General features: G+C 50.3%; 12 protein-coding genes and 3 long non-coding RNA genes across 32 annotated transcripts; 8 read left to right on the top strand and 7 right to left on the bottom strand.

Moving 5' to 3' along the window:
• Nucleotides 1-1,265: 1,265 nt before the first annotated feature.
• CLSTN1 (calsyntenin 1) lies at nt 1,266-29,616 on the top strand. Of its 4 annotated transcripts, XM_033079819.1 has the most exons (19): nt 1,266-1,413; nt 10,541-10,663; nt 13,043-13,072; nt 14,435-14,630; nt 15,605-15,813; nt 16,035-16,184; nt 16,282-16,467; nt 17,570-17,818; nt 18,653-18,774; nt 19,504-19,666; nt 20,762-20,812; nt 22,417-22,574; nt 23,183-23,331; nt 23,815-24,041; nt 24,327-24,497; nt 25,004-25,149; nt 25,704-25,839; nt 26,486-26,670; nt 27,299-29,616. In XM_033079819.1, the coding sequence occupies exons 1-19, from the start codon at nt 1,347-1,349 to the stop codon at nt 27,491-27,493; spliced, it is 2,913 nt and encodes a 970-aa protein (XP_032935710.1). In that variant the 5' UTR covers nt 1,266-1,346; the 3' UTR covers nt 27,494-29,616. The 4 variants fall into 4 exon arrangements, with proteins under 4 accessions (XP_032935710.1, XP_032935713.1, XP_032935712.1 ...); XM_033079822.1 differs by lacking the exon at nt 20,762-20,812; XM_033079821.1 differs by lacking the exon at nt 13,043-13,072 and having other exon boundaries at nt 1,294-1,413.
• On the bottom strand, nt 29,390-54,596 carry PIK3CD (phosphatidylinositol-4,5-bisphosphate 3-kinase catalytic subunit delta). 2 transcript variants are annotated; one of them, XM_033079818.2, is made up of 24 exons: nt 54,519-54,596; nt 48,237-48,310; nt 47,755-47,918; nt 46,082-46,310; nt 45,028-45,257; nt 44,188-44,367; nt 43,466-43,615; nt 42,958-43,047; nt 42,064-42,285; nt 38,023-38,119; nt 37,650-37,780; nt 37,025-37,084; nt 36,697-36,864; nt 36,108-36,229; nt 35,801-35,944; nt 35,191-35,290; nt 34,286-34,464; nt 33,985-34,094; nt 33,661-33,739; nt 33,310-33,477; nt 32,882-33,005; nt 32,561-32,706; nt 32,240-32,372; nt 29,390-31,756 (listed from the first exon to the last, which is right to left on the bottom strand). In XM_033079818.2, the coding sequence occupies exons 3-24, from the start codon at nt 47,893-47,895 to the stop codon at nt 31,619-31,621; spliced, it is 3,141 nt and encodes a 1,046-aa protein (XP_032935709.1). In that variant the 5' UTR covers nt 47,896-47,918; nt 48,237-48,310; nt 54,519-54,596; the 3' UTR covers nt 29,390-31,618. The 2 variants fall into 2 exon arrangements, with proteins under 2 accessions (XP_032935709.1, XP_042635903.1); XM_042779969.1 differs by lacking the exons at nt 29,390-31,756; nt 32,240-32,372 and having other exon boundaries at nt 32,615-32,706; nt 33,310-33,448.
• A 15,241-nt stretch (nt 54,597-69,837) lies between these two features.
• TMEM201 (transmembrane protein 201) lies at nt 69,838-98,213 on the bottom strand. Of its 2 annotated transcripts, XM_033079423.2 has the most exons (11): nt 98,139-98,213; nt 92,733-92,853; nt 91,994-92,188; nt 88,286-88,462; nt 86,220-86,611; nt 84,678-84,881; nt 76,660-76,877; nt 76,026-76,097; nt 74,475-74,756; nt 74,255-74,386; nt 69,838-73,866 (listed from the first exon to the last, which is right to left on the bottom strand). In XM_033079423.2, exons 1-11 carry the CDS (start codon nt 98,210-98,212, stop codon nt 73,769-73,771), a joined length of 1,965 nt encoding a protein of 654 aa, XP_032935314.1. In that variant the 5' UTR covers nt 98,213; the 3' UTR covers nt 69,838-73,768. The 2 variants fall into 2 exon arrangements, with proteins under 2 accessions (XP_032935314.1, XP_042635889.1); XM_042779955.1 differs by lacking the exons at nt 69,838-73,866; nt 74,255-74,386; nt 74,475-74,756; nt 76,026-76,097; nt 76,660-76,877 and having other exon boundaries at nt 83,263-84,881.
• LOC117006804 lies at nt 76,886-81,525 on the top strand. Its single transcript, XR_004420027.2, has 2 exons — nt 76,886-79,186; nt 79,267-81,525. It is a non-coding gene; the product is annotated as an uncharacterized LOC117006804 (long non-coding RNA).
• Nucleotides 98,214-102,974: 4,761 nt separating the features above from the next.
• SLC25A33 (solute carrier family 25 member 33) lies at nt 102,975-115,686 on the bottom strand. The gene is made up of 7 exons (XM_033079720.2): nt 115,579-115,686; nt 109,730-109,909; nt 107,478-107,555; nt 106,320-106,420; nt 105,479-105,545; nt 104,152-104,432; nt 102,975-103,532 (listed from the first exon to the last, which is right to left on the bottom strand). The coding sequence occupies exons 1-7, from the start codon at nt 115,626-115,628 to the stop codon at nt 103,330-103,332; spliced, it is 960 nt and encodes a 319-aa protein (XP_032935611.1). The 5' UTR covers nt 115,629-115,686; the 3' UTR covers nt 102,975-103,329.
• Nucleotides 115,687-137,446: 21,760 nt separating this feature from the next.
• On the bottom strand, nt 137,447-140,238 carry LOC117006919. The gene is made up of 3 exons (XR_004420041.1): nt 140,151-140,238; nt 138,784-138,972; nt 137,447-137,530 (listed from the first exon to the last, which is right to left on the bottom strand). It is a non-coding gene; the product is annotated as an uncharacterized LOC117006919 (long non-coding RNA).
• Nucleotides 140,239-143,109: 2,871 nt separating this feature from the next.
• On the bottom strand, nt 143,110-166,209 carry SPSB1 (splA/ryanodine receptor domain and SOCS box containing 1). Of its 2 annotated transcripts, none has more exons than XM_033079755.1 (3): nt 166,143-166,209; nt 147,529-148,343; nt 143,110-143,689 (listed from the first exon to the last, which is right to left on the bottom strand). In XM_033079755.1, exons 2-3 carry the CDS (start codon nt 148,220-148,222, stop codon nt 143,562-143,564), a joined length of 822 nt encoding a protein of 273 aa, XP_032935646.1. In that variant the 5' UTR covers nt 148,223-148,343; nt 166,143-166,209; the 3' UTR covers nt 143,110-143,561. The 2 variants fall into 2 exon arrangements, with proteins under 2 accessions (XP_032935646.1, XP_032935647.1); XM_033079756.1 differs by lacking the exon at nt 166,143-166,209 and adding an exon at nt 155,094-155,263.
• A 403-nt stretch (nt 166,210-166,612) lies between these two features.
• Nucleotides 166,613-167,674, top strand: LOC117006963. The gene is made up of 2 exons (XR_004420049.1): nt 166,613-166,763; nt 167,093-167,674. It is a non-coding gene; the product is annotated as an uncharacterized LOC117006963 (long non-coding RNA).
• A 14,518-nt stretch (nt 167,675-182,192) lies between these two features.
• H6PD (hexose-6-phosphate dehydrogenase/glucose 1-dehydrogenase) lies at nt 182,193-193,024 on the bottom strand. Of its 4 annotated transcripts, none has more exons than XM_033079747.1 (7): nt 192,985-193,024; nt 191,631-191,741; nt 190,221-190,366; nt 188,368-189,023; nt 187,171-187,288; nt 185,468-185,737; nt 182,193-184,796 (listed from the first exon to the last, which is right to left on the bottom strand). In XM_033079747.1, the coding sequence occupies exons 4-7, from the start codon at nt 188,992-188,994 to the stop codon at nt 183,439-183,441; spliced, it is 2,373 nt and encodes a 790-aa protein (XP_032935638.1). In that variant the 5' UTR covers nt 188,995-189,023; nt 190,221-190,366; nt 191,631-191,741; nt 192,985-193,024; the 3' UTR covers nt 182,193-183,438. The 4 variants fall into 4 exon arrangements, with proteins under 4 accessions (XP_032935638.1, XP_032935637.1, XP_032935639.1 ...); XM_033079746.1 differs by lacking the exon at nt 192,985-193,024 and adding an exon at nt 192,591-192,635; XM_033079748.2 differs by lacking the exon at nt 192,985-193,024 and adding an exon at nt 191,946-192,065.
• On the top strand, nt 191,839-218,119 carry LOC117007047. The gene is made up of 6 exons (XM_033079919.1): nt 191,839-192,088; nt 200,657-200,822; nt 200,993-201,142; nt 214,391-214,857; nt 217,663-217,731; nt 218,064-218,119. The coding sequence occupies exons 1-6, from the start codon at nt 191,839-191,841 to the stop codon at nt 218,117-218,119; spliced, it is 1,158 nt and encodes a 385-aa protein (XP_032935810.1).
• A 6,689-nt stretch (nt 218,120-224,808) lies between these two features.
• GPR157 (G protein-coupled receptor 157) lies at nt 224,809-237,282 on the top strand. 3 transcript variants are annotated; one of them, XM_033079490.1, is made up of 5 exons: nt 224,809-225,208; nt 230,905-231,118; nt 232,766-232,960; nt 233,813-234,065; nt 236,503-237,282. In XM_033079490.1, exons 1-4 carry the CDS (start codon nt 224,835-224,837, stop codon nt 234,029-234,031), a joined length of 1,002 nt encoding a protein of 333 aa, XP_032935381.1. In that variant the 5' UTR covers nt 224,809-224,834; the 3' UTR covers nt 234,032-234,065; nt 236,503-237,282. The 3 variants fall into 3 exon arrangements, with proteins under 3 accessions (XP_032935381.1, XP_032935382.1, XP_032935383.1); XM_033079491.1 differs by lacking the exon at nt 236,503-237,282 and adding an exon at nt 235,469-235,494; XM_033079492.1 differs by lacking the exon at nt 232,766-232,960.
• A 101-nt stretch (nt 237,283-237,383) lies between these two features.
• Nucleotides 237,384-250,139, top strand: LOC117006829 (solute carrier family 2, facilitated glucose transporter member 5-like). 2 transcript variants are annotated; one of them, XM_033079486.2, is made up of 13 exons: nt 237,384-239,088; nt 240,143-240,269; nt 241,805-241,903; nt 242,260-242,420; nt 242,958-243,082; nt 244,827-244,979; nt 245,059-245,184; nt 245,979-246,166; nt 247,399-247,509; nt 247,807-247,908; nt 248,286-248,361; nt 248,650-248,777; nt 249,402-250,139. In XM_033079486.2, the coding sequence occupies exons 2-13, from the start codon at nt 240,213-240,215 to the stop codon at nt 249,627-249,629; spliced, it is 1,554 nt and encodes a 517-aa protein (XP_032935377.1). In that variant the 5' UTR covers nt 237,384-239,088; nt 240,143-240,212; the 3' UTR covers nt 249,630-250,139. The 2 variants fall into 2 exon arrangements, with proteins under 2 accessions (XP_032935377.1, XP_032935376.1); XM_033079485.2 differs by lacking the exon at nt 237,384-239,088 and adding an exon at nt 239,727-239,900.
• Nucleotides 250,140-250,226: 87 nt separating this feature from the next.
• CA6 (carbonic anhydrase 6) lies at nt 250,227-265,889 on the bottom strand. 2 transcript variants are annotated; one of them, XM_033079487.2, is made up of 10 exons: nt 265,852-265,889; nt 259,074-259,162; nt 257,995-258,177; nt 254,827-254,975; nt 254,383-254,478; nt 253,930-253,996; nt 253,605-253,762; nt 252,019-252,142; nt 251,693-251,791; nt 250,227-251,183 (listed from the first exon to the last, which is right to left on the bottom strand). In XM_033079487.2, exons 2-10 carry the CDS (start codon nt 259,147-259,149, stop codon nt 250,573-250,575), a joined length of 1,563 nt encoding a protein of 520 aa, XP_032935378.1. In that variant the 5' UTR covers nt 259,150-259,162; nt 265,852-265,889; the 3' UTR covers nt 250,227-250,572. The 2 variants fall into 2 exon arrangements, with proteins under 2 accessions (XP_032935378.1, XP_032935380.1); XM_033079489.2 differs by lacking the exons at nt 259,074-259,162; nt 265,852-265,889 and having other exon boundaries at nt 254,827-254,970; nt 257,995-258,086.
• A 3,479-nt stretch (nt 265,890-269,368) lies between these two features.
• Nucleotides 269,369-281,607, top strand: ENO1 (enolase 1). Its single transcript, XM_033079503.1, has 12 exons — nt 269,369-269,464; nt 272,634-272,727; nt 273,971-274,066; nt 276,194-276,252; nt 276,867-276,936; nt 277,093-277,226; nt 277,363-277,585; nt 279,050-279,247; nt 279,418-279,619; nt 279,970-280,078; nt 280,449-280,507; nt 281,147-281,607. Exons 2-12 carry the CDS (start codon nt 272,643-272,645, stop codon nt 281,214-281,216), a joined length of 1,305 nt encoding a protein of 434 aa, XP_032935394.1. The 5' UTR covers nt 269,369-269,464; nt 272,634-272,642; the 3' UTR covers nt 281,217-281,607.
• Nucleotides 281,608-292,083: 10,476 nt separating this feature from the next.
• RERE (arginine-glutamic acid dipeptide repeats) lies at nt 292,084-467,029 on the top strand. Of its 5 annotated transcripts, none has more exons than XM_033079421.2 (22): nt 292,084-292,162; nt 348,670-349,140; nt 359,215-359,285; nt 380,255-380,360; nt 383,612-383,708; nt 386,429-386,533; nt 398,605-398,653; nt 401,034-401,158; nt 401,967-402,066; nt 409,278-409,376; nt 426,286-426,366; nt 451,522-451,684; nt 453,633-453,725; nt 454,473-454,672; nt 456,009-456,170; nt 457,847-457,957; nt 458,552-459,909; nt 460,113-460,335; nt 460,762-461,485; nt 463,088-463,234; nt 463,388-463,568; nt 464,176-467,029. In XM_033079421.2, the coding sequence occupies exons 2-22, from the start codon at nt 348,816-348,818 to the stop codon at nt 464,207-464,209; spliced, it is 4,554 nt and encodes a 1,517-aa protein (XP_032935312.1). In that variant the 5' UTR covers nt 292,084-292,162; nt 348,670-348,815; the 3' UTR covers nt 464,210-467,029. The 5 variants fall into 5 exon arrangements, with proteins under 5 accessions (XP_032935312.1, XP_032935311.1, XP_032935309.1 ...); XM_033079420.2 differs by having other exon boundaries at nt 457,844-457,957; nt 460,765-461,485; XM_033079418.2 differs by having other exon boundaries at nt 457,844-457,957.
• The last annotated feature ends 27,516 nt before the right edge of the window (nt 467,030-494,545 follow it).

Raw genomic sequence — 494,545 nt, 5'->3', positions numbered from 1 at the left:
TTTGTTACTCTGCAGAGCAGACTGCCCCAAGGTGTGTGCTTGGACACAGTCCTGGAGGAGTGCAGGACGGAGTGCTGGGTTAATGGTTGGATTTGATGATATTAAAGGTCTTGTGCAACCTGAGTGATGCTGTGATTGTTTGTACCTGATGCTCTAGCACCAGGTTGGTGGAGTTTGTTCCCTCCCAGCTGCTGCTGGGTTTGTGCAGCGTGTTCTGTACCTGCCTGCCTTTGGCATCAGCTGTGGCTTGGGTAAAACCCACCAGTTTCGGTTTTATTCTGAAAAGGTGTATGAACATTAGGGCGAAAGCATTCAAATAGCTTTATAGGGGGTTAATTATTTCATAACTAGCTTCATACGGTGTTTAACGCTTTCTAACGACTTGGGGCCTTATTCAGCCTTTATTAAATCAGCTGTGTGAGGAGCACCAGGTTTCCTCAGCTGTGTCACATTCGGGGAGGCCTCTCTGCTCCCTGCCCGCAGCAAGAATCCAAACGGAGCCCAAAGCGCTCGGAGCAGCGGCGGCAGAGGCGCTCCGGGCCCGTGATGGAGCGGTGTGCCCGTGAGGGAGAACCACGGCGGTGAACCGGTGAGGGAGCGGTGTGCCCGTGAGGGAGAACCACGGCGGTGAACCGGTGAGGGAGCGGTGTGCCCGTGAGGGAGAACCACGGCGGTGAACCGGTGAGGGAGCGGTGTGCCCGTGAAGGAGAACCACGGCGGTACCCATGAAGGAGGCGCGGTGCCCCTGAGGGAGCACCATGGTGTGCCCGGGAGAGAGCGGTGTGCCCGTGAGGGAGCCGCGTTCCCCGTGATGGAGCGGTGTGCCCGTGAGGGAGCACCATGGCGGTCCCTATGAAGGAGCTGCGGTCCCTATGAACAAGCCGCGGTCCCCGTGAGGGAGCACCATGGCGGTACCCATGAAGGAGGCGCGGTGCCCCTGAGGGAGCACCATGGTGTGCCCGGGAGAGAGCGGTGTGCCTGTGAGGGAGCACCATGGCGGTGCCGCAGTGCCCTCAGCGCCGGGGGCGGAGCGCGCCGCAGCCCGCGGGGGTCCGCGATGGGCTCTCCCGGTCCCCCCCGCCCCGCGCCGTTGGTTCGCTCCCTCCCCCGCCTGGTGCTCCGCGGGCCCGGCCGCCATTTTAGGAGCCGCCGGCGGGGCGGGCGGGGGAGGGAGGGGAGGGACGGTGAGCGGAGCGGGGCCGCGCAGCGCTTCTCCTCCCTCCTCCTCCTCTTCCTCCTCCTCCTCCGCGGGGCCGAGCCGAGCCCTCCGCCCGCCGCACAGCGGAGCCCGGACCAGCGGGGGCGCCAGCCGGGGCTGCGCGCTGCCGGCCCCGCTCCGCGCTGCCATGCCGGCCCCCGCCGCCCGCCTGCTGCTCGCCGCGCTGCTCTGCGGAGCGGCGGCGGCCGCTCGAGGTAATGCGGCTGGGGCGGGCGGGGGAGGCTGCGCGGCACCTTGGCGACGGCGACAGTGCGGGTCCCCTCCCGAGCCGCGCTCCGGGCGGACGAGGGGACCGTGTCCTTGGCGCCCTGCGCAGGGGAGGGAGCGCGGAGGCGGGCGGACATCCCGGGCGGGGGAAGGGGGGAGGATGGAGCCGGGGCCGGGCTGACCCCGCCGCGGCCATTGCACCTGCAGAGAGGATGGCCGTTCATCCTCCCGGCTCACCTGAGCCAGCAGCCCCGAACCCTCCCGGCTCGGAGGGCAGAGCCCGGCCCGGCCCGGCGGGGATGCGCGGCGGCGGCGCTCGCTGTGGCCGCCCGCCGGTTACATAACGGGCCCGGGGCGGGCGGGGGGCCGCACTTGTTGCCGGGAGGGTCCCGCGGCAGCCCCGGCCGGAGCGGGGCCGGGCAGAGCTGGGGGGGAGCGGGGTAAAAACCCCCGGGCAGCCGGGCCTGGCTGGGCTGTGTGCCGGAGCTCCGTGCGGGGATGAGCCGGAGCAGCGCCCGGGCCAGAGCGGGCGGGTTGGCGATGGGAGCGCGGGCCTGGTGGCTATTGATTGATCCCGAGGAGCAGCAGCATCATACGCATTGCGGGGCTGCTCCCCGGCAGCCTTCAGTGAGAGGCTCGGAGACGCTTCCTCACCTGAAGGTTACCCCTGGCATCGGGAATGCTGTTTCTGCAAGATGCAGCTGATCGCATGATGAGCTTTAAGAGCGTCGATTAGGAGCGTGCATTACAAGTGCGGCTGTAAAATGGCTTATGAATACGGTGAAGGGAAGTTCTTGATGTAAAACCAGCTCGTTGTGGACACAGCTTGCTGCAGTCTCCCTGTGTGGGATGGAGAAGCTGGTGCTGTGCTGTGTCTGTAGGAAGTCCTCTGCCAACTGGTCTGACAGTGGCCATCATTTGCCTGTGTAACATCCCTCAAGCACAATCTGTTCACCAGCCTTCTTGGAATTTTTAAATGTAACATTTACCACACCAGTACACAAGCATAATGAATTTGAATTCCATCGTTTGAAATTAATAATAAGATTAAGATAAAAAACCATTTTCCAGTGAAGCAGCTTGGAAACAAATGGCAAATTTAGGCAGCACTGCCCAGGACAGCGCTGGTGGGCAGATTTTGTACAGCTCGTTGGAGGCAGTGCCTGTTTTCAGTCAGATCTACAGAGCTGCTGGGCTGCAGGTCCTGATCTGTTGGACTTCATCACACATAACTGAGTTATGGAATGAGGGCTGGTCGGTTTAGCGTGTGCAGTCGCTTTATCCTTGCAGTGTTCTGGCTGCTGTAGGTAGGCCTGATCATAATGTTCCATGGAGATGCACTTAGTGACAAGTGAGCTCTGGAGGACACCTGCAAAGCTGCAGAGGCTACACGATTTCATTTCCCTGCTGTTAGGAAAGGCATTTGTTTGGAAGCATTTATGGTGAGCTTTCTGTGCTGTGCTGTATTGCCAGTTCCATTTTTGGTTTGTTTTTTTTCCAAGTGCAGTTGAACTTGGTAGTTCTGCCATTCCTGTCGTTGGAACAGGGGGATGAAAAGTGTTTTCTTTTTTGATGATGGAAAGAAAGGGGAATAGTGTTTGTGGGATGTGATCTTGCACAGAAGGCAGGTGTGAGCTAGCTGACCTACCATCTTCCCTGGAGTTATTTTAAGGGGTGCAGAGAGTGATTTGGGTTCTAAAGAGGCATTTTCCTGTCCAGCTGGCACAAAACTCTTAATCTAATCGAATTTGTTTTGTCATTGATCAAGTTGACCCAAATATTTCTAAGCTAGTTGCAGTGGAAGGGCCGTAGGTAGCAGAGCATTCAGGCTGTTCGTGGGTGAAGCAGTTGGATGTGTCTGACCATGGGAGGGGAATGGAGGAGCCAGCACAGCCCAGGGTCCTGAGCAGGCAGAGCCAGACCTCTGCTGTCTTGGGGCCCTTCCAGCTCACCCTCATTTAGGAAGGGTATTGATGAAAGTAATACTGCCTTGAAGAAACTTTGCTGATCTGTGATTATTTCAGGAAGTTTTGTGGTGTTGTGAACGTCTTAAATCCAAACCACAAACCACTTTGTTACTACCACAGTCTTACTGCAGATGTTTTTTTGACACAGGAGCAGCCTTTTTGATGTAGGGCTGGGGATTAGGTGGATTTCTTTCTCCTTTCTAGAGGCAAGGAAATGTAACACTACCCTATAGCATTATGTAGACACAATTTGGCTTTTTATGGGGCCTGGTTTTGTTTTTTTTCTTTATTCTCCAAGTATTTATGAAAGTAAGAAACCACTGAGAAGAGAGAGAACTAACCAGTAGTAGACCTCTCTACAATGTATAGTGCTTGGAAAAGCATTATAGACAGCCATCTGTTCATGCAAACAATTGTAATCTCTTTTTCTGTAAGTGTTATTTAAAATAATTCACTGCTGTGGGAGCTGAAATGGAGGAGAGATGATCTGGGCAAGCACAGTTTACACTGTGTTTGGAATACTCCTGTGCTGGTTGTCTTCTCCCATTTACCAGGCTGCAGGTTGTGCTGTCTGTGCTGAGTTAGGAGGAAAATTTGTCAACAGAAACTTCTCTAGACTTAATAAAATGTATCTTTGGTTTGAGGTTGTACTGTTTCTGCAGACACAAAATCACCAGTTGCAGATAATTGCAATGATTTTTTTAAGCAGAAGGAAAGAAGCTGGGCTCATGGGCTTCAGTGTGCTGTGGAAGTTAAACCCGGGTCAGGCCACAGCTCTGCACTGTGAGACCATCCCACAACTCAGAATTTGGATTTTCTGGGTAAAGCAGTGTTTCCTGCTCTGCATTGTGAGACCATCCCACAACTCAGAATTTGGATTTTCTGGGTAAAGCAGTGTTTCCTGCTCTGCACTGTGAGACCATCCCACAACTCAGAATTTGGATTTTCTGGGTGAAGCAGTGTTTCCTGCTCTGCACTGTGAGACCATCCCACAACTCAGAATTTGGATTTTCTGGGTAAAGCAGTGTTTCCTGCTCTGCACTGTGAGACCATCCCACAACTCAGAATTTGGATTTTCTGGGTGAAGCAGTGTTTCCTGCTCTGCATTGTGAGACCATCCCACAACTCAGAATTTGGATTTTCTGGGTGAAGCAGTGTTTCCTGCTCTGCATTGTGAGACCATCCCACAACTCAGAATTTGGATTTTCTGGGTAAAGCAGTGTTTCCTGCTCTGCATTGTGAGACCGTCCCACAACTCAGAATTTGGATTTTCTGGGTAAAGCAGTGTTTCCTGCTCTGCACTCTGAAACCATCCCACAACTCAGAATTTGGATTTTCTGGGTGAAGCAGTGTTGCCTGCCATGAAGCCAAGCATGTGGTAGCTGAGTGCCTTGTGGCTCTGAAACTGTTCTGCAGAGAGGAAAAACTTCTCATTAAAATTTTCTGAACAAAAGCACTTTTAGGATTTTTCTGAGCCTTATCTCATTCTCTTTAGTTCCATTGGGAGAAGTCTCTCTGAAATGTGGTTTATGGTGTTAAGGGCCACATATCTTGTAGCGTTATCATTGTTGTCAAAGACAGAAACGATACCTCAGCATGGGAGAGTTCAGTGAGGCGGAAGCCTTGGTCTCAGATAAATCTTGTTTTGCACTCTAATTTATTTGTTTTGTGCTGATTGACTCGCCTGGGCTGCTGTAGGGACTAAACCTCCTTAGGAGCCTTTAGAAGGGATTATTGGAAACCTCAGTCCTTGGAAGGAGTGTCTGTCTGTCCTTTGTTTATAGTATTAGGTCTCATCTCGCTGGCTTTGTGTCTGATTGAAAACAAGTTGCAGCTACTGCTCCCAGTGGGTTTCCCTGTTTTTAAATAGAGTCAACAAGTAGAGCCAGGAGTGCCAGCTATACAGTTTGTTTTGTTTTTTTTTTTAATACTGTTTCCTTTCAGGGAGTGAAGTTTGTAAATGTGACAACAGTTAAAAGGGAAGGGGTTTCCGCTCTTGTGCTACAATTAGCAACATTTAAGATAACATTTATTAATTTAGTGTTTGTAGTTCAAGACTTATGTTTTCTGTTTCAGTCTTCTGTTTAGTGTAAAACATTTTAAATTCCACTTGAAATCAAAGCTTTCTTGTCTTAATCCTATTTAAACTGTTTTGTGGTAGAATCTTTGTTTTCTCTGCCAGGCTTTTATTCAAATTTGGTCAGTTTATCCTCTGTCTAAGGTCCTTGGTGCTCTGAATGTTTCTTCTGTTGCATCTGTGCATAGTAAAAATTGCAGATAGTTTCTAATGAGTCATTTGCATGTCTCTTAGTTTCATCAGGCTTATAGCAAAACTTCCATGTATCTTTGTACTAATAAAATCAGATTTAGGCAACTGGTTTGGTGGAGATCAGGGAACTTTCTATATATGGTGAAAAACAAGTGATTTTTCTCCAGGCAAAATACAATTTAATGAAACCCTGCTGAATCCCTACAGCTATAAGTTTGAATGTGGTGTTTGAAGAATTAGTGTTAATTGTACAGAGCTGATAGTTTATAAAGATTATCTTGTGCTCCAGTGTATGGCAGTTGAGCTTCCAGAGCCAGGAGTTACAAGTGCTCCTGGGCTGTGCCAAAGAATGCAGTCAGGGATCTGGAGTTGTGGATGGATTTCCTTCAGCCAGGAGCCACAGAGGGCAGTGGTGGTGTCCTGTCCTGGGGCATCTCCTGGATATTCCAGCTGAGTCTCCTGCAGTCACTCCCTCCTGCTGGGCTGCTGCCTTCAGTTCCCAGCACTGGAAATGGTTTCTTGTCTTGGAACCTCATGCTGTGGGTGAGTTCCACACTGCCCAGAAAGCCAGCATTCCAGCAGAACTGCTGTTCAGCTTTATCTCAGTGTTTGGACCTGGTTGTAGGATGATGACTTCTGATAAAACTCTAGGTTTGAGAAGGCCCAGTTAAATAAACAAATACAATACATCTTTTCATTAGCACTGGTTTATGTCAAGTTGCTATATCCCAAGTTAATCCAGGCTCTTTTCTCCTGGAGGCTGAGGCAGGAGCTGTGAGTGGCAGGCTGGGCAGGACAGAACACACATTGTAATCAGGCCTTTTCTTATTCAGTGTGCTTTCGGGGTGGAGAAGGAATATTTCATTGTGGAGCTCGGCACTCCTTGGCTGTATTGTGTTTTTCTGTGGTTAGGTACTACACAGACTTGTTCTTTTAATGATATGGCTTGACATTTCATCAGAACAGTACTAAATTATGATTGTTCAAGGTAAGACTTGTTGAAGTTTTTATTGTCTCACTAAAAGGCATCCTTGTGATCTCTTGCATCCAGAGGAACACAATTGAGCAAAAGATGTACAGTAATCAGTTTTTGTCAGACCTTCAGGACAAGTAAAGGACTCTTTACTAGTTCATCTGCTGCAGATGAAGTGCAGTTTATCTGTATTAACAGAGAGTATAATTCTCTTTTTGTGAATTTTTCTAGGACTTTTTCATGGGGTCTCAAAGGTATGTTTTCAGAGTGAGGGTTTTGTGGTTACTGTCACTAGGTGGAACAAATAGCTTTCAAACTCTAGTACTTGTTATCAAGGTTAATATGTTTAGCCAGTTAATTCCCAAGAATTTATTTTGACGTGAATAATCTTGATTCAGTTCTAACAATATGCAGCATGGCTAGACAGCACTGTATGTTAGAAGTAGTTACCAGAAGAAAAAGGTTCCAGCTGCTTTCTGGGTGAGGTGTTTTTAAATCTTTGGTCATGCAGGTGCCAGGTCCCATTTGAATCAAATAAACTTCTGACCACTTGTAAGAAGATAACAGAGGTCCTCAGAAAGGACTTTGATAAGTACATTTAATTTTAGTATTTGCTTTCAAATTATAGAACTGAATTAATCTGATTGTCTTAATGGCCTTTGATTAAGGTTTCCATACCAGCCCTAAAGCTGGCTGCCCTACCTGTTCATTTGCACTCATTAATTCCTTTAGGCAGCAGGAGAAGGTGGCCACTGGTTGGTTATCTGCTGGAGTGTGTTGTGCAGCCTCAGCCATTGCTCTTGGCATGGCAGCATCCCTGCTTTGAGAGCATTCCCTTGTGCAGATCAGGGTGTGCTGGGTCAGGAGGCCCTGGGCACACTGACCTGGGCCAGCTGTGTTCTCAGAGCTGCTTTGAGAGCATTCCCTTGTGCAGGGCAGGATGTGCTGTCAGGAGGCACTGAGCACATTTACCTGGGCCAGCTGTGTTCTCAGAGCTGCTGCTGGAGGCTCCCGTGCAGTTCCTCCCTTGGCAGCAGTTACCTGCAGAGCTGGGAGGTGCCTGCTGCTCACCTGGTGGGACAGTTCTGCCAGGCTGGGCTCTCAGGAGCTCCATTCAGGGTGGCACCCAGGAAATGCCAGTGCTCAGCTGCCCCTGGAGCTCCTTTGTGCCCATGAAAGCCAGGCAGAAGTGTGGAGCTGCCAGTGCCAGCACAGCTCCCCCCACTTGACTAGATTAAATTGGGATTTGCAGCAGATTCCAGCTGAGGCGCTCACAAATAGTGTGAATATTGTGTTTCAAGGAAACCAGCGTGGTTTATCCCAGTTAAATGGCGAGAGATTAACAGCTCAGGGCACTTCGTTAGTGTCAAACTTGGAACAGGCTGGTTTGAAATTACCAGTCTGGCTTTGAGCAACTTCTGTGCATTGCAGGAGTTTTATCACAATTAAACTACCCCTTCACATTTTTGTCCCTCTTCTCAGTGCAGCATTTAATGCTGTTTAAGCAGCTGAGGTCAGGATAATGCTTGGCTCAGTTTGGTTGAGGGGAAGCAGTGATGTATTGCTCGTAAGCTGTACTTCATATTTCAAATGCTAGCTTGAGAATTCCTTGCAGAGTGTGGTTATGCTGAAGTCAGTAGATCACAAACACGGATAACAGGCCTTTCCTGGATATTCAGCAGTAAGTTTGGTGCTTTAAAATCCAGTGATGTTTAGCCTTCATACACACAAAGGGATTTAAGCTTTATGTTTTAAAATCTGGTGATGTTTTAGCCTTCCAAAACACAAAGGGGTTTAAGCTTTATGATTTTATTGTCTGCAGCACAATAAAAGGACATGACTTTGCTTTCAACTGGGCCTGTTGTTTGAAGGTTCACTAGACTCTGCAGATGCTCAGCATGCTCAAAATTCTGTTCATATGTGGTTACAGTACTTCAAGGTTTTATAGAACTCCCTACCCAGCAGTAGTGTGATTTAGGAGGTTGCTAAATTGGGAGAAGGTTTCTCAGAACTTAAAAAAAAAAACTGAAGTATTTTTGTAATCCACATTCAGAAGCATTAGAATGGAGATGGAGTTTTTTTCTGCAACAGATCTGTTCTGGTATTTTGCACCACATCCTTGCAAGGATGAAGATGAATGGATAAAAGGACTCAGATTTTCAATTGGGGTATAACCATCCCAGATGTACTGACAGAAAAATACCCAGCTGTGACCTCCTTGTGCTCCTGAAGCCAGAGGTGTGTTGGTGAGACCAGGTTTGAGTTGTGGGTGGGGGTTCCATGGGAGCCTCACACCTGAGCAGTGCCTGGCACCTTCCCTGGCAGGGAGGGATGTGTGTGAGCAGGACCAGCTTTGTTCTGAGCTGCTCTGGGCACACAGAGCAGGGTGCTTGGCATTCCCTGCCTCTGTGCTGTGCTCCAGAGAGCTGTGCCAGCCTGCTGAGGCAGTAAAGGGAGTGTTGCCATATTAAGTAAAACCACATGGAGTAATTAAACATGGTTTGCATTAAAACAGTTCCTTGTGAGCTCTTTCTTGCTGCAGTGTATGGATGAAGATGATACATCCTGTTTGCTGTTGCTGCTAACTAGTAAAAGATTGCAGATGAAAGCATGTTGGGAGTGTTATGGTTTCCTGTATGAGTTCCCTAGGTTTAATTGTTTATTGAAGTGTTTTGTCACTGTTTTTTAATTCCCCTAGGTAAGCATATGGCACATGACAGGAATCCATTTTAGTTTGTTGAAGAGGCAGGATTCAAGAGTCTGGGTTAGCCTTCCATCTCTGCCTGTTTTGACAATCTGCTTATATAATTCTTTAGGGGTGAAATAGCAGGACTCAGCTGTGCGATAGTGTTCAAGCTGTAGTGTGTATTTTGCTGTAGTTGCACAGGCATGCATTTCATAAGCTTTGAATTCTTCATCTCCTGCAGACCAAACCCTGGGTGATGTTGCTCTTTGGTGTGTTTGTTGTAACCTCTGGCAAAGCATTTATTTTATTTCACTGTGCATTGTTTGCTGAAGATTACTTGGTTTTGTGTGGAGAGGAGCAGTTTTCAGGCCCTGTAGGATGTTTTTCAGTAGACTCTAATCAGCTGGATATATGCAATCTTCCAGAATTGCATTTGGGGACATTGTACTATTATGGGAACTCGACCCCCAGGAGCCACTCAGGTGGTCACGTTCCACCATCTGAGCTGGGGATTGTAACACAAAGCTAATGGATTGTCCCAGAGTAAACAACAGCATAGCAGGTAACATAGTTTGATCTTGAATCCTCAGTGAGGTATTAGAAAAAACTCTTTTTGAGGCTGATGAGGAAAGGTGCTGTATTTCTGTGCACAGGTGAAGGATGCTCTAGTGTGAGATTTTTTAGTGAAGTTTCCCAGTCTCTTAAAACAAGAACTAAAGAAATGAAGTTTGATCTCATTTCCACCTGTTGTGTTAAGGATGGTGGAGCCCCCTGACATGACAGCAAGTGTTCATGTTCTGGAGAGCTGTCCAGCAGCTGGATCCCAGGTTTTCCATGGTGGGGGGAGCAGAGCAAACAAACCCTGGTGTTCTGTCCTGGCCACACTGCCCTGGGGTGCTGCTGCCTGAGGCTGTGCTGGTGTCACACTTGGCCCTGATGGCAGCAGCTCCCCATCACTGCTAGCAGGTTTTTGAATTGCACTTCAGGGGCATCTTAAATCCCAGCATAGTTAGAAACTAATTTAAATTCTCTGAGTTACTTTTGGGAAGCCTACAGGGACACTCAGCTCTTCTGAACATACTTAGCCAGGATTTTGTCTCGAGTCTTTTATTCAGAATTATAAAAGAGGAAAATACTGAAATTCGTATTGCAAAGCATTTTTTCAAGTTTTCATTGTCAGTTTGAAATGTTTTGACTTTGTGCTTTGTTTTCCTTTCAGTTAACAAGCATAAGCCATGGATTGAAACCACCTACCATGGCATAGTTACAGAGAATGACAACACGGTGCTCCTGGACCCCCCTTTAATAGCCCTGGACAAAGATGCACCTCTGCGTTTTGCAGGTAAAGAATCCATCTCCATTTCTGTTTGGAGATGTGGAAATGCTTTCCTGGGGCAAATGCTCTGTGTCACTGTGTTTTCCCTAACAGTAGCATAACATTTCAAGGCTTCTAGATCCTAGGAAATGTGTGTGCATGGACCAGTGTTTATTTCAGGTTTGCAGCTCTATCCAAGTATCCAAACCAGAAAGAACTTTGCTTCTTTAATTTCATGTGTACGTGGTAATTTTTCTGGTGTTTTATTTTTGATTTATTTTCATAGTGTCTGTCCTTTTCCTCAATCCTCTAGAATCCACATTTCACAGCAGTCAGCGTGGGAGTTCTGAAATAATGATTTCTTTACCATTCTGAAAAGAGTTTTGGTTTCCTTAGCATTTTTTATTTGTGTCTTAATAGAGTGAAAATACTAATTAGTAGAATTAGGATTGCATGTCTATGATAAGTTTACTTAACAGTCTGGGGTATTTTAAAAACTGAACAGCTTCCTCTGGCAGAAGAAAAGGCTTTTTCTCCTCTAGTAAAGAATATAGAGAATGATACACAAGATATGTGCCAAGTGTGGGCTAATTCTTCACTTTGAACATGGGACTGACAATTTTTTTATTAACTTATGCAGTAGAATTTTTTTCTGAAAACTTTTGTTTAGGAATACTGTATTCATTAATTGGATACACAAAATCTTAATTGAAAAGAGGAATGGGAAGCCTGACCTGTGTTCCCAGGGATGAGGAGAACATGAAATCACCTCTTGCAGTTCTCAAGTGCTTTAAATGTAGGTGCTGGTGTCCAGCCCCTCTGGGGATTCAGAGCTGTGCTTTCACAGCAAACAGCTCTGCTCGGGATTCAGGGGCTGCTTCAGCCCCTGCTGCTGGATTCCTGCTTCAAAACCTAATTTATTCATGCTTCAAAAGGCTGGATATTTTAATTAATTGTGCCCTCTAGCTGAGCTGTGAAACTTCTGAACTGTCTGCAGGTTTAAAATACTTTAAGTAGAGCTTTTTTGCTTTATTTCAATTTTGAGCGTGTCGAAACATCTCAGAACGAGTTCATTTAGGTGCTTTGTAGTACATGAACTGTGGGGCAAGTAAAAGTAACATTTTATTGCTCTGCTGTGGTAGGATCCTAAAATTCAGGTGTGCAGAAATAACTGGGGCTATATAGATGTTTATTTCTTGGGTTATTTGTATGGTTTTTAATCTGAAATGACACACTTTGTAAATGCAGTCATGCCAGCTTGCCTTCAGCTGCCTGGCACACAGGGACAGGATGGAATCAGTCTCCTGCAGCATCACTGTCACAGATCTGCTGGAGAGGAGTGACCATTCTTGTTCCTCACTGAATCTTTTCTGCATTACAAACTGAGTCATCTTGGAATTTGATCCTAAGTGGTTTTGCTGAAAAAATGAAAATAAAATAAAGGACAGTTACATTTTTTTATTGTACATTTATTGTTTGTGCCTAAAATCAGTCTGATGGCTGAAGCTCTCCAGCAGGGATTTCCCCTTTGCTGTGCAAAAAGGAGCTGAATTTCTGCAGATTTGAAACAGGCACTGTTGTATCTGGATGTGTTCTGCTGTGAGAGTGCAGTGGAGGGTCTCCAGCCAGATGTTTGAGTGTTTCATTGGTTTTTTGATGTGCCTCTAACAGGGTTTCAGTCCCTCTTCCCCCACCCCAGGAGAAAACCACTTCCCAGCCACAGACCTTCATTTTCCTCTCCTGACCTGGGCAAGGCTGGGCTCAGCTGAGAGGGGAGATTTTAGAAAAGAAGTGTCCTGTAGAGGAGATGACGCTGGGCAAACAGATTTCACTCTAGTCCCGTCTGTGGCTCACTTGGTAGCAAACCTAGGAGGAAATTATGTTGCAATAGTGTTTTCAGCTATTTTTGTGTCAGATTTGATACTGTACTGATAGGAAAATATATAACTCTCCCTCCACATTCCTTCAATTAAAACTTGTGTTCATCAGGATTACAATTTAATGTGTATATTTTTTTAGTCACAAATTGTGGCAATACTTTATATAGAGTAATGTAAATAAATTTGGATAAATTCTGCTTTATGGACAGTTATTCATCAGCATGCAATTTTGAAAATATCTTGTTAACTGTTGGTATTATTAAAAAAAGAAAAGGAGAAAACAAAACCTTGATCATATGAAATATTTCAAAATTATGTGAATGAAAACCTGGAGTTAAAAGATTAAATCATATTTAACATAACTAAAACTCTAAAATTGTAACAGTTACAGCAGATCACCACTGGAATTTTAAAATGCAGTATTTCCAAAGCTTTTCTGTGTAATGTGTGCATCTTTGCCTTTTCCTTATTTGCTCCCATTCAACCTTTCCTGTTACTGACTTGGGTTTGTCTTTTTTCCCTTTAGAGAGTTTTGAGGTGACAGTCACCAAAGAAGGTGATAAAGGGTTCTTTCTATCCCTTTTATGAATATTAACCTACTAACTTTGGTTATGAAATGGGGAATCAGCACTGAAACAGAAGATCCTGTCATGCTCTTTTGTCCCATTTATTCTCCCAGTTGTTTTCTATTTTAAAATATATTGATAAAAAGTGTTATGTAACCAAACCCTTGGTTAGAAATATCTGTAAATCAGACATCCATTTGAACCATTTGGGGTTATTGTACATTGTGTGGACACTGAAGAAGTTGTTTGGGGAAAATCAGCATTTCTGATATTCTCACTTCTTTGGGACAGCTGAAGTTTGCCACATGCTTTGTGCAGTGATGTTGAAGTGCTGAAGCATTACAGCACCTTCCCTGCAGTGCACACCCTTCAGCACTGACTTCAGTGGTTTAAAATGTGAATCAACCCTTTTTTTAAATACCTCTGGACATGTTTTCATGAGGAGTGTGTTGTTGATACTAAGAAACCACTGCAACTGTCATAGCAAAATAGTGGGGTTTGTTGGTGTGGAAAATCCCCATCAGAATATAACGAGTTCAGAGGTAAAAACACAGTGTAGGTGGTCAGACAGTTTATGGAGTGGCTTTTGTTGTGTGCTGGGCTTGTGCCAGCCAGGAGTGCAGCCTTGGGCTTAGATGTGTTTAAAAATGATGTGCTGGGGACTTCTCTTCCAAGTTAGCAGGTGAAGAGTTGGAATAGAAGGAAAGCCTTCTAAATGGTTCCCTGAGAGCTTCCCTGACTAACATTTGGCCCATGTTATAGATAGCTGTTGAAATGGATGCCTGAGAAGTTGGTATTTCTACCTTTCTCATTCAGTAGTTTATTTTGATTCCCTGATTTTAGCCAGGTACATTGCACAGGAAGACTTTGTCCTTTGATCTGTTGACAGAATTTCTGTAATTCTGGTGCTGAACCTGTACTCGAAGCCTTTTCATCCCTTGACTTGTAACTGTGCATTTTAACCTCCTGCTCTGGTCAAAGTGAACCAGCTGCCCAGCTATTGCCAGTAGCTTGGCATAGAAGATATTACCAGTGGCCGTGGCTGTTTGCTCACATAAGATCTACTCTTGCCCTAGAGCTGTCTCAAGTACTCCTGTGAAATGCCTGTCTACATTTCTCTTTTTCTCTTTTGTACTCCTGCATGAATGGATGCAAAATAAACAAGTTGCTTGGAAGGCAGACGTTTGCTTCTTTTTACTAAAGTTCCCAGAATTCACCCATTTTAAAGCACAGTGCTCTTGCTTTGTCCACAGACCCTCACAAACCCCTGGCTGCAAAATATTTGGTCATTTATTTTAAAAATGCATCATCACGTTGACCAGTTCTAACCTGTCTTTGCTTTAACTCTGTAGGTGAGATCTGTGGGTTTAAGATCCACGGGCAGAATGTTCCCTTTGAAGCAGTGGTAGTGGATAAATCCACTGGTGAGGGAATAATCCGCTCCAAGGAGAAGCTGGACTGTGAGCTGCAGAAGGACTACACCTTCACCATCCAGGCCTACGACTGTGGCAGGGGACCAGATGGAGCAAATGCCAAAAAATCCCACAAGTAAGTCAGCCTGGGCTGGGCTGAGGGGGTCTGGCTCTGAGGGGTCTGCTCCCTGTGTGCTGTGTGGTGTGCATTGAGAGGAAATGGGAGCCAAGTGTTCTGCTGGAAAGCTTTCCATGGCACCACACTGGCAATCTGCTCCAGCCTCCCTGCTCCTGCAGGGCAGTGATAATAACTGACAGAGCAGCCAAATGGACATGAACTGCTTGGACATCCCTTCATTTGTATTTTAGGTGGCACTGCTTTATCTCTTGGTGTCTCTGAATTTATGTTAGAAAACCAGGTGGGGATGGAAGCAGGGAAACTGCTCATACACTTAAAATCCTGTCTTGAGTTGGTGGAGTTAGCATGGGATACCAGGCCTGGACGTTGTTTTGGAATTCAGTTTCTAAATCCAAGAAACTGGTTCAAGAAGTCAGCCTATATCAAGCTTAACAAAATGCCAAAGCATTAATGTTTCTATGATTTCCAGACAGCTCACCAGAGAGCCCAAGATCAATAGCATGGAGCCTACATTAAAGAATGGGAACAAAGCAGTCCTTAGCTTATCTTTGTCTAGGGAATAAACCACAATATAAAATAGTCTCTAGAAAACCCACTTGAGAATAACTGCTTGACACTTTGGTGTGAACATCTGCAGAGCATGTGGGATACGAGGAGTTGTGTGAAACAGAGAGAGGGGTGTAAATGAGGAATAGAGTAGCAGAGGTCAGCTTGGTGACAAAACCTTGCTGTTCTGTAACTCCAGCAGGGTTTGAGTTTTATTTGCAAACTCCTGGCACAGGAGCAGTGCAGGTTCAGAGCTGTCAGGTGCATGGTTTGGGGCAGAGGGAGTCACTGCAGGGTTTTGGGGCAGAGGGAGCTGCTGTAGGTCAGTGCAGTCCCTGGAGCCCTGTGTGTCACTGCAGGGTTTGGGGCAGAGGGAGCTGCTGTAGGTCAGTGCAGTCCCTGTGAACTTGTGTGTGTCCCTGCAGGGCCACAGTGCACATCCAGGTGAACGACGTGAACGAGTACGCGCCGGTGTTCAAGGACAAGTCCTACAAGGCCACGGTGATCGAGGGCAAGAGGTATGACAGCATCCTCAAGGTGGAGGCTGTGGATGCAGACTGCTCCCCCCAGTTCAGCCAGATCTGCAGCTACGAGATCGTCACTCCGGACGTGCCCTTTGCCATCGACAAGGACGGTGAGACCTGGGGCTGGGGCTGTCACTGTCACCAGAGAACAGCACTCAGCCTGCTCAGCAGGCTCTGGGCCTGGAGACTCAAACCCTGCAGGGTGATTCACTTGCAGATGAGTTTGTTCAAGTCTGTATGAAGGACATAGATGGTACCTGGATGCATTTTATGCAGCAATGACCCTGAAAAGTTGTATTGATGTCTGACAATTTCCTTTTTCCTCTGCCAGGTTATATAAAAAACACAGAAAAGTTGAGCTATGGTAAAGAACACCAGTATAAACTGACAGTCACAGCCTATGACTGTGGGAAGAAGAGAGCTGCTGAGGATGTGCTGGTTAAAATTAGCATTAAGCCTACGTGCAAGCCTGGCTGGCAAGGTTAGTTTGCTCTCTTTCCTCTTTGCTTTTAGCATTTGCTGTACCTTCAGTTAAACACGAGAGATATTTAATATTGTTTCTTTGGATAAATGTTCAGGTTGGAGCAAAAGAATAGAATATGAGCCTGGCACTGGTTCTTTGGCTCTGTTCCCTGGGATGCATTTGGAGACATGTGATGAGCCAATAACCTCAGTTGAAGCAACGGTGGAACTGGAAACCAACCATATTGGAAAAGGCTGTGATAGAGACACCTACTCTGAGAAATCTATCCACAGGCTCTGTGGTAAGAAGGCTTTTGTTAAAATAAAAGTGGTCTCACTTGCTTACTAGTTTTGCTTTGAATTTTATGTTAGAGCAGAAATCAGTGAGTAGATCTGGTCTTCATTTGCACATAGTTCCCTTCAACTCATTTCCTCACTGGCAGCAAAAAGCATGAAATTGCCTGAAGGTGACTTCCAGAGTAATTCTCAAATGTGGTGAAGAATCTCTTTCTTCTGCCTCTGCTGTCTTATGTAGACTAATAATGTCCCTTGCATGTGATTCATGTTCAAGACCTGAAAGAATTTGTGTGGAAGGGTAAAACCATTAAAGCCTCTGTTTTTCTGAGCATGATGGATATAATGGCAGCAATCTGGGAAATACATGATGAAAAATGAGAGAAAACCAAGAAAGAATAGTTTGGGAAAAAAGCAGTTAACTTGGATCAGTTAAATTTGCACTGTGCTTGCCCTAGGAATACAGGCCTGTGGCACCCACTTATCCTGCAGTTAAAGGTTTTATAAAAAAATCAGTGAGTCCTTTGTAGCCATATGGAAGAATTGAGATTACGGGATAAATTATCACTCACGATTTGTGTCTTCAACCTCAGTGGAAAGTAATTGAAAGTCTGAATAGCTTGTAACCCCAGAGACCCAGGCAATTGCTGAGCTGTTCCCTGATTGAGGTCAGTGTGACGTTGGAGTACCTGCTGCTCGCTGTGCTGCAGGGAGGGGTGAGTGTGCACTCCTTCTGCATCAGCCCTGCTCTCACAGCCGAGCACAGCCTGGAGAGAGGCTTTGTGCTCACGGGGCTGAGGGACAAATGGCATTAATGAAAGGCTTCCTGACATGGAGGCAAAATGACATTGTGCAGCTGTGGAGATTGAAACTGTTTTGCTTATTATGAGATTAGTTGTCTACCCAGAAGTCAAATTTGTGGAAGTTACCACGGTGTTAGATGCCTGTAATTAGTGCCACATTATTTAAAAGGAGAATTGCTGCATATGGGTGATGGTCATGCATAATCCTGACAGTGGGTGCTGAGAAATCAGTGCTGAGATAAACAGCTGAATTAGAAACTGGTGGTGGTTTTTAAATGTGTGTTTTCACTTGAGCTTTGTGTTGTAGGTGCTGCCTCTGGCACAGCTGAGCTGCTCCCCCCTCCAAGCAGTGCTGCCAACTGGACTGTGGGGCTGCCCACGGACAATGGCCACGACAGCGACCAGGTGTTCGAGTTCAACGGCACCCAGGCTGTGAAGGTCCCTGATGGTGTTGTCACCGTCAATCTGAGAGAGCCCTTCATGATCTCAGTGTGGATGAGGCACGGGCCTGGAACCAAGGAGAAGGAGACAATTCTGTGCAATTCAGACAAGACAGGTTTGTCAATACCTCAGTTATAAACAGTCTCTGGGTTTTATGTGCTCTGGCAGTGCATGTGACAGTGTTTTCTCTACCTTAAGGTTTTCTTGGAACTGAAATGAAGTTGACTTTAGAAATCACTGTTTGTGCATATGTTTAGGCTCGGCCTTGGATTATGCAGCTTCAGATTGGGCAGACTTGTTTTTCTAATTCTATTTCAGTTTACACTGTGCACTTCTTTTGGTGTGGTAGATCACGTTCTGGCACTGCAGCCTCGAGTTTGCATCTCCAAAGATAGCCTTGTTCTTGATGCTGCCTGAAAACATTACAACACACATATCAGGTCTAGTGGCAGCATTTGCTGCTCTATCTCTTTTTTTTCCTTAGGAGGATATAATTTCTCCAGAGATGAAGTTTTGGGTTTTTTTAATTCTGTGCATAATTTCTCTCTGCTTATGACACAGAAACAATAATTTGGAAAATGCCATCAATAAGATGGAAATGTGATATCCCTGTTTCCGTAATTGCCATTTGTAACAAAAAAAAAAGCTCTTCTGTTTGAAAATAGAGCTCTTTTTCTCCTGCTGACAGGTTTATGTCTGGCTCTTCAGTGCTGTGCCTTGGTTTAGGTTGGGTTTGGGTAGAGACAGGTCTGTCTGTTCTGAGCCTCAGGGGTTCTTCAGGAGTGTTTGCCCTCAGTGCTGTGTGGGTGTTTCACATCCTCTTACCATGCCTGATATACTTGTGCATTGGTTACTGCCTGTCAATTACTGATGTTTGAGTGTGGAATTACAGAGCAGGTGAACTTTGTAGGTGAGGTGTGCAGGAAATAACTGTGTCCATCCCCCCCAGATATGAACCGGCACCACTACAGCCTGTACGTGCACAACTGCCGCCTGGTGTTCCTGTTCCGCCAGGAGCCCTCCCAGGGCAAGACCTTCCAGCCTGCTGAGTTCCACTGGAAACTCAACCAGGTGAGCCTGGGCTGCTGGGTGCTGTGCTGGAGTGACACCACTGACAGCTCGTGTCCCTGGCAGTGTCCTTGGTGAGGGACACTTTGTGCCACTCCAGACCCTGTGGCCTGTTCTGTAGAACCCAGCAGTGCTCGTTTCACTTGTGATCGAGTGAATCAGCTTCACCTTGGCATCCTGAATGTGGAGTACAAAATACAGCATTGGTCTTGGAGCTGTGACATCAGTTGTCTTCACTAAGTGCACTCCAAGGGGGAGTGCCTGGGAAAACAGGAGGTGTTTATTCCAGTACTTCTGAGCATGTGACATTTTCTCAGCTCCCTGGGTCTGTGATAAATAGTCATTTTTTTTAACAGTTGCTCTCAGCAGATACCTGTCCTTTGTCAAGTAAGGTTATCTTATAACAGTATTTCAGGATGTGCATGCATGTAGGTAATGTATTTTTAGATTGAAGTATGCTGTTATTTAATATAAAAATTAAAGGAAAGGAAGTATATGCAGCTTCCTGAACTGGCAACAGAATAAAGAAACTTATTATTAATGTTTGGCAGTCAGTTTGCTTTTCAGATGTGTGCCATGTGTGTGAAAGATCAACTGTGTCTGTACAGGCTTGTGCTGTATGCTGTTGGTACATCTGCATGTGTGTTTATGTAAAACATAGCACCAGATCAATTACTGAACTGTAATGGAAAAAAACATGACAGTAGAATGTTTAAAACTCTCTCCACTCAGGTGTGTGACAAAGAGTGGCACCACTACGTGGTGAACGTTGAATTTCCTGCAGTGTCTCTGTACGTGGATGGTGTTTCCTATGATCCTTTCCCAGTCACTGAGGATTACCCACTGCACCCTTCCAAGATAGACACACAGCTGGTGGTAGGAGCATGTTGGCAAGGTAACTATTTACAGTTGTTAATACTTCTAATTAACTTTTTAAAATGACACCTTTGTGGTTATCTAGAAGTACCCAGCAGATAATTTCAGTACATGAAATGTAACTTGTTTTGCCTCTTGCAGATGGGTTTTGCTCCAAGCTGGTATCACATATTTCCTCTGAGTCATTTTTTCCATGAGTGCTTGTTTGTTTTCTCGTTGGCCACAGGTGTGTGAATGCAAGGCTGCTCACCAGCCTGTGTTCCATCAACGTGATTTTTGAGCTGGCCATGGGAATACTGATAGCTTGTTTTTAATAATAATTGGAGCAATAACTCATGTACTTCAGATTACCAGGCAGAACACTTCATTTCAAGTAGGTTGAAAAGCATCTTGTAGGAAAAGTGTTCTCCTCAGTGGGAGCCTGTCCAGCAGACAGCTCTGCAGAGCAGCACAGCAGTGCTGTCTCCTGGGTGCTCCACCATTTGTGCTTGTAAAAATAGACATCTGCTTTATTGTCTGCTCTGTTCAGGCTGCTCTAAGTTATACATACAGCTCCTCTCCAAGGAGAAGGAGATTTTATCCTTTTGAAGAAGTTCTTTTAACATTTCCTTTAAAAATTTAAAAGCCATTTTTCATCTTTGGTGCTTCCATTTGATAAATTGACTGCTTAAAGCATGTGATTCTATTATTGATTAAGAAATCTGTGTTGATAATGGCTTCTTTTGATCAGCTTTCAATACCTTTTGGTGTTTGCTGTATTAGTCTGGATGTCACCTTAATTTCCCCTCAAATGGAGCCGGTTAGACTTGTGTTGTCTCACTAAAGGTGGTTTGTGTGAGGGTTCCTCTCATGGTTCAGGTGTTCTGCAGCTTTGCTGCTGTCCCTGCTGCTTGTGTGTGGGGCTCTGTGGTGCCAGGACTGTTCTTAGAACAACACACTGATGTGTCTTCCCTGCACTGCAGCTCTCTGTGCAGAATCCTTGAGGAGCTGGGGCCAGTATAAGCAATTTTTGGGGGATGTGCTGCTTTGTGTTTTCTGGGATTAGAGAGTTTACCAGATTGTAACTACTTGGTCCTTTCCCTCTTGTCCTATTCTTTGTCTTGCTTTTCTACAGAATATACAGGAAATGAAAATGACAATGAAACTGTGCCTGAGACCTCTGCAGGTTGCTGGAGTTTTTTCCCTACTGTTTTATTTCATTTTTAAGCCAAGACATTGCTTCATCTCACACACAGCATGAAATGCAGGCATTGCATTCGGGCCATTGACCTTCACATAATCCTCTCCTAGGCTTGTCTTCATTGTGCTTCTATTTGCAGAGCATCATCAGCTGACTTCTGCTTGGTTTTGGCATTTTGTTTTTTGTTTGTTTTGGGTATTTTTTGGTTGCATCCAAATGTACCTCCATGTACAAATCTGCAACAGTTGTGGTTGCAGTGAAAAGAAGTTGCTGACGTAAAATATCAGCTATAATCTCTTCCATCCAGTTTTGTTAAAGCATAAATACATCATCCTGTATACATGTATTTATGCATGTAGGTATGTATCTTTATTATAGAATTGGTTCAGGGCATTGGGAAGGACCTCTGGAGCTCAGGTACCTTTGCTCCTCTCTCACAACAAGATTGAGTTCATATTTAGATCAGGCTGCTTGTAAAGACAGACCTGTAGTTTGCAGGGAATACTCACTTGGTCAGGTATTTATATAAAATTCTAATTACAGTGAATGGACAAAAGAGCTTTGGCTACCAGATATTTCACATTGTCTACAGGGTTATTTCCTCAGCAAATTTTAGTGATAGTTCAGTTGGTTTTATGTCTTGAGACACTTTAAAAATTATGTATATTTTTTTAAGTGAATTGAAGATATGTACTCTATGTAAAATTTAAGAATTGCTGGAATAGTCTGGATTTAACTGGCAAGAGGTTTCTACCTGTGCATCACACTTTAGATTGGCAAGGAGGGAGCAGCATCCAGGGTGTCCAGAAGCTGAAGCTATATGAAAATTGTATAATTTGTAACAGGACATTTCACCACTGAATATTTGAGTTGTACCAAGGATCTTTTGTCACTTAGAACTTTTAAAACAGGCTTAAACATCTTTCCAAAATAAGGTTGCTAAGTAAGTGATGGGTTTGAAATGCACATTTCCAGGTGGTGTTTTGTGGCCCCAGGATTTAGCAAGGTGGACTAGGTGATCATTGTGACATCTTTAAAAGCACTGAGGAATAAAGGGCTTGCTAGGTGGTATCTGAAAATGAGTTACCTGGGTTTAAATGCTCACTTGACTCTGCAGAGAGAAGGTGGCACATTTAGAGGGGGCAGGTGACTCTTGGACACCTGTCTGAGAGTACAGAGTTCCTTTCTGCCCTGGGAGTAGGGAGAAGCTGTAGTGATGGTTTAGTGGAGATCCCTCCCACCTGCAGGGATGCTGTCCTGTGTTACCTCAGCAGGCAGGTTCAGGTTTCATGGCTCATCCCATCCAATCTGTGTTTGGTTTCTGGCACCACCTCGCTGTATGGGGCTTCTTTTGAAATGCTTGTCATGGAGCAGTCAGTTGGAGGTGGCACAGCTGTCTGAGGGCCACGTGCATGGTGAACTGCTTCATCCTTTCTGCCTGACCATAATCACCAGGTTAACACCAGAACGGATGAGAACTAACCTGCATGTGTATGATACTGTGTGTATCAGCTGCCATACCTGTTCTGCTGAAGAAAAGGCAAAATGATCAAAACAAGTAAAGATTTTTCCTCCCTCGTTTTTTGAAGGTGGTGAACTGCACATGGCTCAGTTTTTCCGAGGCAATCTGGCAGGGCTGATGATTCGTTCTGGAAAACTGGAGAACAAGAAGGTCATTGATTGCCTCTACACCTGCAAAGAGGGGCTGGACTTGCAGATGGCTGATGGTGTTGGCAAAGGTGTGAAGGTAAATTTGCATATAAACAAAGGGGAACATGGATGTTCCTTCCCTGATGAGTTACAATATTTACTGCAGAGTTAACAGGGTATCCCAAATATAGCAAACTCATCTCTTGTGGTATTTTGAATTAATGTTATATAAAACTAAGAAATTTTTCTTGTATAAACGTGGTCTTAGGCATGAGTTACTTTGCTGTCTTTTAAGTCTTGAAGAGAAGCTCCATATTTGTAAACCTCTGTTTTACCAGCTGTGCAGATTGTCTAATAAGAGATCTTTAACAAGCAGCTTCACAAAATGAGATTGTGGCTTTTTCAGTAGCAAAGTTGTGTGAACAGAGCTAAATCTCTCCTTTATCTTAGCTGTGTCTCTTCTGTCTTACTAGAACCAGAACTGTGATATGTGCTTGGATTTTTTCTTAAAGAATGAAGCACCAAATGCATTCCACTGGGATAGGGCAGTGAGTGGGGAGTTCAGACTGTGCCACAGGGCTGGGAAATAATGAGCCTGTTGCTTTGAGTGTGGCTGTAATTATCCTGCATTTACCAGTGCTGATCTCCAGTCTGAGCTGCCCCATCATGTCACTGTGTTCTCTTATGGTTTTCTCCCTTTTTCAGATCCACGTGAACCCGAGCCAGTCGGTGCTGAGCATAGAGGGGGATGACCTTGACAGGGTGGACAAGGCCATGCAGCACATTTCCTACCTGAACTCCCGGCAGTTCCCCACGCCTGGCATTCGCAGGCTGAAGATCAGCAGCACTGTCAGGTGTGTCCTGTGCTGAGCTGCAGCATTCCTGGGCACTGGGGCTGGAGCCTGCTGCTCATGGACCTCCCTTGGGAGAAACAAAGGAGTCCTGGCCTGGGTGACCTTCACACATTTCAGTGCAGCAAATGCTTTCCACACCAGCACTCTGCTTTCTGCCTGGGAATGGAGCAGGGAGTGTGTGAGATGGGGAGGAAATCACTGCCAGAGTGCTGGGGGTGTCTCCAGTGCCACAGCTCCACTGCAGGGGTTACCTGTGGCTCTGAGTCAGAACACAGAAATGAGGCCAAATGGTAACTGTAAGTAAAATTAATTGTAAGATTGCTCCCTCAGTGGCTGTTTCATACTTTCCAGAGCAGCTGATGGATTTATCTAAGGCTCTTGGGTCTGAGACAGCTTTTCAAAAATGTGTAAAGCAATTACTGTGTGCAATTGTGCTTCCCTCTGAATAACCACCTTGACTGCAAACCTGCTCGTGTCTCTCAGGTGTTTCAACGAGGAGGCCTGTGTGTCCATTCCCTCTGTGGAGGGCTATGTCATGGTCCTGCAGCCAGAGGAACCAAAAATCAGCCTCAGTGGCATCAACCACTTTGCCCGCTCTGCCTCGGAGTTCGAGAGCTCGGAGGGCGTGTCCCTGTTCCCGGAGCTCCGCATCATCAGCACCATCACCCGGGAGGTGGAGCCGGAGGGGGACGGGGACGAGGATCCCACAGGTGACACTGGCAGCGCCCTCAGCTCGCTCGGGGCTCCTGCGGGGGCAGCTGGGGATTCCTCCTTTCATACAGAATCCAGTGAGGGGGGAAAAGGGGTAGATCCTGCTCTGGGTTAACAGAAACTTACTGGAAGTTATAGCAAGTCCAGGCCATTGTCCTCATGTAAATATCCCTTGTGTGTAGTTTGTATTTTGTTTTTTAAATAATTATTTTGTGAATACTTGTTCTCCTCAAGCCTAAATTTTAATATTTGTTCTGATCTTTGGTTTTTTCTCTGCTTTTTAGTCCAAGAGTCTTTGGTATCTGAAGAGATCATGCACAACCTGGATATGTGTGAGGTGACAGTGCTGGGAGAGGAGCTCAATCAGGAGCAGGAGAGCCTGGAGATTGACATGACTCGGTTGCAGCAGAAAGGCATTGAGATGAGCAGTTCCAACCTGGGCATGATCATCACAGGTGGGGGTTCCTCTGCTGCTGCTGGCAGGGTCTGAAGGGACTGGCAAAGGGAGCAGCTCTAGAGAGGTGGTTTGTAACACTCCAAACACTTCATTGTTTTGGAATTTCAAGCTTGGACTATCTTTAGAAATCCAATTCTGTAGAAAGCTGTGATTCTAGAAAATACAACATTCTAGAACCTTCCTTCTGTTCTTTCCTCTGTTTGAGTAGCAGGTCACCTCTGGACTGTGGAACTGCAGTTAGGCTTTGCCCCAGAAAAGGCTTGTTCCTTCCACAGATAGTGCAGTGCTTAGGGCATGCATCATTCTTTTGTTATGTTAAATATTCCATAGAAAAGCTCCCAGAATCCCTTCAGAAACCCCCAGGGTTTGGGATTTTCTCACAGAACCAATGCACAGGATTTCAGTGGAGCCACACGTGTGTCAGTGCTGTTACCATTTCTGCACTCCTTGAAAGAAGCCTTAGGGAAGGAATGGAGCAGTGTTGATGCAGTGTGTGTCCCACAGGGGTGGACACCATGGCCAACTACGAGGAGGTTCTGCACCTGATCCGCTACAGGAACTGGCACACGGCGTCCCTGTTCGACAGGAAATTCAAACTGCTCTGCTCCGAGCTCAACGGCCGCTACGTCAGCAACGAGTTCAGGGTGGAGGTGGGTGACTGCCCCTGGGGCTGGGGCTCACATCAGTTACTGGTTCAGATTTTAAATGAATACCAGGAGATGTGAGCATCCCAGGCAGTGTTTTATAGTCCTGTATTTCAGCTTCAGATAAAATTGTCTGTAGAAGAAACAGTGTGGCTGATGGAGGTGTGAAGGTTCAAAGGTGGCACTGAAAACACAGATTATTAATTTAGCAAATGGAGTGAGAGTGCTGCTGCCAGAGAGCTGAGTGGCCTTTGTGTGTCACTTCTGGGATGCCACAGATGGACGTGCTGTTCACTGTTGCTTCACAGTTTTGCTTGTGTGATGTGTAAATTTCTGGTACTAAGAGATTGTGTTAAAGCACAGAGAGGCTGAAATTGCATTTCTTCTGCAGCAGGGTACACAAGCTAATTATTATTTAGTATGCTTACAACAAATAGATGGAAATACAGCAAAAAATGGCATTAAAGGCACTAAAATTCGAATTTTTTTCTCTTTATTTTTATCTTTTCAGAATTGAACTGTTGGGTTTCTGGAGTTTAACACTCTCTGTTTGTCTCTAGGTGAATGTCATCCACACAGCCAGCCCAGTGGAACATGCCAATCACATTGCTGCCCAGCCACAGTTCATCCACCCCGTGCATCATTCCTTTGTTGATCTCTCTGGTCACAACTTGGCAAACCCTCATCCCTTTTCAGGTCAGGATTCTCAGCCATTGAAATTGAGCTGGTTTTTTGTGGTGTTGCAGAGTTCTTTTCTCCCAGAGTTTTAGCCAGTGTTGGACTAGTAAAACAGGCAGCTGCTCAGTCCTGTTCTGCTGTTGCCCAGGCAGGGAGGAGTGAGTTTTCAGACCCAGGGAAATTCTCTTTCCTGCCAGCAGAAGAACTTCTGTTGGTGTGTATGTGTTGGAAAAGGGGAGTAGTCTGCTAGACCTCCAGCAGTGAGGAACTGGGACAGAATTTCTTCTGAATGGCAGAAGGAAAGAATTGCAGTGCTATTCTTTTGATGAGTCATGGTATCTGCCCTTTCTGTTTTAATTACATTAATTTGGCATGGGTGTAGGATGTGAGAGGAAGAAAAATAGGCAATTCAGAGAGGAGTCTGTGTGTGGTGAAATGTGCTTTCCTTGTGTTTTCAGTCCTTCAGATTGATGTAATTATATTTAAGGAATGGAGGTCTCATTCTTACTTTCCTGCTGACTTTTTATGTGGCTGTAGACAAACTGTGAAATAGCTGAAATACAGTGACAGACATGAGATTTTGTGTGAAGCCATTTCCCCTGGCAGGTGCTGGGCAGCAGTTGTTAGCACAATGTAAGAGTTGCTCTGTTGCTGTGTGGTGCAGTTGTCCCCAGCACAGCCACGGTGGTGATCGTGGTGTGTGTCAGCTTCCTGGTGTTCATGATCATCCTGGGCGTGTTCCGGATCCGCGCCGCGCACCAGAGAACCATGAGGGACCAGGACACGGGCAAGGAGAACGAGATGGACTGGGATGACTCTGCCCTGACCATCACTGTGAACCCCATGGAGGTAACCCTGGGCTGCTGCTGCCCTTTTTCCTGCTGCACTGGGGGATTGGCCATGCAGAGCCAGCCCTGAGCACGGGGCAGAGGGAGACCTGAGCTGGGAATTCAGACCCAACCTGCCAAATGCCAAGAGCAGTTGTTTGGGATCTTGCAGGGGTCAGAGTTTCATGATGGAGAATGGGATTTTACAGGCAGTGTCCAGCACTAGTGTTCATCACGTGCACAGTGCCTTAAATACAACCTGCCTTTGTCTAAACTTGCAGGAATTCATTGTAAAAGCATCTGTTTATGATGGTTCCTTCTCCTGTGGCTGATGTCTGAATTTTTAGAAAATTGGGAGCAAGAAGGATGTGTGACCTTCACACTCTGTCCTGTTGTAAGGTCCTTTCCCGTAGAATTTGCAGAACTGCTCCACCTCAGAGCCACCTTGTCTAGGGTGCCAGGATTGATAGCACTGTCACAGAACTCTTACAAAGTGCTACTTTGTCTTTTCTGGTTTCTGTCTGATTCCTGCTGAACTTCCAAATCCAGCAAGGAATCTGCAATAGCTCTTCCTCAATGTGGTGCCTTGAATAAAGAGCAAAAAGAATTTTGGCCAGTATGGTAATGACAGGTAATTTTTGTCTGAACAGACTTACGAGGATCAACACAGCAGTGAAGAGGAGGAGGAGGAGGAGGAAGAAGAAAGTGAAGATGGAGAAGAAGATGACATCACTAGTGCAGAGTCTGAAAGCAGTGAGGAGGAAGAGGGAGAGCAGGAGGAGGACCAACAGAATGTTAACAGACAGCAGCAGCTGGAGTGGGATGACTCTACCCTCAGTTATTGATTCCAGCTGCTCCCTTTGTCTTTATGTTCCCGCTCTAGAAGACTCCACTGTAACACACTCCATTGGTACCAAGGATTCATGGTGTTTAAAACAAAAAAATTCATTCTGGCCAGTAGATTGACCCCCCACTCAAGTGTTTGTGTTCTGTCAGCTAGTTCCTGATGTTTAGGGTTGTAGTTAGCACCTCTTCCTTCAGCCATGCCTCAGTGACTGGATTTTTTTTACGCTCTGTGAGGAACCACCTTGCACTTTTTTCTTCATGTCATCTCAGCTAAGTGACTCTACAGCTCTGTAGCCATTGCACATGAATTTCTGAACTGTTTTTTTTGCTCAGTGAAACAAACTTGGCTTTGTTCCTTTTTCTCTTTCTAAAAGATGCAAAGATTGCTTGTTGACAAAGGGTAAAGCTGCTCATTTCAGCCTGTTGATTTCTTTTAATTTTTTTTCCCAAATTAGTGCATGTGTAAAGTGGCAGAATGAGGTTAATATTTAGAAGATTAACAAGACTTTTTAATATTTTGTAAATATATTGGAATTATGTAATTATGTCATTTGTGGTAGTGAAAACAGGGATTGGGGTTTAAAACATGCTAAAGTGAAAAATCATGCAGCATGAACTATTCCAAGTCTCATCCTACTGCAGCAGGAGCACGGGCACAGTTCTTAGTGTAGATGTTCAGTGACTCTGTCTTGGCCTTGACTGCCATGTGTGCTCATGCCCCACTCTCCTTGAACTCCTTCCTTTCCTTTCATCTCCTTTTTTTTTTTGCAGAGGGAACAGACAAGCTTGTGAAAGGCTTTGGGAGCCTCTGCAGAGGTTCAGCTCCCCTGTGCACTACAGTTTGTTTTTAATTTTTTTTTTCTCCAATTAAGGCTTGCCATAAAGGCTTTTAAGTTATTGGGGAAATAACACTACATGTAAGGTGGGCAGATCTGTGTGCTGTGGCCACAGCTCCTGCTGGTTCCAGGGAGGGTGCCAGGGCTGGGCACTCTGCAGCCAGCTCTGGGTGCAGGGCATTGCTTCAGGCTGGAAGGCTGAGACCTGGCTCCCTGAGCACCTGGGCTACCAGCCTACATGGATAGGGATTTGGGGTTTTTTGTTGTTAATTTTTCTAATTTGGAAGTGTGGGAGGGTTTGGGGTGCAGCTGATACCACTGAACACTCCTGCTCCTCCCCTGCAGCCCCTTGTACAGTAATTCAGATTGTCGGTGTTTAAGCCTTTGTTTACACTTAGTAATTGTGTTTTCCTGCTGGTGAAAAACTGTAGCATAAATTATCCAACCAGAAAACCTTGGGAATCATGTTAATTCATGTGATTTGGGTTGTTCTGATCCCAGTTCTAATTTGGGATTGCAGAGGGCAGTAGCTGGAAGGTACAAAGTGGGGGGGGGCTGGTTTTTCTGTCAGGCAGGGTTGTTTAACTTTATTTGGTCTGATGCAGAGCCGTGACTAATGAATTTCTGCTTGGTGTCTGTGGAGGAGGATTAGAGTGACTTGTCCTGCCTGTAACAGGAGCCTGGACTGCACTGACTCCTCCTGAGCACGGTAAGGCAGCGTCTGCTCGTGGGTGTGGGTGCAGAGCCCAGCCTGCCACAGCAGGGCAGGGGCACAGGGGACAAAGATCAGGGCTGAGCCACAGCTGGAGTCAGAGCAGCCCTGCTCTCAGCTCCTGGGATCAGGGGCTCTGCTCTGGGGAACCTGAGGAGTGCCTTTACCATAGAGATGGACCTGGCAGCAGGGAAGAACCCACACCAGAGCTTACTGTTTTTTGGGGTTGTTTTGGGTTTTTTTTTTTAATGTAAAATTTTAGATTTCTAAAATGGGAAAATGGTTTTGACTACTTACGTGGTAATTAACTGCTAGTTTTAAGTAAACTGGGAAACTTTTAACTTATGTCTGACAGTTGTCCTGTGTTAATGTGTAGAAGACTTATCCTTCCATATACTGTTGCTGTAGCTGCTGTATTTTAGACCAAAACTGATCATGACTTAATGGTAAAACTGAGGGGTTGTAATGTCCTGATGCAGTTTGTAGCCACTGTGGGTATAACTTTTCAGATGTGTATATTGGTAACAGGTCAGTTTGGAAAGTCTATAAGCTACAATAAATTTCTGGTTCTAAAGGTTGTTTGCATTTTTTATTTTACTGAGTGAAACAAAGCAGAATCCAGTGGTAGAAACTGTGTTAATTTGCCTCTGCTGGGGGGTAGGAGAGTTTTGTGGTCATTGCTCTCAGCACAGAAGGACTTGGCAGCATTTGTGTACAATTTGTCAATATCTTTTATTTCTTATTTACAAAACATGTACCTAAAGCAACTGAAAAGCTAAACATGTAAACATTCTCTTCTTGCAGAACCACGGTTTGGCTTAAAAAAATACTTCTTTTTCCAAGGCAACAGAATAAGCACAATCAGTTTGTACAGAGTTAAAAAAAAATAATGACAGAAACATCTCTAAATAAATAGAAATCAGTCTATCATTCTGAGCATATTTATAAAAAATGAGAAGCCACTTTTAATGAAATAGAACACTTTTGAACATTATATAAGTTTCAATCTTTAGTACAGTTCAGCTTGCTGAAACCATCAGGTGAGCTGCTGCTTTGTGCACTTGGAGTCAAAGGCAGAGCTGTCACAGATTTATCCAAGATGCTCTCCCAGGGTGTACAAGGAAGAAGGTCCAACAATGACTCACTGAACTTTTACTGCTGTAGGTAAGTCAAGTTTTCCAGACTAAGTAACCTCTGTGAAACGCTCAGTTCTTGCAGTTGCTGCTGATCCACCTTTGTGTTATTGCACTTCTCAAAGTGAGGGCAGGGCAGGAGCTCTAAACCTGGGAGGGACTGAGGAGAGCAGGGCCCAGTGCTGCAGCTCCCTCACCACCAGGCTCTGGCACTGCAGGAGAATTGCTTTTGCAGCTCTGGAGTTGTAGTGTCTTCCCTTCCTCAAGAACCTGACTGGGGCTGTGCTTTCAGTGCATCTCACCTTGCACAGGGCTCAAGATTTTTTTGGCATACTTTTGCTCTGTAAATTAGTTGAATAAGCAAGGAAATAGCAATATTTACTCTCTAAAATGGAGCAGAGGCCTCAGCCTGCACAGAGCTCTACACCCTGCAGTATTTCCCTCTAGTACCAAAGCAGCTGTTAGAGCCTGAATGCTTCAGTCACAGTTTCATCTGAGGTGGAGGAAAAGGGGCTCTCCCAGGTTAGATTAAATTAAAATGAGGTGTCTTCTGTACCAGAACTGCTGCTTCTGCCACAGCTGCTTGAGAGGCAGCAGTGTTTGTATGAATAGACCCAAACCAGAACAGACCTCACAGCTTAACATCTTTTATGAAAAGAAGCAGTGACTACTTTAATTTGAAAATGCAATCTTAGCGTTTTCAGGTTTGAAACCAAAATAAATGCAGAAATTTCTTGAGGCTCAGCTAGAGCCAAACTTTAGAAAGCAAAGTACCTGATCCAGGGGCCACCCCAAAGCTGCTCTTGTGCCATCAGTTCTAGACAGCAGTGGCTGAGTTCCAGCTCAGTTTCAGAACACTTTGGCCTCTGGAGCAGACAGAAAGCAATGTGACAGTGTGGATGTTTTTATCCCATCTCAAGGCAGAGGAAAACCTTTTGTCCAAGTCAGCTTTGGTGTGCTTTGAGCTGACCCCCCCAGTGGACACTGACACAGGGCAGGAGTGACCACATGCTGGAGGTGATGCCTCTAAGCTGTAACAGTGCTGACTTAGAAGATGGGGTACAGGCATAGGGGGATCTCTGCTCAGCTAAATTTGCAAGAAAACAAATACAGACATTAGCACTCTGGAGGAATGTTAGAACTGCCTCAACTCCTCCACTGAAACATGAATTTGAAGCTCAGGGAGTTCTCAAGGGTACAGCACCTCTGCCTACCTTTACTGGATGCAGGAGTTTATTGCCTCACGTCTCTCCCTTGTCCCCAAAGCTCTGCAGCAGCCACAGAGCTGTGGCTGAGGACAGGCCAGCAGTTTTCAGCCATGCAGCAATGTCTGATCTCTGGGAAGGAGGTGGGGATCTTCCACCCTGCACCTCTCTCCAGTCTTTAGGAAGCTGTCAGTGCTGGGCTGGGGCTGTTCCACTCTCCTGAGCAGCCAGGCTCCCCTCACTGCCTGTTGTCTTTGGACACGTTGTGTGCCAGCCAGTTCACTTTGGTTTTCCAGCTCTCCCGCAGGGCTTCATTAAACTTGAGTCTGAAGTGCTTCAGTGCCTCCTCATCCGTTTTCCCAAGGGCCAGGGAGTCCTGCAGGCAAGAGGCACAAATCAGTGCACAACTGAACAAGCCACTGCCCAAGCAGTGAGATGTTTATTCATCAGAAGTTACTCCATTGAAAGGAGGAGCCATCGATTGTTTTCAGTGGTTCCTGTAGTTGCAGGAGGTTTTTCCCTGGTAAACATTTGCACCTTCTGCTCCTGTTGGTGCAGGCCAAGAGCAGATTCTGTATTGCTCTTGTACAAAGTGTTCAGCTGCCAGGGATGGCTGGTTATGACTCAGGAGGCAAACTAGGAAATGAGAGCCAAGGGCTTTGCCTCCCTCCTGGCACCTGCTGCCTTGGTGGTGAAGAACCTGCAGAGATTTCTGAGCACCAGGACCTGGCATTTGTGATGCCCATGGGAACTGGACACCCACTCTGTTCCTGGAGCTCATTTTCTAAGAACTCCTCCTCCTCACCCAGCCACACCACACACTCAGGTGCCCAGTTTAAGCCCTGAGCTGGGCTCTTACCTTCAGGTACTGGATGTCTTTGGAGCAGCTGAGCTCGGGCAGCCCAGCCGCTTTCATCAGTGCAAAGAGGTGCAGGAAGAGGAGCCCGTGGCGCCGCAGGATCATGTAGGCTCGTTCACAGTAACCCCTGAACCTGCAGGAGAGATCAGACTGCACCTCAGCCTCTGTGAGGCAAAGCTGCAGGGCTGCACCTGCTCTCTCCAGTTAGTAATTTGTTTATTTTCATGTGTACAGGCAGCTATAGGCTGCATGTTGGTGGAAATCAGTACTAAAACTTCAGAGCTTCAAAAGCTGAAGTCAAGTTGGACTCCCAGCACTTACCTCTCAAACTTCTCATTGTTGTTGGTTTTTCCTTGCTGGATGACATGCACAAAGTCATAGGTTAAGATGAAAGGGACTCGTTCTCTGTTAATACCAAATTTAGTCTTGAAGTTCCCCAAAAAGTGACCAAAATCAATATGGAACAGCTGCAAATGAAAAGAAAAATTTCAGAATATTACCTGGTTTAGCTGATGAGCACTGAGTTCTCCTCAGTTAGTGTATTCAGCAGCTCCCTCCCACAGGGTTTTGGGACAGAGAGGCCTGTCCTTGCCCCTGGCCCTCCTTGGGAGGGGACAAAGGGAGGGGACAAAGGGAGGGTACCTGGCCTGTCTCCCGCACCATGATGTTGTCACTGTGCCTGTCCCCAATGCCCAGCACGTAGGTGGCCACGCAGTAGCCAGCACAGGACAGGGTGAACTCCTCGATGGCTTGGTCCAAGGCATCTCTAGACAGGGCAACAAGAGTGAGAGAGAATTTTACTGCAGCCTCCAGTGGTGCCCCTGGGGAGAGCTGTTTTAGCTGCAGGAGGAGGGAGGGAAGCTCCTCTGGATTGCTGCAGGGCTGTCTGGGGGCAGGACTCGCATCCCTGCCTCCCCAAACTGAGCTGCAGGAACTCTGTGAGTGAGGGGATGTCCCCAGGGGCAATGAGGTGTGCAGGCAGGGCAGCACAGCCCCTGGGGCACAGCCTGGAGCTGTGCAGAGCTGCAGGGAACACAGCAAGGCAGGGAAAGCAAAGGTGAGCCCCTCACCCCGGGTTCTTGGACTTGAGCCAGTTGAGCAGGGCGTCCTTGTTGAAGGCAGCCGTGGCCACCATGTTGCTCTTGTTGAGCTGGATGTTGGCGATGGTGTCCGAGTGCATCACCACCTCGATCAGCCCCGTCTTGTCTCCTGTGGAGAGGCAGCCATAAGGGGTCATCCTGCAGAGATGAGAGAAACCCTTCCACTGAAATCCTGCACACACAGGCTGCTTCCCTTGCCTGCCCTGTCCCACTCTGCAGTTCTGGGCCCCAGCACCCACCCAGAACTGCAGGCAGAGCTGCTGGGGCAAAAGGAGCCTGCAGAGAAAGCAGCCTCAGCAGCCCTGTGTGCACCCTGCTCACCTCAGGTCCAGGCCCTCCTGCTTCCACAGGATGTCCATCAGCTGGATCATCTGCAGGGTCAGCATGTCCTGGCGCAGATCTGGGCAGCAGCACAGAGGAAAACATCATTTTACTGCTCAGAGGCATCCCAGTTACTGCACTAAAGCTTCATGAAAGAGGGGAGCAGGTGAAATACAGAGGGGAGTTAATAGGTATTTTCAGGTTGCTACCAAAGACATTAAAGGTCCTCATTTACACATCTTAATGGTCCAGGTTTAGGCCCACTCACCCCAGTAAATGCTTGAGACTAAAAGATAAATATTCACAGGCATAATAAAGACTTACCATCTCCATTTTTAAAAATTATACCCACTCCACCTCCACCTGTCTCTTCATTATTAAACACAATCCACAAAGGTTTCATTTTGGAGTCCATGAAGGTGCACTGATCCACACTAGAGGAAATAAAAATATTACCATCATTTTCCATCTATTAAAATACCCATCCAAGCTGCCAGTCCTACAGCACCTCCACCCACTGCTGCACTTGGGACTTCATGAGGAAAGAACCTTGGGATAACCCAAAGCCTGGCTCCAGTGTGAAACAAAATCCACACCAATTGAGAGGTGCAGATCTCTCCCTTACCAAACTTCAGCGAGGATAATGTTGGGGTTCAGGGGGGACTGCAGGTGGGAAAGGGCTTCCCTGTAGGTTTCCTGCTTCATGCACATGTGCATCATCTCCTTGGTTTGAGGCTTGGTGGCCTTCTGAGAACTCACTTTCACAAAGTCATTCAGAGCTTTCATCTTGTTCAGTGCTTCTCCCTGAATAAAGGAGGGATGAAACAGGGTTAAAAATAGGAAATTCCTGGAGCAAGGTTAAAAACCACATCTGTGAAATCTAAACCTTGGTTCCATCTCTTACTTTCTCTTCAATTGTAGCAATTTCACACATTGCAGCAAAACAAATTTAATAGTATCTGCTTGAGTAAGATCCATAATTAATTGTGGAGACTCTGCTGGGCACAATGGCATTGCAAGGCAATGGCTGCAGCAGGAATAAAGCACATTACCAGGCATCAGAGGAAGAAGGGAGGTGCACTGGCTGGAGAAGTGAGAATGAGACCCAGAGCCCAGCCTGCCCTCCAGTGCTTTGGGGAGTTCTGGTTGTGCACAAGTGCTGCTCAGGGCTGAAAAGCAGCAGCACTGTGGGCACATCTTGGATACAGCTTTGGCTAGAGATGAGTCCCTCAGTTCTGAATTTGGTACAGTGACCCTGGACAGGTAAGAGAGGTTTGAGTGGGAAAATGCCAGCAGGGGAGTGCAGTGCTCTGAATCAGCCAAGGGTGCTCAGCTCCCACTGAGCAGCATCTCACCCAGTGACCTCACCGTGCTCTGAACATCTCAGAGCATTCCAGAGCAGGCTGCAGCCTCTGGGGCTGAGGAAGGCACCAGCAGAGCCACAGCAGCCCTCCCCAGGCTGTTCCTGCATTACTGAGAGCATGAACCTGGCAAAGCCCCAGGCCAGAGGGAAGGCAAAGCCACCTGTACCTGCTTCATGAGCACCTTCATGTGGTGGGTGCTGCCCCGGCAGTACGCCTCCAGGATCAGCCCAAACCTCAGCGCCACGGCTGGGACGTGCATCTCTGACCTGCAGGAGGGAGGAGAGCAGGGCTGGGTCACTGACTCACCCTCAGTCACTGCCAGGGGGACACCACCACAGGGCCTGGCTGCTGGTTAGGGAAAGGGAAAAAGAAATGCCCCCACCCCAGAAGGTGATGGAGGAAAAGCATTGCTTGAGGTGATGAAACATCTCTGACTCAATCACCAGCCCCTCCTTTGAGGGCATCACTTGGGGAGCAAGAACAGTTCAGGGCTTATGGCTCAGAGCTGGCAGGTGGCCATGGAAGCCCAAAGAAAATTCCAGCTCAGAGGCATGTATATATATAATTCTGAAAACAGAACCTAACCCAAACACCACCACTACAACAACAAAAGACAAAAATAAATAAACAATAAAAAATAATGTGTCCTCCTGGAATAATTCTTACTGAGCCACCCCAGGTAAAAAGGAGCAGTTGCCACTTCACAGAGCCATGAAGGACTCATGAATCTGGTTTCACTGATTACTGAGGACAAGCCCAAAGCATTTGCTGCTCACCTCAGATGCCAGAAGAGGAAGTGGCCGATCTTGCGGTTGGACAGCGCCCGCTCCAGCAGGAACTTGGTTAATTCACAGTCCAGGTAGGATTCGTACTTGAGCACCTGCACAAGCTGCAGCAGGTACTGGAACACATCATCATCCCTGGGGGCAGAAAGGAAACGTCAAACAGCCTTGTCTGCACTGCCAGGAGTGTTCTCACCAAAGCTGCAAAGACAAGGCTGTCCCTCCTGGGCACAGCCCCTCTGCAGCCCTGGGCAGGAGCAGAAATGAAGAGGCTCAGCTCTCCCCTGGGGCCAGCACTCACGTCAGCTTCTTCAGGGAGTTGATGGCAAAGGAACCAACGTAACGGTCAGGAAAGCTGAAATCCAGCAGCTCCAAGGCATTCAGGACAGGCAGCTCTGGCCAGGTCTGAAGCAGGGAAATCATCTGTAATCACCAAAAAGAAAATAGCAAAAAAAAAGAACAAGGCTTTTATGACAATGGATATAAATCTGAAATTCTGCTGATGAAAGAGCAGCTCCTTATGGGGGGTCATTATTTATAGATGCCTCAGAAAGTTTGCAGATACCAGGTCAAAAACTGACCCCTTGAGGTGGCTTGTGATCTCTTAATATAATTTAAGAATATTCAATCCAGATCTCTCTTTTCCCAATAATTAAACTTTGGGGTTTTTGCCTCCAGTTTTTTGAAGGGATAAACAAGACCTTGCTGGCCAGTAACAAATCTGGGACAGCCCACAGAACCAAACAGAGCCCAGAAGAGCCAGAGCTCAGCTGGTACCAGCTGGGAACTCCCTGAGGAACCTGAACCATCCCTCCCAGCTGGGCTCCCAGCACAGCACAGAATGCAGACACTGGATGGACCAAAAGGGAGCCCTGGCTCCACATCCCCACCTGGGCCACGTCCTCGTGCTTGTTCCACTTGGTGATGATGAGCAGCTTGGCCAGGGCCTGGGGGTACTGGTCCCGGATATCAAACCTCATCTTCCACACCAGGTCCTTCTCGTGCTCGTACAGCTCCGTGTGGCTCCTCCTCTCCAGGATCTCCTTCAGCTGCAGCTTCTGCTCAGGGCAAGCACAGCACAGAGCTCCAACATCAGCTCAGCTCAGCTCACACAGCCTGCACTCTGGGGCACGACTGGGGCAGGTTGGGGGAAGGTGGAGCAGCCAGTCCATGGAACCAGGCCTGCAGGCAGCTGGAAACTGATGCCACAAGTCTCACCTCCTCAGAATCTTCTGGTGCAGCTCGGGGTTGTTCTCCATTCCTCCCCAGCTCCAGCAGCTGGGACACAAATAAAGAGGGTGAGAAAGGCTCCTCAGTTCCTCTGCAATTGTCAGCACCACTCCAGGCACCGATGCTGACTGGGATCAGTCACTCTGCTCTCCCCTCTCTCCCTGGCACAGCCTCAAGGGCAGCACAGACTTGGGGCAGAGCAGCTCCCCTTCCTCCCCTGAACAGGCACATTCCTCCTTCCACCTGTCTGTCCATTGCAGTGACAGGTGGAAAACCTGCCCCTCTCAAGGGCAAGTTCTCACTCTGCTGAAGGGAGGGACTTTCACTCATCTCCCCTTTATTCCTCTTCCTTCCTACAGAGCCTAATGCAGTTTGAAGGCAGCCCAGTTAAACCCATTTTTTAAACTAATGCTCATCTATGAGAGAAGCTTTACCTCAGTAATTCATAGCTTGGAAAAGTATTCACTCAAAGGTCCATTAGTTAAGAGCAAAAAGTGACATTTTCAGTTATCTATTCATCAAGTTTGCTGGCAGCCAGTCCCTGCTGAGGCTGCCCCAGGGCTCCCCACTGGAAGGGAGCTCCTGTGGCTCCCAGAAGTGTCCCTGTGCCCACCTGCTCGAAGGATGGGTAGTACACAGGATGTGCTGCCACGCTGGGGAAGCAGATGACCAAGGCTGCTGCACTCTCTGTGTTGGGGTTGCACTGCACTGTGCCCATGGGGTTCAGAAGTTCCCCTTTCTCATCTGAAAAACAAAGGACATGAAAGCCATGAGCCCAAACCTTGTGAAGCTTTGGGGCAGAAAGCAGAGCAGAGACTGTCCCTGAGCACTGCCCAGGGCAGGTGACATCCCCAGGTGAGCAGCACCTCCCAGGTCCCACTGCAAAGCCAAGCCCAGCAAAGCCTTGCCTTGCAGGGCTGCAGCTGCCAGCACAGCCCAGAGCAGGAGGCTGAGGCCAAGCACAGCAGCTCCCTGCCCTGCCATACCTGGGAAGGAGGACCACATGTGCAGGCAGCACTCCCCTGTCTTCAGCTGGTCCTTGTAGTCAAAGAGCATCACATTGACCCAGGCGATGGGACAGTCCTGCAGGGAAGGGCTGAGGTGAGAGAGCCCCTGCACAGGGACACTGCTGAGTGTCCAAATCCAGAGCACAGGACACTGCTGAGTGTCCAAACCCAGAGCACAGGGACACTGCTCACTGCTGAGTGTCCAAATCCAGAGCACAGGGACACTGCTGAGTGTCCAAATCCAGAGCACAGGGACACTGCTGAGTGTCCAAATCCAGAGCACTGCTCACTGCTGAGTGTCCAAATCCAGAGCACTGCTCACTGCTGAGTGTCCAAATCCAGAGCACAGGGACACTGCTGAGTGTCCAAACCCAGAGCACTGCTCACTGCTGAGTGTCCAAATCCAGAGCACAGGGACACTGCAGTGTCCAAATCCAGAGCACAGGGACACTGCTCACTGCTGAGTGTCCAAATCCAGAGCACAGGGACAGTGCTGAGTGTCCAAATCCAGAGCACAGGGACACTGCTGAGTGTCCAAACCCAGAGCACAGGGACACAGCTGAGTGTCCAAATCCAGAGCACAGGACACTGCTGAGTGTCCAAATCCAGAGCACAGGGACACTGCTGAGTGTCCAAACCCAGAGCACAGGGACACTGCTCACTGCTGAGTGTCCAAATCCAGAGCACAGGGACACTGCTCACTGCTGAGTGTCCAAACCCAGAGCACAAGACACTGCTGAGTGTCCAAATCCAGAGCACAGGGACACTGCTGAGTGTCCAAACCCAGAGCACAGGGACACTGCTGAGTGTCCAAATCCAGAGCACAGGACACTGCTGAGTGTCCAAACCCAGAGCACAGGGACACTGCAGTGTCCAAACCCAGAGCACAGGACACTGCTGAGTGTCCAAACCCAGAGCACTGCTCACTGCTGAGTGTCCAAACCCAGAGCACAGGGACACTGCTGAGCCTCTAAATCCAGAGCACAGGGACACTGCTCACTGCTGAGTGTCCAAATCCAGAGCACAGGGACACTGCTGAGTGTCCAAACCCAGAGCACAGGGACACTGCTGAGTGTCCAAATCCAGAGCACAAGACACTGCTGAGTGTCCAAATCCAGAGCACAGGACACTGCTGAGTGTCCAAACCCAGAGCACAGGGACACTGCTGAGTCCAAATCCAGAGCACAGGGACACTGCAGTGTCCAAACCCAGAGCACAGGACACTGCTGAGTGTCCAAACCCAGAGCACAGGGACACAGCTGAGTGTCCAAACCCAGAGCACAGGGACACTGCTGAGCCTCTAAATCCAGAGCACAGGGACACTGCTCACTGCTGAGTGTCCAAATCCAGAGCACAGGACACAGCTGAGTGTCCAAATCCAGAGCACAGGGACACTGCTGAGTGTCCAAACCCAGAGCACAGGACACTGCCTGCTCACTGCTGAGCCTCTAAACCCAGAGCACAGGGACACTGCTGAGTGTCCAAATCCAGAGCACAGGGACACTGCAGTGTCCAAATCCAGAGCACAAGGTGGCATCAGGCACCTGCCAGAACCTGGGGCCATTTGTGTGGTGCTGGATGGCACCAAATGCTCCCCACAAACGTGTCTGGAACTTCACCACCTGAGATCTGGCACAGGTGAAGAATCTCTAATTTTCCAATAATGTCTTGCTACTTTACACTTCATATTTGAGGGAACTACCACATATTTCATATATTTCACAATTTGAGGAAGAGGGAGAAGAACTTTCATTTTGAAACACAGAACACAGAGCAGGCACAATTTTGGAAAATGAGACAAAGTGCTAGAAATAGCTCATAATAGGAAAAAAAGGCTTGGTTTCCTTGCACAATAACAAACACTATCTATAGAAATCAATCAAGCTGCCAATCCCTCACCACACCCCCAAAATAAACCCCAACAGTCCCACCCAGTCTCGTTTTGGAGGGGGAAACTCCAGCAGTGAAGTGGCTGGGACATGGCCAAGACAGGAACCCAACCCCAACCCCAGCCGACACACATTGCACATGGAACTCTGCAGCTCACACACTCAGAGCTCAGAGCACAGCACTGACTCTGGAGCAGAGGTAACGTGGCAGAATTCCTGCATGGAGGCTCCACAGCAGGGCCAGGTGTGGAGGAAGCACAGCTGCACACCTGGTTCCACTGGGGCACAACCCAACAGCCTCAGCCCCAGAACTCCCAAACTCCTGGCAGGGAACAGAGCCCCCATTTCCCTCCAGTGTGACAAAGGAGTCCCTTGCAAGTGGCCTCTCACAAACCTTGGAGCTGATTTCATTACTCCAAATATCTTCTGTAAAATCACATTTGAGACATCAGCCTCCAGATCACAGGGAGAAGCCAAATAAAACACCACCAGCAATAATCTTCCCTAGCAGAGTAAATGACATCTAACCACAGCTCAGAGCCTGCCAAAACACAAGGCAAGGTTTCTGGTGGCTAAGGTCCAGGAAAACAAGGATCCAGGGTTCTAAAGACAGCCCTCTCCTGCATGATTTAGAGAAACACTGGAAGCCAGCCCTGGGTGACATTAACCCTCTGACCCACCCAGCCTGCAAACACGCCTGATTTTTGGTAGTAAATTATTCAGTCCCACCTATCTGCTCTGGGCAGTCTGCATATAAACAACATGCATGGAATTAACCTCTGAGGAAGGAAAAAAAATAACAACCAAAACAAACAAACAAACAAACAAAGCAGGGTGCACTCTGTAACCTGCCCTTACCAATCATTTAAAAAGATTTCTGGGCACTGTAGCTCACCATGGGGAAAAACTCCTTTTTGCAGTGCTCAGCTGTAGTGAATGCTGTGATTTATTTCATCAGAGTGCACCCACCTTCCCCCAGCACCACAACACACATGAATAAGATCCTCTCAACAACTCAGCTAAACAGACTGGTTGTATTTTGTCAATCAGAACAGCAAGATTTCCTTCTGACTGCTTCAAAACTGAAAATTATTCCAGTGTGACCACAAACATCCAGCCTGAGGATGAATCAGATCTTCTGTCCAACAAAAGCCTCCAGTAGGAGCTGGGGTTCTGCTATTCTTAAATAAAAAAGAAACCCAACAATAAAACTGTTAATCCTGGTCCTGGCCTCAGAATGTTTCCAGTCTGAAGCCTCCAACCCAGAAACTGCTCCCCACAAGCAGGATTCACGAGCTGGCTGCTGCTCCCAGACATGACTGCACAGCAGCCCTGAGAATCCCACTGATGTCAGCACAACAAATCCCAGCAGTGAGGAGGAGTGAGCAGAACTGAAATCCTCTGTTCCACACTCCTCAGTGCCTCATTCCCTGCACTCCAGCACAGATGGCACGAGCAGCCCTCTCCAGAACAGCGTCTTTGTGCTCACTGAAACAATCATGTGCAGAAGCACTAATGCATGTGCTGCTCATAAAGAAAACTCTCACTTGCAAAGAGCTTCAGGGTTATGTTACAACTCTGGGAAATCAGCAATTCAATCACAGGCTGCAGCTGGATCTACTTTTAGTTACTAAATCATTAATGGGCAGAAGTATCACTACCTCTGATTAAGATGCTCAAATCAAGAGCTTCCAAAGTGATTTAACACTTTCCAAGGTCAGTTTGCAACACCTGAACTGCAGCCTTGAAGAATCTGCACTTTAACTTTACCTTGCCTAATGCTTTGCCATAACCAATGTTTGCATCCCTCAGTTTATTCCCTGTCCCTAGCTGGCACTTTGCTCCACTGGGGATTTGCAACAAAGACCTTGTTAGAAAGAAAATGCAACAGAGACGATGGTTTAACCTCAGCTGCAAAACAAGGAAGTTGTGGAGCAGCAAAAACGGACACCAGCACAAATGATTCCTCTTTAGCTCCAGTAAGAAGCTGGGTAGGTTTCTCAATGAAGAAATTGCACATAAACAGTTTTTCCTACAGGCAGCTCCTCACACTCAGCTATGGCCATTACCCTGCAGCTGCTCTAAACACTGAAAAGCCAAGGGCACTGCTGTGCTCTGAGCTCCCACTTACAGCTTTCTTGGACTTCTTCTTGGTGGAACGAGCCTTCTTGGCCTTCTCGATGACGGCGTAGAGGGCGAGGCAGAGCCGGGCCATGCGCGGCAGGTCGCTGACGCTGATGTCGAAGTCCAGGCGCTGCCTCCACACGGGCTCGGAGCACACGCTCACCTCCGAGCTCGACACCGTCTTGCACAGCATCTCGTGCCCGTGGAACAGCCCTGCCTGCACCACCAGCTGAGGGGACAACGGGGGCAGGCTGAGCCCACGGGGACAGGAGAGCAGTGGGACAGCAGGGGGACAGCAGGGGGACAGCAGGGGGACAGCAGGGGGACAGCAGGGGGACAGCAGGGGGACAGCAGGGGGACAGCAGGGGGACAGAACTGGGACAGAACTGGGACAGCAGTGGGACAGCACTGGGACAGAACTGGGGACAGCACTGGGACAGAAATGGGACAGCACTGGGGACAGCAGTGGGATAGCACTGGGACAGAACTGGGACAGAACTGGGGCAGCAGTGGGACAGCCCTGGGACAGCAGTGGGACAGCACTGGGATAGCAGTGGGACAGAAATGGGACAGCACTGGGACAGCAGTGGGACAGCACTGGGACAGCAGTGGGACAGCACTGGGATAGCAGTGGGACAGCACTGGGACAGAACTGGGGACAGCAGTGGGATAGCAGTGGGGCAGCACTGGGACAGAACTGGGGCAGCACTGGGACAGAAATAGGACAGCAGTGGGACAGAACTGGGATAGCACTGGGGCAGCAGTGGGGCAGCAGTGGGACAGAACTGGGACAGAACTGGGGACAGCACTGAATGGAGCAGTGAGGTCACACTGCCACCACACAAAGCAGGGGATGTGACTGGGAAAGCACAGGACAAACCCAGGCTGAGTCAGAACCCACCTTCATCCTCTCATCTGCATTGACCTTGCTGCCTTGCACCAGCTCGATGTAGAAGGGCTGCTCTAAGGACCAGAGAGAGCCATAGTTCGGCTGGAAAGAGAAAAGGGCTCTGATCAGAACACATGGAACAAAGGCCTCTGGAGTCAGCAGCAGAACCCATCTCCCATTCCATGCTTTTGGGTCCCTGGGACAGCCAGAGAAGCTGTGGAGGGAGTTGGAAGCTCCCACCTCAGACCCCAGCTGGGAGCCAGTCCCGAGAGGGGCAGGGAGAGCCCAGAGCTGCCCCCACCCAGGACCCCAGGGGTCACTGCCCCCACCCAGGGTGACCCAGAGGTCACTGCCCCCACCCAGAGTGACCCAGGGGTCACTGCCCCCACCCAGGTGCCCAGGGTGACCCAGGGGTCACTGCCCCCACCCAGGGTGACCCAGGGCTCACTGCCCTCACCCAGGGTGACCCAGGGGTCACTGCCCCCACCCAGGGTGACCCAGGGGTCACTGCCCCCTTTACCTTTTTCTTGGGGAGCGGGGGAGGTTTGGAGGCCGCCTTTGGGGGGCTGGTGATGCAGCTGTTCTGCTCGTCCCTCATGGCCAGGATGGCAGAGGAGTGCACCATGGTCAGGTGTGGGGTCAGGCCCCGCTGCACGCAGCTGCGGATGTGCTGAGAGGGGACAGGGTCAGCCAGGGCCACCAGCAGGGCCACCAGCCCAGGCAGGAACCCCGCAGGGACTCAGGGAAGGGCACAGCAACAATCCAATTCCAGCTCTCAATTATCTCCTCCTGCTTTATAAACCTGCAGCTCCCTGGGCTCATGCTGCCAGAACTGAGAATATGAAGTGCCTTTTATAGCTGGCATTTCATCAATGGACTCGAATGGCTGCATTAAGGGAAAACACTGAGGAGGATTCAGCACTCCCAGCAGCAGCCTGCCCTGCCAGAGCAGCACATGATTCAAAATTACTTGCCCAACTTTCAGCAGGAGAACCTCCATCCCACCATACAAGCATTTCCAGAATCACAGTCTCTAAATGTATTTACAGAGCACTTGGCACCCAGGGACAGGCTTAGACCACTGCCCCTCCAAAAATAAGGATTTCTGAGGTTGCTGAAGTCCCCTAAGCAGCCCCCAGGTGCTGTCACTGATGAGCTGCACCCCTGTGAACAGCGCTGTGTCCTCGGCACCGTGTCCCAGCCCACGCCCCCAGAGGCACTGACAGCAGGCAGCAGGCTCACCTGGAACTGGCACAGGGGGTAGTTGCCATAGAGGTATTCACATTTCCCGTTCACCTGCAGGGTGTAATCCTCTGGCCTCTGCACGGTCTCGTGGCGGAACACCGTGGCCTGTTTCCTGATGGCGTAGCTCATCAGGGTGATGGGGAACTCCCAGGGCGAGATCTGGAACGTGAAGCTCTCCTGCAATCCCAACAGGAGAGGTGTGACAGCAGCACGGGCTGGGTGGCACAGGCACAGCACAGTCACAAACACCAGCCAGGGATAAACAGGGATGTTTGCCAGACAGGGCAGGAGCGAGTTTCAGCAAGGCTGGAAATCAGGAACTTCAATTTTAAGCAGAATCACCGGCTCACATGGTTTTTGCCATCATTAAAAACCTTCCCACAGCCATTCCAGCAGGAGGGCAGAGGCTGGAAGGGTCCATGCTCACACACTGCCCTTCTGTGACAGTGACCTTGCTTCACACCCAGGCACAACGTGCAGAACAGGAACCAAGGGCAGGGGTCCATGGGCAGCACAGACCAGCTCTGCAAGCAGTGTTTGCTGAGCATGAGCTGAGCAGGCTCTTGAGCTTCCAAGGGAAACTCAGGTATTGGATTCTGTGTTCCTTTCCCACCCAAACCCAAAAAGATTTCCAGCCCATGTTTGCTAACCAGTACAGCCAGGGCATGTTCAGGAGGGAGAGCAGCTCCCTCCAACCATCTCCAAAAGAACAAAGATGAGCACTGAGCACATGGAAACACTGTCCAGACACACATTTTTCTGTCTCCACACACACAGAGGCTTCCAAAGGAGAAGCACAAACCATCAAACACCATGGCACAAAAGTTTGTGCTTTACCCCGCCAGACTGGAACTTGACGTTGACAAAAATGTTCTTGGTGGGGATCTGCTGAGAGCCAGTGCCCAGGCCCTTGGCCACGGGCTCCAGCTGCAGGGGGAAGTTGTACTCCATCCAGGCTGCCCAGCCGAGCTGCTGCCGCTTGGCCGCCTTCTCCTCGCAGAACTGGCACATCTTGGCGCGGAAATCGCTCACCTCCGGGTCCCGCACCGAGTCAAACTCATGCAAGCCTGAGAGCACAGCAGGACAGGAGGGCACAGTGAGATCTGCAGCCAGTGGGGAATGAGCCTTCCCCTCAAACGTCTGCGAGAGTCTCCCGGAACATGTTTAAAATGTGGCCAAAAGCAGAGCCCACAATCCACTGGCAATCACAGATTGATGATGGATAGGGGCACTGACCCAGCTTCCTGGGCTGGCCCTGCACAGCTCTGCTGCCCCTCTGCATCCCCTGGGCTGGCTCTGCACAGCAGTGCATCCCCTCTGCATCCCCAGGGCTGGCTCTGCACAGCACTGCTGCCCCTCTGCATCCCCTGGGCTGGCCCTGCACAGCTCTGCTGCCCCTCTGCATCCCCTGCATCCTCTGGGTTGGCTCTGCACAGCAGTGCATCCCCTCTGCATCCCCTGCATCACTCCCCTGGCTCTGCACAGCACTGCTGCCCCTCTGCATCCCCTGGGCTGGCTCTGCACAGCAGTGCATCCCCTCTGCATCCCCTGGGCTGGCCCTGCACAGCAGTGCATCCCCTCTGCATCCCCTGGGCTGGCTCTGCACAGCAGTGCATCCCCTCTGCATCCCCTGTATCCCCTGGGCTGGCTCTGCACAGCAGTGCATCCCCTCTGCATCCTCTGGGCTGGCTCTGCACAGCAGTGCATCTCCTCTGCATCCCCTGCATCCTCTCTGCATTGTTCCCCTGGCTCTGCACAGCAGTGCATCCCCTCTGCATTCCCTCTGCATCCCCTGCTGCTGTCCCAGCTGTGTCCCAGCTGTGTCCCAGGGCCCCAGCAGTGCCAGGACAGGAGCCCCCAGGCACGGTGCCCGCCTGGCCCTGGTGCTGACCCTTCCCGATGAGCAGGCTGATCTGGGAGTTGATGAGTTTCTTGGCGCGGTCTCCCTCGCGGGCCACGAGGCGCAGCACGGGCAGGAAGGGCTGGATGTCGCAGAGGCGGCGCTGCTCGTCCTCCAGCTCCTGCTGCTCGGCCGTCTGGTTGATGCAGGTGAACACGTAGGCCTCGGGGTCGCTGAGCATGTGGAACAGCGGCTCATACTGCGCGTGCTTCCAGAGCACCTGCGGGCACACACCCGCGGGGTCACCCTCAGGGTCACCATCAGGGTCACCATCACAGGGTCACCCTCAGGGTCACCATCAGGGTCACCATCACAGGGTCACCCTCAGGGTCACCATCAGGGTCACCATCATTGTCACCATCACAGGGTCACCCTCAGGGTCACCATCACAGCGTTACCGTCACAGGGTCACCATCAGGGTCACCATCAGTGTCACCCTCAGGGTCACCATCAGGGTCACCATCACAGGGTCACCGTCAGTGTCACCATCAGGGTCACCCTCAGGGTCACCATCGCAGGGTCACCATCAGGGTCACCGTCACAGGGTCATTGTCACAGGGTCACCATCAGGGTCACCCTCAGGGTCACCGTCAGGGTCACCATCATTGTCACCATCACAGGGTCACCATCAGTGTCACCATCACAGGGTCACCCTCAGGGTCACCATCACAGGGTCACCGTCACAGGGTCATTGTCACAGCGTCACCATCACAGGGTCACCATCAGTGTCACCATCAGGGTCACCCTCAGGGTCACCATCACAGCGTCACCGTCACAGGGTCACCATCACAGCATCACCCTCAATAGCACCCACACGACACCCTCACTGCCACCATCACAGTGGCACCATCACAGTGTCACCTTCAGGGTCACCATCACTGCCACCCTCAGGGTCACCATCACAGTGCCACCCTCATTGTCACCCTCACAGTGTCACCATCACCGGGTCCCCCTCAGGGTCACCGTCACAGTGACACCATCACAGCATCACCCTCACTGCCGCCCTCAGGGTCACCATCACAGTGTCACCCTCACAGGGTCACCACCACATTGTCACCCTCAGTGTCACCCTCACACTGACACCATCACTGTCACCCACGCACCATCACACTGTCACCCTGCCCTGTCACCCACCACCCGTCCCTCAGCTCACCTAAGCCCAGCCTAAGCTCTCGGAGCCCCCCTGGCCCTGCACTCCCAGGCTGCCCCTGCTCCTGCTGAACTGCAGCCAGATTTAACTGCAGCCAGGTTTAACTGCAGGGCAGGTTTAAATGCTGGGCAGTGCTGGTTTATTTGCAGGTGCCTTTCACTGATCTCCTTTCTTGCCTTTTGTTTTGGGCAAGGTTAATCCCTCAACCTGAGCATTTAAACAACCCTCTCCTGAATATCTCACAGTAAGCACCTGCTGCCTCTGGTCCTGTGAAACAGAGCAATCACACTGGAAACAAAACTGGGTTAAGTAACTTGCCCCCAGTAACATGAAATCTGTGACAGGAGCCAAGAGCTTCTCAAGTCTTGTCAACACTTCCCAGCTCCCAAAGATCCTTCTCTCCTGTGGGCAGCACTCTCACACACTGCAGATCCCTTCTTCCCGTCCCATCCTGTGCTGCTGCTGGAGCAGAGTCACCCTGGCTGTAACACAGACCTGTCCCTGGCACTGTTACCTGCTTGATGGTGCCCAGGCTGGCATTGCAGGGCACAGACAGGTTCAAGTAGATGCCTGTGGGCAGCAGAAAATCCACCTGGATGTTCTGGTTCTCCCCCTTGGACCAGAATTCCGTAGGGCAGTAAATGCCTGGGGGCATCCTGCTCACTGCTTAGCTACCACCTGCAAGAAAGGGAAAACAAGCTGTGCTGTTGACTGTAGTATTTGCTCAGTTCTGTGTGCAAAAGAAGCCAAAGAAAGGAAGGTCAGCACAGCCTTAAAGCTCAGGGAAACATGGACCTTAGTAAAAATCCCATTCAGTGCCTTTGAGCCACATGTAACTACAGCTTTTGCTTTATTTCAGTGCAACCCTCCCTTAACCCCTGCTAGGCCAGGATTAACATCTACATTTGACAAGGAAATAAGAGAATTATCTTCTCTGGAGAACAGACACTTGTCCCATCCATGACCAAGCAGCCAAGAGAAACACACAGTTCCTACCCCTGGCTGTGTAAGGCAATCCTCAGGCCACATGCTCCAAGTTCCACTTTGTTTTTCCAGAGCTCAGTTCCAGTCTGCAAGAGGGAGAAAGAGTTGTTGCTGGTTCCAAGCAGGCATGCATTTTTATACACACAAACAAACAGCACTCTGCTGTACATCCCCCTCTACAAGTACAGAAAAATGAAGTTGAAGGGTGAGGTAATCAGAACAAGTTTGTTAATGCCATCTGCAGCCTGTCCCTTGGCAGGATGCTACCATTTATTTTCATAAAGGAAAATAAATTTTGCATAAATTTGCATCCAAGGAATGCAGAGAAGAGAACAAGAATCTGAACACTATCAGGTACAAGCTGCTGCTTTCAAACACAGAATGAAACAAAAGGCATTCAGCAGCAGCCTGTCAGACATTTCCTTTCTCAAAGACACCTAACAAAGTCTCCATCCATTTGACCACAAGCAAAATGCTACAGCAATAAAACTCCAGTTTCCTGCACAGCCAAGGGGCAGAGTGTGGTGTCCCCATTGGCACTGGCTCCAGCAGAACAGGGAAGTGCCTCTAATTCCTTCTCCCCACCCACCCCAGCAGAGAAGCCAGCTCACCTCAGCTCCCTCTCAGCAGCTTTTGGGCCAGGTCAGCAGAGGAACATCCCAGAGGAGCAGCCTGGAAGGGGCTGCACAGCCTGAGCCCTGTGTCCCTGCTCCTCAGCCCACAAAACCAGCAGGAAATTCCCCACTCCCAACCCAAACCAGCTTTGCAGCTGTGGAGAGTTTGGAAGAAGCTGAGCACAGTGCTGCTGGTTCCCAAAGTCCTGCTGCAGCTCCCCAGCACGAGGAGCCCAGCACCTTATCTGGCACTTCCCTGAGGGAGGTCAGGATTCCCAGAAACACGAGGGTGTTATCTGTGCTGCTCCCCAGCCAGGCTCAGCAGCACCGGATGGACAGACCACAGAGAGGAGCAGGGCAGGGGGAGGCAGGGCTCACAGCTCTGAACAGAGCCCAACAAGCTGCCCTCGTGCTCTGCTCACCCACAATAAAAACAGCACACTCTGGTGAGTGAGCCTGCTCCCTCAGCCCAAACCAGCAGAGCCTCAGCAGTGCCTGAGCTGATCCCCTCAGCTGAGGATTCCCACCTGGCACCACATCCCAGAGAACAGGAGGAACTGTCTGAGCCATCAGCACTACAGTGCCAGCTCAAATACAGCACCTTGTCTTTCCAAACTCCCTGATCTACAGGATGCAGGATTTTTTCAACAGAACCTGGTGTAAATATACTAAAGGAAGAATAACTCTGGATTGTCATAGTCCCTAATGCATCATTTACCAAGTCTCTCCCCTTCCCAGTGCTAAATTCAGGATGTTCCACCTGCTGGAGCCCAGCTCAGATCAGTGTGACACAGGTGGGTGCTCCTGCACACCTGGCTTCCCTCTGCCCTGGCAAACTGAACAGAGCTCTCCAGGCTCTCACCTTGTCTGTACTATCTTGACCTCATGTGTACAAGTAATTACAGTTCCCTTTTCTCTAGGTTGTTTTGCCATTTGTGAACAGCCAAGTGCAGCATCACTCCTTTCTGGCAGGGTTTGCACCACTGGAGTAGTTTGAGATATGCTCTCTGTCCTTCACTGCAGCAGTCTTCAATAAAAAAAAAAGAATTCTCCAATATATAAAGAATTCTCCAATATAATTGTCAATTTTTAAAGCCTCAGCATCATCTCAGACTCTCATTCTGAGTTAGAGTATTGTTAGAAATCCCATTTTGTGGTAGGGTTCAGACCTGTAGATCTGCCAGCCTGAGGTTCAAGTTAATCAATCTACACTCAAAAATCAGTTTCCTGTACAACTCGTGCACACCTCAGAGCCAGGGCAAGCCAGGGTGAGACAGAACTCAGTGTTTGAGAGGGATGTAAACCCTCAGCACCAACCTGAGCAGTACCCAGGCCCCCAGACCCCTCTCACCCACACTCTGCCTCCCCCAGCTCTCCCCTCCCTGCTGACACTGCCCCAAAACATCTCCAGCCAGAGGGATTCCACATTCCCACCAAAACATCTCCAGCCAGAGGGATTCCACATCCCCACCAAAACATCTCCAGCCAGAGGGATTCCACATCCCCACCAAAACATCCTCCAGCACCAAAACATCTCCAGCCAGAGGCTCCCACATTCCCAGCACAGCTGCTGCACCAGCCCTTCCCCAGCTGCTCTCCCCTCCTCCAGGTTCCCTGGCAGTAATTAGTGCTCAGGTAATAAATGAGCATCTTTAGCAGAGGGGAGCTGGCCAAGGCAGCAGAGATGTGCACATGGGATGAGCCCATGCACCAGGACAGAAATAAAACCTCAGTTTCACTGGATGCCATGCAGAGAACAGAGGCACAGCACCAGCAAAAGGAGGGAACACAGCTGAGGATCCTGAGGAAAAGCAAATTCATGCAGAGTGTCAGGGTGCAAGACTGACACCTGAAACACCCAGTCAGAATTGAACAAGCCAGCAGCCAACACAAAATCTACTCACACAGGTTTCCTCTCGTGAAGTTATCAACCACAGCTCTCGTGTTTACAACATGCAACTGCTCTGGAGAGGAAAAGGCAAAAGAAAAAAAAAACCCAAGCAGCAAGATCAGCCATGGAGCGCTCCCCAAAGCTCTGCAGCATCACACACACGGAAGCTCCAACACCCACAAACAAACAAATTGCAAAATGACAAAACCCCAGCAGTACCAAAATACCTCTGAGCTGATAGGAAATGAGCAGTGCAGAGCTGACAGGGGATGTGCTGTGCTGCAGGGGACACTGCAGGAAGCCTCTGTCACTGCAGGCATGGCTTTGCTGGGGAGGACACCACGGGAATTGTGAGGCACAGCGTGTCTGACATGGCTTTAGCCACAGCCAGTGCCTGAGCCAGCCCTGAGCTCTCCCAGCACTTCAGGGCCTTCTGAAATTCAGCTTGCTCTTCATTTTTTGGTGGGGGTCACAGGGTAAAACAAGCCCACACTGCAGACAAGTCATTTGAGCACTGACTGACAGTAAAAGTAAAAACCCAAATTGCCCTCCAAGGCAGAGTGGGCAAAATCCTGCAGCAGGTGAGTGTGCAAACTGTGCCTGCAATGGGAGCTGGGCAGAGGGGCTGGCAGGGTTTGAGCAGGCTCACACAGGGCCAGACACTTCATCACCAGCAAAACCAGGCTGGAGCTGCTTCCCTTTGGAGCTGCTTCCCTTTGGAGCTGCTTCCCTTTGGAGCTGCTTCCCTTTGCACTAACAGCTCAGACTGGGTTCTTGTCCCCCAGGTGAGTTTGGGGTGCTCCCACAACAGCTTCCAGGAGTCTCTGTAAAACAGGACCTGTGTCTCAGCTGTGCCACGAGCACATCTCTGCCCTCCTTCAGCTCTGGGACAGGGCTGGCATCAGCACAGACCCAGCTGCAGCTCTGTCTGCTTCCTCCTCCAGCACGTGCACAAGGCTCAAACTCAGCAACGAGGAAAAACACTGGGGACCCCTTGGAAAAATGTGGAAAACCATTCAAGCACTGAACAACCTCTAAAATCAAAAGCCTGGCATTTTATCTTCCTCAAACCCTAGTTTAGAATATTTGAATTTCCTTTACCTCCTTTACCATCATCTACTTCTACCAAATATAAAAACCAAATGAAGTTTTTTTCATATTATCAGCTTCCACTTTGTACATTGATCTCTCCTATCCTGCCACAGTTGCCTGCACTGATTCACTCATTCTTTCAACAGGAGTTCATTGTTCATGCAGCTCTACATACCAGACACACAGTTATGCTGCTCTGACAATGCCTTTTCTTATATATTTCTAACCCCTGATTAATCTTTTACTGACACAAACCATTAGATGGGTGCAGATGTACCATGAACTGCCCCTGGACAAGCCATGAATGCCCACACCCAACTCCTCAGGCCTCTGAGACACCACAGAGCATCCTCTCTCCTACCACCACTAAATTAACAGAAATCACATATTGTGTGCATCAAGATGTCACCGGAGAACCATGGATTTCCCCATCTTCCATGGAAGTGTTTTGTTTATGTGGAAACCACAAGGATCAAGCTTTAAACAGCCACTGGGGCTAAAGAATGCCTTGGCTTGGGCCCCTCCCTCGATGAAATAAAGACTCCTCTGAGCTTTTAAACTGTTCAATGCCCACCTTACACACACACAGAACAGGCTCACAGGGAAAGGTAATGGAAGCAGAACTACACTAATATAATCTGGACTGGGGATAACCTTGTTTGTGTGCAGGGCTGATGATGAAAGGGGCTGTCAGCAGGAGCAGAGATAGGAAAGCAGAATGTCCATGTGGTGATAAAAACAGGCTGCAGTTCCTGGGGCTCCCAGCTCCAGAAGAGCATCAGAGCAATATCACTCAAGCTCAGCAGAACCTCAGATCCAACCAGAAGCAATAGCCAGAGGGAGGGAAGGAGGAGTTCAGGCAAAGCAACTTAAGAGAAGAATAAATGTAAAGGCATTCCTCATTCTGGGAGTAAAACAGGATCACCACAGAGAGGCAAAAAGCATCTGATGGGAGACTGGAGAACCTTCCTCTGGTGGAAACTTTCAATCAACTTTTAGGCAAGTTCACAGCACTGCCTGAGGAACTACCCAGTGGGAACTGTCTATTCAGTGGTTAAAGCAAAAGCCTGAAAGCCAACACTGAGCAAAGCTCTGCTCCCAAACCTGACAATTGTTTGCTGCACAACATCAAACAACAAACTCCTCCGTGTTTCAGCTTTCTCACACGCACAAGTACAGCCTGTAACTCTGAGGGATGTTGTAACTTAACTGCTGGCAAAGTGACATGAGATCCTTGCACCCTTGCTGTCACTGCTAACACAGGCAGAGCCTGGCACTTGGAGGAAGTTGTGATAAATGAAAGCTTCCAGCTGAAGAAGTTGCTGAAATTGGGGTTTTTCAACTGTTCCTAACAGCTCCACAATACCAGAAACCTGAGTCCATCTTGTTGATGAGAACAAAAAAACAAGTTATGTGTTTCTAGTGATTTCCACCACGACACTCAGCCCTCAGGTTCCCATCTCAGGCAGATCCAGCTCGCCGTGTTTGACTCCTCTGGGAGCCCAAGGGGCCCCCGGTGCCCTGCCAGAAACACCATCCAAAGCAAACCCACAGCAGAACACGCGTGGCTGTGAACAGCTGAGCACAATCCCATACCAGGGAAGGTCTGGACACCCAGGTGATGCCACTCCCCAAACCCGGCAGTGACAACTGAGGTGACAACAGCGCACGTGTGCCAAACCCACCCTAAAGGCTGGGCAGACACCGGCGGCACCGGCGCTCACCAGCACGCAGGGACGAGTGGTAATGGCCAAAACAGCCAGCATGGATCTGTGGATCCATCCATGGACTGATTGATCAATCCATCCATCCATCCATGGATCTATGGATCCATCCATGGACTGATCAATCCATCCATGGATCTATCCATGGTTCTATGGATCCATCCATGGACTGATTGATCAATCCATCCACCCATCTATCTATCCATGGTTCTATGGATCCATCCATCCCCCTTATGGATCCATCCACGGACTGATCGATCAATCCATCCATCCATCCATGGATCTATGGATCCATCCATTGCCCTGCATCTATCCATCCATGGACTGATCGATCAATCCATCCACCCATCCATGGTTCTATGGATCCATCCATGGACTGACTGATCAATCCATCCATCTATCCATGGATCTATGGATCCATCCATGGACTGACTGATCAATCCATCCATGGACTGATCGATCAATCCATCCATCTATCCATGGTTCTGTGGATCCATCCATGGATCCATCCCTCCCTCTCTCCATCCATGGATGTATGGATCAATCCATCCCTCCTTCCCTCCATCCCTCCATCATCCCTCCCTCCAGACGCCGAGCCCGGCGCTGCCACCAGCACAGGGGACACCGCGCCAAGGGCGGCCCGGGCAGCTCCGAGCGCTCATCCCGGGGGTCAGGGCCCGGCACAGCCCGGTACAGCCCCGCACGGCCCGGCACAGCCCCGGCACGGCCCCGCACGGCTCGGTACAGCCCGGCACGGCCCCGCACAGCCCGGCCCCGCACAGCCCGGCACGGCCCCGCTCCCCAGGAGCAGCAGCGCTCTCCCGGAGCAGCGCTCGCCGCTCGCTGAAGCCGCCCGAGCAGAGCCGGGATTTGCCGCAGGCGGCCCCGCAGCGCCGGCCGTGTTCCCCGGAGCCCCCGGTCCCTTCCCCAGCCCGTTCCCCGGTCCCAGCCCGTTCCCCGGCCCCGGTCTCACCTGCGCTGGCAGCCGGGGGGTCCCGGGGGCTGCGGGGCTCCCGCGCTGCGGGCCCGGCACCGCTCCGGCACCGCCCCGGCCCCGCCCGCCAGCGGCGGCGAGGGAGGGAACGGGGCCCGCCAGCCCTGCGCTCCGGGGCTGCTGCGGGTCCGCCCCCGGCCGCACCGAGCCCGGCACCGGTCTGTGTCCAACCCCGGCCGCACCGAGCCCGGTCCGGGTCCGTGTCCAAACCCGGCCACACCGAGCCCGGGACCGGGTCCGTGTCCGCTCCCCCCGGGCCCGGCGCTCTCGCCCATCCCCGTTCCCGGCCGGAGCCAGGCCCGCAGCAGCGCTCGGTGCTGGCCCCGGTGTCAGTCCCGGAGCCGGTCCCGGTGTCAGTCCCGGTCCCGGCACTCCGGGCTCGCTCGGGGCCGAACAGCAGCGCAGCCCCCAGGGCAGGTCCCGCATGCCCGTCCGGGGATGGGAAAGGGTCTGGGGTTCGCTCCTCTCCTTTGACAACCCCAAGAATACAACTGTTCTTTCCTCCTCTGAAAAGCTGTGAGATCCCTAGGAACTGGCTGACAGCGAGTCTGGGAGAAAAAGAGGGAGAAGGGCAGGTGAAGGGGAAGGACAGGGACTGCAGGAGAAAAGGAGAGATCCCGAAGAGAGGGGACAGACCCTGGCGGTGCCTGCCCAGTGCTCTGAGCGGGCAGCACTGCAGCGAGGATGGGCAACACCCAAAAGCCAAAGCAAAGTGGGTCTGGGGGATGAGAAGAAACCCCTCCAAGGCAGGGTAGGTTTGAACACGCCTGGTGCTCCACCTGCTAACCATGGGAACAGGACCAGGCACTCCTTTAAATGCTGGATACAAGGACACACAGCCACCCACTGGTTTTTCTCTCCCCAGCCTGTGGTACAGCACCCATCAGGCGTTAATCCACCAGGGTCTCACCCCAGCAGCTCCCCAAGGCTCAGGCACTCCTCACACCCTGGGGCTGCCACCACCCTTTGCTCAGCTCAGCTCTCCCCACAGATGGGGACAAGAAATATTTCCAGTGTTCACAGACAAGCATTCCTCTCTGTCTCATTAAATTTTCAGCAGCAATCAGACACTCAAAGACCATGTGCTCATCTGAAAAGTCTCCCTCTTTTCACACATCTCCTCTGAAGTGCCCACCGTACTTTGGGTCACAAAGGAGAAAATATTGGGAGTGTGGATCTGTGATTTTGATTATTTCACTGCCACACACGGACACAAACCCTGGTACAGCACATGGTTTCTGCTACTGCATCACCTCAGCTGGTCCTGCAGTTTTGTGCCTCCCAGAATCACCATTTTTTCCTAAGGTTTTTTCTACCAGAGACATGTGATTAAGGTATAAAATCTTTTTTTTCCCCCTCTATGTTATCATCCAAGAAAAGCTCATTATTCTTGCAATCTGACTCATTTTTTTCCCCTGAACATCACTAGCTGGCAACACAGATATCTTGCCAACAGTACAAGATGTGACTGTTGAAACATTCATTGTTCAACTCCATTTGAATATACTAGGTCTCCATGTGACCTTTAATACTCAGAAATTGTCTATTTTAAATCACTGGCCCTGACATGTGTTGAAGATATTTTTAACAGTCTGTTTACAGGAATTCTGGTTTCTGTTCTGTTTTTTTTTTCTTTTCAACAGTTTTTCTATTCATCACCTCTAAGTTTCACAAGTACAGCTGTACTGAAAACCACCAGGCTATTTGCCCATGAGGCCTGCGAGAAACTGGACATCAGAAACTGCAGGGAAGGGAAAAAGGAACTCAGAAAAAATAGCTGCAACCTGCTAAGGTTAATATCCGAGTCCTCCAGGAGGAACAGAAGGGAGGGTTACTCAATTGTTTCCCTTCTGTGTAATTGAGACCCAAGCAGGGCTGATGCATTTGAAGAGAACAGTGCTAAGAAGGACAAGTGGCATTGCTTGAAATGCAACCATCGCCACTCCATGCCAGCCTGGTTTCCATTTACCCAGACTGTTCATAGCACTGTGAAAGGCTGATTTTGTGTTCTCAGCTCCCCGTGGCCATGAGCTCTATCACATCCCTTGATCTGGTGAATCTGCAGAATCACAATTCCACCCTGCTGCCGAGTCAGGGCTGCCCTGTCCTGCTGGAGCAGCGCAGACCCCAGCCCAACATCCTCACCTGCCTCGGGCAGGAATGCAGATCTGCAGCCGGGACAGGGGCAGCTTTCACAGGAGGAGCAGCAGCAGGGAGGAACAAGGAGCAGCACACCACAGCAGCTTGGCATCGATGGATCACGAGAAGAACCAGAGACAGAGCAGCCAGAGCGGCTTCCCCAGACACAAACACCTGGCTCTGCTGCTCCCAGGGCACGGAGATGGGGGCAGATGGAGCGAGCAGCAACACTCCTGAAGGTGAATTCCCATTGCTCAGGGGGCAGGAGAGCCTCCTGTCCCCCACCAGCATGGGACAAACCAACCAACAAACCAACTCACAAACCAACAAACTAACTCACAAAAAAACTAACAAACTCACAGACAAACTAACAAACTCACAAACCAACAAACTAACTCACAAACCAACAAACTAACTCACAAACCAACAAACTAACTCACAAACCAACAAACTAACTCACAAACCAACAAACTCACAAACAAACTAACAAACTCACAGACAAACTAACAAACTCACAGACAAACTAACAAACTCACAGACACACTAACAAACTCACAGACAAACTAACAAACTCACAGACACACTAACAAACTCACAGACAAACTAACAAACTCAAAAACAAACTAACAAAGTCACAAACCAACAAAGTAACTCACAAACTCACAAATGAACTAACTCACAAACCAACTAACTCACAAACAAACCAACCAGCTAACTAACTCACAAACTAACAGGCCAGCCCTGGTGGCTGCCTGTGCTGCACACAGGAAGCCTGAGCAGCCTGAGCAGCTCTGTGCTGTGTGGTTTTTGCTCTGCTCAAGGCTGACTCTGCTCAATGGGCAAACCGCGGCTGCGAGCGCGCCTGGGAGCCCGCTTGCGTTTCTAACTCAAAAGAGGGGCTGTGTTGTTCGCTTTTTGTTGTTTGTTTTTTTTTTAGCAGGGTCTGAGATAGGATCACAGGCACCTGAAGTGTGCAGCCCTCACCCACTGGCTGTCAGGGCTCACCTGCCTGAGCACAGCACAGGACTCAGCCTCTGCCAGGAAATTCCTCTGGCCAAACCCAGCTTCGGGGTTTGGAAGCCACTGCTGCTTTCTGCACGTTACACAAAAGCTCCCTAAAGTGCTGTACACCAGTGCTAATACTGTACTGCTGCAGGCTAGGGGATTTATTTGAACATACATATATATACACATTTTTGGGTTTTTTTCTACACGCCCTCAGCCTTCTCAGGAAGACACTGCCCCGAGCACAAACGTGACAGACACTTCATAGCTCAGGCTTTGGGACAGCTGAGGACACTGTGGTTATAATGGGAGTTGTTTTTCTTTCAGGAACAAGGCCACAGTTTACTTGTTGATGTTGCCACAAGAGAGATTTCAGAGACTAAAACCACAACAAAGCTTCAGCACGTTTTTTTCTTTGATGACCGTGCATTCAAAAATGCCATTGAGCAAAACCTTTCCACAAGCTGTGAGGAGCTGGTGGTGAAGTATTAGAGGGTGGGATTCAAGGACCTGAGCAGTCTTTGCTGGAAAAGCTTCTGAAATGGTGTCAATCCTGTGACCCCAAAATGACAGAGAGAAGGGAGAATGATGACAAAGACACTCAGCTCTCTTGCTGAAGGCCAAAGTGGCCTCATTTGGTGTCCTTGCCCAGATACAAATTCTGTTTTATTTGTGTGACTATGTATTTAATGAAGGATACTGCCGACTTGAGAACAAGGCGTTCCTCTCTGCTTTCCCCATAACGTTTGCAGAGCAAAAATGTGACAAGGCATGACCCGAGTCAGCTGCAGAGGCAGCTGAGATTCCCACCCTGGCCACAGCAGCACTGCAGGGCTGGGGCAGGAGAGCAGCCCAGAGTCCCCAAAAGGAACCAGCAGGGCCTGCCTGGTGCTCCCTGCTGCTCCTTCATCACTTTGTGAGTCAGAAACTGCCCATGCCAAGGGTTAGTGCTCAGGGAAAAAGGAAAATTCTGTGGATTGTGGGTGCTGCAAGCAGCACATCATCCCAGAGCCAACATCCCAAAGCCAACATCCCCCAGAGCCAGCATCCCAAAGCCAGAGTCCCCCAAAGCCAGAGTCCCCCAAAGCCAGCGTCTCCCAAAGCCAGTGTCCCCCCAAAGCCAGCACCCCAGAGCCAGCATCCCCCAAAGCCAGCATCCCCCAAAGCCAGTGTCCCCCAAAGCCATCACCCCAAAGCCAGTGTCCCCAAAGGCAGCACTCCCAGAGCCAACATCCCAAAGCCAGCACCCCAAAGTCAGAGTGGCAGGGATCATCAAACTGGGACAGGAGGAGACCCCTGACCCAGCCCTGCAGGGAACGTGAGGCTGCAGCTCTGTCAGGGGTGCTGGGAGCTGCTGACTGCAAAAACCAAGACAAAATTGTTTGGTGAAGCCCCACAAATAAAGCAAAAAGCCCAGGAAAATGACACAGGCTGCTGAGAAAAGAAAGCCAGGGTTTCCAGGGCAGGGAAGGGCTCGTGTTCTGCTCCTCACCCTGTGCCCATGTCACAGCTTCCACTGCTGGTGCTTCCCTGCACACAGAGCTCTGGGAATGCTCTGCTGCTCCAGGGGCATTTTGGGGAGCTCCTCTGGGGTCTCTTCAGCTGCTGCTGCCCCCCAAGTTCAGAGCAGCACTGTCACAGCACACACTTTATCACCTCAGTGCAATGCAAACACAGCATTCCCCCCTCAGGGAATGCCACTCAAAGGCTCACTTCTGTTCAAAATGGTTTTGGTACAAAACTAAAAAATGCCAAACACAGATGGCCAGAAGCTCCATCCCCTGCCTGACTATCCATTCTTCAGGAGGGACAAACAACTTTCCTTTCCCTTCTTGTTTTCTTTTTATGCAACACAACTGACTGATCTTCAAAACCACAAATTTCCATTATGAATTGCAACTGCCTGTTTAACTAAACCACGCTATTTATTCTTGAAATTACTGTTAGGGGCTTCTGGATCCTTTTCTTTGCCAGCAGCACCCAGCCTTCCCCCACTCAGCACAGCTGAAGTTACAAAAGCAGACCTCTGCTAAAGTCACAGTGCAGAAATGAAAGCCCTTCACTGGGAATTTTGGGGTCTCTGTGAGCAGTTTCCAGTAAGAGCAGATCTTGCAGGCTCGTGTGGGTGGCTGCTGCACTCTCAGATGCAGGTGCCTGCCTGTGCTCGGTATTTTGCACAAACTCAAGAGTTTGTTGTATTTCAGTGGTTTTTGTTTGTTTGGCTTTATTTGACATCTAAAACGGGTACTCCAAACTAAGCAACGTTTGTAACCCAAACAAATACACTGTCTGCATGAAAACCAGAATGTATGTATCGTGTTACCGAGCCAGGCAGATGCCAGTGACAAAGGCTTTAAGAATTTTTCAGCAGCCACCTGAAAAATCACTTAAGAGTCAGAAATAAGTAGCAAAGGCCGTTGCATGAGTCATCAGTGACAGCAAGGAGAAAAGGAATGTGAATGGAATTTTTGTTCTTTTTTTTTTTCTAAAATGAGAGATGGCTCTGGCTGAAACAAAATTATTTTTACTGTTACCAGAGGAAAGTTTCCATTTGCAAACAGGGGAATTTCCACCTGAGACATATTGATGAAGACTCATTTACATAGCTGGAGGTAACAACTCTTACCCTGGGAACAGTGGTAAAAGAAAAACAAATTCTTTTCAGTAGCAGGAAAGTGCGAAATTTTTGTCCTCAAATTTTGGTCTAGAAATAGATAATGTTTGTTTTCATTAAGTCTTTAAAAATATTTACAAAGAAGAGAAGATGTATTTCACAGAAGGGAACAGTCCAGCCAGCCTAAACAGAGCCAGGACTGGGAAACTGTGCAGGACAAGCACTGTCTATGTTAAACATTGGATTATGTGCTGCAAGTGTGACTCAAAAAATAAAGTTTAAAGCCCAACTGTTTATTAGGGGAGTGTAATAACTTAAACCAGGGCAGCAGCCAGGTCTGAGTGAGGCTGGCTCTCCCCTCTGAGCACCCAGGTGATTTTTCCATTTTCACAGCATGGCAGTAAGCTAACACAAATTACAGAGCTCTGGAGTGAATTTGGTACATCCCATTCAGCCCCAGCATCCAGGGTCTGTGTCAGCATTTCCAGCTCTGACTATTTCCCTATTTAACAGGGAAAGTGTCACTGCTGCCTGCCTGGTGTCCCTTTTGTGAAAGGACCTGGGCTGAGCTCTCCCCCTGGCACAGAGGGACAAACCTGAGCCAGCAGCAGCCACACAGCACCTGCAGCCTGTGCTGCTGGGGGCTCAGCACCATCACTTTGCATTGAATTTCCTATTTTATTTCCTTGCTACCTGCAACAGGAAAAAACTCAACCTCTCATTTCCTCCTCCTACCCACTTTCAAACTTTCTGTTTGGTGTTTTGAGCTGCTGGTGCAAGCTAGCTGCAGTCAGGAGCCAGATTTGCAATTTGCTCTTCTTTGGAGGCCATGGCTGGAGACACAGAGCAGAGTGTGCTCCTGAAGTGACAAAATGAGGGTGAGGAGAGGGCAGCAGCAGCCACAGAGCTCACAAGGGATGTTTGGATGCTGACAGAGTGCACAGCACTGTCAGAAGGGAGAGGACTGAGCATGACTTTGGCTGAGTTAGCCTTGGAAATTTAATGGGAAATGCAATGAAATCTTGGCATCCTTTCTGCATTAGCAGCAGCTGCACAGGTGTTGCTGTTCTGGACAGCACAGCCACGTTTGGTGGCTTTGGGAATGGGCTGGCCACACACCACCCCTCTAGAGATGATCTGGGGAGCTCTGGGACTTGCCCACCCCTCCAGAGAAGAGTTTGCCTTGGAAGACATTCCTCCCCACCCTCAGCAAAAATCCAGCTATAAACACATGTGGCTCCTTCAGTGGCAGAAGCAAAAACATCTCAGAAGCCTCTGACTCTAAAAATACATTCTTCCTCCTGCTCTGACTTCCCCTTCAGCAGGTTTCTCTCTCTGTGCCAGCTCCCAGTGTCAGCCCTGGCTCCAGACAAACCCCAGAGCACAGAGCTCCCCACGAGGGCCATTCCCTGCCAGCAGCTCATGCCCTGCCTGCTCCTCCCTGCACATCATTTATTTATCCTCCCCTCTTCTCCTTCCAGGCTGTATTGATTGCTGCTGCTCACTCAGCAGTGAGGGCAGGCACCAACACTCAGCTCTGCAAGGACCCACAGAGCAAACCTGGAGACTGAACACATCCCTCAGATCACCAAATTACAGAACCCAGCCAACAAACCCCTCTAAATTTCCTTTTTTTTCACTGTTGAATCAGAACCAGCAAAGCCCACGGGGATTTGAAATGTGCATCCCTTCTCTTGGCACAACACAAACACAGGAGTGTGATCTCATTTACCAGCGTGGCTGAGCTCCTGTCCCCCATGGCTCCCATCTTTACTGAGTCTTTGTCTTCCCTTTCCTCTGCTAGTGGGCAGGGCAGAACGTTTGGTGATCACAGATTTGTCACTGGGGATTGCTCACTCCACAGCATCTGAGCATTTTCCCTGCTCCTCTTCCTCAGCCTCTTTTGTGGGGTTCCAGCCGACCACAGGAGGAAAGGCAGCCAAACATCTACTCAGCTTACAAGTGACAAAAAATAGCACATGAAATCCTGCTAAGTTGCAAAAAAGTAAAGATGCCAACACCCAATAAACTTGCAGAGGAGAGAGCTGACAGGGCAAAGTCCCTTCAGTGCCCTCAGCCACTCTGGGCAGCAGTGACCAGGCACAGCACCATCAAACCTCCATGAATTTCTGATCACCTTGGAGTTTCCAGCTCATCTCCAGATGTTTGTGCCTGTTCCTTGGCTGTGCTTTGCAGACCCTGTAGGTACAAGCTGCTGTTGATAAACACATGCCCTGGTGAATCAGCAAGGACTGAGGGAGCCCAACAGACTGGTCCAGGGAAAAGTGGCTTTCTTCCATGGCAGCTTCAGGAGACTCTGAACTGTCCAGCCCTGCTCACCCTCAGTGCCTGGGATCAGCCTGACAGCAGGAAATTAAAACCAGTCACACTGCTTCTCCTATGTCACAAAAAATAAAGGAAGAAGCCATAAAGAGCCCAGGCAGCAGCACAGCTGATTCTGAATGCAGTGTTTTTCTCTGCTCTCAATGAGAAGTCAGCAGCTCTGATTGCACAGGACCAAATTCCCCCAGAATTCCCCTGAAACCTTCCATTACAGAGAGGCAACTCAACTCTAATACCAAGTTGAGGTTGATTCTTGTTTATTTCCCTCAGTTCAGATTATCTGTTAGATCTTATCAGGGCTGAGTGAATCACACTCCATGCCCCAGTGCAGCTGGCTGTCCCAGGAGAGGAGCACAGCAGCTCTGCAGATGGCAAAGGGGCTTCTCCAGAACTGCCTTTTCCCTCCCTGTTTGGCTGGGTGCCTTCAATGAAGGGAAATTTCTGGTGGGAGGACCAAGAACAGCCAAGTTCAGGCTGTTTCCTCCAACAGACAGAACAATTGTAGTTTCTGTGCTGTCTGTGTGCATCACAGGTCTACAAAACCCAGAAAGATTTGCTTAGGCAAAGCAGAAGAATCTCTCTGCGAGAGCTTACAGAGCAAGGAGGGGATTCCTGCTGAATTCTAAACAGAGCTGCTGGGAAGATTCATCATGAGAAACAGAACCAGGGGGACAACAAGCCTTGGAATTAATCTGAATGAGTGTCACCATGAAATCACCAACAGCCAAGTGGCATTTAGCACACAGCAGAGACTCGCTGTCGAATCTTATTAACTGCATCCCTGTACCACAGCAGACAGCTCTGCCCACAGAGCACAGACCACAGCATTACAGTGCAAAAATCATTCATGAGCTGCTGCTGGCTCTGGAAGGAGCTGTAGAATCAAGGAGGAAAAGGAATCCTAATGGAAATTCATTCTCATAATTTAGAAACCTGGACTAACCAACATTCTGCCCAGCTCCCTTACAGCCCTGCCACCAATTCCTACATGGAAAAGTCAGGCAAACCCTTCTCAACAAACATTTAACAAGCTGTGCCCACCTGTCTGTGCATCACTGGCCATTCCTGGTGCCACTGGTCACTGTTGAAAAGCCACAGAAATGGTTCTCAATCTGCAGCAGCCCCAGTGGGGGATGCCCCCTCCCTCCTCGCCCTCCTCCAATGTGCATGCAAAGCTCATTCATTATTTTTCATCTCTCCCCAGCCTCTGATTAAAGGGGCATCTTACCCAGTTCCCATCCCCACTGAAGTCCTGTCTTTCTCTGCTTTGGCAGCTGCTTTTCCTTCTCCTCCCAGCCCATTTGCCTGCTGTTGTCTGGCTAATTATTTTTACAAGGCTCAGTAATTGACGCATCTCCCCCATTTCTCATCTCCCTCCCGCAGCAGCGTTTGGCTGCTGGGAGCTGCAGCAGCAGCTGTGCTGTGCCCACCCTGTCCTGCCAGTGCCAGAGCAAGGCTTCAGCCCAATCCTCTATTTACCTTTCCCTGGGCTCACCATCAATAGCCAGAGCAGCAGCTTTGGGAGTCACTTAGCAACTGCCAGCAGATCAAAACTCTGATGTCACCAGCAGAAAAAGCATCTCAGAAACACCCAAAGGTCTCATGCCCTGAGCCAAAGCATTTGGGGCCATGGAGCTCCATTCCTCAAAAATTCCTGCTTCCAGAGAATTTATCTTTGACTCGTGGCAGATGAGGCAGCAACACAGTGATCTCAGATTATTTTTAATCTCCCACTCTTCAATAATCAGTGGAGCACAGGCTCCTGCTGCCTCTCTAACGTGCAGCATTGAGCAAGAGCACAGGTCAGACACTGAAGTGACAGCAGCTCCCCCAACCCTTCCAGTTAATCATCTATGAGCATGAATTACAGATTTTAAACAGCTTGATTCACATCCTGCTGTTTACTTCATGGTCAAACAGCAGGGAGAAAATAGGGCAGTTAAAAACACAGAAATTACACTGACAAAACCGTTCCTAATGCAACTTCTTGGTTTTTTAAGAATGCTGACAGGCCCCTAAAAACAGAAGTCACAGCTCTTTAGAGTTTTCAGTTCTTTGTGAATTTTCAGATGTTGATTGACCCTGGTCTCAGTTTGGGAACCACTTCTCTGAGAGTTCACTCGTGTCCAGCTGTGCAAGCTGCCCAGGGTTACAGAAAGGGAGGCAGCTCCTCTCCAAACCAGATCCTTCCTCATTTCACACACTGGAGCAAACCCAGACTGCAGGGTGGCTTTCAAAGCACAAAACCCCAGATTCTGCAGGAATTCTGCTGGTGATTCAGCATTATTCTGACACTGGCTGCCTCTGACTGGTTATCACAAGACTCCTAAGAGCTGGACAAATCCTGGATTTGTCCATGCAAGAGGAAACAGCTCAAGGAGGAAGGTGAATGGCACACCCTGAGCAGGGCATTTCTGGGGAGCACAGACACCAGAGCAGCCCTGCCCAGAGAGCCACATCTGGGCTGGGATCACAGCTGGCAGCACAAACACTGCTGCCTTTTCCAGAGCCTGCCCCAAACCTCCTGCAGGTGTTTCCAGGGGTTTGTCCCTCAGCACAACCGCCAGCCCCGTCCTGCCCTCTTGCAGCTTGTTGTTTCTAAGAGCAGTGGTGTGAAAAAACAGGAAGCCATGCAGAGAGGAGAGAGAATACAAACTGAGGCTTGAAACTGCAGTAGCCCCAGCTCCCCCAGCACTCACCCCACCCCCTCTTCCCTTCCCACCCCCTCACCACAGGCCACATTCGATGAGAAATGCTCAGCTTGCTCTTGACGGGAAACTGGGTAGGAGCTGGAGAGCCTCAGCAGGAGGGGAAATCCAGCAGAGAGGGAAATGCAGCTCCCTGGGCTCTGCTGGCCACACAGCACCAGCAGCAGCTCACACCAGGCTCTGCTCCAGCTGCATCCCTCTTGAGCTTCGAGGAAAAGCTTGTAGCTCCCTTGTCCCCTAAAGTCCAGATTTGCTGCTTCAAAGATCCACTGAGGACCTTTCTGCAGGCTGTTTGGGCTTTGTCTGTGATTTGCTGCAGTCCAAGCAGGTGTTTGCTCCATTCTATGCCCCTGTAATTGTTTAAGGAATGAGGATTCCTTCTCTGCTGAAGGAAGCCAGCAGATCCTCAGCTACAGCTCTCCCAACTCACCCTGCACTGGCAAATTGTGACACAAATTTTTTGTTTTGCAGTTCTCTTCATTGCTCACACCCTTATCTCTTCAGTCTCCAACACAAGGCCGAGAGATTAAAAGGGTGGAGATGAAGAAACAACAAGAAGTTGGGGCAGAAGCTCTGGCAGGGGACAGAAAGGCCAAGCACACTCCAAAAACACAGCAGTACCCCGGTTTCCAAGGCAGAGAAATTCCCAGATCCCTCCTGCACATCACCATGGCTGTGCTGATGGTAACCAGCTGTCTGGGTGCAGGAGGAAGGGGGGAATGCCCGGGGAATCCTGGTGCTCCTGAAAGCCAGGGAAAAGCCAAACACCTCACACAGCTCAGCCAGTGCTGCTGGAGACTCCAAAATCAAAGTGGGGTGAGCACATCCAGAGGGGGACAGAGCACAGGGTGGAGGCACAAATGACCTGCACATCCCAGAGCCAGCCCAGGCTCAGGTAAACACTCGGATTTGGTCAGTGAAAAGTCTTTTACATCTGTACTAACCCAGCACCACACGAATAAATTGTGCTGCTTTTTTACAGAACACATAAAACCTTTGTAAATCACCAAAACCAAGGAGTAAGGACAGGCCTGAGGCCACACAAAGGAGAATTAGACACTGATATCTACTGGTGGGAAAGGGGAATGCTGAATTGCTGAATTCCCTTCGTCCTGCCCAAAGCCTCTGTACCGTTCACAAGGAGATGTGCTGGGCTGGGTTTATTTATAAAACCTGTAAGAATGTTGACCTAAGTCTGTGACTTGGAGAAAAAAAAACAAGTAGAGGTCAGGTTTTCTAAACGCAGCACAAAGATTCACCTCGGCCTTCAGAGGGAAACAGAACTCGGGAGAAGCCAAGGGAACCCTGAGCTTGGTTTGGTGCAGATCTCAGCTCCAGCCACAGCTGCAGGGTCTGGGCAGCTCAGGGTGCCTGGAGGGTCCCAGCTCCCCTCTGGGCAGCTCAGGGTGCCCAGCTCAAGCTTCCCTCAGGTTTTTTTTTTTGTGGTTTTAAATCACTGATGAAGAGAGATGCTCCTACAAGTGGTGAATCATTCTTTGTGAGACACCATCCCTGCTGACGATGGAAGGAGCTCTGGAGAGGGCAGACACAGAAATGGGGATTAACCCTTGTGTGGCTGAGACCTGCACCAGAACTGCCCTGCAAGAGGCTGAGCCCTTCACTGCTGGGGCTCATTCCAGTCCTGCTCCAGCAAAGAACCAGGGCCAGCCGAGGAGAAAGAACACACAACCCAAAGGTTTGACCACAAATAACCCAGCCGTGCCATCCCCAGTTTAATTAATAAACCCCTCCTCACTCAAGGAAAACGATCCACGCCCAGGAGGAGCCCCCGCAAAATTCCCATTACAGATTTGGGGAATCCCCCTTTGGCAAAGCTCCCACGTGCATTTGTTTATTTCTTTTCCATTTCTTGTTCCAGAGGGTGCCGGTGTTCCAGCCCCAGAGCCGTCCCTGGGCTGCGGCAACCACGGAGGGGAAAGAGCAGCTGGAAACAGCAGGGAAAAAGCGCTGTATTTGTGTGTTATAGGGCTGGAAATCGCCGCAAATAGCTGAAAAAAGCGCTGTATTTGTGTGTGTGTTCCAGCGCTGTATTTGTGTGCTACAGTGCTGGAAATCGCCGCAAATAGCTGAAAAAAGCGCTGTATTTGTGTGTTCCAGCCCTGTATTTGTGTGTTATAGCGCTGGAAATCGCCGCAAATAGCTGAAAAAAGCGCTGTATTTGTGTGCTACAGTGCTGGAAATCGCCACAAATAGCTGAAAAAAGCGCTGTATTTGTGTGTTCCAGCGCTGTATTTGTGTGTTACAGTGCTGGAAATCGCCACAAATAGCTGAAAAAAGCGCTGTATTTGTGTGTGTGTCCCAGCGCTGTATTTGTGTGTTATAGCACTGGAAATCGCCACAAATAGCTGAAAAAAGCGCTGTATTTGTGTGTTATAGCGCTGGAAACAGCCGCAGATAGCTGAAAATGCGCTGTATTTGTGTGTCCCGGCGCTGTAATTTGTATTTCTCGCCCCTCGCCCTCCCACAGCACAATCGGAGCGCACACGGACAAATTCCTGCCCTGAAGCCACAAAAGCAAAAGCTGCCCCAGCGCCTCCAAACACCCCGGGAAATTCCCTTTGCCACCCCTTATTTTGGAGAGGAACGATCCCGGCAGGAGCGATCTCCCTGAGGGCACACAGAACCAGCTTTGTCCGTGCTGGGAGGGAAGGGGAAGGGGAAAAGGAAAAGGGGAAAAGGGATAAAGGAGGCCAGGACTCACCTCGGGCCTGCGAGCGCTGCACGGACCGGCCCTGCTCGGGCACGGGAGGCGGGGGCACCCCGGGGGAGCCCGGGCACAGCGGCACCGCAGAGTGGGGGACAGAGGGGTGAGTGAGGGGTCTGAGGGGTGTGAGAAGGGTCTGAGGTGTGAGTGAGGGGTCTGAGAAGGGTCTGAGGTGTGAGTGAGGGGTCTGAGGGGTGTGAGAAGGGTCTGAGGGGTGTGAGAAGGGTCTGAGGGGTGTGAGAAGGGTCTCAGAAGGGTCAGAGGGGTCTGAAGTGTGAGTGAGGGGTCTGAGGGGTGTGAGAAGGGTCTGAGGGGTCTCTGAGGGGTCTGAGAAGGGTGTGAGAGGTCTGAGGGGGGGTCAGAGGAGGGTCTGAGGGGTCTAAGAAGGGTCTGAGAGGTGTGAGAGGTCTGAGAGGGGTGTTAGAGGGGTCTCAGGTGTGAATGAGGGGTGTGATAGGGGTCAGACGGGTCTGAGGTGTGAGTGAGGGGTCTGAGGGGTCTCGGAGGGGTCAGAAGGGGGTGTGAGAGGTCTGAGAAGGGTCTGAGGTGTGAGTGAGGGGTCTCAGAGGGGTCAAAGGAGAGTGAGGTGTGAGTGAGGGGTCTGAGGGGTCTCAGAGGTGAGGGGGGTGTGAGAGGGGTCTCAGAGGGGTCTGAGGTGTCTCAGGTGTGAGTGAGGGGTGTGAGAAGGGTCTGAGGTGTGAATGAGGGGTCTCTGAGGGGTCAGAGGGGTCTGAGGTGTGAGTGAGGGGTCTGAGAGGGGTCAGAGGGGTGTGAGGGGTGTGAGAGGTCTGAGGGGTCTCAGAGGGGTCTGAGGGGTCTCTGAGGAGTCAGAAGGAGGTGTGAGAGGTCTGAGGGGAGTCAGAGGGGTCTCAGAGGGGCTAGAGGGGTGTGAGAAGGGTCTGAGGGTCTCAGAGGTGTCTGAGGTGTGAGGGGGCACCGCTCACTGCTCCCCAATTCTGGGCAGCCTCAGCTCACCTGTGCACAATCATCACCCCCCAATTCTGGGCAGCCTCAGCTCACCTGTGCACAATCATCACCCCCAATTCTGGGCAGCCTCAGCTCACCTGTGCACAATCATCACCCCCCAGTTCTGGGCAGCCTCAGCTCACCTGTGCACAATCATCACCCCCCAATTCTGGGCAGCCTCAGCTCACCTGTGCACAATCATCACGCTGTGCTCCAGAATTGGGCACAGCTGTGACTCATCTACAGGAGAGGGGTTTTATTCTTACAAAAAAACCGAACCAAACCGAACAAAAAACCCCAAAAAAACCCCCCCAAAAACTCCACAAAAAAACAAAAAACAAAAAAACCCAACCAAAATAAAACAAACCCAAAAAACCCCACCCAAAAAATAAAAAACAAAAAACACATAAAAACCAAACAAAAAACCCCACAAAAAAATTTAAAAAAACAAACAAAAAATAAAAAACCCCCACAAAAATATTAATAAAAAAACCCAAAAAGCCCAAAACCCTAAAATAAACCAAAAAAACCCCAAACCAACCCCCAAGCCACCACCAAACCCCAGCACACCCTCCTGACAGGCCCCTCTCAGGGCTGGGTTTCAGCAGCACTCACAGGCTCCTAAATCTGAATGTGTTTCCAACACTGTTTTCATCATGTTAGTGGAATTTAAAGGTGACATTTAAATTTAAGACCATACAATAATATATAAGCACTCCCAGCCACGATTTCATAAATAAATACCCCACCAATGGACACAGAAGTAGTGTGCACACAACTGGACCACTCACACTAAGGTGAAAACTTATCTGGTTTTATTTTTTAAAGAAAAATATTCCTCTTTAAACACAGAGCATGAACTAAAAACCTCCGAGGAACAGCTTCTCCTTCCTTGGAGCACGTTTAACTAAACTGTACAGTGACAGAGCTCCCCAAAGAAGTACACACACAGAACAGACAACCTTTCTTTCACAGGAAATTAGGTTTAGGACTTGAAATTGTCCTCCTCACCCTCTCTAGATACCCATTCAGTCAAAAAATACTCTGTACCTTACTCCCACCCCACAACACAGTGATGATAATTTCTGGATGCAACATATATTTAAAAAAAAAAAATAGGCCAAATTGGCCCATGTCTGTGAGAGAGGTTAAGACCATTGTTATTTCCAGGAATGGTGCTTGGAAGAAAAAAAACATAGCAGCATCCACAGGCAAGAGAAGCCCTTCAGTCCAGCTGCCCTGTGACAAGGAACCCAGCCAGGCCAGCAGGGATTTCCTGAGCACCCAGCAGGGGAGTGGGAATCCAGCGTTCACAGCCTCATCTGTTGCTTGAACAAATAACCCAAAATTCAGTGAATCTGGCCTGCATATGCCAGCAATGAGTTTACCCCCCTCAGTGACCAATTTCATATAAGATTTAACATAAAAAGGTTTGATAAACTTCAGAAACCAGCAACTCATTCTACCCACTCCCTCTATCCCATCAAACAGATATGTGCAGAATATTTGTCACCTCTGCAAACTCCCCAGACTGCAGAACTGGAACCAGACTCCAAAATACAAATTCTTTCTAATTCAGAACAGCAAAATCATCTAAAGTATCTGCAAGGTCTCAGAACATGCCTAACCAGCCCATATCCAAAGAAAAAGTACCTGGACATTTTTGATGAAAAGTAGGAAATGGAAAAGGTCTGGAAATAAAGCTCATTTACACTGCACCTGACCATTAGCTGTTGGTATTATTAAGTCATGTTCAAATTTTATCAGGCCATTCAGTAAAGATCTTTTCCACTCCATACATTCCAATAGTTCTTAGAGTAGGAAAAATATTAGAAAAATAAAATCTCCCCCCAGAACAACACTGTATGAAGATCAAAACCATCAGTCACAGATTTTTACAGGGGCACCAGATGAATTTCTGCTTCCTCCAAACCAGCTTTGTCCAGAAAAGAGCAGCGAGATAGACACAGTATGCAGGAGCTAGATTAAGGCCAACAATATAAAGACAAACATGGGCTCAGATCTGAAATGAAGAAACCTTCCAAAGGTTTTTGCACACCTGCACACACACACACACACACACACACACGCTCTCTACTCCTCTGCAAAGGCTTCACAACCGCGAGAGCACCACAGCAGAGAGTTCTAGCACCAGAATGAAAATCTTCCCTCTGCAGTAATGAACCCCAAAGTCTCTCTATTGCTTTGGACAAGGTCACTGAACCCCCTGCCAGGAACATTTGTGAGCAGCCCCAGGAGTGCAGTGCCAGGCTGGGTGTCCCTGCTCTGGGGTGCAGGGGGAAGAGGCGAGGGGAGAAGCTGCAGCTGCAGAGCTGGGGAGGAGGACAAGGCTGGCATTGCAGTTGTGCTGCTCCAACCCTGCAGGCTGGGAGGGCAGAGTGGGAGGTTTGCATACATGGAGTCACAGTGCACATCTGCTGGGTAAGGACAAGCAAAGCCACAGCATTTTCTGGCAGCTTGTCTCTGTGGAGGAGGCCTCTAGGCAGGACAAGGATCCGTGCTTGGGATGTCACACACTGCACCAGAGCACCGTGAAACCCAGAGCAGAGGTTCAGAGATCATCCTGTACACATGCTCAGGTGCAAAGTCTATAAAAGGGACAAAAATCTCTTTACAACAAGGTTATGGGTCTGGTTTGGCTACAAGGAACAGTTCATGCAAGTTACAATAGAATTCATCATCAATCTGCAGCACATCTCTCAGCTGCAGCTCTCTCCTGGCTCTGGGCCCTTGCCCAGGGAGTGCAGCCCTTCCTTCCCAGCCCTTCCCAGCCCTCTGAGCAGCCCCAGGGAGGTGCAGAGTCACGAGTGACCTTTCCTCAGCCCCTCCACCTGCTCAGGGGTGTGCAGGGGTGAGCAGCTCCCCCTGCTCCAGGCTCAGCCTCGGGCAGGGCAGCAGCAGCAGCTGGAAGGGCACAGCTGAAACCATGCAGGGAGATTTGGGAGACACAGACACACTCAGGTTTTCAGTGCTTGGATCAGCAGCAGTAAAGCTGATCAGAGTCTGGCCAGGGCTCCCACCAGCCACCCAGTGAGGCTGGGGAAGGAACTCAGTGAAAACGTGCAAGAAAAAAACCCAGGTGAAAGGAAGGGTGATGATCACTGTGAGGTGTGAGCTCGGGCTCAGAGCAGAGCACACACACTTTGTTCTGTGCACATGCAACAACACAAGAGAGGGAACAGCAGCAAGGGAGGGGGAGACAGAGGAAGCACCAGTTCAGGATGCAAACACAGGGCAGGGGAGTGAAATTTGAGGTAAAGGAGCCCAAAGGAAGAGACAACAAAAAAACTCTTAACAGATCCAAGTCCTGCTTCAGGAATACACAGCTAGTGCCAGCCAACTCTCTTCTCACCAGGTATTTTTGACACACTGGTAAATCTTCTCTCTGCGCTTGGGTTTTGGGAACCAAAACATCAAGATCAGGATTTCTTTTTTTTTCCTAAGATGCACTAAATGATTCTGTGTGTTCAGCCCAATACTCTAAATGGGCCCTGAATTCTAAGCAATGCTGAAGGCTCACCCCAAAGCAGAAATACCCAAATTACCCAAACTGCTTTTGAAAATCTACTACTTTCCTTGGGCTAGAAAAGAAGAATCTGTGCAGAAGGCTGAATTGTCCAGAAGCAGGTTTGGCATTTCTCACTGAGAGCACCTGGGCATTTCACTAAGTAAGAAACACCTTAAACAGTTACTTAGCAAATCCCAGCATCAGGCTGAGGTGTCAGCTTCCTGGAGAGATGTACACAATCAGACAGCTCCTCAGCCACCTCCAGCAAACAGATTTGTGCGATTTACAGCAGGAACAGCCTCTGGCACCCAGTGCCTCAGTGAGAACTCCAGCAGAGCTGGGAGCTGAAGCCCTTTGACTACGGTGCAAACCACACCGGGATCCTTTCCTTCCAGCCACCTCAGAGTACACAGTTAATGCCTCCTGGGCAAGGCAAAGCCTTCAGGCTCTGCTGCAGCCAGCACAGGGTGTGTGCCAGGGGCTGTGCAGCCCTGCAGCCACAGAGCTGGCTGGACACAGGACACACAGCAGGCTGAGACCAGCACGACCAGAATGGAACTGGTGAGAGTGGCCTCGGGGCCAGGTCCAGCTGGAAGCACAAGGACATCTAAGATGCAAGAACATGACAGAGCAGCCAAGGTCACCCATGTGCTTGGGCAAGCTTAAGGCAACTAAAGAAAGTTCACTGACAATTTAGAGGAGAATGCCAAAGAGCAGAGAGAAGAGGAAGCACTGAGCAGAGGCTGGGGATGCTGTGACAGCAGCCAAAGCCCAGCACCAGCTGCTAAGCCATCCCTCCTCTCCAGCTCATTTGCTCTAATTCTCCCCACTGTACCAGCACCATCAGCACGAGGTCAATATGTCAGAAAAAAGGGCTGGGGTTCCTAAAAATGCAGCTCACACATTTTCAGGCTTGTGTCTCAGGTCAGTTCTTTTGAAAGGAAGTGTGTGGGCCGTTGGAGTGGCCTCCTGCCTTGAACTGGAGCTGGGAAGTCTGCCTGCCATCTCCAGGGACAATCCTGGGGTGAGTTCTGCCTGGAGGTGATGGCAGCAGCTGCCCAGGTTCCTTTTCATGCCAGGTGAGTGTACAGTAGTTTTTTATAAAACAGCATGCACCGGTGGCGTGGCCATGGAGCCGTGGCTGAGCTCTCCTCTCCTCAGGGCCAGGTGGAGCCAGGAGAAGGGAGGTGTTGGCACAGGTCAGCGCAGGCTCCTGTAGACATAGGCTGATGTGAACACAGCATTCAGAGTCAGGCTGATGGCGAGCAGGCCCCGGAGAACAGAGGTACCACAGCGACCTTGGCAGAGAGCACAGGGAAAAAGGGGAGAGTAGAGAGACATTAAAGAACTGTAAGCAAAAGGGAACAGATGTTCACTGCTTCTCTCTGTCCAGTGCTTCAGCACAAGCACAAATTGCTGAAGCACTGTCAGGAAAGACTGCACTGCCCTCTTTTGGCTCTATTTTCATTTCATCTCATGCCCTTCACACCTGCATCCCCACCTCTATTCTTCTGTCCCAGTTTAGCACTGGGTCAATGTTCTTCAGGCAGTCCAAAGAACAGGAACAGCTCTGTCAGAACAGCAGGCAGAAGGTCCATTTTGCAACTACTGATTTATTTGATTTGCAGGAAGGATCTCAGTTACCCTCACAGAAATGCTCACACATGCACTCACACTCACACTCACCTCTCCAGCCTGCCAGATCTTCCCCTTTGGTAGTCGTGTCTACCACACAGGTAGACGAGTGTGACGAGTGATCCTCCTTTTTGATGGAATTATCGCTGCAAATGCTCCCCCCTTCCACAGCAGATCTCATATCTACAGGGAGAACAAGGTAAGAAAATCCCCCAGGGTTTCTCCTGCAGGTTTCCCCTCTGTGCCCTGCAGGAGCAGCGCTGCAGCTCACCTGGCACTGCCCGCTCCAGGAGGCTTTTCCTGGGCCAGCCGGGCAGCTCGGGGGCCGAGGCGTGGCTGTCGGGGTGCGTGTGCTCCTCGGGGCTCAGCAGGGCCTCGCTCTGTGCCGGGAACAGCAGCAGCTTCTGGCCCTGCAGGTTGAGGCGCGCGGGGCTGATGAGCGGCCGGCGCAGGCGCAGGGACCCCGCGCTGGACGTGACCGAGCCGGCCACGGACGGGGCTGGGGACGGGATGCGGGAGGGGGCACGGCTGCCGGCCAGCAGCGAGAAGGGATCTGCAAGGGAAACAGGAGGGGTAAAACCAGCGGGGTACTGTGGATGATACAATTCCTCCAAAGCCATCTTCCCCTGGAACTTGCTATAATAGATAAGGTATCTTAGATACCAAGGCTGAGCCAAATTCCTGAAGAATTTGGTCACTCTCTAACACTTTGGAAGATAATTGGTTAGAAATTAGTCTGTGTAATTGGTCAGTTCACCTTTAGAACTTCTCACTTAGATTGGATGCTGTTCTTTGGATAAACTTTTATTGGTTGTAGTTTGAATCCTCCCTGAACCCATAAATATGGCTGGCTGCCCTTTGTTCTGAGAGAACCTGCTTGACCACCCTTGGCATGAAATAAAGACTCTTGTGGAACTCATCAAGTAAGGTCTCCGGTCTTTCTTGACTGATGAAATGTGAGCTTTTCTGAGAGATAGCTACATGTTAGCACTCTGGTCCTGGCAAATACCACCAGGGACCAAAAAAGAAAAGCCACAGGTTACCATCCCCCTGCATCAGGCACGGCTCTCTGCACCACCAGAGAAAGGAGGGCGAGTAGCCAATGCCCACAAATATCTTGTGCTACAATTTGTTATTTATTTGAGTCCCCACACTGCAAAACACAGAAATTCCACAATTTGGTACCCTCAGGAATCAGGTTAGCTCAGCTGTGTCCATCCAGGACAGCCTGCACAATCTGTTCTGCAGGGAATGAGCTGGACTGGCACATCCTTCAGAGCTGCTGAGGAGATGCACTGGGAGCAGCAGGTTTGCATCACCCGGGGTGTGACAGCCCCTGCAGCAGCAGAGGGACCAGTCTGTGACAGCCCCTGCATCACCCGGGGTGTGACAGCCCCTGCAGCAGCAGAGGGACCAGTCTGTGACAGCCCAGGGACCCATCTGGGCCACGAGGGCAGAGGATGGGAGCCAGGGCAGCCAAACTGCACTGTGCTGGGAAAGCCATGAAAGAGCTGCCCTGCAAACAGCTGAGGTCTCCTGTCAGAGCAGCTCAGCTCAGCCTCTGGCTGCTGGTTTTGTCTCACCCAAACAGCAAAAGGCTCCTGGTTTTGTCTCACTGATGTGAGCTCTCCCAGGGAGAACATCCAACACAGCACCTGATTTTAACACCATCCCACTTGTAGCTGGGACTCTCCCTGCAGCATTTCTAGCAGCAAAATGGACATTTTCACTGGAATGCAAGCAGGGAGGAAAGAATCCAACCAGACCACGTGTTTGAACCCACTCAGTGCAGCCCTTGCAAGGTCTGCTGCTCTGGGAGTACCTGATGGAAGGGATTCCTTGGACTGGGATGACTGCGAGGCCGGTCGGCTTCCACTGAACAGATATCCAGAATCTAAAAGCGAAAATAAAACAATTTGAACTCAGCTGGCTCGGCTGCTGAAGCCCCAAATCCTAATGCTGCATACTCCTCTGTGCCACAGGAGCAGCCATCCCTGATCATGACTGTAATGTGTGGATCCAGTGCCACTCATCTGGATCCCCCCAGCCCATTTCCCCTGACACAGAGCCCTGCTCTCACCTGGATCCCCCCAGCCCATTCCCTGCACTCTCACCTGGATCCCCCCAGCCCATTCCCTGCACTCTCACCTGGATCCCCCCAGCCCATTCCCTGCGCTCTCACCTGGATCCCCCCAGCCCACTCCCTGCCCTCACCTGGATCCCCCAGCCCATTCCCTGCCCTCCCCTGGATCCCCCAGCCCACTCCCTGCTCTCACCTGGATCCCCCCAGCCCATTCCCCTGACACAGAGCCCTACACTCACCTGGATCCCCCAGCCCATTCCCTGCTCTCACCTGGATCCCCCCAGCCCATTCCCTGATTCCCTGCCCTCACCTGGATCCCCCCAGCCCATTCCCTGCCCTCACCTGGATCCCCCAGCCCACTCCCTGCCCTCACCTGCCCTGGCCAGCGAGGGGATGGTGCCCAGTGACAGAGCCCGGTTGAGGCGCCCGGGAAGGGAGGATGAGGAGGTTCTGCGTGGGGACCTGAAGAGCTGCTGGTTTGTCAGGTGGAGGATGCTGGGGGGTGTTGGGACAAACAGAGACGCAGCAGGTGAAGGGAAGGCTGTGCCAGGGCTGCTGGGAAAGACGGAGATGGAGTCCCCAGAGAGGAACCTGCAAAGGACACGCACGACAGACACTTAGCAGTGAGAAATGCCAGCAGCTGCCTCTCCTGCTGGGCTTGCACGAACACTCATTTTTTCTACCAGGTTTGGACCAACTTTTCAGTGCAGCAGTGCTGAAGAGTTTACAGGAATGTTCCTGCACTTCGGGAAAAGAAGAACTGCACCAACCTGTCCCACAATACAGGGTGGAAAAGAGGGTGGAACAGTTTAGGAATGGCAGGGAAAATACCTTGGATGAAAAAGTTACCTAGATAATGCTTTACGAAGTCCAGATATTAAAATACAAGAATTTTGTATTATTTTTAACAACTGAGTGAAAATATGTGAAAGGAAGTCTAGAATATGAACCAGAATCTCTGAATGTTCTTCTGTAAGATTTTTTAGCTAGAAGCAGGTAATAGAAGTGTCAAATAAATCATGATGAAGAACTCAGTATGAAGTGCATATGTTTTTAAATGGAGATATCTGACTTTGCAGATACAATTTAGCAGATAGAGTATTTGGAGGTTTAATCTCACTTCTGATGCAAACAGAGACAGATGAGAGCAGCAGCATGGTTCCATGGCTTTTCTTCTGTCAGAGGAAAGCCAGGAGTAAATCAGAGGGTGAAGAAAATCCCAGCCTTGCACTGTGGGGTGATTTATGCACGTGCCATTCTACCCTGGAGATTAAAGAGGTGGTGCAGCAACACTAAGCCATGCTAACTCTAAGATTACAGTTTAAAGTATTTTATAAACAACTTATCTGCTAGTGGGAGGCAGCATCACCAGTCCTGCCCAGCCCAGAGAGGCTGAGCCTGTGAGCCCAGCAGGGTCCTGGGGCAGGAGGTGCCCATGCCAGCAGCCAGGGCTGTGCTGGTCTGGCAGCCCAAGCTCTCCAGGCTCCAGAGCACCTGCCAAGGGGGTCCATCCACACACATCCACCCCACCACACCCAGAGGGCTGTGCCCAGCTCAGCTTTGTAAGAGGAAATGAATGGCAAAGGGAATTACAAGTGCAGCTCAGGACTGACAGGAATCACAGGAGAAAGGTGTGGAGGGCCAAAGCAGAGCAGCACCTGCAGCAGCACAGCCCTTGTGTCCTTTGCACCTTCTGTGTCTCTGGGCTAAAGGATCCAACTTCACACAGCTCCTTGCTGCAGCAGAAAACAGCTTAACTGGTTTACTGGCTTTTGGAAGTCTTTTATTTAGTGGGCTGGAAGGTGTTACAGTCATTTATCACTCATACCCACAGACCTGGGACTGGAACTGTTTGGGATCAGGCTCCCAATGGCTCTGCTGCTCAACAGCCCCACTGCCCAACCTCAGCTAACTAACTCCAGGGACTGCAGCCAGATCCTCAGGGCAGTGAAGAATCACTTGTCTTGAACCATCCAGAAAAGGAATTTCTCTGATTAGCAAAGAGGAGCTGAAGAATTTCAAGTATAGCTTATAAATGCCTTAGGACTAAATTCTGACCAAAGCATGTCTTAAACATTGATCTGTTCTGAACAAGCTCCTGCTAAGCATGCAAAATCCTGTTCCTGTTCTCTGCACTATTTAGTGTTTGCCACTGCCCTGTCCAGAGAGTTCAGTGCTGCCAAAAGCTCTCATGGGAATTTGCTTCATGCATGGGCAGCTGAACTAAAACTTCTTCCAGAAGCAGGTGAAAAAAGGTGAGGAGATCAAGAGGATGATAAGGCAGGAAGCAACCACACCACAGCCCTGGGATGGAGCACTGCAGCTGTGTCTGCTCTGAGCCATCTCCTGCATGGTCATAGTGGCTCTGGCAAAAGTAAAAAAAGTAACATAAAAAAAAAGAAGAAAAAAAAAGGCTCTGGACTCAGATAGTTTGTGGAAATAGTCAAGGCCCGGAAGCCGTTTATTTCAGAACTTGATACTGTGAACATCAAAAATTGGGAATCTTGATTAGTGTTTACAATGATCACAATGTTACTAGACAGCTGGGCACAACTCTGCTACACAGATACTTTAAAAATAAATAAATAGAAGGTTAAAGGAGGGTATTACATGGTAGGGGACTGTACACGGTCCTGAAGGAACTCCTCCTGCCAGGAGAGCCTCCCCTCCTCTGTCCAACAGCTCCCAAGGCACCACCACACGTGTGTGCCTTCGAAATTCATGTTTTAGAGTGCTGCAGCAGCCCTGGGGCAGACAGAGACATGCAGGGCCCAGGGCAGGCTGCAGACAGAGCCCCTGCTCTCTCAGACCACTCAGCCCAGGGAGGAGCAGGGTGAGAGGGCAGGCAGCTGGGGATGTGCCCTGGCAGCTGTGACAGTGCCACTGTCCCTGGGACACAGGTGCCACTGTCCCTGGGACACAGGGGCAGAACCTGGCACCCCAGGAACAGGTTACCTGTGTGCCCTGGCAGCTGTGACAGGTGCCACTGTCCCTGGGACACAGGGGCAGAACCTGGCACCCACAACAGGTTACCTGTGTGCCCTGGCCACAGCCTGAGCCTCCTGCCAAACTCAGCACCAGGAGCAAGGAGTAGCTCAGGAACAAAGCCAGGCACAAGGACAAGGGAGAGCAAGGCTAAAACGGGCACAGCTCTCAGACACATCTGTATTTTGATATTTACAGAGCTAGAAACTTAGCTGCCAAGAGTAAGAATTCTTGTCTCTTGCCTGCTGTCCGTTTTGGATACAGGAGGAGGGCTGAATTAGAGCTGCCATGTCCTGCACTAAGACCTTGCAGAGTACAAATGTTTGGCATCAGCTGTGCCTCTCCCCCTGGCTGGTGGCACACAGTGGGGAGGTGTGTGTGAGCACACCCAACAAACACAGACACAAATATACACTTGCTGGCATGCCAAAAATGTTCAGGGAACCTCTTCCTGCCTGGACACCCAAGAGCTTTGGTCCCAAACGAGGCTTTACAGGGGATGACTTCAGGACTGAGCACTGTCCCCTCCCTGGAGAGCACTGCCATGGCTCCAGAGCCAAGTGCACCTGCAGTGACAGCAACCTGCAAGGACCTGGCAGGCTCTATGTGACAGCACACAATTTCAACAGCATCTCTGAAAACCAAAGCAAAGCCATATACCACAGCTCCCTTCAACTTCCACGAGTGCAGTCAGTCTGCAGCAATTATCTGCTATTAATTATATTAATTTTTATAAGAGCATAAATACTTTGTCCACATGACATCAATACATACTTCCTATAGTATCTAAGCATGATTATTAGCTTCACATAATTTCAGCACACTTGATAAATATCCATAAAGCCAAAATAACAAGTTTATATTCCCACATGCTCTCACCCTTTGACACACCGAAGCTCACTAGGGCATGCAAAGCATGGATGTGGAGAGGAGAGTTCAGAGGAAGGAAAGAGCTGGATGTAAATACAGAGTGTTTAGAATTGTTTAGAATGGTAAAGGGCCACAGAGGTCAGCCTGCATGCACTGATGGCACTGAGGGCCTCAGGGAGAACAGAAGCAGCAGCAGCAGAGATGCTGACTGAGTTCTGCCTCTGGGCTCTCCCTCAGCTCAGAAATGCTAGCCCAGGTGTCCCCCTGTGCCCTGCCACACCCAGAGGTGGCACAGGAAGGACAGAAGTGCTGGCCTGGCAGAGCCATGGGCACTGCTGCAGCCACGGCTCCACCAAGCAAAGCAACACAGTGCAGTCCCAAACCTTGTCCAGGGAAAGGCACTTCAGGAACCCACGCTGGGCCCTTTGTAAATCTGGCTCTGCTGGGCAGGGCACGAGATTCTGAGCTGGCAGATCAGCCATGGCCAGAGCCAGGCACTTGGGGAAGGAGCAGATTTGATTTCAAGTGACACAAAAAGCCACTAACACTCCCAAGTTACATCCTCTGCTCCAGACACGTGGTTGGTATAAAAAAGCAGCACCTCGAATTAGGGGCTTTTGGGCTAAAACCCTCTAATATTGTTAGGATGTTTGCATGCTCTGGCCTGCATGGCTGAGAGAATCCTCAGGCAACAGAACTGCACCTGGAGACCACAGGTGCTCCTGAGTTAAGGGCCCAGCTAAGGGAAAACAAGAAGCTCAAAGCACTGCCCAAGTGGCTCTGGATGATTTTGTCAGCTGTGGCTGTTAGTTACCAAGCCTTTGTTAGCTCTTATCCCAGCCAGCAGAAGGAAATGTCACAAAATAGCACCTCAGCTGCACAGGACAGGACACTGTGCACCAGAACAAACACATTTCCTCCTGCTGGGCTCACTGTGGGGCAGGCAGTGATGCAGTTTGGTGAGTACCCCACATACCTACACTAGATGAGAGATGGTAGATCTGGGTGAAAAATGCAAAGCACCTTCCATACAGAACCTGTGGCAGGGCAGTGTCCAGAACCTGCCTCTGAAATCAGGTGTGGAAGAACAGTCTCAGCAAAGGCAGTAGTGTTTGACTATTTTTTTTTTTCACAGTCACCAGTAGAACACTGCTAACTTACAACTTGTCTGCAGGGCTCCTTGTGTGAGACACAGCTGTACAGACTGAATGCTGCAGTTTATAAATCAGGACAAACCCACCCCTCTCCTTTCTTCCCTTACCCCAAGAGATCCATCAGTGAGACAAGGAGAAAGAAAGGAGGCTGTCAGCATCAGAGTCTCTCACAGCAAAAATTCAATTGCTGCAGGTTTGCTTTTGAAGCTCTGAGATTTTTGTTCTTAGAAGCAGCAGCACAGACATGCTGAGGCACAGAGAAGTGGGGGAAATAAGCTGACACCTGAGCAAAAACAAGAGCTTCTTTGGCATTAAATGAACCCCACTTCCACATGTACTTCATTATTCTGTTTCACCTTTGAAATGTTCCAAATCACAAACACAAAAGTTCTTCAATTGTAAGTTTGAACAAAGCACCACAGAGATCAGTTGTACAGCTTTCTGATGTTCTGACATATCAATTAGTGCAACTAGTAAAAATAATTTGTATTAATCTGCATAAAGTGAAGACAAACAGATGTCACTTGCAGTTAACACATCTCCCACATTTAAGGACTTTAAACTCAGTATAGATTTGCACTTGCTGTGCAAACAGAGCCAAAATATTCCTTAACAGGATTATTCAGGCTTCACAGTGAAAATCCTCTCCTTCCCACAGTTCCCAACATGTAGTGTGCATCCTCCCCATCCCAGCACTGCACAGGGAAAAAAAAGATACCACGAGAAAAGAACAGGCATGGCAAACTAAGGTAACATTTCAGAGTAAAACATCACAAGAAGTGCCTGACCCCAGGGAGCTTGAGCATGAGTCAAGTTTAAATGGAAAGGAAAAACCAAAGTGCTCCTAAAAAGGGAGGAAAGCACTACTTAGAGGAGATAGGAGATGATATGGAACAGGACACAGGGAAGCTTAAACACAGCCAGAAAATAAAACATCTGAAGGGGCTCAGCTCCAGAAAATAAAACATCTGAAGGGGCTCAGCTCCAGAAAATAAAACATCTGAAGGGGCTGCCAGGCATCTTTAGATGCTGCCACTGACAGCTTCCTCACTACTGGGCAAGAAAATTGGGACAGATTCATTTCAGTCTTATTAATAAAAGGACATTGCTGACAGAAATCAGGCATGACATTACCATGACCATTCCCACCGAGTCTGTCAGCTTCTCACTCCCCTCCTTTGAGCCCTCTCAATTTACCCTTCAAATACGAAATTCCTCCCATCCTTGGACACATCCCACAGAACAGCAAGAGGAACTTTCCATCCAAACTGTACAGGTAAGTGCAGAAGACAATCAGTCTTTTCTTACATGTACTTTATGAGGAAAATTTGGAAATCCTGAAGCAGGAAGAAGGGAGGAATTAATAAAAAAAGTCCAGATGCCTTATTGCACTGAATGCCCACAATAGCTCAAGGTTTCCCATGCCTGTGAGCTGGAACACAAATGTTTGGGTCAGGACTGGTAAATGATGGGAACTTGGAAGATGGAAGCAGAGTCTGCAGTGCTGGATTCCTCTTGTGGGTAAGTAAACAACCCCCAGCATCACTGACAAGCACCAGAGGAAGATCCCAAAGCAGAGCCCAGGAGGGCAGCAGGTCTGTGTGGCCATTCCTGGCCAGGCTCCAGCACTCAGCCAGGAGCTGCACCTCCCCATGACTCAGCCTGGCCACTGCTCATGGATTTCAGAGCTTCTGGCAGTGCTGCCTTTGTGCTTTCACAATGAACACCCTTCGAGGAACAGTAAGCAGGAACAGCTGGGAAATTGCTTTTGTTTCCTTTAAAAAAGCTCCTCGAATTTCACAGCATCTGCAGCACCCAGGAGTGTCTGCATTTTTCAGCAGATACTTCACAGTGAGAGCTCCATTCTGATTGTTTTATAGCTTATACACTGGAAGATCACTAGTCCAAATTAACTGATACCAGACTATCAGGGTGGTGAGCTCTGAACAGAAGAAAATAGCAAAATGCTATTTCCTCTTGAAAGACCAAAATCCATAGCAGAGACTCAGTGGAGTGCCTGTCAAACAACTGTGCAGGACAATCAGACTGCTCATCCTAAGAGGCCCCAACAAGTTAATCCCAAAAACCCCAAACAGCTGGAAATTCCCTCCTCCCACACAGCAATGCCCAGCCTTTCAGCAGAGGAGTGACAGGCACTCAACTCCAAGCCACAATTTCCACACCCTCTTTTCAGCAGTACTAGCACAATGCCAGACTACAAAAAGAACCCCTGCAAGTAACCCAAAAAATCCATTTCTGTTGCCATGCAGCCCCACAGCAGTTCCTACAGCACACCCTTCCAATCTGTGCTCAGCAGTGAACTCTGAGCAGGGATGTACAATTCAAGCTGACCAGATATCACAGCATGAGGCTGCCAGTCCCATTCTTCTCTTTCTAAGGCTACAGGAGTAGAGGAACACAGACATCTTTATCCAGTTGTGCTTATACACAGATGTTGCTCAGGGAGCAGGTGGGTAAAAAACCCAAAGAAATCTGGCACTGAAAGCAACAACCACTGGCAGGTCTGAAAATTTAACCTCAAACAGCTGAATACTTTCAGGTGTTAAGACACCCTGAGCTACCTGACTTTTTAAAGCACCTTTTTGAATAAATGACTGAAGATTCAGTCAAAAGCACTTAAGGACCCTTCTCCATTTAAAACAGGAGCCAGGAGAAGGGCAGAGTGAGGGAGGATACAGGTAGGTGATGCTACACAGTGGAAGGCAAGAAGAACCAGGTTTTGGGCTCTGTGGTCCCCTCCTCGTGTGCCTGGGCACCACAGCACGTGTTAACAAGGACTCCAAATCCAGAGGCAAGGTCCCATCAGGTCCAAATTAAAATGATCAGCACCATTAGGAAAGTGAAGGCACCCAGGCCCCAGGGTGGATCAGGGCAGAGGGCTCCTCAGTGAGTGGCTGAGGATGGAGAGGCAGTGAGGAGGACCAGGAGGAGCCAGGATCTCTTTGGCTGGAGGAGCAGAATGGGGAGGAGGCTGCAGTTATGGAGCAGTTTGTGAGGCTTTGGGGGAGCTGGGTATTTGTACTGCTGATGGAGGGTGCAGGAGCAAGGGAGGATGGAGGCAGCACGAGAAGCTGCCAGGGCTAGCATGGAAATGCTCCAAGCAGCTAGCACAGGTAAGCAAGGATGGGGAAAAATTTAAATATATATATATATACATATACACACACACATATATACATGTGTATATAAATATATATGTTCGGGAAAAAAAACAAAGAAGGAGATCTTCACTGCTTATCTAACTTTAAAAAAGAGAAACAGAGGAAGGAACAACAACAAGAGGAGAGAGAAGCAGCAGCCGCAAAGAGTTCACCAGGCTGTTCCTCCTGCCCCCAGCTCTGGTCACTGCTCTGGCTCTGACCTTCGGGGCCGGGGTCTCCGCGGGCCCGTTGCCTTCCGCGTGGCCACGGCGGCGGTGAAGCCCACGAGGCAGCACAGGGACGTGGTGCCAAACTTGGCTGTGTCCAGCCAGCTGGGCGTGTCTGCCTTCAGGTACCGCTCAGCCAGGTGCAGAGCCATCACCACGAACCACAGCAGCGAGGCAAAGGCGTCGATGCGCCGGAGCCTGAGACAGAACAGAGACAACAGGGGCTCAAACATCGCTGAAACCCGGTCTGGGAGGGACAGGGAGGGTACCCAGGCTGTGCTCAAACATCACTGAAACCTGGTCTGGGAGAGACAGGGAGGGTGGGGAGGGTACCCAGGCTGTGCTCAAACATCACTGAAACCTGGTCTGGGAGAGACAGGGAGGGTGGGGAGGGTACCCAGGCAGTGCTCAAACACTGCTGAAATCCCGTCTGGGAGGGACAGGGAAGGTGGGGAGGGACAGGGAGGGTGGGGAGGATACCCAGGCAGTGCTGAAACAGCACTGAAACCTGCTCTGGGAGGGACAGGGAGGGTGGGGAGGGACAGGGAGGGTGGGGAGGGTACCCAGGCAGTGCTCAAACACCACTGAACCCTGTCTGGGAGGGACAGGGAGGGTGGGGAGGGTGCCCAGGCTGTGCTCAAACACTGCTGAAACCTGGTCTGGGAGGGACAGGGAGGGACAGGGAGGGTGGGGAGGGTACCCAGGTGGAGCTCAAACATAGCTGAAACCCCGTCTGGGAGGGACAGGGAGGGTGGGGAGGGTGCCCAGGTGGTGCTCAAACATCACTGAAACCTGGTCTGGGAGGGACAGGGAGGGTGGGGAGGGTACCCAGGCTGTGCTCAAACACCGCTGAACCCCATCTGAGAGGGACAAGGAGGGTGGGGAGGGTACCCAGGTGGAGCTCAAACACTGCTGAACCCCTGTCTGGGAGGGACAGGGAGGGACAGGGAGGGTACCCAGGCAGTGCTCAAACACTGCTGAACCCTGTCTGGGAGGGACAGGGAGGGTGGGGAGGGTACCCAGGCTGTGCTCAAACACTGCTGAAACCTGCTCTGGGAGGGCCAGGGAGGGTACCCAGGCAGTGCTCAAACACCACTGAAACCCCATCTGGGAGGGACAGGGAGGGTGGGGAGGGACAGGGAGGGTGGGGAGGGTACCCAGGCAGTGCTCAAACACCACTGAAACCCCATCTGGGAGGGACAGGGAGGGTGGGGAGGGTACCCAGGCTGTGCTCAAATACTGCTGAACCCCATCTGGGAGGGACAGGGAGGGTACCCAGGGTCTGTGCTGCCTCTGACAGTCACATCATTACAGCCCTGCCTGCTGTGGGCAGGTGTCTGAGCACATCAGCTCCATTTCCTACCAGAGCTGCACAGGCAGCTCTTCACTCACAGCAATTCCAGCTTACAGGGAATGAATGGAGACATGCACTGCTACACCCTGGGAAATGTTCACCCCTGCACCACCGAGGGAACACAGCCCTGGGGAGCTGCCACTGGAGCAGTGTGGAGCGAGACAGGAGCCGAGCACACGCACCTGATGCGCCCAGCCAGCAGCATGGCCAGCAGGCAGGTGAAGAGCCCCAGCACAGCCACTCCCAGCTGGTGATTCTTGCCGTAGGCCCACGCCGCGCTCAGCTTCTGCAGCAGCTGCTCTGGGAGCAGCAGGAGGAGCAGCTCCTGCCAGCCCTGCCCCGAGCTGCCACCGTCCCTGTCCCTGTCCCCGCCTGTCCTGTTCCCCGGGCTGGGGCCAGAGGGGACAGCAGAGGGGACAGCGGCAGGGACGGCTGTGCTGAGGGAGAAGGGGTCGCCGGAGCCGTACAAGGCCATCAGAACCAGGAATGCACAGCTGAGGAAGGCCAGGAACCGCAGAAGAATCACCTGAGCCGGCGTGGTGATGGAAGTGGAAGAGGAGGATGAACACAAACTCTGCAGAGGAAGGGAGAAATGCCTTGTCAGAAGCTGAGTGAACTGCAGCAAGGTTCAGTGCTGTTCTTTTTATTTTCTTTTTTCCCCTTGTGCTCTGTAATCTCCTGCACTGCACACAGAAATTGGCTTCCCTACCTCCCTTTCTCTGCCTGTCCTATTATCTTCCTTCCACTCTATTAATTAGACTTAGCTTCTGGCAACTGTGCTGAGTGACACCAGCAAGAGGAAAACCTCAAACTAACAACAGAAGCATCTGTGGCAACTCTCCTGTGCTCTCCTAACCTGCTGAGCTGCCAGGGCTAGGGAGCCACAAGCTGCTGCCTCCCTTTGGCAGGGGCAGTGGCACAGAGCCCTGTCCCTGCTCTCCCCAGTGTCCCATACCTGGCTGTGGCTCTTGTCACTGTCCCTGCTCTCCCCAGTGTCCCATACCTGGCTGTGGCTCTGTCACTGTCCCTGCTCTCCCCACTGTCCCATACCTGGCTGTGGCTCTTGTCACTGTCCCTGCTCTCCCCAGTGTCCCCATACCTGGCTGTGGCTCTTGTCACTGTCCCTGCACTCCCCAGTGTCCCCAGTACCTGTCCCAGTCCCTTGTCCCAGTCCCTGCTCTCCCCAGTGTCCCATACCTGACTGTGGCTCTGTCCCTGCTCTCCCCAGTGTCCCCGTACCTGGCTGTGGCTCTTGTCACTGTCCCTGCACTCCCCACTGTCCCATACCTGGCTGTGGCTCTGTCCCTGCTCTCCCCAGTGTCCCCGTACCTGGCTGTGGCTCTTGTCACTGTCCCTGCTCTCCCCAGTGTCCCCGTACCTGGCTGTGGCTCTTGTCACTGTCCCTGCACTCCCCAGTGTCCCCAGTACCTGTCCCAGTCCCTTGTCCCTGTCCCTGCCCTTCCCATTGTCCCAGCCCCTTGTCCCTGTCCCTGCTCTCCCAGTACCTGTCCCAGCCCCTGTCCCTGCCCTCCCCAGTGTCCCAGTCCCTGTCCCTGCTCTCTCCGTACCTGTCCCAGCCCCTTGTCGCTGTCCCTGCTCTCCCCAGTGTCCCAGTCCCTGTCCCTGCCCTCCCCTTACCTGTCCCAGCCCCTTGTCCCTGTCCCTGCTCTCCCCAGTGTCCCCAGTACCTGTCCCAGCCCCCTGTCGCTGTCCCTGCTTTCCCCAGTGTCCCCAGTCCCTGTCCCTGTCCCCGTACCTGTCTCAGCCCCTTGTCCCTGTCCCTGCCCTCCCCAGGGTACCTGTCCCAGCCCCTTGTCCCTGTCCCTGCTCTCCCCAGTGTCCCCAGTACTTGTCCCAGTCCCCATACCTGTCCCAGTCCCCTGTCCCTGCCCTCCCCAGTGTCCCAGTCCCTGTGCCTGCCCTCCCAGTCCCTGTCCCTGCCCTCCCCATACCTGTCCCAGCCCCTTGTCGCTGTCCTTGTCCCTGTCCCAGTCCCTTGTCCCAGTCCCTGCTCTCCTCAGTGTCCCCATACCTGTCCCCTGTCCCTGTCCCTGCTCTCCCTGTTGCTGTCCCATCCCCGTACCTGTGCCAGCCCCCTGTCCCTGTCCCTGTCCCATCCCGTACCTGTGCCAGCCCCCTGTCGCTGTCCCTGTCCCATCCCGTACCTGTGCCAGCCCCCTGTCACTGTCCCTGTCCCATCCCGTACCTGTCCCAGCCCCTTGTCGCTGTCCCTGTCCCATCCCCGTACCTGTGCCAGCCCCCTGTCGCTGTCCCTGCTCCTGAAGTGCTGGCTGAGCAGCAGGGCGCGCAGCTGCCGGTTCTGGTGTTTGATGTAGAACTCCACGGCGGCCTGGCAGGGCCGGCACAGCTTGTACGTCTGCTCCAGGTGGTGCCGGTACACCTCGATCTCCTCGTCGTACCTGCCCTGGGGACAGCAGGGACAGCAGTCAGCGGGGCAGGGGGGCACAGCTGCCAACTTTGCCAAGAGCAAAAAAATCCACTGAAAATCCCCCTGAAGATCCCCAAAAAATGCCCCTGAATCACCCTTAAATCCCCCAAAAAGTCCCAATTCTTCCCTTAAATCCCCCCAAAGACATCCCCCCAAATCCCTCTTAAATCTCCTCTAAATCCCCCAAAAATACCCCAAATCCACCCAAAAATCCCTCAAGTTCTTCCTGAAATCCCACCAAAAAATCCAAAAATCCCCCATAAAATCCCGCCTGAGTCCTCTCTCAAATCACAAAAAAACCTCAAAAATCCCCTAAAATCCTCCCTGAATCCTCCAAAAATCCTCTGATTCCTCCCTTAAATCCCAAAACATTCCCCAAATCCACCCAAAAAATCCCCCATAAATCTCCTTTAAATCCCCCACAAAATCCCCAAAAATGGCTCTAAATTCCCCCTAAAATGTCCCCAAAATCACGCAAAAAATGGCTTCAAAAATTCCCAAAATTCCCCAAAAAAGGCCCCAAAATCCCCTTGACAACGTCCCTAAATGCCCCCTCCGAGCCCCCCAAATGGCCCCAAAATCTCCCCAAATCCTCCTAAAAATGGCCCCAAAGTCCCCACAAAATGGCCCCAAAACGGCCGCAAATCCACCTAAAATTCCCCCAAAAAAGCCCCAAAATTCTCCCCAAAAATCACCTGAAAATTCCCCAAATAAGCCCCCAAATGGTCCCCAAATCACCCAGAAATTCCCCAAAAAAAGCCCCAAAATCCCCCAAAATTTACCCAAAATAAATTGAAAATTAAAAAAACCCAAAAAACCATACAAAAATGTCCCAAAATGACCCCAAAATCCTCAAAAAAGGTCCCAAAATGCCCCCGGGGGGGCATGGTGACGTCACATGGTCACGTGTACTGGGAGGCGGGGCCACGTGACGTCACCCCAGGTCACGTGTACCGGGAGGCAGGGCCACGTGACCTCACCCGGGTCACGTGTACTGGGAGGCGGGGCCACGTGACGTCACCGCCCGGGTCACGTGTACGGGGAGGCGGGGCCACGTGACGTCACCCCCCGGGTCACGTGTACCGGGAGGCAGGGCCACGTGACGTCACCCCCAGGTCACGTGTACCGGGAGGCGGGGCCACGTGACGTCACCCCCAGGTCACGTGTACCGGGAGGCGGGGCCACGTGACCTCACCTGGGTCACGTGTACTGGGAGGCGGGGCCACGTGACGTCACCCCCAGGTCACGTGTGCCGGGAGGCAGGGCCACGTGACGTCACCCCAGGTCACGTGTACCGGGAGGCGGGGCCACGTGACGTCACCCCGGGGTCACGTGTACTTGGAGGCGGGGCCACGTGACGTCACCGGGCACGAGGCGGGGCTTGGGGGGATTTTTAAGGCGATTTTTAAGGCGATTTTTGGCCGAATTTGGGGGATTTTTTTTTTTTTTTTTCCGATTTTGAGAGATTTGGAGCATTTCTGGGGGGACTTTTTGGGGAATTTTTTTTGGATTTTCGGGCGATTTTTGGGGTTTTTTGGGAATTTGAGGACGGGTTTCCCCGGATTTTGGGGGAATTTTAGGGGGATATTGGGGCTATTTTGGGAGCTTGGTGGGGGCATTTAGGGATATTTTCGAGGGGATTTTCGGCCTTTTTTCGGGGAATTTTGGGGTGATTTTGGGGACATTTAAGGGGAATTTGGAACCATCTTTCAGGATTTTGGAGCCATTGGGGATTTTTTGGGGGAATTTTAGCGGGATTTGGGGAGCAATTTTAGGGCCATTTTTTGGACAATTTTGGGGCATTTTCCAGTTGAATTTGAAACCCTTTTAGTGCTGATTTTTGGGCCATTTTGGGGGAGAATTTGGGGGCTTTCTGGGGAATTTTAGGGAGATTTGGGCGGGATTTTTGGTCCATTTTTGAGGCCATTTTGGGGCCTTTTTTCAGGGAATTTCGGGGAATTTTGAGGCTGTTTTGGAAGTGACATCACAGCGACCCCAGAGCGGCTTTATTGGGGTGGGGGAGAGACCCAAAAAAATGTAAAAACTAAAATCCCATAAATCCACAAAAAATCCTCCATAAATCCCAAAAAAAATCCCTCCTTTAAATCACCCAAAAATTCCCAAAAGTCCCCCAATTCCTCCCTGAAATCCCCCCAAAGAAATCCCCCCAACATCCTTTTAAATCTGCTTTAAATCCCCAAAAAAAATCCCAAGAATCCACCCAAAAATCCCTCTCAAATCTCTAAATCCCAGCTCCAGTGTCACAGAGGCAGTGTCACAGTGTCACAGCTCCCTGAGGGCACCAAGCACAGGCCAGGCTCTCAGCCAGCTTCACCCTGAGCTCACAGGCTCCGTGTCCCAGGAGGGAAAGGCTGGAGCAGGCTGCTGTGGCCCAACATCAGCACGCTGAATTTCCGTGCCTGATTTTGCTGTTTTTGTTGAGTTCTTATGAATCCCACAGTGCTGAGACAAGTAACTCCAATTGTTCTTCCTCTCCCCTAATGAGGGGACACAAAAGCTGCTGCTCCTTCACTCCAGGCTCACCCCTGCCTGACCAGCCCTGCTGTCACTGACACCCTGACCCTGGCTAACACCACCCCAGCTTTCTCAGCTGCACTTCACTGAATGCCCAAAAAGGGGCCAAAGGCTGGCAGTACTTGAGACACTGGATAGGGCTGGCAAGAGGCAGGGACTAGAAATAAAGCTGAGAAAAGGGCACCAGCCAAAGATATTCTCTTTAAGAGTGATCAAGTTTCAATCTGCTCTCTGGGAGTGATTCTGATTAAACTCACTGTAATCACACAAAGCAGAGTGGCTCAGGCAAGCCAGAGAGAGAGTCTAACCCCAAGGCTTGACCATGGCTGAAGGCTAAGGAGTGCTGCCCCAAATTCTCTGCACAGAACTTGAGGGAGCCATAAAACTGCAAAGGAGAAAACCCAGCATCCCATCCTCCATGAACATTAGGCCAAGGAATTGCTCAGTGGGAAATCCTGTGTCTGTAACTGCAAAATCCCTTTGCTAGGCACAGACGCCTCAGCAAGGAAATCAAGTGGCTGCACAGGATTCCTCTCCCACTTCACTGGTGAATGGAGAGCAGCACAGCCAGGGCCTTGGGAACACACAATCTGCTAAGGCTTCATGTTAACTAGTGGGCTGTTCTGCCTCTCAGGTCCCAAAAACTCAGCCATGGGAAGTACTGGAGTTGTAAGATCATCTCAGAAATGTCTTGGGCTCAAGCTTCAATTTCCAGTGCTCATCTAGAACAGGGGAACATTCCAGCTTTGGAGCAGAATTAGGTAAATTTGCAGCATTAATCACTGAACTTCTCTGCACTGGAGTGCCACACTGTTTCTGTGTGGAGCACCATTCCACAGCACACTGGGAAATTGCTCCCTCTCCTGCTTACCAGGCTGCAGCATGGGATAAACAGAGCAGGAATTGCAGACATGGATGGGAATGCCTTGGACAAACACCCTCCAGTGGTGGCAGTCCCTAAGGAACACTCACCTCCTCCCTCGGTGAGAATGAAGCCAGCTGTTTGATTTTCATGGTTTGATGGTTGTTGCACTTCTTGCAGAGCAGAATTTGGCTGCTCACCCACTGCTGTGGTTTGGCAGGGTCACAGAAAGTTGGACTGCCTGACACAACGTGGTTAAGGTGCTCCATGTACTGGGCAGGGATGGGCTTGTTGTAGTCTCCATTCTGACAAAAAGCAGGGGGAAAAAAGCAAACATTCAGTCATAAAATCAAAGCTAGGTTGACTGTAATCTTAAAAGTAATCCCTAAGATCTGTCAGCAGCTCTACATTTCATTAGCATTCACCTACATAACAAAATAAATAAGTAAAAAAAGAGACAAATCTTCAAATCTTCCCCCATCTCCTCTGTCCTGCACACCTATCACAAGCAGTGCTGGATTTCAGCTTAAGACAGGCTGTGCTATTTAACAGAATACAAAACCAGACAAGAATTGTTCCATACAGTAAAAGAAGTATTCTTCTGAGACATGCCAAGGCCACTTTTGCCCTTTAAAGCAAGAGAGGGAAATCTGTCTTGATCTCTGCAGCCAGCACAGCCCAGTGCAGCGGATCCCTTCTCCATGCTGAGCTCAGGGGTGCTCAGCACAGAGCTGCCAGCTGTCCAACTGGTGGGAATTCACCTGTCCTGTGCTGCCTGAGCTGCCCAGGGCTCCCCAGACCCCCCAGCACACCCCCAGCCCCCCCAGCACACCCCCCAGCCCCCCGTACCTCCTGGAAGCCGTTGTACTGCTCGCAGTTGGGGCAGTCCCAGCAGTTGCGGTTCCCGTAGGGCACCACCGTGTCCTGGCTGCAGAACCAGCAGTTCACTGTCACATGTGTGGGCTTCCTCCTGTGGGCACAGCAAACCCAGGGGCACTCAGCTCAGCTGATGGACATGTGGGAAAACAGCCCACCTTCCCATTCTGTGTGCTGAATGACATGACTTGGAGTGGACATCTCAGCAATGAAATGATGGAATGTTAAAGCAGAAATAAATTCTGCCTGACAATCTTTTCTAGTACCATGGTCGTGCCAGAACTTTAATAACAACCTTGTGATTTACCCACTTCACTGTTTTGCAGGGGCATGTTTGGGGACACGAGTCCCTCTCCCTAATCAGTGCTACTCTATGAGAAGGTGCAGGAGAATTGATGATTAATACACAGGATTCCAGGAAAAGGAAGTCAGGATCCACAAGAGCTGCTGTGACCGTGCTCAGAATCCCAGGAAATGGGCTCATGGTTACAGTTCTGTCTGCCCTGCCTGGCAGAAGATTTTTCAAGGACAAGGGCACATCACACTATCCTGAGGTTCCAGCACTGTAAACAGCTGTTTCTTCACAACTTAGGTATAAAGGAACTGAGGAATCAACATTTCATCCCTGCTTTTATGCACTAGAACTGAAGGGATAAAGACTAATGACCTTGATCCACGAGCCCCTTGTTTTCTAAAGCAATCCTGTTAAAACAACAGCCAACACAGACAAACAGCTGAGACGTGGCCCCACCACAACAGGTTGTGACAGATGTTTGAGCACAGAACTTCAGTGCCCAGCCCCTGAGCCTGCCTGCCAGAGAAGCTCTGCATTTGTCTCCAAACTCAAGCAATCCCCAGGAGGCTCCTGGCAGGTCAAGGCAGCTGTCTGATTTATCAGAACCAGCCCCAGTCTCTCTTCCAAGGGAGGGCAGCTGCTCAGGAGTCACTGTGGCAGCTCTGCAGACAGCTGGACCCAGCTGCCACCAGCCCAGCTGCACCAGGGATGATCTGTGAGCCCCCAGTGCAGCAGGGGAGCAGCTAACAGCAGCCAGAGTGCAGCTTCTCCCAGCTCTAGGAAATGTTCTCTGCTGAAACATCTGAGTGCTGCAGAAATGCTGTCTGGCACCCTGCAACCAAACAGACAGGTGGGTCTTCCCCCTCAGCCATCACCTCTGTAGCTGCATCTCCACAATTAACATTTTTCCCATCTCCATAGACCATGCCTTGAAACTCGGTTCATAAAACATCAAACCCTCAGGCAATGTCTGAGCCTCCTGTTCAGGCACTACCAGTGAGGATATGCATGCAATGAAGCACTGAAGAGTCAGAATGTACAGAGGATTCCCTGCCAGATGCTGAAAGAAAATGGTTGGAGCTACTAGGATGACAGATTCTCATCTCAAAATAGATGCAAACACCCACACCCCTCTTAAAATGAATACTCCCTGCTCAACTTTCTTCACTTCCAAGGGGGCTCAACTGATCTGAGTTAAAAATATCACTGCTAAAACTAACAGGCAAAAAAAAAAAAACCCAAACCAACCCAGAGTTCAAAGCAGACAAATGTAGGTCGATAGTCTGAGCTATCCATGAGCTGCTGCTGTCCAAAAGCCAAGCTCTTGTCAAAACAGCAGATGAAGGATGGACAGCAGCACCTGCTGTACTACCCAGTGCCACTAGCACTGGTGTAAAAGCTGTGCAAATCCAACAACCAGCAGCACACAAACCCTGCAGCTCCCAGGGCACAGCCTGAACCCCCCTCTGCAGGAGGGCACTGCCCAGAACCTGCCACAGCCCCTTCCTCTGGCACCCAGCAAAGGACACACCACCCTGAATTCAGGACAGGACAGGGGTAACAGCACTGATTCCAAGGGGAAAGCACAGGTGAAGAAATGAATAAAGCACTCATGCTATAAAGCCAAAACCATCAGCACCAACCCCCACCTGAGAACTCACTACTATCAAAGCAAGTGCTCACTACACTCCAGACCTTTCCATCTTTTTCCAAACAGGATTTCATTTCTCGCTCTTGAGGCTCAGGAAGTACCAAGGATTAAATAGCAGCACTTCATTCTGACAATATATGCAAAAGAACTGGCTAAGTCTTGGATTATTTAGGATAAAAGGCAATAATACTTCCTTCCTTCCTACTATAATCTGTTGCCATAGAAATAGGCGAAAAAAAAATCCCAAATTCCCAATCTGGCGGATGCAAAAAGAAGAACAAGGGGAGAAAAAGGTTGTTTAGGCAAGAACATGTAGGTAGTTACATGTAGCTAATTTTCTAGCAACTGGGAAGGACTGAAAAAACAAAAAGCAAGTTCTGCATTTGGAAAGGCTCTCAAATACAGCTTTAACTGCTTTGGAGCTATATTTACCTTGGCTGAATTGAGGCAGCAGCTGAGGGCAGCGAGCTAAAGCACACACTGCTGCTAAAGTCAGATCCTGGTACGAGACTGACAACACAAAACTGAGCCTTTGCTGTGTGCTCAATCCCTTGCAAATCAAAAGGTAAATCATCCCTGAGTTTATAATCCAGCACTGCTCTAATGTGAACAGCTTCACTGGACAGAACCTCCCTGCAAACCAAAACCTGAGCAACAACTGTGACTGAGTTTGCAGCACAGAGATTCCATGCACTGCTGATTTGCTGAGCTAGCTCCCTGTGTAATCTGCACACCCAATCAAGCCCAGAAAATACTCCCAGGCTTGCACAAATTGTTCTGCAGGTAAAAAATACTTGCTTAAGACAAAACTGAGGGGAAAATACCTGCAGTAAACTCAGTTATGACATCAACACCTAAAAGTCTGACATTGCTCAGACAATGACAAAACGTTCCTTTGTGAGAAGCTGCTGGATTCCTTAATTTTGGTCACAAAAATCAGGCTGCAGCTCTGCAGTCCCACTGACAAACACTGGTTAGCAGCTACTTTGTGTCTGTCATGTAACACAAGGAGGAACTTTGGCTCCTTCCAACTCCCAGCACCCTTCACTACTCCTCATTTACACACACATTTAAGGTCCTGATTCTAATGGAACAACAGTCCACCTTGGTAAGTGCTGGTAGTTTTGTAAATATTTTTATTTATATCTATTCCCCACCCTCAGAAGATGAAGATGTTTACTTTTCTGTAGTCTTGAAGGTGATCACTGCTGGATGTGCAGTTCTTTGCTGGGTTACCAAGGATTAGAAGAAAAACCCAATTCTCCATTAAAAGTATTTAAAAGAGCAGGCTTCATTCTGACACGACTGGATTACAAAGCAATTATTCAAATGGCTATGGCAGCAAATCTCAATGAAAAGTACCCAGGGAAGAGGAGCTGTTTTGCACAGAGCAGTTCTGATCTGGTGGCAGCTGGACAGACCCAGTGCTGGCACTGCTGGCACAAGTGGGTTAAGAGCTCCTGGCAGGGAAATTCCTGGGTGGAACAGAAGCTCCAGAGTGAGCCCATGCCCATCACCTGTCAGTGAAGGGGTCTGTCAGGGCAGACCCAATGCTAAACCCCATTTTCCAATGCAAGAAGAACACATCTCAGCTGCCTGGACTCCAGCAGATGAACTACAATACAGAACTAGCAGCTACAGATGAGATTTAGCCACAAGACCACATTTCTAGTACAGGGATGTAAAGTCACAATACAGCCTGTCCTCCCCCAAGAGACAGACTTGGTGTCCTCTCAAGCAGGAAAAAGGTGCCCAGGGACTCAGGCAGGCACACACACCCAGTGACAACCACCCCAGGTTCTCTTCCTATCTGGACATCAAATATTTTATCTCCTCAATAAATAAAAAGCAAAGGCAGCACCATATCTATGCCTGACATCATCATGCCTGTGTCCCTTATTAAGCTGTCCTCCTTGATGACTGTGGAAGATTCATTTAACTAAGGCAGAATAAGAAATTCAGAAGTATCAGAATAGCACTGACAAACACAAACACGGAGCTCAAAGAATTATCAAGGTCACCTGAAAGAGTTTACCGGCAGTCTTCGAGGACTTGGGAAGAAATGCTTTCCATTCCAGAGACCTTTTGATAAACGTGAGCAAAACAAACCCAATCTCCTCCCTCAAAAGGCATGCTAACCTCAGCTGGCTCAAAGAAATCTTCACTGGGATTGCCTCAGGCCACTGGGATTTCTTGGCTACACTAAATATGTCATACAATTGCCAAGTTCTGTATATGGGCTAGTGTGCCACTGATCACTGATACGGTTAAATAAACAGTAAATGCTTTAGAGCAAACCTTAGGCATCACATTGAGGATGCAGGAAAATGCTTCTCTTGCAAAGAGAACTTGAAGTGAACCTTGGGACTGGCTTGGCTCCAATAGAAGCATTTAATAGATGAGCACACTGCAAAGTCTATTGCTGCTACAAAGACTGAAATGTCTCATATTCCACAGATCCCTACGTTCCTATCATGCTATGCCCGATTAGAATCTGTCAAATTAAGCTTTTCTCCTTCTATGAAATCTGATTTATGACATCTCTCCTGATGCCTTCCAAACCTGCTTTTCAATTGTTCTGAATTTGTTCTAATATCAGGAAGGTTCTGTGCAATTAAGAAACAAGTAACCAAAGAATCCTGGTCCCTAATCCATGATTTTGACTTGCACAGAATCTCCTCAAGTTCTGTACTAGGAGCGTTTATATTTTACAGCCCTGTTCCCCAGCAATCCTTCCTTCACCCCTAAAGGAGCAGGATTTTCTCTCTGTCCCTGCCCAAAGCCATTAGAAATGAAGCGGAGCCCCGGTGGTCTCACCGCTCCCCCCGCAGCTCACCCGGCACACAAAAGCCATTCCCGGGGATGTGCCGGAACGCCTGCAGGCATTGCACACACTCCTCCAGAGCGGCCCCATCGCTCCCACAGCCGGGCACGGACCCTGCCGGGGCTCCCCGAAGCGGCCCCATCGCTCCCACAGCCGGGCCTGGGCACGGACCCTGCCGGGGCTCCCCACCGCTCCCACAGCCGGGCCTGGGCACGGACCCTGCCGGGGCTCCCCATCGCTCCCCCAGCCGGGCCCGGACCCTGCCGGGGCTCCCCATCGCTCCCACAGCCGGGCACGGGCCCTGCCGGGGCTCCCCATCGCTCCCACAGCCGGGCCGGACCCTGCCGGGGCTCCCCATCGCTCCCCCAGCCGGGCCCGGACCCTGCCGGGGCTCCCCGGAGCGGCCCCATCGCTCCCACACCCAGCGCCGGCCGGGCGGGCCCGGGCCCCGCGTGGCGCCTTCCCGCCGCGGGCCGCATCGCGCCATGCCCGGCCCTGCCTCCCTCCTCCTCCTCCTCCTCCTCCTCCTCCTCCCTTCATCCTCCCTCCCTTCCCTCGCTGCCTCCCCCATGCCCATCCCCATCCCCATCCCCGTCCCCTCGGCCGTACCTCCGCGCGATGCGGTACAGCAGCAGCCCCGCGGCCGCGGCGCAGGCGGTGACGCCCAGCCCGGCTCCGTCCATGCCGGCGCTGCCCCGGCGGTGGCGGAGCCGCTTTGTAGGGGCGCGGCCGCCCCCCGGCCCGCCCCCCGGCCCGCGGGGGCGGTGCGTGACTCACGGCGAGGCCGGAGTCGTGCGGCGGGGCCGCCGTGAGTCAGCGCCGCAAAGGCCGCGATCGTGGCGGCGGGGGCGGCCCCGGGCCCGGCGCTGCCCCGGCGGCGGGGGCGGCCCGGGGAGGTCGTGCCTGGCCCGGCGTGCCTGGCCCGGCGCCCGGAGCACGCAGCTCGCGAGGGGGGCATCGGTTCTGCTAAAATTAGCTTTGTTATGTGACAACAGGGACAGGCCGCGGGCAAGCGCGGCCCAGCAGCCCGCGCTGCACGGAATAGCCCGGGCTGGAGGGGACACACAGAGTCCAGCCCTACACAGAATATCCTGAGCTGGAGGGGACACACACAGTCCAGCTCCTGCACAGAATATCCTGGAATGGAAGGGACACACACAGTCCAGCCCTACACAGAATATCCTGGGCTGTAAAGGACACACAGAGTCCAGCTCCTACAAAGAATATCCTGAGCTGGAGGGGACACACAGAGCCCAGGCCTACACAGAATATCCTGAGCTGGAAGGGACACACACAGTCCAGCCCTGCACGGAATATCCTGAGCTGGAAGGGACACACACAGTCCAGCCCCTGGCCCTGCACAGAATATCCCGGGCTGGAAAGGACAGAGACAAGCCCCTGGCTCCACACAGAATATCCTGAGCTGGAGGGGACACACACAGTCCAGCTTCTGGCTCCACAGAATATCCCGGGCTGGAAGGGACACACACAGAGTCCAGCACTGGCTCCACACAGAATATCCTGAGCTGTAAGGGACACACACAGTCCAGCCCTACACAGAATATCCTGAGCTGGAGGGGACACACACAGTCCAGCTCCTACAAAGAATATCCTGAGCAGGAAGGGACACACACACAATCCAGCTCCTGGCCCCACAGAATATCCTGGGCTGTAAAGGACACACACAGTGCAGCCCCTGGCTCCACAGAATATCCCGAAGGGACACACACAGTCCAGCCCTACACAGAATATCCCGGGCTGGAAGGGACACACACAGTCCAGCCCCTGGCTCCACACAGAATATCCTGAGCTGTGAGGGACACACACACAGTCCAGCCCTACACAGAATATCCTGAGCTGGAAAGGACACACAGAGTCCAGCCCCTGGCCCTGCACAGAATATCCCGGGCTGGAAAGGACAGAGACAAGCTCCTGGCTCCACACAGAATATCCTGAGCTGGAGGGGACACAGACAGTCCAGCTCCTACACAGAATATCCCGGGCTAGAAGGGACACACACAGTCCAGCACTGGCTCCACAGAATATCCCGAAGAGACACACAGAGCCCAGCCCTACACAGAATATCCTGAGCTGGAAGGGACACACACAGTCCAGCCCCTGGCTCCACACAGAATATCCTGAGCTGTGAGGGACACACACACAGTCCAGCCCTACACAGAATATCCTGAGCTGGAAAGGACACACAGAGTCCAGCCCCTGGCCCTGCACAGAATATCCTGGGCTGTAAAGGACACACAGAGTCCAGGTCCTGGCTCCACAGAATATCCCGAAGGGACACACACAGTCCAGCTCCTGGCTTCACACAGAATATCCCGGGCTGGAAGGGACACACACAGTCCAGCTCCTACACAGAATATCCTGGAATGGAAGGGACACACAGAGTCCAGCACTGGCTCCACACAGAATATCCTGAGCTGGAAGGGACACAGACAGTCCAGCACTGGCTCCACGGAATATCCTGAAGAGACACACAGAGCCCAGCCCTACACAGAATATCCTGGGTTGGAAGGGACACACAGAGTCCAGCCCCTGGCTCCACACAGAATATCCTGAGCTGTGAGGGACACACACAGTCCAGCCCTACACAGAATATCCTGGAATGGAAGGGACACACAGAGCCCAGCCCTACACAGAATATCCTGAGCTGGAAGGGACACAGACAATCCAGCCCTACACAGAATATCCCGGGCTGGAGGGGACACACACACAGTCCAGCTCCTGGCTCCACAGAATATCCCGAAGAGACACACAGAGCCCAGCCCTACACAATATCCCGAGCTGGAAGGGACACACACAGTAAGCTGTACTTTTAAACTTAACTATGGTTGGCCCCCTCACTGTTCCATTCCCATCCACACAGATTTAACCATGGGAATTAATTCTGCAGAGTAACAGTGAATATTTCATCCCAACGAATTTAAAAGGCACGTAATTTTTCCACCTCTCTTCCATTGTTTAGTGCAATTACTTAGGCATTGTATTAGAGACCAAATGATGGGGAAAAGAGGAAGAAGAACCCACCCAGTGATTTGGCACACCAAGGGCTCCTCCAGGACTGCTGATCTATTTTTCCTACACAAGTCCCTCCCTTCCTCTCAGCTCTGTCTGTGCTATCAATCCAAGCAGAGGTGCATTGTTTAAAATTCAGTTTCCTCCTTAAAGGAGCTAATGAGGAACTTGTGCAAGGGGCACAATCACAGTCCATGGAACACAATTCCCAGCAAATGCAGATATTTTTTAGGGCTATCAAGGCAACCACACACATCTAAAGGGAGTGTAAGGACTTGGGAAATCCTCCAGTGGCTCCAAAACACTTCCAAAACGAAATTAACCCACACGAGTAGCTCCTGCTATTGCAGCAACAGTATGTGTATAATTTCCATTCAATTTCCATTCAATTTCCATTTCACTGATAATTTATGAATGGAAAGAGGCACAGTCCTGGTAAAGTTAATGGAATCTTTGTGGTTGCTTCAGATAGCAGCAGTTTCATCACCTTACTGATAATAAAGCTACAAAGGATCTAGTAATGAAGCCTTTACCTACCTTCCATGAAAATTACTTTCTGTAGAAGCTGGAGATCAGGAAAGAACAGTGAAAAATTCCCTTAGATTGACTTTGACAGAGAAAGGTTGTTGGTTATTTTTAAATTCAGGTATCATTTTGGAAAAAGCTACTTCAAATTCTCCCCTCTGGTAATAGGCTTATTCCATACTCATGACATCAATGGGATTGCTCACAGAGCATCACCTAAAAATGGTAACTCTTTACAGGGTTTAAGGAATCAAGGGTTAGAGAATTTTAAAAAATCTATTAGTATAATTAAATTCCTTCCTCTCTCTAACTCAGAAACTCTATTATCTCCCAATATAGTTTATTAACTCCTTATCAAATTAAGACTAATTCTGTCAGGATTGGTAGCAAACCTTAAAGGGCAAAACTAAAAATGCTGCAGAATTAATTTCCCATCAGATTTAGGCAAAACAAAAAATTGGTAAGAGAGAAAGCAAGAGAAAATGAACAAGTCCCAGACTTCTCAAAAGGGTTGGAGTTCCCTCACCTCATTCTCAAAAGACATCAGCAGTCTACACATTTCACTAACATTTCAGAACTGAGCTGGTGCACTGCAAGTACAGAGGAATGCTAATATAGGAAAGCAGATCTCAGAAAATGTTTCAGAGTAGCAGTACAAGTGTCCTAGTTCTCAAAAATAGAAACACTGTTTGACAGTTTTGCCTCCTATAAAGAGCCTGAAGATTTTGCTGCTCATCATCTCCATAAAAAAGGCCAATCTTTACTCAACTGTTTCCTATTTTAGCTTAAGGGCAATGTGATGAATTATTTCCAGTAAGACATAATAGAAATCAGGTTTTTTTTTGCAGTTTTGCCTCATAATGAAGTACACACACACTCTACTCTCCTTGCACTGAGCTCCTGCATCACACTGATGTCAAACATGACCTCAAGCACCAGTCATCAGCTGGGGTCTACTGGGAGCAAATGGGAAGGGATCCAGTCACAGCCCATCCTACTTCTGCACCAAAATCCCAGCCTGGAAGCTGCACCTGATCCCAGCAGCCCCACTCACTGCAGGGAGTCCCCAGTGCTCCTTCTGAGCCCTCACATGTGCTGAGAGCAGTCCCTGAGGTCAGAGCTGCCCACAAACACCTGAGATGCTCCAGGACTCAGCCCTGCCCAGATCCTGGCAGGGAAGGCCAAGGCTGGGCTCAGGTGCTGCAGTGTTTGTCTCAGCTGCCAAAGCAAATGAACAGAAGGGCAGAGTATGGCCAAAGCAAAACACCAGCCCACACTATTTCAGAGCTCTGAAATGCATTCCCTGCACTGTCACTAGTAATTCATGTGCCACATTCAATCACAAGGTGCTGCTGCAATACAAGGGGGGTGAATGAAATTAAAATGAAAGCATATCCTACTGCTTTTGAAAGAACTAATCTCAAGTAGGCAGGGTGTCTGATTTGTAAGTGAAAGGCAAAAATTGTATCATGAGAACTGTTGAAAATCTTTCTCTTGAGGAGCTTGCACAGTCACTGACTGTCCTTGTGCTCCCAGGCCAGCACCAAAGCAAAGTCCAAAAGCCACAACACATCTGTTCACAGCCAGCACCATAACCATGCACCCCCAATGCACAGGGCACACAGAACTGTAATTCCATTCTTACTAAAAGCCTCCCACCACCACACTGCCAGTGCAAGTGGCTTTTCTAAGAGCTGCTGGTGTGCACAGTTCACACCATCAAAACAGAAACAAGTTTGTCCTGCTTGGACACTGCAGGGTGTGGAGGTTCACACTGCAGTGAACAAAAACCAGAACTACCCCTACCTTGTGTGGGCACTTGGGCTATTACAGTGCTCAAAAGCAACATGACCCAGTTGTAAGAACAGTTTCAAATGTCCAGGCCAGTTCTCCTGTTTTAATACAGTTTTAATGAACGTCAGTCCAAGAGATCACTTGATAGTATGAGGTACATTCCTTGACCACATATGGCTGTGCTTAAGGAAAAGGACAAACATATAATTAAATTAAATACTGTAATTTAATTTAGTAGCATTTAATTATTATCAAGTTAAAAAAAATTATAATTAACTATTAACATTAATGACTTGAGACCTTTTAGAAAGCATGAGTCCAAAAGAAATATCCACAGATGGTCACAGACTTGTAGAGTTTCCACCAGCACTGCCACCTGCAACAGTCTCTTAAAGGACTATTTGTTCAGTGAAGAAATTGGTCTTCAGTCTGTACAGGGAGCTCGGCTCTGCTACTTGGTGTGGTCCTCCAGGAGATAGACAATTAACTCGTAGGTGGACAAGACAATGGCTGTGTTTGGGATCTGCCTGATGAGCTGGGCAAAGAGTCCTCTGTAGAAGGCCAGGTACCCCTCCTCCCGTGCCACCAGCCGGGCTGTCTGCAGGAACGTTTTGTACTTGGTGCCCTCCTCTCGCAGCCGTGTCCGGATCACCTCTGCAAACAGAGCCCAGAGTCACCAGGGACAAAGCTGCCAGTGCCAGGGAAGCTGCTCTGTGCAAAGCCCAGGGACAGGCACACCTCCTGAACCAGCTGCCAGCCACTGCACCCAGCCATGGAGCCCTGCACACACTGCCCTCCAGGCAAGAGCAAGAGCTAAAGAGGAGCTCTCTCTCATGTGGAATAAATGAATGATTTGCTCATTGAGGCTAATACAGATCTAAATGCTTTACTGATGCCCACATAATCAATATTGCTCCTTCTACACACGCCACTCACAGCTATCCTAAAAGACTAACAGTGTTCAGTCTTGAAGTGCTTCCCACTCCCTGATCCCAGAATCCCAGAGGCTGTGGGTACTTACCAGCTGGGGCTACCAGTGAGAACAGAAACATCAGGCCATCACTTTTTTAGTGGTTTTTGAGTTGTTTTTAAACTAGCCAGTCCAAATCACATGTCTAACTAGGAATAGTAGTAAAAATGCCAGTGCAGAAGCTGAAGTGAAATGCATTTGGCCCTTTTAACAACTCAGTTTTACAGCCCCAGACCCATCACTTGTCTTGGGCTCCAGGCAGCAGCTGTGGGACTGCACCCAGAAGGGGAAGGGTTAACATACCATGAGGATAAGCAATGCAGGAGGCACAGCCCTTGGAAATAGCAGCAGCAACCATCAGTGCAAAGAAGCTTGTGGAGGTCCTCTCAGTCCCGTTAGAAGAAGGGGGCAGCTGGATTTCCTTCAGGTACTGCTTCAAACTTTCATAAATAGCAAAGCAGATAATGGTCTCAGAAATGCCTGCATAGGAGGCAGTCAGGCCCCTATAGAAACCACGGATACCTTCTGTCTGGTAAACATATCTAGCACACTGCAAAGCATTCATTGGTTTGGAGCCCCTCACTCTAAAACACAAACAGAACAGAGCATATCATCAGCCAAGAACAATAATTAATATTAAAAAAACCCAACAACTTAGGTTTTCAATATTTTTATAACTACAGAAATGGTTCTCTGAGTTTTACTCCAAAATTCTCCTAGGAAAGCTGCACAGAGCAGGACTATGATGTTAGGAGTGCACACTTGGCTTTGCTATTTCAGTAATATATACTGATAATTCCTTCAGCTCAAGCTCAATCTAGTCTGTCACAGTTCACACCAAGGCCTTAAAAGACAATAAGCACTGAAGAGACACTGCTTTGTGTCAAGCTGGTGATTCCATTTAAAGCCATTTCAGCAGGCCCAGGGACAGCAGTCTGCTGCATGAGAAATAATTCTTCATTTTAAGAGGCAGCACTCAGTTCAAAGGTGCCACCCTGCAAAGTGCTGGAATTAAGTCTTATAAATTATTTATAATGCTGTCGTGCCTTATAAGATCCTTTTTATCTGACCTAGCATGTCCTTGCAGGAAGGAATTTCCATTCTAAGCAGTCATGTTATTAGCTGAGTCCTTTATTGCTTTGATATCCACCAGTGACTGTGAAGCATTGGAGTAGAAGAAATTGCTGCCAGATTCCCTGTGTCTTCTGGGTGTGTGGCTAACAGGAACACAGTGGTGAAGGAGGCAAAGGAACATTAAACCACTGCAGCAGATTGTCAATACATTTATCCTCATCATCAACCCCAGAACTACACAGGACTCTATGCAGCAGAGAGAAAAATAATGCTGTGTTAAACTAAAGATTTTCAGTGAAACCAGAGCTGAACCTACCCCAGCACTCAGGGCAACTCCACATCCTTCTCAATAGTTTCTGTGCATCAAATTAAGAAAGACACACAAAACCTGAACCTTTAGTCTGACCACACAGAAACATGGCCTGAACTGAGAGTCAGGGCAAAACTGGGCAAGATCTATGCAGGTAAAAAGAGCCATGGGTGAAACCACGAGGGTTCAGTTTTCCAGAGGCTCCTGCAGCCCCCCAGGGGCTCCACTCCCCCCTCACTCACTCACTTCCGTTCCAGCTGCATTCTTGTTTTCACCATCCATATAGGGTTCATCAGGGAATTTGTGATAAAGGCTGAAAAAACAAGACCAGAAGTGCAGCTGAATCCAGGCCACTGTACTGCCAGGAGCCTTGCACCCTGTGCAGTGAGACACTTCTGCCACCAGCTCCAGCCAGAGGTGTCCAAAGCCACACAGGGGCACAGCTTCCAATGTCATGGTAAAATGCAGGAGGCACCAATCCATGGATTCTTCCTTTTTACACCTATTTCCCTGTGTCATGCCCCTGAAGGCTGTTGCAGACTGGTTTTGGAATTCCAGCTCCAAGGAACCCGTGGGGACACCAAGCTGCACTGGACTCGTGTTCCCCAGGGCTGCAGGTGGTGCCATTGAGCTGCTCATTAACAGAGCCCACCCCTAATTAAGGGCTTACTTTGGGAATGATTATTTTTAGTGACCACTCTGGTGACTGCTGGTTGAACCAGGGGAGCTCTTCTGCAGTATTTTTCCTACAAGAACAAACTATTTTTCCCAGCCTGGTAGGAAAAATACAACATCCTGAAACAATTTGGCAAAAGCAGCATCAGAAGTTTAATGGTGTTTACTAATATTTTTTCCTTGCATTAAGAGACATGACCAGAGCACTGCAGTTGGAAAAAACATCCTAAATTAGTAAACAACAATCTAGAAATATTTCTGTGCTGAACAGAAAAACAGTTCCTCAGTAGGCAAGGCCAGCTAGGAGCCAGCAAACTCCTGGTTTTTGGCTCAGATTAAGTGCACCTCAGATTAAGTGCACATTTTCAGCACTTGCCACACACTGGCCTCTGTTCCTGGATTACAAACTCACCTGCAGAACCTGCAGAACAGACGTGCACAATGTTGCTGTTGGGCACAAACATGCTGTTAAACTGCTCTTTGGCTTTGGAGTAGCATGCAAAATAGACAGCCCTGTGGGGGAAAAAAGAAGAAAAGCAATGTAATACAGACAATGCCAAACTAGACAATTACTGTTCTTTGCCCAGCCCCCTGAAAAAAAAGAATTGTCTCTGAAGAGGCCTCCACATGAGTATTCCATCTGCATGGACACAGGGGTTTTTGTTCTCTTCCTTCCCTTGCAGTGCCACAGTTTGAGTTGACACCCCCAGGGCAGGAATTTTTGGCTGTGGGAGGGTGCTGCAGACAGCAGAGTGAGCTGCAGGGAAAAGCAGAGCCCTGGGTTCAGAGCCCTGCTGCAAAGGTCACCTGCACACACAGGATTCCCTGCTGCTGGGGGGACAGCCCACCCACCAGGCAAGAGGCCAGGGAGGGAGTTCAGCTCTCTTCAGGTGCCTTTCTAACTGGAAAGCTGGTTCTAACTGGTTCAGTTTCAGGCAGAGAACATCTGCCAATATCCAGGCTGTTAATGAGTTTTATCATTTCCTAGACAGAGATCTCTGGCCCTGCCAGGAGCAGGACAGGCACAGGGAGAGACTGAGGTGCTGCAAGACTTCCAAATGCAAACCAACTTCATTGCTGCTGAAAGAGGGACTCACTCCCCTTCTGGGGACTCCTGAGACTCCTTCCCCCTCAGCTGCAGTTTTTCATTTGAGAAGAATTGAGGCAAGCAAGGCCCAGAGGTCAATTCCTCTCCCCAGGCACTCCCACCCACTGCTAGGCAGGCACTGCTGTGCTCAAGGCAAGCAGGACATCAGAATAATGCAATTATTAACCCTACAGACCTTCCTGCACTGCTTTCTCTTCCTTTTCAAGCACAGAAGTAGCTCTTGCAATGACTTGGAACTTAAAATGTCATTTAAATGTCTTTACTCTGCACCTTCCAGTATCATAGCAGTGTAAATCAGATTTTTATCAGAATTCCTTGGTGTGCACACTGAGCAGAATGCAGACACCAATCTCAGTTTATAGATGGGATAACTTCATGGCCTATTATTTTGAATCACAAATGCACTGTAACATTTGTGTTGGCACCTTAAACATGGCTTTTAGCAATAGTTTAACTATTTACCTTGATGGTGCAACTCCAACCAAGTTTGGACCCAGCCCTCGGAAAAGTGACCTTGGTCCTTCTTTTTCCAGAATTGACCTTAAAATAAAAAACAAACAGGGAGGGAAAAGATAGTATTTGATTTAAAAGTTAGTTTCTTGTTCTGTCAGGCAGAGAGCCAAAAGAACCACACAACAGCACACAGAGTATGACAGGTGAAGCTGTTAGATTTTAATCTACATGATATACTTCAAAATAAGTGGAATTATAAACTGAGTAAAAACCACTGTACCATAAAATTCAGTGCTCTACAGGCAAATGGATGTCAAATGGCACGAGGTTATAATTTCCATTCTTTGAAAGCTGTAAGGAACTGGATTAAAGTTTCATGGAGTACACAGTGATAGTTGACTCTGATGAACAAAGAATATTTTTAGTGTTCTCTGTATCTAAGCAATTCAAAAGTTTTGCTGCCCATAGAGTCCTGTACAAAGAGCTGGGAAAGAAATCCTTTTTCCTTTCACAATTACCTAGGGATGTGCTTTTACCCAAGAAAGCTGCACTGGGACTGGGGGGCTCACTGGGAATGGGGAGCTCACTGCAGCCACTGGAGCTGCCAGGCTCTGTTTGCTCTCCAGCTCACTGGCACTGCTCAGAGTGCTCCCCACAGATCCCAGCCCAGCCTCCCTGCACAGGAGGGGACACAGGAGCTTCTGAAACACTTTGTTTTCTGCAGCAGAGCTGAACTTTCAGTCTGAACTCCAGGGCTGAGTGTTTCCAAGGAGACAGATCCTCCAACCACTCGTTCTTTGTCACTTAACAGTCACGACTGCAGCTTCCAGCTGGGCTAACTCATCAGAATCTTAAATGGATTAGACAAAACCAGCCTGTCCTTCTGGAGTGCTCTCTGTCAGCAGCAGGCCTGACCTGCCCTCAGGGTACCTGTTTTCTTCCTATTTACAGGAGTTCAGGCCTTTCATATTTAACACCTTTAACTTACACAGCAATTTAACTCTAGGGCTCTTCCTTTGCCATACAATTTTCCCAAACCATGAGGTCCAAGCCAAGTCCAGTTTGGCATTGATCAGGACTGAGAAAGGGATGAAAGAGTAAAAGCAAGGGACCAAATGTCACTTCTTTCTGACATTTGTACTTTCTCAGGTCATAATCAATAGCACTGTCTGCTCTCCATGGATGCTGCCTGCAAGGGAATGGCAGCAGAAATACTCTGCTCTCACTTCTCAAGCATCTAAAGTAATCAGGTTGAAAACTTGGCAATACACACAGCTAAGCAAGATCCCAGTCACCAAAATTAATGAGCTTAATAAATATATTAAAAGGCTGACCCATTTTAAACCATTTCTTCTCTCCCTAAAAAAAAAAAAAAAAGGACAACCCCAGAAAAAGATGGGCCCAGAGGATGAATTAAGATCCTTCTGCCTTAAAAGTTTTCACTTTCTATAATTACAGCTGCCTAAAGTCCAATGCTGCAAGGTGAAAAAATAGCAAAGGAAAGGGCATGAAAATCAAAGCAACTGGCACTGCCTCATGCATTCAGTCACGAATTGCTCTAGACTCACCTCTGAGTAGACAAAGAAATGTTTGGCAGGGGAAAGCAGGCTGTTTACAATACAGAAACTCAAGTCCCAGAATGACTCCAGCCAGAGAGCTCTGCAGAGAATTTGAATTAGCACTCCAGTGTTATATAACTGTGCAGCTTCTCCCCAGGCACTCTGCCAGGCGTGCTGGCCTTACATAAAACCATTCAGCTCGCACTGCTGGTGGGTATTTTCCTTGGCACTCCTGCCACCTGATCTCAGCAGGACCTCTGCATCACCCTGGGGTGCCCAAGCAGCCAAACAAACTCAGTCCTTCTGCAGGAGGTCTGACCACAAGTCCCTGGTGCTTTGGTATTAAATACAATGGCTGAGATTGTCATAGTTGCTGGTAGAGCTACTGAGCAGCTGTTAGATAGATAATTTCACATTTCCTCTTCTTTATGAACACACATGTGACAGGGAGCAGCTAGACCATCAAACACTGCAGTCTGATCCACTCAAGGCTGTTCACAGAGACTAAGACAGCTATAGAGAGCACTGATGGATAGTGAGAACCAGCAAAGACAACAGCTAACAGCAGAGGAGAGCTCAGCAAGGCAGGACAGCTGAGGGATAAAAGCCCCCAGCCCCCCCAGCACTTTGTATTTTAGTGAATCAGTGTATTTTAGTGATCAGTGTGTCCAGGAATGGTGAATGACAGGGAGCAGCACTCACTTGAGAACACTGAGGAGCCCAGGGGACACAGACGTTGGCCTGACCACTCCTTCCCCACTGATGGTCCCCAGCTGCACCTGGGGGTAGTACACAGTCCTGAAGGCCAGCTTGGAGCTCTGGAGCCTCGTCTTTATCACCTCCAAGGGACAGGTAAAGATGGCTCCAACTGTTCCTCCACACCTGCAAAGAAAATCCAAAGACACAGTGTGACAAACTGCTGTAAGATGTGCAGAACAGCACAGAAATTCAGTCTGAAGACATCTCCAGCTATTGCAGTCTTTAGGAAACTGGCATTGGGCAAGGCAGGCTGTTCCCATGCCCTGGGGGAGGGACAGAGATGAGGTAAACAAAGGTGAGACCAACACCAACAAACATCCCTGGCAGGCCATGGGACCACTGACTGCTCCCATGGGAGTTCTGCCTGTAAAAACTTCCCTGGCATCCACGGCTCAGAGGCTGCTGTCCTAAAACAGGCACAGCCTTGGATGGAATTTTCTTATGGGAAGCAGGAAGCTGCCAGAGGAGAACGAGCCACTGGGGATTAGGACACTACAGAAGGAAAAAAATAAATAATTCTTCACCATTTCAGTAGTTATGGTTAGAGAACTGTGTTCAAAAGTAGCAAATATCAAAACCACACTAAGCTAGGCACTCTTAAAAACAATGGGTATCAACTTTTCTAGGGGGAAGGAGGGAAGGAAGCAGCAAGGATGAGGAGGGTTGGCAAACAGAATAACAGGGCAGAAAGGCTCCTAAAAAACAAACCTCCCATGCTCTGACAACAGAAGGACAAAAATGAAATATTATACACACATGACCCTATAACAAGCATTTATTCATCTTAATACAGTCAGACTGAGCCTCAAGAAAAGCACATTGGGCCCAGAATATAAAGTGTATGAGTCTAATTTTCATTTTTATCAGTGATCTGGAAAGTGACTGGTCAAATTATTTCTCTCTCTGCTGCTGCTCCTCTTAGGTAATTGAATGTTCCTTCTAGCCAAATTCATGATTAAACATAATGCTGAGGTTGGCTAAAAGGTACTATATCTACATTTTATTACTCAAACACACTGGGATTTAGGAAGACTTAACTAAATATTTCAGGTTTCTTGCAAGGGCATTTACTACAGCTGAACTGACTAGGAAATATTTTCTTTGTTTGCACAAGTGTCAAAGCATGTGATTGCTTCAGAAAGCTGTGTTTAAGATTTTCCTTAGAAAACACCAGGGGTCAACAACTTAACTCTCTTTGATGTTCATGTGAAATTGCAATTTTAGTAATTTTCCATGAAAGGGAGATGAATTAAAAAAAAATAACTGCACCCTTTTCCACAAACCCACACTGCTTGCTAAAGAACATTGGGTGCACTAATTTGGGAGCAGAGATCCACAGAAGAACATTAACAAAGGTGTTAGTGGGTATTTTCTAAAGCCCCTTCCAGACATAACTACCTTACTAGGAGAATCTTTTTTTAAACACAAGGGAAAGGGCAATAAAAGAATGGCAAAAAGATCCAAGCTGTAGCTGCACACCAGCTCATGAATGCAGCTTATTTTGCCTGCTGAACATTTTATATGACCAGAAACCATTCTGTGCCAAAGCCCCAAAGCCCCACACGTGCATCAGCAGCGTGGCCACCCAGGCAGTGCAGCCACAGAAATCCAGGCTCTTTCCAAGGCTCAAAAGACACCCCAGAGCTCGTGGCCAGGGAACACAACTTCCTCACCACAGCTTTCAGGTTCTGCAAGATTCTGTCCAAGCATGGCTCCAAACTCTGCTTTTCAAATGCAAATTTCTCCACCAGAGAAACTGCTTTCATGGAGACTGGGAGAATGATTTCACAGCATTGCTGAGTCCTTGCTCACTCCTCCTCCTTGCTGAAAGGGAGAAAAGCTTAAACTGGGGAGAATCCAACTGACAGACACTGTGAGAACTTTGCCTTCATCCCTCTGAGAGCACTGTTGAATGTTGACTAAAGTCAGAGCCGAAATTGTGTCACTTGGCTCTGAAACATCAGTGCTCACAGGCCTTATCAGCTCTGATTATTCTGTGTACCAAAGCAGGGCTTGGAGCTGAGCCCTCTGTGCTCCACAGGAGGAAAAGGCTTCAGCTCATCCTCCTCACACTGCTCACAGCTCTCTGAAATGACATTCCAAGGGGAAAGGCCCATCTGGAATGGCTTCTCCAGCAAAACCTCTCCTGTTCCCACAGCTCCTGTCCCCCCATGCTGCCTTTCCAGCTGTGTCTGTCCAGAACAAACACACAGGTGTAATTAACTCCTGACTAATCAACACACTCCAGAGCAACCCCAAGTCTGGGGGAACTCATGAAGGTGATTTTATTGCCTTAATTCCCAATTCATTTATCTACCAATGCTCCACTACTGTGTATTCAGTCTTCAGTCCCCACTTATTTCACAGTAAATCAATACTTTGACAGGAACAATTCATAAATTCAGAGCACTGAAACTTTATTTTCTACTTCTGAACTACCAGCTGCTCAGTCTAGTGACTCCTTGCCCCACAATTTTTTAGCCTCTCTGGCATATTCTCTCCCACATCAGCTGTCTTGTCTTCCTAGTCCACTCCTTGCCTTTCAGTCTGATAATCCAGTTAATTTATGCAGCCTTTAATATTTAAGTACTTCTGCTAATGCATTTGTAATCCTCTGATACCCAGCACGACCAGTTAGTATCTGCAACACCAGTTTTAACAGCTCTGAGTTCTTGTTGTCAGTAGAACATTCAGGGAAAAAAAACCCCATTATCTAACAGCAATTCTCAGAGTGTCACCAGGGTGCACACATTATGTCCCAAAGAGAAATATGCTGCAGATAAGAAAAATAATTTACTTCCATAAAGAGAACATTGTTTTAAAAACAGAGTCCAATTCCCATTTTCTCTTGCTGCCAGCTTTCTGTCTTTACAGAGTCCACCCTGAAGTATCAATGACCTGCATTTGAAATAAACTCTCAGCACCCACTAACACAATTGACAGATGCCAAGAATCTTAATTAAGACTTACTTCATCAGTCCTAGATTTAATCACTGAGCAATATTCTTAATACAAATATCAAGCCAACGTTGACTGTTACAGAAGTCCTGCAGAACAAGGATCCAGTAGAGTTCCACTGAGTTCCCCAAGATGATGGAGCAGCCTGGTCAGAGCAATCCCAGCTCATAACCAGCCTGACACATTTTGCTGTGTGTTTGAAATTCTATTGATTTTCTAAAACACGCCACACGCTCTAGCGTGGCACACAGAGCAGAATCAGCAAAGCACGTTCTGCCTTTGGTATTTCACTACTGCTGTGTCCACACCAAACAAAACAAGGTCCTGCCTTGCCAATGCCAAAGGAGGCTGAGTATCAGAACACTACAGACTGTTCCTAATGCTTTAATGCCATTAATCGTCCATTCAATTCCCACCCAACCGTGCTGCCATCAGGTGCAGGTATTCCTGTAAGCATTTCCTGTGTTCCCTGAGCTAGGGAATGCACAGGAGCCTGAACTGGAGCAGGGTGAGAGCCAATCCCAGCCCCAACTCCTGGTTCTGGAGCACACACACCCCTTCAGGAGAACACTGCTTCTCCACTTTACACATGGAAACCTTTCCCAGACCGTGTCAGCACCAGCACATTGCTTAACACCTTCTTAGGAAAGCTCTGCAGTAACCAGCATTGCTCCAGCTGGAGGGACAACATGGAGCAACCTGTGCTGAGCAGTTTCCCAAACAACACCCAGCACCAGCACCCTGAGAGCAGCAGGGAAGCAGGAACCCTGCGTGGAACACGCTGGGGTCTGTTCTGCACTGGGGCACTGCTGTCCCTGCTGCTCCCCAAACCTTCCCCGAGGGCACTCTGCTCTGCTGCTGCCACCGGAGCCTGAAAAGGAACCAGCAGAAACTCAAGGGCCAACTCATCGTCTGCCTGAACAACCTGGTTAATAGGAAACCATCTCTTTCAACAACTGCAGAGCACTTTGCAACATCCAAGCTCGTTTCATCAGCCTCTGAGGTGCTAAACCTTCTATTCTGGCCACTGAGATTAGCTAAGGCTGGCCTGCCAGCTTTGTGCAGACACAAAGACACGAATTACTTTTTAATCTGACACCTTCCCAGAAAACCATCACCATACCAATAATGCCTCTATCAAGATTCTCTCAAGTGAAGGGTTCCTTTTATTTTCTCTGCAAAAACCACTTTAGAACTGAGCAGAGCACTGGGATCCTTGCCGGAGGCAGAGGGTACAACAAACGCTGAGGGAGATGCTGACCTCCCAGCACGGGATTAAAAGAGCCATGAGTTTAAAAGTCTCGCTTATTTATAGTCTGAGGAGTTATGTGAGGACAGCCAGAGCTGCGGGTGGGCGCTGGCACTGCCCAAATTCCGTGTGAACACCCAGCCCGTGCCCCAGGTACCGCTCTGATGGCCAGGGATCCGTGCAGGGCATTCATTGTCTCTGAAAAACCTCACATTTGTTTGGTTTAATGTTGTATTAAATAAACCCATTGCTCCAGGGGCATGTCACAGGAAACACAAGTATCCTGTTAAGCAACACAAGAACCAATGGCAGATTTAAACTCACAACAGGTTTCATATCGGCTTCCTAACCACTGTCAGCTGACAAGCACCAAGGAATATTCTATTACTTAGATAATTTAAGCTGATAAAAAAAAATAAAATAAAATGTTTCTGACGAGGCCAAAAGGGCACTTAATCTGTACAAGGGATGATTAAAACTTAATTTACAACATAAAATTATCTTCCTAGACTGCTACTAAAACAACTGCAATAAGCTAATTGTGGGAGAGTTTCTGGGTTAGGGTGCAACTTTTAACACAACAAACCCCACAGTTTACATATCCCTGAAGCAAGGACCGGGCAGCAGAGCCGAGCCGTGCCGTGCCAGGCCATTCACCCACAGCCAGGACCGGGCAGCAGTGCCGAGCCGTGCCGTGCCAGGCCATTCACCCACAGCCAGGACCGGGCAGCAGTGCCGAGCCGTGCCGTGCCAGGCCATTCACCCACAGCCAGGACCGGGCAGCAGTGCCGAGCCGTGCCGTGCCAGGCCATTCACCCACAGCCAGGACCGGGCAGCAGTGCCGAGCCGTGCCGTGCCAGGCCATTCACCCACAGCCAGGACCGGGCAGCAGTGCCGAGCCGTGCCGTGCCAGGCTATTTACCCACAGCCAGGACCGGGCAGCAGTGCCGAGCCGTGCCGTGCCAGGCCATTCACCCACAGCCAGGACCGGGCAGCAGAGCCGAGCCGTGCCGTGCCAGGCCATTCACCCACAGCCAGGACCGGGCAGCAGTGCCGAGCCGTGCCGTGCCAGGCCATTCACCCACAGCCAGGACCGGGCAGCAGAGCCGAGCCGTGCCGTGCCAGGCCATTCACCCACAGCCAGGACCGGGCAGCAGAGCCGAGCCGTGCCGTGCCAGGCCATTCACCCACAGCCAGGACCGGGCAGCAGTGCCGAGCCGTGCCGTGCCAGGCCATTTACCCACAGCCCAGGACCTTCTCGGCCCCTCGTTCCCCTTCCTGTGCTCGGTGTGACCCCGGCATGGGGCACCGCCGCATGTCGCGATAGGGACAGCGACACCGCGACCCGGCAGCGCCCCGGGCCCGCAGCGACAGCGGGGTCCCGGTCCCGGTCCGTGTCCCGGTCCGTGTCGGTCCCGCAGGGCACAGCGGGGTCCCAGTCCCAGTCCCGGTCCCGGTCCGTGTCCATCCCACGGGCACAGGGAGGTCCCGATCCCTGTCCCAGTCCCGGTCCCAGTCCCGGACCGTGTCGGTGTCGGTCCCGCGGGCTCCCCGGCCCGGCCCTGCCCCGGTGCCCCGCACTCACCCCCCGGCGAAGAGGTGCAGCAGGGTGTTCTCCTGCGGGCCGCCCGCCATGGCGGTGAGGATGATGAGGATGAGGAGGATGAGGATGATGAGGATGATGAGGGTGATGAGGATGATGAGGGTGAGGATGAGGAGGATGAGGACGATGATGAGCAGGATGAGGCGGTGCCGGTGTCACCGCCGGGCCCGCGCCGAACGGGCCGCGCGCGCGTGACGCCGCCGGGGGGCGTGACCGGCGGCAGCGCGTGACGTCACGATCATATGAGAACACGCCCCCTTAATGACATCACCACATGGCCAGACACGCCCCTTGTGTGACGTCATGCCACAGATGGCTCCGCCCCCTCCCGTGACGTCACGGCAGCCGAAATTCGGTGGCGGGGTTTGTGTCGCGGTGAATGATTTATCGGTTTATTTACGCCTCCGTGGGACAGCTGCCATCGTGCGGCGGGTGACTCCACAGCCGGGACGTTGCTGAATGCCCGGCGTTTAATCTTAAATCGTGAAGGAAACATTAAAATCTACAAAAAACCTCGAGGTCTGCATGTTTTTCATGCACATGAGTTTTCTATTGCCCTTGCCAACACGCTTGAACAGCTTCCTAGCTTAAATTCAGATCCAGACCTGAACTTCCCTCCTGCCTTGATGGCACAAATCAAATTCCCAGTCCTAAACCCGCCGGGAGCTGGAGTCTGACATTTGGGTGTGCACATTCTCTCCATTTAAACTCCAGCCTGTTCAGAGATTTATGGTTAAACCCAAGGGATGAAGCAATGCCCGGGTCCCCAGTGGGGTCAGAGCTGTGCTGGACCCTCAGTGTCCAAAGAACCTTTCAGAATTTCCTGTTTCTGTTGGAGGCGGTGGTGCTGGACCCTGAGGTCCAGGCTGTGTCCAGGCTGTGTCCAGTCTGTCCCAGCTGTGTCCAGGCTGTCCTGGCTCTGTCCAGTCTGTCCGGTCTGTCCCAGTCATGTCCAGTCTGTCCTGGCTGTGTCCGAGCCATGTCCAGGCTCTGTCCAGTCAGTCCAGGCTCTGTCCTGGCTCTGTTCTGGCTGTGTCCAGTCTGTCCTGGCTGTGTCCAGTCTGTCCTGGCTCTGTCCTGGCTCTGTCCAGTCTGTTCTGGCTCTGTCCAGTCTATCCTGGCTCTGTCCTGGCTCTATCCTGGCTCTGTCCAGTCTGTCCTGGCTCTGTCCTGGCTGTGTCCAGTCTGTCCAGTCTGTCCTGGCTCTGTCCTGGCTCTGTCCAGTCTGTCCAGTCTGTCCCAGTCATATCCAGTCTGTCCTGGCTCTGTCCAGTCTATCCTGGCTCTGTCCAGTCTGTCCTGGCTCTGTCCTGGCTCTGTCCAGTCTGTCCTGGCTCTGTCCAGTCTGTCCTGGCTCAGTCCTGGCTCTGTCCTGGCTCTGTCCTGGCTCTGTCCAGTCTGTCCAGGCTCTATCCTGGCTCTGTCCAGTCTGTCCTGGCCCTGTCCTGGCCGTGCTGCTTTGGGCACAGCCCCAGGCCGGGCAGTCCTGGCCCAGTGCTGCCAGTAAAGCTGCTGGACCTCGCTCCCAGCTGTGTTTGTGTGTCAGCCAGGCTGGGGCAGGACAGGTGAAGGCCAGCAAAGCCTGACCCTGTGTAACCTCAGCCCAATTACACTCTGCAGCCTGCAGAGATGGGCAGCAGAGAAACAGCCCCAGGGACAGGCAGGAGGAGCTGGGTGCGCCAGGTGTGTGCAGGTGACACCTTTAAACACTCGGCTGCTACAGAACCGTCTGTGCTCACTTTGGTCTGTCTGTCTGCAGGGTGCTGTCTGTCTGTCTGTCTGTCTGTCTGCAGGATGCTGTGCTGTCTGTCTGTCTGTAGGATGCTGTGCAGGCTGTCTGTCTGTCTGTCTGCAGGATGCTGTGCTGTCTGTCTGTCTGTCTGCAGGGTGCTGTGCTGTCTGTCTGTCTGCAGGGTGCCATGCAGGCTGTCTGTCTGTCTGTCTGCAGGATGCTGTGCTGTCTGTCTGTCTGTCTGTCTGCAGGGCGCTGTCTGTCTGTCTGTCTGCAGGATGCTGTGCTGTCTGTCTGTCTGTCTGCAGGGCGCTGTCTGTCTGTCTGTCTGCAGGGTGCCGTGCAGGCTGTCTGTCTGTCCGTCTGCAGGGCGCTGTCTGTCTGTCTGTCTGCAAATGCTGTGCTGTCTGTCTGTCTGCAGGATGCTGTGCTGTCTGTCTGTAGGATGCTGTAGAGGCTGTCTGTCTGTCTGCAGGATGCCATGCAGGCTGTCTGTCTGTCTGTAGGATGCTGTGCTGTTTGTCTGTAGGATGCTGTGCTGTCTGTCTGTCTGTAGGATGCTGTGCTGTCTGTCTGTCTGTCTGTCTGTCTCCAGGACGCTGTGCTGTCTGTCTGTCTGTCTGCAGGATGCCATGCAGGCTGCCTGTCTGTCTGTCTGTCTGTCTGCAGGGTGCCGTGCAGGCTGTCTGTCTGTCTGTCCGTCTCCAGGGCGCTGTCTGTCTGTCTGTCTGCAGGGTGCCGTGCTGTCTGTCTGTCTGCAGGACGCTGTGCTGTCTGTCTGTCTGCAGGATGCTGTGCTGTCTGTCTGTCTGCAGGGCGCTGTGCTGTCTGTCTGTCTGTCTGTCTGCAGGACGCTGTGCTGTCTGTCTGTCTGTCCGGCAGCCCTGCCTCTCCCTCCCCAGCAGAGAGCACTGCAGGAGCAGCGCTGGCAGCTCGGTCCCTGCATTCCTGAGGATCAGCGCAGCAGCGCTGGGGTTTGATTGGGGTTTGGTCTGTGCGGTCTGACAGATCACCCACCCTGCACTCTCTGTGCTGTGCCTCCTGCCCCCCTCACCAACACACCTGCGAGGACAGATCGGCTCTAAGGGATCAGGCAATCAGTGACAATCTCTGAAACCACTGCACGATTTGGGCACCCCACAAAAGCACTCCCGTCCTCCTGGGATCATCACCTTGATCCTCCTCGTCCCTGGGCAGGTGGAACGAGCAGCTGTGCTTGTTTGTACACAGCCTCAACAGCTGTACAGATGTGCTGTGCCCCTCCTTCTGCATTTGCTGGAAATTATCTCAGGTTGGGGTAGGTGTGGACTGTGCAGTGTCCCACATGTTCCCCATGCCAGAGGGACATTGCTGGAGAATCCATCTCCTGCTGCCCTGGGTCTGAGCTCTGGGGTACAGCACTGTGAGGTGTCTGCTCCTCCATCCCGGGTGCCCCTCACCTCTGGGGTACAGGCAGGGAAACCGAGCAAGGCAAGGAAACAGAGCAAGGCAGGGAAAGCAGAGCAAGGCAGGGAAACAGAGCAAGGCAGGGAAAGCAGAGCAAGGCAGGGAAAGCAGAGCAAGGCAGGGAAAGCAGAGCAAGGCAGGGAAACAGAGCAAGGCAGGGAAACAGAGCAAGGCAGGGGAAACAGAGCAAGGCAGGGAAAGCAGAGCAAGGCAGGGAAACAAACAGAGCAAGGCAGGAAAACAAACAGAGCAAGGCAGGGAAACAGAGCAAGGCAGGGAAAGCAGAGCAAGGCAGGGAAAGCAGAGCAAGGCAGGAAAAGCACAGCAAGGCAGGGAAACAGAGCAAGGCAGGGAAAGCAGAGCAAGGCAGGGAAACAGAGCAAGGCAGGAAAACAGAGCAAGGCAGGGAAACAGAGCAAGGCAGGGAAAGCAGAGCAAGGCAGGGAAACAGAGCAAGGCAGGGAAAGCAGAGCAAGGCAGGGAAACAGAGCAAGGCAGGGAAAGCAGAGCAAGGCAGGGAAACAGAGCAAGGCAGGGAAACAAACAGAGCAAGGCAGGGAAACAAACAGAGCAAGGCAGGGAAACAGAGCAAGGCAGGGAAACAGAGCAAGGCAGGGAAACAAACAGAGCAAGGCAGGGAAACAGAGCAAGGCAGGGAAAGCAGAGCAAGGCAGGGAAACAAACAGAGCAAGGCAGGGAAACAGAGCAAGGCAGGGAAACAGAGCAAGGCAGGGAAAGCAGAGCAAGGCAGGGAAACAAACAGAGCAAGGCAGGGAAACAAACAGAGCAAGGCAGGGAAACAGAGCAAGGCAGGGAAACAGAGCAAGGCAGGGAAAGCAGAGCAAGGCAGGGAAACAGAGCAAGGCAGGGAAAGCAGAGCAAGGCAGGGAAAGCAGAGCAAGGCAGGGAAACCAGAGCAAGGCAGGAAAACAGAGCAAGGCAGGGAAAGCAGAGCAAGGCAGGGAAACAGAGCAAGGCAGGAAAACAGAGCAAGGCTGGGAAACAGAGCAAGGCAGGGAAACAGAGCAAGGCAGGGAAAGCAGAGCAAGGCAGGGAAACAGAGCAAGGCAGGGAAAGCAGAGCAAGGCAGGGAAAGCAGAGCAAGGCAGGGAAACAGAGCAAGGCAGGGAAACAGAGCAAGGCAGGAAAACAGAGCAAGGCAGGCTCTGTGTCAGGCTGAGAACTGTGCAAAGCACCAGCAGGGTCAGATCTGGGGAAACTCTGTGCTCCAGACACTGCTGGTACAGCCTGGTGAGCATTTCTAGGGAATTTCATGAGGATAAATGTGCACAGAGGCTTTGTGGCTCCCACGGATCAGACACCACAGGAGCCACATCAGGGGAAGTTCCTGAATTACTCCCATGCCAGTACAGCACGAACCCGACCAGAAAAGGGTTGAGCTGGCTATTCCTGGGACTTGTTTTGTCTGGTGGCTTCCTACAAACTGGAGCAAGGAGTCACCAGCTTGTTCCACATCATTAGCAGCTGGCAGCTTCCCAACCATTACCAGCATAGTCTGGATCTCACCCAGCATCTCTGAGATGAAAGGCATTGCAGCACCACTGCACTCACAGTTTTAGGTCCCAGTCCAGCTCCCACTCAAGGCAGTTTCTCTTTTTCCACTGGCTGCAGCTGGAGCTGGGTTTGACATTCTTGTCTCAAGTCCTGAGTTAGGTGAAATATTGGTAAAATAGTCCTAAACAACAGATAGGGGTCTGCAACCCTGCTGTTTCCTGGCATCAAATTAAAAACAGCAACCCAGTCAGGCAGGAGCATGAGGAATTCTGTTTCCTTCCTGAAAACGCTGAAGGTCTGAACTCAGAGCAGCCAAATGTAGGAGCCTGCTCTAAGTGGGTGTCTGTGGGAGGCTGACACTCTCCAAACGCATCCCTGCCAGGAGCACCATCAAAGAAATCTCTCTGGTGGTGATGAACATGCTGATAATTGCACTCATCTGCCCCCAGGATGGCTGAGCTCATTGCTCAGGTTTTGGGAGCAGCCTTGGCAGACGTGTATGTCCAGAAGAGCATCCAAATTCATGAAGAATATGCAGCAGAACACGGTGAAGAGAAAAAACTGGGCTGTTCTGTCAGCAGAGTTTTGTGGAGAGTGCTTTGGGTGATTCAATGGGCATCCTAAAGGCTGAATGCACACAGCTTGAATTCCTCATTGAGCAGCCAGTGATCCCTGGCTCCTCCTGCTTCCCCTGAGGAAGGATGAGGCAGGAGGATGAGGTGGAAGGATGAGGCAGGAGGGCACAGAAGGAGCAGCAGGGACGAGGCCAGGGCAGACTGCCCTGCCCCAGGGTCAGCGTTTGTCTGTCACACCCCCAGCTCCCCCAGCCAGCTGTGCTCACACGCTGCAGATGCAGGGATGGTTGTTACAGCACTTGGCCTCTGCTCCCAAACATCTTGTCACTGCTAAAACACTTCCAGCCCCACTCTCAGGGCCAAGGCACCAGGCAGCAGCTGTCAGTCCAAACCTGTCTCATGCAGGGCTCACCCTGGGAGCAGCAGCCCCTGGGGAACAGGGTGGGAAACTGGGTGAAATTATAGCTGCCAAAAGATGTTTTCTACATTAGCATGGACCTGGATTCATCAGCTTTTGGTAAGAAGATGCCACATGTAGGGGATATGGTCAGAAAAGGGGATATAGCAAAATAAAGGGAATATAACCAGACAGAGGGTATATAGCCAGATATAGGGGATATGTTCAGATATAGGGGATATACCAGATATAGGGATATAGCCACATGTAGGGGATATAGCCACACAGAGGGGTCGTTCCAGGAGCTCTCCTTTCCCCATCCTGGCACTCAGGCTCTGCCCTGAGCTCTGTGCAGACTCCTGGCATCACCAAGGCTCTCACTGCAGCATTAAAGCTCTGCCTGACCTTCAGACTCATCTCAGCAAATCTTCTGTCCAGCACGGCCTTAAAACAATCTGCTCTATCAGCCCAAGGTGGGAATTCAGTTTTATAGAAACAAAAGCAACAATGGCTACAGTTTGAACATATTTCCCCCTGGATTTGTTCTTTATTCAGTGGGTGAGGATTTTCATTTAAATATGTTCTGTAACATTACCAGTGGATGCAGGAGCAGTGAGCCAGCAAGGCTCTGGCAGTGCAGCAATAAACCCCTCAAGGACTGTGTGTCCCATTGTTCCAGCTCTATGGGCACTGCCTCTTCTTGTGTGAATCTGACACTGCCAGGCACCAGAAATCTCAGCCAGCTCCCCCAGGAGCTCCAGAACAAGCTGCAATGCCCTGAAACATCCCAGGATTTCCTTGGGGACCAAATCTGAGCACAGGGATCTTTCAAAGCCCAGTCCTTTCCCTTTTCCCTGATGCTGAGGAGCTTCCCCAGGCACATGCAGTGCCCTGAGTGCTTCCCCTGGGTCCTGGAGCTGGGCAAGGGCAGAGAGATGCTGCAGATGCTGCCAGATGCTGCCAGATGTGCCTTGCTCCGGGCTGGGATTGCTCACCAGAGCAGAATGCTGTGCTGCAGGCACAGGACAAGGTGTGAGCAGGAACCTCTCCCACCCAGAGTATGTGCTTTGTACCCTCCACTCCTCTGCTTCCCAGCCAGCCTCTGAAATGAAAACCATGTGGAGGGGTGGAGCAGGAGGGCAGGGATTTATGGCTTGTTTTATAGGAGATGATATAAAACACTTTTATGTTAAGTCCTCTGTTGTGCTCATTTCCTTTCTCCTGCTCTTGCTCTGCCCTTAAGCACACGAGGAGAGGCAGGGCAGGGGAGATCCAGGCTCTGTGCACTCACAGAATAAATCTGTGCATGGAAAGCTCGTGGTCAGTGCCCAGCCACCCTTTGTGTCACCTTGCTGTCACTGTGGCTGATGGGGAATAAAACCTGGAACCAGGGCACAAAGTCTTGGTTCACCAGCTCTCCCAGCAGCTGAAATGGGCCCTAAATGGCACCTTTTAATCAGAATCCTCAGGATTCCACTGCAGGTTTAATCCCTCTGTAAAACCTCACAGTCTGAGGGGATAAGGCAGGTAAATAAAGAGAATGATTTCTGTTTTATGGATTTATGGAGGTGGCTGTGGGAGCTGGGAACAGCTGCTGCAGGGGATGCCAGTGTGAGATCTCAGGGTGTGTTGGCCACTGAAACAAACAGGTTAAATGGCATTATTTGATGTCATTCACACTTTTTTTTGTCATCTCTGGCTGGAACAATGAGGAAAGGCAAAAGGCTGAGAATGGGTTAAGAGGGAAGGGGGAGCAGCACAAGCAGATTTTAAAAAATGAATGACTCTATCCAAGGCAAAGGCAGCCTGGTGATAAATCTCACCCAAAGGGGACTGGGAGTGACCTCATGCTGCTTGTCAGGCACAGCCCATCCCTCCCATCACCACCTAAAGCTGGGAGCCAGTCCCAGCCTGACAGAGCCAGAGCATCACACACCCAGCCACAGCCTGCCCTAAAGCCTGGCCTAAAATCTGCCCTAAACCTGCCCTAAACCTGCCCTAAAGCCTGCCCCAAAACCTGCCCCAAAGCCTGCCGTAAAACCTGCCCCAAAGCCTGGCCTAAAACCTGCCCTAAAACCTGCCCTGAAGCCTTCCCTAAAACCTGCCCTGAAGCCTTCCCTAAAACCTGCCCCAAATCCTGCCCTAAAGCCTGCCCCAAAGCCTGCCCTAAAGCCTGCCCTAAGCCTGCCCTAAAGCCAGCCCCAAAACCTGCTCTGAAGCCTGCCCTAAAACCTGCCCTAAAGCCTGCCCCAAAGCCTGCCCTAAAGCCTGCCCCAAAGCCTGCCCTAAGCCTGCCCTAAGCCTGCCCCACTGCTTTCTCTGTCTTCTGCCAGTAATTTCAAGGACAAACCCAGAAGCAAGCCCCCACTGACTAAACCCCAGCAGTTTCTCTGGTGCCAGTCCCAGATTGCTGCTCAGGGACTCTCAGGGGTGGTGCTGGGAGGCTGCAGTGCCTGAGGATCCTCGGGACCCTCGGCAGCTGCCCTGGCTGTGCTCAGGGAGGGGTGGCAGCACAGCAGGTGCTGGTGAGGGGCTGTGGGGACAGCAGCAGGTCACCCTGTGCCTCTGGTTTGCTGGGAGCTCCGAGCACAGGCTGGGCTGCAGCCAGCTTGGCTCGCACCCAGGATCTCACTGAGCATTTTATGGGGCTCCCTGGGACCAGGGGCAGCTCCCCTGCCCCCCTGCCCCGTCACCCTGATGTTAAACTGTTTTACAATTGCTCTCTGAAGTCAGTGTTTGGCTGTTGCCAGGTGACAGCTCAAACACACCTCACCTCTGGCCTCCCTGCAGCTCCACATTCCCTGCCTGGAGCTGGGAAGCAGGGCTGCTGCCAGCGCTGAGGAAATGAGATTTGCAGCTCTCCAGGACACCCCAGAGCAATGAGAGCTCTGGGGGAACATCCCCAGCCAGACTGCAGGGCAGGGCAGGCTCCTGGTCCAGCACAGAGTGCCTGACCAAACCCCACAGCATCCCCAACAGACCCCAGAGCATCCCTGACCAAACCCCAGAGCATCCCTGACCCAAACCCCAGAGCATCCCTGACCCAAACCCCAGAGCATCCCTGACAAACCCCAGAGCATCCCTGACCCAAACCCCAGAGCATCCCTGACAAACCCCAGAGCATCCCTGACCAAACCCCAGAGCATCCCTGACCCAAACCCCAGAGCATCCCTGACCCAAACCCCAGAGCATCCCCAACAAACCCCAGAGCATCCCTGACCCAAACCCCAGAGCATCCCTGACAAACCCCAGAGCATCCCTGGCCCACAGTGGTCCCTGTCCCTTATCCAAACACAAATCTTCACCCTCTCGTTGCATGGGGAAATGCCTCAGGTGCATTTGCCTGCAGAGGTTGCTGCTGCAGCTGCACAGAGTGCCTTTAGCAGAGAGATTTGTTTGTCCTTCCTTGCCAGCTCCTCTTGCAGCCCCCAGCAGCCCAGTGCAGTGAGCCCAGTGCAGAGTGAGCCCAGTGCAGTGTGAGCCCAGCCCAGGGCAGAGTGAGCCCAGCCCAGTGCAGAGTGAGCCCAGTGCAGAGTGAGCCCAGCCCAGTGCAGTGAGCCCAGCCCAGTGCAGAGTGAGCCCAGCCCAGTGCAGAGTGAGCCCAGCCCAGTGCAGTGAGCCCAGCCCAGTGCAGTGTGAGCCCAGCCCAGTGCAGAGTGAGCCCAGCCCAGTGCAGAGTGAGCCCAGCCCAGTGCAGAGTGAGCCCAGTGCAGAGTGAGCCCAGCCCAGTGCAGTGAGCCCAGCCCAGTGCAGTGAGCCCAGCCCAGTGCAGTGTGAGCCCAGTGCAGTGTGAGCCCAGTGCAGTGTGAGCCCAGTGCAGAGTGAGCCCAGCCCAGTGCAGAGTGAGCCCAGCCCAGTGCAGTGTGAGCCCAGCCCAGTGCAGTGTGAGCCCAGCCCAGTGCAGAGTGAGCCCAGCCCAGTGCAGAGTGAGCCCAGTGCAGAGTGAGCCCAGCCCAGTGCAGTGAGCCCAGCCCAGTGCAGTGAGCCCAGCCCAGTGCAGAGTGAGCCCAGCCCAGTGCAGAGTGAGCCCAGCCCAGTGCAGTGAGCCCAGCCCAGTGCAGTGTGAGCCCAGCCCAGTGCAGTGAGCCCAGCCCAGTGCAGTCTGAGCCCAGCCCAGTGCAGAGTGAGCCCAGTGCAGTGTGAGCCCAGCTCAGTGCAGAGTGAGCCCAGCCCAGTGCAGTGTGAGCCCAGTGCAGTGTGAGCCCAGCCCAGTGCAGTGTGAGCCCAGCCCAGTGCAGTGAGCCCAGCCCAGTGCAGAGTGAGCCCAGCCCAGTGCAGTGTGAGCCCAGTGCAGTGCAGTGTGAGCCCAGCCCAGTGCAGAGTGAGCCCAGCCCAGTGCAGTGTGAGCCCAGCCCAGTGCAGAGTGAGCCCAGTGTAGTGTGAGCCCAGCCCAGTGCAGAGTGAGCCCAGCCCAGTGCAGTGAGCCCAGCCCAGTGCAGTGTGAGCCCAGTGCAGAGTGAGCCCAGCCCAGTGCAGTGTGAGCCCAGCCCAGTGCAGAGTGAGCCCAGCCCAGTGCAGAGTGAGCCCAGCCCAGTGCAGTGAGCCCAGCCCAGTGCAGTGTGAGCCCAGCCCAGTGCAGAGTGAGCCCAGCCCAGTGCAGTGTGAGCCCAGCCCAGTGCAGTGAGCCCAGCCCAGTGCAGTGTGAGCCCAGCCCAGTGCAGTGAGCCCAGCCCAGTGCAGTGTGAGCCCAGTGCAGTGTGAGCCCAGCCCAGTGCAGTGAGCCCAGCCCAGTGCAGTGTGAGCCCAGCCCAGTGCAGTGAGCCCAGCCCAGTGCAGTGTGAGCCCAGCCCAGTGCAGTGTGAGCCCAGCCCAGCTGAGCTGGGTCTGCCAGGGCCAGGGAGGCGAGGCTGAGATGCTCTGGGGCACTGCTCTGGGGCACTGAAGCCCTTCAGGAAGGACAAGGGCAGGAATTCCCCTGGGCTGGGAGCCCAGCAGCTCCGGAGCAGGGCAGGAAGGGATTTTGCAGGGCCCCTTCAGAAAGTGGGGCCAGTGCTGCTCTGGCACGGCAGGAGCAGAGAATTCTCTTGCCAAGCCCCTCTGGAGCCCTGATCAAACACTTTGGGGCACCTCCTTTGTGCTGGGAGGTGAAACCACTCCTCTCATGAATCTGGGTGCCCAGTGCCAAGTTTAGACACAGTCTAGACGCAGCAGGGTATTTATAACCCTGGCACTTGGCGTGGCAGGCAGTGGGGTATAAACAGCATTCAAAAACCGTGAGGCACAAAGTTATTTCTGCATCAAAGTGCTGAGTGCAGGGACCACAGCCCCAGGCAGGTGAGATCCAACCCCTGAGCTCCACTGACCCCATCTCACCAGGAACTTCCACTGTTGAAGGGTAAATTTGGTTTTATCTATTGCCACAGGAAATTCAAATGAGTGAGGAGCAGATTAATGGCTCAGCCATTACCTGAGGTGTAGGCAAATCTCCATTTTATCCCACAAACATCCATTTTCAGCAGGTAAAATTCACAGTGGAGCTCTGTGACAGCAGCTCTCTCTCCCAAGTGTAAGAACTGATTAATTAATGGCAGTAACACAGGTCAGACCTCTACAGCCTCAAACACAAGAGAACACGAGTGCAGTGAGCCTGCAGCTGCCCAGGAGGGGCTGAGGCATTGCTGGACACTCAATCCCTGCATCTCCTAAAATTAAATCCATTTTATGCAGCAGGGGTGCAGCCCAGTGCTGAGCAAGGCTTGGGTGACATTGTCCTGAGCTGACAATGCAGATAAAGATGTTGTTGAGAAAACAGAAGAATTTCAGGATGATTTATTCCAGAATGTTGGCCTGTTCATGGTAAAGCTGATCTCCTTGGACTGGAATGGGATGGAAGCACATTTGTTTTATTCCCATGGAGTGGGATCACAAGATGATTTTATTTCCAGCCTGGGCTCCATCCAGGAGTCAGGTGAGGGCTCCAGGTGCTCACATGTCACCACACAGAGGCTCTGCAGTGTTCTCAGCCTGGCCTGGTGGCCTCTGGGGACAGCCCTGGCACAGGGCCAGCCCTGGGGGCAGGGGCAGAGGGATGGGAGCACTCACTGAGAGCAGGGTGAAGGAAGTTTCCATGTCAGACCTTCCTTCAGCCCTCCAGGGCGAGGAGTGGCACATCTGGAGCCTGGGCAGGATGCTCTCCCTCCCTCTGGTGTTGCCACACTGATTCGGTTTGGAGAACCGGTTCTGCAGGGGAAGAGTGAGCCCGGACTCGTGTGGCAATAAATACCCGGCCGTGTCCTTTGTGTGACTTACAGGGCATGAAACACCTCAACCTTCCACCCGGAAAGGCATTTTTACAGGCATAATTGGCTGTAATGATGGCTTGCAGAAACACTCTGCTTTCTCCTGGGAATCCCAGGCACTGAGTGTCACTGTCACCCAGAGATGGATGAGCCCAGCAGAAAGTCCCTGCCCAAATATTAGCTCATCCTGCAGGTCAGAGAGAGGTCAAGGAGTCCTGAGTGCCCTGGGGCAGGGTCCCCTCTGCCAGCACTCCTGGAGGGTGCAGGGCTCTGCTTGCAGGGTCTTTTCTGCCCATCTCAGCTGGGAGGATTTACAGCAGCCCAGGCACTTGGAGGGAGACAGAAAGCAAAGAGCAGCACAGGATGGGGCAGCACAGCGCTCCTGTCCCTGATTTTAACCTGTGTATTCTGCTGGAACACACAGACCACAGGGCTCTGGGCAATTTCTGCTCAACCCCCTGAGCTGATTTGTGTGCTGGGTGTGCAGACACTGCCCTGGCCCCGTGATAAGGGGCTCATTGTGGAGCAGTTATAAATGGTTATAAATAGCCACAGACACGGGCCACTAGGTCTGAGTTACTCACAGCAAATGTGTCAGCCAAAGTTCTCCCATCAGGAAACTGCATTTCCCACCCTTTGTCTGTCTCACACCTCCTCCCTTCCTAGAGGTATCTGAGCTCTTAACCCCTCCATCTCCACACTGGTTTCCTCTCCAGCTCCCACTCCCAGGCTGGAAGGAGAGTGGACACAGACCCTCGCTGTGCTGAGCACATCCTGCCCTGACCCCAGCTTGGGAAGGTGGATTCTGGCAGAGCAGGGACGTGCCTGGCCAGCACTGCCCTTGTGACAATAATCAGAGCCATTTAAGCGGTGAGGAAGCTGCAGTCAGGCTGCAGCAGTGAGTCAGGAGCGAATAAGGGATGGGAAGTCAGCTCTGAGGTGCTCAGGACAAACTGCCCAAGGCTGGGGATTAGATTGGCCAGGGGCAGCAGGGAATGCTCTGGGGACAGGGCAGTGCCCACAGCCTTGGGGATCTCAGCTGGGGACACAAACTGAGCTTGGGACATTTTTAGGGGCAGTGAAAAGGCTGGAAGGGTGATGATGCTGTTCCCAAAGAGACAGCTGAGACTGCAGATAAATTAATGTTGCACAATTGTGTTTTGTAGAGACCCAGGGGCAGGTGAAAGGGAGGGCAGGGCTGTTTTTCCCTGAAGCATCTATACTGACTGAGCACAAGACTCAATTGCACAAGTTCCTAATATAGAAAGTTATATGATCATGGGCTAGGGTTTTTAAAAATTTTGAGTCATCCTTTTGTCCACTACTAATGGTAAAGGTCTTCACCCTGTGGAAACTCTTCCTACCAGAGAATGAACTGACTCAAGGGAACATTTATTTTGGGAGACTGTCCTTTAAAAAGAAAACAGGGTGAAAAAGAATCAGCTCTGAGCACTGTTCACGTTTATTCAGCTTCCTGTGCAGACAGAGAAGGCAGAAACCAGGCAACACCCAAAGCCAGAGCACCCTGTGCTGGAGAGGAGAGCCCTGGGCTGCAGTTCCAGAGCCTGTGGCTCAGTTCCCAGCTCTGCCCTGGCCTTGTGCTGCCATTCAGGGAGTCAGCTCAGAGCTCTGTGCCTCAGTTTCCCTGCTCTGTGCCTCAGTTTCCCTGCTCCGTGCCTCAGTTTCCCTGCTCCGTGCCTCAGTTTCCCTGCTCTGTGCCTCAGTTTCCCTGCTCCGTGCCTCAGTTTCCCTGCTCTGTGCCAGGCACTGATGCTCTCATCCTTAGGGGCTGGTGTTAAATGTCACTTCTGAGGGCTTGCCTAATTCAGCTCATCCCTTCCTGATGTGTTTTCTGCACTTCATTCCCTCTACAGGATCCTGCACTTCAAACACTTTTCCTTAGAATAAATGGGGAAAAAAAAAAAAGTATACTAATAAGTAAACAAACCACAGCTCCATCAGCCAGGAAGAAAAACCAAAAAAATGCAGACAAAGAGACTTGTTTGGCTAGGTGACATCCTGCCCAGCAAATTCCTGATTGCCCAAGATGCATCTTGTGCTCAGAACAGCTCTGTGTGCAGTCTGGGGAGCAGGGGGAGATGGAAAGCACAGAAATGAGCTGGGGAGGAGGAGGAGGTGACCCCAAGGCAGCCCCCCTGTCCCAGCCCTGTCCCCTGAGGGCTCAGGGCTGCTCTGGTTGTGGCACCCTGGGCTGTGGTTTCAGATCCTGTCTGCCTGACAGACAGAGGGAGGGGGAGAAGAGAACAACCTAACCCCAAATCTCTCTGAAGGAAGTCAGAGGACAGATGCTCCTTGCTTCCTGCCACAGCTGTGGTTGTGGTTGCCCTGTCTGGAGCTCAGATGTGAGACTGAGACTCGGCTGGAAACTCCCCCAGCTCATCCCCAGCAGCAGAGCCTGCAGAGCCTGGGCAGCACCAGAGGTGTTCTGCTCAAAATGAGACAGGTAAGCGTGGCATCAGTGAGAGAAATGTGTGCTCTGGGCTGGTTTTAAAAGAAAAATGTCAAAAGGCATTGCTCCCTCCAGCCTGTGCTCTGAGGCACCAGGAGGATTGAAGACATTTATTAACAAAGGGAAAGGTTCCTTTTGGGCTCTGCCTTCAGAGGTGGCCAGCAGCTCTGACACACAAGTGACATTCCCCTTTCCACCCAAATGAAATATTTCTGGCAGAAGAGAAAATGAAATCATTCCCCACACCCTGCCCTAGATCTCTTTCTGCCTTGTTTTACTGCACACAACCCTTCTCACTCCCTTTGTGGTGCAGGTGAGAGGAAGGACCAGGTTCCAGCCAGAGAAAACACAAATGTGAGTGCTCTGCTGTGGTGGGGAGCAATGGGAAGGGATTTCTTTAAAAGCTGGGAGCTTCCTACTGGCACGATGTGCTGTGCTGGGGAATGCTCCAGAGCAGGAGGATGTGCAGAGCCAGGCATGGAATGTGTATGTTTAATAAATACCATGTATTAGATCACGTTTGCTCACACTGCTCCTCTGTAACCGGCTGCACACGAACAAAACAAAACAAATAAATAATTTGTGTCTGCTAGAGAGAAGAGACTGAGCAGGCAGAGCAGCTGCAGGGCAGGTTTGGCTGTGCTGGGGCAGTGGAGTGTGTCAGAGGGGCAGCATGAGCACCTGGCCAGCAAAACTGAGATCACAGCACAGCCACAGCCTGGGCAAGCTGCTCTGAATGGAGCTAGAGGACATGAACAATTATCTAAAATATTGACAGGCTCAATAAAACACATTAGTTCTTTCCCTGTAGGTAGAAAACTAATTTTGGGTTTTGTTTTGTTTTGTTTGGGGCTTTTTTGGGTTTTTTTGTTTTGTTTTTTGTTTTTTTTTCTTTTTTTCTTTTTTTTTTTCTTTTTTTTTTCTTGGAACCTAGAGAGAACACGAACAGTCCCAGTGGAAATGTGGAAATGTGGCAATGTGCAGTGCCCAGGGGTGGGAAGCACTGATGGATAACAGCAGGACAATATCAAACATCACTGGGATTATCAAACACCCACCCTGTGATTTCTGCCACTTCTTTAAATGCCACCAGTGGGTAAGAAATAACAAATTACTGTTGGACCTCAGACCAGTTTGTCTGTGTCTCGCTTGGTGGGTTTTGGGTTGGGGTTTTTTTTTGGGTTGTTTTTTTTTTTTTGATGTGTGTTTTGGTGTTTGTTTTTTTTTTTTTTCTTGAAAACACTGACGAGATGAGCAATTGAAGGAGTACCCAGCACAGCTCAGTGCTTCTGCAGAAAGGCCTGGTGGATCCCAGCCAGCAGGGAAAAGGGCTGGAGGGAGAGGAGAGCTAAAGCCAAGGGCAGAGGGAGCTCTGGCACAAAAACATCCACCCCTCTCACACCTCCCTGCAAGGAGGGGAAAGAAAACTCAACAAAATAAAGGAAAAGAGAGGAAAAAAAATTAAAGGAAAGAGAGAAGGAGAGAGGGAGGGAAGAGCAGCCCAGCGTGGCTGGAATAGCTCAGCTCCCTGCAGCCTGTCCAGCAGCAGCCCTGGCAGATCACAGAGCAGCCCTCACATCCATGTGGTTTGTGCTGCTAGGAGACAAGGCACAAAACACACAGGGCTTTAGAAAACCTTCTATTCCCCCTCAGAGCCAGAGCTCATGGCAGGAATTTGCATCACCTAATTAGAACCAAGCTTTAAAATAATAAAGCAGAAAAAACGAATAGCCCCCCTTTCCCTTCTCTGCCCCCTTTTTTGTGATTTTAGTCACCATAAAGTTTGAAAAGTACCTTTGTGACTCTTTTCCAGGCAGAGTTTCCATGCAGAGGCTTGGCTGGCAGGGCCTGGCACTGAGCACATTCCAGCTCCATCATTCCCCAGCCAGGTGTGCCCTGTTCCCCTGGCACTGAGCACATCCCAGCTCCATCATTCCCCATCCAGGTGTGCCCTGTTCCCCTGGCACTGAGCACATTCCAGCTCCATCATTCCCAGCTGTGCCCTGTTCCCCTGGCACTGAGCACATTCCAGCTCCATCATTCCCAGCTGTGCCCTGTTCCCCTGGCACTGAGCACATTCCAGCTCCATCATTCCCCAGGTGTGCCCTGTTCCCCTGGCACTGAGCACATTCCAGCTCCATCATTCCCAGGTGTGCCCTGTTCCCCCTGAGCACATTCCAGCTCCATCATTTCCCCTTCCCTGGGAGCAGAGCCCATCTGGGCACCTCAGACCAGGGGCAGCCAGTCCTGGCTATGGCAGACACTGTGATAACTCCTCTGGTTTATTCTCATTTTTTCCCTCTGCCCCAGGATGGAACATGAAGGTGCTCAGGGTCCTGCCTCTCTTGTGTGAGGTTTTGGAGGGAAGGAGCCCTGAGAACCTCGAGCCAAACCCTCCCCAGCCCTGGTTAAAGGTTTTAAACCCCCAGCCATGCCATCCTTAAAGCCCCTCAGTGAGGATATTTGTGCTGATTTACAGCTCAGCATCCCCTGGTGCCCCCTGAGGCTGCTCCCCTGTCCTTGGTCCCAGGGAGCAGAGCCCAACTCCCAGCCCAGCCTGAGCCTGGCTTTTCCCTCCAGCCACCCTGGACTGCCCTGCCTGGGGTACTGGGGGCTCTGGGGAGATGCTGTGACTCTGGTTTGGGTTTATTCTGCTGTCCTGAGGAGGGGAGACGCTGTAACTCTGGGTTTGGGTTTATTTTGCTGTCCTGAGGAGGACACACACTATAACCCTGATTTGGGGTTTATCTTGCTGTCCTGAGAAGGGGAGATGCTGTGACCATAGGGTTGGGGTTATTTTGCTGTCCTGAGGAGATGCTGTGACTCTGGGGTTGGGGTTTATTTTGCTGTCCTGAGGAGGGCACACACTATAACTCTGGATTTGGGGTTTATTTTGCTGTCCTGAGAAGGGGAGATGCTGTGACTCTGGGTTTGGGTTTATTTTGCTGTCCTGGGGAGGACACACACTGTAACCCTGGGTTTGGGTTTATTTTGCTGTCCTGAGAAGGGCACACACTATAACCCTGGGTTTGGGTTTGTTTTGCTGTCCTGAGGAGGGCACACACTATAACCCTGGGTTTGGGGTTATTTTGGTGTCCTGAGAAGGGCACACATTATAGCCCTGGGTTTGGGGTTATTTTGGTGTCCTGGGGAGGGCACACACTGTAACTCTGGATTTGGGGTTTGTTCTGGTGTCCTGAGGAGGGCACACACTATAACTCTGGATTTGGGGTTTATTTTGCTGTCCTGAGAAGGGGAGATGCTGTGACCCTGGGGTTGGGGTTATTTTGGTGTCCTGGGGAGATGCTGTGACTCTGGATTTGGGGTTATTTTGCTGTCCTGGGGAGGGCACACACTGTGACCCTGGGTTTGGGGTTATTTTTCTGCCCTGAGGAGGGCACACACTATAACCCTGGGTTTGGGGTTTATTTTTCTGTCCTGGGGAGGGCACACACTATAACCCTGGGTTTGGGGTTATTTTGGTGTCCTGGGGAGGGCACACACTATAACCCTGGGTTTGGGGTTATTTTGCTGCCCTGAGAAGGGCACACACTATAACTCTGGGTTTGGGGTTATTTTGCTGGCAGGGGCTGTGAGCTGTGCTCGTTCCCAGCAGGTTTATCCCAGCCTGGCTCCCTGGGCAGGGAAGGGGGATCACCCTGGAGGATGCAGCTCCATCCTCCCCCAGCCTGGTTCCTTCCCTGGCCTTTGCACCCTGAACTCAATCAGCAAACTGGTGCCAATGCAGAGTTCTGTGCCAGAGCAGGGTGCACATGGAGCAGGGAGCTCACACACAACAGCTGCTCAGAAATTCCTGGGGACCAAGAAGGGCCAAGCAGACAGAAAATGCAAACCCTGTGCTGCTCCCCAAGGTTCTCCCGGGGCAGGCAGAGCTCAGAGGGAAATCCTGGCCTGGCTGATGGATGGCTCAGAGCCTGCTGGAATCCCCCAGCCCTGCAGAGCTGAAATGCTGAGGAAGTTCTGCATCCTCCAGGAGAGGCAAGGGAAAACAAAACACAGCCCTAATAAACACAGCCTGTGTACCCTGCTCACAGAGGCTCTTTCTGCTGGGCTTGGCTTTGTGGCTGGTGCTGCTGGCCAGAAATGCTGCTGGGGAGCAGGAATCTGGGAGCTCTGAAAAATGACAGGGTTGGAAAAACGTCGAAATGTTGACATTTCCCACCAAATGAAAGTTTTGGTTTCTTTTTCTGGTCAGCATCCATCCAGCTCTATCCTTTTCCTTCTTTTAAAATAACATCCACCTTCAATATGACTGCATGAGCACGATTCTTCCAGAGTTTAAAAGGGAACATGGACATTTTGGAGCCTCTACCCCAGTTCGGGGGTTTTTGTTGTTGTGTTTGTTTCTTGTTTCGTTTTGGGATTTTTTTTTTTTTGTTTTAGGGTTTTTTTGGTGTTTTTGGGGTGTTTTTTTGTGTGTGTGTAGGGTTGTGGGTTTTTTTGAGGTTTTGTGTTTGTTTGTTTTCGAGTTTGGTTTTTTTAAAATTTTATTTTTAAATTTTTTGGTTTTGTTTGTTTTGTTTTAGGGTGTTGGTGGGGGTTTTTTTGGGTTTTTTTTTGTGTGTGTGTGGGGTTGTGGTTTTTTTTGAGGTTTTGTGTTTGTTTGTTTGTTTGTTTCGGAGTTTGGTTATTTTTAATTTTATTTTTGATTTTTTTGTTTTTGTTTGTTTTGTTTTAGGTTTTTTTTGGTGGTTTTTTTGGTGGTTTTTTTGTGTGTGTGTGGGGTTGTGGGTTTTTTTGAGGTTTTGTGTTTGTTTGTTTGTTTTGGAGTTTGTTTTTTTTTTAATTTTTTTTTTTTTTTTTTAATCCATTTTCTTCAGGGCCACTCTCTGCAGGGAACAGCAGAATTTTGGCTCAGACTCCATTTACTGCACCATGGTCCTGACTCAAGGTGGCCAAACTTGTCCCAGGGAGAGGGGCTCTGCTGGTGAGATCAGAGTCTGAAAAGACAAATTCCAAAGTGCAGAGAGAAAAGGAAGTTTTCTTTTCCGCTGGACAAAACACAAATTTCTGGCAGGCCCAGGCAGGACAGTCTGTCCACTTTGGCAATCCCCTGGATGCACACAGGGCTGTTTTTACATGAGCTGGTTTGATTACTCAATCTCTCTCCGGGAGAATTTGGCAAGGGAGGAATCTGAGAGGATTTAGAAAGAGCACAGGCTGCAGTGTGCTGCTCCTCTCACACAACTCCCAGCACGGTCTGGAGCCACTGACCACTGGCAAAACACCCCCGAAAAATCACCCAAAGAATCACCCAAAGAAAATCATCCCAAAAAAAATCACCCCCAAAAAATCACCCCAAGAAAATTACCCCAGGAAAATCACCCCCAAAAATCACCCCAAAAAAATAACCCCAGGAAAATCAACCAAAGAAAATCACCCCAAAAAATCACCCCCCAAAAAATCACCCCCAAAAATCACCACAAGAAAATTACCCCAGGAAAATCACCCAAAGAAAATCACCCAAAGAAATCACCCCCAAAAAATCACCCCAGGAAAATCACCCAAAGAAAATTACCCCAGAAAAGTCACCCAAAGAAAATCACCCCCCAAAAAATCACCCCCAAAAATAACCCCAAGAAAATAAGCCCAAGAAAATCACCCCAGGAAAATCACCCCAAAAATCACCTCAGGAAAATCACCCCAAGAAAATAATCCCAAAAAAATCATCCCAAGAAAATTATCCCAAGAAAATCACCCCAAAAAAATCACCCCAAGAAAATTAACCAAAGAAAATCACCCCCAAAAAATCACCCCAAGAAAATCACCCCAAGAAAATAACCCAAAGAAAATTACCCCAGGAAAATCACCCCCAAAAAATAACCCCAAGAAAATAACCCCAAGAAAACCACCCTGAAAAATAACCCCCAAAAAAATAACCCCAAGAAAATCACCCCAAGAAAATTACCCCCAAAAAATAAGCCCAGGAAAATCACTCCAAAAAATCACCCCCCAAAAATAACCCCAAGAAAATAACCCCAAGAAAATCACCTCAAAAATTACCCCCAAAAAAATCATCCCAAGAAAATCACCCCAGGAAAACCACCCTAAAAAATAAACCCAAAAAATCCCCCCAGAACCCCCCAGTCAGACCCCCTCATGCTGCTGGCCCTGGGATGCTGCAGCTCAGCTGCCCCAGAGCTCAGAACAAACCAGCCCCAGCCAAACCTCCCAGCTCTGGCTCTGAGCCTTTGCCAACAGCATCTGGTGCCAGATCCCCAAAGCTTTTCCTGCCTGTGCACCCTGAGCCAGAGCTGCACCCCCTGAAATCCCAGCTTAAACCCAGCTGGGGAGATGGGGCTTAGTGCTGGCTTTAATTCCTGCTAAACTGCAGGTTAAACTGGCTGGGAAATGAATCATGGCTTGTCCTGGGATTCTCATGCTTGTTTGGGTTGCAAACACCCCACCTGTTTGACCAAAATATTATTTTATTTGCCTTTGCTGCTTGTAGAGAAAGATACACCCCTTGTGCTGACTGAAAAGTTCTTGTGATCAGTGCCAGGCAACCTGAGGGAGCAAAACAAGTTTATTGTGCTGCAGGCCATGGCCAGGCTCCGTTCTGGAGCTCAGAGTGAGCAAACACAAACTGAGAAACCCCAGCACGTGTGGCACAGGAATCCCCCAGGATCCACATCCCAGATCCAGATCCCACATCCCAGATCCCAGATCCCAGATCCCAGATCCCAGGTCCAGACCTGCCAGCCCCTCTGGGTGCTGCAGCTGCTCAGGGGGCTCCTGTCCTGCCTCCTGTCCTCCCATCCCTCTGTTTTTCAAATGCAAACAAACCAGATTGGATGTGGAGAATCGCCTTCTTTCTAATAAAAAGGATTTTATCACACAGCTCTTCACTCTGCCAGAGGCACCTGTGGGAGCATTAATTGGAAATATTCGTGTTTATCCAAGCAGGATGCATCAAAAGCACCCTGAGTGGTGATTCTTCCAGGTTTTCCTTCACAATCAGGTGTAAATTTGGTTTCTGGCAGTCTGTAAATGTGACTTTCGCTATTGTGCAGCTCAGATCTCATGTAACACCATTTCACAAAGAGCTCCTGTGAACACCCACAGCTCCCTGCTGGGAGGGTTTATGTGTCAGGGGTGTCAGAAACACCAAAACTCCTGAAATCCTGAAATCCCTGCACTCTCTGTACCAGGCCAGAATGAAAAATGTCCCAGTGTCAGCCCCAGTGATCAATTTTCCTCCCTTGTCTGCTTGATTGCCCTGCTCCCCTGGGTTTCCAGAAAGCTCATTAAACAAAACAAACCTTGAGAGAGGACATCTGACATGATTAACTACCTTTGCTGGTGCTCTGTGCAACCCACCCAGGTGTCTAGACAGTTTGAAAAATACAGATCATATTTAGGAGTCACAGCTGGCCCTCCTCACATCCCTCTGCTGCACCTCAAACCGAGCAGGAACAGACCTTATCACTCTGGGGTGGTTCTGTTCCAGAGAAAACACCCAGCCTGTGGCAGGAAATTCAGTGACTGCTTTGCAGGATGGCACTTCACCTGCCAGAAAGTTCTGCCCTCCCAAAGCTCCTGTTTGGAGAAAAGGGAGAGAACAAAGAGTTCAGACCCGTTTCCATTGAGGGAAACCTTCAGGATTTTTTCATAAAATAAAAAAAATAAAAATCAACACCTGTGTTCTACCACATCCAGTATAAGCTGGTGGGTTTTGCCTGCCCATGTGCCTTTAAAAAATAAATTGGTGAACTGCTTGTGCAGGGTTTACACCAAAATTTTGTTAGGTGCTTCTAAATAATGATCTCAGAGATTGTGAGAGGGAGCAAGGACAGGCTCTGGTAAGAACAGGACAAACCAGGGATTCTGTACCAGGTTACCCAAAATTGGCTCCTGTGCACAGCAGAGCTTCCCCTGGCACAGAACAGTCACAGGTGGTGTCACAGCACCCAAAGTGGGGACAGGAGTCTGTGGTTGTTAAAAGATGTGAGTGAGCAAAGTGGAAAGTGCAGGTTAAACCCCAGAACGAGGGCTGGGCTCTGGGTGTGGATTTCCAGCAGTGGGCAGAGCACAGAAACCAAGGATGGCAGCACTGGGGCTGCTCCCAGCCCAGATTTGACACAAACAATGCAGGCAAACAAACACCAGGAGATCCCAAAGCATCCCCTGCTCACCAGCAATCCCTCTCCTGGTTCAGTCAATCTTATCACAGCTCAGCCAGAACCCAAAGGGCTTTGCCCCCTTCACTGTGCCTGAGGATTTATCACCCCAATAACGAGATTGATAACTCAGCTGAACTGCAGCCCAAGCCCTGAGCTGGGGCTGCTCCTCAGGGGCTCAGCTGAGGCCACGAGTGCTTTATCTGAGCTGCAAATGTGGCAGATCAGAGGTGCCAGAGCCACAGCCAGAGCTCACCTGGCAGGTGAGGGGACAGCAGCACAGCACAATGCACAGGGCAGCCCCAGCATGGGCTGGGAAGAGCAAACTGAAACTCCAGGCAGACAAAACATCTGGCAGCTGCTGCAAATAGTTGTGTGTCTGAAGGGCAGACAGGGCTGCAGTGGTTTCAAATGAAAACATGTGCACAGGCAGGATCGCTTCAGCGTGATTTGTGCAAGCCCTGAATGAGTTCTGCTCCTTTCAGCACTGCTCTGTCAGCCAAGAAAGCTGTGCTTTGGGTTAGCTTTTTAATTTTAATAAACTTTATTAAATAAATCACTGTATTTCCCTCTCCAGTCAATGGCTTAAGATCAGCAGCGTTAGCTGTGCCTAGGAAATGTGTGGGAGAGAAGAGGGGCAGTGCTGGGAGCTGCTTTTCACAACGCTCTTACCTAGTGCAGGACAGAAGGTGGGGCTGCCAAAATGAGCTCTCACCAGTGTGACACACGTTCCTTCCATTCCCACATCCCAGGGAAAGGGAAAATCGCCTCGGTGCTGGCAGAGGACTGGCCAGGTACAGCCTGAGGGCTGGGCTCCAGCAGGGGAGTTGTTTGAGCTCAGAAACAAATAAATCCTCAGCCCTGCAGACAAAGGGGAGAGCTGGCAATTGTCCTCCCCCTGCCAGGGTTCCTGTCCTGCATTGTCACACCTGGGAGATGCACAGGGCAGGGCTGCAGGCAGCACAGGACAGCCCAGGGCTGCCAGAGCAGGATGGCACAGCCCCTGATCAGCCTCTCACCCCCTGCACTCAGCCCTTCCCCTGCTCGTCTGGGCACAAATCACTGCCACAGAGCCTCAGCTGACAGAGGAAACAAAAGCTGTTCCCACTCCCTGGGCACAGCACCGGGATGCCAAAGCCCTCTGCAGGGCCAGGAGCCTCCAAAAAACCCAGGAAGAGCTGGATGTGCTGACCCTGGTGAGCCAGCAGCAGCAGGAGGAGGAGGAGGAGGAGGAGGAGGGTGAGATGCTGCCAGGACAAGGGAAGGAGGAAGGTGAGATGTGCCAGGGCAGCAGGAAGAGGAGGAGGAGGAGGAGATGTGCCAGGACAAGAGGAAGAAAAGCAGGAGGAGGAAGGTGAGATGCTGCCAGGGCAGGAGGAGGAGGAGGAGGAGGAGGAGGAGGAGGAAGGTGAGATGTGCCAGGGCAGCAGGAGGAGGAAGGTGAGATGCTGCCAGGGCAGAAGGAGGAGGAGGAGGAAGGTGAGATATGCCAGGGCAAGAGGAGGAGGAAGGTGAGATGCTGCCAGGGCAGAAGGAGGAGGAAGGTGAGATGTGCCAGGGCAAGAGGAGGAGGAGGAGGAAGGTGAGATGTGCCAGGGCAAGAGGAGGAGGAGGAGGAAGGTGAGATGTGCCAGGGCAGCAGCAGGAAGAGGAGGTGGAGGGAGGTGAGATGTGCCAGGGCAAGAGGAGGAGGAAGAGGAGGAGGAAGGTGAGATGCTGCCAGGGCAGCAGGAAGAGGAGGAGGAGGAGGAGGAGGAGGAGGAGGAGGAAGGTGAGATGCTGCCAGGACAAGGGGAGGAGGAAGGTGAGATGTGCCAGGGCAGCAGCAGGAAGAGGAGGTGGAGGAGGAAGGTGAGATGCTGCCAGGACAAGGGGAGGAGGAGGAAGAAGGTGAGATGTGCCAGGGCAAGAGGATGAGGAGGAGGAGGAAGGTGAGATGCTGCCAGGACAAGAAGAGGAGGAGGAAGGTGAGATGCTGCCAGGGCACAGAGTGCCTCTCAAGGCAGCCCTGCCAAGCAGAACCTGCAGGTTTTACTCACCAGGGCAGGGATGGAGGCAGGAGAGCAGAGCAGCACTGATTTATTAGCACTTGCTGAGCTGTGATATCATTTGTTGATTCCAGTCCCCAAGCCATGACTTCCTGCCCTGTTGCCATGGCCCTGTACATAAACACTGCAGCTCCCAGCCCCAGCAGGTCATTTGTTTCAAATATTCCATGCAGCTGGAACACGAGGCTGTTTGGGTGTCTGGAGCTGAGCATGAACTAATTCCTCAGTTTTCTGCACCTGCCCCACCTCCTGCAGCCCCAGCCCTGGGCAAGGAAGGCACAGCCAGGGCTGCAGAAGCAGAGCTGGCACTGCTGGACGGGCTGGGGGCTGCAAACCCTCACCTCAGCCAGGTGGGGCTTTTCCAACATGGAGGAGACACCCAAAACTCAAAAATAAAAAAATAAAAATAAAAATCCTGTCCTGACTGGAGACAAGAAAGCACTTGGCTTTTTTTGAGCCCTCACCAGGCTGGAGTTGAGCCTCACACATTTCAGAGTGAGCTGATTGAAATATTTGGGTTCCTCTCACAGCTTGGTGGCTGCAGGGAAGGCACAGAAGTGTGCACAGGAGGAGGAGGAGGAGCTGGAGCCTTCATCACCACAGTGCTGGCCCAGCCTGGGAGATCTCTGTGCTGTGACACAGCCAGCAGCTCTGGAAGCAGCTGCAACCCAAAATTCCAGCAGGAATCCACATCCAGCTCCCTCTGAGCACCAAGGGCACACACCCTTCAGGTGCCAGCTCCAAACTGTTCTTTTCCCAAGCAGAGATAAGGCCAGGACAGCCTGGCTCTGCCTGTCTGGGCAGAATTCTTGGGAATAATCACAGCTCCTGTAGAAACAGAGAAACCTGAGCACTCCATGCAAATAAAACACATCACCAAGTCATATTTAATAAAGTTTATTGGGTTACTGAGTATTATCTACAGTCATAAAATAGAAAGGATTTTGAACTGTACAAAGTGATGTCCTGGTGAAGTGAGGAGAGATGGAGATGAGGGAGCAGTAGGGAGAACACAGCCACTTCCCTGCAGTTCTGGAAGACACTGGTTCAAGTTGAAGGCAACCAAGGAGGGCTCCACACACTGAGTGTTGTGTCCCACCCTGCAACAGAAACTAGTACAAACCCCCACATTGAAAAACACCTCATATAATATTAGAATAAAAAAAAGGGGCACATCACACCCCACCCAGTCTTGGCACCAACTCTGTGCTTTAAAAAATATACTATGCAAGTAGTTTATTTTCAAAAAGGTACCCTACAGCAGCTGTTTAAAACATGTTCTTATACATACACCACAAATATATATATTAACATTTTCAACAACTAAACTCATTTGTACCTACACAAACTGAAGGGATAACTCAAAAGCAAAAAAAAAACAAACCAAAAAACCAACAAACAAACAAACAAAAAAAACAACAAAAAAACCAACAATCACACAAACATTTTTCAAGAAAAAAACCACAAAGAAATGTGCAAAATAACCCCAGAAAGGCAGCATAGTAACCTGTGGAGAGGTCAAGAGAGCAGCTCCTGCTAGTGAAGGAGTGTCATCCTCCTTACTGGGCTACTGAGGATCTATTTGGGATGTGCTGATTGTGCCTGAATTGCTTCTCCTGGTTATTGCAGTTCTCTCCTGCTCCCCAGCTCTGGACAGTTCAGGTTCCTCTTGCTGAGCCTGAGGATCAGCCCTGGGCTCTGTTCAACCCTGAGCTCTGCTCAAACCCTGCCCCAGGCTCTGCTCAAACCATGGGCTCTGTTCAAACCCTGTCCTGGGCTCTGCTCAAACCCTGCCCAAACCCTGCCCCAGGCTCTGTTCAGCCCTGGGCTCTGCTCAAACCCTGCCCTAAGCTCTGCTCAACTGGGCTCTGCTCAAACCCTGCCCTGGGCTCTGTTCAACCCTGGGCTCTGCTCAAACCCTGCCCAAACCCTGCCCTGGGCTCTGTTCAACCCTGGGCTCTGCCCAAACCCTGCCCTAAGCTCTGCCCAAATCCTGGGCTCTGTTCAAACCCTGTCCTGGGCTCTGATCAAACCCTGGGCTCTGTTCAAACCCTGCCCTGGGCTCTGCCCAACCCCTGCCCTGGCTCCTGCTGGGGCAGCTCTGCTCCCACCCTGTGCCCTCTCCCCTGGCCCAGCTCCCAGCCCACAGAACTTTCCTGGGTTCAGTGGAGATTGAGCTGGGCTGGGCAGAACAAAGCCTGGCCTGGATGGATTTAATCAGCTCATCCAAGGAGAATCCCCTGGCAGCGCCCTTGGAGGAACAGGAACATTTCCCTAAAGCCTCCCAGGGACAGGGGCAGAGCTTGGGGACAGCACCTGAGTGACAAAGCTGGTGCCACCCCACTGCCCAGCTCTGTCCCTCCCTGCTGCCCCAGCAGAGCCACAGCACAAGCTGCAGGCTCAGGCAGGAGTGTGAGGAGCCTGAGCAAAACCAGCCCAGCCCAAGGCAGCAGGGGAGGCAGAGCAGAGGAGGGAGCAGCACTGGGGAGAGACAAGCAGGGGCCACAACCTGTGAAACAGCAACAGAGCAAGGGGAGCAGCCCAGCACAGCCAGCAGCACCACAACCCCCTCCTCCAAACTCACAAGTGTCCTGGTGGTGGAAGGGCTCTTGGTTTTGGCATTTCAAGGGCTTGGGCTTGTACTTTTTATTTTTTAGCTTTGAAAAACTCATCAATTAATTCTTTATGGCATTCCAGACTCTTTCCAACTCTGCTGGCCATCCTGAGCCTTTCCATTCCTAGCACCCCATCTTAACATTTCAATTCCTAATGCCTCCTCTTCCCCCAAATTATGTTTTATTCTTCTACTCTCATTATTTTGTTATCACCCTCCCCTCTAGCTGGCACAGAAAATCCATTCCTCTGAGCCCCTTGAACCCAGGGGAGGCAGCAGAGCCTTTCCTAGGAGGAGCAGGGAAGCACAGAGCCTCTGTAGATGTTCCTTCTGTAAATGTGCTGGGGCAGGGACCTCCAGGGAGTGGCACAGGGCTGTGACACAGGGCTGTGACACCAGGATGGCCCCAGAGCCCTGTGACACCAGGACTGCCCTGTGACACCAGGATGGCCCCAGAGCCCTGTGACACCAGGGTGGCCCTGGCTGACACCAGGGTGGCCCTGGGCTGACACCAGGGTGGCCCCAGAGCCCTGTGACACCAGGACTGCCCTGGGCTGACACCAGGATTGCCCTGGGCTGACACCAGGACTGCCCCAGAGCCCTGTGACACCAGGGTGGCCCCAGAGCCCTGTGACACCAGGGTGGCCCCAGAGCCCTGTGACACCAGGGTGGCCCTGGGCTGAAGCAGGAGCAGGAATCCTCTGGCCAGCAGCTCCAGCAGTGGGGATTCCAGGAGGGCGAGCCCAGGGCAGCTCCATCCTTGCCTGGCCGTGTCCTGAGCAGCAGGGTCACTGGTAGAGCAGGTAACTCTTGAGGGAGGCTGGCAGGGGCAGCGTGGGGATCTGGGCCAGCCTGTCCTTGCCCAGCGCCAGCCGCACCGCGCGCCGGCACAGATCCATCAGGGGCAGGGGTTCAGCTGGGGAGAGACAGAGACAGGAACACACCTCAGCTGCTGCTCTGAGCCCCAGCACAGACACAGAGACATGAACACACCTCAGCTGCTGCCCTGAGCCCCAGCACACACACAGAGACAGGAACACACCTCAGCTGCTGCCCTGAGCCCCAGCACAGACACAGAGACATGAACACACCTCAGCTGCTGCTCTGAGCCCTCAATACAGACACAGAGACAGGAACACACCTCACCTGCTGCTCTGAGCCCCAGCACACAGAGACATGAACACACCTGAGCTGCTGCTCTGAGCCCCAGCACACAGAGACAGAGACATGAACACACCTCACCTGCTGCCCCTGAGCCCCCAGCACACACTGACACAGCCCTGAGCCAGCCACAGCTCCAGCTCAGCCAACACCAGCAGAGCTCAAGGGTTCTGCAGCTATTTATTCATTTTGTGTGAATGAAACAATCCTACAACAGCAGCTGCAAGTTCCTCCTCTGCAATTCCATTCATTCCAGCCAGAACACATCCTCTAGCTCCTGCCTCTTACTGCAGCACCCAGAAACTTCTTTAAGAGTCACTGAAGTGAAAGACTACAGCAGCCAGAGCATCCTGTGGGGTCAGGGTACCCCAAAATCCCCCTGATTTATCCCACACAGCTGCCAGCCCCTCATTTTTACAGCACAGCTCCCATGGAAAACAAAGCCATCTGTCAAAGCTGCAGGTTACTGTTTGCACTGTGACACTCCCCTCCAGAGGAGCCCCTCCTGCACAAACCCAGCAAGGATCCAAGCCTTTGGCTATCTTTTTCTGCATCCTGTACTTAAAACCCTGAACAAGATAATACAAGTTTTTCAGGAATGGCACACGGGGCCCTTGGCTGCTGAGGAGTCACTCACAGCACAGAGGGGACTGAGGTCAAACCAGAGCTGAAACATCACAGGGAGATTCACATTAGCTCCTCACAGCCTCTGCTGAGCCTGTCAAAGCTCACCTTGACACTGCTCAAGCCTGGGGGTTTGTCCTGCTCCCAGAGAGGGCTGACAAGATATCCCAGAGCAGATACCTGGGCATCCTTCATTGCCTGAGCAACATCACCCTGAACATCCTTCCATTGCCTGAGCAACATCACCCTGAACAACATCACCCTGAATATCCCTTCACTGCCTGAAAAACATCACCCTGACCATCACCCTGAACATCCCTCTATTGCCTGAGCAACATCACCCTGAACAACATCACCCTGAACAACATCACCCTGAACATCCTTTCACTGCCTGAAAAATATCACCCTGAACATCCCTTCATTGCCTGGCCAACATCACCCTGAACATCACCCTGAATATCCTTCTCTTGTCTGAGCAACATCACCCTGAGCAACATCACCCTGAACATCCTTCCATTGCCTGAACAACATCACCCTGAACAACACCACCCTGAACATCCCTTCATTGCCTGGAAAACATCACCTTGAACATCCCTCTATTGCCTGAGCAATATCATCCTGAACATCCCTTCACTGCCTTAGCAATAACACTCTGAACATCCCTCTCTTGTCTGACCAACATCACCCCGAACATCCCTCCATTGCCTGAACAACATCAACCTGAACATCCTTCTATTGCCTGAAAAATATCACCCTGAACATCCCTTCATTGCCTGAAAAACATCACCCTGAACATCCCTCTATTGCCTGAAAAATATCACCCTGAACATCACCCTGAACATCCCTCTATTGCCTGAAAAATATCACCCTGAATATCCCTTCACTGCCTTAGCAATAACGCTCTGAACATCCCTCCATTGTCTGAACAACATCACCCTGAACATCCCTTCATTGCCTGAACGACATCACCCTGAGCAACATCACCCTGAGCATCCCTCCATTGCCTGAAAAATATCACCCTGAACATCCCTCTATTGCCTGAACAACATCACCCTGAACATCCCCCCATTCCTGGGGCTCCTGCACCCCAGGAAATCTCCCTGTGCTGGGCACACTCCCAGCAGCACCCACGGGCACAGGGTGAGCTTGGCTCAGGAGCTGCACTTCTCACTCTGGTGGATGCCAACAGCTCCAGCAGCTTGCACTGCTCAATGCCAGATTTACCCAACTGTTCCACAGCTTCCCACACATGTTGTGTGTCTCAGCTGCACCCAGCCCTGCTCCTGGCCCATCTCAGCTCCCATTTGTGCTGTCCCTGCAGGGACAGGCTCCTGCAGCACACTGCACCTCAGCTCTGGCACTGCCCATCACTGCAGCACTCCTCTGGCAGTTTATTCTTACAGCCCTGGGGCACAAACTCGCTGCATTCAAAGCCTGCCCCAGCTCTGCTGTGCTCAGAGACAGCTGGGACAGAGGCACTGCCCAGCCAGCATCCCCAGGGACAAGGGCCTGACCTCCAGAGCCTTTAGGTATTCACAGAACAAACACTAAATCCCAGTTCAGTGCCCTTAAAAGGAGAGGATCTTCCACAGAGATTAGGATTTGTCCTCACCTAGCTGCACTGATAACCCAGCCTGACAGGAGAGCAAAAGAGAAAGCACACACACATCTTCCATTCACGAGCTCCACTCCCTGCTCAGTGCTGCTGCTGAGTGCTCAGAGCCAGACACCTTCCTTCCATCTGTGCCAAACCAGCATCACTGCTGGCCTGGTGCCACAGAGCCGCTCAGAGCACACCACAACCAAACCCAGCCCTGGAGGTGGCCCTTGCCTTGCTAAGTGCAGCTCTGCCAGCAATTCCACACACTTGCTGGCCTCCAGTGGAGCTCAGGTTTTGGCTTGGACCCTCCAGCAAAGCCTGGTTCCTGGAGCTGCTGACATCCTTCAGGCTGCTGGGGCAGAAGGAGCTGGGTTTGCTTTGGGTGAGAAAATGCTCTGCCAAGAGCTCTGTGTTTGCTCTCACAGAGTTGAGGGTTATTTCCCAACAGCAGATTTTGCTCCTGCCCCTGTGCAAGGCTCTCCTGGCCATTCTGACAGCTCAGATTTTCTGGTGGCAGCTTTGTTGTACTCAGGGTTTACCAGTGCTGGGCCAGCACCAGGACATCTCCAGCACAAACAGAAGAGCCCAACGTGCTACAGCCCTTGGACAGACACTTCTGGAATGCAGGGGAAACTACTCTTCATACCAATACTGCCAAATTTATTTCACTAGCAACATAAATCCAGATTTTAATCCACTTCCTTCACCTCTCTCCTCCACCCTACCCAGAGGACTGAGTCACAGTCTGGCCCCATGGGAACTTCTGACTATGAGAGATAACAGACTTTAGCACATTTGGACAGCCAAATTCATTACTAAGCTCAGCTAGAGATTGATGTGCCTGTTAGTAAAAGGCCTGGCATGCGAGTTGGGCTGACTACAGGATCCAGCCCCTGCTAAAAACGAGCACACCCTGCTCTGAGGGGCAGGGAAGGGAGCTACTCTTCTGAAAGATGAGGAGCATTCCCATTTTCTTACATGGGAAAATCTGTCCCTATTCTTGCCTGCACGGGATTTTAAGCATCCCTTCATTATCCATTTAAGGAAGGGGATTGTCTCAGTTTTCTGAAAGAGACACCAGGATTCCAGTGCCAGTGCTGCAACTGTCAGAAGAACCTTCCTGCTGCTCCTGGTAGCAATACAAGGTTCCCCATCCCTAGGGGCACAGCTGGCAGCACAGCTGGCAGCACAGCTGGCAGCCCCTTCTCCCAGCAAACCCCTGCCAAGCCCTGCCTGCTCCCTGGTGACAGCACAGGGCACTCACACAACTCTGTGTGTTTGTTCTGAGCTGCACCCAGCACCCTGGTGCTGACACAACCCTCAGCTCCCCGGGAAAAGCAGAGCTGGCACCCCATCCCAGCCATACTCACGGTCCAGTCCGTTCAAGTAGCACATCCGAATTTCACAGTGGCCCCACACCGCGCTCACCACCGGGTAGAGCTTTTTCCCTTTGAGTCCTCGAAAGGCAACCCCCATGTACTGCCCGTCCACGATGAAGCTCAGGGTGCCATCGTCCATGTCCAGCACCACCAGGAAGGAGTCCGGCACGATGAACGTCTCGTCCGGCTCCAGGAAGGCGGGGTAGGTTTTGCTGGGCTGGTTCTTGCCGTCGTGGTAGAGTCTGTTGCGCCCCAGGTCCCAGCCCCAGGACTCGTGGTTGTTGCCCACCAGGGTGGTGTAGCCCACGGAGTGCAGGGGCGCCTCGGCCGTGGCCACCCCGACCACGGCGTGGGTGCCGCGCTGGCGCATGGCCCAGGTGATCTGCCAGACGTGCAGCCCCCGCGTGTAGCCCACCTTGCCGCGGATGGCGTCGGTGCTCTGCGCCACCGGGTGCCGGTGGAAGATGAGCTTGTCGTCCTCCTTGACGAACACGTTGAGCGAGCGGTCGTCGTTGTTCCACGAGTGCAGCAGCTGCACCTCGTAGGACACGGGCGGCATGTCCAGCAGCAGGTCCAGCCGCGTGGGTTTGCTGTAGTCCAGCCCCTGCAGCTCCTGTTTCAGTGGTCTGTACACGGGGTCCCTCATGTCCACGGTCTTGATCCCACCTGTGACCTTCTGACCCATGGTGTGTCCTGCTCTCACCTCCTCACAGCCTCATGGATTTACCCGGCGGCTTCTGCTGTCATTCAGCCCCGCAGGAAAAGGTTGCCAGGAGACTGTCAGGATGTGCTCCCCTCAGTATTGCCTAATGGATGGAAAGAACAACAAGAGACAGGTTAAACATTAGCACCTTCAGCCTTGTGTGCCACATCCACAGAGCACAGCACTCATCTGTTTATCCCAGCATGGAAGGGGGGCACAAACCCACGTGCTCCCTTTTCAGCACAGAAATCCATGTGCTCCCTGTCCAGCAAGCAAGGTGTGCACAAATCCATGTGCTCCTTTTTCAGTACAGAAGGGGGGCACAAATCCACGTGCTCCCTGTCCAGCACAGGTCACTGTGCTCTATTTCCAGCACAGGAGGGGTGCACAGGTCACTCTGCTCCCTGTCCAGCAAGAAAGGGGTGCACAGGTCACTCCAGTGACCTGTCCAGTCCAGCACAGGTCACTCTGCTCCCTGTCCATTGATACAGGGCTGAGGAGAGAATTCTCTTCAACTAAAGCTGTGCTGAGTACCTTGCAGGCCTAGAACAGCAGACAAAAGCTGCTGTGTCCAGCCTTGGGGGACACTCATTCCAGCAGCTCCTGGTCCCTCTGCACCCCTGCAGCCAAGGATAAACCTGCTGCCTTTGTCTCAAGTGAGCAGCTTCTCTTTTCCAAGAGGAAAAAAAAAAAATCCCCAGTTTCAGTTGCAGAGTGCAGGGGGAGGAGCAAGATCCTTCTCACAGTTTAGCAGTTTTCCTTCCAGATTGCAGAGAAACCTCTGAAATGTTTAAGCCAGCTTGGCCAGGGATCCTTGCTCGCTCTGTGCACCTCTCCTCCAGCACTGCATCCACTGAAGGCTCTGCTCTCACTCAGCAGCACAAACAACCCTCTGTCACACAGCTGCCAAACTGGGGGCAGCTATTAGGAGAATTAGGAGTGGGAGGGGTGCAAACGAGCTTTCTAAGAAAAAAAAGTGTTATTTTAACATTTCCTGAAGTGAGGCAATCATGCAGCGCTCCTGCCAGCTGCAGTCACAACACTTACTCACTACCAAGGACCTCATCTGGCATAGAAAACAGCATGAATCAGATCTGGTTTAAAAATAAGATTACTGGACATCAGCAAGGCTTCAGCTAGAAGGTGAACAGGGAAGGCTCACGAATGTTCTGGGTCAGGGATCAGTTCAGCAGCTTCCCTACAGGTTTTACTGCTACTCCAAGGTATGCCAGGAGCTAAATCCCAATTCTGAAGTAACAAAGAGACAAGGCCACTTTTTCTTTCCTTACCCACATTTTTAAAAATCGTGGATGGAGAGGAAAATGCCTGAGACTCTTTAAAAGTCCCATCCCAATGCACAGGCTGCAGCACAGCTATTTCAGAATATCCAGATGTTGGGCACTGAGACAGGAGATGCCACTTAAATTGGCCCAACCACACTACCAGCTGCTGAGATGGCCACCACATCCTGGAAGGTAAATAAACACCATCCCCAACAGCAGAACAAATCCTGGGCTGTGCCAGGCAGCTGGAGAACAGCTGGAAACAAGGAGTGACAGCAAAGGCAGCTGAGGGAGGGCAGGGGCAGGCTCTGGGTGCCAGGGCAGGCTCTGGGTGCCAGGACATCACCCTGCCATGATTTAGCTGATGCTGTGCCCATCACCCAGGCACAGCCCTGGCTCTGCCAGCCCAAGGAACAGCAACATCTCCAACTAAGGATCCCAGCAAGGAGCCAGACACGAGCTGAGCTGCCCCAGCAGAGGCACACCAGTGCTGGCCCAACGCTGTCACTTAAAAAAGCTTCAGTGTGAGCAGTTTGGGACAGAGCCATCAGCTCCAGCTGCTGAGACAGAACCTGGGGCTCGCACAGCACCAGCACAACCCCTGGCACTCCCAGGCACCTGGACAAAAGCTGTCAACAAGGGACTGGCAAGGCACACGTGGAAGTCCACACAAATCCAGCTGTTGGAATTTTGATTAGGATGAGGGAACAAAACATTGGCAGAGATTTCCTGTGCAGTACATGTGAGAACACAGTGAAACAAGAACCAAAACAAAGCAGGCTGCAGGAGCACTGGTGCAAACCTCTTTAAAGCACAGAATACTCAGGAGAAGAGAGGGAACACAATTGTGCTCTTCATTACAAAACAATGCCGTGTTCATTGTGGTTTTACATCACCTACACTGCTCAGGACTCCTCCCCAGGCACACAGCTAACAGCAGGTGAAAGACAATGCCCAGAATAAAGAGTGAAAAAAGGGAAAAGGTTCAAACAAAGGGGGTGGTTAGAGTGAGAGCAGGTCAGGTACCAGCACCCCATGCCAAGACTGAAGTGCCACAGGGCTCCTTGTTAGGGAAAGACAAAAATTCCAGCTCACAGCTGGCTCTGCTGCTCCTGGCACCAGCCTGGGCTGGAGCTGCAGAGTGGCTCCTTGCCCTGCACTCAGGAACACAATTATGCCCCCACTTTGCAAAAGGAAAAGCACAAGACAACACAGGCACTTTCCTGCAGCAGGAGAGACAGAAAGGCTGCTCTGGTGAATTAATGGATTAATGCCCTGGGCAGTTTGATATGAGACACAGCCAGCCATGAAGGAAAAGATGTGCTGGGGAATTGGCTGCTTCAAAACCTTTGAACTGCTGCAGGTTTAAGCACAAATGTAAACATTGAAAGTGCTTTTATCTATCTTATCAACAGCTCAGGCTTGCTGCAACTCTGCTCTGCTTTACCAACAGGAGCTCATCCCATGGTGCTCACTCCTGCTATTTTCAGTTCTATTGTTAACCTTCTGGGCTCAGAATTTGGGCAATTAAATTCTAAGGGTGTCTCAGAGAAAAGTGTTCACTGCTGTTTTCAGAGAGAATTAGACCTCCCTTCCATTCAGGTGTTCAGAGCAGTCAGTTTGCCATGCTAGAAGGGAATGCCAGGCTCCAAAACAAATGCTTGCTGCAAACAGATCAAGGCAGGAGACAGCAGGGACATTTCAATGGAAGGCAAATCCTGCTGTTAAACAGGGAGAACACAGCTCTGCCAGTGAGACACTGCACGTGGTAGAGCAGAGCTGGTGCCCAGAAACTCAGAGAGCATCAACAAGAGCACATGAAAGATCCTCAACTCCTTCCTTACTGATCCAGCTTCACTTTATTTTTTGAGTCAGTTTACTGAGGCTTTATCTCCTTGCCATAACATTCATTAGGTGTACTCGTGCAGATAAGAGGCCAAACCTTTAAACAGCACACAGGCTCTGGGTGCTCTGCAGACAATGAATCAGAGCCCTGCCCTAGAGATTTCCAGCCTGGAACACACCTCAGGAGAAAAGGAAATCTGTACACTGCACATGGGCACTGACTTGCTTACAGCTTTAGAAGCTGAAACAAGGGATCCCAGACAGTGAATGGGACTTAAAAAACTCACTGTAGATTCACTCATGTTTCCATGATTTCATAGAAAAGCACAAAGAAAACTTGGTTAATTTTCTTGGGCTGCTCATCCTGCAAGCCAACAGCCAAAGGAGCCACACAGCTCCCACTCTGCTGGCTGACCCAGCAGGTATGAATTGCACAGCCAACACATCAGAAACCCCCAAATCCCCTGGACAATGCCTTCCCTTCTCCAGAACTGCTCCCACAGCAGGGATTCCCCCTCCTCCCCTGCTGGGGCTGAGAACAGACCCCTGACACAGAAAATCTGTGCAACAAGCTGAGGCCAAGGAGGATCAGCAATGCTGCAGCACATCCTAAGTGGGGGCAAGAGGGAAGGACTCACCTGGCTCTGACAGCACCCAAAGAGCCAGGACACTCCACTGACCCTGGTGACAATTCTGAGCATCAGAAACACAGTGAGTGACCTGCACTGGGTGTTTGTGCCTGCTGCAGAACCTGGGACAGGGCTGGCACACCTGGGCTGGCACACCTGGGACAGCACACCTGGGCCAAGCTGGTGCAATCACTCCAGCAGCATTCTGGCCCCATCTCCATCCCCACCCACTGAGCAGGGACCAAACCCAGGCAAAGACAAGCTCACCTGTGCTGCTGGAGCTCACCTGTGCTGCTGGAGCTCACCTGTGCTGCTGGAGCAGAGGGGACAGGAACAACTGCACCAGCAGCATGGCCAGAGCCAGTCTGGGAGTGCTGCAGCTCGCAGGGATCAGGGCTGGGCAGGCAGCCCTGGCTGCACAGCAGAGGTTTTGGCTGCCTTGCCCCATGTGGAGGAGGTTGCCACAGGGGCAGCTGGCCCAGCCCCACCTCCTGAGCTTGGCTCAGCAGGTTTGGCTGCTGGCAGGGCCCCGTGGCCTCTGCAGAAAGTGAAACTGCACTCACAGATCACGAGAGGTTGGGCAAGAGAGAGCTGAGAGGTGGCACAAGTCCCAGCAGGGAGAAAATGCTCAGCAGGGCAGGAGCCCTGAGAAGTCCCAGTGCTCCAGATGGGCAGGGAGAACAAGTGCTGGGTGCTGGGCAGGGCTGACCTGCTGGGCTGGAGGGTGAGTCCAGCCCTGAGCAAACAGCCCCATCCATGCCCTGAGCAGCACCAGGGGCACAGCTGGCACAGCTGGCAGGGCACAGGGCACTGCCAACACCCATATCCATGGGAATCAGCTCAAATGTGAGCACAGCTCCCTCCCAGTGCTCACCTTGGCAGGCTCAGGCTGCTCCTGCTGAGGGTCCCTGGCTGCTGCTGCAATGCTGGAGGCAGTGTGTCCCCATCCCTCCCAGAACAGCCCTGAGGTTTCTCAGAGCAGCACATCTGAGTCAATGAAAGCCTCAAGTAACAACCACCAAGCCACTTACCAGACACCAGCTTAAGCAAATTTCCACTGTCCACCTACCCAGCCAGTTCCTGTTAACTACAGCACTGCATAATCTAGCAGAAAAGAATCCCAAGCAACAGGAGAGAGCTTTGCAAAATATTTCCAAGGATGGAAGCGACTCAGAAGGAGTTCCAGAAGTTTGCACCAGAGATGATCTCTCCCATTGAAGGCAGGTCACAAACAGCAATTCTGGTTGCAGAGAAAAGGCAATTCTTTGCATGCAAGAAGTGAACTCGGGCTGGTTTTCCTCGCAGGGGAAGTTTGGTGGATGTTTCAAAGGTCATCAGGCTCGTTCCAGCTCTGCACAAGGCAGCTCATGAATGTCAAGTGCATGTTATAGCCCAGCACAAACCAAGACTCTTTAAAATAGCTGCTCACAGGCAGATTGCAGTCATTTGCCTGCTACAATTATATTTTTGGCATGAGGCACTGCTGGTCCAGCTTCCTATAGCCACCCCACTGAGGCCAGGATCCCCAGCAGCTCTCTGTCCCTTTTCCAAACCCACCCTGCATTAGTTCTGTCCTGCTGCTCTGGGCACAGCAGCATCACCAGGTTTAACAGCTGAGTTTCCCTCTGCATGTGAACAAGCCCTGCTTCCAGAAGAAGCCTCACAACCCTGGAATCCACACCTGGCACACTGCAAACACAACCCCCCAGTTTTCAATCCAAGCAGCACTGGCCAAACTGCCCTGCTTGCCTCTGGTTCTCCCTCCAGCACTGCAGCCTGGATAGCTGCATTTAGAGAGGCATTTCCTCCACAATTAAGCCACCATGAATTTTAAACAGTAAATGTTTACATCCAGAACTATCTGCATTAAAGAAGCCCACATAATTCAGAATCAGCCACCCTCTTGCATCCTCTTTTTTCTTATTTCCCCACTTAATTTGCAGCCTACACTGCCCACTGTCCATCCCCCATCTCTGTTTAAGTATCTGGACTCATTAGTTTTGCCTGATAATGAGGGGAGCAGTGGGTGGAAAGAATGAAGTTTGATGTTTCTATCTCTGCCCAGAGTTTCCACTCCTGTATCAAAAGCACTTTTTTGGCTATGACTGCAAGATTGGGCAGCACCACCACCAACCCATCAGGACAAAGTTCTTGATAACAAAGCACTGTTTTCCCCCAAAAACAGCTCATCAATCACTGTGGTTTCTCGCTAGCAGCAGCTGCATTAAAAGAAATCCATGTTCTCAGCAGTCACCCCCAGAACTCCCCAGGTGACAGCAAAGGGACTTTCTCAAACAGATGCCTTGAAAATGCCCACAGTGAGGACACAAAATCCTGTGCCAGGAGACAGCCCCAGCAGGATTCCTCCTCCCAGGGAGCTGGAGCTATTTAAATATTAAGGTTGTTCAGTTACTGTCTCTTCCTTTTTTTCATGTAAGGATGTCACTGCTAACAGTAAAGCAAAAAATCCCCAGAGCAGAGCAGCTGCCAAGCCCCAGATTACTCAGCCTGTTACCCTCAAACACGTTTATTGTGTCTGCAGCTCCAGCACATTTATTTACACCAAGCACTGCTCTGCCAGAAGGGAAGTTGTGCAAGTGTCTGGTACTGCTCATCACTGCAGGAAAGGCACCACTGAAATCTGGGACTACAACAAATCACTCCTGGCCCATTGCAACAGAGCCTCCAAGCAGATTCCTGCAGCCCAGGACTGGGTGCTGGGTGATTCAGAGCCCAGAGCAGCACACTCAGCAAAATCAGAACTGGAGTTCTGCTGCATCCCTGCTTCCCTGGCACTCAAGTTTTATTTTCTCTCTCACCAGTTTACTCCAAAACCAGGCTGCACAACCTCTGGGCAGCCTGCTCCACAGCTGGGCAAGCTTTGGACAAATCTTCTCATACTTGGGGTTATGCACCTTCCTCCCTGTTCAAGTCATTCCAGTTCCTTAACCAGCCAGGCTGAATTTTGTGTTAATCCTCAGGCCAAATAAATTCTAAACAAGTGAATCCAAGCCCTTGTCCCAGCTGTCAGTGCCTTCATACCACACAGAAAATTACTCCAAACATGGATTCAGCTCACATGCCTTATTGTCTTACCTTGACACATGCAAAACTCACCATTCCTCTGTAATATTTACCCAGATCTCCTCATCCTGGGCTTCCTAAATGCTGAAAAAAAAGGACTGAAGTGGCATCCTCGTGTATGAAGAGCCAGTGGATCTTTCACACCTTGAACTACAGATTCAGGTCCTTCCTGTCCTGAGGTCTGTGGAGTCTGAGGCTGTCACCACTGAAGACAAAAGCCTCACAAGAGGAGACAGCTGAGTCACTGAGGAAGTGACTTTTTTCACACTGTTTAGGAAACCATTCTGCTCACTTGGCAGAGGGATGTTTCCAGCAGTGAACACCCTGCAGTGCATCCAGGGGCTCAGCACAGTGGTGGCAGGTCCAGAGCAGGAACCCCAGAGCCTGGCAGGTTCTGTGGTGCCTCCACAGGTAAAACCACTTTCCATGTGTCCCTCAGGGGGTCTGCAAGTCCCAGCAGGAATTTCCCTGCCCCTGCTCTGAAATGAGACCTTGGAGCATGACCTGCACGCTGATGCTGCATCACACAGTTCTTGTAACACTCTGATGGTGACAGCATCTCTTCTTGCACGCCCTGGCCACTGGCCAAGCCAGCCACAGCCTGAGTTCAGGAATTCTCCACCTCCTGAAGCCACCTGGCACACAGCAGGGCTGTGCTCAGCCTCATCCATCAGCTGTCCTCCCTGGGAGCCCCACATCTCCCTCCAGGGAGCTCTGCAGGAACAGGGCTGCTCTTTTCATGCTCTTTTCAAGTGGGAAAGATGAAAGCCACAGGCTGGATGCTCACATGAGCCTCATGCTCAGCACAAGGCTTTGAAGGCAGGAAGGAACAATTCAGTCTGGCTCAGGGACACAGAGAGCATCACTGCCCACAGTGTCTGCAGGGCTGGGCTGTGCTCAGCCTTTGCTCCTGCTCTGCTCAGCCTTTGCTCCTGCTCTGCTCAGCCTTTGCTCCTGCCCTGGGCTCAGCTCTGCTCAGCCCTTTCCTCCTGCTCTGCTCAGCCCTTTCCTCCTGCTCTGCTCAGCCTTTCCTCCTGCTCTGCTCAGCCCTTTCCTCCTGCTCTGCTCAGCCCTTTCCTCCTGCTCTGGGCTCAGCTCTGCTCAGCCCCTTTTTCCTCCTCCTGCTCTGCTCAGCCCTTTTTTTCCCTCCTACCCTCTCTGCTCAGCCCCATTTTTTTCCTTCTCCTGCCATTTGCTCAGCCTTTTTTTTTCCTCTTGCCCTCTGCTCAGCCCCATTTTTCCTCCTGCCCTGGGCTCAGCCCTTTTTTCCCCCTGCCCTCTGCTCAGCCCTTTTTTTCCTCCTCCTGCCCTTTACTCAGCCCTTTTTTTCCTCCTGCTCTCTGCTCAGCCCTTTTTTTTCCTCCTGCCCTCTCTGCTCAGCCTTTCCTCCTGCTCTGCTCAGCCCTTTTCTTCCTCCTGCTCTCTGCTCAGCCCTTTTTCTCCTCCTGCCCTGCTGCACCTCTGACAGCTCCAGCTGGAGGGAGAACAGCCTGCACAAAAAAACAAACAAACAAACACTGTGCACTGATACCTGACTGGCACCTCCCTCCCCAGGTGAGGAGGGATCTCATCCTCACTCACACCAAGCAGGGTCCAGGAGCTCCCAGCTCTCAGATTTGTTTCCAAGGAACATGGAATTACCTCCAAGATAAAACCAGCAGTTTTATTATCAAAGTTAACTAGGCACTTTGCTTTGAAATACAGTTTCTTCCCCTGCATCAAAGGGTTGTTAATTTTAGTCTTGTAGCAAAAAAAAAAAAAGAAAAAACAAAAGGAGAAGAAATGAAAGCAGCATCTGCTTGGAAGAGATGAATGCAAGATAAAAGGTGTCTGTGACAGAAAGCTGGCAGCAGCCTTATGTTTTCTATTCAAGTTTAATCTGGGAACAACAACCACCCTTAAACATAACAAAAGCTGTGGAAAAACCCTTTCCAAGTCCAACAACACAGCCAGAAGATGCAGTTTCTCTTCTCCAATCACTGCAGCAGGCAGCTGAGGTGAAGAGCCCAGACAAATCCAAGGGTGATGGCACAGAGCAGTGCCCAGAGGTGTGCCAGCACTCAGCAAAGCACCCAGCCCAGCCAGGTGAGCCCTCCACCACCAGGAGCACACACAGGGCAGGGAGGGATCACCCAGCAGCTCCCCAGGGCTGGGCTCAGGGTATTCCTGGCAGACAGATTGCTCAAGAGACAGCTCACAGTGCCAGCTTTACTGGAACCCACTCAGCAGCTCCCCAAAGCACAGCCTGGGATCACACTGCACTGCTGACTTGTCATTAGCCAAAAAAAGGGTAATGACATGGTTGGACTCTGTGTTTAGCTGTAATTGAGCTGGGACATCCCATAATTAGGGAGAGACACTGCACATCTCACTGGTGCAGCCCCAGTGATGCAATGCTCTGCCCTCACCATCACCTGAAAGGCTCCTGGAAATTGCTGGGCTGGTTTTGGGGTGACCCAAAAGCTTTGGCTCCTTAATCACCCACCAAAAGGCTTCACACAGCAGCAGTTTTAAGAATTCTTTCCAGCTTGCCTGCCTGAAGTTCTACCCCTGCAAAAGCTCAACGAGACAAATCATATCTGAAAGTGCAGAGCACACCAAAATGAGGAGATAAAAGCACATTACACAAACTGTGGCTGCAGGAATGCACATGCTGCTTTCACAGCACATCTGCACTGTAAGGTGGCCAGATATCCCAGAGCAACTTTTTCCTGGAAATAGCATTTGTGGTAACACAGAACAAATGTTTTTGACAAAAAAAAAGTGCCCAAGACATGCAGTGCAGCATTGCCCCTTAGTCTTACTGGGACACACTCAGAAATTCACTCCTAAGCAGCAGCTCCACAAGCTTGAGCTCTGTAAATCCAGGGATATTTAAGTGGTTCCTCAGCAGCTCCAGTGTGCCAAGACTCAGCTGCAGCTCCAGCAGATTCTCCTGCAGGGGAGGAAGGAACAGCCCTGCTCAGGTCTGAGCTGTCTGGTGGTGCAGGGAATGCTGAAGTGCTTTTTATCCCTTCCCTTCCCACCCTCCAAACGCTCTGACACCACCACAGAACCCTGAGTAAGCAGGGTCTGAAGAACATGCCTGTCCCTCCTCCTCCTCAGCAGACTAAACTGTGGCTTCCCCTCCGAAACAACAAAATTCCACACCTGTAATTACACCAACAGCTCTGCTGGGACCATCCAGCCCTTGCCATCTGGGTCCTTTCCAGCAGGAAAAGCTCTCAGTGCAAGGCACAAGCAGCAGGGCAGTCAGGGATGGAACACTCCTGAGCCCTTATCTCAGCACCAAACAGCTGCCAGCACTGCCACAGCTCAAAGCCAAGACAAAAGTGCACAGCCAACCTATCCCCCCTGCATACCACAGCACCACAGGTCCTCAAAAGTCAACATGCCTTCCAAATAAGTGTTTAACATAAACATTTGTAGAGTCACTTAATTCCTGGTGAACCCAGCTATTTGATGTGGGCCACAGAAAGCTCCCATGACATCAATGGAAAGTTTCCAGTTAGAAAACCAGGCTTGGAGCAGATTAATAGAAGTTAAGAAAGAGATGAAGAAACCTTGTAGGAGCACTCAGAAGATCTGTTCTTGAGCAAGATGCACTCACTACAAGCAGAAGAGAGGAGCTGCCTTGCTTTTCCAAAGTTTAGAGATCAAGAACAGCAGAGATAAGGCAGTTTTGCTGGCTGCTGTCCCCAGTGTGCAGGCTTCTGTCTTGTCTGAGGCTGCTCAAAGTATGCTCAGCTGTTCCTTGGCTGCTGCTGAAGTTCTTGTTCCTCCTCTGGAGGAGGCTGGATGGCTTGGCCAAGATTTGCTGTGTGCAAACACCACTTTGAAAGCAATGACAAAGCCACTGCCACCCCCCTTCCATGCACCACAGCAAGATGTAAACTGTCTGGGACACCCAACAGAGCCACCACATCCAGCAGCCTTCTCCTCCTTTAAAACCTCACACCAGACCAAACCCACCTTGGGGTTTGATTCCTGCTCTCAGCTCATGGCACTGCTGCTGATGTTCAATAAAGCACAAACTGAACCCCCTGCAGGTAACACCAACCCCTTGAGATCCTAACCCAGACTGGACCAAGCTGGCTGTGGAGCTGTTCACCCTGCAGAATCCATCTGAGCACAGAGAACTGGACTCCTCTGTCAGACCTGCAGGCAGAACAGGGCTCCACTGAGGGACCTGCAAAGCCACCTTGTCCCTGCTGCCAACCTGCCACCTGCTGGGCCACCTGGGCCCCAGGACTTCCACTGGGCACCTCAAACCTGGCCCAGACACCATTCCTGTGACAGACTCACTGTGGTGCTCCTAGGTGTGCCAGAACAAGAGCACACTGAACATTCTCCTGCTGAGAGGGTTTTTATGCCAACACAATCACTGCCTTCTGCTGGGCTGCTCTGCACCTTGACATGGAGGCTGCCATGGGGCCAAGGATTCTTCCAGAACCAGTCTAGACTGAGGGTCAGTTGGTGTTTTTGCCAAGTTTGAAGACAGCCTAATCCAAATAACATAAGAGCACATGCCTCTGAGAGTGCAGGCTGGAATACCTTCCTCTCCACCTGAGTGACCAAAGCTCAAACCCCATTCTCTATCTCAAACACACAGGGGGATTTGTCCTCAGTCCTAAAACACAGCACATTGCTCTCAGTGCCCACCTGCTTCAAGAAATCCCTTCTACCTAAAGCTCCAAGAGTCATTCAGTTCTGATTTCTCACCAAAACTCACAATTATTCTCCATTTGAACAGAAGAGTGCTGCTGTATTTACCCAGCAAACACAACGCAGCAGAGGATAAGCCATGCACCTCACTTTGCTCCTGCTGCTCCTAGGGGCATCCCAACAGCCTTGCCACACCTCTGGCCTAAAGCCCACCCTGCTCAGGGGCTGCTGCCACGTCCCAGTGTGCAGCCAGTGGAAATTCTGCTGAAGGCATGGACTCTGTGCCACAGCAGCAGGCTGAGCTGCTCTGCCTGGAAGGGAACACCAGCATGGCCCAGGAACCACATCCCTACACCCAGGGGCAAAGATGGAAAGCACCTCCTGAGCCACAGCCAAAGTCCTTTCTGCAGAACACACAGCACAAAGTCCTCACAGAAGAAATACCTGCACCAGGTGTGCATTCAGGTGCACCCAGATTTCCTTCCAGCAGCAGACCCACAGAGCTCCTTGCAGCCAAACATCTGGAGGTCTCTGCCCTCCTGGAGTGACACAGCACAGCTCTGGAGCCTGGATCCCAGCTGCACAAGCCCAGCCTCCCTGCAGATGTGGGCACTGCTCCTTGCAGGCAATCTCCCCAGGTGTCCCTCCCAGGGCAGTGTTGACACACAAAGCTGTGCCTCCTGCCCAGCCAGTTCTGTGTCACACCAGGCTCCAGCAGATCACCAGATAAAGGATTTGCCATTGCTGCTCCTCACACCTGGACCTGCCCCTCAGTCCCAGCAGAACATCTGCAGCCAGCTGCCATCCTGCTGGGATCAGGGACACCAGGACAGGCAGGGACACCAGGACAGGCAAGGCAGTGGGACAGGGAAGATGCAGCTGAGTGAACATCCAGGAAAGATCTCCATTCCTTCCAAAGCTGCTCCTTGACACACTTAAAAAAATTCAACTATTTAGCAGCTTGTTGGTCCTTGAGTGGATCATCTGAATGCCAATTAACTAAGGCAGCTACCAAGAAATGGCAGTATCCAATTCCCAGGATTACACCAAAACATAATGTAAAACATACATTAAAAACACACAAGATACACAGCTTGCCCTTTCTTCTTCTCCCCACCTCAACCTTCAGCAAGTCAAACCCAAAAGCACATTACAGTGCTTTTCCCCATCACCCAGGCTCACAGGCACTTCACAGCAGATCTCTGCCCCTTTTCTAAACTTCTGCACAGCAGCTGTACCTTGGCAGGCCAAGTGGCACATTCCTAACCTCGCAGCAATATCCTGCTGGAATTGGGGCCATGTGTGCAGCCCTGCTGCCCTTCTGCTCCCAGGCTGCAGCCTGAGCTGGGCTGGGGGATGCAAGAACCTGTACCAGGGGCAGCTCTGGGGCTGAAACCACCCAGTTCTGATCCTCAGGAACAGGGCTGAAACCACCCAGTTGTGGTCCTCAGGAGCAGGGCTGAAACCACCCAGTTGTGGTCCTCAGGAACAGGGCTGAAACCACTCAGTTCTGATCCTCAGGAACAGGGCTGAAACCACCCAGTTCTGGTCCTCAGGAGCAGGGCTGAAATCACTCAGCTGTCCATCTGGTCCTTGCTGCAAGAGGGAAGCACAGCACTCCAGGAAGGCTGAGAGGGACAGAGAGCAAAGTGCAGTGACACTGGGGGGACACCAGGAAAGGGAGCAGTGACACCATGGGGACACCAGGACATGGGGCAGTGACACCAGGACATGGGGCAGTGACACCCCAGGGATGCCAGGACATTGGGCTGTGACACCAGGACATGGGGCAGTGACACCCTGGGGACACCAGGAAAGGGAGCAGTGACACCCTGGGGATGCCAGGACACGGGGCTGTGACACCAAGAAAGGGAGCAGTGACACCAGGAAAGGGAGCAGTGACACCCTGGGGATGCCAGGACAGGGAGCAGTGACACCAGGACATGGGGCAGTGACACCCCAGGGATGCCAGGACATGGGGCTGTGACATCAGGACATGGGGCAGTGACACCCTGGGGATGCCAGGACAGGGGGCTGTGACACCAGGACATGGGGCAGTGACACCCTGGGGACACCAGGAAAGGGAGCAGTGACACCAGGACACGGGGCAGTGACACCCTGGGGATGTCAGGACATGGGGCTGTGACACCAGGACATGGGGCAGTGACACCCTGGGGACACCAGGACAGGGAGCCCAGTGCTCAGGGTGACAGCAGCTCGTGCCCATCCCACCAGCCCAGCACAGAAAGCCCCAGCAGCTCCAGTTCCTGCCCACAGGCACCCAGCCAGGTACTTTCTGGATCACCCAGGCCCACAAGCTCTTCTCAGCACAAGGGTCAGCAGGTTTATTCTGCAGCTGGTGGAGTTTACAGGAACTGGGACACAGACACGAATCCTCCCAGTTCAGCTCACCTCTCCCCAGCTGGCCACAAAGTTCTGAGCATTTCTTACAGGGGCACCTCCTGAATCTTCCAGTCCCAGATGCAGGACTGCCCTGGGTTAGTGTGCAATCTCTGCAATAAGTAGATTTTGATTTACAAGAGGCCATTCAAACCAGAATTTATCCACAGTGAAGTTTGCAGGAGTTTAAACCAAGAATTTCTAAACATCTGAGACCAATGCAGCCTTCTCATGTAGGGAACAGCTTGGCCTTACCCCTTGCTTGCTTTTCTTGGCTGTTTACCATCTGTGGCTCACGTTCTTCAGAACGAAGTTGTTTCTGCAGTTTTTGTGCAACTGAGTGCCTTTGTACATTTATGGTGTCAAGGCCCCATCTGGGATCTCCTCAGGACAGATTCCTGCCTTGATAACATACCAGCTCTCCAAAGAAAGCAGTTTGCAGCTAACATCCACACAGCTGCTCTGACTTAGAAGCTTCATCAAATTCCCCTTCCAGGCTAAAAGAAAAAGCCCATGTTTGGTAACTCCATGGAGACATTACCACCTTCTGCCCCAAAGCTCTCAGTTCCTCTCACTGGTATAGGGCACATGGTGGTGGTTGAAGTCTTTCTGTTTGTTTAAGTAAAAAGATCTCTCCTTAAAGAGAAAGCTTTGTAAGAGGACAAATAAATGTGTCACTCTCTCCTGCCAGGGGAAGTTTTAGTGTTATACAGCAGCACTGCTTCAGCTTGAAGTCTGTCTTCCCATGTTGTAGAACAAAAAAAAAAAATCCTCACAAAGCCACAAGACAAGGAAATATCTGTGGACAAGACTCTCCAGCACCAAGGAAAAAAGCCAAGGCAAAGACATGTGCCTGTTTATTAAATGAGAAAAAGATGCTGATCCAAAAAAACTCTGAAACTGCCCTTCAATGCTGCAGAATACAACAAAAAAACAGAAGGGAGGATGATGAGGATCTTCCTCATGAATGGAACACACCAATGCCTTGCCAAACCCCAGCTCCTCACCGTGGCACTGTGCACAGGTCAGAAAACATTTCCCACCTTTCCCATCCCACTGCCAGAATAAAATAAAGCCTGGTATCAGCATCCATGGCAGCTGCAGCTACCAGACATTAATTTTAAAGCATTACCTTTATTCCCTGGCCACAAGGACCAGCTGGCCTGAAGGGCAGGCCAGTCCCAGGCAGGACAGAGTGTGACAAAGCTGTCCCCAGCACTCAGCTCTGACACCTGCTCATCATCCTTCCCTCTCCTCCTTCCAAAGGAAGGGCTGTGCAAGGGCAGCCTCAGCACCCAACCCCAGGGAGAGCAGGACTTTATTCCTGGCCAGCTGAGCTCTGCCAGTGCCTCTCTCTCTGCCCCCAGTGCTGGGGCTGCACAGCATCCAGCCCACACCAAACCAACCTCACCACGGAAATTCTTCTTGTATCTCCTTCCCTCAAACCCGCCAGAGTTCAGGCAGCCCATGCCACCCCAGAGCTACAGATAAAAGCAGTTCCTGTGCCCAATTAACACCCAGAATGAGGATTTTTCCTTTTGCTGTAAAAACCACTTAGTCTGCAAGAGCATTTTCTGACCAATGCCACAGACCAATTTACTTCATCCCAGGAGTTTCCAAAGCATTACCATTAAGGGCAGAGCAGCACAGAGTTAAAAGGGAATGGATGTTTTAGTAGTCCCTGGGAAAACACAGTGAACAGTGGCACATTTTCCCCACCATGTGCTTGGAAACTATTATTTTTTAGCTATATTTTCTCACACTCAGCAGAGAGTATTTGACCACTACCTGTAGCACATATTCCATCTTTGTTAAGAACAACTGCACTCCTCCCCCAGCAATTATTCATGGAAACAGAGGCAGCTGAAGCAGTTACTCACAGAGTAACTCAAGGGAAGATTTCTTTGTTTTCCAGAGCAGTGCAGTAACTGGAAGTGAGTCAACACCTTGACATGAGCTCATTCTGCAAAGGCCACCAGCAAAGGAACCCAGTGACTGCAGTCTGGTACCAGACACTTACTCACTTTTATTCTGCAGGCATCACACAGCTTTGTCTGAAGGCAGCTGGTGTCTGGCTCCTGACTTGGCAGGGTGAGAGCTCCATCACACACCTGGGAGCACAGAGGAGCAGGGCAGCAGCTCCACAGCACAGAGCAGCTTTGGGGAGCTCACAGCTGCACCCAGCTGCTGCTGCACTGCTCTGCCAGGCACTGCATGCACGAGGCTCCTGCCACAGGACACAAAGATAAAGCTCAGCCCAGCTGAAATCCTCTCACTGGTCCAGTGAATCCTCACCCCTTGTCAGCACAAGCCCTGGGTGGCTCCAGGCTCAGTAAGTACAGGAATACTAAAACCCAAAATTATACCCACCACTTGCATTGGCCTCTCAGAGCCCAGCAGATGCCAATTCCAGTGAATGCAGAGGCATCAGCCACAAAACCTGACCAAGACACAAACCTCAGAGAGCCACAGAACACACTCCATTCCACATTTATATTCTTCAAAAAGTACATTGTGACTTGGAATATCATCTGTCAGCACTGTCTGCGCTCAGTCACAAACCCTGGCACAGAGTCCTCACTGGCTCATTAGCTACAGATTTTAAATTCTAGGAACTTAATGAATTCTTAATTAGCCTTCACAAGACAAGCAGACTGCTTTCACTTTTTCTGAGGAAAGGAAATAGGGTCCAGGGAAAAAGCCAACCCAGACACAGGAGAGCAACAGGCAGAAGGCAATCCCCACATCCAGCAGCAGGCAGTGACTGCACACAAACACAGCAGCATCAGCTGGCCAGCTCCTGGAACACGAGCACAAGTATCCAGCAGGAGTTTACAAACAGCTCCAAAGCACATTATAGTGCACTTCGGTAACCCCAGAGCAGAGGGAGGCTGCAAAGGCTGCTGCACTGCAACAGCACAGCATCCCCCGAGGATCACGCTGCTCACTTCATCCCTGCCTTTGCAGGGAGAGGAGTGAATTGCTGCTTTATGCATCCATCACCAGCAGCACCTCGAGCCTGGCAGGGCCAGCAGGGCAGGGATAGGGCAGGGAAGATGCTGCTCCACTTCAGCACTGCCATCCACTCTGCAAACAGCAGCATTCCCTGCTGCTCCCTTATTCACTCACCACTGAAAAATCCTTCCCTGCAGGCTGGGAGAGCCCCTGTGCCCATCCTAGAGCCAGACACTCCTGCTGCAGGGCACCGGGGGTTCTGGTGATGCTGCAGCCAGATTACAACAACACCAGCAAGTCTGAGCTGTCTGTGCTACTGAGCTTTGCAACGCTGCATCTGGTGTGGAAATCAGATGTTACAGGGCTGGGAAAGACACAGATTACTCCTGGGACAAAAGGTTCATTGAGCCATCCCGCATCGCTATCATGGAAAAAAAAAAAAAAGTGAAAAAAAAAAAAGTGATCTTTCTCCAAGAGCAACTCCCATATTTACAATCATTTTGTAAACTTCCTTATCTAGATACACGGCTCAGACAGTTCACAGCTTTTGAGAACCGGGCACGGCCACCAGGCTGCCCACCTGAGCCAGGGGACAAGGACAAAACACGGCACGGTCCAGCAGGAGGCTGCAGCAAGGCTGACCTTACCACAACAGCCCAGCTTCTCCAGACAGAGCATTATGTAAGTCCCGTTGTGTTCGCAGAGGTTTGTGCGAGAACAGACACAGGGCAGGAGAGGCGGCTCCGGGGCGGTAACGCAGCCCCGCACACAGAGCTCCGGGGAGCCGGAACGATCGGTACCGGGTACCGGCCCTGCATCCTCATCATCCTCTCCATCCTCATCATCATCCTCATCGCCCCCATCCCCCGGGCCGCGCTCCGGGAGCCGCCGCCAGGGCTCGGCTCGGCCCGGCCCCGCAGCTGGCACCGCCCCGGGAGCCGCTCCCTGCGGGCACCCAGAGCCCGCCGAGCCGCCCCGCTCCCCGCCCGGCCCCGCTCCCCGCCCGGCCCCGCTCCCCGCCCGGCCCCGCTCCGCTCCTACCGTGCCCGGGCTGCCCTGCGGACCATGGCCGTGCCGGGCCGTGCCGTGCCGTGCCGTGCCCGGGCAGGCCGAGCCCCGCGCCCGCTGCTCCCGGCGCGCCCAGCGGGGCCGGGCCGGCATCACATGGGCCAAATAGCGCCCGGCACGGCCCCGCTCCGCCCCCGGCACGGCCCGGCACGGCCCCGCTCCGCCCCCGGCACGGCCCGGGGCGCGGCCGCTCCGCCCGGGCAGCCCCGGCGGCAGGCGGGGCCGGGAACGGAACGCGGCTGGGAACGGAACGGGGCTGGGAACGGAGCAGGGCTGGGAACCGGGCTGGGCTGGGAACGGAACGGGGCTGGGAACGGAGCAGGGCTGGGAACCGGGCTGGGCTGGGAACGGAACGGGGCTGGGAATGGAACGGAACGGAGCGGGGCCGGGCCGGGCCAGGAATGGGACCAGGAACGGAGCAGGGCTGGGCCGGGAACGGAGCGGGGCGCTGCTGCCGGCGGGGATCTCCCATCGCGGGGCTCAGCAGCAGCCGCGGTGCCCGTGCCCATCCCGGCCCGTTTCTGGGTGAAATCCCCACCCGTTTCTGGATGAAATTCCCGGCCCGTTTCTGAGTGACATCCCCGCTGTTCCTGGGTGAAATCCTGGCCCGTTCCTGGGTGAAATCCCCACCCGTTTCTGGATTAAATCCCCACCCGTTCCTGAGTGAAATCCCCGCCCGTTTCTGGGTGAAATCCCCACCCGTTTCTGGATTAAATCCTCTCTGTTTCTGGGTGACATCCCCGCTGTTTCTGCATGACATCCCCGCTATTCCTGGGTGACATCCCCGCTGTTTGGGTGCTGCCCTGGGGATCTCCGCGCTCTCGGTCCCTTGTCGCACCCTCGGTGTCCGCACACCCCGAGGTTCCTCATCCCTCACACCCCGGGCCCAGCACACCCCGAGGTTCCTCGTCCCTCGCACCCAGGGCCCGGCACACCCCGAGGTTCCTCATCCCTCGCACCCAGGGCCCGGCACACCCCGAGGTTCCTCATCCCTCACACCCAGGGCCCGGCACACCCCGAGGTTCCTCATCCCTCACACCCAGGGCCCGGCACACCCCGAGGTTCCTCGTCCCTCACACCCAGGGCCCAGCACACCCCGAGGTTCCTCGTCCCTCACACCCAGGGCCCAGCACACCCCGGGGTTCCTCGTTCCTCACACCCAGGGCCCGGCACACCCCGGGGTTCCTCGTTCCTCACACCCAGGGCCCGGCACACCCCGAGGTTCCTCGTTCCTCACACCCAGGGCCCGGCACACCCCGAGGTTCCTCGTTCCTCACACCCAGGGCCCGGACCCTGCCCGGGCTGTGGCCGGCTCTCCGTGCCCGGAGCTGTCTCGGGGATGCCCGGCCGTGGCATTGGTGTTCTTGTGTCACTCGGTGACCTCAGAGGTCTTTTCCCATCTAACTGATTCTGTGATTTGTTTCAACCACTCCTGGTAATGTATCTTTGCGTTTCAAGCACTCATCTGTTTACCGAAATAAACCAGGGAAGTACAGTTCTGTTCATTTCAGCCCTCATTCAAAAAACGCTTTGGACAAATCTGCCCCGGTGGTGTCCCTTTGAGATTTTTCAGTGTTTCCAGACAAAGAGATTTGTTTGTAGCAATACTGCTCAGGCTGTAAATCCATGCATTGCCGTGAATCCAGCGAGCCGTATTGCAGGGATGCCTCCAAGGAGCACCTGGGAGCTCAGGAAGGGCTGTGAGTGATTCAGGAAGGGCTGTGAGTGATTCAGGAGGTGGCACCCTGCCACCTGAGTCAGGGCAGAACGAGCGCCCTGCGAGCTGCTGCAATCATTGTTGTTTGGGATTGGACATCAGCATGGCCTTGACATTTCTCATCGCTGGTGGTGCTGGGGCACATTGAAAAAAGAGCTCAGTTAATTCATGTGTCCTTGTATCTTTGCAGGACTGAGGCACTAAATTGTTGAGCATATTTTGATATCTGTGGGGAATGATTGCTCTATGCCAGCCACTGTGGTCCTTCTAAAAACCACATTCACATCAGAATAAATGTATTACTCTAGCTGACCAGAGACACCAGGGAGGTTGTAGGTACAGCATAAATATGTTCTTTCACACCCTCCAAAATAAAAATAGGAGGGTTTACGTCAAATAGATACATTTTTGGGGAGCCTTTTCAAAACTAGTTTGCTTTGACCTGTCCTGCTCATATTTAAGTTCCTTTTCCCCGCTAATTTCAGGGAGAAGAGGGGTGGAGGAGCTGCAGAGCAGCAGGGAAGCTGGAGGGAAGCAGACTGACAAGTGCTGAAGCAGAACTCCCAGCTTTGTGGTGGCTTCTCGCCAGATGAGCTCACAGCTCCTATGGAAATATTGTCTGCTTTTATTTCCTTAATATTTGACTTTCTTGCTTCCTCAAGAAGCGGGAATTGCTGATCTTCAGTCACTCTGAGCATTGTCTGCATCTCAAACAACAGCACCAGCAGGGGCAGAGGGGGTGGCTGCCAGGGCCAGGGTTTATGGCCTGCACTGGGATCCCTCCGAGCCTGGCTGGGGATCAGCAGAGACTTTCCCAGCTCCCATCCTTGTGAATTTATGATAAAATTACTAAAGGAAGGTGGAGGAGGAATGGCATCCCTGCTTTGCTGTGCTCAGCGTTCAGCACTGCAGGTCAGCTCTGAGCATCCCTTCTGAAATCTGCATCCCTTTTGGATGGCTGAAGTTAAATATCCCAATCCTGTGGGCTCCCAGCATGGCTCTGAGGCTGGAACAGACTCGGTGGGTCGTTCTGCCTGCCTGACACTGCCCGTGCAGCAGGAGGCTGCAGCAGCAAAGGGGATCCCATTGCCTTGTGTTTGGAGAGGGGCAGGCAGAAACCCTGGAGCTCTGTGTGCCCTGGGGAGAGCAGGGGAAGGGAGAGAGAGCAGCCCCTGAGTGAAACAGGGATGTGCTGCAGGCAGGCTGTGCCTTGGGGACTGAGGGACACACCACAGGTAATGAACAATGAACAGTGCAGCCACAGAGCCAAAGGCACCCAGCGTGCTGTGAGAACTGCAGCCCCAGCAGGGAAACCCTGCCAGGCCACCCAGAGAACAACAAACCCTCCTCAGCTGGGAGATGGGTGGGAAAGGGAGGAAAGGAGAGTGGGACGGAGGAGAAAATCCTCCCCAGGGGCATTTGCAGGGAAAAGAAGAAGAAGTCATCTCATTTTAGTCCCCTCTTGAGAACTGAGATACCAGCACAACACTTCACACTCTGCAGCACAAGTCAATGAGGCTGCTGAATGAAATGAAACCCTTTATTAAAAAATTAAAATTAAAAGTAGAACGCAGGTATTTTGCTTTACATTCACCTGGAGAGTCTTGCTGTGACGGCCTCTGGAAACTCCTCTGGGCTGGGAACAGCAGCACGGGCGAGCAGCACCCTCTGCTGCTGGCAGGGCTGTGTCCAGAGCTGAGCAAAGGCACCCGCAGCGATGCAGGCACAGCCCTGCACTGCTGCTGCACCCCTGTCAGTTCTGCACTGCTGCAGCATCCCTGCCACCCTGCACTGCTGCACCCTGCCACCCTGCACTGCTGCAGCATCCCTGCCACCCTGCACTGCTGCACCCTGCCAGCCTGCACTGCTGCTGCATCCCTGCCACCCTGCACTGCTGCACCCTGCCACCCTGCACTGCTGCAGCATCCCTGCCACCCTGCACTGCTGCACCCTGCCAGCCTGCACTGCTGCTGCATCCCTGCCAGTTCTGCACTGCTGCACCCCTGTCAGCCCTGCACTGCTGCTGCACCCCTGCCTGTTCTGCACTGCTGCATCCCTGCCACCATGCACTGCTGCACCCCTGCCAGCCTGCACTGCTGCACCCCTGTCACCCTGCACTGCTGCTGCACCCCTGTCACCCTGCACTACAGCAGCACCCCTGCTGCCCTGCACTGCTGCACTCCTGCCACCCTGCACTGCTGCAGCATCCCTGCACTGCTGCACCCCTGCCAGTTCTGCACTGCTGCACCCCTGGCACCCTGCACTGCTGCAGCACCTGTGCCAGCCCTGCACTGCTGCAATGCCCCAGGGCCCTCCTGCAGCCCAGACAGCTCCGGGGCGGCTCAGCTGGGTGGCCCCAGCTCCTGAAACGGGCTCTTCTCTGCTCCCCCCACTCCCTCTCCTCTCTCGCCCCTCCTTAGGCAATGGACACACTTTCAGTCATCATTTTTGGGGGGGAGGAAGGCACTAAACCACATCCCTGCTAAGGCAGGTGATGAATCTGGGGGTGCAAATCCTCCTGAGGATTGCCCTGAGCTGTGGACAAAGCAGAACAGCACAGCACCAAAAATTTTGTTTAAAAAAAGCATTAAGACACTGGAAGTTTTGGTACTGTTGAAGCATCCAGAGAGGGTTTGGCCCCTGGAAAACCCCACATCCCTGGTCCTACAGCAATGCCCCCGAGTCCCCTGCAAACCAGGACTGAGAGTGGCAGAGCCCTTCAGCTGCACCCAGGGACACCAGCACCAAAACTCTGATTTCAATCCTGCCAGGAGAATGAAACCCTCCCCTGGGCACTGGGATGGAGCTGCTGTGCTCCTCCTGCCTCCTCCACAACCTGCCCTTCCTCTGGGACAAGGTGTCAGCCGGGATTTCCCTTTGGGAATCAGCTCAGGTGGAGGCCAGCACTTCCCCAGCCACTTCAGCTGCCCCCTGTGAGCTCAGAGGTTCCCAGCTCAGAGTTACAAACGCAGTTCTGCAGACTCAGTGCTGTGAAGCAGCTCCGTGCCGTGGTGACAGCACCCATGGAAATGCAGCTCAGGGAGTGAATGTGGATCAGGGAGAATTTCCTGAGAGCTGCCCATGCCAGGACCCTGCACAGCCCTGGGGGATTCCATCCTCTCACCCTAAAAGGGCTTTGGCTGCTCCTTGTTTTGAGGAGTCCTGGCCTCCGAGCCCCCCAGACCCCCTGAACCCCCCTGAACCCCCTCAGGACCCCCCAGACCCCCCCAGATCCCCCCTGAACCCCCTCAGGACCCCCCTTAACTCCCTCAGGACCCCCTGAACCCCCTCAGGACCCCCCAGACCCCCCTGAACCCCCCAGACCCCCCTGAACCCTCTCAGGACCCCCCAGACCCCCCCCAAACCCCCTCAGGACCCCCCAGACCCCCTCAGGACCCCCCAGACCCCCTCAGGACCCCCCAGACCCCCCTGAACCCCCTCAGGACCCCCCAGACCCCCTCAGGACCCCCCAGACCCCCTCAGGACCCCCCAGACCCACCCTGAACCCCCTCAGGACCCCCCAGACCCACCCTGAACCCCCTCAGGACCCTCTGAACCCCCTCTGAACCCCCTGAACCCCCTCAGGACCCTCTGAACCCCCTCAGGACCCCCCAGAACCTTTAGCAATCTCGGTCGTGCATGTGAAGAGACATCAAACAGGAATACAATTCCGGATTAGAAGAAACAATTCAGCAGATAAAGAAACAAAAAATGCAGCACTATTAACGGTAAGTACCCCAGAACTCGGAGAAGGGGGGACTCAGGGATGTCCCCCTTGTCCCTCCCAAAAAGAGATTGAAGGGAAAAAAAAAAAAAAAAAAAAAAAGATAGGAGGTACATTAGAAGAAGGTAAGTAGAAATTACCGGATGAGAAGGAATTAATATCTAAGGATTGCACCAGAAAAGTTCTAGAGATTACATTTGCAAACACATTGGGGATCACAGGCTCTGGCAGAACAATTTCTGAGATTTTTTGGGTGTAAGGGGATTTATGAATTAGCTAAACAGGAAGTGCAGGGGTGCCTGATATGCTAAAAGGTTCACAAAGCCAGGACACGACAGGTAATTTGGGGTAGTCGCCCTATAGCCTATCGTCCATTTGAAAGAATCCAAGTGGATTTCACTGAATTACCAAAGGTTGGGAGGTGTAAATTCTTGCTGGTACTAGTAGACAAATTAACTCATTGGGTAGAAGCTCACCCAAGCTCGAGGGCTACAGCCCAGACAGTATTTAAATTTCTTCTGGAGGAAATCATCCCCCGGTGTGGCATAATCAACTTTATAGACTCAGACCAAGGAACACATTTCACCTCAAAGGTTATTAAACAATTGGCTGAAGCCCCAGGAATTCGCTGGGAATATCATACATCATGGCATCCCCAGAGTTCTGGACAAGTTGAGAAAATGAACCAGACCTTAAAAGCTCAGCTATCAAAATTAATGATATAAACAAAAATGTCCTGGCCAAAATACCTCCGCTTAGCATTATCAAATATTGGGACGATGCCTCACTCTGAGACAGGGCTATCTCCTTTTAAAATGTTATATGGGATGCCTTATGACCATGGGATGCCGGTGGGACATCCAAAAATAGAAGATGGACAAATACAACCCTACTTGATAGCAATAAATAAAAATTTACAAAAATTGTCACACAAAATGCTTCTTTGGGGTTCGCCATGCACAAAATACAGCCGGGAGATCGGGTCCCCATTAAAACCTGGAAAGGTTTCTCTCTCTCCTCACTGGGAAGGTCTTTTCTTGTCCTTTTAACCACAGACACAGCAGTGCGGACAGCAGAGAAAGGCTGGACACTGCCTCCAGAGTGAAAACCAGAAACACCCAAGTGCAAAGTGCCTTCCTCCCCGGAGACATCAAGATAAAATTGTGCTGAACAAGCCGATGATCAACCCAGATCAGATAAGGTGAATAGCTTCTGGGTGCAGATGTTTTCCTTTTGTTCGTCTCAAGTGCCAAATCTGTTGTGAAGTTTGGGTTACACATTATGTGGGGAGATCTGACCTAAAGGGCTCTGTACTAAGTGTTTTGAAAAGAGCTGTCTTTGACTGACCGAATTCTAGTATTGCTGCTGAATTGAATATTGCTGAATTAGATTCTGTAGAGTGGGTTCTCTTATATCAACACGGGGTTAGTGGGAAACTCAATTGCAGGGCTGAAATTTTAAGAGTAGAGTGCCAGAAAACAAATAAAGTACCTTGTTGGACCGACAGGATAAAATTATCGAGGTGGGATGTCTTTAAGAGGCGATATCCAGCTCGGACTTTGCTTTGGTCCCCTAAAGAACACCTCTGCTGTCAAGATGGTTTGAGCCTGAGCTCAGCCATGTCCCACCGATTAACACACACCCAAGGAATTCTGCACAAAGCCGTGACAATGAGTGTGGGGGATGCCCACAATTATCACCCCGACTCGCTCTGTCCTGGCCAGCTGCACCCGTAAAGAAAAGGAGGAGTGCTGAGCATTTAACAGCACTCAGAATGTGAGGTGTAAATGGGGAAAGAAAATGATGTGCTAGGATCTCATGGGAAAGGGCAGTCAGAGATATTTGCTCACAATATCCAGAGGAGAAATGCCAATCGAACACCTCTTCCCACTTGTGGACAATGCAATCGCTCGGGGTGGGTAGGGGGAAAACAAAAGTCGGTGTTTGTGGCTTATTTTCAGGTGAATCAGTTATGACAATACCCGATTTAATATGTGTTTCATAGAAGGAAAAATGTATTGGGTGGGCAAAAATCTTAGGTTTGAGAACGGATTAATTTCGGACGGTGAACCAAGAAAATGATGAACGGGTTTGTGCCCAATTCAACAACACTTTTTGTTTCTCCAGAAACAAGGAAGGCAAAATAGAACAAATAGCCTTAGAACAGAATGTTGCGTTGAAATTGATTATATAAAAACTATAAGGGATCTTGCTACAGAAATAAAAAGGGTGGCACATGTCCCAGTCCAAAAGCGGAATTCCATTCTCCAGGCATCTTGGTGGGAACAGTTATTCTCGGGAGTATAGTGGAAAAAAAATTGTATTCTTTATCCTGTGCTCAGTAGCTGGAGTTATCTTCCTACCATGCTTGATACCTTGTTTAATCAAATTAATACACTCAGGGCATGCAAATAGCCGCTATGCCCACATCTGGAAGAGTGAACAGTAAAGCATCCAAATTACTGAAATCGGGAGAAGGAAAGGAAAATACCAGCGCAGTAAAGGCACTTACAAAATCTGAATAACAAATAGGAAAAAATAATCTCCCTTGCATAAATTATCGAGAAGAGTCAATGAAGGGATGGAATAGCAGTGATAGATCTGAGGAAAATTAAAAAGGGAACACAAATTAATTTGGTTATATAGAAGGGGAGGGATTGTGATTTGTTTTGTTATAATTCGTGTTTATATATAAGAAAGTTGTATAAAATAAATAAAGTATGAGAACTTTTCAGCCACTGCCACCCACACCCGAAGCCAAGGACAAAGCATTGATTAATTAGCATCTCAACAAACCTGGCTCAAGGATCCTGAGACAGCCAGACGGGACAGATCATCGATAAAGATCTTATCAAGTACCGATATCAGAGCCCATCACCGCTTCCCGTAAGTGAGAAACCAGCGCTCCCAAGGAATTACACATCAACAGGGAGCACACACAGCGCTCACCACCCGCAGGAGGGACTTTTGTCAGGGCAGCACCAAGAAATGTGAGAATCCTCAGCAGAAACAAAGAGAACTCTCGCCTGAGGCCAGAAAAATCCGTATAAAAACCCGGGTGGCAGTGTGAACACAGCGTCATCTGCTGCGAGTGCTGTCCTGGTTAGTTTGTGGCTTCCCAAGACCCATTTTTGGTTGCTGTTTTACTATTTAATTCGACTTGAATCGGTTATTATCTATAACAGTAGCTTGGGATTTTTTTTTTTTTGAAGAAATAAGACAGAAAAAGAACAAGCCCCAGGAAAACCCCAGAGAAACCGAAAAAGATTTTTAAAAAAAGGTAAGTTGCCCGAAGTAACAAGGGACAGCCCGCTGGGTTAAATGATAGAACACGGGGAGGGGAGTCCCGATTAGAGAAATAAGTAAAGAAAAATTAATCCATTATTGCACAGAGATTTGGAGAAGAGGGGGGAACAACTGCGGGTCCCGTGTCCTCCACTTCCAGAGCGGGGGGGGCGGGCAGTAAAGGAAATTTATTTAATTTATTTAATATATTTAATTTGTTTAATATATTTAATTTATTTAATTTATCTAATTTATTTAATTTATTTAATTCGGCTTGATTTGGTTATTATCTATAACAGCTAATGAATGAGAAGTAAAAACTAGATTTTTTTTAATGGTTTTTTTTTTGTGTGTGTGTGTGTGTGTTAGCCTATATAGTTGAGAGAGTTTATTGGAGGATGATAGAGGATATTGTATTAATATCCTTCTAGTACACTTTATTGTTTTATATAATCAGGTATATGTCGAAAGTAATGCATTTTAATTGTATATATACATTTAGTTTTAGTTCCAGTAAAGTATAGATGGCGACTGTGCTCTTTAATAAATAGTGGTATTTATATTTGGTTTCAATTCAGTATTTTATTTGTTGGTGGTATATAGTGTGTTGTTTTATTTTTTGGTGTTATAGACTGTGTGCAATTTTGGGTTTGAATGGAAGTCAATTTATGGATGGTTTTGTGTTTGAGGTAGGATGAATTGAAGTAGGTTTTTAAAATAGACTTTTTATATGTGTGATGGGGATTTTGGGTAGGACCGGCTCTGCTGGTGGAGTTTTGGCTGTGAATTTATTAGACGGCTTTTGTTAGATGCAGTTTTTAATATTTGAAAGTTTTTTTTTTTTATGTAGCGCTTTTAAGATGGTTTTCCATAATATCTATAGTTTTGTTTTGTTTATACATGGTGTATGATAAGGTCTTGGTTTTGGTATTGAGGTTTTCTTTGAATTGTGTTTTACTGTTGGGTTTTTTTGGTGGGGTGTTGTTTTTAAAGGATATGTTTGTAAGGTTTACGATGGTGTTATGGGCTGTAGCATAAGGCAGAGGATGGGTTTTTAATTATTTTGTGACAGCTTTTATTATTGTGAGTATGTAGCGGTTTTTTGGTGGGTTTGAGATCATGTCACAGCTAATTTATTAGGCTTTTTTCAATATAATTGGAACATTTTATATGGGATGTTATTGTATGTTTATGTTGGTTTATTATTATATCATAGGGGTTTTATTTATTTGGTTTGTTTGTAATACATGTTTTATAGTTATGGATAATTTGGGAGATACTCTTTATGGTTAAATTTATCTTTTGATTTTGTGTTTATTTATCAGTGGTATTTTTGTTTTGATGGTTTGAGGCATAACGAGTTCATTGAGTTAGGAGTACTTTTAGTTTTGTGTTGTTAAGTTAGGTTTTTTTGTGCTATTTTTATTTTTGTAGTTTGATTAATCGGTTGGCTGTTTTGGTGTCTTTTATTAGTTTTATTTTAGGGAACATGGATACTTATAGGGTGGATTTTTAAAGTAGGGTTTTGGTTTGTTTTTTGGTCTTGTTTTTTTTCCCGTGGTAGTGTTTTTTTTTTTTTTTTCCTAGTACTTTAGATTCTTTTAATGATGTTAATTATTTCATTTATTATATGAGGGGCATGTGAATTATGACTTTTTCCATGGGGGACATGTGATATTTCACTTTATACAGAGCGGGGCACGTTTTATATCACCTATTATATATAGGGTATATATTATATATATATGATGTTCCTAAATTTCTCCAGAAGTTCTGATTAATATTATTACTCATTTTCTGGCAGAAAACACGCTCATTTTGCCTTTCCCACGTTGTTTTCTGGTGCTGCCCTGCTTTTGGGGGCTTTGTTCCCCCCTACTCTTTATCGCTGTCGCATTTCTTCCCATTATCATGGTAAAGGAAGATCCTCGGGCCGCACCCAGCTCGTGATGGGCCATGGGCGAAGGTAATGGGCCATGGGCAAGGGGAATGTTCAGGGGACAAGGGGAATGGTCCATGGACAAAGGGAATGGTCCATGGGCATGGGGAATGGTCCATGGGCATGGGGAATGGCCCAGGGACAAAGGGAATGGTCCATGGACAAAGGGAATGGGCCATGGACAAAAAGAATGGTCCATGGACAAAGGGAATGGGCCATGGACAAGGGGAATGGTCCATGGGCAAGGGGAATGGCCCAGGGACACAGGGAATGGTCCAGGGACAAAGGTGATGGTCCAGGGACAAAGGGAATGGTCCATGGGCAAGGGGAATGGTCCAGGGACAAGGGGAATGGCCCAGGGACAAGGGGAATGGCCCAGGAACAAGGTAATGGCCCAGGGACAAAGGTGATGGCGCAGGGACACAGGGAATGGTCCATGGACAAAGGGAATGGTCCAGGGAAAAGGGGAATGGTCCATGGGCAAGGGGAATGGTCCAGGGACAAAGGGAATGGTCCAGGGACAAAGGGAATGGCCCAGGGACAAAGGGAATGGGCCATGGGCAAGGCGAATGGTCCAGGGACAAGGGGAATGGTCCAGGGACAAGGGGAATGGGCCATGGACAAAGGGAATGGGCCATGGGCAAGGGGAATGGCCCAGGGACAAGGGGAATGGTCCAGGGACAAAGGGAATGGGCCATGGGACAAAGGGAATGGCCCAGGGACAAAGGAGGTGGCCGGGTGGGACTCCCTCTGTGTCCCCTGTCCTCGGTGGGGGGGGGTAAGGCGATGATCCGGGAGTTTGGGAGAACAAGTGTAGATCCAGCCAAGTTTCAGCCGTGCCACATCACCTCGTCTCTCCTTAAGCCAGGCCTACCCTGCTAGGACAGAGTGCAGCTGATGTGACCTGAGGCTCCGGGCATTCTTGGGAGATGGTGAGCAGTGAAATTATCAGGGTTTGGCTTGTGTGCTACTGAGAGAATGCACTGATGCCTGGTTTTCTTTATTGTAGCTGACTGAGAGACAACAGCCCATCGATGGCAGGAGTTTCCCAGAGAGTGGAACAGCTCTTCTCACCTGATCTGGATTCTAATCCCTTGATCTCTGACAGATAAGTGCAGGGGTTCAACCCACAGCGGGGATGGGAATGAGTCCCTGGGTCTGGAATTGTCGGGGGGGATTTTGGGAGCCCCTCTGAGACCCCTCCTCAAATTCCCCATTGTCTCTCCCCAGCACCTGCGGGACCTGCACTCGGTGGATCAGGTGAGTGGGGGGTCCCAGGGGGGGTCCCAGGGGGTTTTCAGACCCCTCTGACCCCCCCCTTGCTCTCTCCCCAGTACCTGAACATCAAACTGATGGACAACAGCGTCATGGACCCCGAGAATACCCGCACATGGAGCGGGGTGGGGGGCTCAGGGGGGTTTTGGGGGGTCTCAGAGGGTTTCAGTGAGTTTTTGGGGGCTGTTCAGGAGTCTCAGGGGGTGTTGGGGGGTCTCAGTGGGATTTTGGGGGGAATTCGGGGGTGTCTCAGTGTGTTTTTGGGGGTCCCACCTGGTTTTTTAGGGGTCTCACTGGGTTTTTTGGGGGCTGTTCAGGGGTCCCACCGGGATTTTGGGGATCCCAGCGGGTTTTGTGGGTCTCATTGAGTTTTTGGGGGCTGCTCGGGGGTCTCAGTGTGTTTTTGGGTATCCCAGCAGAGTTTTAGGGGTCTCAGCAGATTTTTGGGGGGGGGTCTCACCCGGATTTTTGGGCTCTCACTGGGTTTTTTGGGGCCTCACTGAATTTTGGGGCCCCTTCAGGGGTCTCATTGAGTTTTTGGGGTCTCATTGAGTTTTTTGGGGTCCCCTTGGGGGGGGTCTTTCCCTGCCCAGCTGTCGGTCAAGAATCGCTTCATCCGCGGCTCCGTGATTCACTACGTGCAGCTCCCGGCTGACCCCTCCCCAAATTCCGGGAGCCCCCTCCCCAAATTAGGATTTCTCCCCCAGAAACCCCCCTGGAACTGCTGCAGACGCCGAGGAAACCCCCTCCCCCCAAAAAAAAAACCCAAAAAACCCAAAAAAGACTCCCTTACAAAGCCCCCCCAAATTTCCCCACAAAGTGCCCCAAATTTTTCCCCCAAAGCCCCCCCCCCCAAATTACCCCAAACCCCCAGGGCTCTGAACCCCAAAATTTCTTGGGGGTCTGAACCACCCAGAGTTCCCTCAAAGCCCCCTAAAACCCTCCAAATTCCCCAAGATTTCCCCACAAAGCCCCCCAAATTCCCCCAAGATCCCCCCAAATTTCCCCCAAACCCCCCAGAGCTTTGAACCCCAAAATTAGGGGTCTGAACCACCCAGAGCCTCCCCAAACCGCCCCCAAAGCCTCCCCAAATTGCCCCCAAAATTCTCCAAAGCCCCCTGAATTTTCCCCAAGATCCCCCCAAACCCTCTGCAGGTCTGAACCCCCAAATTCCCTCCGAAATTCCCTCCAAACCCCACCCAGAGCCCCCCAACCCCCCCAGGGGATCTGAGCCCCCCCAAACCCCCCAGGGGTCTCACCCTGAAGGCGTCAGCCCCTCGCAGGTCGGTCCAGGGCGAGATTCCCACAAAAAATTCCCGGCCTGGGGAGGGCAGGGGGCGGTTGGGACCCCCTGGAGGGTCAGGGGGGGTCCCTGGGGGTCCCAGAATCGCCGGTGAACAGAACGTCCCCCTGGTCCAGCGCCGCCTTCTCGTCCGACACCGACAGCGCCCGGAGCTGGAGCTGCTCCAGCACCTCCCGGAGCCCCCCGAGCTCAGGGGGGGCAGGGGGTGACGGGGGGGGGACATGGGGGGGGTCACGTCAGGGGACAGCGGGCACGACCCCCCAGAACACACAGAGATCCTCCAGAGTCCCCCAGAGCACCCCAACCACCCCCAAAATGTGGGATCCAAAAAGGGGGGGGGGGGCTCAGGGATGTCAGAACGCCCCCCCCGCAGCACAAAGGACCCCCAAAATAACGCCCCCCAAATTCCAACCCCCCTCTGCATCCTCGGGGTCCCAAAGCAGCTCCAGGATCTTTCCCCCCCACCACCAATATTCCAACCCCACTCGGTGTTACCCCGGTGGTCGCATCCCCCCAAACCCCCTCCCCTCAATAATCCCACCGCCCAAACGCCCCCCAAGCCCCCTACCCTTTTCACCCGGTGCCTCCTCGCCGCGGGGGGGTCCCGGCAATGTCAGCAGTGCCGCCCCCACGCTGATCCCACCCCCCCAAGCCCCCTCCCAATTCCCCCCCGGGGGGCGCAGTGCCCGCACCAGGGTGTGCATGAAGTGCCCGAGGGGCTCGGACACGGCCAGGACCCCTCCCCAAAAACGGGGACTTCTCCCAAAAAACGGGACCTTCCAAAAACGGGACCCCCTCCCCACTCGGGGCCCCCTCGGCCGGGCGGGCAGTTTTGGGGTAAAACGCGGCGGTTTTGGGGAGGGTTTCACTGGGACAGGAGGAGAAGGAGCGGGAGGGGGGGGGGGATCAAGAAGAAGAATAAGAAATGGCGGAGCCTTCGGCCTCGGCGCCGTGGGGGGAGGACTGGGGGTCGGGGCAGCGCCGGTGATTAACGTGGGCTCATTAGCGATAATTACTGGCGTGCGGTGGCCCCTTGGAAACGTCCCTCGTGCACAAAACTGCACAAAATTTTGAGTGGGGAGGCCCCCAGAGCCCCGAAAATTCACCCCCCGATCCGAAATCCACGGCCCCGCCTACCCATAATGCATTGCGGCAGCCCCCTACCCATAATGCATTGCGGCCCCGCCTACCCATAATGCATTGCGGCCCCGCCTACCCATAATGCATTGCGGCGGCCCCTACCCATAATGCATTGCGGCCCCGCCTACCCACAATGCATTGCGGCGGGCCCCTACCCATAATGCATTGCGGCCCCGCCTACCCATAATGCATTGCGGCGGGCCCCTACCCATAATGCATTGCGGCACCGCCTACCCATAATGCATTGCGACAGCCCCCTACCCATAATGCATTGCGGCCCCGCCTACCCATAATGCATTGCGGCGGGCCCCTACCCATAATGCATTGCGGCCCCGCCTACCCACAATGCATTGCGGCGGGCCCCTACCCATAATGCATTGCGGCCCCGCCTACCCATAATGCATTGCGGCGGGCCCCTACCCATGATGCATTGCGGCCCCGCCTACCCATAATGCATTGCGGCGCCCCCTACCCATAATGCATTGCGGCCCCGCCTACCCACAATGCATTGCGGCGGGCCCCTACCCATAATGCATTGCGGCCCCGCCTACCCATAATGCATTGCGGCGGCCCCTACCCATAATGCATTGCGGCCCCGCCTACCCACAATGCATTGCGGCGGGCCCCTACCCATAATGCATTGCGGCCCCGCCTACCCATAATGCATTGCGACGGGCCCCTACCCATAATGCATTGCGGCACCGCCTACCCATAATGCATTGCGGCGGGCCCCTACCCATAATGCATTGCGGCCCCGCCTACCCATAATGCATTGCGGCGGCCCCTACCCATAATGCATTGCGGCGGGCCCCTACCCATAATGCATTGCGGCCCTGCCCAATCTCATAATGCATATTATACGATATTTAATTAATTTAATAATTAATTGATATTAATCTTATTTAATAATATTTAATATTATTAATCTATTAATAATTATTAATATTAATTAAAATAATTTTGAAATAAAGGGGTTTTCAGGCAAAAAGATTGGAATTAGGAATAACAGTTCTTTACTAGGGAAATTAAAATAGAAATACAGCACTACAAAGAACAAACCCCAAACCCTGACACAGTCAGAGTACAGCCTGACACCCGTCAGGCAGGGTGTTGGCAGCAGTCCCATTCCATGGTGGCTGCATCCTCCTGCAGTGACAGATGTGGCTCAGCTGGAGCAGTGCTCCTGTACAAGGTGCAGTTTCCCTCCGCAGCTCCAGTGGGGATGTGGAGAAATCCGGTTTTCCTCTGGAGTCCAGTGGAGAAAGGGCTCCCTTAGTGTCCCAAAACCTCTGTTTTTATCTTGGTAAGAAATGTTGGGCTCTTTCCCCTGGCTGGAGCAACTCCCAATGGGATGCAGTAATTTTATCAGTCCCACAGTGGGACTCAATGGCCATGAGCAGAAAATGACTGGCTGGAGGAAGGATGGGCTGTGAAAAGATAAAGAACACTGCCCCAGCTGGTTTCAATGGATGGCCCATTAGCAGAATATCTGCTGTTGAGATAAGGATCACTGCCCTCACCCTCAACAGATGGTGACAGAACAGACACCTTTGATCACACTCTGTATTGTAATGTGCGCCTTATAATCAGGTGCGGCTTGTGTATGGACAAAGGATGAAAAAGCTGCTGGCACCCAGAAGTGCGGCTTATACTCAGTGCAGCTTTTAATCGTGAAATTACTGTAGTTTTCATTTAGTAGATGTAAGTATTAAAGAGTTTAACAGGAATTGTCTGTGTGAAAAAAGAAAATACACTTCTGAAAAATCCCCCAAACAACCCAGATAGCTCCATTCACCAAGGAAAACATGTGGAAACTTTTAATGGATTTTAATAAAATCTAGGATAAATTTTGGGGTGACCCACTAGATAGAGACTTCACAAATAAACCCTATTTTCAATAGCTCCCTGGGAAAAAACCCCTATGTGCTTATTTAAAAGTGCAATTAAACCTCTCACTTTATTTCAAGAGGTGCCAGCCACATGTTACCAAGCAAGTGTACAAAAATAAGAAAACTCCAATGCCACAGTCACCTGTAAGACAGGAATAAGCTCTGTTCATAACAACAGTTACCCTCTCATAGCTCAGTTTTTCATTAAAACTTGTTCCCTCACACCAAATACAAAAGAACTGGAATGAAGTTAATGTGGACATTTTTGTTTAGAAAGAAAAGATTTCTCTGCCAGCTAAACCCAAGCATTCCAAGCTTTTTCCTCAGTAATCATTGCACTGCTGGCCAGCAGCATCTCTGAGCTGCCATTCTCCTCACCCTGTCTCCATGATTTTAACAGCCCCAAAAGCAGTTTGTCCTCCTTCTCCATTCCATCCTGATTCTAACAGCCCCAAAAGCAGTTTGTCCTCCTTCCCCACCCTGATTCTAACAGCCCCAAAAGCAGTTTGTCCTCCTTCCCCACCCTGATTTTAACAGCCCCAAAAGCAGTTTGTCCTGCCCAGCCACACTGTGCAGGGCAGAGGATGAAGGTGCTATTACTGTCTTTTAGCCTGAGAATTACAGAAAATTTAAAAGCATTTGGCAGGCAGCTGATTGGACAAGTTTCCTGCAGTGCCTGTGAGGTAGTTATGTGCCAGTGAGCACAAAGGCCTGACAGGAAAACTGAGGCACTTCAAGGTGAGGTCATTTGTCCAAAGTCTCAGTCAGAACCCAGAGCAGAGCCAGAAATGCTGCACTGGGCTCCTGGCTCTTCCTGAGCTCTGGACACTGAGCCCAGCTCCCTCCAGCTCCAGGCTCAAACGTCAGAGGTGCTGCAGGCCACGGATTTTCCAGAAGGCTGGAGGTGAAGAGATGAAGCTGCTGCTGGAGGAACACTGTAGGAAAATCCAGGCTGTAAAGGCCACATGGACAAGGCAGGAGGGACACTGTGGAGCCATCACCCCAGCAGAGCTTCATAGTCCACGTACCAGACCAGCTGGCCAGAGCTGGGGCTGACCCCTGAGATTGGCCACTTGCTGGGCTCGTGGCCCACTCTGCTGAGCAGGGTGGTGATGTCGTGCTTGCCCTTGCCCAACACCAGCACAAACACCTGCCTGGCCCTGTTGATGAGGGGCAGGCTGAGGCTCATCCTCTGGTGAGGTTTGACAGGGCTCTCGGTCAGCACCACGCCGGGAGCCCCTTCCAGGCCCGTCTCAGAGCGGGGGAAGAGCGAGGCCGTGTGCCCGTCCGTGCCCACCCCCAGCAGCACCAGGTCAAAGCTGGCATTGGCCACCAGGGCCACGATGTCCTGGGCATAGAGCTGTGCCCCGCCGTCCTCCTCCACGCACAGGCGCTGGTTGAGGTGCACGGGCATGGGGTGGATGTTGAGGTAGGGCACCCTGACGTGCTGCAGCAGGTGCCGGTGCAGCCCCTGGAAGTTGGACTCGCCGTCGGTCAGGGGCACGCAGCGCTCGTCCACCAGCCACACGTGGGTGTGCTGCCAGGGGAAGCTGTAGTGGTGCCTGGCCAGCCTCTGGAACAGCCCCACGGGGCTGGAGCCCCCCGACAGGGCCAGGTGGAAGTGGCCAGAGCGAGCCACGCTGCTCAGTGCTGCCTGCTCCATGTCTGAGGCCAGCTGGGAAATCAGGTCCTCAGCCCAGGCTGAGACCAGGGGGCTCTGCCGGAATTTGGACTGGATGGCCCTGAAATCACTTGGCATGTGCCTGCTGGGGCTCAGCAGCTCTGCTGGCTCTGCCAGGGTGAAGGCCAGTCCCCCACTCACCATCTCAAAGTCCAGCAGCTGCTGGTTCTCCACGCCCCCAGGGTACAGGCGGGGGGGTTGGCGGGAGGTGCTGTCCAGCAGGGGTGTCCAGAAGGCCCAGGAGGCCAACAGGTTCTCTGTGGTGATGAAGAAATCCTTCCTGCCATGGTAGATGTTGGAGATGAGGACAGAATATGCATCTCTCTCTTTCACAGGGCTGTACATGTAGAAATCAGACAGGGGCTGTTCCAAGATGTGCAGGTCTGACCGAGCCTCTGCTTCCTTCCAGCTGTCCTTGGGCATGGCAGGCTGGAACAGGTTCCTGCTCACCAGCACCGCAGGGGTGCCCAGGGCACCGTGCCCGAAGTAGAAGATGATCTGCTTGGGTTTGCACTGGCTGTGCCCTGCATCCCTCAGAGAGCCACTCTGAGGGCAGTAGGCCCTGTTCCTGAACAGGACACGGGCGTAGCCCACCCGCTCATCCAGAGCCTTCCCGGAGGTGAGCAGGAAAGGGATCCCTTCCCAGCGTGGGCTGTCGCTGTGGATCAGCACCCCTGAAACAACAGAGAGCCACCCCACACCTGAGCAGGCACTCCTGGGCACCTGCCCATCCCTCTCCCTCCTCAGCTCTTTGGTAGCCACTGTCTCCAGCTCCACATTCAGCCCTTGCATGTCTTAACTGCCTACCCAGAGCTCGGTGATCTTTATAGGCCCTTCCCACCCAGGCCATTCTGTGATTCTCACTCTCTCCAGCTCCCCTGCTGTGCTTTCTCCCAGCCATCCCACCTGTTCAGATTCCTTTCATCTTACAGGAAACCAGTTTCTGAGCAGGAACATCATTGAGACAATCCTCTTCATGTTCACAGCATGGCTAGAGATGCCTCATGGTTCACTCATCACAAAGTTTTACCCCTCAGTTGCAGAGAGCAACTCGACTTTATGAAAAGGCAAAATTTACAGGCCCCTTCTAAAATCAATGCAGAGATTTTATAATAATGGTCCTTAGCTCTCACACTTCCCATTCCCTGGTTCATGGGTTAACTGACACAGCAGCAGCATTTCCTTGTCCAGCTCCCAGTTACCATGCCAGTGGATGCCTGGACACATCCCTGAGTCAGCACTGAGCTCCAGAGCCATGGAGCTGGTACTGCATGCAAGGGCTCACATCTCCTGCTCTCCTCAGCTCTGACTGCTCCCCTGGCCAGGGCCCAGCCCAAACTCTCACCTGCAAAGGTTGGTGTGGTGCTGACACGGCCCCGTGCCTCCTGCAGCTCCTCCTGCACCTGGCTGTCGTAGGCCTGGTACTGCCCCAGCACAGCACTGCTCCTGTCCAGGCCCCACAGCGACTGCAACGCCTGCAGCTTGTGCTGCAGCACCTCCTGGGCACTGCTGACGTTGGCAGGGAGCTCCATGATGAGGAACATGAGGGCCTCGGTGAGGTGGTTCTGCAGCACGTCCCGGATCACCCCGTACTGCTCGTAGAAGCTGGTGCGGCCTGGGCACAGTGAGGAGGCAAAATGCTGCTCAGGTGAGCTGCAAAGCTCCAAGCTGCTCTCCCCACCACCCAGCAATTAACCCAAAGCACTCAAGCTCAGGGAAGCTGTGGATGTGCTCAAGGTGTGCCTGGACAGAGCCTGGAATAGTGGAACTTGTCACTGCTGTAGCAGCACCAGATGGTTCTCCTGTCCTCAGAAGGCTCTGGCTGAGCCATGCCCTTGGGAGACAAAATTTCATGCACAGAGCCACGCTTCCCTTTCCCTGCCTGGCTTCTCATGCAGGTGGGATCAGTGGGAGAAGGACAGAGCACTTCTGCAGTGACTCAAGGCTGTGTCACCAGCAGCAGGCTGCATCACGACCACAGCCTTTCCCTCCTGACTGATAATTTATCTCCCCCGCTCTAATCCAAAGGCACATTCAGTAATGGAATCAATGCTGCAGACTTGCTGGGAGCCAGGCTGCCAGCTGAAGCTGCACAGGGGAAAAAAAGGCATCAAATGACAAATTACAAAGTTGTTTAGAGAGGGGAGGGCACAGGCAGTAGCTGGGTGTTCTTCCTAAATCTCTCTGCAGTGCATCCCTCTCCCACAGACAGGCTCAGGTGAGCTCTGAGCTGCCAAACCAAAGATTGCCACTCCAAGTTTGATAAAATTGCATGAACTGAGTCTGTGGTGGCTGAGGGAGGGAGGCAGGCAGAGGTGAAGCGGTGGGGAAGCAGTCCTGGTGGTGCAGAGGCCAGGTGCAGTGCCCAGGAGTGCTGTGGGTGGCAGCCCAGCCCTGAGCTTTGTGCTGAGCACTGCAGAGGGGATGCTGCAGCATTGCAGGCAGGCAGTGCAGCCGTGTCCTTCAGCAGGAGCCACGCTGGGCTGGGACTGTCCCTCTGCTGGCACTGTCCCTCTGCAGGGACTGTCCCTCTGCAGTGCTCTTCCCACTACAGAGAGGCTGGGAAAGAAAGGCAGAGAAACCCAGAGTGACCCAGGGACATCCAGGCAGGAGAGGCATGAGCACATCCCAGAGAACAGCACAAAGGCACACCTGGAGTGAGCCTGTGCCTGGCAGGACAGCCACACAAAAGGGTTGGTAAACAACCACATACTGCTGGCCTCAGACTGCACCAATTCCAAATGCAGTGTTGTTCATCCAGAATTGGGATAGAAAGGTCAGCAGTGCCCCCAGGAAAAGGTGGGGGGTTCTGCCCCTGCTCCCAGATGAACTGCAAATGGATTTTTTTTCTTAGAGGCAGCAACACTCCCTGGAAGTGAGCGAGTCTCCAGCACGGCAGTGTAGGACAGTCCCTGTTTCCAGGGAGCAACACACCATTCACCTGCTCCTTTCTGATTTCTGTACCAGCAGCACCTCAGGGGCCACCCCCCTGTTATTAATGAACCTGCCAGCTCTCACTCACTCACCCTGCACACCCAAATCACCAACCTTTAGCATCCACAGTCTCCTTCAAGACAACCTCCACTCTCTCCACATGATGTCGGTTCCAAATTGGGTCCAGAAACCGTCGGTTCTGATCCCGAAAAGGCAGGATATGGGCCACAGCCTGGGAGGGGAAAAAAATCAAAGACTCAATAAAACCTCAGCAGACTCCCACAGCACCTCTGCCTCACTGCCCCATGCAGCAGAGCAGAGTGGGTCACAGAGAAAAGCAGGAGAGGCTGCAGTGATGCACAGTAGGGTCACCAGTGACTGTCCAGAGCAGACATTAAAGGTCTTCCTGAGGCATTTTAAGGTTTCATGTGAAAAGGCTGAACTCCAATCTGCAGAGCACTCAGTTTGTATCTGTCAGAGGACAAAGGGCTGAGTCAGACCATCCTGCGACTAATGTAAGGTTCCAAAGTGCTGAAAAAAATCAGCTCAGATGCTCACACCACTAAAGCCATCTGCTCTTCTGGGCAGACAAAATAAACCCCCAAAAAGAAAAGAAATCCCCTCTCTTAGTGGAGATGCTCCCCTTGCAGCTGGACATGCAACTTCTGAACAAAACCTGGCCACATAAAGTGTGGCACCACATTCCTGAGGAACAAGGGTGGCATGTCCTTGAAGACATTCCCTCTGGGACAGTGCAGCTGCACATCCTGAGCTGTACCTGCAGCAGCCAACCCTCCCAGCCTGGAGTGCAGCACAGGGCAGGAGGAAACCTCCCCCTAAGCACCCACAGAACTAACAGCCCAGCTGCTCCTTATCATATCAAATGAAGGAGGGCTCCCAGAAGCCATGGCTAAGCAGGCAGGGCTGTGTGTAATGGGATGTGGAGCTGTGAGAGCACAGGTGCTGCTGGCTCAGCGAAACCAAAGCCCTGACCTTGGGGAGGAGGCCAGGGCAGTTCTGCATCTCTGCTCCAGGCACACAGAGCCCAGCCCTGCTCTGCAGAAGGGACTCCCCACCCCAACAGGAGGAAGCCCTGCTGTGGTCTGCACATTTCCTGTGCTCCCCCAGAGGATGGACAGCAGCACAGGACAGAGGAACAGGATTCCAGGAGCAAGTGGAGGCTCTGGATCACACTGAGAGGCTCTGCATGGATTTGGGAGGGGAACAATGCCCCCATCAGATGCAGAACTGAGCACCAAGAGTCTCCTGGGCATTGAGCCCCTCAGCCTGGCAGGGGCTGTCACTGCTCACCTGCTTGCCCAGGTAATGATCCACCCGGTACATCTCCTCCTCCCTGAAGAATCCTGCCAGCTGTGCAGCCAGCTGTTGGGCTGACTCCAGGTCGTGGCCAAAGGGCTTCTCCAGCACCACACGCAGCCAGGCTCCAGCAGGGGGCCGGCAGCTGCTGCTGATGTGCTGGGCGATCTCCGTGTAGGCAAAGGGAGGCACTGAGAAGTAAAAGATCCTCCCGGCCTCCTTCAGCCCCTCCTGGCCCAGCAGGGTCTCGATCTCTCTGTTCAGAGCTGTGTAGTTTTCAGCAGTCTTTAGCTGGTGGTACTGGCTCAGCTTCAGGAACTGGTCCTTGAGCACTGCACACCTGTTGGGAGGCTCGTCAGGGGGACAGGACAGCTTCTTCAGCACGTCAAACATCAGCCTCTGCCCCTCCTCCTGAGCTGCCAGGGCAGCCCCGTGGAACGTGAAGCTGTGGCCACTGCTCACTTGGTCCATGTAGAGCTGGAACAGACCCTGCCACAAATACTTCTTGGCCAAATCACCCGTGGCTCCCAGCAAGATCACGGAGATGTGGCCCTGGGATGCTGCAGCTGGGGATGGGAGGGCTCCCACCAACAGCACCGTGCACAGGACCCTTCCCAGCATCCTGGGGAGAACAGGCAGAGCCAGGAGCACTAGAGGTCAGGAATAAAAACCAAAATCAATTCATGTTGTAGCAGCAAAACACAAGACTAGGTACCTGCTTTCCCCAGAGAAGCCAGGGGCTTCTGTGTGGATCCTCCACCCCAGAGCCTCTCCTGCCCTGCATGACCTGAATCAAGGCAGAAATTTGGGCTCCTGACAAACCTGCAGCCTCCTTCTGCACCCCAGCAGTGGAAGGCAGTGTGTGCTGAAGGCACAGCACATGCACTGCTCCACAGCTGAGTTAACAAGGGGGTGTCAGTGCCTTTGCACAGGGAAACTGAAACCAATTTTCATCCAATTCTCAGAGCTGGCCACAGGAAGACACAAAAGGAAGCCACGTGCCTGCAGACTGAGCACACGTGCCTGCACCCTGCACCCTGCATCCTGCCTCCAACGTCCTGTTTGGGACTTTGCTCAAACACTGCTGGGCTGCCCTGGCACGGCTTCATGTCAATATTGTCAGAGCAGCTCAGGGACAAACACGACCACTGGCAGTGCCAGGCTCTTCTTCCTTCACTCAATGGCTGCTGTGCACCACCACTGACCTGGGCTCTAGTGGCCACTGGGACACTGGTGTCATTAAACCTCTCTGGGGAAGAAGCTCAGTCCTCAGATTGATGAGAGGCAGTCTAGATGCTGTCCCCTGGCCAGGTGACAACCTGGGGGTTGTGTTCTGCCTCCTGCAACCTCCTCCACCAAAGAGCAGGTGCTGTTCTGGCCTTCTGCACTCAGTGCCCATCCAAACCCCTGCAGCCAGCCCAGAAACTCCCTTTGCTCATGCTTATTTACTCAAAATAAAGTTGTTTTTAAGAGAAAAGACACATTTAGCAGTTGCACTGAGAAACACAGCAATGACTTTGCATCTCAAGAGATGTAATGTCACCGAAGAGAGGTTTAGTCACTCCAGCATGGGTGACTAAACCTCTGTGCTGCTCTCATTACATCAGGTGTTATTTTAGCACTCTCACACTGGCTATCCCCTACCCCTGATGTCATTTTCTGAAGCTGTGTTTAGTTGGACCAGAGCCTTCACAGAACACAAGGTTATTTACTTCTTTAAAAACTTTGAGCTCTGGTCAATAAATGATGATAACTAAATAATTGCAAGGAACATCTGGGTATCTCTCCCTGTCTGCACCTTGAACTGGTCTGTAGAAATCTGGTTTTTCTCTCTCCAGCAGACTCACCTGTAACACAGGAGCTCTAGAGACCAAAGCAGCTGGAATTTTTCTCCTGCACAGCCTCTCCCAGCGCAGATCTCTCTCCTCCTGTGCCTGGGTGTCTCTGACCAGTGGCTGGATGTGCAGGACAGATAAGGCAGGTTGTTCCCTTCCTGGAAAACAGGAGGAAAAACCCGATTACAACAGAGAAAAAACCAAAAGTGCCTGAGCCAACAATGTCCCAGCACATCCCTGCTCACAGTCCTGCCCCACTGGCTGTGCTGGAGCCTTTGGCTGCTCTTTGTGAGCAGGTAGAACCCAGGAACATGTGGTAATTCCTGCTCCCAGCCAGCTACAACAAGCTGTGATGCAGTCTGTAGGTTTAACTCCTCTCTCTCCACCCTCTGTAGTGGCTGTCTCCCCTCCCTCCCTTTTTCCCTCATTGTTTGAGCTCCAGGGACCCACTGAAGGAATCCAGCCAGCAGCACTGGCAGTTGCAAAGAGGCACTCCCGAGGTTCTGCCTGCAGAATAAATGATTACCTGCTTTCCCTTCCCCTGCTGTGGGGCTGTAACGCAGATGACAAAGTTTCTCAGTGCAATAAATGGGTATTTACACTTCCTGAGCAACCTTTGCTCCACGAACCAGAGGCACTGACACACTGCCCACTGCACCCTGGCAGCCCCTGCTGTGCTGCAGCCCCAGAGCAGGGACCCAGTGAGGAATGGGAAAGGTCTGGGTGGGCCATGCTGCTCCAGAAAACGAAAAATCAGCCAGGGAACTTCCTGGCAGATCCTGGCAGATTCAGCCACAGTCACGTGCATTCCCAAACCAACACAAAGCCAGTTTCACAACCCTCCCAATTGCAAAATATTGAGCTGCACTGCACAGAGTAAGCTCAGTAAACCCAGCAGTGTTTGTTTACTGCTTTCATACCAGCTGATCACCACTGCTCACATTAAAAAATAATACTCCAAAAATCCCCCAGCCAGCCAGAACAAAGTTACTCGGTCAGGCTTCAGGAAAAGGCTCCTGATCCACATCAAACACCGAAGAGCTTGGCCCAGCAGCCAGGCTGTACACTCCTTTGCACAGCCCCTGGAGCTCCCAGGAGCTCATTCCAGATCTTCACGGAAAAAAATGCAAAAGGTATTTTTTGTTACTTCTGTATGAAAAATGATTAGCAGATGCACAGCCAAAAGAGCTGGACTTTGATGATCCTTGTGGGTCCCTTCCAGCTGAGGGTGCTCTGTGGTTCTGTGATAATGCAGCATGGCATTTATCCTTCCACAGGGCTCTGCACAGCAACACACGAAGGAAAGGACTCTGAGATTCCCTGAGAACTGGACAAGCCCTTCTGGTCTTGTGTACCTGCACACAGCAGGGCAGGAATGACCTCACCATCAGCTGCTGGAAAACCCTGAATGAGCAGACTCACATCCAAAGCAAGCTGAGAGGTGCACGGATTCGTGTTTGGCCCTCCTGCCTCTGACTCAGCTCACTCCGTGTGCTCTGGCCCCAGCATCGTGACAGCAGCGCTTCCAAAACCCTGAAAGGGAGGACAGGGGGACTGTGAGGAAACTGCTCCAGCGCGTGGGCAGGGCATGGAATCTGGGGAGTGAGCTCACGGTGACAGGGATGAACTCATGGGCGACAGGGATGAGCTCATGGGTGATAGTGACGAGCTCATGGGTGATAGTGACGAGCTCATGGGTGACAGGGATGATCCCACCTGTGACAGGAATGAGCCCACCTGTGACAGGGACAATCCCGCCTGTGACAGGGATGAATTAATGGGTGACAGGGACGAGCCCACCTGTGAAAGGAATGAGCCCACCTGTGACAGGGACGAGCCCCCTGTGACAGGGACGATCCCGTGTGACAGGGATGATCCCCGTGTGACAGGAATGAGCCCACCTGTGACAGGGACGGTCCCATGTGACAGGGACGATCCCGTGTGACAGGGATGATCCCCGTGTGACAGGAATGAGCCCACCTGTGACAGGGACGGTCCCATGTGACAGGGACGAACCCCGTGTGACAGGGACAATCCCACCTGTGACAGGAACGATCCCACCTGTGACAGGAACGAGCCCACCTGTGACAGGGATGAACTCATGGGTGACAGGAATGATCCCGTGTGACACGGACGATCCCGTGTGACAGGGACGAGCCCCCTGTGACAGGGATGATCCCACCTGTGACAGGAATGATCCCACCTGTGACAGGGACGATCCCGTGTGACAGGGACCAGCCCACCTGTGACAGGGATGAACTCATGGGTGACAGGAATGATCCCGTGTGACACGGACGATCCCGTGTGACAGGAATGATCCCGTGTAACAGCGGCTGTCACAGCTCCCGAGCACCGAGAGGGACCCGCCCGCCGCCCCCGCACCTGGCGCTGGAGCTCCCCGGGCAGGCCGGGCCGCACTCCGAACCGGGCCGAGCCGGGCCGGGCCGGGCCGGGCCGCGCACCCCGCGGGCTGAGGGGCAGCGGGGCCGGGCCGGGGCTGCTCCCGCTGCCCCAAACGCCGCTGTCCGTGCTTCCTTCCGCCTTGCCGGAGACCATGAGCATCGCTCCTCCATCCCGCATCCCTCCATCCCGCATCCCTCCGTGCCCACGCGGTGCCGGACGGCCAGGCCGGTGCGCGGTGCCGCAGGACAGCGCTGAGCGGGTCCCCTTGGCCCGGGCTGACCCCTCCCCGGTCCGAGCTGACCCCACAGCCCGAACTGACCCTCCCTAGCCCGGCCCGGCCCGGCCCGGCCCGGCCCCGCCGCCCCCCGCTCACCTCCCGCCCACCGCACCGCGCCGGCGGCGGCGGGCCCGACACAGCGCCGGGCGACACACAGCGCCCCGCCCCGCCACGACTCTGTGGTTGGCGTCCGCTCGCGCCTGGCGCCGGCGCTCGGGAGGGAGGGAAAAAATTCACAGGGTGAGCGGCTGTGGGGACACGGGGACAAATAATCACCGGGGGGGTCAGAGAATCATCCCAGGGGGACAGAGAATCATCCCAGGGGGACAGAGAATCATCCTGTGGGGACAGAGAATCACCCCGGGGGACAGAGAATCACCCCAGGGGGACAGAGAATCATCTCAGGGGGACAGAGAATCATCCCAGGGGACACAGAATCATCCTAGGGGACACAGAATCCATCAGTCCACGGCCCAGACGGAGCAGCTGAGCCAACCAAACAGGGCCAGGGGAAAGAATGGGTCTGGGAGGGACAGCTGGACAGGTGTGGGGACATCACCAATCCAGATGTGGAGACATCCCTTCACCAATCCAGATGTGGGGACATCACCAATCCAGATGTGGGGACATCCCTTCACCAATCCAGATGTGGGGACACCACTAATCCAGATGTGAGGACATCACCAATCCAGATGTGGGGACATCCCTTCACCAATCCAGGACATCCCCTGAGCACTCTGTGACACCTCTGTGACACCTCTGTGACACCTCTGGCCAGCTCGGGGCTGTGTCCCACGGCTCTGTTTAACCCCTGCATGCCCAGTGCCACAGCTCAGCTCTCAGCAGCTGCCCCAGCTCTGTTTGGGGACAGCTGGGGGAGGAGAACCTGGGATCCCCTGCTGTAATTTGGGTCCTGCCCTGGAACAAAAAGGGGGTTTGCCACCTACTTCATGAAGAGCTGATCTCCCTGCTGCACATTTCTGGCACTTGGAATGAGATGAGCAGCTGAGGCCCTGGTCACTTAAGCTTGTTATCATTACAGGCAGAGCTGGAAGTTGGGACTAGAGGCAGTTGTTTAACATCTTCTGCTGAGAAACCACGTTTTCAGCCAGTTAGATGATGCCAAACTTTAAATATTGAGGCTGAAATTGTAGGGGTGGTTTGCTTTATGCAGTCATTTTTTTTTTGAAAACGAAAAAAAAAAAATAGCGCAGCTATTTCTGAGCTGAAGGTCAGAAGATAAAATAGGTTTTTTGACCATGTTAAAAATATCTCAGCTGTTTCATTAAGGAGCTTTAACATCTCATAATTTGGGGCAAGTAAGATTTTGTGAGGGTGGTGGTTTGGATCAGAATGTGCTTTTGCCAAAGCCTTTCCAGACTTGTGCCTTTAAGGGAACAAGGTCCAGTGTGACAGATGAGACATGTGATGGCAACAGGGGGATAAAAGGCAGGAAAGGGACACTGAGGAGACAGATGTTCTGCAATAAAATAAAAGGCAAATAGGAAGGAGAGCTGCTCTGGGTGTGTTTGAAGGGGATGTTTCAGAGCAGGAAGCATTGAGCTGGAGCTGCAGCTTCTCAGTTCAGAGCCTCTATGAACCAGGGCAGAGCTGTGGCATTGCACTGGAAATCTGTCCCACAGCAAAGGGTTCTTTGTGCAGGAGTGGGGAGAACAGAGTACAAAAGTGAGTTTGCTGCAGGGGGGCTTTGTTGCCCCTGGGTGTTGCAGACTCGGGGTGTGCAGAGGTGAACTGGGCTGGGCTGGGGTTTGCACTGCTCTGAAGAGGCAAAGTGAGCTTCAGAAGGGCAAGATTTTGGTGAGGTAACCTTAGAGGAAACCTGCCTGGTACCTGCCAAGTTTATCAGCATCTACAAAGGGGTTTACTGCCAAGGAGCTGTGGATGAGGCTGTAAATGACAGAGTCATTTCTGGGGGTGCTTCAGCTCCTGGGTGTGCTGTCCCATGGGCTGGGAGCCCCGTGTGCTGGGGCTGTGCTGGGGCTGTGCTGGGGCTCCCAGGAACGCTCCCCAGTTCTGGGCTCTCAGCTTCACGTGGCTCTGAGTGAGGCTGTAAATTCTGCTGTGGAGCAATAATGAACAGCTGGACAGCAGCTGGGGTTCTTAGAAAATAAAATTACTGTCCTGTGGCTTCTGGAAAACCAGACTGCAGAAATGATAAGGGCAGGTCCTAAACTGCTGTGGGGGAGAATGACAGAGAGGAGCTTTGTTATTGCTGCTGGGGCAGGGAAGGACAGCTGCTGGATGAGCTCTGGAGCATGGAGCTGGTTTGGGGTTAGCTGTGCTCAGCCTGGCACAGAGAAATCTCCAGCCCAGTTTAAGGAGTTGAGATTTAAATACTTTGGTCTGTTTGGTATTAACCAATGCCACTTCTGTGCATCCAAACTGCATTGGAGCTGGAGGCTGATCCAGCCAGGAGCAGCATTCACAGACCCCTGTGCTCTGTGTTCTGCCTGGCCAGCTCAGCTCCTAAAGAGCTTAGCACCAAACACAGCTCAGACACTCCAAGGTGAGAGAGCATTAGGGTAATGCTGCCTCTCAGCAGCTGCTGTTTCTATTGTTTGTTGGCTTTCCTCTCCACTCTGTGGTTTTCAAATGACAAAAACCTTGTCCAGGGAGCTCCAGCTGGAGTGGGGAGTGCTCCCAGTGCCTTGCTGTGGGAATGGCATTGCTGGCTCCTTCCAGCCCCTCCTGCTGCTCCCCAGCCACTGTGGGACTAAAGCAGGACTGGGAGCCCAGGGCAAAGCCTGCAGGGGAGCCCTGCAGCACTGGGGCTGTGCTCTGGCACCCTGCAGCACCAGGGAAACTCCACAGAGCAGGGGAAAGGAGCTGGGGAGGAGGAGGAGGAGAGCTCATCTTCACCAAGTGCTCTGCCTGAATCGAACAGAAGCTGCTCTGCCTTTTGCCCTGAGGAGGGGATGCTCTCATCAGCTCGATCAGCAGATTAAAGATTGAGTGCTGGCACCTTCCCCAGGTACTCCTGCACTGGGACAAGCTGCCTTCTGCCTCTTCTCAGGCTTGGACTAAATGAGGATGAAAAAGGAGGCTGAAGGTTAAACATGCTGTTTGTTCATTGCAGAACGGGGAAACATGAGGTTCCTCTTGTGCATGGGGACAGCTCTGCTGAGCCAAAGACATTCCTGTGCCTCCTGAGGGCCCCTGCTGCTTTAACAAGAAGAGTGACTTGTACCTGGCCTAGCTGAGGAAAAACAATCACAAAGCAATGACTGACTCCCTTTTGCAGACAGAAATGTTTAGATGGGCTGAAATCTGTCTGCTCGAGGAGCAAAGGTGGCTCCTGGCTGAAGGGGCTCTGCCTGTGGTGTTAAGAAAAACCATCCTTGTTGGTTGTCTGGCACGAACTGCCCTCAGCGTGGTCCAGACTGATCCAGAGCTTCAGCAGCTTTGGGTCTGTACCATGAGCTGTTCATTTGCTGCAGGAAGGAGCCCAAGGTGGGCACCTGCTGCTGCTGCCTGGCTGGCACTGGCAGCTTTTGACAGAAATTACTTTTCTTGGCCTGTGATGTAAGAGGTAGACACAGGACAGGCATGAAGGAAGTGCTGTCATCATTAACTGAGGCTTCCCCAAATGGACTTGATTGGAGTTTAACAGTTACTGTGTCTTAGATAAATATTGATTGGTGAAGGATGACACACTGAGCCTTTGGACTTCACTGTGGGCATTGTTTATTGGTTATCAGTGATCAGTGATCAGTTATCAGTGATCAGTGATAGGTGATCAGTGATCAGTTATCAGTGATCAGTGATCAGTTATCACGATCAGTTATCAATGATCAGTTATCAGTGATCAGTTATCAGTTATCAGTGATCAGTGATCAGTGATCAGTTATCAGTTATCAGTGATCAGTTATCAATTATCAGTTATCAGTGATCAGTTATCAGCGATCAGTTATCAGTGATCAGTTATCAGCGATCAGTTATCAGTGATCAGTGATCAGTTATCAGTTATCAGCGATCAGTGATCAGTTATCAGTTATCAGTGATCAGTTATCAGTTATCAGTTATCAGTGATCAGTTATCAGCGATCAGTGATCAGTTATCAGTTATCAGTGATCAGTTATCAGTTATCAATGATCAGTGATCAGTTATCAATGATCAGCGATCAGTTATCAGTGATCAGTGATCAGTTATCAGCTATCAGTGATCAGTTATCAGTGATCAGTTATCAGTTATCAGTGATCAGTTATCAGTGATCAGTTATCAGTGATCAGTTATCAGTTATCAGTGATCAGTTATCAGTGATCAGTTATCAGTGATCAGTTATCAATGATCAGCGATCAGTTATCAGTGATCAGTTATCAGTTATCAGTTATCAGTTATCAGTGATCAGTGATCAGTGATCGGTTATCAGTGATCAGTGACCAGTTATCAGTTATCAGTGATCAGTTATCAGTGATCAGTTATCAGTGATCAGTGATCAGTTATCAGTGATCAGTTATCAGTGATCAGTTATCAGTTATCGGTTATCAGTTCTCAGTTATCAGTGATCAGTTATCAGTGATCAGTTATCAGTGATCAGTGATCAGTTATCAGTTATCAATAATCAGTTATCAGCGATCAGTTATCAGTTATCAGTTATCAGTGATCAGTTATCACGATCAGTTATCAGTTATCAGTGATCGGTTACCAGTGATCAGTGATCAGTTATCAGTGATCAGTGATCAGTTATCAGTTATCAGCTATCAATGATCAGTGATCAGCTATCAGTTATCAGTGATCAGTGATCAGTTATCACGATCAGTTATCAGTGATCAGTGATCAGTTATCAGTGATCAGTGATCAGTTATCACGATCAGTTATCAATGATCAGTGATCAGTTATCAGTTATCAGTGATCAGTTATCAGTGATCAGTGATCAGTTATCAATGATCAGTTATCAGTGATCAGGTTTCAGTGATCAGTTATCAGTTATCAGTGATCAGTTATCAGTTATCAGTGATCAGTGATCAGTTATCAGTTATCGGTTATCAGTTATCAGTTATCAATGATCAGTTATCAGTGATCAGTGATCAGTTATCACGATCAGTTATTAGTGATCAGTTATCAGTTATCAGCGATCAGTTATCACTTATCACTTATCACTTATCAGTGTCCTGACTGCACTGCAGCAGGGCAGGGCTGCACTGCACGGCAGGGCTGCACTCAGAGCACAAATGCAGCTGAGCAGAGGCAGAGGATTCCTCTGAGCGTCTGACAGCTGAGTGGGAGGGCAAAGCTGAGATGTCCCTCTGCTCTTATCTCTATGTCCTGTTGAGATTAGAGTCACTGATAAAGGCAAACCCAAAATCCTTCATGGGAACACCCTGGTTCTCCTGTAGCAAAGTGAAATGCACCAAAATGCATGAGCAGGTTTCTATAAATGGACTGTGGTGCAGCAGGGAGCTGCTGCAGAGTTTGGGATGGTTCGTGGTGTGCTCTGCATTCCTGGCACCCTGCACAGCCTGGGACGGGGGTGCCAGGTTCTGTACTGGGGTGCCAGGTTCTGTACGGGGGTGCCAGGCTCTGTCCTGGGGTGCCAGGCTCTGTCCTGAGGTGCCAGGTTCTGTACTGGGGTGCCAGGTTCTGTCCTGGGGTGCCAGGCTCTGTCCTGGTGCTGCCAGGCTCTGCTCTGGGCTGCCAGGTTCTGTCCTGGGGTGCCAGGTTCTGTACTGGGGTGCCAGGCTCTGTCCTGGGGTGCCAGGTTCTGTACTGGGGTGCCAGGCTCTGCTCTGGGGTGCCAGGTTCTGTACTGGGGTGCCAGGCTCTGCTCTGGAGTGCCAGGTTCTGTACTGGTGCTCCAGGCTCTACTCTGGGCTGCCAGGTTCTGCTCTGGGGTGCCAGGTTCTGTACTGGAGTGCCAGGCTCTGCTCTGGTGCTGCCAGCTCTGCTCTGGTGCTGCCAGGCTCTGTACTGGAGTGCCAGGCTCTGCCCTGGGGTGCCAGGCTCTGTCCTGGTGCTGCCAGGTTCTGCTCTGATGCTGCCAGGCTCTGTCCTGGGGTGCCAGGCTCTGTCCTGGTGCTAGGCTCTGTCCTGGACTGCCAGGCTCTGCTCTGATGCTGCCAGGCTCTGCCCTGGACTGCCAGGCTCTGTCCTGGTGCTGCCAGGCTCTGCCCTGGGGTGCCAGGCTCTGCTCTGGGGTGCCAGGTTCTGTACTGGGGTGCCAGGCTCTGTTCTGATGCTGCCAGGCTCTGTCCTGGTGCTGCCAGGCTCTGCCCTGGTGCTGCCAGGCTCTGTCCTGGTGCTGCCAGGCTCTGCTCTGGTGCTGCCAGGCTCTGTCCTGGACTGCCAGGCTCTGCTCTGGGGTACCAGGCTCTGCTCTGGGGTACCAGGCTCTGCTCGGGGGTGCCAGGCTCTGCTCTGGTGCCTCTCCTCATCCTGCCTGCTGCAGATTAACTCCGTGTTTCTGCTTTGTGACTCCATGGCCTTGAAATGCTTCATTAAATCAGTGTTTCCTAGGCAAGGATAGGTAAAATTTCAGTGAGGTGTTTTTGCCGTTCAGGGGAGTCTCTCCTTGCTGCAGGTTTCCAGGTGCCAGGGTGGGGAGGGCTGCAATGTCCTGCTGTGAATGCTCCTTGCAGCAGCTGCAGCAGTGCAGCAGGGCACAAGGAGCTACAAACACAAGGTTTATAACAGCTCTGCCTCTTCTGGGGTGTAAAACCAGGATCATTGAGCTTCTTACCTGAAGCAACAGGTATAGAGAAATAAAAACTGAGCCAGACCTCTGCAGAGGGGTGAGTGCAGGGCTGGCTGCAGACCTGAATTCATCTCTCCAGAAACACAACGGGCACCTGTGCATTGGGTTGTGCAGCTGCTGGGTGTGAATGCTCCAGACAAAAAACTAATCTCCAAATGGAAAAGCAAGGACAGTGAAAGGGGAGAAAAAGGCTTCAGGGCAGCGCCAGGACTCTCTGAGATGGAGATGATCAGCAGATCTGAGAAGCTGATCTGAAAGCTTTCAAGGGGGTAGCAAGAGGCAGTAATGAATTGAGACTGACCCTGAGGTACACTTGGTGTGATGCACTGGAGAGTGTAGATGAGAAATTAAAGTGTTTCAGAATTATCCCTTTGCAACTGCTGGTTCCAGAGCCAGCACACTGCAGAGCTCTTGCCCAAATATTGTAAATGCTCTGTGCCCCTGGAAATGTCCTTCAATAACCTTGAGCCTGAAGTGGTTTCCCCTGCCTCAGTCTCACTGAGGACCTGGAATCCCCATGCCAGGATGTGAAGTCAAATCTCTTCTCTGGACACTTGTTCCTCTGGACACTTCTCTTTCATGGAGCAGAAAATGGGCTGGTGCCTGTTGTCCCTGTGCCCTGCCATGGAAATGGGCTGAATCCCCAGGGAATGCAGGGCCTGCACAGCATCACTGCCTGCAGCCTCAATCAGGGACTAGCTGGGGGTGAACTGTGCATTTTGTCAAACCAATTCGGGGCAGGAATTAAATTACACAGGGCAGAAAGCATTTCTAGGCCTGAGCTGGTTTAAAACAATGCAGTTTAGCTGAAGTTAGTGACAGGTCTTTGGATGAGGTGTTGCACTGTTCTGTGTATCAGGAAAAAAGTCAAGTTCTTGGGGGATGTGCGAGCTTTTTGCTTGGGGTGTTTGTTTTATTTTTTTTTCCAATTTATTATTTATACTTGCAGCTTCTGTCTGAATTCTTGATGTGCCTGAGACCTCTTGGCAGTGCCGTGGGGATGAGGTGTTGCCCTGCTCCCTGTGTCACCCCCTGTCCTCGCTGGCACCGCTGCAGAGCGCATTCCCTGCACTCACACCGGGGGAGGCACTGCTGGCTCTGAAGGAGTCCCAGCCTGCTCCCGGATCCAGACCAGCTCAGGTGGGAGCACAGTGCCTTTCCAGGCTTCTGCAGACGCCTGCTTTGCTTCTCCTTTCTGCTCCTGGAATGGCAACACGGCCAGGTGAGAAACCCCGGCAGCAATCGCAGGTCTGAGCGCCCAGCTCGGGAAATCCTGCCCAGGAGCCGCTGACTTTAGACCCGATCCTATAGGATCAGGCTTCTTGCAGTGTCAGGGATTTAAGACTTTTTAACTCCCCCTCCCCCGTTTTTTTTCCTGGGCTGTCTGAGCAGCTCCGGGCTCTCCCGGCATCACTTCAGTGCGAGCACCGAGTGCCAGCGCTCCTGGCAGCTCCCGCTCCCTCCCGGAGAAGCGCTGCAACTTTTGCTGCTGCACACAACGCTGCAGCCTGCGGGAGCCGAGCTGCTCGCGGCGGATCTGGGGTAAGGAGAGACAACTCGGGAGGGAGAGAACCTTTCCTAGCCCACTCTGATGGAAGCTCTTTGCTTTGCATGCTGTTTTTGGAAGGGAGGTATTTTAAAGAGGCTGCGGTCCTTCCTCCTGCAGGGCTGTCTTTTATGATTGATAAAACCCTTAAAAGTGCAACTTCTGCTGCGTGCTTGCTAATTAAACTTCATTGAGCTCCTTTCCTTTTAAATTCTCCTTGGGACCGCTATGAGGGAAGCTGAATCAGTGGAGGCTTTTTTAATTTTTTTAATTCTGCTTTTTTAAAACAAGCCGACAAAACCAAATTTTAAGAAAATAATCATGATTAAAAAAAAAAAAAAAGGAAACCTTGAGAAGCAAACCCGGCAGAAGGACTAGCGAGGAGCTGCGGTTTTGCATGCTGGCTGGCGGCTCGCAGGCAGGCGGGGGGTTCTGCTGGTGCAGTTGTGCTGCAGTCCGAGCCTGTGCTGGCTGCGGAGCATTGCAGGAGTGCAGCAGGACTGCAGCGCCCAGGGACGGCAACTCCGCATCTGCCCGCCTGTGCCGCCACTGCCCCGCCCGTGTCCCCGCTGTGACCGTGTCCCCAGTCCCCGTGTCCCCAGCCCCCAGTTCCCGGTCCCTGCTGTCCCCAGTCCCCGTGTCCCCACTGTGACTGTGTCCCCAGCCCCCAGTTCCCGGTCCCCGTGTCCCCGCTGTCCCCGATCCCTGCTGTCCCCAGTCCCCAGTCCCCGATCTCCGGTCCCCGCTGCCCCCAGTCCCCAATCCCCGCTGTCTCCGCTGTCCCCACTGTCCCCGTGTCCCCGTGTCCCCAGTCTCCAGTCCCCGCTGTCCTCGCTGTCCCCGATCCCCGTGTCCCCGTGTCCCCGGTCCCCGCTGTCCCCGCTGTCTCCGTGTCCCCGGTCCCCATGTTCCCAGTCCCTGGTCCCCATTGTCCCCGTGTCCCCAGTCCCTGGTCCCCATTGTCCCCGTGTCCCCAGTCTCCAGTCCCCGCTATCCTCAGTCCCCGGTCCCCGTGTCCCCGCTGTCCCCAGTTCCCAGTCCCTGCCGTCCCCGTGTCCCCAGTCCCTGTTGTCCCCGTGTCCCCAGTCCCCTGTCCCCGGTCCCCGTGTCCCCAGTCCCCTGTCCCCAGTCCCCGTGTCCCCGGTCCCCGCCCGGGTTTTGCGGCGCTGCCGCTTTAAGGGTGCGGAGCTGCCCGAGCTCTTCTCCTCCTGCATCCGCAGCATCCCCGGCCAGGGATCCCCTCCCGGCCCCCCTGCGCTCCCAGCCACCACCGAGCCGCTTCCACCCCGCATCTCCCAGGGTGGCACAGCTGTCCGGGCTGGCAGCTCAGCTGTCCCCAAAGGAGGAGCTCCTGTCCTTGTCCCCGGGCCGGGCTGTGCTGCTGGAGCTACAACAGCGCTCCGTGACCTCCGGGCGCTGCTGCTCTCCCAAAGTTCAATTTGCATGGCAATGTGATGGCAGCACAGCCTCCTGCTGCAGAAGTTTAACTTGTGTTTTCTGGAGGCATGTGCGGTCTGATTTATTAATGGCACAAGGGCTGGTTGGTTTATTTTAACTAGAAAGTAAAAAAAAAAAATTCACTTTGACGTAAATATCTGCTAGCAGCTTGCATTTTCCTGGTGTAAAAATATCTATTAATTGAAAGTAGCTTCTTAGCAACTCCAGAGTCTTGGGAACTGTATGGGGCAAGGGGAAAAAATGCACTTTGAGCAATTATCAATTCTGTTGCAATAGCAGTGAAGTCAGCTGTGCTGAAATCCCTGCAGATCTGGGTTTGATATTCCGTGTCTGGGGGAGGCTGCTCAGCAGTCAGTGCTCACAGCACATCCCCACTCTGAGCCTGCAGCTGATGCTGGATGGCTTTAGCAGCATCTGAAATGATCAAATATTTGACTTTCCTGTTCTAGTGATGTCTCCTGACAGCAGGAAGGGTGTTCTGGTCCCTGCTGAGGCTGAGGCAATTACTGCTGTCTGCCACTCTGAGAGCAGCAGTGCCTGTTTACACTGATCAGATCTGTAATTGGGGTGGGCTTTTATCACAAGGACCACGAAAAGTCCCAGATCTGCAGGAAAGGTGAGTGTTACCCCTGCACAGAGCAGCTGGAGTGATCTCTCAAGGTCACACCGTGCCAGCTGATGGCAGAGACAACCCCTGGCACCCTCAGCTCCAGCTGCTCCTTTAAACCCAATGGAACTTTCACATCTTCCTTCAGAGACCTGGCCCCAGCTCGTGGAGGCACAAGGGGAGTCAGATGTAAAACCTTGAATTTTGTGTGATTTGATGCAGACTTTATGCAGCACACTCACACCCTGTTACTCCTGTTCCTTACCTCACCACCTTAATGAGCAAGGAGACTGAAACTCATTTTAGAGCACTTTGTGCAGGGGTTTGTGGCATTCATGGAGAACTCTGATTGGTAGGATGGGAACAAAGTCAAAGTAACTGAGTTAGGAGCAGGCTTGGTGTAAATCACTGAGGGGCAACCAATGCACCAGGGTGTTCCTAAATCTGGGTGTTGTGGAAGGTTCTCAGCATAAATAAATATCAGCCTCTGCCTGAAGGAAAAAGCACTCAGTGCTGTAAAAGTGAACAAACAGGCTCCCAAAGCTGTACAGGGGGGAAAGCTGTGGCATTCCCTGGAGTTCTGCTCTCCAGAAGTGGCAGAGAGCTCTCCCCACAAAGCTGGGGTGATGTCTGACCAGCAGAGGGAAAGCAAGGATGATTGTAGAGAATGAGGCAAACCAAGAACTGTGGGTTCCAGGGAGGAGCCCCTGGACTGGAGAGTCTCTGGGCTGGTATCAGGTGATGAGTGATGCTGCTGTAGCGAGTTCATGGCCCCTTCAGGGCTGGGCAGTGGCAGGAGGAGTCCCAAAAGACAAAACAACCCCGGAGCTACCCCAGCAGAGGGGAGGGAGGATGCACTTTGTGCTGTTTCTCCTCTTACATCCCCCTGCTGCTCCGGCAGTTCTTGCTCAGCACACCTGGGAAGGCTCCCTCAGCACACATTAAATATTAACAGGAATTCACAGCACCTCCAGTGCCACCTCAGACCCCTGGGCTGTGCCCACAGGGTGGATCCCCAGGCAGGGGGGAACAACCTCAGCCAGGAACTGAAGAGCCTGAGTGCAGAGAGTGCAGAGATTCAGTGCCTCTGACACCTGGGCCACAATTCAGCTGATTCCTGCCTTCAGTGCCAGCCTCTGATCTGGAGAGCAGAATCTTCTCCTGGCTGCCAGAGTGAATTCCAGAGTGAGTTTTAGCATTTTGGGCTGCCAGGGGTATTTGCTCCTGCTGGAGTCTTTTATTTTAGTAAGAGTAAAGTGTCTTGAGAAAGTAGTGGCTTTATAAAATGTGAGGAGGGTTATTCCTGGTGCTGATGAGCTGGCACAGAGATGCCATCTGAAATCCTCTGGCCACAGCCAGCACTGCTACCAGGGCCTCAGAGGACTCTTTAAGGAGTGGGACTAAAATTGTGCTTTGCTTGTTGCTACTTGACTTTTCAGTTCTGTTTCCAGGGGCTGGTGCAGAAATGTTTTTGAAGCACTGGGTGGAGTGACAGCATGTATTTTTGGAGAAGGTCAGGGATCCTGTGCCCCTCTGCAAAGGGCAGAGAGCCATTAAATCTCTGGGTGCATTTGTTTGAGCTCCTTGGTGCTGCTCAGGCTGAGCAGTGCAGTGCAGGCTCTGTGCTCTGTGCAGGGATGGAGCTTCCCAGGCTCGTTTGTGCTCCTGATTCCCTCCTTTAATTTACAGCAGACTCTGTGGGTACTGAGCAGCACTGCAGCAAACCCACGTGCTCCAAGTTTCTTCCTTCCAAGAGCTCTGGTGTTACCATGAGTGGAGAAGCTCAGAGCTGTGAGGAAGGGTCTCTGTGCAAAGTGGGGCTCAGAGGCTGCTCCTGGACCCTGGTGAGGGTCCCTGGCAATGCCTGCTCCTGTCAGGGTTGGGAAGAGGCGTTTTCCCTTCCTGATTAATGGGAAGCAGCTCTGCCCACTCTCCTGCAGACCTGGAGCTGCCAGCTTGGGGCAGGGAGAGAGGCAAGGAGAGAGGCTGCTCCTTGCAGAGCCCCTGCAGTTTCTTGCAGCTTTTCCCTGCAGTTCTTGCAGCTTTTCCCTGCAGTTTCTTGCAGCTTTTCCCTGCAGTTCTTGCAGCTTTTCCCTGCAGAGCTGGGGTGCTCAGGAGTGCAGGGGTGCAGGGTTTGCTGCCTCACTCCTGTGCTCTGCTGCACCAAAGCATTACAAACCCTCAGCAAAGCTGTAAATTGCTTTCTGCCCATCCCTGACACGTGAACACAAGAATTCCCATGTGCTGGGAATCTTAATGTTTCCTTCTCCTACCTCTGTGCCTGGCTATAAATGTCCTTAAGATGTAATTTTTCCAGCTCAGCCTTCAGAATTTCTAATTATGCCAGGAGAGCTGAGCTGCAGCGGGGCTGCCATCCGGCTGCCCTTGTGCCTTCCCCTGCTGCCCAGACAACTGAGCTTTTGAGAAGGGACAGTCCCTGCTGCCCAGGGAGGGACAGCCACACTTTGGCAAATCTAAATGAGTTTTCTCTTGCGTCAATATTCTGCAGCAAATAACTTTGCACATTGGTAAGCACGGGGCAAACTTAGCACATTTCAGGAGCTTTCTTGGGATGGATTGGGAGAACTCTGCTGCTGTCTGAAAGAACAAAATTCAGGGAGGGATGTGCTTATCAGAGATGCCTCTCACTCGGTTTAGCAGCAGAAACAAAATAAATTCCCTGCCCCAGAAAGCTCACAGACAAGGGCTCATCCAAGAAAAGAGTGGAAATGGCCTTGAGCTGTCTCTTGACCTTGAGTTGTTGGTGAAATTTTTGGTTTTAAAATATTGGTGGATTGTCAGTGAGCATCACTCCTAAGTGCTGTAATTCAGAAAGGCTCTGCTGGCTGTGGCTGAACAAAGGGAAGGGACGTGGGGAGCCACTGCCCACTCTGGGGTCACTGCCACACTGGGCAGAGCTGGCCTGGGGCCACCCCCAGGTGTGCTGGGGAGCTCCCAGGCTCTGGAATGTTCTCCCAGGGGACACCAGAGTGAGAAATGAGCACTCTTGGCAGCAGTCAGTGTGCCAATGCAGGGGCACTGCCATGGCAGAGCTGTCACCTGTGTCCCTTGCAGGGTTTGTACGGGGGTTTGAGGCTGCTGAGCTCAGAGAGAGCCCCTGGCCTGGCCCAGGGGAGCAGGGGACAGGGAGGGTCCTGGAGGTGAAGGGCAGGAGAGGACACTGAGGGCTTGGAATGGCCAGGGCTGGGCAGGTGTGGGAGAGGGAGAGGTCCTGAGGAGCCAGAGTGGGGATGGACACCAGGAAATGTTCACCAGAGTGGGGCTGGACACCAGGAAATGTTCATCAGGCTGGGATTGAACACCTGGAAATGTTCACCAGACTGGGATTGAATACCTAGAAATGTTCACCAGAGTGGGGCTGGACACCTGGAACATTCCTGGAGCCTGGAGGGCTCAGGGCAGAGGGGCTGTGCCAGACTGGTGGTGGCACAGGGAGGGATGGCACAGAGAGGGTGACACGGAGAGGATGGCACAGGGAGAATGGCACAGGGACGGTGACATGGAGAGTGGCACAGGGAAAGTGGCACAGGGATGGTGACACAGGGACGGTGATGCAGGGACAGTGACACAGGCACAGTGACACAGGGACAGTGACACTCGGGTGGTGGCACAGGGACAGTGACACAGGGAGGATGACACACGGACAGTGGCACATGACAGTGGCACAGGCACAGTGGCACAGGGAGGATGGCACAGGGACAGTGACACGGAGAGTGGCACAGGGAGGATGGCACAGGGACAGTGACACAGGCACAGTGACACACGGACAGTGACACTCGGATGGTGGCACAGGCACAGTGACACTCGGATGGTGGCACAGGGACAGTGACACAGGGACAGTGGCACACGGACAGTGACACACGGACAGTGGCACTCGGTTGGTGGCACAGAGACAGTGGCACACGGACAGTGGCACAGGGACGGTGATGGTGACACATGGACGGTGACACAGGGACAGTGACACACGGACAGTGACACACGGACAGTGACAGGGACAGTGGCACAGAGCAGCAGTCCCCGCAGCTCCCGCACCCAGGGCAGGGCTGTCCCCAGCGCAGCTCGGCGCTGCCCGCATTGGGCACTCGGTGTCCGGTTACCGGGCACAGCTCGGGGGACAGGGGACACCAGGGGACACTCCGAGGTTTGCTGGCAAGGCACCCGCGCTCTGATGCACTGCAGCACTGTGTGAGAACTCCTCAGCAAAAAGGACATTGCAGGGAAGGGGAGGGGGGACAGGGACAGCCCAGAGCTGCTGCAAGGGCTGTGACAGCCAAGCCTGGCCCGGGCTGCCTCCCCTGCAACCATTTGGTGATTGAGTTGGCCAAGCCCCGTGCCTTGTGTCCGGGGGTGGAATGCAGTGTCCTTTCCCTGCGTGTCCTTCAGGTGCAGCAGGGACACACCATGCTGGTGTCCCCAGGGGCTCGGGGCAGCGATTCAGGGACCGGCCAGGGCCAGGAGCAGCTCCAGGAGCTGAAGTGAACTCGGGGGAGAAGCCACCGCTGCAGCAGCCGCTCTGCAGTGGGCTCAGCCTGGCTGCTCCAGCCTGGTGGGGACACAAGTGACAGATGCTGTCAGCGTGGAGCAGCAGAGCTGGCTGCAGGGAGTGAGGAGCATCCTGCTGATGCAGTGCAGGTGATGCTTGGCTCGGTGCTGCAGCGTGGGCAGGGTACCCTGCCTGTCCTGCGGGGCACGAGGGACAGGAGGGCTGGTTCAGGAATTTTATCTGCTGGGGGACAGAGCTCTTCCCTTGGCCATGGCCCTTTCTGGCCCCCAATTCACTCCCTGCAAGCTGCAGCCACCCTGAGCTGCTCTGCCCTTCTGGGGAATTCCCCCAAAGTGACACCCCAGGCATGGCAGACCCCCCTGGTCTCTGGTGCCACATCTGGGCTGCTGCCACATCTGCCCAGGCTCCCAGGAGTGCCCAGAAGGGTGGGAATCCCAGCTGGGATTGGCAGCACAACAGAGCAGAGTTTGGCCACCCTGCTCTGGAAGGGAGTGTGGCAGGGCTTTCTCACTTGTGTTTCAAAGGGAACCTGTTATCTTTAAAATATAGTGAGGAGGAGAAGGGGGATGCTTGCTGGTGTTGCCTGTGGTGCCACTGACTGTTACTTTGGCGTTGGAGAAGCAAAGTTTGCAGGAGCCTGGGTGCAGAAAAACCTCCCAGTTCTGCTCCTGATGCTGGCTGTGTGCAGTGCCACCTCCGTGGCCTCCAAGCTGCTTTTCCCAGGCAGGAACAGCCAGGGAGGTTGGAGAAGAGTGGATTAGGAAAAGCGTTTCTTTCCATGGCTGATTCAAGGAGAAGCCAGGGGTTGCAGTGGCAGGTGAGCAGGTTTCTGCTGCCCTTGCACCATCCCTGGGTGCAGTTCTGCTGCTCACAAGCCCCTCTGCCTGTCAGCCACTGAACCTGACCCCTTTTCTTGATGGAAGCTCTGTTGGCTCTGCAGATGTGAGTGTGGAACAAAATAAAAATACCTGCAGTCTGCTGGGCATGGGGGAGGGAAAAATCTGACAGCAAAAAGCCCAGTTCCCTTAAACTGATCCAGCAAGGATCTCCTGGTTTCCACCTCTCAGAGCTTCCCCAGATGTCCCTGAAGGAGATTGTCCCCTCTGTACCCCCTGCCACCCTGGGTGCCTGCCTGGCCAGGGGATGTCTGCAGCAGCCTGGAGGAGCCAGGAGATGCCACTCCCAGGACAAGGTGTCCCCTCAGCCTGGCTCCCAGCACAGGGGAGCAGCAGCAGCTCACCAAGCTGCACCCTGAGCCTTGGAGTCATTAAAACCACCAAACAAACCTCCTGCCCAAGTACAGATTCATTTCTCTTGCTGCTGAACAGTGAAACGTTTGGGTAGCAGGGAATTGGTAGCTGTGATTGCAGCAGCTCATCCTGCCTGAAAGCCCTGTCCTTCAGCCCAGCTGCTGCTCTGGGGTCAGTCCCTGCTGGGGTCAGTGCTGGGGCTGGGCTGTGCCTTTGGATAGGTTGGTGGGATGGGTGAATTGGGAAGGATATTCCCTTTTATTCTGCAGGACAATAACTGAGACCCTGCTTTTCTGAGGGAGATGAGTCCAGTGCTGCTGGAATTGCAGAGGATGAACTGGGTGAACTTGGCTGGCCCAGCTCAGCCTGAGGGAGCAAACAGAATGACTTCAGCTTCTTGTGACTCTTTGCTCTTGTGACCTTAGTCCAAAAGTCTCTTTTGTCTTTTTTTTTTTTTTTTTTTTTTTAAACTGAAACTGGGTCTCCAGCTTGCTGCTCTCCATCTTTCCATCAGCTGAGTGTCAGAATCCCTGTGCCCCCAGGCCCTGCTCCTGTGGGTGTGACAGTGTGACAGTGACACAGTCCAGGAGGAGATCCTGCTTGGGACAGCAGTAAAGTGGCTCCCACGTCCTCAGCAGCATTTCCTCCTCTGAGACTACAGGAACAGGTTTTTCAATTGCAGAAAAAAAGCAGAAAATATGTTTAAGTCCCTGTACTTTGGGCTTTTGCAGCCCAGAGGAATTCAGTGTCCCAGCTCCTCAGAGGTGCAAGTCCTTTCTAACACGTCAGAGTTGAGCTGTACCTGCAGCTGAACCCTCCCAAGGAACAAAAATCCTCCTCCTGGTACATGTCTGAGCAAGACCAGACTGCCAGGGGAGGAAGGCACTCGAGTCTCAGCAGTCTGATGTTTCTCTGGGACACACTCAACTGTCTGGGACGTCACCCCTCACTCTGTGCTCGATCTGCTTCAGTTCCTGCTGCTGATCCTTCTGGTTCCTCTTTCTGCAAAAGGGGAAATGGTCACAGGTTCTCCCCTCAGGGTTTTGGGAAAGCTTGAGCCAGAGATCCTGGGGCTGCCTGACGCTGCTCCCTCTGCTCTGTGCTCAGTGCCCACCTCACAGTCCGAGATTTGCCTCTGCCCAGTGTGTGCAGTGGTGCATGGCTGCAGCAGAGGTGCCAGAGGGAGCTGCAGAGGAGCTGAGCAGAGCTGGACCCGCACCTGAGTGCCCCAGACAGCAGCAGCAGGTTCCTGCCAGCAGCCTGAGGGTTCCCCCCGTGCTGCTGCTCCCCTTCCAGCTGGAAATGCCCCTAAAGGCTGCACAGGAGCAGGGCTGGGGCAGCGACAGCCTCAGACACAGTGGGGCTGTTTGGGGGTGAGCTGGGGGCTCAGAGCTGCCCTTGTGCCCCTGGCACAGGCTGGGAGCTCTGCTGGCAGGGAATGCTCTCAGCTCAGGATTTTCACACTCAGGGCACAGCTGCTGGATGGTTCCACACTCACTCACTGCTGCAGGTCCCCAGCTCTGCTGCTGCCCAAAGTGTTTCTGCAGGGGAAGGTGCCAAACAGGTTCTTGAGGTCAGGTTTGTGTGGAGACCTTGGGCTGTGTTTCAGCCAGGTTTTGTCGAGGAGGAACAAGGTATTTATGTGATAAATACAAGCAGAACACAGGAACTGGCGTTGTACCTGCAATATCCCTGCCATTGTTAAGAGGGCACTTGGCTGCAATTAAGGGAATTGGATCCCTGCTCATTACAGGTGCACGGCTACAAAGTCCTCAGCTTATCTGCCCTTGCAAAAGAGATCTGGAAATGTACTTTGGGGAAAGCCTGGATTTATTTTTCCTCCTCTTTATCAAGAATTTTGTCATGTCTATGTTAAAGTGATGGGTTTGGAGGGGAAATAAATCATATATTGGTGATTTGTGAGTGGCAGTTTGCACCAGCACACAGGGATCTGCCCCCACAGGGGCAAAGGGCTGGAATGGATGAGGATGGATGGACACTTCAGAAGCAGGAGAGCCCTGAGGAACTGAGTGCAGAACTGGCTCTTTTTGCTGTGAACACTTCATCCATCCCCTCACACTCCTCTCCAGGGGACTCTGCATCCTTCCTGAGTGGATGTGCATAGAGCCCAGTTTATTTTTTAAAATATATTTGTAGAAATGCATGAACAAAGAAAAGGAATGCTTTGGAACTGTCAGATATCCCAGTCACCCTGTCACTCTGTGTATCCTGACACCCTTTTTCCCTCAGCTGCATCTTCAGGTGAGGGCAGGGAAGGGAAGCCAGGGCCCCTGGAGGAAGGCAGGGACTCGTGGTGTGATCCAGCGAGGCACCAGGGTCACCCTGAGCTCCTGCTGGGCTGGCATCTGCACCTGGCCCTGCAGTTTTATTGAGAAAAGTGAAGTGGACCCTCGCTGGTACAGAGGAGAGATAAAACCATCCCAGCTCCCACCTCCCTTTGCCATCTCCTGGAGCCTCTGAGGGGATTGTGAAGTTGTGGGTGACCCCCTTTGCCAGGAATCCTGGGCCCGGGGCTGTGGCAGGAATCAGGAGCTGTGGCAGGAATTAAACCGGGGCTGTGGCAGGAATTAAACCGGGGCTGTGGCTGGAATTAAACCGGAGCTGTGGCAGGAATTAAACCGGAGCTGTGGCAGGAATTAAACCGGGGCTGTGGCTGGAATTAAACCGGGGCTGTGGCTGGAATTAAACCGGGGCTGTGGCAGGAATTAAACCGGGGCTGTGGCAGGAATCAAACTGGAGCTGTGGCTGGAATTAAACCGGAGCTGTGGCAGGAATTAAACCGGGGCTGTGGCAGGAATTAAACCGGGGCTGTGGCGGGAATTAAACCGGAGCTGTGGCAGGAATTAAACCGGGGCTGTGGCTGGAATTAAGCCGGAGCTGTGGCTGGAATTAAGCCGGAGCTGTGGTTGGAATTAAACCAGAGCTGTGGCTGGAGCCCGTTCCGTGTCCGGTGTGTGTGGGGCTGTCCCCTGACCCCTCTATCCCCCCTGTCCCCCTCTATCCCCTCTCTCCCCTCCATCCCCTCTGTCCCTCCATCCCCTCCATCCCCTCCATCCCCTCTGTCCCCTCCATCCCCTCTCTCCCCTCCATCCCCTCTCTCCCTCCATCCCCTCTCTCCCCTCCATCCCCTCTCTCCCCTCCATCCCCTCTCTCCCTCCATCCCCTCTCTCCCCTCCATCCCCTCCATCCCTCCATCCCCTCCATCCCCTCTGTCCCTCCATCCCCTCCGTCCCCTCTCTCCCCTCCTTCCCCTCCATCCCCTCTGTCCCCTCTCTCCCCTCTGTCCCTCCATCCCCTCTGTCCCTCCATCCCCTCTGTCCCCTCCATCCCCTCCATCCCCTCCATCCCCTCCATCCCCTCCATCCCCTCCATCCCCTCCATCCCTCCATCCCCTCCATCCCCTCCATCCCCTCCATCCCCTCCATCCCTCCATCCCCTCCCTCCATCCCCTCCATCCCCTCTGTCCCCTCTCTCCCCTCCATCCCCTCCATCCCCCCTGTCCCCTCTCCCCCCTCCGTCCCCTCCATCCCCTCCATCCCCTCCATCCCCTCTCTTCCCTCCATCCCTCCATCCCCTCCATCCCCGGCGGCTCCGCACGGTGACCCCTCGGGGCTGGCGCTGCCTGGGGCCGGGCAGGCTCAGGCACAGCTTCCCTTCCCCGGGGCTTGTCCGGGCTTGTTCATCCCGAGCCTCTGAGCCCGCCCCTGGCCGAGCGCTGCGGGCCCGGGGGGATCGCGGGGCTCGGGCTGCGAGCGCCGGGAACGGCTGGGGGAGAACCGGGAATGGTTCGGGGAGAGCTGGAACGGGAGCGCCGGGAACGGCTCGGGGAGAGCCGGGAACGGCCGGGGGAGAGCTGGAACGAGAGCGCTGGGAGCCGCGGGGCTGCTCCAGGTGAGATCGGGGAGCCCCGGTCCCTGCTCCAGGTGAGATCTGAGAGTCCCTGTCCCTGCTCCAGGTGAACGCTGTGAGTCCCTGCCCCGTGCCCAGGTGAGAGCTGTGAGCCCCTGCCCCGTGCCCAGGTAAGAGCTGTGAGCCCCACTCCGTCCCCCAGGTGAGCACTGTGAGTCCCTGCCCTGTGCCCAGGTAAGAGCTGTGAGCCTCACTCCGTCCCCCAGGTAAGAGCTGTGAGCCCCTGTCCCGTGCCCAGGTAAGAGCTGTGACCCCCTGCCCTGTGCCCAGGTAAGAGCTGTGAGCCCCTGCCCCATGCCCAGGTAAGAGCTGTGAGCCCCAGCCCATGCCCAGGTAAGAGCTGTGAGCCCCTGTCCATATCCTGTTCCCAGGTAAGAGCTGTGAGCCCCACTCTGTCCCCCAGGTGAGCGCTGGGGGCTGTTGAAATCCCGTGGAACATGGGGGTAACTGCCCCATAGACTCTCGTGTCCAGGTAAAGAATGTTTCCTTTTCCTTTCTCTCCCCTTCCCCCTCTGTAGCCCTTCCCCTCATACAGAAATGCACACTGGATTTGGGATGCTGCTCTGGTTTTGGGGGATTCCAGGCAGTGACAGCAGATAAAAGCAGCTGTGCTGATGGCAGCAGGATGCTGCTGAGCTCTGAGAGGGATCCTGAGGAGCTGTGTGGGACAGGAACCTGAACTGATGTGGAATTAATTTCTCTGTGATGTCGTGTCAAGCCTTTACCTAGGGAACATAAAGCTGGGTGCTTAATTCTTTGTGAGGAGCTGGCAGCTGCTCCCCTCTCCTGCCACCCTTGGCCTCTCCATCCTGTTTCCAGCGCTGTTCCCTGTCCCGGTATGTTCTGTCTGTGATGGAAAGCACAAATAACACACCTGGAGTGCTCACACGGGGGAGGAAAGCTCTGCCTTGTCTTTATTCTGGAGACAGACCCACTTTATATCTCTGATATAAAATGCATTGTTGTGTGAGCAGCCCAGCTCTCACCTCACAGTCAGATTGATATTCTCCACCTGGTGATCAGCCAGACTCAGTGGGATCCCAAATGAAGATTCCCTTGGGTGGGATGGGATGGATTTTCAATGTGATGCCTTTTAAGGGGTGGGAGGATGCTGGTGCTTTGTGTTTTCTTCAAAGCATCCTTAACTGCACGGTGTTTTATGGAACTCCTTTGTGTTTCCTGGAGTAGGGGATTGAGTGACAAAACAGAGCTGTCCTGCAGATCTCGGTATTGCAACAACCTGAAATCCTTCCTGAATGTTCCCTGTCACACAGAGAGCAGCAAAGTTCGTGGAGAGGAGCTCCTGGGAGGTTCCACCAGCAGTGTGACCCCAAATGCTGCTGTGAAAATAAAGGGAGCCCTGGTGGCCGTGTCCCTCTGAGTGACCAGCTGACCACCAGAACTGCTGGCCTCACACAGGACTCTTCCCCTGGGCTTGTGGTGTGATTTTTGCCTCTTTTGTTGTGTTTTACAGGAAGCAGCTGCTGGTTCTGCCCGTGCTCAGTCCTGCTTTGTTCTGTCACCTGTGGCTCAGGGCAAAGGTGGTGTCCCATTTCCCCAGGTGTTGTCCCATTTCCCCGGCCTGGGAGGAGTCACAGCCCCATCAGAGGGGTGGAACTGAGAGTTCTGAGCAGGTGCCTGCACCTCCCAGAGCCTCTGCTGCTCTTCCCTGCCCCAGATCAGCCCTGGAGCAGGAGCTGGGGATCACCAGGAACAGGAACATTGGATCACCTGGAGCAGGAACATTGGATCACCTGGAGCAGGAGCTTGGGATCACCTGGAACAGGAACATTGGATCACCAAGAGCAGGAGCTTGGGATCACCTGGAGCAGGAACATTGGATCACCAGGAGCAGGAGCTTGGGATCACCTGCACCTCCAGATGGACCTCAGGACCTGCTGCCAGCTGGATCAGCTCCTGCCACAGCCCTGGAGGGAACTGGTAAATCTCTCTCCTCTCTGGGGACTGTCCATTCATCTCTTAAGGGACATTTGTGCTGTGTGATTAATTAAAGAAAGGCAATCAGGGGTTGTTGAACTGGTGTCTTGTATTTGGGGAATTAGGATGCTGTGGGGAGCTTGCAGGAGAAGGAAGCAATGGAAGAATACAATAATAACAGGGCTCAATTAGCATTTTCTGGGTGATTTGGTGGGACACTGCAGTGGGATAATGCAGCACTAACCTGGAAACCTCTGGGGACAAAAACCTCAGACTCAGGATCCTCATACTGTAGGATTTGTGAGAAACCAAAGGCAAAATTTATCAAATGTGTTCTTAGCTTAGAAAGGGAAGGCTGTCTGTAAGTCAGGGACACTGAGTGTGTTTGGAGAAGCAAGGCTCTTCCTCTCCTACCTGAAGGTTCACAAGAGGAAAAATTGATATCTTTGGGGAAAAAAGGAAAGAATTTTCTCTCATTCTGACACCTCCAAAGTTGTTTTATCTGGAATCGTGGAGTTGTTTAGGTTGATTTTTCTCTGGGATGGCAATTCATCCTGGTGACAATGGGGGGCTCAGCTTAGACATCACTTCTAATTCCAGGCTTGGAACTAGGAAGGGCTGATTAGAACAGCCTGAGCAAAAGGCACTGAGCAGCCTGGGGTAGTTTTGGAGTCAGCCTGGTTTCAAACAGGCACTGGGAGTAGCTGATTTCAGCCTAAATATTTCTGAGGTGTGAAAACTGTCTTGCACTCAAACTTCCTCCTCCTGCTGGGTGCCACCCAAACATTTCACAGATGAAAATTCAGCTTTGTTTTGCCGTACAACAGGAATTATTTGAAGCTTCCAGAGGCAGAGGATCTGTTCCCATCAGGTTTTCAGTGGGGATTGCTCAGATCTTTAGTGAGACTGAGCAATTCTGCAGTTCCCAGCTCAGGGGCAGTGGCTGGGCTGGTCAGGGTGTAAAACTCCACAGGGTGTAAAACTCCACAGGGTGTAAAACTCCACTTGTTGACAGCAGGAGGAAGACACAATGCTGGGAATGAGCTGAAATAATGTGCACGATGAAATGAAGCTTGTGGTGTCACATATTTCTGTGCTGACAAAGTGATTGCTGCAGATCTCACCTGGCAGCACCTTTTACCTTTCTTGGAATGCAGAACTTCTGTAACAGGAGAGTTTTTCCACCTTCCACACCCCTCAGCTTGTTGTTTTATGGTGATGATTTCTTCACAGGCCAATTCACTGTTACATGATCCACCAAACAGCTTTTTCCTGCTGCTTTGTCACCCTGCAGTGAGATTTAGCAGGAGCTGGCACCCAGCCACCTCCCCCAGCAGACAGGGCTGGGTTGCTGTGTGGAACAGGTCATGGGTTGTGTTTTCTCTAAAGGGAAAATTGCCATTTTGGGGCAAATGGAGCCCTTAAATGGAAAATTCAGCTAAATGTGGCCATGCAAGCTTTGAGTGGCACCTCTTTAAATTGTAAATTTGTTTTCTCCTTTCCTAAAGCACTAGAGGGATTCTTATAGGTAGCAAGCAGCAGAGGGGAGCTAAAATGATTTTGAAAATTAGAAGCAGGGTCATTATTTTGCTGCAAAGATGCTCCCCAAACATCTTTCCTTGTCCTGCTGGGTTTTTAGAGGCTCAAAGGAAAGTTTTAGAGCTCCCAAAACAGAGCTCTGCAGCCTGCTCTGTCCCCTGAGGAGGAGGAAAGATGAAGCAGGATCTTCCTCTCCTGCAGCAGATTGTTCTGCTCTCCTATGGCTGTGCTTGTCCCTGACCTGTTAATTGCCTTTGAGAGAGTCTGGTTTGTCCTGATCCTGGTGGGAAATGTTGGGTGAGGTCACTGTTTGAACAAGACAGCACCTGGGTGCTCTTGTCAGCTCATGGTTCTGATGTTTTAGAATTGTTTGTTTTCCTCAGGGTGGAAAGGTCCCAGTCAAGATGTGATTTTTTTTATTTTATTAATTGGTGCAGGCTCCTGGGGATGGAGTTCTGCCCTCCCAGTGCCTGGGGGTGCTCTCTGCTGTCCTGGGCAGTCCCAGCACTTTGTGTCACCTCTGTGTGCCCCCTGGGATGGCAGAGCTGTCCCCACACCTGCACTGCCATCGCCTGAACTCGGTGATTCCGGCAAGGAACCCAACAGTTCTGAATTTAATCACTGCATATCTTTTGTGAAAACCTCTGCCCCCAGGTACTGAGTGTGCTGGGGGCTTGGTGGGAGCCAGGGGGGAGTTTGGGGCTTTGGATCTGCTCACCCTCTGCAGGATGGCAGCTCTGGTGCAAGAGGAAATAAAATTTCACTGAGAGCAGAAAAGAACCGAGAGTCCCAGCTCACTCTGCCCTGCTGTCCAAACACAAAACAGATCCTGGAGCTTTTGGAATCTGAATCTTGGTGCATGGGGAGGGGGGCTGGAGGCTCAGAGGGTCCCCAGTGTGGGGCTGCCAGAGGGTCCTGGCAGAGGCTGATGGAGCCAGGGCTCCTCCTGGGCTGCACCTTTGCCCTCAGGTGTTGCACAAGAGCCCCTTGTGCAATCAATCCCCAGCTCCTGGGGCTCACAGCTCCTCTGTCCTGTGCTTGCAGGGGTGCTGGATTCCCCCACACCTTGTGCAATCAATCCCCTGCTCCTGGGGCTCACAGCTCCTCTGTCCTGTGCTTGCAGGAGTGCTGGGTCACCCCACACCTTGTGCAATCAATCCCCAGCTCCTGGGGCTCACAGCTCCTCTGTCCTGTGCTGGGTGATCCCGCACCTTGTGCAATCAATCCCCTGCTCCTGGGGCTCACAGCTCCTCTGTCCTGTGCTTGCAGGAGTGCTGGGTCACCCCACACCTTGTGCACCGCAGAGTGGAGCAGCAGAGCCCACTGCCCTCAGTGCAGGTGAGTGCTGCTGCCTTTCTCCTCTGGGAATTCTCTTTCTGTGCCCCTGTGCAGTGCACACTTTAACCAGGTTTGTGTCTGAAACTGTTCAGCATTTGGAAACACTGGATTGTCCCACTCAGTGCTGGTGTGGGAGACTTGGGAGCTCGTTGAGGTAAATACAGGTCACAGATCAGCTGTGTTTATCTTGCTGATATTTAATTTTTAGAGGCCCTAAGCAGGATTTGGGGTAAGGGACAGGATAACTGTTGATTCATAAGTTTGAGCCTCCTCTCCCCTGAAAGTTTTTCCTTCTGCTGCAGTTCCTGCCCTGACTCTTTGTTTGTCCCCAGGCTCTGGAGGAGAGGAGAGGAGGATTTCAGCTTCCCCTGCGTGCTGCCAGCTGTGAGTGTTTCTTTGGCAGTGTCTTAGCTGGTTGTTGTGAGCAATAGTCGAGGAAGCAATCAGCAAGTATACTGCCCTAGAAGTGCTGCACATTGTTGGGCTCTGCTGCCCAGGGCATCCCTTGGAGCTGAGCCAGGAGTGCCACAGGACCTCACTGCACCTGGAGAGGAAGAAAAAGCGAAGATGAACACTGCTGCAAGTCCTGTTCTTTCCTTGTCCTTCCCAAACCCCTCTGGAGGGCTCCCTTGCACCCTGTCCCTGCAGCAGAGCTGTCCCTTTGCACTTTTGCTGTTCAGATCCCTGGTGTGAGAGCTCTCAGGGAGGCTGATGTGCATCGTGGCTCTTTTCCAGCCTGGGGCTCTGTTTTCAGCTTTTTGTGCTGAGGTGTGGACAGCCCTGTCCAAAAATCCTCCTGCCTTTTGGCCTAAATATAAATACTAAATGTAAGAGGTGCAGTCCATCCCTTGCTGTTATAGGCAATGAGAATATTAGAAAATTATCACTGAAAAATTCCAGAGAGGCACCTCCTGCTCTCTGTGTCAGTCCCTCTGCAGTGCCCTGTCCCCAAGTGCCACCCCTCCCTCCCTGCTGGGTCTGATCATCAGGTCTTAAATGGAATTTTTGGTGTTTGTTGGTGGCAGGCTCTGTTTCATTGTGGAATGTACAATATTAATATCTGTATTTTTCTCCACGCAGCCGCAGCATGAAGGAATATCCCATATTAATCCCCTAATTTGAATTTGAAATTAATAACTATCACAACCCTTGGAGCATCCTTTAATCCATTGATTGCTGCTGGCTTGGTTCCAGCAGTGTCACTAATTGCATTCTGCCTGCAAAAAAATTTCTCATTGCTCAGAGGCTTTTTTTTTAATTATTATTTTTTTGAGAGCTGCTGGCTGGAATTCTTGTGCTATCTCTGCAGCCTGACACTTTTTAATGCTAATGGAACTGTTTAAAATGACTGAGCATCTCTGATGCTGGGAGAAAAGCCCCTGGGCTGGCTCAGGGGTTTGCCCTGGCTGGGTTTTGTGTGGGGGGCACAAACTCTGTGCTCAGTCCCAGCCCCATCCAGCAGCTTTTTCCAGGGTCATGTTTGCCTGGGGGCTGCTCCTCCATCCCCACCCTGAGCCAGCAGCTGAAGTTTGTTACTCCAGGAGCTGCCTCTTGTGTTGGTCTGGTTAAAAGGGATTTCCAGAGGACTGGGAATAAATTAAAACTATCTTTAATTCAATTTATTTTCAGTTAGCCTATCCAGAGGAGTGGGAATAAATTAAAAATGGCTTTAATTCCCTCAGTGTCAGTTCTGTGATGCCATGAGGGCACCTGGGCTGGTGCTGGCTTTGGTGACACATCTGGCTCCTGGAGGAGCTGCTGGAATTCAGGGTGGGTGGGTTCTGTTCTCTTTCACTGCCTGCCTGCCCTGTTGCTGGTTTTTCTTGGTAGCCACATTGGGAATGTATTTCCTTGTGGGTTTTTTACCTGGGTCTTCTGAATCTCCTTGGAGAAAGGTGTCTGGAGGGGGGCAGCTGCTGAGAGATGGTTCTGAAGCTCTGAGAGATCCTTCTGGAAGTTTCTGAGCAGCCCTGGATGTCTCAGCAGTGCTGTATCAAACACTGTCAGCATTGGTGTCTATGCAGAATGGAAGGGAAGGGGTTAATGAAGTCAAGGATTAGGTCCTTAATCTGTGCCAGGAGTGCAAGAAATGTAGATTTTTTTTTTTTTTTGGTGTCACATGCTAGAGAAAGCCCCAAAGGACCAGCATGAGGATTTCCAGCTCTCTCAGCACCTCTCTGCCCTGGGCTCCCTTTCAGCCACAGTGACCCCGAGGAGCAGGGGGTGACTCAGGAAAATCTCCCATTCTCCTGGAAATGAAGAGCTCAGGTGCTGGTAAAACTCTTGGCCTGATTTTTCATTTTCTAAATCGTGTGACAGCTCTGGAGTCAGGTCTGTGTTCCAGGCTGGGGTCTCACACAAACCCAGCCAGGCTGAGGGTCTGTGCCAGGGCAGGTTGTGCAGGGTGTGTTGAATTCTGGATTTCTCTGAGCAGGGTGGGAGTTGTGTGTTTTCACTGTTCTCAGCTGAGCCCTGAGCAGCTAAGGAGTGTGAGAAGCAATTGTTCTGGATTCCTTGGGTGGAATTATTGCATGGTTTGAGAGCTCAGACATTAAAGGGTTCTGGTTATTGCAGTGCTCATCTGCTTTTTAACTTTTTTAATGGGTTCAATGAAACTGGACTCAACTTCTTTTCCAGGCTCCTGCCTGAAAGTGCTGAGCTGTGGGGGTGATGCAGGACAGGAAAAGGTGACCAAGGTCCCTTTGCTGCTGGTGGAGGCACCTGCCTCTGTCAGGGGGGGATGGAGCTGGTGAGAGCAGGGCAGCAGGGATGGGAGAGCAGGGATGGGGCAGCAGGGATGGGAGAGCGATCCCTGGGATGGGAGAGCGATCCCTGGGATGGGAGAGCAGGGATGGGATGGGAGACCAATGATGGGAGAGAGATCCCTGGGATGGGAGAGCAATGATGGGAGAGAGATCCCTGGGATGGGAGAGCAGGGATGGGAGAGAGATCCCTGGGATGGGAGAGCAGTCCCTGGGATGGGAGAGCAGTCCCTGGGATGGAACAGTCCCTGGGATGGGAGAGCGATCCCTGGGATGGGAGAGCGATCCCTGGGATGGGAGAGCGATCCCTGGGATGGGAGAGAGATAGCAGGGATGGGAGAGCAGTGATGGGAGAGCAATCCCTGTGATGGGAGAGCAGTGATGGGAGAGCGATCCCTGGGATGGGAGAGCAGTGATGGGAGAGAGATCCCTGGGATGGGAGAGTGATCCCTGGGATAGAGCAGCAGTGATGGGAGAGCAATGATGGGAGAGTGATCTCTGGGATGGGAGAGTGATCTCTGGGATGGGAGAGTGATCTCTGGGATGGGAGAGCGATCCCTGTGATGGGACAATCCCTGTGATGGGACAATCCCTGTGATGGGACAATCCCTGTGATGGGACAATCCCTGTGATGGAGCAGCAGTGATGGGAGAGCAATCCCTGGGATGGGAGAGCAATGATGGGAGAGTGATCCCTGGGATGGGAGAGCAGGGATGGGAGAGCAATTCCTGTGATGGGACAATCCCAGTGATGGAACAGTCCCTGTGATGGGACAATCCCTGGGATGGAGCAGCAGTGACCCCTTGTGGGTGCTGAGGCTGCCTGGGGATGCTGCACTGGGAGTTTTGGGTGTTGGTTGTTCCATCCGTGCCCTTGGAGTTTTGGGTGTTGGTTGTTCCATCTGTGCCCTTGGAGTTTTGGGTGTTTGTTACCCCATCCTAGAGTGGGGAAGGCAGCTCGGGTTCTCTTGGCTCGGCTCTCAGATCAAAGAGCTGTAAATGGTGCAGAGGATTTCCCTCCTCCTGTGCCCCTGGGACGTGGGACAGGGTGCTGATGTGGGACAGGTGCTGATGTGGGACAGGTGCTGATGTGGGACAGGTGCTGATGTGGGACAGGGTGCTGATGTGGGACAGGGTGCTGATGTGGGACAGGGTGCTGATGGCTCAGGAGGAGCCCAGAGCTGGGCTGTGAGCATTTCAGGGGAGTCAGACACAGCCAGAGCAGAACTTGTGCCCGTGTGCTTCTCCTGGAGTGTCTGATCTCTGATGAGAGTGTCCCACTGGTGTGGCCCTGAATCCAGGAGAGCAGCAGGCGCAGTGAAGGCTCTGCTGTGATGTGCAGAGGTGCTCTGGGCTCTCAGCTCCTCATCACCACTTAAAAGCCCCACGGATCTGACCAGGCTCCCAGTTAATGGAGAACTGTGCCTCAGCCCAGCTTCCTACCCAGCTGCAAAGGCAAAGCAAAAACTTCTTGTGGAACCCATTTAAAAAATTGAAAGGTTACATCAGTACATTCTGTCTCACAGTGGAGGTAAATTTATGTGGTTACAGCTCAGCCAGTGCTTTATGAGATGCAGAGTGCAGCCTGTGTTTCAGAAACTCTTTTAGTAGTTGGTGGGGTGAATTCCAGTCATTAAAAAAGATTTTCTGTGTCTTTTCACCAAATACCATGTTGCTTTAACTCCCTGTGCTGTGAAAAGCATCTGAAGGTGCAATTCTGAAAGGAGAATTTTCATTGTGTGCGTTGCTGTATGACAAATTACTTCCTTAGATTTTTATTCCTGGGCTACAGACAAGGCTGAACTGAGCTGTGTCTTTGGGCAGCTCCCAAATATTCCTGTTCTTGGGGCAGTGCAGATTGCTGGGGGCTGGAGGAGGAGTGCTCAGGCAGGGACAGCACAGGAATGCCACAGAGCTGCTGAGTGTCCTGCACGTGGAGCTGCAGGGAATGGAAGGTGGTGGGAATCTTCAGTAAGAATTATTTGCCTTTTGTTGCTCAGTTTTGAAGCACAAACTCTGAGTGGTGACTTCTGTGTGCAGACTTCCTGTACTCTTATTTTAGAAAACAGGGGAGACCCAGCAGAAAATCCTCTGCCTGTCCTATTTCAGGTTGTTAGGGGAAATATCCATTTCTCCATTTTTTATTTCAACAATTATCATGACCTGACAAGTCTTTTTAGAACTGAGGAGAAAGGGATATCTGAATCACAAGTGAGTGGAAATGCAAGTTCTGGATTTATCTTGATTCTCTATCTGGCAAGACTTCATTAAGCTGTGGTGTGGAGCCACATCCATCACCCAAAATCAAAGCAGCTCACCAAGGCAGGGTGTTTGCTGCGTGGCTGGGGTAGGTGGGGCTTGTGCTATAAAATTGGGGAAAAGGGAAACCAGGGAACAAGGAGGAAGCCAAGAATGTGTGGGAGAAACAACTGGGAATGCAGCCCTGACAAAGCTTTGTCTCGTGGGGCGTTTTTGAGGGGTCAGGCGGTAGCTAAAGAAAGCCTGCAAAAATGCTAAAGTTTAAAAAGCTGTCGGTGTCAGGTTGTGTGGGGGGAAAATGCAAGTTGCTGCAGCTTCCTTTTTCTATAAAAAACATGCAGAAGGCATCACGCTCCAAAAATAAATTGCTAGGAAAGTAAAGCCGGCTTGGCTGAAGTTTGAGCAGTAGCTGAGGTACGCTGAAAGAAGATCTTGTTTCCGAAGGAAGCAGCTCGTGTGTAAATCAGTGTAGGAATCCTGGCAGCTGTGGGCCAGCAGGGGAGCTGAGATGTGCCCTGTCCTTGGGGAAGGAGCCGGGGACAGGAGGTGTCCGGAGCCGGGGACAGGAGGTGTCCAGAGCCGGGGACAGGAGACCACAGCCACTCAGGCGTTTATTCTGTCCCGCTCCCCGCTGCTCTCGGCGGCCAGGGCGGGTTTATTCATTGAAAGGGAAAAAAACTAAAAAAACCCAAAACTCGATCCTTGTCCTGATCCCGATCCCTGTCCGGATTGCGGTCCCGATCCCGGTCGCTGTCCCGATCCCTGCTGTTCGGATTGTGGTCCCTGTCCCGGTGCCGGTCCCGGTCTCGGTCCAGGTCTCTGTCCCGGTCCCGATCCCTCTTCCCGGTCCCTGTCTCTGTCCCGGTCCCGATCCCTGTCCGGATTGCGATCTCTGTCCCGGTCTCTGTCCCTCTCCCTATTCCCGGTCCCTGTCTCTGTCCCGGTGCCGGTCCCTGTCCCGATCCCGGTCCCTGTCCCGGTCCCGATCCCTGTCCGGATTGCGATCTCGGTCCCTGTCCCGGTCCCGGTCCCGGTCCGGATCCCTGTCCCGGTCCCTGTTCCCGATCCCTGTCCCGGTCCCTATTCCCGGTTTCTGTCCCGGTCCCTCTCCCGGTCTCTATCCCTGTCTCTGTCCCTGTCCCAGTCCCTGTCCCGGTCCGGATCCCTGTTCGGATTGCGATCTCGGTCCCGGTCCCTGTCCCTGTCCCGGTCCCGGCTCGGGTTAGGGGCCAGCCCGCTCTCACATGACGCCGGGGGCGGGCCGGGCCGGGCCGGGCCGGGCTCTGCCGCTCCCGGGGCTGCTCCGGCGGCTGCAGCGGCGGCTCCGGGCGGGCCGGGCTCGGGACAGAGCGGGGCGGGCACTGCGGGCACTGCGGGCACTGCGGGCAGAGAGCGCCCGGACCGCGGGGCTGCATCGCGCTGTCCCCTCTCTGTCCCCTCCCCTCCTCTTCTCTCTGTCCCCTCCCCTCCTGTCTGTCCCCTCCTCTCTGTCCCCTCACTATCCCGCTGCTGTCCTTTCATTATCCCCCTCTGTCGCTCCACTATCCCCTCTCTATCCCTGTCTGTCCCTTCACTATCCCGTGTCTGTCCCCTGTCTGTCCCCTCTTTATCCCCCTCTCTGTCCCCTGTCTGTCCCTCTCTGTCCCTCTCTGTCCCCTGTCTGTCCCTTCACTATCCTCTGGTGTGCCCTCTCGCTTCTCTCCGCTGTCCCCTGTCCGTCCCCTGTCCCCCCGTCTGTCCCTGTCTGTCCCTCTCTATCCCGTGTCTGTCCCCTGTCTGTCCCCTCATTATCCCCCTCTCTATCCCCTGTCTGTCCCTTCACTATCCCTCTGGTGTCCCCTCTCGCTCCTCTCCGCTGTCCCCTGTCCGTCCCCTGTCCGTCCGTCCCCTGTCCCCCGCGTCTGTCCCCCCACTATCCCCTGTCTGTCCCCTTTCTATCCCTTGTCCGTCCCCTGTCTGTCCGTCCCTGTCCCCCTGTCTGTCCCCCCATTATCCCCCGTCTGTCCCCTCTCTGTCCGTCCCCCGTGTCCCCCCGTGTCCCCCCGTGTCCCCCCTTGTCCCCCCGTGTCCCCCCTGTCCCGGGATGTCCCCGCTGCCCCCCACGCCGCTGTTCTGGGCGGAGCGCGGGGCAGTGCTGGTGTCCTGCGCTCTGTCCTGCGTGGGCTCGGTGCTGCTGCTCTGCTCCCAGGCGCTGTGGCCGGAGCTGCGGACGCGCCCGCGGCAGCTGCTGCTCTACCTGTCCGTGTCCGACCTGCTCTCGGCCCTCTCCTACTCCTACGGGGTGCTGCGGGACTTCCAGCGCTCCTCGTGGGACTGCGTGCTGCAGGGAGCCCTGTCCACCTTCGCCAACACCAGCTCCTTCTTCTGGACCATGGCCATCGCGCTCTACCTGTACCTGAGCATCGTCAGGGGCTCGCCCACGGGCTCGGGATTGCTCTGGGGTTTCCACGTTGTGAGGTGGGTGCAGAGCGAGCCCCGGCACCCCCACCCTGCCGTGCTGGGCTGGGGATGGAGCCTGGCTGTGCCCTGGGTCCCTGTGCTTCTCTTGTCCCTCTCAGATTCCTTCCAAGCAGGGACTGTGCTGTCTTTTCACTAACCCAGCCTGCTCGTCCCCCCTTTCCCTTCCCAGCTGAAGAGTTGGAGATGAGTTGGTTTTTTTTGTTCAAGGTCACTTAGAGGAATCTGTGGCAAGTTCTAACGACTGAAAATCCTGGCTTCTGCTTTCCCTGCAGCCTGCTCTGATGTTCTAGAAATAACACAGCAAACCTTGTGTCTGTGGTGCCTGCCTGCTCCTGTTTGGGATCTGTTCCCAAGGGTTCCCAACTTCCACCTGAGCCTGGGCTGTGGATCCTTCCCCTCTGCTGTAATTCCATACTCACAGAGAATGTTGTCCACAAGTGATGAAACTGCTGCAGGAGCGCTCTGAAGGTTGTTTTGGTGTGTTTGATTGAAAGCAGGACAAACCAGACCCACAGCTTAGCTTTATGTCTCAGCTTCTGCTATTTAGGGCACTGATTTTCCACATCATGTTCAGTAAAAGCTTTCATTATGCAGTTGGAGCTTGTGGAATCATGTGCTGAGCAAAAGAGTGATCCTTTAGTCCTCCGTGTTGCCAAGCTTTTGCAATAAATTATGAGAGGAGTGATCTGGTTTAAAAGGGGAAAAAAAGCCCTCAGGACAAGTAGAGAATTTTCTTTGGTTTCTTAATGCAATATTTATCCCCTTTTAGTTTCCTACAGCACTGTTTGGCTCAGTAGAGCTGAGTCCAGGTGAGGATGGGCCAGGGAGAGGCTCTGAGCCAGGGAGGCAGCTCAGCCCTGCCCTGGCTGCTGTGGGGGCTGCACATGGCCCTGGCACAGCTGGAGCTCAGAGAGGCACTGGAGCATTTGTGTCATTCTATGGAGTGGCTGTGGTGAGGACAGGGTGCTGCTGAAGAGCCTCGTGTTGTTTAGGGGATATAAAAACCAAGTCTGGCTCCATCAGAGACATCAAAGAGCTCAGGCAAATCTGGCCCGTTTGTGATTTCCCCGTCTGCTAATTGCTTGTGTGGCTTTTTTCTGTGCTTCAGTTTCTCCATCTGCTTTAATGCTCCTCAGCCTTGTCAGCTACCGAGTGTGGAGAGGAACAGAGCCACTGAAACAGCTCTGGCTGCAATCTGTGCACTCTGAAAACTGTAAAAATGCTGGGAGACACAGAGGGAGAGATGCTCAAACTGAGCTGCCTCTGGGTGAATTTGTTCAGTTTGTTTTTGGTTCTTTACAATAGAAGTGGAATGGCACCTTGGTACTGGTCAGCACCATTTGCTCTTTTAAAGGCTGTTGAGCACCTGTGCTCAGGTTCTGCCTCCTCTGAAGCTGCTTGTGCTTTATGATCTGTCTGAAAAGCCAGAGAAAACAAGTGAGGACGTGTTCTCTGCCCATCCCCTCGTGACACATCACCCTGCTTTCCTTCCCTGCCCTCTGGGAGTTACCTGAGCAATAAAATCCTGGACATCTCGCCTGGAGATGGAGCTGACTAAATACACGTTGGGAGTCAGAGCCCAGAATTTTCCTGAGGGAAATCAGGATGTCACAGGGGATCCAACCTGCCAGACAGGTTTGTGCCACAGGGATTCCTGTGGTAACACATCCACCAATTCAGGCTGAGAGCTGCAGCCTCTGCTTGGCTTTTAAACCTGTTGAGCTCGGAGGAGCTTTGAAAACAAGGCTCCAGTCAGCTTGGGGAGCACTTAGGCAGCTGTAAAATGTGAGTTCTGGCATCCAGCGTGCAAATGAGCAGGGCTGCCTCAGTGCTGCTGAATTTCCAAGTGTCAGGTGATGGAAAACTTCACCTTTGGTGGGACAGAGCTTGGTCCAAACTCGGTGAGGAATGGGCCAGACAGACAGAACCCACCTTGGGATTGTGTCCTGCTTGGCTTTTGGTACCAATTGCTGACAACATTTGAAGGGTTTTCATTTCATGGTCAGGCTGGGCAGGTCATTATAATCACAAATAAATACACCTATTTTTAAAAAATCTATAGCATATGCATGCTTATATATTAATATATATATTTATATATAAAATATGAATATATACTTATACATATATTTATGCATGTAGTTTATATTTTATATAATATAAATATATAATTTATACATTTATAACCATCCATATTCATATCCATGGAATATATATGGATTAATCCATTGTTGATGTCACTCCTGCATGGTGGATGGGGGCAGATTTGGAGTTCTGGTTGCAATGTGTGCTCAGAGCCCCTGCCTGGGCTATCCTGGTTTTTCCCTCTGCTGGCAGGATGCTCCTTGTCCAACCTGTGCAGGCAGGTGACAGCAAATCTGCTTGTGAGAGCCTCAGGGGGAAAAGCAGCTGTGCAGCATAAATCAAAATGTGGTTATTGAGCAATCTGACCCCAGCAAAGCAGGGCAGGCTGAGCAGTGCTGGGGCTCAGGTCCTCACCTCCCCCTGTTTTGGTGTGGCTGTGCAAAGATCTGCTGGGCTGGGTGAGTTTTTATTCACAGATTACCTGAGCAGCATTGCAGGAGTGGGTCCTGCTGTGTCTGTCTCACAGGTTGGATTTCCTGCCTTTTACAGAAGGAGGAATCACCTCCCCTTGTCTCCCACACTTTGCATCCAGGTGTGCTCTGGGGAGCACATAATTGCTTTTTGGAGGAATATTTCTGCTTCTCTGTTCCCCTGGGTCCTTTTTATTCCAACCTTACACACCCCCTGGGTGATGAGTCCTGCTTCTCCAGTTCCTCCCTTCCAGCTCAGTGAAAGTTTTGGCATTTGCAGCTCTCCTGAAGCTGTCACTCCCCAGAACAACCAAGCCCCCAGTCTCAGTTCTGCTTTCCAGCCTGCTGAAATGGAGCTGAAGTTCACAGAAATGTCTGATTCCTTCCTAGGTCCTTTCTGATTTCACTTTGTTGGTAATCCTTGTCTTGGTGTTAGTGTCAATATCTGATCCCTCAGTGCTCTTCCATTAAATAGAATTAATTAAATATAATTCCTGTTAACACAGCAGTTTTCTTCTTCCTTCCACCAGTGATCTCCTGAAGGGTTTTAGGTCCCTTTCTTGGTGAGTTATTTCCTCCTGTGGCCTCTCTGTGTCTGTGCTTGCACTGTCCTGTCTCACATCACACACTGCACTTTTACCTGGCTTTAGCTCCATTCTCCTTCAGCTGCCTGATGAGATCATTATTCAGGCAAATTAATTTTTAAATTCACTTCCTTTTTGTTGTGCCCTGGTGCCTTTGCACGGTTTCTCTGAGGAAGTGCCATTTCTCTTGAATTCTTTACCTCAGAGCTCGGTTCTGCCAGCAGTGCTGGGATGGCAGCTCCTGAATTTGCAGCTTTTTCTGAGGAATTTCCAGTCTGACCAAAGTGATCCCGAGCTGAGTGCAGACCTTCGTGGTGGTGGTGACGTTTGGGATGTTTTTAGAAGTGTGCCCTGATAACAGAGTGGGGAGGGCTTCCTGCAGCACAACTGTCCTGAAATAACAGCACTGGCTTGGATTAGCACTGCCTGTTCCAAGCTGAGCCCTGAGACAAAATGTTCTAAACGGGCTGAGGAGTTCTCTTGGAATTTTTTACAGATGTCTATTTATATTTATATTTATATTTATATTTATATTTATATTTATATTTATATTTATATTTACATCTATATCTATATTTTATTTTATTTTTCATTTCTATATTTTTATTTCTATATTTTATGTATTTTTCTATTTTATTTCTATATTTTATGTATTTTTCTATTTTATTTCTATATTTTATATATTTTTCTATTTTATTTCTATATTTTATATCTTTTTCTATTTTATTTCTATATTTTATATCTTTTTCTATTTTATTTCTATATTTTATATCTTTTTCTATTTTATTTCTATATTTTATATCTTTTTCTATTTTATTTCTATATTTTATATCTTTTTCTATTTTATTTCTATATTATATATTTTTTATATTTTATTTCTGTTTTATATATATTTTCTATATTTTATATATTTTTATTTCTATAATTTATATATATTTTATATATTTATATTTTTATTTCTATATTTTATATATATTTTAATATATTTATATTTTTACATATATTTATATTTATCCTTACAGTTTTATTTATATTTATTCCTTTTGTGAGCAGCTGAATCCATACATTATTTAAGAGTAGGAAATGGGGTATTTCTGAAATCTAATATGGGATTATCTGCAGTTGGGGTGTGGAGTTTCAGATAATCTGGTTGAGGCAGCTGCTGTTTGCCTGCCCAGGCTGGTGTCTGATTTTGGGGGGCAGGATCCCGTCCGTGCTGCTGCAGCTGCTGCAGCTGTCAGTGAGAGAAACCAGTGCTGGGTTTGTGTCTCTGCACCTGGGGCTGTCCTGAGCCCTGTCCTGGGGGTGTCCTGAGCCCTGTCCCCTCCCTGGCAGGGCAGGTGACACTGGAGCAGGGCACTGCTGCCTGGCATTCCTGTCTGGGCCGAGGGATTTTTCTCTTCTTCCTCGTGGTTTCTTGTGGGCAGCCCAAGCTGCTGAGTGACTTAATTCGAGTGTGTCACCACAGTTGTTTTTCTTCTAAATGCTTCCCTGTGTTTGCCTGTGCTGGCAAGAGAAGCCAAAGTCACTGGTCCAAGTTATGTAGATGTGGCTTCCCTTTGCTTTCTTAGCTTTTTGCTGTTACTACCAGTACTTTTCCCTGGCTCTTTGTCCTTCAGAAATTATATTTTTGATCCCAAAGTACTGCTACACCTCCACTTAAACCACTGACGGAATGAAGTAGAGGATTTCTTTGTGTGCTGAGCTTCACTTTGGAATCAGAAGTGGGACTTGGCTGCTTGTGCTCTGCAAGCTCAGGATGCTGGGTGCTGCAGGAAAATCCCATTTTACAGCACCTGGACCTGTCAGAGCATCAATCTCAGTGTCCAGGGGTGGGAGCTGGGGTGGGTGCTGCAGGAAAATCCCATTTTACAATGCCTGGACCTGTCAGAGCATCAGTCTCTGTGTCCAGGGGTGGGAGCTGGGCTGGGTGCTGCAGGAAAATCCCATTTTACAGCACCTGGACCTGTCAGATCTTTAATCTCAGTGTCCAGGGGTGGGAGCTGGAGTGGGTGCTGCAGGAAAATCCCATTTTACAGTGACTGGCCCTGTCAGATCCTCAATCTCTGTGTCCAGGGGTGGGACCTGAGGTGGATGCTGCAGGAAAATCCCATTTTACAGTGCCTGGACCTGTCAGATCCTCAATCTCTGTGTCCAGGGGTGGGACCTGAGGTGGATGCTGCAGGAAAATCCCATTTTACAGTGCCTGGACCTGTCAGATCTTTCATCTCCCTGTGTCCAGGGGTGGGAACTGGGCTGGGTGCTGCTGCCCTGGGTGTGCTGTGCAGGGCAGCTCTGCCTGCAGCACATCCCTGCAGCTCTGCCTGCAGCACATCCCTGCAGCTCTGCCCTCACTGCTGGGCTCCCCAGGATGGGGATTTGCACTCCTGGCTCATCCCTGCCCAGCTCCTGGTGGCCACTTGCCCTGGGCTGCTGCAGGTTGGGATGAGCACTGGGGATCCCCCCATTTCCCCCCATTCCCCCCATTTCCCGAGGGGAGGGGGGCTCAGCTGGGGCTGTCCCTGCCCTGACCTGGCTCTCTGTGTCCCCCCAGCTGGGGGGTGCCCCTGGCCATCACGGTGGCCGCCGTGGCTCTCAGGAAGATCGGCTACGACGCCTCCAACGTGTCCGTGGGCTGGTGCTGGGTGAACCTGGACGCTGAGGATCGGCTCCTGTGGATGCTGCTGACAGGGAAGGTCTGGGAGATGCTGGCCTATGTGACCCTGCCCGTGCTCTACATCCTCATCAGGAAGCACATTAACAGAGCAGTGAGTATTGAGTGTTCTGTGCGTGCTTCCACCCCCATTTCCATCCACTTTCCACCCCCATTTCCATCGACTTTCCATCCACTGCAGTGTCCCCAGCCCAGATCCAACACCATCACACAGTGACTTAGCACACAGGGTGTAAAAACCCTTTGAAAAGGAGCAGGGGCTGTGGGATGTTCAGAGGGAAATGCTACAGTAAGAATTGAAACAGAATGTGAAGGACAAATCCAGCTTTAATCAGTTTTCTGCAAGTTCTGCTTGTAGCAAGATTGGAATTCTCAGTCCTTTATTGGAATTCTCAGTCCTTTATTGGAATTCTCAGTCCTTTTAGTGTCTCCAGAGATAGTTTGTTTGTGAATGTTCCTTTGTACTGGCAGCTCCGTTTGCAGTCCAGCCTGGGTGGCTTTGGGCAGCTGAGTCCTGGCAGGGCTGTGGAGCTCAGAGCTGCAGCTGTGGCTGTTCCTGTGAGCTCACAGGACCCAGGCATCGAGGACAGCATGTGCAGAACAGACAAACCCACCCCAGAGTGCAGGAAGGAGCTGCAGAGATTCCTGTGTTAGGGGGAAAAAAGCCCCACGTGTGGGTAGAGTCCTTCTGGAAATCAGTCCCTGTCTCAGGGTTTTGCTCAGTCCCTGTCCCAGGTTTTGCTCAGTCCCTGTCCCAGGTTTTGCTCAGTCCCTGTCCCAGGTTTTGCTCAGTCCCTGTCTCTCAGGTTTTGCTCAGTCCCTGTCTCTCAGGTTTTGCTCAGTCCCTGTCTCTCAGGTTTTGCTCAGTCCCTGTCTCTCAGGTTTTGCTCAGTCCCTGTCTCTCAGGTTTTGCTCAGTCCCTGTCTCTCAGGTTTTGCTCAGTCCCTGTCTCAGGGTTTTGCTCAGTCCCTGTCTCTCAGGTTTTGCTCAGTCCCTGTCCCAGGTTTTGCTCAGTCCCTGTCCCAGGTTTTGCTCAGTCCCTGTCCCAGGTTTTGCTCAGTCCCTGTCTCTCAGGTTTTGCTCAGTCCCTGTCTCTCAGGTTTTGCTCAGTCCCTGTCTCTCAGGTTTTGCTCAGTCCCTGTCTCTCAGGTTTTGCTCAGTCCCTGTCTCAGGTTTTGCTCAGTCCCTGTCCCAGGTTTTGCTCAGTCCCTGTCTCTCAGGTTTTACTCAGTCCCTGTCCCAGGTTTTGCTCAGTCCCTGTCTCTCAGGTTTTGCTCAGTCCCTGTCTCTCAGGTTTTGCTCAGTCCCTGTCTCTCAGGTTTTGCTCAGTGCTGTCCTTGCTCCCTCCCTGCAGCTCTCAGGGATTGTTTGAAGCCCTGGAGCTGTCCCATGTCCCAGGTTTTGCTCAGTCCCTGTCCCAGGATTTTGCTCAGTGCTGTCCCTGCTCCCTCCCTGCAGCTCTCAGGGATTGTTTGAAGCCCTGGAGCTGTCCCATATCCCAGGTTTTGCTCACTCCTGTCCCTGCTCCCTCCCTGCAGCTCTCAGGGATTGTTTGAAGCCCTGGAGCTGTCCCATGTCCCAGGTTTTGCTCACTCCTGTCCTCCCTGCAGCTCTCGGGGGATGTTTAAAGCCCTGGAGCTGTCCCATGTCCCAGGTGTCCTCCCTGCAGCTCTCAGGGATTGTTTGAAGCCCTGGAGCTGTCCCATGTCCCAGGTTTTGCTCTCTCCTCTCCTCCCTGCAGCACGCTGCTCTCTCTGAGTACCGCCCCATCCTGCCTGGAGCCCCTGCCCTGCAGCCCCGCTCCAGCATTGCAGACAAGAAACTCATCCTCATCCCCATCATCTTCATCTTCCTCCGCATCTGGAGCACGGTGCGCTTCATCCTGACCCTGTGCAACTCCCCCGCCGTGCAGAACCCCGTCCTGGTCGTGCTGCACGTGAGTGTTTGCTGGGAAATGCATCCAGGGGCACCTGGGGGGCAGAGAACCCTTTGGTGCTCCCAGTATTGCATTTTTGGGGGGGTGGAGTTGTGAGAGCACCTGCTCCCCTGAGGTGAGCCCTGCCTGGGGAGCAGCAGTGACAGAAATGCAGAAATGCAGAAATGCTCCTGCTGCAATTCTGTCCCCGCTGCTGCAGCAGCATCTAGTGGCTGCAGAGGAAAGCTGCAGGGGAAAATTGCACTGGGTGCAGAGGAAAAGGATGGACAGGAGCAGCTGCTGCAGGCAAAGCAGCTCCCACAGCAATTTTGGGTGTCTGTCCTCCAGCAGGGCTCAGCCTGCTCCTGCACCAGCACACCACAGCCCCCTGGTCTGCTCATGGGTGCTTTTATTGGGGAAAAAAAAGTTAATTTTTCTGAATTCCTTGCTCTCAGTGCCAGCTCACCACAGCCCCCTAGTCTGCTCATGGGTGCTTTTTTGGGGGGGAAAAAAAAGCTGATTTTTCTGAATTCCTTGTTCTCAGTGCCAGCTCACCACAGCCCCCTGTTCTGCTCATGGGTGCTTTTATTGGGGGAAAAAAAAAAGTTCATTTTCTTGAGTTCCTTGTTCTCAGTGCCAGCTCACCACAGCCCCCTGGTCTGCTCATGGGTGCTTTTTTTGGGGGAAAAAAAAGCTGATTTTTCTGAATTCCTTGTTCTCAGTGCCAGCTCACCACAGCCCCCTGGTCTGCTCCTGGGTGCTTTTTTTGGGGAAAAAAAAAGTTAATTTTTCTGAATTCCTTGCTCTCAGTGTCAGTACTGGCACGCTGGGCTGTGGGAGCAGCCCTGGCTGATTCCTGTCCTGCCCTTGCAGGGAATTGGGAACACGTTCCAAGGAGGAGCCAACTGCATCCTGTTCGTGCTGTGCACACGGGTGGTGAGGGCCAGGCTGCTCTCCCTGCTCTGCTGTGGCCACTGTGCCACCCTGGGCTCCCCAGGCTCCTGGCAGCAGCCACAGCCCCACAAGGACAAGGACAAGGACAAGGATGTGCCCAGCCCTGAGCAGAACAAGCCGCTGCTCTCCAGCACCTGAGCTGCCCTGGATGATGCTGATTGCTTCTCTCATGGTAAAATCACAGAGATTTTTTTTTTTTTTTTCCTGCTGCACAGATGGGAGGGGTGGGAGCAGTGGCAGGGGGTTCTGCTGCTGCTCTGGGGGTTCTGCTGCTGCTCTGGGGGTTCTGCTGCTGCTCTGGGGGTTCTGCTGCTGCTCTGGGGGTCCCTGGCTGACTCTGCAGCCCCATCACACTCCCAAACTCTTTCCAGAACTGCTCTGCTCCCCTGAGCTGCTCCTGGAGCCTGTAGAGGAGGAACTGGACTGCAGGGCTGTCTCAGAACAGGACAGCACTCAGAACTGGAGAGGAATTGGTGGCTGTTTTTAATGTGAGATGCCACGTGCACACACATTTCATCAGCACAGAGCAGATGTTTGGTGCCCCAAGTTCCAAGCACAGAGTCCTGGGAGACTGAGGTGCCTCCTGTTCTTTCCTGAAGCCTTGGCATTCCCTTTATAATCACAGGAGTAAATTTAAACCCTAATGTGTAAACACAGGGAGTCCCCAGGGGCTCCTGAGCCCATTTCATGGGGCTGCTGAATGGCTCTGCTCCTCAGCCTCCCTGCAGTCTGGGAAAGGTGGATGGGAGCATCTTATCTGGGCCAGAGACGACTTCAAGAGGTTTTTCCCCTCCTTTCAAAAGGCTTTTAAAAACTTCTGAGAGCTAAATAGCAACCTTGATAGCTCAACCTCTTGTGAATCCCAAAAGGCTTGGAAAGAGGAGCTGTGTTAGAGTTCTTGCAGAAAGGTAGGATAGGAATTTTCAAATTCTGTGAGATGTAGTATTATGCTGTGTACAGTTTTTTTAAAGCCAGTCCTGAACAGAGAAAGTAAAATTGTCACCACCTTGGCTTAAGGAAAAACAAAACCAAAAATAATCAAAACAGACTCCATGTTCTCAGATTGCCTTTTTCCATTACAGAGCTCTGAGAAATGCTTTTGGAGGAATGTGCCAGGGTTACATTTCCAGCTCTGGAGTGTCACTGTGCCCTGTTCTGTGCAGTCCCAGGGTGGTGGCACAGCCCTGGAGTGTCACTGTGCCCTGTTCTGTGCAGTCCCAGGATGGTGGCACAGCTCTGGAGTGTCACTGTGCCCTGTTCTGTGCAGTCCCAGGATGGTGGCACAGCCCTGGAGTGTCACTGTGCCCTGTTCTGTGCAGTCCCAGGGTGGTGGCACAGCCCTGGAGTGTCACTGTGCCCTGTTCTGTGCAGTGCCAGGATGGTGGCACAGCTCTGGATTGTCTCTGTGCCCTGTTCTGTGCAGTCCCAGGATGGTGGCACAGCTCTGGAGTGTCACTGTGCCCTGTTCTGTGCAGTCCCAGGGTGGTGACACAGCTCTGGAGTGTCACTGTGCCCTGTCCTGCAGGTGTGGGGTGGTGGCACAGCTCTGGATTGTCTCTGTGCCCTGTCCTGCAGGTGAGGGATGGTGGCACAGCTCTGGAGTGTCACTGTGCCCTGTTCTGTGCAGTCCCAGGGTGGTGGCACAGCTCTGGAGTGTCACTGTGCCCTGTTCTGTGCAGTCCCAGGGTGGTGGCACAGCCCTGGAGTGTCACTGTGCCCTGTTCTGTGCAGGTGAGGGATGGTGGCACAGCTCTGGATTGTCACTGTGCCCTGTTCTGTGCAGTCCCAGGGTGGTGGCACAGCCCTGGAGTGTCTCTGTGCCCTGTTCTGTGCAGTCCCAGGGTGGTGGCACAGCTCTGGAGTGTCACTGTGCCCTGTTCTGTGCAGTGCCAGGGTGGTGGCACAGCCCTGGAGTGTCACTGTGCCCTGTTCTGTGCAGTGCCAGGGTGGTGGCACAGCTCTGGATTGTCTCTGTGCCCTGTTCTGTGCTGGTGTGGGGTGGTGGCACAGCCCTGGAGTGTCACTGTGCCCTGTTCTGTGCAGTGCCAGGGTGGTGGCACAGCTCTGGAGTGTCACTGTGCCCTGTTCTGTGCAGTCCCAGGGTGGTGGCACAGCCCTGGAGTGTCACTGTGCTCTGTTCTGTGCAGGTGTGGGGTGGTGGCACAGCCCTGGAGTGTCTCTGTGCCCTGTTCTGTGCAGTGCCAGGGTGGTGACACAGCTCTGGATTGTCTCTGTGCCCTGTTCTGTGCAGTGCCAGGGTGGTGGCACAGCTCTGGAGTGTCACTGTGCCCTGTTCTGTGCAGTGCCAGGGTGGTGGCACAGCCCTGGAGTGTCACTGTGCCCTGTTCTGTGCAGTGCCAGGGTGGTGGCACAGCTCAGGATTGTCTCTGTGCCCTGTTCTGTGCAGGTGTGGGGTGGTGGCACAGCCCTGGAGTGTCACTGTGCCCTGTTCTGTGCAGTCCCAGGGTGGTGGCACAGCCCTGGATTGTCTCTGTGCCCTGTCCTGCAGGTGAGGGATGGTGGCACAGCCCTGGATTGTCTCTGTGCCCTGTTCTGCAGGTGAGGGATGGTGGCACAGCTCTGGATTGTCTCTGTGCCCTGTCCTGCAGGTGAGGATGGTGCCACAGTCCCACAGAGGGAGCTGCAGCCCGGGGAAAGCGGCGCTGGAGAGGCTGAGCCTGCACAGGTCCCGTTCCTCGCTCCTCATCTGAGTCAGGATCCTCTGGAACAGCCTGTGCTCACTTTGTGTTCAGCTGTGCTCCAGTTTATCTCCTCTCCTTCCCCTCACCCTGCCCTGTCAACCTTAAAACTTGTTTGGGGTCTTGTTTTTGTGACGAGCCCAACACCTGGAGGGCTGTGAGCTGCACAAAGCTGTGGGGACAGGAGAGCTGCTGGAGGAATGGGCTGTGTGAGCCTTCCCCAGGCTGTGGGGACACAAAAGCTGCTGGAGGGGCTGGGCTGTGCTGGCCATGGCTGTGTGAGCCTTCCCCAGAGCTCCAGCCTGCTCTTCCCTCGAGCAGGACAAGAGTTTATTTTGTGCTGGGGATGCATGGTGCTCTGGAGGGTTCATCCCTCCTCCTCGGTGCTTAGGGTCAGGTTTAGGTTTGTGGTGGCAGCTTGGGGGTTCTCCTGGGGGGGATCAGAGCCCTGCAGGCTCCCTCAGTGCTCAGGGATTTTGGGATGTGCCCCCAGCTCCAGCAGGGACAGCCCCTGCCAGCAGCAGGTCAGCTCTGAGCTCCTGTGTTTGTGCCTTGGGACTGATGGATCACGCTGGGGAGGGGATGGGCCTTTGTGTCATCATGTTTTACCTTATTACAGCTCCTCACTTGCTTGTTTTTAAAGTATTTTCTCCAACTTTTACAAAATAAAGTTCTGTTTCTTTACTAGGAGACTCTGCCCAGCATTGCATTTGTGCAGCAAAAACAGGATCTTGTCTGGTTCTTGTTTCCAGAGCCCCAGCTCTGCTGCTGTTGCTGTTGTGGATCCAGCCCTTTCCTGTTGCTGGGGACCAGACTGCCAAATCTGCCTCTCCTTGTTTGATTTGTGCAGCTGATAAAGCAGCCGCTGTGTACCACTTATTTTCAGGCAGATCATCTATTCCTTAAATAAGGAATATTTCACCTGAAGTCCCATGGTAACCCAGGGCCCAGAGTATTGAGTTAGCCCTGCCTGAACATGCAATTCCTCCCCAAAATGCAGGTGAGAGGGTGTCACTGGTGGGTGTGTCCTGTGGGATGTCTCTGCAGCAGGGCTGGCTGCCAGCTCCTGCTCCAACATCACATTTCAGAGCTCAGCACTCACCTTCTCCAGTAAACTTGGGTTTGCCCTTTTAATCATCTTTTCCCACCCAAGGATATCAGGGTTTCACAGGATCCAGCCTTGAGCACAGATCATCAGGCTGAGGGTAAATAAATGCCTGCACACGTGCAGGGGAGCTCCTGGGTGAGGGCACACAAGGAGTGGAGTTCAAGTCTCCAGGCACTCACGGCTCTGGGGTGAAGAGCAGATGGAAAACCTTGGTGTGTGCAGCAGGTGAAATGGAAATTGTGCTGTAAAACGCCTGTAAAATCAGCTCTTTGCTCGTTCCTGCCTCTGCCCTTTGCCAAGCCCAACAGATCCCAGCTGCTGAGGATGTCTCACCCCCTGCAATGGCTCTGAAAATCCAAGAAGTTGATTTACTGTCCTGTCTCCCCTCACCAGCCCCTTCCAAGATCATCCCAGTGCCAATTACAACCTCAGAGATGTTGTTACCACATTCTTGCTGTGTTTGGAAAATATTCCAACTGTTCTGCTGCCATAAGCAAATATTTACTCTGATGAAGGGCTTTTGATGACAAACATGTGTTCTCTTTGATTCCTGTGTGTTTCAAGATGATTTTTTTCAAGTTCAGGACCAGAGTTTACAGACCATGCTGGAGAATTCTCGTTCCCTGTGTTTGCTGAGTGTCAGAGCTGCTGTCACCCTGCCAACAGCTCCCAGAGGGAGCCTTTAAAGGGCTGGAATTCCACGATGGAAATTTGTCCTCTTTGCAGTTTCCCCAGCTCTGGGGCAGGGTTTTCCCTCTTGGTTTAGGACCTGTCAAGGTGAGGCCAGGCAGAGTTGCTGAGTGAGCTGTGGGCTCGGCAGCTGCGACGCAGGAACGTGATCCCCACGGCGGTACCCGGGAGCAGCGTCCTTCAGGCTGGGAGAAGAAACGCAATAAAAGATAAATGCCGAGGAATCTGGGGACTAAATTCCACCACAGTGAGAGCAGCAGGGCTCTGCTCTTCTTCCTACTTTGAGGCACGTTGCTTCCACGTGGAGGAGGCGATGCTGCAGCCAGCCAGGAAACGCGTGCATGACGCGTGAAAAAGAGGTGTTGCTCAAGAGATGCCTTTTTTTTGAGCTGCCTGATAAAAATAGACAGACCAATAAGCAGGAGGTTTGCTTCTAGTTCCTCTGGCTGCTGGGGACGCTTATGAACTTTGCATTTCTCTGATAAGCTGGAGAGTTGTAGTGGATAATTAACCAGGTCCTGGGCTCTTAAAGCAATCCCGTAAGGGAGGAGGGTAATAGAGAGCAGCACGTGGGGCACCCCTTGCGTGAAGAGGGACAGCAACTCGAGTGCTTTGGAAGAGACTCTGTCACAGCCACAGCTCTGCCAGGATGAGCTCTGAGGACTGCAGCAGTGCCTGAGCCAGCTGGTCCCTGCAAGGTAGGAAAGAGCAGCATGGCCCAGGGCAGGGCTGTGCAGATTTTGGGGAGCAGCATGGCCCAGGGCAGAGCTGTGCAGATTTTGGGGATTAGAAGGGAGCAGCTTCACCCAGGGCAGGGCTGTGCAGAGGGGAGCAGCATGGCCCAGGGCAGAGCTGTGCAGATTTTGGGGGTTAGAAGGGATTACCATGGCCCAGGACAGGGCTGTGCAGATTTTGGGGGTAGAAGGGATCATCATGATCCAGGACAGGGCTGTGCAGAAGGGAGCAGCATCACCCAGGGCAGGGCTGTGCAGTTTTTGGGGGTAGAAGGGATCAGCATGGTCCAGGACAGAGCTGTGCAGATTTTGGGTGAAGAATGGAGCAGCATCACCCAAGGCAGGGCTGTGCAGATTTTGGGTGAATAAAGGAGCAGCATGGCCCAGGGCAGAGCTGTGCAGATTTTGGGTGAAGAATGGAGCAGCATGGCCCAGGGCAGAGAAGAAGGGAGCATCACCCAGGGCAGGGCTGTGCAGAAGGGAGCAGCATGGCCCAGGGCAGGGTTGTGCAGTTTTTGGGTGAATAAAGGAGCAGCATGGCCCAGGGCAGAGATGTGCAGATTTTGGGTGAATAAAGGAGCATCATCACCCAGGGCAGGGCTGTGCAGGGGTTCCTGGGGTCCAGCTGCACTGCTGTTGGTCAGGACAAGCCCTCTGTGCTGCCAGGGCTGCTCCCCCTGTTCCATGATGCTGCAGTTGCTGGGCAACATCTCCAGCTGTACCAGCCCCAGCTGCCCAGGAGCTGCAGCTCCATGGCCTCTCCTCGGCCGTGTCAGGTACCAGGGGGAAATTGGCTCATTTTACCAAGCTCTGCCCCTTCTCTTTGGGGAGTGAGGCTGTGCCCCATGGGCAGCTCCTCTGCTCGGGACAGGATCTGGTGAAACATCGAACACAGCAGTGGGAAGAGAATGGAATTGGAGCATGGGGGAGCCGGGCAGAGGAAGGGGATGAGCAGCCTCAGAGCCTGCTGCCCACTGGCTGCGTTTGGAAGGGTCACAGGAGGGGTTTTTCTGTGCAGAGCATTTCCATGCCCCGTGGCTGCCCTGACTGGAAGGACCTGTGCTCAGACCCGAGGTTCCCAGCCCAGCATGAAGCTGAAGAGAGGGAAGCAGGAGAGCTCCGAGGGCAGCGAGGGTCCCAAGGGGGTGAGTGCTGCCTGCTGAGCTCCCACGGGAGACACAACAGTCCCTGGGTCTGTGCTAAAGAGAGGGAAAGAGCTTGATCTTTGGGCTGGGGTGTTTCTGTTCCTGAGCCCAGTTTGTGTCTGTCTACACTGAGCCTCGTGACTGTCTGCAGCTCTGCCACCCCTAATTGTGTGTGACTTTCCCCTTGTGTGTGACTTTCCCCTCCTGTGTGACTTTCCCCTCCTGTGTGACTTTCCCCTTCTGTGTGAGAGTTTTCTTTCCCACTTTCTAATTTAGGCTGCAGATGTTTCTGGCTGGGGCTGCCTTTCCCAGCAATGTTTGGGGAGTCTTGCACAACGCACTGCTGGGGAATGCCAGAGTTTCCCTCAAAGTGCTGGATGTCAATAATTAACACCAGTGGCTGTTCTGAGCTCCTGGGATTTGGTTAATGAGAGCGAGGTGGCTGCTTTTCATCACCAATGAGAGGATGGCAGCAGTCTCCTCCTAGAGAACAGATCTGGAAGCCTCAGCTTCCTCCTGATCCTTAGGCTGGGATCAACTTGAATTTCAATCTCCTGTAGCTCCTTAAACTCTGCAGATCCCTGGAGCTGAGCTGCCAGGGATTCTGAGGAATAGGAAGAAGCACCAGCAGCTATTTGGACAAATGTTCAATTAGGGAAATGACAGAGCCCTCATGTGGGAGCTGAGCCGAAGGAAAAGCTTGCAGACATTAAGGCCATTAAGGCTGGTGATGGTGGCAGCAAACGAGATGAAAATGAAAAATGGCTTTATTGATGTGGCAGCAGTGAGATGCATTAGTGAGCTATAAAACCCAGCCAAACAAAACCCCAACAACCCAGCTCTGTCAACACAGCCCAGGGGCTGCACAGCAGCTGAACTGTGGGGAAAAGTTGTTTTGGATGTTTGTGACACTGGGGAATGTGTGCCCACAACAGGGGCTGCTCCTGCTCCAGATGGCAACTCCCTGCTCTGTTCTAGTGCAAAGTGCAGTCCTGCACCCCTCTGGGGGCTGCCTGAGTTCTAATTGGCTCCACTGGCAATCAGTTGGATCCATAAATAGCTCTATCCCAAAATGCAGAGCAAGAAAAAACCAACAGGAAAGGGATTTTGCCACTTGATGCAAAAACCACTTCTTTTTAAAGCTTTCCTGTGCCAATATCCTGTGCTATTCCACTGCCCAATTTGCACATTGGAAAAGAATAATTGCATCCAACCTTTTGCCCTGCAGGGTGGTGCTTTAAGATTGGTAACTTGAAAAAAAATTAATCATCCAAATGATTCATCAATAGCAGCAAAGCAAAGTGAATTACTCTAATGGCTGTGGGCACAGCAAGCAGAACAAAAGGAGTTGTAATGGAAACAACCCACTGGGCTTTTATATGCAGCAAAATGAAGGGAAACACACAGAAAGCAAGACTTGGGGTATTTCTTTGTTTTTACTCAATATTTCTTTGTTTTTACTGAATGATATTAAAGCCTAAAAGGCAGACCCATGCAGGGTGGCGTTCATGGCTTTTGTTCCTCTCCCTCTGCAGAAGATGACCCTTCCCCTGGCCCTGGTGGCTCTGATTTCTGCCTTTGGATCTTCCTTCCAGTACGGCTACAACGTGTCTGTGATCAACTCTCCTGCCCCGGTGAGTGGCCCTGGTTGGGAGGGGCTGAGGGCAGAGCAAGGCAGATGTGCCATGAATAAATTCAATGTACTTTGTGCCCCGAGGAGCTCTGGGGTGCCTCTCCCTGCCAGAACCAGGCACATCCCTAAGGGCAGGACCTGCAGCACCAGTTCTCCACCCCAGGCTTCTCCATCCTTCTCTTGCATCCATTTCCCAGCTCCCCCACTCTGGTTTTTTTATCAGGACAGTTGTTTTATGGCAGAGCTTTATGGCAGGGCTTTATGGCATCTGCTGTTATCTAAACTTTACATTGTACTTTTACAATAAAATGGAAAGTTGTCCTCACTGTGCTGAATCTGCTTTGTCCTTCATTCCAGTACATGCAGGAGTTTTACAACAGAACCTACCTGGACAGGACTGGGGTGCCCATGGATGGCAGCTTCCAGACCCTGCTCTGGTCCCTCACTGTGTCCATGTTCCCTCTGGGTGGCCTCTTTGGGTCACTCATGGTGTGGCCAATGGTCAACAACTGTGGCAGGTAGGTGAGAGCTGAGCTCCTGCCTCCCTCTGGGAGCAGGTAATGATAACTGCTGCTGTCTCAGGAGCTTTATCTCGTGGTGGCTCCTGGATCTGAGCTCCCTCTGGGAGCAGATAACTCTGCTTATCTCACCAGGGTGAGCTCATGGTGGCTCCACCTTGCCCAGCCCTGCAGCAGCTGAGGTTCCCCCACACCTGAGGCTGAGCCCAGCAGCTCTCCCCCATCCCACCTGCTCAGCCCCAGGTGTTGTCCCCACAGTGTGCAGGAATTCCTGTGGTTCTGGTGTGGCCCAGAGCCAGGAAAGACAGAGCTGGGACCTCAGGTCAGCCCCAGCTGCTGCTGCTCAGCTTTCCTGAGAAACTTCTCTTCTCTCTGGAAGTTTCATTGCCTGCAGGAGAAAGTGGCAATTGCCTTTTCCTCCTTGGTCAGCGTTTGGTACAAAAATTCATTTCAGTTTGGAGAGCATGACACAGAGGGGATCTGTCTGCAGCTCAGAAATGCCCAACTGAATCTGCCTCTTTCCCTGTTCCTTGGCAGAAAGGGCACTTTGCTGATCAATAACCTCTTCTCCATCGCTGCTGCAATCCTCATGGGAACCTCAGAGCTGGCAAAAACCTTCGAAGTGATCATCCTTTCCCGTGTTGTCATGGGAATATTTGCTGGTAAGTGGATGGCAAAGGGAGAGCAGGAAATATTTCCTTGGCTGTGTAAAGGGTTTTGTTTTCCCAGCAGGTGCTTTCACAGGCAGCACACGTTGGAATCTGCATGACAAGGCTGTGCTTTACCTGCTGCAGAAGTACTAAAGATCTTTGGGAGATAATGGCCTGGGACTGGAATTTAAGCTGTAGGGAGGAGATGTGAGTCTGTAAATGCAGCAATAAACATCTGCTGGGCACTGCAGCTCCCAGCCCAGCACACCTGCTGGGGATAATCTGTTTTCCCAGACAACTCAAAGCAGATAGTGTACTTCTTCCCTTTTTAACATAACCAGAATAATCCATCAAAAGCATTGCCAGATCCAATAATCCAGTCCTGGAACTGACTGTTCTTCCTGCAGGAGAAAAGAAATGTTAAAAGGGACAGCAAAGGGCTCAGAGCCACTGGATTTCCTGCAGAGACAGAGGAAGCCAAGGATATCTGTGTGTTCCTGCTGTCAGAGGCTCTATTGGAGCTGCAGGAACAGAACAGAGCCATGCTGGGTACCCCGGGCACAGCCAGGTCTATCAGGGTCCTAAGAGCATTTAGGCTCAATTAATTGGCTTTGGGCTGGTGAGACTGGCACACTCCATGGTTTGTTAATGAGCTGGGAGAGCTTGTAAGAACAAATTTCCTGCCTTAGCTCACCAACTATAATTGCTGCATGTACAGATCAAGTTGCTTTTCCAAGCCAGTTTCTTGCCTTTTTTTTATCTCTCTCTTTCCCCACCCACCCCCCCCGCCAAATCTAATGGGATTTTTTTGGCTTTTGACTCCCTTTAACCTGGCAGCTGCTCTCAGCACTGGAGCTTGGAATAAATGCTAAGGGTCTTGTTGAATGTGATCCCTCTTTCCAGTTATTTATAACCAGCAGACAAATCCAGCCTGGCTGCCCTGGCTTGTCCTTCTCAGGCTGACCTGGCCTGAACTTGGGTGTTGTGCCTGGGGAGGATTTGGGAGGATCCCATTGTCACCCTCTGGCACTGGTGGCACTTCTTTCTGTACCTTTCAGGAGTTTTAGCTTTCTAAGATCAGCCTCATCACCTTTGGAACACCCAGTTCCTGAAGCCTAGGGACTCCAGAAATGTCAGATTAGAGTCCCCTGTGGTCACTTGATTCCAGGAGTCTGGGAGCTGCCAGGATTTACAACATAAGCACAGGAGCTGGCAGCTCACCGTGGAGCAGCTCTAGAATGTTCCTAAAAATAACCCATGTCCCTGGTGTCCTTATTAGAGCACAAATCCCCATTCCAGCAAGCCACCTGCAAGACATCTCAGACCAGCAAAGCTCCCAGCACAGCATTACTGGGCAGGGAATTTTTAGAAGCCAACACAAAATCATTTCCTTCCACTTTCACATCAGTGTTGTTTGGATACTGATTTCTCTTCTTGTTTTTGAGGAAGCAAAAGTTCCTCTCTCATACTTGGAGTTTGTTTGCAAACCTGAAGCAGAGCGATTTTTCTTTGTGTGTCTTGTGCTGCTCCTGGCAGAGCCTGCTGGGAGAAAACTGCTTTTTTAGGCAAGGCAGGCTCCTGCTAATCCTGTCAGACTGCAAACATGCTTTGTGCCCAGCAGCTGATAACCCAGACACCCAAAGCAGAAGGGTCTGAGTGTGAAGTTCCTGCACATCCCAGGGTTCAGCAGGAATCTCTTTTGTTCCCCTTGCTGAAGGTTGAGCTGCACATCTGACACTGTCCTCTCAACTTCTAGGTCTGGCTTCCAATGTGGTTCCCATGTTCCTTGGGGAAATGTCCCCCAAAAACCTGAGAGGAGCTATTGGGGTGGTCCCACAGCTCTTCATCACCATTGGCATCCTCGCAGCTCAGATCCTGGGTCTCAACAGCATCCTTGGGAATGCTGAAGGTAAAGCTGTGCCTCTGACCTCTGCTGGGCTCCCCAGGGGAGGATTTCTCCCAGCTGATGTCTTGTGGCCTTGCTGCAGGGTGGCCTGTGCTGCTGGGGCTCACTGGCATCCCCTCCCTGATCCAGCTGCTGACACTGCCCTTCTTCCCTGAGAGCCCCAGGTACCTGCTCATCCAAAAGGGCAACGAGGAGCAGGCACGGAGAGGTACAGCCCATCCATCCTGGGGGGGACACTGGGGTCAGTGGGATGGGATGGGATAATGGGATTTTGGGATGGGATGGGATAATGGGGTCAATGGGATGGGATAATGGGGTCAATGGGATGGGATGATGGAATGGGATAATGGGGTCAGTGGGATGGGATGATGGGATGGAATAATGGGATCAATGGGATGGGATGATGGGATGATGGAATGGGATAATGGGGTCAGTGGGATGGGATGATGGGATCAATGGGATGGGATGGGGTGGGATGGGATCTATGGGATGGGATGATGGGATGGGATAATGGGATCAATGGGATGGGATGATGGGATCTATGGGATGGGATGATGGAATGGGATAATGGGGTCAGAGGGATGGGATGATGGGATGGGACAATGGGATTTCGGGATGGGATAGGATGGGATGGGATGATGGGATGGGATGGGATTTTGGGATGGGATGGGATGATGGGATGGGATGATGGGATTTTGGGATGGGATGATGGAATGGGATAATGGGATGATGGGATTTTAGGATGGGATGATGGGATTTTAGGATGGGATGATGGGATGGGATTTTGGGATGGGATTTTGGGATGGCTCTGCCTGTTGACAGCACCAGAGTGTGGAACTCTGCACTGCTGTGCTGCTGTGGGTGGAATTCCCAGAACTCTGCTCCTGTCCCTGCGTGTGAGGGTGCCCAGCACTGCCCAGGGTCACACACTGCTGTGTGTTGCTCTGAAGCAGCACAGCTCTGTGCAGCCCTGGGCTCACAGCTGCCCTGCTCTCCCCCCAGCTCTGCAGAGGCTGAGGGGCTGGGAGGACGTGGATGATGAGATCCAGGAGATGTACCAGGAGGACCGCTCAGAGAAGGAGGAGGGGCAGTTCTCTGTGCTCAGCCTGTTCACCTTCAGGGGCCTGAGGTGGCAGCTCATCTCCATCATCGTCATGATGGCAGGCCAGCAGCTCTCAGGGGTCAATGGGGTGAGTGGGGAGGCTGGGGGTGCACACAGAGGGGGATGGGGACAGGGCTGGCTCACACAGCTGGGAGTGCCCCTTCACCCAGCACACGCCCAGTGGGGTGAGCCAAGCCTGGCCAGTCCCAAATGCATGGACAAGGTACAGGGTCAGCTGCCCTGTTAATGATAATTGGAATGGTTTTAGAGTGCTTGTGCCTGGGTCCAAACAAAACACCAGTGTCTCCAGAGATGGGCAAATTCCATCCCTGCTTCTGTGCAGCAGGGCCAGGATTTAAAGCAGCCAAAGGGGGATGGCCATGGGATGGCCTTAGGCCAGGTTCTAACCCGGCTGTGCTTGTGCTGCAGATGTTCTGATCCAGCTGTGCTTGTGCTGCAGGTGTTCTAACCCAGCTGTGTTCATGCTGCAGATGTTCTAACCCAGCTGTGCTCATGCTGCAGGTGTTCTAACCCAGCTGTGCTGGTGCTGCAGATGTTCTAACCCAGCTGTGCTTGTGTGCAGGTGTTCTAACCCAGCTGTGCTTGTGTGCAGGTGTTCTAACCCAGCTGTGTTTGTGCTGCAGGTGTTCTAACCCAGCTGTGGCTGTGCTGCAGGTGTTCTAACCCAGCTGTGCTTGTGCTGCAGGTGTTCTAATGCAGCTTTGCTTGTGTGCAGGTGTTCTAACCCAGCTGTGTTTGTGTGCAGGTGTTCTAACCCAGCTGTGCTCATGCTGCAGGTGTTCTAACCCAGCTGTGGTTGTGCTGCAGGTGTTCTAACCCAGCTGTGGCTGTGCTGCAGCTGTTCTAACCCAGCTGTGCTTGTGCTGCAGCTGTTCTAACCCAGCTGTGTTTGTGCTGCAGGTGTTCTAACCCAGCTGTGTTTGTGCTGCAGGTGTTCTAACCCAGCTGTGCTCGTGCTGCAGGTGTTCTAACCCAGCTGTGCTTGTGCTGCAGGTGTTCTAATGCAGCTGTGGCTGTGCTGCAGGTGTTCTAACCCAGCTGTGCTTGTGCTGCAGGTGTTCTAACCCAGCTGTGCTTGTACTGCAGGTGTTCTAACCCAGCTGTGGCTGTGTGCAGGTGTTCTAACCCAGCTGTGTTTGTGCTGCAGGTGTTCTAATCCAGCTGTGTTTGTGTGCAGGTGTTCTAACCCAGCTGTGCTTGTGCTGCAGGTGTTCTAACCCAGCTGTGTTTGTGTGCAGGTGTTCTAACCCAGCTGTGCTTGTGTGCAGGTGTTCTAACCCAGCTGTGCTTGTGCTGCAGGTGTTCTACTACGCAGACAGAATCTTTGAGTCTGCAGGAGTGCAGAGCAGCAGCATCCAGTACGTCACCGTGTCCATCGGTGCCATCAACGTGGTCATGACCTTGCTGGCTGTAAGTTTGTGCTCTCTGAGTTAAGTTTGGGCTCTCTGAGTTAAGTTTGTGCTCTCTGAGTTCTGACTTGCCCAGTCTCCCCTCCCCCTGTTTAACTCCAGCTGTGCTCATGGAATCCTACAGTCTCTGAATGGATTGGGTTGGAAGGGACATTAAAGATCATCTCAGCCCAAAACCCTTCCCCTAGAGCCTTACTGGCACACACTGGGAGGTGCCTTCCATGACAGATGGACAAAAATATCAGAAACAATTGCTGAGCCCCTGGTGTCTCCCCCTCTCCCCTCCTGTCTCTTCCAGGTTTTCATAGTGGAGTCCCTGGGGAGGAGGATCCTTCTCCTGGCTGGCTTTTTGCTGTGCTCTGCCTCCTGTGCAATCTTAACTCTGGCCCTCAATCTCCAGGTGTGTATGAATGGCTCAGCTGCTCCTGCCACGATTTCTGGGCTTTACAGGGAGCAGGCATTGGAATATTTGAGGATGCTTCTACACCCTGGGGAGGAGGGGACAGCATGAAAGGTCTCTGTTGCATATCTACCTTAAAGAGAGGCAGGAAAATCTGTGGTCCTGCTTGCCTGAGTGCTCCTCCCAGGATGTCCCCAGTTCCTGCTGCATCCCTTTGGCAGCAGGGATCACAGCCTGTGCTTTGTGTTTGATTATGGATGTGTCTGAAGGGAGCCACTGCCTCCAAATACCTTCCAGTCTCGTTGTGAGCAGTGCCTTGAGTGTGCTGGTGATGTCCAGACAGGAACCACGACTAACCTGTGCTTCAACCCTCACAGAACACTGTCTCCTGGATGTCCTACCTCAGCATAGTCTGTGTCATTGCCTACATCATCGGCCACGCCATCGGACCCAGTGAGTGCCCCCAGCCCGCCCAGGCTCCCCCACAGCTGGGAAAAGCCAGCTCTTGTGCTCAGTTTCCATCCAAAACCTTGGTGGGGCTCATCCAGGGAGGCTCTGTGTAGCCATGCCCTGTGCAAATCATTTAACTGCCCCGTTTTTTTCTTTTAATTTAATCCTCATTTGATTTACTGGGTGCTCCTAAACGCTGATAGTCAGAAACCACAGAAATGAGCAGTCTAATTAGGAATTGAGAGTGAGGGGCTTGCCTTTGGGATTCCCTCAGCTGTGGCTGCCTTGCAGGTCCCATTCCTGCTGTGATGATCACAGAGATGTTCCTGCAGTCGTCCCGACCCGCAGCGTTCATGGTGGGGGGCTCTGTGCACTGGCTGAGCAACTTCACCGTGGGGCTGGTGTTCCTCTACATGGAGGTAAGGACCCCACAGGGCAAAAGTGGGGCTGGAAATCAGCCTGTCCACCCCTGTGCCCTCACAGAGCTGTAATGCACTCGTTGGTGCTCAAAACCTGTGTGTGGGGTTGAGTGAAGGGCAAGGGACTGATGTTATAAATGATGCTCCTCAGCATTTTCCCATCACACCTGGCTGTTGCTCAGGCTTTAAAAGAAAGCAGTTTGATTGCCAGGTCTCATCCTGAGCCCAGGAGCTTGGAAAAGATGGCAAATTCCCCATCCTCCACTGCAGGCTGTGCCTCAGGGGGACAATTTCAGCTTGTGAAATCAGGGTGCCCCAGCAGCAGTGACCCACGACCTGCTGCAGTCCCTGACTGCCACCTGTGCCAGGACAGCTGCTGAGTTTTGTTTGAGTTATGGAGCAGACCCTCAGCCTCCTTTCCCAGCAAGTTTCCAATAAACCCAAGGTGTTGGTTTGAGAAGGCAGCATCTAAAACCACCCCAGCTTTGAGTGGTTCAGTTTAAACACGAGCACCTGAGTGTGGCTGCATTTTCCATCACCAGCACAGGGTGCAGCACACCCAGGGCAGGTAAATCCCAGCTGGAATCTTGTCCTGACCCCTGCTCTCTCCTGTCACTGCTCTAGGCTGGGCTGGGGCCCTACAGCTTCCTCATCTTCTGTGCCATCTGCGTGGCCACCATGCTTTACATCTTCTTTGTTGTTCCCGAGACCAAGAATAAAACCTTCATGGAAATCAACAGGATCATGGCCAAGAGGAACAAAGTGGAGATTCAGGAAACCAAAGAGCTGAAAGATTCCTACCCCCTGGGCAAGCAGGAGGAGAAGAAAGCACTGTCCAGCAGTGAGATGTGACCCAGCTGTGCTTGGCCTGACAGGATCTGTTCAGCAGGAAAACAAACACAAGGATTCCTCCTTTGATGCTGGCCTGACCATCACAGAGCTGTTAAGGCTGGAAAAGACATTTAAGATCAAATCCAACTGCAACCCTGATGCTGCCAAGCCCTCCTGTTGTTCCAAGGAAAGGGAAATGCCCAAGAAGCTGATGGCACGAGGTGAAGTGTCCCTGGTGTCCTGGTGACACATCCTGGGGACATGAGCAGCCCCTGGGCTGCCTGTGGGGCAGGCGTGTGCAGGGAGAGCACTGAACTCCTCTGAGGAACTCTCACATGTGTGTTTGAGGATCCAGCAAGGGGGGATTAAATTTAATTTGGTATATCAGTGTGCTGCCCTCTCTTTTGAAAAAAAGGCAGAACTGTCGAACAGCTTGGCATGGATTTATTTTAACCCTAGATTTATTTTAACCCTAGAAAATGAGTTTGTACACAATATACCTGCGCTCAATATACCAGTGTTGAAAAAGGAGCTGTTTCCATGCTCTGTCTCTACATCCATACAGAAGAGAAGGCAAAGCTGTGCCCCAGGCCAGGCACAGGGATTGCACAGGACCTGAGCTCCACATGCTCCTGGGGTGGTGACAAACAGGAGGGGGGACAAGCAGGAAGGAGGGTGAGACACTGAGACTGGGTGAGGGATGGGAAAGAAATTTTATTTGAGAAAGCAGCTCCTTTGACCAGAGAGCAGCTCTTTGGCATGAAAAAAAATCTGTGTATGTGAGCCTAAATCAACCCTGGGAGGGATGTAACAACCCAGGGTGCAGATTCTGCCTTTATCTCACTGATGGAGGTTTTGGAAAAACACCCTGCAGCACCAGGAGGAGAAGCAAGCAGACAGTCTGAGCTTTTCCCAACCACCAGCTGGGATTCTCTTGGTGCCCCCAGAGCAGCAAAGGCTGTGCTCACTGGCAGCTGGTGTCAGGCTGCAGGAGCACCCCTCCAAGCAGTGCCATGGGTGTTTGTCCCCAGGCTATGACATCCCCCTTGAGCCCCGCTCTGCACAGCGCCAGCGCCCGAATCTCCGCGGCGCCCAGCACCCGGCTCCACACGTTCACCTGGCTCATCCACCCTGCAAACCCGTCAGAGAACGTGCCCAGCAGGGCATCCCTGGCCTTGCCAAGCACCAGAATCCCCCCAGGCTGGCTCACATAGCCCTTCTGCATGCTCCTGGCTTTGCCAGCCGCCCCGTTGAGCCAGAGCGTGGCCGTGCCCTGCTGCGAGCCCCAGGTGACGCAGTGGTGCAGCCAGCCCCGAGCCTCGTGCTGCAGGGGGAAGCTCAGGAACTGTCCCCCAACCCACAGCCCCAGCTCGGTGCCCACGGTCACCCTCAGCTCGTGGTCACTCTCCCCAGTGGAGTAGGAGAGGATGGTCTGGCTGCCAACGGGCTGGGCTCTGCTCCAGAAGCACAGGGTGAAGGCGTGGAGAGACACAGGATGGAGGGGATGCACCTCCACAACGCTCTCAATGTTCTCCACAGGGAAGTAGAAAGCTGGAAAGGTGCTGGGCTTTGTACCTGAAATAAACACACAAGCCAGCATTAGCCTTTGCTGTAAATAAGGCCAAATCCTGGAGAGCAGCACCCCCAGAGCTGGCAGGGCTGTGTATTCTGAGTTTGCAGTTACTGCTGGGTGTTGTGCCAGCAGGGATGGGGTTTGAAATGATGAAAAGCTGAGCTGAGCTCCCCCACCCAAATATTTGGGAAAATCATGTTTTTCCCTCCTCCCTCCTCTTTTCTCACGCTGTACAAAATAGAGGTGATGATTGTTTATCCTGGGGGAACTGAGCTGCAATTTTTCACTGTAAAAACGTGGCAGGAGAGAGCTGCAGCTGCTGTGGGAGTCGCTGGCTTAGGGCTGGCTGGCCTTGATGGGGAAGGATTTCCATCAGCAGGCCCAGATACGGGACAAAATTCTACCTGTGTGTGCCAGGACCAAACCTGCCAATGGCTTGGGCCACCAAGGTCAGCAGGGCCTGGGCTCTTCATCCTCACACAGTGAGCTGGACTCAACCTGTGCTTCTCACCTGTGTGGCTCAGTCCATGCAGCAACTCTGCCTTCAAGTCCTGCAGCTGCATCTGGATTTGATCCAGCCTGAGGGTGAACTCCTCGGGATGGCACTGTGCTGGAGCAATAGACAGCTCAGTTTACAGAAGGCTGGCACCCACACCTGGCAGAATCTTCCAGTTGGAGCCAAAGCTGTGTTTGAAAATGCAGCTCCTCTGCTCTGAGTGGTGCCAGAGATGCTCCCACACAGAAATCCCAACCATGCACCCCAAGGATTCCCAGTTTCACACCCTCCCCGAGGCTGTCTGTCCCCAACAGGTCCCCTGGGGGTCCCCTGGCCCTTACCCTGGGCACGCTGGGCTGGGAAGGACGCCTCCACCACGCGGCCCTGCAGCGGCTGCGCGTGCCGGTAATCGTTGCGCAGGGTGCGGTTGTGCCAGTCCAGCAGGGTGTTCTCCAGGAGCTGGATCTGGGACAGGGACATGGGGACATCACACAGGGACAGGGACAGCAGCTGTGCCAGAACTGCAGTGCAGAAGGGCACAGGGACATCACACAGGACAGGGACAGCAGCTGTGCCCAGAACTGCAGGGCAGAAGGGCACAGGGACATGGGGACATCACAGGGACAGCAGCTGTGCCCAGCACTGCAGTGCAGAAGGGCACAGGGACATCCCAGAGGACACAGGGACAGCAGCTGTGCCCAGCACTGCAGTGCAGAAGGGCACAGGGACATCCCAGAGGACACAGGGACAGCAGCTGTGCCCAGCACTGCAGTGCAGAAGGGCACAGGGACATCACAGGGACAGCAGCTGTGCCCAGAACTGCAGTGCACACCCTGCAGCTCCTCAGACAGGAATCCTCAGGGCCTCTTGCTGAGTAGCAGGAGGGGAGGGAACAGAACTGAGGGCTCTTATCAGCAAATTCGTGATAAAGGCGTTTTGCCTGGGGAGCTCTGAGCACCTGCACGGATGGAGATTTTGCTGCTGTTCTGTACCTTTCTCACAAGTGCCTTCCAGCCTTCCCCTGCCAAAAAGAGTTTTTCTTTTTCAAAGAGAGCACACTGTGATCCCCCACCACTGTGCTCTCAGTTTTATCTTGCTCTTCTCCTGAAAGAAAAGGTTTCTGACGCTTCTTTATTATTTATCAACTTGAAAGCATTACTTTCAGCCTAAGTCTAGACACGGAAAATCCCTGAAACACCTTCTAAAATCCGCCAATTATTCTGCAATTATTTTAATGTTATTAATTGCTCTTTTTTGGTTTTTTTTTTGTTTTTTGGGGGGGACTCTCTAGCAGTAGCTTTTGCCTTGTTAATTCTCTCTGGTCTCTTCCTTTCTACAGAGCTGCAGGGTGGCTGAGCTTAACTGAGCAGAGTTTTGTGTCAGCAGCCACCAGAGCCGGGGTCAGCGGCAGCACAGCCCGGCATCACGTGACCGGCATCACGTGACCTGTCCTTTTTTCCAAACATATGACCCCAGTGTCACATGACCTCGACTTTCATGGCCATGTGACCCCCATCATGTGGCCCAGTCTTTCCCAATCACGTGGCACAGCTGGGATCACATGGGTGGACTCTCCCAAGCACGTGACACACACCCTGGCATCACGTGCCCCTGATTTCCCAGCCACGTGCACCCTGGCATCACGTGGCCTCGATTTCCTGGCCATGTGACTCCTAGCACCACGTGATCTCAATTTCCCAGTCACATGACCCACGGGCAGAACATGGCCTCCATTTCCCACTCACATGACCTATGACTTCCGGGTCACATGACACCATGACATCATGTGATCCATGTTCCAGGCCATGTGATCCTGATGTCATCTGGCCCCGCCTCCCGTCCCTCCCAGAGCATAAAGGGAGCTCTGAGAGCTCTGCTGGACACAGAGGGAAATGTTGGGAGGGAGGAGGAGCTGCTGAGAGCTGACCTGGGTGTGTGACAGCACAATTGGGGAGTGGAAGACAGTCCAGATGACGCTCTCGGAGCACGGGGGCGTGGTGAGGGAGCCCTGGTACCTGTAGAAGTGTGAGAGGTTTTCTGGCAGCATGGCTTGGACGTCCAGGGAGCTGAGTGTTGTAGATTGACCTCCAAAGGAAGCAGAGATGACAGCAGAGGTTAAAGGGGAGGGCAGAGAGACGGGAAAGGTGAAATCCCTGTGCCCAGAGCGCTGGCTCCGCAGACCTTTGGTGCAGCTGGAGATGGAGAGGCAGGAGAGCCCCTGGGGGACAGAGCAGGGCACTCCCAGGGCTTACCTGCAAACCTGATCCTTGCCAGTTTGGAAATGAACTCGCTGTAGTAGGTGTTCTCAAAGTGCCCGTCCTAAACACAGCACAGACACTGGATCAAAAGGTGTGACCTGCCTGTCCCTCTCCCTGCTAATCGGCTGGGGAGGCTAATTCATCAGCTGGGAGATAAAGAAAAACACAGATCTGATGGGCTGGACAATGCCAGGCATGGTCACGTTTGTACAGCTTGGGTGGAATAGTGAACAGGATTCTTTTTTACTGCTTCTAAATCCACAGTGAATCAAATGTATCCCAGGGGCAAAGCAAGGCTTGGAGGCACAGCAGGGAAACCCCAGCTGCCACATCTGATATTTTTATATATGGGATATATATATATATATAATATTACATATGGACAAACCTGGCTCGTGTCTGGGGGAGGTTTTAGCTCAGCCCTGCCCCAGCCTGGCTCACACCTACCGTGTACAGGAAGGCCAGCACAGCCAGCCCCTGGGGCTTGTCCTTGGCTTCTTCAAAGCTGGAGTAGTTAGCAGAGTTGTAGTGGACAATGTGCAGCTGTGGGACAGAGATGGGGTCACTCAGCAAGAAGGGATGAATGGCTTTGGGTGTTCAGAGGGACAGCCTGAAGGGACAGCCACCACCCCAATTCCTGCTCTTTGAGCCTCATACCAGGCCAGAGGGACCTTTGCTTTAGCAGGTTTGTGGGGGCTGTGGGGGAACAGCTGAAGGACACAGCGCTCTTACCATGGCTTTTCCTGGAGCCTTCTCCAGCTTCATCAGGCTCAGCCCTCCCCCTGCACGAGCCCCTGGGGGATCCCTGCTTCCCCTCTCCTGCAGACCCTGTGGGATGCAGCCCCCATTTCCCAGTGCAGAGCCCCCATCCCTGCAGCACACAGAGCTCACCTCGGCGAAGTAGCGCATGCCGTCAATGGTGTGCTCGGAGCCGCTGCTCTCCAGGTCCAGCCCCCCCCAGTGCAGGTGCATCTGCACGGCTCTGTACCGGCCTGGCAGCCCTCTGGAAATGCTCATGGTGGCTGGCAAGTCGATCTGCACTGGAAGAGGACAGCAGTGGTGCAGCCCTGCCCATCCCTGTCCTGGTTCCTCATCCCCTCCTGGGATGAGCAGCTCAGCCACCACCCCAGTGTGGGGGCAAACAGTGAAGTTTAAAGCTGGGTGTGTTTAAAACCTTTCCTGGGCTCAGGCTGGGGCAGCACACCAGGACTGGGCTCTCCCAGCTGTGCCTGCAGCCCCTTCTCTCCCTGGCATCAGGCACCAGTGAAAGCTGCAGCGCTCAGCTCTCACTGAGCACAGCACATCTGGCACAGGGCTGTTAACCACTCCCTTCCCAAGGCAGAAAAGGAATAGGAATCATCACAGTGAGTGGTCTCATCTGTTACCTCAATTCCCAGTGAGGCCCAGCCATCCTGGGAACACCCTGTGGGCTTGGAAAGGCTCTGCCATTGCTGAAGGATTTGTGGAGACAAAGCTCTTTTCTTCTCCTTGCCAAGGAGAAATCACAAACCCTTTGTCTTCCTGCTAATTCACTGCCAGAAATCATAGATTATGTTAATAAATCTAGGAGTGAAAGTGGAGAATTGCCTCATCTTAATGAAAGACCCCAGCATGTTATAAAATCTAAAAACTATCCTTGCAAAATGCAGCACAACATATTATTAATTAGTCATAGTTTGGGTTTCTGAGGAGTTTCTTTTGTTTGTGAACTGTTTATAGACAGACAAGATGAAGACATGTTTCCTTTTAATATCCCAAAGGCTCTAGAGTGGGAGGGATAAAACAATCTACCTTTTTCATAAGTTCCCTGCTGACTGCCTTCCATAATGAGGGTTATTTACTTCAAGTACCTCACCAGGGTTTCTACTTCCTACAAAACACAGCCAGGGAACTGTGTAGAGACTTTGTAACAAGCTTAAGGCCCCTCTAAGATATTCCAGGCAAATATTTGCTGGAAGCACAAGGCAGGGAGTAGCCTGGTTTGCTTCTCTCCACGTGGAGTGTGAGTGCCCTGAGTTGGCAGTGGAGAATCAGCTGGGGCTGAGCAGGGTGAGTCAGCCTGCCCCAGAACCCCTGCCCTGGCTCTGTCCATCCCTGCCCTGCAGGCTGGGCTCTGTCCATCCCTGGCTCTGTCCATCCCTGTCCTCCAGGCTGGGCTCTGTCCATCCCTGCTCTGGCTCTGTCCATCCTTGCTCTGTCCATCCCTGCCCTGGCTCTGTCCATCCCTGCCCTGTCCATCCCTGCCCTGGCTCTGTCCATCCCTGCCCTGTCCATCCCTGCCCTGGCTCTGTCCATCCCTGCCCTCCAGCTGGGCTCTGTCCATCCCTGGCTCTATCCATCCCTGTCCTCCAGGCTGGGCTCTGTCCATCCCTGTCCTGGCTCTGTCCATCCCTGCCCTGCAGGCTGGGCTCTGTCCACCCCTGCTCTGTTCATCCCTGTCCTCCAGGCTAGGCTCTGTCCATCCCTGCCCTGTCCATCCCTGCAGGCTGGGCTCTGTCCATCCCTGCCCTGTCCATCCCTGCCCTGTCCACCCCTGCCCTCAGGGACAGCCCAGCCAGCCTGGCTGCCCAGCTCTGGCCCCCGAGGTACCCAGGGGCACAGTTGAAGTCCCTCGAGTTAAATCTGCCCCTGGAGGAAGATGCACACAAGGATGACATTTGAATTTTTCAGAGCTGTGCTTGTCCTCGCTCCCAACCCTCTTTAAAACAAAAAGAAGGGTGCAAATACAAAAGGCTTTGCTAACCCAAGGCTCTGTGTGAGCTCTCACACCACAGCAAGCAGGCATTTCCAGCTGGGATTTAGCCTGGTGCTAACACTTACAGAATAAATGAACCTGGTTTCCTGAGTGAGACATTTGGGGTTTGCTCTGAGAGGCTGTAAGGAGAGTGCTGCTGATAAATGCCTCTCCTGTCCCTTTCAGATCTGCTGAGTGTTTTCCTGAGAGATTCTGCTGCCCTGTCCCATCTCACTGAAGCCAGTAGAAAAGCCCAGCCTGACTCACAGGAGCTGTGAATAGGGACAGTCGTTTGTCTTTGTGCTTTAGGAAACTGCCCCGCACCAGAAAATCATTGTTGGGAAGTTAACAAAAGAATGGACAAATACACACATGCAGCCAAAAAAGCTAAACCTGCAAGAATTAGTGTCTAGGCAGGCAGGGCAGTAGTGCTGACAGAGAGCTCCGGGCTGAACGCTGAGTCTGTGTGGGCCACACAAAGGAGTTTCAATTTTCAGGAACACAATCACAACAATCTTCCTCTGCTGGCACTGTCATCACTCCCCTGCCCTGCCCTCACACATTTCTCTCTCTTGTTTCAGGCAGGAAGAAAGAGCTGACAGCTCTGTGTGCCCAACACCTTCCCAAAACCACTGATCCTCTCTCTCCTGCAGCCATCAGGAAATTCTCTCATTGCTCATCTGTAGTCCAAAGGCATCCTGACAGAACCAGCTGATGAATTATTTAGGCAACGAATTACAGATTCAGCAGGGGAGTCTGGGATCTCCTCAGTTGTAAGCATTGCCCTGAAATGGTGTAGCCCAAGGCTGGGTTTTACCTTGTGCTGTGTTTTAATTCCTTTCCTCACCCCCACAGTACCAATCCTCTGGCTGTGAGGGGGGATCTCCTGTGTTGTACTGGGTGACCTACATCCAGCCAAACCTGGGATGCAGAGGTTTCCATTCCTGTCACTTCAGATTAATGCACAGGCCACAAGATGCATTTTTCTGAATGGAGAGGAGTCAGCATGCCCCAAATACCTCTCACTGCTGCACTCCTGCTGCCTTGCAGCACATTAAAGGAAAGGGTCAATCTGGGATCCTCCAGCTGCATTTTATCCCCTTTTCATGTCCAGCAGAGAAAACACCTTGCAGAAACCTGACTGCCTTTTATTTGTCTGGTTCAGTTATGTATTTCTGAAGAGCTTTCCTGGGTGATGGAGGAAAACAGCAAACCTCAGAGAGCAGAATGAAGTGAGATGGCAAAGCCAGGTGAGTTCAAAAGAACTGTGAATGCATGTCCAGAGCTGGAGCAAAAGCCCTGCTCTGCAGTGCCCTGAGCCTTACCAGAGTGCCCATTGTTGGTCATCCTGAAGTGGCCCTGCAAGGGCCCTTCGTAGCCAGCCAGCTCCAGCTGCAGCTGGGGGTTGTACCTCACCTTCCTCCTCTGGATGTCAATGGGGGACTGCTGCTTGCCAGCACAGGCTGGGAAATGCTGTCCCCAGTGCTCTTCATCCAGCTCTCCTTCTCCTGCAGGGGAGCAAGGCAGGGATGTGCTGTTAGCAGGAGTCAGAGCTCTCCTGTTTGCCAGCAGGAAATGCCAACCTCATTATTGTGACAGCCAGGAGCTGCAGCTATAAAAGGTTGCTTTGCCTTCCCCAGAGTGAAAATTCACATTATTGTGTCTGCAGGACAAAGTGAGAAAGCTGCATTGCAGCAGTGGCTGGAGGCTGAGCCTCCACCAAAAGAGGAGCAGTGTTTACATGGAAATGGGGATTTAAATGGGTCCCAGCTGCCAGAGGTGTGGAATTGGCTTCTTAACCAGTGTGAGTGAATAGGATCAGGGCAATAGGCAGGAAGGCTCAGCTTGGGATCAGGAACTGACAGCAATTAGCTATTTTTAACGAGGGAGAGAGCAATTGCAGTGTTGCTACTCTGTTTTACTCTTGCCCTTTGTTTTAACTTAGCCCACTGAAAATCATAAAAGGTTTAACATTTACTTCAGTGAGCTCTGCAAACAACCCCCTGACACAAATGAAATTTAGATAAAATTTCACCAAAAAAAATTATAAAAACCTGAATAAGTACTTCTTAGTGCTCTGTACTGCCTGGGATATGACAATAAAATAAGAAGCAGGCAGTATTTAAAGCTTTTCCTTGCAGGATCATCCAAAGGGCAGCTTTTCTTCCAACACATTCTAAAGATTTCCCCCATTGTTTGAACCTCGTTGTGCTGCCAACCCTGACAATGTGTCCCAACCACACAAAGGAGTAAAAAGAGGTGACATTGAGGAGAATCACTTTCAAGACAGGGAGGCATCAATAAAGTGGAATAAATGAGCTGCTCTGTGATCTCTCACTAAGGGACAGGAGGGAAGGGAGCCTCTCCTGCAGCAGCAGCAGCCCCACACCAGCCCAGATTTTACCTTGGTACGTCCAGGACACCTCGTGGGAGAGGGTGAGGGGTGGCAGGAGCAGGAACAGGAGCGCTGCCAGCAGCATGTCTGGGATGTACCTGCAGCCAGAGCCAGGGGAGTGATCATTACCAACCCTCAGGGACCCAAATGGTTTTTTACCAACCCTCACCTGGCCCAAATGCTGCTTTACCAACCCTCACCCAGCCCAAATGCTGCTTTACCAACCCTCAGGGACCCAAATGCTGCTTTACCAACCCTCACCTGACCCAAATGCTGCTTTACCAACCCTCACCTGACCCAAATGCTGCTTTACCAACCCTCACCTGACCCAAATGTTGCTTTACCAACCCTCAGGGTCCCAAATTCTGCTTTTCCCAGCTCTGTCCTTTGCACCCTTCCTGCCCTGCTCATCACCCCCAGCTTTGGCTCTGTTGGCAGCTGTGGCTCAGGTGTCCCCATGGCCAGAGCTGATGGCCTGGGTGTGACCTGGCTGTCTGACCCCTGCACAGCCCTGCCCACTCTTCCTGTCCATTCATTCCTGATGAATGGCTTGAAAAGCTCCTGGCTGCAAGAGTGGGTACAACAGAGCTTTGTAAGCAAAACCAGCCAGCCCAGACCCAGACCTGCTTCCCTTCACACAGCAAGGAGCCAAGGCATTTAGAGAAGTGGATTTCAAAAGTGCAGAGCATTCACAATCTTACAAGAAATCAAAACTGCAGACAGTTATCTCCTCTGAAAATCCAACTCAGACTGGGTTTGAAAGCACTCCACAGCCCTGAGCCTTAGCATTCAAAGCATTTTGCTTTCAACACCTTCCCTCATCACTGAAAATCTGGTTTTGAATGGAAGAGATTTGCAACCTTTGAAAAATTCAGAGCTCTCAAAAACTATTTAGGCTTGAAAGGTACAGGTACCATACAAGAGACTCAAACCCCGATGGCTTTTCAAAAAAAACATAGAGGAATTCCAATAAAAACTGGCAGGTGAAGGTGTCTAAATGCTCTTGTGGATTTCTCTCAGCCACTTGATTTCCTTAAAAATGTGTCCCAAGCAAACACTTGTCTGTGGTCCAGTAAAAGTCATTTGGCAGATCAGGGAACAGAGCATGGATCCTCTCCCTGCCTTTTTGTATCCTGTCACCAGGCAGATGCCATTCCCTTTGCCAAACCTCCTCCTCCCTCAGGAATGACACTGCTGGCAGCCCTTCCTTCCCAGCTGTGGCCCCCAGCTCCTAAACCCATGGCTTCAAAACAAAAGGGGAGCAGAAATCTCCCCAGGAATGGAATTTTTACCTTCTATGGAAAAGAACTAGAGATTCCAACAAAAGCAGCATAGCTGGGCTGTGGGTTTTAGGTGACAGGCAGCAATATTAAACACGAGGCTCAGTGAAATCTCAGCACTCCTGTCCCCAGCATCCCTGCCACTTGTGATTAAATTGGCAATTCTTTTCAGGAACAAGGTGATTTTCAACCTCTCAGTGAGGTGGCAGCGACTGAGGTGAGTCTGGGGGTGAGGGTCAGAGCTCTGTTCTGAGCTGCACAGAAGGCAGGACCCAGTGGGGCAGTTTGGGGCAGTTTGGGTGGCAGTTTGGGACAGTTTGGGTGGCAGTTTGGACAGGACAGGCCCCAGGATGGTGCAGCACAGGCAGTGTGCTCAGTCAGTGATCCTGTGAATAATAGCAGCAGTTGAACAGTGAGAGGCACAGGTGAGCTGCAGGTGCCGTGGGAACTCAGGTTCTGTGCTGAGGAACAGCAGCAGGTATTTGACTCAAAGTCTTATTCTTTGCAGTGAATTGTTGACATCAAAAGGCCTTTCCTGGGCTGCTGCTTTGTGCAGTGCATGTTTAATCTCTGGGAACTGCTGTAACATTCAGCTGATTAACCAGAGGTGTTTTTCCCCTCTCTCCTCTGAAGAAGTCATTAATTCTGACGGTTGCACTGAACTGTGCAAGGACCAAACTAAGCAAACCTGTCCTGCCATGCACTCCTTAATCCTTGTGTATCCAGTTGTGTCAACAGGCTTTGGAATTAGCTGAGGGTGAGAATTTGGGGTTTATACCTCTTTGCACTTGAGGATTCCACAGAGCAGCCCAGGAGTCAGCTCTGCACCTCTCCTGTCACCAGGGAGGGGACAGGGATGTCACACAGGGACAAGCTGCTTCCCTTGCCTGGGCTTTATTGATCAGCCAGCCCAGTCTTGAAATAAAGCCCAAGTACCAGTGCCAGGAAACTGGAGATGACAGTGAATTAATTTTTAATGGAGGTTTTGCAACTTTGGTGACATTTCACTTGACATCAGCAGGAGCTGTGAGTGCTCAGCACATCCAGACCCCACATCTCTCCAAATTCTTGTATTTGAGGTTCCTTTTAACCCAAACCATCCTGTGATTCTATGAGTCACAACAATCCATGGAAAGGATTTACTAAGGGCACAAAGCATTAATTTGTTTTGGGGTTAGGACAAACCAGTAATTTTAATTAAGTTCTTTAATATATTTGAGTATTGAGCTTCTAACTGCAAGAATGTTGTGGAAATCCTCCTGTATGAAGTATTGCCCACACCAACCAGTGGTTACTGGTTCTTGGAGCTTTTTTAGTGTATGTGGTATTAAACCTGTTGGCCTGAGGTGCCTGGACATTAGTGCTGGAGAGAGGAATGGACACAGCAGCACTGAGGTGAGCTGGGGGTGAGGTCAGGACTGGAACAGGACCCATCTCAGCACCGAGACTGAGCCAGGGAGAAAATGTGATGTTTGTGTGTCAGCCATGAATATTCCAGCATGATTTCCTCCCCAAGGCAGGGAACTTGCACAGACCTCAGCCTTGCCCCTCCTGCCTGGGCTGCAGTAGGAAATAAGCCTTTTATCCCACATTGTTGGCTTCCATGCACTTCACTTTTATCTCTCCAGTTTCCCCTGACTCTTTGCCATCTTTTAAATCCTGCTTCTCCCAGGCTATTCTCTCTGTCCTCGCTGGCCTAAAGCTCACACAAGTCTGACATTCTGACTATTGGTGGCCACATTAAAACCTTGATGTGGCATTGAAGTAGCTGGCTCAAACCTCAGTGCTCCTTTGACCCAGAACTTGAAAGGGTTAACTCCTCTGCCTCTGCATCAGCAGGAATTCCATCGGGGCTTGCAGTAAGAGCTGCATCACTCCCCAGCCCTGCAAACATTTGACCAGGAGCAGGCTGTTTGAAGTGAGATGGACAGAGTGCCTTCAATCAGGCCATCCAGGCTTTTCTGAGTGAGTCTGAAACCTCTTCAAACAGAGCTCTCTCTGCTGAGGTTGTGCTGGATGAGTGAAGGGAACCAGAGCCTACACAAGTTTTATGAAAGGCAAAGATCAGCCAGTGCTGGCAGGCCCAGACCCACGAGGAAAGCTGACAATAGCTGTGCCGATTGAAACACGAGATTCTTTTATTCAGCAATTCCTGTAATGTTTCTACATCTTATTTCCAAAACTGGCCCTCTTTTCTTTGATATTTTGCCCATGCTCTTTTTTTTTTTCCTTCCCTTTTTGCCCCTGGTTTTCAAGTACATACAGAGATCACAGAGGTGGAAAAGCGCTGGAATTCATTTCTCCAGTTCACACAATCCCTTTAGACCTCCTTCATCTTATAGAATATTTTGATGTATTTGACTAAATTTAATCACAGAATGGTTTGGTTTGGAAGGGACCTTAAAGAATATCCAGTCCAACCCTGTGCCATGGGCAGGGACACCTTACCTTCTTCTGATATAAATTCAGACACCTTTATTGATCCTGCTGAAGCTTTGTGGAAGAATTGGGCTTTGAGGCAGTCAGAGGCAGACACCAGAGATCCACACCAGTGCTCCTAAAGGCAGGATTTGCCCATTTGAAAGCAGAGAGGTTTCCTCTGCGAATTCCATTTCACGCTCTAACAGATCTCAGCATTAGCTACCTGCAGTTCATTGTCAACCTAAATTTTCTTTTGCTCAGTTTCAGCCAATTACTCTTAGTTATAGCTGTAACCCTCGGATTATCTTAAAATAGTTTTCCCTTTTTAATGTTCACATCACTTCTGGGGTGGTTATCACCTCGCTGCACCGTGGGCAGGAGCAGCCTTTCACTGCCATTTCCCCAAGGTGGAGAAAAGGACAATGTGATGCTATAAAAAGGAGAGAACATGGTCAAATAATCCCTCTTCATTTTGATTTCCAGGAAATGTCATTACAGCCCTTGTAATGTCTCTTTAGGGCTGCTCTACAGACTTTGCTGAAAGGGGATTTCACGTTCTGGATCTCTGCTTGAGGCTTTGGAAGAAAGCAAAGCGTGAGGGCAGCATTAGGAAAGGGGAGGCCAAATTTGGCACTGCACTGAGTGTGAGGAGCACTGGGATGGGGTCTGGGTGTGGGGATTGAAGGAGCTGTGTTGAGAGAGAGCCTTGGAGGAATGTTTCCATCACCCCAGGGCTCTGTGCTGAGCACTGGCTGGGACAGAGAAGGAATAACTCAGCGTGTGCAGCATGTGCCAGTACCTGCTCACAGTGTAATTAGTGCTCTGTACCAACCTCCACTGCTCCCCTTCAAAATGTGCAGTTTGCTGCTCATCTCCCAGTGTTCTGGCAGGCAGGGGAAGCACAACTGCTGCTCCATCTCTGAAAATCCACACTAGCAGAGCACAAGCAGAGGAGAAGACCCCAAGCCCCTTAACAAACAAACTGCAGAGAACAAGTAAGGGCTCTGGAAACTGCTGCTGCCCAGTGCTGGGTAAGCACTTTTCCTTTCTGCTTTCAGCTGCATTGTGTGTTGAGCAGCTGTGACATCCAGTGGCCAAACACAATACAGTTGGGTCTGGTACAGACCTCTTCATACGTGCTAACAATAACAGAGCCCTTCCATGGCACTTTTCATCTTCAAAAAGCTGTCTAAGCAGGAATGCATTAACCCCTGCACAGCTCAGCAGGGCAGGGCAGTGATCCCAAAAGGACACACAGAGGGGGACACCACTCTCCAAAGCTTGGCCATCAGCTCCCCAGGCACGTGGAGAGTGCTGCAGGACCTTCAGCCCCAAGGCAAGGAGCAGCCTCAGAGATAAGGGATCAGAGAGGTGCAGCTCCTCCAGCACCTGAAGAAGAGCTGCACCTGAGGGATGGGTTGTGCTTGCTTTCCCAAGTGGAAAAAGGTCCGTGGAAAAAGGGGGGGGAAGATGGGGAAAGCTGGGAGATCCCAGCAGGACCAGAGCTGCTTTGGAAGAGATCCTTTGTCAGAGGCCAGGCCTGAGGGAAAAGCTTCTGCAGAGATTTTCTGACAACATCAGAGGACTTTGCTGATAGATGTGGAAAGCAGGGAAGGCAGCACAGACGTGGATTTGGATTAAGAAATGCAGTGGTGGAACTGAAGGAGATGCCACCTTAAACTTCCTTTGCATCCCACACAGCAAAGCAGCCTTGAGAGAGATGCTGTGTTTTACAGGGGTACCTCTGGTGCCAATCCAGACATGCCTGCTCCTTTTGCTGCTAAAAGCAAACTTCAATGAGATTCAGAGATCCAAACTGGGGCAGGTGCACCCAACTGCAGTGACCAAGGAGCCAGTCCCTGCTCTCCCAAGCTCATCAGTGCTTGCTTGCTCAGCTCTGCTGTGGTTTTTTCTGCAGGCAAGGTCATTGCAGGGACCTTCAGAAGGAGCAAAGTGCCCACAGTCCCTCCTCTCCCAGCAGCTCATCACCTCTCAGCTCTGAGGATCTAAAAGTGATGATGGAGCTGAAAGTGTTTCCCATGAGAATGAGGTTGATTTTTCAGGCAGGAAGACAACATAAAGGAAATTTAAATCCTGCTGTCTGTGCTGTACCTGTTCTGTGGCAAGAGAATCCTGCTTGATAACTCTTTCATTTTACATAAGTATTTTGCACTCATTAAGGAAACAAATTAGTTGTTATTGGACTACTCCTTTTTTATTTTTTCAGGTTATCATTCAAAAAAACCCAATCTTAAACACTAAATACAATTTTTTAATGGCTAATCAATTCCTAGCTTGCTTTCCCCTTTCTAGAGGAATATATTTCAAGGAGAGGGCAAGGCCCTGCTCAGACACCCTGTGAGAGGCACTGCAGGACTTGCACTCTGGCCCCTATACAGAGGATTACTTCATGGTTTCAGCGTGGTTGCAACAAGCAGCTGTGGCCTTTGGATCCACAAGTCCTGGCAATTAATATCCAGCTGGTTCAGAAGCTTTCAGTCTCCCTACAAATCACCACATCAGATCACCAGCTCCTGGGAGATGTACCCTTTGGTATCAGCAGCCTGATTCATGCACTGGTTCCCTTCCAAATGACCATTCCCCCTGCCCTGGAAATGGATGTGGGAGCTGTAAATGTAGCTCAGCCTTGACAGTAAAGAACATCCTGCCTGTGAGTGTCTCACAGCCCTCTCAGGAGGCTGGTGATGGAGCCACACTGCACACCCAGAGCTGTCCCCACTCCCACCAGTCTCACCAGTATGGACTGACCAGCCCTTCCCTGAAGCCCGGGAGAAGACAGGATAATGAAGACTGGAAGTTAAGAGCATTAAGAAAGCTGGAAGTGCTGGAAGTTAAGAGCATTAAGAAAGCCATGAGGTCTGTCACCTCCAGCCATTTCACTATTCATGTGCCCAAAGGTGCCTCACTGCAGGGTGAAGCTGTGAGACAGAGGCATGGCAGAAAATGGGATGAAAAGTGAGGGAGAAGGATGTAAGGTCAGAGAAATGCCTGGAAGAAAACATCTTAAACAGTCATTCCACAATTGAATAGATGCCCAGAGACAGCATTAGTCAGACTGCTGTTACCTTTCCAGTGAAACACCAGGATGTGCAGGGTGAGTGAAGAGCAGGAATCTGAGTGGCAGAGCGCTCACATCTGCATCCAGTGGCTTCCCCTGGAGATCCCAGCTGGGCTGGAGTGAGGTGCAGAGCTCCCTGAGGTGCAGAGCTGCCCAACTGGGCTGGAGTGAGGTGCAGAGCTCCCTGAGGTGCAGAGCCTGGCTCCCAGAGGTGCAGAGCTGCCCAGCTGGGCTGGAGTGAGGTGCAATGCCTGGCTCCCTGAGGTGCAGAGCTGCCCTCCCAAAGGAGCCTGCTCAGAGCACAAACAGGCTGGCACTTGCTGCAGTGTCGGTGAGGGAGGTGCTCACGCAGCCACCCAGACACATCTTCAGGTGTGGGGGGAAAGAGGAGTCCCTGAGCATGCAGGAAATGCTTTCAAGGTGCTCTGGAAGCTCACGCCCTGCACTGCTGGTGGTTATTAGGATTTGAGTGCATTGCAAACAAGTCCTGATCTGTGGTGGTTCTGCTCCTGCCTTGGCACCCTCAGCTGCCTGAAGCAGAGATTTCACACTGCAAAGCTCAGAGGGCTCCTGCCCCCTGCTCTAAGGCTGGCCTGGCTGGCTCCTCTGCTCATCAGTACATTTATCAGACTCCCAATTTTACCTGTAAAGCACAAGGATGCGAGGCCTTGCAGTGCAGGGGTTTTGCTCCTGAGAGTCGCTCTCCAGGGCTGGCTGCTGGATGCCTGTGAGCCAGGGCTGTGCTGGGGGTTTTTCCCCATCTGCTCCATCAGCAGTTCCTCTGCTGTGTTGGTTCCTGTGTGGGAACACTGGCTTTGTGTGTCCCCAAACTCTCTGTCCCCAGTGCCCACCCCATTAGCCATGACGTGAAATATTTTAAGAGTGTACTGAGGATTTGATAAATTGGTAGCAAGCTTGGGTTCCCAAAGAAACTCATTCTTCTTAGAAATCCCATAGCCTTGGGGGTGCTCTTTAAAGCAAGACAGAAAGAAAAATCAGGCAGGAAACACGACTGAGCAGCAGCACTTTTAATATCAGCTCTGAGTTTAATTTTAACATGAATGGCACGGTGCAAGTTTAAATCTGCTGATCCAGAAAAAAATTATACCAACACCTGCACAGTGCCAGGCTTGTGCTCATGGATGGCTGACCACTGCTGCCTGCAGCCCCAGTGTCCCCAGCTGTGCCTCCTTGGGGACACGGGGCCAGGTGGCTCCTGGCACAGGGGTCCTGCCTGGGCTGGGATGGGGAATGCAGGCTCAGTGCTCACTCTGCAGCCCAGGAAATCTGCTTTGTGCTGCCTCTGTGCCCACAAGGGAAGGAGAGCGAGGCAGGGGACAAGTCCTGAACCCCTTCTCACCAGTTCTGAGTTCTTCCTCACCAGGAGGGGTCCGGGCTGGTCTCCCACAGCTTTGGTTGAATGGGAATAGGACAAGAGCTCAGTGCTCCAGGCAGGGGATTTACTTTAAACCCCACTCCTGCCCCCCACCAGGCTAATTATGACCTTTCAGAATACGTTTTGTCCCCAAAGAGCACCCTGCTGTACTTCAGCATCAGCCTTTGCTCGGCTACTACCACGTTTAATTTCCCTCAGCCTCAGGCTTTCTTGTGCTCCATTTTCTTTAGCTCATTATAAGACTTGACACCTCTGTGTGATTTTCCTGCACGGCAATAAAGGCACTTTTACAAAGCACAAAGACAGTGAAGCATCTCTAATCCAGCAGCTAACCAGCATAAAAATGCAGCTTTATGATTTCCAGCATCTGGAATGTGTTTTTACAGGGGGGAATGTTCCCTTCTCGTGCCCTGACACCAGAAGGGATAAGGCTGCAGGATAAACCAGCCAAGGACACAGCTGTAAGGGGCACAATGTGCAGTTTTGGGGGATGGCACTTCAAAGAATTATCTACCTGTGAGAGTGGAATTCCAAGGGCTTTTGCTGCCCGATGGTGCCGTATCTCAGCTGGGTACAACCCAGCAGCATTCTGCCCTGATTCAGGGCTGAGCAGCCACAGGGATGTGCACAAAACCCAAACACAAACCCCAACAAAATCCAAAACACAAACCCCACACACAAACCCCACACAGGGGGACACAGGGCACTGTCACAGACCAGCCTGGCTCTCCCTGCTGGGGTCACACAGGGTCTCAGGGTGCTGTGGAATGCTCGGCAGGGTCAGTCCAGCAGACTTCCTCTGCTCTTTATTAGACTTTAAGCTTGCCCCGAGGGGATGTTCTCAGGAAGGAAAGAAAAATGTGCCCAGAAGGTTCATCAGGCACAGGCTGGCAGGGTGAGGCAGGGCTGGAGGAGCACAAATTGTCTGATCTGTGAGCAATAAAAGGGATTTGTTGGTGCAGTCAGGGTGAACTGGGCACTGCCACATCCTCATAGACAGAGCATGGAATGGTTTGGGTTGGTGGGATCTTAAAGCTCAACCCATCCCATGGGCACGAACACCTTCCACTGTCCCAGGTGCACATCCCGGCAGAACACTTGGAAAAATTTGTGTTTGTGCCAGAAGAAAACTTGGAAAAGTTTGTGTTTGTGTTTGTGTGAGGTGTCACAGCCCATCACGTCAGCGCTCCTTCTCCCCCACAGGAAGTGCGATGGTTTATTCACTTTGAAATCAGCGTGATTATTTATTGTGTTTGTAATTAACCTTTCCCTGGAACTATTACAAACACACCCATCCCAGCCTTGCTCTTGCCAGGTTTTTACTTGTTATTCGCACACCCTCAGTCTCCTCGGGACTCCCCAGGCCCAGCTCTCCTCAGCACCAAGATGCTCCAGACCCCGATTTTGGATCTCTCCTTGTCTTTCCTGTACTGAAGAGCCCAGAACCGGGCACAGCATCCAGATGGACACAGCTGTGAGGAAAGGCTGAGGGAATTGGGATTGTTTTCCCTGGAAGAAGCTTTGGGGCGGCCTCACTGCGGCCTGCCAGTGCCTGAAGGGAACTCGGAGGAGAGATGGCGAGGGGCTGCTTCTAAAGGCAAATAGTGACAGGACAAGGGGGAATGGGCTCAAACTGACAGGGTTAGATTGGCGATTAGGAAGAAATTCCCTGTGAGGGCGGCGAGGCTGTGGCACAGGGTGTCCAGTCAACTTGGCATGGAGGATAACTGCATGTGTCCAGGATGGAGAGGCTTGGACAAGCTGGGGTGGTGGCAGCTGTGGCTGCCCAAGTCCAGGATGGAGAGGCTTGGACAAGCTGGGGTGGTGGCAGCCACGGCAGGATTTGGCACCGGCTGATGCCCAGCGTCCCCCCCCAACCAGGCCAGGCCATTCGCCATGCCGGTCCCTCACGGCTCCCCCCGCGCCCCGCCCCGAATGGTCCCGCCCGCATGCGCCGCGCAGGCCCCGCCCCCTGGCGCGGGGATTTTCCACGAGGCCGCGGCCCGGCCGCACGTAGCGCACGCACGCGAGCCCGGCGCTGGCGCGAGGCGGCCGCAGCCAATCGGGGCGCGGCGGGGGACGGCGCCGGCCAATGGGCGCGCTCGGGGGGCGGGCCCTGCGCGCGAGGGCCGCTATAGGCGGGCGCGCGCCGAGCCGTTGGGTCTCAGTGAGAGCCGGGGCGGCGACAGCGGTGCGGTTGCGGAGCGGGGCTGCCGGCACAGCGGTGAGTGAGCGCGGCCGGCACGGCGGCTCTCGCTCAGCACCCCCCTGCGGGTTCCTTCTCCGGGTAGCAGCCGCGGAGCCCCTGCCTGTCCCCGTGGTAAAGGCCGGGCTGAGGCTCGGTGGTCCCCGGGGGTGCAGGCCGCTGTGTGTCCCGCAGCACCGGCGGGGCAGGGAGGGCCTGAGGCGGCCTCAACCCCGGCAGTGTGCGGGGGTGGCGATTAAAAACCGGGGGGTGTGGTGGGTCAAGGCGGGGGCAGAATCGGGTGTATGATGGGTCAGGGCATCCTCAAAAGCAGAGCTTAACCTTTTTCTTTTAATCATTAACAGTCGCTCTCGGATTGCGTGTGGTGATTTGGACCTTCCCCTCTTTAGTGGATGTCCTTCAGCTTCCCATCTCAAATATTTGACGTTTGCTGGCACTCTGTGCCTGAGGTCTCTCGGAGGGTAATTTAGTGCTGGTTATCCATCGGGGCAGCGCTGCAGGGTGGATAAAGAGCTGCATTTAGCCATCCTGCCTCGTGCGGGGCTCCCAGAGAGGATCCGGGCTCTCCCGCTCCGTTACTCGCTGCTGAGTCACAGGGTAGGGCCGTGGCGCTCTGAGCCTGGCAGGAAGTAGTGAAATTTGTCATCCAAACCCACAGGCTTGGGCCAACGCAGTTCCAGGCCTCCATCTTCTTAAACACGGCGAGAGAAAGGGGTTGGACCTGTCTGTGCTTTGCTCCCTGCCAGGCATCCTTTAGCACCCATTGGATCGTGTTGTAGAGGTGAATTAATACCCTGTGCAGTGCAGGGAGCAGGGTCGGAATGTGCACGTTTGTCCAGTTTCTAGGAGTGCTTTGGCAGGGGAATTAATATGCTGGTATCTGATAGAGTGCACTCAAAGGTCTCAGCTTTTTTCAGAACACTGGTGGTACAAGAGTTAAGGTCATAAGGACCTTTTAAGTGTCAGGAGAGGCTTCCACTGATAAATGTGGCAGGCCTGTAATAAGACACTCACTAGGGTGGTTATTTCTATGGCTAGACTTTACTGCTGCTTTTTAAATCATTCTGATGCTGGCAGTACTCAGCCTTAACCCTGTGTTGATTTTAGAGGAGAGTGGCTGCAAAATAGCTCACAAGGACAGGTTTTGGTGGTAGGGTTGACTATTTAAAAAAAAATTAGAAATAATTTTCAATTTGAGTATTCTCCAGTTGAGAGTACTGCATTCCCTGCATAGGGCATGGGATCAGATGAGGAGTAAGTGGTGATTTCTTGGACTTGACCTGGTAGTGAAGAAGGTCCCCCAAGCTGGCAGGGGGTTGTAACTTACTCTTGGAGTAGGTACTCAAAGGCCAGGCAAGCTGGAGTGTGAGGCTTCCCCCTGAAGGGAGACAGTGACCTTGTCAGCAGATTATGCTGCAAAAAAAGGTTTAAGGCAGTGTGCTCGTTAAATACCACGGTGGCCTTTGCGTGTTTGGCAGAGGCCAAAGGTCTGAGCAGGCAGTGCTGCCTCTCCTGCCTCCAGTCAGCATTTCCATCCTGAGCCTGGGCATGGCTGACCCTTGTGTTCTGCGTGAGTTGACCCAATTGATTGGGGCAGAATACATGGTGGTGAACGAAACAGCAGATTCAGCTCAAAGGGAAGATTGGTTCTTGAGCACAGGAGTGGGCAGTTTGCAGAAGGAGCACTGAGGATTTGTGGGGTGATGCAGTGCTGTGAAATGCCTCTTCCTGCAGAAAAGGGAAGGACTGGTGGTCCTTTGTCAGGGATGCTCAAGTGATGTCTGACCTGGCATTGCCAGTGGAGCTCAGGCACTGTGTGTGTGTTCCTGAAGTGCCTCCTTGGTAAAGGTCACTAAACAGAGCTCCTCAGCTGGCTATGCTTTCAAAGAATGAGACACCTCAAGGTTTTTGGCAAAGCCAAGATTCTGAAAATGGAAGTAAGGTTTAGCAGCCTAATAAACTCTGAAACCCTTTTTGGATAAGTGTGCATTCCTCCTATTAGCCCTGGCAGTGCATCTGCAGAGAGCCAGTGTGAGTGTGGGTGGGCCTGATAAGCAGAGAGTTGCAGGGATTTATTTCTAGCCTGTGTGTTCTCTGATTGAAGCTAAGTAGTGGCAGCATGAAGGTCAGCTTGAAGAAGTTGTTTCATATTTTAGTCCTATCATGTGTCAGTATGGGGGTCTGACTGAAATCTTATACAACAAGCAGGGGCAGGACAGCTGGAAGGGACATTTGAAATCCAAGGGGGGACAGCAGAGGCTGCCTGTGCTTTTGGCCTGGGGAGGGCAGAGTTTGCTGTGGGGGAGGAAGGAGAGTGTGCAGCTCCCCCCTCACACACTGAACCAGCAGCATTTATTTCTAAGGTCGTGTTTTTTTAACTTTGCAGTAACTGTGGAAGGATTCATGACCATTTCTGTAAACAGGGTTGCCACCCACATTGGCTTGCCAAAAAAACAGCTTCCAGATAGTTCTGCTTCTGAGGCTGAGCTTTCTTCTGTGCAGATGGGCTGGGTTTGGTGCCAGTCAGTGGCTTACAGGCATGTGTATGACTTGATTTTTAAAATGTAGCTGGGCTTACGTAAGAATTCCCTCCCTGAGGTTTTCTGAAGTGGATAAATGTGAGAAGGGAAAAAATAAAGCATTCAAAAGATTAGGGGGACTTTTATTTCTTTTAAGATGATCAGTTAAGAGGAAAAACTTCCTTTAAATGCTCAACATGGTGTAACTATTAGTGCAAGCTTTTAATGAGAGCTGGGAGTGCTTCTCTTTCGTCACTGGTTCCGTTTGGCTCTGAGCAGCTGCTGTGCATGCTGAGAGCGCTCTGGTCTCTTATCAAGGACTCCTAACTGATGGCAGAGAGTTGCTGTTCTGGGATCTCTGCTGCTCTGACATGGTGAGGTGATGTCCCTTCAGATTTGTCATCTGCTCCTGCTGTTCTGTCTAGGGTCTGATGATACAAGTCGTATGGAAACATCAAAAGAAGTCCCTTGCACATAAGGAAGTGATTTTTTTTTTAATAAGTCATAGGGCACTGGAGGAGCTTGCCCAGTGAAGCTGTGGCTGCCCCATCCCTGAGAATGTTCCAGGCCAGGCTGGATGAGGCTCCTGGTCTGGGGAAGGTGTGGGATGGGTTCAGCCCTGTGGTCCCCTCAACATTCAGTGAGTAATTCCAGGCTCCTCTTTGCAGGTACTAAAGATGTCCATTACCAAGATCCACGCCCGTGAAATCTTTGACTCCCGTGGCAACCCCACTGTTGAGGTAGACCTCTACACCAACAAAGGTGAGTCCTCAGCTGCAGCTGCTCTGATAGAACTCAGAAGTTTACAGCCTGTCCTGTTCTAGCTGACTTCTTCCTCCACACATAAAACTTGTTGGAACTTGCTGTGAGACTTGCAGGAGAAGGCTCTGCCTCATTCTGTTGGATGAGTTTGCTGGGCTCGAGTTCCTGGCATGGGCAGTGCAGGGTTTTTCAAGGGTGCTGCTTCTTACAGCCTGAACTGTGGGATCTGTTCCAAACCTGCCCTCCATCCCTGCTCCAGCATAAACTGGGATAGCACCTGGAAATTCAGAGTCAAGGCCTTTGTTCCTGTCCAGCAGCTGTGAATGGCCCTGGCTGTCAGTGCTCCCCACACTCTGTAGGGGTACACATGAAGTTTAATTCTTAATTTGTCTGCCGTGGCTTTCTGCAATGACAATCTTCTGCTGCACAGTTGAATTTTGGGTAATGATTTCTTCTCTGCCTGAGTACTCGGGCATGACTAAAGAACTTGTCTAATTGGGCTTTCACATGTAACATCTTATATTTTTAATTATTGCAGGACTTTCCCTTGGTTTGTTAGGTTGTTCATCCCACATCTGATGGGATCTGACAAAAGCATTGTGCAAACTCATACAATGTGATTTGGTGGAATGAGCAAACACAATGTCTGTAATACACTGACTAAAGAGCTGATCTTTGTGCCTAAAAGATTAATGCAGTCATTTAATGAGACTGCCCCCACTAAGCTCTTTGATTTAGTGGGATAAGGGAAAGGCTGGAGGCTGAAGTTGGCATCCTGAACCCCAGGCAGAGCAGGCTCCAATGTGCAGATTTGCTCCAAGTCCTTGGCTGAAGGATTGGGCTGTCTGGGTGGCTCTGCTGCTGTCAGAAGAGCTCAGAACTCCTGTTAACAAAAGAGGTCTCCTAATTGTCCTTTTTATGCCATATCCTCGGAGAGTTTAAGAGCTTGCCTTGCCTGAGCTCAGAAGCAGATCCAGTGAATGAAATTAATTTTTGGAAGGGGAATGGATGCCCTCCTTAACTCCTGAAAGGCACAGTGGAAGAGGAGGCAGCAGTTTGCTGTTGATCAGTGTGGGGGTGATGCTGTAAATGAGCAGAAAGCCCTTTGGGATCACTGTGTGTCAGCCAGGTGTGATTTAGAGATTGCCTCTCCCAGCTGCAGGGCTGGATGTGTGTGGCAGGCTGGGGTGCTGTCTGTTTTGTGGGTTTGATGTGCCAAGGTGTTTTTTCCTGTTGTGAACAGGTCTGTTCAGAGCTGCTGTTCCCAGCGGTGCCTCCACTGGGATCTACGAGGCTCTGGAGCTCCGTGACAATGACAAGACACGCTACATGGGCAAAGGTAAAGCTGGGCCTGGGCCCCACAGCCCTGGGGCTGGGCTCCTGACCCACTGTGTGTGCTCTGCACAAGCCTGGAGCTGAGCAGGGGCACAGGGGGCAGACAGGGAGTGCCTGTCAGGAGTGGGCTGGGAACTGGGGCAGCCAAAGCTGAGGTGGCTGGCTGGGTTTGCTGGGCATGACCTGGAGGGTGAGTGCCTCCAGCAGTGCTGCTGCAGGGCAGGGCACTGCACAAGTGGGTGTGTGGAGCTGGGCACACCCAGCCAGGTGACAATCTCTGGTACAGTGTGTCCAGGTGTACTTTGGTACCCTGCTCCTCCTGCCCTGAGTGTTGGTGTGTGGCAGAGTGCTTTACCAGAGGTGGAAGGGCATCTCCACTGCCAGCTCCCAAAGCCTTGGCCCTCCTGCACTTAGTCACAAGGTCCCAGTTTTTCCAGAACCCTTAAATCTGTCAGCTGTGACACTGTAGACTTAGATCCCAGCCTGTTCAATCCTGAACCTGAGGGTTTATGGCAGCTGCTGTCCACTGTCAATGTGCAGTTCTGCACTGCTAGTCCTGGAAGGTTCTCTTATTTCAGACCCTACAACAGCTACAGCCACTCTGGCTTTCTGTCTGCCATTACAGGTAGCCAGGACACTGAAGTTTGTGTTAGTGATGTAATATTTTACTTGTCTTCATTTTACTGGTTGTGTGTTCTGAAAAGAAACTGAACCCAGCAGTCACCAGGCTGGCTTGTGAACAAGTATGGGTGAGAGTGAATAGCTACAAACAGGATTTCATTTCCTAATAAACATCCCAGTACTTCTTGTGATTATTCTGAGAGCTTGGACAGTCAGGGCTCCTTCTGAACTTGCTGCTCTAAAAGCATTGGTGATGCCTTTGAAGTGTGAGCAATCATCTTGATTTTTGCCTGGAAGAGAGAATTATTTTCAAACTTTCCTGCCAGTCAGGCGAAAAGATGCTGAACTCTTTTTGCCTATTAAGAAAGAGCAATTAAAGTGGATAGCTACTGAGTTGAACTTGTAGAGCCTTGTCTTAGAAGATTCATGGTTGATAGTACCTTAACAGAGAATAAATGCCTGGATGGATGTCCCAAACCTGAGGCTCTTGTGCTGTTTACCCAGGGCACTTCTTGCAAAGAATAAATGTGTATTTACCTCACTGTGCTAAATGTGTGTGTGCTTAGACCTGTTAAGTCTGATCCTATGGGCAGTTCTTAATGGCATTTAATTAGACTGTAGTTAACAGGCTGTAGCTGAAGGGCTTTGTCAGCTGGGAAATAACACAAGTTATGAAAAATAATCATCAAATGGGATGAGTTGCAGATAGCTGGTAGGCCTCTTGTAATAGAGGTCTGCAGACTTGGGCAATTTGAACAAGCAATTAATATGGTTTAGGATGCAGTCAGGATTCATCATTCTGAAGCTCAGGTTTTTGGAAGTCTTTAATCACTGCACAGTGAATAGGTGATGCTGTAGCAGTGTTACAGAACACCAGGTAGTGAAGTGCCTGAGCAGCTCTGTGTAACTTCTGGGGAAGCCTTTTTGCCTCCCCTTACTCCTGGATTGTGAGAGTTGATGGTGAGCCCATCCTAAAACCTTCTCTGAATGAATGGTCTGGGCCTGCAGTCACAGACACCTCCTGGAAAGCCCAAAGAGAGCCTTGCACAGCTTCCTGTGCTCCTTGAGCCTTTTGTGTCCAGTCCCTGCTCAGTGCCAGCCTCCTGCTGCCTCTGCCCTCCCCTCTGTGGGCTTGCCTGGGAGTCTTCAGCTGTGCCTTGACTCTGGTGTCCGTTTCTGCCAGGTGTCTCCAGAGCTGTTAAATATGTTAACGAGTTCCTGGCCACAGCACTGTGCACACAGGTAATGGATGTGCTCCCAGTGCAGCCCTGGACTCGGCTGAGTCTGCAGTGCATGGCCTGGCACACTAACCTGGCATTCCTGGGCACTTCCTAGCCAATGCACCCTTCATGCACCTCCCAGTCCAGCCAGGGCCCTCTCAGAGTTCAGAGCTGGCCATGACCCAGCTGGGGCTGGGGTAGCATGAGGAGGTTTTCCTGGATGTTCCTGAGATCCCCTACTAATCCCTGCATAACCTGTGTGTTGACCAGTGTCTGCTTGTTCCTTCCAGGTGTCTCAAAAGCTGTTGAGCACGTCAATAAAACGATTGCCCCTGCACTGATTAGCAAGGTAGGAGCAATCTGTCTTCTCTTAACATCTCCCACAGCCAGGCAGTGTCCAGAGCATCCTCTGGGGGAGTGTGACCTGGGGGTGTGTGCTGGAGTGCATGTGAACAAACTCACTACAGCAATGGTTTTACTTAATTTACTTAATGAGTGCATCTCTAACACACAATGAGACATTCTCCAGCAGCCAGGTGTGGTGTGCAGGAGCACCTGAGCCCCTGGGAGCTGCAGTGTGCAGCTGGGACACAAACTGATTTATTTATGCTTCAAAGAGTGCCTGAGTGATGAGGGGCTGGGTTTTATCCAAGCAGGGTAGTTTGGAAGGGAATCTGAGGGGATCTAGAAAAGTCTGCTTGGATGAGATTCCTTTGTGCTTTGTGGGCACTAAGGCTGGTGCAGAACTGAGTGATGATGGGTAAGGTGGTGCACACCCAGCTCAGCTGTCAGCCCTGGGCTGCTGCAGGGGCCCAGCAGCTGCTGCTGTGTGACAATGACAGGAGTGCTCTGGTCAGCCCCTGGTGGCTGCCCTTGAGCAGGTGTTGCTGTCAGGGTGGGTGGGTGAGGGTTTGTGCACCTGTGCTTGGTGTCAGACAATGTTTTGGTTGCTTCTCCCTGCAGAATATAAATGTTGTGGAGCAGGAAAAGATTGACAAGCTGATGCTGGAAATGGATGGGACAGAGAACAAATGTAAGTGAGGGGTGAAAAGATGAAGATGGATCAGTAGAATTCTGTTTACCAGAACCAGCCTTGTATGGCCTTGTGCACTGCCATAATTCAAACCATGGGCTGGTATTGCTGAGTCTTTATAAGGACACTTCTGTAATCAATGTCTTCCTATTTCAGCCAAATTTGGTGCCAATGCCATCCTGGGGGTGTCTCTGGCTGTGTGCAAAGCTGGTGCTGCAGAGAAGGGAGTTCCCCTGTACCGTCACATCGCTGACCTGGCTGGGAATCCCGAGGTCATTCTGCCAGTTCCTGTAAGTGCTGGGTGGGGCAGCTGAGCCCTGGCTTTGGCTTTAGCCTGGTGCTCTTGGCTCAGGCTGCAGAGAATGAGGGGGGTGAGTGTAAGGGCTGTGGCCATGTCCCAACCTGGCTTTTCCTGGTTCCTGCAAGGCTTTCAACGTGATCAACGGGGGCTCCCACGCTGGGAACAAGCTGGCCATGCAGGAGTTCATGATCCTGCCTGTGGGTGCTGACAGCTTCAAGGACGCCATGAGGGTCGGGGCAGAGGTCTACCACAACCTCAAGAATGTCATCAAGGAGAAGTATGGCAAGGATGCAACCAACGTGGGGGATGAGGGTGGCTTTGCCCCCAACATCCTGGAAAACAAAGAGGGTAAGGATGAGGCAGGTGTGGGAGGAGGTGGAACTGATAGCTGGGATGAACTGACAGCCTGCCCAATATCAGTGACAAGCAGGATCAATAGGATCAAAGGTTTAGAACTTCTGCTGTGGCTTTGTTCTTTGTTTTACCCTGACAGACATCCAAATGTGCTCTGCTGATGTGGTCAGGTGTTCCCTTGGGTATCAGCTTGTGCAGTTTGGCAGGATGGTTTTTACTTCAGTGCCTCATTCCTGTAGCAGCCTAAGGGAACCTTGTGCCCTTCCAGTTGAAAAGTGATGTGGGAACATGTGTGCACTGCAGGCGTTCCAGAAGTCAGCATCAGATCACTGGAGTTGTTTTTCTGCAGACAAAGAGGGAAAACAGTTTGTGCTGTCTGGTTGTGTGTGGGAGGGCACCAGGGCTTGCCTGGGAAGCTGAGGCAGTTGCTGCTTCCATGGCCAAACAGTTCTGTTCAGGAACCTGTGGGAGAGGCAGTTTGGCTGTGGGAAGCAAAATACCTGTTCCTACACAGGTGGTGCCAGAGGAGCTTTCTCTGCCTCTCAGAAATGGAGCTGCTAACAAGGCAGTGGGACCCAATTGCTTTTTACTTTAGAGCTGTTGGTTGTGTTGTTGTGGAGGGGACTGGTGAACTGCACTGCCCCTTCTGAAGATAGTGAGACAGCACCAGCTGTGTCACTTGTGAGTCCCAGTGTCACATGCAGCTCTGCTGGCTCTGTACCCTTGCAGACATCAGTGAAGATGACCTTGAATGACAATCACATTCCAAGCAATCTTTTGTTGCTGGAGGCAGCTGCTTTGGCAGTTTGTGCTACATTAGCATCTTACAAAACACAACCAAACCCACACTAAAAGAACCCAAACAAAAAACCAACCCAACAACAAGAAACACTTGATCTCAGCTTGCTGCTGCAAACAGCCTGGCTGATCCCAGCTGCTCCCCTGCAGCTCAGGGTGGTTGGGACTCTGCCAAAACAGTCTGGCACTATCCAGAGACTTCTCAATGGTTCTGTCCCCTCTTGGACAGGTAAATGTGCACAGGTAATGCCAAGATGGTCTCCTGCAGAGGCAGGCTCCAGCTCCTTGCTGCCAGGGTTTGGATGCTCAGCCCTTCCATGGCCAGCACCTGCTCTGGAGCTAAAAGGGATTAGAGTGCAGGCACTGCTTCCTCCCACATGCACAAAGTGGAAAGAGGATGTGGTATCATCTAGTATTAAGCTTTCCAGGCTGACATGTAGTCCTGCTTGAAGAGATTAGGAATCCCATAATGGTGTCTCAAGGGTATTACAAGCTAAAAGCAGCATTAAAGTAATATCTTGTTCCAGTCACTTCAGAAGGGGGAGAATTTGGGAACCTTTTCCTTTGGGCTTTCAGAAGGGGTGAGGGAGGGTGGTGCTGGGGAATGAAGAGCTTTGGGGCTGGCTGCCTGCAGGCCCTCAGGGCTGCTGTGTGTTGCAGCTCTGGAGCTGCTCAAGACAGCCATTGCCAAGGCTGGCTACACTGACAAGGTGGTGATTGGCATGGACGTGGCGGCCTCCGAGTTCTACCGCGACGGCAAGTACGACCTGGACTTCAAATCCCCCGATGACCCCAGCAGATACATCTCTCCTGACCAGCTGGCTGACCTGTACAAGGGCTTTGTCAAGAACTACCCTGGTGAGTTCTCTCAGTGGTGAACTGGGGTTGTGTGCAGCCCCTCTTACAGGAGACAGTGAGAGCTCCTTGCTCAGCCTCTGGGGTCTCAGGGATGTTCTGGGTGTGGGTGCCACTCATCCACACAAGCTCCTTGTGCTGGCTCTGTCCTGAGGCTCTGTGTCCCCCTGCAGTGGTGTCCATTGAAGACCCCTTCGACCAGGATGACTGGGGTGCCTGGAAGAAGTTCACTGGCAGTGTCAACATCCAGGTGGTTGGTGATGATCTGACTGTGACCAACCCAAAGAGAATTGCCAAGGCTGTGGAGGAGAAGGCCTGCAACTGCCTCCTGCTCAAGGTCAACCAGATTGGCTCCGTGACAGAGTCCCTGCAGGCGTAAGTTCTGCTGTGGGCCAGGATGGGGCTGGTTTTAACTGGGGGAGATGGACATCCAGCACTTCTAGGGGAGCAGAAACCTGATGGGGTGTCTGTGAAGGGAGAGCAATTATTAACTAATGTTATTAACTGGTAGAGGACATTGACAAATAAACCTGTACCTTCATGTCACATGGGTGCCCTGAACAACTTCCCAAGGCTGAGTGTCTGTGACAGCAGCTCCTGATCACCCTGTGCTGTGATCCTGGCCTGTACCAAGGCCAGTCCTGTGCTCCCCTTGGCAGTGTCACTGGAGCTAAGGCTGCTGGGCACAGGGCATGGTGTGAGCTGCTTCTCTTGGTCTCTTGCAGCTGCAAGCTGGCCCAGTCCAACGGCTGGGGTGTGATGGTGAGCCACCGCTCTGGAGAGACAGAAGACACCTTCATTGCTGACCTGGTGGTGGGGCTCTGCACTGGCCAGGTTGGTGTCTGCAGCTCTCTTTGCCTCTTGGCTTGATGGCAAAGCTGTGGTGCCCTGCACTGCCTCCAGGGGTGCAGATGTGCTGTGTGTGTTTGCAGGGAACTGATTTGTTAATGGACTGTGACAAGGGAACACTGATCTTGTGCACACTCACCTTTAAGCAGCAGTGTCCAAGGTCCCAGCTCCAGTGCCTGTACTGGGGTTTCCTGGTCCTGCAGTGATGAATGGACAACCTCTGTTCCTCCCTAGACCTGTTTGTGTGTGCAGATACTGGGCCTGGTGCCCAAGCAGAGCTTGTGATGATCCTTGTTACTCTGAACAAGTTCTGTGTTGGCACAGAACTTCACTGACTTTGTGATTTCCCTCTCAGATCAAAACCGGTGCCCCGTGCCGATCCGAGCGTCTGGCCAAGTACAACCAGCTGCTGAGGTGAGCCTGGGACTGGGGCAGGGCATTCACCATCCATTCTGCTGCTGCTTTGGGCACAGCTTGGGCTTTGCCCTCAGAAACACCTGCAGGCCATGCCCTGGCAGAGGTGCTGGTGGCTGCAGGCTGAGGAGGAGCTGGGTGGGTGAGGTCCAGAACAGATCCCACCAAACATCCTGTGGTGCTGGGCTGGGATTTATCCTCTGTGCACCAGGCAGTTCCCTTGGCAAGCAGCTCAGATGTTTGGTGTCAGGTGTGTGGCACTGCCCCTGTGCAGGGGCTTGGTGGGAGCTGCCTGGGTAGGACCTCCAGGGCCAGGTGGGCCAGGTGTCTCAGAGCCACATGGATCAGGAGTTTTGGGGCCAGGTGTCTCAGAGCCACATGGCTCAGGAGTTTCAGGGCCAGGTGTCTCAGAGCCACATGGCTCAGGGGTTTCAGGGACAGGTGTCTCAGAGCCACATGGCTCAGGTGTTTCAGGGCCAGGTGTCTCAGAGCCACATGGATCAGGAGTTTTGGGGCCAGGTGTCTCAGAGCCACATGGCTCAGGTGTTTCAGGGCCAGGTGTTCAGTGTGGGGCCCGTGGCTGTGCTAGTGCAGGGCTTCTCTGCTGCCTGCTGACACCCAGTGCTCTCTGTCCTTCAGAATTGAGGAGGAGCTCGGCAGCAAGGCTCGCTTTGCTGGGAGGAACTTCAGGAACCCTCGTGTCAACTAAGTGTGGAAGAGTCCCCCCTGTTCTGGTTCAGCACTAGTCATTGACTTAGATCACAATTACCTGTACTAGAAAGATAAGGGCAGCTGAAGGAGACCAGTCTGCAGGTCCTCTTACCCCCTAGATGATCCCTTCACCCCGTGTTCTCACCAGCTCTGGTCTGTTCATTGTAACGCTCTGCTGCTTCTGTAGAACAGCCCCTGGGGGTGTTGGGTGTATGTAACACCCTCAGGGGTCGTGACATTGTGATTCTGGGCATAAACACTTTAGTTCCCTTCTCTGCCTGTCTGATCTCAACGTTTGGAGCTGTGTGATTTGCAGTGCAGCGAGAGGTACCTGCAGATAGAGACAGTAGTGTTTTTACATGTGATAAATAAAGCATCAAACAACTCGATGTGTGTGGTTTGGAGTTACTTGGAGGAGTTGGGCAGCAGAGATGTCACCTTTGCATTGTGGAGTCATGAAGGGCTTGGGTTGGAAGGGATCTCAAGGCTCATCTTGCCCTTTTTCCCAGGGTTTGGGGAGTTTTTGGTGTTTGTCCCCAGGATGGTTCTGGCACTGTGTGGGAACTGTCACAAGGAGCAGAGTTGTGACCTCAGTCCAGTTCCAGACAGGAAAAAACAAATCATTACTCAGCTGAGAGGATGTCTGAGGCAGTTCTCGCTGCTCGTGGCTTTTTTCCCGTGGCAGATTTGCAGGAGCAGCGTTAATTGGCAGCGTTCATTTCCTCATTTCCGAGCCCTTTAATGAGGGCTGGGGTTCGGGCTGTGCCCAGTGCTGCCCCCCCGTGGCCGTGCCGGGCCTTGCACCGCACAACCACAAACCCATTTTTTATTTTTAACGTTTTAAATCTCCTCGGTGGGGATGTTACAGCCGGGGCTGCTGCAGGGCACGGGTCACCAGCTACCTTAAAGAATATTCTCAGTTCTAGTCACAAGGAAATTACCTTCCCTGGGCACCTGGCACTGGTGTTTCTTTAGGAGATTTATCTCCTTTGTCAGGCTGCTCCTAGGCAGAGCTTTGCTATAAATACCAAATTTACCAGACCAGGGCCTCCTCTCCCATATTTGTCCTTTCCCCAGGCCTTGCTCTGAGCTGTGTGCACTCTGTGGCAGATTTGAAGCCCACTGCACTTTTCACACTTAGCTGATCTCTGAATTAGACCTGTTAAATGAATAAACCAGCTAATTACACACAAATCCTATCAAGGGATTTTTCTCCTCTCAAGGAGGCAGCTTCTAATATTGCAGCCTGCTTTAGGAAGCTTTTTAGCAGAGCTGTGTTCAGGAGCAGGAGTGGGGCTGTTCCTCACCTGGCACTTCCAAATGCTCAACCCCCTTACCTGGGCCTCTCCTTCCACCTGGTGCTTTTATTTTAATCAGCCTCAGAAAGCAAAATGAGCTGGAAAATCAGGTCACTGGTTACCATAAATTAACCAAAGCCTGAAGGGCAGCAGGGCTGTGATGAAATGAGTACCATGAGCAGGGCCTGGCCCCTGGGCTGCTGTGCTTGTGTGCAGCAGCCACATCAATGTGGGGGAAAGCCAGGCTGGAATCCTGCTCTGATCCCAGGAAAAGCTCAGTCCCAGCTCTCACAAAAGCCTTTTCCACTTGTGCTGGTTAACACTGCAAATGGAGCCGGGCATGAATTCATTACAGCTCACACCTTGTCAGAGCAAGGTGCAGAGAACAGTTACAGGTCAATTACCAGGTGTGTGTGCCTTAAAATGAGCAGGAAAAGCAGGGCTGGAGCAGTGCTGGTGCTGTACAGCCCCGAGCTGCACTCAGCTGCCATTGAACCCTGCTCAGGAACCAACCCTGCCTGGCAGCTGCTGCGCTCACCTGTCCCATCAAACCCGCTCCAAAGCTTTCAAGTTAAATCTCAGAGAGTATTTGGGCCAGAGCAGCAAGGGGCTTCCAGCTGCAGCGGATTCAGGCTCTCCCTAATGAGGCTGCAGCGTTGAAAGGAGTCACTTGCAAAGGAAGAAAAGAGCCCCGAGTGGGGAAGTGCTGGAACGTGGGGCTGGGGTTTGTAGATAAGAATTTTAAGCGCGTTAGAGAAAAGTGAATGATTGGTAACGCTGTGTGTGTTTGGAGTGAGGGGAATAAGTGAATAGGGAACAAGATTTGATTGCTGAAAATCAAGACCTAAACCTGCAGTGCTGGAGAGGGGGGAGCTGTGTCTGCTCCTTAATCAGGGCTCAGCTCCCGCTGCACAGCTCCTCACCTTTCTGTGCTGTCCCCACGGAGTTGGACTCGAAAGGCTGTGCTTTATAACAGACAGCAAATGTGGCACAGCCAGTGGCTTTATTACTGCAATAATTTGCAGGGATGGCACTCCTTGGAGCAGAGGAGGCATCAGCTTAGCAAACACGAGCTGGGAGGCTGCTCTGAGAATAGCAGCCAGGCTTAAAAGCAGAGCTGTGGTGAGTGATGGGCAGAGGGCAGAGGCAGGTGGTGCTTCTGGGAGCTGTTCAGGAATAGGATTTATAATGGATGCAAAGGAGTGCAGTGGGAAAGCTCTCCCATTAGCCCTGCCTCTGTTTCTAGGTGTGTGGGGCTGGTTTTGTGCCTTTAGCCCAGGCTGCTCCCAGCACTGATTTCCTCACGTTGGTTTCTGGGTGCTGTGCTGTCCCACTGGGTTTGCTCTGCACAGGAAGGGATGTTGCCATCCCCCAGTGCTCTTGAGAAACCAGATGATTCAACATTTGGCTTTCCTGCCAGACATGAGCCCCTGCTGGGAGTGAGGACATCACTCCTGACCTTCCCTCTCAGCAGCTGAGGCTGGGGCTGAGCTCTGTGGGGACACTGAGGGTGGCAGTGCCACCAGGCCAGGGCTCAGAGCCAGCCCTGCCTGTCCCCAGCAGCTCTGGGGCTGTGGCCTCACGCTCCCTTTCACAGCAGCACTGCAGAGCTGTGCCAGGCACCAGCACTCCCTCGGAAAGCTTTTATTGCCCTTCATTTGTGGTGCAGGGTGAAATGATTTCCCTGCAGATAGGAGCTGTGGGTGGGTGTGAGAACGCAGGAGCCTCTCCCTGCAGCTGCCTCTGGGTCACCAGGGTGGGGCTGGGGCTGGGGCTGGGGCTGGAATTGAGGTTGGAGCTGGGGCTGTCCCATCCTGGTCCTTCCTGCAGGGACAGAGACCCCGAGGGAACCAGGAGCACTTTGCATGCACTCTGTGCTCCGTGGAGAGACTCTCTCAGACTGGAAGTGCAGGGTGTGGAGAAGGGGAACAAGGAGAAGAAGTAAAAGCAAACCAGCTGCAGACTTAGTTCTGCTAGGAAAACCTGGAGGTAAAAGAAGGAGGGAAAAAACCCACAAAAAAACAGGGAAGAGAACTGAGGAATGGAGGAAGAATAAAGAACTCAGTTGATAAAAATAACAGATAATAAAAAATAAACTATGAGGAAGAAAATAATCTCCAGGCCCAGATGACTTCCTTGTGCCACACTTGAAGTGAGTGTGTGCTGGAATCTCAGGCCTGAAGCTCGAGGCACAGGTGCAGCTCTGTCTGGAAACACAATTTAATCATCCAGGTGCCAGTTACAGGCTTAAGTTACAGGAGAGAGGAGGAATCCGGGCTAATTCTGCAAAATAACCCCCTGGACAAAGGCCAGGCAAGCTGACACCTTGGTGACAGCAATGTCTGCAGGAGCAGCCCCAGGTCAGTGTCCCTGTCCCCAGGGTGTCACAGCCAGGGGGGCTGGGGGTGCCTGTGGGGGCACAGGGTGTTGGGTTCCCCTGGAAAAGGAGCCAGGGAAGCACCTGGGCTGGAGCAGTCCCAGAGCAGGACAGTGCTCCAAGGAAATGCAAGGGGCAGCTGCTGCCAGCCCTGCCAGCACAGACAGGAGAGGTGGGTGGCTCTGGCAGGGCAGGCAGGTCCCTGCTGCTGAACAAGCCCTGGAATGCTCTGCCCAGCTGCTCGGGGTGAAGGATGTTGAGAACAAAGCTCTGGTGGAGAGAGGTTTGAGCCCTGCTCAGCCCAGCAGCACCAGACCTGGGCTGTGTTGTGTCATGTCCCTGCTGCTCACTTGTCTCACCTGTCCCCAGGGATGGGTGACACTTCCCAGGGCGGCAGGGAGGGCTCCTCGGCCGGTTTTGTACAGAGCTTTGAAGATAACAAGTGCTGAGGGGGAAAGGAGACGGTGCTTGAAATGGAAATGTTCCCATTGCTGTGGCTCTGCTGTCTCTCCCTTCAGAGGAGTCCATTCAGAGGTGCCATCAAAGGCAGCACCAGCGGGGAAGGAGCAGCTCCAAGGGGAGGTGGCAGCCGGGCACCTCCTCCCTGAGGAGCAATTTGCAGTGGGAAGGACAAAAATGCAAATCCGAAATCAATCCATCTCTCCCCTGAATGCTTTGGTCATTTGTAACAGCTCAAAGCGAAGTCACTTAGGACCAGAAGGGAAGCTTGTAAATCCATTTAGTGCTTCCTGCACTCGGGGAGGAGTGGGGGATTGCCAGGGGGATGCACAAAGGGCCTGGCTGAGCTGTCCCACGTCAGCAGGAGAGGCTCAGCAGTGTCAGAGCAAACCTCTGAACAGCCACAAAGCACCAGGCCAGACCTGGCCCCTGCTTGGGGCTGCTCCTCCCTCCCCTGCACGGCAGATCCTGCTGGATTTAATCAGCTTCTCTTGTGAGCACTCAGTCGATAATTGATTATGAGCAATCAATTGATATTAACTGTAAGGAATGTAGAAATGAGCCAGCTCTTGTGGCTGACAGTAATTCCCTTTACCAAAGCCCAGCAGTTTAAAGACATTGAAAATACCCCTCTGAGCTGTGAGATCCCCACTGATCTGCACAAGGCACTTTGTCCATGTGGGAAAGGAGATGGAAAAGCCTCGAGATTTTGTGTGTGGCCACAGAGCTGGATGTGAGTGAATGTGCATGGCCTCAGTGGCTGCTCAGACACGAGGCTGGGAGGCTTGAAAGTGAGAAGGGACCAAAAAACACAACAAAAAAAATCACCCCAAATCCTCTGGTGCTCGGATCCCTTTTCCATCTCCCACTTCAAAGGGCTGCTGTCAGTTTGTGATGTTGGTACAATCCAGCAGCTGTTTGGGGTTGAAAGCAGGTTAGTTCTATTTAATTTGTTTAGCAGGTTTTATCTGGTATGTAAATGGCAGAATGGGTTCTGTGCCTGGCCCTGGGTGTGAGCAGGACACAGAGCTGAGCATCACGGGGTGATGCAATTAATGCCACTCCTGAGGAAAGACTCATTAGTCATTTGGAGCCTCAGCACTGGTGCCTTTCAAGGTGCACAAATCTCTCGTTAGACACGTTTCATGTTCTGCAGATGCCATTTTGTCCCCTCTCCCCATGCACTGGAACATGCCCAAGTTTACAAAAATGAGAGGAGCGATTGTTAGGGCTGAAATTTTTTTGTTCCCTTTCAATGGGATTTTTTTCCCTTTGCCCGGCGCACATCCTGGGCTTTGATAAATGAGTCTCACCAGACACTGTGGTAAGCCAACCTCTGCTAATATTCATTATGCAGAAGCCACTAGGAAATGGTCTGAGTCAGGGAAATTGAAAACCTTTAAAAGATAAAAAGGTTTTAAATTTTTTTAATTTAACGAGGAAACTAATTTATAACATTTTTCATTTCTAGGATGTTTTACAATATTCAAAATATTAAACCCAGAAATGCTGTGGTTTTATGTGCTGTGTGCTAGGATGGTCACACAGGAAACAGAGCTTTTCCCCCCAAATTCCTGAGGAGTTTGGGAGGGGTGTGGGACACGGTTTGGTGGTGCACTGGGCAGGGTTAATGGTTGGACTGGGTGGTGCTTTTCCACCTCAGCGATTCTGTGACCAAAAGTCCCCAGCAGAAGAGAAGGGCTGAGCCAATACAGAGCCAAGACACTTCTAGATGGCAGCAAAGGGGTTTGAAGGGGACTGAGGATGTTTCATTGCAACCCATCCAGCCACTTCCAGGCAGAACTCTCTGTGTCCAGGAGGAGTCCACACGTGTCCAGAGCTTTGGCCTCCAAGTGGGATGAGCCTTCCAAAAAATTCCCTGCTAATATCTGTGGAAATGAGATTTTAAATTCCTGAGATTTCTGCAGTAAACAAAACAAAGCAGAAAGCCCCCAAAGCAAACAGTTTTCAGCTAAAGGGCTGGTATTCAGAGATGACAAAGGGAAAGAAAGAATATAATCCTTTTTTGTGAGTGGAGTTAGGTCATCTGTAAAAGCCTCTCAGAATATTATCTCCCCAGCTAATCGCTGTATTGACATTTGCCTGTTTCATTAGAGCTGAGTTTTTACTGCATTGCTGAGGTTACAACCTGACTCATCTGTCATGGTCAAGGACTGGTTTGTAATTTCATGACTGGGGAATTTAAAAAAACCAACTCCCCCCTCCATTATTTAAACTACTTGGGCTGAAATGGTGTTCACAAAATTCTCAGTATTGGTGTGTTTTGACTTCATAGCTCCTGGTTAGATTTTTTTTCTTGTAGATTTTTGTTTCAATCAGTTGGCACAGCTGGTAAAAAAAAAAGAGCCAGGTTAAAACAGATTTGTAAAGAGATAATTTTAAAAAGTTAAATACACCACATACAGTGCCACATGGATATCAGATAAAACAGGTGCAAGGGCTGGCAAAGGGAGAAGGAACCACCCAGTGGAGTTTTGCCACTTTGGTTTTGTTCCCCTGAAATGAAGGAGGTGGAATGGTAACAGGTGAGACATGGTGTGCTTTTCTGTGATGACAACACCACCACAATAACAGGAATAATTTGAGTTCCTGATGTTTCCTTGCCTCAGTGGATCTGGGAGTGCCCAGCAGAGCTGAACTCTGAGAGCCCTGAGAGGACAAAACAGGACAAACCCTGGGAGGGGGTGGGAGATGGGGCAGCAGCAGGGTGGGGAGCCAGGAGCGTTCCAGAGCCAGAACACTCAGCAGAAACTCTGCTCAGATCTTCACAAATATCCGGGGTAAGGAGCAGGAATGTGAGGATTAACCCCGTGTGGCACGCTGGAATTTAGGTGCGTTTGGCCAATTAAACTTTCCCTGTGTCAGCAGCTCCCCCCTCCCGGGAGTGCTGGCACACAGAGGCACAAAACATCCCGAGATTGAGACTGTGCCAGGATCTCCCAGGGGCAGTCTGCAGGAACATCAGGTATTTTACACACAGAACACAGCACCTGCCCCTCGTCCCACCAGCGACCTCTCTCCACCTGGATGGGAACCACGAAAACCTGCAGTGACCACACAGAGGAACAAAGGTCTCATTTGGGTGTTCCTTGATCTTCCTGCTGTTAACTAAACCCCGTGGCTTTAGCAGGGAGAAGATAAGGGGACAAGCTCTTGTGGCTTTGTTTATTATTGTCCACAGGGAGAGCTGCATCTTTATTAAAAAAAAAATAAAGAAAATAAAAAGACTACCCAAAAAAGGCAGCAGCTTCAAGTGCTGTTCCTGCAGCCATTCCCTGGCTATGAACCAAACTCATACTTGGATCTCTTGTTCGTGGTGTGAGGATTGTGAGGATTGGCTGGGAATAATTTTGGGGGGGTACACAGGTGTTTATTACACAACAGAATCCCAGAATCCCAGACTGCCTTGGGTTGGAAGGGACCTCAAAGCCCCTCCAGTGCCACCCCTGCCATGGCAGGGACTGTCCCATTGCTCCACCCCAGTGTCCAGCCTGGCCTTGGGCACTGCCAGGGATCCAGGGGCAGCCACAGGAACAATTCCTGCCCAAATCCCACCCAGCCCTGCCCTCTGGCACTGGGAGCCATTCCCTGGGTCCTGTCCCTCTGTCCCTTGTGAAACCTCTGTTTTTCCTGCAGTTCCTTCAGGTTCTGGGAGGCCACAGTGAGCTCACCCCAGAGCTTCTCCTCTCCAGGGTGAACAACCCCAATTGTCTCAGCCTTTCTAATCAAGGAGGTGAACTCCTCTAGGATACACACATTATTCATACAGAATTTCCCCATCACAGAGAAAGACTGGAAAAGCTGAAGACAAACCTGCCATCGTGGTAATTCACAGAGATTTTAGTGCAGACATCCAGAGGCCAAGGAACATGAAATTGTAATTAGTGCAGAAAATAGGAGAGATGGAATCTGGCTCTATCAAGGACAGCCTAAGTGCAGCTCTGAGATGGCTGCATCAGACACTGAACTGATGTGCATTTCCAGACCCTTATCTAAATTAGTTATTAGAACACAATCAGCTCCGTGTCTCACCCTCTGGTGGTAATGTCCCCCAAGTTATGCTGGGGATAAATTTGTCCTGTATGTTCAGGGCAGAGAACTGAATTCCTCTGATGTGCAGAGCTCAGATCTCCTTGTGTGTTCCCTTCTCTTCAGTGAGAACAGTTCCCACTTCCCCCTGCTGAAGGCAATAACAGCCTCAAACTTATCTCTGCAGCACCACTGGAATCGACCACGGAGACAGTTTACAGAGACAGCAAACACTCGGGGTTACACCAGTGTAATTGAGGGCAAAATCTGCCCTGACATATCCGAGCTCCTTTTCACAAGGAAGATATAATTCCACATGAAAATGCTCAGATCCCCGGGAAGAATGTGTGACTTTCTTTACAGCCATGTGATTTATTTTGCTGGCCTGTGGAGGAGAGGTGAGGTTAATGTTAAATAACAAGTTTCCTCTATTTTCAGCTCCGGTACCTTCACGTTATCTTGTCTAAATATGTGATGGCTCCCAGATGAAGAAGCTTAAAAAAAATCTCCTAAGTGACCAAGTGTTTTATTAATTGCTACTCAGTAATTTGGAATTCTGCTGTTGTGTCAACTTCCTCGCTGCACAGAGCAGCAAGAAGCAGCATCAGCTGTTTATCCAGAAAAGCACTTATGCATAATCTGAACATTCAGTGCAGGGCCAGTAAGAGCAGCTTAATGTGACTGATACAGAGTGTGAACCTGAGAGGGCTGGAGCTTCTGACAGAGCCATAAAATTCTGAACCTCACCTCCCGTTGAAGACACTTCAAACACATTTACTCGTAGGGCTGATAACTGTTCACTAATTCATGAGAACCAGACAACTCAGGGCAAACAATACATCCAGGACAGAGGGATCAGGAGAGCAGGGCTGCTCTGCCCTGGCACCAGCCTTGGGCACTGGGGTCACCTCATGGCACTGCCCCATCCTTGAGAATGTCCTGGGTCACCTCAGACCAGCCTTGCACACTGGAATCACCCTCATGGCACTGCCCCATCCCTGAGAACATTCCAGACCAGCCCTGGGCACTGGGGTCACCTCACGGCACTGCCCCATCCCTGAGAACATTCCAGACCAGCCTTGGGCACTGGGGTCACTCTCATGGCACTGCCCCATCCCTGAGAATGTCCTGGGTCACCTCAGACCAGCCCTGGGCACTGGGGTCACCCTCATGGGGCTGCCCCATCCCTGAGAATGTCCTGGGTCACCTCAGACCAGCCTTGGACACCAGGCTCGCCCTCATGGGGCTGCCCCATCCCTCAGAATGTCCCACACCAGCCCTGGGCACCGGGATCACCCTCATGGCACTGCCCCATCCCTGAGAATGTCCTGGGTCACCTCAGACCAGCCCTGGGCACTGGGATCACCTCATGGCACTGCCCCATCCCTCAGAATGTCCTAGACCAGCCCTGGGCACTGGGGTCACCTCATGGGGCTGCCCCATCCCTCAGAATGTCCCAGACCAGCCCTGGGCACTGGGGTCACCTCATGGGGCTGCTCCATCCCTCAGAACGTCCCACACCAGCCCTGGGCACTGGGGTCACCTCATGGGGCTGCCCCATCCCTGAGAATGTCCTGGGTCACCTCAGACCAGCCCTGGGCACTGGGATCACCCTCATGGCACTGCCCCATCCCTGAGAATGTCCCAGACCAGCCCTGGGCACTGGGATCACCTCATGGGGCTGCCCCATCCCTGAGAACATCCCAGACCAGCCTTGGGCACTGGGGTCACTCTCATGGCACTGCCCCATCCCTCAGAATGTCCCACACCAGCTCGGAGCAGCCTGGGAGGGTGGAAGGTGTAGGACAGGATGGGTTTAAGGTCTCTCCAAGCCCAACCATTCAGTGTTTCTGTCGGTTCCTGCCTTAAGCTGCAGCAGGGAAGGCTCGGGCCGGACCTCTGGAAGGTCTGCCTTGGCAGGCTGGACCTTTGGAAATTCGGGAAGGATTTGTTCACAGCAAGGATGGACAGACACTGGCAGGGACTGCCCAGGGAGGTTTGGAGTCCCTATTCCCGGAGGTGTTCAAGGACGTGGCATTCAGTGCTCTGGGCATGGCTCGTAAATTGGACTCGATGATCCCGACAGGTCTTTCCTGACCTCAGCGATTCCACGATACCGGCGCACACTCGGGCTGGGAGGAGCGAGGGACAAAGACACCTTAAAACAACCCTCGTGGCGCGCAGGACAGCGATCGTGAAAGCGGCCCGCAGAGCCAGGGGAAGAAATGGAGGAAGGCAGAGAAGGAAGGGAAGAAAGGGATGGGGCAGAGGGAAGCGCGGCGGCGCCAAGCCGCCCCTCCCTCACGGCCGCCTTTGTGCCCGGCGCCGCCCCCGCCTCCCCTCGGTTTAAATCCCCTCCATCCCGCGCTGCCATTGGCCAGCGCCGCCCGCCGGGTCACGCGGCTCGGCGCGGCAGCCAATGGCGGGCGGCGATACTGGCGGGGCGCGCGGCCGGCGGCGTTGCTGGGTGCCCGCGGTGCGTGCGTGCGCGAGGGCAGGGGCGGGCGGGGGCAGCGCGGGACCGGCCGCTCCTCCTCCTCCTCCTCCTCCTCCTCCTCCTCCTCCTCCTCCTCCTCCTCCTCCTCCTCCTCCTCCTCCGTCCCCTCCTTGTTCCCGGGGAAGATGCCCCTGGGCTGCCGCTGCTGAGGCACCGCGCGGGGTCCCCGCCGCTCGCTTCCCCCCCGCGCCGTCGCCGCCGCCGCCGCCGCTTTGTCCCGGCAGCGCCCCGGAGCCGCCGCGGATGGTGTAGAGCCCGCCGAGGTGGGTGGGCCGCGGTGGCGGGGAGAGGCCGCGGCCGCCCCCGGGGAGCGCGGGGAGGGAGCGAGCTCCGCGGGGATCTCCCGCGGGGGCACCGGGCGCCTCGGCGGAGTTGTGCCTGCCGGGGCTGGGCTCTGTGTGCGTGTGTGTTTGGGGGGGATTTGTTTGTTTTAGCCGCGTCTCTTTATTTATTGCTTTATTTCACTGCTCGTCTGTCGTGTCTGCCTGATGCTCCATAGGAATAATGTGCTCGGGAAAAGGCTTAACTTGTTAACCATCCAAATAAAGGGGGTGTACGACTTATATATGATTTAAATGCACGCACACGGGAGAACGACTTAGCCGTTTAAAAGGCACACTTGCTTTCATGTGTGTAGGTATGGAATCCTGAAATGAACATTTTATGCAAATTGATTTAATCATAACATTTTCAGTAGCATAGAAAGGGGTGGGGTTTTCTCTTTCTTTCCTTTTTTTTTTTCCCCGTTTGTTTTGTTTTGTTCCCATTTCTCTTTCTAAAGCGTGAAAAGAAGATGCCCAGAATCAGGAAAGTAGTAGGAGGTAGACAACATTAGAGGCTTCATTGCTGAAACTGACTGCTCAAGAAATTGCTGGGAAGAAAACAATATGATTCATTGTTGAGGTGTCTCTGCCCTTAGATTTATTTTTACAGGCTGCTTGCAGTTATTTTGGTTTGCTGAGTTCTTATGTTGAGTTTTTCCTCGAAGCAGCAGCGTTCTTGGAGATGAGGAGCTCAGGAGGTTTTTATGCAGTCAGCAGGCTGCTGTCTGATGGCTGTTTACTCCTGCCTTACATTGGCCAATTATTGAAATCAAAGGTGTTATTTTGTTTGTGCACCAGTGCAGCTAAATTGAGGAGCCTCATGCACTAGTTCATCCTGTTAGAAATCAGTAAAAATGCTTCCTCAGAACAGATCTGAAGTGACAATTCAGGTAGTGTGCCTGTTCTGAAATGTGGGGTTTGACCAGATCAAAATGAACACTGTGTCAAAAGAAGTAGTTCTTGGTTGTGAAAGGCACATGCCAAATTTTTGAATAACGTGCGCTGTACAACATTGTTTTGTTGTTCTGCTATTGCTGGGCAAACATTTTGGGGTTTTCTTTTTTTTTTTTTTTTTTTTTTTTAAATACCCATCTCCCTTAGAATTGAGAAATCCATGGTGGTTAAGAGGCGTGGAAACGTTTCTATGATAATAAAAGCACTTCTGGTCAAGCCGTCTCCTCCTGGTTTTCCTGCCAGCTTGCCCCCGGGGTGCCGGAGGGGGTCGGTGTCCGTGCCTGCCGTGGCCCAGGAGCGATTTTGGGGGTTTGTGGCCGCGGTCTGGAGGCAGGAGCAGGAGGTGGCTGCACACAATGCCCGGCCTGGGAGCTCATTGTTCTTGTGCGCTCGCCGCCTCCGGGACTCCGCTCCCTCGCACGGCGCCTTTCTCGGCCGGGCAGGGCCAGAAAAACCCGGCAGGGCTCGCTGCCCCTTCGCTGCTCGGCCGGGATGGCCCTGGGGTGCCTGGCAGGGGGAGAGCGGTGAAGGAGCAGCTGAAGGGCGCCCGAACACCGCGAGTGCGCTCTGCCGAATGCACTGAATGGAGCGGGAGCACGCGAGGTGAGCGAGCCTGGGAAGTGCACTCCATTGAACCCGAGCAACTTCGCTGCCCTGCAGCTCCTGCAGGGACACCCCACCCGGCTGGGAGCGAACCGAGCTGCTCCCCCGAACCCTGCTCTGCTCCTGGGGCACACCGAGCTGCTCCTGGGAGCCCTGCTCTGCTCCTGGGGTGCCCTGAGCTGCTCCTGGGGCACACAGAGCTGCTCCTGGGAGCCCTGCTCTGCTCCTGGGGAGCCCCAAACTGCTCCTGGGGAGCCCTGCTCTGCTCCTGGGGCACACAGAGCTGCTCCCCTGAGCCCTGCTCTGCTCTCCCCGGAGCCATGCACTGCTCCCTCTGAGCCCTGCACTGTTCCCCGAGCCATGCACTGCTCCCCTGAGCCCTGCACTGCTCCCTTTGAGCCCTGCTCTGCTCCCCCGAGCCCTGCACTGCTCCCTGAGCCATGCACTGCTCCTCCAAGCCCTACACTGTTCCCCTGAGCCCTGCACTGCTCCCCCGAGCCCTGCACTGTTCCCCGAGCCCTGCACTGTTCCCCGAGCCCTGCACTGCTCCCCCGAGCCCTGCACTGCTCCCCCAAGCCCTGCACTGCTCCCCCGAGCCCTGCACTGCTCCCCCGAGCCCTGCACTGCTCCCCTGACCCCTGCACTGCTCTCCCAAGCCCCTGTGCTGCGCCCTGGGCTCTGCTCCGGAGCCCTGTGTGCAGGGGAAGCTGCTGTCAGGGGGAGGACACGTCACATGAAAGCCTCGGGATGACAAAAGCAAGAGGAAGTGCAGAGGTTGACTTGAGTGTATACACGGTTTACCTTCCTGGTGATTGTTTCAGGCTTTTGTTTTATCCCAGCAGCATCTGTGAAAAGGCCCAGAGCAGCTGTAGAATTGTAGGATGTAGAATTGTAGGGTGTAGAATTGTAGGGTGTCTGGGGCTGGGGGGAACCCACAGCATCACTGAGTGCAGGGCTGTGGTGCTGCTGAGGGGGTAAAACAGCAACTGCTGCTCAAAGGTTTGAGATTTTTGGGTTGTTAGGCTGGTGAGGTGTGGTAAAATCTCAGCTGGCCGGCTGGTGATGCTGAGGTGTGCAGAAGGGAGTGAAAAATCTTGTGGCTGTTGAGCTGAAGTTGCCAGTGTGCTGGATCCTTTGGAAAACAGGAAGCAGTGACTGTCATCCTTTCATCATGAGGTCTCTGAGCTTTGGTCTGGACTCTTTAGCTGACTTCAGTGTGTAATTGGGGTAGATGACTTCATTCGCCTTACCTGAATAAAATGTGCTGGTTGCCTCTGGGCTGAGGACACTTTTTGGGTATTTTTCTCCCTCTCCCTGCTCTGGTGAGCCAGAGACTGTGGCTGTTGCCTGCCTGGATGCTGTGCTGTGAGTTCAGTGAAACTGGTGCTGCCTCTCTGTGGCTCTGGGATCCTGTGCTGTGTGAATTTGGGCTGTGCAGGGACTGGGATGGGTAACTCTGCCCCTGGACAAAGCTCCTGGTGCTCCTGTGCCAGCTAGGGAGCATTTCCTGGGCAGAAGAGGTGAGTGGGACCAGGAGGGACAGACCTGCCCTCAGCAGTCATTCCTGCTTGGCAAGCAGTGATTTCTCTGCATCCAGGGATTTGTTTTACCTTGCTGGGGGTTGTGGGTGCAGGTTCAGGGCTGCCACAGCAAAGGGTGAATAAGTGACAACATTCCTGGCTTTGAAGAGATGTGGTGTGTGTGATTTTTGATGCTGTGAACTTAGGAAGCTGTGCCAGAGGAGGATTAGGTTGGATTTTAGGGAAAGGTTCTTCCCCCAGAGGGTGCTGCCAGAGCTCCAGGAGCTTTTGGACACATCCCAGGGGTGCCCAGGCTGGGATTTTGGGGTGTCTGGGCAGGGCTGAGAGCTGGACTCTGATCCTCGTGGGTCCCTTCCAGCTCAGGAGATGCTGTGATCCTGTAATTGTTAACACTGGTTGCAGCTTAGGTGAGAAAGAGGGCATTTTGATGTTGTGGTTTAAGAACTGACTTTTTAAAATAACAATCTGTAAATTTATTCTCACAGCTCCAAAATGCATCTCTCTGTTGAAGCCACTCCGGGTGGTTTCACCCATAAAGAATTTATTTTATTTTTGGGAGAGGGAGGGGGCCCAGGTGTGCAGGAGCAGACAGAATTTAGCCAGGGGGTGTTGGTGGAGGGGGAATGGCCCTGCAGAAGGTGCTGTGTCCTCCTGGCAGGGCTGTTCACACCCTGGGATTGCCCCTGGAGCCTCCGTGCCAGGTTACACTCTGCTCCTGCTGTGTCAACAGGGACCCAATTGTGCTTCCTTTCTAGCTGGAAAAATAATGACAATTGGGAAACAATTAGTTATTATGTGATCCTGAAACAAGGGAGCAAGGACATAAATTAAAAATGGGTGGCTGGGGTTGGAGTTAACCATTAAAAAACCCAAACAAACTCAAAACAGCCAACTCTAAGTTTCTAATGAACTGGTATTTGGGGTTCTTTTAAGTGGTGTCCTGGCTAGACTAGCTATTTTTAATGTTCAGCTATTTTTCACTCTGGTTTTGCTATATATTGCAGTTGTCTCAGTTGCATGAAGTCTAAACAAATCGTCCTGCTTGACTTAAAGGGATGCATACTCTCTGATTTTAGCTCAGAGCTTAAATTTAAATCAATAGGCTTAAAATACAGCATATTTTTCAGTGAAACCTGTCTTTGAACCATAACAGAACAAACCCCCTATTGATTGGAAACCTGTTTATTTAATGTGCATTTTTTTCGAGCTGCCTGAGATGAAGTTTGCAGGTTGGAGTTGGTTTGCTGGAGCAGGGAGGTGTGTGAGGCTCAGGAAGGTGGCACAGGGAACCCAGTGCCATCAGCTGGGAAGGGAATCCGTGCCCTCCTTGCAGTGATAGAGGTGCTGGGGAGCAGGGCCCACAAGGCAGCTTTGTGCTCTGCTGTGGGTTTGCCAGCAGCGTTTTACACAGCCTTTGCTAATGTTGGTGGCTGTGCCCAACTGCTCCTTTCAGAGAGGCTGATGGGGGAACAAAGGAGCAAACAAGATCTGAATGCTGCACTGGCTCCTTGTGCCTTCGCAGCCCACAGGGGCAAGGGCTGCCTGGAAGGGACTGAAAAGCACAAACAGATCGAAATATCAGCCTGGCTGTGCCTGCCTCAATAGGTGTTGTGTGCTTCGGCTTCGGGTTTGTTTTTTAATGCAAATGTTTGTTAGTTCACTGAGCACCCAGAATTGTACACTGACCTAGAGAAAAGTGAAACTAGGAGGATGCAAACATCACTTTTCCCTCTGTGCCCAGCGGGGGTAATGATCACCCTTTTTTTATTTTTTTCCCCCCTCTGGAATTCTTAGAAACGTGTGGTGTTTGGAATGCACTGTGTCAGAGCTGCTGGTGTTTGTCTGGATTCCAGACAGAAAGGGTTCTATTTGCATTTGGCATCTTAATTATGTTAGAAGTGCAATTCTGAAAATGTGGATCACTTTAGGTATTGCATAAATTTGATAGATTAAAAAGTAAGTTTTGATGATTGAGTTTCTGAAAAATGGGCTATTCTCTGACTATGTAGGTTGTCTTTTGTTCTTCCTACAGAACACAAATGAGAGGCCAGTTCACATTTCAAGGTTCAGGATAAGTGGAAGAAAATGAGTGCTCGTTAATTCTGAGGTCTCAGTTAATCTCTGTATTTCATCTACTTGTCTGTAATAAAAAAAGTTACCGTGGTATTATTAATCCCTGGTACTGAGAGTCAGTTTTGGCCTGTTTCAAAATGTAACAGGATTTCTCTTTTATGATGATGGGTGTTCTGTGATCTTTTCCAGTACAGGCAGCAAGGGCTGCAGTGTAAATTTATTTTCCTGATCAGCAGAACTGATGAAGGTTCTGTTTTAGCGTTTCTGCTGAGGAGACAGGAGCTTGTAAGTCCTGAAGTTTGCTTTCTCCATCCCTGCTGCCAGTGAAATCCTTTTTTTTTCCACTGTCCTTCCTAACAGTTGAGTGGGCAATAGCATGGCTGTGCCTACAGGCTCCTGGCTGCCAAGCAAAACCCCAAATGCTGCTTTCTGTCTGGCCATGCCTTACTGGGGATGTAATTAATTAGAGAGTTTTTTCCTATCCATCTGCTGGCTTGCACAAAACTTTCAGGAATGTTGGTTATTGCTGAGATGACTGTCGTGGCAGGCTGGTTGGAAATTCATTATGCACTTCAAGTTACTGGCAGGAAATAAGAGAAGGAGGGAATTGGGGAGGGGGAAGGGGGAACTGAGGTGAATTAGGGAAGTTTGTTTTCTCTGAGGAAAGGGGATAAAGAAAGAGAAAGGAAATTGTGTCATCCAGTGCTAATAAATATTTCTGTCTGGGTGATGAGCAGTGTCTCCTTTATGTTGGTCCTTTTCATGTGGCCAACTGGTTTGGGGTGGAAGCAGACAAGTTATTGGGCACTGGGCCCATCTTCCTGCAGATTCTTCTTTATTTTGGAGCTCTTTGGAAGCACTGTCCATGTCAGCTGCTCTGGGAGCAGGCATCTCCTACCACTGTTGGTAAAATACACAGGGAAATCATTCTTGTCATGTACTAAAAATGAATAAAACCAGGAAGGAGCAGAATTTCTTACCAGTGAGAAGTCACTGTTAAAACTTTTAGAAACCCAGCTTTTATTTGGTTTGATATGAACCTGTGTGTGTGTTTGTAGCATTCTCCCCACAAGTGTCAGGGTTGGACACCCAGCAGGTGTTCCCTGCCCTGGCAGCATGTGGAAGGTGCCAGTTTTTTCCTTCCCTGAAGGACAGGTGACTTCAGCATCCCTTCTGTGTCTGTGCTTCAGCAAATGGCTCTGGACACTTCACTCCCAGTGCCTCTGACTCCTGGGCTCAGCAGATTCCAGCACTGCCTGTTCCACAGCCACCCATGGATTGCACAGACTGACACATGGTTTTAGCTAATATCTTTAAAATTTTAACAACAGCTAAGCCAGAGAGGCCTTTTCTCTTTGCTACTGAGATCACAGTGGTCTGGAGGGAGCTGGTGGGGCTGCACCATGATTTACAGCTGAGCACCTAGTAATTATGTGGTTGCATTGCAATGTAAAGCAGGATGATCTAGACTGGAGTGTTTTGGTGTGGTGAAATAGAGAATTAATCCAGAATATGATGGTTTCTGTCAAAGCTTGCTGTTTTGGCAACCAGTTTATTCCCTGGTTTAAAGAAAATGGCAAATTCAGTTAGTAATTAACTATGCATTATAGGGTGTTAGGGGATCAGCAGCTTTGTGCTAAATATCAAAGCTATTAAATATATGTGTTTAAGGATTATGAATCTTCTTAAACAAGTGCATATATGGCAGTAGTCTGCTGATGCCAGCATCCACAAGGGACTGGAATATGTTTACATGGAAAGTGTCATGAATGTGGAAGAAGAAAGTGCTGTAGATCATGGAATTCTAGTGCTTTAAGGGTTGTATTCCCTGAGAAATACCCAGTAAAAAACAGTGGTGTCACAGCTGGGACCTTCAGATGGGCTTTGAATGAAGAAAGAGCACAGGTCCATCAGAGCAGCTCCTGCTTTAGGTGAACCACAATTTCCCAGTGGCTGTGAGTCCCTTGGTACCTGGGGGTACAGCCTGGCTAAGGAGGAATGCAGAGTCTCCCTTAAACATCTTCTAATGAGGTCGGTGCAGGAGACTTAAACACTTAATCCTCATTTCTACAAACTGGGAGTGAGATGCAGGAAATCTAATTTATGTCTCTAAGGTCATTCATTTTCATGAAACTTAATAGACCTGGCTCTGACTGCTCCTTAAACCACTGAATTATGTTACTTGCCTTCCAACATGAACCCTTCAGATGAGAGCCTTGACTCAATGATTCAACAAACCTATTTACCTGTGCACTTAGAGATCCCTGGGAGCCAAATGCCCAGCTGGTAACTCCCCAGGAAATAGCTGGCTTGCCCCTTGGTTTGCCCCTCCTGTCTGTGGTTGAGCAGGGAAACCTTGCTCTTGGAAAAGAACTGAGGCAGAATCCAGATCTCTTCTGCTGTGCTGGAGCAGTCCTGCTGCTGTTTGAGTGCAGTTCTGAGCTCTTGGGGGGCAGTGGGTGAAAAGGCAGTGGTGCACACAGTCTGTTAATCTGAGGGTTGTTTTTAATTGTACTCATTCTTAGGGAGTTTCTGGATTTATCAGTGACACGTTTCTGTATCTCACACATCCTTTAGCAGGTCACTAACAATGTATGTGACTTGTAACATGTTTATTTTGTACCTCTGCTCGGGGTTTTTTCATAATTCTGCCCATGCAGACTTTGAGATTCTCCCTGTTCTGCTTTTTGGTGATTCATGAGAGTGTTTGAGGATGTTTCTTTTCCCCCGAGTCTCAGTGCCTGTCACAGCTCACCTTGCAGGGCTGCCTTTGTTAAACAGCCTGTAAACAGCAGATCTGCTCATTCTTCTGCCTGCAAAAAGTCATTTGATTCTTATTTCCTGCTTGTCTTCATGCTGAATAGCCTCAGTCCTTCATTGTTGGGATTTATTGTGTAACTGCTTCTCTTTGGAGTGTGAGCAGTGCAAGTGCTGCTGTGTTCTCTGGGTCTGCCACTGCTCTCTGCAGCCCTGCCTCAATTAGCGCGCTCTTCCCTGCGCTAATTACTCATCAAATAACTCCTTGCACAGCTTTTGTCCCAAAGTACGAGTTAGCAAGATGTGGAATGTAATTACTGCTGTGTGTGTGTTTAGTCAAGTCTTGAGAGTCCCCAGAAGTTTTGTTCACACTTGTATGTGTTCTGTTCTGAGGAACATCTCGGATGTTCTCGGAGAGGCGAAGGCTGGAGGGATCCTCAGGAATATCTTGTTTGTGAAATTCTGTTTGAAGCTGAACATTTCCTGTATTCCATCCCAAGGATATCATCCTTAGGTAATATGTTTAATTCCTGGTGATGATGAAGGGTCAGGGAACAAGCAGACAACAAGAGAGCCTGGGAAGATTCCAATTTATTAATTCCCGACAAGAATTTCGATGTTGGTATCACAATACTTGGATTTGTGCTCCAGACACTTAAAAAGTGGCAAAACTCATTGCATGACCTTGAGCCAAGTAAGTCACTGCAGTTGTTTTCTTCTGCTTACAAAAGAGGTGTGAGGGTGCTTTGTTATCAGGGACTTTTATAGCTGCTGGGCAATAAGAAAGTGCTGATTTGCTGTGTCTGTTTACTCTGCTAATCTAAAAATGTGTTTAACTTAGTTAAACACGGTGTTTCCTTTTCTCACTGATTGTGAAACGAGCAGTTAATGTGTTAAAAACATAAATATATATATAAATATATATATAATGGTATATTTGCATCAAAACATCACTGAGCTCTGCTCCGTGTCACAGATCCCCACTGTATCTCACTGCACCTCTGAGTTGAAGACATTTACTTTTCTTTTACTTAAAAATGTAATTCTGATGGCAACTGTAAGTTGTATCTTTGCCTTTGTTATTTTGTATCCTGACATATCTGTTTGCTATTACTTATCCATAGCAAAGTAGTTTAAGATCTTGCCATAGCAGCAGCTGTACAGAATATCTAATTCCTTGGTATTGTAAGGAAATCATTCTTATTGTTTTTAAAATGCCTCTTCTGTTAGATGCCAAAGTTGAGCTATATTATTTTTTTCCTTAAAAGTTTTAAAATAAATTTCTGGGTTTTTTTTGTTTTCCATGGTTTTCAGAACTCTTTTATGCTGTAATTCTTGTCCTGGATCAAGTTTTACCTTTAAAATAAGCTTTGTAGGAATGATCTTGCCCTTGGTTCATATATTTGTGCTTTAGTGGAGCAGAAAGATGAGGCAGGACAGCTCAGAGCATTCCTGGTGCTGAGTCCTGCCCTTGGGGTCCCTCCTGTTCCTGGGGCTCTGGGCTCCTGCAGAGAGCACTTCCCAATCAATACTGGAAATACCCTGGGGAACCTTCTCTGTACCTCCTGAAACTGCAGAGAGCTGGGATTTCACTCTCAGGTGCACAAAGGTGAAGTTCTGAATGTTGAATTCCAGGGTGGAAAGAGGTGGAGTCACCTGACTGGAAGCTGAGGAAAGCCAGGGGGATATTTCCTATGTACATGTTTGGTTTTAATAAAAATATGTTCTGTAGCATCCAGTTCAGTAGGAACATAATTTGCACCTCATTTAAATAAGGTTCTTTAAATCAGTCTGTGGTCCAGTGGGTGTATGAAGAATCAAATCTGTGTTCTCTCCTCCCTGGGGAGAGGAAGGGCGGGCTCCGGGGAGGAAAATTAGGCAGAAGAGATTAATACTTGCAGTGCAGGAAACACTGATCCCTCTGTGATCTGAAGTTTCTGTTTGAAGTCCAACCAGGTCTATTCTCTGTGTGCCTGGATGTGTTTTTGAGCCTCTGTGGCCTTTCTGTCTGGGCTCTGATTAGAGAAGAGGTGGTGGCTGTAGTGAGTAAAACCAAAAACATTCCTTAAACTGTAAAACAAAACTCAAACAATTATCAGTGAGCATGGCTGGGGCAGGAGGGTTTCCTTCTCTGGTGAGTGTATTTAGGCATGGGCATGAGTTTGCCTCATTTCCTGAATGTGGCTTATTTGAGTTTTTGTTTTTGAGGTCTATTTTCCACATGGTGTGGATACAGAAAGACACCAGACTTAAAAAGGCAGCAGCAAGCCCCTGTGCTCAGGCAAATACCTCAAAAACTACTTTATATTTTGAATACTTATATTTTGAGCAGGTTTTTGTGTGGGCACAACCTGTGTGGGGAGCATCCCTTCAGCATCCCTGGGAGATTGCTGCCTGCTTAGTTCCTTGATGTTCACAGTTCTCAGGTCATCAGTTCCTGCTTGCAGAAATAGGACTTCGGGGGCCAGCCATCCATAGCACAGTTTGACTTGTGCAGCTGTGGAGAAATGTCTGGTGTTTCAGAAGGCTGCAGATGTTAAGTGTTTGTCAGGAGGAGCTCCCGAGCGTGGCACGTGCCTGATGTGCTTGCTCTGGTGACTTGATTAGCTCTGAATTTGGACTGCAGATAAATTGGCTGTCAGGGAGGGCTGCTGTCTCTATAGCACAGTGCAATTTTTAGGTTGGTTGTTTTTTTTTTTTATTCTTTAAGCCACTGGTATCAAAACAAACCTTGAGTGCTCTGGGGACTGAGCAGTGCCTGAATTGGAAGCTTTCACATTAGTGAGAAACTGCTTGGAGATGAAGGGTGCTCTGGGAGCCTGACATTTGGGGTAGCCCTGGGTAGTGAAATGCATCAAATCATTTAAGAGGAGAGAGCTGCTAAATGCTCTCAGAGTGCAGCATCTAAAGGGGTTGCCTTGCACTTGTGAGAGTCCTTGCTCTGAGCCACAGCACCCTCCCAGATCCCTGCAGGAGCTGGAAATCCATGGGAGCTGCATTTGTCTGCTGCCATTAGTGGAGTGTGTTCCTGAAAGGACAAAGCCTTTCTATAGCCTGGCTTTTTTGATGATCCAGAGCTTGAGGAAACCCACATTTCTCTGTAGTGGTAACTCATTCAGCTGTGTCTAAAATTTGATTCTCTCTTGTAGGAGGCAAAAATGTTTGCTGTGCCTTTAGTTCTCAGTGAAGTGTCAGAACTGAGCACGTTTAAAGGAATCTGTGTTAGATCACAAGGTTTAATTTTGCTTGCTTGTGCACTTTTTTCCTCCATCATGGGATTTCTTGCTATTTTCTTGGTGTGAAAAAGAGCCCTTACAGTGCCTTTCACCATAGCACTTACAGTCTCATCCAAAAGGAAAATGGAAAAAAAAAAAAACCACTGAAAACTTACAGGTTTGGGGAATGTACTCCTGAAAAAGAATGTCACAGCTCACCTACACATCACTTCATTCTGAGTGTACCAGGAGACGTATTTGCTCATCTATGCTAAAGAGAATTCCTTCTGTGACTGAGGAACTGTAAAGCTCACATTCTCAGCTGGTGGCTGAGGTGACAAAGTGATTCAGGTTCAGCCACAGGTTGGTGCCACTTGTGTGTTTGTGCCAGTTTGGCTGTTGGCACCACAGGGCAGAGGGAAAATTTGGATTTCATTATTCCCAGAGCAGTGAGGAGCTGGACACACCCGTGACCACTGAGTCCTGCAGTGGCCAGTGCTGGCCTGCCTGGACTGGCTCTTGCTTGCCACAGCACGAGGCAGTGACTGTGTCAGAGCAAGCACAAAAAGCTTTCTGGATGCTCTCAGGCACTTGGAAATTTCTGCCTGGGTTTAAGAGAAGGGGAAAGAGCTGTGCAGATGATTATTAGGGGAGTTGGGAGTGCAAACTGTATTTATTGGAAAGAAGCCAGCTCTTAAACAGAACTGTAAAGACCCGTGCTCTGATCAGCTTTTGAACGTGGAAAGAGCTCCCCGGCCTGAATTACAGGGCTCTGGTTAAATGATTACATGAGGTATGTTTAAAAATAGCAAATGTCTTTTATGTCCAGTCAAATAAGGTTCTTGGCAGTCAAATGAAATCTATGTTGACTTCCATCTGACAGCCAAGTGGCTCAAATTCTATGTTTCCTAAAGGAAAATGGCTTTTTTATTTTTAGTTTCTGATTAATTCCATTGTCGCCTGTAACAATGAATAATCTTGTACTGGATTTTCTTTATAAAAGTAGGATCCATAACTCTGCAAGCAAGCTTCAGTTCAGCTGTTTAAAGCTGGGGGAGTTTAAATGCTGTGCTAAGGCAAGTTAGAATTTGTGAGGGCTCTTTTTTTCAGTGGGAAATGGTCTGTTGAATGCTTCTCTAGCATGTTCCTGTGCACTTCAGTTTGCCAGATTAACGGAGCTATTAATAATAGCCACTCCTGCTCCTTCAGCCTGAAAGAGTTGGTAAGCATGGAGCTATATGTAGTTTGTATTTTTAATTAAACTTGTACTGGGATTATCTTGTATTACCAGCTACCTTCTAGAAGATTATGTTCATAAAAGGTTCATGAGTTGTTAAGTGGAAGAGATTAAAGTGATTGTTGGCGTGTTAGTAGAATTATTTGTTGCCTACGCAGCATTTGTTCATAGCTTTAATTTGCCAGTAATGGCAGACAAGTAAAATGCAAGCATCTGACTTTTAAAATCTACACTAGCTGACAAAACCAGGCCATATTTCAGAGTGATTGTCTTTTTTATTATTATTCTTTTAACGTGGTGTTTGGTTGTTTAGAAATATTGAGTGGAAGAATATTGTTTTCTGTGTTTTCGGTGCTCTTACATTCTGGTGATACCCTTAATGGTGTGACCAGAAATGTATTTTATTAAAAAATGGAAAACCACTTAGAGCGTGGAGGGGATAAAGGAGCACAAAGAACTGATGAGCAGATGCTGGAGGAGATGGTTTCTATTATAGTGGACTTGTAAATCCTTGCTGTGTTGGTCATTTAATCAATATAGGAGAGGTGTTGGAGGGATCCTGTGCTTAGGGAGATAATGTCTTTAAATGCAGCGCTTAGGATGATTTTATGCATCCAAATCTGTTTAGAATGAACTGTGAAATAGGTCGGGCAGTGCTGGAGAATACAGTGGGTGTCTCTGCTGTTATCAAAAGCCATTAGCGAGTTGTGGAGCCTGAATTGCTCATTGTGGAGCCGGGCTGGATCCCGAGCAGGCAGAGCCTGGCCTCATTCCGGGCCGGATGAACGGGGCTGTGTGTGCAGCCACAATGATGCTACAGAGGGAATAAACATCTGCTCCCCTTTAATAATGGATGCCAGGCAGCTTGGGCAGCTCCAGGCTGCACTTGTGTGTGCTTCAGACCCAGCGAGTTAAAACCAACAGGGCAAACTTGCATTGTGTGATTGTGCACAGGCACACTCTGGAAACATGAGTTATTGCTCTGAGAGATGGGCTGGGGGATGAATTTTTGTGTGCAATGTGTTCATGGGTAGAGTAAACCCAGTTTCCAGTGCCTTCAGTGGTGCTGCAGGAGTGTGTTGCACTGTTCTGCTCTGGATGTGGTGTAAAAAATAATATTTTCCCCTTTTTTTTCCCCAAGAAGTTGCCTGTAGTTGTGTGTGTGTGTGTGGTTCCTGGCAGGGCTGTGCCAGAGCTGCAGTCCCAGCTCACAGCACCCCTGGCTCTGCCTCAGCCTGGTACCCAGCTCTCCAGTGTGCAGATGCTCCACATGATTAAGGATTCTGATGTTAATTGCTCTTCGGTTGCCAGAAATGGATTCTGTTAACAATATGTCCAATTTCTGTTCCTGCAGCTCTGCCTGTGCCCAGGGTGAGGCTGGCACTGCCAACTTGTGCCTGCCTGGTGTTAGAGACTGGTCAGGGTGTGGGATTGACTGGGGAGCTCACACAGCACTGACCCTGCCCAGGCTGCTCTGTGGAGCTGGGAAAACACAAATCCTGTCTGCAGCAACCTGCAAACCCAGATTTCCATGGACAGGCTTGTGAGAAGTGCATCACTGTGTTTTGAAACATAACCCTGGGTTTCCTAGAGCTCCTCCAGCCAGGCAGTACATCCAGGTAGCATCCAGCACACAGGCCAGTCACCACATGGTGGCAATTTTCTCAGGAATGGAATCTGTGTGCATAGAAAGCCTGAACTTCCCTTGCTCAAACATGAAGAATGCAAGTGTGCTTTAAGTTAGGATGTGAACTACATTGGTGGCTCTGTTTTGCAGATGTGGTGAGTTTGAGAAGGTCTGCAGATCACAGGAGACTACAGAGAAATTAACATTAACTCTGTCCTTGAATTTAGTATTTCATGCATGTCTGGCTGGTAAAATGCTAAATGCAATTTTTTTCAATTATAAAGGCTTAGCAAGGCTTAGAGATGATTTTCTGAGATTCTAAAATATGTACTATTTAATACATAATGCAAAAGGAAAAGCTGGTTTCTTAATGTAAGAACACGAAAATGGAAGCAGCTGCAACGTTATGCCACCCTGCTGCAGCTTTGATGCTGCACTTTTAGCAGTGGATTAAATATTGATGCCTCTTTCTGCCCCCTCACCTCCCAGTACACTGAAAGCTCTTGCAGTTGTTTTTAAGTCTTTACAGAAGAGCTGGTCAAGTTTCTGTAGTTTTTCCCCCACTAGATTTTTGTGAAGTATTAAGAGTTTGTTTGTACTTTATGGGGAAGAATGTATGAGCAGTTCTCTTCTATAAATTCATGGGTCTGTTGGTGAGCAGAGCTGCAGGACTTTGTAAGCCCCACGTTTGTGTGGGTGAGGAGGAGCATGATGTCCCTTGGCTGCAGCAAGATCAGACCCCAGATCAAGTAAACAGTACATGAAATTAAACTCTAAAAATGGAAAATCAATGTGTGATTATATCACAAATGAAAGACAGATGTGAGGAGCCCAGGGATTACACGGGCTGGTATGAAAACCATGCAACAATCTGATGCTTGTTTGAACTGTGTACTAAATCACAAGTGTGAGTTATATCCCCCTGAAACTGTTCAGGATGCTGGAGAAAACTTCCTGTACTGCCAGGGATTAGCAAAGTGGGGAGGTTAAGAGGAGATTTGTAAGGCTGGTGGAATACTGTGCTAGCAGTGGAAACTCTGAGTTCAGCTGCACAAGGAGCTGCCTGGCAGGGTTACAGGTCAGGACAGTTCTCACTCTGTCACTGGTGGCTTCTGGGGCTGAGCAGCTCCCTGGAGCCCTTGGGCTTAGCTCAGTCCATCCCCAAACATCTCAGCATCCATAGTTAATCCATGGTTAATGGAATCATTTTAGTGAGCTAGAGGTGGCTGCAGCATTATAACTGGAGTTGGATCAGGATCAATGGAAATGTTTCTAGGTGCTGCTGTAAGCTCTGTAAAATACTTGGTGTGCTAAATTCTGATGTCTTTATTCCTTACTGTGGTGGAGATGAAGTCAGTGGCAGATGTTGCAGGACTGGTCCATACTGACCCAAATACCAGCAAGCTAAATTTATTCTTTTTTCAATTTCTGTACATTGCATTGCCTTGCTTTTTTCTACCCTGGAAATGGAAATTGTGCCTGACTTCCCTTTCAGGATCATTGACATTCCAGGGACAGAACACAGTCGATATTCCCTGGTCCTAATAAAATGTGGCAGCTTTGCAGTGACAGCCCAGGATCAGCCTGGAGACTCTCACATTTACAGCACTGCCAGAAATAATCCTTCTGACCTTGTTTTCCTGGAGAACCACGAGCACTCTGAGGTGATTCCTGTAAGACAGGTGGTTCCTCTCCAGTGCTGGATGTTCCTGCTGGAATAGTGGGAAGCAGTCAGTGCAGACTTTGGGTGTTCCCCACAGCCTGGCTGCTCCTCTGCATTCACTGTGCTGCGTGTCGGGGTGTGTGAAGTGGATTTATCTGTGCCTTGCCTGCTGAAAGCTCTGCTGGGATGGAGAGGGGTGGTGCTGTGAGAAAGCACTGCTCCAGAGCTGCTGTGGGAGACAGGCAAGGCAATAAAAGTGCAGCTCCACGGCAGAATGCTCTGTTCTGAAAAGCAGCGTGAGGAGAGAATAGTCATATTCTGTGACAGCAGAATCAATAGGGCTCTGTGGAAACAAATGAGAGTTTTATCTCTCCAGGCTATTGTTGAGGGCAGACTGAGGCAAATGTCTAATGGGTTCATGCTTTTGAAATCATTCTGTAACTGTAAGGGAGAGGAACATGCTTTTAAAAATGGAGTGAGCAATTATGAAAAGGAGGTTACTCTGCACTCCTGGAAATGCTGTTGTGTCAGTGCTGGGTGTTGGAGGCAGCAGGCAGAGCTGCCCCACCATGGCTCTGTGTGCCTGGAAAAGCTGGGTGTCTGTCCTGAGGAGACAGGCAGAAGCCCTGGTTTCCCTGGGAATACCTCTGCAATTACAAGCTCAGAGGAACAGGATGATTTGCCAGCATCCCTGTCATCCCTGAGTGCTGGCACTCAGCTTCTCCCCCAGGATGGCTCCGAGCAGTCGGCGATTCTCAGGGTGCTCATCAGCTCTGAACGTGCTGTTCTGCAGCTCTGCAATCAAGAGCCCATTACTGACTGCAGAGGTGTCCATAAATATTTGGGAACAGGAATGGTAACATGGATTACTCACAGGAGCCCTGGAACATGGGGGCAGTGAGGAATGGGAGCGTTTCCTGCTGCAAGGCAGATGAGAGGAACAAATGATTTGAGAATACAACATTCACATGTTACCAAAGCTGCTCTTGGATACTGGAGAGCTGGGATGCTTCTGCCAGCTCCTGAAGTTCTTGGGCTGTGGGGTTTTTGGTAAAAACCTGGGCACGTGGGGATGCTCTGTGTTTGTTTTGGCTAAAACTGGATGATGTGGTTTTTTTGGCCGGGCACACAGCTCACTTTAACTTGGGAAGGAAAGGGAGAAATTCCAGCTGGAATTTGTTGTTTATACAGCACATGTGCTGAAGCTCTTTCCTGTTCCTTACATGTGTATATATGTGTGTATATACATATATATCCATATATCTGTGGTGCTGATTATGCAAACAAGGAGAGATGAGCACTCGCTGCATTGCCATGGTTGTTTGAGCTTCAGCAATTTATTCAAACTCAGTAATTTCATGTAAGGTGGAGATGTTTACTTTGTCCACTTGCCAAGTTTGAAACTTGTTTTGTTTTTAAAACACTTGGAGGGTCAAAAGCCTTTGTTACAGCCTCACTTCTGTTACTGGAGAGGAAACCAGGGAAGAAAAATGCCTATTTTTTTTCTTTTAAATGAAAGAATAGCCTGACTTTCAGAAATACTAAGCTGAAGTGATTTTTTTTTTTCTCCCCCTTTTACCTTGTCAAATTAACATGATTGCATGTTTCACTTTTTATGCTAAGGAGTTTCTGATCTTCAAAGACAATTTTCAAAAAGACATGCTGGTTCAGCCAAGGAGACTAATATTTTAGAAGGAATATTACCAGTAATAAAAAGACAGAGTTATGATAGTTTGCATTAATTTTAATAACTTTTTGTGCAGCTCTCGAGTCAAGATGTGAGAAATTAAAGGGAGACAGTTCTTGCTTGGCCTGCAGTGCATTTGTTCCTGCATTATCTCACAGACATGGAAAAGGCTGCAGGGAGCCTGCTGGGGTCACTTCAGGATCCTGTGACACCATCCTGTCCCCCCCTTGTGAGCTCTGCCCTTCAGATGGGACAACACAAAAATTCTCTTGGGTTTCAGGAGCATTTGGGTTAGCAGAGGGTAAAACAATAATGTGGTCTGTACTGCTTAAATTCTCAGTAATTAGCTGTGCAGGTCGATTCCTTTGAAACAGTGGGGTCAAAAATACCAGTTCAATATCCACACAACATGTGTTTTCTAGAGAGATGTAAAATCAGAAACACTTGAAATGTGGGGTGTAAGTAGAATATCTAAAGACTTCCTGTGAAATGTCAAATCTCATTTATCACAGTAACCATCAATAATGCACCAGATGTTTTGACTGCATTTGGTTTTGTATTAAATTAAACATAGGCAGGGGTGCATGAAGTTCATCATGAATGCTGTGACAGCCTCTCTGTGTTCTGGGGGCTGGATGTTGCTGGTGACTCTGTGTGTGCCCTGTGTGTTTGGAGTAAAGAATTGCTCTGAAATTGGTTGTCTTCATTCAGCTGAGCTTATACTCAAGTTAAAACTGCCTTGAGCTGATTTTTTTCTTCCATCCTGTCAATCAGGTCTTACATTATTAGTTTAGTGAGTAATTACATCCACTGTTTGCATTTTACTGGAGATGGAGGCAAGGTTCTAAATGGTAATAATTGGATCTAATACCTGTGTTGTGAGGTAAGCAGGAAACTTCAAATGCCTGGGATCTTGTAGTTAATAATGCCACCTGTGTCTGGGATGCAGCCCCTGGGATTTGTCAGGGTGGAGTTTCAGCCTCTGGAGCTGGGAGTGATGCTCTGACTCTGCTGGGCTCAGCCCTGCCCTGCTGCTGGGGACAAGGACATCAGTCCTGGGTGAGCAGAGAGGAACTGAGATGGCAAACCTTGGAGAGCCAGCATCCCTCCCTCTCTCCTTAGGAAATCAGCTACATCACTGAAACAAGACTTGAAAAGCGTGCTCTGAAGCCAGAATAAACACCCTGAAATTTTTATCATAATGTTGCTTTTAAAAGTCCTAAATGTCCTCTATTTAAAATGAAATTCTTTTGTATTAACCTGCTTTCATATGCTAGCTTTCACCAGACTGCAGAATTGCCTGATTTGACTTTCTAATGTAACTGTAATGAATCTTCTGGGAAATGGAGCGATTGAGTGCATACACTGTGCAACTCCATTGTGAAATATTCTGTTAGATCTGCTAGATCCCTGATTTTATTTTTTTCTAAGGGGTGGGGTGTCCCTGTCAGGTATTAAAATCGAAACCAAATGCATTCTCTAGGGCACTAGGGAAGCTCAGGCACTCCAGTGGGTAATATTGCCTTGATTAAATATGTTTGCAGCACCACACACATAAATACTCTGGGTGATGGTGGCACAGTTAGATTAAATTCAAAGGCGTGCATTTGGAGAGAAAAGAATAAAGATGAAATTTATTGGCAGATACCTGTGTAGCTCCTTTGAATACCTACAGGACAGATTATTTTAAAAAATGTATCAAAGTGCACACAAAACTCTACACAGGGAGTGTATTTTAGTGCTAAAATGCTGCCTTCTTCTGCAGCTGTACTTGCACAGTGTCTGCCTTGTGAACAAAACGAGCCTTTGAAGAATATTGCATATCTGATATGGGAAAGGGGGGCAGAATCTGAGTATCCAGTGCTCAGCTTGGCACCCAGCAGCCATTCCTTTCATTCTTTGATTTCAGGGCCAAAATTCCCATTATTGGCACTCTTACTGCCAGGGAAGGCCATACCCAGTGCTCTTGTGTCTTTTAAAGTGGGATATATTTATACATAGTAAGTATATGTATCTATATGCAGTCTTGAGATTTTTATTTCCTGTATCTTTGGGCTTTCAGTTTCTTTTTGCTGTTTCTCCATAAGATTTTTCAAGTTTACAAAATACTGGGAGTACCTTTCAGCTTAGATCTGGTACTTGAAAAGGCCATCCTTGAGAAAAGAATTGTCCAGCCCACCTGGGCTTGTTGGCTGTCTCAGAGGTGACGTGGAAATCACATTTCCAGAGCAGTGCTGGGTGGAATCTCCTGCTCATCTCTCTGTGGTGGCTTTGGGAATGGGGTCATGATACATCCTCCAGCAGGGAGCACAGGAAATGCTGGCAGTTGGAATTTAAGGCAGCAAAATAATTGAAGAAAATGATCTGTAAGTGCCAACTTCCAGCTCTGTGGCTGATAGAGCTTCTCCTGGGAGGTCAGAGCTGCTTTAAAGGGGGATTTCCCCACTGCATATTCACCTGAAAAAGGCTGATCTGTTAATTCAGAGCAGTTCTGGACAATGCCCTTTTCCTGAATGTAATGGAAATTGCTGTGGATAAAACCAGACACAGTTTATATATCTGTGGGGGGAAAAAAAATCAATATTTTCTTTGGGATCTGATGTTGAGTCCACTTAAATCTGTTTAACTTCAAAATACAGGTAGTATATTGTAAGATGAAGACAGATAAGTACAAAGCAGGTTCTCAAGCCTTGGAGAATGTTAAAAATTCTATATTTTCCCTGCAGATAACCTTTTTCTTCTGTCAGTTGAGTTGGGCAATTGAAATAAAGGCCGGAGTTGCACAGAAAAGATGTTCTGTGGGCTTATCTCCAAATTGTGTCAGCCTTTTCTGCTCCCCCTCTCCCTCCCCTGCTGCTTTCCTTCCACATCAAATTTAATTCCTTAAATCCATTGGCGTAGGTGGGCTCGCACGTCCCTGGGTGTGAAAGGAGTTATGGGGATGCCAGGCTGGGATCAGGGCTGGGGACAGGGTTGGGGACAGGGCTAGGGTCAGTGTTGGGGACAGGGGACACAGCTGGACCAGGGATGTTACCCCCATGTCCCCCTGCCCACCCTGTCCTGTGTCCCCAAAGTCCCTCGCGCGCCGCCGAGATTTCCCCCCAACCAGTTGTGTTGCCATTTTGCATTCTGTTTTTGTAATCAAGCCTTGATAAAATGGCTTTATTGTTCGCTGATCAGGTGTATCCTGACATAAATAAAACATTGGCAGTAATTGGCTGTGACAGCTCCAGCTCTGCCGCCCCTCCCGGCTCCGGCAGCTGCGGGAGCCCCGGCCCCTCTCCCCGGGGTAATTGGCTTTGACGGGCTCTGGTTGCTGCAATAACACTGATCCATGAGCCTGTGTGAGCTGCATAATGCCTCGAGGATTTTGTACCCATCAATATGTCCTCAGCTTGAATCATTTTTTTCATACTTTTTCCGTGGCAGTTTATTAAAAGGAACGCTTGCTGCATTTACTGGGTGTTTGGTATCTACACAGGCTCAGCTGTCATGGCAGATGAAAACACCATCCTGCAATTGCAAACACTCTGTGTGCCTGCTGCTGATACAAAGAAAACCCCCCTGCAATTGCCCAGAGACACTCGCAGTTCAAGCCTCTCCTTTCTGGAGGTACATTGATGTTTTAGAACGATCCGCGATAATAAAACGCGATAATCTGTTGGCGAGAGCGCAACTGCTTTTGTTTGCAAAACTTAATAAGCTGTGAGACAAACACAGAAATATGCACAGGCAGAGCTCTACGTGCTAAGTGAGGCCTGACAGTTTCGGTTCTAACCACAGCTGAAGGCTGTACTGACTTGTTTGCTACCTTGGGTAATAACTCAGATTTCTTTTGTGGTGTCTGGTGGAAAAAAAAAATCTTGTATTTGCTGGTATTGGATCACATTGGATCTTATTAGGACATTGTGAGAAATGGAAATGGCAGCAAATCCAACTTGGTGGGATCCTAATCAGCTGCAGCACCAAAGTTATTGGGTTCTTAACCAGAATTGGCACATAGAGCTGAAATTCATTAAAAGTAGTTCTTAAAGTGGGATTAGTTTTTCTCGGTTACAATTACTGCTGGCTCATCAGGGAAAGCAGAATTTCTGTGGGTGAAGTGTGCCCGGAGTAATTCACTGTCTCACCAGGAATCGTGACTGTCTTGGGAAGGAACTTTGTACAAATCTCCCTGCAAACTTTGTTCCCTGACAAGTTTAGGGCTCTCTGCCTGGGGAATAATTGCTGAAAAGGATTCAGGAGTGCTTCAGGAGCCGCTGCTGAGCAGCCCAGGTGTGCAATGGCTGAGAAGAAGAAATCACAGCTCCTGAAGAAGATCTAATCCTTGTTTGAAATGAGATCTCTTGGCAGCACCAGGCCAGCCTGCTGTGTGCTGCAGGAGTGATGCATCCTTGGGAAAGGCAGTGACTCAGGCACAGGGCAGGGATTTCATCTGCTCACTCACTAAAATTGCCTTTTTTTGGTTTTTTTAAACCTAAGTGTGCTGATTCTGACATGGGTTATGGTTTTGTAATCGTGCAATGCCACACTGCTGATGACTCTTGTGGGGAAATAGCAAATAACTTGTAGTTGGGATAATCTGCATCTTTAATTTTAGAAACAAAACCCTTCCCAGAGAAGCAAACCCTCTGCTTTCCTTGTGTCATTGTGGGGATGTCTGGCAAAGTTTTAGCTCCTTGTCTCATGTTTCAGCTGGGTCTTGATACTGGAAATAAAAGTTGTGTGTTTAATTGTGAGCTACAGAGAGGAGGCTGATGATCAATGCCTGCCTGCTTTTGGGTTCCAGCTTTCCATCACAACAAAAAATGTTTCCTACTCAGCTCATACTTGGTTTCTGTAATTGTTTGTATCTTGAACCTTCAGGCAAAACCCTGAAGCAAAGTATTCCTCACTCTGTGTTCCTTCCACTGGTTTTTGGAGGAAAAGGTACTGAAATGTCATTCTTTCCACTAGATGAGCTCACAGTGCAAATAAAATTTCAGAATGGGATTTAACTTATTTTTGGTAGATTATCTCCCCTGCAGATTCCAGTAATCACTTGGGTACAAGCTTTTCAGAGGCAGAAAAAAGCAGATTCAGGACTCACTTCTGCATTCAGAAGTGCTTAGAAACCAGAATGTGGCAGGGTGGTGTTTGAATCCCTGTTCAGCCTGTGTGCTCTGCCAGCTCTCGTTCTGTCCCACTGGATCATCCTGAGTGTCCCAGTAAACTGAGTTTGAGAGCACAGGCACATTTCAAACCATTCAGCCTCTTTTGTGCTCTGGCATTTTTATTCACCCCATCCCAGGAACCAAAACCAGGGAGTATCAGTTTGTCAAATATACCCAGCAAAGTCTTAGGAATTAAAAATAGCAAAATGCAATTACAGGCTAATTGATGAATGTAATTAGATGTAGATTTGACCAAAACTAGGTTCTGCAGCATTAGCAATTTAATTACAAAATGCCTTGTGATTGTAAAAGTAGCAAGAAATACTTTGCTGGTAGCTGTAGCTGCTCTTTCACATCCTGTTTTTCACAAAATCAGCTTTAGGAGCCATGGTATGAACAAGTGAAATATTTGAATTTGCATCAGAGCGAATCTTGCTCTGGAAACTTGAGCACAATTCGAAATTGCTTACACAATTGAAACTTCAGGAGAGTGAGGTCAGTTCTCAGAGCTTTGGGCTGTTGCTGCAGGTTGGATTTATCCATCCTGGCACGTGCCAGCCCTTGGGAATGTGGAATCCGAGCACCTTTCCCAGGATGAGTCTCTGCCCTTCCCCTCTGGCTTCCTCCTCCTCCCACCAGGGCAGCACTGTGAGTCTCAGCACTCAGTTCAGGAGCTGACCCTGCCCAGGTAATTTTTTAACAGCTGGTTTTAGGCCCATCTTTATTGGCTTGGAGCTTGGATTTCAGCACTGGTGTGGCTGCAGATCTTTGTAGGTGAGGAGGAGGATGGGGTGAGGTGGGTGCAGAGCAGTGACTGCCCTGTGCTGCTTTGGGATTTTATTGATTTTAATCATTGCCAGTATTTTGGGAAGGTCTCCTGAAGCCCCTGTGGGCTCTCTCAGTGGGGTTTGGCACCCCAGAGAGTGGCAGAGGTGGCTTTGGTGTGCTGGGCTTTGGGGACAGCAGGACACAGGAGGGGACAGCAGGGACAGCTGGTCTGGGTGCCCCAGCTGGGACAGGACACACATGGGACATGCTGCTCTGGCCAGGCCTGGCACTGTTACTGGAACAGTGACACTGGAATAGTGTCAGGAAAGGGCACAGCACTGCTGAGCCACTGGGAAAGCCACACAATCTCCTTAGCAGCCACTGTGCCACCCCAGAGAGGATTACACAGCAATAATGGTTCATGGGGGAGCTACTCATTGCTCTCCCAAGGAGATTGATTTGTTTGTCAGGTGTGTGAATGACAAAACACAAAATTTAACTTATTTTCTTAATAAAATGTGCATTTCATGTAACACTCGAGATGTGCTCTTCTAAATAACCTCATAATGATCTACAAGCTTGCCTTGCTTTAAGAAGATTAAGGAATTAATGTCAAATTACAGACACAACTGCAAATAGTATTTGCTGTGTTCAGTGTGCAGGAGGGGTAGACAGTTGATAAACATGAAATAAATTCTTTAATTTATTTTTTTCTTAGAGGAAGAGTCACAAGTGTTACAGTAATTTAATGCAGTGAGTGTGTGAGTGGAAATGATGCCCTGGCTAGTGAGATTGTTGTGGTGTGAGAGGGTCTGGCTGAGGATACAGGCAGAGCTGCTGAGCAGCTGCAGGTGGCAGTTCCTGTGTGTGAGATCACAATTCCACAGCCAGCCTGTGCAGGGGGTGAGTTTTGGGTGAGACAACGATAAAATGCCTAAGAAGATTGTCTGTGTTACATAATGCTAATGGAATTATGCTTGGATAAACACATTAATATAAGGGAGGGAGAAAATGCCCAGACTTTAGCTGTGGGAGGCATGAAGGTTGCTGCTGAAAGCCATGGCATAATTTCTGGAAATGGTTTTAAGTTCAGTGTAGCTGGTTAAAAATAACACGTAATAAGTTTTCGTTTCCCGAGCTGTAAATGGCTTACCTTAATCTTTTCTATTTTGGTCAAGTGAAAGGGAAATGAGGTCTGAAGAAATGCTCTTTAGCAAAAGATGTGAGAGCCACCAAGATTACTGATCTGTCAGTGGAATTGCAGGTGATTTTTTTATGTGCACAGCAGTTTGCTCATGTTCAGAATCAGAGCAGGGCTGGGTTTATAGGAAGAATGGGTTCTGCTAAAACAGAATGGGTTCTGCTAAAACAGAATGGGTTCTGCTCTTGATCCTTTCTGAGAAGAGTCTGTACTCAGGTTTGTCTCTCAATAGATGCTGTTTTTAGCTACTCTTCTTAATTATTTGTTCATGTTCTAAGGTAAATAAAATTGTGAGAAGGCTTGAGCTTAAAACTTCACATTGCTTTTTCAGTGAGTGTTCCAGAACTGCAGATTGTGTGAGCAGAAGTCTGGGAGATACCCTGGCTGGCTCTGGCACTTAATTTTGGCCTTAAAAGCTGTGATTCTCCTGCAGCAGATATCTCTGAGGAAGGCAGTTTGTGATGGAAGTGTGTTGTGTCCTTTTTGTACATCAGCACTTCCGCCTCTTTGTGTTGCCAAGATTTTTTTTCTGACCTTTTCCAAATCTTTATTTTCCTGGCAGTGACTTTGTGTTGAAGAGACAAATTATTTTCTGCTGCCTCTTTGGCTTTATGTTGAACTTGTTTAAATATTAAAAAAAAAAAAAAAAAAAATCACTTTTATTTGAAGTCCTGATTTTGCCTGTGATTTACTTTAAGGGAGTGGCTGTTTGGAGGTAGCCCTGGGTTCTTTGAGAGCTCTGTGTCCAAAGGAAGGGCCTCAGGAGATGTCCCTGAATCCCCTCAGGTGAAGGATGAATGTCCTGTCAAGGCAGATTACAGGATAATCACAGATTTTCTGAAACACAGGATAGGTTTGAGGTGTGGGGGTGAAGCCCCAGAGTGTGACCTTGGGTGTTCCTTTCTGGGCTGGCACCTGGGGCCCTTCACAGGTGGAGGAAAAACATTCCCCCTAATTTTGGGATAAAAACCCAAGATAAGCACAGCTCCCTGGGCATTGCTGGCAGTTGTGTAACTTGTTCTGTGTCCTCATCAGCCCTTGGGAGGCTGCCTGATTTGGGGGATAAAACCAAAATGACATCATTAAATTCTGCATTCTGGTTTTTCTGTGTTCCTGCTCCTCCTGAGCCCCCAAATTCCTTAATTTGGGGAATAAAACCAAAATGCCATCATTAAATTCTGCACTCTGGTTTTTCTGTGGTCCTGCTCCTCCTGAACCCCCAAATTCCTTAATTTGGGGGATAAAACCAAAATGACATCATTAAATTCTGCACTCTGGTTTTTCTGTGGTCCTGCTCCTCCTAAGGACTCGGATTTGGAAGAAATGAATCCCTAATAATTGAATTGATTTACATTTCCTGATTAGAGGCTCTCTGCACTCTGTCCTTGTGTCACTGTTCTCTTTGGCATGTACCTGCTTTAAACAAAAAGTTTACAATCAGTGAGTGAGAACTTCATGGTACATTTGCAGTTACCCTCATTTGAGGTAGAAATGTCTTTTAGTCATAGTTTGATAACTAAGTGGATTTTAATTAACTGAAATCCTATACCTTAAAATCTTTCACTTACAAATAATAACTAAAAACTCCAGTTAAAGGATGGCTCCTGCAATCCATACTCTGCCTGATATAAAAAATCTGGGAACAGCAGCTTCTTTATTCAGTGAAAGGTGCATGTGAAGTCTTGGAAAACAAAGCTTTGTCTTTATTCAGGATGAGGTGGTTAATTCTCCTCCAGCTGAGAAACAGAGCCTTGTTTTTAATAGCTTTGTACTTTCATCAGAGGTAGTGTCTAATTTTGTTACCAGCACACAGATAGGACGTGAGGGAGAGCAGAGATGAATGTGTGCTGGGTGTAAATTTAGAAAACACATTTATTCCCTGATGTGTGCAAAGCGCTGCTGAGTTTCCCGATATATAAAGGTAAAATATTGCTGATTTCAGAGCTGTGCTGGGAGCAGGGGGACACCAGGGTGGTGTCAGGGATGAGGAGTTGGCTCTAGAGGGTGCTCTGAGCCAAGGCAGCGCCTCCTTCCCCCTTCAACAGCCTCTGCTGACGTTTGGCTGAAGAAAAACAATAAAAATCCCTCCTGCCTCCTCCCCAACACCGGCTCACTCTTTATTGCAAACCTGAATATTACTTTGGCCTGGAGAGTTTTTCTGGAAGGTGCTGCTTAATTATTTAGCTCTGGGGGGATTTCTGCACTGTGAGCTCTTAACATCCTTTTGTGTGTTCTCATGCTGATTTAAATAATTTGGATGTTTAAGTACCTTTGGAGGTCTTTACAAGCATAAATAAAAGGATGAATGGCTCAAACTTGATGGCATTTTCTCCCTTTCTTGGACAGGAGGTGAATCACTGCATTTTTGCCTCAATGTATTAATAGAGAAAGAAGCAGTGTCTTGACCTGCTGTGATTTTTAATATCCCTTTCTAGCAGCCAGTAATAACTGGTAGTAAAACATGTAATAATAGACAAATTCCACAGTGAGATTTCACACAGGAGTTTTTTTTTCCTGCTGGCTGTAACTGTCTGTGTGACACTTTCATCTTTTTATTTCATTTTCCAGTCCTGTGACCCTGCCCCAAACATCCTTGGGAGGGAATTCCCTGGGCACTGCAAAGCCTCAAGGTGCTGAAGGTTCCCAGAGCTCAGGGAAACTCCCAGGTCTCTAATTCAGGTGGATGTTTAATAGTTTTTTCCTCTAAGCATAGCAAAAAAAAGAAAAAAAAAAAAGAAAAAAAAAGTTTAAAGCTGTAATTTTTGTCCAGGGAATATATGCATCTGCAAGTGTCACATCTGTTCAGATCTCTGCTCTCTGTGCTGGTTTCTGGCAGGGCTGTTGCATTTCTTTTCTAGCTTAAAAGAAAGCCTGAGTGCTTGGAGTGCTTGGCCATTCTGGCACATTAAAAACTGGGCACTGTGGTTGTTTGGGCCCCCCTTTTTTGTTCCACTGATGGAACTTTGCCTTTTTCCTCTGGAAAAATGTGACTGTTTCCCCTGAATATGCAGTTGGGTAATAGAAATCTCGTAATTTTTACCTCTGACTTGAGTGGTTATGAGGACAGTAATTGTTTCAGCCTGATGGAGATTAAAACTTGTCTCCCATGTCAGTTATTAAATGTGGAAATAGCTGCAGGGTGTGGAATAAAATATTTGATTTACAGTGCAACTCTGTGAAAGGCTGTAACACAAGAACTGTATGGATTTGTTTGGTACAAAAGCTTCATTTGAGAGGAGAAGCAGCAGCCTCTGGACCATTTCTGCTCGTGATTTCTATTTCAGTAGGTGAGCCCAGTGTGGTGATTTGTGTGGGGTAGTGATGGTAATTCTGGCTGGAAGATGAGTTCTCTGTAATTCTGAGCCTCTGAATGCTCCAATTTCTTATCAGCAGAGTTAACCAGAGCTGAACTGTCTGTAATTCATGGAGTTTTCCTGAGGTAAAGGTTGAAGTTTCTACAAGCATGTGTGTGAGCTGCTGGCATTGCAGAGTGCTCTGGGTGCTTGCACATTATTGCTATGGACATATTTTTCTACTTAACGTGGTGAGCAGTTGTTTAATTGGAAAAGCTGTTACTTCTCTTGATCCTGAGCCTGGTAAAAATCAATGTCTTCTCTGCAGTCTGAACTAATAGGAATCAAACTCATTGAAGGATGAAAATGGTTTAATCAACAGAGGGATGTCTTAAAGGTTATTTAAAAACCAAAAGCAACCACCAAGCCCACAAACAAACCAAAGAGCCCAGCCCAGGTCTGGCAATAATGAGGAAACCACCTTCAGCTAAGGGAGGGCAGAAAGTTTCCATCTGCCCTGGATGGAGGGATATTCTGGGGAGATTTCAAAGGCTTTTCTTTTAAACACCACTTGTCTGGATCTTCAGCCTTTGTATGAACTGACAAAAATGAGGTCTAATGATGGGTTTCTTTGTAGTGGGAGCCATGAAAGGGACTTTGTCTTTTCATTCCAAGAACTGAATCTGAGGCGATTGTCAGCCTTGTTCTTGACCTCGTTTGTCCAGTGAGCTCTGCTTATTTCAGAACATTCCAAATGTTCCTGGCTGCTCACTGGTGCCCCAAAGGGGAGATTTCCTTGAGAAAGGAGCAAGAGGGACAGCTGCATGTTTACCTGCAGCTGAAGTTACACACAAGTGATTTCAGAGTTTTCCTCCTGCAACTTGATGGCTGAAGGTAATAAAGAACGGAATGGATAACCTGATGTGTGTTCTGTGACTGTTTAATGATGGTTCTATGAACCTGGAATGAAGTGTAACCTTTAAATTATGGTTTTACCTCTTGATGTGCCACCCCAGCGCGTTCAGATCCTAAAAAGCAAAGCAGCAGATCTCATTTCATGAGGAAGTTGCCTGCCAAGCTTTACTACAAGTCTTAGGAATGGATTGCTAATGAGCTCATGATGTGACATGTATACTTCTTTCTGATAAAACATTAGCATGAAAATTGAGCAGTTCCTGTCATTCACCTCTCAAAACCCAGACAGAGTGCTGGGAAAGGGAGGAGCAGCACTCACAGCCAGGAAGGTGCTGCTGGTTTGCTCTGGGAATTGCAGGTCAGGATCTGCCTGAGCCCCTCTGGGTGTCTGTGCTCCTCTGGGTTTTTATTGGGTTTTTTTGTGGAATTCCAGGTTTGTTGTTCCCTAGCCCATGGCTCAGTTAATGAGGGGATTGGGCACATTCAGGAGTGTCCTGGGATGCTGCTGAGCTTTGTGCTCCGTGGATTTCCCCGCAGTGCTCATGGGGCAGGACTGAAATCCCAATTTCCATTGCAAACTCTCGTCCTGGCTGGCAGTGCTGGCCGGGTTCCCCACTCTGCTCTGGAGCTGGCACTAGATGGCAATGCTGCAGCTGAGCCCTGCACCTGGGCACAGCTCTGAGCCCTCCCTGTGCCCTTTCCCTGTGTCTGTGCTGCCCTGCAGGCTGTTTGTTGTTCTGCCCGTTCCTTTGTCCAGGAGTGTTTGTTTGGATTTCGTGCAGGAGGTGTGACACTTCCCTAAATGAATGTTTGTGCTGGGGATTGGCCCCCTGTGCGTGTTTCAGGGCTCTCTCTGCAATTTGCAGGAGGTTATTCCATCCCAGATGTGATGCCTTCCAGTGGCAGGGAGTGGGATTTGGGTGTTTTACAGCTCTCTGCAAGGACTTCCCAGGAAATTCCATGGAATCCTCTCCCACATCCTTACTGCCAGGATGCCTTGGAATTTTTTGGCTGCCTAATCCTGGTGGGGGTTTTGTATTTGAAGTTTTTGCTGTTTTATCTCCGTATCACAAGAAGCTAAATAGAACACCTGGGCTGCCTTTTATGTTGAATTCTTTAACAGGCCACTGAAGGAACTGTGAAAGGGAAAAACTGATGTGTTCCTAAAAATACTGAATTGAAACGCTCCTGTAGTAGCTGCAGTACACATGAAACCAACATGAATGGAGTTCAGACTATTGTGTGTTTTACTGGAGAATGGGAAGGAAGTTCAGAGTCAGAACACAGCCATGAGAAAGGGATTTTTAAGCCTTCAGTGTGATTCTGTTGTTTTGTGTTGAGTACTGACAGGAAAACGTGCATTGTGTTGACAAGCAGCATGAAGTTGATTTATGTTAAAATATACAGCAGGATCCTTTGCTTTTGAGAGTGTTTGCTAAGTTGGTGTAAGCCCTGCTTAACTATTGCCACCTCCTCATCTCCACTGCGAGCAACATGGTGAAACTAATTTTGAGAAGCTTTTTTTGGCTGTTAATTGGTTGATAGCAGCTATCACAAATCTGCTGCTTCCTTTCAGTTGACTCAAAGTTCCTGTGTAGGTGGCTGCAGACTGAGTGCTGTGTGAAACACAGCCCTGCACCAGTAAATCCCTGTCTGCAGGAGAAAAAACAAATCAAAACGAGTCCAGCAAACTGCTAAAATAATAATGCTTCCTGTGGGAGTGGAGCTGTCTTGTTTGCTTACTCTTGGAGCTGTGGAGGGGAGAGGAGAGGGATGAGCTGAGAATCCTCCACAATTCCGTGTTCTGGGGGATCCTGGAGAGCTGTGGTGAGTCTGAGCTCCATCCCCTGGGTGTCTTGTCTGTGATTTTGGGAAGTGAGGAGCTCCTTCCTCCTGTAGCTGAACTGGACTTGTGTGCTTTCAGACTCTTGATATTTTTTCAAGATTACAGTAGAAACTTCCTGTTTTCAGAGCTTATCTCCCTGTCTGGAGGGAGAGGTTATTATAGGTACAGTCACATCCTGTGGTTGTTGTCACTTGAAAAAAAAAAAAAACCCTATTGAATTTTCAGAGGCCTTTGAATGTGTGAGTGATTACTGCTCCAAAAACTGAGCTGCAGCCACCGTTCCCATCTCCTCTGTGATCTCAATAAAAGGCTGTAAATCCATTGCAAATTTTACATCTCTGTTAGTTCAATTTCTGTGTTGAGAAAATCCCCTGGTAAAGGATCTGTCTGGCTCTGGAAGGAAGATTGCAGAGGAAGCATTTGGGAGTCATTTCCTCCAGCGTGAGTACGAGCATGCTTTATGCTATAATAGTTTAAACATTCCACAGGCTCTTGATGGAGGTATCAAGTTTTCCATTCCCAGAGTCACTTTTAGTTTAAAGTGGAGGGAAGAACAGGCAAACTCCCATTGTTTTACAGCTGCTTTGATAGAGCTGAAAAAGATGCATTTGCTTAGCTCTTCCTTCCCTCCTTTGGCTTCACCCCTCCCACACACATTTAACTATTGGGAATTTTGTTTTGTTTGCTTTTTTAATATTCATCTGAGAACAAAGAGCTTCTTGTTTGTTTTAATCCGTTTGTTACATTTTCAAGTATGCAAATTTTTCCTTTTAAATTTCTTTCTTGACAAATATTTGGATTTTTTTTTGTTCTGTGTAAGATAATACCTTCTGAAATGAGTTGTGTGCATTCCTTTGTGTTAAATTCAAGAAGCTGCTGAACAGGTTGCTGTAAGTACCACAAAATCTGGCAGACACACTGGATTTTGTTTTAATATTCTTGGCTTACAGTTTACCATTCTGTAATCTGGAGTTTCCCAGGGCAGGGATTTTTTACAAAAACACTTTTGAATTTAAGTGTTGGTCCCTACAGAGAAGAGGAAAGAAACCAGAGGAGAAATACCAGGAAAAAAAAAAATTTATTTCTTTCCCCCTCTCTTCTGTCTTCCTAGAAAAAGCATCCTGTACTTCTGGCTGAATTTTGTCCCCTTTGAGGTGCAGCTGTCTGAGATCATAGCCCAGAACTGGGGTTTAACCCTGCTGTGTCCCCTGCTCTGCCTCAGCTCTGCTTCTCCTTGGCCATGGGGGCTTGGGGTCAGTGGGGTTTGGGGTTTCTGTCCTGGCAGGGTGGGGTGTTCAGTGGGGTTTGGGGTCAGTGGGGTTTGGGGTTTCTGTCCTGGCAGAGTGGAGTGTTCAGTGGAGTTTGGGGTCAGTGGGGTTTGGGGTTTCTGTCCTGGCAGGGTGGGGTGTTCAGTGGGGTTTGGGGTCAGGGTTTCTGTCCTGGCAGAGTGGGGTGTTCAGTGGGGTTTGGGTCAGAGTTCAGGAGGGTTTGGGGTCAGGGTTCAGGAGGGTTTGGGGTCAGGGTTCAGGAGGGTTTGGGGTCAGGGTTCCTGGCAGAGCTGGGTGTTTTAGGAGGGTTTGGGGTCAGAGTTCAGGAGGGTTTGGGGTTTCTATCCTGGCAGAGTTAGGTGTTCAGTGGGGTTTAGGGTCAGTGGTTTGGGGTTTCTGTCCTTCCAGAGTGGGGTGTTCAGGAGGGTTTGGGGTCAGGATTTCAGGAGGGTTTGGGATCAGGGTTCAGGAGAGTTTGGGGGTCAGTGCTCAGGAGGGTTTGGGGTCAGGGTTCAGGAGGGTTTGGGGTCAGGGTTCAGGAGGGTTTGGGGTCAGGGTTTCTGTCCTGGCAGAGCTGGGTGCTCAGGAGGGTTTGGGGTCAGGGTTCAGGAGGGTTTGGGGTCAGGGTTCCTGGCAGAGTTGGGTGTTTTAGGAGGGTTTGGGGTCAGGGTTCCTGGCAGAACTGGGTGTTTCAGGAGGGTTTGGGGTCAGGGTTTCTGTCCTGGCAGAGCTGGGTGCTCAGGAGGGTTTGGGGTCAGGGTTCAGGAGAGTTTGGGGTCAGGGTTCCTGGCAGAGTTGGGTGTTTTAGGAGGGTTTGGGGTCAGGGTTTCTGTCCTGGCAGAGCTGGGTGCTCAGGAGGGTTTGGGGTCAGGGTTTCAGGAGGGTTTGGGGTCAGGGTTTCAGGAGGGTTTGGGGTCAGGGTTTCTGTCCTGGCAGAGCTGGGTGCTCAGGAGGGCAGAGCAGGGGCTCTGCTGGGAACACTCATTTCATTGTAGGGGCACTGGGAGTGAGCTCTGACAGGGCTGGGCTCGTTCTTGTTGGGCTGTGGTTGGTTGGGGTTTTTCTGGTATTTTTGGTTTGTTTGTTTTCCCCAACACTTCCTAAGCCAGGCCTTCCTGTAAAGCCCTGCTTTTCTCACGTGCTAGCATGTGAATTGCCTTGGTCTTCACAGCTCCCTGGGGGAGCCTCTGGTGCTTTTTCATTCCTGCTGTGACAGGAGCAGCGTTCATGCAGGATGCAGTGCAGAAACACCCAGGGGATTTCTCCAGCACACACAGAGGAGCTCAGCATCCTTGGGGTGCCTGCCCTGTCCTGAGGGACGCTCTGCCTGTGCCAGTGCCCTTCTGGGCTGTGCTTTACCCCCAACAAACAATTGTACAAGGAGCAGTGAGGAGCACAAGAGTTGGGAATGATCAGGGGTTTATTTCTTTGGAAGGTTTGGTTTGTGTTTGTGCCTTGTTGGAGATCTGTGCCTGTGTGTCCAGCTGGGTTTGCTCAGAGGTGTGACCCGGGGCTGGCACTGGGGTGGCACGGGGACAGTTGGTGGCAGTTGCTGGTGGCAGTTACAGAAGGGCATTGCCTGCAATTCTTGGGCCAGGGGTCGTTAAGAAGAGGCTGAAGTTGCTCAGACTGTTCTGTGCCTGGGAGGGCTCTCTGTCCCCAGCCTTGTTGTGGTGCCAGAGGTTAACAGTGACCTGTGAGGACTTAGAGCTTGGTCAGAGGTCACCTGGAATATCCTGAGCACCATGTAAGTACTGGGAAGGAGGCACAGCTCTTGAGCCATAAAATGTGTGATAGTGTTGGTAATTTATCAGGGGAAACCTCACCCCAACAAAACAAACTCTAACCCAGCAGGAAAAGCCAGGCCTTTTAAGGTCCATGGTCTGAAAAGGGTACAGGTTCCTTTTGGGGATTTGAGAGAGGCAAGGAAATGGCTCATCCCAATCCCAGTTACACCATAAATGAAAATAACCCTCAGCAGGCTGGTTTGTAAGAAGTGCTGGCTGTGTAAATGTGCAGCAGAAGGGGCTGTGGCTGTTCTGTGTGCAGAGCACCAGATGGCCTTTGGGTTGTGCAGAACTGCCCTGAGCTGCCTCTCCCAGGAGAAGCTCCCTGGTGTACCTGGAGCAGAGTTTGTGCTGTGGCTGCTGCAGCTCCCAGCAGGTTTCCTGTGGGTGCTCACAGATCTGCAAGTGCAGGCACGACTTCTGCTGCCAGAGGATTTGAAGAAATTGGTGTGCAGGCAGCAGCAGTGTCTTGTCAAGAGCTGGGTATCAGTTCCTCTGGCCGTGTCTGTGCCAAGAAAACAGCGTTATTTACACAGGAACAGAGCCTCACCTCTCACCTGACCAAAGGTTTTGTGTTTAGATGGAGCTGGGCTGCTTTGATGTCCAAGTGCAAACAATCAGCAGTGGGTTATGGACACTCAGTGCTGCTGCTGAGGGAGGTGACCTTTCCTGCTGGCAGCCCAGCAATCCCTCTCCTGTGCTGAGAGATCTCCAGGTGGCCCCTGGAATTGTCCAGCTCACTTTCAGCTTTAGCTGCCTCTGTGTTTGTTTTACTGGAGGTACCGTGGGGGTTTTGGCTGGGGTTACACCTCTGACAGAGACTGGAAACTTGTGATGAGCCCTGCAGCTGATGACACTCCAGGAAAACACTGCTGGGACAAGGTGAAGCTGTTAGTTTGCTCCCCATGAACCTGCTCCCTTCCTGTTCCCCCTGCCCAAGGCCAGATCCGAGGGGAGAGCTGGATTTAATGGAGCTCTGAAGATAGTGCTAAGTCCCCTTTTAAAAATAGGTCCAGCTTAGCAGGGGGTTAGTGTTAGACTCCCTGCTTGCCTAAGCTGGGAAATTGTGTTGGATTGGCTTTAAGGAAACACTTGTCATGTTCACATCTCCATGTGTTCTTAAAAAGTTTCAGTTTTCTTTGTGTTCAGTCCGTGCCAGCCACCAACCTGCTTCAAAAACTGCTTGGGTGAGCTCAGTCAGAGGGAGCTGCTTCCAAGTGTTGGTGGCACCTCTTTGTTGTGAGTGTCTCTTGAAAAAAAAAAACAACTTAATGTACCCATTTAATCTGGATAATCTCATTAAGGCTGTTTACGGTTAGTTTGTGTTCCAAGTGCTCGGTACCTGGGAGAGCCGGAATTGCTCCTTTGGTTTTTCTGGAATGTTTGTGTGCTCCATGGCTTCTGTCAGGAGTGGGGAATGCTGCTGATTGATAGGTCTTGTGTCTTGGAGGGATTACATCTTTATTTAATATTCCTCCAATTTGTGTGTCTGTCTTTAATATTCTTCCAATAGGGTCGGACTCGTGCGAAGTTATGAATTATTCGCGTTTGTTATGAGTCGCGCCTCTCGAAAGCAGCACATTTTCCAGCCCTTTGAAGATACACTGTCTGTCACTTCTCAGCGCTCAATCTTTCATGAGCTGAAGTGCGTGGGTACAGCATACAAAGTGTTACAGGATTGGGGAAGCGCTGAAAGCCCAAAGCTCTGAGTTAACAGGTGCTTCCCAGATTTTAGCTGCCAGGAGAGAAGGTGCGCAGGGCTGGATGTGCACACGCTCTGAGCGGTGTCAGGAATTACTGACAGCAAGTCAAAGCCTTATTCCTTCAGATTTCCAGCTTCTGTTGTTTATTGCCACGACCTTAATGTTTCTTCAGCTAGGTGTTCTATTTAATTATGATGTTTATAGTAAATATCAGCTCCCTTGGCTGTGTGCTCAGGCCTGTAGCATGCGGAGTGCTTTGCTTGTAACTGCATCCCTTGTCTCAGTTCATTATCTGTTAATGGTACTCGACATGACAGGCTTGTTTTGATAAATGGAGCCTGCCAAGAAAGCTGGGATGGATTTTACAGGCGCTGGAGTCGAGCTTTGTTTCATTGTGCAGCACCAGAGGAATTGAAGCACGCTGGACCAAGCACAGAGTGCAGTGAGAGTCTCTGGGCTGTGATTCCAACCCTGCCCATTCAGGGAATCTCCCCTCAAGGTCTTCTCTTTCCAGGGTATTTTCCTGAGCCATGTGGAAGTAGATTTTGCCTGGTCTTGATGAGCTTTGTGTGTTTTTCAGCTAGCCAGCTGTCAGAAGGGATACAAAAAGAAATGCTGTTGTAAGTTTATAATGCTGTGGCTACCAAAGGTGTATTTCATGACCAAGAAAAGATCTTTTCAAAAAGACAAGATAAAAAGTCCCTATTGCAAAACGGAGCTTGAGGCTGTACTCTGTGCATGTTTTTTATTTTAGTCTCTGAAATGGGGGCAGATCTCCATATCTCTGAGGAAAGGCAATTAGTGAAAGTTGAGTTGTCTCTGATGTCGGTGATTGAGTGCTGTGGCTGTTCTGCTCATTCAAGGATCTCCAGAATGCTGTATACAAACAGATGGGACTTGGGATGATTTCTCTGCCATCTCCCACACTGCTGAATTCAGAAGTTGGTTTGTGTTGGATTTGCAAGACAGTGTCTGAGACTCAAGAATAGTCTCCAGTTCTGTTTGTGTGCTCAGACTGCCAGATGCTCTGCACTGTTTGAACAACTTCCATCCTAATGGGATACAAAGAAATCCACGCATTTTTAAATTATTGTTATTATCTGAGTGCGTTTTTCCAATATATACTGACTTCAGGGATTTATGATCCAAGCTGGCTGGGCCACCTGCCCTAGAGGGTCAAGGTGTTTTTGAACAAGAACCATCAAACAGGATATTTTTCAAATGATGAAACCTGGCCTGAATTAACTTCTTGCTGGAAAGCTCTTTTGGAAGTCATTAGGAGTAAATGCTGATTTAAATACACTCTGGAGCAGTCAGTTCCCTTCTAGGATCTGCCAGGTGTTGGGCCACATTTGATTAGGAAATCGAGGAGTGAGGATAAAGGCGATGCGGTGGCTTTGTGCTGACTCGAATTTCAGCTCCGGCAGGTTTGGAGCTCTCACACGGCTCCTTGGTTCCAAAGCTTGTTTTGCACCAGGTCTGGCAAAGCCAGGCTGGGGTTCTGGAGCTGCTGTACCATGAATATTGCAGGAGTGCAGCTCCACCTGCACCACCCTCAATTTGTATTGATCACAGCAGCCCTGCGACGCGGCGAGGGCGCCGCGGAATTAATCAGCTGCTCCGGCTGGCTGGGTGGTTTTAGGGAGCTATTTCTAGAAAGTACAGAATACATTTCAAACTTAGATCTTTGTCTGCTGAAGGACTCCTGCGCTCCAGTATGAAAATGATAGAAATGGGCATGGATAAACAGCGGGAAGATACACAACTACAAATAATTAGCAGCCTCTGGAAAGATGAAGTTGGCAGGCAGTACTTGAGGGTGTTGCTCTAATTAACCGGGTCTGTGAACCTTAATGATTATCATTTTTTCCTTTTTTTTTTTTTTAAACTTAGCTTTGTAAAACTAGCTCAGAGGTGGTGTACTCCCATATTTGTTTTATAGGTAAAATATTAGTGTACAGCTAGGAAATGGATTTGCTCGGCAGGGATAAAGTGTATGTTGCCCCAAGGTAATGGATTACATAGATGACTTGTTTTGCATGTCATTCTGCAAGGGAAATAGCAGGGCTTTGCTCTAAAATTAAGTCGGAACTAACAACTGAAAGGTCATGGTTGTGGTGTTGAGGAACAAGACAAGACACCGGGAGATGAGTTACAGCTTTGCGTGGAGATGCACGGTAAGACAAATACCCATCCTTTATAAAAAACCCAATTAAACGCTATTAAAAAAACGCGTTTGGCTGAGCAGATGAATTTCTGCTAACGGGGGGAAGGAAGGAAGGCAGGCAAGATTTGGAACAAAATGGCTCAGTGATGGAAGGCAGCAGGGTCGGGCTGTGTCCCTGGGCAAGCGGGCACCGCTCAGGGCAGGGCTCCGGGCAGGGTGGGCAGGCAGGGCTCCCCAGCCCTGTGCTGGGCTCCGGGGGATGCTCGGGCTCGGCGCTGCCGATGCCGTTTCTCGCTGAGCACGCTGCTGGCAGCGCTGCCATCAATCACGGCGCTCGCGGTTCCGGCCGGGAGGCGGAGCGGGGCCGGGGCCGGTGCCGGGGCCGGTGCGTGGGGCCGGGCGGGGGCGGCGGGGCCCGGGACGCTCCGCTCCGCTCCGCTCCGGCCGCAGCTGCTCGGGCGGCGGAGGGGCCTCCTTTTGTTCAGCAGCTGCGCCTGCCGGCCCCGCTTCCTCCGTGCCTGCCCTTCCCGGAGCCCTCCTCCTCCTCCTCCTCTCCTCCTCCTCCTGCCGCTGCTCCTCCCGCCGGGCTCCGCCGCCGGCAGCGGGGCCGGAGCGGGGCGGGCTCGGGGCTCGGGGCTCGGCCGGAGCCGCAGCCGCAGCCGGAGCCGCGGTGAGTGCCCGCCGTGCCCCCCGTGCCCCCCGTGCCCCCCGCTCTTCCCGCAGCCCATGGATTGCCCGACTCGCCGCTTTACAACTTGCGTTCCCACCAGGAGAATTAAGGCTGCTCTGCAAGTTGGCTGATTGTTACCTGGCCAAGGATAACTGCCTGGATGGAGGAAAGGCTTGGCTTGATTCTCTTTTCCGCTTTGGGTTGCTGCAGGTTTTTTTTGGTTTTTTTTTTCTGTGTTTTTTTTTTCTTTTTTAATTTTTTTCTTTTTTTTTTCCAGAAAAAGTTGGATCGACTTGGTAGGTGAGGCGTGGGTAGGTTTTTATTGGCCTGGGAAGTTCAGAACGCTCTAAGGGTTGTGTTTGGGTTTTTTGTTTTTTTTTTTTTTTTTCCATAACAAATGCTTTACCTCCCTGTTCTAAATATAAACAGTTCGGGCAACCGGACTGCTGTGTTTAATTCTGTTTTTTAAAAGCAGAGGAGATAAGGATTGCATTTTCCTTATCCTGGAAGAAAGCACTTTTTCATTACGCTCCGTAGAGTGGAATGCCTTTGAAGCACTAATTGGGACAGTGTGTGGTGTAACTTTTTTTAACAACGTTTAATGGTGTTTGGAGATAATGACAGGAGACTTTGTTTGCTGGGGCAGGAGCAGCTCTGCTTTGTTTTGCAGGGTGTTTCCAGTCCTGTCCGTGTGGCTTTGCCCTGCGTGGGGCATTGTGAGCCTGCCTGGCTCCTCAGTGTGGGGCTGCTTTAATTGTGGGGGAGTGGGAATGGTGCTTGGCAAGGCCACTTCATTCCTGGCTTTGCTGTTTTAAACTTTTGAATGCTGGGCATGGATAGAAGGAAGCGGGAGCAGAGATAGGAGGTGTAGTTAGGGATGCTCCCCAGCTCTGGTTCCTGGGGCAGGCTGGTTAAATTCTGCATTTCAGAGCCCACAGACAGCGCTATTCCCATGCAAAGCCGCTAATCTGCAGGCAATTAGTTCCAGACATGCAACCCACTGCACTTTCCTCAGTTCTTGTTCTTGTTTTTGGATCCTTGTGCCCAGTGACTATCAGCAGACACACGTTCGAGATTTGCCTGACAGCAAGCCGAGAATGCTGCAGGAGCAGCATTTAAAAGCTTTTATTTGTTTTTCCAACCCTGTGATTTGGTGGTGTTGAAACTATTTTATAAAGATCTCTGGGAGCAGTGAAAGGTGGTTTTGAGTCCCGAGCACTCGAGTGCTCATTGTGCTCTGGCAGGCTGGGTGCTTGGCAGGCACTTCTCGAAATGTTATTTGATCTGGCAGCACGATAGAATTGACTTGGATTACACAATCTTTTTTTCACCCCCCGGTTGCTGTTCGAAAGTGATGCATCAGCGAGTGTTGTTCGAGAGCGTATTTTAAGAGCTAAACTGCGTGTATTGGCTTTAAACAGGATTCCAGAGAGAGGCAGCTCAGAATTTGTCTTGTTTTGTGGTTAGGATTTATGAATTGAGGCGAGGGCTGACGTAATCTATCCGACCACTTCCTTTGTGTGTGTTTTAGAGTTGATAGTGCTTTGTTTTGCTTAAAATAGCCAGGACTGTTTCTTGAATAGTTTTTCTATCTCCTTTCTGCTGTGGCCTTCAGTGCAAGCAGACAAGTTGTTCCAGTTGTGTGTGATTATGTCCCTTTGAGGAAATGGTTCCTTCCTTTTGTCACTAAGGTTCAGTGAATTGCTTGTATGCTAAGTAGATGAGACTTTAATTTTAATTAACATAATGATGTGTACAGCTGTTCTGTCAGAACGCATCGCCTGCCTTTGCAATTTTACTACAAGTTGTAGAGAATCCCTTGATGTGCCTCTCAAACCCTCTTTGCTCACTTTTGTTTGTGTAAAGGTGACAAAGATGGGGCTTTGTCTCCTGGTGTGTGGTTAACAGCTCCCTGCTGGAGAGCCTGGGTTTGATTTTTGTGTGTGGGGAAGGAAATAAGCTGTTTAGCCCTGAACTAATCCTAAACCGCCTTGTCTTTTGGGTGGAGGGGCTTTATGCTGCCCATTGTTCTGCCTCAGAGCAGTCAGAAGTAATCTTCTGCATTTCTTATTATTTAATTCTTTAATGGCTATACAGCTTCACAGCTCTGAGGTTCAGGTGAGTGTGCATGTTAATTGTTCCTTGTTCTGGGACTTCAGGAGATGTTGAGAGGTTCTGCTGATACGGTGTGTGTTGGATTAGAAGGCACACACTGTTCGGTGTTACAGCAGCGCAGAGCAGCATTTCTGTAACTTGTTGATTTATGTGGCCAGCAGGATATTTCACCAGTGACTGCTAAGAAAAGCAGCTGTGAAGGTGCACAAGTAGCTGCAGGTGTTGAGGTTGAGACGTGCTGTTTTGGCTGGGTGGTTTTTAGATTAAAGCTGTGTCTGTGCAGCTTTAGGCTGGGCTCAGACAGACCAGTGGGTCAGAAGGTGCTGCTGGAGTCCCCTGGGCTGGTGGCTGTGTCCCCCCCTGGGCTGGTGGCTGTGTCACCCCTGGCTGTGTCCCCTCTGGGCTGGTGGCTGTGTCCCCTTGGCTGGTGGCTGTGTCCCCCCCTGGCTGGTGGCTGTGTCCCCCTGGCTGTGTCCCCCTGGGCTGGTGGCTGTGTCCCCCTGGCTGGTGGCTCTGTCCCCCCTGGGCTGGTGGCTCTGTCCCCCCTGGGCTGGTGGCTGTGTCCCCCTGGCTGGTGGCTGTGTCCCCCTGGCTGTGTCCCCCCCTGGCTGGTGGCTGTGTCCCCCTGGCTGTGTCCCCTCTGGGCTGGTGGCTGTGTCCCCCTGGCTGGTGGCTGTGTCCCCCACCTGGCTGGTGGCTGTGTCCCCCTGGCTGGTGGCTGTGTCCCCCTGGCTGGTGGCTATCCCGGAGCTGAGCTGGGCTTTGGCTGCTGCTGGCCCCAGGCAAGCACATCCAGTTTAACAAATCCCAGCTCTGCTGGGCAGGGATGTGCTGAGCTGAGCTGAGCTGAGCTGGCTCTCAGTGAGAGTGGCTGGGACTTGGCTGCAGGGCTGAGCAGGGGATGGGACAGGAGCAGCTGCATTTTGTGGGCACTGGCAGCAGGAATTGGTGTGCTGTGCTGCTGGGGGCTGTGCTCAGGTGCAGAGCAGCTCTGGCTCCTGTCCTGGGGTGGCTCACACCTGGGACAGGGTCAGCAAGTCCATTTGTGAGCTGGAATGTTTTGGCCAAGATGCCTATTCCTGCTTTAAAGTAACTTTTATTTTCCCTTCAACCATGTGTATTTCAAGTGCCAGACTCAGTAAATGGCACATGAGAGCGCTGAGTAGTTCTGTTTTGTGTTTTAAAGGTAAATAAAATGAGAAATGGTTTCCAAACCACTGTAGTCCTGAGCAGCAGGCACCCTGGTGCTCTGCTGGGAGTGGATATAAACGTTCAGTGCAGTGGGGAAGCCTTTTCCTGCAGTAATCACCAGCCCCTAACAGGCAGATTAACGTGCAAATCTTTATTAATATGTATAAAACCATGTCAGAAGGGGCGCTGGGGAAGGAGGGCTGTGTCAGGGGAGCTGGAATTGCAGCTGGCATAATTCAAACTCGTGTCAACTGGACCTTGCTTAGCCTTGCTCCTTGTTTGGCTCATTCTCCAGTATTTCAGAGCACAGGACAAATTTCTCTATTACTAAAGACTGGAAAGGCCTTTAATGATGTAACACTCCCAGATAAATAAAGAGGACCCATAAAATACTTGCTGTCAGATAACTTTGTGAAAAATAATGTCAGGCATCTTGAAATGAATCAGAGGGAAATGTGGTTTTTATACTTCAGCTTTCTTAGCAGAAGTGAAACTCTTTCCAGAAGAGTGGACAAAAATAGTATTTATTCCAGAGTTTGCCTGGGGTGGTGGTTTGAGTTCTGACCTTTGGATACGAAGTGAGAACAAATAGTGTTGAAAAATGTAAATGATTAAAACAAGCTGGCCTTCCCTGGGAAACATTTGTGTCAAGTTTATCCAAGAAAAGGGCTTGGTAATTGGATAAATGTTTTACTAGTGGAATAGATAGTGTTTGATTGTGATGTGTAGATTTTCTCGTAATGTTTTTTTTGTGTAATTGGTGTGTTTGGAATTCAGGCATTTTCTAATGTTAGCAGAAGTACAGAAGAAGTGGAGGCTGTAAATTCTGCAGTAATGATGTAGCTGTGCTCTTCTCTTGAGAAGCAATGGCAAATTTTGAAAGGAAACTTGGTTTAATTAGTCTTCTGTGAATGGATATCACTTTCATTTTCCTAAGATGACAATGCAGTGTGAAATAACAAATCTGGAATGTTTTAGTGTTGGGGCCTTAAAGTTTGATACTTGCAGGTTTTTCATTCTTTATTTTTCCCTTTTTTTTAAACAAGCTGCTGTAAGAAGCTGTGATTAGGTAAACCTTTTACTGAAAGCATCCAATTTTGGTGTAGATAATTGCTGCTTCTGTACCACCAATTTTGTACATGAAATATATTTTGTCTTAAGTGCTGATTTGAATTTTCTTGAGACTAGCAAGGAAAAAAAAATGCCTTGGTTTTGACAATGTTTCCTTGGTGAAATTGCTTATTTGTAGAGATCAAAATTACTTGTTTTTTTTGAGATAAAATTTAAATGTTGCTAATAGGCAGCAAGTGTTCCAGCAGCATCTGCAGTCTCAGGTGCTCTGTGGGAAGTTCACTGCCTTTCTGTTCTTGCCCACAGCAGGTTTTGTAACCAGGCACAAGCTGAACCTGGAGCTCAGTTGTGGTTTTTGCTGGTGAGGAGTTTGCTGGGTTTGCTGAGTGCCTGATGAGCACGAGCAGCCCCAGTGAGCTGGGAGATCACGAGACAGTGTGGAAATGACTGAGCCATAATATGAGTCAATACAATTCAAGCACTTAAGGTTGGGGACTTTTTTTCCCGAGTTTGACATAGTAACAGATCCCTACAGAATTTATTCTTCCAAGCAGTCAAAACACACTGTATTTGCTCCATTTCCTATTGAAATCTAACAAAGAAGCCAAAAATCAGATTTCCATTTCCTGGTAATAAAGCTATTCCTTCGAGATTAGAGCTGGGAATGGATTTTATATATATATGGCAGTTCCTGCTTAATAATTGAATGTTCTTTGGTGTCTTGTGTGCTGATGTGTGAGAGTATGTGAGACAGAGCTCATTTTCCCTGTGTGTTTAATATCAGACTGCTGGAACTGGCTTCCAATTGGAGCCCCAGCCTTGGCTTGTAGTTAAAACTGGTATTTAAGAGTTAAGAGCAGCCCAGGGTTATCAGATTGTTGGGAAAGCAATTGCCCTTTCCCGGTGCCATAAAGTAATTATGAGCAGTGTATGAAAATGGGGTGCAGGCTGTTTGAACATTGTGGCTGCCTGTCTTTAGCAGGAATTGCATTGTCCCTTTGTGTTGATCTCATCATTTGCACATTCAGAGCATGTTCGGTATTTGCCACTTGCAGCTGGAAATGCTAAGCAGCATTTAAAACCCAAATGATGCCATCTGTTTGTGTGGGGTTTCGGGGAGGTTTTTCAGATCAGTGTTTTCACCTTGGGTCTGTTCTCTTTGTACGGGAAGGAATCAGTGAGGGTGTGAAGTGTTCTGGGTTAAATTGAGGGGATTCTTTCCTGCTTTTCCTGCAGCTGAGCAGTTTTACAGCTTCACCTCCTGGTGTTTCTGTGCTGCCCTAAGCAAAGGTGGTGTCTGCAAAAATCCACTCATGATGCTCAATTTGGAATTCAATGACCAAATTCCTGTGAAGCTTTTAACATTAAAAACAAATTTAGTCTTTGTGTAAAAATGAGATCTGTGGTTTGAATTGTTGTAGTTTGTGACTATAATGTGAAAAATAAATATAGCTGTGATTTTAAATCAAACTGATTTACCCTGGGGGTGGTGGTTTCACTGGAAGTGATGGGGGCTGTGCCCTGTCAGGTTTGTCCCCTGTGTTTGAGGCTGTGTTTGCCCTGGAAGATGCTGAACCTGCCTGGAGTTGGTAAAAGCAGCTCCTGGGGTTTCAGAGCACATTGCTCTATATAAGTCAGCAATATAAATGGGAATGCAGCTAAACATGCACAGGCTGAACTTTAGACTTCAGCTTTTTTTCCCAAACGCTGCTGTATAAAGTTCTGTTTGGCACAAACCCTGATTGGATCCACGTTTTTGGCTGGGTCCTGCTCTTCTGAGGGCTTGCTGTGGCATCTGAGATGCCAAAGGTAAATATAACTTGTTCTGTTCACTCGTGGGGGTGTTCACAGTGGTTTAGGATTTCAGGAGCGTGACAGAGCTCCTGATGGAGAAATCTTTGCTCAGTGCACATCTCAGTCTGAGGGCAGAGAGATGCTGGGGATGAATTAGAATCTCTGTGTCAGGGTAATGAAATTCTGGGTTTTTTTTCACCCTCACTGGATGTGCAGTGAGGAGTTGCTGTGGCTCTCACGGGACAGCCCTTCCATGGAAGTTCAAAGTGTTCTACCTGTTCTTCTTGGGCAGATAAACAAGTGCTTCAGCCCTGGGGAGATGAGGAATAAAAGAAATAATAAAAACTTCCTCGTGGTTATCTTTAGGAGAGGCTTGAAACTTTTCCTGCCTCTTCCAGCCTAAATGGTGCTTGTGACAACTTAGATTTATTTTTGTTTTGAGGCATAATGTGTGAGGAAGACAGTGGTTATGTTAGGGATTTTTTTTAGTCTAGATTTATATAGGGATTTTTTTCTTAGACTGTTGCTGTGGTTTTTGCTTTGTTTGGGGTTTTTGCTTTGATGTGTTATTTTCTGGAGGTTTTGGTTTGGTGGGGGTTTTTTTGTCCTCTCTCCAAAAAGACTTTTATGGGAGGGTTGTTTTTTTTTTTAAACTCTGAGCAGCATGTGTGGAGTTATCCCTGTCTGGAAATAATACACACAGCACTAGTGGGAAATAATGAAAAGTTTCTCACTTGGCTATTGGGCTGAGATCTTGTGAAATACCCTTCTAAGAGTTTCTTTTTTCTTGGTCTTATCAATACCATTAGATACTAAAACACTCTACATTACTTTTTATTTCAAGTTTTGAATGAAAAATAGCGCATAACTTTGAAAACAGTTTGGAAATGTCACTTCTAGCAAAGTTCATTGTGATTCAAAGGCCAGATCAGCATATGTGAGAAGCAGTCAGCAAGTAATAAATCTCAGCATAGCTGTGTGTGTTATCTCAGGGGAGAGGCTGGAGGACGGCAGGAGAAAACAGCCTAATCCCTCAAGTGCTGCCTGGATTTAATTAGGTCCCAGTTGCTTGGGCAACTGGCACCTAGTGAATTTTCCTGTGTAGTATTTTGAAAGTAGCTCTTAAGTCAGCTCCTGATTAGGTTAGTGTTTCAGAAAACACTGCCTGACAGGACATCCTTCTCTCTGCTGCTTGTTCAGCTGCTCTGTGCTCACGTGCACTAAATGATGGAAACTTCACAGCCAAGAGTCTTCAAAGCTGAGCTTTTACAAGGAAAACTTCATCACATCCCTAATAAATCATGTAATTTGTTTTGCTGTCTTTGGTTGCTGAGGGATCACAGGTTTTCATTTGGAAGAACAAGGAGATGTGGTAACCCCAGTTTGTTATTGTGGGAATAGAGAAGGGAATAAAGACTTTCCTTGGTCAGGGATGGATCAAACACTGCTCTGAACAGTTTGTGGTGCTCTGCTCAGTCTGCTTTGTCCACTATAGACTGCAGGTTGTTTTATTAAACATTTAATGTTGTTTCAGAGCTGCTACTGGTGTCTAACCTTAAAGCTTCACCTTGAAAATAGAGTCAGGAGTTTTATATTGCTTCATTTCAGGAAGGCAACCTCCATTTGGAAGGTGTTTTCAGTATGAGACATGGCTTGTGTGATCTTCACTTGCATGTTGTGGAGGATTATGAAGGCTGGGAAGGTTTTCCTTTTTTTTTTTTCAATTTTACTTTGTGTGTACAAGTCCACAAACCCAAACTGCTGCCACAGCAGCTCTGCCATGTCCTGGATTGTGCTGGTGGCGAGTGATGAGGTGTGCTGGTACCACAGCATGAACGAGGCCACCACATTTCATGTGTAGCTTAGTGATGATTTGCATTGGTTATTCTCTGCTTAATGGCTTAAGGTCTTACTCTGCAGCCTTGTTCTCAGCAGCTTACAAGCTGAGCCCCAGATGCAGGATCCAGCTCGTGCTGCCACAGCAGATCCTGCCCGAGTCACACTCCAGCTGAGAGCCCTGCCAGTAAAAATGATATTAATGTCTGAAGCGTGACCACAGCCACAAGTTATTTCATGCAGTGTTATGTATTTCCTCTTGGTGTAGATTAGGACTAGATTAATCACTTGGAGCATTTCTTAATATTTTTTTTTCCTCTTCTCGTGGAAGGTGGGGCTGGTGGTGAAGCCCCTTTCAGGTGGGCTCATCAGCTGTGGATGGGGTCACTCCTGTAGCACAGACATTGCTCTTTGAACATAATTTTATAGAGTTGAAGCACCCAATGTGTGAGAGCTGATCCTTTTTTAAAAAATAAAACTTAAAATCTACTCAGGAGCTCAGCTGGTTGCTGCCCAGGAGCTGTGACCTGGCTCCAAGGAAGGTGAATTTGCCAGTTGTCTTTGAAACTGTTCTTTTGGGTTTTTTTTTAGAAGGAACCTCTCTGACTTTCAGAAAAGTGAACCAGACTTCAGGGAAAAGCCTGTGAAAGTGTGTGCAGTGAGGATGGCCTTGGGGCACTGGGAAATTGGAGTTTGTGGAGTGTGGGAGCTGGGCAGCGTGGGGGTGATTTGGGAAGGGATGGGTGAGAGACTGAGAATCAGTTCAGGGTGACAAAGGCTGACATTGACAGCTTTGGTTTCTCTCATTGAGGTCATGGAGGAGCTCATATGATGCCTTGAAACACAGACCCTTTTTGCAAATACCTTTAAAAAAAACCCTCCGTGTTTGGAGCCCTTGGTAGGACTGCTGCAGACAAACTCATTTTTAAGCCGCACTCCTTTGTCTCAGAACTTTGTGCTTTTCCCTCCTTGCCCAGGATGGTGTCTGTTTGCTTTTCAGATCATTTTCCTGCTGCCTCGTGGCAGAACCTGCTCGTGCAGCCGGAGATGAAAGATCAAAGGTCAGCCTTGCAGCAGCGAGGTTTTACTGCTTTAAATGCCGGGTATTTATGAGTGTTTTCTGTGAGTGCCATAAAGGAAGCCAGGTGTAATTGAATCCATCTCAGTTGTTAGGCATTCTGGGCTGATGAGGAATAGGCTGCAGCCAGGCTCTAATGTGAGACAGGGCTCAGGCCTGCATTTCACACATGAATAAGCACACTTAATCTCCTGATTACAGCAGCTTGCAGGGAAGGAAACTCTGACGTCTGCTCTGTCATTAACCGAAATAAGCCGCTCCTCAGAGAAAATGAGACCAATGGCTGAAATTAAAGGCAGTTTCTCCAGACAGAAATATCATCTGTCTTCATGCTTATGCATAAAGTGTTTTAAAACAGTGGACAAGGAAAAATGTGCTCTTAATGTGTCTTGCTCATCCTGATAACCTTGTACCATCCTCCACCCTTTGATGAAGGAGCAGCATTTCTTTGTTTCCACTGTTGGGGAATTTTATGGAGCACTTAAGTGGCACAGCTTTAGTCAGTCTTCCAGATAGTCTCTAAATCTCAGGATGCTGCTTTCTTTAGAGAGAAATTGCTTTAATTATAGGCACATTTCCCTGGGAGTGTCTGGTCAGGCAGCTCATGGTGGGAGCCCACCCTGCAGTTACTCTTCCCTTTTGAGCAGCTCAGATGCACAACTGTGTCTGGAGTTAAATAAAACAGCTCCTGTGGCTGAAGACCAGAGGTTTTGCCTTTCCTGCTCAGAGGGGTTTTCCAAAAATAACCTGATCTAGTTCTCTTTTGGGTGATTTAAATAACTATAGTTTGAAGCTTTCTGGAGGATGAAAGGATTGCAAGGGGACAGCTGAGCCATTTAGAGATGAAATATCCAGTGGAGAAAAGCTCAGCTGAAAACATGCAGGGAGGGACAGTTTGGTGGGTATTTGTAGACATGTCCCAGAGATGGAGGCACCCAAATAAAGTTTAGAATGGAAACTGGAATTAGTTGAGGAGAGTTGGAGATGAGTTGCACTTGCAAAGCAGCAGTGGGCTGGTTCTATAAACACACTCAAATGAATGTGGTCAGTATTGTGCAGAATTCATTTTTGCCTTACAATAAATGCCCTAGAGGCAGCAGAGGGTGTGATGTACTGGTGACTTTGATAGTCAGGCATCCCCTAAAACCAGGGCTGTTGTAAGAGGGACATGTGGTTCTGTTCCATGCAAGGATTCTTTCCTGTTACCATTAGCTTGCCTGTTACTGTGTGCCAGGAATTTCTCTTCATGCTTTGATTTCTTTGTCGGTATTTCCCAGATCTGAATTTACAGCACTTTGGAATGTTTTTATTTCACCTATTTTAGTAACAATGGTACAGACTTCTCTTTTTTTTTGCCACAGACTTGCCTGTCAGGAAGTCCATATGCATGTTTTCAGGGTTTACCCTTGTTGCTCCTCAGAGTCTGTCTGTTCAAAATAAACTGCTGTGCATAGCAACAAGTTTTTGTTCAACTTTTTTTTTTTTTCTGTTTTAAATGTTGTTAAGCAACCTCATAATGCAGATGTTTTCATGGCTCCAAATGACTTCAGGTTCCCCAGATAATTGTTCTTGTTTTAACAGCAGCTTCTGCAGGTCCTGTGGGCCTGTTCTCCCCTAACAGGGGAGTTATCCTGCATTATAGGAGGGAGTTATCCTACATTATATGGTCATTTTTTAAAGTTCTGGGTTTTAATGGTGTGATGGGATGGCTGCTCTGCATTACTCAGCCCTGTATTGTGGTAATCATTTACATTAAGCCTGAATGACTACAGAGAAGGGTAAATACACGGCTTCATATTTATTGTCTGTTTGCTCCCATGTGTTATGACTATAGAGGCCATTAAAGCAGCTTTTGAAATGACAAGAGGAGCTCTGAGCAGGCTCTTAATGGCACGGATCAGTGCAGTGGGATCTGCAGGGCTGTGCTCACTCCTGGCTCTGCAGCTTGGCTGCTCCCAGCATCTGAGCTCCCCTTCAGAGCTCCCTGGGGCAGTGGGATGGGGAAAAGGGGTTTGGGAGAGGCTGCTCCTGGTATCTGAGCTCCCCTCCAGAGCTCCCTGAGGGAGTGGGATGGGGAAAAGGGGTTTGGGAGAGGCTGCTCCCAGCATCTGAGCTCCCCTCCAGAGCTCCCTGGGGCAGTGGGATGGGGAAAAGGGGTTTGGGAGAGGCTGCTCCTGGTATCTGAGCTCCCCTCCAGAGCTCCCTGGGGCAGTGGGATGGGGAAAAGGGTTTGGGAGAGGCTGCTCCCAGCATCTGAGCTCCCTGGAGGAGTGGGATGAGGAAAAGGGGTTTGGGAGAGGCTGCTCCTGGTATCTGAGCTCCCCTCCAGAGCTCCCTGGGGAAGTGGGATGGGGAAAAGGGTTTGGGAGAGGCTGCTCCTGGTATCTGAGCTCCCCTCCAGAGCTCCCTGGGGAAGTGGGATGGGGAAAAGGGTTTGGGAGAGGCTGCTCCTGGTATCTGAGCTCCCCTCCAGAGCTCCCTGGGGCTCCTGGGGGAGTGGGATGGGGAAAAGGGGTTTGGGAGAGGCTGCTCCCAACATCTGAGCTCCCCTCCAGAGCTCCCTGGGGGAATGGGATGGGGAAAAGGGGTTTGGGAGAGGCTGCTCCTGGTGTCTGAGCTCCCCTCCAGAGCTCCCTGGAGGAGTGGGATGGGGAAAAGGGTTTGGGAGAGGCTACTCCCAGTGCTGTGTGTCACAGCCAGGTGAAGAGGGCAGAGCACTCACCTGGTGACAGAGCCCTGTGTCACTGGGGGTGTGCAGGCAGCCCCTGCTGGCTCCTGCCTTCCTCACCAAACTCTACTCTATTCTGTAATGGAATAGAAAGCATAGCTAATTTATCTGCCAATTTTGGCAGTGCAGAAACTTTCTAAAACTGTATTGATTTTATGTTGCTGCTCTTGAGCCAGCGTGGAGAGAAAATGGGGTTTATTTGGGATGACATTACTTTGACAGGAGGCTGTGTGTAAAACTGTCTAAAAGCAGGTTGTGGATATGGTGCATGAATTGCCCATCCAGTTTTGCAGGAGGTAGGAGCTGATTTGTTCACTCCAGATCTCGCCCCAGCCCTTCAGTCTGCTCTGTGCTCAAAGCTGACTCTTGTAGAATTTCGCACTCAGTCCTTACTGAATTTCTGACCTGTCACAAATAGAAAGTTGTTCTGCTTGTCCTCCCCATGCCTATTAGAATAACACAAAGGGAAATGTTAGTTTGGCTGGCCAATCCTTAAAAATCCTCATGATTGCCTGGTATTTCCCTGGCAATTTCCTGTTAAAAATGTGACTCTGGAGGCGTGCCAGACAACCTGTCACTTCTCTCAATAAATGCAGGGATGTTTTTGCTGTGTGAAATCTTGCTTTGCCGCCCTTCCCCTGTTCCTTTGAGTCGTGTAGCATCAGGGTTGTGTTGAAGAGAGGGATTTATGGTTTTATCTGAGCTGTCAGCCTGCATATCTGGTGTGTCACACAGCCCCTCGACCCGGATTTCAGAGCGATGCCACCGCAGGCAGGCAGGGCTGGAATGTGCAGGGGCACTGCCCTGTGGGAGCTGAGGTCTGGCTCAGAAATGTGAGATCTCCTGTTTGCTTTGCTCAGGTCAAGTTGGGTAAACAGCAGAGGGGAAGGAAAGGTCAGTGCCTGTCATGGGAAACACCTGGAATTGTGTGCCTGGGCTGGAGTGGCAGTGACCTCCCAGCTCGGAGGGGCTGGTGGAGCCAGGGCTGCCTCTGTCCCTGCCCTGGGCACAGAGCAGCTCAGAGGGAACAAACACGCTGGAATTGCATGGACTTGCAGGGGCTGGGGGCTGGAAAAGTGTAACTCACAGTGACCAGTGCTGGCCACAGCCTCCAGGGCTGTGTTTGTGTTATAAACCCCAAACACCAGGGAAGGAGATAAGGGACACAGCTGATAAGAGGCACATAAATCACTGGAGAGACTCCTGAGAGCTTTTTAAGACTTTAAGCAAATCTTCTTCCCTGGAGGGTCCCAGGCTTGTCCCCTGAGATTCCAAATAGGCAGTGGGACCCTTCAGCACCCACTGGGCACCAGCAGGATTGGCACAGAACAGAGGAGGAAAATGAACATTTTTACTGGCTGGGGCATTCATGGTATGGGGAGAAAGTTTTGTGTGTGGCTGTGTACTGCTGGCAGGGAGAGATCTGTGTTGTGGCTCTGTGTGTGCAGAATTGGAAAATTCTGTAGGTAAACCCAGCAGGATCTGGATTTTCAAAGTTGGAGTGGGTGTCTTTCCAGCACTGAAAAGCTACCCAAGAATAGTGGGGCAAAACTCTTGCTGTATTCCCTTTTTCTTTTTTCTTACTTCTCCCCAATTTATTTTCTTTTTTCTGCCCTCCTGTGCTGCTCTCTGAGTTTGCCCTCAGCCTGCAGCTGCTGGCTGTGCTGTTGTCAGCAGCACAGAGCCTGGCAGTTGGAGATGATGAATGGACCCTGGGAGTGGGGAATATTCTGAGGGACATCCTGCACCAGCTCTTAATATACTCAGTCCCTCTGAATATCTGCAGCTCATATTTTCCATGGCAAACAGGCGATAGGGGAAGAATGTGGGAGAAAGTTGATAACAGATGTTCCCAGTCTTTGCTGGAGGCTGGAGGTTAAAGGTGTGTGGCTCCCCTGCAGTTAATGAGCTTTATCAGGGGGCTGGCATCGGTGTGGGCTGTGGAACCCCCTGCTCTGAGCAGGGTGTGAGGGTCTGAGCCACAGCTCCTGCATTCCTGCAGTTCAGCTCTTCTCTCTCTGGCAGCTGGGATTTCCTTTCCTTCATGTTTGGCTTATCAGGGTTATTTTTCACAAATGGTCTCAAAGCTTTTCTTAAAGCTGTTCTTAAAACCTTATAAATACATGGGGAAACCTTTATAGGCTGTTTCTCTCTTACACCCCCCCCTTTTTTTTTTTAAATCCCTTGCACTTAAACTGAGTTGAAATTTTTCCTTGACATCAAAATTAGAAAAGCTCTGTGTCAGGAACTCTAGCAGTGGCAGCACATAGTTCCTTTAATCTGGCATTTGCTGAAAACAGTGCCTTTTTATCTGGCAATATGAGACTAAAAGCTTACAGAAGAATGGTCCTGTTGTGTTTATTAAGACTGGTAACACATGACCAAACAAATCTTGTTAAAAGATTTATCTGTCTAGCTTAAATAAGAAAAAGGAGCTCTTCTCCATATTTTTAGTTGCCCTGCATTCTCAGATGCCTTCCTGTTACAGTCTCACAGCATTTCTGGTGGACTTGCTTTCACATTATCTGTAAAACCTGACTCTTTAATTCTGGTTAAGAGGTTTAAGTACTTAATGTGCAGAGTGGTGCTATATGTGCCTCTTGCTCTGACAGGGTCTTTTCCAGGTGTACAGACAAAATCACTCTGTGGAGTAGGTAACTTGTGGGAGTGGCAGGATCCTCCTCTCCAGGCTGGGACTGGAGTGTGAGAAGGGTTTTGTGGCTTTAAAAAAGGCTGAAACTTTTAAATTTGAAATGCTGGTGTGGGAAAATAAACTGAACCATGTGAATATGGGGTAATGATCAGTTGAAAATAATCACTATGAACTTGTGCACTTCAGATTATCACATGAAGTTAAAGGTTCAATTGTACCTGCTGGATTTCTGCAAAATCCTGGTGGGAGATTCTCATCCCCTCATCATTGGAGACCTGAGCATTTTAACAGGAATACCAACCTTTGAATACGTGGGAAGTTGTCAGTATCTGCAATTTCTGCTACAAAGCAGAGAATAGGAGGCTTTAGTGAGTAACTCTGCAAACACATTTTTGGCTCATGTTTGATCTCTAAACAATTTAAGATAAAAAAGACCTTGCAAGTCTGATAGCAGAGTGGGTGGAGATAAAGAAAGTTATCCCAGAGTGCATGTAATAAACTTACTGGAGAAATGGCCATATCCTGAGGCTGGAGTGAAAAAATAACAACAGAAAGGTCTTAGAGTGTGACTGCAGTGAAGTTAACATTTCTCCTCAGGTTTTTCAGCCTGCATTGAGCAAATAATGGACGGGAGCTTTTCTCCCACTCCTTTGTGTGGCACACTGAGCTGTTGTGAAGTGATTGTTCCCCTTTGAGCTTCCAGGGCTTCTTCCCTGATGAATTCCCTGAGCAGGGAGCAGTGATGGTGCTGAGGTGCTGAGCTCTGAGTGGCTTTGCTGGAGCACAGTGACAGAAGCAGCAGCTTTGGTGGGGTTTGGTGCAGAGAGAAAAAATGGACAAAGCCAGGGCACAGTGACCAGAGCCCTGAGGCACAGAGTTTGCCAGAACCCTGTGCAGATGTTCAGGGTGTTTGTGCTGCCCTATACAGAGTTTTCCAGAACCCACTGCAGATGTTCAGGGTGTTTGTGCTGCCCTATACAGAGTTCTCCGAACCCTCTGCAGATGTTCAGGGTGTTCCTGTCCTACCTTACACAGAATTTTCCAAAACCTTGTGCAGATGTTCAGGGTGTTTACCTGCCCTGCCCTCATCCCAAATCCACCACCTGTGTTTGACATGAAGTGTTAGCCCAACTCACTTCAAGGAGCAGAGGAAAAAGCTCCCAAAGCTTTTGTAATTTCTGTGCTGGTGTTTTTTTGGGCCCCACGTTCGCTGCTCATTGCAGTGAGTGGCACAAGTGCTGAGCCCACTCAGCAGCTGGGAGTGTGAGTGATGTTGAGTCAGCAGATGAGTTTTCACAGTGCTCACATTTTGGTAAAGAGTGATCAGGCAGCACGTGGAGTTTGTAGCAGCTTCCTTTCCATGGTGGGTGAAAAAAGAATGTGTGAGATGTGTTTTTTTCCTGCTACAGCTATTCTGAAAGTGATGGAGCTGCTTTATTCTTAAACAAAAGTAGTCAGGGCTTCATGGTGATGTTGGTTTAATCCTGCAAAATCTTTGAAGTTGAGTATTTGGAGTGAAATAGTCTTGGAAATGTGATATATTTACATAAGAAAGCAATGACTGTGAAAATTACTTTTTATGGGATCCCCCTGTAATGGGAGCTGGGAGGAAAGTGGCCATTTGAGTGGAAATTTCACAGATGAACAGACTGAGCAAAGTGTGGCACACACTGATTCTTGCACAGCCCTCCAGTAAATGAAATCATCTGAATATGGTGTTTGTTTATTCAATGTTACTCCTCTATGAAAGAAAATAAACCCAGGAATAAAATTTCCCTGTAATAATTGGACTTGTATTAAAAACACTGAAGTGCTTTGTTGGAATCTAATCTGAGGGAGCTGGGAGCACCTCCCCTGCAGTTCAGCAGGGCTGCAGTGCTGGTTCCTGAGCCACAGCTGGGCTCCAGCAGCTCCCAGCACCCAGAGCCACCCCTGGCAGGATGGGGGAGGCAGAGCAGGGCCAGGGGAGCTGATCTGGGCTGGCACTTGGTGCTTTATCCACCTGGAGGTCGCTGGGTTTGCTGTGGTGTCACCCTCAGGACAGGTTCCATGGGTGTGAAGTTGTTCACTTGAAATTTGCTTTCAAATGAAAGCTTAGCAAGGAGCAGCCTGCACTGGAATTGTGGCTTTCTCAGAATTGTTTGCACAGCTCTGGCTCCTTGAGACTTGGACAATATGAGGTGGAGCTCAGAGTGTTTCAGATGCAGGTAAAATAAATATGGATGCATTATCTGTCAGTTATTAATCAACTTCTTTATTTGTCCTTAAGACAGGAACTTTAAAACCATTTTACCTTTAAGTTTGGAGGTGTGGGGTGGTTGGCATTTTCTTAGCTTTTCATCCTGAGGCTTCAGGGAGAAGCCCTGGAGCTGGCAGGTTTCAAACCTGCTTTTTTCTGTCGTTTACCACCCATCCTCAGTAATGAAATGGTGACTGATGGAGATTTTTAAAAATTGGAAGCGATTTAAAGAAGAAAAATGGGACATTTTGCACTCGGCAGTCAGAGGAAGGTGCTTGTGCTGCAGTTGTGGCAGGAGATCCTTTCACTGGAGTGAGCTTTGTATGAACAGCAATAGAAAAAAACCCCAAGCTTGGCTGCTGGGGAATTCCCTCACCTCTGGAAATGTGAGATGCTTCTTCCAGAATCCCTGTTGTTGTCAGCATTGCCTGGCACTGACAGGTTCATTGTGGTGCTCTCCTCTCACTCCATGCCCTGGCTTCCCCTGGGAGATACCAGAGCCTGGCAGCTGCTGCCAGGGCACAGCAAACAGAATAATTTCATCATTTCCTGAGACCCCAGCCCTGCAGCAGCAAAAACAATTCCATTTGTGTCTCCTGCTGCTGCCAGGAGCGGGAGTCCTGAGGGCTGGAGGAATTTCCAGCACAGCATCAGGGACTCCTCAGCTGACTTCTCAAAAATCAAACCAGCCTTTTCCCTTCTCTGATGTGGTTTCAAAGCTTAATGCATGAACAATCAATGCTCTCAGGTCCCTGCCTCTCAGGCGTTCTACACCGTGGGCTGATTCTGAGTTGTACCACGTAGCAGCTTCCTGGAAATTTAGGAATTGAATGTGGGCAGATTCAGCATTATTGGTGAATTAAGGAAAAAAAAAAGATAATTTATCTGTGTGAGTTGAATGCCTCCTTTTTGAAGTATCTTCCTTTCATGAAAGGTCCTGTTTTTTATATGGAAAAGCAGATTTCATTAGTGCAGTTTTAACTAGTGTGGTTTGGTTTGGTTTCAATTAATGAATTCCTGTAATCTGTGGATTACAGGTTAGCTCTATTTTTGGAAAAGCAGGGTAGGGGCAGGACTTGCTAACAGATTGCCCTGGAAGTGGCAGATGGCATCCCTTACCCTGTACCAGCTTTGTAGGGCAGCGTTTGGGAGTGCTGGTGGGATGTAAAACAATGCAGCCATTTGCTGAACTCCCTCATTTGCCTCCAGATAAAAGCTGGGGACTCTTCCTCTTTGCACTTGTCCTTTCTTAAATGTTTTATGGGTTTTGTGTTTGGCTCTGTTAGCTCCAGGTATAAAGTGTTGTCTGTTCTCAGTGGGCACTCCCCATCCAAGAAGTTATTACGTGTATGCAGTGAACTGAAGAATTTTTTAGAGGAGTTGAGGGATCTTTTTTGAGGATGGAGGTAGCTTCAAAGATTTCCAGACACTGAAGTTACCATTTCTATGAAGTCTTCAAAAGGCTGCTTTGTATTTTACTGCTTGTGCTTTCAGCACTGAATTGCTTTAGGATGTGGGGGTTTATTCGGTTTTAATTTTTATCTTCAGGAATTGCAAGAATCTGGAATACTAACATGAGCTTTTTCCTTCTTTCTCTCCCCTCACCTCTTCAAGAACCTTTTTAAAACGCTGGGGTTGTTGGAGTGGTTGAATTTTTCCTGGCTTTGAGTGAGAAATTCAGAAGACTGAAGCCCAGGCTCACTGTCTACCTTTCACGGAGGCCCAGCCGTGAGAGGACAGAAGAAGGCACGTGGCGAATCATGACAGCAGACAAGGAGAAAGACAAAGACAAAGAGAAGGACAGGGACAGGGACCGGGACAAGGAGCGGGACAAGAGGGACAAGGCGAGGGAGAGCGAGAACTCGCGGCCGCGGCGCAGCTGCACCTTGGAGGGAGGCGCCAAGAACTACGCGGAGAGTGAGCACAGCGAGGACGAGGACAATGACAACAACAGTGCCACCACCGAGGAGTCCACCAAGAAGAGCAAGAAGAAACCCCCCAAGAAGAAATCCCGCTACGAGAGAACCGACAACGGCGAGATCACGTCCTTCATCACCGAGGATGATGTGGTGTACAGGCCTGGAGGTGAGCGGCTCTGGGTGTGAGGGGGCCCTGGGCGTGAGGGGGATCGTGGGCGTGAGGGGGATCGTGGGCGTGAGGGGGATCGTGGGCGTGAGGGGATCCTGGGCGTGAGGGGGCCCTGGGCGTGAGGGGATCCTGGGCGTGAGGGGATCCTGGGCGTGAGGGGGATCGTGGGCGTGAGGGGGATCGTGGGCGTGAGGGGGCCCTGGGCGTGAGGGGGATCCTGGGCGTGAGGGGGATCCTGGGCGTGAGGGGGATCGTGGGCGTGAGGGGATCCTGGGCGTGAGGGGGCCCTGGGCGTGAGGGGGATCCTGGGCGTGAGGGGGATCCTGGGCGTGAGGGGATCCTGGGCGTGAGAGGGCTCTGGGCGTGAGGGGATCATCCTGGGCGTGAGGGGTCTTTGGTTGTGAGGGGCTCCTGGGCGTGAGGGGCTCCTGGGCGTGAGGGGTCTTTGGTTGTGAGGGGATCCTGGGCGTGAGGGGATCCTGGGCGTGAGGGGATCCTGGGCGTGAGGGGGCCGTGGGCGTGAGGGGACCCTGGGCGTGAGGGGATCCTGGGCGTGAGGGGATCCTGGGCGTGAGGGGATCCTGGGCGTGAGAGGGTCCTGGATGTGAGGGGGTCTGGGTTTGGAGCTCTGGGTGTGAGGGACTCTGGGTGTGAGGGGCCCAGGGTCTGAGTTTGGAGCTCTGGGTTTGGAGCTCTGGGTCTGGGTTTGGGCCCTGGCTTTGGGTGAGGAGCTCTGGCTTTGTGTTTCCTCTGGAAGTCCTCGTTGCCCCAGAGCTGTGCAGTGTGCTCCTGGGAGCTGGGATGATCCCTGTCCCTTTCCTGTCCCTTTCCTGTCCCTTCCCTGTCTCTTTCTTGTCCCTTCCCTTGCTGGGATGATCCCTGTCACTTTCTGGTGCCTTTCTGGTGCCTTTCTGGTGCCTTTCTGGTGCCTTTCTGGTGCCTTTCTGGTGCCTTTCTGGTGCCTTACCTTGCCGGGATGATCCCTGTCCCTTCCCTGTCCCTTCCCTTGCTGGGATGATCCCTGTCCCTTCCCTGTCCCTTCCGTTGCTGGGATGATCCCTGTCCCTTCCCCTTGCTGGGATGATCCCTGTCCCTTCCCCTTGCTGGGATGATCCCTGTCCCTTCCCCTTGCTGGGATGATCCCCGTCCCTTCCCTGTCCCTTCCCTTGCTGGGATGATCCCTGTCCCTTCCCTTGCAGACAAATGTGGGTTGCCTGGAAAGCTTCTGGCTGTGTCTCATGGTATCTGATTTGTGGGAATGAACTTAGCTCCCCTTTGGAAAGGAGCCACCCTTTGCTTTCTCCTGCATTCATTATCTGTGTATCATATGGAATCTCTGTCCCTGGGAGTTTGGACACTAAATTGGATAATGCATTAAATGCTTCACTCCCACTTTGAAGCAAGACCTGCTCTGAGCTGAGGGGATGTGGAAGACATCTTCAGCCTTTCTGGGAAGCTTTTCTGGGAATCTCTGCTTTGTAGAGCTGTGCTGCTGTGCTCAGTGAAATCCCACCCAGATGAGTGAGGATCTGAGCTGCTGTTCACTGATTTCACCCCATCAGTGGCTGTGGCTGTGCCCAGGGCAGGGTTGGAGACAGGGCTGTTTTGGGGACAGCAGCAGGAGCTTGCTGTGTGCTCTGCATGTCTTGGATGTGCCTCTTAATTGCTGCCAGGTTCACAGGAAGTTTTTAGGGTCTCGTTTAAGATTCAAGGTCGAACCTGTGGCTGCTGCCAGGGAATGTTTTCCTCAAGCTGCACTTGAAATGAGATTACCCAGCTCCCATTTCTGAGTGCACACTTCCCTGTCCTGCACAGGGGTTCAAAAGTGCTGCTTGGAGTTTGTTCAGAGGCTGTGGCTGTGTTGGGCAGTTTGATATTCCTGTGGTGCAGAGCTGAGTGGCACTGCTGGGGCACACCAGAGATGGTTCAGGCTGAGCAGTGAGCTCAGATCCTGTCTTGTCTTTCCAGCACAGCTCAGCTGCAGGAGTCTCCTGAGGTCAGTGGGAATGTTTTAGAGTTTGAGTGCTCAGAGTGCTCGTGCTGTGTGTGGGGCAGAGCAGCTGCACATCCAGGTGGGAGCTGCTGCATTCCATCCTCCTCCTCCTCCTCCTCCTTCCCCAGGAGCCCTGAGCAGTCTGCTCTTCACTTAGCTCCACCAGCATTAGTCAGAACAGCTTCTCTCTTGAAGTGCTTCAGCTTCAATTTCCACTCATTTCATCCATCACTGCAAAGGAGCTGTTCTTGCCATGGTGTCAGGGCTCATGGCTGAGTAATATTTGTTTTTGAGCTGTGGCAACTGGGAGCCTGCGGAAGCGTCAGCTCTGGTGGCAATCTTATTTTCAGTGTCAGAGGATGAAAAATAATTCAGAATCTGTTGAGAACAGCTGTTGTGTGGGCCCAGGAGTACAATGTGATACACTGGCTTTATTGCAAAAAGAGTTTGCTTAAAATGAAAATGGGAAATCAGTTTGTGGTCTCAATTTTATCTTGTAGAAGGATGGAGGAGTGGCTGTGGCTGATCTGGAGGAGCTTGGCCAGGGAAGGAGCAGGGAAAGCCATCCTGTTTGTGATAATGGGGATATTTTATAGCTGTTCTGTAACTGAAACCCCTGTTTATTGAATTTTACATATGTTAATGCTAACCAGCATAAGAGATGTACGCTGGCACTGGAATTTTTCTGTTGTGTTGGCTCTTTGTGCTCTTGGAAAACTCATCTTGGAAATTGCTCAGAGCGATGAGAACAAACATGAGCTCAGCTCTGCAGGGACCTGAGCATGGCTGAAACCTTAACTGAATATACCCAGTTTAAAATTTGATTTTAAAGGTAATTTCTTATCAGGATCTTGAATAAACATCCCAGTGCTGGAGATGCTCTAAGCCAACGTTAGCACCCATTACAGAAGGAACTCCTTACATACAGGGAGGTGTATGTGGCTAAGGGTGAAAATTACATACATTTTAAGAGGGATTAGAAAGTTTAAATTAAGGAGACACAGCAAGGATTAGAAAGATGAAAAATTAAAGGTGTGTGCAGAAAGGATAGTTGTCTTGAGCTTACATCTTCTGGGCTTTAAGGAAAGGAAATCCTTTCCAATAATTTGAGTCTTTCTCTTTAAGTGTTCTCATCTGAGATGGGCAAAAGTTCAAGGTCTGCATTTCTTGGTTAAAATCTCATTCTGTGTTTACCCCATTGCTGCAGAGTACTTAATCCAGCACTTAATTCTGCTTTTTTTTTTTTTTCCTGTGCTAAGCTCAGCAGCTGTATTGGAGTAATAGCAAATAAACTGTAAATAAACAGATAATCAGGATCATTGAGTTTTTTTCAAGTGAAAGGTTTCACTGTATTGTTACCATGTAAATATTGCTCTTATTAATTTGCATAGATATAATGAATGCGTGCACAGCTTTAAATAATGTATTAAAAAGAATTGAGTAGGGCTTAGACAACACTGTGCAATTAATCTTCTCTACTTTGCTGGAAATCACACAGGCCTATCCTAAAAGCTTGTTGGCCCAGTTCCCCATCTGTCCTCTCAGTTTCCACAATCTCCCTCCCATTTCCTCTCAAATATAATCTCTGGGGTTTTCCTTCTTTTTTTTTTTCCACCTTGCTGTTGTCAGAATGCCTGCTGGAGTAGAATTAATTTTTGTTGCACAGTATATATTCAGATTTGACAATGAAAGAGAGTTGTGTTAAGACTGAGAGGTTTTGTTTTTTTATTTCCTCCTCTTGGACTTGAGATCATTTAATGCTGATTTTCCTTCCATTTCCCATGCAGACTGATCCCTTCCATGGCACTGGGTTGTACCAAAATCCCCCTCAGGAAGGGCTGTTACTGCATTAAAGCCACAGAATCGGTGCTGAGGGTGTTGGTGCTGCTGGGGTGGCACCTGGAAGTTTGAGTGGAGCAGGTGACTGTCACCTGGAGATGGGGACAGGGCTGTTTGCTTTGCCTACGTAGAAACATTTGAAAGGATCTGCAGGAATTAGAAGGATTTCTGAGGATCTGTTTCTGCAGTGACATCAGTGGCTGTACAAACAGCACATCAGCAGGAGGTGAGGCAGGGTGAGATGCTGCTGGGATGAATCAATCCTGCTCTGCTGTGCCTGCAGGGATGGCCCAGGGGTGCTGAGCAGGGTTTCTGTGGGACTGCAGGTGCTGGAAAAGTGCCATGCTAGAATTCAATATAAAAATATACACAATACAAACAGCAATTTTTTCTGTAAGCTTTGAAGTTCTGGCAGGTGTATTTTGAGCTGCTGAAGCTGGAAGGAGCAAAGTTAATTATTTTCTGGGCAGTTTTAATTTTAATTTGTTGCTTAGGCAGAAGGAAGGAATGCAAGGAAAGAATTCTTTCTGTACATTGTAATTTTAGGAGGTTTTTGGCCAGACTGTTCTGTGCATGTTGTGTGGGGTGACCAAGTTTGTGATGTTTATTTTTTCACGTGTGCTCTTCTCTTCCCTCAGAAGCTCCACAGTTGATCTGAGCATGTGTTCTGGAACAGTGCAATCTGTATTTCCCTGTTCTTTTGAAAGTCTGTTAGCATTGTGGTAGGAGATTGTTGAAATAATTCAGTGACAGACTTTCAGCTGCTGTAAATAGAAGTAACCTTAGGAGCTGTGCTGCTTCATGTGGTTGTAAAAGTCCCCTTGTTTTTCACACTTCCACCACTGCTTTCAACTTTTCTGCATTTGTGAATAGTGGTGAGGAAAACTTAACAAAAATATTGTCTTCAAAACTTTGGCTTCAATGGAAACAAATGCATTCTCTGCCCGTTCTTCCTTTAGCATTAGAGGAAATGCCTGGATTCGTAGGTGAGTCTCAAAAGGTGTCAGGAGAGTTAACAAAGTGCACTCAAACATCACAGGAGGGTTTTCTTGGAGGGCCAGCCTGTTCAGCCTGGAGCTGCTACTGGGGCCATCCCAGGGCTGGAATTCCTGCCTGGCCATTGGGACAGGGCTGGATTTCACACATCAGGTGAGCAGGGAATGATTCTGAGCATGGAAAATCATCAAGGCTGCACAAGAGCCCAGCTCAGCCCCTGCTGCACACAGGGAGCTTCTGTCCCTGCTGTCAGCACAGTGAGCAGGAGCCAGACTGGATAAAAAAAGCCATTTTCTGAGTTCCCATCTCCTTGTAGCAGGGAAGGCACTGCTGTGTCCAGGGCAGCTGCTGGGGCTGACAGATGGAGCCTTAAGTGCAGATCAAGGTTGAGCTGGCACATGGATTCCTCTGGCTTTGTTTGGCTCTGGATAAATCACAGAGAGCAGCTCAGAGGGGCTGGGGGTGCCCAGGGCTGCCTCTGTGGCTCTGGGGATGTGCATTCACCGTTAGTTTTTCATCCTGACCTCATCATGAGGCTTGAAAATGGAGGAGAAAGGTGCCCCACCAGTGCTGGAACAGAATAAATTCAGTTCTGCTGTAAGCTCAGCCTCACAGCTGCTGCCCTGATCTGTTCTCTAGGAAGGGCTTCTCAGCTATTTGCAAATAGGAAAATGCTTTTCCTTTCAGAGGATACATCCTGACTGTGAGACATGAAGGTGATTTTTCAGTGGGTGTTTGCAGCTCTCAGGTTGGCAGCAGGACTGAGGCTCTGGGGCTGAACTGCTGGAAGCAGCATCCTGGAAATGCTCCTCTCTCAAGTGCCACATTTCATTTTCCTCCTCTGGACACGTTCAGGGCTGCACCTACAGCTGGTGGGATGGGCTGGGAGGTGAAGTGATGGCTGTTAGCAGGGAGATGGGAAGGGCTGTGATTTTTATACTTGAGGACACACAGATAAAGCCCATCCAATGTTCATGAGGTGCTGTGCTGTGTTACACTTTAATAAGGGCAGCAAAGGGACAGGAGTTAAGGAACCACTTGGTGTTTGTGATGGGCTTGGGAGTAGCTGGGTTTTCTGAGCTCTTGGTGTGCCTGAGGCTGTTTAAAATAAATAAGTGAGGTCATGCAGTGGTGTGGTGCATTTTTGGTGCTGTTTGTCCTTTGTGTCTCCCACATTGTCCACACAGAGCTTTGGGAGGCAGGTGGCTCCGTGGGATTGGTGAAATATCTCTGAGCAGCCCTGGGGACAAGTGTGGCACCTCCAGCCAGAGTTTTCTGTGGCCTGAAAGGGCCAGAAAAATCCTGTTAGAAGTGGCATGTGTGCAGCAAAGCTTATCTGGTGAGAGAGGAGGAGTTTCAGACTAGCTGGTTGTTTAATTAATTTCTTTTATCAGCCTGGATTCTCGTTCCCACCACTCCTCCCTTTTCATGTGTTTAATTGAAACAACAACTGCAGGGCAGGAGGAGCCCCTGGCACCAGGTGGGGGCTGAGCAGCCACGGTGTCTTTGCTTGCAGTGTGGCATTTTTGGTGACACAGCTTCTTGTAAAAAAACCTGTTTGCTTTGTACCAGACCTGTTAACCAAGGATGTGTGAATGCTCCCTACAAGGAGAGCTGTGCAGGGTTGTGGACATGCTTGAAAAGTGCAGGAAAAATAATTGGTGTGGGAAATGATGTAGCTGGGGGCCTGAGCTGCAGAACAGTTGCTTTTATGAAATTGGGAACTGCAGAGTACAATTAGCTGTCATTAATTTTGTTGAATAGAAATATGTTCCATTTATTGTACAATCAGGAGCCAGGCTTGAATGGGTTTAAATAGATGAAATCTAAATTATACTGACAGTCCATTAAACAGCAGCAAAACCCCTTAAAGAAAATGGATTCACTATGATACCAGTTTATAATAAAATCATTTGCCAAATAAGAACTATAGTCCAGGCTCTGGGAATACTCCTGTGAGCTTCAAATGAACACAGTAAATTGGTTGAACCATTTATTGCAGAGCAGGGCTGGAGCTCGGCGTTCCCTGACAAGGAGCCAGCAGCGTTGCTTGAAATCTGCTCAGCAGGAAGTGACACTAAAAGATCAGACTGGCAATTTGTTTGTTGTCAGCCATATGGGGGAAGAGAGGCAAGTGCTCAGCTCCTACCTGTCAGTGGGAATGCTGCTGGAGTCCAGAGCACGTGTTTGGCATTCCCTGCTCGCTGTGTTTGTCACCGAGCCACGGTGCCAAACGGATTGCTGCTGCTGCTGCAGGTTTGTCTCCAGTGCTGACCTTTGTTTGCAAGGCTTTGGCAATTCTCCTGCTCTTGGAATGCAGGCAGGTCCAGATTTCAGGCTGCAGGACTCCCTGAGTGCTGCAAACATTGGTTCTGCTCTTTGGGAGGTGGCCCTTGCTCAGTGGTGGTGTGTGACTGCTGTGCCCTGCTCCCAGTCCCCTCTCACTGTCTGGGGGTGCTGGGGGGTGCTGGCCTTTAACTGGGGACACCTGAGCCCCTGCCAGGGTCCTGGGCTTTCCAGAATCCAGGATTGCCTGCTCAGGCTGGCACAGGGCACTGGCACCACTGAGCCTTTTAATTCCAGGCACCAGGATGGAGGAATGTAAATACTCCTTAATTCAGGAGCATAAATATCCTCAATTGCTGGTGCCACAGCTGGGGCTCAGGGTTTGTACATGTCTGTACACACATGCAGAGTGAGCTTGTGCCTGGTGAAACCTGCTGGGGAGGGATTGAGGATAATTCCTTCACAAAGGCTTTCAAGGAATGTCTTCCCTGTGGAAGTGTGGTGCTGTGCAGAGAGCCCAGGGCTTTTTCCTGGGATGATGGAAGTGTTGACTCATTAGGTAAAACATGAAAGGATTCTGATTGTGAGGATGGTTACTACAAAAACTGCAGCATTTTAGCTGCTGAGGGTTCAGAAAATGGAGCTGGTTGGGGGTGTTTTTCCCAGAGAATTTTTCATGTCCGTGCATTGAAGCTCTAATTTTAAAAGCAGCTTTTAGTGTGGGAATATTAATGTAACCCTTCAGAACTAGGGCACATCTGGTGAATATCACAAGCCCAAAGGCAGAATGGCTCTGTACCATGTGCTGGGGAAATGCTTCATCTCCAGTGGGACATTTTACACGAAATGGGGAAGTGAGCAATGCACTCCTGGCTGCAGACAGGCAGGGAATCCACCCAGGGCAGGGGGCTCAACATCCCCTTCCTGTGCTTTGCAAAGGTTATGGCAAGCCCTTTTATTTTAATTTTTGTTAATTTTATTTTCTTTGGAGCATTTGCTGGTTTGTCACTGCTGAGCTCTGTGATTTAGCTCATCAGATGTTGGTTTTGTCCTTGGAAGCTGACACAGGGGTGTCACCTGTGGGGACAGCCAGAGGGGGAATCTGCAGCACACCCATTTCCCCTGTGCTTGCTGCCTCCATCCTTGCCCTTGTTCCCTGCTAACTGGGGACATGTGAGGATGGCTGTCCTTCAGTCACAGAAATTCAATTACACTTGACTGAAGTTGTGTGAGCCTGAACAGAAGCTCTGTGCAGCCAGAGAGAGCTGGAATTGCTCCCCAAGTGTGTGGTCAGTGGAGAAAAGGTTCAGTGGCACATTCTGTTCTGCAGCTTCCAGTGGCATAAATCTTACCTGTGCAGGTTTGGTGCATATCAGAGAAATGATAATGCACTTTTCCTTTTCTTGGGTCCCCGTGGGAGCTGTTGGGATTCCTGGTAAATGGAAGGAATTGCTCTTCATGGTGAGTTGAGTGGCTGCTGTGAGTGCTCCTGTAAATATTCTCCTTTTCTGAGGGGCATCTTTGAAGTTTCTATCCTCCACAGCATTGCTGTGCACCTGGATAAACTTGTTTCTCTTATCTGCCTGGCCTCTCCTGCTTTGGAGACTCGTGGCTGGATGTCATCCTTGTTTTAGGGCCTGGCAGGCAGCCAGCAGTGCCTCCCTCCAGTGCAGCCAGAGCATTTATCCCTGGGAGATGGATAAATGCTAAATGCTCCCCTCACTGTGTGCCAGCCATTTCACAGGGATGCTCTGTGTTTGTGCTGCTGATAAAACTCTGGAAAATGAGGCTTGCACAGCCCAGATACCGAGGGGAAAACAAAAAAAATAAAAAAGATCTTGCAAGTTGTGGTGCTGTGTGTGTGTCTGAAAGCTCAGAGCTCCCCAGAGCATCCCCAGATTGCTCCTGCAGGAGGGGATGGCTCAGCTGATGGAGGCTTGTCCAAGTGCCATCATCAGCCAGGGAAATCTGGGATACCCAGGGCTGCAGGAGTTCCTGGATGTGGGGCAATCACTGGAGCTTCAAAAGAAACTGATTGACTCAAACTGTGCATTGAAATGTGTCTTACAAAACTCAGCTTTTGGAGGTGTCCTGCAGAAATCCCAAAAAGCTGGTGGGAGATCCCTGCTGGCACAGAGGGGTTTGTTGTCTCTGCTGTGTTTTGAGCAGCAGTTCCTTATCTGGGTGTGAGAGGGGACACCAGCACTGTCCTTTAAATATTTGCTTGGCTTTGGGGCTGGCATTTTGTGTTTAGCAAGCTGTGGGTGAGTTTGCTGAGTTCCAAGGTCAGGATCATTAATCAGGCACTTCTCTCCCACCCGTGCCATGTTTTCATTCCTAGGGCACTGCTTTTGTTGTAGTTATTGCCAAGGCTGTTTTGAATACAACAGACCTTATGTTCCAGCAGCCTTGGAGAGCCCAGTTGTCAAAAGCAAACAAAAATAATCACTGTGTTTCTGTCTTGTCAAATGTAATTCGAGAAAGCACAGGCCTTCCCTGAGGTAAATCTAATTTAAGTTTGCTGGGTTTCATCTGTGATTGGTTGCCTTGGTTTTCTTCACAATTAGAAGAGAAAATATGTTAGTGCTCGGTTCTTAATGGCAAGCTGACCACGAAAAATTTGATTACTTTCCTCTCTTATTTTGGTCTGGTTCATAGGCTGTGACCTGGTCATTGTTATTAACTCAATCCAGAGTGGGCTTTAAATTCCTTTCTTTTTATTTTTCTAGCAGAATGTCTATTCAAATCAAAGTTCATTTTTATGCAGTTAATTCCCTTATTTATCATCATAAATAGTTTCTATTTTTAGATCACACTCAGAATAAATTACACGTTATGCAAATGCAATGGTGGTTCTTTCAAAGTTTCAGCTGTATTTGAATTTCTCCTGTTTTTGTGTTCTGTCTTGGAGGCACAGAAGTTAATGCCCATTATTCTGAAATCTTGTTTTTTTAAAGATTGCGTTTATATCGAGAGCCGCCGGCCGAACACGCCCTATTTCATCTGCAGCATTCAAGACTTCAAACTGGTAAGGAACATTTTCACATCCCCTCCTTCCCCTGCCCCAGTGTCCAGAGGGGGATGTTTCAGCCTGGATCCCATCCTGCAGCTCCTCCTGGGTGAATCTGGAACAGGAGCTGGTTTTTATTAAACCCCAGCTCTGCCTTTGGTGCAGCCTCAGTTCACTGGGGCAGTTCCAGTTGGGATCCCTGTCGTGTTCAGCTGGACAGAAACGTGAACTTTGAGTCCAGTGTTGCCAGGAAACTGTGGCTCAGGAAGTTAAATTTTTCCTGGGAAGATAAATTTGGCTGTGCCTTCTCCAGCACAGCTCTGGGATGAGGGCTGGCTTGGGGCAGCCTCTGCATCTCAGCTGACCGTGGGCTAAAGGAACACCAGAGCAAGGTTTAATCAGGAAAAACAGAAAATAGCATTGAAGATGCCCTTAGCTCTTCATTCTTCAGCAGTGAAAAGTCAGGGACCTGAGCAAGAACAAATCAGAGCTGTGTTTGTTCCTGTCTGACTTGGCCTTTCCCCAGCCAGGGCTCAGGGGCTGCTCTGGGACCTGCCAGAGTTCTGTGAGCAGGAGGTGTGGGAGCTGCTGGGAATCTGCTACTGCTGCTCCTTATTGCTTTATTGAAGTGCTGAGCACATAATAAACTCTCCTTATCAATGTATTGTCTGCAGGCATGGATCACCACAGGCTGTTGCTATCAGAATAAACCTTCCTGTTTTCCTTCCTCCCCTTTTTTCCTTCCTCCCTTCCCCAATTATCCTGTGAGCTACAGGAGAGCACAGAGCCTTTCCTGGGTGCTGATGTCCCTGGTGGTGTTTGGTATTCTTCTCCCCCATTTTTCAGGGATCCTTGGGTCTGTGCTTTGCAGTTCTGGCAGTGGTTCAGCCACTCCTGCCCACCTGCAGCTGCTCTGGGTCTGTCTGGAACCCCAGAGGGATGGTTCTGGGCACTTTAATGTCTCAGGAGATGAACAAAAGCTGAAGCCCTGTCAGCTTGGGCTGGAGCACACCTTCAGCTCTCTGCAGGGCTGGGGAGTGAATTGCAGCTTTGGTACCTTTAGGTGTTTTTGAAGTGGTTTCTCTTGACTCATGTTTTCAGCACGCAAAGGACTTGGCACGAGGGCTGCTGGCAGTTTTGCATAATTTTTGGCATGGAAACAGTGTCTCTGTTCAGTGTTTACTTTTGCCTGCTCAGAGTTCTCGAATTTCTCTGTTAATTTAATTTTTCTTACTGACATAATGCATGAAAGGAACTTGTATAAATGACAAAACCAAAAACCTCTTGATGCTGATTATACCAGCAAAAATAAATCCCCAGTGTGTGTGTGGCTGTTGATTTTCCTGTTGGGAGAAAGGGAGGATGAGCAGTGGAAAGGACACTTGATTTCTCTTCTAGTATGAGGTACCAACAGCAAAACAGCCTTGTTTTGCCTTCAGCTAAATATGTCAAGTGAAGCAGGAAAGTTAAAGTCAACAGCTTTGAAATGTCGCCTTCTAATTAAATACATTATCGTGTTGGTTGTCACAAAATACAAGTTTTTGGCTGAGTGTGTGAGCTTTATCTTGTGCTTCCCCTGGTTCTAGGTGCAGTCTGAGTGCAGGAGTTGATGGGGGTGTTTCAGTGATAAAAACAGGAACATAAACTTGTGTTTTAAAAAAGTGAGAGGGAGTTAAACATGACCCAGCCAATGCTGCGATCCACTCGTGCAGGGTGAGGCTGAGGTGCCACTGAGTTCCATTCTTCAAATAAGCTGGGGGTTAATTTGCTGTTTCCAGTAAGATCTGAAATCACAATTGGATGGTTTTATGTTTCTTGCTGAACTGGAAACTGGTTCTAAGAAGCCTGGCAGTTTGTCTGGTTTAGCATTCACTCCCAGCCTGAGCAGTCCCAGTGCTGCAGAAGCAGGTGTGAAATCTCATTTAATAAATAATAAATATCATTTCAGAGCAGCTTTGTACTCCAGTGTCTCAACTGTGTGACTTGGAGAAAGCAGCAGTTGTTTTCTCTGCCTGCTCCTGTAGTTCAGCAGTTGTGGCAGGTGAAGTGCTGTTCTGTGATGCATGAGTTTATCCTTCCATCACAACTTTCTCTTGACATTAAGATGAATCAGTCCTATTAAAAATTATATGAGAGGAGCAGCTTTTCCTTTCCTGAAGAGCAGCAGCCAGGAGCTGCTCAGTGATGGGAGGGAGCTTTGCTGCTGCTGATTCTCTGGGAATTGTCTCTGTTGCCATCCTGATGAGGCAGGGGCTGCTCCTTCCCCTGGGACGAGCTGGGCAGGGCAGCAGAGCTGGTTCCAAACAAACAAACAAACAAACTCTCTGGGTTTGTTTTCTCACTCAAAAACCCAAATGATGCTTAAGGGAGGCCACGTGGGCTGTTCAATGGTTTGATCAATCCAGTTTAACTGTGTTAAAAACTGCTGTGGATAACTTTTCATCCTCTCCTGTTCACCGTTTCTGTGGTCCCAGATCCCTCCAAGCTTTCAGAGATTGATGGAAATTCTTTTGTGGCACTGATCCAGCAGGATGCCCTTGCTGGACCTGCATCCCTGGAGGTTCCTGCTCCTCCCCAGAGCAGCTCTGATGGGAAGGAAGGAAGGAATCAGAAAAACACAGAATAATGTTCCAGTTGTTGGTTGTGATGGTTGGGGTTTTGTTTGGAATTTTGCAGAACTTTGAGGACTTCTCTGGGAATCCATTGGTTTACTTTTGCCCTCCAGCACTGAAATGTTTGAGTGTTGGCTGCTGCAAGTGCAGCTTTCTCCTCATGGAGAAGGATGGGTGGCAGGTCAGCTGAGAAGGTGTGAGATCCATAAATGCTTTTCTTTGTTTGCTTAATTCAGTTTGAATTATTGAACTTAAAACATTTTAAGAGTGAAATTGCTGTTGTGTCTCACAAGAGTATGAGATACTTGTCTGTACTTAGAACAGGGCACTAGATGATTTTTTTTTCTTTACTGATTGGGTTATTTTGTGCTGCCTGTGTCCCAGAACATTTTATTAATCTCTTTTTGGTGCTAATTCATTTTCTTTGGATTAATGCTATCCTCTTTCAGGATTCAAGACCAGATTATTCTTAGGGACTTTGATTAGGAGCAAACTGTGGTGAAGCAATGATTAAATCTGAGTTTGCTCTATTGCCTTACATGTTTTTATTTTGTTACCAGTTCCTTCTCCTTCATTGCTGATACTCAATGTTTGCTCTCCCTCCTGTGTCAGGGCAGCTGAACCAGTGCTTGGGTTCAAGTGGTCTCCTGGAAATCTGAATTTTACAAGGTCATGATTGGCTTTTAAGCAACTTTTCTAACCTTATTTTCCCTTGGGCTGCACTTCCCCAGTTAAAGCCCGTGCTATGCAGCTTACTTAAAAAATGTTGTTTTAAAAAAAGGAATCAGCAAAATATAATTGGGAAGCTGGGAGGTGGAGAAAGCCTGTAAAGGGGCAGAGCAATGTGGTTTTAATCCCTTGCTGGCATTGCCTGTTGAGCAGCTTTGAGGAGGAGGAAAATGGTGTTTCACAGAATGCTGCAAGTGGGGTCCTTAACATGGGATTCAGGGTTTGCTTACTGTGGGAATTTTGTTCCAGAACAATCTTACAGCTTGGGGTTTACATTACACAGGCTAGTCAATAAAGTGGAAGCAGTTAATGCTTTGGTGCATTAAAAAAACATAAGTTTCTCTGATTCTTTTTTTTTTCCCTGAGAAAACATTCAGGTTGTTTACATCAGGAATTGTCTCCTGGATGTCAATCTGCTGCTTTCCCTTCACTCTGCAATAGCACCAGTGCATTTCTCACAGTGCAGTTGTTCCCCCAGCAGCCTGCTGCTGTCAGAAATCCACATTTCCTATTCATCAGCAACTTAGGGAAGCATTCTTCTCCTTCATTTTCATTTGGCACGAGGCAAACGTTTTAAAAATCTCCAGGCTTGGTGAAGAATTCCTTAAATGCTCCTTGGTGCTGCAAATGCCCTGAGCAGAGCCCAGGCAGGGCTGGCACAGGAGGGGAAGGGGGCTGGAATTGTCTCCAGCCCTGCAGTTCTGAACTTGCTCTGCTCTGGAAAGAGGAGCTGGGACTCAAATGTTACTTCACCCCCTGCCCTCAGTGTTAATTTTTCCTGAGTTGATCCAATCTTCACTCATTTCTTGTCCTTCAGCCTGGCTGCAGCTGCTTATCCTGTTATTGTGGGCTCTGAGCTCTGCTAAGAATTAATCAAACCTGGCCAAAATCACTTTGATCTCCTGAGTTTCTGGCACGAGAATGGTATCTGGAATTTCTGGAGGAAATAGCAAAGGATCTGCTCAGCACTTTGTGCTGCTTCCTTCCCCCCACCACCCCACTGCCCCCCAAAAGGAAACAAGTCCTTTAAAAAAATAATCTTTTAATTGAAGAGTGCTGTGCTTTGAGAGTGGAAATTCTCACTGAATTTCTTTTCAGATCAGGCCATTTGAAGAAACAGATTTGTATTTTCTTCAGGCTGAGGGTATGGCTTCAGAGCTAAAGAGTTTTTTATTAAATAGTAGTATTTAATGTGTTTCTTTTATAGTTCACACTGATTGTAATACAAAGAATTATAAACAGTGAAATATCCTTTTATCTCTCTGTTTGTGGTTAACAAGTCCTAAGATTCTGTCCATTCTCTTTATCTTAATTAAAATGTTGATTGTGATTACTTCTGGCTGATGAAAACACACAATTAAAACTTAGCTGAGTGACTTTGAGAAAATCCAATAACTGTGCAGAAATTCAGTTCCTGTGTGCACCCAGTGGGTTAAGGGACATTTCACACCCCCAGGTATATAAATTAATATATAATGAATCCTCCCTGCTTTAGGGAGAGCTGTGGCATGCTGTGATGGGAAATCCAACAGGAATATCCTTGAGAATCCATCAGAATCTCAGCAAAGCTCTGTGCAAGAGCTCAGCCAGGGGAGCTTTGTCCCAAACTCTTGGGGTGTCCCTGGTGAAGCCTCCTCAGGAGTGGTTGGGAGCAGAAAAAACCCCTTGGTTACAAGATTGTTTTATCCCAATGGAAGTGTCTTCCTCACCTTAAACAGCCAGCTGTTGGTTTTAAATATATGAAGCAACAGCAGTAATTACATTTCAGATATGAATATATTAATTATGTAGTGCCTCTAAACCCATGCGTATCCAGCTTTGATTAAGGCTCAATTTAAATATCAAAAGTAGTGCAGAGCCATGGCTGTGGGAAGGGGCTTTGTCTGCCTGCAGAGATCAGAGGGGCAGAAGCTGAGTGGATTTTGGGGGTTTGGGAGGAAGGCACAGAGCACAAGGTGGGGCTCAGCTGAGCCAGGGCAGGGGAGGTTGTGCTGGTCTGGAAATGATATCAGTGAGTTGGGATGGTTTGGAAATGGCATCAGTGACTTGGGATGGTGCTGTGGAGCAGGGCAGGTTTGGAAATGGCATCACTGAGCTGGGATGGTCCTGCTGAGCCAGGGCAGGTTTGGAAATGGCATCACTGACTTGGGATGGTCCTGTGGAGCCAGGGCAGGTTTGGAAATGGCATCAGTGAGCTGGGATGGTTTGGAAATGGCATCTCTGACTTGGGATGGTCCTGCTGGAGCAGGGCAGGGGAGGTTGTGCTGGTTTGGAAATGGCATCACTGACTTGGGATGGTCCTGTGGAGCAGGGCAGGTTTGGAAATGGCATCAGTGAGCTGGGATGGTTTGGAAATGGCATCTCTGACTTGGGATGGTCCTGCTGGAGCAGGGCAGGGGAGGTTGTGCTGGTCTGGAAATGGCATCAGTGAGTTGGGATGGTCCTGTGGAGCAGGGCAGGGGAGGTTGTGCTGGTTTGGAAATGGCATCACTGACTTGGGATGGTCCTGCTGATCCAGGGCAGGTTTGGAAATGGCATCACTGACTTGGGATGGTCCTGTGGAGCCAGGGCAGGTTTGGAAATGGCATCACTGACTTGGGATGGTCCTGTGGAGCCCAGCAGCTCCAGCTCTGCTCTGCAAGGAAGGAAAGCAAACACCTGCACAAGGACAGGAGCACTGGGACTCTCACCCAAGAAGCTGATTTACATTTTTCTCCAGGACAGGAGTGGGAGTGCAGAAGTGGAGCACAGAGGAGCAGAAGGGGTGAGGAGCTGGTTTGTACAATTACTCTCATTTGTACATCCCTACACACACAGCAGAGCTGCCCCTCATGCTGCCTTTCCCCTTCCTGCTGTGAATTCCCAGCTTGGATAAATGAGTCCAAATTGCCTTTTTAGGGTTTTCCAGAGGGACCCAGAGCCCGCCCAGCAGATGGATTTCAGCAGCCTGTTTGTGCTTTCCCATATCCTGACTTAATTTGGTGTCACATTTAAAATGCTAATGGCCACACTCAGCATCGGAGCATCAGAGGGAAAGTTTACAGCAGAAAACGCTGAATTTGCCATACAAAGGGAAACGTTGTTAATTGTGGTGCAGTTGCCCTTTGTGCCTGTGTGTTTACTTGATTGAAGCATCTCGAGTGTGGAGCTTTCTCCTTGAAGCCTGATTTGAATGGAGTACACAGCTGGATTGCCCCAGGGCCTTGTAACAATTTATAGTCTGGATGGAAAGGCAGAAGTGCATAAAAAGACAGTTGTGAAATGCTGCTAGTGCCCTGTAATAGAAAATCTGGGTATGGTGACCTTGGCTGCCTGGGCCTCTGGGATCGCTTTGCTCTGATCCAAAGGATTATAAAATGGAAAGAATTGCATCTCACCTGGAATAAAGGAAGGGAAAAAATCAAAAGAAATTTGTTTTTCTGAATTACGCAGTTCCTGTCCTTTGCATTCCTCCTGCACATGGCCTTGCTTTTAGCAAACATGTTGAATTTACATCTCTTATTCTCTGCACTGTTACAGGAGCTGGGGGTTTTGCATGCAAATATCTGGGTGAGGTTTCTGTAGCCACAAGCATTTATGTATTTAAAAGCCTCATTCTGTTTGCAGATGAATTGATGTTCTGTTCCTGAACTGCAGCTGAATTAATTTGTGGCAAATTTTTCCTGGCCAGTTCTGAGGCAGCGTGACCTTTCCTTTTTGGTGTGGAAAAAAATGCTGATTAATGCAGATTTTTTTTTTTTCTTTCTACATCCAAGAAAAGGCAAAAAAAGATTTTCTTCTTCCTCCAAATCACTGCTAAACCTTTTCAGGGTGAGGTTGGGCAGAGCTTGGGGGAGCTGGAGTTGGTGGAAGGTGCCTGTCCATGCAGGGGTGGAGGGGATGGGATTTAAGGTCCTGCCAGGCTGATTCCATGGCTCTGGAAGTGCTGCTCAGTTCTGCCATGAAGGAACAGAGCAGCCTTGCTAATAAGAGCCAGACAAATGAGACGTTTGAAGGAGCACTGAATTATTTAAAATAAAAAATTTAGCCTGCAAATGAGATTGGCTTTTGTGTAATGTGCAGCAGATGAGGAGCTGCTGTGGGTGCAGTGGGGCACGAGTGGGATGAGGATGAGGATGGGGCTGCAGGGCTCTGGAGGAGGTGGCAGCAGTGATGGAGAATCAGAGGTGACAGTTTAAGGATTGCATGGCAGGGGCTGCTCAGTGATTAAATCCACTGATGCTGTCACTGAGCCGTGAGGCTGCAGATAACATTCTCTCCCTGTGCTGGAAACAAGAATCAATACAAACTCCTTGACAGGGGCTAAATTATTAAATAGAGCCTTCCTTACAATGTTTCATTATCTGGGATTTACCTCAGCTGGTGATTTGTCAGCAGCACAGGGAGATTTGCTGGGCGTTTTGTATTAAAATAATTCCAGATGCATATGAATCCATTTTGATAATTCCCCTCCTTTTTACAATGCTTCCTTGTGTATTTTTTTTTTTTTGGTTGCTATTACCCAGATGCCACTTTGAATTCTCCCACAGATCCTAAGCTGTGCTGCACAGTGAGGTTTGGGCTTGTCACATCTGTGTAAAAATAAATTCTTTGTGTATGGCAGACTGTTCTCTAAGTGCTGCTTTCTGCCTGTTAAATTAGCAGGGGATTTGCAGGGTCTCAGGTGAGCTGCAGAACTGAGGGAAGAGCCACGGGGCTGCTCTGTGGATTTATGGGCACTGGAGTGTCACTGGACTGGGCTGAAATACAGAGCAACATCCTTTTTATTTAGTTGTACATGTGGAGGGAGGCAGGAGCAGGAGCCATCCATTGTGAGCAGCCAGCCCAGCACATTCTGATTCCCAGGGCACTCAGGGCTGTGTCCACACCTGCCTGAGCTCTGTGATTTCACCAGTGCCATTGCTTTGTCAATTAAGGAAGGTTTAACATTTCTGGGGGGTTTTGGGGGTGTTTTTCTGACAGCCTTGGCACTGTAATGCACCAGTGAATGAATTCCTACAGAGCTGCAATGTTATGTCACAATTACATCATGTTTTTTGGAGAGGCAGTGTTCATATTTGGAGCTTGGAAGCAGATGGCAGCATTGTTCAGAGCAGGGATTAAACAGCTGGAAGTTAAGGCTAGATCTGTGTTTTTGAGGGCCTGAATCCAGCTCTGCTCCAGTCCTTCCACATGGCCTGGATCTCTGCAATTGCAATCCAGACCTCACAACTTAGGGGCTGCATTAAAAAAAACCCAAACAAACATAGAAAACACCAAAACAAACAAACAAAACCCCCGCAGAATAATCCACAGGGGGTTTGTTTGGATTTTTTTTTTTTCCTTTTTAATGTGATTGCCCTGTTTGTTCTTGCCCCACTTGGCATCCAGCTGCTGGAATTTTTGTGGCTTGTTGGCACAGGATTATTCCCCCAGGAAAGGCTCCTGGGCTGGCAGGGCTCTGGAGCATCCTCTGCTCTCTGTGCTTTTGGCTTGCCCATATTTATCATTTCATCAAGCCCTTTGTCATGGCACTGTGGTTTTCACCACCTTCAGCTTTTTATTTTACCTTTCTCCTGTCTTGTTTCCTCCCCCTTTCCTGAAGTAAACCTGTTTTCTACACCTGTGCTGAGATAATTGAGTGCTAAATAAATCATTGTGTGCCAGCTGGAAAGTATGGAGAAAAAAAATGTTATCTCTAGCTTTTAGAAAAAAAAAAAAAAAGGATCAAATTATACATTAGCTGGGTTTTATGTAGCAAGAGAAAATGGAGTTAGAATAAATGTAGCCATGTCCTCTGGTGTTGAATAGTGAGAGCATCTGTCATGTTTAATAATGCTTCTGACCTTTAGGATTATTGAAGTCGAAATTTTCTCTCTGGTCATCTGGGGGTACTTGAGCACTGTCAGATTTCTTGTGTCTCTGCTCAGCCTCCAAAGACTCATTGTTATGCTTTGTGAGCTGCTGAAGATAATTCATTAAAGAAATTTGTTTTCCTGCTTTCAGAAGGGTTTCCTTGAGGAATGTGAAATGTCAGAGCGGTCCCTGGATAGCAGAGTGTGTGCATCCCTCAGGGATGTGCCTGGCTTTGCTTTGGGGTGCAGGGGGTGCTCTCCATGCTCAGCAGGGCTGTGCTGAGCTGGGGCAGCTCTCTGTGCCAGGAGGGGCTGGGCTGCCTCAGCTCCTGAAAGCTGGGAGAGGCTGAGAGGGACAGGGGAGCTGCCCAGGGAGGGGAAAGGTGGGGCTGCTCCCAAACTGTTCTGTGCTGAGTGGCAGGGAAGGAAAAATCTTTTTATTTTAATACCTGGAGTGGCAGGAAAGGAAAAATCTTTTTATTTTAATACCTGGAGTGGCAGGAAAGGCAAAATCTTTTTGTTTTTTTAATACCTATTCTGTGCTGAGTGGCAGGAAAGGCAAAATCTTTTTTTTTTTTAGTACCTGGAGTGGCAGGAAAGGAAAAATCTCCCTTTTTTGAATACCTGTTCTGTGCTGAGTGACAGGGAAGGCAAAATCTATTTTTTTTTTTTAATACCTGTTCTGTGCCTGAGTAGCAGGTAAGGCAAAATCTCAGGTTTTTTTTTTTTTAATACCTGTTCTGTGTTGAGTGGCAGGAAAGGCAAAACTCTCCTTTTTTTGAATACCAGGAGTGACAGGAAAGGCAGAATCTTCCCTTTTATTCAGCAGGGACTGATGGAGCCACTTAAGGAAACGCTTCCAGTCAGCTCCACCTTGTGTCTGGCTGAGCTTCAGGTGCTCTCAGGGCTCTGTCCCTGCAGGACCCGGTGTCACCTCTGGGGACAGGTGAGCCTGGCACTCCCAGGGATGTGATGGATCTGCATTTCTGACACTGCAGTCACTGAACACCAATCCGTGGAGAATTTGGACTTGTAATTTTGATTAAAGTGATTGCTTTTTAAAGCAGCCTCGGTTTGTTTTGGGCCATTAGAGGGTATTTGAAGGGAAAATAACTTTTTAATTAAATTAGTAGTGCACAAGCATCCTGCTCTGCTTTCTAAGCAGAACTTCTGGGGTTTTTAAATCATATTCCCTTCAGTTGTTTGTTGGCACATTTTAAGGTTAAAAGTGATGCAAAATTATTAAAACCAACAGACTTGTGCTGAGCAACTCTTAAACTTCAAACAAAGTTTTTCTTTTGGGAAAACACCCAAGTTGTGTTGTTGTGTGAAGCAATCCTTGTCCTTCCACCTGGGTGTGATATTAATATACCCCTGTGTAAACAGCAAAGTGCTTCCCTTTTATTTATAAAACATCCTTTTCAGACTACAAACACATCTAAAACGTTCAGTTTACAGAGAGAATCAAATAAGTAAGATAAAAGAACATATATGTTTCACTGCTGTGGAATAGAAAGACATAATTTATGCTCTGTGTCTCCCGTGGTTGTGATTAGTGACCTGAGGCTGTTGAACTTCCTCTTTATGGATTGGGAAAATGCTGTGACAGTTTTCAAGGGAATTGCTCTCTTTGAGTTTAAAGAGATGAAAATGGGTCTGCTAACAAGGACCAGCTTCAGCTTGTGCTTTCATATTCCTGTGTTTAAAAAAAAAAAAAAAAAGGCAGAAAAAACCAGCAAAGGCAATTGGGTGCTTTGATATGTGTGAACCCCAGGACCCTGCCAGGCAGAAGCTGCAGAATGTGGAATATCAGACAGGGAAGCTGCAGGAAGCTGCTCCCTGGGATGCTGATTGCAGTGCCTGTGGCTGGCAGGATGGAGAAGGTGTTTTCCAGGAGGGGAGCTGCCAGGTGCTGCCAGTTCTGCTCTGGGCTGTGGTGGTGTTCAGGAATTCCCTGTGCTGGGCTCTTGGTGATGCTCGCTGGGATTCAGGGCTCCCCTCCCTCAGCTGGGGCACATTTGTGAGGAAATGCCCCAAACTGATTCCAGGTGTGGCTTTGTGGGCATTGCTGCACCCTCAGAACAGAACTCTGGGAGTTTGGAGCTGGTTTGAGCTTTTCAGCTGAAACCTTCACACTGAACTGCAGAATTCCTTAACTGTGGTGAGATCTCATCATGAATGTCTGATCTGGAGGTGATTAAAGCAAGGGGCTGTTTGTTACTGAAGACATTGGGCCAGGAAAGCAAACAGCTGGGAGCACATCTGGAGCGTGGCTGTGTTTGAAACAGGCACGGTAAATATTGAAATTTGAGCTAATACTGCGTTTTATTACAGATTAATTTATCATGTGCTCGTTGGGAGGCACTTGTGGGACAAGAGCTGCAGTTTACACCAGTTCAAGTGCCAGGAAATGGCTTTGGATTTGTCAGTGCTGCTTGTGCCAGGGCATGAATATTTGATTTGACTTTTCCAAGGTGCTGAACACCCAGGGAGCTCCAGGTTTTTTGGGGTTGGGTTCCCAGGGGGTGGCACAGGCAGCTGAAATCTGGGCTGCAGAGCTGACCTGAGCTGGCTGCTCCCCTGAACCTGTGTCTCAGACAGACAGAACTCCTGGTTTCATTACAATCTCTGACACTTCCCTTCCCCAGACACAGGCTCCTCTCAGCAGTTTGAGGAACCAAGTTCATGGCAGTGTTAGAAACAACTTTGTGAGAGGATTGTCTTTGGTGAAGGGAAGCTGATGTGAGCCATCAAACCAAGGTTTACACAAATTCCCTGAATAACTGCAGTGATTTTCCTGTTCTGTGAGGTTCCCTGCCCATTCCCAGTGAGCCTGTGCAGAGCTGGCTGTGCTGATTGCTGGGGTAGATCCCTGTGCCCAGAGCCCCCAGTGATGGCAGGAGGATTCAGAGTCTGCTCTGGCACTGCTGGTTCCACCCAGTGCCTGCACTAATGGGGGAAATTAATTTCAGTTCTGCACGAGGACTGAGAGCTTTCTGCTGCCTGGGCTCAGAGCTCTGTGTGCTGGTCCTGGCAGTGAATTAACACCTTGACTTCTTTAATAGAAGTTATTAGTGGCTTCATTTGTTGAAGTTGTAATGCTGTGGTGATTATATGGCCCAAGACAAATGATTAACTTTGGAATTGTGCGTTAGCTTGGCTGCCTGTGCTCGCTGTAATTCAAACCAGAGTGCACATGGGATGTGCTGGAGCTTTAAAAACCACATTTCTTTATCTCACAAGTGCTTTTCTTGTGGGCCATCTCAGTTGTCTCTATATTCACGCTTCCAGCACCCAAGAAAAGTGGTTTTATTCTCTGCATCTCTCTCCCAACTTTTCTTTTGAGATTTTTTTCTCTTCTGGCAGGTAAATGCATCCCGTTTATTCTCAGTGTAGTTATTTCTGATTTTAGTGTTTTCAATATCTGCCTATTTCCAGATGAATGGAGAGCATCTTTCCAATCTTTAAGTTTAGATTAGATTGCAGTCTGTGGAGCTGGTTTGGGGTATGTTTATTTAGTACTGATTTACATATAAATACAAGAAAACCTCCAAAGCCCAGTGTTGCTAATTTAGCTATTGATACCAGGGCACCCAGCACCAATCTGTATTTTAAATTCCCTGTGAGATACAGTCGTGGCTTCTGCAAATTGACATTTTTTAAGATGCTGCTTTGTTTTCTGGATGAGCTGCTCAGGGTGCTGCCCATTAATTACTGGCTGCCCTTTAATTACTGTGTCTGGTCCTGTTTGCTCAGCCCCTGGTGTGAATTCTGGGTGAAAAGCTGATTTTGGTCCCAGACATCAGCTGGCAATAGCACACGTGTTGGGGCAGTTCCTGAGGAGATGTAAACATTTCAGTAAGTGACCATTTTGTAAATAAATGGCATCCTCAGGGGAGCTGCACAGGGAAACATTCACTTTCCAGCCTTTCTTTTCCAAACACACTTTGTTTCCTCACAGGAACAGCGTTTGCTTTTGTGGTGAAGCAGCCAAGTCACAGGATCTGGCTGATCAGTGCATTTTCTTTCCTTTTCTTTTTATAATTTCCAACCCAGCCTGTTGGCAAAGGTGCTTCAATTTTTGCTGTTATAAAATCCCCCTGCCCACGAGGTGATATTTTAGCAGGCACTGACTGTTCAAACTCCAGGCTGGGTTTGCAGAGCAAACTCTGCTGATTGTTTTATCCTCCAGCTCTTGGTGTGTCTTTGTTCAAAGGTAAAGCCCTCATCGAGACAGTAAAGAAAATGTGGCCTCTTGATATTTAAAAGGTGAGAAATCTATTTAAACTGTGGATGATGGCTTGGAGTAGCCCCACTGCTGAGTGCTGCTTGTTTTAGTAGAAGTGATAAATACTGTGGCTGCTGCTGCTCTGCAATTAGATCTGAGCTATGTGCTATAAATGACATTTAATGGCAAATGTCAGGCGGGGCCTGAGCAGTATCTTCATTTCAGTGCTGCACTTCTTTGGCATGATGCTAGAAAAACCTTAATGGGATTTAATTACTGGAGCATCCATTCAATGACCAGTTAAATGCATTTGTGATCCCATTAGCTGGGGGGAGATGCTCGGGAGGGTCCCTGTCCCTCCAAAGCTGCTGCTGTGGAAAGGCAGGATCTGTAAATGTGTAAATCTGTAATCACAGTGGGGCTGGGGGAGAGCAGGGGTGCTGTGATCAGGAATTGTGCTGCTTGATTTCTCTCTCAGTGCTTTTAATTACAGCCCATTAATGACTCTGGGCGTGTGGCTGTTCTGGGATGTTTGTGCAGTAACAGCAGAGCTGTGGCTCCTCCACAGCCTCACCTGGGATCTGTGAATTTGTATAAAATACAGATTTGGAATTCAGATTGGGTTTCCCTGCCCAGCTGGGTGCAGGGTAATGCCCTTGACAGGCACATGGAACGTGGGGATGTGGGTGGGAAAATAAACCCAGGAAACCTGGATGGAAAAAAGGAAACGGAGCAGAAAGAGCCCACAAAGGGATTAAATGAGCTACTAAGCAATGACCCATAACCTTCATGGAAGATCTTATCATAGTTTTATTTTAAGCCAGCCAGTTTTTAAGCATAACTGCCTTTTTTTTTAACAAGGTGAAATTATCTTGTGTCGTTTAGGATGGCAGTGAAATTTTAAGGGTATTTTGTGCTTAAGTGCATTTCTCCTTAATGAAAACAGGTGACTGCTGGTTCTCAGCACTGTGAGCAGCTTTGTTTCTGGTAAAGCTGGGGAGTTGATGGAATAAATAACACAGTTTATTTTAAATACAGACATCTCTCACGGTCATTACCTGAAATGAAAAATGTTCTTTTTCTCCTTTAAAACCCTGGCTGAGGCTGTGTTCAAGGTGAGACATATGAGTGACACTAAATAAAGTAAAGGGCTGTGAGGTGACACTTGTTCCATATCAGTTCCATATCATATCCATATCAGCCAGAAAGTGCTGGATTTGTTGAACTTTGCCCTAGAGCTGCAGTGTGGCTGAAGCAGAAGGATTGCAGTGCTGCTGGTGGGGTGGGTGTCCCTGCTGGGTTCACCAGGCTCTGGCAGCCTTTGGGTGCTGTTTGTTGTGTTTTGTGCTGGATCTGTCCCTGCTCCAGAGCTGCCATCCATGCCTGGAGAGGCTCCCTGACACAGAGTTAAAGGAATAAAGCAGGGAGTTATTAAAAGGATTTTAAAGAATTCACCTTGGGTAGTGCAAGAGCCCAGCCAAGGCTGCACCCAGGATGGACAATGGAATTTTCACACTTTTACCAGTTTTATAATTTCCATATTGGGATTCATTGTCCAGTTCCAGCTGCAGGTTCTGCAGTCCCACCCTCCCAGATTCTCTCCTCCATTCCCTGTTTGCACTTTTGGGGCTGGAGCTGCAGCCTGTCCTTGGTTCTGGGGCTGGGAAAGGATTTGTGTGCCTGAGCTGGGAGAAGTTGCTGACACTCTCTGTGAAGTTCAGTCACACACTGAGGTAGCACAGAATCTGGAAAATACAGTAGCTGAGCCTTAAGGCATCACCATGGCTGTGCTCCCTGCAGAACACGCTGTGCTCCCCCAGAGCTGGGCAGGAGCAGCTCAGCCCAGCTCAGGGCTGTGTTTTTCAGGAAGTCTGGCAGCTCTGATGCCAACCACCCACACTGGGAGACAGCATATGGCATCTCAGTGTGCACTGAGCACCAGGCAGCTCCCACCCCCTGCCTGGGGAGGCTCCAGCCTTGGGGGCTGGGCTTTGGGGCTGGATTTGGGGCTGGATTTGGGGCTGGCTTTGGGACCATGGGCTTTGGGGCCATGGGCTTTGGGGCTGGGCTTTGGGGCTGGGCTTTGGGGCCAGATTTGGGGCTGGGCTTTGGGGCTGGGCTTTGGGGCTGGCTTTGGGGCCATGGTCTCATCCCTGCAGAGGATGTGCTGTGATGTAAATCTACTTTTGGACACCTCTAGAGGTGCTGCTGTTTGACACCTGGGTGTGGGCTCAGGTTTGCAGCTGGGGCTCTGCTGCCTTCCCTGTCCCTGTGAGAAAACAGGCCACAAGTGACTCTGTGCTGTTTGCACACAGTGCTGCTTCAGCTTTTGTGGAAAGTACAGCAGAGATGTAGAGAAACCCTTCTGCGAGCAGGGGTGTGCATCCCATCCCATTATCCCATCCCATCCCATTATCCCATCCCATCCCATCCCATTATCCCATCCCATCCCATTATCCCATCCCATCCCATCCCAAAATCCCATCCCAGGTGTGTCCTGCAGGTGTGCAGGGCTCAGCACCTGGGAGATCCTGCAGCTCAGGGCAGGGTGAGTGTGGGCTGTTCTGCATCTCAGAGTTACTCCTGTGCCAGGTGAATTAATTTCCAGCACGCTGAGGTGACTCTGAGAATTCCAAAAGGAGTTTTATTTGTGAATAAAAAAGGACACGAGAAGAATTCTGGCTGTAAACAGTCAGAAAATGTCAGGCACGAGCCGTTGTGAAAAAATCCAATATTGTTTTGTCAATAAATTATGCTGTGCCCTGCATAGATCACAGAAATGGGCCTTTACCCTGGAAACAGCAATATTTGATACCCCAGGCAGTTTATTCCCAGCTCAGCTCACACTTGAGTGGATGTGCTGATCGATTATCCCAGGGCTTCTCATTTCCTGCTGCAGCTCAGCCCCAGCAGCCCTGCCCTGCCCTGTGCCCAGATAAGCCAGGCAGGTTCTGGCAGAGCAGCCCTGGAGATGGAGCAGCACTCATTAGATAACAGGAGCAGCTTTAGGGGCTGCAGGCTTTGTGCTGGCTCAGGGGCAGAGGACAGCCCTGCCTGGGCAGGGCACACAGGATTAATCTGCATGTGGCCACATTATTGCTTTTATTTCACATTTGTGGTTCTTGCTGAACACTGACAATGCTGCTCTGTTTGCAAGGAGTAATTATGTGTTGCTATGCAGGCGTCTGAATTAAATAATCAAGCTGCAAAAATAACATTCATTTGTAGTAATAACCTCTGCATTTCCAGGCTGGGTTTGCTTGGCTTACAAACAGCTGATCAGTTTTCTTAATTAATTAGCAAACAGCCTACAAAAAGATACCTGAGAACCTGAAATTACACGTGCTGTTGTGGAGAGGGAAGAGAAATAATCCTTGCTGTATTTCTATAGCTCCTGATTTCCAGATGGCTTCATTTCTGTCCCCTCTCTGCTATTTTTCTTTTCCCCCACAGTGAATCTGAGTGGTCTTTATTTCTCCTTTTCTCTCCTTTGACTATTGGTAAATGTCAGAATTGACCGAGTGTAAAATCATTCTATAGCAGGGGTGAGTTTTTGTGGTGGAAAACATGTTGGAAAGGGAAGGTGTTCTGTTCTTTTCCTGTTCTGTTCTGTCCCTGTTTTTGTCACTGTTCTTGTCCCTGTTCTGTTCTATTCTGTTCTGTTCTGTTCCTTGTCCCTGTTCTGTTCTATTCTGTTCTGTTCCTTGTCCCTGCTCTGTTCCTTGTCCCTGTTCTGTTCTATTCCTTGTCCCTGTTCTGTTCTGTCCCTGTTCTGTTCCTTGTCCCTGCTATTCTATTCTGTTCTGTTCCTTGTCCCTATTCTGTTCTGTTCCCTGTTCCTGTTCTGTCCCTGTTCTGTCCCTTGTCCCTGTTCTATTCTTTGTCCCTGTCCCTGCTCTGTTCTGTTCTGTTCCTTGTCCCTGTTCTGTTCCTGTTCTGTTCCTTGTCCCTGCTCTGTTCTGTTCCTTGTCCCTGTCCCTGCTCTGTTCTATTCTGTTCTGTTCCTTGTCCCTGTTCTGTTCCTTGTCCCTGCTGTGTTCTGTTCCTTGTCCCTGTCCCTGTTCTGTTCCTTGTCCCTGTCCTCTCCCTTGTCCCTGCTCTTGTTTCTCTGGATTGTGCTGCTCCATCCTGCCCATCTGCCATCTCCAGCCCCTGGCTCCTTGTTCCCAGAGCTGGTTGTGGTTGAACGTGGCTCTAAATAGGGCAGGGAGTGAGAGCAGTGATTAAACCCCTCTGGGAGAGCTGCAGGACATCTGTGCTGCTGTGCAGCCTTTGGCTCCTCAGCCCTGCACAGAGCATCTCTGCAATCTGCTTTGGGGTGCAGGAGCTGTTCTGAATGTGTCCTGGGGCACCCTGGCATTGTCACAGTGCTGGAAAATCAGGACATTCCTGCTTGTTTTGAAGAGAACTTGCAGCGTTATTTTTTTCCCCTTTAAGGCAGAAGCTCATTTGAAATAGAAGTCGACCAGATGCTTGTGAACTGAGATGCTTTAATCCATTTACAGATCCCATCTAATTCTTGTTCAATGTCCAAAACTGATTCATGCTGTTTAAAAGGAACAAAACCCAAAATGTCAGCGAGAACAAAACCCCCAAATGAGCACTTTGTGAGCGCTGCAGCAAAAGACAATATTTTCATTAAAGGGGAGAATGTGGTTTTGTAGCACAGGGAATGGTTCTGAGCTGAAATTTCAAACTCTTGCCATGGCTGCAGATTCTGGATTTGGCATGTGACAGTCTGCAGCTTTTCAGATGTAAAGGTGTAAAAAAGGAAAAAGAAATAAAAAGTCACACTTTAGGAGGTAAGGGGACACTTCTTTTGTGTGCACATGGTTTGAAAATAAATAGTCTGCCACAGATTGGCGCCTCGACACCTCGCAGTGCAGTCTGCCTTAGAAATGACATACGTCTTCAGAAGTTGGCTGAGAAAATAGCATGTCTAGGAATTTCTGTGCCATGAGGGATGTAAATGTGAAAAGGGAGACTCTGACAGACGTTTTGTATTTTTAGCAAGATTGAAGCTTCAGGTTAAACCCCACAGAATCGTCTGTGCTGGAGAGTGGGCACAGAAAGGGATTGTCAGGGTGCAGCTGGTAAATGAGCTGGACAAAAAAAGCCCAAAGAAACCCAGAGCCCAACCCAGTGCTCCACTGTCACCCCCTTCCTGTAAACACTGCCTTGCACATCTCAGTGTAAAGGATATTTTTGTTGCTGCTGTGCCTGTGGCTCAGAGCCATTCCATGGGCAGCATTCCAAATCCGAATGGGGACGAGTCTAATTCTCATTTCTCCATCACTTAAAATGCCTCTGAGAGAATTGAGGGGTTAGGAGTTAAAAGCTTGGGGAGTGGGTGCAGACCATGGCTCCTCTGGGTTGGGTTCCTTGTGTTTTGGTTATAACTCATATATATCTATATAACTATATATATATCTATATATATCTGAAGTGTTTTGGTTATAACTCATATCTATATAACTATATATATCTATAGATATATAAATGTTTTGGCTATAACTCTAGACATATATATATAAATATATATATTAAATATCTATATATCTCACCTGTTTTGGTTATAACTCATATATATCTATATTTTATATGTCTATATGTATAGATATATAAATGTTTTGGCTATAACTCTATGCATATGTATTTATATATAAATATATAAATGCATATATATGAAATATATATATCTCACCTGTTTTGGTTATATCTCCAACTTCATGTGTTTTAAAAGACACACTATTTTTGTTTTCTGAGGTGGAAGAAAAGCCATTTCTGGGTGTCAGGAAACCCCCTGGAATCCCCTTTGCTTTGCCCTGCCAGTGCCATCGGTCCCACCCTGATGAGCAATCTCATTTCTGAGTGCTGAGCTGATAAAACTCTGCAGAGCACTGTGAACACTTTGCATTGTGTGTGAATATTCCTGATAAGCTCTTGTGTAATCCCTGCTCTTCCAGGTTTTAGTGCACATGGGGAGTTGGAGCTGGGGCTTCCAGGAGTTGTGGCCATCAGCAAAAACTTCTTTTTGCTTGCCTGAAGGACCAAAAGGGGTTTTGGGAGGTGGGAGAGGTGAGGTGGTCCCTTATGGCAGCAGGGGAAAAGCTCACTTGGATTATTGGAAAGTGCAGAGGCACAGATCCTGAAAATCAGAGCATGGTGCTGCTTGTGAGCTGTCCTTATATCTGTGAGTGGGTTTTGTGCCAGAGCCTCCTCTCAGGGTTTGTGTAACAAAAGAGTGGGGATTTGTGCTCTCAGCTGAGAAACACAAAGAGAATTTGCAGAGAAATGCTGCCTTGATGTTTCCCACCATAAATAAATAGAATTTATGAACTCTTAGCGAGAGGCTAACAGATTATTTACTTGGACTTTTTTGTCTTCAGAATTCAGAGAGGCTGCTCATAAAAGCTGTGATGCACAGAGCATTATTCCAGGAGAGCACACGAGCCTGCAACCCCAATTTCTGAACAGCAGGCAGCAGAAATCAGAGCTGCCTCTCACTCGTTGTCCTTTTGATATTTTTTTCCGTGCATTAGGCAAGCTTTGATTGTGAATTGCTGTTTGTGCTCGGGATGCTCGCAGGGGTTTGGGATGGGGATGTGGCAGTGGCTCAGTCCCAGCTTTCCTGGCACAATGCTGCCACTGGCAGTGGTGTGCTGGAATTACAGGAGCAGGAAACCTTTCCCAGCAGGGTTTGATGTTGTTTGTTCAGCAGAAAAGCTCTGACACCCGGGCTGCTGCACTGAGGGGCAATCCCAGCCCAGTTCAACCAGTAAGCTGAGGTTTAACTGGGAATTGGGGATGGTTTAGGGGCTGGAGGATTGCAGAGCAGAGGAAAACAAGCTGCAGTTGCCTCATGGCAGAAGAATGTTCCTCTCCCTTCAGGCCTTTGTTTCTTCAAGTGTTTTGGAGCAGAACTGCAGACCAAGGGGCTGGGAGATAAACTGAGCAGTCTGTAGTGACTGGATCTAAAAATTCCCTTTAAGTGCTGTTTATGCTTCAGTTTCCTTCTAAGAAGGAACAAATTGGTGGCTGGAGCTTCAATGGAAAAAGAGCATTTGGGGAAGAGAGATTTGTGTAAATTTTGCTGTGAGGTTGATGAGCAGTCAGAGCCTGTAATTATTGTGATTGAAGTGCAGTATCCTATTCTTTTGTGTAATAAAGAACATCTATGATTATGTCTGCATCCATCTGTCCTTGGGGGGATAAAATCTATTATCTGCTGCTTTCCACTGCTGAGAATGGCTGCACTGAATGCTGTTACTGTGGCCATTCTTTTTTGCATGTTTGGCCATAAATACTTCTTATTTGTGCAAATTAGCAGACTGCAGGAGGCCAAGAATTGCAATCCTTCTCTGCTCCCTGCCCCTTCCCTTGGGTTAATGAAATGAGAGAGGAGATTGTGGTTTGCTGGGCAGCTGCAGGGGGACAAAGTGCAGGGGGATGGAGGAGCTTCTCCCTGCCTTGGGCTGGGCTGGGAATCAGTCACCAGCACAGCAGAAATGCTTTCCTGCCTCTGGGACTGAGCTGGGCTGAGGGCTGATTTCCCTGCCAGTAACAGCCAGGGTTGTTTTTCAGAGCAAGAGGGACCATCTGCTGATGAATGTCAAGTGGTACTACCGCCAGTCCGAGGTGCCCGACTCGGTGTACCAGCACCTGGTGCAGGACAGGCACAACGAGAACGGTGAGTGCAGCCCAAATCCTGGGTCTAACACAGCCAGGGTGTGTGTGCCAGCCCTAATCCCAGCTCTGACAGGGCCAGGATGGTGAGTGCAGCCCAAATCCCAGCTCTAACACAACCATGACAGTGAGTGCAGCCCTAATCCCGGTTCTAACACAGCCAGGGTGTGTGTGCCAGCCCTAATCCCAGCTCTGACAGGGCCATGACAGTGAGTGCAGCCCTAATCCTGGGTCTAACACAACCATGACAGTGAGTGCAGCCCTAATCCTGGGTCTAACACAACCATGACAGTGAGTGCAGCCCTAATCCCAGCTCTGACAGGGCCATGACAGTGAGTGCAGCCCAAATCCTGGGTCTAACACAGCCATGACAGTGAGTGCAGCCCTAATCCCGGTTCTAACACAGCCAGGGTGTGTGTGCCAGCCCTAATCCCAGTTCTAACAGGGCCAGGGTGTGTGTGCCAGCCCTAATCCCAGCTCTGACAGGGCCTGCATGGTGAGTGCAGCCCTAATCCTGGGTCTAACACAACCATGAGAGTGAGTGCAACCCTAATCCCAGCTCTGACAGGGCCAGGGTGTGTGTACCAGCCCAAATCCCAGCTCTAACAGGGCCAGGATGGTGAGTGCAGCCCTAATCCCAGCTCTAACACAACCATGACAGTGAGTGCAGCCCAAATCCCAGCTCTGACAGGGCCAGGATGGTGAGTGCAGCCCAAATCCCAGCTCTAACACAACCATGACAGTGAGTGCAGCCCTAATCCCAGCTCTAACACAACCATGACAGTGAGTGCAGCCCTAATCCCAGTTCTAACAGGGCCAGGATGTGTGTACCAGCCCTAATCCCAGCTCTGACAGGGCCAGGATGGTGAGTGCAGCCCAAATCCCAGTTCTAACAGAGCCAGGATGGTGAGTGCAGCCCTAATCCCGGTTCTAACACAGCCAGGGTGTGTGTGCCAGCCCTAATCCCAGCTCTAACAGAGCCAGGATGGTGAGTGCAGCCCTAATCCCAGCTCTGACAGGGCCTGCATGGTGAGTGCAGCCCAAATCCCAGCTCTAACACAACCATGACAGTGAGTGCAGCCCTAATCCCAGCTCTGACAGGGCCAGGATGGTGAGTGCAGCCCAAATCCTGGGTCTAACACAACCATGACAGTGAGTGCAGCCCTAATCCCAGCTCTAACACAACCATGACAGTGAGTGCAGCCCTAATCCCAGCTCTGACAGGGCCAGGGTGTGTGTGCCAGCCCAAATCCCAGCTCTGACAGGGCCAGGATGGTGAGTGCAGCCCAAATCCCAGCTCTAACACAACCATGACAGTGAGTGCAGCCCTAATCCCAGCTCTGACAGGGCCAGGATGGTGAGTGCAGCCCTAATCCCAGTTCTAACAGAGCCAGGATGGTGAGTGCAGCCCAAATCCCGGTTCTAACACAACCATGACAGTGAGTGCAGCCCTAATCCCAGCTCTGACAGGGCCAGGGTGTGTGTGCCAGCCCAAATCCCAGCTCTGACAGGGCCAGGATGGTGAGTGCAGCCCAAATCCTGGGTCTAACACAACCATGACAGTGAGTGCAGCCCTAATCCCAGCTCTGACAGGGCCAGGATGTGTGTGCCAGCCCTAATCTCAGCTCTAACACAACCATGACAGTGAGTGCAGCCCTAATCCCAGCTCTGACAGGGCCAGGATGGTGAGTGCAGCCCAAATCCCAGCTCTGACAGGGCCAGGGTGTGTGTGCCAGCCCTAATCCCAGCTCTAACAGGGCCAGGGTGTGTGTGCCAGCCCAAATCCCAGTTCTAACAGGGCCAGGATGGTGAGTGATGGCCTGGCATGTCCTTCTGTGCCCCTAATCCCAGTTCTAACAAAGCCAGGTTGGTGAGTGGGCTCTGCAGGGCCAACCCTGCAGAATCCCAGGTTTAACAGAGCTCTACCCCTAATCCCAGGTTTAACAGAGCCAGAACACCCCTGTACAGGGGTATGGAGCCAGGGCATGGGGTTAGAAAAGGGCTGGAGGTTTTTACCTGCCTGGTGTCCCTGGTGTGTGTCCTGTCCCTGTAATCCAGGGCTGTATTGATAATTAATTGATGATAATTAGTAACAACAGCAGCAATAAATTATTATTATTATTGTTGTTGTTGTTATTATTATTTTTTAAATTATCTGCAGAAATTGGAGCTCTCCTGATTTTGGTGGTTCTGCCACAGTGTCATGAGAACTGTGTCTTTTCCAGTCATGCTCACACACATGAATATTCACTGATGGATATTGCAGTGAGGGGTGGGACTGAAGCACTTGGAGCTGAGTTTCCCCTTTTCTCTTTGCAAAAACAAGTGTGATCTTGGGTTTCACAGGAGCAGAAGAAACTTTAGTACATCTCCAGTGTCATTTATCTCCTGCCTCCAGGGAAGACATAACATTTGCTTCTGTTCTTACCAGGAAATTTCCTTGAGGCAACTGTTAAAAATTCTGAAGATACTCCAAGGTGAACTGTGATGATAAAAGTTGATGATTGAAATGTGGAATGCAGCAACTTTCTGGTGCCTGGCAGAACAAAGTTGAGCACACGTTCCCCTTTAAAAGGACATTCTGTGTGTGCTTTTAGCCAAAGCTCCACAAATCTAACATTTCTGTTACTAATTTATTTGAAACTTCTAACAATGAGATTACAGGCACAGTGTCAGAAAGTGTTTTTGATAGCATGGCTGCTTTTTAATGCAGTCTCCTGTGTGTGGAGCATTTCTGTGTCTTCCTCAAAGGTATTAGAAAAAAAGTCATGGAAAAAGTTGTCTTCCAGTTCTTTGTTAACACTCAGAATTTTCTGTGTTTGAGCATGAATATCAATATTTACCTCAAAGCCAGAGCACCAGGCACTTAGCAGTGTCAGGATTTTGTTGAAGATTTAAGTGTGCACAGGAACCAAGACCTTATCCAGGGAACCAGAACAAATCCATTTCCTTGGGTCCTTTCACCTGGGATTGACTGCTCCCAGGGCTCCAGATGTGACACCCAGTGCTCCAGATGTGACACCCAGTGCCCTTAAAAACTTCTTCCCTTTGGAAATCCTGGGGGGATTTATAGATAAGAACAGATATGATGTTCCTGCACATTAATTCTTACATCCCATACACACTGAGCACATGGGCAGTGTTTGTCACCTGAGGAGCATCCCTGAGCTGTGAGCTGGCAGGGCCACTGGCAGGGCTGGCAGTGCTGGCCCAGCTGCTGTGACAGGGCTGTGTTTGTGTTTTCATCCTGAGCAGATTCGGGACGGGAGCTGGTGATCACAGACCCGGTGATCAAGAACCGCGAGCTCTTCATCTCCGACTACGTGGACACGTACCACGCTGCTGCCCTGAGGTCAGGAGGGGCTGGGGACAGCTGGGGACAGCCTGGGGCTGGGGACAGCCTGGGGGGACAGAGGTGTCTGGGGTCACTCAGCCCCAGCCCAGCTGTGTCTCCTCCCCTGCAGTGATCTCTGTGTTCTGTGCTCTGCTCCAGCAGGGAGCTGCAGCTGTGCAGAGTCCCCTGTCCATCCCAGAGTGTCCCCTATCCATCCCTGTCCATCCCAGTGTGTCCCCTGTCCATCCCCGTGTGTCCCTGTCCATCCCTGTCCATCCCAGTGTGTCCCCTGTCCATCCCTGTCCATCCCAGTGTGTCCCCTGTCCATCCCAGTGTGTCCCCTGTCCATCCCAGTGTCCCGTCCATCCCTGTCCATCCCAGTGTCCCGTCCATCCCTGTCCATCCCAGTGTGTCCCCTGTCCATCCCAGTGTGTCCCTGTCCATCCCTGTCCATCCCAGTGTGTCCCCTGTCCATCCCTGTCCATCCCAGTGTGTCCCCTGTCCATCCCAGTGTGTCCCCTGTCCATCCCAGTGTGTCCCCTGTCCATCCCAGTGTCCCGTCCATCCCTGTCCATCCCAGTGTCCCGTCCATCCCTGTCCATCCCAGTGTGTCCCCTGTCCATCCCAGTGTGTCCCTGTCCATCCCTGTCCATCCCAGTGCCTCCTGTCCCATCCCAGTGTGTCCCTTGTCCATCCCTGTCCATCCCAGTGTGTCCCCTGTCCATCCCAGTCTCTGCTCTCTATCCCAGTGTGTCCCTGTCCATCCCAGTCTCTCCTCTCCATCCCAGTCTCTTCTCTCCATCCCAGTGTCCCCAGTCCATCCCAGTCTCCTGTCCATCCCAGTCACTCCCTGGTGCTCAGCAGTTGTTTCCCATCAGTGCTGTTCCTGCAGCAGCCCAGCCCTGCCCTGATGTCCCTGTTAGCACTGCCCCCTCCTGCAGCCCTGCCCCGGTTAAATTGCATTAAAGGCTTTTCCTGAGTGCTCTCCACGGTCTCAGCTCAGCCAGAGCTGGGAGAAGCTCCCTGCCCAGGAGGGAGAGGCCCAGGTGTGTGCCCTGCCCTCTGCCCTGCCCTGGGGCTGCTGCTCTTGCACCCTCCAGGCTTTTGGCTGAGCTCAGGGAAACACCTTCACTTCAAATGTGTTCAGATCCCAGCAGCCAGGCATTATTTGTCAGCTGATTTTCAGCATGCCAAACATGCATGGATATTGTCAGGATGCAAATTGAATAATCTCCCTGATAATGGTGCTCAGATGGTGTTTCACCAGAGCCATCTGGAGACGTTTTTTTGTTCAGAGTCACTTTGCTGAAGCCACTTACTTCAAGACAAACTGGCTTCTGTTCTGGCTGGGGGAAGTCTTTGATTTACATATTAAACCTTTCTTATAAACTCAGAGCATTCCAGCAGTGTGCCAGGAGCCCCTGGAATCCCTCAGTGCCTCTGCTCAGTCCAGCTTTAAATCAGGAGCTTGGCTGTCCTGGTGGAAATGTGCTCAAACACAGAGAAACTCGACTCTGCAATTCCCCTGGGACTGTTCTAACTCCCCTTCCCCATCCTTCCTGTTCTTTTTTTTCCCTTTAAAGAAAAGATAGAAATGGAAAGATAAAAATGGAATATATGTGTGTGCCAAACAAAGTTGAAAAATAACCTGTGAGTGTACAAGCTGAGCAGAAGGATAATTGCACATGGTGTTCTTGCAGAGAACATGGGGGAGGCACAGTGTGTCGTGATGCATGAAAGGTTAACATGAAATTCTAATTTATTGTAATATGAGATGATTTCTCTGCCCTCTGCAAGCAAATGGCTCTGGACACACAAAGAGTTGATGACAAACTGGGGAATAAAACCAGTGATTGTAACTACCAGCATTCTGCTCTAACCAGTGGAAAAATTTAACTGGAGGGTAGTTGTAGATCTCAGTGGAAGTGTGCAATAAACATTTTGGTTTTTGCCTCTCTGTGAGATGCAGAGCTCTGGTCTGGAGTGCTGTGAGCAGGATGTGCTGCTGCCATCCAGAGAGATAATGCAGCTTGTCTGGAAAGTGCTTATTAGCTGGCAGGTGAATTATTGAAAGGAAGCTAAACCTCTTTCCCCAGAATACCTTTAAAATGTGAATTTAATGTGAAATATCAAAACAAACCCCCCTGCTCGTTTTCTGTCTCTCTAAATGCCTGAGCCTGGAGAGCAGCAGGGAGAGGATCAGTGGGAGTGAGCAGGGCTGGCACTGAGCTCTGTGTGGGGCTCTCAGACCTTGCTGCTGCTCCTTTCCAACCTGCCAGGACCTGGCTGGTGCCCAGGGCTGCTCTGGGTCTGCCAGGAGGGTGTGGGCAGGGAGATTTCATTAAATTGGATTTTGTTTGGCTTCCTGAACAGAAGGCTGACCTGAACAACATGCATGGATGAATTCTGGAAGGTGTAACAGGAGAGTAAAGTTGGAGATGTCAGGATTGCATTTGGAGCTGTTGTTTGTTGGTTAAATTTGGGCTCCTCAGGACTGTGCTGGCTGAAGAGAATTAATGAATGCTTGTAGAAATGCAAATGGAACTGCATTTCCTTCCCTTTCCACCGTGGGAAGGGCCCACATGGATTTTTGTTGGAACAGCCTTGTATTTATGATGTTTTGGACATTTATGAGAGCAGGGATGCCTGTGGCTTCTACCCAGATTGCAGTGGCACTTAATTAAAGTAGCTGTTACTCAGGCTGGAATTTTAATGCCATTTTCTCCTTTTTCTTTCAGAGGGAAGTGCAACATCTCCCATTTCTCTGACATATTTGCTGCTAGAGAGTTCAAGGCACGAGTGGATTCATTTTTCTACATCCTGGGCTATAATCCAGAGACAAGGTAAGTGGAAATGGCTTTTAAACTCCACTTCAGCACTGACCTGAGCTGGTGTTCACTCAAAGGTTGCACTTGAATGATCCTGGAGGTTTTTTCCAGCCTTAATTCTATGAAAATTACTCCAGGGAAGAAAGGTTAAAATCCAGCTGGTGTGGAAAGGATGCAAGGGAGAAGCTGCATCTTTGTGTGTGTGTTTATACAGAAAAAAATAAGAATAGAAAATAAAATTGTGCAGTGAGTCCTGCTTGTGCAGATGTGAATCTGTGTGCTTCAGGGCATTGCCAGCCTCTGGCTGGTTATTTCAGGTTATTCACAGGAAGGAGCTCCCTGTGTGGGTGCTTTTTATGAAATTGAAATTGAAATTTTTCTGAGACTTCCTGTGCTTGCTCTGAAGTGTCTCAGTGTCTCTGTGGCTGGGAGGGGGCTGGACTGAAGTTCCCTCACTGGGGCATTTCCCATTCTCTGGAGTCTGGTGGATGGTGCTGAGCCCTGGGACATCCCAAACTCCAACACCTTGTGCTAAAATGCTTCTGGTGTGTTTTTTTGGAGCAGTCCAGGCAGGCCAGGCTGCTGAGTTCCCACAGCCCCTGTGACACTCAGCACACCTGAGCCCTGGGTGTCCCTGCTCCAGGGCACTTTGTGTTGGTGCCTGAGGGATGATTTCTCCTGTGAAATGACATTTTTGTGGCTGTCAGTGGGGTTTTAAACCCAGTTCTGAGTAGCTGTTAATTCTGGCAGCTATTAGAGAAGGGCTGAGCCTGGCAGGATCAATGAAATGACAAAGCCGAGCACTTAGTGATCAGCTAATTACTCACACTGGCCAGCTCTGGAAACTCGGTTTTTCTTCATTTGCTTGCAACCAGTCTTGTTTTGTTTTGTTTTTGTTTTTTTTCCTAATTCTAGCTCTTCAAGTATTTTGTCTTGGCATGGGGCAGGTTCAGAGAGAGGAGCTGAAGGAAGGTTTTTGGTAATTCTGGACCTGTGTGTTGTCCTGATGCACGTGGCTGTGAATTTCTGCTGCTCTGGGAGTGAAAGTGTTGGAAGGAACATTTCAGGCAGACTCTTGGAGTTTTATCTTCACTTGATCTGCTTTCCTAAAGCAGTGTTTTGTTCCATGTGGGAGGGTGAGAAATGCTGCTGGTTGTTTGAAGGTGATGGAAAAAGGTTCTGGGTGCTGCAGTGACCCCAAACCGTGGGAATGAGGGGTGGGATCCCCAGAAATCCCGAGCTGGGGGCTGTGTGTGCCAGGGCATTTCTGTCTGAGCGATTCTGGCCTCAGCACAAGATGCTCAGAACTTTCTCAGGACTCTCAGATGCAGCTCAGCGTGGTGGGAATCTATTTTAGTGTGTTTATATGTTTGCAGAGAAGCTATTCTTGTGTGTTTGTATTTGCAAAAAAACCCAGACTGCAAAAAAAACCAAACATCCCCAGGATGGGGGGATGAGAAGGACGAGGCCCTTTGGTTGTTGGAGGACTCAGAGCTCAAGGAAAGGTTTTTTTGGTTTTTTTTTTTTTTTTTTTGTCTTTTCTGTGCTGTTAAACTTGTGATTCTCAGGAATATCAGCCCTGGTGCTGGTGTTGGTCAGCCTGGGATAACTTCTGTGCTTCAGGCTGGGTTTTCTCCCAGTTCAGCTCAGGTGTGTCAGTAATTCTCACATCCCTGAGAAAGCTCTGGCTGTGGAATAAAACCCTGAGCTCATCTGAGAGGTGGAGGCTGGGTGTTCTCACCTTGAGCAGGGTTAAAAAAGCTGCTGAATTTTTGCTTGGAATTAGAAGTAACCAGGTATTCTTCTACAAAGAGGTTCATGGATCAAAACTCCTCCTCCCCAACGTTGTTTAGTGTTGTAAAAATAAATAATGCCAAACATTCCAGGCCTGGGTGAATTTCAGAATGGATATTTTGGGAAGCATTTGTCTGTGTTTTGGTTGCACAGAGTTTGCTTTTGCTTTATTTTTGATCTTCTGGAGTGTTCTTGTTGGGGGGTGTTGTGAGCTGAGTGAATATTGGGGTGTTCTGTGCCTCAGGGAATGGCTTCAGATCCTTTCAGCAGAGCCACAGGAGCTGAAATATTCCATTTACTGAACATTTTAATTATTATGGCACCTCCATTGAAGGAGCCAGGCTGTTGGTGAAGGTTCCCACGCAGGGTATGGGGATAACAAAATAAAGAGGAAATTGTGTATCCACCTCTGCTACAATGAAAATGCCTGACGGAATTACTGTGCAACAAAATTAAGGATTGTTCTGAGCCTGTTCTGTTTCCCTTAATGGAAACACAGTGTTTGGGGAACTTTTTATCCTTCTTTAACCTCATGGTAGATGGAGGCATCCCAGGAGGTGGCAGACAGAGGGATGTATCCCAGTTAAAGCCGTGTGTGCTGGAGGGAAGGGATGTTACTGCAATAAATGGGTCCCTGAGGGCATGTTGGGATTTCCCAGGGAATGGAGGGCTCAGAGATGCAGGTGGGGCAGGAGGGTCAGGCACTGAGTCAAGCCTGGCTGCCCCAGGGGTCAGGCTGGGACAATCTCATTCCCTGCCCTGCAGCGCTGGGCTGGGCTGGGCTGGGCTGGCTTTGGCCAGGGGGATCACCCAGCCAAGGCTCCTCATCCCTCCATCCTCATCCCTCCATCCCCATCCCTCCATCCCCATCCCTCCCTTATCCCTCCATCCCCATCCTTCCATCCTCATCCCTCCATCCTCATCCCTCCATCCTCATCCCTCCATCCTCATCCCTCCATCCTCATCCCTCCATCCCCAGCCCTCCATCCTCATCCATCCTCATCCCTCCATCCTCATCCCTCCCTTATCCCTCCATCCTCATCCATCCTCATCCCTCCATCCTCATCCCTCCATCCTCATCCCTCCATCCCCAGCCCTCCATCCTCATCCATCCTCATCCCTCCATCCTCATCCCTCCCTTATCCCTCCATCCTCATCCATCCTCATCCCTCCATCCTCATCCCTCCATCCCCAGCCCTCCATCCTCATCCATCCTCATCCCTCCATCCTCATCCATCCCCATCCCTCCATCCCCATCCCTCCCTTATTCCTCCATCCCCACCCCTCCATCCCCATCCCTCCATCCTCATCCATCCCCATCCCTCCCTCCCGAGGCCCAGGAGGGCTCAGCTGCTCCCGGCTGCATTACCCAGCCCCAGCCAGGGTTGGTTGCTGTATTATCAGCAGATCTGTCAGTGGATCCCTGCTCTATTTATCAGCAGATCCTGGCTGTATTTATTACTGGATCCTGTTGTATTTATTACTGGATCCCGTTGTATTTATTAATGATCCTGCTGTATTTATTAATGGATCCTGGCTGTATTTATTAACAAATCCCTCCTGTCTCAGCAGATCCTGCTGCATTTATTAATGATCCCACTGTATTTATTACTGGATCCCCCTGTATTTATTAGTGGATTTATTATTTATTTATTAATGGATCCCTCTGTACTTATCAGTGGATCCCGCTGTATTTATTACTGGATCCCACTGTATTCATTAATGGATCCTGGCTGTATTTAGTAATGGATCCTGACTCTATTTATTACTGAGTCCTGCTGTATTCATTAATGGATCCTGGCTCTATTTATTAATGGATCCTGGCTCTATTTATTAATGGATCCTGGCTCTATTTATTAATGGATCCTGGCTGTATTTATTACTGGGTCCTGGCTCTATTCATTAATGGATCTTGGCTCTATTTATTACTGGGTCCCGCTGTATTCATTAATGGATCATCCCGGCTGTATTTAATAGTGGATCCCCCGTATTTATTAATGAATCCCGGCTGTATTTATTAATGATCCCGCTGTATTTATTAATGATCCCGCTGTATTTAATAGCGGATCCCCACGAATGTGCGGAGCAGCGGCGGCGGTGCCGATCCGGGGGGAGGAGGAGGAGGAAGGAGGGAGGGAGGGTCAGACGAGGAAGGGAGGAGGAGGAAGAGGGAGGAAGGAGGAGGGTCAGAAGAGGAGGAAGGAGGGAGGGTTGGAGGAAGGAGGAGGGTTACAGGAGGAGGAGGAAGGAGGAGGGTCACAGCAGGAGGAAGGAGGGAGGGTTGCAGGAGGAGGAGGAAGGAGGAGGAGGAAGGAGGAGGGTCACAGCAGGAGGAAGGAGGAGGGTTCCAGGAGGAGGAGGAAGGAGGAGGAGGAAGGAGGGAGGGTTACAGGAGGAGGAGGAAGGAGGAGGGTCACAGCACATGCTCAGTGCCGCCGGTCCGAGGGCGAAGTTTGTGCGTTCTGCGTGCGGGCTTAGGTCACAGCACAAGCTCAGTGCAGGCTCGGCGAGGTCTCGCAGCCCGCATGTGCCTCCATTTTGAGTTGGTGGAGTGGAAAAGGCAGAGTTTGGGCCGGCAGGACACGGCTCGGGCATCCAGCGCAGCCCCCGGGCATCCAGCGCAGCCCCCAGCCATGGACGATCCCTTCAGCCCCTGCAGGTAGGCGGCACCCCCGGCACCGGGCGCGGCTCGGGGGCTCGGGGCTGCGGAGCTCGTGCGGGGCTGGGCACGGTCAGGGGAGCCCTGGCAGCACGGCAGCACTGACAGGGGACAGGGGGACAGGACACTGCCATGGGGACAGGGGGACAGGCAGCACTGCCATGGGACAGGGAACTGCCATGGGGACAGGGGCACAGGCAGCACTGCCAGGGGACAGGGAACTGCCATGGGGACAGGCAACACTGCTCCAGGTGACAGGGCACTGCCAGGGGGACAGGGGGACAGGCAGCACTGCTCCAGGTGACAGGGGGACAGGCAACACTGCCATGGGGACAGGGGGACAGGCAGCACTGCCATGGGGACAGGGAACTGCCATGGGGACAGGGGGACAGGCAGCACTGCTCCAGGTGACAGACATTGCCATGGGGACAGGGCACTGCCAGGGGACAGGCAGCATTGCTCCAGGTGACAGGGCCTTGCCAGGGCACAGGCAGCTACCAGGGCTGGGGGTGTTTGTGGCTCCAGTGCAGCTCTGTGCATGCAGCTGTGGGCAGCTGTGCAGATGGGGATGTGACAGCAGGGTGACATCAGCACAGCACAGCCCTGGGTGCTGCTCTGCTCTGGAGGGCTCTGACCCTGCTCTCACTGCCCAGGAGCTCAGCAGCAGCTGTGCCCATGCAGCTCACAGAGCTGCATCTGAGCTGCAGCAGGGCTGCCCTGGGCAGGAGAGCAGCTGTGCAGCACCTCTGGGGTCAGCAGGGCATGGAGTAAAGAGCAGGGCGTGGGCTCTGAGGTGCCTGTGGGACAGACAGCTGTGTCACTGTGAGATGTCAGCGTGTGTGGGACAGGCAGCAGTGTCACTGTGAGATGTCACTGTCACTGTGGGACAGGCAGCAGTGTCACTGTGAGATGTCAGTGTGGGACAGGCAGCAGTGTCACTGTGAGATGTCAGTGTGGGACAGGCAGCAGTGTCACTGTGAGATGTCAGTGTGGGACAGGCAGCAGTGTCACTGTGAGATGTCACTGTGGGACAGGCAGCTGTGTCACTGTGAGATGTGACAGGCAGCAGTGTCACTGTGAGATGTCACTGTGGGACAGGCAGCAGTGTCACTGTGAGATGTCAGTGGGACAGGCAACAGTGTCACTGTGAGATGTCAGTGTCACTGTGGGACAGGCAGCTGTGTCACTGTGAAATGTCAGTGTGGGACAGGCAGCAGTGTCACTGTGTCACTGTGAGATGTCAGTGGTGTTTGTGGGACAGGCAGCAGTGTCACTGTGAGATGTCAGTGTCACTGTGGGACAGGCAACAGTGTCACTGTGAGATGTCACTGTGGGACAGGCACAGTGTCACTGTGTCACTGTGAGATGTCAGTGTCACTGTGGGACAGACAGCAGTGTTACTGTGAGATGTCAGTGTCACTGTGGGACAGGCAGCAGTGTCACTGTGAGATGTCAGTGTTGCTGTGGGACAGGCAGCAGTGTCACTGTGGGACAGGCAGCAGTGTCATTGTGAGATGTCAGTGTCACTGTGGGACAGGCACAGTGTCACTGTGAGATGTCAGTGTCACTGTGGGACAGGCAGCAGTGTCACTGTGAGATGTCAGTGTCACTGTGGGACAGGCAGCAGTGTCACTGTGAGATGTCAGCTGGGTGTTGTGCAGCCTGCTCTCGTCCCAGGGCTCTGTCCCTGTGCTGTCCTGCCCTGTCCTGCTGAGCTGGCCTGTCCCCTGTCCCCTGACCTGTCCCCTGTCCCCTGGGGATGCCTCACTCAGGGCTGCCTGTTCTGGGGCTGGGCAGTGTTGGGGTTGAAAGGGGACAGGACTGGGTGTGCTGCTCACAGTGACAGCTCTGGGACTGCAGCAGGAGGGTGGCCCTTAGCCCTGCACACATTGTCACTCACCTGTGACACCCCAGTGTGGCTCTGGGGACAGGAGGGACAGTGACTTCTCACATGAGCTCAGAGTGACAGAGAAGGGGAGCAGCTTCAGACTGACAGAGCAGAGATCTGGATGGGATCTTGGGCAGGGATTGTTCCTGGCAGGGTGGGCAGGGCTGGCACAGCTGTGGCTGTCCCTGGGTCCCTGGCAGTGCCCAAGGCCAGGCTGGACACTGGGGCTGGAGCAGTGGGACAGTGGGAGGGGTCCCTGCCATGGCAGGGGTGGCACTGGATGATCTTTAAGGTCCCTTCCAACCCAGCCTGTGATTCTTGTCAGGAGCTGAGGAATGAGTGATGAATAAACCTGCAACATTCTGCCCATGTCAGTGCCACATCCCTGTCTGTGTCCTACCCCAGGGGTCATTCCTGTGACCATTTCCTTTTATACCTGCAGAGCATTAAAAAAAACCAAGAACACCTCATTCTTGTGGATCCCTGGTCACTCTTGCCATTGACTGAAGCCAAGTCCTGCTAATGATGGCAGAATTCAACTCCCCTGAGCTTCAGCCTGGCTGGGTCACCTCAGAGTTTAACAAGGAGCCTCCATAGGCTGAGCTTTGGACACATTCTTATTCCTAATAAAGGAGCTCCTTGAATGTGTGCAGGAATCCATCAGTGCTCTGCAGGAACACAGGGATGGGGCAGCTTGGGTCCTTAACACTGGTTTTAAATGTTCACTTCTGGGCACAAGAGAAAGGGCTTGGGCAGCCAGTTCATAACCAAGCAGCTCCTCAGGCTGTACACTTGGGTTTAAAACAAACAAAACCAAACAAAACAAATTGAAACCCAACCTCCCTGCTCCCCCCAGCCAGGGAAAGCCCCCCAAAAGCAGCCCCAGGAAGGCTGGGGGGCAGCAGGGGGGCTGTGAGGGGTGCTGTGCTGGCAGGGCAGTGGCAGAGCCCCCTGCTCCCTGTGCCTGCAGCTGTGCCCTGCAGCTGTTCTGTCCTCAGGGACACTTCTGTGCTGGCTGCATGCCCAGCACATCCCCCCAGGTCAGGCACTGCTGCTAGGTGGTCTGGTGAGTGAATGCCACTGCAAACAGCTGTTGGAAATTGCAGATACATCATGGGAAGTGCTTGAATATTGTCCTTTGGATGAAGAATAGTCTCTTCCCTTTGTTCTGCCTTCATTTCAGCTTTTTTTCCAGGCATAAATCAGTAGGATTACCTCTTTCCCTTTCCTTCCAATTCTTTAGGATGTAATTTGTTTTAATTAGAGCTTGTTTCCAGGTGCATGGTGGAACTAGGGACACCTTCCAGCTCCTTTCCTGCTTCCCATTCTTCATGCTCCTCACCTCTGACACAAGCTGCTGCTGCTGCCTGTGTTTGCTGCTCAGGTTTGTGTTGTCAGGCAGGTTCAGAGCCCCAGGGGTTGGTCAGAGGTTGGTCAGAGCCTCTGATGTGCTGCAGTTTCATGGAAAAGGTCCCAGCTGTGCTGCCAGTGCCACTGTCCTGCCCAGGGCTGGGGGTGTTTGCTCTGGGGGTGCAGAGGCACTGCTGGACAGCTTAGAAACCACAGGACAAACCCTGAAACACCATCAGTCCATGCTGAACTCATTCCCACATCCACTCACCAACAACACTCACCAACAGCATTCTGGTTCTGTTAAAATTTCATGTAACCAGATAAAAACCTCTGCACTGTGCAGTGGTTCCCAGTAGTTAATTGTTTTGAACTTAGGGTCAAAATGCTGGTGGTAAACAGGTGTTAGAGAGGTGCTCCATGCACCTGCCAGCAGAATAATCCCCACACAGGTAATTCCTGTGTGCAGAGAACATTTCTTCCTTTGCAGTAACTTGCCTGAATGATTTATTGTATTTATTGTCACCTCCATCCCACCTTTTGGGGAGGGGACAACACTGAGGACTCTCTATAGGCCTTTTTTTTTTTCTCTCTATAAACATGATGCAAAACCAACTTTATCTTGAAAAAGCTTTTCCTGACTCGAGCTTGTGCAAGTGGTTCCTGCTGCAAGCAGCAGCAGGGTGCAGAGTCCCAGTCCTTGCCTGCAGTCAGAGCAGGCTGCAGCTTGCTCTGGGGGTGCAGGTGTTGGGACATGTTTATTCATCCCTGCTTTGGAGGCAGCAGGGACTCACAACCTTCCCTTACAAACTCATTGGCCTGAAATACAGCTTGGATTTTTCACCAGAAGACAAAAAATTGCTTCTACTTCTTCCTTTTTTTTTTTTTTTTTAATTATTACAACACACAGTTACAAGAGGTTTTAAATGAAACTTAAGCATACAAGGGGCAAGAGTATTTTCTGAGCATTATTTAATTTCTATAAAATCAATTCTAAAATCTTTCTAGCATTATTTAATTTCTATAAAATCAATTCTAAAATCCTTGTTAAAGAGTGGAGGTTTAAGACACAAGTGAATTCAGGGGCTTGTTCCTCTGAGGTATTTAACTCAGGTGTGAGGTTGTTGTGGGATTTTTTTGGATCAAGGTTGAGTGGCCTGAACCTGTTTGTCCCTTCTGCATTTTGGAGTGTGCAGTGTTTGAGTATGACATGCATGAGATAATTTTGGGTTAAAACTGAGGATCCCCTTGGCTCAGGGTCCTGCCTCCCAACACTGACCATGAGCAGATGCTCTTGGCTGCAGGGCCAGTCACTCTCAGGCCCTGATAAACTGGTTTTTAATCTGTTGGAGTGGAGTAATTTTGTTCTCCCCTGTTCTGTCCCTCTAAGAGCTGGAACAAAATGATCCTTGCCAGATGTTTGTAGAGCTGCCTCTGAAGAGGAGGGGTCTTTCATCTGGGGTACTGGACTATTTGAATTAAAGGATTAAAAAACAAAAAAACTTTTATTGAGAGTTTCTATGAATTTTGCAGAAATCTCAAGTGTTTAGGAATTGCTTTGCTGTGTCACACTCTCAGTGGATTGATGGCCATGAATAATGACTGGTTAATCAGTGCTTAGTGCATGGCTGCAGTTTATAATCTATTCTGTAACACACATATCTAACAGGGGCTGGGTTTTATTCAGTAAATGTTGATCCCAGGCTTCACACACAACCCCAGATCTCTTCAGACTCATTGCTCAGTGCTACAGCTTGTTATTGCTTATTGAAAACAAACAAACATGCAGTTCAAATCCCTTGATATCCTGGCTTTAAGATGTCTTTCCTCTTTTAATCTTTAGTAAATATTATATATATTCAGTATAGATTCTATACTGTTATATATTCTATTTGTTATATATATATTTTATATATATATATATGTATATGTGCCTATGTCACACCAAGTGACAAACTTCAGCAAGTTTGCTTTGCACACCCTCCTTGGAGAGCTCAGAAATGTTAGAGAGGAGGTTTGTGGCTGGTGTAAAACATCCCTGTGATTTTTTTTGGGATCCCCTCAGTGTGCAGGATCAGGGGTGCTGGTGCCTGGGTGGTTCTGTGGGTGGCACAGGATGGGTCAGAGTTTGGGTTCTGGTTTTGTTCTGTGGGTAGCACAGGATGGGTCAGAGTTTGGGTTCTGGTTTTGTTCTGTGGGTAGCACAGGATGGGTCAGACTTTGGGTTCTGGTTTTGTTCTGTGGGTAGCACAGGACTCTCTCCTGGACCAGATGTTTGGGTTCTGGATTGTTCTGGGGTTTTGTTGTGGGTTGTTTTGGGTTTTTTTTTAAACCTTAATGGCAGCTCTGAGTTCCCTCTGTGGGGTTTGAGCTGGCAGAGCTCTGAGAGCCCAGGGCAGAGCACTGAGAGCAGGGTGAGCACAGCAGGACAGGGCTGGGCACAACCCCAGGGGCTCAGGCTGTGAATTCCCAGCCCTGGGCATTCTGTAACAGAATCCTGAGCCCAGCTGGTCCCCAGGGCTGTTCTGCTGTGCTTTGTGCAGCCCAGGCTGTCCCAGTGCTGTGTGACACTGTGTCCATGGACAGAGCTGCCAGCTGTGCCAGCCTTGGGTAGCTGTGAGTGACAGACTGAGGGTGAAGCTCATTTCTGTATTGGAAATTGTGCAGGAATTGCTGTGCCAGCTATAGGTGAGTGCTGTGGGCAGGCAGGCAGGTGACAAACAGGTTAAGGTTCATTTCTGTATAGGAAATTATGCAGGAATTGCTGTCCAGCCTTCCTCCCTGTCCTGTTCCCAGAGCTGGGCAGTGGGAGCTGTGCCCTGCTCATCCTTGTCCATGTCTCCTGGCCTGGCTGTCCCCTGGCTGTCCCCTGGCCCTGGCTGTCCCCTGGCCCTGGCTGTCCCCTGGCTGTCCCCTGGGTGTCCCCTGGCCTGGCTGTCCCCTGGCTGTCCCCTGGCTGTCCCCTGGGTGTCCCCTGGCCCTGGCTGTCCCCTGCCCTGGCTGTCCCCTGCCCTGGCTGTCCTCTGGCTGTCCCCTGGCCAGAGCTGGGGCTGGCTGAGCTGGGCCTGGCTGAGCTGAGCTCAGTGTCAGGCTGTCCCTGCCCTGCTCTGCCTCTCCTTTTTGATATTCCAGCGCTGGCTCCCAGCTCCTTTCTGACCAGCCCCTGTTTACTTTGCAGAACACAACGTTGCCATGGGAACAGGTTACTTTTCAAAGGGAACATCTTGTCATTATATTTAATCCACTGCAGCTGAGGAGGACTGAAATATTAAGTTGTTGTTGCTATGGATACTGCTTTGTTACAGCAGTTTCTTTTGTGTCACATTTCATATACAGTGTTGGCTCCTTTTTTCCCTTTCCCATCGAATAAACACAGGATGCCATTCCATTCTCATTGTAATTGCTCTCACCAATATGATTTAGCTTCAAATCTGCAGTGCATTTTAGTTTCCATAGCAAGGATTTTTTTTCTTTCCATTTGAAGCCCATTCCTGGGGATGTGGAAAGAGCAGAAATTCTGGAGCAGAATTTGTGTCTTTGAGGGGTTTGTGCCCTGCTAAAATCCAGTGCCAGCAGCACAGGCCAGCCCTCACCTTTTGGGAGGGGAGGGAGCACCTTGAGGTGTGAATATTCCCAGGAAATGGTACCTGGGTGATGCAAAGTCACACAGAAATATTTCTGTCCATATTTCATGAGAAAGGGGTGGAGAGCTCCACTGAGCTCCCCCAGAAGGAGCAGAAATCCCATCCCCAACTTGGCTTTTAACTTGGCAATTACAGGATGGTCCAGCCTCAGTTCTTAAATGTCTTCAGGAATTGGGAGCTGGGGATGTTTGGGTCTCCCTGTCTGAGCTGATCCAGCCCAGCCCAGCCCAGGGTGGGCACCAGCCCTGCTCAGGAGCCTGGGGAGCTTCCCTGGCCCTGGGCAGGGATGTGCATGGCCTTAAAATCAATTCTGGAGGAAAAGAAGAACATCAGCATCTTCTGTTGTCAGCTTCCCCTTTGCTCCTCACAGGGAGGAGTTCTGACACCTTGTAGGAACCTGGTATTTAATGTAAAACTTTGTAAATAGGGAATTGATTTCCTCCTTCAGTCATTTCCTTGCATAACCTGAAAACAAGAACGCAGTGTCAAGTTGTCTTGCAGAAATGTGCATTGAGGGAAACATTTTGACACATTCTCACTGTTTGTGGAGGCTTTTGGCTCCTATTTGGGGTGGGTTTGTTGTCCCAGCCCCTGCCAAGGGACACCTTCCACAGACCACACCTGAGCACATCCCCTCTTATTTTAAATAATGTCTTATTCCTGCTTCTGCCCCATTTGCATTGGAAATGCAACAACAAAAAGGAATAGGGGCCTGAATTTCATTAATTGCAATTTTTTCTTTGTGTTTTAGGAGGCTAAACAGTACCCAAGGTGAAATCAGAGTTGGACCCAGCCACCAGGTAAGGGCTTTTGTTTGTGTTCAATATCCAGAGATGCTTTTGCCTCTTGATCTGTGCAGATGTTTAACATTGCACGTGTTCAGATCCAGTGGGGGTTTTTAGAATCATCTTTAGATGGTTTCAGGGAGTTCTTTAGTATTCCTTAGCTCAGTTACTGAGATTTTTCTGTGTCACATGTTGATATGTTAATGATTTTCAGTGGCAGAAGTGCTGTGGGGTTAATTCTTGAAGAAGATTGAGGGAATGTGAGTAACTGCTGCAAGTTAAAGAAGTGCTTTAAGTCATTTGGATTGTTAAAACAGAAATTGAGGAAGCTGCTGAGTGTGGGAAGCAGAATAAGGTTAAGACTCTAGATGTTCCTGGTATGTTAATTCTAATTTGAGAGAAATCCTTCATAAGCATTGGAAATAATCTGTTCTTAGAGAGTATTAACATAGAACTTGCTGTGGTTCATGGGGCCAGATCTGTCACTGGGAACTGAGGCCTCTCCTCTTCCTCAGGAATTGACTTTGTGGTGTCCAAGGGCTGGAGTTTTGCATCCAAGTGATGAATATTCATTCAGACCCTCTTAAAAATCTCGTTTAAGAACTAGTGAAAGTAAATATTTATGGAACCTGATGTCACATTCTTGAGGATGTTTTGCCTTCAGAGGAAAAAAGTCCTTGGCAATTAAACCTGTAGTGTTCTTTTCAGTAGTCATAACAAGAGTACTGTAAATGATACCTTCAAAACAACTTTCATCTCAAATTGTCATCTAATATTTTGGCAGGCATTAGTCACTGTGCTCTAAGGTATAATTACCTCGTGCATTTATGGATGGGGAAATAAAAAAGGAGGAAGAAAGTCCATTGATTTAGAATACTGTTAATTCTTGCTTGCTTCATGCTTTAGACTTCCTTTGTTCCCTCACTCATCCTTGTTTCTGACAAACCTTCTCCTGGGATAATTTGTGCTACAAATTCCAGCCAGGGAGGTTTGGAGTCCCCAGCCCTGGAGTGGCACTCGGGGCTGGGGACAATGGACAGGTCACAGCTTGGGCTTGAGAATTTTGGAGCTCTTCTGCAGCCTCAGTGATGCTGTGCTGAGGAGGAAGCTGCTCCTGGGAGTGGCTGCAGTGATGGAGCACATTGGAGGAGTGCAGGAGCACATTGGAGGAGTGCAGGAGCACATTCCAGAGGTGCAGGAGCACATTGGAGGGTTGCAGGAGAACATTCCAGGGGTGCAGGAGAGCATTCCAGGGGTGCAGAACATTCCAGAGGTACAGGACCATTTTCCAGGGGTGCAGGAGCACGTTCCAGAGGTACAGGAGCACACTCCAGGGGTGCAGGAGAACACTCCAGGGGTGCAGGAGAACATTCCAGGGGTACAGGAGCATGTTCCAGGGGTGCAGGAGAACACTCCAGAGGTACAGGAGCACTTTCCAGGGGTACAGGGGTTTTACAGCCCCCTGGGTGCTGCAGTGCCTCTCCCTCTCAGAAATCCCAGTGCTGGCTTATCCCTTGCCAGAAGAGAAGTTCAGTGACATATCCATTTTCCCAGGCAAGAAGTAAAATAAAGTAGAGATTAAAGAGCAGAACATGAAAGACATCTGAACCTGTGACTTGTAATTACTGGTTATGTATAAATGTTGCCTCTCAAATACGTTTAGCGTTGTAAGGATAGGAGGTAATTATAGGGCTTAAAAGCTGTTTCTGAAGAGGCTCTCAGCTATCTCATCTCAGAGCAGGAGATGACTAAAGATGCTAATTGGGTCTCTGGGTAGAGTGTAATACTTATTTAGAGGCAGTGTTCATTTTGCTGAGCTATCTCCCTTTCAGGAAATGTCTTTGTTTCTCTTTAGAGTTCTGTGATTTACCGAGCATTTCACGTTAGACTCGGTGTCAGATGTGTGGGGTTTGTGATTTCAGAAGGGACACATCTGCTGAGCACCTCCCTCTGTGTGAGTGTGTTCTGGGAGGGTTCCAGCATGGCAGCAGCACTTGGATCAGATCCCTGGGACAAATGCAGCTGCAGTGTCTGGGGGAATTGTCCCTCAGCTCGGGCTGTGCAGCACCAAACACTTTCCTTTCCATCTCTGCTGCTGCTGTGTGCAGAAGGGCTCCCCTGGCAGTGGGCTGAGGTGCTGTCAGCCCTGAGGAATCATCAGGAAAATCCCTGCCCTTCTGGGGAAGGAATGCTGGATGTAGGGAATGGGTTGGGGCTCGGTGTCTCAGCATCCTCCAAACTTGGAACAAATCCCTTCACCTCTGTTGTCTGAGCATCCTGCCCCTCCCAGCTCTGCTGCTCCCCAGCATGCAGAAGCTGTGTGTCCTGCAGGTGTCAGAACTGTGTCCTGCAGGTGTCAGAACAAGTGCCATGTGTGTGTGACCTCCTTTTGCAGGCCAAGCTCCCCGAGCTGCAGCCGTTCCCTTCCCCGGACGGGGACACGGTGACCCAGCACGAGGAGCTGGTGTGGATGCCAGGAGTCAACGACTGTGACCTGCTCATGTACCTGAGGGCAGCCAGGTGAGCTCAGCCAGCCCTGCCTGGGCTGCTGGGGTGGGGATGGGCAGGGTGTGTGGCTGCAGCCCCTCCTTCACTCTGTGTGCTGGAGGTGCAGTGCCATCAGCTGAGATGTTCATTTTGGGAGCAGAAGGCTCAGACTGGGCCCAGCACAGCCCCCTACCATCAGCTGAGATGCTCATTTTGGGAGCAGAAGGCTCAGATTGGGCCAGCACAGCCCCCTGCCATCAGCTGTGGCTCTGGAGGGAAGTGCAGAGGCAGCAGTGTGCTCTGGGTGGGTGAGGAGGGAGGAGCTGCTCTGGGTGAGCAGCTGGCACAGCAGAGGGTTCCTGCAGGGAATCCCATGGGAGCTCCAGTTTGCATTTCAGTTCTTCCCTGGTGGGTTCAGCAAACCCACTGGTTGTTCACAGTAATTCAGAGTCTCAGTAAATTACTGGTAGCTTGCAGGAGTTCAGAGCCTGGGGAATCTGCAGTTTCAGTCAGTTTTCTGACATAATAAAACCAAGATGACAGCACAAAGTTTGCTGTCTCTGCTGGGACTCCATTCTCTTGTGTGCAGGTTTCAGCTCCTGTAATCCTGCTCAGGCTCTGCTCCTTTGGCAGTGCAGACTTGGAGCTGATGAAAGCAAATGAGATTGGATTTTAATGCTGCATTTATTCTGTGCTGGGATGACTCAGCTTTGCAGTTTTGTGGTGCCTTATTTGATCCACAGTGTCTCAGGGCCCTAAAATCCCAGATTTGAGGTGTAAATGCAGTGTTTGTGTAGTGCCCTGTGGGTGCTGAGGAATCTCCCTTTTCCTGGCCCTGCAGGAGCATGGCAGCCTTTGCAGGGATGTGTGATGGGGGATCCACAGAGGATGGATGTGTGGCTGCCTCCCGGGACGACACCACCCTCAACGCCCTGAACACGGTGAGTGACCCCTGGGGCTGCTGCATTTCTTCTGTGCTGCATTTCTTCTGTGCTGCATTTCTTCTGTGCTGCATTTCTTCTGTGCTGCATTTCTTCTGTGCTGCATTTCTTCTGTGCTGCATTTCTTCTGTGCTGCATTTCTTCTGTGCTGCATTTCTTCTGTGCTGCATTTCTTCTGTGCTGCATTTCTTCTGTGCTGCATTTCTTCTGTGCTGCATTTCTTCTGTGCTGCATTTCTTCTGGGCTGCATTTCTTCTGGGCTGCATTTATTCTGGGCTGCATTTATTCCGTGCTGCATTTATTATGCTGCATTTATTCTGTGCTGCATTTATTCTGGGTTGCATTTATTCTGTGCTGCATTTATTCGGTGCTGCATTTATTCTGTGCTGCATTTATTCTGTGCTGCATTTATTCTGTGCTGCATTTATTCGGTGCTGCATTTATTCTGTTGCATTTATTCTGTGCTGCATTTATTCTGTGCTGCATTTATTCTGGGTTGCATTTATTCTGTGCTGCATTTATTCCCTGCTGCATTTATTCCGTGCTGCATTTATTCTGTTGCATTTATTCTGTGCTGCATTTATTCTGTGCTGCATTTATTCTGGGTTGCATTTATTCTGTGCTGCATTTATTCCCTGCTGCATTTATTCCGTGCTGCATTTATTCTGTTGCATTTATTCTGTGCTGCATTTATTCTGGGTTGCATTTATTCTGTGCTGCATTTATTCCCTGCTGCATTTATTCCCTGCTGCATTTATTCTGTTGCATTTATTCTCTGCTGCATTTATTCCCTGCTGCATTTATTCTCTGCTGCATTTATTCTCTGCTGGGGCTGCTGGGGCAGGGGACCAGCACAGCCACATTTTGGGGTCACCTGTTCTTGGTGGTGGCTTCCTCTCAAACACCCAGTGATTGTCACAGCCCTGAGCTGCAGAAGTTCAGTGGGGAGCTCACCCCAGTTTTTGGGAGGCTGCTCAGCTCCAGGGCCAGCTGGGCCTGGGGCTTGTTCAGCTGCTCCTGCCCTGGTCCTTGGGGTTCCCCCTGAGCCCAGCTAGTGTGGGTGCAGCTGGAGTTGGAATGGCTGCATTCTGCACAGGGAATGTTCCTTGTGCTGCTCTCCCTTGCACCCTGGGGCCTCCCCACTCTGCTCTTGGCTCAGTTGTTCCCTGACTTCCTTCTCAGACTCCCATTTCTGTTAAGGTCAGTAATCATTAAAGAGGTTTTGGAATTGGAATTTCTTTTCCTTATCTATAATAATAGCTTAATGCAGAAAATTCATTTAACTTCAGTGCTTCTCTATCTACTTTAATTACTGCCTTTAATGGCTTGGCAGCCTGAGGAATCTGCAGTTGCACTTGTGGAGTTCCTGCTTCTGAAATGAGATTAGTCCCAAAATATTTTGGTTTTGTTCTTCTGGTTCTTTTCTCTTTGTGTTTCTAGTGCATGTCTATTTTAGAAAATGCTTTCCTTGCCCACTTTGAATTTTTCTAGAAAAGAGTTTCCTTATAAATAATAATTCTGTCAGGGATATTTTAAGAAACTTTGACTTATTTCTGAGACCCTGCTTTTTTGACTGTAAACAGTTCAGGCAGGTCACCTGTTGTCCTGACAAGAGTTCACCACCTATTTAAAAGAAATGAGATTTATCTGATAAATGATTTGTGAGCCTCTTAACCTGCACTAAGTTGTGTCTTTGTTTAGAAATTATCATATGCAACCCAGAAGATGAATGTAAAAGGAAATGGTGTGGTATGATTTCTTATTATGGAAATCCAATAAACTTCAGGGTAGCACTTCACATAAATCAGTCTTGACAAGCTCCTTTGCTGCTGTTTTATTTATGTAATAACAGGTGCTGTAAGCCCCCAGAATGATTTATTGTTAATTATGCCAGATAGGAATGGAGATCATGGAAGGCACAATGCAACATGCAGACATCACATACATGTATTTATATCTCAGCTCACTGAAATAATTCACTCCCCATTCCAGGAGAATTCCAGCTCCTCTTCCTTTGTTTGGCTGTTGGGGTTTGCTGCCACATCTGTAACCCTTAGGAAGGAAATGAAAGTTTTCATTTGGAGTTTGCTGCCCTCCTGATGGGTGCTGGTGTCAGGCTGGGAGGGCTGGAGGAGGACACAGCAGCTCCTGCAGGACTTTCACCAAAATATGGTGAAGAAATGATCCCAGAAAGCTCATCCAGCTCTGTGGGGGGAAGGTGATGCCAGTGTGACAATCCAGGGAGGGAAGGTGAATATTGAGCACAAATCCTGCTGCTGCTGGCAGTGCTGAGGGGAAATTTGGAGTATTTCTTCCCCTTCCTCCTTCCCTCCTCTTTGCCCTCCAAACTCTGATTCAGCATCAGATGTGGTTTAAGATCCTTTCTGTGTCCACACCAGTGCAAAGCCACAAAGCCACGAGCTCTTTTATCCCTTTAACCTGTGCCTGCTGCTCACAGGTTCTGCAGGGCTGTCCCAGAGGTCCCAGGAGTTCATTCCCTGCTTTGTGCTCAGGTCTGACAGAACTGCAGAGGAGGAATTCCTTCCCAGAGCTGGAGTGTGGCACAGCAAAGCCTGGACAGCCCCTGGGGCAGGCAGGGTGCACAGGGAATGTGGAACAGGGAATCTCTGAGCTTTGGGTCCTGGTTTGGCTGGGGAAATCAGAGCAGCCACTCCTGTTGATCTAAAAATGGTGTAAAAACAGCCCCAGTTTAGCTGGTGCAGTGCTCCATAGAGGAGAACCCCAGCAATGAGATGCTAACATGGTGTAAATCTCTCTTTGCTAATGGTGCTGTTGTGCCTTCTCATGGCTCTGTGCATGGCAACGTGTCATTGTGAGTGACAAACATGACAGGCTAATCTCAGTGCAAGGAAATTCTGCTCCAACTAAGATGTCACCCAGACAAATTACTCCCTGTTTTAACTTGCCCTTAGACCAGATTTTCTTGTTCATTAACTACAGACAAGGTTGAAAGCATTAAAAAGAATTATTTAAATACATGTTAGCATTTCTCCTTATGACTGGTTTTCCTGGTGGATGATGTTAATGAGCAGCTGCTCTCCTGGTTCACTCCAGGCTCCCTGCCCAGGCCTGTCCTGTCAGTGCAGGACACAATTCTGCTCCTGCAACTTCAGCCATCCTCATCCTCACTCTTACAGGCAGGGAAAAAAGGGCCAGACCCTTCTGTGATTGCTGGCAACATTTTGGGGGAGTTTGCAGAATATTCTTGTTCTTTGAAAGGTGTTTTTAAAGTGCTGTCATAAGTTTTCTTGCCTGGCTCTGTGTGGAGCACTGGCCCTGCCTCTGTTGCCCCACAGCTGTTTTGCAGCTGCATTTTGGGCTGGTTTTGGGCAATGCCACTGCAAAGTGGCTGCATCACAAATATCAGGCTCTTAATCTTCATCATCAACTTTTCAGATGCTTAAAATGGATTAGAACTGGGAGAAAGAGGTGGAAGTTGGGTTGGTTTTTTTTGTCTGATACACAAATTATACCCTGAAGGGCACTTGGGGCCCTTGTCTTGCTGGGTTTTAGGAATGGTTGATAAAAATTAAAAGGAGCATATTCTGTTTTCATTGTAGGCAAGATGTCCATAGCTGTACAGAATATCCACAGCCACTGAAATCTGTCAGCTCTGCTACTGAAAGAAGTGACCTGAAATAGATTTTGTGTTAAATGAGGTGTTGGGTTGGAGTTATCTCACCCAAAGGTGGAGCTGCTGATGATTGCCATCCTGCTCCTCCTTTTCCTTGGCTTTTTCCTTCTCCCTCATCTTGGGATGTGATTTGTCCAGGACAAGTCATCATCCCAGGGAAGAGCCAGCCCTGGAGAACTCTGGAATTCCAGGGCTGTCCCATCAGTGCCTTTGGCTGAGCAATCCCTTCTGCTTTAGGGTCCAACCCAAACCAGGCTGGGGCTCAGGGGTTTTGAAGTAAAACTCTCCTGAGATAGCAGCAATTTTTCCTTGGAGAAAAAGGGTCTGGGATCTCAGTGTTCTTAATGGACTGCAATTATTTAATGCTGAGCCCTGAATGCAGCCTCACTGAGCTGGGCTTTTCAAGGCACAGCATAATGGCTGTAATTGCCAAAGGAAGCCTTGCTGGAGCAGGAGCTGCCAGATGCAATGGCACTCTGCTCTAAAAAGGTCACAGGAAAGGGACATTTAAATTAAGTTATAAATTACAATTGAAGAACAATATTTTGATGAGCAAGCCCAGAGATGTCAGAGCTGCAAGATGTAATTCATGGGTTCATTACAGACTGGAGGTGCCTGACAGCTGAGCCATGCCAAAGGAGAATTTATTTGCAGCATCACCCAGACAGAAATGGCAGCTCTGCTCAGAGGCTGCAGCAGGAACTGGAACCTTGTGGGAATGCTGAAATCCCTTCCCTGGGAGCTGGCTTTTTTAACAGCAATATAAAGGAGTTTTTTGGACATGTGCACATCCAGAATTCTGCTTTAATCCTGCCCAGTGGTGCAGAAGTTGCTGTATTTTCTGGTTTAAGGTCCATTTGTGGTGGCTCCCTTTGTTGCAGTTGTTCACAGATCACATCTCACTGTGGTGCCAAATTTGGATGCAGAGTCAGTGCTAAAAATGGAGATTCTCTGGCTGGCTGGACAATGATCCAGTGTTTATAGAAATACCTGGAGAAGTTCAAGCAGAAGTTAATGAAAGCAGAGGCAGTCATCATTAGCTGTTATTTATACATTTGAATCTTGCCAATAAAGTGCTCAGGAATACTAAATGGCTGAAAGTAAAAAGCAGAGAATGAACCAGACTGCAACATGAAAATTTAACTCCAGTACTTAGAGAAAATATTTTTCCTTTCTGCTGCATTATTCTACTCCTGGCATTTATAGAACATTTTTTTCCACTCCCACCTGCTAAAATGAACATTTTTCAGGAGACTCTAAGCCTGTATCATGTTTTCACAGAGGTCTTCTCTGTGCTGATGGGGTTTGGGATTGTTATTAATTACTTGCTCAGAAGTTAATGCCCACATGCCCTGGTGCTGGCCTGAAAACTTTTCTTTTTCTGGAGAAGGTGCCTGTCAGACCAGGCTGTTCTTTCTGGGCTTGTCTGGTTTATTTTTCTTGCAGATTGAGCTGCTTGGGCAGTGGGGCTGCCAGGCAAAAACACGTGTTGTCCTTGAGGCAGGATGGAGATGCCCTCCCAGTTGCAGAGAGCTTTGGCATCCCTGGTGTGTGGGGAGGGAGCAGGGAGGGCAGGGAAACAGGAGCACCATTCTCAGCCCTGTCACATCTCCTGAGTGAAAAATCTGCTGGGTGGGGGCATGCACAGAAAAGAGGCATTTGCAAGGTGAGCTGGCAAAACAAACAGTGCTTTTTTTCTTTGAGATGGATTTGTTCCCAGTGCTGGAGTGCAAGCAGGGAGGAAAATTAATGTGTACCCAGCTGAAAAGGCAACATCTTATTTTCATGCCTGTAAGTAGGCACTGCATACCATGGGATCCTTAGAACTATTTTTTTTAAGTTTTTTTTTTGTTTTTTCAGGCAGTTTTGGTGCTTGAGCAGAGCCAGGGAGGGCTGGAAGTGCAGGCTCAGCTCAGGGGGGCTGAGTCCCTGTGCCCCCTGAGCCCAGGTCTGCAGCACCCTCAAGGTGCCACATCTCAAAATTAACAGAAAACCACCATGGCTTGGTTTTCTTCTGTCATTGAAACACTCATTTCCCTGTTTGTATTGTTGTTTTGTTGTTGGTGAGGGAAAAAACGTTCTGGCTGCCAGTTCAGGAGCATTTCTGTTTGTTCCAAAAACACACTGCAGGTAACAGCAGAAGTCTGGGCCCACAAGTGACCTTTTATTTTTAGAAGTACTTTTTAAAAATTCCCCTGAGTATTCCAAACTACTGAATGCCCCAGTAACCTGGTGGAGGGGGAAGAGCACCTGCAGCAGTTCAGATCTGTTCCTGCTGACCACAGGAGGCTGGAGCCAATTTGTGTTTTATTTACAGTAATTTCACCATTATAAGCCGCACTATTTTGACTAAAATTTTGGTCTGAACCCAAAGTGCAGCTTATAATCAGGTGTGGTTTATATATGGACAAAGAATGAAAAGTTGCTGTTTTAGTTTGGAGGACAGGTGTGTGCTGAGAAAGGCAGGAGTTTCTCTTTGAAATGGAGAATGTAAACCCCCTCCCTCCAAATTATTATAATTTTGAAATCAAGGGGCTCTCAGGCAAAGATATGGGAATAGGAATAACAGTTCTTTTCTAGGGAAATTAAAATAGAAATACAGCACTACAAAGAACAAACCCCAAACCCTGACACAGTCAGAGTACAACCTGACACCCGTCAGTCAGGCAGGGTGTTGGCAGCAGTCCCATCCCATGGTGGCTGCATCCTCCTGCAGTGACAGATGTGGCTCAGTTGGAGCAGTGCTCCTGGACAAGGTGCAGTTTCCCTCCGGAGCTCCAGTGGTGATGTGGAGAAATCCGGTTTTCCTCTGGAGTCCAGTGGAGAAAGGGGCTCCCTTAGTGTCCCAAAACCTCTGTTTTATCTTGGTAAGAAATGTTGGGCTCTTCCCCCTGGCTGGAGCAACTCCCAATGGGATGCAGTAATTTTATCAGTGCCACAGTGGGACTCAATGGCCATGAGCAGAAAATGACTGGCTGGAGGAAGGATGGGCTGTGAAAAGATAAAGAACACTGCCCTGCCTGGTTTATAAAACATGGCCATGAACAGGAGATATCTCCTTTGGAAATAAAGAACACTGCCCCAGCTGGTTTCAATGGATGCCCATTAGCAGAATATCTCCCACAGAGATCAGGATCACTGCCCCACCCTGCACAGATGGTGACAGAACAGACACCTTTGATCACACTCTGTATTGTAATGTGTGGCTTATACTCAGTGTGGCTTATAATGGTGAAATTACTGTAATTTATTGAATTTGTGTTTTACCAGGGCTGACACCACACTGAGCCCTGGGAGTGGGAGGAGCAGTGTGACTTTGGTTTGAGCATTACCTGGGACAGCTTTGGGAAGGAAGGGGGATCCTGCTTGGTTCAGTGCTGATAAAACCTCAGTTACCCTTCAGGTTGTTTAAATTTCACTTTGTGCATCAACAGTAAAAATAATTAGGCAGAGACTATCTCATGTGGCTCCCTGTAGTGGTTTTTTTTTTTTCTTCTCCAATATCAGATCACTGCTAATTCCTTTGAATGATCTGTTTGTCTTCTTTGTTTTTCAGCTACATGAAAGTAACTACGATGCTGGGAAAGCCCTGCAGCGCCTGGTGAAGAAACCTGTGCCAAAGCTGATTGAGAAGTGTTGGACTGAAGATGAAGTGGTAGGAAATGATTTATCTCCTCCAGCCTTTGTGCTTCACATTGCTGCTCTTGCTTTTTTATGTTTTTTTTTTTTTCTAAAGAGGTTATCTTTATGAGCAAGAAAAGGGCAGATGTGTAAATAAAAATACAAATGCATGGGTATAGAAATGAAAAAACTGATCTGACAGAATTGCTCATGGAAAAGTGTCAGGAGAAAAGTTTGGTGGTTTTTGGTTTTGTTTTTGTTCTTGCCTTGAGTGGGTCAATTTCTAAGCTGGTTAATTGGTGAAGTGTTTAAAGAAGTAAACAAATAAAAATATGATCTTGTTAAGCTGCTAATAAAACTGGCATTGGTGTTAGAAAATAGAACTGATGAATGGAGGAAACTTTCATGATCTCTTAGTGGTTTTAATTATTCAGGCAATGGCTGGAGAGGTTTTTTAAGCTGTAGGTTCTGTGCAAGGCTCTCAGGGAGTTCTTGCAGTGTGCTCTGCTCTCTCCTCATTTAAACCTCGCTGCAGGAGGGCTGGGCCAGCCCAGAGCCCCAGTCTGGGGCTGGTTCCAGCCCAACAAAGAACCTTTGTGGCTGCCTGGAGCCTGGCAGGGAGGAGGAGGGAGGATCCAGTGCTGGCAGTGATGCCAGGGCACGAGCAGAGCAGAGCCTGGCTCTGCTGATCAGTTCTGTACATCCCAAAAGGAGATTTGTGCAGGACTGACTGCAGCTCTGCTGCTCAATTCTGCATTTCCCAAAAGGAGATTTGTGCAGGACTGACTGCTGCTCTACTGATCAGTTCTGCATTTCCCAAAGGAGATTTGTGCAGGACTGACTGCAGCTCTGCTGATCAGTTCTGCACATCCCAAAGGAGATTTGTGCAGGACTGACTGCAGCTCTGCTGCTCAGTTCTGCATTTCCCAAAGGAGATTTGTGCAGGACTGACTGCAGCTCTGCTGATCAGTTCTGCACTGTCCCAAAAGGAGATTTGTGCAGGACTGACTGCAGCTCTGCTGCTCAATTCTGCATTTCCCAAAGGAGATTTGTGCAGGACTGACTGCAGCTCTGCTGATCAGTTCTGTACTGTCCCAAATGAGATTTGTGCAGGACTGACTGCAGCTCTGCTGTCAGTTCTGCATTTCTGTTGTCCCAAATGAGATTTGTGCAGGACCAACTGCTGCTACAGATCCTTGGAGTGCTCTGCCCTGTGTTTGCTGGGTTTGGGTTGAGGCTGCTCCAGGCTGTGCTCTCTGCACACATCCAGCCCTAAATTGTGCCAGCTCCTCTCTTTTTCTCCCTGTGTAGCTTTTTCCCCCCCACCCCTCATTTTTTTCCATCAGCTGCCCTGAGCTGTGAGTGCTGGAGCTGCTGCACTCAGGGGTTTTTGATGATCCACCCTTGTTAAACCAGAGAGAATTGAGCCTTTCCAATGGAAAAAACAAAGTTTATTGAGAAGTGAAGCATTACTGCAGAAGTGCAGCCTGTGAGCACACAGTAATGATCACTGGCTCTATAAATCATTGTCAGCCCCAGCTCATTTTATCATATTTGTTCTTGTTCTGCTCCATCCAAGTTTCCAGAAACATTTGGCAGCCCTCCAGCCTGGGCAGAGCCAAAGATCAAACTGTGCTCTTATTTATAGACAGCAAACTCCACCTGCACAGCCTCAGAGCCTCTTGGTCCCTGCAGCCTGAAGCAGCTCTGGGGCATTTTGGGGAAGTTTGGGGCATTTTGGGGAAGTTTCCTTAAGAACTCTGGTGCCCAGGTGCTAAAGCTCCGTGGGAATTCTGCAGTGAATTGGTCAGAAAATGCTCAAGTGTCCAACCCTAAATCTGGCCAAAACAGCTCAGTTGTGGTGACAGCATTGCCTGTGTGTCCCCTTCATCCCAGGGATGTGCTGGGTGACAATCCCAGAGAGTTCTGAGGGAAATGCACACCCAGGCCCAGCCCCTGGCTTTATCTGGGCTAGACTTGTCATCAGTCTCTTCTTGCAGCCCAGCAAATGTGGCTTAGCTAAATTTAAATACTTCAATTGAAGTTTTGCAGTTGGATAAATAAGGAGATCCCACATCTGATACAGAGCTTTGGTTAGTAAACCTGAATAATAATAATAATAATAATAATAATAATAATAATAATAGCAATACCATCACATTTAAACCTTTTTTGTGCACTCTCAGCTGCCCAAAGACAAAGCCTTTGTTTTCCATTAGAGCAGCTCTGCTGCCTGTGTCCAAACTGGGAGGTAGGAGCTGCTTGGCAGTGTCAGACCTGGTTCAAACAAAGGATGGGAGTTGTGTTGTTTTTCCTGCTGCTGATGTGGTTGCAGATGTTTAGATGGAATTAAACAGAGGATAAAATTGGCCACTGATTGAGTTACACCAGGGCTGTGTAAATATGAAGCCTGAGGTTTGTTGTCTCCCTCGTGTCTCTGAACCTGTGGCTATTTTTAAACATTTTTTTTGTCCCAGCATGTAAATTCAGAGGCTCAGGGTGAGAGCCAGCCTTGCTCACTGCTGTGGGGCTCCAGCAGCTCCTGCTCTGCTGAGTGCAGCTCTGAGCAGCTGTTTCCTGTTTGTGAAGGCTCCTTTTCCCCCTGACAACATCCATTTCCAGCTGAGGTTTGATGGGCAGGGCTGTGTTCTCTTGTGATCTCCCAAATTCACTCTGGGCAGCTGCAGCAGGTGTCACTGAATGCCTGAATGGTTGTGAGCACACCCTGACCTGCAGCAGCATCACCTGCTCAGCTGCACTGCCACAGAACCAGGATGGAGCAGGGATTGGCTGGGTTTAATACAACTCCTGCAGAGAGTTCTGCTCTGCACCTCAGAAAATTCCCCTGCAAGTGCCAGGTCTGGGGTTTTGGAGGCAGAAATGGGGTGGGATGGTGCTGCTCTGTTCTTGTCCACTTTAAATCTCTGGAGTGCTGTGGGAGGGGAGTTTGGATGAGTTTGGCAGTGCCTCTGTTTCCTCTGCTGATGCTGGAGCTGGGTGCTCTCCACAGATCCCAAATCTGGAACTTCTTCAGCTGAGGTTGAACTGGACATTCCCTGCTGTGGTTCCAGTGGGAGCCTCTCCCAAGACAAATTATAAAATTTCCACGTGTCTCAGGACAAAATCTTCTCTGCAAAGTGGCTTTTGTACCTCAGGGATGTTCAGTGCAGGTCTGACCTTGCCCCAGGTCCCAAAAGGAGCTCCCATTCTGATCAATAAATATCAGAGGGCTGTGGTTTGTACAGGGTACCCTGATCATCTCTAGTTTTGGTTACCTAGTGGAAAAGTTTTCTGTTCTGGAAAGGGGAAGGAGAGGAGCTGGTTCTGACCCAACAACTCCACCTCACCTTTTTATCTCTTCATTCACAAGGTGCTTTTTTTCTCTCTTCATCAAAAGTTCTGAGGACAAAATCAATAGGGCTTACAGGAGAGAGACACGTGAATGAGAACTGAAGGAACCTCCAGTTTATTAGGTTTTTAATTAAACATGATGAACACATTTTAAACACCACAAAGGCCTGGGGCTGAGCTGCATCTAATCGAAACAGATTAAGTCACCCATCCACACTTGGGTAGTTATTAATTCTGTTTATTTATACATGCTTGCTGCAGGCAGAGTTTGCTGCTGCTCTGCTGCAGTTTATTGCACAGGGATGCTCTCCTGCATGAAGCTCTGCTCCTCAGCAGCATGCAGATGTTGATTGTGAAGAGCTGGGGAGGTTTAATTGAACCTTTGGAACTTGGGGCTGGAGGAGATCAGGGTGAAACATCCTTGAACATTTTTACTGGGCAGTTCCTCCCTTTTCCTCTCTGCTCCATCCACGTTCAGTTCTCTAAGGAAGTTGCTGAGTGTTCTTAGGAAGGTTCTGTCACCTGTGCAGGGCTGTCAGTGCCACCCTGTGACATCCCTGGTAGCTGCCTTGTATCTGGAAATACTCTGTAGCTGAAATACTCTGTGTCTGAAATACTCTGTGTCTGAAGTATTCTGTATCTGAAATATTCTGTATCTGGAAATACTCTGTGTCTGAAACACTCTGTAAACAAGCTCCATTCAAACCTCCTCAGTTTATCTGCAGGGTAGTTCACCCTGCCTGGTGCTAAATCCTAATTGGCCATGTACATCCATTTACAAGTTCATAAATTTGAAAATATCCACACCTGGCTTCAGCTTAAACTCGTTTATCATAAAGTACAAGTGGAGATCTTTGTGCCAGAAAGGACAAGACACAGCAAATGACTTTCCTGATGTGCTTGCAAGTGTTTGTAATCCAGTGTGGCAGGTCAAGGAGTTACTTATGCAAAACCCACAGCCTTATTTGCTTGGCTTCTTTGCCTGGAATCCTCCTCAGATGTCTCATCCACCCTTTCTGGAGTGTGTGCTCATGAAACGTTGTTCTCATGTTCTCCTTTGAAACCAGGGCTCTTCAGATGTGCTGGGAGACAGAGCTGCTTACTGGGGCAAAAATGCCATGAATTTTATTTACTGTTTATGTGGCAGCTTTAGAAAATGGAATTCAGAGCCAGATTGAAACAGAGCCTCTGGAATGGTCGAGTGGAAAAAAATCCTGAAGGGGCATTGGAAAAGCTGGGCAGCTTTGCAGGGCTCCTGGAGGGGGTGGGAAGGTTCAGACTGCTCAGATTCATTGTTTTACCCACAAAAAATAAACATTGCAGCTCCCCACTGCTGTGACAGTCCCACTGAATGAGCATTTTCTGGAATTTAGGGATCCAGCCACGTTTGCAAGTGTGATAATCAGTAACAGTTAAAACTCAGCTGAGCACTGAGATAAAAATCCACCAAACTCAGATTGCTGTGGCCTTGCAGGACCTGTGTTTTAAGAATAAATAAGATTTTAGTCTAAGCATGTGTGGGAAGGTCTTGTCTGTGTCTTATTCTAAGAGCTCAGAGTGGAAAAGAACCATCAGCCCTCACAGTCAAAAGTGCCCAGTGAAGGATGAAATTATTCTGCTTGGGGGAAAAAGTTGTTATTTAAAGGTTGCATAAAATTATAGTTACTGAGTAGCTGGCAGGTTTACAGAATGCTGAGGTGCAGTACAGCTGGAAAATACAAGGTGTATTACAGCTCAAAAAGGGGAATTTGGTTTAAACACAGGTTCCTAGATGAAAGATAAGAATCTTTTGTTTGTGATTAACTTGCATCAGTCTTTGATCCGAGCCCTTGTTGGAAGGGATCAATACTGCACATACAGCACCGAGTTTATTGTCGAGTCCTTTTGGAAATAAGGCAGTGAATTAAAAATCAATTATATGTGCAGAAAAGTTTGTGTAGGGCAATCAATTCTGTCCTTTTAGTTTGCCAAAAGATTCCATTGTTTAACCAGCTGTGAAAAGGAATGAATTTTAAAAGCCTCCAGCAAATGAGGGAGCCCAAAGGGGCGGGGGGGGAGAGATTAAAAAAAAAATTATTTCAGCATTTCATGTTGAGCAAAGGCTCTTCAGGGATAAATCTGTAAATCCTGTCAGTGACCTTGGCTCACACTGGCTGATTTCCCTGATGCTGATCTTTGCCCAGCTGCCTGACAAGTTGCTGTTTCCTCAACAATATCATTTTGGGGTTTGTTGAACCACCTTGTGCTTCTTTCTCTGCCTTCTTGTGGAATATTTTGGTCTGTTGAGCACTTGCAGAGCTGCTGATCCCCAAAAACAGCAGCACAGCTCCTTGTCCTGACTGCTGATCCCCAAAAACACCAGCACAGCTCCCTGTCCTGGCTGCTGATCCCCAAACCACCAGCACAGCTCCTTGTCCTGGCTGCTGATCCCCCAAACACCAGCACAGCTCCCTGTCCTGGCTGCTGATCCCCAAAAACACCAGCACAGCTCCATGTCCTGGCTGCTGATCCCCAAAAACACCAGCACAGCTCCTTGTCCTGGCTGCTGATCCCAAAACCACCAGCACAGCTCCTTGTCCTGGCTGCTGATCCCAAAAACACCAGCACAACTCCTTGTCCTGCCTGCTGATCCCCAAAACACCAGCACAGCTCCTTGTCCTGCCTGCTGATCCCAAAAACACCAGCACAGCTCCTTGTCCTGCCTGCTGATCCCCAAACACCAGCACAGCTCCTTGTCCTGCCTGCTGATCCCCCAAACACCAGCACAGCTCCTTGTCCTGCCTGCTGATCCCAAAAACACCAGCATAGCTCCCTGTCCTGGCTGCTGATCCCCAAAAACAGCAGCACAGCTCCGTGTCCTGGCTGCTGATCCCCAAACCACCAGCACAGCTCCTTGTCCTGGCTGCTGATCCCCAAAAACACCAGCACAGCTCCCTGTCCTGCCTGGGACCCCAGCCCAGGAGCTGTTTCTGCGTGGGACAGAGGAGAAGCTGCAGAGCAGAGCATCCCCAGGTGCCTTGGGGAGCTGCTGGTTTGTTCTGCAGGCAGGGGCTGTGCTCACACAGCCCTGAGCTCCCTGTGCCAGGGGAAGGGATCTGCAGCCTGGGAGAGGAGCAGACACAGCACAGGTTGATTGTCAGAACCACGTTTCTCATCTCATTCTCAAGGGCACCTAAAAAATGGAGCTCAGTGGCACATCCTGCACTCCATCATCCCTGTGTGAGCATTTCAGAGTGGGAGTGAGTGCTGGGGGATGGGAGGGATTGCATTTGTCCTCCCAGGGGGCTGGGTTTATAAACAGGGGCAGGTTGGTGTCCTGTGCTGGGCACAGAACAGCCCCAGGGTCCTGCCAGGGACAGAACTCCTGCCTGCACCACCCTGACCTTTTATCCAGATTTTATCTGCTCAGGGATCCGGAATCTGGGTTAAAAATAACCTCCTGCTGTATCCTGTCCTGCTCCAAAAGGAAACTGAGTCATGACATTCTGAAGAGCAGCTGGGGAGTGCAGGGATCATCACAATTGGGGATTTTCTGAGCTTAGTGCTGCTGGCATAGCAAGAGAACCAGGGAGGGATTGTAACTCACCTCTGGTGCTTGTGCTGAAAGTGCAATTGAAATGCAGTCGGAAATAATGAGGGGCTTTGATATTTTTCTGGTTTCAGTGTATGATAGAAATCTGCAGCTTCTCTCCAAGTGATTTTGGCTTAGTCCAAGTTGACATAGCTAAAAGTGTCTCCTTTTCAAATGCTTATGTTGGAATTACACTTTATTAAACTCACAGAGCCCAGGAATGCATTACTTGACACGGCAAATGTCTGTTTTCTTTTGGAGGAGTTGTTTGCTGCCTAAATGGCAATTTGCTGTTCCTAACAGGATTGCTTTACAAACACAAAAACCCAACCCCTAAAACAAAGAGAGTGCAGGCAGATGACAGCACTGTCTGCAGCTTGACAAGCTGATATTTGATTTCTGAATGTTTTTTCCCTGGTAGTTTGGGTCTGTGTCTGAGTCTTGGCTTTGATTCTTTGTTTGAACACAGAGGCTGACAGCCCCAAACCCCCAAACTTCCTGAATGCCACTGGATTCTCTGTGTTCTGCCCAGCAGCTTAGCTGGGAATTATTTCGTCTGGCCCAGTGGCTATTGCAGCAGCAAATGACAAAATGCTCTTCAAATGGGTGTAGTGACATAATTCCTATTGAAGAAATGTTGATTACTGTCACAATGTGGCTGCTCTGTGTGCTTTAGTGCTCAGGGCTTATCTTTCTTGCACAACATAAGCACTATGAATGCCAAAATACACCTCATTTGCAAGTGCTGCTTGCATGATAAATTTTATTTTTCTAATCTCCCCTATCAACAGAACCAATTTTTTTTTTAATCTTTCCGATGACATAAAAATGCATTTTAATGAGGCAAATTATCAAGCTTTGTCTCTTCAGTGTACGAGCGGGGCGGCCACATTCAATTAGGCTGAGAAATGATCATTTGTTCTGTTCCAGGCTGTAGCAGGAGTGCAGAGCCATGATCCATCACCAGTTGCTCAGCTTTATGTTGCTTAAATCACTTGCCATCCTGTCAGGGGCTCGCAATCCTCCACGGGAGCCATTATTTAATTTAAGTTTGTAAAGGTGTCACTTGTTTGATAATAGGCTGCTTCTGTAGTAGATGAATAGGGACTAAATATTCATCATTTCCTGCATCCATCCCAGATCCCTAATGAGTTACAAGCATAGCAGTGCCAGAGGAGCTAATGATGATGGTGCCACCAGAGGAATTTGACAGCACCGAGGGCTCCATGCAGGGGAATGCTGGAGTGGGAGCAGGCAGAGGGTGGTGGGCACTGGGAGCTCCCCAGGAATGGCTCAGGGGGCATTGCTGGGGGTCCTGGCAGGGCTGGCAGTTGGATCCAGCTTGGGATGCTCCAGGATTCTGTGAGTTCTGGAGCTGGAGAGGCTTGGTTTGAGATGCTGCTCCCAGAGCCAACCTGAGAGGTTTTGTGTGAGCTGCAAGGAAACTCAGATTGGGGAGTGCAAATGGGAAGAAGTTGGGGTCCATCCCTGGCCACTGGAGCTGTGGCTGGCCCAGCTGGAGGCAGAGCAGCCCTCCAGGAGCTCCTGTCTGCTTCCCCTGTTCTGTGCTGGCTCAAGGGCTGGTCCCTGCCCAGGATGCTGCAGTTAAAACCTGTTCCTGCCCAGTGTTGTTTTTGTTTTTTGCGCTTTGTGCCTCGTGGCTGGGACTGTTTTGTGGTGAAGGCTTTGTGGTTGTTCTTGAGCCTCTGGATTCCTGCCCTGCTCCCCCCCTGCTTTGGGTTTCCCCATCCTTTTGTTCTTTGCTGCCCCCAGCCCCCTCTGCATCCCTCAGATTTATTTATGTGGCTTTTAGGCTGCGTGGGGAGATTGATCAGCCAGGCCTGATGCATTTAGAGGAGCTGATAAATGACACAGCAGCACATTCCCCTCCACTGCTCTGGAATAACTTCAGTGCTCAAATCAAACATCCCATTTGCCACAAATTGGGGAAGGCAAAGAGGGCACCTCTGCTTTATTAGGGTGCATATTTCATTTATCTGCTGTGGGAGGTATTGTCCAGTTCTACGTGTCTGGGGAGGCAATTCCACAGCCTGAGCACCACCTCCCCCTGCCCCCCTCCCCTAAAATCCACCTTCAAGGTTTCCTTTCCAGCCTTCAGCTTTGTTTCAGCTGCGTTTCTGGTCCTTCATTGTCAGATCTTTAATGGTTTCCTCTCTTCTCTGTGGTCCCTTTTTCACATTCTCCCCCTCTCTGAGGATGTGTCCCTCAGCCTGGAATTGGATTTTGTCATCACCAGTGTTTCCTCCACCCAGATCTGCATGCTCAGCTGTCTCTTCACTCCACTGCAGCCAGTGGCAGACTTACTCTGGGAGGAATTTAGGGACTTTCCAGAGGTTGCCTGGTGTCATTTTGGCAAGGGTCAAAAGCTGGAATTTGTATCTGAGTGCCTGAATTCCAGCCTGGGCATCGCTGCAGTCACAGCCCCTCTGTTAATGATTTACCTGGGAAGGCACCTACAGAAATCCCTGCCTCTCCACAGGGATCATTTCCATTCTGTCTCATTTTTCTTGGATTTGTTCATTGCTCCAAAGTCTGGGTGCTCTTGAAGTGCTTTTATTTGTTTCCTTCTGCCATTTGCATAAAAATCCCTGTTTGACAGCAGAAACTGTCTCCAGAATAATTGACAATAATGGTTGAAATCCCAAGGGAACAACATTTCTGTAGTAGGGAACAGCACTGGAAATGCTGTGTTTGAGCCTTGAAGGATCACACAAGATATTTCAGGTAGTCCTTGAAAATGTCCAGCTCTTCCTTTTTACTTACTCTTTGGTTCTGATGTACAAGAAGGCTTTTTGTGTATTAGCATTTTAACAGCAGTTTAAAATAACCAGAAATGAATCTCTTTGTGTACAGAAGAGGCAATCTGAAATATAATCAAAAGCTTTCTGTTGTCTCTTGTCAGCAGCACATTGTTTTGCTTTTCTGGGTCACAAATGTACCAGACCTTTGTTCTGTTTAACTCTTAAAAGGCACCTTTAAAAAATAATTTCTGTAAAAAACCCACTCAGATCATTTTAGCTTTGTTTGCAGCAGTGAGAAGCTGTTGATTGCAGGAGACAGAGAATGTTGGATGAACAGAAAGCTCTTTTCTGTCAGTGAGGGCAGGCCCAGGACTTGTTGCTCCCTTTGGAAGATCCTCCTGCCCTGCTGGTTTGGGCAGGGATTGCCTCCTCTTCCCACTCTGAGCAGGAATTGCAAACTCTGAATGAGAGCTTCACCTGTGCCTGCCTCTTCATGCCCTGCTGCAGTGTGGGACCATCAGTGCCCTTACCAGGCTGTGGTGCTGCACTGACCCAGGAGCTGTTCTGGGGGACTCCAGGCTGTTTATCCAACACCCTGCAGAGCTGCAGGAAAGGAAAGTCAGGTTTGCTTTGCTCCTGCTGCTGCTTTAATGCCAGGCAGGGTTTGACCCAGCATCAGCTGCTGGGCTGGGGTCAGGTTTCTGATTTTATCTCCTGTAGGGGATCACATTCCTGCTGCCACACTGTGGGATGGCTGTGGGGTCACTGTGGGATCTGTGGGATGGCTGTGGGATCACTGAGGGATCTGTGGGATGGCTGTGGGATCTGTGGGTGATCTGTGGGATCACTGTGGGATCTGTGGGATGGCTGTGGGATCTGTGGGATGGCTGTGGGATCACTGAGGGATCTGTGGGATCTGTGGGATGGCTGTGGGATCTGTGGGATGGCTGTGGGATCACTGTGGGATCTGTGGGATCACTGAGGGATCTCTGGGTGATCTGTGGGATCTCTGGGTGATCTCTAGGACAGCTCTGGGGTTGCTGCCTCCCCACAGCTCAGTAGCAATGGGGAATGGAGCAGGGAGCACGTGCTCCTCACAGCAGCTTTTGGAGTTGGGTTTTACAGTGGTACCCAAGCAGGGGTGGGGAGGCTCTGCTGGTGCAACCCCTTGCAGTTTGTCAGCAGCTGCCATCCATCCATCCATCTGTCTGTCTGTGTGTGCCTGCATCCCTGCATCCCTGCCTGCATGCCTGCATCCCTGCCTGCATCCCTTCCTGCACAGGTTGCCTGGCAACCTGGTGCCTCCCAGAGCCTCCCCAGCAGGTCAGGGATGATTTATGGATGATTTATCGACGATTTATTGATGATTTATAGATTATTTATTGATGATTCATTGATGATTTATTGATGATTTATCAGTGGGGCCGGGCAGGACCCCATGGGGCAGCCCTGGAGCTTTTAATGGGAACTGCCTGGAACTGAGAGCTTGGGAGCATTTGGTCTGGGATGTGCAGTGACAGCACCCAGAGCTGGTAATCAGGGTGCAGTTAGAGCACACTGAAAGGCTCCTTGTTTAGACAGAATTGATTTTTCATTATTATTATTTTTTAGTTTTTTGTTATTTTGTTTTCTCTTTCCCATCGGGACTCCCCCACAGACACAGGTACAGAATGGGAATCAAAGCTTTGCCTGGTGCTTGGGGTGAACCTGTAATCTTCATAAAAATAGCTCTGCTAAAAATCCTGGTGGGAAAATACAGCTGGGGTCAGCACAAAAGGTTAGCAACACCCTGACAGCTCCAGCCCCGGGGTGAAGGAAGAGCTGAATTCTCCTGCAGCTCTGGAAATGTCTGAGAGCTGTTGTGTCACCTTCAATATCACGTTGCCTTTCATGCAGGCTCTTGCATTGATCCCTGGCACTAAAAGAGGAGTTTTGTGGACTGGCATGTGGGTGGTGGTTCATGCTGTGGGCACAAGGAGAGCTCTCAGCCCCTGCAGTGAAATAAATGGGAGGAAACTGGGGCAGCCTTGGGCTCCCTGTGCTGGCTCTGGAGCCCTTTTCCCAGCCTGGCTGTGAGCAGGGTGGGCAATCCGTGCCAGGCATGTTGACAAGAGCATTTGTGTGAGTCTGAGGAGGCAAAGAGGAGAAAAAGGATGATGAATCCACTCTGACCTCCTGAATGGCAATATAAATACTTTATTGAAAATTCTAAATAAATGTGTTTGTAACCAGTAATCCTGCTCTGCATGCAATCTCATTTAGCCAACTGGGTATGCAAATGTGCTATTAATGTGTTTGCATCCAGTATAAATACACAAATCTAATCTGTTTATATATGTCATTTACACACAGCTGTGCTCACGCTCACTTAATACCAATATTTCCAGCCAGCCAGAGGTACCATGGGAGCTCCATTGTTCCCAACAAAAGCAGCTCGCTGGAAGGGGGGTCATTATCATGGCAGGATCTCTTGGCATCCCCTCGAGGGAGGCTGCTCTGGGTTCTCAGAGCTGGGGCTGGGAGCTGCCTCTGCCCCAAAGCTTTGGGCTCAGTCCCCCCACACTCCAGGGCAGCCTCTCGTTTTTCAGGATCGTTTTTCAGGAAGACAAAGCGATGCAGTTGGGAGGGAGAGAGCAAATTGTTGGGCACCTTGAAGGCTTTCAGCTGATGCATTCCTTGTCAGTTTGTTTGGAGAGGACACTTGATCTCACGGGCAGATGGCCTGGGGAGGGTAAGGCTTGTGTCACGTCTGGGTGACCAGGGCTGCACTCTGCACAGGGCTCGGAATTTCCAGTGGGAACATCCATGCCTTGTAATACACAGTGGTATCTAATGAATACCGACAAAATATTTTGGTTTTCTGTGTCTTTGAGTGAGAGAACTGGGTGAAAACATGATTTTATTTTCAAATATCTCTGAACAGAAGTTTTGCAGCTTGTGGGGATCAAGAAGTATTTAGTGTTTATCTGCTGTTAACTATGAAAACTCTATAAATTTTCCTACCATGTTTATTATGAGGCTTTAAAATGCATATTAAACATGGAAGGTGCTGACAACTTCCATTGGCATCTGCCTAGAAAACCTTGGGCCTTTCCAGACATGCACTAAACCTATTGCTTTCATAATAGCAAAATCTCCCGTTTTGTTTGCTTAGAATTAAAGGGAAGGTTGAGAGAATAACTTGCTGTTCTTGGACATAAGCTAAAGAGATGATTTGGTTTTATTTTTTATTAGAAAAGTTGAGAAATAAAATCCTTATTTCCTGGATTGAGAAAGATCAGAAGAGGCCCTGTGTGTTTGTGAGTGTTTTGCATTACACAATGCTCTTCACTCATTAACCAGGTGGAAACCATAGGGAGGGAGTGGAACAGCACATGGAATTTCTTAGAGAAAATACATCAGCTCTGAACTCGATTGCAGCACCACATCAGAACAGACACAGCAGCAGCAGGGATGAATTTGCAGGTTCATCAGAGCTGTGCTGCCTTTCTCAAGGTTTCTGTTGGAAATCTTCAGCTGGAAATGGATTGAACAGTTGGCTTGTTGTTTTTGCAGTGGATGTTGTGGGTGCACCAGCTTTATTTGGGGTTTTGAGGCAGAGAAGCTCGGGGAGCTCAGCTGGGGTGCAGGGTTTGCAGCAGCCAGTGCCTCCTGCCAGGCTGTAATCTGGGCTAATGCAAACCCTGACGCACGAGCTGTGCACTGGCACTGCCAGCCCCGTGACAAACGTGCCAGCTGAGCTCTGTCAGGCACAGCAGAATGGCTTTGTGTATCTTGTCAGGAGATCTGTTCCTCGGGATAAAATATGGGACCTGCAAGTACCACACAGGCAAACATGAACATGCTTGTTCCTTGTTCTGCCCGGGTTATTTATGGCTCCCTGTGTACACGAGGATGCTGCAGCATCGAATGCATTTCATCAAATGATCAGATGGTGCTGGGAGGCCTCGTGCTGGGCTGGGCAATAGCCATGGAAACCACTCCATAAAGCACAGCCCTGTCTGTCAGCACCCAGCGCCCCACAAGCCTGGGATTTCCTAAAGCTGCTGCACGGCACTCATTAGCCACAGCACTTTTTAAATTGTGGCACAGTTTGTCTTCAGTGAGCAGCACAAACAATAATGCTGACAGAATCCTGTCATAAGCAATCTTTTAAAGTTGAACAGAAGTGGCAAAATTGAAATGTTTGTCCTAAAAATCCAAATTATGTACTTGTGAAAATGAAACCATTGTGCTCCAGAGCCACTTGCACTTCTTACCCAAACTTGTCCATAGGTCTGAGCCTTGTTATTCCCCCAGCCCTGTGTTTGAGCTTGGCAGCATCTCCTGCAGCCTTGACACAGGGACCTGGAATTTGGTGCAGGGGAGAGCAAATTGAATCAGTGTCAGGCAGTCTGCTTTGTGAGACACTGGGGAGCAACAGGTCACCTCTGATTTGGTGTGCAACTATTTCCTCCTTTTGTATTTAAAGCCATTTTGAGGTCTCTGCTGGGCTTGGCTTGGACAGAAGGAGTTCTTGCTGCAGGGAGAATGGGGCATGATGCTGAATTAATGGAAGACTAGAATAGGAGGAAAAATCTGAAAATGGTTTTTAAAAAAAGCATTTAAAAAAAAGCTTTAGAATTTCTGTGCGAGTTTCTGAAATTATTTTTTGTGTGCTTTGTTGTTATTTGTAGATTAAGAAGTGTCTGTCTCTGACCTTTCCAAGAGGCACAAAGCTCCTTTGTTGGGTATCTCACAGTGGCCCAGGGATAGTTCTGTACAACATCCATAAAGGTGACAGCAGAACTGGCCAGAAGGATTGATTTCATTCCTGCTTGGAAATTTGGAACAGCATTCCAAGGTCCCTGTAATTCTGTTACTCAGATGGGCTCTGTGCTAGCTGGGCTTGCATTTCCAGTAGGGGCTTCTGACATCCCATGGGGTCAAAAGGAAAACAGTTTGTCATAGGTTTTATTAATAGAGTTGAATCACAACACAAACCAAATATAACATAGTTTGGTTAAAAGGAATCTTTAAAAAATAAATTAAAAGGTTCCCTGAGAATCCAAGAGCACCATAGTAAGTCTTGGGCAAAATGAGGAGTAGGAATTGGGTGTTCTCATTTAGATGGAGCTCTCCTGTTTCCCTGAGCTGTTCCATCCTTGGCTGCAGTGTTCCAGCTCTGGTTTCTCCTCATTCCCTGCAGCTTTTTCGGTCACCTTTAGCTGCGTGTGCTGTGAAGTGATGCTGCACAGGCAGCCCAGGAGGCAGCCAGGGCAGAGCAGGCACTGAGAGCATCCTGCAGTTCCCTTTGCAGTGCTGCCTGTGGGTGTTTGTCCATGGAGCTGCTTTCCATGCTCTGTGAATTCCTGCAGAGGGAATTGGGATGTTGGGAGTGCTGTTGGGGTGTGTTTGGCGCTGCTGCTGCCACCTTCTCTTGCACAGCCAGAGGTGTGTGGTGCCAGGGGAGTGATCCACCCACCCCTGCTTAATGAGAATTCCTCGGGGAAAATTCACCTGGTAAAAATGAGCATGTGAGCGCTTTAGGGACCAGCTGTACTCTGTGGGCACTCAATATCCTGCTCTGCAGGTACTGGGGTAACTTCTGCTGTGTCTGGGGGCTGGTGCCTTGCTCTCAGTCAAATCCTCAGTGTTCGGGAGCTCAGGCACCCCTTGAACACTGAAATCCCAGGTGCTGTGCTGGAAGGAGCAGGTGGGTATGAGTAAATCACACCCTGGAAGGGACTGTCATGCCCAAGCCTTTACAAGCCGTGTTTAATTCTCCTCTGGGTGCCCCCGGGCACGTTCTTGGCCAGCTCTGCAGTCTCACTGGTTTGGAGGGTCAGGGTTAGGTGAGGATAGATCCCTGTGGGAGCAAACCTGCAGGATGCTGAGCAGGAGGTTCCAGAGAGGCTCTGCCCTCCCATCCAGGGCTCGGAGCGCTGTTGGAGCAGTGGATTCAGGAATTTCACATTCCTGGAGTCCTCATGCCCTTCACAACATGGAACTCTGATCACTGCCCACCTCTTTCCAGCAGATGTTTGCAAAAAATTGTGATCCAATGTACATTAAGCCAACTTGAGGCTCGTTTCTCTTTAGGGAATTATAAAATAACATCTCCCTCCCTTCCCTGGAATAGCAGGGCCCACATAGCATCTATTATCTTTATTATTTACTTGCTGTTTATACCTGTACACCGTGTTGCTAGGAAAGGAGAAGGCCTTTTATTTTTTTGCTTGTTTCTTGTTAGGGAAATATGAATTCTCACTTCCCTCCTTTCCCTGGAATAGCAGGGCCCACATACTCAGCATCCCCTATCGGTTTTACAGGCAGAAATTTGCTATTTGCTTCTTGTTTATACCTGAGTACGGTGTTGATAGGCAAGGAAAAAAGCCTTTTTATTTTGGCGTTCATAGGAAAGGAAGAAGTCCTTCTCCAGAACGCCCCTTCCAGAGCGAGGCACTGTGTTTAGCCCTGGAGCTCCTGCTGGGGCTGTGCCGGGGGTCGTGAGGGGCTGCGGGCCGGCGCTGCTGCCCCCGGGCCGCGGCGGCACCGAGGGAGGGCGGCGGGGACAGAACGAGAACGAGCAGGCACAGAGCGCCGAGCAGCCAGCACGGAGCGCTGGGCAGCGGCTGAAGGGCAGCGCCGGGGCCCGGAGCTGCCGGGGGCGGTGTCGGGGCCGGAGGAGGCGGCGGGGCCCGGGCCGGGGCTGAGGGGGGCCGGCGATCCAGGCCGCCTTTTGCGGCGCGCCCCGCGGAGCCGCCCGCCCAGCCCCGCCGCCATCACACGCTGGGCGCCGCCGCCGCCTCCGCCCGGCCCTGCGCGGCTGCTCCGGGGCTCGGCTCCGCTCGGCCCCGCTGCCCGCCCGGCCCCCGCCGCCCGCACGGCCCCGGCCCCGCCGAGGAACGCGGGGGCTGCGAGCTTTAACCCCTGCGGCACCTGCCCCGAGCCCCGCGCCCCGAGCCCGGCGCTGCGCATCGCCCCGGCCGCGGAGCCGGCCCCGAGCGGAGCTGTGCTGAGCTCGGAACGCTGCGCTCGGCCGTGCTGGAAGGGGATGCGGTTCGGGTTTTTCGCTGCCTTTTCCCCCGTTCGCAGCCGTGTAGGTGCGTTCGTTTCCCCGGCAGAGCTTGGGCTCCCGGCGCCGCTCGGCTCCGCTGCCGATTCGCAGCCGCCGTTTGGGGAATTTTTTAATCTTTTTTTTTCCTCACTTTTTTTTTTTCCTTTTTTATTTTTTTTTTCTGCTGCTGACACGCTGTTTTTGTTATCTTTTATCACAGAAACGGTTTATTAAGGGGTTGAGGCAGTACGGCAAGAACTTCTTCAGAATCCGAAAGGAGTTGCTTCCCAATAAGGAGACCGTAAGTACATTCGGACTTTATGTAATTCGCTTTTTCTCTCGCTGCTTCGCTGTTTGATCTTGCGAAACTCTTTCCTTTTCCCCCCGAATTCTCCTCAGATAAACGTAAGAGCAATCCCCGAGGCAGCTGCTGATTTTTAGTGCAGGTTTTAGGTCTTGGGGTGTTGAAAGATGTTACATAAAATAATCGTCATGGCTGGACGGAGCCACCGAGCCTGGCTGAAGTGTATTTATGGAGACCGAATCTAATTTTAAATTCTGACATTATGACGGGATAATACACTTGGTGTCACACGGTCGGGCTCGAGTGGCATCGGGTAATTAATTAAAGCAAACCTAAACCAAAACAAGATCGGATGGGGCCGGGCTGGGCTGGGCTGGACTCCTGGCCTGTGTTTGGGGATGGATTTGTGATCTCGGACCTGCCAGCTCCTGGAACCCTTAAACCATAACCTTAAACCTGTGTTTGGGCATGGAGCTGTGATCTCAGAGCTGCCAGCTCCTGGAACCCTTAAACCATAAAGTCCTTAACCTTAAACCTGTGTTTGGGGCTGGATCTGTGATCTCGGACCTGCCCAGCCTTCTGGAACCCTTAAACCATAACCTTAAACCTGTGTGTGGGGCTGGATCTGTGATCTCAGAGCTGCCAGCTCCTGGAACCCTTAAACCATAAAGTCCTTAACCTTAAACCTGTGTGTGGGGCTGGATCTGTGATCTCAGAGCTGCCAGCTCCTGGAACCCTTAAACCATCAATTCCTTCACCTTAAACCTGTGTGTGGGGCTGGATCTGTGATCTTGGAGCTGCCAGCTCCTGGAACCCTTAAACCATAACCTTAAACCTTAAACCTGTGTTTGGGGCTGGATCTGTGATCTCGGACCTGCCCAGCCTCCTGGAACCCTTAAACCAGAAACTCCTTAACCTTAAACCTGTGTTTGGGGCTGGATCTGTGATCTTGGAGCTGCCAACTCCTGGAACCCTTAAACCCGGGTAACCCTGCCCCCCAAATCCCAGCTGGGTTTGGGGCTGGGAGGCTCCTGCAGGGCAGACAGACTCTGGGAGCCCGGTGACTTTGTCATTTGTCCCACAACAGCCTCGGTTTGTGTCCTGCAGGTGTCCTTTAACTGCCCCGAGGCTTTGGGAAAGCGGTTTCGTTTTTGTTCTGGCTTTGCAAGGCAGGTAGCTCCATGAAAATGGAGTTGGACTGTTTTCTAGCAGTGTGTTAGTGTGTGGAAAACACTGATTTAAAGCATCAGAGTGTTCAGACTTTTGTAGGTGCAGAGTCTGGATGTGCACTGGGGAAGAGCTTTGCTGTAATAATATTTTAAAACCTCTCAGTTTCTGTAGGATGATTCCATTCTCCTCCAGAAGGTTCCTGTGAGACAGTGCTGTGATAGCACAAATCTTTGGGTGGTAAATAGTAACACTGTGTGAGTTAAAAAGGAAGGGGAGGATGAGACAATTACAAGTTCACTCATTCTGAGAAAGGAAACTCGAATTGCTGCTCAAGTGTTGGTGGACTCGAGGATTCTGTGGGATTTAGAGGCGTGGAGGCCCAGTGCTGGAAAGGTGACAGCTGGGGAGGATCTTATCAGCATCTGACAAACCCAGCACACATCATGCCTTTCCTCCAGAATGGATTTACAACAGATCACTGTTTGCTTTTGGAAATAAATTCTGCTGAGGGGCAAAAGAAACGAAGAAATAAAGTTGCTGAGGGGCAAAAGTCCTCTTCTGAGTTTGAAGTATACTGTGTTTTTATAAATTGAAATTTGTATTTTAAATATGAAATGCGAGGGAGGGGTGTGATGGAGAAAACATTTTGCAGGGGAAGGGGAAAAAAAAAAACCCTGAAAAATGGAGAGTTGGGGGCAGGTGCCTGCCCCTGTTTGTGCTCCTGAACTTCTTACACTGCAGCTTGGATATCAGGCTTGGGGTTTTTGTAGAAGTTTTGCGAGTGGTGTTAAACCTCACACAAGGTCTCTTTTTTCAAGTGTTATATTTTTGTTTCATTAGGTCTCATTTTTTACTACAGAGAAGACTAAATATTAAGTCTGAGCTGTGGGAAGTATCATGTTGATGGGTTTGGGCTCAGGGTTTTTTTTAGCCCCTGTGGTAACTGATCTACAAATAACCTTTGACCTACAACGGGTTGTTTATAATCTCCGCTTCCTATTTTTGCCCACAGGCCTCACTTCTGCTTTCTTAATTCCCAATCTTTTTCAGCCAAAATTTACAGCCCTTTTGCTATAGGAGAACATTGCAGCATGAAGGCTGCAGTAAATATTTGACTGTCCAGTTTTGCTTCTGTTCCTTAAAGTGGAATAATGAGTAATGTAAATGACGAGGCTGTGGGATTCATTTGTCCACATTTTTTCATCACCAGAATAATTTCAGATACTTTGCCTGCCATTTTTCTGTTGCAGTGTGAAGTAACCCTGTAGCAATTCCAGAAACACCAGAAAAAAGCTTTATTCTCCTGTTCAGCCTCCATATTAACATCAGTGAAACTCTCAGAAGTTGTTGTATGGATACTAAAGCAACTTCCAGGTGCTTAAAATGTGTCAGGGGCACTCCTGGAGTGACTTGCCCTGATGGCTCTTGGACCTCTGATTTATTCAGAGTTTTCCTTCCTGGCCACTGAAAATTGTGGGGAGGAGACCCAGGGGGTTTTGCCTCTGCAATCCCCACTAAAAGTTAAATCTCCTTATTATCATGATTTCTGTAAAATGTTCCTAGACACTTCACTGGGGGAGAATTGTCCCTGATGTCACCCTAAACCCTATGGCTGGAACATGGAAACAGTGAATGCAGCAGAAATACAGAATTCTTGTAGAGACCAGACCTATTTTATGTTAAATCAAGCTGAGGCTGCTGTGGAGGTGAACATGACATTGTATTTCTTTTCTACTTTGGGAAGGTGTAAAGTGGCTGTGGTGAGAGATGGGAATCAGGCCATGCTGTTCTGAGCTTTCACAAGTGTGTTAAGGAATGTCCTATTTGAGTTGGGCCTTGGCTTTTTTTCCCTCCACAGTCAGCCTGCAATACCTTTTGAGCAAACCCTGAATTTATTAATGTGGGTTTTAACTAGTTTAACATAGTTTTCCAACAATTTTTAATTTCTTCTGAAGGAGTAATCCTCAAGAAAAGAGCTTTATGAAAGGGAATGTTTATTCCATATCTGAGGTGTGTTTGTTTGGGTCTCCACTCTGCTGATTTCGTTTGCATTTCCAGTTTATTTCCATGTTCATGTCCAGGAGGGGTTCCCAGTGGACGTGGGAGTAAATAACTGCAATGGATCAAGGAATGTGCTGCTTTAATGTTGGATCAGGTTAACCTGCTCATGCTCTGGAGGAAAAGTGCCTCTGTAGATGAGCCATGAGATTTCTAAATGAAACTTCTGAAACTTGCTTGGGTTTTCAGTGAACTGTCTGAAATGCAGTTCTCCTCTATTTCCATGTAGCTTTTCCCTTTTATCTTCCCTGGGTGGTTTCCCCTTAGCTCCCCTGACACAGCTGATGAACTGCCCTGCTCTCCTCTGCTTCCTGCTAACAGCACTTCTGATTCCTCTGCATGGGAAGAAGGAAATTTTGGAGGCTTTTCAGTGACACGAACAGTTTTCAATAATTACTTCCATTTAAATTCCCATGTTGTGAGAATGAAAGGTGCACAGCTGGCAACAGTTTTCTTAACTATCTGGTTTGGCTTTAAATGTGGTTTTATTCCCTTGCCATCCACCCATTTTGGGATAATTTACTAAAACTTCGTGATAATACAGGATTTTCTGAGTATTTAACATTCTGCTCTGAATTCTTTAGATGATTACACTGAGCTACTTGAATTTGAGAGTTTTAGAAGCACCAGCATTGTGATAGGCCTGAGATAAAGGTACTTACATGGCTCCAAGGTTGGGGATTGCCTTTCTGTGCTCATGGCAGCAGCTTAACTCTGTGTTGGAGGTAAATAGGGGCAGGGATGGAGAGAGCTCCTGCAGGGCAGTGCCCCCTGCTCCTGCCAGCCCTGGGGTCACCTTGCTGGGATCCAGAGCTGCCTCCTGCTCTCAGCCTGTCCTTGTGCTTCTGGGAGGCTGCACTTGCAGTTTGTTTGGGCTGTTCAAGGCCACAGCCCCAGCAGGAACAGCATTGTCCCCCTGTGACTGGGGTCCCTGCAGCCCCCAGCAGTGGGGATGTGTGTGCCTGTCCCTTGGCAGCCTGCCCTAGTGATGTCCTGGTGTCCTGCCAGGCTTTGCTGCAGCTGAACTGAGATTTTGGAGGTTTTGTCTCTGTTGGGGATGGAGCTGAGCACTCTGGGCCCATCTGGGAGCTGGGGTGGCAGCTCTGGGGATGTTGAGGGGCTCTGCAGAGGCTCCCCAGGACAGTTGTGCAGTGCTGGCCATGCCCTGTGCCCCTCTCTCCTCCTGGCAGCCCCTGCAGGAAGCCCAGGGGCAGGACAGTGGATCTTTGTGCAGGCAGGCAGACTCCAGGCTAATTTGGGGTTGAATTTCCCTGCTGAGCACATAGGTATCTGTGGTGTGTGTGATTTTTGGTTTGGCTGCTGAGCAAGGGATGACAGAGTGCAATCCAAAGATCTTGCCTCTGGGTGGATGCTCCTTTATTTAGCTCTAAAGCACAGTGTAAACAGGAGTTATGAATATTGGCTGTTTCCTAACACTGAAATACCTGCAGAGTGCTGTATTTATGCACATAAGAACTAAATATGCATCATTTCTTCAGGAAAAATGGTCTCTCTTCTGATAGTAAAATCTTCCTCTTCAAATTAAATGCTGCTGGGACTTACCTCAGAGACTAAATTAGCTGTGCTCTGTTAATGTTAGCAGGCAAAACGAGTGCAGTGTGAGCTTTCAGCATAAACTTCTGTTTAATTTTAGATTGGGGTTTAGATAAACAATTTTATTCTTGCCTCATTAATGCTTAATCTTGTGTTACATAATACACAATATTGGCTTCCTGAGTAGCTCTTAAATATAGTGCAAATGTGTAGTAGCTGAAAGGTCAGTGCAGTTACCATATGTGCAGGCTGGCAAGGTGTCTGTCCCCTGTGAGCCCTCCCCATGTCACTGCTGATGGCAGCCAGCAGCCCCAGGAATATTTGTGCAAGGCTCTCCTGAAAGGTAGAGCTGCTCCCCCGACACGACTGTTCAAATAGCAGAGTGCCTTTGATCAAAGGAGGGGGATAATTAGATGAATATCTCTTGGTCTGTTGGTATAAAGTGATTACTTAGCCCTACATTGGCTTTTTAATATTTGCATTTAGTGGTGAGCCTTGTTTGTAGCAGGAGCTGTATTGTGGCTGTGGCGTGGGCTTTGTCCCTGCTCTGCTCTCCCCAAGGAAATCTGGTTTATTTGAGGCCACATTCCCCTAATGATGGAATATTAATACAGTCAAGGCATATTATTTCCTGCCTTGTCTTTGCTGCAGGAGTGTTCAGAGAGGGACAAGCTGTGGAAGCCTTTTCTGTTTGAAAGCTGAACCTTTTTCTTTAATAACTTGTTCTAGCCTGGATGCAGGCAGAGCTGAAATTTTCCATTAGAGTTTGAAGCGACTGCCAACATAAACAGCCACTGCTTCTTTTCATTTCATCCTGCTCGCTGCTGCTGCTTCCAGAGCGTGGCCATTGCAGCACAGGGCTTTGCTCTTGTTCACACGGGGGCTTCACATTCTCCAAACGATTGCAGATGATAGGCTGAGGCTTCAGTCACAGCAGATATCCTACTGGGCTTCAGTCCAGTCAGAAGAAGGGGCAGAGGCAGCAGTTGCTTTTCCTGTGTGAGTGAAACCACCGAATCATTTGCATAACAAACTCTTCTGGAGGGAACGTGCTGCCTTTTTGTTGGTTTTTTTTTTTTTTTTTCCTGTTTTTGTGAGCGTGGCTGTCTCTGAGGCAGGAAGAGCAGTGCATTAGTGTTGGACTCAAGGTGAGGCAGGGTGCTGAGGCAGCTCCCAGCCAGGCCTTGGTGCTGCTCAGCAGGAGCAGGGGAAGGAAAGCCAAGGAATGTAATGAAATGCTGAGCTCACAGGAGCTGAGCTCAGATGGAGATATTCCTGAATTGAAGTGGCTCTGAGCTGAAGGCTGTTTGCAGAGGGATGTTCAGTGTGTGTGTTCACTGTGATCTGGTTTGTTTTCAGAAGTTTAACTGTTAAACCTCTTGCAAATGTCATAACTTTATTGGATAATAAACCAGGAGGTTTGGAAAGGTCTTTAAAGAGACATAAAGGTTTAACTCACACACACCATGGTGTCTTTCTTAATTTCTAGCAGGGGTTCCAGGTGTTCAGGGGGGCAGGTTTGGTGGCTCATACCTGTGTGTTCCTTTGGCTGCAGCTCCCTGGGTGGATGCTGTGAATTCCCATGTCCTGGAGGTGCATCCTGCCTGGCTCTGAGCAGCCCTTTCACCTGGCCTGTGCCACGTGTGCTCCTTGATTAATGATTGATCAGTCACTGCCTCCAGCTCCCAAAGACCAAAATACCCTTTCCCAAACAGGCCTGTCTCAATTCCAGCTGAAGCAAGCAAAACCAAAGAAAGAAAGTACCTAAAATGTGCTTTGTTTTTATTGTTCTTGTTCTAAATCTCTTAAGCGTTCTCTCAGGAGAATAAGAGGATTATTTTTCAATTGTATCATTTTACTTTTGTATTCCAAAGGTAATTTACAGCGTCATCAGCTCAAAAAATGAGCTGCTTATTTGACTTCCTTCCTAAGAAACCCTCTTAGATGGAGAGCATAAAAGCAGAAGGTGTGCTCAGTGTGCCAGCTGGACTCTAGAATTGACTTCAGCATGGGCAATAAATCAGCTCTGCACTCCAGTGGCTTTTTTTTTTATTATTTTACATTACAAGATTGGATCTCATTGTTTATTTTCCTCTGAAGGTTTAGAGGTAGGTAGGAGTAAAATATTGTTGCAAGTAAAAGAGGGCCATTAGGCAATTGCATTGAGTTCTGTCAGGGAGCCAGAAAGGACAATTTCTGCTTTGTAGGGAAAAGTCTGTAGACAAAGATACAAGCCAAGATTATTTGGGTAATTGATACAATATTGTCTGAGCCTTCCTCAACAACTGAGAGAGCACAATGCTGCTCCTCAGAGTTCTGTTCCACTGCATTTTCCTTACTTTCTGTTTATAATTCACCATTCTAAGGAATTTTGGTTTGTTTATTTTCCTATTGTGAATTCTCTTTCGCATCTGTGCTGAAGGGGATGTGTGACTGGTTAAAATGCTTTTGTTCATCAACAGCTGTATATTTATTCAGTGTTTTCTTTCCCTGTGAGAAAAAGCAGCGGCTTTTCTTCTTCCCTGGCAGTTGTCAGATTGTATCAAATACTCAGACATCAAGCCTGGGGTCCTGTGAATTGCAGGTACATAAAATAGGTGTCTGGTAAGGGATTTGTGCAGTTTATTTTCATGGTTCAGTGTCCCAGCCTGGCAAGACTTTTCCATGCATCAAACCCGCCCTGGTGTTTGTTCCCCATCCAGTCAGTGTCTGAAGATGTGCTTTAAAACTTGAAAATGCCTTTCAAAAAGGCAAAAACAAACCAGGCATTTAAGCAGCAGTGCTGTTTGTGGGACATCCTGTCCCAGAGCAGTGCTAATGTTTTAAAACCTGGGTAACTCCTGGAAGAAATGCATCTGTATAATCCTGCCTGGGGACTGACTTCTGAAATGGCTTAGGAGAGAAATACTCTGCAGGTAATCCTCTGTGTGCTGCTCACAGTGTGTATTTACAGTGTGTGAGACAGAGATTACACTTTCAAGAGCTACTGCAGCAGTTTGCTTTGAATTCTGGAGTTCAAGGAGTAAATAAATACAAACAGCTTGGATTGGCTGTGTGTTCCAGGGGAGTCAGAGGAGTTGTGCAGAGTTTGGTTCCTGAAACACCCAGGGAATTGTGCCTGCCTTGTGTTGGGGTAAAGAATTGTGCACTGGGAGAAACCCCTGTGTTGGCAGAGAATAAATAAAGTGTGTTTTTGAGTGTGCCTGGTGCCACAGAGCGTGGGATGAGCTTTGTTCTTGCCCAGGATGGGCTCAGCCATCACCCCCTGGACCCCTGATGGGGTAAGAACAGCACCCAGTGCCTTCCCCTGGCTCCAGAGCATCCCCCAGGCTCATCAGTCACTCCTAAATATCCTGTAATGTGCTGCTGGATGGGAGGAAAGACAACAACAACTCCAGGAGACAGATGCACTCATTTTGTCAGTTTTGTTTCCAACCAGCTGTAAAAAAGAAGCAGTGCTTGATTACTGGGGGTTTTTTTGCTGCTTGTTTTTTTTTCATGCCAAGGAAGACTCCCAGGAATTACAGAGATGGTGGAATTAAGTGAGAATGGGGAGTTAGAGTAGAGGCTGTGCCATGGGGAGGTGAAGCAGTTTGTGGGTAGAACTGGCTCTGTAAGCACAAGAAACATTTAACATCACACGCTGAGATCTGCTGCATTGGCTTTTGCTTTGTTCTTCCATTCTGTATCTGAAGGAAAAACGCTTAGGAGTGTGACAGAATTCAGACTGTCAGGACAGAAAGAGGCTGGTGATTATTTCTAGGTGAGGGTGATGTCATTCTGGGCCAAGTTCTCTTTTCTGCCAGCCCAGGGAAGGGAGGATTGCTGTTCTGCAGGGTGCCAGGAGGGCTCTGAGTGTCAGCCAGAGCCATGCACACCTGCACCGAGGTGGGTTTATGGATGTCTGGGATATGGAGGGGATCCTGTCCCTGCCAAGAGGTGCATTAATGTCCCCTGCTATGTGGAAAAGCTGGGAAAAGCTCAGGCTTTGGGTTTCCTACTCATCTCATGAGGAATAAGGGTCTTGCAAGGCTGGGATCCCCCATTGGTGATGTTTGTGCCTGTTCCCTGGAGCCAGGAGTCCTGCAGGACAGAACCCAGCCCTGCTTCAGGTGCTGAAGAGGGTGCAGGTGATGCCACAGCAGCCCTGAGTGATCACAGCACATTCCACAGAAAACCTTCTGCTTCTTGCATCTCTTTTTTAAATCCCACAATGTTGACAGATGTGTTTCCTTCTGATTCAGATCCTTTAAAGCCAAGTTTGTTGATTGCCTTTTCCTTTGCAAACTTTGTGATCTTAGGAGCTGGGGAGGAGTAAGAGAAGGAGCTGCTCCCAGAGTAATTGCTGCATTTGAGAACTTGGAGTCCTAAGAAACAAAGAAAGTGTTACAGGAATGATGACAAAACCCCAGCTGCTGACAGTCCTGGAGGTTGGGAAACCCTTCCTGGCTCTGGTCAGCTGGGATGAGGAGCACTGGCAGGAATATTGTTTGTTCTACACTCCCAAACTCCTGTAGAGCAGGAGATGTGGCCTGGAGAAGGTGCTGGGGAGTGCTGGAATTGCCATGGTGGGATGGTTTGTTCTTGGGTGGAAGTTGGGCTGATCCTCCCCTTCCCCCAGCCACTCTGGGCTCCCTTTTCCCTCGCAGTGCCCCTGCCACAAATGGAGTTGTTTTGTAGGATGCCTCCAGAGCCTTCAAAGAGAGGAGAGCACATTCCAGGTTGTAAAGCAGCTCTCTGCCCCTGCAATCTGAGAAGTCCTCCCTGGTGTTTAACCCCGAGCCTGCTTTGTGCCTCTTGTGTAAAGCACCAGGACATCCCACAGGAACTCTTGATTTATTTTGCTAACTCTGCCCTTCTCTGTGGTTCACAAACCTCTAATGGGCTGTGAAGCTCCAAGATTTCTGAGTTGAACAGTAGAAGTTTTAAGAACCTCCTCTACTGCATGAAAGACTTAACATTTTCCACATGCTGGGTTTTTGGATCATGAAAAGCTGATCTCCTACAAATAGAGTTTGTAAAGCTGAGGCATCCCGGGCCAGGGCTGGTTAGTGCTGTTGTGAAATTGGGGGGAAGGAAAAAATGTAATGAAAACTCTGGGCTTTGGGCCAGCAAGGAAGATGTGATACAGTGAACGTGTTTCTGCTGCCCTTTGTTACTGTTGAGTTTGATTAGCTTTGTTTCTGCTAAGTTTAATTACAGCTCTTTTTTATTTTTATGGCTAAGGAGGGGATCTTTGCCAAAGCTCAAGCCTTTCATTACTCAGTGGCAGTGAGAGGGAACTGGAGAAATAAATCATGCCACCTCCCCAACAAACAAGCCAAAGTAAAACCAAAAGAAACCCCACTAAGCTATAAACCCAACCCTTTTCCCTCTCCTTGCCCTGTCCCTGCAGTCTGCTACTTTCCATGTTACATTCCCTTTCTGAAGGTTCTTTTAGGGTTGAGGGTGAATTTACTCAGTGCTGTAAGTTGTTGTTTTGCCTGGGCAGGATTCTTCACCTGTGGCTGTTGTGCCTCCCTGGAGCTTGTCTGGCTGCTCTGCAGTTTTGTGTCACACAGACAGCACTTCCTGCATGGATTCCTTCCTGGCATTGCAGGAGTACAGCTGGGATGGAAAATGGCTCAGAAATGGGAGGGGTTTGCTTTGGGCCCGTTGAGATCTGATTAAAAATACTTGCCATAAACCTGGCACAGTCTGGGCTCTAAAGCAGCATCCAGGAAAACTCATTTCTGCTGATCCCCACTGCTGAAGGAGCTCCAGGCTGGGGAGCAGCTCTGGGCTGTGTAACTGGACCTTCACCTTGCTGTGAAGTGACAGGGACAAAGGCCTCCCTCCCTCAGAGCTGTGCTAAAGTTGTATTGATTTAACAATTCCACCTCGTGTTCTTACTCTGTGCCATTTGATGAGAGAGATTTTTTTTCTTGTTGTTGTTGCCCAGCTTCAGAAAAACATTGCTTTTAGAGCTTCTAAAAAGAAACTGTCTGCTCACTGTGGGCATAAAACTCCCCTTCCTGTCTGCCTCCTATTTATTCTATATTAAGGTTCATAATGGTTTTGTTTCAGACAAATCTGTGTGTCTGAAACTTAAAAATGATGCAGATGAATTTCAGCTGAAGGATGACGAGGAGGGAAGTCCTGATGGGTGTGAGTAAGGAGTTGTAACCCAGCACTGGCCAGGAGATATTTGGAAATCCTGCATTTACTTTGGGAAGGTTTTATGGAGCAGGAGCTGCTGCAGAGAATGGAGCCTGTGAGTGTTGGAGTGACCCCACCTGCCCCTCTCTTGAGCTGTTTTACCTCAGAGCAGAGCTGCTGAAACAAATGCAGGGCTGCTCAGTCAGTGAACATCCCCTCCCAGCTCCCAGCTCATGCAGTGACTCCTTTGCAGCCCTGAGTCACAGCTCTGCCCTGTGGCATTTACAGATGGAGCTGCACGAGTTTGCCCTGCTGCAGCAGGGAAGGAACACGTAACACATGCTGTGAATCACCTCAGCAGGGCTGGGCTTGGCTCTGTGTGCCTCTGCCAAACCAGCCTGAAGGTTTCACATTTCTTGGAGTTGCTGAAGTTCTGCTCTGACCTTTTCAAGGGAACTTAACGTAGCAGAGGTATGGGAAATGTTTAAAACTGAGTCTGGCACTGGGTTTGACTGCTTTGGTTGTCATCTCTGAGCTGAAATGGTGGGTGGGATCCTGCAGGCTGTGGATAAACAGCATTTCTGGTGCACTGCTCAGTCTGGGTTTGCCATTCCGTAAAGGGCATGTCAGAATGAGGGGAAAACCCCAAAACAAATCAGCAACAACAACAAAAAACTTCAACCCAAACCCAGACTAGCAAGGACTTCGTATTTTAGGAATTAGAAGTTCTGATTTTTCAGGTATTTCTGCTGGGTGGAGCTGAGCTCACCTGAGCCCCACACCTGCTCTGGGCTCATGGGCTGCAGCTTTTCCTGAACCTGCTGAGGAGCCAGAGCAGCAGAGCCCAGCCAGTGAGCCCCAGGCAGGGCTGTGCTGCTGTGTTTGACAAGTGGGGTGGTTTCAATTAGGAGCCCACTCTGCAGCAGCACGTGTGTGATGGATTAGGGCAGCAGGAGCAGCACAAACCTGTCCTGCTGCTTTGGGGCTCTCCTGGGGGAGCCTGCTGGGCAGGGCTGGAGCTCAGCAAGGAGTAGGGGTTTGGAGTCTAAAATCCAGCAAAATTAATACAGCCACTCCAAGGGCTTAGCTGTTTTAATTCAGTGATGTGTGATACTCACTTACACACCTTTTTCTACTTTTAATGTGGTTTTGAAACTTGAGTTTTCCTGGGTGCTGTGGGAACTTCTGTTTGAGCTTTGGTTATTGGGTGTTTGCCTGCTCAAGGTAACTGCTGTGATTGACTGTGAGGAAATCATTTGTATTAGCTGCAGGTTTGTTGGGGTTTTTTGTTTGGATTTCATGTGTTTGTGTCTGCTCCCTCCTCTCCTACTCTTTTTTTAATGTTTCAGTATTTGTCCAGCTCTAAGTGTATCTCCAACACATCCATTTCATTGAGGTGAGAGGGTTTGCAGTCCTGTCCCCATGGGGCAGCCCAACCTCATCAGGATTTACACAAACATCACAGGAGGTGCTCCCTGCTTTTCTCTGCAGTGTTTTGTGTGATAGGTGGCAGTGGGGTCAGACCCCTGGATTATTCTGCCCCCCAAACTCCTGTTCTCTCCTTGGGATGCTGCTCAGCTCTGATTCTCCAGAGCCCACATGAAGCAGTGCACTGGAGGTGAAGAATTCTCATCCCTGCAAATTCCCATTCCCTGCACTGGGCTGGGAAAGGCCTGGAATCCCCAGGCCCTGCCTGTGCTGCTGAGGATATTTTTATTTTACATGCTGGAAAACAAGCACTGTAAGAATCCTTACATGCCTGAGCTGCCTGTCAGGTGTTTGTGGAGCCTCTTGAGTCTGTTTGTGCATGAAAGATTCATGGGACATTTTAAAGAGGTGGCAGTGCTGCTGTGAGAAATTACACTGTGGAAAAATTCCACTCAGATCCCAGGGTTTTAGTGCATCATTTTCAGTGTTTTAGTTTTTTAGTTTTATCATTAGTACCATTTGCATGAAAACATGTGTCTTAATTTGCAGCTTTTGTTGCATTCCCACCCACAGATGCCACTTTCTGTCCTGTTTGCTGGGCAGCAGTGATGGACACAGGGAATCCTGGTTGTCCTCACATCCAGACTGATTGCACAGTGAGGCCTCAGCAAGAGAAATAATTGGAGAAATTGCTTGTTTTCCTTACAAACAACACCTGCAGGGATGGACCAGAACCAGATTCTGTGTCTTAGCAATGTTACTGTGGTGAGTTTAGTGAGGGGGAAAGCAGGAGAGTTGGAATTAGGGAATGATACAGGAGACAGAACATCCCCTGTGCTTACAGATCAAGCTGAGTAAAGTGGGATTTTTAAAGGAGAAAAGAGCTTTTGTGGTGTGTCTTTCACATGGCACAGGGCTGTGTAATGTCTCAAATCCCTGTCACTGCAGGAGCTGGGCCTGGGCTGTGGCAGCTGCTTGGGTCCTTGGATTTTGTAATAAAACAGGAATTGGCATCTTGAGTCTCTGCTCTTTCCTAAGGCTGTGAGGCTCGGGGTTTGTGGAGGGTAGAACCAGTTCAGAGGAGCTCTGGAAGGACCAGGATGGTGGGGAAGGGAGGAGACAGGAGCTGGGGGTGCCCAGGGGGGTTTGTCACACAGTGTCACCTGCTGAGGCTGTTCCTGCAGGATGGGTGGGATGGAGCAGCACAGACAAACCCTGCACACAAGGTAAAAGTGTTCATGCCTGCAGAAATGTTCCTCTGGCTGTTCACTGAGCTTGGCCACGGGCCAGGCACTGTGTCAAACACTGCTCTTGTTTCACAAATGGAAATCTTCCTCAGCCAGAAGGGAAATCACAGAGTGTCCCCCCAGATCCACTTCTATCACTCCAGTTTCCATCCATACACCTGGCAGCTAAATCAGAACCCTGAGCATCCATGTCAGGCTCTTTCCCAGCACTCAGTTGTGCCTCTGGGTCTGCATCTTTGTGCAGAATTTATTTAAGGTGTGATATCTTGCTCTAGTCAATGAAATCCAGAATGAAGTGAAACTTTCTAATAGATGAAAGCTGTTGTGCTTTGTCTAGAACCACAGGATGGTTGGTTGGTTTGCAGAGGAAGTAAATCTGTTTCAGAAAAACAAAGTTTAAAGAGAAAGATGCAGAGGGGAATTTTGGCTATCAGGATGTTTCTGTGTGCACTTTTGTTTGCAGACAGTGCACGGGTTGCAGATTAATATTTCAACACTTTTAGAAACTCTGTGGCTGCAGCTTATCAGTTAATAACAGTTTGTCCTTCCAAGAGCCACACAAGTAGAAACATCAAGCAGGCAGCTTTGCTGTCTCCCAGAGGAGAGGCCAAGAACTGAGGGAACATCTCCCTTGCTGCTGGATTGAAGTTCCTGTTCTAAGGCTTCTCTCTTGATTCTGCACCTCGGTGCTGTGTTGAATTCAGGCTCTAATTAAGCTGATCCCTCCCTGCCAGGCTGGGCAGGGGCTCAGTGGTGTCACCTCCTGCCTGTGGCAATCCCTGTCCCTGTCCCCAAGGCTGCTGGCACAGCCTGGCTGTCACAGCAGAGAATTCCTGAGCTGCCAGGGTGAAACCCTGCAGGTTTGTGTGAGGAGGGGCTGAGTGGGGTCTGTCTGAGCTGCCAGGGTGAGACCCTGCAGGTTTGTGTGAGGAGGGGCTGACTGGGGTCTGCTCTGAGCTGCCAGCTCCATTTGCAGAGCCCTCAGTCATGCCCCAAATTCCTGCTGCCTTTTTGCCTTCCCCCTGATTGTGGGGATCAAATTCACGTTCTGAGGGAGCAGCTGGGATTAATGTTTGCTGGGGACACCAGGGCGGAACAGAGCTGCAGAGAATTGGTAATTTCTTTCACTTCTGAGCTCACTGTGTAGGTATTATAGTGAGCTACAATGAATTGCTCTTCCTAATGCTGCTTTACAACTCTTAGCTTTGTCTTCTAGTTGCATTTTGCTTGCTAAGGATTTTTCCTGACAGAAAGAATTTGAGACTGGAGGGAAGCAACAATAACTGAGGGATAAGCAGCTTACGTGGCAGTTCTTTGTGGTTTGGGGGTGGGGGGTTGCTTGATGTCCTGCTCCAATATTCCTTTTTTCTTCCATTGCTCTGATAAACAGGAAAACACTGAAATACCCCTCAACCTTCCACACTTAATCTAGAAAATCTACTGGTTTAGGGAGCTGTTCTCAGAGAGCAGTAAAAGGAAACCAGCTGTTGAGGGCCCAGATCTGAGAGGAGCAGTCTGTTTAAAATCAGGGCTTGGTGACAGGGACTGTGCTGGGAGGTTGTGTCCAGAACTCAGCCTGTCCTCCTCACCCTCTGTGCCCTGGCTGTGTTTGGGAGTTTGCAGTGATAAGCTGCTGCTCTGTCTGAGCTCAGCTGATGCTTTCCAGGTGTAAAGTGGACAGGATCCTTCCCCCATCTGGCCTGTTCAGATGTTGGACATCCTGTGCTGGTGATTTTTATTAAGAGGTCACATTCTGTCTGTCTCCAGCATGGAATCAGAGGGGCTGATAGTTTTCATTGTGCAGTAACCAGGTGTGAGGATTTGGGGATTAAATCTCCCCATTCCTCATTAGCAGTGAGGATAATTTTACAGAGTTTATAATATGATTTTCAGTGTTTTCTGATTGCTGCTGTATTTGTAATAAACTCTTAAACCCCAGCAGCTCCCCCACAGGTCACGAGCTGGAGAGGAGGAAGCTGTGTCAGGGAGGGGAGTGTGTACATTTGACAAGCCAGGCTTTGTGTGATTCAGCACAGATGTGTTTGGAAAACCTAAAACATCTGCTGCATGAAGTGTGGAATGCAGGTCAGTGGTCAGACACATCAGGAGTTCAAACACTGTGCTGCTGGCACAGTTGCACTGCTGGTGGGTGTCACAGCACCAAGAGGAACCTCAGTTCTGATTTCTGTATTTAAACAAAAGTTAGAGAGTGTGACATTGGAGAAACAAGTGGCTAATTCCTTCTCAACTCTCAGCTCTCCTTGCCCTATTGAAAATGGAAAATTGGAGCAAAATTTCAGGTTCTGTGTTTTTTATTTGGGTTTGTTTCCTTGGTTTTGTGGTTGTGTGAGTGTGCAGTACCTGTGATGTAAAACTTGTCAGTGCAGTGTATTCTGATTTCACCTGGGGAGGCCAGAGAACAGCTTCATGTAAAGAGAAGCAGCAGCTCCAGTGAGCAGCAGTCCTTTCCAGCTGGGCAGGAGGGATTCCCTGAGCTCTGGAATGCTGCTGTGGCTCTGGGGGTTCCCCAATGCTGCAGTGAGAACCCCAGGGCAGTGCTGGCCACCAGCCCTGCAGGGCAGGGGTGCTCTGATGAGAGGATTGATCCCAGGTGACAGATCTGGGAGTGGTTTGGTTGAAATACCAACTGGAATTACTGCTGTGGTCACCTAGCAGCAAAAAACAGCTCACAGGTACAGCTCAGGAAAGGTTGTGGTAAATAGAGTTTGATTCTATCTGTACAACTGGCATGATGAAATAATGAAAATACTTCTGAAGTAATAAAACTTTCTTAGTAATTACAAGCCTAATTTCAGTTGTTGAGAAACAAATGAGCATCTGTACACTTTCCTGAGATGCAGGGGGATTAAGTTCCCTGCTGAATAGCAGAATTAAATTTTTAATACTTTGTTTAAACAGGAATTATGAAAGTAGACAATGCTCTGTCCTTGTGTTCAGAGTGTCCCTTTCTCATGCACATGCACAAATTGGCCTTTCACTTAAATTAATTAAAGCTGACATGCAAACCACAACAACAGGCAGTCTGGGTGGCAGATGAAACGACCAAAATCTGTCAATATTTTTTTATTGGCTTGAGCAGCTGATTGTCCTGGTTCTGTGTAAAAGCCATGGAGCAGAGGAGCTGCTGTGGCTGAAGGAGCCATTCCCATTTCCTGGCAGCCATTACATGCTGCCAGCACAAAAACTGTTCTTTCTTAACAGTCCTTTCCGAGGCTCAAAAATGGATTTTCCTCCCAGCCACTGTCATTCAATTATCACCTCAGGAAATGCACAGATATAACTGATGATCCCTTTCAAACATCCTGCGGTTTTGCTCTCCTCCCATCCTTCATTTCCCTGCCTGCTCCAGTCATTAGATGTAACATTGCCCATGTATATTTTATAGGGTGACCCTGACGGCTGTCGCTTTGAGGATGTGCAGAGATAATAAGATTGTGCATGTAATGAAGGGCAGATAAATAGAAAAATGTTTACAGGATGGAGTGTGGTGGTTGGAAGTGCTTTATGGCTTCATGGCTGGCTTCTCCCTGGCACACCCCCCAGGAACCAGGGTACCTTGGCTGTAAGGAGTGACAGTGGGATGGTTTGGGCTCTGGGAAAGGCCTGGGGATGTGGCCAGCAGCAGGGAAATGGGGTTTTGTTCCACAACCTGAGCTCCAGCAATACCCAGTCACAAAACTTAATTGTGGAGCTGGTGTAAAAAGAGAGTGCAGTTAAAGGGATAATTGGCACCTGCATTGAGCAAATCCTGTTCTGTGTATTGTGCTGAACTCTGATGGTGCCAGTATTGGTGGGAAGGTGGGAGAGGAGTGGGGTGAGGCAGTCCAGTGCAGACAATGCCCTGAAAGCTTTCCTCAGTGAGTGGCATGAATGTATCTGGGTATTTATCCTGTTCTCCTCTTGGTCCTGCTGTGGGAGTTCAGCTGTTGAGAACTCACCCTTAGCAAGAGCTGGCAGGGAGATGCCAGCTGTGAGCCCCAGGGCTTTGATGTGGGCTGTAAAATGGAGCAGCAGCAGCACTGCAGGCTGAAGCAAACAGCACCTTGTGCCATCTTTGAGATGCATTTCAGCTCTGTTCCTCAGAACAGTGAGCTCAGGTGAGAACATCCCAGCAGTGCTGCAGAACTCAGAGAGGGGCTCAGAGCTGTGTGCAGCACCAGAGGGTCAAGTTAAATCATTGGAGAGAAAAGGGGTTGAGAAAATCAGGATTTCTAACTCCAGAAACACTGATAGTGCAAGTTGCAAAGGGAAAGCTGAGTAGAAAATAAATACTCAGCAATGTTGGATAAGGCTGAGGTCCTGGGCTGTCCCTGTTCTGATAACCCCGGGTGGCTCCAGCCCCAGAGGTGCCCCTGGACATTCCTGGTGACCCTGGCAGTGCTGCAAGGCCTGGGGAGCCAGCAGTGCCACTGCTCAAGACAGGCTCTGATAATTAATAATGGATGCAGCCAACAGCGTGTGGGTTCCTGTGGGCATTGGGAACTCTGTTGATTAACAAAGAGGAGTCTCTGGAGGAAGAAGCCTTAATTACAAAAGCTTTCTTTCCATTCTGGCCTGATGCAGAGAGGGGCAACAGCTTTTAGCTGGGGCTGAGCCTTAAAACAATGCCCCAGTGTGCTTTGCATTTGTTTTGCAGAACTGTTAAAGCTGGTACTTAAATCCCTAAAAATGGAGGGGAAAAAGAATTGTTTGCATAGAGACGATAGCGAGGGTGAGCCCATCAAATGTTCATTATCTTATTTGCTGCCAGTTTGTGCAACCTTAATTACAAACACTGGAAAAGATGAACAAATAAACTGCATGGATATGGTGAGTTAGATGTGGCACAGAGAGAAGTTACTGCTGGTTTTTTGGGGGATAATTTCGATTTCTCTGTGGTTTGCTAAAGCCATTGAGGCAGGAGTGAAACAGGAATATCCAGCTGTAAGAAAGAGCAGCTTGTGTTGAGCACTCAGCCAGTCCTGTGCTCTATAAGGAGGATAAGGCTGTTCAGTAGGCCTGGATGGAATTCTGGAGGAATTTCAGAGTGTTGGAGCTGCTCACACAGTTGGGGTTAATTGGCACAATCGTCCTTCCCACTCAGCATTGGTCTCAGCCAGTTTATAAATCTTCTGTCTCTTTGTTGCCCCACACCATAAAACTTCAAAAGGATTTGCTGGGGCTTGATTTGTAAAACTTCATTGACTTTGTCATCAAGTGGAAGATGCTGTACAGTGCTTGAGTGTTGCTGTGTTACTGCAGATAATGTTTATTTTGAAGGAGAGATTATTTACATCCAGCTCATGTATTCCTTTCCTTTTTTCCCCCTGACTTTGCAGTCCCTGCAGTGACTCCCTTCTCTGACAGTGATTCCATTTCTCACCCATTATGTGGAAGAATCAGGAGTTAAGAAGGGCAGATTCACTCTCCTGGGGCAGTCACAGCAGTGTGCCCTCTGTGCTTAGGTGACAGGCACACTGAAGTTATTCTGGTCTCTTCACTGCTTGAGGAACTTGGGAGTGAAATCTTCAGGTTCCAATCTTATTTTAGCACTCCCAGGAGTGCCCCAGCTCTCTGAGGACCTGTGGCAGCTCTTCAGACCTTCAGAATCTTCATTTTTGGGAGAGAGCAGCTCCCTCTTTCCTGGTGAGTGGAGGGCTAAGCAGGGTACCAGTACTGATTTAGCAGAAACAATTAGAAAGCACAAAGCTCTGCCTGACTGCAGGTTTTTTCCACAACAAAATGAAATCCAGAAGATGCAGATGGAGCCTCGGCTGGGTTCCCAGGAAATTCTGTGGCTGTTCCTGTGTTGGGAGTAAATTAACAGCATAAAACCCAAGGATCAGCCTGGGTTTGTTACACACCTGTCTCTTCTTTGGATTCTCACTTGCCCAGCCTGTTTGCCAGGAGTTTCAAATAAAAAACTGAAATTAGAGTTTAACCTTGTGTGCAGAGCAGGGCGGGGACAAAACCTCCTAAAACCAGAGCTGGAGTTGTGAGCAGGGGCCGTGGGGACAGGGCTGTGCTGCCATCCAGGAGATGACAAATGGCCAGAGGAGCTGCAAGGTAAAATGGCTGCACTTGTAAAATCTGCCAGAGAGCTGAGACCTGCAGGGGATTCCTCAGAGAGCATCCCACATCTTTTAATGGGTTTTTTGTAGTGTTAAGTAAAATATTGCTTGATTTTAAAAGCCTCTCTTAAAGGCTCAGTAATGTGTTGGAATATGCAGGATTCCTGTGCACCCAAGGTGGACATTAATCAGTGCTACTGAACAAGCTGCTGAGACTTACTGCTTAATTAGAGCATGAGCAAACCTATTTGTCATGGCTGGCACAGGCACCCAGCCCGAGCTTCACTTGGAAAAACGGCCAAGTTCAACTCTGGAGCTGCACCCAGCTGCTCCTCTGGGCCCTGCTGTGGTTCCAGCCCTTCAGCTTCTTCAGACCAAGCAGGAATTCCTCCCTTCCTCTCTCTGGCCATGGATTCATGAGCAGAACCAGCCATAGAATCATTAAGGCTGGACAAGCCCAGCAAGGTCCAGTCCAAGCTTTAACCCAGCCCTGCCATGGTCACACTGAGCTCTGTCCCCAAGTGCCACACTCCTGTTTGGGATGGGGATTCCCCCCCTCTCCTGGCAGCCCCTCCTGCCTGCAGCTTTGGGGTGGGATGCAGGGATGGCTGTTCTCAGTTTTGTCTCCTCACAGCCCTGGGTTGTTCTGTGAAGCTGCAGGGGCAGTGTAGGAGTTCCACACACTGATGATCCAAACTGTGTTCTGATCCTGCCCTGGAGCTGATGCTGGAGCCAGCCTGTGCCAGGGAACCCAGAGAAGGAAAGCACTGGACACTGTTCTTACTGCAGGACTTTACAAGAGTATTAGCTAAATTGAGTTGACTTAATAAAATCTTGAAGCATTCCAGAAAGATTGTGAATTCATTAAGGCCACAGCTGGACAATCTGTTCCCCTCTGCTCTGCCATGGCTGGTTACATGAGTGCTGTCATTTACCTTTTCTCTTTCATTACTGCAAAGCTATTCCCCTCCCCCATGATTTTTATTTTTTTTTCTACTGGCAGAGCTCGGCTCTGGGGAAATTAAACAGCAATTATTGTGTTTGCTCACTGTGTTATACCCTAACAGATACTTGAAGGGAAGTTGATGTGTGTGTGTGATGGGCTTGCACAGGAGCTGTGCTCTGCAGGGCTGTCACAACCTTCCTGCCCAGGGATGCACACCCAGCCTTAATCCTTTGTTTGCCCAGGGCAGGACCAAACCCCAGCACTGGGCACAGTGGATTTTACATTTCAAAACTGCTGATAAGAAGTAGGAAAGCTGAGGGTGTGCAGGTAGAGAGGCTGCTCTGGTGGGGGTGATGTGCCTGGGGCAAGGACTGAGCTGGAAAAACACCCAGGTGAGAGTGAAGAGTGGGACAGGTGCCCCTGGCAAGGACAGTCCCCTGCTGGAGCAGCAGGGCTGGGGAATGGCAGGGAAACCTCCCCTCTGTGAGCTCCTGCTAGAGGGATCTCAGCCACATCTTCCTCTGCACAAATAACCTGCAGAATGGAGCTAAAAGGAGATGAAGTGTGACTTTTTTATATGCACTTACAACGTGGGGTGAAATGGCCTTGGCAGGAGGAGGCAGGAGACTGGAGCCATGAGCTCAGGATGTATTTCAGAACTGGGGAAAGCTGAACTGGTGTTTCTGTGAGGAACAGAATCCCCTCTGCCTTGTGAAACTTGGGAATGTAGGTGTTGTCAGGGAAATGTGGCCTGAATAAAGCCTGAATAATGCTTCTCATTTTGCTTTAGGTGTGTTTGGGACAGTTAATCAGCTGTTAACATGGAGTTGTGTGTGCAGGAAGGTGAGGCTGCTGTGAACAGGAAGGGAAGAATGCTGGAAGGGAAAGGAATCTTCACACTGCTGGAAAGAAAAAGCTGGAGTTGGTTTGGGAGGGCATTCACAGCATCTTGTGTGGATGTGGCACAGTGCAGTCACCCCAGGGGTTTCACCCTAATTAAGGAATAAATTCCATTTCCTGAGGGGTGTCCCTCAGGGGTGGCTCAGGCTGCTTTCACTCGGCTCTGTTGGGTGTTGTAGCAATCCAGCCTGCTCAGAGCACCCAGGGGAGGGCAGGACTGACCCCAGGGATGGCCCCAGGGATGGTCTGGTAGCCACCAAAATTGCTTTGGAGCAGCTGGCCCAGCCCTCCCCAGCCCCACATCGGGGATGTGGGATGTGCTGACTGGGAGACCTTGTGGTGAGGTGAGATCACCGGGAGCAAAATGATCATTACAGGCCATTCGTGTCCCAGTTCATGGCTCTGTGTTTGCTTGCAAGCAAAACCAGCAGCTAATTTGCAAGGCAGCCTTTTGTCCCAGGGCCTTTGATCAATGCTGGCCTGTGTTAATGTTTCAGGAGGCTATTGATTTCTGCAGCAGCTTTTGTTCCTGAATTTATGTGCCCTGGCTTTCAGCAGCACACTCTGTGCATGTTTGATTAAAGCTCATTTGACTTCCTTGCAGTGAGGCTGGAGCTGTTTGTGCTCCCTGTTTGGGGAACCAAAGCTTGCCTGACTTAATCCTTTGTGCTGCAGCTTGTGCCACCCATGCAGCAGCAGGATGGTGAGTGAGATCCTGCCAGGCTGAGCCATGCAGAAATTATCCCTGAGGCAGGCAGTGGCACCCTGGGAGCCAGGAGGAGATCTGGAATTCTTCACTGGGTACCTGCGTAAGGCTGTGTGTGCTCCCCTCTGACTTCTCCTCCTCCCACAGCCCTTTCCTGAGTGCTGCACTGTGCAGTCTGACCATGAACTGCAAGGACAGAATATTCTTTGGTCCTTTAATCTGTCCAGATATCGTAGCTGGGGTAAAACTGGTTGTTAATAAATAGACTTTGACTTCATCTTTATCTGTGTGCAGTTGTGACTGCACTTCTCAGTGAGTCTCAGGGGGGAAAAAGCATTATGGTCATGAGGTTGGCATTTTCTATAAATATCCACCATTTCTTTTTTAAAGTTGGGTTTATGATCTGCATGTATAAGTTGTTAAACTTCCCTTGGGACCTGATGGCTTTGCAGTGTGTAAATGGAGCTCTAATAGGTTCCCATTCCCTCTTTTATGATGGGAAGAGAACAGATTGGTTTGTACTGTGCTGTTGCCATGTGTCAGAGGACACATTAATTCACTGCCATAAAGACATGGGATTTACTGACTCGCTCCTTGGTGCTGACACCTCAGATTTGATACAAATGAATTTATACTTCAGAAATAACTGGTTTCATTTGCAAGAGCCTTTCTGCCTGTGCAGAGCATTGCAAAAGCCTCCCTGCAGAGCCCAGCCTGGCTCCTGGCACAGGCACATCCCCAAGTGGACACAGAGCTGGCCTGGTGGACTTTGAGCCACTTAATGGGCTCAGGGAAATGGTATTTCTAAAGCAAACACGTGCAGGGAGCAGGAGGAGCAGAGCAGGGTGCTGGGCTCACAACTCCTGTGCTGCCCAGTTTGCTGTGGTTTGTGTGCTCATCACCAGCCATGATCAGATTCTCTGCAGGAAACACACTTTTAATTTTTTTTAGTAGGGCTTTTGTCCTTCAGAATCAAGAATTATAGGTAAAGTTTTGCCCACTTGCTGCTCCTCACCAAGCATCACTCTGAATATATGTTATTTTAATATATGTTATTTTAATATCTAACACACAAACACAGTTCAGGTCTGTGGTGGGGATCAGTGGCATCATCCCAGTCTGTGGCAGCACAGATTAAAAATGATCTGTTCTGTCTGTTCCAGAAATCACCCTTGTGGTCCTGTTCTTTCTTCTGGGGTTTCTATTTTTGAATTAGGCACTGGTAAAATTCTTAAGTGTCTTAAATGTCAGCAGTTAATGTCTAGAACAACATCCTCCCTTTGTCTTTGGAGTGTTTCAGTGGTGCAGGTATTGGTTGTGGCTGTAATTGCCTGTTTGGGGCCCTGGGGAGGGTTTGGATTCAGGCAGGGTCGTTATTGGAGTTAACTCCTGCTCTGCCCCGAGCAGGGGCTGCAGGATTTCCCCACGGAGGCAGCAGCTGAGGTTATTTGATCAATAAAACACAGTTCAAAGAAGCCCTTTTTGTGGGCAGTTCAGGTATGTTTGTTCTGATGTTGATTTTTTTCAAGGGGCTGGTTAGAACTTCTCCGTTTTTCTCTTGCAACTTGAAAGCAGCAGCACCTTTTACCTTGGAGGCAGACGAGTCGCCAGGAAATGATGGGGTTTCAAAGCAAGAGAAAAGAGATTAAAACCACATGCTGTTCTTTGGTTCTGCACTGCATCCGAGCTTGAGTGGCAGCTGCTGCACTTCCTGAATGTCAGCCAGATTCATTATGCTGTGAAATTATCACTCATTTCTCTAGGTGTGCTCTTTTAACTGCTTAATTAATTTAGATGTGGGTATATATATTCAAATTAAAACACGATTTAGTGTGCTAGGGTTGTGTTACGGTTATGGACCTGTTGTTGAACATGCTTTTACTCAAACTTCCAGCTCCTTTCACAGGAATATTCAACAATACCTGTCTTGAAGTGAAGGTTGACAAAATGGCAAAGTCTGTTTGGGCTGAGCCTTGTTCTCTCCGTGCACAGCAGCAGTTGGGTGGTTGTAGCTGTGTTCTGTGTACCCCAGGAGTTGGGTGGTTGTAGCTCTGTTCTCTCTATGCCCAGCAGGAGTTGTGGCAGGTTTGGGTGGCTGTAGCTGTGTTCTCTCCATGCACAGCAGGAGTTGTGGCAGGTTTGGGTGGTTGTTGCTCTGTTCTCTCTATGCCCAGCAGGAGTTGTGGCAGGTTTGGGTGGCTGTAGCTGTGTTCTCTCCATGCACAGCAGGAGTTGTGGCAGGTTTGGGTGGTTGTTGCTCTGTTCTCTATGCACACCAGGAGTTGTGGCAGGTTTGGGTGGCTGTAGCTGTGTTCTCTCCATGCACAGCAGGAGTTGTGGCAGGTTTGGGTGGCTGTAGCTGTGTTCTCTCCATGCACACCAGGAGTTGTGGCAGGTTTGGGTGGCTGTAGCTGTGTTCTCAGTGCACACCAGGAGTTGTGGCAGGTTTGGGTGATTGTTGCTCTGTTCTCTATGCACACCAGGAGTTGTGGCAGGTTTGGGTGGTTGTTGCTCTGTTCTCTATGCACACCAGGAGTTGTGGCAGGTTTGGGTGGCTGTAGCTCTGTTCTCTCAGTGCACACCAGGAGTTGTGGCAGTTTTGGTGGCTGTCAGAGCTCAGCAGAGCAGAGGAGCAGGGGATGCTGACTGTGACACAAGGGCACCCTCTTCTGAAGCTCCAGGTGGAGCCTGGTGCTTCCCAACCTTTTCCTTTCCTAGGGAAGGAGTGAAAAAGCATTTACTTCCTTGTTTTCCTCTGCTATAGCAGGCAAAAAATAATGAAGGTATTTTTGTGTGTCTTACCTAAATATTTCTTATTTTGTGGCTGAAATACATCATGATTCTTCCTGGAAAAACCCCTGTGTGCACACGGGGAGGCAGGCAGCTGCCAGGGGAGCTCTGCACAGTGTCTAACAGCGTGTTGTGTGTTTGCAGGGGGAGCTGATCACCTTCTATTACTACTGGAAGAAGACCCCCGAGGCAGCGAGCTCGCGCGCGCACCGGCGGCACCGGCGCCAGGCCGTGTTCCGCAGGATCAAAACCCGCACGGCCTCCACGCCCGTCAACACCCCCTCCCGGCCCCCCTCCAGCGAGTTCTGTGAGTGCAGCTGGGCTGGGGGCTGCTCTGGTGCTGCACTGGTGCTGCACCTCCCAGGGGACGCAGGAAATGCAATGCGGGCAGTTTCCCTCTCTGTGCCTGCTCCGTTCTGCCAGAACTGGCTTTGATCACCCACATCACTGCTTTGTGCAGTCCTTAAGTGTAAAAACATCCTGTAAGGATGGAAATTCTGCCCTGGGTTGGGATTTCCCTGCTTTTTCTCTTGGTGGTGGTGTATTTTCTCCAGGCTTGTTGCAGTAACGGGAATTGGGAAGCACAGAAAGAAGGAGGGAAGGGAATAATTCCATCCTGCTGGGTGGCTCCTGCCTTGTGCTGGGGCTCAGGCTGTGCTCCAGCTCTGTCTCAGGCAGCCTTGGAGGGGCATTGGCCCTGCCTGGAGCAGAAGTGTCTGAACCAAGAGCAGTTCCCCAGGGCAGTGCTGTGCTGCTCTGCACAGGGTCCTTGCAGGGACAGAAACGTTTGGCCATGGGGGAAAGGGTTAAAGCTCTGAGGTTCAATTCTTCCTAAACCCACATGCCTCAGAGAAAAGGGGCTGTGAAAGGCAGATTGGCAGATGTAAAAATGGGCATGGGCAGGTGGAGGATGAGCAGGCAGGACACAGAATTCTCTCTGGCTGGGAGCTTTTTCCTGGTAGGATTTACTGCTGATCTCTGTGTGCACAAGGACTCAGGGTCTGGACTCCACAGCCCAACCCAAAATACTCAGCATGTGAGAGCTGGTGGCTGGGAGGACCCATCCTTGTGGGTCTGACTGCAGGATGAGAATAAAAATTCACTTGGCAAAGGAAAGCAAGTGCTAGCCTGGGGTCAGCTCTGCAGTCAGGGTTTGAACACCTGCAAGTATTAATGTAGGAATTACAGCACTGGTAGCTATTAAATGTAACCCTGTGTTAATTTGAAGGGTAACGAGTTGCTGACAAATGCTGATGGCAAGTGCTGGAGAATCTGTGAGCTTTAATCCATAAACTGTAGCCTGCAAGTACAAAACATCCTCTTGGAGCCTTTAGAAAAACACTGTTCCTGTATCAAGGACTTCTCTGCTAATTAAAGATTTGAACAGAAGAAGCCAGAGGGCTTCCTGCTTGTGCCAAATTATAGCCCTGTTATGCTGTGAATTTATAGTGGTGGGGCTAGAAAAATGCAGTGCTCTCAAAAGGGAAATACTCACTCCTGAGGTGTTGAGAAGGTAAGGTACAGTTTTTGTGATGTCTGCATATTTTCAGTGGTTTAGATGCTGCTTTTGAGCTCACAGATGTGTGAGCTAATTTACCACACAGGAAGGGGACCCTTTGTGTATCCCCTTCTTCAAAACATTTTGCAGTGTGGGTTTGCCACAGGTTAAAACTTGGAGCTCTGCAGTAAGGACAGGAGAGCTGATGTTCTCCTTTAGTGCCTCTTATCCAAAAGAATCACAACATGTTTTTCAAACAGTCCATTGTGTGTAAACATTGATACCTCCACCCACAAACACCTCTGCTGCTGGGTAAGAAAACAAAAACCAGAAAAGCCACTACAGGACCTGTTCATGGGATCTTGTACATTTTAAATACAGAATATTTGATTTTTAAATTTGATCAGATTCTAGAGATAAACCCCTGTTCTCTTGAACATTGTGGGTTTGGATCACAGCCTCTTGAACTCACCATGGATGGTATTTGAATGACAGCTCACCTGGAAATGCACCACATCTGAGTCAGAGGTTGCAGGAGTTGTGTCCCTTGGCACATTCCTGGAATCCTCCTTGAACTGCAGAGTGATGAGCTCTGGGTTTGCTCAGTTAGAAAAATCAGAACTAACGGCTGTGCAGGGCAGGGTGGGAGTGAGGAGGCACAATCTGTTTTACTTAATGCTTATTTTAGCCAAGTAGGAGGAAATAGAAAATCCTGCTGAGTGTTTATTTTCCATTTTCCTCTCTCTCCCACCCTCAGTGGACCTGAGCTCAGCCAGTGAAGATGACTTTGACAGCGAGGACAGCGAGCAGGAGCTGAAGGGCTACGCCTGCCGCCACTGCTTCACCACCAGTACGTCCCATCCCTGCTGTTCCTCCCCTCTGCTGCTGCCTGGGGCGAGGGTGCAGCAGCAGGAGCAGCTCCTGTGCTGGGGCAGCTGTTCACAGCACTGTGGGGCTGAATCAACTGAAATATGCAGCGTTTCCTACCAGAGTTAATCAGGCTTTGCCATTGCAAATTAATACTGCAGTGACAAAGGAGAGCCCTGAGGTAGACATCCAGACAGGAATAAATCTGCATAATCCATAATCTGTGTAATCAATTTGGGACATAATGAATCAGTGTTGGGCTGTGGCTGTCACACACAAAACCTCCTGATGCTGCACCCAATCCCCTGTGCCTCAGCCCCGTTCCTGGGGCTGTTCCTGAAGGTTGCCTTCAGGGTCATGAAATGTTGGGGTTTTGGAGATGGAAGGGGGAGCCCCAGAATGGGGAAGGAAATAAGAGGTTCAGAGCTCACTTCTCTTGCAGAAACCACAGCTTTGGAGAACAGCTGCTTGTTAGCTCCCAGGTAGAGCAGATAAGGCTTCTCTCTGTACCTCAGAGCTGAAGTTTCTTAAGCAAGCAACCATAGTTTGTAAATTGAATATCGAGGATGTGCACTGGGGCAGGACAAACTTTCCAGAAACTTCTCCAACTTTGTTACCTATAGAAAAGCAGCTGTTTTTGAAGCTGTACCCTTTTTTGAACAGCTGCCTGTGTTTGTGCTGGGGCTGGGGTGCTGTGTGAGGTGCTGAGCTGTTCTTTCCCTGCCCCAAGCCTCCAAGGACTGGCACCACGGCGGCCGGGAGAACATCCTGCTGTGCACCGACTGCCGCATCCACTTCAAGAAGTACGGGGAGCTGCCGCCCATCGAGAAGCCCGTGGACCCCCCACCCTTTATGTTCAAGCCTGTGAAGGAGGAAGATGATGGCCTCAGTGGGAAGCATAGCATGAGGACACGGCGCAGTCGAGGCTCGGTGCGTTTCAGCCTCTTTAATGCAGGGTGAAAGGAGCCAGAGCCCTGAGCTGCCTGCTCTGCCCTGGGCTGTGCCTGCTCTGCCCTGGGCTGTGCCTGCTCTGCCCTGGGCTGTGCCTGCTCTGCCCTGGGCTGTGCCTGCTCTGCCCTGGGCTGTGCCTGCCCTGCTGCTCTGCCCTGGGCCAGGGGAGCTTTGCTGAGGCTGAGGCTCTCTGGAGGAAGGAGATGGAATGTCCCTGCAAGCTGTGTTATTTCTCTGTAATGACTGCCAGTGGGCTGTCAGCATGAAGGGGGGCATTGGCAGTGCATGACAGACCCTGAGCTAGGACATGTCCTCCTTCCAGCTGCATCCTGTCACAGTTACACCCTTGGGAGGAGTTTAAAAAATCAGCTGCTGTTCCTGTGGGCTCCTCATGTTACTGGAGTGAAAGTCTCTTCCCTACAGAGAGCTCTGCTTTGCCTCTGTGCTCTGAGCTGTTGCTCAGGTGGGGCACCAGGAGCCCTGAGAGGGCTCTGGCAGCAGCTCTGGGTGATTTATCTTGGAGTTGGGTTTAGCTGATAGAAAGCAGCAGACAGATTTCTTTCCTTGCCCTCCCCTCTCTGTCTTTCTGACCAGGATGAGACCATTGATTCTAAATACCTTGTGAGGCTCCAGTCTGGGAGAGTTGGCTCTATTGCTTTTTTGGTAGCCAGTCCTCAAAAAAAGTGCCTAAATGGCAGGGAAACAGCATTAATTATTGAAATGTCCTCTACTGATCCCTTACTGTGTAGCAGGAGCGTGCTGGAACTGGGGGTTTAGACCTTGGCCTTGACTGCCAACAGATGGAGTGTGTTTAATGGAACATGGGAGTCCTCTCCTGCCTCCTGCCCCCTTGTGTGTGTGCTGTGTATTGGAACACCCTCCTGAATGCCATTTCTAACAGACACTGCTAATTCAGTAATCAGCACTTAATGCTGGTGAGCAGACAGGTGAGGGATTTGCCTCCTTTGACACGTGAGTCCAGCTGAGCTTTGAAGGCAGAAGTGTACCGAGGTGAAACGCTGCAGGCTTTTGCTGCCAGGCTCTGCCTGGGGTGTGTTCTCCATGAGGGGCTGGGCAGGGGGTTCTCCATACCCCTGACAAGGCAGAGCACTCAGAGGGGCTGCAGAGCACCCTGAGGGGCTGCAGAGCACCCAGAAGGGCCAGGCAGTGCTGACCTGGGGGTTCTCCATGCGCTCTGTGGGGCTGGGCAGGGCAGGGCTGAGCTGGGGGTGTTTCTGTGCCCCTGCCCAGGCAGAGCACTCAGAGGGGCTCTCAGAGGGGCCAGGCAGGGCTGAGCTGGCTCTCTCTCCCCCAGATGTCGACCCTACGCAGTGGCAGGAAGAAGCAGGCAGCCAGCCCCGACGGGCGCGCCTCCCCCATCGCCGAGGACGTGCGCTCCAGCGGCCGCAACTCGCCCAGCGCCGCCAGCACCTCCAGCAACGACAGCAAGGCTGAGTCCGTCAAGAAATCCACCAAGGTGAGCACTTAGACATCCACTAAGGTGAGCACTTATAGATCCCCCAAGGTGAGCATTTACACATCCACCAAGGTGAGCATTTACACATCCACCAAGGAGAGCATTTTTAGATCCACCAAGGTGAGCACTTACAGATCCACCAAGGTGAGCATTTACACATCCACCAAGGTGGGCATTTATAGATCCACCAAGGTGAGCATTTACACATCCACCAAGGAGAGCACTTACACATCCACCAAGGTGAGCATTTACACATCCACCAAGGTGAGCATTTACACACCCACCAAGGTGTGCATTTACACATCCACCAAGGTGAGCATTTACAGATCCACCAAGGAGAGCATTTACAGATCCACCAAGGAGAGCACTTACACACCCACAGCACTCACAGATCCACCAAGGTGGGCATTTACACATCCACCAAGGAGAGCATTTACACATCCACCAAGGAGAGCATTTACACATCCACCAGGTTGAGCATTTATAGATCCAAGGTGGGCATTTACACATCCACCAAGGAGAGCAGTTACACCTCCCCCTTCCCTCTGGACTCTCGTGCCCTGGCTGCACAGCTGAGGCCTCTCAGGCTGGGGAATCTCTCCATGAGCCAGGTTGGGAAATCTCTCTGTGACCCAGGTTGGGGAATCTCTCCATGACCCAGGTCTCCCTGTGAGTGTGGGTGAGCCAGAGCTGCAGTGGGGGCAGCTCAGAGCTGCTCTGTACCTGGCCATGGAGGGATGGGGGTGACCAAAGCACTCCAGTGGCCCCACATAACCTTTCTGCTCTGACAATCCCTCCATTTCGGATGCAAATGCAAGCATTAAGCTCAGGGCAGTAATGCAGATCAGAAATGCTGTGTTTAAGACAAGTAGACAGTTTTGGGGATTTTTTGTAAGTAGTACTTAATCTTTGTTTACAAAGGAGTATGAGCATTCGGTAATTGAGTCTGCTACAGTTTTTCTGGAGGTGTGTGTTGTTCAGAGCAAGCTGACAGTTGAGTCTGTTCAAATGAATTTAATACCTTTCCAAGAGATTTCTAAAGAAACAAAGCCACATGAAGCAGGGAAAGCTTACAGTGTGAATTGAGAAGTAGCAAGTTAAAAATAAATATTACCAAAAAAAAAGTCAAAATGAGTATGGAGCAAGTTTTCACATTATAAAACTGAAAACTTGGCAGAATTTAAAGTCAGGTAATTATGTGATGCACTGAGCTTTTCCAGGCCATGGGAGAAGGTAGTAATCTCAGAATAACTATTCACTGTTGGCCCTGTATTTGAGGGGATCTAAAAATATTCCTCTCAAAATATCAAGAGTAGAGCAAGACTTTTGTGTAGCAGAAGGAGGCTTATCCTGTCTCCTGCAGAAATTCCGTGTTGCACCAGTTAATAACTGGTGTTGGTCTCTGTTTAGAAGGGTAACCTGGACCAGTTGATCAGCTCTGAGTTCCTGATGGATTTGGTCCTGCCCAGCTCTGAAATATTCTTTCATATGAAAAATGCTTTATGAACTTTGCCTTTTTCCTGCTAGTTTGATGTGTGATTAAATACTGACTGTCAACTCCTGAGTTCTGCTGCTCCTTAATTTGTGTTAAATTGGGTGATGCTGGCCTGCACTCAACTCACTTCTGCATTTGCAGCACTGGTAACTGTTGTGTTCTGCTTCCTTTGTGGCAGAAGATAAAAGAAGAGGTGTCTTCTCCTCTCAAGAACTCCAAGAGGCAGCGGGAGAAGGCGGCGTCCGACACGGAGGAGCCTGACAGGTCCAATGCCAAAAAGTCCAAAACTCAAGTGAGTCCCACAGAGAGCATTTCCTCTTAGGAGAATGGTCTGAGGTGGGGAGGGGGTGCAAATCTGGTAACTGAAAACATTAAATCAGCTTAAGCCACAGCAAATTGTAACTTAATCTGTGGCTGGAAAGTGACCAGTGTTATAATGTGTTCCTTCTGCTGCAGACAGTGCAGTGATACAGGGTAAGTCCAGAAGTTGGGGTTTTTTTCTTTGTTTTAATATTAATACCAACCATATAAGAGTACACTGGATTGTTCTCCACTCCTTTCCTCCATTTGTTTTTAAATTTAAATTTGGGGTTTTTTTCTTCTCTGACAAGTTGGAAGACCACCACTGGAGTTGTCACAAGGAAAACTTTTTTCCATTGCTGGTCACCCCTGTGTTCACAGGACCCCTCCTGTGTCTCAGTTTGTTCCTGCTGCCCCTGGAAGGGTCCTGGTTCTGCTGTCTCTGCCCTTCCCTTGGGTGTTGGTGTTCCCGTGCTGCCCTGTGGGGTTCAGAGGGTCCCTGTGCCCCTGTGAGGGTCCCCACACTGTGACACACCGGGAGTGTCCTGCCCTGCTCTCCCAGGGCTCACTGTAGCTCTCCCCACAGGAGATCAGCAGGCCCAACTCCCCCTCGGAGGGAGAGGGCGAAGGCGAGAGCTCCGACAGCCGCAGCGTCAACGACGAGGGGAGCAGCGACCCCAAGGACATCGACCAGGACAACCGCAGCACGTCCCCCAGCATCCCCAGCCCCCAGGACAATGAGAGCGACTCGGATTCCTCTGCTCAGCAGCAAGTGCTGCAGGCGCAGCCGCAGGTGCTGCAGGCCCCGAGCAGCTCTACCCAGGCCGCTGCAGCCACGCCGCCGGTGCCAGCCCCGCTGCCAGCGCCGCCTCCTGCATCCACCGCGGCCACGGCCCCCGCGCAGGCGTCCCCACCGGTGTCGCAGCCCTCGGGGCAGCCGCAGCCCCCCGCGCCCCCCGGCCCTCACTCGCACATCCAGCAGGCCCCCGCGCTGCACCCGCAGCGCCTCCCGTCCCCGCACCCTCCCCTGCAGCCCCTGAGCGTGCCGCAGAGCCAGCCGGCCCCGGCGCAGCCCCCGCTGCACGGCCAGGCGCAGCCTGCCCCTCACAGCCTGCCCGCCCAGCCCCTGCTGCCCCACGCCGGGCCTGCCCAGCCCTTCTCCCTGCCCGGCCCGGCAGCTCAGTCTCAGGTGCCCCTCCAGACGCAAGCCCCGTCGCACTCGCACGCGGCGCTGCAGGTGACGCAGCCGGTGCTGCCCGGCGCGGCCTCGCTGCAGCCGGCGCAGCCCCCGCGGGAGCAGCCGCTGCCGCCCGCGCCCATGGCCATGCCCCACATCAAACCTCCCCCGACCACCCCCATCCCGCAGCTGCCCACGGCTCCGGCCCACAAGCACCCTCCCCATCTCTCTGGGCCGTCTCCGTTCTCCATGAACTCCAACTTGCCTCCGCCGCCCGCTCTGAAGCCTCTGAGCTCGCTCTCCACTCACCACCCTCCATCCGCACACCCTCCTCCCCTGCAGCTGATGCCTCAGAGCCAACCGCTGCAGTCCTCGCAAGCCCAGCCTCCCGTTCTGACCCAGAGCCAGAGCCTTCCCCCTCCTGCCGCTCACCCCCCCTCCGGGCTCCATCAGGTTTCCTCCCAGCCCCCCTTCTCTCAGCACCCCTTTGTGCCCGGGGGTCCCCCTTCCATCACGCCTCCTTCGTGCCCCTCCACCTCCACGCCGCCCGCCGTGCCCGGCATCCCTCTGCAGACCCCCATCTCCACGGCAGCAGCTTCCAGTGGGACGGTGCCCGTGGTGACAGCCTGCACGCTGCCACCCATCCAGATCAAGGAGGAGGTCCCAGACGAGGCTGAGGAGCCGGAGAGCCCCCCACCTCCCCCCCGGAGCCCCTCCCCAGAGCCCACCGTGGTGGATATCCCCAGCCACGCCAGCCAGTCAGCCAGGTACGGAGCTCCCAGTGCTCTGCTTTCCCTGCTTTTATACTCCACTGTCAATCAGTATGGTACAGTTAATTTTCTCCTGAATTTCTGGTAATGCTTGGTCTAAGCATAGAATGATATTTTTTTTAGTTTGGATGTGCAGCTCTCAAATCCCACAGTCTTGCACCTTTCCCAGGGCTGAGCTCTTTCTCCTGTGTTCCTTTCAGGTTCTATAAGCACCTGGACCGTGGCTACAATTCGTGCTCCAGGGCAGACCTGTACTTCATGCCTCTGGCAGGATCCAAACTGGCCAAGAAGAGAGAAGAGGCCATCGAAAAGGCCAAAAGGGAGGCGGAGCAGAAAGCCAGGGAGGAGAGGGAAAGAGAGAAAGAAAAAGAGAAGGAAAGAGAGAGGGAGCGTGAGCGTGAGAGAGAAGCGGAAAGAGCTGCGGTAGGTCCAGTTGTGGCTGGGAGCTGGGGGAGGGAATTGATGGCTGGGTCTGACCTGGGTGGTGACTGCAGGATGCAGATCCCCAGGAGCACTTTAATCCTGAGCATGGAGCTGTGTATGGACTGAAATCCAGCCTGCTCTGAGCACCTCCCAGCCTGCCTGGGACTGTCCTCTCCTTAAAGGAAATGGAGTTTCTGCCCCTGGTGTGGTTCTATGGGAAGCCAGAGCAGTTGGGCAGAGCTGGACCAAGTGCTGACATTTACCCTGCAGTAGGAGAGCACTGTGCACATACAGCAAACGCCTTTGTGTCCCTTGCACTTCTGTGCAGGCACACGAGAGCTCTCCTGGAAAAGGGGCTGGAGATGGAGGAGGTGTGTGTGTGTGTCCCAGGTGTGCTGACCTGAGCTTCTCTCCGGTTCTGTGCAGCAGAAGGTGTCCAGCTCCTCGCACGAGGGCCGCCTGGGCGAGTCCCAGCTCAGCGGGCCAGCCCACATGAGGCCTTCCTTCGAGCCCCCCCCGACCACCATCGCGGCCGTGCCCCCGTACATCGGGCCGGACACGCCGGCGCTACGGACGCTGAGCGAGTACGCGCGGCCCCACGTCATGTCCCCGACCAACCGCAACCACCCCTTCTTCGTGCCCCTGAACCCCACGGACCCGCTGCTGGCCTACCACATGCCCGGCCTCTACAACGTGGACCCCACCATCCGGGAGCGGGAGCTGCGCGAGCGCGAGATCCGCGAGCGCGAGATCCGGGAGCGGGAGCTGCGCGAGCGCATGAAGCCCGGCTTCGAGGTGAAGCCCCCGGAGCTGGACGCGCTGCACCCGGCCACCAACCCCATGGAGCATTTCGCCAGGCACGGGGCACTGACTATCCCACCCACGGCGGGGCCTCACCCCTTCGCCTCCTTCCACCCGGGCCTGAACCCCCTGGAGAGGGAGAGACTGGCGCTGGCGGGGCCGCAGCTGCGGCCGGAGATGAGCTACCCGGACAGGCTGGCGGCCGAGCGCATCCACGCCGAGCGCATGGCCTCGCTCACCAACGACCCCCTGGCGCGGCTGCAGATGTTCAACGTCACCCCCCACCACCACCAACACTCACACATACACTCACATCTACACCTACACCAGCAGGACCCCCTACACCAAGGTGAGCAGCTCGGAAGGGCCCGCTCTGACCCTGGAACTCAAATAGCAAAATGTCTTCATGTGCGTGTCGAGTTCTGTGCTGTGTGAGGTTGTGGTAACTGAAATGCTGCTTGTGTGGGAGTGGTGCAGGGTGGTAACACCACAGTGATGCTCCTTCAGACTCTCACTGTGAAATGTTTGCTGGTTCAGTGTGGGTTGGTTTTTTTTAAGTACTGCTGTCCTAGAGCAGCACCTTGCAGTTGTAATAATGAATGGTCTCAGAAATGAATCAGCCTTGCCCATTCCTGAAGCAAGGTACGAGGTTACTGCTCTAGAGGTCTGGAGTCCTGGAGTGCAGAAATGTTCACATTTTCTGGTGACAGATGGCAGAGAACATGGCAACCAGGTGCTGCAGCTGCCAAGTAAGGTGGGGTGGAAAGTCGCAGTATTTAAAATGCTGGCTCTGGTGTCCAGCTACTAATGCAGTGTTTGTGCAAGCAAATGCAGCGTTGTTTGTGCTGGAGCAGTGTCCATGAAATGTGCTGGGATGCCCAGGGTTGGAGTTGGAGGGACTGTGAGTGCTGATGCAGAAGCCAGATTGTACAGCAAGGAAAGCAGCAGAGTGCTGTGAGATTTGTGAGGCTGGGGGTTGCAGGTGGGAGATGGCAGTGCTGGGTAGATCAGTGTTCCTGGAGCTGGCAGTGCCGGATAGATCAGTGTTCCTGGAGCTGGCAGTGCTGGATAGATCAGCGTTCCTGGAGCTGGCAGTGCTGGGTAGATCAGCGTTCCTGGAGCTGGCAGTGCTGGGTAGATCAGTGTTCCTGGAGCTGGCAGTGCTGGGTAGATCAGTGTTCCTGGAGCTGGCAGTGCTGGATAGATCAGCGTTCCTGGAGCTGGCAGTGCTGGGTAGATCAGCGTTCCTGGAGCTGGCAGTGCTGGGTAGATCAGTGTTACTGGAGCTGGCAGTGCTGGGTAGATCAGTGTTACTGGAGCTGGCAGTGCTGGGTAGATCAGTGTTACTGGAGCTGGCAGTGCTGGATAGATCAGTGTTCCTGGAGCTGGCAGTGCTGGGTAGATCAGTGTTCCTGGAGCTGGCAGTGCTGGGTAGATCAGTGTTCCTGGAGCTGCTGAGGCTCACTGCAGCAATCACAGATGGGCTCAGCTGCAGGCAGGTGTGCAAACCCCCTGCCAGCAGAGGAATCTGACACAGGCTGTGTCTGTACAAGGATTCTGTTGCCAGGTGAGTCAGTCCCTGAGCACCTGTGTGCAGGTAAGTGTGGATGCTCCCCAGGTCCTTGTTCTGGACAAAACCACGGCTTGTGCATTGTCCCTCCCAGTCCAGAGAGAGGCTGGTGCAGACACAGCCAAGCCAATTCACTGCCAGGTCTCTGTGTGCTTGAGAAGCCTTTGGCTTTGTGCTGTGCCAGTGAGGGGCTCTTGGGTGGTTCTTGCTCCAGGGGGTGCTCAAGGCTGGTACAACCCCTGTGTCACCTTGGAGTGGGCATGAGCAGAGGGTACAGTGACCCCACATTTGTGCAGCAGCTGAGGGAAGCGTTCTGGCTCTGTGTTCCTTTCCCCAGCAGTCCCCAGGCAGCTGATGGACGCTTTCTCTCCTTCTCTCCAGGCTCAGCAGGACCTGTTCATCCACTGGTGGATCCTTTAGCAGCTGGACCCCACCTGGCACGTTTTCCCTACCCACCTGGGACCATCCCCAACCCATTGCTAGGGCAGCCACCTCACGAGCATGAAATGCTCCGACATCCAGTCTTTGGTGAGAGCATTTTCTGGTTCTGTGCAGGGGATCTGAGATGTCACCTGTCCTGTGGGCTTCAGCATTTCTGAGTGGGGGAGTTGAGCTGTGCCTGGGCTGGTTGTGGTGGTTGGTTGGGGTGAACAGGAGTGTAAATGTGGTGCTGTCCCCCAGGAACTCCGTACCCTCGGGATCTGCCTGGTGCCATTCCACCTCCCATGTCAGCAGCCCACCAGCTGCAGGCCATGCACGCCCAGTCCGCAGAGCTGCAAAGACTGGCAATGGAACAGCAGTGGTTGCACGGGCACCCTCACATGCACGGTGGGCACCTACCCAGTCAGGAAGATTATTACAGGTGAGGCTGCAAGGGAGGCTTTTGGGGACCTGGGAATTCCATCACATTTCTCCACATCCTTTCCTTTTCCCTCTGGGTTTTCTCCTCTTGCTGTGTACTGAGCAGTTACAGGTGAAGCTGTGCTGACCTGGTTTGGGCAGCTGGGAAGGGAGGTCCAGATTTCTGGCAGTGTCCTATTTCAGAATCCCCTCTGATGGGGGATTTTGTTGGGATATTCAGTGCTGCTGCTCTCACATCCCTTTCTTGAGGGTTTTATGGAGGAGAGCAGGGGAGGAGTTCAGTAAATCTGAGGCTGAGGGCAGGAGGGAGCTCAGAGTGTGACCAGCAGGGTCCAGCAGTGCAGGCTGAGAATGCCTGGAGGAATCCTGGGGCTGTTTCTCCTGGGAATGCTCTGAGGGGTGACCCTGCAGGGGTGCTCTGGCCTGGCTGTGTGACACCAGAGCCTGCCACATGTCCCCTCTGCAGAGCTGGCACTGGTGACCATGCCCTGGTGTGGGATGCCCTGTGTGGGACAGTGCCCAGAGCTCCCAGCCTGCGAGGGCAGAGCACTCTCCTGGCTCTGACACCTCCTTTGTTGTGCTAAAACGAGTTTTCTTTCTCTTTGCAGTCGACTGAAAAAAGAAGGCGACAAACAGTTGTAATAAATTATTTATTTGTAACGCTGGCTATGGAAACCCCAGTCCTTGGGAAGGAGTGGAACATTTTTACATACAAGAGCTACAAAAGGAAAAGAATATCTTATAAAGATTTCTTTATATATTTAAAACAGAAGCAACCACCCAACAAGTAGAGACTTATCAGCATAGTGTTCATTTGTAGAGAAGATTTCTCAAGACTGGTGTGGGTCTCCCTGCATGAAAACGTATTCAGAAGCCTATTGGAAATACAGGACTGTGTGGAATATTCAGAGAACTTCCTGCAATCTTGGTTTTTTTTTCCTTTTCTTTTCTTACTAGTTTGTTTTCAGTAGGTGCTAGAATCAGGTTCACAACACAAGTCACTGTGCGTGAAGGGACACTCAATGCATCTATAGGTAATTAAAAAAAAAAAAACAAGGATTGCAAGTAGGTGACATACCAAGCTCTGAATCCAAGTGCTATAATAATAAAAAATCTACTTTTATTTTAATACATTGTAGGAAATCTTCATAATTTTAAAGAGAGCTCAGTTCTGCAGCATGGCTTTTTAAGTCTGTAAATAACTTTTTTTGGGTAGAGGGGAGAAACAAAACAAAACAAACTCCAGAAACATTTATCTTGATTTTCAGTAACATCACAAATTGTGAATTCCTACCTGGTATTGACAGAATACAGAGTTGATTTTTTAATAAAATATATATATATAATTATCCCTTTAATTAAAGGGAATGATGGGTATCAATAATTTCAAATGGGTAAAAGCTTGAAATTTGGTTTGGTATCAACAATAAGCATTAAAGGGATTTGCAGGGATAATGTTGCAAATGACTGTTTCTGTTCTTGGTTTTTTGGTTGGTTTGGTTGTTTGGGGGTTTTTGTTGGTGTTCCATCTCTCTGTTCTGCAGCTGATTTTGTTGATTTGGGTTTCTCAGCAGCTCAGATGTCCCTTGGACCCCGCTGGCCCTTTTGATGCCACCTGCAATGGTTCATTTTCAGTGTGGCCATAAAACACTTCTTCCCTGTGACCTTTTAAAACTTAACCTAGCTCCATTGGGTTTAAACTTTCAGAGAAATAATTGGTCTAAAAATCTCTTTCTGAGGATGTTGCATGGCTCAGAGTAGTGCAGCCACAATTCTGAATGCACATGCAGACTGTGGGAGGATGGTTCTCTGGCCTTCTTTGTGAAAAGTTCTTAAGGAAAGTGGGCTTGGCAACTTGTGTTCATTGTGTTGCAAAGACCAGTCTGTTTTTCTCTTTGACTGTTTTAAGTTTGGGTTTTTATAAGCAAAAACTGCCAGCAGTGTTTGTCCCTCAGGGACTGGCTGCTCTGGGGTGAGCAGGACCCGTGGACAGTGACATTTAGTGCCTCCAACCCCTCAGTCCCTGCAGGGTGACTCCTCTTGGTGCTTCCCACCAGCGTGGGGAGAGCAGAGGAATTCCCAGTGAGCATTAATGGAGACAGCTCTGCTTACCAGGCAGATGTTTATACAGTTTAGTTCCCCAGTTTTGCCAGTTTTTCTTGGCTGGAGCAGAGGGTGAGGTGACCAATGGACATCTGAACATGCTGGTCATTTTTTCTGCTGGTGCACAAGTGCCCCCATTCTCTCTCTCCACTCACGAGTGCTCTCTGCTGTTGTAGCCTGTTCAGTGTGATGGTTGTGTCCTAGGACTCTGCTCAGCCACTCTGATGGAGTTGTAGTTAATCTGCTGCAGGCACAGTGCTCCCCCACCTGCTGCTGCTCAGCCCGGAGCTGCTGCAGACAATTCACAGTTAGAAATGTCCTAGGGCCACCAAGGCAAGGGCAGAGGGGAGAGTGGGGATTTCCCAGCAGATTTTCCCTTTTTCCTGCACTGCAGCTGTGTCAGTGCTGTGGTGTTCAGTCCCTCCTGCTGTGTTTAATCTGGGTGAAGGTGCTGGGAGGGGCAGGTCGTGTTTCTGAGGTGGGGAATGCAGGGAGGTGAGGTCCTGCTCCGTGGGGGTGGGCAGTGATGGGTGGAAAGGTTTCCTCGTGGAGCAGGGATGGGTTTTGCTCAGGGCTGAGCAGCCAGCAGGATGGGCCTGCTCAGCAGAGGGTGCCTCTGTGGGCTCTAAAGGTCTCACCAGGCACATTTCAGTTCAACCTCTCCCCTCCTCTTGTTTTGCCATGAGGTTGGGAGAGTTCAGCCACTTCAGCTGTTTTTTCTGACCCTTCTCTTGCTGTTTTTTAGCCATAGTTCTTCAGGAAAAAAAGCTAATTCCCTCCAGTGGTCCTCTCTGTAGTCTTTATTTTTCAGCTGAAGTTGCAGTCTGTGCTAAAGCTGTTCATTTTAATTTTTTTTTCCCCAGAAGAGCATTCTATTAATTTATGGGAGCTTTTTTGTTCACATCATTCAGCAAATAAGCACTGAAATTATTTTAGCCCGGTGATTAACTACAACTTTACCTGCAGTGGCTTCTGAAGCCATCTTGGTGTTCGATGCCATGTTAAAAAAAACAACCCAGACCTTTTGATTTTCTTTCAAGAAATCTCTCTTACTTTTTCCTCTGTTCCGAAGGTTTCTTTTTCAATTTTGCTTTAGTGTTTTTGAAACGTCTCTCTTGTTCTATGTCGTCATGGTTGAGCTTGTTTCACTGCACCGTTAAAGCAGAGTGTACATTCTGACTGCTACATTTATATATATCTTGAAGCTTAATGTATATATGAGTAGTTTGCCATGGGATAACACAGTGTAAACAGAGTAGAAACCCAGAAATCGTGACTTCTGTGTTCTCTCCATTTGAGTATTTTGTAATTTTTTTGAAATATTTGTGGACATAAATAAAACCAAGCTACACTACAGCAGCCAGGTTTTGCCTGCAAGTGAAATGTGTCTCTTGATTGTTGTTGGTGGGAGAGGAGCTGGGATAATGTGGGGTGCTGGCATGGCCACCTTGTCTGGGTCAAACCTGTCTTGTCTTGGCTTTATTTCTTCCCTCTTTGAGATAATTTTGTTTTTAATACACAGTACACAAACATCATCATGTCCAGTTCTGTGTCCTTGAGTCACATTGCTGCTCTGCTGCTCAGTTTTCAGTGTAATACTCTCTGTGTACCCCAGTAGCTGCATTTTTGGGAATTGTTTTTTCCTGAGGGATGTTACTTGTGCCAGTTGAACACGACTGATCCAGAGATGCCTTGCAGAGGGGTAATTGCAGAGAGAGATGCACATTAACTCACTGCTCATTGTCTGAAAAGCTGAAATTTGCCTTTAATTCCATCAGGTCTCCTCTGTGTGCCCTGTGGTGGGTGCAGTGTGAGTGTGGCTGGTGAGTGCTCAGGAGATGTACAATAACTCACTGCTCATTGTGTGAAAAGCTGAAATTTGCCTTTAATTCCATCAGGTCTGGTCTGTGTGTCCTGTGGTGGTTCCCCAGGGGTGCAGTGTGAGTGTGGCTGGTGAGTGCTCGGGAGATGTACAATAACTCAGTGCTCACTGTCTGAAAAGCTGAAATTTGCCTTCAGTTCCATCAGGTCTGGTCTGTGTGCCCTGTGGTGGGTGCAGTGTGAGTGTGGCTGGTCAGTGCTCAGGAGATACACGGTTACTCACTGCTCATTGTCTCAAAAGCTGAAATTTGCCTTTAATTCCATCAGGTCTCATCTGTGTGCCTTGTGGTGGTTCCCCAGAGCTGCAGTGTGAGTGTGGCTGGTGAGTGCTCAGGGGATGCACAGTAACTCAGTGCTCACTGTCTGAAAAGCTGAAATTTGCCTTTAATTCCATCAGGTCTGGTCTGTGTGCCCTGTGGTGGGTGCAGTGTGAGTGTGGCTGGTGAGTGCTCAGGAGATGCACAGTAACTCAGTGCTCACTGTGTGAAAAGCTGAAATTTGCCTTTAATTCCATCAGGTCTGGTCTGTGTGCCCTGTGGTGGGTGCAGTGTGAGTGTGGCTGGTCAGTGCTCAGGGTCAGCACCTCCAGACTCAGGGATGCACAGAGAGCTGTGCAGAACAAATGGGTCAGGAGGGAGGTGGGGAGGTTCCTCCTTGCTCTGCTGCTGCTGTGTGATTATCCTCTATCAAAGAAATAGCAGCTTTGACTGCAGTTGAGGGAAATTGTTGCTCTGAGCACAGTGAGGAGTGTCCTGTTGTTGGAGGAGCTCAGGCAGGCAGACAAGGCTCCATGACAAATGGCATCACAGGCTGCTCTATTTATACCCCGTGGCATTTTATGAGGGGAAGGTCAGCTCTTGTCTGCTGGGAATAGCTTCTGAAAGTGCTTTTTCCGAGCCTGTGCTATTTATTTTGACATTTTGTTTTTAATTCCTTGTGCTCAGTGTGGGACTCGAGTGGGCTCAGGCTGCCCTGTCCTGCTTAACAGGTTCGAAGCTTCCAGACATAAAATGATGAATTCCAGGGGACGGGGCTGAAGAGGACTTTTACCTCCGGATAAATTGAACATTGCAGTTATTGAATTGTGGCTCTGTGCTAATGGGGCTGTGCCGTGGCAGGGTGAGAGCTGGAGCCATCAGCTCTGTGCCTTTGTCACCTGCAGAGTTCCTGTGAGGCCATGGCAGCTCCAGAGCGTGGGTGGGATTTGATCCCCTCAGAATCCCATGGAATTCTATGGAATGGGGTGGGTTGGAAGGAATCTCAGAGATAATCTCCCTCCAACCTCACCAGGGGCAGGGGCCTTGCTTTCCCTGCCTGGGTTAGTTCAGGGGTTTAATGAGGAGATGAGGGAAATGCAGCTGGTGTGAGGTGACAAGCAAAGGCGGCAAAGCCAAAATCCGGGGTCTTTGAGGGATTCCTGCTCCCCTTCAGGAGCAGAGGAGGAAAGCAAGGACAGAAAGGATTTCTCAGGTGTTGTGAGGGATTCCAGTGCCAGGCAACAAGGAAAGGCCGCTCAGGTTTGCCTGCACGGCAAAGGCAAAGGCCTGCACGGTTGTTTGTTGGGAAATTTTGGCACTTTTGGAAGCCCCGAAGCCGCTTTGGGGGAGCCGGGGGTGCTCTGAGGGGAGGGTGAGCCCTGAGGGGAGGGGCGGGGTCAGCGCTGAGGGGGCGGGGCCAGAGCAGGGGAGGGCGGAGTCAGAGCTGAGGGGGTGTGGTCAGAGCTGAAAGAGGCGGGGTCAGCGCTGAGAGGGCGGGGTCAGAGCGGAGGGGAGGGCGGGGCCGGAGCTGAGGGGGCGTGATCAGAGCTGAAAAGGGGCGGGGTCACAGTTGAGGGGGCGGGGTCAGAGCTGAGGGGAGGGCGGGGCCCAGCACCTGAGGGGCGGGGCGTTACCTGAGGGATTCCAGAAGTTTCTGGAAGGGCCAAGGAAAGGCCTCAGGTGCGATCTTTTTGCTGCGATCTTTTTGCTGCTGTGCCAGCGAAATGTGGCAGGAGAGCGGTGTGAGCAGCCAGAGAGACCTTGAGGCTCCCTGTCCCTCAGTGCCCCTCCATCCCACCTCTCTGGGGGTGTCCCTGTGTCCCCATGTCGGCCCAGACCTCACCCAGGCCGTTCTGTCCGTGTGGCTGCAGGTGCTTGTCCCTCTGTCCCAGACAGCTGCTCCTGCACAAAATCCTGCACAAAATCCCGCACAAAATGCCAGGTGTTCCCATCCCTGGGACAGGTGAGGCTGAGCCAGCCCTGCTGCTCTGTGCTGGGCCTGTCCTTTGGGTGATTTTTCACCCTCAGGGATCAGAAGCAGCATCTGAAGGAGGAAAGAGCCTTTGGGGCACCCTCAGTGTCTAAGGCAGCCTTTGCACTCTGCTCTGCTGCTCGTGTCCCTCTTTAATTAAAGCTGATTTTTCTCCTGGTGTTGACTTTGCAAAACCAAACTGGAGCAAAAGATAAAAGCAGCATAATGCAAACTACAGATCCCATGTGGACAATTTAGCCAGATTATTTTTTTGTTCTTTGCAAATGCTGATCTCTATAGAAGTGGTAACTTGGCCCCTGCAAATTCAGCTGCTCTTTCCCCTTTTCTCCCTAGAGAAATATCCAGTGAAGAAATCTGGTAAAAATAAAAATCTATCTGCATGAGCTCTTATAGATTTTTACAAAACTGAATTCTAGAATGGTCACCTGTGGCACCTGAGTGTTGGTGCAGAGCAGGTTTCTGACATTACATGAGCATGTCTTCCTTGGGCCTCACAAATGAATCTTCACAATAAACATTGATCATGTCCTTTTTCTGGTCAGATGAGTCATGGGAAAGGCTCAGGAAAAGACTCCATAAAATAGAGAATTTAATGAGTGGAGGACATGTGGCAGGTAGGAGTCACATCCAGGACAGGGTTGGATTGTTGTTTTACACATTTAGGGTTTGAAAGTCAGAGTATGTAAATTTTAGGAGATTATACGGAGCCCAGCCTCATGGTAAGCACAAGTAACTTTATTTATTAATATTAATGCAGCAGTGTGCTTTCCCAAGCACCAAGGCACCCTTGGGCAGCTCAGGGGTGCAGCTGTCAAAGCTCTGGAAAGATTGAAGTGGCTGTTCCTGTTGCCTGTTCTTTTACTCTGGGTGACTTTGTTGTGTCTTTCCACTTCCTGAATGCTGCTGCAATTCCATTTCACCATTTGTTAGCTCTTTAAATATTTGTCCCGTGTCCTTACCTGTGGCAATGTCAGCAGGAAGGAAGGTTCTGTGCAGAGGTGCTGCCTGTGAGGCTGAGCTCCCAGCCTGGGAGAGGAATTACAGATAAATTGATGGGCTGGCCTTGGGAAACTGCTCTCTGTGATGCCACTGGGGCTGTGTTTGCACTTTGCCTGGGCTCCTGGTTCTGCTGGAGCAGACTCTCAGATGTGGAATGAACCCCAGTTACACAGCCTGGGCACTCACAAGGAACCTGCTGCTCTTGCCCTGGCTGAATCAGAGCTTTCTAAACACCCCTGGTGGGATTTTCCTTCCTCTAAGCTGGGTTGTTTTAGTGTCATCCACCTGTCACTTCTGTCCTTCTCTCTGGTTCATTCCTTCACAGCTTAGTGCTCTTTATGGAGTGGCAAAGAAAATGGGCATCAGCAGCAGAGTTTAAATAAAATGCACATCTGCAGCAGTGTTTTATATAAAATGGGCATCAGCAGCAGTGTTTAACTAAAATGGGCATCAGCAGCAGTGTTTATATAAAATGGGCATCAGCAGCAGTGTTTAACTAAAATGGGCATCAGCAGCAGTGTTTATATAAAATGGGCATCAGCAGCAGTGTTTTATATAAAATGCACATCAGCAGCAGTGTTTTATATAAAATGGGTATCAGCAGCAGTGTTTTATATAAAATGGGCATCAGCAGCAGTGTTTTATATAAAATGCACATCAGCAGCAGTGTTTTATATAAAATGGGCATCAGCAGCAGTGCTTAAATAAAATGGGCATCAGCAGCAGTGTTTTATATAAAATGCACATCAGCTGCAGTGTTTTATATAAAATGCACATCAGCAGCAGTGTTTTATATAAAATGCACATCAGCAGCAGTGTTTTATATAAAATGCAGTGTTTGAAGAAGTGCCACAGGTCGCTCAGGAGTAAAGGAACGTGCTGTGATGTCACCACTCTGCTTTCTCACTCCTTTGCTGCAGATTGTGTGATTCCAAACTACAACATTCAGTGGATTGCAGAAACAAATTCTCCTTTTCCTTTTATGTTATTTAAAGCCAAGCTCCTTGGCTTCGCTGATTTCTTCTGGAGACAGTACCCGGGGCCAGAAACTGTTGGGAGGTGTTGTGACAGAAATGCCTTCATCTAAATGTAAATGTTGCTGCCCTGCCTCGGGCTGCCTTTGAGAGGCTTTTTTCTGTGGGAAGCAGCTCCAAAGTAATGGTCCCAATCAATTTATTCATGTCAATAAAAGCTCTTTTATATGCTTATTTGAAATGTATTGTTCTGGGCTGATAGGACCGTGTTTGTTTTTCGAGCAGGTGTGTCAGGTGCAGTGAGAAATGGGGAGTGAAGGAGAAGATAAAACCGTGTAGGTCTGGTTGGGAGCAGCTAAAATTTGGGGTCCTGAGGGTGGGAAGAACAAAGGTGCCTCGATTGGGGGACACAAGGAAACAGGACAGAGCTCCTGGTGCTGGGACAGGCTCAGATTGCCTCGTGTGGAGTAAAGGAGCTCAGCACAAACCCCTGACACAACTGGAGATTTTCTGAGTCAGTGCACAAACAGCAGCTCGTACATCCTGGACAAAGTCACTTTGATATTCTCTGACCCCACCCCTCCTGTCTGTGAAAAAGGGAAAGCAGGTAAGGGGGGCCACACCAAACTGCCAAACACAGCTTCTTAAACGAGTTCTGTATTCCACACTGAAGTGTGAGTGCTGCATGTGCATCTCCTGCCAGCACCACCCATGAGCCGGGCTGTATGTACCTGTATTTCATTTCCTTTTGACTTGAGCTCCAGTTTGGGGTAACCCGAGAGTGTTCTGGCAGCCAGAGGCCGATGGGCCCGGCCAGGTGTTGATGGCAATTCCTGCCCTGCCCGTGGAGCTCGTTGTGTAATCCTGCCTGCAACTCCAGGCTTTTATTTCTCTCCAGTAGCAGTCTGGCATTCGTGACAAATTACTGAATGGCCATTGAGGGACAAACCTGTCCCCCAGGGCTGGGCGATGCCTCTGCCAAGCTCCAGGTGCAGTTCGGTTCTGCAGCACTCCCAGGGCTTCCCTGTGTAAGAACTGAGGGAAGGCTTTTTACTGCCTCTAAATTACACTTCTGTTCTTTCAAAACAGCTTCCAACAGATGGATGTCCACTGTTTATGCAACAGAGGTGGAAGAGAACTTAGCAAAGGGTTTTGAGAGCCTCGAATCCTGGTGGCTCCAGGATCTGTAATTGCAGTGCCATAGCTTCAGTGTGATTTGAACCTTGGGCTGGGACATTTGTAAAGCAAAGCTCTGGGCTCGTCCTTCTTCCATTATTGCTGCTTCTGTCCAAGCCTCTGTAATGGATCCGGTCCCTCTCTCACAAAGACATCTTTGATTGGCTGGGGAATGTTAAACAGGCTCTGTCCTCAGAGCCCTGGTATGGGATTCCTCCTTTTTAATCAGCAGTCTAACAGCTGCCAGTGCAGTGCTCCTGCAAACTGCCCAGTGGGTTTTTCCCCGTGCCAAGCCCAGCCCTGGGCACTGCAGAACAGACACTCCGTGTCTGGCTGGGCCCCCAGGGCTCGTCTGGCTGATTTTTATTTACAAGAGTGCAAATCAGTAAACACGAGCTGTTGGCTGATGGCCCTGGCGTGCATTCCTGTGCCCAGCTGGGCTGCAGGGGCCTGGCAAAGCTGCCTTCAGGAGACCCCTGGCTACTGAGTGCTGGCCATGGGCCACTGAGCTGGGTACTGAGCTCAGCACTGAGCTGGGCACTGACCATGGGCCACTGAGCTGGGCACTGACCGTGGCACTGAGCTGGGCACTGACTGTGGCACTGAGCTGGGCACTGACTGTGGCACTGACCTCAGTACTGACCATGGCACTGACCATGGCACTGACCATGGGGCACTGAGCTGGGCACTGACCATGGCACTGACCATGGGGCACTGAGCTGGGCACTGACCATGGCACTGAGCTGGGCACTGACCTCAGCACTGAGCTGGGCACTGACCTCAGCATTGACCATGGCACTGACCATGGCACTGACCTCAGCACTGACCATGGCACTGACTGTGGCACTGACCATGGCACTGACCTCAGCCATGACCTCAGCACTGACCATGGCACTGACCTCAGCACTGACCTCAGCACTGACCATGGCACTGACTGTGGCACTGACCTCAGCACTGACCATGGCACTGACCATGGGGCACTGACCTCAGCACTGACTATGGCACTGACTGTGGCACTGACCTCAGCACTGACCATGGCACTGACCATGGCACTGACCATAGCACTGACCATGGCACTGACCTCAGCACTGACCATGGCACTGACCATAGCACTGACCATGGCACTGACCTCAGCACTGACCATGGGCCACTGATCTGGGCACTGATCGTGGCACTGACCATGGCACTGACCATGGCACTGACCTCAACACTGACCATGGCACTGACCATGGGGCACTGACCTCAGCACTGACCATGGCACTGACCATGGCACTGACCATGGCACTGACCTCAGCACTGACCATGGCACTGACCGTGGCACTGACTGTGGCACTGACCATGGCACTGACCTCAGCCATGACCTCAGCACTGACCATGGCACTGACCTCAGCACTGACCTCAGCACTGACCTCAGCACTGACCCCAGCACTGACCGTGGCACTGAGCTGGGCACTGACCATGGGGCACTGAGCTGAGCACTGACCTCAGCCATGACCTCAGCACTGACCTCAGCACTGAGCTGGGCACTGACCTCAGCACTGACCATGGCACTGACCATAGCACTGACCTCAGCACTGAGCTGGGCACTGACCTCAGCACTGACCATGGGCCACTGAGCTGAGCACTGACCTCAGCCATGACCTCAGCACTGAGCTGGGCACTGAGCTGGGCACTGATTGTGGCACTGACCATGGCACTGACCTCAGCACTGACCTCAGCACTGACCATGGCACTGACCTCAGCACTGACCATGGCACTGACCTCAGCACTGACCATGGCCCTGAGGGGCTCCCTCCCAGCTCCAGGGGTGGCCGGGGCTGTCCCTGTGCCCGCGAGCCCCAGGTGCCATCGCAGGATTTGCCACAGGATGGCAGCAGATTCTCGTGGAAAACGAATTCAACCCTGGGAACTCCCGGAAAGCAGAGACTTCCACAGACAGAGAAGTTTGGGCATCCTCCAACCACTGCTGTGTGTGTGACACCATACGTGACATCCCTGCTCTGTGTGACACCATTGCTCCGTGTGTGACACCACTGCCTCTCCCTACCCCATCCCCCCCTCCCAGCAGCCTGGGACGCCTTCTATGGACACAGGGATATAAACACAAGGCAGCTGCACTCTCAGTGTTTGTTTCTTTTAACTGACCTCCACTTCTAAACTTGAAAAATCCACAAGCCACACAATAATATTTAATAAAAGCTCCCCAGCTATGGGCAGCTCTCTTCTTCCACACCGCCCAGCAGCTGGGAGGCGGCACAAGGAGTTTTCTTCTGGGTTTCTTGTTTTCTGTGCCAGCCCCTGACAGGGGAGTGCCAGCCTGGCTGCCAGTGCCTGTCCTGGAGATGACATTTATCAGGCAGTGCACAGGTGGAGGTGGGATGGGGCAGCACTGCTGACAGAGCCTCCTGTGGCTTTCATGGTGTCCCAAAGCTCCAGAGCCCCTGCCTGAGTTGCCACCAGATTCTATACATAGCTTCTTTAGGTTCACTTGTATTTATTGTCCTGGAAATGAGCCTACTTTAATGCCCTCTTCGTGTATCCATGTATAAAAACATCCAGGGAATGGCCTCCTCTGAGTTGCCTTGCCTCTATTGACAGGTAGGCATGGCCAGGCTATTCTTGTCTTTTTTAATGGCTGAGAAATGGCTGTTATTAATTCCTTGCAATGACTGAGTTCACCAGGTGAAGTGCAGCTCTCTGTTCACTTGTCTGAGCTCTCCTGTACTGTAAATACTTTTTCCAGTGTGAAAGTCCTTTCTGCCGTTCCTGATGTCCCTGCTCCAATGGCAATATTGATTTCTTATATGCAGTGAACAAGATTTACTGCTGATTTTCTGGAGACATTTCCTTGGACTGCACTCCATCATTCTTGCTTCCAGAGCTGCCCTTTCATTTCACTTTTCCTGCCAGGCCCCCAGACATTTTCAGCTCCCCCTTCTACACTCACAGCTTCACCTCATCTCCACTTTGGTTCAAAGATGTAAAAACGAGAACCAACCATGCATTCCCCAGAAAGGAAACCCCAAGTCTGCAGTTTCAGCTGGGTGAACTCCTGGCCAGTTTCAAAGGCACAGAGATGACTTTAAGGTCAACCTGAGCCAGTAATCAGTGTTTGGAAAGAGGGAGGGAAGAGGAACAATTCCCCTCAGCTCTCTCCCTTTGTATTGCTTTTTCCATGTCAATATATAGGCTTGGCCAGTCTGCTGTTACCCTGTGCAGGAATAATCCTGCTGCTACCTGGACTTGTGGATAAAATCCATGGGTTGGATGCTGTGCTCTCTGGCAGTGCCTGTGCACACAGAGTGCTGCCTGAGGATGGCACAGCACAGCCCTGCTCTGCCTGGATCCATGCACACAGCTCTGGAGACACAGCCAGGCTAATTAGCAACTGGGGAGGCAGCTCACTTGTCAGGGTGAGAGGGCAATAAATAAAATATCAGCAGGAGTAGGTGGGTGAGCCCAGAGATGCAAACAGGGCTGTGCAGAAGGGTTTGTAGAGGGAAATGCTGTGGGGAGCCCAGAGCGAGGGCAGGGCTGTCAGAAATGCACAATAATCCATTTGCTGCCTGCCCCACTGGAATGCCTGGGATTGTGCACTCCTGCACTTGTGGGAAATCAATCCCATGCACATGACTGTGCTTCTCTTTTCCCAATAGCGAGGAAGGATTTCAGCACATGGTGGGGAAGGGACGTGAGGAGCTTCCCTAAGTGCCCTGTGCTCCAGCATTCGTTCCATTCATTAAATGAGCCCTTTGCAGGCGCTGGTGGAGGCTGCGGATGCTTCAGTGCTCAGGGTGTTTTTATCTGCCACTGCTGGCTCAGCCTTGCTCAGTGCACACCTGAGACTGGCATGAAGTTTGCACTGGGGGTTGTTAAATGCTCTGAGATCTTCAGTGGAAAAGATTCCCAAGGGGCTCAAAGTAATTTTGGGAAGCTGTGGTGAAAAGTTTGCCCTTGTGTCCTAAATGAGAGATGTGTTGGATTTTAGCCTGGTTACTTAGGCAAGGATGAAGCAATGTCGAGAGGCTTTGACCTAAAAAACCAAACTCCTCAGTGCTTAAAAATGAGGGTTTGACCTGTTGTTTCTTTTTTCCAGATGTGTAAAACATGGAGCACCCAGGAGGGCAACGGCTCTTGGGGTAGAACAAGGTCAGACAAGTCCTTCTAGGGCAGAAGAGCAGTAAAAAATCATTTTGGTGCTGAACAGGGAGGCAGTGAAGCGACTAAAAAGCGGGTGTGATATGTTGAGATAATCTAATATAAGAAAGGACCCTGGAGGCAGAAGAAGCCATGGTTAAAACCAGCAGCAGCCACTGGAAAAGCTTATCAGGAGCAGCAGGAAGTTGGAATAATCAATCCTGGAGGGAACACGGTTCTCTGCTGCAGCAGGTAGAGCTGTGAAATATTTCACATCTTGGTAATGTGACCTGGATTATCCAGAGTCCAGCAGCTGGGCAAGACTTAACCAGAAACAAAAAAAATCCCAAAACCAAAGTAAAGGAAAAAAAGGAAAAAAACAACCCTGGCTCTCATTAAGGGTCATGTGCCACCTTTCACAAGAGATCTCTGAACCTAAATGCTGGCAGGAAAATACATGCTAGAGCTCTGCTGGCTAACTGAACTGTTTTCATGTGTCCTGCTAAAATCCAGCCACTGGTGACTCCTGAACTGAGGATCTAAAGCAGAGCACATCAAGAAAAGGTGAGATTTGCACCTGGAATTCACTCAGGGCTCCTGAAGGTTTGTGATTTAGGATTGCAAAGATTTGGGTGAGCCTTGCCCTCCTTCCACCAGTGCCCAGTGGTGCCAGGATTCCTCTGGGTGCTGAGGGCTCTGTGCTGGGCTGGAAATGTTTCCAGCAGCCCAGGCAGCTGAGCACAGCCCTTGTTCCTTTGAATGCAGGTGACAATGCAAGTATTTGTGTGAGCACGGCCAAAGGTAAAGGTTTGTGAGTGTCTGTGCTCACCAACACAAACACAGAGAGATCAGAAAAGTTGTGAGTGAAGGAGCAGCAGGCAGAGAGGGAGGGAGGATCTGAGTGTGCAGGGCAGGGTGAGAGAAACTGCTCCAGAGGAAGAGAAGAGAAGAGAAAGAGAGAAGAGAAAAGAGAAGAGAAAGAGAGGAGAAGAGAAAGAGAGGAGAAGAGAAGAGAAGAGAAGAGAAGAGAAGAGAAGAGAAGAGAAGAGAAGAGAAGAGAAGAGAAGAGAAGAGAAGAGAAGAGAAGAGAAGAGAAGAGAAGAGAAGAGAAGAGAAGAGAAGAGAAGAGAAGAGAAGAGAAGAGAAGAGAAGAGAAGAGAAGAGAAGAGAAGAGAAGAGAAGGAGAAGGGAAGGAGAAGAGAAATAGAAGAGGAGAAAGAGGAGAAAGAGAAGAGCAGAAAGGGAAGAGAAAGGGAAGAGAAAGGGAAGAGGAGGAAGAGAAGAGGAAGAGAAGGAGAAGAGAAAAGAGAAGGGAGCACTGGCACCGGCAGCCTGAGCCGGGCTCTGACGGTGGCACGCTGGCAATGGGACACAAGTTCAGCATCACCCCTGGTGAGCAGGGCATAATGAGGGCACACACAGCCACGGCCGGGCTCATTAGCCATTCTGCTGCCCAATTAGGCTGGGAGCTAATTGCTCGTTAATGAGCCCGTACCTGCTGAGGCTTCCCTGGAACGCGCGGCTGGAGCCGCACAGGCGCTGGGGGAACAGCAGCAGGAATGGGAGGCAGGGAAATGGAAAAGCTCGTCTGCCGCTGGGGAAGGGCTTTGCTGCTCTGCCGCCACTCCCTGGGGACAGCACTTTGATTGCTGGCACCGCTGCAGCCTCCGAGGCGCTGGCAATTAGCCCTGAGTCCTCCAGGCTTCCTCTGCCTGGCATCCTGCAGCCTGACAGCCCGGCTGGGGCTGGGGAGGCAGGGGGGGATTGTGACCTGAGCCCCTTCTGAGCATCCTCTGCAGGGAGGAGGGTGATGATCTGACCACAGCCACAGCCAGGGCTCTGCAGTGGTGGGAGGCAGAGGAGGATTGTGACCTGAGCCTCTCTCTGAGCATCCTCTGCAGGGAGGAAGGTGATGATCTGACCACAGCCACAGCCAGGGCTCTGCAGTGGGATGATGGGGGAGGCAGGGGGGGATTGTGACCTGAGCCCCTCTGAGCATCCTCTGCAGGGAGGAGGGTGATGATCTGACCTTCAGCCCCTCTGAGCATCCTCTGCAGCCTCCCAAGGAGAGGAGGGTGATGATCTGACCTGCAGCCACAGCCAGGGCTCTGCAGTGGGATGATGGGGGCAGCAAACTCCAAATGCAGCTCTGCAGGAGCTGGGCTGTGCAGGGAACATCTCCTGGGAAAGGGGAGCTGGAAGCACAAATGTGCATGGCCCACATGTCCTCTGACCCAGACGTGGTTTGCTCAGCAGTGAGAGCACAGGGACTGTGCAGAATGAGCTCTGTGTGTGTCCCAGGTTGTCCCCAGCCCAGGGGAGTCTGTCAGGCCCTGTGCACACTCAGTGCTCCCCGAGCTGGGCTGCCATGGGGGTAAAGCTGAACATCCTATTTTAGTCTCAGGGGGAAGCAGAGAACCCTGGCTGGGGCTGCACACTCCTTTTGGAGCAGACCCCATGGATTTCTGTGAGGAAGGAATGCATTTCTCATTATGTGCTGCAGCCTCTCTGCTCTGGCAGCCTGAGAAGAGAAATTCTCTCTCCCTGCCCAGGCCCTCTGCCCCCTGCAGCTTGCTGATTATTTTTGGCCGAGGTGGAAAGCACAAGCCCAGCATTTTTCCAACAGGGAGTGACCCAGGCAGGAGGGGGGCTGTTCCTTTTGTGCTCTCTCCATCAATAGCCACACTCCTGCTTGTCTGGAGCTCCTTCCCTCTGAGCTTTGAGAGCTGCTCTGTGCCCCTGACCTCAGCTGAGCAGGAGGGGTGAAACTGAGGCACAGCTCCCCAAAGTCACACAGGGGCTGGGACTTTCCATCGATTTTCTGTGGGTTTTTATCCTCAGGCTCTCCTCATGGTGCCCTCATTCCCTGCTCTGCCCCTCTCGTGCTGTGGCTGTTGGTAATTCCTGTGGCCACAGCCTTCCAATGGGAAGGTTACTCTGGGTTGTGCCTTCAATAAAATAATCCTTGAAACGAATAAAATACTTCTGCTCTGCCAGGCAAAGGGTTTGGCTTTTGAGGAACGGCTGTGTGTGTATGTGGGAGTCAATCTGACTGCAGAACACGCTCAGGAGTTGCACATGGAAAGCTGGATGGAGCAGAAAAAGGTGTGGAAGGGGCTCAGAGGAGCCTGTGAGGGGTGTCCACCCCCAGCCACAGCCCCTGGGTGCAGGGGACAGCCCAGCTGGCTTTCCCAGGCTGTCCCCTCTGCTCTCCCCACTGCCACAAACCCAAGTCCCCGTGCTGGAGCAGCCTGCCTTGTTTTCCCAGCTAATAGAAAGCACATGAGGAGCACAGTGAGCCACAGCCACAGCTGCTGGGAGTGATTCATTCGGGACACAAACAGGAATGGAGTGCTGGCTGCTCCCTGGGCAGAGCTGTCCCTGCTCCAGGCCATTCCAGGGGGTGACTGAAGCTCCAAGCCCCCTCCAGCAGTGACTCACTTCCTCCAGCCTTGGCACAAGGGCTGTGCACGAGGGCCAACCATGCTTCAAACCTCCCAGAACAGCTCTTCCCTCTCCCCTGCCCTTTCTGAGTGTGGCTTGCTCTGCTCTGGGGGCAGAGCCCATCCCTGGCTGATCTGCAGGGCCAGGAGGGGAGGCTGCACCAAAGTCTCCATGCAGAAATAAACTGTGTTTTAGCACAGCAGCAGTGGGAGCTGCCCTGGAAAGGCAGGGATGGATGTACTGGCTGGGGATCACTGAGTGTGTGCAGCCAAAGGGGCAGCTCTCAGTTTTGGGGTCTCTCTGCTCTTTGTTCACACCTCTTGCTGGCCCCTGTTGATTTTCTGTACCTTCCAGGACCAATGCACAGCCTGTGGATGGTACAGGCTGTCTGTGATTGGGTTTTGCCTGTCCTGACTGCTTGTCCAACAGATTTAGTGCCTGTTCCAAAGTCTGACATGCTTGGAAGCAGCAGAGCCTAGAACAGCAAGGCTGGAGCGTCTCGGGGCACTGAGAGTCCTGGCTGGGGATGAAGGGCAGCAGATTTTTACATCTGCCATCCCAGATCCCAGATCCCAGGGAGCTGCCTGTCCCCCCCAGATGTGCTCTGTGACCCAGGCAGTGCCTGCTGCTCTGCCTTGTCCCTCTCTGTGTGCCAGCAGCTGGAATTGCTGGAGCAGAAGGGACAGGCTGGGGTGGCACAGCTCAGCACAGCACAGCCAAGCAGTGGGAGCACTCCCTGCCTCACCCCTCTGCAGGCCTGGCCATAAAACACATTTGGAAAAGCCACTTTGGGAGCAGGAGGGCTCTGTTTTGGGCTGGCTGGGTGTGCAGGAGGCTGGGGAGGGAGGGGGGGTGGCACCTGCTCCCCCCAGAGCCGCTCCCTGGCTCTGCTCCAGGGCCATGTGTCACCCACAGGAATCTGAACTGCGCCAGGGGGAGCCTGGCAGGCGCCACCACGGCCCCAGAGTGGGGACAGCTCTGAAATTGGACCCTCTGTCCCCACAGCCTCAGCAGGCAGAGCTGTGTCCCTGTGCTGGGATGTCACTGAGGTCCCCCCTTGTCACCCATCACCCTGCTGCCCTGGAAGTGCCCCTGGGATGGGGCCTGGCAGGTGGGATTTGTCACCAGGGCTGGCACAGTGTGGCACTTTGCTCCTTCCCTAAAACCCTCCCGTTCCTTCTGTGGCCTCGGGGCTGCCTGGCTGCCACACTCGGCTGTCACAGGGTGATGGCACAGAGTCCTCATGACAAATGTGCCCTGCTGGAGCAGGGGGAGGCTGGGCAGGCCCATCTGCATCCTCTCTCTGAGACTGGGAGGGGAGGGGGGTGGCAGAAATGCTGCACAAATGTCCTGACACTCGAGGTGGAGACAAAAATAATCCCCAGCTTGGGGGCACAGGGGTTTGCTGGAGAGGGGCTCTGCAGAGGGGCAGGGCAGATGGACTCGATCCCAGAGCATCTCCAGGGGTCCATCCATCAATCCTGAGCCCCCTGGACTGGTGCAGTGATGGGGGAAGCCAGAGAGGTTTCGTGCACTGTCCCCATGGCAAAGCACTGGCTGTGTCCAGAGGGAGACATCCCGAGATGTCCCTGCTCCTCAGGGAACAGGAACCTGCAGCACAGCAGCTCCTGCCCTTCCCAAAGCTGTCTGGACCATAACAGTGCTGCTTGGAAAGCACCCAAAACAAGGGCTCTCCCAGCTGCCTTAAGGACAAGGCTCATTCTAGAACTCTCCATCCCTCTCTCTGTCCTGGAGGATTTTGGAGTGGCAAAGGATCAGACCCCCGGTGTTTCACCCAGATCAGGAGCTGAATGTGGGCAGGGGATAAGGGCAGCTGAGGGCAGAGAGGAGACAGACACCCTGGGGTGCTGGGCAAGGGGCAGAGAGCAGAGGTGTGGTCCTGTGTGCATTTGCAACCTCTGAGTTCTTGGGAGATTTAATTTTCAAAGCGTTCCTGCCATCCCCTGGGACTGGCCTGGCTGAGGTCCAAGGGCTGCCAAAAGGAGCCAGCACGACAGGAACAGCTCTGTGCCAGAAGGGAGGAAAGCAAAGAGGGGACAAGGGGAGGGGACCCCCTGACCCCGAGCAGGCTCAGGGCTGCCTGCAGCACAGCCTCCCCTCCAGCACGTGGGGATGGGAAAGGCACAGTCCTGTCCTGCTAAAGTCCTGCCCAGCACTGAGGGAAAGAGTTTCCAGGGATTGTCCTGGAATACAAGAGCCAGGGCTGCTCTTGGTGGTGAGGGGACTGGAGGCTCAGCAGTGGCTGTGGCCAGGGAGCAGTGAAGAAGCCCTGGATGACCTCGTGTCCCTGGTCAGCTGCTGGGCCTTGCCAGAGACCTCAGTCCTGACCCAGAACATCTTCTGCTGCTGACAAACATCATGTGCTTCCCTGATGTGCTGCCCTGGCTCCCTCAGCCAGACACAGCTCAGCCCTGAGCTCTGCTTTCTGCTCTTCCCACCCTGCCTTCCTCCCTTCTCTCCTGGCAGATCCTGGGTTTCATTGCTGGGAATCCACTCAGCCTCCTCTCCCTCCCCCAGCTCCTGAGTCCTTCTGTTCCTGTGGTTCTCAGTCCAGAGCAGCACCTCAGGTGCTCCAGGGGTGTCTCTGCACCAGCCCTGTCCTGCTTTGGACGCTCAGAGAGGAGGTCCCAGGCTGGGGGAGGCACCTGTAGCTACCAAAACCAGGCATGGGTGAAGGTGAGGGGAGCTGTGCCTGGGGACCCCAAGCTCTGGGATGCTGGATGTGATTTGTGGGATTGTAGGGTCAGTAAGGAGAACCCACCCCCACTCTGACATTTCCTGCTGTTGACACTGTGATCCAGGTGCTGGTATTCACTCCCATTCTGGCATCCTTTGGAGGGCAGTTCTGTGTTCTCTGGCTCCTGTCTCACCTGAGCATCCCCTCCCAGTTGCTCCAGTCTGTCTGGGCTTGCCTTTCCCACTGCCAGATTCCTTGGCTGGGCTGTGCCAGGCTGCTCTGGGGATGGACTTGGTCTGTTTGGCTTTTCTTTATTCTAGTTCCAGTCCTAAAAGCCAGGCAGGGATTAGGGAAGGAGAAGGTGGCTATTTTCAGTGTTGCTGGTCACAAGCCAGCGAGCTGGGGATGTGTGGGGGGGGTTTGCCAGGTCTGAAATCCTCCCCTGTTTCTGTAGGCATGAAAGCAAACCCCAGACCAGAGGTGGGTTTGGTTTTGACCTTGTGAGATGAAAACACGAGGGCTGAGCTGCTGCCAAAGCCAACCCCAGCCGTCTGTGCTCCAGCCTAGCTCTGGTCCCTGCTCCTGCCACCCCTGCTGGCTCTCCTGACAGGCAGAAACAGCAGCAGGAAGCAGGAAAGCAGGAGAAGGAGGAGAAGCAGGAGAAGCAGGAGAAGGAGGAGAAGCAGGAGAAGGAGAAGCAGGAGAAGGAGAAGCAGGAGGAGCAGGAGAAGCAGAAGAAGCAGGAGAAGCAGGAGAAGCAGAAGAAGCAGGAGGAGCAGGAGGAGCAGGAGAAGCAGAAGCAGGAGAAGGAGAAGCAGGAGAAGCAGAAGCAGGAGGAGCAGGAGAAGCAGGAGAAGCAGGAGAAGCAGAAGCAGGAGAAGCAGAAGCAGGAGAAGCAGGAGGAGCAGGAGGAGCAGGAGAAGCAGGAGGAGCAGGAGGAGCAGGAGAAGGAGAAGCAGGAGGAGAAGCAGGAGAAGCAGAAGCAGGAGAAGCAGGAGAAGCAGGAGAAGCAGGAGGAGCAGGAGAAGCAGGAGGAGCAGGAGAAGCAGGAGAAGCAGGAGGAGCAGGAGAAGCAGGAGAAGCAGGAGAAGGAGGATGAGCAGGAGAAGCAGGAGAAGCAGAAGCAGGAGAAGCAGGAGAAGCAGGAGGAGCAGGAGAAGCAGGAGCAGGAGAAGCAGGAGAAGCAGGAGCAGGAGAAGCAGGAGGAGAAGGAGAAGCAGAAGCAGAAGCAGGAGGAGCAGGAGAAGCAGGAGGAGCAGGAGAAGCAGAAGCAGGAGAGGCAGAAGCAGGAGAAGCAGGAGAAGCAGAAGCAGGAGGAGCAGGAGAAGCAGGAGAAGCAGGAGCAGGAGAAGCAGGAGGAGCAGGAGAAGCAGAAGCAGGAGGAGCAGGAGAAGCAGGAGAAGGAGAAGCAGGAGAAGCAGGAGCCTGCTCCCTCCCAACTGGGCTTTAACACATCCCTGCAGCAGCTCAGAGCTCCCAAACCCCTGCTCTGCAATCACAGCTTCCTTTATTGTGCAAACCTTCCCTGGAACAGGCTCTGGAGCCACGCTCTGGGCTCTGCAGCACAGCTCAGAGCTGGAGCTTCCCCAGGCAGGGAGCAGGGCTGGGGGGAGGCAGAGCAGCCAGATGGTGACAGGGAAGGGAGGAGAAGGGGAATTTGTGAGAGGGCAGATCCATATTCCAGCTCCCATTTGGGGCCCTGCTGAGGCTGGCTGTGACAAGCTGCACAGGCTGAGGGCTGGGGAAAAGGGAGCAGGGATGTGGGAAGTGAAACATGGCCATGGCAGCACGTACTGGAATGAAAATTGATATTTGCACTTGTGTCTTCCAAATAAAAACTGGGGCTGATACTGTGGCTTTGAGGAGAAGTTTCCTGATGCTGTTGGGTGGACACATCAGAGTTTAAGGCATGGATTTGACTGCTCCCAAATCTTACATCTTCTGCCAAGATTTCCACCAGAACTGGCCCAGGCTGTGGTTTCATCAGTGCCACACCAGGATGTTTACTGGCTTTGAAGCACCCATCCCTAAACTGAGTTTAGGGAGCAGATTCCTATGGATGGGAGACATGAATGTGACCCTGTGTCTACTTCAGAAATGTATTTTGGTGTTTTGCTCTCTAAATTGTGTTGTAGGGTCTCTGAATGGGGGCTGTGACCCCTTTTTTCAGTCCCTGGCTTTGGCCCTTGGTATTTGTCTTTGAGGAGGATGGAATTTCCCACTGGGCATGCAAACAGCATGTTGGAGCTGAAGTCAAGCCCTGTGTGTGGTGATGGGAGTGAATCTGTTTGGGATGTTTGCTGTCTGCACACAATTCCCCTTTTAAAAGGGGCTGCAGGTCTGGGGAGGTCTCAGCCCTGCACGATGGGGAATATCAGCTATAAATAAATCTGTGACACAGCTACTGTGGACAGCCAGAATGGCTCTGAGCTTCCTGCAGGCTGCAGCAAGTGTGGTTTAAAACAAAATCAGGGGAGAGGGGAACAGGCTTCCAAAATATGGAACACCTCATAAAGCTGGGGAGGTAGGAAACAAGCTGAGCAGTCCCAGCCATGGTTCAAGCTCAGGAGGCAAAGTGTACAGTACATAAAGCCCAGGGAATCAGCTCAGGATGCCAACTAATGAGCTTTTTAATTAGCTGCAATTGCAGGCGAGGTTTAAAACCCAAAGAAGTAAGTAAATTAAAGATTTAAAAGACTGAACAGGATCGATGAGGGGTCAGCACTTAAAATATTAAAATGCCAAAGCAGTTGACTTTGCAGGAAGTTTGCAGTGCTGCAGCAGAGCCCCTTGAAGCAGCAGCAGGCTCTGGGGTCCTGCTCCAAATCCCTGTGGCTGCAGCCTGCAGAGATCCACAAATCACCCTGCAGGGGCAGCCTGCAGCCCTGAGCCTCTGCAGTGCCCTGGCCCTGCCCTGGGGCCTGCAGGGTGTCCTGGGCAGCTCCTCTGGGGCCTGCAGGGTGTCCTGGGCAGCTCCTCTGGGGCCTGCAGGGTGTCCTGGGCAGCTCCTCTGGGGCCTGCAGGGTGTCCTGGGCAGCTCCTCTGGGGCCTGCAGGGTGTTCTGGGCAGCTCCTCTGGCCTCCCCCAGGTGTGTCCCCCCCCAGTCACATCCCTGGGGCCAGGGCACCGTGGCAGGAGTGTGGCAGTTGTGTGATGCTGCAGTGATGCAGCTCTGCATTTGTGCATTGCTGTAGTTGTGAATTTCTGCAGTTGTGCAGTACCACAGTCATGCATTTATGCATTTCTCCAGTTGTGCAGTGCTGCAGTTGTGCAGTGCCACAGTGCTGCAGCTGTGCAGCTGTGCAGTGCTGCAGTGATGCAGCTGTGCAGTTGTGCAGCTGTGCTGTGATGCAGCTGTGCTGTGCTGCAGTGATGCAGCTGTGCATTTGTGCAGTGCCACAGTTGTGCATTTGTGCATTGCCGCAGTTGTGCATCACTGCAGTTGTGAAGTGCTGCAGTTGTGCGGTGCTGCAGTGATGCAGCTGTGCAGTTGTGCATTTCTGCAGTTGCGCAGTACCGCAGTTGTGCATTGATGCATTTCTCCAGTTGTGCAGTACCACAGTGCTGCAGCTGTGCAGTTGTGCATTGCTGCAGTGATGCAGCGGTGCAGTTCTGCATCCAGCAAAGCCTGGGAGTGAATGTGGCTGCAGTCACTGCTGTGAGGAGAGCTCAGACAGCCTTGGAAGTGCCAGCTGATAAAGTCTTAGCTTGTTCTCCTTCCAGGAGGAGAAATGTTCCTGTCCTGGGGATGCCTGAGCTCAGGTGAGAGCAGAGAGGGAGGCAGGGGCACAGCTCAGGTGCTGCTGTCCTGCACTCAGCCCAGAGGCTGAACAAGGCAGGTGCTGTGTGGAATGAAGGAACATTTCACTGCATTTCTGTCAGCTGTGGTTTCATTTCCAGGGTTCTCCTTCACTGCCTGCTCTGCATTCCCATCCCTGGCACTGCCCTGAGCAGAAGCTGCTGCTGGACCAACGTTCCCCTCTGGGTCAAACAATTTGGATTTGATAAACCCTGGGCACTCAGGGTGGAATCTGAACCCAGACTCTGGAAAACTCCTCCTTTTCCTTTTTGCTTCTTTTTCTTTTAGGCAAGACAGTAACACACTAATTCAAAGCTGCTGCAGCTGGGATGTGCAGCCCACTTTGTGCACAAATGGGTTTGTTCAGATGAAGATTTACTAAGACCTGTGTAAAACAGGGGAGGAGAGGAACCAGAGGGGTGGGAGGCAAAGAAGAACCCAGCCCCCAGTGGCCTTGAAAGCAATCTGCCAGTGAGTGTTGTCTCCATGCTGATGGATTTGCTGTCACCTCTCCCTGGCATGAGGTGACAGATCTGTGTGTGGGATGAAGCCAGAACCAATAGCCATCCATCACTGCAGGACAGCAGGAGCAGCAGGAGGCACAGGGGAAGGGAGCAGAGCTGGCAAAACATCTCCACACCTCCACCCTCCTTCCTGGTCAGGGCCACGGGGAAAGGGGAGTTGTGCAGGGTGGGACGGTGGCAGTGGGTGGGATGGTGGCAGTGGGTGGGATGGTGCTGAGGATGGAGGGGTTTGAGCACCTTGGAATCCTCCTGGCCAGGAGAGCTCTGAGTGAGCTCTGAGGGCACAGACTGGGGGGAGAATCCCAGCTGGAATTGAGGAGATGCTTCTCTGTGGCTCTGGGGTAACTCAGGGTGAGAAATGCAGATTTTCCTTGAGGTGAGTCCTGCTCAGTTTGAGGCAGCTCTGGCTGGGAGGGAGGAATGGCAAACCCTGCAGCTCCTTTCCTCCTCCTGGGGCTTCTCCCTGATGAAATCTCTGCCACTTCCAGGTCTCCACAGTCCTGCCTCCCCTCCTTTGTCACGTTCAATAAACAGCAGTGAGTTTGGAGTGTGTGGATTTTGCTTTTGGAGGAAATCCAGATACTTCTCTATATGGCTGATAAATGAGAGGATAGGCCAGAAATGTGGAAATATTCCTACATGCTGAACAATCCCCTAAAGCCAAAAGGAGTCAGGCACTTCCTTCATTTCAGTGCTCTTCTAAATATTGCTAAGCATGTTTCTCAGTCCTTTGTAATCTAAAGAACTGGGTAAATCTCCCCCTTAAATCTCTGTGTAGAGTATTTATTTCTAAACTACTCTTACAAAGAGCTGGAAGGGGAAAAAGCCCCCAGAGCTGTTTGCTGGAAAGCCAAGGAGTGTTCTTTAAACTGAATTAGCATGCACAGAGCCTGGGCTGCTGCTGAAGCCTTGCTGCTCCCAGGCCTCAGACTCTGCATCTGCTTTTTCATTTCCAACAGGCTAATGTGCTCTGACACTGCACCCCTCTGGGAAGTTGCTGACAGGCACTGTCAATATTTCCTTCTGAAAAAAAAAAAACCCCAACCAATGCAGCCCTGCAAAGTGTTGCTTCTCAGCATCAAATTGTGGAGCCTGCAGCCTCCACCTGGAGAGGAGGTTCCCAGCTCAGCCCCTGCATTTCCTGCATCCCTGGAGCCCAATTTTTATTGTTGTCTTTTCCTTCTGCTCTTCAGGAAAGGGAAGGGAAGGAACAGGAATGTTCCCTGTCATTTTTGGCAGCTGCTGGACTGGGTTGCACTGAGGGCTGTGCCAGGCTGTTGTGCTGGCAGCTGGGAGGGCTCCAATATTCAGGAGTCAGGCACCCAAAACCTGGGGGTTGGCGTGAAAGTCAGGGAAATTAAACACAGACATTGGAGGAGTGTTCCCTTCCACTTTGTTTATGTTGTTCTGCTGTTTTACTCCTTCACTTTGACAATTTAACAGTTCTGCTCTCAGTTTTTTCTATAAACTCAAAGGCCAGGAACTCTCCTTGAGAGTGAGAAAGATGCAGGTCTCAGACTCGACTCCAGGAGTGCAGGCTTGGAGAAACCCACTGAATATCCAAAGGCTTTGGTTATAAATCACAGGTGTTGACAGCAGCTGAGATGTGTTTTCCCTCAGGGAAGGAGGAATTCACACCATTCTTTTCCATCTGGACAACTCTGTCCATTGAAGGAGGGGGAGGAAGGACACAAAGGACACAGCCCACCCTCAGCTGTGGCCTTGCTGCTGCCAGCACTGCCCAGTGGCTGATTCCCTGCTTTTTGGAATTTTGGAATATTCCTTGCAATTCACTGAGCTCCCATGACCCCAGGCAGGTGAGCCAAGCCCCAACACTGCCCTGAGCATCTTGATTTATTCTGGTTGGGTGTGCAAGGGCTGAATTGACTCTTTGAGAAAGGCCAGGGTGAATTCCTTGGGCTTGTGTGGCTCACACAGAATCTGGAGCAGCTCCTGGAGCTGCTTCCCTTGGGGCAGCCTCACTGCACGGGCACTGCTGGGTTATTAAACCTCCTTTGAAAGGGATCCAGGGTCCCAATCCTTCACACATCCTTCCTGCTGCTTCTTTGGGTGTCCTTCTGGCTGAAGAGAACCTTTATTGGGAGTTCATTACTCCTCATGTTTCCTGTTTGAAACTCTTCTGACACAGTCACATTTCAAATTTCACATCAAGGGGACAACTGTCTTTCTCAGGGATGCTGAGAGAATTTTGTTCTTTTTATCTGGACTGTCCTGATTTCATTTTACCCCCCTGGAATAATCCCAACCTCCTCTTGCAGTGTCCAGAGTGGCTCAGTAATTAATGGGATGGTTTTGAATTCACAACTCCCCCCTTTCTTCATTCCCTTTTCTTTTAGATCCTTATGAGTAAGGATCTAAAAGGACCTAAAAGAAAAGAGAAAAATCAGCCCTGTGGTCACTGCATCTTCAAGTTGTGCCCCTTGAATCAATTCTGAACACCCCTGTGTTTCCTCCTACAATTTTAATTCCTATTAACTGGGATAAGTGAATACCCTGTGCCTGCACCAAACAACAACAACCAGGGACACAAAACCCTGCAGATTTCTCTTTGAGAGGAGCAGCCCTGCAGCTCCAGCAGGAATCTCTGGTGGCCCTGGAATGTCTGCAGGGATCTCCCTGAGCTAACCCTGACCTGGCAAAGGGAGAGTGCCTGTTAGAGAGGGAGCTTCACCCAGGGTAATTACCTAATTACCTGGGACTGGGGTTAATGAACCTGGGGATGGCCACACGTGGCTGTGGCCCTGGGCTCTCTGGTGTGCAGGGATGGACGGTGACATTTCCATTCAGATGTGCTCTGCCACCCCCTGCATGTCCCAGCACCTCAGGAACGCTGAATTAATTAACTCTGACTGTGATTTCATGGCTGTTTAATGATCTCTTTGTCATGGGTGGAGAACTGAGGCACAGAGCAATTAGGGACTCTGCCAAGGTCACCCAGGAATTCTCTGGGAGAGCTGGGATGGAATCCAGCATTGCCTTTTCTCTCTGTGGGCAGGTGCATCCAAGGAGGAGCTGCTGCCCTTGGTGGGGTCTGTGGGATGAGCAGCTCTCCAGAACTGTGGGTTCATCCAGAGGCTTTTGGATAAACCCTGGCTCTGGCAGGGCTCTGTTCAAATGCAGGAATGAGATTAAAGGTGAAGTTTCAGCCCAGAGCTCATCCCCAGGCAGGACAGAAAATAGAACCCAGTGAGGTCTCTGGGTTTTTCCCCAGCCTGGAGATGCTCTGTTGGCCAGAATGTCATTTCTGATTTTATTTGTGCTGTTCTCTCGTCCTTTCTCATTAACCCCTTGTCCCATGCTCAGCCTGCACAGAGCTCTGCCCTGCAGCCACCCTGGCTGCTGGCAGAATTATTCTGCCTCTCTGAACTGGAATCCCCAATATGTGGATCCTGCTCTTCTCTCCAGCCTTTCCTCCAGCCTTCCCTGCTTCTTTTGAATTTTAACTGTTTGGTGACTCTCCCCTCTCCCAGCATCCGAGTGTGCAACCCTTCCAACCCAGCCCCTGCCCCTTCCTCTGCCAGGCTCCACTGAAATCCTCACTCCCTGATCCTTCAATCCTCACTCCCTGCCCCTTCCTCTGCCAGGCTCCACTGAAATCCTCACTCCCTGGCCCTTCCTCTGCCAGGCTCCCACTGAAATCCTCATTCCCTGCCCCTTCCCAGTGCCAGCCCCATGAAATCCCCATTCCCTGCCCCTTCCTCCTGCCAGGCTCCCACTGAAATCCTCACTCCCTGATCCTTCCTCCTGCCAGGCTCCCACTGAAATCCTCACTCCCTGATCCTTCCTCCTGCCAGGCTCCCACTGAAATCCTCACTCCCTGATCCTTCCTCCTGCCAGGCTCCCACTGAAATCCTCACTCCTTGACCCTTCCCAGTGCCAGCCCCATGAAATCCTCACTCCCTGACCCTTCCCAGTGCCAGCCCCATGAAATCCTCACTCCCTGATCCTTCCTCTGCCAGGCTCCCACTGAAATCCTCATTCCCTGCCCCTTCCCAGTGCAAACCCCACTGAAATCCTCACTCCCTGCCCCTTCAATCCTCACTCCCTGCCCCTTCAATCCCCATTCCCTGCCCCTTCCCAGTGCCAGCCCCATGAAATCCTCATTCCCTGCCCCTTCCTCTGCCAGCCCCATGAAATCCTCACTCCCTGACCCTCCCCAGTGCCAGCCCCTTCTGGAGCAGCACTAACTCTCCCTGTGCAGCCTGGCCAGCTCTGCTTTGGCAGGAGGGACAAGCCTGGGTTATCACCTGCTTGTGGTCTCATCTATCACCTTGAGCTGTGTTGCAGGGTGAAATTACTCATCCAAACCTAATGTTAAATTTAATCAGGTCTGGAGCAAAGAGGATTAATGGGCTGTGCAGCACAGGCACACGTCTGGCAGGGGCTGTGGCCAGGTGAGCTTTGGGAAGCTCTCTGGAAATGATGGAGCCAATCACCAGGAGGGGAAGGCTGCAGGAATCCTGAATTTCCCTTTGCAGGAATCCTGAATTTCCCTCTGCAGGAATCCTGAATTTCCCTCTGCAGGAATCCTGCATCTCCTTCAGCAGGAATCCTGCATCTCCTTCTGCAGGAATCCTGAATTTCCTTCTGCAGGAATCCTGGCTTTCCTTCTGCAGGAATCCTGAATTTCCTTCTGCAGGAATCCTGGCTTTCCTTCTGCAGGAATCCTGAATTTCCCTGTAGGAATCCTGAATTTCCCTCAGCAGGAATCCTGCATCTCCTTCTGCAAGAATCCTGAATTTCCCTCAGCAGGAATCCTGAATATCCTTCTGCAGGAATCCTGAATTTCCCTGTAGGAATCCTGAATTTCCCTCAGCAGGAATCCTGCATCTCCCTGCAGGAATCCTGCATCTCCTTCTGCAAGAATCCTGAATTTCCCTCTGCAGGAATCCTGCATCTCCCTGCAGGAATCCTGCATCTCCTTCTGCAAGAATCCTGCATCTCTCCCTGCAGGAATCCTGCATCCCTCAGCAGGAAGGGAGCACTGCTGCTGCTGCAGGTGGCTCCAGGTGGAGTCCCCTGTGCTGTGTGAGAATTTCCCCAGAGGGCAGGAATCTCTGCTGGGCTGGGAGCTGCAAGGCTGGGTCCTGTTCCCTGCTCAGTGCAATGGTCTGGGTTAGACCGTGGGGTTTCACTGTGCTGAAGAAAAGGGATCAGCCCAGGGATCCCTTCAGCCCTGGAGCCTGTGAGCATTCCTGAGCTGGGCCCTCCTGTGCCTGCTGAGCACTCAGGGTGGGAGCAGCACGGATGTTCAGCATCCCCAGAGTGCTCTGTGTACAAAGCTCGTGCCCTGGTGCCTGGCTCACCCTGTGGGTGCCCTGGGGACACTGAGGCACAGGTGACAGCAGCTGCCAGGTGCTCTGTGCCCCCTGTCCCCCCTCCCATCAAACCCTGCCTGATAATGGCTGTTAAAAGCAGCAGCCTCCTGAAGCCTTTTATCATCTCAGCACACGCTGTGAGGAACCCATTTATGAACTTCACAGGGGGAAAAACAAAACCAAAATGAAAACTCAGCCTCCCCCTAACCCAGAGTGTCTGAGGGGGTGGCAGCTTCATCCCCAGAGCAAACAGGGGATTTCAGTGCCTCGCTCAGGTTTGGCTAAAAACAGCAAACAAAGCCCAGGGGAAGCACGTCATGGTGCAAGGCAGGAGCAGATGGTGCAGCAGGAGCGTGGGAGGGCACGGGGGGTTTCTCTGCACAGAGAAGGAGGGGAGCACTGAGAAAGGCAGCAGACACAACTCTTGTTTGGGTGACACTGGGGATGCCCCAGCCCTGGCTGAGCCCTCCCCAGGGAGTGCTGGGGGAAAGAGGCAAAGTCTGTGACTGAAACCGAGAGTGTCGGGGCTGTGAGTGGAAAACAGGGCAGGGCAGGGCTGGCCAAGTCAGCAGCAGCCTGTAAAACCCTCCCTGAGCTCCTTTCCTTTTGTGTTTCACTGCCCCAGTGCTGGGCTCCAGCAGCTCCTTCCTTCTCTCCTCTCCCGTGGGATTGCCACAATTCCTCCTGTCCCTGGTCACAGCTTTGCCAACAGGCACCAGGGGCAGAAACTGCTAACCCTGCTGTGGAAAGTGTCTTGGGGCATTCAATTCCTCAGTGATTAACCCCCCTGTGACTTAGGGCATTCAATTCCTCAATTATTAACCCCCCTGTGCCTTAGGCAGGAGCCCAGGAGGGAGTGGGACACGGGAGATGAACACCCAGGGTCTCAGCATTGCTGCAGCAGGGTTGGCTTCTCCTCTGGCTGCTCTTGTTCCTCCTCCTGAATCCATCTCTGACCTGGGGCTGCTCACAGGAGCTGCTGGTGGGGCTGATGCTGAGGCAGAGTGTGGCTCCCAGCCTGTAATCCCTGGGAAACAGAGATCCCAAGGGAAAATCCACCTCCAAATGCACCCCAAATGGCTCAGGCTAATTGCTGGCCACTATTAGCAAAAAGCACTGACAGGACGTGGTGTTCACAGCCTGTTCCATAGGCATCACCTCGGATGAACTCTCATTTCTTTAATGGATAAGTTGGATTTTCCTTCATTTGAGTGCTGGGGATTGTTGGGAAGCATTTCTTGATGTCCTGGCTGAATTTTGCTCTGTCCCTGGAGGTCTGGGAGAGCTGCTGCAGCCCCATGCCCTGCCTGGGAGAAGGTTCAGGAAGGTTTTTGTGTGGGTTGGGCTGGACACAGCTGCAGGCTGGCCCTGGGTGCTCTGAGACGAGGCTGGGATGGGGAATCACATCAGTGGGGTGGGGCAGGGCAGGGCAGGGGAGCTCTGATGAAATCCCTCCCTTCCCTGCTGGAAACAACCCCAGCCAAACACTGACTCTGTGCTCTCAGCCCTGGAGCCCAGGCCTGTGTCCAGAGCCCCAGAAATGTGAGAGCTCTCCACCAGAGAAGTTCAAACAGCCCAAATCTGTTCTGTCAGCACCAAGGAGCTCCCCCACCCTCCTGCTCCTCTTTTTGTCATCACTGATCCTTTCTTGGTT

This window comes from Catharus ustulatus, chromosome 24 (genome assembly GCF_009819885.2).
Source record: "Catharus ustulatus isolate bCatUst1 chromosome 24, bCatUst1.pri.v2, whole genome shotgun sequence".
Lineage (NCBI taxonomy): Eukaryota > Metazoa > Chordata > Aves > Passeriformes > Turdidae > Catharus > Catharus ustulatus.
Note: the sequence above shows the minus strand (reverse complement) of the source record. Positions and strands in the feature narration are given on the sequence as shown.

Coding starts and splice junctions, on each gene's coding strand:
- CLSTN1 (XM_033079819.1), top strand. CDS start 1,347: ATGCCGGCCCCCGCCGCCCGCCTGCTGCTCGCCGCGCTGCTCTGCGGA. Junction 24,042..24,326: donor CGGGGACGAGGATCCCACAG/GTGACACTGGCA, acceptor TCTGCTTTTTAG/TCCAAGAGTCTTTGGTATCT. Junction 25,150..25,703: donor GCAACGAGTTCAGGGTGGAG/GTGGGTGACTGC, acceptor GTTTGTCTCTAG/GTGAATGTCATCCACACAGC.
- PIK3CD (XM_033079818.2), bottom strand. CDS start 47,895: ATGCCCCCAGGCATTTACTGCCCTACGGAATTCTGGTCCAAGGGGGAG. Junction 36,230..36,696: donor AGCACGAGGACGTGGCCCAG/GTGGGGATGTGG, acceptor TGGTGATTACAG/ATGATTTCCCTGCTTCAGAC. Junction 34,465..35,190: donor TGAAGGTGCTCATGAAGCAG/GTACAGGTGGCT, acceptor TCCTTTATTCAG/GGAGAAGCACTGAACAAGAT.
- TMEM201 (XM_033079423.2), bottom strand. CDS start 98,212: ATGGACGGAGCCGGGCTGGGCGTCACCGCCTGCGCCGCGGCCGCGGGG. Junction 92,854..98,138: donor CTGTACCGCATCGCGCGGAG/GTACGGCCGAGG, acceptor CTGTGCCCACAG/GAGGAAGCCCACACATGTGA. Junction 76,098..76,659: donor CCCCTCGCTGGCCAGGGCAG/GTGAGGGCAGGG, acceptor TTTCGCTTTTAG/ATTCTGGATATCTGTTCAGT.
- SLC25A33 (XM_033079720.2), bottom strand. CDS start 115,628: ATGGCGGGCGGCCCGCAGGAGAACACCCTGCTGCACCTCTTCGCCGGG. Junction 105,546..106,319: donor CTGTTCTGCAGGTTCTGCAG/GTGAGTTTGTAA, acceptor TTGTTTTTTCAG/CCTTTATCACAAATTCCCTG. Junction 104,433..105,478: donor AGAATGCAGCTGGAACGGAA/GTGAGTGAGTGA, acceptor TTTGTGTTTTAG/AGTGAGGGGCTCCAAACCAA.
- SPSB1 (XM_033079755.1), bottom strand. CDS start 148,222: ATGGGTCAGAAGGTCACAGGTGGGATCAAGACCGTGGACATGAGGGAC. Junction 143,690..147,528: donor CTACTTGAACGGACTGGACC/GTGAGTATGGCT, acceptor GTCTCTCCCCAG/CTGAACCCCTGCCCCTGATG.
- H6PD (XM_033079747.1), bottom strand. CDS start 188,994: ATGCTGGGAAGGGTCCTGTGCACGGTGCTGTTGGTGGGAGCCCTCCCA. Junction 187,289..188,367: donor ATCATTACCTGGGCAAGCAG/GTGAGCAGTGAC, acceptor TTCCCCTCCCAG/GCTGTGGCCCATATCCTGCC. Junction 184,797..185,467: donor CACCACACCAACCTTTGCAG/GTGAGAGTTTGG, acceptor CTGTTGTTTCAG/GGGTGCTGATCCACAGCGAC.
- LOC117007047 (XM_033079919.1), top strand. CDS start 191,839: ATGGGCGACAGGGATGAGCTCATGGGTGATAGTGACGAGCTCATGGGT. Junction 192,089..200,656: donor GTGTGACAGGGATGATCCCC/GTGTGACAGGAA, acceptor GCACCGCTGCAG/AGCGCATTCCCTGCACTCAC. Junction 200,823..200,992: donor TGGAATGGCAACACGGCCAG/GTGAGAAACCCC, acceptor CTGTCTGAGCAG/CTCCGGGCTCTCCCGGCATC.
- GPR157 (XM_033079490.1), top strand. CDS start 224,835: ATGTCCCCGCTGCCCCCCACGCCGCTGTTCTGGGCGGAGCGCGGGGCA. Junction 225,209..230,904: donor TGGGGTTTCCACGTTGTGAG/GTGGGTGCAGAG, acceptor GTGTCCCCCCAG/CTGGGGGGTGCCCCTGGCCA. Junction 232,961..233,812: donor CCGTCCTGGTCGTGCTGCAC/GTGAGTGTTTGC, acceptor CTGCCCTTGCAG/GGAATTGGGAACACGTTCCA.
- LOC117006829 (XM_033079485.2), top strand. CDS start 239,809: ATGATGCTGCAGTTGCTGGGCAACATCTCCAGCTGTACCAGCCCCAGC. Junction 239,901..240,142: donor CCTCTCCTCGGCCGTGTCAG/GTACCAGGGGGA, acceptor TTTTCTGTGCAG/AGCATTTCCATGCCCCGTGG. Junction 248,362..248,649: donor CGGCCACGCCATCGGACCCA/GTGAGTGCCCCC, acceptor GCTGCCTTGCAG/GTCCCATTCCTGCTGTGATG.
- CA6 (XM_033079487.2), bottom strand. CDS start 259,149: ATGCTGCTGGCAGCGCTCCTGTTCCTGCTCCTGCCACCCCTCACCCTC. Junction 258,178..259,073: donor GGTGTCCTGGACGTACCAAG/GTAAAATCTGGG, acceptor GCTCCCCTGCAG/GAGAAGGAGAGCTGGATGAA. Junction 254,479..254,826: donor GCATGCGCTACTTCGCCGAG/GTGAGCTCTGTG, acceptor TCTGTCCCACAG/CTGCACATTGTCCACTACAA.
- ENO1 (XM_033079503.1), top strand. CDS start 272,643: ATGTCCATTACCAAGATCCACGCCCGTGAAATCTTTGACTCCCGTGGC. Junction 274,067..276,193: donor GACACGCTACATGGGCAAAG/GTAAAGCTGGGC, acceptor TGTTCCTTCCAG/GTGTCTCAAAAGCTGTTGAG. Junction 279,248..279,417: donor CTTTGTCAAGAACTACCCTG/GTGAGTTCTCTC, acceptor GTCCCCCTGCAG/TGGTGTCCATTGAAGACCCC.
- RERE (XM_033079418.2), top strand. CDS start 348,816: ATGACAGCAGACAAGGAGAAAGACAAAGACAAAGAGAAGGACAGGGAC. Junction 359,286..380,254: donor GCATTCAAGACTTCAAACTG/GTAAGGAACATT, acceptor GTTGTTTTTCAG/AGCAAGAGGGACCATCTGCT. Junction 409,377..426,285: donor GTTGGACTGAAGATGAAGTG/GTAGGAAATGAT, acceptor CTTTTATCACAG/AAACGGTTTATTAAGGGGTT.